At 38.4% G+C, this 576,716-nt stretch overlaps 32 protein-coding genes across 61 annotated transcripts in view; 11 read left to right on the top strand and 21 right to left on the bottom strand.

Annotated features, from left to right (window-relative positions):
- The window catches only part of oxr1a (oxidation resistance 1a), a 177,440-nt gene extending 56,155 nt beyond the window's left edge, over nucleotides 1–121,285 (top strand). Inside the window, exons 3-17 of one of the 5 annotated variants that reach the window (XM_026924547.3) lie at nucleotides 36,723–36,913; nucleotides 79,030–79,112; nucleotides 89,435–89,542; nucleotides 90,535–90,642; nucleotides 99,817–99,975; nucleotides 100,375–100,559; nucleotides 102,440–103,044; nucleotides 108,519–108,687; nucleotides 109,816–109,981; nucleotides 115,599–115,679; nucleotides 116,636–116,761; nucleotides 117,919–118,071; nucleotides 118,384–118,479; nucleotides 118,596–118,669; nucleotides 119,444–121,285. In XM_026924547.3, coding sequence (XP_026780348.3) covers nucleotides 36,723–36,913; nucleotides 79,030–79,112; nucleotides 89,435–89,542; nucleotides 90,535–90,642; nucleotides 99,817–99,975; nucleotides 100,375–100,559; nucleotides 102,440–103,044; nucleotides 108,519–108,687; nucleotides 109,816–109,981; nucleotides 115,599–115,679; nucleotides 116,636–116,761; nucleotides 117,919–118,071; nucleotides 118,384–118,479; nucleotides 118,596–118,669; nucleotides 119,444–119,579 — 2,440 coding nt within the window. In that variant the 3' untranslated portion in view covers nucleotides 119,580–121,285. The other 4 variants (XM_026924548.3, XM_026924549.3, XM_053228056.1 and 1 more) reach the window with 4 other exon arrangements.
- Nucleotides 121,286–121,971: 686 nt separating this feature from the next.
- Nucleotides 121,972–131,043, bottom strand: sqlea (squalene epoxidase a). Its single transcript, XM_026924676.3, has 11 exons — nucleotides 130,540–131,043; nucleotides 128,342–128,603; nucleotides 128,059–128,236; nucleotides 126,988–127,084; nucleotides 125,908–126,021; nucleotides 125,518–125,689; nucleotides 125,287–125,382; nucleotides 124,568–124,710; nucleotides 123,239–123,335; nucleotides 122,945–123,032; nucleotides 121,972–122,837 (listed from the first exon to the last, which is right to left on the bottom strand). Exons 1-11 carry the CDS (start codon nucleotides 130,780–130,782, stop codon nucleotides 122,645–122,647), a joined length of 1,683 nt encoding a protein of 560 aa, XP_026780477.3. The 5' UTR covers nucleotides 130,783–131,043; the 3' UTR covers nucleotides 121,972–122,644.
- Nucleotides 131,044–131,877: 834 nt separating this feature from the next.
- LOC113532582 (uncharacterized) lies at nucleotides 131,878–140,109 on the bottom strand. 3 transcript variants are annotated; one of them, XM_053228058.1, is made up of 15 exons: nucleotides 139,970–140,034; nucleotides 139,614–139,690; nucleotides 138,143–138,197; nucleotides 137,846–137,918; nucleotides 137,270–137,385; nucleotides 136,695–136,720; nucleotides 136,430–136,567; nucleotides 134,998–135,107; nucleotides 134,629–134,724; nucleotides 134,463–134,546; nucleotides 134,193–134,319; nucleotides 133,961–134,066; nucleotides 133,692–133,874; nucleotides 133,393–133,467; nucleotides 131,878–133,309 (listed from the first exon to the last, which is right to left on the bottom strand). In XM_053228058.1, the coding sequence occupies exons 2-15, from the start codon at nucleotides 139,670–139,672 to the stop codon at nucleotides 133,226–133,228; spliced, it is 1,332 nt and encodes a 443-aa protein (XP_053084033.1). In that variant the 5' UTR covers nucleotides 139,673–139,690; nucleotides 139,970–140,034; the 3' UTR covers nucleotides 131,878–133,225. The 3 variants fall into 3 exon arrangements, with proteins under 3 accessions (XP_053084033.1, XP_053084032.1, XP_026779804.2); XM_053228057.1 differs by lacking the exon at nucleotides 139,970–140,034 and adding an exon at nucleotides 139,100–139,243 and having other exon boundaries at nucleotides 139,614–139,687; XM_026924003.3 differs by lacking the exon at nucleotides 138,143–138,197 and having other exon boundaries at nucleotides 139,970–140,109.
- A 1,439-nt stretch (nucleotides 140,110–141,548) lies between these two features.
- On the bottom strand, nucleotides 141,549–158,995 carry rnf144b (ring finger protein 144B). Its single transcript, XM_026923902.3, has 8 exons — nucleotides 158,850–158,995; nucleotides 153,236–153,427; nucleotides 150,840–150,944; nucleotides 149,510–149,570; nucleotides 145,093–145,300; nucleotides 144,102–144,246; nucleotides 143,909–143,998; nucleotides 141,549–142,260 (listed from the first exon to the last, which is right to left on the bottom strand). The coding sequence occupies exons 2-8, from the start codon at nucleotides 153,362–153,364 to the stop codon at nucleotides 142,087–142,089; spliced, it is 912 nt and encodes a 303-aa protein (XP_026779703.1). The 5' UTR covers nucleotides 153,365–153,427; nucleotides 158,850–158,995; the 3' UTR covers nucleotides 141,549–142,086.
- Nucleotides 158,996–167,155: 8,160 nt separating this feature from the next.
- zmp:0000000930 (telethonin) lies at nucleotides 167,156–171,177 on the top strand. The gene is made up of 2 exons (XM_026924818.3): nucleotides 167,156–167,383; nucleotides 169,222–171,177. The coding sequence occupies exons 1-2, from the start codon at nucleotides 167,247–167,249 to the stop codon at nucleotides 169,604–169,606; spliced, it is 522 nt and encodes a 173-aa protein (XP_026780619.3). The 5' UTR covers nucleotides 167,156–167,246; the 3' UTR covers nucleotides 169,607–171,177.
- Nucleotides 171,178–171,320: 143 nt separating this feature from the next.
- ccdc127a (coiled-coil domain containing 127a) lies at nucleotides 171,321–174,419 on the bottom strand. Its single transcript, XM_026923952.3, has 3 exons — nucleotides 174,289–174,419; nucleotides 173,693–173,819; nucleotides 171,321–172,817 (listed from the first exon to the last, which is right to left on the bottom strand). Exons 2-3 carry the CDS (start codon nucleotides 173,808–173,810, stop codon nucleotides 172,132–172,134), a joined length of 804 nt encoding a protein of 267 aa, XP_026779753.1. The 5' UTR covers nucleotides 173,811–173,819; nucleotides 174,289–174,419; the 3' UTR covers nucleotides 171,321–172,131.
- A 2,268-nt stretch (nucleotides 174,420–176,687) lies between these two features.
- Nucleotides 176,688–177,970, bottom strand: mrpl32 (mitochondrial ribosomal protein L32). The gene is made up of 3 exons (XM_026924674.3): nucleotides 177,804–177,970; nucleotides 177,155–177,336; nucleotides 176,688–177,013 (listed from the first exon to the last, which is right to left on the bottom strand). Exons 1-3 carry the CDS (start codon nucleotides 177,895–177,897, stop codon nucleotides 176,762–176,764), a joined length of 528 nt encoding a protein of 175 aa, XP_026780475.2. The 5' UTR covers nucleotides 177,898–177,970; the 3' UTR covers nucleotides 176,688–176,761.
- A 213-nt stretch (nucleotides 177,971–178,183) lies between these two features.
- On the top strand, nucleotides 178,184–183,182 carry psma2a (proteasome 20S subunit alpha 2a). The gene is made up of 8 exons (XM_026924321.3): nucleotides 178,184–178,297; nucleotides 178,916–178,992; nucleotides 180,272–180,404; nucleotides 181,343–181,465; nucleotides 182,006–182,087; nucleotides 182,531–182,604; nucleotides 182,705–182,762; nucleotides 182,916–183,182. Exons 1-8 carry the CDS (start codon nucleotides 178,257–178,259, stop codon nucleotides 183,030–183,032), a joined length of 705 nt encoding a protein of 234 aa, XP_026780122.1. The 5' UTR covers nucleotides 178,184–178,256; the 3' UTR covers nucleotides 183,033–183,182.
- A 346-nt stretch (nucleotides 183,183–183,528) lies between these two features.
- Nucleotides 183,529–201,911, top strand: LOC113532747 (ATPase family AAA domain containing 2). Of its 2 annotated transcripts, XM_026924319.3 has the most exons (29): nucleotides 183,529–184,046; nucleotides 185,277–185,428; nucleotides 185,528–185,577; nucleotides 185,855–186,011; nucleotides 186,776–186,857; nucleotides 186,948–187,047; nucleotides 187,214–187,381; nucleotides 187,960–188,071; nucleotides 188,311–188,334; nucleotides 188,536–188,640; nucleotides 189,600–189,708; nucleotides 189,792–189,907; nucleotides 190,894–191,068; nucleotides 191,423–191,511; nucleotides 191,729–191,888; nucleotides 192,162–192,252; nucleotides 193,009–193,326; nucleotides 193,614–193,734; nucleotides 193,890–194,076; nucleotides 194,702–194,887; nucleotides 195,126–195,261; nucleotides 196,073–196,269; nucleotides 196,394–196,553; nucleotides 196,680–196,802; nucleotides 197,566–197,709; nucleotides 197,884–198,336; nucleotides 199,090–199,223; nucleotides 200,235–200,363; nucleotides 201,756–201,911. In XM_026924319.3, the coding sequence occupies exons 1-29, from the start codon at nucleotides 183,879–183,881 to the stop codon at nucleotides 201,786–201,788; spliced, it is 4,179 nt and encodes a 1,392-aa protein (XP_026780120.3). In that variant the 5' UTR covers nucleotides 183,529–183,878; the 3' UTR covers nucleotides 201,789–201,911. The 2 variants fall into 2 exon arrangements, with proteins under 2 accessions (XP_026780120.3, XP_026780121.3); XM_026924320.3 differs by lacking the exon at nucleotides 188,311–188,334 and having other exon boundaries at nucleotides 183,530–184,046.
- Nucleotides 201,912–202,108: 197 nt separating this feature from the next.
- On the top strand, nucleotides 202,109–209,881 carry LOC113532914 (zinc fingers and homeoboxes protein 1). 4 transcript variants are annotated; one of them, XM_026924632.3, is made up of 3 exons: nucleotides 202,109–202,286; nucleotides 204,333–204,594; nucleotides 205,168–209,881. In XM_026924632.3, exons 2-3 carry the CDS (start codon nucleotides 204,435–204,437, stop codon nucleotides 207,471–207,473), a joined length of 2,466 nt encoding a protein of 821 aa, XP_026780433.3. In that variant the 5' UTR covers nucleotides 202,109–202,286; nucleotides 204,333–204,434; the 3' UTR covers nucleotides 207,474–209,881. The 4 variants fall into 4 exon arrangements, with proteins under 4 accessions (XP_026780433.3, XP_026780436.3, XP_026780434.3 ...); XM_026924635.3 differs by having other exon boundaries at nucleotides 204,330–204,594; XM_026924633.3 differs by lacking the exon at nucleotides 202,109–202,286 and adding an exon at nucleotides 202,296–202,780.
- Nucleotides 209,882–212,129: 2,248 nt separating this feature from the next.
- On the top strand, nucleotides 212,130–230,603 carry washc5 (WASH complex subunit 5). The gene is made up of 29 exons (XM_034297800.2): nucleotides 212,130–212,226; nucleotides 213,153–213,403; nucleotides 213,526–213,671; nucleotides 213,957–214,041; nucleotides 214,179–214,279; nucleotides 214,546–214,738; nucleotides 215,280–215,432; nucleotides 216,859–216,972; nucleotides 217,939–218,110; nucleotides 218,607–218,734; nucleotides 218,974–219,103; nucleotides 220,234–220,346; nucleotides 220,720–220,886; nucleotides 221,530–221,605; nucleotides 221,701–221,811; nucleotides 222,065–222,205; nucleotides 222,438–222,518; nucleotides 222,606–222,707; nucleotides 223,226–223,405; nucleotides 224,291–224,415; nucleotides 224,501–224,663; nucleotides 224,933–225,035; nucleotides 226,077–226,156; nucleotides 227,385–227,488; nucleotides 227,618–227,747; nucleotides 228,302–228,398; nucleotides 228,502–228,655; nucleotides 229,306–229,393; nucleotides 230,328–230,603. The coding sequence occupies exons 2-29, from the start codon at nucleotides 213,221–213,223 to the stop codon at nucleotides 230,385–230,387; spliced, it is 3,480 nt and encodes a 1,159-aa protein (XP_034153691.1). The 5' UTR covers nucleotides 212,130–212,226; nucleotides 213,153–213,220; the 3' UTR covers nucleotides 230,388–230,603.
- A 489-nt stretch (nucleotides 230,604–231,092) lies between these two features.
- adam22 (ADAM metallopeptidase domain 22) lies at nucleotides 231,093–307,143 on the bottom strand. Of its 5 annotated transcripts, XM_026924170.3 has the most exons (32): nucleotides 306,651–307,143; nucleotides 306,144–306,301; nucleotides 299,374–299,450; nucleotides 280,285–280,351; nucleotides 274,932–275,014; nucleotides 271,213–271,276; nucleotides 260,195–260,264; nucleotides 259,832–259,905; nucleotides 259,356–259,430; nucleotides 258,872–258,943; nucleotides 256,766–256,932; nucleotides 256,523–256,607; nucleotides 256,307–256,397; nucleotides 255,393–255,444; nucleotides 249,626–249,725; nucleotides 247,945–248,016; nucleotides 247,237–247,329; nucleotides 247,076–247,156; nucleotides 246,161–246,211; nucleotides 246,005–246,068; nucleotides 245,783–245,888; nucleotides 245,561–245,680; nucleotides 244,962–245,130; nucleotides 244,050–244,161; nucleotides 241,739–241,829; nucleotides 241,141–241,194; nucleotides 240,793–240,978; nucleotides 239,205–239,305; nucleotides 238,364–238,430; nucleotides 236,895–236,981; nucleotides 235,058–235,181; nucleotides 231,093–233,892 (listed from the first exon to the last, which is right to left on the bottom strand). In XM_026924170.3, the coding sequence occupies exons 1-32, from the start codon at nucleotides 306,727–306,729 to the stop codon at nucleotides 233,872–233,874; spliced, it is 2,913 nt and encodes a 970-aa protein (XP_026779971.1). In that variant the 5' UTR covers nucleotides 306,730–307,143; the 3' UTR covers nucleotides 231,093–233,871. The 5 variants fall into 5 exon arrangements, with proteins under 5 accessions (XP_026779971.1, XP_026779968.1, XP_026779969.1 ...); XM_026924167.3 differs by lacking the exon at nucleotides 236,895–236,981 and having other exon boundaries at nucleotides 306,651–307,140; XM_026924168.3 differs by lacking the exon at nucleotides 236,895–236,981 and having other exon boundaries at nucleotides 240,871–240,978; nucleotides 306,651–307,138.
- Nucleotides 260,690–265,828, top strand: cldn12 (claudin 12). The gene is made up of 3 exons (XM_026924172.3): nucleotides 260,690–260,861; nucleotides 262,287–262,590; nucleotides 262,851–265,828. Exons 2-3 carry the CDS (start codon nucleotides 262,314–262,316, stop codon nucleotides 263,633–263,635), a joined length of 1,062 nt encoding a protein of 353 aa, XP_026779973.1. The 5' UTR covers nucleotides 260,690–260,861; nucleotides 262,287–262,313; the 3' UTR covers nucleotides 263,636–265,828.
- Nucleotides 307,144–311,862: 4,719 nt separating the features above from the next.
- Nucleotides 311,863–321,867, bottom strand: dbf4 (DBF4 zinc finger). Of its 3 annotated transcripts, none has more exons than XM_053228127.1 (13): nucleotides 321,383–321,867; nucleotides 321,206–321,303; nucleotides 319,593–319,762; nucleotides 317,972–318,160; nucleotides 316,906–316,956; nucleotides 316,652–316,721; nucleotides 316,415–316,491; nucleotides 315,997–316,042; nucleotides 315,637–315,682; nucleotides 315,374–315,496; nucleotides 314,530–314,650; nucleotides 314,298–314,413; nucleotides 311,863–312,965 (listed from the first exon to the last, which is right to left on the bottom strand). In XM_053228127.1, exons 2-13 carry the CDS (start codon nucleotides 321,249–321,251, stop codon nucleotides 312,119–312,121), a joined length of 1,902 nt encoding a protein of 633 aa, XP_053084102.1. In that variant the 5' UTR covers nucleotides 321,252–321,303; nucleotides 321,383–321,867; the 3' UTR covers nucleotides 311,863–312,118. The 3 variants fall into 3 exon arrangements, with proteins under 3 accessions (XP_053084102.1, XP_053084101.1, XP_053084100.1); XM_053228126.1 differs by having other exon boundaries at nucleotides 315,368–315,496; nucleotides 315,637–315,679; nucleotides 321,383–321,866; XM_053228125.1 differs by having other exon boundaries at nucleotides 315,368–315,496; nucleotides 321,383–321,864.
- Nucleotides 321,868–321,982: 115 nt separating this feature from the next.
- slc25a40 (solute carrier family 25 member 40) lies at nucleotides 321,983–331,563 on the top strand. Of its 4 annotated transcripts, none has more exons than XM_053228131.1 (11): nucleotides 321,983–322,119; nucleotides 322,217–322,358; nucleotides 322,520–322,626; nucleotides 323,581–323,882; nucleotides 323,981–324,048; nucleotides 324,326–324,450; nucleotides 327,153–327,326; nucleotides 328,479–328,588; nucleotides 329,375–329,456; nucleotides 329,626–329,706; nucleotides 330,838–331,563. In XM_053228131.1, the coding sequence occupies exons 3-11, from the start codon at nucleotides 322,530–322,532 to the stop codon at nucleotides 330,972–330,974; spliced, it is 1,176 nt and encodes a 391-aa protein (XP_053084106.1). In that variant the 5' UTR covers nucleotides 321,983–322,119; nucleotides 322,217–322,358; nucleotides 322,520–322,529; the 3' UTR covers nucleotides 330,975–331,563. The 4 variants fall into 4 exon arrangements, with proteins under 4 accessions (XP_053084106.1, XP_053084105.1, XP_026780572.2 ...); XM_026924771.3 differs by having other exon boundaries at nucleotides 321,997–322,358; nucleotides 323,581–323,640; nucleotides 323,776–323,882; XM_026924770.3 differs by having other exon boundaries at nucleotides 321,999–322,358; nucleotides 323,581–323,640; nucleotides 323,776–323,882; nucleotides 329,623–329,706.
- Nucleotides 331,380–366,806, bottom strand: rundc3b (RUN domain containing 3b). 5 transcript variants are annotated; one of them, XM_026923890.3, is made up of 12 exons: nucleotides 366,377–366,797; nucleotides 349,161–349,276; nucleotides 345,312–345,445; nucleotides 344,782–344,867; nucleotides 344,035–344,124; nucleotides 343,221–343,301; nucleotides 342,934–343,105; nucleotides 342,572–342,729; nucleotides 339,239–339,388; nucleotides 338,196–338,323; nucleotides 336,964–337,050; nucleotides 331,380–336,604 (listed from the first exon to the last, which is right to left on the bottom strand). In XM_026923890.3, exons 1-12 carry the CDS (start codon nucleotides 366,469–366,471, stop codon nucleotides 336,600–336,602), a joined length of 1,302 nt encoding a protein of 433 aa, XP_026779691.2. In that variant the 5' UTR covers nucleotides 366,472–366,797; the 3' UTR covers nucleotides 331,380–336,599. The 5 variants fall into 5 exon arrangements, with proteins under 5 accessions (XP_026779691.2, XP_026779690.2, XP_053084104.1 ...); XM_026923889.3 differs by having other exon boundaries at nucleotides 331,380–337,050; nucleotides 344,035–344,121; nucleotides 366,377–366,806; XM_053228129.1 differs by having other exon boundaries at nucleotides 331,380–337,050; nucleotides 339,239–339,385; nucleotides 344,035–344,121; nucleotides 366,377–366,801.
- Nucleotides 366,807–373,159: 6,353 nt separating this feature from the next.
- On the top strand, nucleotides 373,160–390,883 carry abcb4 (ATP-binding cassette, sub-family B (MDR/TAP), member 4). Its single transcript, XM_026924200.3, has 28 exons — nucleotides 373,160–373,239; nucleotides 373,406–373,542; nucleotides 375,154–375,220; nucleotides 375,581–375,746; nucleotides 375,947–375,995; nucleotides 376,607–376,798; nucleotides 377,069–377,240; nucleotides 377,474–377,598; nucleotides 378,604–378,775; nucleotides 379,074–379,187; nucleotides 380,155–380,265; nucleotides 380,377–380,502; nucleotides 380,597–380,800; nucleotides 380,958–381,128; nucleotides 381,748–381,909; nucleotides 382,049–382,216; nucleotides 382,423–382,569; nucleotides 382,656–382,760; nucleotides 383,243–383,320; nucleotides 383,426–383,509; nucleotides 384,239–384,442; nucleotides 384,663–384,763; nucleotides 384,866–385,006; nucleotides 385,954–386,110; nucleotides 386,495–386,692; nucleotides 387,967–388,173; nucleotides 388,579–388,725; nucleotides 389,961–390,883. The coding sequence occupies exons 2-28, from the start codon at nucleotides 373,481–373,483 to the stop codon at nucleotides 390,162–390,164; spliced, it is 3,834 nt and encodes a 1,277-aa protein (XP_026780001.2). The 5' UTR covers nucleotides 373,160–373,239; nucleotides 373,406–373,480; the 3' UTR covers nucleotides 390,165–390,883.
- A 973-nt stretch (nucleotides 390,884–391,856) lies between these two features.
- Nucleotides 391,857–406,174, bottom strand: crot (carnitine O-octanoyltransferase). Its single transcript, XM_034298071.2, has 17 exons — nucleotides 405,968–406,174; nucleotides 403,916–404,038; nucleotides 402,773–402,897; nucleotides 402,398–402,579; nucleotides 400,984–401,108; nucleotides 400,234–400,342; nucleotides 399,912–400,005; nucleotides 399,575–399,700; nucleotides 397,942–398,043; nucleotides 397,764–397,847; nucleotides 397,538–397,645; nucleotides 396,124–396,254; nucleotides 395,865–395,988; nucleotides 395,372–395,450; nucleotides 394,613–394,706; nucleotides 393,897–394,016; nucleotides 391,857–393,753 (listed from the first exon to the last, which is right to left on the bottom strand). Exons 2-17 carry the CDS (start codon nucleotides 404,028–404,030, stop codon nucleotides 393,633–393,635), a joined length of 1,839 nt encoding a protein of 612 aa, XP_034153962.1. The 5' UTR covers nucleotides 404,031–404,038; nucleotides 405,968–406,174; the 3' UTR covers nucleotides 391,857–393,632.
- A 2,589-nt stretch (nucleotides 406,175–408,763) lies between these two features.
- On the bottom strand, nucleotides 408,764–412,176 carry acbd7 (acyl-CoA binding domain containing 7). Its single transcript, XM_026924204.3, has 4 exons — nucleotides 412,035–412,176; nucleotides 409,464–409,581; nucleotides 409,315–409,377; nucleotides 408,764–409,052 (listed from the first exon to the last, which is right to left on the bottom strand). The coding sequence occupies exons 1-4, from the start codon at nucleotides 412,041–412,043 to the stop codon at nucleotides 408,979–408,981; spliced, it is 264 nt and encodes an 87-aa protein (XP_026780005.1). The 5' UTR covers nucleotides 412,044–412,176; the 3' UTR covers nucleotides 408,764–408,978.
- Nucleotides 412,177–414,202: 2,026 nt separating this feature from the next.
- On the top strand, nucleotides 414,203–415,898 carry rpp38 (ribonuclease P/MRP 38 subunit). The gene has a single exon (XM_026924203.3). The coding sequence runs from the start codon at nucleotides 414,423–414,425 to the stop codon at nucleotides 415,296–415,298; it is 876 nt and encodes a 291-aa protein (XP_026780004.3). The 5' UTR covers nucleotides 414,203–414,422; the 3' UTR covers nucleotides 415,299–415,898.
- Nucleotides 415,899–416,219: 321 nt separating this feature from the next.
- Nucleotides 416,220–425,088, bottom strand: nmt2 (N-myristoyltransferase 2). The gene is made up of 12 exons (XM_026924202.3): nucleotides 424,915–425,088; nucleotides 423,372–423,489; nucleotides 423,042–423,186; nucleotides 422,073–422,191; nucleotides 421,847–421,938; nucleotides 421,232–421,348; nucleotides 420,440–420,610; nucleotides 420,218–420,326; nucleotides 419,839–420,009; nucleotides 419,517–419,684; nucleotides 418,172–418,309; nucleotides 416,220–417,247 (listed from the first exon to the last, which is right to left on the bottom strand). The coding sequence occupies exons 1-12, from the start codon at nucleotides 425,022–425,024 to the stop codon at nucleotides 417,227–417,229; spliced, it is 1,479 nt and encodes a 492-aa protein (XP_026780003.1). The 5' UTR covers nucleotides 425,025–425,088; the 3' UTR covers nucleotides 416,220–417,226.
- Nucleotides 425,089–428,598: 3,510 nt separating this feature from the next.
- Nucleotides 428,599–462,864, bottom strand: fam171a1 (family with sequence similarity 171 member A1). The gene is made up of 8 exons (XM_026924452.3): nucleotides 462,514–462,864; nucleotides 445,527–445,754; nucleotides 444,831–444,923; nucleotides 442,613–442,771; nucleotides 440,804–440,980; nucleotides 432,406–432,525; nucleotides 431,967–432,081; nucleotides 428,599–431,550 (listed from the first exon to the last, which is right to left on the bottom strand). The coding sequence occupies exons 1-8, from the start codon at nucleotides 462,620–462,622 to the stop codon at nucleotides 429,948–429,950; spliced, it is 2,604 nt and encodes an 867-aa protein (XP_026780253.3). The 5' UTR covers nucleotides 462,623–462,864; the 3' UTR covers nucleotides 428,599–429,947.
- A 1,662-nt stretch (nucleotides 462,865–464,526) lies between these two features.
- On the bottom strand, nucleotides 464,527–468,553 carry LOC113532775 (E3 ubiquitin-protein ligase TRIM35-like). Of its 3 annotated transcripts, none has more exons than XM_053228025.1 (6): nucleotides 468,049–468,553; nucleotides 466,278–466,373; nucleotides 465,964–466,194; nucleotides 465,685–465,707; nucleotides 465,452–465,570; nucleotides 464,527–465,343 (listed from the first exon to the last, which is right to left on the bottom strand). In XM_053228025.1, the coding sequence occupies exons 1-6, from the start codon at nucleotides 468,451–468,453 to the stop codon at nucleotides 464,790–464,792; spliced, it is 1,428 nt and encodes a 475-aa protein (XP_053084000.1). In that variant the 5' UTR covers nucleotides 468,454–468,553; the 3' UTR covers nucleotides 464,527–464,789. The 3 variants fall into 3 exon arrangements, with proteins under 3 accessions (XP_053084000.1, XP_053083999.1, XP_026780194.3); XM_053228024.1 differs by having other exon boundaries at nucleotides 465,452–465,573; nucleotides 466,278–466,370; XM_026924393.3 differs by having other exon boundaries at nucleotides 464,528–465,343; nucleotides 465,452–465,573.
- A 133-nt stretch (nucleotides 468,554–468,686) lies between these two features.
- Nucleotides 468,687–474,309, bottom strand: LOC113532776 (zinc-binding protein A33). 3 transcript variants are annotated; one of them, XM_026924395.3, is made up of 6 exons: nucleotides 473,741–474,308; nucleotides 472,379–472,474; nucleotides 471,584–471,808; nucleotides 471,173–471,195; nucleotides 470,812–470,930; nucleotides 468,687–470,689 (listed from the first exon to the last, which is right to left on the bottom strand). In XM_026924395.3, the coding sequence occupies exons 1-6, from the start codon at nucleotides 474,125–474,127 to the stop codon at nucleotides 470,121–470,123; spliced, it is 1,419 nt and encodes a 472-aa protein (XP_026780196.2). In that variant the 5' UTR covers nucleotides 474,128–474,308; the 3' UTR covers nucleotides 468,687–470,120. The 3 variants fall into 3 exon arrangements, with proteins under 3 accessions (XP_026780196.2, XP_026780195.2, XP_034154141.1); XM_026924394.3 differs by having other exon boundaries at nucleotides 471,584–471,814; nucleotides 473,741–474,307; XM_034298250.2 differs by lacking the exon at nucleotides 472,379–472,474 and having other exon boundaries at nucleotides 471,584–471,814; nucleotides 473,741–474,309.
- A 740-nt stretch (nucleotides 474,310–475,049) lies between these two features.
- Nucleotides 475,050–482,096, bottom strand: LOC113532629 (zinc-binding protein A33-like). Its single transcript, XM_026924083.3, has 6 exons — nucleotides 481,703–482,096; nucleotides 480,254–480,349; nucleotides 479,641–479,871; nucleotides 479,461–479,483; nucleotides 478,824–478,942; nucleotides 475,050–477,248 (listed from the first exon to the last, which is right to left on the bottom strand). Exons 1-6 carry the CDS (start codon nucleotides 482,087–482,089, stop codon nucleotides 476,680–476,682), a joined length of 1,425 nt encoding a protein of 474 aa, XP_026779884.3. The 5' UTR covers nucleotides 482,090–482,096; the 3' UTR covers nucleotides 475,050–476,679.
- A 954-nt stretch (nucleotides 482,097–483,050) lies between these two features.
- LOC113532857 (zinc-binding protein A33-like) lies at nucleotides 483,051–487,019 on the bottom strand. Its single transcript, XM_034297950.2, has 6 exons — nucleotides 486,495–487,019; nucleotides 486,323–486,418; nucleotides 485,976–486,206; nucleotides 485,803–485,828; nucleotides 485,364–485,506; nucleotides 483,051–484,477 (listed from the first exon to the last, which is right to left on the bottom strand). The coding sequence occupies exons 1-6, from the start codon at nucleotides 486,879–486,881 to the stop codon at nucleotides 483,909–483,911; spliced, it is 1,452 nt and encodes a 483-aa protein (XP_034153841.2). The 5' UTR covers nucleotides 486,882–487,019; the 3' UTR covers nucleotides 483,051–483,908.
- A 2,153-nt stretch (nucleotides 487,020–489,172) lies between these two features.
- LOC113532508 (E3 ubiquitin-protein ligase TRIM35-like) lies at nucleotides 489,173–494,672 on the bottom strand. Its single transcript, XM_026923897.3, has 6 exons — nucleotides 494,200–494,672; nucleotides 494,007–494,102; nucleotides 492,235–492,465; nucleotides 491,558–491,580; nucleotides 490,466–490,584; nucleotides 489,173–490,180 (listed from the first exon to the last, which is right to left on the bottom strand). Exons 1-6 carry the CDS (start codon nucleotides 494,599–494,601, stop codon nucleotides 489,633–489,635), a joined length of 1,419 nt encoding a protein of 472 aa, XP_026779698.1. The 5' UTR covers nucleotides 494,602–494,672; the 3' UTR covers nucleotides 489,173–489,632.
- A 12,215-nt stretch (nucleotides 494,673–506,887) lies between these two features.
- On the top strand, nucleotides 506,888–517,659 carry si:dkey-65b12.6 (IgGFc-binding protein). 2 transcript variants are annotated; one of them, XM_026924952.3, is made up of 13 exons: nucleotides 506,888–507,042; nucleotides 507,995–509,170; nucleotides 509,272–509,612; nucleotides 509,706–510,279; nucleotides 510,436–511,034; nucleotides 511,418–511,988; nucleotides 512,178–512,773; nucleotides 514,080–514,635; nucleotides 515,129–515,325; nucleotides 515,418–515,553; nucleotides 515,636–515,964; nucleotides 516,551–517,109; nucleotides 517,361–517,659. In XM_026924952.3, exons 1-13 carry the CDS (start codon nucleotides 506,994–506,996, stop codon nucleotides 517,372–517,374), a joined length of 5,697 nt encoding a protein of 1,898 aa, XP_026780753.3. In that variant the 5' UTR covers nucleotides 506,888–506,993; the 3' UTR covers nucleotides 517,375–517,659. The 2 variants fall into 2 exon arrangements, with proteins under 2 accessions (XP_026780753.3, XP_053084148.1); XM_053228173.1 differs by having other exon boundaries at nucleotides 506,979–507,042; nucleotides 507,998–509,170.
- A 2,149-nt stretch (nucleotides 517,660–519,808) lies between these two features.
- Nucleotides 519,809–533,274, bottom strand: ncam3 (neural cell adhesion molecule 3). 2 transcript variants are annotated; one of them, XM_053228200.1, is made up of 16 exons: nucleotides 533,091–533,274; nucleotides 532,228–532,314; nucleotides 530,264–530,449; nucleotides 529,149–529,286; nucleotides 528,423–528,566; nucleotides 528,204–528,321; nucleotides 527,379–527,533; nucleotides 526,695–526,828; nucleotides 525,938–526,034; nucleotides 525,522–525,686; nucleotides 524,868–524,987; nucleotides 523,805–523,932; nucleotides 523,165–523,327; nucleotides 522,186–522,381; nucleotides 521,159–521,278; nucleotides 519,809–520,488 (listed from the first exon to the last, which is right to left on the bottom strand). In XM_053228200.1, the coding sequence occupies exons 1-16, from the start codon at nucleotides 533,152–533,154 to the stop codon at nucleotides 520,443–520,445; spliced, it is 2,061 nt and encodes a 686-aa protein (XP_053084175.1). In that variant the 5' UTR covers nucleotides 533,155–533,274; the 3' UTR covers nucleotides 519,809–520,442. The 2 variants fall into 2 exon arrangements, with proteins under 2 accessions (XP_053084175.1, XP_026780759.1); XM_026924958.3 differs by having other exon boundaries at nucleotides 523,165–523,330; nucleotides 533,091–533,265.
- A 12,501-nt stretch (nucleotides 533,275–545,775) lies between these two features.
- Nucleotides 545,776–552,531, bottom strand: LOC113532984 (sulfotransferase 2B1). The gene is made up of 6 exons (XM_026924742.3): nucleotides 551,547–552,531; nucleotides 550,902–551,110; nucleotides 549,290–549,416; nucleotides 549,116–549,210; nucleotides 548,832–549,012; nucleotides 545,776–548,715 (listed from the first exon to the last, which is right to left on the bottom strand). Exons 1-6 carry the CDS (start codon nucleotides 551,686–551,688, stop codon nucleotides 548,612–548,614), a joined length of 858 nt encoding a protein of 285 aa, XP_026780543.3. The 5' UTR covers nucleotides 551,689–552,531; the 3' UTR covers nucleotides 545,776–548,611.
- A 4,125-nt stretch (nucleotides 552,532–556,656) lies between these two features.
- On the bottom strand, nucleotides 556,657–562,178 carry LOC117595659 (sulfotransferase 2B1). Its single transcript, XM_034302396.2, has 6 exons — nucleotides 561,964–562,178; nucleotides 560,217–560,425; nucleotides 558,709–558,835; nucleotides 558,519–558,613; nucleotides 557,339–557,519; nucleotides 556,657–557,217 (listed from the first exon to the last, which is right to left on the bottom strand). Exons 1-6 carry the CDS (start codon nucleotides 562,100–562,102, stop codon nucleotides 557,096–557,098), a joined length of 873 nt encoding a protein of 290 aa, XP_034158287.1. The 5' UTR covers nucleotides 562,103–562,178; the 3' UTR covers nucleotides 556,657–557,095.
- A 6,346-nt stretch (nucleotides 562,179–568,524) lies between these two features.
- LOC117595773 (sulfotransferase 2B1-like) lies at nucleotides 568,525–574,669 on the bottom strand. Its single transcript, XM_053227993.1, has 6 exons — nucleotides 574,465–574,669; nucleotides 571,753–571,961; nucleotides 570,241–570,367; nucleotides 570,051–570,145; nucleotides 568,830–569,010; nucleotides 568,525–568,703 (listed from the first exon to the last, which is right to left on the bottom strand). Exons 1-6 carry the CDS (start codon nucleotides 574,601–574,603, stop codon nucleotides 568,582–568,584), a joined length of 873 nt encoding a protein of 290 aa, XP_053083968.1. The 5' UTR covers nucleotides 574,604–574,669; the 3' UTR covers nucleotides 568,525–568,581.
- Between the last annotated feature and the right edge of the window lie 2,047 nt (nucleotides 574,670–576,716).

Here is a 576,716-nt window from a genome sequence, read left to right as displayed (position 1 = left end):
AATGAAATGTGTAGCAATTAATCTTCAGGTTTAACTCTTAACACGAAGGAGTCATCTTTCTTTCTATCTCTTTCTCTCTTTCTTTTTTCTCTTTTTCTCTCTCTATGTCTCATTCAGTGCAAAGCAAAACATGCCAGCATTACTCCAGCTCAAACACAGATAGGTGAAAAATAAAAAGCCCTGATTTGTATTGAATGCTGTACCTCAGGAGAGACGCAGCACAAATACACATCAAAGTGGAGATGTAAATGGCACAGCATTGAGTTTGTTTATATACGCTCACTTTGAGTTACAAGCTGGAGCTGAAATCATGGCACATTTTGTCATCAGGGGCTACAATTTTCTCCCGAACCACCAAGAATTTACACAAGGCAAGAAAAGTTAATGTTAGAATTAGAGCTGGGGTTAAAGGTAGTTATGTTTGTATGTAATGACTATAACTGGTTCATATAAAATAAAAGGTTTTGCACATTTGATATGAACTTGAAACTGTAATGTGCAGATATACAAGGCTCGCCTTGCAAAATTCATCACCTCTTCTGAAATTTATGAGCAATTAAATATTAGCCTCAAGGATTTTAATCGATATAAGATTAAAAATTAGTTTATTTGCCTCTTTTTGCTCTGTTTGACCATTTGCCTGTTGAACTGCTCCAGTTTAGGTCGTGTATTGGTTCCTGTGCATTTCCGGTTCACTTCCTGGTCTAATGACCCTGCTTCTGGTTTTGTAAAATCTGTTTTTATAAACTCTCCAAGCTTGCATCCTCATACTGAGTGTCACATAAATGATACATAGTCCATCCTGAAAACTGCATGACTATAGTAGCGTAGAATCCACAGCGAAAGGAAATATGAAAAAATGATCAAAGCAGTTCTGCCTTCATGCATTGTTGACTTGGGCCTTGTTTGTGTGTGTGTGTGTGTGTGTGTGTGTGTGTGTGCGCGCGTGCGTTTTCGATGTGGGTCACAGTTGGCCGTGGGTGAGTGTGAGTCCATATGTGTGGAGCTTTGTGTTTTCTCTGTTAGTCATGGCTTGTGCTGGAGCGATAAGTGGTTGGTCTGTGTGTAAGTGTGTGACAAAGAGAAAGAGAGAGAGAGAGACAAGGACACAGTGTGCTTTTGAATAAAAGACATGGACTCACACATGTGAAAGGTAAGACAAATAAGACAGGAAAACGAGGCAGTGCTAAGATTCAGACAGAAAGGGGATAAAGTGATAAAGAAAGACAGATAGACAGACAGAAAGAGATCCAGATGGCCATGGGGCTACTACATCAGCTGAGATTCTCTACTGATTCTGGACGAAGCCCAAACTCACACACACACTACACAGTCCTGCACTCCTCCTGTTAAACACAGCCCCGGGGTTTTACTCACCTCTTCCATTCTGTGCATACACACACACACACACACACACACACACACACACACACACACACACAAACACACGCTCTCTCCAAATGCTCCCTGCTTCCTTACTAATTACTCGACTCCAATGTACTATTGCATAAAGTATAGGTTTTTTTACTTATTATACTCCTTTATTCCTCAGGATCAAGATGACTTGATCCTCCTCCAGCCATACAAGCAGATACACAAACATGGATCTGTCTGTCTGTCTGCCTGCCTCTCTGTCTGCCTGTCTGTCTGTCTGTCTGTCTGTCTATCTGTCTGTCTGTCTGCCTGCCTCTCTGCCTCTCTGTCTGCCTCTCTGTCTGTCTGTCTGTCTGCCTCTCTGTCTGTCTGTCTATCTGTCTGTCTGTCTGCCTGCCTCTCTGCCTCTCTGTCTGTCTGCCTCTCTGTCTGTCTGTCTGCCTGTCTGTCTGCCTCTCTGTCTGCCTCTCTGTCTGCCTGTCTGTCTGCCTCTCTGTCTGTCTGTCTGTCTGTCTGTCTGTCTGTGTGTCTGTCTGCCTCTCTGTCTGTCTGTCTGTCTGTCTGTCTGTCTCTCTGTCTGCCTGTCTGTCTGTGTGTCTGTCTGTCTGCCTCTCTGTTTGTCTGTCTGCCTCTCTGTCTGTCTGTCTGTGTGTCTGCCCCTGGTACCCCCGTTTCTTTCTGAATCTTAACAGTGCCACTTTCTCCGGCTTATTCGATCTTCCACATGTGATTTCATGTCTTTTCTTTAAAAGCACACTGTGTCCTTGTGTCTCTGTCTCTCTCTCTCTCTCTCTCACACACACACACACACACACACACACACACACCCTGCTTCCTCACATATTCCTCCCTCCTTTCCCACAAGTACAGTTATATAAAGTATAATGTTCTTGCTGTTAGTCTCAGTTGCTTTATCCTCGGCTTGGCCTCAGAGTACCGTACTAACCGGCTCAGAGCGGCTTGCGTGGCCCGATCGTCTCCCTGTTTCCTGCATCATCGCTCGCACACCCTCCTTAAGAGCAGTCAGATGACTGCGTTTCCTTTAGCTTGAGCAACGTGTCAGATCGACATCATTAACTGCCATAAACTCAATGGAGCCTGTACTGCAAAGACAGCCCAGGTACCTACACAACGTTCACCTCACTAAACTAAAGCACTCGACCATTTCTTCCAGACCTGTGTGCTGAATAAGGCTGTTTGCATATTAATTAGGAATTTTGCTGTCTTCCTGCAAAGAAGACTTGTGTTTTATTTGCACACTTCCTTACAGTCAGTAGCAGAAAATGATAAATGTACCATCAGAATTGAGATGATAGAGATTGAGCAGAGAGAGAGAGATTGTCAGCGCGTCTGTTCGAGGGAACGTAAGAGAAAACAGCGACGTTTTGAGTGACACGAGTGAGGATTTGGGCGTGTTGCTATAGAAAAGCATGGGGATGGTTTGTTTTGTATGATTCACTGAGCAGAATCCATACATTTGGGATTTATTTAAAAGATACAGAGACCACATTGAAAGTCTGGGATATTTAAATTTTATTTATTTAAAATTGGAAATCAACAGAAGGTTTTAGAATTTTGAAATACTTAAAACAAAGATAGTAAATGTTCAATATCATGAATAGTTGGTATTCAAGATTCTGCACTATTTCTAGGTCCTTATTTAAATGTAAGCAAAGGTGTGATATTGACCATGTTAACTGCTCTGTACAAAAGATCAGAATTTCCTCATATCTAATCTCTTCTATTGAAGCACATGCTCAGATGAAACTCTGATGGATTTGAAATGCATCTTAAGGTTTTGCACAAACTTGTGGAGTCCATGCCAGCTCGAGTGCACACTGTCATTAAAGCAAAAAGTGGACATACCAAATACTAAGAAACTCTGAAATTCATGTAAATATTTCAAAGATTCTATTTTTCACTCAAGTTGTTATCAATAATATTATTTGTAATGAAAATTGTTGTATTATTTTAGAAAATAATGCAAAATAGAAGCATTTTCACTACTGTTCTCAGACTTTTGGACCCTGCTGTATGTCAGTAGATATAGTAAAGGTAAAGTTTTCTGTACTCACAGTTGACTTACTGAGGGACAGGAACATGATTTTTTTTGTTGGTCTATTTTTTTTTCTGTCAATAATAGCACATCCTGAATTGTTTTATTCCTCTTTTATATGACAGCCCGGTTGAATCAGTTTTCAATTCATTTCGTTTGTAATTTTCTAGAACAGCAGCTCTGACAATAGTTGGAGCAGTAAATAGTGGTCTCATTTTTATCGTTTCTATAGTAACAGCTCATTCACAGGGATGTGCATGATGTATGCTGCACATAATCTAAGACTAATAATAAACAGATTTAAAATGTGTTGTTATTTAGCAACATATAATGATTGATATGGTGAAGTTTTCTGTAAGGAGTTTTGTTTACCATTTATGGAAGGAGTCTCCAGTGTCAGTGCTTTGTTACCGTCAATAAGTTTCCCACCACGGGAAAGTGTTTGTGTTTTCTGGTTTCTGTTTTTTTATCTCATTAACTTCATTAAAGAGTTAAAAAGAGAGACTTGTGAGGGAAATGTTTACAGTAGCTGTAATGATAAGAGGTACATATTTTTTTTTTTTTTTTTTTTTTTTTTTTTTGCGGACGTTCCATAATGTTAAATGTAACTACAAACTGAGGAAAGGTATGATATGTTCTTTAATTACTAAAAAAAAACTATAATCGTTGACAAATTGCTGTGGTATGTAAGGAATAACACACAGCGGTTCATGCTGTTATGGGAAAACAGTCAACTTCTGAGTGGGAACTGGAGCACACCACTGCATTGTGGGTTATCACATTCTGATCTGATAGTATTTTTCATAATCAGGCTGTGTAAACTGCATTGAGTTTGTATATGTCAATCATACAGAGGCTTCTGGAGTATTCTGTACAATAACATTCATAAAGTGAGTTTCTCTGACACTGAATATTGTCCTCTCATGCGTGAAGAACATATTTAATAGAGATGGCACTGAAGCTGTCACATGTGTCTCAGCAATGTGTTAAACGTGTGTGTGTGTGTGTGTGTGTGTGTGCTGAGCCCCAGTCCAACATGACCTGCTTACTGTGTATCAGGATCTGGAAAGAATCTTAGTTCTGAACTCAGCACTTCAGGACAGTGAGCTAATACTTTGAGGCTAATCCTGCTTCAGCAGAAAAAGTGGATTTGGCTCTTACAGAGTCAACATATTTAATCAGGCTGGCACACAGCAGAACCTCAGCGAGTTCATCCAACTGCGTATTTGTTCATCCGTCTGGCTGCCCTTTCCTTTTAAAGCTTATCTAAATCTTTTTGATTGAATAGCTTGTTTTGTTTGATATTAGATTGATATTTCAATTTGAAGTGTTACACATTTACAGGTAACAAGACCTTCATGACCCTAACATAACCCTACAGAAACGTGTATAAAGCTTTATTCTAACAGTCGTCATCTTGATATCTTTTTGAAGTTAAGTTAAATTAACACTTTACTCAAGTGATGTAGATTTTGGTAATGCTATTTCAACAGTACTAACATAGGACATTTGTAACATTCCTAACCATCTTCTGAGAGATTTGTGTCAAAAAGTGTAAGGAGACTTTTTACATGAATGAGAGAAATAAATAATGTTTTAATAATTCTTTGAGAAATACGTTGCTGCTTTTTAAAGTTTGTAAAAAATCATCCATTTGTCTGGATTAATTTGTTTTGAAATATTGCTTATCCCAATAAAGTCCCAGTTTATTATTGAGTTATTTATCTTAAACCTTTCTAGCAGTACACTGGCGTTCCATTCCGCAGACAGAACTTATCAGACAATCAGTAATTTATTGCTGCAAGTCTGTTATAAGATTAGTCAGCACACTGTTGGGTTTCTGTGTGTAGAGTATCATGACTCTGTGTTTAGCTGCTGGTGAGCAGGGTGATGGGAAAAGGGGAGGGGTGTGAGCCCCCTGTTGGGCAAACAATTCCCACCTCTCCACAATAACACTGGTACAGAGATAAAACAGACAGCACAACTAAAGCTTTTTTTGGTAGTAAAACACCGTATACAACTGCAACATTTTAACCTAGTAAACCTAGGTAAGAAATACTTAAGAAAAACTGCAAATTCTTAAATACTTTCATATGAGACATTATCCACTATTGTGGAGTGCAAATAAATTCAGTGCTGAACATGAGCATCTCCAAAACAGGCCGAAATTCCTTTTTTTTTTTTTTTTTTGGCTTCTAAAAAGTGTTATTACTCAGTAGCTGCTATGAATTATTCAGTCATTAAAGTGAAACTGACAGTACAGTTATGGAGGCAGGTCTTGGGATTTGAAGAAAAATGCTAACCTTCATTTTAAATGTCTGACACCTACACAGTAGGAGCGTAACCGAATATGAATACATTATTCAGATTGAACAGATAATGTGATCTAAAATGTGATTTACAAATACACTGTTTGTTTAGCTTGCCAGAAAGCTTCGCGGTGGGACTATGTGTGCATCTGAACTCGAATCCCATAGGACAAAACAAACAAACAAACAAACAAAAAAAGCAAGGTTTTTACTTTCAGTGGTTTGAAAGTAAACATGGTTGCCAGGTTTCAGCAAAAGTCCCAATCCCAACTGCACAAAAAGACTTGAAACCAGCCCCAAATTTTGGGCATAGGAAAAGGGAGACATTATTTCTTCTTTTTCTCAGTCTTTGTAAGGGGGGGAAGTTAACAGTGGTGCACACGCATTGCCGATGTATTCATAGAGCCGCCACTCCATATTCTATATGGCCAAAAGTTTGTGGACACCTGAACATCAAACCCATATGTTATACGCTTTGTATGCTGTAGCATTACAGTCTCACTTCACTGGAACGAAGAAAGAATAAAGAAATTGTGTAATTTTTCAATTGCATTATGTAAGAACAAAAACATATTCAAGAAAAGTTTTTTGGGGTTTTTTTGGCAATCTTGCAAATCTCTGCTGGGGTCTCCAAAAAATAATTATTCAATTAATTTTTAAAATATGAACTTGTGTTTTTGGAAAGTTGTCCATTGTTTTTAAAATACAATCTTCCTGGAAAATCATATGGACATTATAATGAAATGCCACTTAATGGACCCCATTTAAAATGACAGCAGCACTGTGTTCCAGCTTCATAATAGATTCTGGTAGTGTGTCCAGTGAGTTTTCTGAAATGTAACAAACCAGTAAACAAAACTCAATTTTGTTGTCAACCAAAAACAACAGTTCTCTGATTAGGGAAAGGCATCATTGTTTTGAAACGTAGTTAGCCACATTAGATAGATTTTTTTTTTACAGAAGAAGAACATTTTTATAGAGCTTTTGGTTCAGGAGTTGAATAAAATTATGTTCTGCAAACTGATATTTGTTATCATAATGCATGAATGAATAATGGCATTTCTGGTGTAAGACCACGCCCACTTCTGGTTTAAAACTGAATACGAACAGATAGGAATATTTGGAGTACTAAACCGATACAGATAGTGGCACTGCATTACGCCCCTCCTAAACATACAGTACATTTCTCCATTTAGTATTAGTTAGTAGTTATTTTAGGAGAAAAAGCTCTATGAGAGGAGGTCTGACCTCTTAGTGTACACCCTAAATGACATTACCTTTCTAATTTTGGAGATGTAAATATCCATTTTGCTAACAGAACCCTGAAGGATTCAGTCCCATTAAATCATTTCCCTTCACATCTTCTTCTTTTTCCACCTCTTTTAATTTTTTATACATTCTCTTTGATAGTGCCTCTAAAGACCATTTTGGTCTGAAGCAGTGTTTGGATTCAAATCACAGCTCTGAAACAAGCAGTTTGCAGGAATTAGCTTTTAAAGTGCCTCTAGCTCAGGCATCTCGACTGGATGCAGCGCCGGCGAGATGCACCGTAATTGATGGCACTCGTAATTGAAACTAAAAATAGCCAGCTAGAAACTAAAGCTTAAATTCAATTCTCTGCTGCTTCCCTGATGTGCACATCTGCTGCTTCATAGTAGTAGACTTGTATAATGCTTCAAATGAAGTATGCAGGTTAAATAATCAACTTTCTTTGACTTTAATGGTGCCTGATGGTATGAAACGCTGCTCCACTGGTGTTAAGTAAAGTAACATTTTAACGTCTGATCCCAAATTTAGTTGTCAGCAGTCAAGGATGTTTGTGAATCTGCATGTCCTGTAGAGCACAATTTATAGCTTCCAAAGTGAGATGCAAGGACTCTGTGTGTGTCTGTGTGTGTGTGTGTGTGTGTGTGTGTGTGTCTGTGTGAGTGAGTGAGTTCTGGGAAAATTTCTGTGATGAATGTGTGGTGTCAGAGTGCTGATGCAGAAATGTCTCACTCAGACAGACAATGTCAGGAAATCGTAAAAACATGAACACACAGCCAAGATAGCTCATAGCAAAATCACCTCAGACTTCAGGTTCAAGGGCTGCGTTCCCAAACAACTGTCAGAAAATGATAATAAAATCAAATAAACTTAAAGTACTGGATACAGTGTTCTATTCAGGAGCATCTCGTTCATAGAGGCATATATATCATCCAAATGTTAATCTTCTTTGTCATTATTCATATCTCCATTCATTTCAAATTCTGTTGACATACTAATTTCCTCTTTTGAGTGACCAACAGTGTTACAAAATGTCCCCGCTTGACAGATTCCATTGATTTGCTCACCTTTATAGATGTTGCACAGTCGTGGGGCAGTGTGCGCCCTGCCCCATTTAGAGTGATAGTTATTATTGCACCTAGTGCTCAGAAATGGGAACTGCAACATCTGGTCTGTATCAGACACTACAGGGGAAAGATAATAAATAATCAGTTTAATGGCCACAGTCTAGGCCTAGGCTTAATATGTCTCCAATAAAGTGGCTCCATAACATGAAACCAATCCATGAAGGAATGAAGCAGCAATAGCAGGGGCGAGTAATAACGCGGCAGTAGCTTCTAACACCAATCACTCTAATAGACTAAAGCTTTTAAAGCCTCAGTAAAATTCCCTCCACCCAACAGCAGATAAGCAGAGAAGAGACTCAGAGCTGCTGGTATAACCTTCTAAATGAAGATATCCATCAGACTGACGATTGTTACTATTAAACAATAAGATTAAGCCTGCTTACTGTTTCCTGATTAAACACTGAGGCCACTATTAAGAACTGTTGTTATTTTATTCGTAATCAACAGCTAGTAATTTTTTTTAATTGAAATTATATTTCTGAAAGAAGAATACACAATTTAAAAAAAGTGTTCTTATTGAGTAACACAGATCATAGACAACCTCACTGCTGAATAGTAGAGTCAACTTCAAGTGTTCGTCATTAAGAAATGGCAATAATTAACACTGTGTGTTAGCGTCCTACACTCTTAGGGAAAAAACGTGTTGTTTATTATGTTTACTTAACTATACAAGAATATAATAAGTACCTCTGCTGGTGTTCAACACAGAGCTGATGCATGCATAGTTTATATAATTTTACTGCAACTTTATAATGAACTTTGTTACAGCTAATAACGTTTATTTACAGTCCCGACTTCAGTTTTCCAGCATTCGTGACCATGTTAATAGTTAATCAAACAAAAATTGCAGCTACAGTCACCTCCTAACCAGCTTCCAGTGTTATTTTTTCCACAGTAATGACGTCACATGTACACGACACACACGTTACATGTGTCTGGCCACGCCCACTCCTTGCCACCCCCTCAAAGGCACAAGTGATACTTTTGGCAATCAGCGAAAGTTAGGGGACGCAATAGGATGATGGTACATTACACACGATCTCTCAAGCCTAGCACAAAGCGTTCTTCAGTTTGTCCCTCTGGGACTTCCGTTTCAGAAAGGATTCCAATTAAAACTTGTTTAGGAATCTAGAATGCTTTCTTATCTTTCCTTCTCAATGATGTGATACCACCAAGGGTGCACCTTTTTTCTTTTAAAAATAATGTAAGGTACATAATTGGACCTTAAATTCCACTTTACTCTAAAAGCTATTTAATGATACACCACATTCACCTTCCCAATACATTCATGCATACTAATTTACATATTCACACTACCATTCCAGCAACAATAAAAAGTACGGTTTAGTACTTTATTTCTGCCAGTGTGCCAAGAAAATGTTTCCTTTAGCATCCTAAAAATTGGTTCTTTGGTTTGTACTTCTAGGAAAAACTTTTGAAGGTTTTATGCAGAAGCCTAGAACAGAGGATTTTCCTGTTATAGAGGGTTTCATGTAAGGTAGCAGAGAACTCTTATCTATCCAAAAGAGCAAAATGACTCAGTGGTGGCTCAGTGATTAAAGTAATTGGTCTACTATCATGAGTCCTTGAGTGTGGTCCTTAACCTCATGTGTGTCTACACTGTAAAGTCCCTTGTGATATCAGCCAAATCAGTAAAATGTAAAGGTAAGTTTAAAAAAAAAAAAAAAAAAAAAACCTTTGAAGAACCCTTTCTTATAACAGTATAAAGGTACTAATGGCCACATTAATAGGAACACCTGTGCACATGCTCATTCATGAAATTATATAATCAGGTCAAGGGCTTTGTAAATCAATCATTAGAATGGGTTAAAAATGTCATCTCAGTGTCTTTGAGCATGGCATGGTTGTTGGTGCCAGACAGGTTGGTTTGAGTATTTCAGGAACTGTTGATCTGGGATTTTCACACACGACAGTCTCTCGAGTTTACACAGAATGGTGAGAAAAACAAAAAGTATCCATTCAGCGGGTCGAAACACCTTGGTGATGAGAGAGATCAGAGGAGAATGGCCAGAATGGTTTGACCTGACAGGAAGGTTACGCTAACTCAAATAAGCACTCTTTACAACCGTGGTGAGCAGAACAGCATCTCAAACACGCCAAACCTTGAGACGGATGGGCTACAAGAGCAAAAGACCTCATCAGGGTTCCACTCCTGCCATCCAAAAACAGTGAATGTATGTATGTTGGGTGAACAGGACATTCAGATACATTTCCAATTTCATATAAGAATTTCACAAGATTTCATGAAATAAACATCGTCCTTGGCAGTGAACCCAGACTTCTAAAGAAACACATAACAAATGCAGCTTTGACTCAGGCTGCCATATTTACAACCGTTGCTGTAATCTCTCAGTAACAACAGTCCAACAGACACTAAATCAACGCTAAGCCTGGAGATATTAACCAGTTTATAAAGACAATGGTGTAATCTCTGTGTATGTTAATCCAGGCAGTGGCCCAGGCATTGGGTCTCAGGGCAAGCACATACAAAAGTTATATAAATCTCTTACCCCTCCTCTGCTAGGTGGTCCATGTGACCCAGTGTTTACTGCAGAGTTAAGCTTCTTCTAGGGAAGCACAAGGTCAAAGCGTCCATCACATTTCTACAGTTTTCCTCTTTAGCAGTAGGTGTCCATTTATGGGTGCAATTAAGATAGGGAGCAAATGGAATAGGAACTAAACTGACCTTTTTGTACTTTTCCCAAAGACCATTTTCTAAAACAAATTCCACCTTCGTACTATGAGGTCAAATGTCTAGTAATAGTTATCTATGTAGTGCAAGTCATTTAGATTTTATTAATGTAGATTTTTTTTTTAATATTCATTAAAGTGAATCGGGCCAAGTACATTTCACTTTACATTGGAAAAATACATTTTTATTGGGGCCACTTAATCAGATTTCATCAGGCTCATTCGTCGCTCGCACACCTTCTGTGCCATTCCACAGGGAAATAATAGGGAAATCAAACTCATTTAAGAATAAGTCCATGTTTCTTTATAGATCATAATGCAATGGGAATTTATGTTTTATTCCAGAAGAGCAACTGTAATTAAATCCCAGGGAGTTCATTCTGTACTGGGAAAGTCAAATTGTTAATAAGAGTGATTTTCCTTCGTATCAGTCATTGGGCCCATGGTGGGATTTTTACCATGTTTCTATGCCAATTTTTTTTTTTTTTTTTTGCAAAATTGTATTTTTGTCAGCTTTATTTATGCCCAGAATAGGCTAGACCAAATGAAGTAGACAAAAGACCACAACACCAACCAACCAACAACCAGAGCACACCAACAACCATGACTAGAATGCTAGCTTTTTCACCGCACATAAGATCATGGTCTAACCAACTCTAGGAGGGTGGAGTGGATAAATTATTGCTATGGAAAATGTTCTCATTTATTGAAGAAGAGTCAGAATGCGGTCATGTAGGTTTTAGGTTTAAATAAGCATATTGTATGGCTGTAGATTCCATCATCTCTCTGCGTGAGCTGGGTGTTTGTGATTTAGTCAAGAAAGACAACTGTTGAGGGGGCTAAAGCAACTGCATTCTATGAGCCCTTAACTCGAGAGTTTGCTCAAGTTTGGCCAATTTGGACTCCGTTTCAACCAATACTTCTGAGAACTTGGTCTCTTGGTAATGACTTTATCGCCTTCCACTATCTGCTGCAGAAGACACTGTTGAGGACGAAGTGAAAGTTCTCTCACATTGAAAAGAGAGAAAAATGAACTAGGGAGAGAAACCGAGAAAGCTAGCGAGTTTCATTGTATGTTTTTGTTCTTGGTGGGGGGTTGACCAGTAATGATAGACTCTCAGTTGAATTAGAAAGCCATTGAGTCTCTGCAAGTGGTCCCACTTTCACCATTCAGAGCTCTGTTATTTCTGCTAATCTAAAGCCTCTAACCACGAGAGAGTTTTTCTACTGTTCGCTCCAGTTCACTGCTCCTTGATCCTGACTGCTTCAAAGGGCTTTTTGTTTTTTAATACAGAACACTCTTACAGCTTCACTGAAAGGAGAACGGTCCATCGCTGCCTTTAACTACTGTGTGTATTGGGTGCGTTGGGTTTGTGTACGGCCGCTACTACCGAGAATTGTTTCTGAGAACTGGAACATGTTCTCGGAAAAATGGAGTAACAAAAGAAACTGAATTTCTTTGAAATAAGATAATCTCTGAAAATGGCTATTGAACATGACCAACAATGGGAAAATGAGAAAACCACATGGGTTAAAGAATGTTGAGTCAGAACACTCCATCAATGAAAAGATACCAGTTCTGTACCAGTAGCCATGTTTTCATTGTACTGTAAACAATAAACAGTGTTTTGGGAGCAAGAAGTATTTGTTAGATCGTTTTTGATGGTTTCTCCACTAATTTCATTCAGAAATTTACAATGGCATGACAGCGTTTGGTTTTACAAATGCCCAAATGTATGACAGTGCCATGGGAATAGATGGATCAGCTGTAATGACAACACGTTTCAACAAAATGTCACATGAGACAGTGGGACAGTGAACAAACAACATATAGGTCTTTATTTTATTTCTTAAACTGCACTTAGTTTACTTAGTTCTGAAACTGCAGGCTGCCCAATCATGACATTGTTATATAGAAAGTTCACAGTGTATAGAAAGCATATAGAATGCGTTTCATTGGAGTTTCTGCATTATGTTTATAATATACAACTGCACATAAGGTCACATGGATGCCGCAGGTCACGTGGACTCACTCTGGGGTGCTTTGTAACATTTGTTAAAATTTGGCCTGTAGGCTTGCCTGACCTGAACAAATCATCAACTTTAGTTACATTTAGTTCATTCATATGAAAAGACATATTTACTGACAGCAAGAATAGTGACTCAATTATGCACAATTCTGCCCTTGAACCTTGCTTTTGATTTTTTTTCTTTTTGTATATTTGTATATTGTGTCTTGCGTTTACGTTACACTGTATTATACTTAACAGTGAAGAAAAAAACTTCTTCAGTCATCATTTTCTTCCTGAATTTGTTGCTGGCTCAAGTGCTTGCTTTTAACTGTGGCCGTCTAGACACGAATGAAAACCACGTATCGGACAGCTCTACTCAAGAAAATCTGCCATCATGACTGAATTTGGCATCAGAAAATCAACATAAGTACCTGCGTAACCTGAGTCTGAATACAAGAAACATTCCCGGCATAAATACTGAAATAAATTTTAAAATTAAGTAGCAGACTGAATACGGCCCTAACAACAAAAAGCAGTACATACTGGTATTTAGTAATAGCAGACCAGAACCAATGTGAGTCCTTTAAATATGGAACAAGTTTCTGCTTGCAGCTTCTCAAGGGACAATTTTTAAAAATTAAGCCGGCTGCATTTAGAAGTTTAGACATTTTCTTTTTATCCTAAATGACTTACAAGTGAGGTGGAATGCACTCTAAGCATATAGCAGAGTAGTTGAGTGTCTGGCTCAAAGATCCACCATTAGCTTTGTAACAGTGTTTGGATTTAATTCCCAGCCTCCTGAACAGAAACATAACCACTGAGCTACCACCACCTACCTAACCTCATCTGAACCCTGCTGATTCAAAATAATTCCAATATTCCTTCATAAGTAAAGTCTACTTCTAGTTCTTTATCTGTCGAATTCGTAGGAAGGACAAATAAATATCTTTGACAGGAATTGTGTATTCATTGTGGATCCAGGACCTGATAAAGAGTAGACTGTTACTCTTGCAGGATTTGCTTTTTGTATGCTTTAGAAAGTCTGACCTTTGGAACTGAATCTGAATAGACCTTCTCTCAAGAAGTGTGATGTTTTTCCTCTTCCTCAGCATCAAATCACTGGTTAAACTGTTCCAGTGGATTAGCCATCTTTGGTACTTGACTTTGGGTTTGAGTCTAAAGTGTGGATATAAAATAGGGCTCTATTTTCACATGGACTCAAACACAATGTCTTGGAATAACTATTATTTGGTTGGGTATACACCAGTGTTTTACTGTTTATCTCCCGCTGCTCAGAATTCAACTTGGCTGTGTTAACATTGGTGAAGCAGTACATCACTGCAGGTGACATTCAAAATCTGCTACAAGAGTGTTATTTTCCAACGATCCTCCCAGGACCTTCTCTTAGTGCAAATGCAAGGTCAAAACTCCTGAGTTCAGGCTAAGTCCCCTTCTAGTTCGGATCCAGTTTCGCTAATGTACAATATTTATTTCATCCTACTTAATATAAATAGTTTACTTCGCCCAACTACTAAATATAACTAAATGAATGAAAGTGACTGAACGATTTTAGCTAGATCGAATCAGAACAAACAAGTCAGTTATGTTGATCACCGTATAATTAACAGAATTAATTTAAAACTAATGTCAAGACTTGCCAGATTTCTTGCACTCACAGAGATAGCTCTAAGTTGTGTCAGCCAGCTGGGTGTTTCTATAACTAGAATATCAACGTGAAATCTTTTATATCATTATGAAAATGTCACTGCACGGCTCTCGGTTTTTAAATAGAATAAGAGGAGCTGATTTGATTGGTAACGCAAGAGCGTCGAACCACACAGCTTGATAACACAATACAGGATACTACTTTTTTGACAGGATACCACTTACACCGAAGATCACAAAATATGTTTGCGACTTCCACGTCAACCAACACGGTTATCTAACGCCTTATTTTCCCCACAAAAACAACCCTGAGCTCAAGTTACTGTCTGCATGGAGTTTAACATGTTCTCCCTGTGTCCTCTTGGGTTTCCTCAGGGTTCACTGGTTTCCTTCCACCTCCCAAAAACCTGCCAGTAGGCAAACTGACAACTCTAAATTGCTTCTAGGTATGAATGTGTGTATTATAACCTGAGATAGACTGGCGTTGCATCCAGGGAGTATTCCCGCCTCACGCCCAGTGTTCCCAGGATAGTCTTTGAATCTGTCGTGACCCTGACAAGGATAAAAGGGTTACTGAAGATGAATGATTGAATGAATGAAAAAAGTAGTGGTAGAACTGTTTATCTGCTCTCTCTCTCTCTCTCTCTCTCTCTCTCTCCTGCCCCAAGTGATACCATATGATAGAAATTGTCAATTCTTCAAATAAACATAAGGAGTGCATGAGTATATGATAATGAAAAGATTTTTATTTTGTTTTGGCAGAATACATTAGTGCAGATTTGCAACCGTTGCAGTTGCTCAGAATCTGAATCTAGAATCAAACATTTTATGTAGTATCTCACACACTTCCTCACTTTCACCCTCTCTTGCTCCATCTTTCTCTCTTTGTCTGTTAGCGCAGATTGTGCCGAGTCATGCCAACATGGTGCCCGCTGTTGCTGAGCGACAGCTGGTGAGATGTGAGAGAGACGCTTTTACGCCAGCATGCTGAGAGAGGGGAGAGTGACGTGTGCGTGTGTGTGCGTGCGTGTGAGAGTGTGCGTGTGTGGGGCAGTGTAGTGCTGGCCTAGAATGAGAGAACAACCAATATCAGTCCACAGAAAACTGCCTCAAGCCTTTAACACCATCTGAGCATGTGTACCTTAAAACCAGCATTAGTCATTATTCCAATGTTATTGGCCCACAATTCCCATAATAACCATCCTATTTTGCAATAATAACACAATAACGTCAGCTCAGATGTTTGATGCTGTCACAGTTAGCTCGCCCGTTTGGTTCATGAAGCAGAACTCATGTTTTGGTGCCAGGAAGCTGAACCAGCTGAACCGGCGCTCAGAGCCCACGACCAAGACCTGTCATTATTTCATCACTAATGAAAGGAAAATGAATCTGAAATATTATTCGGTTCATATGTATTCCTAAAATTATTAAAAGCTGAGCAGATTTTAAGACATTTAATAAAACTATATAACATGCTTTACTTATAGAGCACTTTTCATACATGGTAGCTCATAGAAAATAGTAGTATTATGGAAAGTAATGTAATAGAAGTGAAAATGTAACAAAAATAAGATTAAGGAGATAAACAGTACACAAATATAGACTATAGTTATGTATGTACTGTATATTTGAGAATTTGGGAAATCCTTTGTTAATATTTAATAGTTAAAAGCTCCTTTTACAAAATCAAATCCCAGGTAGCTTCATATTCACTGCATATGCTGTTTACATGTGGTATAATATAGCAACTATATTACTAATATTTGTGATTCAGCCACAAAAAATTTCAATCTTAGCAAGAAGAAAAGACCTACTGTATGTGTCAAAGTAAAAGGCTTTTATAAATGCAGTGGTGGCTCAGTGGTTAAGGCTCTGGGTTACTGATCAGAAGGTCGCGGATTCAAGCCCCAGCACTGCCAAGCTGCCACTGTTGGGCCCTTGTGCAAGGCCCTTAACTCTCTCTGCTCCAGGGGCGCTGTATCATGGCTGACCCTGCGCTCTAACCCCAGCTTCCTAACAAGCTGGGATATGCGAAGAAAAGAATTTCACTGTGCTGTAATGTATATGTGACAAATAAAGGCTGCTGCTTCTTTGCTTCTCTTTATGAATGACTATCCATAACAACACTCCTTTTGAACATACCATTTATTCAATAAAGCAGCTGGATGTAAAAAGAATTTCATCACGTAGATTGTGCAGCTCATTTTCCACTGCATGGATTCATATCACAGCTGAGAGTATAAAGTCAAGTGAATGCAAGGCTGCATCCCAAACTGTATAATGTGCATAAGGTAGCGTGCCTAAAGTTTTACATCTGTTGTGTACTGAAAACTACTGTATGTAGTACGGCATTATGGAGTTTTGGATGCAGCACGTATTAACAACTCTGAGGCTATAATAATGGCAATATGACTCATGGTTACTGAGTACCAGGTGAAAGAGCGTAACCTCTCCTTTGCTCCGCTGTATCTCATAGCACGCTGCTGTGTTGGCTTGTGTCTCACATCGCAATGCTGTGTAGGCACTTTCCCCGAGGTTCTGCACATCTCCAATCCTGATTAAGCCAGAGCTAAAATAAAGAGAATACAGAACAAAGCTATCACCTCTGGTCGCTTCCGATGTGTGTATTTTTATTACCCAATTAATGTCCTTTGTATATTGTTTCAAATGAATATTCATGAGCGCAGGATGTGACGTCACTGTTCCTAGGATATATCTGGTTGGAGGTAAACAGCATTGAAAACATTAGCCATAATTCACCATAATTAACCATTATTCATGCATGTGGTAGGTTGGTTAAAGGACAGGATGTTCTGCTGTCGGATATTCCTCAGGTCACTGATGAAGGAGGTATATATGCCTTTCCTTACATATTGTTCCACAGCCACAAGAATTCCAGCAGCATTACTACAAACCTAGCTTAATCTGATAATCACAGAACTGCATGTTCTATCCTAAACAGGTGAATACTGAACTGTGTAATGCATTCATTTGCCAAACAAGAAAGCTAACCAATTAGCTAGCTAACTCACCCAGCCATTACAGTGTCTGCCTGCAAGTTCTCCTTCCTGCTAGCAATAAACCGTGCTGAGTAGGTTTTAGACAGCATTTGACTTGCTCCAACTATACAATACACAATACAGATGCCATCTGCATTATAGAAGCAAATCTTTCACACCTTTCCTGAAAGAAATAATCACAAATGATTGTTTATTGTTAATTTCTGTATATATCTTGTTTGTTCGATTCTCAGGAGATTCATAAGTTACAAGCTAATCATTTTGCTTTGACGGCTTTGCATTTAAAAATGGCACAACACAGAAATCCCTTTAAGAAATGTTTTAGGAATGGACATGCGCGGTAACGTATTTATTGTTTTTCTCATTGAAACAGTCTATATTTAGTTGTTAAGCAAGCTAGCTCAGAGCAATAAATATGCACACTGAGATGAGATGATGACCCGGATGCCTCATTTACACTCAGTAGAACCCAGTTTGAAATGCAGAAACACTGAGGAACTCACAAACACTAGCTGGCGATCGTGAGCCACTTCACAACTGGGTAATGACGCAAATTCCACAATGAGGATAAATCAGCTGATAAATCTTTCACTAGCTTCCCACCAAATTAGAGAACAAATTAATGTTCAGCAAGAAAAACTTCACTGCTCCTGAATCAATTTTCATCTTATATTAGCATATTTTTCTTTTTTTTATTACACACTTGTGCTCTTTCTCTCCTAATTGGCTGCCTGTCACCATGCAGTTGGACTTCTTTCATGCTTAAAACTAGGGTTTTATGATGATATCTATATAATATCTATTATATCAAGGATTTTTTTCCCTTACTCAATAATTATGCATGTTTAAGTTTTAACAACACTGTACACTGTAGCTTTAATTAAATTCAGCACTTCAGTACTCACCCTTGACTTGAACAGGGCCACAGTGTAAAAAGTTATGCTTTAATGACTAACCCCTGATATTGACTAGCCACCATGCACTTTTTATTTATCACAGAACTAAATTCCAAGAAAAAACGATGGGGTCTTTTTAGAGAAAGATAATTTGACAGAATTATGAATTCTCTAAGGTTTGCAGTGGGAGCGAGCTGTACCCATCAGGGCTCATTAGAGTTAATCATTCCGAAGGTTACATGTTTGAGCAAATGAGTTTGAACTTTTCTAGCTTCGTCTTACAAGAACGGAACACGGAGATGCACAATCTCAATGTTAGATCTTACTTGAGATCAGTAAGATCAGATGTATATATTTGATTAGATTCCTATTATATTTTTTAAAATATGATTTCCTGAAATGATTTGAATCTGTATTTGAATATGGACACATGAAAATGGAAAGCATCCAGTTCACCTTGATCATACACATTAAAGGTATAATGCCACTATCAGTCTTTGTATTTGTTTAATGCTCAAAATACACGTAGCTGTATCCGGATTTAAACCAAAAGTGGGCGTGGCCTTTAAAAACTTCAATGAACCCTTTCTCTGTGTCTCCTGAAACACTGGAAAAAACCCAGAGGTAGAAATGCAAGCACTGTCAGTGTGTTCTGTGAATTCCGGCTCTGACAGTTCCTCAACCCCAGCTACATCAGTCAGGTTCATAACTGGTTTTAACTACAGATGTTTTTATGCACAATTATTACTTTTTTTTGTATGATATTTTCCAACATATGTTGTGTGATATTTTCCAACAAATTTAGTTTCCCGAATTATTAACAAACTTTTAGCTTAATTTAAACAGTGACCTTAGTGACCAGGCAGGTACTAAGGATGAATGAATGCTGTAAATGCACTGTGCAGCACCGTACACTCACATTCAAGTTAATGTTAATGAACATGGCCTTTGTTTTTCCTGCAAGGTTCATATTTGACTTTTTTTCTTGTGTCCCACAGGATCCCAGTCCCAATGCACACCTCTAGTCTAAACCAGATCTTAATACACATACAGTCCTGCCTGAAAGTATTACAACGGCAAGGCCTATTCTTCTTCTTTTTGCTATACACTGAAGACATTTGGGTTTGAGATCAAAAGATGAATATGACACAGTAGTTCAGAATTGCAGCTTTCATTTCCTGATATTTACATCTAGATGTGTTAAACAACTTAGAACATGGCACATTTTGTTTGAACCCACCATTTTTCAAGTAAAAAAAAGAAATGAAAGCTGAAATTCTGAGCTATTATGAGCTATTGTCTTATATTCATCTTTTGATCTCAAACCTAAATGTGTTTAGTGTTTAACAAAAACAAAAGCATTGGCCTTGCTATTCCAATACCTTCGGAGAGGACTGTATAAATAGGCTCAAAAAAGATCATAGCATTATCCTGGAGTCTGTTGGCGCAATAGTGCAATGATCTAAGTATCCGCTTGATCACTACGAGATTAGGAAGTTGAGCCATCCCTGGCTGGGAGTCCAAGAAAGCATAACTAGTCGTGCTTGGAGTATTGCAAGAGCTAGTTAATGGGTGAAAGTAAGCAATGGCTGAAATCAGGAGAAAAAGACGGTAAAAAATGGGTGGCCAATTGGGTGAAAATTTAACAGGACTGATGCATCACCTGGGCCAGTACTTTATTTCATTTTCCACATAGAAGAATTATGACCCCTGTGCAGCTTAAGCTCCTCTCTATACCACTTGGTTTCATTTCTCTCCCTTGCCTTTTTGTGCTGTTATTTATCTTTCTTATTGATCTGAAATCTCAGATGCCTTCCGCGCGTGGGTCGATTAAAGAGGAGATTCTTCATTTGATACTGGAATTGAAGGTCAGTACAGTAATGCAGATGGATTTGGGAGGATGATATGCTTTGGAGAATTGTTCTGTAGAGCAGCGTGTGACAGTTTTATATATATGTACGTACATATGTATGTGTGTGTTTGCTGCCCTCTCTTTCTCTGCAGCGACTCGGTCTCTTGTGCGCCTCAAGGTAAATTAATCAAAGCGCTCGTCCAATTGCATTTCCCCTCGACTCCCGCTCTCCACCAATGAGAGCGTAGGAGAGCGAGAGAGTGGCTAGCAACTGGAGAGCGCTGAGACACTGCAATTCTGCTGATGTGTGTGTGTGTGTGTGTGTGTGTGTGTGCGCAGAACCAACCAGATAGAAATGTGTCCCAGAGTCACATCCATAATAAAAGAGATTCTCAGAGGTCGACATGTCTCCTCATCTCTCGTCTCTTATCAGACTGAAAGACCCTGCTGCTGCTGCCATATTAATATGTTTGGGAAAATAAATAGCATCAGCAGTGAGTTTATTCTCCTCATTGCTGACGTATAGAGGGATTTCAGTAAAACAATAACATGCCCTGTTTGGCTTCCATGAAGTAACTGAGCAGCCACTGAATTGTTGAAGCTGGCCGCATGGCGTCCAATTTCCAATATGCCGGCGCATTTTATTGGAATGAAATAAAGAAATAATATGTCAGTACTGCTGTGACTGCTGCCCAATTCAGAACATGGAGGTTACTGAGTCAGCAGGATGAGACACATCATACACAACAGCAGGATCCAAGAAAGTCGAATTCCAAAGGAGTCACAGCATCAGAATGTGACAATGTGCAAGCCACTTTACCTAACACTTACGAGGCTGCTTTCACACTAGGTGTTTTCTTGTTTGTTTGTTTGTTTGTTTGTTTTCTCCCAATAGGGGAATTTTCCAAAAGCTGAAAAAAAATTCAGCGTTTCAAAAAAGCAAGTAGAAAATTCTTATTAGTGAGCGAATATAAGGAGATTTATATAACATATCTAGTCAGACATATTAGACAAAAAGTTCAGAAATAAGTGTAATCATTGTTGTTAATAAATCTAGATTTAGTCAATACTATCAAAAGGCTGAAGCAGGAACAGCTTGTTTATGATTACAGCACGTACTTCTCATGAGCATCTTTATATATAGATGTATTTATACCACAGTGTGGTTGAATTCTCGAATCTGATTGGTCAGAAGTGCATTGTTTTTGTATAACCGCATGGCTCTGGCTTTAACATGAATGACAGATTTATGTTAATGCACTTTTTCAAATACATTATCGTTTCTATAGTAACAGCTCATACACAGGGATTTGTATGGCAGACGCTTTACATATAAGACTATAAATAAACAGATTAAAAAAAAATTTGTTTAGCAAAGAAAACCTATAATTGTTGACGTGGTGAAGTTTTTTCTGTTCGGGGAAGTTTATTTAACATTTATGGAAGGAGTCTCGGATGTCAGCACTTTGTAACACTCACGGTGGTTTGCAAAGTTTCCCAGCACAGAAAAGTCTTCCGGAGAGAGCAGTTCACACTTTGAGGTTTCACGGTAAAGTGACAAGCTGTGTTTTTTGAGAGAGAGAGAGAGAGAGAGAGAAAGAGAGAGAGAGAAGGAGATGTGGGTGAAGGAATGAGTGTTGCTGTAACTTAAGTGAGAACAGGAACTAACTTGTCTCATAGGCTTTCCACAACATTGTGTAACATTAAAACCATTAAAATATACAGTGTGTCATTGGCAAATTATTATGGTATAAGCAGAATAACACACTCCATTCCGTGTTATTATATGAAAATAATCTGCACATCTGTCGTGTGTTATACCTTACACACATGCATATTAGCAGAAAAGGAGTTCCTCCCTCAACCTGAGTCCTGGGTTTGTTTAGGGCCTTATTGAATAAGCTCAATTTGAGATTCTGTACACTGTATTTGACAGTCATATTGTTTTGAAATCTTCTTTGTTGACTAGCAGTGGAATGTCTCAAAGTATTGAGTTCCTGGATTCTGAAAGTGTTTCCACAAAGCCCTTGATCTCAGCTGAAGTAAAATACATGCAGCGTAAGTCTATGAACAAAAAACTGCTAAAACAAGTGTATTGCTGGAATGACAGCTGTAGACAAAGCTCTGTCTAGAATGAAACATCTCAATAAAGCAGATTGAGAGGAGAACAATGGCTCACTGCTCACTGAAAAAAATCTGATTTTGATTCACTTCATGATATATTGTAGTTTTGATGTGAAGGCGGTTTGATTTGGCATAGTGGATTTGGATAACGGCATCTAGAATAACCAAAGCAGTGTCACTGATTGCTTTTATAGTTTTCATGTTCATGGTTTTGCATTAGGTTAGAAGTTAGAGGGGCTTTTAATATCAGCTTTTTCTGATAAATCAGTACACTTCTGGGTAGTCCTGGTCTGAAGTCAGACACAGCCGACATAACAGATGAGTGTCTTACCATTTACCACTCTGATGTGACCCACATATCCCTGTGAAATGAACTCATCGGAACTTGGCTACCAGAACATAACCTCATAGCCACATTGATGATATTGTAGGTGTGCTCCATTCTGAAGGTCTTACTACCTGATCCTTAAAGGTAGCTGTCTCACTGGGCAACTGTTACTGTTATACCACAACGCTGTTGAATTCTCAAATCTGAAGGTGTGAATTCGTTTTCTCTAACAATAGTTCTTACAGTCGTGGCATAAAGGATAGGTTTAAACTAATACTCTAATTCTAATACATTATTGTTTCTGTAGTAACAACTCATTCATAGAGACTTGAATGGCAGGTTTTGTATAACATTAATTTGAAATATTAACAGTTAAAACATGTGATGTGTCGTTCATCAATAAATAAAAAATTGTAATCATTGGCAAATTGTTTTTAAAGGAGTAAAATACTTCAAGATGTGCTGTTCTTGGAACATATTCCACATCGAGGTGGTATCAGACCAGCCTGGCACGGATTATTTTCCTATAACAGCACACCCCCGTTGTGTTTTATTCCTTCTTTACTTATAAGTGGAAAAATGCTAGCTGTCTTGGAAACGAGCAGTTATATTAGTAAATATACTCCAACGTCCGAGTGACACTTTGGTCGGCCATGTTTGATGAAAGTGTACAGAACTATGAACAGAACTTAAACCAAGAAAGATACATTTAATAACTTCAAATTTGTCTGAACTTGTGATCTGCGATTGAAACAGTTCCCGTCTCGGAAGCCTTACATCTGGAACACACCCTACAACCCTTGTGGCTGTTTACATTTAAGCCTATAAAACCTCTGCTAGGTTTTCAGTCATATCTGATTGTTGTGTCCCTTCCTGTAACCATATTTCTCCTGAATCGTCCACTAGCTAAAAGAAGTGTTTCAGAGGTGATGTAACTGTCCTCCAGTGTTAAGTGTGTGAGGCAAGGATTGTACAAACAAATGAAGAAAATATTTTTTTCTGTCCCCCTACATGAAGCCCAAGTCCTTTATTTGAGTTCCTTTCTGTCCTTTTCCTGTGCATGTATCTGTCATGTAAAGTGAAATGTCTTCCTTATATCAATAAGTCACTGTCCTCTTTAGCAAAGCCATTTAACTGTGGAATGACTAGCGTGGCATTTCGAGTGTGCAGCATTATCATTGATGGGCCACCATTTGTTCATCACCCACCCACATGTCGGTGGAATGGTCCATTAAGATGTGCTGGAAAGCTAATTTGCAGCCTTATACATTTCCAAAGGCTGCATCTTTGTCATGTCATCTTCATAGTGGTTTAGTGGCTTATGATCATGAACCGAGCTGAGCTTTACAATGTACTTTCAATGAGTTTCATTTATAGGGTCTGATTTTCCCATGTACGTCCGTATAACAAAAGGGGCCTTGCACAGCTATACAAAGCCGGAATTCCTGTGGCTTATTGTGTCATTGGTATTATTTTATCTCATTTCACCAATATTCCCAAAATGGCATATTATGATATGCTGGGGCTTGTGATTTTATTTACGGAAATGTAATTTTAATAGTGTAATCGATATTGCAGTGATCCTAGTTCTATGTCTCTCTATTTCCATTGTGTATTGATTTAAAGGAATACAATTTACACTGATAAAGAGCTCTCCAGCAGTCATCTAACTCCAATCATGAATACTTATCAGCCTATATTAGATTCCCGCTATCCCCTCACTCGATTAAGCCATCAGGAATTTTGAAGGTCTCTAAACCCCAATCTGACAAGCCTAACCTCCCATAATTCTCTCCTAAGAGCCTTGTCTTAAACTGCAAGGACACAGAGGAGATAAAAACATCCGCGATAAAATAGCAGGGCTTTTGTTGCCTCTCTGCTCGATGGGCTTGTCTTGCCTCTAGTCCTGGGAACGGTACTCGAGGGTTTCATTACTCTCCCACTTGCCATTGATGGAAGGCAGCGGTGCCATGGCACTGACGTCAAACCTAATCAGTTACATAACGGCTGAATGAATAAAGCTTTTATAAGCATTTTAAAAATCATTTTAAATATTAATACACATATTTTCTCTATGGTTTATCAATGAGGAGGCAGAAGTGGTGAACTGTAAAAGCAGTTTCTCTTATTTAAGATCTTTCGTCCATAGTCACAGCCAGGCAGATGACAAAACTAGAAAATAGAAGAACAATCAAATATTTTAGGGAAGTATAATTAGGACAAGAGAGTAGAAGACAAGGATAGTAGGTGAGAAGGGAACTGGAATACTGGGGAAGACAAAACACAGATGACTGGGTTAGCAAAAGAACAAACACAAACTAGAAAAGATGCAAACAATGCGCCTCACTTCTCAATCATTTAGTAAAGTGTGAAAAGTTTTTCAGGTACAAAATTTTGTGTAAATGGCAATCACTTGTAAATTAAGAAAGCATGTTCACAGCACAGCTTATGTAACTTATAGTGACACGTCCACAAAACTCCATAAAAGGCAAAGCTGAAAAGGACAAAATGCCAACAGTGAAAGTGCACCTCCTGAGTGCATCATGCTCTAAATATTCCAGTAATGCAGCTCAGCCACTGCAGCGTGTCAGCTGCTACAGACACACTAACTCTAACTCCTTTTATAGGGTGCTATTACTTTTGTTCAAGTCTTCTTTTTTTTTTTTTTTTTTTTTTTTTTTTGCAATGTATGGATTTGTATTGGATTGCTTTCAAGTCATTAATATGAAACAACTGACAATTTTTTGTACAATTTTTTTGAAATAATAATCTTGACAGCATAATCCGTATGTAAAATCGCCGTAACTTATTCCGAATTGTACAATTTGAACCCAATCTATCAAGGTTCAGATTAGTGAGTCTCCTTATACGTAAACTTAAACAATTTCAGGAGATCTAACGGGATACTAATGTTCTTCTCAACTACCTCAGTTTTCATTAATACAACTTTTCTTGTGTAAATGTGAACAATTTACGAACAATTTACGATTAACTTCATTCTTATCTAGTTTGATAAATGAGGCCCAGTGATCAGGGTGTGACCAAGGTAAAGCTGGAACAAGAGCTACGGAAGACGTAAGGCTTACAGAAAGTGTTGCCGATAATATAAATGATAGCTTGAATGATGAATAATGAGCCTCAGGACCTGCAAAGTGTTTTGGCTTTGGTCCTGGTTCCTTGTTGTTTAAGCTGCCATTGCCAAATCATGCACAGAACACAGGCTGTGTGACTAAGAGAGACTTTGCATGGCCTCACACGGGACAAGAGAACAACTTACTTCACTTTCCTCCTATACCTTTTCTTCCAGCTTCATTGACTGGACACTATGGGTGGGTGATATGACAGAATTATCATATAACAATTCTTGAAGACATCATGATATGATTTGACATGATGCATGATATTTATTAAGATAACCCAATATGAATGGAAACCCAGCAAAAGACTTTTTTGGGTGCACAGGAAGTACACATTGCAGAAGAAATTTGATTCTGGTAGCATTACGGTAATTTATTAACCATATCTATGCTCAATACACAAGAAGCAGAAAGATTTGCCAAAAGTTTAGTGCATTTTGCAGTGTCTATTCACATGCCATTCACCAATGAGGAAGCTGCGGTTTCTCCTCTGTCACTTTTCTCTCTACGCAGTGTTAGGATGAAAGACTAGCATGTGGCTGAAGTCCCTCTGGCTGTGAATGCTAGCTGAGAGAAAGTGAAAGTGAGAAAAAAATGGATATGAGCATCACAGACACTCAGGCCATCTGTCAGCTACTACCTCTGACCTCATACCCAAGCCATGACTTATTTCAATGTCACATCTTGACAAATTTGCTGACAGAATCTCACTAGCTCAATGTGCAAGGCATGTGAGGGCCATGCTGCTGTTTTCTCACTGATGTCGTCTTACTGGTAATTGTAGGGGAAATTCTGTTTGTGTAAGCACACAAGCAAGCTCTACACACACTCCCCCGTTCTGATGCGTCATGGGATGCACTCTTTTAATTAGAGCTCACACAGGGCGGGAGCTGTTGCGGGTGGTGTTATTGTTGTTTGGAGTGCAGCTGTTGCTTTTGTTTACTTCTATTGGTGCCGAGGCTGGAGATTAACCAGGCAATCTCTCCCTCTCTCTCTCTACTTTTTCTTCCTTCCTTTCTGAAAGTAGTGTAGTAGACGGGGCTGAGCGCTGATGATTGACGTCTCCTCGGCCCTGTTGCAGGAACGATTGGACGGAAGCTGGTTATTACATATTATAGAGAAAAAGCAAATTAGAGTAAACTCATAGCTGTTCATTTTGACATAATAACAGAACAGGCTTCTGAAAGAGGGAAAGAACATGTATATGGACACAGGTGCATCTGTTCCAGCGGCTTCGGCATCAACACAAACGGTTACTTCAATCCTATGGAAGTTGGCTTCCTGCTTGAATACTCCTTATTGACATTCAAAAACAAATTTTCACTTGCTATGTAGCTATGTTTAAACTGCATATGCTTTCCAGCGATGTGACGCACCTCGATGCTGTAACTATTCAGCATCCATGTGTGCACTTGTCTGAGATTTTTGTTCTCACATTATCTCAAGAATGAGTGGTTCAATGTTAAAAGGATTTATATTGAATTATTATTCAATTTAATACCAGCAGATGAACTGATTAGATTTTGGAATTGATCCAAACAGGGTCAAGGTCAGAAATACGTTTTCTTCCTTCCTGTTTGAAGTATATATTAAGGGTATTTCAGACATACAAATGAACAACAAGGACTAGACCAGTTGGCGATGGAGGTATCCATGTTGATGTCGTTGACAAGAAGTTCTAGTTGCTCTGCAGATGTTTTTATCCAAAGTAATATGTATTTAAAAGGGAGGACTCAACAGTTGTTCTCTGGTCATCCAGGGATTTAAACTCACAACCTTCTGATCACTAGCTGAGAGATTTAACCACTGAGCCTACTTCATACCTTTTTATATATTGGTTAGTTCATGAGCTTCCATTTTGCCATGTTTCTGGCTGGGTAGGATCTGCATTTCTTCTGCTAGATTTTCTGCATTGTGCCGTCTTTCTCACTAGGATTCTTTTCTCGTGCCTGGTGGGTGTCTTCCAGGTCACTGGACATAACACTGGTGGCGCAGAATAGATGTAGAGGGATGAACAGATTTAGAGAGGATGTGTTGGTGCACCTGAGCCCTCAGACTAACTCAAGCGAAAAAAAGATGTAGCTGACATTGCTTCTGGCTTCTCTCTGAACTGTTTATCCAGTTTGGTGAATGTTGTACTTGCAGGTTCTCTCACTTGATAGTGCCACATTCTTTTAACGTATGGTGAGGCATAAAATAGAGTCATCATTAAAAAATTCATTCTGTTTTGGAAAACTAAAGGTTATGAGTTGTCGGTTAGGAAGATGGAATATTTATTATTATACTGGCTGTATATTTGTTGCTGTGGTAATTTATTAGCTTGTCATTACAAAACACTACCCTCTGTATATATATATACTGTTGCTCAGGGAATGTCATAGTGCAGCTGAGCACAAGGAAAACATTAACTGCTATATTCTATATGCGTACACTAACAGGCACTGATTAATGGGGGAGAGAGGCAGGCCATCATTTCTAACCAGATAGCAGGGTCTGTTTTGTGCTATTAAACAGGGTTCGAACTCATCATCTTCTGATTTCTGAAATCATCTGCAAATATAATATAAATATGACATTTATGTAACCTCTTATCTCATTTAATGGCTATTGAGATTATGATCATGTCTGAAACACGTTGTATGTTATAAAAGTCATATACATGGATCATTACTTTGATTATAATGGTTGCTTTTTTTTTTCTTTTTTTTTTTTTAAAGCAGATATCACACTGGTTTTATTCACACAAACCAATCATGAGACAAGTATACAACTATCATAGTAAATACTAAAGCAAGCCCCCTGAGGTGAAACCAGGAAAAAATAATGCACTAATACATACTTGCAGAAAGCTCATATATCCACAAATAGCTCCCCGAGTTTGTGTGTTACATTTCATTAAGAGCTGGTTTAAGCATTTTTAACTTTGCTCTAATTGGAGGGACAAAGTTTTCATACACTTCACAAACTCTGCTGTTCTGCACTCATTTAAAGGTCACTAATTCCCCCTGCCTCATCTCTTACTCATCAGACTATTATTGTCGTGAGATTGGACCATGTATTATTTGTTTTGACAAGAGATCTATTTTAGTAGGTGTAATAGCACTTAAAATAGCACGTAAAATCTGGACACCATTAGCTGAGTCAGAATTAGGCATGCATGGACAACCAATAAACATAGGCTCAGAATTTCGATATTAAATAAAACAAGTAAAAATTCATTCACTCATAAAGACAAATTCAGGACGAAATGCAAAATGTAGTTGCTCTCAGACGATGGAGAAGGAAAAGTTCATTTGCTCATGTGTCTGTGTTGCAGTTATATATGATATGATATACAGTGATATGCAAAGATACAGTAAAGCACAGTATAGTAAAATACAGGTGATATAGTAATGCACAATAAAGTATGGTACAGTAAAGAAACATGATGTAGTAAAGCACAGTAACATATAGTAAAGTACAGTAAACATACATTATGTAGTAAAGCACAGTAACGTATAGTAAAGTACAATAAAGATACATGATGTAGTAAAGTATAGTCAAATACAATAAAGATAAATACCATTGTAAAGCATAGTAAAATAGAGTAAAGATGCAAAATACATTAAAGAACAATAAAATACAGTATATATCCATGATACAGTAAAGTATAGCAAAATATGGTAAAGATATCTGATACAAATACAGTCAAAGTGCTGAAAATATAGTAAAGTACAATAAAGAGGCATGCTATAGTAAAGTATAGTGAAAAATCATGATATAGTAAAGTACAGTAAAGTACAGTAAAGGTATATTATACAGTAAAGTATAGAAAAGAACAGTCAAGATAAATGAAGAGTATGGTGAAGTCCATACAGTAAAAGTCCATGATACAGTGACACAATGATACAAAGATACGTGATATAGTAAAACACAGCAAATTTTAGTAAAATACAGTAAAGATACATGATACAGTACCACACCGTGTCCTGTATCCTTGTAGTACGTTACTGTATCATCTGTCTTTACTGTAACTTCACTATAATTTAAAGTACTTTAGTGTGTCCTGTATCTTTACAGTATTTTACTTTATCATGCATCTTTACTATAACTTTAAAATAATTTACAGTACTTTAGTGTATCCTACATCTTTACTGTACTTGTTATATTTACTGTAATTTACAGTAAATGGCAGAGATACAGGACACAGTAAAGATACATGATATGGTAAGCCTTGTTCATTTTGCTTTAATGATCAATTATATGTACATGACTGCTAATAAATGCCTTGACTGATGATATGTTTTACAACCCTGAATTTAAAACACTGTTAAAATGTCTTACATCATCATTGTTATTATGACCATTATGCCCTGCTTGTGAGTTAGTACTGCAGCTCAGCTCCACTTTAGGAGCAGTTAACAATCAACAGTGCAGGGGAGCGCTGATCTCCTACGCTGGTCCTCAGATTACGGAATTTAATTCTCATCTCATTGCTTTACAAGGTAAAATGCTAAGTGGCGGTGATGAAAATGCTGAAACTTTATTACCACTTTTACTAATAAATGTGGATGTGGAAAACAGTTCACTCATTTTTGCAACCTCTGTGTACCGTGTAAATGATTTCATCACCGGCATCATTGCGTCTATTGCGTAACTGGTCCAAGTAACTTCTTCTTCCACATCAGAGCCAGTGACTGTAAATCGTGCAGTTGTCAGCTCTTTTTTGTTTTTGGCTGACACTGAGAAGGAGAGAATTGCCGGAAATATTGTTTCGCTCGTTCAGGCTTCTTTTTTTAGCCCTGAGTGAGCACTTGGGTAACAGCAGGAGAATCCAGTGCTTTAAGAGAAAGCAGGTGATTGAGGGTGATGAATGAGAGCGCGTTGGAGTCTTCAGTCCTTCAGGAACCTTTCTTTCAGCATGCAGTAGACATGCTTTATAAGTGGAAGAATACTGCACTCACTTTTCTTACAACTCCTTCAGTATTTCGTGCCATGCCTGTAATACCTCGCAGCCTCTTAATATTTTCTGTCACATCCATTTTTCTTCACACCTCAGGGAGAGACCTTATTTAAGGGTGCAATGGAAGAATGCAGTGGGAAGCCTGGGATATCGAAACCTGCAGGTTTCTCATATAAAAACATGAAGCGATTTGAACCTGCAACCTTTGGGGCACTGGCACAGAGTAAAGCCACTGAAGCAAACGTGGTTGGGTTTATTGTGTAATAAACATTAAATGTATTAATGTATTCACTGTGGAAGAAAGATTTAATTTGCTAGAGAGAATACACTCTATATGAGTTAAAAACTAATACCAGACTGCAATTGATCAAAGGCCAGAGACTGCAAACCCTCACCAATTGTGGGAAAATCTCCACTGTAGATAACCTCTGTTAAAATGAGAATATTAAATGTAGGGTTAAGGATAGGAATTTGAATTTTAACCTGATAAACATCCATAATATAAAATGTCTGTAATATATAAAACTTGATGTGGGCATTAACAGTAGCCTTTAGTAATCATTGAACTGCCTAACAACCCAGTGACCAAATGCATTACTTCAGCAAGGAATGGAAAGAGTTAACATTAACTGTTTATAATAGCAATGCTATAATAGCAAAAATAAAACGAGGAATAATGGTCCCATGAAGTAATGTTTAACTTATTAGCATAGAAACTGGTCATTGGTGCTTTGCGCATAAGTTGTTTCAGAAATAAAGCATCACAATTAATAATACCATAATGGTTTTAGGGTTGTTCCTTGCAATTCATGAACATCCCAATGACCAGTCCAGATCATACAGTACTTTTCCACCAAACATCAAGGCAAAGCTCAGTAACTAATCTTAACCTTGGTCTATCCAGTTTTCCATCATATTACACGCACGTGGAAGTACAAGGTACCCTTAAGGTTGTTTGATGGCGACTAGTCATAGGTAAGCAGTAAAATAACGCATCTAAATACAGCCAATAGGTGCCAATACTTTACTCTTAAGTCAAAAATACAGAGAATTAAATTTATATGCAATAACAGCACACTGCCACTTCAGCACCAGTTCTAGCCGCCTTGGACTTCATTTCCCATCAGCCCTCACAGACTACAAGAGATCACATGACCCTGTCACATGTCCTCTTGATCACTCAAACCAGTTTTCCCTTGATTAGTTGCTAAGGTTTTGTTATATGTAGCCTGTCGTTCATTTGTTAAACTAGCTCTTGTTTTGACTTTGTTCGTTTGTCTTTTAATAAAAAGCATGCGCTTGCGTCCTTCTCCACCACCACCACCTGACACACACACACATCATCTTAATGAAAATACAGAGGCTCCAATTTTAACTCTTGTACCTTAAATGTCCTTAGTACTTAATTTAGTAATTTAGTACTTTAAATTACTTTTAAGGGTATAAGCTAAAGGTATAATACTAAAAGTACAATAGATGTTCCCTTGATGGAACCACCCCAACAACAAGAAAAAGTACAGTTTGACACCTTTTATTTCTGAAAGTGCATGTTGAAAGCAAAAAAAAAAAAAAAAGTGAATAGGAGGCCATTTAGGATTTGCCCTGACTAGAAGATGGAACAAGAAATGTTAAATTAATCTAGACAGTGACAGGAACACATTACTGTGAGCAATGTGAGAACATTAAAACTGAATAATAAAACTGCGATGTTGCCTCATAAGTTCACCAGAAAATGGACATTTGAAATTAGAAAGAAACCTTGGCAGACAGTCAGTAGACATTCCACCCAGAGACATTATCAAGAAGATTGTACATTGATTGCATTTGACTAATCAACGGAATATCGTAGTATTTGTAATGTTTCTAATGTTTTCAGCTTCACCCATATGTACTAGCTTGGCTCTCCTGATACCTGGATGAGAAGGTTCAACACAGCTCTAGTTAAAGTCAGAGAATAACACAAGATTCGTAATACATAAATCAGGCTCTGTAATCATTTATTACAAGACACAACACTTAATGGATTCCAATTAGCGATGTGCCTTATGGATTTTCTTTCCAGACATGAACAGCATCGCTTATTAGACGGGTGTGCTGATTAAGTAGAAATCAGAGATGTTTTGTTGTGTACCCTGGATTCACTTACAGCTTATGTTCATGTTGGAAGGCTATGTAGCCTGAACATTTAACATTTCTCATTTGTAAGCACACATTTTTGTAAACAGCCAGTCTTTTCACACAAGTACAGTACAGTACAGTGTTTTTTTGCATATCCAGATTTGTTAGGAAGCTGGGGTCAGAGCACAAGGTCAGTCATGAGACTTCTGATCAGAAGCCTGGAAGTAAAGCAAAAGCAAAAAGAAAAAAACGAAATAAAAGCAATATTGAGCGAGAGGTGTGTAGGGCTGAATATGCATTGATTCGGTGGTCAGAAAAAGTGGAAAAAGGTGTATCTGCCAAGTGTGAGTAGAAATCACAAAAATCAGCCAAGCACAGAGAACATGTTTTATGTATTGCATCCATTTTTGTCCAAATATCCAGAATAAGTCACATTTTTGCAGCTGTTCTTTGGTTCACTTTGCACCACAAGGCTCATTTTAGCAGCTCACATCTACAGAAAAAAGCTGCAACACAAAATATACAGCATGTCTGGTTCGATTCAGAGTCTAAATGCATTATCACCACTGTCAAACTGCTCTAGAATTCAATCGAAGAGGACCGAGTCCATGTCGTTTAGATGCTCTCGGACTGGTTGTTTTGTGTGATCACTGCGTTCTCACTTGCCCAAACAACCTGAGGAAGGGCACATGGGCAATTGTTTCAAGTCTCTAATCTTGTGTCTGTTCTGAAAAAAACTGTGCTTGCCATTAGTCAGCTCTTTCATTCAGCACATGTTAGCCTTCACCTTGCCCGGTTGGTAGCTGTCGTATGATAGTGGAGAGCTGGCTGGTGGGTGGGAATTGGCGGGTGACCAAATTGGGGGGAATCATATTCATATCGTTCATATTCATCACACCCACTATCATTTGTCACATGCACCTTCTCTATCATTGCTGATGAATTGTTATGGATGTGTCAGCGATGTGGGCTTAATAAATTAGCCCCAGTGCACACAAAACCTAGGGGGAATTTCAGCAAAAGTGATCAATTGACATGACTGTCAGTGGTAGTCTGTGTGAATCTACAGTCTGGGCTAGAAAGAAATCAGTCCCAGCATTGCTTCTTCATACCATTCTGTGTATTTTTACTTACAACCCTTGGTGGTGCTGTTCACCTCGTTTCAGCAAAAGTTAAATAAATAATTCACTTTAAGACTTCTGCACTGAGGAAGAGAAAAAACTCACCAGGGGGTAGATTCAAATGAGCTAGAAGTCTTATTAAATCTTGGTGAATCACTTTTACTCATATGACTAAGAGTCGGACCAAAACTGCACCACTTTCAGAATTATTTTGAGAAACTTGATGAATACTGGTCCTGATCTGAATAATAATAAAGGAACAACAGATCAATTCATGCATAGAGTTAGGATTGTAGGCGTATCAATCTGACCGTTTTCTTTCAACAGCCTGGCTCCTGGTATGATTGCAAATTAATGAGCAGCTACTAATCCTCTACGGGAGTTTATGCTTTAGTGAGCTGAGTGATGAGTCTGGTGCTGTATGCATCCTGGTACCATGTATATAGCCTACCTGCATTGTAAGATTTAACCCAAGGCATGATAACATAAATTATTGCTTCCTGAAAACCTTTTAATATTGAAATTAATGGCTAATAATTCATCGTTATTTTACAATACAAATATAATCTAAGTATCCAAATAGCATTATGCTAATAGAGCTTAAACGTACAGACATCTTTTCAGGAATGTTAATACAAGTGATTAACAATCTATTTTGCATTTTCCAATATCATACAAAAAAATCAGAAATTGGATAATGAGTCATTTCTTGATTTCTTTTTTATAACAAAAAAAAAATCAGAAAGTTGTTTTCCATTTTCATGTTTTTGGAATGAAAATCAAATGATCAAAATGTACACATACTTTTTAAAATTTATTTGTTTGTTCATTTATTCAATCATTCATTCATTTTAATTTAATGATGCAATTTTGTATGAGCAATATATTATTTTACGAGTCTGTATTAGTTGTTTTATAACAGATGGAATAAGAGCAGTTCTTGGTGATAAACCCAGACTTTCGGACTGCACTCTATCTACATTTTGCTTTTATAGCAGGTAGATTTCCAATATTGACTTTTTGTGAATCAGACTGTTTAGTCAGATAAGCAGGACCGAGTTATACACATATTGGCCCATTTTATCTCTGCAGTTGTAATTGACGTCCTAAAAAGCTCACATGGCGCTGTAATAAACTTGATCTTTGTGTACCCTGCTCGCTTCCGCTATCTCTTCAGTTGCTAACGGTTTCCTTTTGCAAATGGTATGTATCTGATTCAGTGTCACTCAGTGCAGCTAGTGACCCGTTACGTGCCAACCTCGACAGTCTCCCCACTGCTCCAGCAAGGCTTGCGAATAGATGGATTGTAATGTTTGCATTAGGTGATATCTTTCAGAGCAAGCATACAACTGTCTCCATTCTCATAAACAATGATGAAACAGACTGTTCTCGTCCATGCAAATGATAGTGCTGTCTGGTTCAGAATGTCACCTTGCTTTGTGGCCGGATTTAACCAAGACTGTGATAAGCTTATTGATTGAATGTAAGAGAGTAGTGCAGCAGAATAAACACACTATAAAAGAAATAAATGAGTAACTCAGGAATAGTCAATCTTTGAGTTTAGAAGGCCTTACTTTTAAGCTTTGATGTTCTGTTTACTACTTAGCAACGGAAGTTACATGACCCAGGCCATCTATTTTGACTTTTCAAATCATACAATGGCAAAATGTCTTTTAAAAAATACCCAATACATTTTAGCTATGGCTCAGTAAGTAGCAATATAAACAGTATCAATGGATATCAGTATATACATGCACATAGTAATGATATAGCACACAATCATGCTAGCTTATCAGAATGACCAGTATTTTTTTTTTTTTACAGAAACAGTCCAAAAGTGCTGTAATCAGGTATATGGGCAATTGTTTCAAATCTCTAATCTTGCTGTGTCTGTTCTGAAAAAAAAAACTGTGCTTGCCATTAGTCAGCTCTCTCATTCCGCACGTTAGCCTTCACCTTGCCCGGTTGGTACCTGTCGTATGATAGTGGAGAGCTGGCTGGTGGGTGGGAATGGGCGGGTGACCAAATTGGGGAGAAAAATAGGGCAAAAAATCGTGATTGATAAAGTAATCCACCTCGTTCATATTCATCACACCCACTATCATTTGTCACACGCACCTTCTCAGTCATTGCTGATGAATTGTTATGGATGTGTCAGCGATGTGGGCTTAATAAATTAGCCCCAGTGCACACAAAACCTAGGGGGCATTTCAGCAAAAGTGATCACTCGACATGACTGTTAGTGGTAGTTTGTGTGAATCTACAGTCTGGGCTAGAAAGAAATCAGTCCCAGCCTTGCTTCTTCATACCATTCTGTGTATTTTTACTTACAACCCTTGGTGGTGCTGTTCAGCTCGTTTCAGCAAAAGTTAAATAAATAATCCACTTTAAGCCTTTCATTAACAGCAAGTACAATGTATGGCTAGATGTACTGTATGTATGACCATCACATGCATATGTGACTGGTGAACTTCTCATTCCAAAACAATGGCCATGACTATGGAGTTGATCCTCACTTTGCTGTTATAATAATCTCCACTCTTCAGGGAAGGCTTTCACCGTGACCTGAATACATCATACTTGTTAACCTGATCCTCAGCACTTTGGTGTTTTGTGGGCTTATAATTCTAAGCATCCGTGTCTCTGCTTTCTGTCTGAAACAGACTGAAGAAGAAGTCCCAGTCGGTGGACATCGCCTCTCAAGGCTTCTCCAGTTTCATCCCGAGTCTGTCCATAAACAGGTCCTCATCACCTGTTGCCAAAACGACCACAATCGAGGTGCAGGAAAACAACACGACCAATTCCCAGTGGCGCACTTCACGATGCAGCGAGCTGAAGAGAGGCTACACCATAGGTAAGCATGCACACACATCTTTCCATTGCGTGTACTGCATGTGTGTCACGAGGTCCCCTGAGGTGGTGTGTACGTGTGTGCGCACATGTGTGTGTGTGTGTGTGTGCGTGTTTGTCTATCCAGGTGACTGTTCGTGATGCTTGAATGATCTGAAATGAAGTGACTAATACATTTCCTCTCCTGCCTCCCTCTCTGCTTCAGTGCTTTGATACACATTCATTTTAGCACTTCATAAGCCTCCTTATAAGATGCAAAATATGCTCTTCAAGGGCCTCAAAAGTCAACAGTGAATGCAATCTAGTGCAACCATTTAGCATGTTCTCATTTATATGATGCTAAATTGTCCATCCAGCTTTATTAGTGGTGTCCACCATTAGCATTTCTGTAGACTGATAATGAAAGCTTTTGGGGATCAGTTAGTTTTAACAGCCTGTATCTGATTACATACTGAACTGATTAAGCTAATGTCTGTTTCACTACAGCATGTAGCTATCCAACAACTTAATCAAAGCGTAACATCCACTTAGCTAGCAAGCTGTTTAACATCTATAGGCAGACTGACTGGTTTTACCAGTGTGTATGATAAACTGGCTCCTTACACAACCTGTTCTTTGCAGGAAGGTATATGATATGGCCAAAAGTATGTGGACACCTGATTATTGAATATCCCATTCCAAAACCATGGCCATTAATATTGAATTGTTCCCCCTTTTCTGCTATAACAGCCTCCACTCTTCTGGGAAGGCTTTTCACTAGTTTTTGGAACGTGGCTGTGTGGATTTGTGCCAAGAGCACAAGAGATAGGGCACTGATGTTGGGTGAGAATGAGTTTATTGGGGTTGAGATCAGGGCTCTGTGCAGGCCTCTCGAGTTCTTCCACTCCAACCTTGGCAAACCATGTCATCATGCACCTCACTCTAGCTGGAGCATTGTCTAGCTGGAAAATGTTTTGGTTTATCCAGTGAAGGAAATCTTAATTCTACAGCATACAAAGACATTCAGTACAATTGGGTGCTTCTAACTTTGTGGCAACAGTTTGGGGAAGTCTTACACATGATTGTGATGGTCAGGTGCCCACATACTTTTGACCATATAGCATAATTAATGCAAGATTACAAAGTAAACGAAAATATTTCCACATCACGTTAGTGAAATAGTATATTAATGGCTTCTTAAAGATGATGTGACAAACCCTATTTTGGACAAAATCTGATTTTCCATCTTTTTGCTAGAATTGAGCCACAGAGAGTTCCATTGGGTTTTCCCACACTGTCACACACGTGTAGCAAAGAAAGCATTCAAATGTAAGTGCTTAGAATACAAAATGTTGAATTATTTCTGTATTTAATCAAGCAAGTTTGACTGAAAGGCTTTACTCAAAGACGTGATGTCTAAAACTACGCAACTGGGCCCACTCTGAGATTATGGTGATCCTAAAAAGGCCAAGTATTAAAAAAAAAACACCCTAAATAGCATGGATCACATTTAATAGATACTCAACCTCTCAAAGCAAGGCTATCGTACTCTTCCTCTCAGAAACAACCTACATAAAGGTTTGAGTCCACTATCATCTACTTGGACATTTCTAAATTGCTCTGAATATATACATCTGCCAAATGAATGAATGTAAGTTTTTTTCAGTTAATACAGGTTTCCAAAATAGGAAAAAGCATTCCTCATTTATATGAGTAAAGGAAATAGAGTAAAAGAAAGTTATAGCGACAATATTACAGGGTTTTGGATGCAAATGCAGGTTTCTTGGCAAAGTGGACAAACCCAAAGGCCAGAGACAAAGTCGAAGTCAAAAACATGCAGAAGTCCAGGCATTCAACAAAGCAAACTTGGCAAAGCAAACTTGATAACATAATCAAGGTCAAAAACAGAACAGAGTGCACACAAAGATAAAGGCTTGTTAATCCCACTAGTCATGCGCTACAAGCAATACTTCGCAGTGTGCAGAGGTTTTGACGTGTATATGTAGTGAACTGGTAATTTGAAACAAATGTGCATGTGATTAGAAGACTGTGGAGTGAGAACGAGGTAAGAAGTCATGTGATGGATCAAGTGATAAGTCGTGTCGCAGAGGATTCTGGGAAATAGAGGTTGTGTTGAAACGGCATTAAGAAACTAAAACGAACTCAAACAAACAGAAGTTAGCATTTGAATAAAGTAGTTTGTTAACTGGATATTCAGAACCCCAGATTTTATACAAGGATTTCTTACACAACTTTAAAAGGTTAAACATGTCTGTTTATTCCGTTTTAAATGATGGATAATTGAATAATTAATATTAACTAAGTTAAATTTTGCATTAGTGCTGAAACTTGGCCCTGAGTCATGTAGATTAGCAGAGTAATATCTCATTGATTCCGCTCACGTACGTTTGTAGACTTGTGTGTCTGGCCTGTCTCACCTTTCTGAGTCAGTCGCAGCCCCATGAGCTCGCTGCATGCAGGAGGAGGACTGCTGGGGATTCTTCCCTGATGTAGTACTGATGATTAGTGATTCATCATGCTTTGCCCTGTCACTGACAGGAGATTGGAGAATGACTAAAGAATGCACAAAAATCAAACTTAAAGGAATGAAATGTTCATGAAGAGTAGGTTGGATTGGAGATTGGAGCTAATTTGGGTTGGATAGTGTGGATTTTTTCAGGATTTTATCTTAGATAATAATAGAAATAATGCATCTCACATGGTTTAGTAGATGACCACTTACAGAGCCCATTACATAGTCATTGCCTATATCGCCTCATAGCTTAACTTTGTTGATAGTAATAAATATTATTTATAAATATTAATGTGTAAAAAATAGGCAAAAGTGATATGGTGGTGTAGTGGGCTTTGATCGATTTGGTCTTAAGTTTCATATGTTCTCTCTGTGTCCATCTATGTTTCATCCTTTACCTTGGTTTCATTATATTACATCATCTGTTACATACCGGTTAGGGTTAGGGTTAAGGTTAAAGTTTAGGGTTAAAAAGTTCCCACAATTTGTACTCTGCTTATGATTCCCTCATAAAACACATGCTGCGTTTACACACTTGCATCCAACCTCTTATACTTTACAAATCCCATTCTGTGTTTTTGTGTGTATTTACATTGCCCAAAAACATGAATTTTAAGGTGAACTTTTGTAGTTAGGACAAACTGTCAGACTTAATGAAGCTTAAAACACAGCACTTGATGCAGTTCCTTGTCTGAGTCATCCCATATTTTGAATAATGGATAATTGTGACTTAACTGTTGAGCAGCACTCAAGTATAAAGATAATTTTGAAACCTGAATACCAACTGCACATTTTCAGTAATACAGCCCATAGTGTGGGAGATTGGAAAGATATTTCAAGCAGGCTGAGCCGCTTATCTTCCACTTTTCAGCTTTTAATTCACAAGTTCATTGCCTACTGACCGTATGGGATGTGGCTGGACATCCAATCCCATCATAAATGATGTACGTGAGAGAAAGCTACCTGAGGAACGCAGTAACAGACGAAACATATGGTTGCAAATATTATTTGCATGGCTTCATTGCTCCCTCGTTAACAACACCCTTGTTCCAGTAACGTTTCGATACAATGGTGTTATATTAAGTGCCTAATCAAAAATAATGATGCACTCATGACTGGAAAATTTTTTTTTTTGGCATTTGTACTAAAATTCAATTCCAAGCAGTGCAGTGTGACTTTGTTGCTCACTTTCCAAGCCTCCTGTTTTTGAAAGATTGCATGCCAGCACTGCCAATCATGCCATGTTTTGGCCTGGTAGCTCTCTCGGTCTAATCAGAGGAGAGTGCTAATGCAGGCAGCAGCACGCTGTGCCCCCCTCCTGGATTTGTGACAGCGGCGCCATTAAAGCTGCATAACTGATCCATCAGCTGCATTTTAACAAGCGGTCCTGATGCGCACCGTCAAATTAGACCAGTACTTGCGCACTCTCGGAAAAGACGGTGCCAGCAGTTTTAATACAGTTGAATGAAAGGCTTCTATTTGTTTTTAATAAAGACAGTGTTAATGAATAAGTAAATGAGAGACAGTGATTGCTTTGTATAGGTAGATTAAGCCTGCGCTGTATAACACTGTTCTAGTGTTAAAACTTAACAGTTAAAAGGACCAATCTGTGTTAAATGGACGTCCTTAGTTATCCATGTCCCGTTCCTTCTATTGTATTCATAAACGATACAAAGCTACACATTTATCTTTAGTAAAATTGCATTAAAATCGTTTTTAAAATAAACAAAAAGATAAAGATGCTAAAAAAATGGTCAAAGAACTTGGTACAGTGAGCCACGGCATTCAGTATCCATTTTTCCACTTTCTTTTACAGACACATTCAGCAGGAGCTTATGTAACAATGCATCGTATATAAAGTGTGGCAGTGCAGTCACAGAGTGAAGGTGTGAAGGCGAGAAAAGCTCTAGGTGCTGTGTGATATCTGGAGAACACCAGCCTGCTGTACTTGGAAAAGCCCCTATTGTAAGTGTTTAAGGCTGACATGAAGACAGAAAGCATCCTGATCCATAGAAACAGAGAAAAAACAGTATTTATGAGACTATTTGATGAATGACAATAGCAGTTGTTGATATTATTAGATATGTTTCAGTCCATCATTGCATTAACTAAGGTCACAAATGCATACTCCACAGGAATACACACTCACTGTGTACTTTATTAGGAACATCTGTACACCTGCTCATTCATTTATTTATCTAATCAGCCAATCATGCGGCAGCAGTGCAATGCATAAAATTATGCAGATACAGGTCACGAGCTTCAGTTAATGTTTATATCAAACATCATAATGAGGGAAAAATGTGATCTCAATGACTTTGGACGTGGCATGATTGTTGGTGCCAGACGGGCTGGTTTGAGTATTTCAGAAACTGCTGATCTCCTGGGATTTTCACACACAACAGTCTCTAGGGTTTACACAGAATGGTAAAAAAAAAAAAAAAAAAAACAGAAAAAAATTCAGCATGTGGCAGTTCTGTGGGCGGAAACGCCTTGTTGATGAGCGATGTCAGAGGAGAATGGCCAGACTGGTTTGAGCTAACACGAATGTTACAGTAACTCAAATAACCACTCTTTACCACCATAATGAGCAGAAAAGCATCTCAGAATGCGCAACATATCGATTCGAGGCGGATATTCTGCAACAGAAGACCACATCGGGTTTTATTTCCTGTCAGCCAAGAACAGGAGGCTACAGCCGGCACAGGCCCTGGACAGTTGAAGATCGGAAATAGACCAGGTGATGTTTTTCCAATTGTTAGCCTCAGATTTCTGTTCTTGGGTCATAGGATTGAACGTGATGTGATCTTTTGTTATAGCGCATTCCACCTGCCATGTTGTGCTTTCTGAGATGCTTTTCTGCTCACCACTGTTGTGAAGAGTGGTTATTGTAGACTCCCTTTCAGCTCAACCCTGAGCTGTGAGGCACAAACTGAGCCAAAGGACAGAGCTGTAGAACTACAGAAATGTGTTCTGGATATTTGGACCACCATGAAAAAAGAGGAAATAAATGCTGCATATGATGCAGAAAATGTTTTAAAGTAGCTATTTATATAATTATGTAATCATATATTTTGTGCTGACTCTGTCCTCTCTGTGCTTTGGTGATTTTTGTGATTTCTATGTGCACTCTTTCCATGTCTGTTTCCATCTTTTCAGCCTTCATGCTGATCAGCCAAAGTCTTGATTTTGTTGTTGTTGTTGTTGGTTTTTTTTTTGGTTTCTTTAATTATGTGCAACATAAAACCAAACTGAAATAAAAAAAAAACAAATGAACCAAAAGTATTAATTTCACTCTGATTCAGATTTGGCAAAGGGACTAATAAGTGTGAAAGTGCCATAAGAATACCATTTAGGAATAAAGCCTAACCCAACCATCACAATGCATAGTGCTCTTTTATAGGCTGAAGAATCATAAAGTAGCACTAATGTTTGAGACAGATAGTCTAGCTGCTCAAAACAATTCCTCAGGCATTTTCTCTAGCACCACAGGGGACACTTATGGTTCAGGCTACTACACAGCATGCAGGCTGTAGTCCATCATTTCAAGGTTTCATAGAGATTCAAAGCCCATATTAATGTTATTGGTGTTATGGATCTGCTTACGGAAACCTGCAGTTGGTCTGTGGTGCTGCACGGCTGTCTCAGCTTAGAGTTCATCTTCAAACCTCTTGACTATTTTGGGATACAGATGATCTTTTTTAGCTCTTCTCATAACAACTTTGTCTCAGTGACATAGAGATGTTGGCAGTAACCATTGCAATAACCACCCACGAGTCGCACACAGAGACGAATCTTCGTGGGCGGTGCTAATGCAATGTGCAATTATTCATTAAGAAAATACACCCACAGACATATCACAAGGAGACAGCTTCTGAAAGGTGTTTGGCAAACCTGCTTGAGAATGATTTTAGTTTTTAATACTCTGTTCATACAGTAAGCTCGGCATTTCGATTGATTAGTGCTGAGTAGCATTCAGAAGAGCAAACATGTCATATGAACTAATGTCTATTTTACAGAAACCAAGCAAAAAACATGTTTTTTTTTTTCAGGCATGTATTCATGTATCCGTTGTCCTTTTCTCACTGTTTGCACAGATGTGCAAAACCTTTGCACATCTAATGAGAGGGGTGGGCTTGTGCATCTCACTGCAGCATATCAGTTTCAGAAGATGTAGTCAAAGATCAGGAGATGTAGTAATCAGTGCATTACCTCTGTACGATCACATCAAGTGGATTAAAGCAATGAGTATTTCATTTCTACACTCTGTGACAGAAATTTCATGAAGTTTGGATTTTAATCAACGTTAGAGCATGTGCTGCTGCAGTAGGTTACAGACTGAAATAGCACCCATGTGCTGTTTACTGTAGATTATGGATGTACACTGCAAAATACAGCATAAGTATTGCATTTTGTAGTGTTTCTAGCTAGAACACACAACCATACTGTGCACTTATTTTTATTTTAATAACTTCTCTGCCATGTCCAATCTAAAGACCACTGTGATTAACATGACAGTGTGTTGTGACATACTGCTGCAGAGGTCTGGTTTAAAATGGCCTTAAGGGGCACACCAAATTTAATAAAGGCAAAGAAATTTTAATAATAATAATGTGTCAGTGCTAGTTAATGGAATATTTTATAATATTTAAGTTTACATGCATAGAACTACATTATAAATAACGTTTAGGAAAAAGGTCCTGTGACCCTATATGCCTCTTAGGTGACCTCATGTGGGGTTGTGAACCCAAGACTGAGAGCCTATGAGTTAACACCTTCTTCCTACACTATCTCTAATGCTACTTTCAACTAAAACTTATAACTTGGACTAGGGAAAACCAAAGAAAACGCCCCTCAACTCGGAAGACCTACTGGGAAATTCAGGGAGTTCGGGTAGTTTCCTCAACCCTGAGTTCAGCAAGTGATGATAAATCAACATGGCTGCTCACACCATGAACAGTAAACAAAGTAACATTTCTTTAATTTTAAATTAGCTACTCTGTATATACAAGTATTTGCTTTAGATCAATCAAAATACAGCCATATTAGCTTGTTAAATCTATAACACTGACTATACAGTTCACTGTTTTGAAGAGTTAAATATACATCACTCGTTACAGTTAGCTTGCAAGATTTTTCCTAGTAAAAGATGAACGTGGAGACATCCATGTTTTTTTCCCCAATTTGTAGCTCGAACGCACAGAGGTCGAAAATGATGTAATTCTAAGTTCCAATTTCAGCATAATTAACCAGAGAACCAGCCATGTTGCACAGGATCTGCTTATAACCTTAATTGTCCCTGAACATCTGCCCTGTTGCTTCTTCTTGGCAACATCCCATTATGTGACCCAGGATTGAGTGGTCAGGTGTGCAGGTTCATGCCCCAGTTTGAAGTGATTGCCTGGTGGAGGAGATACTCTATAAGAGTGCAGCATTGAGTCATTCATAGAATTATTGCCAAAGGAGCGTGAAGTGGGATGGTGGTTCCTAAATATCACCCTGCTGGCAATTGCTTGAGATCAGACTGGAGGCTTAGCAGCGTTAGATTACAAGGAGACGCAGTGCCAGAGGGATGCATTCCTATTGTGCACATAAAGCCCTGAGCTGTAAATTGTGTAATTTGGTTTACACCCTCCAAGCAATATATATGAGAAGATCCATTTCAATATTGCCCTTGTCCTGAGTTCCCAACCTCCAGTTTCAAAGGGGCAGCAAAGTAATAAACAGTTTCATGGTGGGCATTTTTACAACGGTGGCCCACACAGCTCGACCCTGCAGTCTCATTCCCCCAGATATTGCTCCCGTGTTACTTATTCACAGGATTTGAGTGGAGTGGCAGTTACTGATGAGACAGGGAACTGTAAATACCATGGTGAAGCTGGTTAGGTGTGTGTGAAAGGATTTCTGTGGAGAGAGGGCAGACTGATTCACAGAGACAGCACTGCGCTCAGGTTGGCTACTTATTTTAAACCCAGGTGGCATCTCCTCTGGCAGTGCCATACAGACACAGAACTAAAGAAACACCAAGAAACTGTTGGAAAATGGGGAGTGCTGTGAACCTGATGGAGAACTAGTGGATAAACACTGTTGAGTGCTGTCAAATACTATGGCTGGATATTTTTGGATAGGATACTGGATAGGGTTACCAGAAATCTTTACAACTGCATCTATTAAATAATAAATTTGTAATGTTTGAGACATGACCCATTTAGAATCATAGTACTAAAGTAAAGATCCTAAGCTTTAGGTGCATTCTCACTTTAAAGTGCTGGAAAGAAATAGATTGAAATTACTCTGAGTAGCCCAAATTACACTATATGGCCAAAGGTATGAGGACACCTGACCATCACATCCAGATGTGCTTGCTGAACATCTCTTTCATCAGCATTAACATGGAGTTGGTCCCCCCTTTGGAGCTATAACAGTCTCAACTCTTCTGGGAAGTCTTTCCTTTGAATTTTGGAGTGTGGCTGTGGGGATTTGTGCTTATTGAGCCACAAGAGCAGTAGTGAGGTTGGGCACTGATGTTGGGCGAGAAGGCCTGGTATGCAGTTGGCATTCCAGTACATCTTAAAGGTGTTCAGTGGGGTTGAGGTCAGGTCTCTGTGCAGGCCACTTGAGTTCTTCCACATCAACATTGGTAAACCATGTCTTCATGGAGCTCGCTTTGTGCACAGAGGCATTGTCATGCTAGAACAGGATTGGGCCACTTAGTTCCAGGGAAGGGAAATCATAATGCCATAGCAAACAAAGATATTCTAGATAATTCTGTGCTTCCAACTTTGTGGCAACAGTTTGGGGAAGAACCGCATATAGGTGTGATGGCCATGTGTCCATATTGTGTAGTTGGAAATTTCGAATGCACACATCATACACTAACAGAGATCCAACATCATTATACCTGAAAGTAGTACAGCCAAAGACCCACTCCCAAACTTCTGATATGTCTTAACACAAAGCCACAAGCATTGTAACACAGAAGTCTTTCCCCTTCAACTGTCTTTGAGCCAGATAGCTCAAAGACACGCAGACAGCTTGTAAACTCACCCCGCAGATCTGAATGAGCAGCACACTCAAAAGGTTGTCCTCTTCAACAGTGCCTCGAGTTTTAGTGCTTGTGTTAGCCAGCTGGCTTGCTGCTGGTGAATATTTAATGCTAAAGTTCTGATCTTGGAGAACAAACACAGAGTAGGGGACTGAATGATTGGGTTGGTGATTCACAAATACAGCACTGTGGGATCCCAATAAAATACAAAACAAACAAGTGACTAGCATTAGTGCACTAGCTAAAAGACAAGCTCTTCTTATAGAAAAGGAGTCGATTTGCTCATTCATCTGGTACTCAGGAACTGAGACAGTCACACTAAAGGGTACAAAGCAGGACCTTGATAATGGCACATACTACTGTTGTTTGCCACTAAGTAGGACCTCAGTACACCAATGGTGTCTATACTATTTAGACATCCTGTTTATTGTGCAGAATGATTTACTACACAACCCTGAATTCTCATTGGAGTTGTATTAATTGATGTGAACTGCACATTTTAGTGTAACTGTGCCATGTCACAGTTCAAATGAAGAGAAACATCACCAGTTATAGAGAATAGCAGTGCGAGGTTTCCCTAGTGTGAGAATCGATATGCTGGCAGAAAGGCGCCACTGAAACTGTTTACTCTTACACTTAAGATCCCCCGCAATCAATCGCTGCCTCACACATGGTGTAGCCGAGAGGAGCACCGCTGGGATTACTGTGGCATTGGCATATATAATGGAACATATAGAGTAGATGAGGTGTGGCTGTTTACAGTCATGAAGTTTTTCCTCATTTAGGTACCCAACACACCAATATCTACGTAACCACCGGTATCCAGCAATATTAGGAAGTATCTGACAGGACTCAGTATTGATTATTCAGCAGAAAAGGTTTTTAAAAAATGACGTAATTCTGAGTTCAAACTTCCCACATCCAAGGTAAGTCATTGTAGCATTAGTCCTTTCACAAATCGCTGTGAAATATTTCCACACAGTTAATATTTTTCACTATTGATCTGCTGTGTGACTCTGTGCTGACTAGGGCAGGAGAGCAAACATCATATTCTAATGATCATCACCTTTAAAATTAGTATAGATTTGACAAATAGTTCAGTTAAAATATACAGTATTACCTTGGATGAATCAACAGGCTACTGTTGTCATAGCTAGCAGTAATGAGCTAGCAATTTTACTGTAAGAAATTAATTAGCATTAATTTCTTACAGTGTTTTGGGTCTGTGCCTGAGACTTCCTGATACATAAACCTTTTCACATAGTAAAGTGTGCTTTTTTTTTTTTTACATATCTGTTTTTAAAAAATCACAGGACCCCCTGGTGGCCCTAAGCAACCACTTATAACGCTTATAGCAAGAAATGGCCCTGGGTTTGTCTGATGTTAGCTAATGTACATTGCTTTGAGTTCATCGTGAAAACTGTCATTCTCTGTTTACATTGAGAGAAAGCCAGGGCTCTGCTTCAGAGCATCTTTCAAGCAGGAAAAACATGTTGAAATAAGAGGACCAGCCAAAACATTACTAATGCAGGATGAGGGCAAGGGGACAGGACTTCCGTGGGTGTCGGTTAATATCTGCGAGTTCAGAACACCTGTTATGAAGTAATAGGTGCATTTCATTGCCTCTGTACTCATACTTTGACAATGACAATAAAGTTGAACCTAACCTAACCTAAAAATTGAATACTAGCATACTGTGATGTTAAAATACAGAGCTGCTACGCAAAGCACTTGAAGGTTGCTAGTCTACAGCAGTTTTCCACCGGCTTTGCGACAGTCCACCAGGATACGCCTGTTTTCCAATCTATTCATTCTGTCCCTGCTTCTCCAGGTGCATGTCCTGCTCTGGGCCTGAGGAGATGCCACTAGGGGTTAAGCTAAGCAGGCAACCTGAGCACAATGCTGTCTCTGTGCATCAATCTGCCCTCTCTCCACAGAAAATCTTTCACACGCACCTGTCCAGCTTCGCCACTGTATTTACGGCTCCCTGTCTCATCGGTGAGACTCAGGCTAGAACAGCGGTGACACTGCGATCCATTCACACTCACGCGTACTGTACGTGCAGAGATAGACAAACACATGAACACAGAAATGTCATATAGGATAATGCTGTGTAAGAGGATAAACCATAAATTTGCTCTGTGGTTAGCCTGATGTGTGTGTGTGCATGGTATTTAAAATGTGGATTCTTTCATATGGTCTGATCCATTCATTTGAGTATATCCCCTCTGGGACTGTTTACCCCTATCTGTGCAAGCCATTGCAACATTTTGATGTTGCTGGTGATCAGGTTTCAACTCTATTTCAATTTCCGCATGCAGTTCATATAAATAGAACACATTAAATCAACAATGTAAGAAAGTGGTTCTGTATTTCTTTTTCACAAGGCGCTGAGAGAATCAACCAAGGACTATAGAGTTATTTTTCTGTCAGACGTAATCATAAGTAAATGAAACAGAGAGATCGCAAGTCCATTAATCCATAATTGTGTTTATAAATAGGCAACTGGGATTACAGTTGAAACTTTGCAAGTACAATCCTGGTGTTATGGTTAGAAATCTTTCTTGTTCATGTTGTGATCAGACTAAACCATCTTAGTGTTGTAGGGGTGGACAAATCAGTAGCCTGGGCATCCAGGACAAGCAGATTTCATGTACAAGCTATTCATTTGTTTCAATTCATATTTGTCTGACAAATAGTTTCAACAACCAGGAAGATTTTAAAAAAATACCTTGTTGGTTTTTGCAAAAAAAAAAAAAAAAGGGTTTCATATGGTATGTACTGTATACATAATGCACTTCACCATGGTGTGATGCACATGAAAGCTGTAACTATAGCATGCGCTATTCATTCTGAATCTCGCTGCCGGCTGCACTGTACGTGGCCATGGCACGAGTGTTTTTACTTGACACTTAATTAGCATGCACGGATGACACAGTCTTTTCAGAATCAGGAAAATGCAGGCATTTTGGGGGGAAAAAATCCAACACAAAGCTGTCATATTCAGTGGATATAAAAAGTATACACACCCCAGTTATAATTGCAGGTTTTTGTTATGTAAAAAATGAAACCAAGATAAATCCTATCAGACCTTATCCTGCCTTTAATGTGATACAGCAACCAACAAAATTCAAGTGAAGAACAAATAGAAACGTTTTAAGGAAGATAAAAAAGAAAAAACTTATAATAACCTCGCTACATAAGTAAGCACACCCTTTTATATTGGGGCATGTGACTGTGCTCAGAAGTAACCAATCACATTCAAACTCATGTTCAAAAGTAATTATCATAAACCTGTCATCATGGAACTGATCCCGATTAACTACAAATAAAGATCATCTGTTTCTGAAGGATTTTCTTGACATCTTTTTAGTTTCATCTGCCTGCTGAAGCCAAAGAGCTTACAAAGCATGTACAGGATCTCACTGTTGAAAGGTATCGATCAGGAGAGGGGTATAAAAAGAATTTCCTAAATGAAGATCTGACATGATTTATCTTGGTTTAATTTTTTACATCACAAAAACCTGCAATTTTAACAAGGGTGTGTAGACTTATTAAATCCACCACGGGTGTAACGATATATTCCTAAAATTTCGGTTGACAAAGTCTCTGACCTGGGGAAAATGATCGATTGAAACATAATGAGCTCTGCAGCAGCATCTGAGGCCTCAGTTTAACCGGAAATAGAGCTGCAAAGCCGGCTAAAATGCCCGACTTCCGTGTTTGACTTCCCAACTTCCATTGTACAGTGCAATTGTATTAGACACATAATTAATAGAATGCTGATTTTGATGATTCTCATGATGCATATCTTCACATTTTTGAGTCATGGTTACACCCCTAATATTCACTGTAAGTCTATAAGTAACAATCACAATTCAACATGTCAAGAGAAAATAAAGACGCTGGGCAGACTCAAATATATTTTGCATGTTATTCGAATACAGAGCACCACATATCCTAGCCAAAGATACTGACTGTCTTCAGTTGTCTTCAAAAATGTTTCTTAGCCTATGTAGTAGAATGGCAGACACCACAAATAGCCCTGCGTCAACTTGTCCTTCGTAACTTGGAGTGGCCATTTGGAGCACAAGCGGAGCAGGATGTAACTGGCTACCAAAGAAAAAAAAAGCATAACCAGTTAAATGTTTATTTGCTGAAGGGTAGTATCAAGGGCAGTTCGATAGGGTCATTGCTGCACCTTCAATCAGCATTTTAACACTTCCCTGTGCAGCAGAGATTCATGGTTTAGTCCATGGGGGAGAATGCAAACAGTTTACTTTCCTGACTGTGGCTCTGCATCCAAGCTTAGATTTACCGCCATCCCCTCACGTAGTACTGGATTTATCGTCCTGGATGTATAATTAACGCAGATGGTCTCTCTCTCACACACACACACACACAGTTTGGAGCCTCCTCCAATCTATACATTCTATAATAAATGCCAGTGCCACAGTAATCCTGGTGTTGCTCCTCTCAGCTGCACCACATGTGAGGCAGCAATTGATTGTGGGGATTTTAAGTGTAAGAGTAAGCAGTTTCAGAGGCGCCTTTCTGCCAACATATCGATTCATTCCCACACTGGGGAAACCTCGCACTGCTATTCTCTATAACTGGTGGTGTTTCTCTTCATTTGGACCGTGACATTATGGAAATAAAAGAGACTGCGCATGTACCAAGACTGAACAAAAAAAATTGTTCAGAACTGCCAGGGCTTCATTTTCTTTTGGCTTTTCATTTTCTTAAGAGCTGCTTTTCAAGACGTTCTGGCCATCCGTTCATGCATATTCACAGCGAATGGGATCGAGCCAGCACACATATTCACAGTGAAGTTTGTGTGAAATTATTATCACACATTGGGTGGACTAAACGAACTGTTCATTTAGTCTGGGTATTTTCATTAGTTAGATGGAACATTCAGGACAGAGAACCTTGGAGTCAAACAGAAACATCGAATAGATTTCAGTGAGTTTCCCTTACCAAAATATCTAAGCAATAAAACACGACATGGCTTGTTGTAACAGAAAAGTAAACAATGACATGGTGGTGTGATCCCGCCTGTCATGAAGCGGAGCTAATGTTACAGCCCCAAAGTTCATTGTTTTCCTATAAACAAGTTAGTGCAGTGATAAACCATTGTACCCTCAGTAGCTTTTCTTTTTCTCTCTTGAAGATAATAGGAAAAAACAAATGCATCTCTAATGTAGATGAGTTAGCTAGTGCAATCTACTTTGGTACCTTCCAAACATTTCCCTCTATTGTAAAAAAAAAATAGATATAAATATATATATATATTACATAATGTAACCAGCAGGTAGAGAAGTAAGCCTAACCATTCTACTTGAAACCCAATTGAATTTACATCTCAGAGATGTTCTTATGCACCTTGCATTTATGATCATTCTGATAGCACGTATCATAATAACATTCAGTTCAAATGAGACAAGTAGAACATAAAGGAGTAATTAAGGAAGTATAATGGACAGAATTGTATGGTATTAGCATGGCCTGTTTTTAAAAGATCTTTTCTTAGAACTGCCTGAATGATGTTGACGTCTTTGAAAATAGATTGGTCAGTCTGTATTATTCCTCTTCGTGGAACCATGTTGTTCATCACGTTTTCATGCACATGGTTACAGCAGCATAGGAGGTATAAGGAGATATCCTCAGGAGCTAAGATCATTAAGACACCTAGTAACATGGAAGCATCCCAATGAGGCATCATGAAGCTATCAAGAACTGGCGGGATGTTATAAACTGTATACCATCCAAGACTGGAGAAATGAGAATCAATGGACACTGCATCCATCAGCTTTGCCAAGCCATGTTCTCTCCTACACTGAGAGAGACCACCAATAAGACCTCCAGATACTACAAGCCAATCTTCCTGTAAAAAAAGCATATGATTTTCTTATTCTGGCCCTAACCCAGTGCTGGAGGAACTCCCTTCAGTCCCTAATTGTTCAGATCCATGAACAGTTATATTTCTCAGGCTTTTCACTCCAAACTCTGTGTGTCTCCTGATGGACAGTGGTGTAAGCAGAATGAAAAGTCGATGACAATAAAGGCAGAAGATCACTCCAGACTGCACCATGGATGGATCACATTTGCAGACAGAGGCAAATTATCATTGCATCAGGTCATTGCAGGTGCAGAGTTTCCCCAGTCAGACAATTCACCTTGTGTACCTATTTAGGCCTCTATTTCCTTATATTATTACACACTGACTTGCTGTTTATACTTTGATTTTACAAATTGAATTAGGCAAAATAACATATAGCTAGAAAGCATATGATACACTATATTACCAAAAGTATTCGGTCACCTGCCTTGACTCACAAATGAATTTAAGTGCCATCCCATTCCTAACCCATAGGGTTCAATATGATGTCGGTCCACCTTTTGCAGCTATTACAGCTTCAACTCTTCTGGGAAGGCTGTCCACAAGGTTGAGGAGTGTGTTTATAGGAATTTTTGACCATTCTTCCAAAAGCGCATTGGTGAGGTCACACACTGATGCTGGTCGAGAAGGCCTGGCTCTCAGTCTCCGCTCTAGTTCATCCCAAAGGTGTTCTATCGGGTTCAGGTCAGGACTCTGTGCAGGCCAGTCAAGTTCATCCACACCAGACTCTGTCATCCATGTCTTTATGGACCTTGCTTTGTGCACTGGTGCACAGTCATGTTGGAAGAGGAAGGGGCCCGCTCCAAACTGTTCCCACAAGGTTGGGAGCATGGAATTGTCCAAAATGTTTTGGTATCCTGAAGCATTCAAAGTTCCTTTCACTGGAACTAAGGGGCCAAGCCCAACTCCTGAAAAACAACCCCACACCATAATTCCTCCTCCACCAAATTTCACACTCGGCACAATGCAGTCCGAAATGTACCGTTCTCCTGGCAACCTCCAAACCCAGACTCGTCCATCAGATTGCCAGATGGAAAAGCGTGATTCATCACTCCAGAGAACGCATCTCCACTGCTCTAGAGTCCAGTGGCGGCGTGCTTTACACCACTGCATCCGACGCTTTGCATTGCACTTGGTGATGTGTGGCTTGGATGCAGCTGCTCGGCCATGGAAACCCATTCCATGAAGCTCTCTGCGTACTGTACTTGGGCTAATCTGAAGGTCACATGAAGTTTGGAGCTCTGTAGCAATTGACTGTGAAGAAAGTCGATGACCTCTTTGCACTATGCGCTTCAGCATCCGCTGACCCCTCTCCGTCAGTTTACGTGGCCTACCACTTCGTGGCTGAGTTGCTGTTGTTCCCAAACTCTTCCATTTTGTTATGATAAAGCTGACAGTTGACTGTGGAATATTTAGGAGCGAGGAAATTTCACGACTGGATTTGTTGCACAGGTGGCATCCTATGACAGTTCCACGCTGGAATTCACTGAGCTCCTGAGAGCGGCCCATTCTTTCACAAATGTTTGTAAAAACAGTCTGCATGCCTAAGTGCTTGATTTTATACACCTGTGGCCAGGCCAAGTGATTAGGACACCTGATTCTGATCATTTGGATGGGTGACCGAATACTTTTGGTAATATAGTGTATGTGTCCCTAAATCATGTGCCTTTGTGTATTTATTACAACTACATTTCATTGTGATCATTATTTTGTCCTGCAGCTGCTTAATATCTAAAGTCCACAAGTTATTTTCGACTGAGAAGCAGCATGCCAGAAGGAAGTACGCGCCTGACCTGAGTGAAACTGAATCCAGTTTTAGTCAACTGATTGTTTGCACTATAAATAGAAGACTTTTGAATAAATACAGCAGTGTGTCATCTGTAAATCTGTGTTTTTTTTAAACACTCTTGTGTTTGGTCTTGTGTCTGAACTCATTCAGCCAAACTGAGTTGAAGGTATGCGCTTTGCGTTACGCCCCAGCGGCGCTCTTAATCCAGCCCCCATTTTCTTGATTAAATGGTGGCAAATGTCACTCGCGCACCTCATCCACCTGCCGCCATGAATCCTGAAGCTGTTGTCAATTTTCCTTTATCTCAATCAGGAGCAGAATGAAAGGAGACAGCCGTTCAGCCATTAGGATTCACGCGCCGCAGCTTAACATAATGACCAAATGTATGACCGTGTCTGGCAGAAAAGAGAAAGCAATTAATCCTCGACACACACTTCGGGAGATGAAAGATGACAAAGCATGGGATGTTTTTATTTCTTCTATCACCTGTAAGCTCCTCCTCCTCCCACACCCGCCCTCTTTGAGTCCTTGTGCAAAGCCGAGGTGTTGCGTTCACATACTGTATTGCTAGCTCATTTGAAATGTCTAGTGGTAGTAAGTTAAGGGGACTGACCTTGATAAAAATCTCAAAGACGAGCAGATGCGGTTTTTATTCTACCTCTCCATCAGAAAGCACAGAAGTGGCCAGTGCGGTGATGGACTCACCGTCCTGTGCAGTATTTGGAGGTTAAGGTGGTCAATGCAGCCCCGCAGGCCACGGCAGACTGACAGCTCTAATGGCCTCTGAGTTGCACCGAGCCTGGAGCAGCCGTTACTGAATAGACAGCGATGAATGAAGCCGGCTGGGAGACGACCTCCCAGGAAGCAACGAGGCAGAGTTTCCTGTTTAAGAGGATCGGTGTCTGGTGAATTTTCTGCTGCTGGTGTCGATGAAGGAATTCAGAACGATGATATAGCACAGAATAGCACTGCTTATATTCTGTCCTGTTTTACATTATTACTTAAAGTAGAACAGCTTGCTTTTTTTTTTTTGATGTTTACACACTTGGCTCATTTTCTTTAATTCACAGATATAATTTAGAAATAATCATCGTGACCTGAGAGCAAATGAGTGTTAAGTAATGACTGACCTACAGTAATGTGAAACAAAGATGATTTGAGTCTGTCATATCATCTCTAATTTTAATTCATGCTTAATTCACATAAAGCAGACCCACAAAATTCATCAGTTTGCTAATAGCCTTCTCAGAAAGGTCAGAAACATTTTGCAGGGCAAAAGAAGAAGACGTCTTCTTTGAAGCGAGTCTTGTGTAACCTGATGGTGTTTCCGAACTTTGAAATCACAAGCTAAATAAGTTGCTTGCTAGGTTACCTTTATTTGCTTGTAATAATTTTAAGCATGCATTAGCGCTCATGCTAACTAGACATGTAGCTGGAGCTCTGTAACCTTGAGCAAACTTGTAGAATTTGGAAGGATATGATGCACAGAATGATCGGTCAGTTCTCAGCTCTAAACCCCAGTGTAGCAGCAGAGGCCAATCTCCCAGCATGTGCTCTGAAAGCAGGCATGGCTATGGCATAAACAAACCGAGCCCTGCAAAAAGAGAGATGGAAGAAGGGATTCTGATGCAGAATGCAATTTGGCATGACGAAGGGGGCTTATCTGCTAAAAATAGCTGTGTCTCTGACATGATTATCTTCCATTGTGCAGGGAAGATGCTTTCTCCCCCTGCTCTGTCTCTCTGTTCATCTATTCATTATAAACCTTTCTTTTTGTTTCTCTCTATCATTATCTGCATTTGTCAACCATCTGAATAGCCAGTGCATTGATGAAATCCTACATCCTGTCCAAACCATATGCTTTAGTTTGGATGATGATAAGGTGGATAAGATAAGAGGTTGTGTAGTGAAATGTGATAAGACTGATTTTACAGATAAAGGTAGAATTTTCAAACTGCTAAAGCTTCCATTCCTCCTACAACATAAATGATAGCTCATGCAGTCGACCATCCATGACGGCCCTTCCTCAACCTCATTCTAGCAGGGGGTTGTGGGTAATTGCAGCCCGTGATCTGCTAGATTAACATCCACCAGGGTCAGCTGGACAGAAAAAACAAATGGCATGTTGGTAAAAACACCTTTTTCCCTGTGGATGGAGAACTTGATGGAGACCTACCCTATACAGCAGGACTTTTCAACGAAAATTTGCAAAAGTATTTTTTTCAGTCAGCTGAAAAACCTTGTGTCCACCATTTTGTCCACCAAGTTTCCAAATAAGATGGCTTCCAACCTGTAAGGTATTTAATTAAAACAGCTCTGTCCATGTTGACTTGAACAAGACAAGTAAACATGTTATTTTGTGGTATATGCTTTCACACTCCTCATCCAGCGATCATTTCAGAAGCCTTCCTTGCTTTCTCTTCGTGAATATTCATGCATCACGATGGTGTTTTGGACAACATAATCACGCATTAGACGCCACTGTCAACACTCAGGGAGTGAAAGCGGTACTTTCCCAATGAGGCAGCCTGATCTGGGCTATTATATGACTGCTCAGATTACACCTGAAACACTGACAGCATGAGCACTCAGTAACACCGACACTGTTCCTTTTTTCATCCTAGTGCTTTCAGAAATCAGTAACTCTACTCTCAGTTACAGTTCCCTGACTGCTCGTATAGGGCTCTATTCAGATTTGGCGATTTAAGTCCAAATATTTACAAAGAGAAAGTTGCTCGTGTTCAGTCTCAGGTTACGCACATGCTTAAATAGATTTTTTGGGTGCGCCATTCAGGTTATGCAAATCATCTGCTTGTAGTTGACACCTCAGAGGTTGCCAGATTCTTCTTGAGTAGAAGTGTATGAGACGAGGTGTTTTGATAGTGTTTAGACCACCACCTTTAAGCACAAACATCTGGTTTTAAGCACAAAAAAAAATTAAAAAGAAAGAGAACATCTAATAGGAGTTTAGTATATTACCAATATATTGCTGCATAAATAGACCAGCTGTAATTATCACATTAATCACTGCAAGTATGGTTTCATTTAACAATTTGGCTTCAATCCTTGTAAAATAGCACTTGATCCAGCACACTGTTATTTTGCATTTTATTTTTTAGTACTGCGCACTGGCAGTTCTTCTCCCAGCTTAATCAAGGTCATGAAATGGTATTGTTTTTGCAGATATTCTATCACTCCTTTAATTCTCTAGTTTGTTTTGGTGAACTGAGATATGCCTCTGTTTTATTCAAAGTGTGCAACTCGGGTGCATAACTTTTCTGCGATTTCTGAGTAGTTCTTAAGCCCGAGGTCTGAAAAACATCCATCCATGGATTCAGGTGCTTCGTAAAAGCCCCTACTGTAAGATTTACAATATTCGTCACCTGAATAAATTACACAGCATTCCACTGCTGTAATTGAATAAAAAAATTGAATAAATAGACTTGGCTTTTTTTTCATTCCCTGGTGTTGCATTAGCCTTGAGCCCGATAAGCAGGCTGTGTGTGTGAATCCTCTTGTATTTAGTGCTTATTCATTAGAGCAGAAGTGCATGACTGCCTCTGCTATTAGTTGCATCTGCACAGGGCCAAGTGAGTTTTGGCCCCATTTCTGTCTGACTAATTGGCCCTGCAAACTGCAAAAAGCTCAGGCTGACATGCAGATGTTGGCTATTTGGGGTGTCTCGGCTTGTAACGGTGGTTGTATGGTGTTTATTGTGATGTTACTTGAAAGATGTGTATTTGTAATTTTGCAATAATCATTTCTGGTCAGAACATTTTCTGCTTGCATAAATGAGACTGGAAGCTTAACCTTAAGTCTTATCCAACAAAACTCGCATACCCTTTAGGGCATAGAATTCAATTACATTTCCATTTAAACCTTCCATTAAAGACATGGTAGCTCAGTAGTTGATGACTGTAGTTGATTGCTACCACTTTACTTAATGACAGTACTATACTGTATGTTCCAGTGATTAAATTCTTATGGCTGCATGGCAGGGCTGGAATTGCACTTTTAATCATAGTTCCATATCAAACCGCCTGTTTATACAATGCAATCTTCAATGCACTTGACTAGCTCTTACACAGCTCATATACAATAATTAATGCAACCATGATGACAATGTCCATCCATTTTACTCAGCAGAACTTCATTTCAAACTATTGCTATTATTCTCAAAAGCGAATGAGAGAAGAAGAACGGATTGATTTGATGTATTGGAGAAACCACTAAATGGTTGTCTGAGTAGGAGGAGAATCCCCTGCTTTAATCTCTCTGCTTAATAAGACTCATTTCATTTTGCGTCTGTGAAATGAGCAAAGAGGTTCTTTCACACGGCCGTTCAAATTAAACTCTGGCTTAATTACAGCCGGGTCTGCCGAGGCCCGCTAATCAGTGACTTTTTTAACGTGTGCCTATGTATCCTAGAGTCTGAGTGAGTGGGCTTAAGAAGGGGACGTTTGCCCTTCTCTGTTTTTACCTTTATTCATCCAAAAAAGAGAATCATTTCCTGAGTTCAGCTTGCTGTTATAGGAAATTAATCAGCAACGGTGTAAGGTGCAAAGCGGCCTGAAGTGTCCCTGTTCCGATTCCCACTACAAAGTTGATTAATTTTCTATAACAGCACAAGTGTTGCAATTTGCTGCTGATTGCAAATTTCCCCTTCATTTTATCATTAATTTGGTCTCGGCCAATTCCCACCCACCAGCCAACTCTCTCCTATCACACGACAGCTACCAGCCGGGGAGGGTGAAGGCTGACACATGCTTACTCCAAGACACGTGAATCCAACCAACGTCATCTTTTCAAACTGCTTCTCATGCTGGGTCACAGTGCAGTGCAACATGCATGAAGAAAAAAGTGCTATCCACCCTCTTCCGCATACATGAGTTCACAGATGCCTATGATTGGCTGGTGTCGCTGTGATTGGCAGGAGTGAATGTGACAGATGGCTGTGGCACCATCAGGATTTGAATTATTGTGCTAGCTGGGAGCCAACAATTAAATTTTTTTTATTTTTAAAAAATCACACACCATACTTTGTATCCACTTATAGTTACATATAACGTGGGATGCTCAAATTATACTCTGTCTTAATTACAGCCAGGGCCCCGCTAAGCAACAACTTTTTAATGCATGACTATGTATCTTTGAGTCTTTATAAGAGGTGAACATTTGCCCTTCTCTCTTTTTACCTTTTCTCTCTCTTCCATATAATACAATAGTTCCCTGAGCCCGGCGTGTAACATACGGCATGATGATTGCACTGGCAGCTTTTTTTTGTGCAGACATACAGTATGTTATAGCACAACAAGGCCTGTGCACAGCCTCTATGGCCTTTTAAAACCTATTTATTGCTCACAGCTTCTTCCCAGTAGGGCTGGTGTGTGCAAGACTGAATTGCAGGGTCACAATGAAGACAGATCCTAGAGAGCTTCTAAACGACCAGCGATGCTCTGCTTCCAAATCTCAGCTTTCTATTCTCCCTGTTGTCCCATCGTACACTTCTGTCGGTGTTTCCACAGTAATAACTGAGCTTTAGTTAAAGGTACTTGGCGTCACGTTTGCATTAAATTTACAGTCTGATGAGGTCTAGTTGTCTTGACCTACTTCTAGTACTAACAACTTTCATAGCCAGACCTGCACAATACTCTCTTTGCAGTGAATGAACCATAAGCAGATGCCAGCACCAGCTTTTGCATTTGCAGTGTTGCATTTGCAGAATATCTGATTTGTTCCTTTGCTTTTATTAGTTCCTAATACCCGATGGATTTGATCAAAATACTTATGGACTACAATGACTTGAATACACATGAAACCTGCATGAAGTGCATCAGTCTCAGAGATGGGATTTTAGGTCTGAGTTGAGGTGGTGATTGTGAAAGCAAGGCTTTTTTCTTTTTAAGTCTGCCAGCTACAAGTCTGTGCCTGCCTTGTGACCACACTTGGCATTTGGGACGTCTTCTGAGAGAGTGGATTAGTCGATGAGGTGTAGCTGTAATACTCGAATTCCCCAGCAGAGGGCTAGACGCCTGTGTCTTTGGATTACTGGACCTGTTTAAATTCAGCACAAGAAGCACTTCTAGCTGTTACCTATTGGGATGCAATTCTAATTTAATAAATACAGAAAAAAAAGTAATCAGCAATTGCTTACATATTAACAGATAAGAGGTATCAGTAGAGGGAATGGAATGGATGAGATTAAAAAGTCCCTAAGCTGTATGTGGGCTGAAATGTTATTGCACTCCTGAATAGTGTTGGCATGATTTTATACACTCCTCAGGGAGAGAGAGAGACTGTGGGTGTGTGTGTGTAAGTAGAATTGTTTTGTTTCTATATTTAGCAAGGAAGCAGTGACTGGATGTTGACACCAGAATGTAAATTTCTTACCTGGAGCCTTTTTTTTTCCTCCATTGACTTGTCATGGAAAACTTTTTTAAATCAGCAATTACAGATTTACAGAGCAAATGGAATTTCCCACCCTTATTAAGTTTTCCTGTCATAGACTAGACAGCACATGCCTCATTTGTGCCACAGTGAGAGCTGCACATTTCCACTGCACTGCCATGCCTGCTAATGGTGAAGCTCTTGTAGAGTGGAATAAAATGTGTTAAACAACGTGATGCTAAAGCCTTTCAGGATGGGAGCTACACTAGAGATTGTTACACAGCTTTTGCAGTAATGTTTATTACAGGATAATTACAGTTCGGTTTTTATTTATTGAATTATTCATGAAATCACGCTGTAGGCAGCCTAATTTTCTTGCCTCTTCTGCACAGACCTGCTTTCTAGCTTCTAGAATGCTGAGAATGGATTAGGCGTTCCCTCACCAGCCTTTATTTTTTATCTCACGTCAGGTTAACAAGACAAACACACCTTGTCATGTTACCGAGGAACTTGAAAGGGCAAAGTTCATTGTGCAGAAGTTGGACGGAAAACTTACTGCTCGTTACAAAGCGCTGACACTGGAGACTCCTTCCGTAAACTTCCAAACAACTTCACCATATCAACAGTTATGCAAGTTTCTTAGTTAAATAACGTATTTAATTCAGTCTTATATTATGTGAAGCATCCACCATACAAGTCCCTGTGGATGCCGTGTTACTATAGAAACATTATATAAGTGCCTTAATGTAAACCTGTGATATGCCTTGAGCTGCTTTAGAATTAATCAACACCTTCTCACCTATTAGATTCGAGAATTCAGCAGCTCTGTGGTGTCATTAATGTGTAATGTATATGTAAGTGTGGCTCCTTCTAATCATTCAATATGCCCACTTAAGCTATTGAATCCTAGCATATAGTTGACGCATGACTTAATGAGACTCTTGAAACCAAGTTTTTATATATATATATCAATAGCTTCATCAACTAACAAAACGGAAGTGAAACTTATGGTGCTTATTAAAGTATTACCCAATCAGAGGGGAACAACTGCTTAAGGCAATCAACCTATACATATAATGTTCTATGTGGGAAATGCATATATAACACAGCCAAAAATCACCAACACACAGCAACAACCAATATCAACAAAATACTTCTGTCTTCAACTGGAAGGGCTCTTACAGTATACATTACTACTGAGTTTATTAAGTAGACTAAATAAATAAATTTAAATACTCTTGGCATTAATATTTTCGTTTGTGCAACGAATAAAGCGAACAAGAAAAACAAGAACTGAAACTGATTGGTTTGCTCTACACATTTAGCAGGCATGCATTTGCACCATAGCAAACTGGCTGCATGCCAAATCATAGTATTGCACTAGAACTAGTAGCATAGTATGCTAATAATAGTCAATTATTATAATGTACTCTTTTGACAAACTGTTTAACCCTTCTGATCTGTTCAACCCATTTGAAGTCTTACTAAAAGTGATACTAAAAGAGTGATATTAGATGACTACATTTCAAAACTTGCCTTTATATGCTCCAAGGGATATTAGAGATTATGTTCAGCTTATTTTGCCCTGAGGGTAAGACAGTAATATAAAAGTGAAAATGAGTGAACGAATGACCAATCACTGATCACCATGGTTCCCAACAACCAATCACTGACCACCGTTGTGTCTAAAGACCAATCACTGATCGCTATGGTTCACAACAACTAATCACTAACCACCATTGTGTCTAAAGACCAATCACTGATCACCATGGTTCCCAACAACCAATCACTGACCACCATTGTGTCTAAAGACCAATCACTGATCACTATTGTTCACAACAACCAATCACTAACCACCATTGTTCCTAAAGACCAATCACTAACCACCATTGCTTGTCCCACCTACGCAAACCCTCTTTTGGCTATATATAAGTAATAGACGCGAGATATTCGTTCTAAAACTATTTCCTTCATGTCACAACTACTTGGTACCACTGATTCTTTTAGCCTGCACTCGTGATATTACAGACACACATTACGGACAATTTGGAAATGCCGATCAGCTTCCAGTGCATGTCTTTGGGCTGGGGGAGGAAACCCCAAAGCACAGGGAGAACATGGAACGCCACCATGGCTAACCACTAAGCCACCATGCCCCTCCCCCTCCCCCAGGATGATCCGGTGAATATGTAAATTAGTGCGTGACGTCACTGGGTGATCTATTTGAGCGTACAGTAGCTACTTTCCCCTGAAAAGACTGGCACCACTGCATGCGGTGGCTCGTTTGCATCAGTCTTGCGCATGTTGTGTTTAATCGTGATGTGCTAAAATGGCTCTTTTTAAATGAATTGCATGATATAGGACAACGATAAAGGAGGACCATTAATATGGTCAAATCTAGAACCATTATAGCTCTCTGGTTGTTAGAAGCCTTTTAAGAGGCTAGGAAAAGTTAGAGATAGAAATGCTGTGAGTGTAGTGAACAGAAAGTAGTGTTGAATACAGTAGTAGGATATTTCCAAACTGAAGCACGGCGCGCGCGCGGGTGGGGGGGGAAAGTTTCGCAGTTGTTAATGTCCGTTTCAGTTCCTGTTTCTGTGTACGCGTGTGTGTGTGTGTGTGTGTGTGTGTGTGTACGTGAGTGTGTGCTGGTATTTCTCTGCATTAATGCGTGCACGCGGCACGATTTCACCCGTTGTCACGCTCCATTAGCGTTCGTTGATGTGCGCGTGAACGGCGCGAGCATGGACTACATTCTCTCGTGGACGGGTTCGGGTGCGCGAGCTGTCAGAGACGCGATTTCTAACCGAATGTGGCCCGCCACAGTGCGGGAGGTTCACTTCACAGACTACTCCGAGCTCTCTCACATCGCCAACAGCGCCCAGACTCACAGCACAGGTCTGACAACGCTCCCAAAACGCACTTCTTTTTATTTAAAGTTTCTTTAAAAAAAAAAAAAAGTTGTGCTAAAATATTGTTTTGAACTGGAACAAGCGGGAAGTCGTTGGCTTGTTTTCAAACAGACTTAGCGAGTTAGCATTTCCCTTCACTCAGTGTGGGCTGTGTACTGACAAGCCAGCGTGGCCATGTTTTTTTTAAAATTTTACAGAGGTTTTTTTTTTAATTATGGCTAATATTTATATCTAAAAACGTGGACAGGGGTGTCATGAAGGATTGACATTGACAGGGGAAAACTTTTTGCTTTGACTTAAGCATTAAACGGTTCACATACACGTTCACTTCTCCTATAACTTCAAATGTGATGAAATGGAGTCTATTAAACAGCAGGTTTCCATAGAAAACACAATATAGTGGTGTTGTTATATTAGACATAACAATAATGTTCAAATGCAGATTCACTTAACACTACTCCTGTTGCACAAAGAATTTACAGAACTATATGTAGGTGTGTGTGTGTCTGTGTGTGTGTGCGTACACACTCCTGGACAAAAAAATTGGGCCAAGCCCAAAATGGCAAAATATTAAGCTTTTAATGGTCTTAACAACAAACCATTGGTCAGGAAATCAGCTAGATAAAGTAACTTGGGGGTAGAGTGGCTTAGTGGTTAGCACTGTTGCCTCGCACCTCCAGGGTTGGGGGTTTGATTGCCGTCTTCACCCTGTGTACGCGGAGATTGCATGTTCTCCCTGGGCTTTGGTGGTTTCCTCTGAGTACCCAGGGTTCCTCCCCCAGCCCAAAGACATGCGTTGTAGGCTGATTGGCATCTCTAAATTGTCCGTAGTGGGTGTGTGTGTGTCTGTGCGATTCTGCCCTGTTTGCACTATGATTTCCGGGCCTATTTTGCTATCACAGCCATCTTAAAGAGTTCTTCAGAGTTGAGATTGAGACTGTGACATGCTCACTCATGGGTGATTTTGCACCACTACAACGGAACAGAACAGTTCAGTTGTCCAGAGATTGTGACTTTGAATCCTGGCAATGCAGCAGCCATCTATTCCCCAAGAGAGCAAAATTGGCCATGCTCTCTGGGTGGGAGGGACTGCATTCTCTCTCTCTCTCTCTCTCCTGTCAATTACAACAGCACTAGCCAATCGTGGGGGTCTGTGAGCTCATGTATGTGGAAGAGGGCAGACAGCACTTTCCTCCAGGTGTGTAACACTGCCCTTGAGGAAGGATGCGGTTGGCTGGCTTCGTGTGTGTCTCGGAGCAAGCCTGTTAGCCCTGACTGGTAGCTCTCGTATAATGGGGAGACCTGGCTGGTGGATGAGAATTGGCCAAGAACACATTAGGGACAAAATGAGGGAAAAATAACAAAACTCAGATTGTGACTGCTACTATGATGCTCATCTAAAAGCAGGACGGCACAGGATGAAGTGAAACCCATGGGCAAGCAATCATTTAAAATACTTGACTTGCTTATGTTATATACACTAACATTACCAGCCTACATGCCTGGCTCATTGTCCTTGCATGCTAATGGGCAGAAAAAAAATTTTACTTATTACCTTAAGATCAGGGTACAGGGCGTTTCATGTTGTCCTCATTTGCCTGGCAACGAACGGCTCCAAACTCTTCCTTAATCTCTTTTAAAACATGTTTTCTAGTAATAACACTGCTATTATTAGGGCTTGTTTCCAGCCATCCTGGACAAAAAAATTCTGTAGAGGTGTTCCTCCTCTCCTGCCTGTCATTCGATAGCATGTGCTTTTAAAATGCCTACAGAGTTTCCATATTGATTGTTAATAGGCGTCATGCCAGTAGACTTCCCTCTCCAACAAGGCCTACATTTCGCAATCAATCATAGAGAGCTTCCTGGTATGCATAAGGATTTTGCTTCTGCTATTTTATTATTTTTTTTTAATCTACTTCCAAGGAGGTGGTTGTTTTATTGTAATCCCAGTTTGAAAGAAAGCTTAGTCACTGCTAGGGAAGTTAACAATTTAGGGCAGGGGTGTCATACTCAAGCGCAAAGATTTGAGCTTCATTTGTTTTCTAGCAACCCAAATTCAAACCCCTGAAGGTTTTGGTAAATAGCTGGTAAGTTGACTTGAGTTTAGGGCCTTCTCAAAGACCCTCTTGTAGCATTGCTGGGATTTGAGATCACAACCTTTTGGCCAGTAGCACACAAGCTTAACCTCTGAGCTAGTGTCTCTTGTTTACAGATCACTGGGTGTGTTGGAATAGGCAAATCAGTCATGTGACCATGTGTGAAGTCTGAATGGTTGGTGCATTGCGTAGCAATGGGTCGTAAAAGTGTTTTAGTGTTGCTCATGCACATTTGGTCATTTGGAGTACATATAAAAAAAATAGTACTCAGGATGTTATTTGTTTATATTTGCTTCACCCTAGTTTTGTACAGAAATTGTTCTACGGTCCTACTCAAAACCGTGATCTGATATCAACTTAACTCTAAAGCTATTCAAATTGTCACACTACTTCCTGTTTCAGAGCCACCTAATTTGCTATGCATATAACATCAAGTCACAGAATTTTGCATGTAGGCTAGCGGTGTGACGGCTCCCATTTTATCATCATTCTCTATCAGCAACATTGTAAAAGCCCATTTTAATAGGACTGGTGCAAGGTTACCTTCATGGTGGGATTGCTCACACTCAAAGCTTTGTACAAAATGCATGTCTAGTGACACCCTGCATGCCACATCAGGTGTTCCTGCAGGAAGACATGCCAGATATGTAATGTATATAATTGTACAGTTAAGCTACAATCTTTAATCAAAACAAAGGATCAAAATGAATCTGTATCACCAAACTAGTCCAGAATCGATCCTGGGTACAAATCTGATCATATGCCAAATGTGAAAACCCACCAAAGAACTAGTGCAGCAGAATTTCAACCTTCTTTGAAGAACAGCTAAGAAGGTGAAGTGGTGCTTTAAAAAAATAGATGCACCATTAGGTATTTAAGGCACGGCAGGTTCGGAGGCAGTTTAATTGCAGACTCTGTTTAGAGTAGAAATGAATGAAGTGCACTGCTTTTTCCCTTCGTGTAAAATGGCACAGAAAGACATTAGAGGTATTAGAGACAGTTACTCCCCATAAGCAGGAGTGCATTTTCATAAGAGACACATAACACAGCAATGACCAGCGAGCCAGACAGTCTTAGGTATTTTGTGCATGTTGGAGGAAATCATTACGGCAATGCTATGTATATTGAATATATAATCATGCTTTTGATTTCACCCATTAAAAGATTTATGACTTATGGCTCCACGTTCCAGTTTGTTAATGCATTCTCCCCATGACGCAACCATTCAGTAGCTGCAGACACGGCAAGCGCACATGTATCAAGTTCTTAGCAGTAGGAAATTGTGTGGTTAGTGTTGTGTAAAGCTGACGGCACTTTAGAATGTAACAACAGGAATCTAGGTTTCTGGACACTCAGAATTAAAGTTTCTCACGTATGATCTTTTGCAAGAGTTGCAAGCTTTGGGCAAACTGGGAAATTTCTTGCGCACGGAATTATACTGACTATACTGGAGTTTATTGATATCTTAAAAGCAAGTAAAACCCTGCCTTAGAAGCTGGTCTAACCTGATATCAGGATCTTAGCGCGGCAACCTGTTCAGTCACATTTATGTGGGAAAGTTTTATGTAGATAATAGGAATGTACCTGCATGCTCAGAGCATACTTTAATCGATTGATATCAGCTACCATTTGCACCCAATTTAATGTGGCCATTAAATAAAGGTCATGGAATCCTAATGTGTGTGCCAGTTGTAGGCCACATGGCCATGCTTTTAATTTGCTATTCTGATTTGTCAAATTAATAAACTGACCAGTCATCTGCTGTGATTACAGCTCACTTTAAGGAAGTGTAGCTCAAAATTCTATACATAGAAAATTCTGAAGATAAGCAATATCTTGAATTAGGATGTCTCCCCGGAAAAAATAATCACACATAACCGAGACACACCTCTGAATTGCGGACAAGTCTGTAGTTACGTCTGAGTACCGACGTGTACAATTTCAGTATTAATTCTGCAGTCGAAGTGGGGAGACATTTTTATAGCCAGTGTTTAACAAGCGAACATGTCCTTATGTTGATTGATCTAAAAGGAAGACTTGTATATACAGCGTAAATCATTTAAACCTAAGAAGCGCTACTTTGTTTACAGTTGATGGTGTGAGCAGCCATGTTGAATTGAGAGTCACTTGCTGAACTTGGGATTGAGGAGACTATCCCGAGTTCCTGAGTAGGAATTCTTAGTTGAGGGGCGATTTCTTTGGTTTTTTCGTAGTCAGAGGTAGGCGTTCTGACCTTCAGTCGAATGACCCTGACCAGGATAAAGTGCTTACCGAAGATGAATTCATTTTCTAATGTTAAAAGAGCAGTCTGTAAATTCACAGTGACAAGCCTTCACATGACCCTTTTTGTAGAGAGCTTTCTGAGTTTCTTTTATTAGGAAAGCCGTTAGAACTGAGCCGCTCTGTTCTGGCAAGTAGAAGAGCTACTGTCAGGGCCAGAAAACACTTTAAATGAAGACAAACACTTTAAATGAAGAAACAAGGAAAATTCAGTGCATGGTAATATTGTGAATGACTCTAAAATATGATTTTAAAGTACTTAATTGATTAATATAGGATTAGGAATGAACTTAAGTGTTACAAACTGCACCTTTAATTTACTTGAACTCTTCATTATGCATCTGTAATATCAACAAAAATCGACAAAAAAGATCTTAAATGATTAGATTCATTAAAAAAAGCCCGACTGAGACACCCCATGTTAGTGCTAATGTGCAAATGATAACTAGCCTCAACAGCTCCATTTTGTTATTAGCAACATTTAGTGAGTCATTAAGTATTATGTAAATGTTAACTGTGCCTGTTAGCTTTCATTCATTGTTATCCTCATTAGCCTGTAAAAGCCAGCTAGAGCAGCAGAAACAGAAGATCCAACTCACGTGGCTTGCCACCATGACCTCACCTCAGCCTGCCATTGATTACTGCAGGCTGTGGCTGGCACGCCGTTATTTGCTTCTCACTCATGCAGTCTAAATGCCAAACTGGCAGGGAGGGGCAGACACGCTGCACGTCAAATGCCTCCCCTTCCGTCTGATTGCTGGTGAGACTTTGACTTCAAGCCAAACTAAAAAAGTGTTTACCAAGTCTGTGCATGTAGCACCAAAGAGTGACGGCTGTTTTTTTTTTCTCCCTTGACCTGCTCTATTTCTCCGCCCCTGCCGGATTGAAGGGAGATATAGATTTTGTACTGAAGCTGTCAGCAGTATCCACATGGTGGGAGATGAATAATGTGCCGCGAGGTCAGTGCAGAGGAGGAAGGTTCACTGACTAGTCATGGCACGGCCTCATGTGCTTCTCAGTCACGCAGATAAATTTAAAGAGTCTGCTCTTTGCTGTTTTGCATCCAAATCACACTCCTGTTAGAAATCAGGCGAGGGGTATTTTTGTTCGTAGGCACCACACTGAGAAAGAGCTGGAGGGGAAGTATGAGTTCTCTACAAATCTAGGACAAGCTCGGCCTACCTGAATGCTTACTTTAAAGATGAAATGGAAATCATAACATAAAAATAATAAGTAATAGTAATATTATATGTTGCGCATATGCAGGGATGGACAAGTCATAAATTCATTAGCTGTAAACACTACAGTGTGCTGCCCAGTTTCATGTTTTGGTTGCCCTGAAACGTAATTGATAAGGCTGAAAAGTGGTAGCTAATGTATTTACAGTAGACTAGTTAGCTAGTTAAGTGCATTAATACAGCCTAAGAGAAATGAACAAGTTCATGATTATTCTCTACTAATAAAGTTTTCTAATGTAGTGCGTCATGTTTGTGTCCGCGATAAGTCATTGGGCAAAGTTTTGTCTATAAATGTGGTGTTCCGTCGTTGCATTTCAAATATTATTTAAGTCTGGTTAGCATCTTTATTTTCTCTCATTATGTTTAAACCTTTTCATGTATACATTATTTATACACATATCCAGATTCTTTTATATTTTCTTCTTTTTTAAAAGGTAAAATTGCGTGAGGTATGAATTATGATTCTGTCTAAATATTACTTATATTAAACAGTAAATGGATTGTCCATGAGTATTAAAAAAAAAAAGCCTGATTTTTTTTTTTTAATTGACTGTCCAATGTTCAAAACTTTTCAGGTTTAAAATTATGAAAAAATTTCAGAAAATATAATTTATGAACATACAAAATTTACACAGTTTTGAACTTTTGCATGTTGCAAGTAGCTAAAAAGAAACCTTCCCCAAAAATATCTTCCAAAAAAAAAACAATACACTAATTAAAAAAAATCTAAGGCAATCAGTGGAGTCTGATACAAAAAATGTTTACTTTTTTTTAAATGTAGAAAGTTAGTAAAGATTGAGAATGACAAGTAGTCTAGCCAGCTACAGAAGTTTATGTTAATTTACAGTAATGCTCTGAAGTAATTTGGAGGAGATTTACATTTTATATTTTTCCAAAACACAAAAAAGAGCCATAAATTGACTGTCCCTAAGTATGGACACGATGCATGAAAGAGTTAACTGTGAGCTGAGTGCATGTGGTGCTAGCAGGAGAGTTTTGCCAGTGGTTTTACATACCTACGTGTTCGTGATACAGAAACCGTCTGTCCTCTGTGCACGCTAAAAGTAAAACCATATCAGGAAGTCATTTCGTTTGGGTGGAATATCACAAAAACAAGTGTTTTGTTTTTTAGATTATTGTATGACCAGGGACATGAAGTATCTAACAAGGCACAAAAGGTCTGTTTTGATTTCAGCAGTTCATTCCTTTTAGCAATACGACAAAGTATAAAAAGCTGACTTCTAACCTGTTTAAAAAGGTCAAACTTTGTTAAGATACTCGAGTAGGCAGGGGATTTGAGGGCACTGTGGGACAGTACGATATTGTGTTTCAGTGTCCGTGCACTCTTAAGCTTATCTCAGCACTTTTTTCTCTTTGTATTGATTTGGGGGTGTAACTGGAGAGGTTGGTGTCACCACAAAAGCCACAGATCAACAGGTGATAGAGGTCATCACATGGACACGCACGGATGACGACCCAGCAGCCATAGGTTGGGACTTTGTTATGCAGTTTTGCATGACGTGTTGTTCAGGCCATGAAGTATACACTGTACACCTGCACATTCATCCAATTATCCAATCAGCAAATCATGTGACAGCAGAGCAATGCATAAAACCATGCATCTGCACATGAAGAGCATCAGTTAATGTTTACATCAAACAACAGAATGGGGGAAAACGTGATCTCAGTGAGTTTGATCATGGCATGATTGTTGGTGCCACACAGTCTGGATTGAGTATTTCAGAAACTGCTGATCTCCTGGGATTTTCACTCAAACCTAGGGCTGAAACGATTAGACGACATTATCGAGAATGTCGACAATAAAAGATTATTGACAAATATTTTTGTAGTCGAATAGTCATTTGATCTCATAGATCCTAATGTAAGGTCCGGCAATAACGTGGTTTGACCATTGGAGCGCTGTATCTAAAGACTAATGCAGCCTGCCCAGTTGCACTCCACTAGAAGCAGACACAGTGCTAAGAGAAAATGTCCAAACTGCGTCGATACAGCACAGTGTGCGAACGTTTTACGAAATTAAAAACAAAAAATACTGTCTGGTGTAACACTTGCAAGACGGAACTGCCATGCCATGGGTCAAAACATACATGTTGGAACATATGAAGAGGCACTGGAAGCAGCAAGTTAGCATGGCTAAACGCTTGACCTAGCTCTGGTCTAGTCTTGTGTTTATCGTAATGTTAAGGAATTCCAAGCGTGAAGCTTGTGAAAATTAATAAATAAATCATCGCTAAAGGTATAGTTTATCCAAAAATAAAAGCTCTGTTTTACATTAACAGAATCCTTTTTTCTTTTCAAATGAAAATGCTGCTGGCTTTTAGTTAAGATACATTTTTTATATTCAAACCTGTATGCTTTGTTTTTGTCTGTAATGCGGCTGAGATTTATTTATTTTTAATTTATTTTTATATTCTACTTAAAGATACAAAAAAGGTTAAAACAACAGTGAGAGTTTGCATTTGTGATTTTGAGTTGGACAAAATCGGTTGAATGAAAAACATGAACGAGGTCGGCCTATTCAGTTGGCATTAAGTTCATTAAAAGACATTTTCAAAAGATGAAGGGATTTCTTTGGTTTTGTTTATTAGTTAGAAGAAGCTTAACACAACCTTTTAACCCATTGCAGAAGTTGGATAACCGATTAAAACCTACTGTTTAATCATCGAATTAATCGCTGATTAGGCGAATAATCGTTCTAATAATCATTAGATTATCAAAATAATCGTTAGTTGCAGCCCTACTCAAAACAATCTCTAGTTTACACAGAATGGTGTGAAAAGAACAAAAAAAAAAACATCCAGTGAGTGGCAGTTCTGCTTGCAGAAACACCTTTTGATGAGAGAGGTCAGAGGAGAATGACCAGACTGTTTTGAGCTGACAGGAAGGTTACGGTGACTCAAAGAACCACTGTTTACAACCGTGGTGAGCAGAAAAGCATCTCAGGACTCGTCAAATCTTGAGGCAGATGCAGTACAAGAGCAGAAGACCACATCGGATTCCACTCCTGGCAGCCAGGAACAGGAATCTGAGGCTACAGTGGGCACAGAAACTGCACAGTTGGGGGTCACAGGGTCTCTTTCTAATCATTAACTGAAACTCTTAACAGTGCATCGTTTTATACATTATGCTACTGTGAAAACATAACAAGCAGAAAATTAACAGTGCTTTGCAGACTTGATGAAAACTATACCGTAGCCGTCGGTTGATTTGATTTGCAAACTAAATGCCACATTTGTGCACCAAATGGATGGAAGGAGCGTGGTGCAATTAGTCACTCCAGAGCGCGTGTTAACGAGAAGCTCTGGCACGAGGTGACACACCGAGCCACTGACATGATCAGGGTTTGATGAATTGAGCTTAAGCGGGTGTTAATGAGGGAGAGTAGTGAACACTCCCCAGCCCACACCCCTCCGATGCAGTGTCCAAACTGCTGTCCCAGCACAAACACACACACACACACACACGCACACACTAATAACTGCAGCTACCAGCTACTCTGTTTATGTCCTGCAGTGTCCTGAAGCCATGGCACCCAGTACAGGCATCTCTTCACACTAATTGCGCCACCTCTCTGAGCAGAAAATTAAATGAAGGTGAATGAATTAAGGCTGTGATTAAATGAGCGGCCAGGCCATGAGTGGGCGAGTGCACTGCTGTGCGAGGTGGACTTGCTGACCCTGAGCAAGAAGTTTTAGCTTCACTTGTCTCGCATGCTTCGCCAAACGTGGCCTAAAGCACTCATCAGGCTTCAACATATTAGGTAGTTAATCAAGAAAGTCTACCTCTGACCAGTGCTGACTGGAAGGATGCTGACTGGAAGTTGTGTGTGAAAATTACAAAGTTTGGTAATAGAATCAGGAAGCATGTGAACATGACCAACTTCTCCAATCACCCTTGCTAAAATTGTTGGTCTTTTTTTTTTTTTTTTTTTTTTTTTTTTAACTGAAAAAGTAGTTTTTATGGTCCTTTACTGTTGATAGAAAACAGCGTGACACACCAGTGTATTTACTTTCTGCATCTGAAAATCAAAAAAATTTTAAATCTATGTGTTAATCATGTGACAATCTTTTAATCCTCTGTAGAAAACTAGACTATAGGTCTGTTCATGTTAATATTTCCAAAATGGCAGCATGGTGGTGCAAGTCTTTGTGCCTCATACATAACTTCACAGTCTCTAGGTATTGTCTGTATGGATGTTCTCCTCAGAGTGCGATTTCTCTGTGGATTTTCTCCTTCATATTCCCACTAGTGTGAGTATGTGCATGTGTGTCTGATGTGTTAGCAGCTTTGCGATGCCCTGCACCCACCTCCTTCGGGATATTTGTGCAGACGGAGCAGTCAAGAAACACTTGTAGTCATGTGAGGAAACACAACTGCTTTTGTGCATGTTGTCAGTGTTGTGTAAAACCCACCCCCTTAGATACTGCAGGGTTAAAGGTCATGATCCCTATGATCCTTGATTTGTCTTAGCACAACATTAATCAAAGTTCTCGAAATAATCAGTGGATTCAAGATAACATAGAATGTAGTATAGATTTTCACTCAGTTTGTCTTTCTGGAACTCATACTACAGTATGCGTCCAAAATTTGCCTGTAAATGAAATTAGCATTAGACTTGATTAGAAGTCTTTTTGTGATGAAAGTAACATTGTTAACAGAACTTTAAATGAGCCACGTCCTATCATTACAGGAATAAGTAAAAAAAAGATGTAGTTCTTGTTTGGGATGAGTTTTGAACCATGATTCCCAAATTCTCAGATTCTCAGAAGCTTAATGACTAAAGGCCTTTTCAGCCAGGCTGCACAGTTTACAAACAAAAAATGTGTAAGATGAAAACTCTAAACAAACACAGTTGTCAGTTTAAATTTTTTGTACATTAAAAACCTGCTTACAAATACCTACTCTTAGACTTTTATCTATCTTCATAAATTCATAAAGGAAAATTATGACTGAAAAGACTCCTTTTTTATTTCTGCATCATGAACAATGTAAAACAGTGTGCATTTTGTCTGTATAAAACTAAATAAATAAAAAAATTGCCATAAACAGAGGATTAATTTTGTAAACAAAATATCTTAAAAATAAATAAATAAATTTATAATTTCTCCTAAAAATTTGATTGAATAAACAAAATCTCTGACCTTGGGGAAATGATCGATTGATACATATTGAGCTTCATAGCAGCACCCGAGGCATCATTTTAAATGGCGATAGAGTTCCAAAGTCGGCTAAAATGACCTCCACTACCTCTTTCTCAGGCACAGTAGATCACAGTGGCATGGGGCTGGCGTCATTTGAAAGCTAATGAAGAGCTCTTTTTAACTGTTACTATGTGGTCATAAACTGCATGATGTCTTGTGCATGTCTGTCATTTTGATCTGGCGCTATCTGCCCAGCGCACGCTCTATATATTTTAGTTACCAGTTATGGCTGCCACTGGTTCAAGGAGGTTTTAACTGTTCAGAATTCACTCCACGCATTACATCTCTAATGCATATGATTAATCTTCATATACATTCCAGTGAGCACTTTTGTGACTTGTGTGTAGGTGGAACACTCGAAAACATAAAGCAAACACATTACAGTGTGGGTCAGGGCTTTCCCTATTCCAGTCCAGGGAGATTTCTCAGCCTACCCTCTAAACCAGGTGATTATTGAATTGCGGAGCCCACATGTAGATGAACCTACTTTATACCACAACACTTTTGAATAATCAGTCAGTTCAGGCAAGTGATGTTGCAGGTGTGTAATGTGCAATGCATGGCACTGATCCAATAGAAAACTATCGGGTCTGATACAACATATAAAATATTGTGTTGCGACAGTTTGAAATAGATCATCTTCCTCTTTCTCTCTTGGTGTGTTCATGACCCACCTGCTTATTATGGTGCATCCATCACCATTCTCAGCTGCAAATAAGTGGGTGAACTAAAAATAACTTCAGCTGGGCAGTTTTGCAGCTGGCAGTGAACCAAGTTGCCAAAGTAAAATTGCCTGGTTGTCTTCTGTGTCAGAAAGGCGTTCGTCTCTTTTACACATTCACTGCATGCACTGCTACTTTCCCAAAACCATACACACACACACACACACACACACACACACAGTCAGGTCCAAAAATATTTGGACAATGACACAATTTTGTGTACACTACCACAATGGATTTGAAATGAAGCAATCAAGATGTAAGGAATTACGGCCGTTTTTTTTTTTTTTTTTTTGGGAGTCCCTCCATTTTCACAGGCTCAAAAGTAACTGGACAATGGACTGATAAGCAGTTTAATGGCCAGACGTGGCCTGTTTCCTCCTTATTTCCTTAAATGCAGTCTAAAGAGGTGTCAGTAGATCAATAGATAGATAGATAGACAGATAGATAGTGTGTTAGATGGCATAAAACACAGGAGACACTTCATTTCAAAAGATAATAAACATCACGATCATAAAAAGAGAATTTATTTTGAAAGATGAAGTATTTATTTTTTATAATTTTTTACGAAGTTTTAAGAAGAGATTTTTTGGAGAAAATGCATCTTTAAAGCGTCACATATAAAATATCAAGGTTATTGATTATGATAAGTGGAAAAATTATAAATGCATTATCCTGTGCTATGTTTGTCAATTGAATGTCATAGCAGAGTTGATGTAAGGAGTGCATATAGATCTATATCAGTGCGATTCGATGGATGCCAGTAGTGTTCACACTAAGACTAGGCAATGTGGCAATATAATATCAATATCATGACAACACAGTACACTTTTCTGAAATATTAATTTAAAAAACAGTTTTTTTTTAATGCAACACTGCTGCAGATGTGTATATTGCAGCAGGTAGTGGGATTCAAAGCTCGAGCTATAGCTTCAAAGTGCATCATACCACTTTACAGTGCATTTTGGTGAAATATTCATACCAAATAAAAAAAAAAATCTCAAAATGGTGGTTGAATGAGGGAAAAACACTGCTAGTCTACTGAGCCCGCTTGTTACTTGTTATTTGACTGGTGAGCTTTAGTCTTGACAATCTGTCTTGCCCTGACAGTGATTCTCTTAGCTAAAGGTGAAGCTCAGTCCTGATCCCTGGCCAGGAAGAATCTCTCCATGAGAGGCTACTTTGTGTGAGCAAACACAAGGCTTTCAGAAGTGGAGTCATGTGACTGGAGGGGCAGCTTTACACTGTGTTGCTACTGCTGGCTGCAATTACGTTCTTGCCTTTAAGGAAGTACTGATAGGTGAAAGACCTGTTGTGGATACTATGGAACAATATAACCTATCTGTGTTGGGAGTTAAAGTATTGTTTTCAGTGGTACAGCTGCTGAAAGGGAACCTACGCTGCCTCTGGGCTTGCTCTAGTCAAATTTTGTAGTAAAATTTCAGGCGTTATGCAAGACGCCTTACCTACTAAACACACAGAAACACATCCATGATTGCATTAGACAGAAGATCTATTACTATCTCCTACTAAAATATAAGATGAATGTTTAATTTCCAGTGCATTGTCTTGTTCCGTTCCTGAAGTATTGTGTGCTGGACAGGGTGTGAAATGAGTAGTAAATGAATGTCTTTTAAAAGTATGTCAGGATAGTGGAGCTGCTGAGATAGAACCAGCTGATGGAGGAATGTTCCAGAGCTGCGGAGTGACTGACTCACTCTCGAGGGATTTGATGGAGCTCGTGTCCCTGTGAGACACATATTAGATTCTTTGTTTTGCTTGTAAGGCCGCTGTGTGAAAAGGCCTATTTTATAGCACATAACACAAATATATGAATATTATAACACAGATATTTGAATACAGGTTTACATTTTTTTTATCAAACGTAAAGATGTTTCATTTGCTCCCTTTCTCTCTGTATAAATGTTTTGTTTTTTTTTTTTGCAAGGCATTAAGCTTAAAAAATACAAATAAGCTTCTACACTCACTGGACACTTGAATAGGAACAGCTCAGAACTGCTCATTCATGCAGTCCTGTCAGCCAATCACATGGCAGCAGTGCAGTGTATAAAATCATGCAGGTGCAGATCAAGAGCTTCAGTTAATGTTCAAATCAAACATCAGAATGGGGGGAAAAATGTGACTCTCTGTGACTTTGGCATGGTGGTTGGTGCAAGACTATTTTACAACCTTGTGATCTACTTGTGATTTTTATGCATGATAGTCTCAAGAGTTTATAAAGCATGGTGCAAAAAACAAAAAAAAACACCCAGTGAGCGGCACTACTGCTGGCTGCAATGCCTTGTTGATAAGAGAGGTCAGAGGAGAACAGCAAAACTGGGTCAACCTGACCAAGGAAAGGCTATGATAACCCACTTAACCAATCTTTACAACCATGGTGAGCAGAAAAGCATCACCAAATGCACAACATACCATTCAACACAACAGACCACATCACGATTCAAAAGTATATCATCTCTGGAATTTGCTCAGAAGGTGTATTGACTTGCGTTCGCAGTGGATAAATGTACAGAATAAGACTTGATAAGAAATGTTCTTCTACCTGTAGCATTTATCTATCAGAGAGGGCAGAATTACAAGAACATCAATAAACACAATGTGAGAAATCACTAGTCTGGATTTGTCACTAAAACAATGTGGAAAGACTTTTATTCACTGTTTAAATTAGCAATGCCCTGTGCTTGTACTCCGACCGGTAGCTTAGCTCTATTTAGCGGTCACTTGTAAAAACAGCCAACCTATCTAACAAGTATAATTATTGGTTGGCTAGTTAAGTAAAATTTCTTCTGGATTTGTTAGATATGCAGTTAGGATAATGATCATGACATTTATCAAAGTTAACTGTTATGTCACTCATCAGAACAGAGCAACATTCTTTTAGTAATTATTTAAACCACTAATTCATACATATTAACCCCAAAGCTTGTGTTTGTATATTGTATTATTTGGTGTGTGTTTTATTGATTGTTTTGCATTTCTGAGGTAAATCAGACTTCAGAATGGCATACCTTTGCTTGTGATTTAATACAAATTTGAGTTCACCTTTAGTTCTAAGAATTTCATAGACATAAATTGTCAAAATACCAGAGCTGTGAAAGTTTCTCTAGCCGTTAGCTTAGTTTTGAATCATTTTTTAAAAATATCTTTTCAGTTGCAGTCCTGCATATGCTACACAACGTTCTTTAAAATTTTACACCTTTTTTAAACCAGCGCTGCCACCTAAAAAACATAAAGCTGTATCCGCACATCTTTGCTCGCACATCAGTGATCAAAGCAGAGCAGACTCCCTGGTTTCGCTGTCTCCTCAATGCGCAGAACCCCAGAAATAGCAGGGCTGGTGTATGACTCATGGTGCCTCAGCTGAGCCTCTCTTTTGTCACACAAACTCAAGTGAGGAACCTGTTAGACTCAGACTGCTCATGCAGGGCTAACTGAACATCCCGGATACCTCTTATGAACCTACACACAAATCTTCCAGACACCGGGTCCTCAAAACACACACAGACCCACCTAGAACCGGCAGATAAGTCCCCAATTAGGAAGAAGATGCATACTTTGCAGCCGAATCACGTGCGCACACATATACACACACACACACACATACACACACATATATATAAATTCGTGGCCACCCTTACAAGAGGTCACTGAATGCATGAAACAGAAACAGCAGGAGGCAGAACAAGGTGAAGACGCCTTCTCTTGTTGTCATTTTGCCGTTCTGTGTGAGAGAGAGAGAGAGAGAGAGAGAGAAGGAGAGAGGGAGGGGGAGCAGGAGGGAGGGAAGTAGGGAGGAAGGGAGGGAGTAAGAGTGAGAGTGTAGAGAAAAAGCAGCGAGAGAGGATCGGCTCACAGCACTAGCTGGCTGGCAGGAACTGCTCGAACGCCACTGACGAATGAGCTGTCTAGCCACGAGGCTGGGAAAAGCGACAGCTTGTGACAAGCTGTGAGAGGAGAATGAACATAATGCGCACCTTGCCTCGCTTGCTTTCAGATACTGGCCAGAAGAAGACGCCTGACAAGAAGGATGGACGCCGTATGTCCTTCCAGCGACCCAAAGGGACCATCGAGTATTCCGTAAGTGAAAGCCTTATTCCTTTTTGCTGTGTTGTCTGTGTGTATGTGCATGTGTTTGTTTGGTTCAGTGTCCTGTCCTGATTTGTGCACTTTGCATCCTGATGTTCCTGTCGGCGTTTGTGTATACTTAATATAGCATGTTTACAGCAAAGTCATCGGCACGTGTGTGCATGCTGCATTTCTCTTCGGACGCATCCCGATCGGAAAGTCAGTAGCGTCAGATGTCCCACGTCGGTTCACTGTGTGCAGGAAGATGGAGCTGGATGTAAACAACATGGATAGGATATGGGAAGAGAAACAGCTGTGCGATCCTTCAAGTGTGTGTGTGTGTGTGTGTGTGTTTGAGATATATATTTTTATAGCTATTTGTAGTTTTTCTCTCTGTTTGGATTATTGTGAAAAAGCATTCGTTCCTGTCAGTCATTAACATGCATACCAGCAGTGTTGACAAATGACCTTCCATGCACATTAGCATTTTTTGTTGGTTTGGTGTCTGTGTGACGTGAGAGAGTGAAAGAGCATGAGACATATACACACAACAAGCGAGAGAGAGAGAGAGAGAGAGAGAGAGACAGAGAGGGAATGAAAGGGAGACAGGAAGGAGGGGTGACGAAGAGAAGGGGGGACAAATGAAGAGAAAAAAAGGAGAGGGACTGAGCCAGTGAGACAAGAAGCGAGAAGAGAGCAATGGTTCTGGCTTACTCTGCCTCACATGTTCTTGAAATGACCCTCAAATTTCCAGCTGCAGGCAGACTGCCTTCTTACCCAAGCCTTGCCTGGGTCATAGACAACCAGCCAGCGCTCCTGCCGCTGATGGCCAGTGCTGTCCACCGGTGTTGTAACCGAGCCCAGCGGATTGGCACCTGACCCTGTTGATAACTGGCACCAAGCAGAACCCGAGTCAGCCATCTGTGCCACGCTGTGGGGTGGTCATGGGTTATAACTGCAGCTTGCCATCCTGGTCCTCCAGAGCCTTTCCTGTGATGCCCAGCAGGCTTGGGCATCACTCCAGCCGTCACGCCCCTCCCTTCCCCCACCTTCTCTTTCGCCACATCCGTCTTTGTCGCCTAAGAATGAGTGACAGGGCCAATTGTTTTCCTCAGCAGAGCAAGGAAAGGGTGCAAGGGAGGGATTTGTCACAGGTTGAGGAGGAAAGGGGCAAGGAGGGACATAAACATGGGCTTCATCAGCCTCAACCTTTCATATACATTTCTGTTTACATGCATAGAACAGGGTATGTTTCTCGCTGTCTTCTGTCCCTAGCAGTTGCCCTCTACTTCAACTGCCACTCATTGGGAGTTGGATGGAGGAAATGGGGGTGGAAGGCGACAAGATATTCCGATGGCTCTATTCATGTCGATCTGCCCAGGGCCATTGCAGAGATTTTAAAGTGGCTTGAGCATTGACATTTACTAGTTCTCTGAATGTCTCCTGTGATTTGAGCAATTCTAGGCCAGGCCTTATCTCTTCATAACCACCATTGTTGATAAGTTTTAATCTCCGGTTGATGAAAAGAGAGGCATGCCTTGAGTCTTTATCAAGAAACAATGTTTGTCAAGAAGAAAATGGGGAAAGAAGGGGAGAAAACGTTGACCACTGCAATCCATCTGCTTAGCTACCAAGAAAGCAGCCAGTTCAGCAAGGTCCGTGTATTGGCTCAATCATTTAAAATGGTGTTTGGACTCTGGAAAAGATGGAGGAGGTGGAAGAAAAACACATTATACACAACAGACTTTTTTTCTATGTCTTGTTGATCTTTTGAAGTATGAGTTCACGATTAATGTAACCTTTTTGTATTATTTTAACCCTCGTAACTTAGACAACTCTGCTATATATTCAGCCATATTGGCCAGTTCTTTGCAGATTCTCCAGAGCACCACTGATTGGTCGCTGGCATGCTGGTGCTTCAGTAGGCGCTCGATGGCCACTGAAGCCGAATGTATTTCAGGAGAATATTCTCAGGTCTCAGCTGCCTTTTCAAGAGCCACTGAGCACTTCTTAGACTAACCATTAACACAGTCTGCCTTTTGCAATAATGATACTTAGAGTGGGCACCTTATACATTACGTTGCGGGACATTTTAGTGTGACCTTGGGGAGAATGTATCAAGCTGTCTTTCTTTTACCAATTTGCCAGTCAGAGTGCAAAAAAGTCATGGCTGCCCCTGGACTAACTCTGGAAGTGTTGTAGTGTGGTTACTGATTGAAAGCTGCTTGGTGGCTTGGTTGTCCATTAATTAATCCACCGTGCCAAGGTTAGTCATAAACAGCAGTAAAGAAAACAGCCATGAGATGAGATGACACACAGCTGTGTCTGTTCACGTGCTATTAGCTCTCGTGCCATTGAGTCTTTCCATTTTGGTCAGGAAAGTGTTGCCCACAAACTTTCCTCTTCTTCTGCAGTCTCAAAATACCCTAGACATTGTTCTCAGCGGAAAGCAGAGAAGCCCCGTCCCATGTCTTGCACAGGGTCACTTGTTTTTTTCTTTTTTTTTTTTTTTTTTGCTGTTGTATGCATGATGCCAGACAGGAGGCAGGAGAGAGTCATCCTATTCTCTTTTCCTTTTTCTCCCAGTGTTGTCTGAAGGACAGAATGTCACATCCCGACATGACCACAGAGCTAAAATTAGGCCTGTAAACGATCAGCGGCACAGTTAGGCAGCACATTCCACAAGGCTATAGTAATGACAGTGTCACTATGGCAACTGTCATGCTGAAACTGCGAGCTCAGGCCTGGAGATTGGGAGCCGTCTGAGCACTCCTTCTCTAATTTTACATTCTGCTTGATTACACCATCCACTGAAATATTATTTCCATTATGATGACACTCTTCGTCATGCTATGTGGTGATTAGGGATTGTCCTTTCACCTTTCTTTCCCTGTTGCCTTAATGAAAAGTTTTTAGTAGCACTCTGCAGGATTGGATTTGTCTGAGTGTACACATGCAAAGAGCTTGGTTTTCTGTTTTCATACCACTGTATATTTTGGAAACCACTGCTTGTGAACACAGTATTATAAGATTATATCTCTCATTTATTCTTTACCCAGGTCCAAACTTCACAAGCCTACTGTGCTTGATCACTTTGACAGGAGAGTGGCAGCTTTGTTTTGTTTATTTTCGTACATCCAGACATTTACCCCACCATGAAAACTTAAAAAAATTAATTTCTCATTACCAACACAAAAGATACAGATTATGGATGTGCATTTTCGTCAGCACACGCCAGCTCCAGTACTTGCTATCTGATTTTCTCCGCTGACTCAAATTGTATTTTAATTCCTGGGCACTATAACTATATACTTATATACACTTACATATACTTATATATATATAGGTATAACCCGATAACCTGTCATGGTCTTCTAGCATCACATGTATGTGTTACTGTAGTAAAGGATGCTGTTCGGGTCTGACTAGTCTTTATTTTCAGTTGTGTTTTAAATATGAAGTGTATACAGAACTAGTATTCGAGTTAGATGACAATTCTGCAATGCATACCTCACACGGATTCAGAATAAATTGTTTATATTTATCCTAACTGGACGCTCTGTAGACAATCTCAGTTTATACATATGTCAATATAAAATCTGGTGAAGATGCTGTTGTTTGTCATATATGCATCACAGTACAATTAAATTCTTTTTCTTTGCATATCCCAGCTTGTCAGGAAGTTGGGGTCAGAATGCAGGGTCAGTCATGATATGGCACCACTGGAACAGGTAGGTTTAAGTTCCATGCTCAAGGGCCAAACAGTGGACTTGGGGCTTGCCTTTCTGATCCATGTGCATGCGGGGAGGTCGTAACTCATATTTTCTGACCTCTGACTAGAAAAAAAAAGAAAACACCCTTCAACTCTGAATTCCTATTTAGGAATTTGTTTCCTCGACCTCGAGTTCAGCAAGTGACATCAAATCAACATGGCCGCTCGCAACAGTAAACAAAGTAGCACTACTTACCCTTAAATGTGTTATGCTGTATATACAAGTATTTCCTTTAGCTCAATCGACATACAGACATATTGCTTGTTTACTCTGTAACACTGACTATACATTTTGCTGTTTGAAGAGTTAAATATACATCACTCATCACAGTTAGCTGGTTAGATTATTGCTAAGATAAGACCAACTTGGAGGCGTCCATGTTTTTTCCCAGTTTGCACACCGAACGCACAGAGGTCCAAAACGCCGTAATTCTGCGTTTTGACTACACACTTCCAAGGTAAGTCGAATGCAGCATCAACAAAAAGCACATGAGTCCGGTCAGGTTTTTATATCACGCTACTTCCATCACAACAAAATATAATCCAATTCAAAGACGACTTTGTGAGCATAGTAAAGTTGCTCAGCATTTCGTATTTACATGACATTTTGGAGCAAGGATGCTCTGGTGGTTGAAAATAGCATAAAATGCACATGTTCTCTAGGGTGTAATGCGTTTACTCACCTTCTAGTGTTATCTAATGTTAAAAGCTACTGTCTAGAAATAACTGCGCAAAAACATAGATTTTTTTCTTTACCCCTTTTTAACATCTGACAAATTTCAAATGCTGAGCCAATTTATTGAGATTAGTTTTGCGACCTGCGTGTGCCTCAAGATGACTGTTATTCTTCCAAATAGCAGATTATTAAAAGGATTACCCACCGCTGTATGTAATTGTCACTAGTGTTACCACACACTACTGTGCTTTTGGAAGCTTTTCTGGACTAGAATATTGGGATCCTGTGCTTCATGCTATGAAATGAGCGTCATCTGTGTCGTCTCTGTACAATTTCCCACCCATAATGCCACTGCAGCCAATTGGATTAGTCTGTAACCAATCAGAATATTTTATATAAGTGTGACCCCTGCATTTGAGATCAATTTACATTTTGTTGGTGATTCTACCTTTAATAAATAAAGGAAAAATAAACATTCTTTTGCACAGTAATGTATTGATAGTTGCGGTCTCCTGCAAGTGCTCGAGTGTACTAACCCATTCCTGCAAAAGGCATGTAGTAGCATAGCATTCAGAATTACATCCTAATATGATTATTGAGCAAACTGAGTCAATAATCAGCAGCATCCCTTCTCTTCCAAAGCGGATATCAACCATGCTATCTATCACTTTTTTCCCTAAAGTAATACCAGCATTAAAAAAACATGAGCAATTTTCTTGTACATCAGTGAACTGCGAGTTGATCAGTGCTCCTGCTGCTGAGGTCAGTGATTTTATAATATCCTTTTTTTCTGCTCTACTGACGTATTTATTGTGAGCGCTAAGTGCTGAGTGTCTTCTCGACTATGGAATTATATATATTTCCACAACGAGCTACGCATTATTGGTTAATTTGGTACACAAACAGTCAATGAACCAAGGAGTTACAGCATGTGCTTACACCATCTTCACATTGCTTATTTCTGACATCACCAATGGTGTTCCCATTCCAGCAACTGCAATATCATAACTTCATTGTCTAACAAGAAAGAGACATTAGTGGCCGCTGGGGGAGTAGCGAGGTGGGTTTGGTATTTATTCGCACGGAAAGTGGCAAGAAGCTAAAAATACATAGGCCATGGTAGAGGCGCTTGCAAAAGGCACTCAGAGGGAATCAATGTTTGGTGCCAGGCTGAGAGGATGAAAGAAAGCCGCCAGTGCAGAGGCGTTAGGAATATCGACTACTATCTGGCGAGAGGTGCCAAATTATATTTTATTTTATTTATTTTATTTTTTTTCTCAGAAACTCTTGTTCAGTCATAAAGAGATGAAAAACAAAACACTCCATCAAACTGTTTGAAAGCTTAGATGAGGAAGGCAATGGAAATTTTTAACAGTAATGCTTAGAATCTGTGAGAGTCAATATAAGCAAAAACAGCCAAATTTAGCTAATTTCTCAACTAAGATTTCAACATTAATATTCCCTTTCAATGACAATAATAAATAAAATGGATGAAGAAAACCTTAATGGTTCAAACGTGGTTTCAAAAAATTTGAAGCCATTTTTTTCTTGAGAAGCAACATCAGAGCATCATGAGCTAAAAAAAAGAAAATTGAAGTGTGTTCCTGAAAATAAAAAATAAATACCAAAGTAATCAAAATGTAAATAAGCACTAAGTAACACATCAATCCTTTAATGAGGCAAATTAAAATTAATTCCTTCTTTTTTACTTGAAGAGCATTTTTAAGGACAGCTTAACAGCTAAATTAGTGCTAAGTGCTAAATTACATATTAAATTATACTTGACCTAATGGATGAACATGACTGGCTAGCATGTGAGTCTAGAAGGAAATGAGAGGAGAAGCAGGAATATCATGAGCCTCTGTGGTACTGAAAAGTAGCCCATATTCACAAATTTTACCCAAATTTCCTCCAGGTTTCACTTATTTAGCCATTGCATATCCTATAGCCACAGCAAATCTCTCAAGTCATGAGAGAAATCCCGTTGTCCAGTGCATGTCTGTAGTGCATTGCCTATTTTTTGTACATTAAGTTTGTCAGTAAATCTTCACAGCCCTGGTCTGAAGCGTCTTTGCTGTGTATCCATGTTAAGACATACATTAGAATGTGTTTTATACATGTCTAACCCTACAGTCACGCTAGCAAGAAAAACCTCACGTCACTTGCAGTTTGTCTCTTGAGGGTGTGTAGCGACTTGTACTGTTGCAATTATTGTGGTTGTGTATTGTTCACCTTTTTTTTTTTTTTTTTTTTTTGATACAATGTAGAAATAAAAATTTATAGCCTGCAGAACACTGTACGATTTATACACACCACTTTTGTTTAAATTGTAAAGCTTGATTTACATTTTACATGCTAGGCTTCGTAGTAGCTTTATTGGCAGATTAACAAAGCATGCTAAATGTGCTAGGTACATTCACTCACCGAAGGCACTAGCAGGCTCTGCTACTTCCTTCCAAGCATTATTTTTCTTCATAATGTCTCTACACATTTCATGAGAGTTTATAAGTGACAGGAACTAAAGGTAGGAGTTAAAGTTGTGAGTGGGGAACTGAAGAAACATCAGACCTCACGCTTCTCAGGATTGGTCCAAGGAATCACCCAAACCAGTTGTTGGATTTGTCATGCCGTGTCATACCTAATTTGCATGGGTATCCCAGGCACATGATGAGCACCATTGTTCTGTCTTCTCATTGCCTGTGTTCTCATATTGGTTTTTACAATGTTCACTTCATTTTACTTGGTTTATTTTGTAGTGGAAGCAGGTAATAGAGTTGTATCGTAATACCAGGTCGACATATGCTCAGAATGAACAGTCGCCTTTTATGTTAATGTTTTAGAATAACATGCAGCATTGTGTTTGTTGTCATTTCCCACAGCGGCATGATTTTAAAGGTCAAATCACCTCCGACTTTGCTATATTTAACAGAATGGATCGAATTGTCTTTCTTTTAAAAGCTTGGAGGTCCTACCCAAATAGGTTTCTGATTGGTTTCCTCTGAATGCCCTTCAGCAAGTCAGAGGTGATTGTGGTTTTGATGTCAGTGTATTGATGTCATCCAGGGGACTGGTAAAGATGCAATGCAGTACAGTAAACCGGGTCAATAAGCATGTCAGAGGCAAACAACAGTAGTAGAGTGACTGGTAGCGCTGCCAATATGACTGATGATAAATGGGCTGTGTTGGTTATTGATTAGCTCCGTTGGGAACACACAACACTCTTATCCTTAAAGGGGAATTCTATACTTTTATTTGTTCAACAGTGGTATGACAATATGACAAAAAAAATTTGTGTGTTACAACGATTTGTTTGTAGCCTAGACTTACAAGCTTTGTCTTAGCACTCGAGTCCCTATCTAGGATCCATTTTGGTTGTTATTTGATGGCATGATGGAAAACGGGTTTACTTGAAGAAATTTAAGGATCTTCATTTTCAGTGAGGCATTAATGTGCAACACCGGCTTTCCCTTCATTTCACCTAGCATGGTAAAAATAGTACATCATAAAAATGAATAAAAAAACAAAACAGGCACGTGTCTCTTAAGAAGCAGCTGAGCTGCACAGTAATGATATGAACATGTGCATGTACTGAAGAACAGATGGAGAATTGAAGTATATAAATGCTGCCTATTTCTGTTTCTTAGAAGAAAGCTGGCAATTCTCATAAACACTTTCTTGAGCCTTTCACAGAGATGTTCATAAGTCACTTTATGCAAGTTCATATCAAGTGTCTAATCTTTAGTTGTGAACTCTGGTTAACACTCAAACCTTTAGCTGTGCTTAAACTGCACTTTAATCCACTTCATGCTGAAAGTTTTGTAGCAGAAAGTTGCAGTGAAGGCTTATTTGAAGCATGAGCATTTCAGTGAAGTCAAAGATATAGTGACCAGTCTGTTTGAAACAGAAAGTGAATGGCATTAACCAACAGTTCAGTCATTGTGGTAATGTTAGCATCCTAATAATGCATTCGTCTTATCTATCATACACAGAATAAACAGAATCCTTGTCTGCATAGTCACGTTCTGGATATAGTTTCTAACAATTTGAGGAACACTTTGCTTCCGAAACAGATCTGTGCCTTTTTTTTTTAACCAGTGTGGTAACTTATTACCACCACAAGTAGCATGCAGTCAGTGTTACAGTAAGTTCTTGCAAACAGCAGTCATGAAAGTGACAGACAAAGCCCTACACATAAGGTTGTAAAAAGGTTTCATTTATTTGGCTGTACCAATTGGTTGGCTGTCGTAATTTATTCATTTATTCATTCATTCATTTAATCAGTCAGTGTGCAATTCAGATGCTACCTCTAACTCAAGTCCCTGTGTCTGTTCAGGCCACTTCCCTTTTCAAGGTTAACCACTACTAGTACTACAGATATTTGTTTTCTTGTTTGTGGCACCTGACAGTTCTGTATTTTTTTTTCTATGTTGTACAGCATAATACTTGCATATTCCCATATTTACTTGGATTGGTTTAGGGTCATTTTTTATGATTTAGGGTCTACTTGCTTGAAAGTATTTCAAATTGTAATTTTATCAAATCATGCTAATAGACTCAAATTCTATAAATTTATATATAAATGTATATAAAATGTATCAAGTTTTCTTTCCAAGAGGGAACCTGCAGTTCCCCATTCTCTCTTCATTTTCAACTGGAAGACGATGTTCATCCCATTTTAAGTGTAATCTGTTTGACTGGATGAAGTAGCCTATATATATATATATATATATATATATATATATATATATATATATATATATATATATATATATATATATATGTATGTGTGTGTCACTTTGTTGTGGATAATGATTATTCATTGCAGTCTGGGGTTGTCATGATACCCAAATGTTGGCTTCAGTACAAATAGAGGTGTAATAATGTGATTCTCCATACCAAAACAATACTTTTGTGCTGGGCAGTTGGGACTGGGGTGGTTCATGTTGCTGTTGTCTCAGCTTTAAAGTCACAAGTTCTCCCTTAAATCATGTGCAAAACAATTAGAGTGGTTATATTTATAGCGCAATACTCTACGACCTCAACCTGCACCGTTATCAAGCTAAACATAGTGCCATTAAGTAGTGAGTTGTCAAAATTGAGCTGCGTAAAAATCAAGAAATGATTGGCATAGCGAGCTTCATTAGTCACTACACAGGAAAAACTATTTAACACACGTCTGATTTAAGCTCTTCATAAAATTTTTAGCCACCTAACCTGCCGAGTCTGTGTGCTAGTCAGCGCTGCACTGTAACTTACTGTGCCCATTGTCTTGTTTTGGTAGTTTTGTACTGTCTTGTGCTGTCTGCACATGTTTGCACTGTGCACTTTATGTAAATGTGTGTAGTCTCCTGTAGTTCTGTGTTTGTTTTATGTAGCATCTTGGTCCTGGAGGAAGGTTGTTTCGTTTCACTGTGTACAAACTAGCTGTATATGGTTGAAATGACAATAAAACCACTTGACTAGAGTCAAGTCACAATGCTTGGTGGCTGTTTTGCAGTGAATTTCTAACATGTTTTCAAACTGTTTTTGTTGTGTCTGGTTGTTACCGGTGCAAAATCGCAGTCCTTTCCACAAGCTGAAGGGGTAAAACTTGTTTTCATTGTTTTCAAGCCACTGTGAGTGTCTCACCCATCCAAGATGAATGAACCGGTATGGAGTATTGAAAAGCTGTCAAACTTTCATGACTCATTGTTTTGAATCTTTGAATTGCGCTGGTATGTTGATAATGTTCATCTGAGGGAACATGAGCTGAATTCAACACTTGATGTTCCCTTTGTCTTTAGCCTTACCAAGACTCCCTCGCTTCATCTTTTTTCATTTGTTTGCTTTTGTTTGTTTGTTTATTCACGCTTGGCCTGTTTTTTGTTTGTGTTGTGTCTGGTCCAGGTGGAATCACGGGACACTCTGAACAGCATAGCGCTGAAGTTTGATACCACCCCCAACGAGCTGGTTCAGCTCAACAAGCTATTCTCCAGAGCCGTCGTCCCCGGACAGGTGTGCTCCTTTCCTTTCATCTCCGCCATCTACACCTCACCCTACAGCACTCTCTTTTCCTCTTCTTACACCTTCACTTTTATTCTTATCCTACTTTCCTACACTCAATATAACCACTTCTTCTCACTGAGATCTCTGACAAGTCGCAGCCTGTTTCTAGGCAATTGTATTGTCCACATTTCTCTATGTTTCAGCCATCTGCTTTTTACAGCAAGGCCATTACTCGTAGTCACTGAGTGCAAACAGAGAGGCTATGCAGAAATGCACGAATAAATATTATAAATATCATCTTATTTTTCTAAATATAACTTTTACGTCTTGCTGAGTTGCAAATTTTTATTGGATTGTGGAAACTACTGTGGACCACATTTGTTAGAAATCAGTAACATTTTCTCTCACTACATTTTCCCAGTGAAATTCTTGTAGATTTAGACATCTTTATGCTAAATTTACTTAGATTTGGTTATCATTAACAGCTCTTACACTTGCTCACTATCTAATCTTGTAATTATAATAAATTTACAGATCACACTTTGAGACACATAGATCAAGATATTGCTTTCATCATGCCCCTTTCTTATATTCCTTTTTTTTTTTTTTTTTTTAATTGATTGAGAATTATACCTCTGGTCTAGGGATGCATCGATACCATTTTCTCAGACTGAATACAAGTATGTTTTTTGGTTCTCTGTAGTGATACCAATACCGAAATGATTAACTGACTTTGAGACATCAAGGAACATTTTATTTACTGTTTACATAGTGGCCATGATGTTGGTATCAGAGAATTTTGTAAATGAGTACGGTATCTGACCAGTACTAGGATTTATATCGATGCATCCCTACTCTGGTCACATCAAAATGTGTACTTTAAGTATGTAACTGCTTGTATATGCATAATCAACAGTATGCTGATGTTGCCTCCCTGTTCACAAAACCTGTGGTGTGTGTAGTGTAAAGTTGTGTTGTGTTGGTGATGTGTTTTTGTGCAGGTTCTATATGTTCCTGATCCCGAGTATGTGTCAAGTGCGGGCAGCTCCCCATCCCTCAGCCCCATCAGCCCCCTGTCTCCCACTTCCTCCGAGGCTGAACTAGAAAAGGTGACGTACGTGATACTCCATCTTCTTCCAAAACAGTCTTCAGGGACCTATTATTCCAGCACTATTAAAGAGGAGATAAACACATTGTGTATCAATCACATGCACACAATCAAGCCCAAATACTCCCATGTAATGTAAGGCTTATTCATACATGCGATTTTGTTTCAGCTGTGCTTTTCCACTGAGGCGCCTTCGGATCTCCATTTTAGCCTCTCATTATTGTTTAATTCAATCGTGGTGAATATGCATGCCTCAGTCGAGGGAAACATGAGCAGACAATATGAAGCACTTGCATTCCCCGTCAATGCGGTGAGTTAGCATTGTGCTTTGTTTCCTCCCCAATGATTTAGAGCTGCAGAATGCCACGTGTGCAAAATAGCTTTCTCTTATGCTGCCAAGGTTACTAAGTGTGAACTATTCTTGGTTTGCAGATAACACATTGTGTGTCTAGCTCTTGGTTTGTTTTTCCCACAAAGCTACATACATTTCACCAGTCTATTTCCTGAGTTGGAAAAAGATACATTAGAGAGATACACTGATCACCCATAACATTAAAACCACCTGCAGGTGAAGTGAATAACAATGATTATCGCATTACAATGGCACCTGTCAAGGGGTGGGATATATTATGCAGCAAGTGAACAGTTAGTTCTCGAGTTGATGTGTTGGAAGCAGGAAAAATGGGCAAGCGTAAGGATCTGAGCGACTTTGGCAAGGGCCAAATTGTGATGGCTAGAATGGCAGGTCTTGTGGGGTGTTCCCAGTATTCAGTGGTTAGTACCTACCAAAAGTGGTCCAATGAAGGATAACCGGTGAACCAGCGACAGGGTCATGGGCGCCCAAGGCACGTTGATGCGCTTTCTCTTTCTACATTGACACAACATATTTTTAGGTTATTAGAGAACAGACTTGTTCTCAATGCCAGTAGCTGTGACTAAAGAACATTTATGTGTATTACTGCAGCTGATATGCATCTAATTTCCCCCCAGCCTTTAAAGATCTTTTAATTAAAAAAGGTATTATTGTCGACTTGCAGAGTCCAGACACTTATATAGTACTTGGGAGCGTTTATTATCAGTGTGCTTATATGTAATGAAACACTGCGGTGAATTGCTGCCACAAGGTTTAGTTTGTAAGAGTGGGGCCGTAATGCTCTGTCTGTTGTTAGCACTAAATTCAACCAGGAGATATGGCAATGAAATGGCAGAGGACAAGGAGCTGGGTTTAGTCGCTTTGCATGCGTTAGTCGCATGTTTGCATACTACAGTGTCCTTCTGACACATGTTGACAAAAGTGACGAAACATATTATCAGACTCCTGTTGAATTTATCAGTAACCTTACTCAGCACACGCTGACCTTGGACCATTTAAGGAGACTAGAATGGGACAGCAGCTCCGTTCTTTATTATATTAGGTTCTGGATACCGAATACAGATACATTATTCAGACTTAAGAGATCATGTATTCTAAACAGTAACAAATACAGATATGAATAGGAGACACACTATATTCTTGTTTTTCCTTGTTTTTTTGTTTTTAGAAAGTTTGCCTGAAAGTTCACAAGGCATCTGGTTGAGTCTAGAGGTGTACATCAGGACTGGGATTCTGTGAAACACACCAAAAAGTTGCGTGAGAGGGATGTTTTACTTGTGGGAGTGAGCAGTCAGATATGAAAGTTGCAGTGGTTTATAATTAGGCTACTGGTTTGTTTCTGTAAGATACAATCAAAAATAATAACTGCATTTGTGAAATTTAAAAAAATATCTAGTTGAGACCAATTATGAACTGGAGTGATGTAGCTAAGGAACTGTCAAATATGAATAAAATTCGTCCAGAAAAAAAGACAATTTACTGAAACGGAAAGGATGCGGGACCATGCGGCCTCTTTTGTCGGTAAAAAAAAAAAAGAAAAATGGAGGTGCTGCTTATTATTAAATAGTGGTCACACTGATATAGGCTTCAATTCTTGTGGTAGAATATACTTCTTAGCAATGTTGCCATCTTTTGTCTCCAAAATATATTATTTAATACAGAATAGATCTGTGGGACAACTGATCAAGTTTCAGATTCCGGAAGTTTGTGTTTGTGTTTCCACGGACATATAATCTAACAGCGCTGATGTAACTGACATAACTGCTCACGCTTTACATAATTCTCCTTCAGGAGCTTTTTTGTTTTTTTCCCTCTATGATCCGGTTAGCAAATCAAGCGCACCTCTTCCTGTGGCACAACCTCACACTTCCTGCCTTGTGCTAAATTTAGCCTGCCGGTGTGGAGAGATGTAGGGAGAGAGAGAAAGAAGACATGCATGACAGTATGAGAGAGAAAGAGGCAGGCAGGGAGAGGGGAAGGAGATGCGTGCATATGTGAGATAGGCATGCATGCATATGTGTGTGGCAGAGATAGCAAGCCAGAAGACGAGGCAACATTCGACACAAGACAGTGAAGCAAGGGTGAAGGTGAGAGAAGAGGAAGGTCAGTGTTAATTACCAGTGCGTGTCTGGTGTTGGCTAACACCCATTCGTTGTGTTGCAGCTTTGGCACGTGGCCTAGAGTCTTGTGCTTTCACTAGGTTAAACTCTCACTCAGTTATCAAGGGCGGTCAGAAGTCAAACACAGCACTGCATCGCAAAGCAGGACTAATCTGATATTTAACATTTTGTTTGACAGTTTACGGGGCGTACAGGACCCACCTGTGTCCACCAGGTGGAGCTCAAAGTTATACTCTTATATTATTAGCTCTACATTAATAGATTTATGAACACGAAAACTATTATCATAGGTTAGAAAACATGCTGTTGTTCAACGCGTTGAAAATCTCAGTTACATTTTATTTGCAGTCATGAATCATAGTCATGCTATAAAAACACACCCTGAAATAAAATATTGCCTTTCACGATCAAGGCAATTTTTATGCCTTTTTTTTTTTTTTTTTTTAAAGTCTCTAATCCACAGCAAAATCTCCATGTTCATGATTGATAAATATTATTTACCCGCCCCGTCCTACTAAGTGTACACATGCCTGCAACAATCAATGTGGATATCCAAGTAAATGCCAGTTATTCTAAATACAAAAATTAGATTTAATCACACATAATTTGCAAGGTGAAAAATGTTGGATTTGAGGAATAAATAAATGTCTGAACACAACCTTACTGACTTTTGTCATTAGATCACGAGGATAGGAATTTTTCAGATTATATTTGAATTTTTGAACAGCCACCCACATGCACTCAAAAGTTTTTTTTCTGCTGCAATGTGTGTGTATGTACAGTTTGCTAGGCGGTATAAGAACACACTGATGGCCATATGTACTAAGCTATTTGGTGCTGTTTTTAGGCATAATTAACTCACTTTCTGCATGAAAAACTTTGCATATTATGTACAAAACTGGTTTTGCACATACTGTCTGCACTGTACAAACAGGTGTCAGTTATAATCATGAGTGCTACTCAGAGCTTTCTAGTCAGGGTTGCCAGGTGTGTGGTTTTCCCACAGAATTTGCTTACTTGACAATACAATAATACACAGCTATTTTAGGACTTTGAAGAAAAAACCATTCAGGGAAACTATAACTTTTAATACTTTTGGGATTCTTTTGTCTTATAAGACTTTTATGACACTGGAAATTTTCTTAACCACAACTCAAACCTCAGTAGAAACTTAATATTGACAAATGCAATTTTGGCCTTATTTTCAGTTGCATAACTTATTCAGAGAGGAAACATGTATCAGAACTATGCTCAGAACATTGAGCTTTCCACTGGGAGAGTTAATGTTTTATAGTTACACAGGTCATGTACAATTGGCTTATTTTATACTTTTATTATTCTAAGAATCTAAAGTACAGCTCTTTTGGGCCTGTAATATATTTTCCCCCAGTTTTCTTCCTAATTTAGTCACCTGCCAATTTCCTGACATTCACCCCAGTCATACGACAGCAACCAGCCGGGGAGGGTGAAGGCTTACATGTGCCTCCTCCAAGACACGTGAAGGCAGCCAGCTACGTTCTTTCGAAACTGCTGCTCATGGTGTGTCACAGGACAGCGTAACACACTCGGAGAAAAGCGCTATCCACCAGCTTTTGCATTCATGAGCTCACAGACGTCCATATATGGCTAGTGTTGCTGTTGACAGGGGAGAGAGAGTTTTGCTTCCTTGGCTCTGAATTGAACTTGCAATTTCCTGACGATAGGGTTAATATTTTTCTGTTTTTGACAGCTTTGTACTGGTGACAAAATGTTGTTTGATGTTGTTTGGACTCCTGCTTCCACGGCAGTTTATCAGTTTACCTTTGGTGTATTGAACTGTCCATATGCATTAGGACATTTCATCCATCATTTTTTGTAATTTTCTTGCGTTGATTAGTGGAAAGCACTGCAGCCTGTCATGAGTAAATGTATGAGGGTTATTTTTAATGGTGTTAAAAGGTAAATGACATTACGGTAGCAGCAGTGATGTAATCTTTATTCCAGATGTCTGTAAGCTTCTTTGAGTTTACATGCAAATTTCAGTTCCTGCAAACTAAAGGAGCTTTTCATTATTCCACTTTTCCTTTGATGAGAATACTGGAAGTTACATTTATAGTTAATTACAGTACAAGTTAAAGTTTTGTTTGAAATGTTGTAGGATGTGTAATGTAACTGTGTGTAAATTAGCACTCCGCTTGCTTATAGTGTGAGCAGATAGCCATGTGACTTTTCAGTGGATCCACATAACGTAAGCAACTTAATTTTATTCAATTTCATTTGATTAAAATTTGTTTAAAGAAGTTCCTTTAGTGGTCACTGTCTGGATAAAGAGTTAAAGAATCATAGGATCATACAAGATCCCAAGCCTGGAACCGTCACACATACACATGCTGCAAATAAAGCACTGTTGCTCAACACAATGGCAGTGTTTTAGCAGAACTGACAGTTATTTTTAATATAATTGTTCTAGTTTGATCCACATGTAATTGGCTTTTAATGCATTTTCTTCTCACTCATGAATGGAGGTGAATATCTGTGTAGAGATACAAAGGGACAGCTCTTTAAACAGTAGGCTAGCATTAGATCTGTAAATACACCCAACTATTTCCAGCTCCTTCCGTAATGTGCTAGACTCACGCCCCCTTCCTGTGCTCAGCTCCCAGCACTAAAGAAGGGGGCGGAGGGTGTTGCACCGATTTGGGTCCCAGGAGGTAGTTGGTATGCAAAATTTTGTACTCGGAAGACATGTTTTGACTCTTCAGTTGCTTTTTTCAGGCTGTGGGGTGGTCTGGTCTGTCTTAGCGTGGCATGATGCAGAAGATTTGGGGTCAGAGGGAGGGGAGAATGTCCTCGTCTGTATTGGGAAAGCTTTTGGGGGGCTGATCAGTTCCTGCAGAAATGTGGAATTATGCTGTCCAGAATGGCTTAATAAAGGAGTATATTATGTTTTTTGTTCGTTTTTTTTTTAAGCCAATATGCAAATATTAAACTGAAATCTTAAGACATATCCACTATAATAGCATATATTAATGCCTCAGATACTGTTACAACCTACTATTGGCATTAATATATGATATTAGCACAACAACAGTTGTCTAAAATATGACATAAGTGTGTAGTGTGTGACATCAGGTGTCATCCGCTTGCCCTGTAAGTGAAAACTATATTTTTGAATAAATATGAATCACAAATTATTGTTCTTAACACTGTCACAGAAAATCTAAGAACTAAAAATAGGCTTAAACAAGTTTGTTTTTAATATGGATTAAAAAAACATATTATGCTGTAATGTTCTCTGGAACACTTTTTCAGAGTTCATGAGCGATCTGAGGAAAGTATCTTACACCAGCTGAACTGTGACTGATCCTCTATACTAACAGTAGGCCTGTCTCAGCTGAGTGAATTGCTCAAGATTGTCTGTGCTGCTTCAGGAGATCAGCAAGATAGACTTGTCTTAAACCATTCAGAGCTCTGCACGTTGTAAGCAGGACTTTTTATTAAAGAGGTGGTGAGACAGCCAGCCAGCAATATGTTGCAATACTCCAGTCTAGACAGTCTGTGTTATGTAGGCTTAGCATATTCCTTATTTTGGCTACATTTCTCAGATGATAGTTTTAGACATGTTATGTGTAGTACATGGTAATCAAATGATCATTTAGCTTTTAAGGTTATACCAAGGGTTTTAAATGTAGCTTTTGGTTTCACAGAATAGCTGTAAAGCTGTAGGGTGCAGTCAGTAAGGTACTAAGGGAGAATAATAGATGGCCTAAAACAGAACCTTGTGAGGCACCATATTATACTTTTTAAGGCTCTGGAGAATCAAAATTTATGGCCTGTCAAATAAGATCAGAATTAGAAAAAGTTCTGTTGACACTGATTTCAACCGTTTTCAAGCTTGTCCATGAGAATATGTTTCAGTATTGTCCAGTGCTGTATTCAAGTGCGACAGAACTGACGCAATCCAAGGAAAGCAGCAGGTCATTATACGCTTTAACCAGCGATGATTCTATACTGTGATTGAGAGATTAATGGCATCAAAATGTGGTTTCTACAGAAATGGCTGTCTTTAAAAACTTGAGGACATGCCCCAAATTGAGTGAGTAATTTATTTCATTTAGCAACATCTCCCTAATCACTAAGAATAATTCCTAAAAACAACACAGAGTACTGAGTCAAGGACACAGCTCAAGTCCTTGATTTACTAAGATCCCAAGCAAATTTGCTTGTGTAGGCTGATAAATTGGATGTGTACTTAGTGGACGTCCTGCGGGTGATTTACAGAAAATAGTTGCGTAAATGAGGTTTCTGCATGTGTGAACTGTTCTCTGTAGCCTTAAAGACACTCCCAGGAGAGAAAAAAGCAAAGTAAAAGAATGTAGGCATTTTTAAAATGTTATTGGCATTAGATGTGTGAACCTGTGGCCACTATCAGATATAGCAGCATTTAATTTAATTTAATTCATATAAGCATATTATTTTATTTACTGAAAGCTATAAAATGAAAGAAAGCAGACAAATGGCAAAGAAAGCGCGAATGCTGTATTGAATAAAATGTATGTTTTTACAAGAACGGTCAGATAAACAGAGAAAAAAGTAACTAGAACTACAACAAAATAGAGACTTCTTACAGTCAGGTTTTGTATGCAATCCAAGTAGTATAATATAGTGTAAGTTTAACTTTTATACTGACTGACATTTCAGTGGACTGAATTTCTTTTAATCCCATTTAAGATACACTCACTCTCCACTTTATTAGGAACACCTGTACACCTGATGCCTCTACTCATTCACTCAACATAATTATTCAGTTAGCCAATCATGTAGTGGCAGCGTAATGCCTAAAATCATGCAGAGACAAGTCAAGAGCTTCAGTTAATGTTCATGGCAAACATCAGAATGACTTTGAGCGTGTCATGGTTGTTGGTGCCAGATCTCCTGGAATAAACACTCTTGACAACCGTGGTGAGCAGGAAAGCATCTCAGAATAAACAACACATCAAACCTTGTGGCGCATGGGCTTAGCGGCATAATGCATTGCACTGCTGCCACATGATTGAAATTTTTTTTTGTTTTGTTTTGTTTTGTTTTTTTAGAAACAACCTGGTTTCCAGTATAAAGTCATGAAATTCATGTGACTTTTTTGTTTGTTTGTTTTTCCTGCTTTGTAAAGAGCAAGTCTGACTCTTAAAAGGATGTACCCAGAATAGCACAGTAAAATTATGAGTAACAGTACAGGGACAGCATCCTGTTTCATAGCCAATACCACCAACATGTGTGTGTTAGGTTTGATTTCTCCAAAAAGAATAGAAGCGTGTGTTTGTGTGTTTGGAGCTGTGGGAGTGTGTACCAGAGTGCAGCAGACAGCCGTGGGCCGGAGGTCTCCTTTGAAGCAGACCATGCTGCCCACTCTCTGGCCGTGGTGTCTGCATTGGGTGATCTCTGCTCCTCCAACGTGCAGACACACAGACGCTACACACTCACACACACAGCTCTCAGTCACTGAGCTTACAAGAGTTGAATAGCTAATCCATGTTTCAGAGGCTTGTTATAATTCTTTATCAGCATTCGCATGCATGTGCTCCCTGTGAAGCGAACTGTTCTGGGAACAGAGAAGGTTTCTTTTGTGGTGTCCTGGGAAGGTCCAAACAAGACAAGAGACGTGATCGTCATTTTCATTTCCAAAAACGAATAATGGCTCTGCAGATATTGAAGATATTGTTCTTAAAGAAAAAGTGTTCCTGTGTCTCCCTGCTGTTTGCTTGTTTTAGCAAAAACATATTTTCATGTGCAGTAGGATGATTCACCACATAGATTACTACTTACAGGCAAAACAGTGCAGATCCTGGTGTTTTTCTTTTTTTTATTCATGACCCTTGTTCTATTTCCTCGCCCCCTGGTTGCCTGTAAGAACAAAATGCAAAGTTCTTTTTTTTTCTCCCAAGGCAGGAAATATTGTTTCTGTTTCCTCCAACTTTTTCTTCCTCTAACTGTCACATTAACTTGATGTAAGAGAGTCTATAAAACTGTAAAGACTTAAGTTGCCTGCTCCTTACCTCTGTTTTCCAAAACTGTCATGTGGATTCACACGTTTGATCGTTCTTCGCACTAGGAAAACATGGGGATTTTATGTGCACTGTGGGAGCCCTTTGCTTGCAGTAGTCAGAAATTTGAGCTTGTTAGTTACTGATTACATCATTTGATTACTTGGGGACCAGTTTAGATGTTTTAATAGGTGTTAGTCATTCACATTCAGTACATATTCAGCAGCTAATCAACAACAAAGTATCTGTGTGGTTGTTTTGATTTCTCTGAATGAATCCAAGGCTTGTATAAGTATAATTATAAAGACAAGACTCGTGTTCATAAATAAAGTTTCAGTAGAATGACCCATACAGCACAATACAATAAGCACAGGGCATTATGGGTAACTGTACAGTACATATGACATAATAACAGGTGCAGATTTAGGATAAACTAGATGGCATTATATAAACTTGTAACATAATCCATAGAAAGGATTCTGTGTGGTAAGTGAGTACACTCCAGAAGATATTGTTGTACAGGGAGAGTAAAAGTAACTGACTAAGATACTCTGGTACGTTTTTCTGGGTTCCAGGGGACTAAGGCGTCTGTAAGAGGGGTGGAGGGGTCATCTTGTGTGAAGCAGAGACATTTCTGACTTTACTGTTCCATTATCTTTCAGGACTCTGATGGAGGTCCTCGCTCAGACACCCCAGCCTCGGCACCGCCAGCTTTCTCGGTCCTCCGCCACTCCCGCATCGTCTCCTCCACCTCGGAGGAAGAGGAGGCGCTCACTGAGAAGTTCCTCAAAATCAACTGCAAGTACATCACAGATGGCAAGGCAAGACAGCACTCTTGGTCTTCTCCAATTAGACACTCAGACATAATGCACACACTTGTAAAAAGCGTCTTGATGTTTGTTTGCCTTTAGTGGCTTGTGGAGAAATTCTGAACAAATAACTCTGGGAGAGCTTAGGATGCCAAATGGCAGCGCTTCCACTTTTTTTTTTTTTCTGGAAATGTACAAGTTCGGCAGCTGTTTCTAATACAGATACAGTTCCCTCAGGAAATTTTGTACTGTCTCGTCTGTGTAATATTGAACTGATTTATTCCCTTGGAATCCAAAGTGTTTGGCTCATATTCTCCAAGTGCTGCTTAGTGAAAATCTCTCTATCAAAATTTCATTGTTCTAACTGTTGCATTGTAGTGAACAACCCATGAAATCTCACTGTTTTTCCAGGGGGCTGTAAGTGGGGTGTTGCTGGTGACACCCAACAATATCATGTTTGACCCTCACCGGACAGACCCGCTGGTGCAGGAGCGCGGCTGTGAGGAGTACGGCATCATGTGCCCACTGGAGGAGGTGCAATCTGCAGCCGTGTATCGAGAGATCACAGACAGCAAGATCCGCGAATCCTTGCCAGCGTAAGACTTATGATGAATGAATTTGTTGATGAACAAATGTACACTGTAATAATACACCCATTTGTCCGTTGTTTCCGACCCAATATTATTGGTCAACAAAACAGTATAAAGAATCATACAATACGCTTAGCTACGTTTTTTTTTTTTTTTTTACGTCCAAGAACCAGATGAATCACATTGAAACCCACATCACTCATCAGATTCATCAGGCTGAAACACCAGTTGACATTTCAGATATGGGAAAAGAAAATGCATGACTGTAAAATTGCCTCAGATATCCATTGTTCAGCCTGATGATACAGGAAATGGATTTGTGCTCCAAGGTCAATGAAGCACACTTTCAGCCGCCTACGTTTTGATCACCCATTTTGTTTTGTAATAAGAAGTTAATGATTTTAGCAGCCTTTACGCCTGCCTGAATGTTTATATCCTCTTATCAATAATTTATGAGTGACTTTCTTCCCTTTTTTCCTGACGCTCTTTTTGCAGTTTTCATTAAGCTGAGGTATTACTTCCCATTTCCAAAGACTAAACTATTTACGTGATATTAAAAATATTAGCCAAGAAATATTTGTTTTCTCTGGAAGGGAGATCTTTTGGGAGACCTAAAATAATACACAAAGCAGCTTCCCAATGAAATTTAAAATAGATTACCAAAAAATTAATTAAAAACACAATAACATAACATAACATAAATAACCATATTAACATAAACATGAATGAGCAATGTGGCAAAATATCCCACACCCTACAACCTGGGCTAGTCTCTTATGTCTTGAACACATTAACACACATGCAATCTTTTTCCCTTTTCACTTTTGGCGGTTAGCAGACTTTACAATCCTAGAATTTTGGTTGAACTGGTTGAGATATGTGCAAAACCTGTAGTTTGAGCAAATGCAGCACTGGTATTAAGTTATGTGGTGGATCACTTGGCGATGGAAATAATGACAAAATGTAGGATAACAGATTTGTTACCATACTGTGTAGCACTTCAATGTCTGGTGGGTGTTGTTGATTTGTGAATTAAGATGAGCCTCAACCAGCGCCAGCACTGCTCTGTTATTGTTGTCACTTCCATCGTCCAAATGACTTACATACATACAGTATCTGAGCAATTAGTATTGAAATTAGAGGGAATGAGAGTGAAAAGGATTAGACTGGCCATACCCTTAACGCTGAGTTGTACTTGGCGTATGACTTTGTGTGCATAAAGCAGCAACATGAGTGGCATTGTTCACATACTTTCTTACATAGCTTATTTGGAAGATTATCTAAGTTGGAAGATTAAGCAACGTCCATCACTGTCCTTACATTTAAAAGTGTTTGCATTTATGTATCTAGAAAATCCAGAAGACTGGTGAAAAAAAGCAGAACTTTCAGCAGGTTTGAAGGCTACCTGAGGGTTTTTTAAAGTTAGTACACTAAGCATAATAGGAAAATTAGTACTCTTTACTGTATAGAAAAGTATATAAGTATACAGTTTGATACGCAACACTAGTTTAGTCAGTTGCAGACACGGTATCACTTGGTGCTACACTGCTTCCACTATTATTGTACCACGTGGACATGTAAGGACTTTCTGAGAATGTACAGAAGCAACGCTCCAAACAAGCGCATAATACACGTGGCAGCCCTCTTGCGTACACAGAGTTAAAAGCAAGTATATTTCATCCTTTAGACCATAAGAAAGACATCATGTGACATTTGCAAGTATGGAATATTATTCTGTACTCTATAGTTTCTCTTACTGAGCACTGCAGTCACTTATAATGTTACCCTAGCCATCATTATATACCTGAGCACTCATATCTTACATTTTGAAAATGTCAGTGTATGGAAATCAATATGGTAACCAAATGAAAATTTTGTGCTTGCAGGGACGTTGATGCATGGTTCTCAGGGCCTGCTCATCACCCAGAACTGCGTCTGAGAGAGGCATACGACAGTGGCAGCACAGCCCCACGCAGCACGGATGCCTCGCTCTCCGAGGATGTGTTCACCGAGCCTGAGCTCTCACCTATCCGAGAGGAGCAGCCATCCACCCAGCAGCCCCAGAGTGAGGATCAGTCGTCCTCTGAATCCGTACACACAGTCAGGCATGACCCAGAGGAAGAGGCAAAGCCAAAGGACAAGGAAGAAGAAAAGGGAGATGCAGGAGAAGAAACCGCCAGCGCTTCAGATGAGCCCAGAAGCAAGGAGCAGCGAAGTACCTCAACCAGCAGTGACCAAGAGCAGCACCAGACACAAGCCACACCCTCCCAGAGTTCCACTGCCACAGTGGTCACAGATCAGGAACGCGACTCAGACGAGGCTAAAACCACCAGAGACGGCAAGCGAGACTCGGAAACTGATGTGGAGGAGCTGAGAAAGATGTGGAAGAGTCACACTATGCAACAGGCCAAGGAGCAGCGAGATAATGCACAGCACACACAGAAAGAGACTGTGTCAGGCAAAGGCAGTCAGAGACAGGGCTCAGTAGAGGGTAAGAGTTAATGTATTTCTGTTATGTTATGTTATGTATTTCTGTTATGTAACTATTGTATCTGCCATAATGTGTGACATTTCCCATGCTCATGCTTTGATTATTTTAACCGGCTTTTGCGCTTCACATATAAAAAGATCTTTGATTTCAATGCTCTTCTGGGATTTACGGAGCAGAACCTTTGTTCCAAGAGATGTATATTAATTATAAAACCATTTAGTGCCTAGAAGCAGAGCTGAAGCCATTACAGCACTGTGCTCTGAAATCTCACCATCACAGCGAGCCTGTGCTGTTTGTCTGAGGTCTGAGGCTGCTGGGAGCTGCTGATAGCCGCTTTGAGCCACTTTGATCGCACTTGGCTAGCTTTAGACACATACTGACCTTCAGCACAATAAGTGAGAATTTATCAAACACAACAACAGCACACACAGGTGGCCACACACCAACAGCTCCTGAGAGCAAACAAAGTAGTTTAGACATATGTATACTAAGAGCTGTAGTGCCGCTTCTGTTTTTGGTTATATTTGTAATTCTGGTCTTGTTTGCACACACAAGACTGGCATAACCTGAAAATGTCAAAACCCTTAAGTTATGCCTTAATGAGGTTAATTATCCAGATGAATGTTAAATACCCGAATTAGGGTCTGAATGAATAAATATTCATGTGAATAAACATAAGAATTCAGAACTTTATATGTTCTTTATAGCAACTTTTTTTTAGCTCACCACTGATGAAGCTATTCATTGGGTTAGATGACGTTCATACACTGCCCGACCAAAAAAAAAAAAAAAGTCGCCGTTTAGATTTTAATAGGCAAATACATAAGAGTCTATGAATGGATCATTATTAGAGTGACTATAATGTTTCTAGCATGTTATATGTTTGGCAACAGTTCTTATAATCTTAAAAGATGAAGTGTGTAGCTTTTTAGTTCTTTAATAACCATGTAGAAAGACGTATCATGGCCATATTCCAGAATGACACTGCCAAGATTCATCAGGGTTAAAATTGTGAAAGAATGGTTCAGAGAGCATAAAGAATCATTTTCACACATGAATTGGCACCTCTGAGTCCTGACCTTAACTTCAGTGAAAGTCTTTGGGATGTGCTGGAAGAGACTTTACAGAGTGCTCACCTCTTTCATTGTCAGTACAAGATCTTGACCAAAAACTGATGCACCTCTTGATGGAAATAACATCACAACATTTATTACCATCAAGCGGTGCATCAGTTTTCTAAAACATTCAAGATTCTAAAAGTATAATAATTGAAACTTTATAACCACACCCTGGAGCTTTTGTATGATCCATTCAGCTGTGAAAAAGGGCTGGAAGCTACTTATTTGGCAGGAGTGTGGCTTGATTAAGTTAAAATTTTTATGACATCAAGGCTCTTGATTGGCACAACAGAAAAGCGTTTACCCTGTCGTGAGGAGACTCGAGTTCAAATCCCAACCATGCCGCAGGTCATCCATGACTGGCAAAAACTGGCCATGCTCTCTGGGTGGAAAGGATGACACACTGTCTCCCATGTCAGTCACAGTCACACTAGCCAATTGTGGGTATCTGTGTGCTCATGTATGTGGAAGAGGGCAGATAGCACTTACCTCCCTGTGATGCAACATGAGCATGAAAAGAAGTGTGATAGGAGAGAACTGGGGTGAAAATGGAGAAAAATCCCCCCAAAAATGATGATACTCATGTGATGTAATAGTATTTTATGACAAAGAGCCTACTTTGTTATGCAGTCTGTTGAATGTATTGTTCAGTACCCAGACATATTGAATCGAAAGCCTTGTATCGAACAATACACCCATACTGCAAAGTTTTGCATACTTTTGTATGAGCTTGGTTGGTCGTGTCCTGTTCTTCCTCATGATGGGTGGGCTTATTATTTTATTGACTTCATTCAGAACCTTGCAGCAAACATGATCCTGCATAGAACTTTAAGAACAAGTGGAATTACACACCTGATTAGTGCACTGTAAATGAATGGGCTCTGGCAGTGTAATGTTGTCTAAGTAGATTAAGGTTTCTTTGCCTGTGTGTGGTACGGCTCTGCTGGATGGCCAGTCATCTCCTGCAGAGTTGACCTTCTCATAAGCTATTTAGGAAATTTGCATGGAAATCTCTATTTTTTTATCCCTCTGATCACTGCAGACTTTAGCTCAGAAGCATCTTATTCTGCTTAATGACCTATGGGGGGTCTGTTGATCTAATTTGGGCTGTGTTTAAATTTGGTAGTGTACTCATAAATTTGGTAATGTACTCAGTAATAGGAAAAAAAAAATTTTTTTTCTTTTACAAGGTTTGCAAATTATTTTAGAGCAATTAAATTATGTGAAATATAAAATATATTAAATGTAACAAAATAATGAAAAAATAAAGCTGAACTTAAAAAAAGTTTTTAAAAAGTGCATCAGTAGCTTAGAGACAAAGAGAAGCCAGAGCTTGGAGCCGTATTAACTCGGTATTAGATTATCTGAGTGATGTACTTAGGAAATATCTACAATTACTTGATTAGTTAGAACAGTAAGGGGTCAATAAATACATTCAGGAACATTAAAACCAATTTAAAAAGAAAGTGGGAGTTAAAATTAATGAAATCGCATCCCCCCTATAGAATTAGCATCTTCTTTTTTAATTCCCTTTAGATTATTGTGGTTACTTATTAAAATCATTGAAGATGTCTGATAATGACACATGAATCTCTCTTATATGTAGTATTTAGTTAAGTGTTTAGTTAAGTATTTGGAAGGGATGGCATACTCTCTATCCCCTGTCAATCACAGTGACACTAGCCAATCATGGGCATCTATGAGCTCATGTATGCAGAAGAGGGTGGATTGTAGTTTGAAAAGCAGTAGTTCAAAAAGACGCTTTTGGCTGGCTTCACATGTCTTGAAGGAAGCACATGTCTCCAGTTGGTACTTGTCATATGACAGGAAGTGTCACTGATTATATTTTCATATAACAGCACGCTCGTCGTGTTTTGTTCCTTCCTTATTTGGCAGAATAACAAATTGCTCCAGAACATACTGAGCAAAATTACCCTGAGTGAGCTGGCACCAGTTTCTGAGCTCCGTATGTCTCAGACCTCTTAATTTGTGAAAAGTCCTCAGATGTTCACTCACATCCTCCCTGTCGTGCACCCCACTTCCTTTCTAGATATTTTGTTCTGCTGTTTTGTAGTAGTGCAATACGTTTAATCAAACATCAGACTTCAATGCCATCACTTCCATAAACTGTATCTAATCCTAGGTCTGTCTCCTACTGCATTAGATTGCATGAGCCTGGCCATGCAAGCACAAAATAATTGGCTTGCAGGAAAGATCGCTTCCTTGCCAAGAAGTTTCCTGATTGGCTAATACACCTGGTCTGTGTTAAAATATTTAGTTGCTAATTACAAAGCCCAGGACAGTCACAAAGACATTGTTTTTGTTGTTGTTTTGTTTTGGGTTTTTTTTTTGTTTGTTTGTTTTTTTTTATTATGTCAGCGCATTTTTTGTAGTGATAGTTATCAGGATGTACAGACAGTTCAGCTGAAAGAAAAAGAAATTCACATCATTCACTTTCAGATTATATGTTTTTGGAAAAGTAAAGCTGTTTTAGTAAGATTTTTCAAAAAATCGCATGTTGGGTAAATTGCATGTTATAGTGATGGACATTCTGAATTTTTAGTAGGTTAAAAAGTCAAGTAGGATGAAAAAGGTCAAGAGAGTATTTTGATAATACTTCAAAAGAAGGACTTTTTGTACCACTTCATGGCAGGAAAGTAACTGATCTATTGAGGTGAGCATTCACTATGTTTTTCTCTTGCGACAGCAATTGTATTACTTAATTCTGCAAATGCATTGTATTTCTCAGCCACCCTCTATAAGTATGCTTCTGTTCGTCTGTCTGAAGTAGAACATATCAGATTGTTAAAAATCTACCTAAGGCTTAAGCCGCTGCCGTGTGTGGATGTACAGTCTGCTTCTAGTATGTGGGAGAAAACACACAGAGTGGCACTTTACACTCACGGCAGTAGACTGCTCACTACCACTACAGTGTCTGTGTCAGGTTTATTCCAGCTCCTGACTGCTGAGGTGGCTATCGAGAAGTAGAGGCGAGTAACAGAAAAACAGAAGGATGTTTTTCTTGAATCTCACAACATGTTTAGCTAGCAAGTAATGTTCAGGGTGTGTAAACGTATTAGCATAGATCTTTCACTGATAGGCATGGAAGGAGTTATCACTTCCATTTCATAAGAGATATTTTATTTTATGTGAAACAAACAGGATTGTCAGAATCCAAACAGGAAATAAGAAATAAGGAATTATCCGCAGATCCGCTTTCATTTTATTAAGTAGATTTCAGTATAGATTTTTTTTTTTTTTTTGTAATTTTTTGGCTGAATGAAGTGCAGTCCTTAAGCTAGAGGGACTCCATGCCCTAAAAAGGCAGTTTAAACTCTAAATGGTGGGTGGTTGACAGATCATCATACTCATCATTGAGTATGCATTGCAAGGTATTTAGATGTAGAAAATTCCCTTGGAGTATAAAGTCCTTTGAAACAGACAAGCATCATCCATTTTGTTCTTAATCTTAAAACACAGTAAAGTCCATGATTTCAGTCAGCGATTGATTTCCAATGTGTCTCCGATGCTTGTTCCACTCCCCTGTTGCTGTCACTTTTGGTGATCCACAACCCTAACCCTAACCCTCTACTGGCGTCTCAGTGTCTGCCTGGGTGATAGTGATGGGTGGCCGCAGTCAAAACCAGCTCCTTATCTCACTCTCAATGACAATGACTCAAAGGAATTAATGGAAACTGGTGATCTCTTGGCAATGTGATGTTCTGAAAACAAGAGCAGGAGATTAAAAAGACAGCACACTAACATCATATCCCTTTAAACCTCAAGGAAATATTACAGTCATAAAATTTCCAAGAAAAGAATGTGTTCAGAGTAGGGGAATATAACAATCCTGTGAATATAATATAAAGGCTGTATTGTACTTTGAACATGATCTGCTTGGAAGGAAATGAGTATAATAATAGATTTTGCATCGGCTACATTGTTAGTTAACTATGTTGTATACATACCTAGAGAATTTCTTCAGACTGGTTCGAGCCAACAGGAAGGCTATGGTAACTCGAATACCCACTTTTTACAAGCAACACAATGACAACTAAAATGTACTTTATTTACAGATAAACAAAAGCCCACACTTTGTTTTATTTTTCAGGGAATTAATAGCCCTACAGTATGTTTATGTTCAATTCTTCTGGTGGTTAAGGTTTAGAAAGCATGTGAATGTGATAGATTTCATGATACAGCATGAAGCTCCCTTTCCAGAATGAATAATTTCTGAATGATTTTTTTGTGTAAAGAATTCTGTGTGTCATTTATCAGAATGAAATGTCAGACCCACTTGTTATCAGCTTATTATATTATTCAGTCATGACATCAATTCCCTCATCCGTGTCTCAGGTCTGGCTGTGTCCAGGGAGAGGCGGCTGTCCAGGTCTCATAAGTTTCTGTGCCTGCGCGTCGGCAAGGCCATGAAGAAGACGTTTGTGTCCAATGCCAGCGCCTCCATGCAGCAGTATGCCCAGCGTGATCGTAAACACGAGTACTGGTTCTCTGTGCCGCAGGAGAGGTGAGTTAGCACCAAACACAGCCCTCATTTATTCTTCCTCCACTTTCACTCGGGGATGAGGTTTTGTGTAGTTTGTTTTCCCAGAAAATTAATTTCTTTTCAACTTCAGTTGGGATTTGATTCATATGCTGGTAAACATTTGGATTTTTTATGGCCCAGAATTTAGACCCATAGAATAGATTGAACTCATAGCCACTGAGGTCTCATGTTCCTCTATTTACATAATTTGCTGCACTTTTCTGAAAACTTAAAACCATTAGATAAGTTTTTCCTAAATCTCAGCTTTTAACAACTTTTAATTCCCAATACAGAGCAGCTTCCGAGAACCCATTAAAAACCATAAACTGTGTGTTCCTAGCAAATTAAGCCAAAGAACTCAAACAACGTAATTCAATTTGAGCATGGTTCATTTCAAACCAGAAGTCATTTCCCAAATCCTTGCTGTCAGTTCTGCTTGTCTGTGCCATTACAACGCTGCCTTTGTCTCTTGTCATGCAAGGACACGCTGAGAATCGCTTCCTTTCATATAATACAAGTACCCAGTGTTCATCTGTCTGCGGCCTGGCCGCCATGCTTTGGCCTGGGACCTTGATTGAATGTGGATATGCTTGTGATTGTCTTGTATTAAATCTCTCTATAGAAAATAACTACTTTTAAGAAACATACTTGCAACTCTGTTGAGCAGAAAAACATCTAAGAACGCATAACACACTGATCCTTCAGGTACAACAGGAGAAGACCACATCAGGTTCTCACAGGCTCATCGAAACTGGGCAGTGGAAGTTTACAAAAATATTGCCTGGTCTTTATCCCATCTTCAACTATCCAGTTTGTGCATTTTGAGATGCTTTTCTGCTCACCATGTTTGTAAAGAGTGGTTTTGTTTTTCCCACCATTCTGTGTAAACTCTGGAGGCTGTTGTGTGTGAAAATCTCAGTAGGTTAGCAGTTTCTTATATACTCAAACCAGCACGTCTGGCACCAACATACATACCATGGTCATAGTCACATTTTTTACTGATGCTCTTCATTTGTATGCATGATGTTATGGTTCATCTTTGGGTGTGTTGATGAATTCTTTTCTGTGGCTCTCGTGTCCTCATGTGGCTTATATCCTCTGTCCATGTAGGTCAGACCACCTTTATTTGTTCTTCATCCAGTGGAGCCCGGAGACATTCGGCGATGGCATGGGAAGCGTCAGCCGTGAGCCTGGGTTCATGGTAGTTAAAAAAATCGACGAACCTGAACCCGACAATGAGCAGACAACGTCAGACTCCTCATCCAAGGAGTGGGAGGTAGCCTCTGTCCGTGAGCTCTGTTCTCCAGCCCTTTCTTTGAATTTGCTTTGTTCTTAAAGCTTTTGAATGATCTGATTTTGACTCAATTTTGTGCAGCGATGTTAACGCTTGTTTGTGTTTGTTAAACAGTATGTTTTGCTTGTGCATTGCCATGTGGAGATGATCTCAATTTGTTGCATATACGTATTACTGTGTGTTTTGCACTGTTTCTGTGTCTTTGTGTTTTGTCTATGTTTCTGTATTCCAGGTGCCTGGAACTTTAACATGTTCACCACACCTCCTCTCCCATTTGCCATCACACTGTGTTGTCATAGCTTTCGTTCACTTTATCTGTCTGAAATTAGTGTGTACACTTGGTCAGTAAATTCCCCCATGATTATTTTTACCGTGAGCTTGAAGCTGGTGTTTTGCATGATTGTGTTCTGTTTTCTTTTAACAAAGCAGCTCATGTATGCACTTGATGCATGAGCTCCTCTGTTGTACGTTGAGACCAAGGCATGGTTTAAAGACGGATGGTTTGGCATGTTAAACCATGCTGGTGTGACAATAACGTGACTGAAGTTCAGTGCAGAGACTGGTATAAATGTGTTAGCAGGGCTAAGCTCCCCTGTCTTTCAGAGATTAAAAAAATACATTAATGGGTTTCTGTCCACAGAATGGTATGAAGAAGTGAGGCTAGGGTTTAATTTCTTTCTAGCCCAGACTGTAGATTCATGCATCCTATCAGTGACAGTCATGTCAGGTGATTATACAGAGCGAAACGCCCCCTAGGTTTGAGCATGTGAATATAATATAAAGAATATAATCGAGGCCCGCTTCGCTGACACATCTTTAACACATCATCAGGCGCAGTTGCAGGTTGAAAATCTTGATTTGTCGTCACTGGTTCAGTAAATGGTTATGAATGTTGCCAAGGTATCATGGAGATCATTAAAACGAAGAGGATACTCCAGAAGAACTAAGATTATTACACAGAAATGTTTACAGTGAGTTCACGTCTTGTATGTCATTTTAAATCCACAATGAGGAGTTGATTATTTTCGAGCTGCTCTGTGATGAGCAGGAGGATGAAAAGATGTAGTCAGAAGCAGCTGGCGTATGTCTTCATGGAAATAGTAGTGTAGCAATCTGGTGTGAGCTATGCTGAAACCAATCCGCCCTATGAAGAAAGCGATACTGGAACTGAGGCAGCACTTTAAATTTTAATGTAAATCAATGATGTAGGAAACAAAGCAGATTGATTTGTCATTCCGTGACTTGTGCACTGGACAAAGCCTCGTAGTCTTGTGTTTAGCATAAGTAAAGTTTCCTTCCCTTGAGTGTAAATGTTGAACAAGATTGTTGAGATTGTGCAGGCTGTTATTGACATTTTACTTTATTTTACTTTGAATCTTGGGAATTTAGGTTTAGACCAGTCTTGTGATAATGTAGTCAGTTAGATATTAATTATGTATAAAATGGGTAAGTAATCTTTGCTTGTAACCTTAGGGTTGCAGACAGGGTACTGTGTGTGTGTGTGTGTGTGTGTGTGTGTGTGTGTGTGGCCCTAGTTTTGGTACTGATGAAGTATGAAAAGAAGCCAGGCTAATTAAGCTGCTAGTAGAATCTTCTAGTGCATTAGAGTCTTAGAGAACACGTTACTTCTCCTTGTGTGTGTGTCTGTGTGTGCGTGTGAGGACCAAATGTCCCCACAAGGATAGGAATAGCTGACTTTTTTTTTTTTTTTTTTTTTAAGAAACTATGTTATTTAAGAAAATAAAAGATGTTTCCTTTTGGTTACTGGGGTAAAGGTTTAGTTTTAGCGTTAGGCGTATCATTAATTTAATTTATGTCAAACGTGTGTGTGTGTGGTAGGTAAACACTACATTCTGGTTTCAGACACGGGGGAAAAAGGCGCGCTGTCTCTTTAAATGCGCGTGCTGTCAGCTGTGTGATAGGCGGGCGCAGTCTCTCTCGGAGCCAATCAGATAAGCCATTGTGCTCTATGTGGAATTTCATTGGTTATTGTAGTGTCGATCATATTCGGAGAAAAAGTCCCGTGTTGAGTCGGGGTGTTTCTTGTTGCTCCAGCGTCGGCGAAACTGAGGAATTGATTTGAAGCGGCTGGGATGTGAGTGCAGAAACGCGCCTCACTCTGAATAGACATGTTCTCCAGGAGGCTGAAACAAGCGGAGCCGTTCACTGCTAAGTATTCCTGTGTACGTGGCAGCGTGGTCTGTGCTGAAGCGAGCTCTTCTCGCTGTTTGGGGGGTTTGGCTGCACGCGGCTAGCTGAGTTAAACACAACAAACACACGCTCTTGTGGTGATCTCGGGACAGCTGCGATGTTTTTACGCTGGTTTAAAAATCCACACCACGTGCTGTTTGTTTATTATTCTTTCTAATATGCCGTAAGAAACTTAGACGCGTGTCCTTCAGGTTTGCAGGCGGGAGGCGGTGTCATAACTGCGGGTAGAAACTCTACTAGCTGGCGCGCTAGGACAATTAGCCAGCTACCAGACTGAGGACAGTCAAAGTTCACCAGGTAGATTAAGGGGTTTGTTTAATAGTTATTAAAGTGTCTTCCCCTAGGTGCTGAGTTCTAATTTTCTGTTTCCTGGTCCTGGGGAAACGCTCCAGTTTTAGTATTTAAGTCATCAGTTTCCCTCCGTGGTGCTGTAATACAACAAAAAATAAAGAGTACTCCAAGACCAGGATTAAGAAAGCAGTGTGTCTAGAAAAAATTTGTAGAGAGTCTCAGTTTAATTTGATAGTTCGTCAGCTTTCAAGAAAAAGATTCAGCTATTTTGTTGATTCATCCTGTATTAGTCTTGTGTTCGTCCAATTAAATCCTCTCTAGAGTGTATATGTCCCGCCCCCAGAGGCGTGTCCTGCTCCACAGTAGCAGCTTGTTACCGGCAAACATTTTGTTTGTTTGTATTTAAATTTATTGCCATACCAGCTTCAAAGGCCATTTCATGGCAAATACAGATATTAATCAAACATTCAATAAAATTCAGCTTAGAAAAATCAAACAAACGTTTCTGTGCAGCATGACAACTCTATAAATGATTCTTTAAATTTACTTGTGATAAAAATTGTAAAAGTTTTCCAGGGTCCATCTAACTAAACAAGTCTTTCAAAGTTTGTCCTGATAAAAGAGCAAACACAGTTCATCTGTGTATTTGTGGCTGGCTGTCTGCTATTCAGACACATCAGATAGCTCCCGGTGGTGACCCTGCGATGCTCCCTCACCATCGGTTCCACTGATGGTCAACCTCGGCTCCGACCTGTACAGTGCAACTCCTAAAATACACAGCATCTCGTCCTGTGGGATATCCTCGTTAAAGCTGACAGGTGTGGGTGAAAATGGCAGTGAGAAATCCTCCACAGTTGAAAAAAGGGCACAAGTGATGAACTCGGTATCCGATAAGAAAAACTTTTTTTTCCCCTCGTACTTGATATTCTTCATAGTTTCGCAGTTGATTGAGTGATTAATCTGCATAGGTCAATCATGTGCCTGTTTACTGTTTAAATCTGGTACATTTTCTAGAGCCTTCCCGTCTATAATTGTTAGTCAGCATACATGATTGTTAATTTATTTCTGCTTATGTGCCATAATATACTATTGCGTTTCTGATTAGCCTGATTACATTGCTCTGCAGCGTAATGACCTGCGCTGAGTGCAGGCATTATTATCTTCATTATCATCTACGTTGTACCTGTAAAACCTGAACATTGTACTCTTTTAGAGAGAAAAAGAGAGAGTAATTGAAGTGTGTGTCTGAAAATTGTTATATGCCTAGAGGTTTGGGCTTGCTCAGGTATGCACTGTCATTAAGGAAAGACGCTTTGAGGTTAACTACATCGTGCACAACAGCTAAACCTGCAGGTTTGAAAAAATGGACTGATTAAATGAAGTAGAACGAACACTGCTCAAAACTTTGGCGTCTGTGTCCAGCCCTACTTTGTGAATACAGCTGTCTGTGTACATATTGGGAGGGAAGAACAGCATGATCTCTGTCTGTCATATAATAAGAAGATCTACTAGCTAGTAATCCTGTAATCCATACGATTAGGATTTGTGAGAATATTTTAAATGTTTATTGATGGGGACTAAAATGTTGTAGTATTGTAAAGCATATTATTGTAATCTACTTTAACAAGCCATGGCATTGCCCTTTTTATGACAACCTAAAGACCCCTGGGATACAGTAGTAATCAGACATGTAACAGTAGTCCTTTAAATGTTAGTCAGTATTCAATATAATACCTTTAAACCCGTATCTCTTTAGAATAGTGTAATAAAAGATTTAGTGAGCCATTCAGAAAAAAGTGAAGCTTTCTCCATTATATTTCGTTGATATACAGTCTGATATTTGACATTTTGGTTAAAATGGTCTGCATGTATGTGTGCTCAGGTATGAATGCCCAGAATATCATGCACTGATTGTGAACTATAACAACAGATTTGAGTCTGTTTGCCCTCTGAAGCTTCAAGGAATCTTATTAGCCAGGCTGCTCTTTTGCAGCAAATGATCATTGACCACTAACTTGTTTAAACACACAAAAAAAAAAAATACTCATTTAGGAAATTGATGAAGAAGGCCTGGAAGACCAAATGTAATTTGAGGACTGAAGTCTGCTCTCTATAAGTGTTGACTGACCCTGTTAAAACCCTGCAACGAAAGATATACACTTAGCTGCGATGTGAAAAATGATGAATTCTGTAGCTTAGTTTTGATGGAATGATTTGTGGGATAGAGCTTCCAGAGCTGGATCGTCCAAGCGCGAGTTAGTGTTTGTGGTAAAAATGAGTCATTCTATTAGACTAAATCTCTATTGCTACAGGGAATTATTGACGAGTCAGAATTTACTGCCACTTTATGATGTTATGACTATTTGGCTCAAATTCAGCATGTCGCCACATTTCTTCTCCTGATATCTAGTATATGAATACCTGTTTAACCATCTGAGGCAGTGCCTTTGAGTGATTTATAGCTGTGCACTAGGTGGTGATGTGACATAATTACTGTGTTAGATTCTTTTTCTTAGTGACATGCTCAGCATTTTCTGCATGCATTTAAACCAGAACAGCGCTCCTTGCCACTAATGCATCTCGTTTTGCCAGTTTTGTAAAGCCGTGACATAGCAACAGTCCCTGTACAGTAAGCAAGGCTAATTTTAGCACTGATAACCATCCACCAGACCAAAGGTAGCCTGGCAACTAATGCAGCTAATAAAACAATTAAATTAAACAGAATACTGTTTTTTTTTTTTTTTTTTTAAAGATTTGTTTTTGTTTTTTTCCACAAAGGACCAGCTGTCTTTGCAAGATGGTGTACTGAGAAACAGCTCACACAGGCATGCAAAACACTTGGTTTAAACTTGCTTGCATTTTAGACACAACGCACAAAGTGAGACTTTAGTACTTCTCTTAAAGTCTAGGCATCCTTTTTTTTCTGTCAATAATAAGGATATTCATTTTGAATAATGATTCAACAGCATTGTGTCAGTTCTTCAGTGAAGGCTGCAGTGTCCACACCTTGCTTTCACACTCCATGCTCACTACTGTGCTCGCTCTCTCTCCATGCTCAGCTGTGGCTTCTTTCCCCCCCCTCCTATCTCTGTACCAGGTAGTGTCACTGAGCGAACACCACCGCCGGATCGATGCACTAAACACTGAAGATCTGCGTGCCCTGTGCAAACGGCTCCAGGTGCCTGGCCATAGATCCCCAAAGAAACCTAGAACTCTTCTTAGAGCCACTTAGTATTGATTAGCTTGAGTGTCCGTAGCTTTACTTTTGGGTTTCTTAGCCAACAGTGCAATATGGTTGTGCTGGACACAGCTGTATAGCGGCAAACATGGAAATGTTTGCGAGTGGGTTGAAAAACTTTGACGGTCTGGAAAAACACATCACATGTCACTGTGCTGCTAAACAGCCAAAAACAGAGACAAATTTCACCATGTGAAGGGTTTCCCCAGGCCACCACACAGTTTTTGAATAACAATCACTATTTTGAACTGAATTACCGTAGGCCGAGTAAACCAATAGACTCACCACATCCGACAGAACCCTTGCAAAAAACATTACGTAGATAGGTGGTGTTGTATATCGTCTGCATTGAAGGATGGTGGAGAGGGTGTAGGGTTGAAAAAGGATGGAAGTTAGGGCTCCATAGAGTGTTTGCCCAATTGTTTGCCATGGACAATGCAGGTAATTCAAGCAAGGGTTGTGTAACCCGAGTGTGTTCAGGCTGCAAGAGGCAAAGTGTCTCTGTCTTTGCCACTATTCTGTGAAACAGAGCAGTCCCAAGAGTCTTTTGCTTGCAAGCCAGGTTAGTCGGTTACTTGATATGTAGTTAGTATAATAGTCTAGATAGGTATAGAACATAACTAGGACAGGTATAGATGTATAGATAAAATATGTTGTTATGAAACAACTTTGAGTTTACATCCTTGGTTAATTTGCATTTTTTTTCCTTTGCATGCATGGTCATTTGAATAAACAAACTTCCTTGAGGATATTTATACCCTTTATGTTGGATTATAAACCAAACCAAAGAGATTTACGTTCAAACCTAGAAGCACGTGCCCTATATAAGCAAGATAGAAATGCAGGTTCTTGAATTAGCTGCTGCTCACTTTGCTTACATTGTTCTCTGCTTCTAGATCACCACAAAAGAGGAGGTGACCTCCAAACATGGCACATCTATCACAGCCAGCCTGGAGCCGGAGACCTTTAAACCCAACTTGAGTGAACCTAGCGACCTCCTGGAAGCCGAACAGATAGAGAAGGTGAGCCACATCTATCCTGTCTTTGCTGATATTGTTTCAAGTGCTAGTTTCACTCTACAGGAGGTAAGGAGCTCATCGATCCCTTTCCTCCTCCAATAAAGTGCCTTCTTAAGCATCCTCAAATTATTGATCAATTATAGATCGTCACACAACTGACAGAAAAGCCTGAGACTTTTTTCTCCTATCTTACACTCTAATAGGTATGCTTCGTGAACATGGTTCGAAATCCGTACTCTTATTCTGCGATGCTTTAAAAATAGGGCATTTTATTTATGCCTTCCCTAACTCAAAACAGTCAGTAGCTAAATGAAGCAGCAAGAAGTTTTGATATTAACATATTTTCCAGACTGTAAGTACATTGTGAGTGCTTACAGGGGTGGGAAAATCACTATATAATAATTGATGTAGCAGTTATTTTTGGTCTGTAACATCTTCTGTCAGCCTGGTAGATATCTGTGAGTAATTACAGCCTTATGAAGGATTCATTATATAGCAGTGCTGAATATGGCCGATCGGTATATTAAAAGAGCACTGTTGTAGGTTTAGTGTCTAAAATCATCCTGTACATTTTCTGATTTCTTCATTTGTCATTTAATGAATACTTGTCCAGAATGTTGTCGTCTCTGATGGTCTCGTTATTTTTACTCACTGTGACTGTAATCTGTGAGATCTGTTTGTTTTGAGTCTACACTCAATGATGCCCTGTGGGTACTGCCTTTCTAGTAGCATCAGCACTTCAAGAAAATAGATCAACTAAGGTGGCTTCTAATCCTGTGTTCTGTGTTTATGCACCCCAAAGGCCCATACTGATGGTAAATCAGTCAAAATATAATCCCTGGAGAAAGCCAAGACTAGCATACACAAGATTTATACCAAAGATATATAGCATTTACTAGGTCTGGTGTGTGCGTGTACGGGGCTGTATCGTGCTTGGTTAGGTTCTCTGCCTGCTGGTGTTAAAAGGTCATTGCTACTGTAATTGGGCACTGATGACTGTGGCATTCAATTTCATTCCCCTGATGTACCATTTCCCTCCGTTTCTTTTTCTGTGCTCTGAGAACGCTACCATGATTTTTCACTTTTCATGCCATTCATACATTTGCTGTATATATCTTTTTACACCTCTGCTAATGAGACAGCCTCTGTCTTATTCACAGCTGGCAAAGCATCTCCCACCCAGAACCATAGGCTATCCATGGACGCTGGCATTCAGCACGTCCAAGCACGGCATGAGTATTAAAACCCTGTACCGGATCATGCAGGGGCAGGACTCTCCCGTTGTCCTCATCATTAAAGACAGTGATGGGCAGGTAAGACTCTACCAAAGCTTGACTGAACTAAGGCTTTTTCTTTGTATATGTACTTGACGTGGATGGAAGCTTGGGGGACTGGTTAGCGTGAGCGTTAGTCTGCTAGACTAATGGCCCACTGTTGGCATTTTGACTGAAACCTTGATTCATTTTGCTCTTGTGTGCAACATTTTTCTGTTACGATGATATCAACCCATTGCCTTTGTGCATTTTACCAGTTCATTTAGTCAGAGAGAAATGCACTGGAGGAATTCAATAGCCCGTATAGGCTGTATGGTAGCCCATAATAACATTGATCTGTGTGATGTCTAGGTGTTTGGGGCATTAGCATCAGAGCCCTTTAAAGTCAGCGACGGATTTTACGGCACAGGAGAAACGTTTCTCTTCTCCTTCTATCCACAGTTTGAGGTGTGTTGTCTGTGTGGTTTATTTACAGATTATTTGACGCTCAGTGCATTTTTAAGTCAGTATGTCCACATGACCTCTTTGAAATGGATTGTTGCTTGAATTTTCTGTGCTTTCAGGTCTACAAATGGACAGGTGATAACATGTTCTTTATCAAAGGAGACATGGACTCCCTGGCATTTGGTGGAGGAAGGTAAGTCCTTTCTGAGTCTAATACACAAACTCTGCACGTAGCTTTTGAACTGGTGCACTTTGTAGTCTTTACAGCTGTATTCAGGTTAATGTATTGTAAGAGAAATCATTTGAATGCAGACAATGACTGGAAATGTATTTATTTGGCAGGATATAATAGCTCATTAACAGGTAGGGAAAAAAAATGAAAACACTATAACTCTAATACATAAAATATTTACATAAAATATTTAGCTGAAGGCAGCTCATTTGACCAGTAACTAGCTACAGGGCTAGAGACATTAGGTCAGAAAAGGAGTTTCCATAGACTGTCAAAGAATTTTCATTTTATTTACTTTCCCCATTCTGAATAGCAAACTGACAAAATTACTTTAAAAAAAAAAAAAGTCAACAACGAAAGCAGAACATTTAAAGACGCATGGACAAAGAAGTATGTGTTTATGCTCATGCATTAAATTAAAAATTTATGTCTCATCTGTTCAGAGTCCATGGCACTAGTCAAAAGTTGTAATGTAAACAACACTTCAAAACAAACCATAACCGCATCAAACTGTCTTCTTTATAGTCATCAACTAATCATTAAGGCTTAGGTATTAATCAGTTATGTTAGTTATTTATTCAGACCTTTGTAAGTAAGGAATTTTATTACCGTATACCGTTGTAGTTACTAGATCCTAACCTGCCATGTAGCATTGAAGCTTCCGCTGACTTTCGTCATAGCAGCAGGTAGAGAAAAGAGTTTCAATACATTTAAACCCATCTCCTTCACTTACAGTGGTGAATTTGGTTTGTGGCTGGACGGAGATCTCTACCATGGCAGGAGTCACTCATGCAAAACATTTGGGAACCCGATGCTCTCCGTGAAGGAGGACTTCTTCGTGCAGGACATTGAGATCTGGTCGTTCGAGTAGGCCACTCTCTCCATGAGAGAGAGAAAGAGAGAAAGATGGCTCCAGTCAGGGAAACAAAGCCAACCAGATGTCTCTGTGCTGGCCAGAAGTGTCCCAAACCTTAATGTGCATCACCTCGGCTCCCAGGAAGCCTGTTTTAAAGCAGCATAATCTCTTTATGCTTGCCGTATGTTACTAATGCATTTAACACAAATCTTTTTCCCCCACTCTCTCTTTCCTCGTGCTGTTACCATGTGTACTTTGTTCCAAGCTTCAGTGCAAGGTGTGTTTAGGTGAGCAGAAAGCTGAGACGCACCGTGACAATCATCAGTGAGCGTTCAAGTACTGATTACAGGGGACCACTGGAGCGCTTTGAACGTCAGATGGTGATGCTGGCATAGGTTTGGGACAAGATGGATCTGTTACAGATCGAGGCAGAAAGCTTCATTGGATGTTACTAATGCAATGGCCTCACAGGAGATGGACAAAAAAAGAAATGGAAGTAACTACAAACACATTCCTGTGCCCTTTGAGACTACAGAAATGTTTGACAGGTAACAGGATCGCCTGAGGGCAGCATCCATGCAGAGAGCAAAAAAAATGCGAGTGTACATCCTGAGTTTCTTCTGAAGCGAATTATACAAGTGTTGTGAATTCATAGTCTTTCTGTCGTTCACCATCATAGATCCACCGCAGTAAAGCACATAGCCCTTAATCTATGAAGAAAAACATTGTCGTACCGTTCTGTTAAGTGGGTTTATGTGTGAGTTCAGCTTCCTCCGTGTGTGGAGGGTCGTGTGTACTGTTCGTAGACAGTAATGTGTTGCAATAGATTTTGTGGAATATGCAAATTACTGTTCTTGTTAACCTCAATAATCCGGACGGGATCTTTTGTGTCCTTCCCGTCGCTCTTTCAAACTAACTTTTAAAAGCTTTTACGTCTGGACAGAAAATTGCTTTTCGGGGTATCATTTGAAAAGCTGGAGATGTTTTTTTTTTTTGTTTGTTTGTTTTTTTTTCATAAATATAATGACAATTATATATTTATGTATATAATTATATAACAAATTCTATATATATACATATATATATGTAATTATATATTGCTGTTACGTGTGACAGTGATCTTTTTTGTGCTGATATCTCAGCTGTTACCAATATAATGTACAGTATATTACCCTGTAAATTAATGTTAAAATAGTAGATTTGTTCCTATATATAAATATATAATTATTAGCAGACAAATATATAGAGTGTGGATTGGTGGGTTGCTTCTAGCACTTTAATCTAGTTTAAAGCCAGATGCTTTCGGCTTTCTTTGCAGTAGCTGTACAGTCTTTATTATATATATATTTTTTGTTCCTTTATTTGTGTGTTTAGAAATTAACAGATGTTAGCTGTTTATGAAGAGCTTTCTGCTACACTGTTGGGAAAATGTAGCTAAAGCCCTGAATCTAATGTCCGAGTCCAGTGGGGTTAGATTCTCTCCTCACATGTCTCGTCTCGATGCTGTGTCTTTGTTGGTGTGTAGATTCACTGTTCACAGGCTGAGGGAGGATGAGGAGGGTGAAGAAGAGCAGGTAATCATCAGACCCTCATCACTCTTCCCATACCAGCGAGTTCTGTCAATGTGGAGTCACAGACGAGGTCCAGTGTGAACAAAATGCTCCAGCCGATTCGCTGGAATACAATGTAATAGTGATGTAAAAAAAAAAAAAAAGAAAAAGTATATAAATAAAAATTATTAACCTGAGATGAACTGTATTTATTCCTTTTTTTTTTAGTTGTGTTACAAAGTCTACATGGTAAGGACATGGTTGAAACTTTTTGTGAACAAATAAATCAAAATGGACTTTTGAGTGCAGCAGTTTTACAGTGGGGCAGTTTATTAAAGGGAGCCATTAGGGAAGTGACGTCAAAGAAGTGCATGATATGTAACCATGACAACACGTTTCTGCATTCTTTTCGTTTAAAAAGCAGCAGTAGCCTTTTCAGGCTAAAGAAGGCTTGAAGTGTTTTTCAGTGTTTAAGTGTTACTGCTGCCCCCTTGTGGGTGCTTTGTGCAGTTACTTCTGGAGGTTCAGCAGATGAAGAGCTTGGGCTAAAGTCGAAAAGCCAGTCTGAGAGATGAAAACGTGTAGAAATAGAAGCTGCAGACTCTGCTCTCTGAAGACTAGCTCTGATGCTGTGGAGTAGCTGCTCTATAGAAATAATAGCTAAATTATAGCTATTTAATTTTATACATCCTTCTTTAGCAGTATTGATTTGGTTTGGACTCATTTATTAATCACTTATTAAATAAGAAAAAAAAAAATCAATCAACACCATCTGACCAATCAGATGGTTGGAGAAGTCAGAATTCGAGAATTCCACAACACTGGTTAAAAAAAAAGTATGTACACTGTTACAAAGATCATTGAAAATGTTCTATTTATTCAAAGGCAAATTTATTCTGGAGCACAAACAGGTGAAGTGCAGGTTGCTCGTATTTGACTCCAAAGGGAAAGGTACAAGTGATCCATTTTCCCAAGCGGACATGAGTGGAAATTCATTTTTGGTGCTTCAAATGTTGTATTCAAAATCTGTGTACACAAATATATAAAAATATCACAGCTTGTGCTAACATTTTCCCCTCACAGGGTTCATGACTACTGATTGGAGGGAAAAAAAAAAAAAGGCTAACGGCACAAGTAAAAACAGTGAATGCGTTATTCTAAATTTCAGTTTTGATACAAAATAGTTTGTCGTCGCCTCAACTACTTTCTTTAGATGAAGAATTCCACAGTTGTAGCAGGGCACTGGTTTCTTCCAATCTGCATCTGCTAAAGAACTAAACACATAAAGAACAGTGACAAATACACCCAAAATGCAACTCAATTCAAAGGCAATCATCCCATTGTCAGTGTATGATACAGCCTCTTTATACTGTAACATTATGAATAAACAGATTTGAGGTTTAGATATGTAGATATGCATGGTGGTGAAAGGCACAGCTGGTTCATTTCTTAGAGATCCTCATGCTATTAAGTGCTTTCCCATGTATCTGATTGCAGTCTTTAGGCTGGCCACATGACTGCCAGTGTGGCTCAGTACACCAGGTACTTCAGCTCTGAGTAGATGAGGGGGCACATAATGGTGCAGGCACGGTAAAGAATTGTTCCACTGTTCACCAAGGCTCTTGGTTTCATCAGCCACGACTCTGACTTGAAACTGAAGTAGGTGGCATACAAGGCCACAGCGAAAAAGTGTCCAATCAGAGTCATGGGCTTTGGCGTTAACCTAATAAGAGAACACAATCTTCTGTCAATGTTTCACACATCAAAACTATGTGTTAAGCATAAGGAACTATTTTATATATGTGGTTATATCATCAGTGTATTACTTACACAGACAGCAGACCTACTGGCCCATTGACACATTCTCCACCCCGTTCGAAGTAGTGGAAGCAGGCTCTTCTTAACTGGTGCAGAGAACCTGAAGATGGAAATCAAAACTTTCTTTTTCTCTTGAATAAATTACCTCCAAAATAGCAGCCACTGCACTAAGCAAGTTCAACTTATATATGATCTCAAACCAAGTGACTCCAGTTTGAGTTTACTGAGTAAATTGTGCATGCTAAAGTTGATCTCAATAGTGTAGGGAAACACTCAAAATAACAACAATTAATGACGTGGACGTACTGTCTGTTGCTGCAAATAGCTCGTAAAGAGCTTGAGCCAGCACATTCACGACAAACGAGTGTGATGACTTGCGCTTCCAGTAGAATTTCTTCTTTGCCTGTTGAATGGAACCACAAATTAGTCAAGTTTCTCTTAATTTCATGATTATGTGCACTCACAGGAAGTTTGCATTCCTCTTAAATGTAATAGGATAACTCTAATAAATAGTGTGCCCACCCTTTGATTTTATAACTGTCTCCAAACCTCCTTCATACTGTCTTGTAATGTTCTCTCCTCATTCTCCCTGATATGCCAGATTGTTGGTTAATATTTGCCTATACTATATGGCCATAAGTTTGTGTACACTTGACCGTCACACCCATACGTGGATCTTCACCAAACTGTTGCCACAAAGTTGGAGGCACACAACTGTATAGGGCATCTTTGTGTGCTGTAACATTACAATTTCCCTTCACTGGAACTAAGAGGCCCAAACCTGCTCCAGCCTGACAATGCCCCTATGTACAAAGCGAGCTCCATAAAGATGTGGTTTGCCAAAGTTGGTGTGGAAGAACCTGAGTGTCCTGCACAGAGCCCTGACCTCAACCCCACTGAACACCTTTGGGATGAACTGGAACACCGACTGCACCCCAGACCTCCTCACTTGACGTCAGTGCCTGAGCTCACTAATGCTCTTGTGACTGAATAAACACAAATCCCCACAGCCACGCTCTAAAATCTAGTGGAAAGCCTTCCCAGAAGAGTGGAGCTTATTATAACAGCTAAGGGGGGCTAAATCTAGAATGAGATGTTTAACAAGCACAGGCTTCCACAAACATTTGGCCATATCTGTTGTAGCCGTAGCTGTATCTGTTATAACTGCTGGATATTACATATTACTTTCTTCCCTCCACCTAGAAACCATAACAATTCTTGGTCAGGTAAAGAAGGTTTATTCAACCCAAGCACACAGATTTTGCCTCTGCCACCATTTTGCACTTTTTTAAAAGATCTTTTTGCCTGATAAATAAGCATCATTAACATGATGGTGTGTGCTGTTATAGGTAATAATAATAATCAACGACAGGGTGGATTGATGTAACCCTAAGTCAAGCGGAGTTACTGTTACCCCAAAATTTTATTATTTTCCAGTAACGTGCTGAAGTGTTTTATTCCTCTTATACCACAACACTCCTTAAGCTCTGGAACACGAAATGGAGATTATGTAGATAAAAGGCTAAACATGGTTCACTAAAACATGCTTGTGATTACTTTTTTTATTTACACAGAGTGTGTAAAAAAAAATGTTTAATGGCCATGGTAGGTCATTCAGTGAGAAACCCCTGTTACCTGAAGCATGGCATTGTCGTCATACAGATCTGGAAGGTTACTGAGCAGCTCTCTCCAGATGCGGACGTCATTGAGCACTACACTCATCCCCCCTCCAGTCAGAGGATGCCTCATGTTGTAGGCGTCTCCCAGAAGCAGGACTCCTGTAAGAGTGTGAGGCAAAGTTACTCCAAATTCATATATTTCTATAAAGATCTGCATCAGTTTTGTCTGTGATACAGTACTCCAGAAGTGCTTAGAAGCTGTCAGGTTAGGGACAGTATCATTCATTAATCATGTGCTCACAGTAAGACCCCATAAGTACGAATTTCAGTTTCCCACTGATAGGATGCTTATGGTTTGTCTTGTCATTGGCTGAATAATTTGATAATTTGAATTTAATCAGGAAAACAATAAAACATATAAATTAACCTGCATCATAGCTTTTAAATTGTCCCCCTTTATTATTATACTGTGCTTGCTTGAATGAGACTTCACATGATCTTAATTTAAAAGTCATAAACAACAGCTTTTGTTTAGGTAAGTCTAAAATACACTATAAAATTGAACACTTTATGTTGAAAAAAATAGAATGCACAGAGTTCTTGAACTGTAAAGCAGTAATAAGCAGTAATAATAAATAGGCTAAACCACTACAAATGGATTCTACATGTCCATGTATTTCAAACAATATTTCTCAATTAAACTTAATAATCTCTTAATCAGTCTTCCAGGTTTACCTGGTTTGTTGACTGGTGAAGGTGGCAGGAAGCTTGCAGGCATCGTCCTCAGACGGTCATTCTGCAGAGCGAGCATGAAGGGCTCCTGTAAATGCCCTACAGGCAGAAAACAAGATACCATTACTGATGCTGAAAAGAAAAGGAAAGTGATGTGAGTGCATTTAGATTACTGAAATTCTACTACAATCTGTAGTACAGTAGATAATGTATTTAGATAAAAGCCTATCTTACTTGGTAGCTGAGGATAAATCTTCTCCACCATGTACTCGGACAGGTCTCGGGGCATCTCTCCCCTGATGTCCACCAAAATTCTGGTCTCGTTGGAGGAGATCTGGTAGATCAGGATTGGGCTAGGGTTTGCCAGCACCAGCTCGGCGTGATTGGACTTAAACTGAGGACAATCCTGAGAGAGCAGACAGGATCACACACACTACATCACGAGAACATACGCACAGAATCAGGTGCATATTAAATACATAATTCAATAGGTGCATTTAACTAGGGATTTATAATTGAAGACCTAATTTTTTATACTAAATTGAACTATTCATGTACCCTGACAGTCTTGTCACAAACAATTGCTACTTTTAACCTATATTTATGTCAGACACTTCATCTTACCTTCATTAAGCAGCCAACAAAATGTGAGGAGACCTTGACTTTTCCAGACATGAGGCTCTTACGGAACTTGGAGAAACAGCCATCAGCGACTACCGTCAGAGGAGCATGGATCTCCTGAGGAGAAACACCGTGTAGGATATTATTAGTGCCAGTAGGTGAATGTTTTTAAGAAAGCCCTGGTTCCTTACTCAGACTTGTATCCTCAGTCCTATGGAGTTTCACATGTTCTCACCATATCTGTGTCAGTTTCCTCACTTTCTCTCCTACAAGCATGTTGTTAGATGGCTATGGTGTGCTAAATTGCCCCTAGGTGTGAATGAGTGTGTGATTGTGTGGGTGGCCTGCAATGGACTGGCATCCCATCCACTGGGTGTTTGGCTCACACTTAGTGTTCCCGGGATACACTCTGGATCCACCACAACCCTGACCAGGATACAGTCCTTGCTGAAGATGAATGAATAAAATACATCCTGTTGTCCTTGTGAAATTATGTACTTAAGTAATCTTAGTGTTGACTGATTTTTTTTGGCTTGTTATATCTTGCCTCAACATGACTCGAATTTACCAGTATGTGTCTTTTATAAAAGGCTCTGTTTACTTTCTGGGACAAAAAAAAATAATGTCTCTTTTCCTCCATGTTAATCTTTTCCTAAATTAATTTGTCATGTATAAAGTATAAATTATTATTATTATATTATATGTTTTTTTTAAGTACAAATGTTTAAAATTAGTTAGGATTCTGAATACGGTTATAACCTGCAGCACTTAATGAAGTGCCTGTGCTCTCTAAAATCAAAAGCTGCTGTAGTTGTGCTATAGTGTATATGTTTTCAAGAAGTAAACACTAGGATGGTACTTTTGTACCTTAGTGAGAAGAAAAAGATAATAAAGTATAGCTTTAAACCCCACATAAGGTATATAATTGGACCTTGAGGACCACAGATATATCTTCGAAGGTACATTTATTGTGTTTTAAACTGGGAAGCAAACAATGTAGCTAAGCAGTAACTTTTTTTCTGGCTGTGTGTGTGTGTGTGTGTGTGTGTGTGTGTGTGTGTGTGTGTGTGTGTGTGTGTGTACCTTGAGTTTCCCAGTGTCCTTCTCACGATACTGAACTCCCGTCACACAGTCATCCTCCTCCAGCAGACTGGTTACTGTGCCCTCCACAAACGTTACACTGTACAAATGAAATAGCTGTCAGATTCACTGCTTTACAGACAACACGCAAAGACAGAGGAAACAGCTCCAGGGGTGTCTGGTGTAAACGTACTAGCAGGGCTAAGCCCTTTGTCTTTCAATGATAAAAAGTCATCAATGTAAGGTTTATTTTTGGCATCCACATCAGATTATATGCTGTTAACAAATGTCTTAAAGTGGATTTTTTGGGACTTTTGTGGAAGTGAATGCAACAGCACTACCACTGGTTGTAAGAAAAAATCAGATAATTGTATTAAGAAGTGAGGCTTGGCTGATTTCTTTCTAGCCCAGACTGTAGATTCATGCAGCCTGTAATTGCAAGTTGTGTCAGGTGATTACACAGAGTGAAACGCTAGACTTGATGTCCATTTGGGCTAATATTTTCAGCCCACTTCTCTGACACATGCCGAACATGATCAAGATTACAGTCTTGGGTGTAATGAATGTGAATGAGGTTATTTATTCTATGTAAGTTTAGTTTACAAAAGATATCAGACACTCTATATCCCTTGGACAAGGTGTCTGAGACTGAGACCAATCCTAACTTTACATTTTTAACATTAAATAAATACACATTAGTCTATAGCAACATGATGTGTTAGTCTTAAATATGGATGAAATTAAGATTCTAACACTGCAAGATAACTGCATCCCCTCAAATTACACCTAAACCTACCTTACAGATGCTGCTAAAGTTACACCGTATAAATAAATAATGTATTAGGTTAAATCCCCAGGACCAGGTTTGTCAGTGCCAAAGTACAGCATATGTTTTTATTTCCTTTCCTCATGAGTCATGGCTCTTATTCAGCTCAGGAAGAGCTTCATGGTCATCTTACAGGCCGAATCAGGTGTCTTAGAATAAATGAAAACAAAACTAAAGCAGAGCAAGTTCTCCTAAGGTCTGGGATTGAAGTCTTTTTTTTTTTTACACTGTGTTAATCAGAAGCTTACTTTGGTTCATTGAGAGCAGCACGTCGCAGGCCCATAATAAAACGACCGTGGTGGAAGGCTCGGCCGCACTGAACGCCACACTCGTCTTGTGGGTAAGGGATCTCCACCTCTGAGAGACTCTCTATGTCGTGGATTACATACCCACTGACCTCATGAGCATCCAGGCCCTCTACTGCACCTACAGAAAGTTGTGTAAATGTGTGAGTAATGAATTAATGTGTGAATCCATTTAGCATCTCATGCCTAAATCATCTTTTCCCATGAGTCATCCGTTATAGCTTACCCTCCAGCCCCAGCTCTCTGAGTGCCCGATAGCCACCTGGCTGCAAAAGTTCTCCCACGATTCTGTCCGGCTCATGCAGATCTCTCTCCACCACTGTAACCTTTCGGCCATCTCGTGCCAACACGGCCGCCATGGCAGAACCCAGCACACCAGCACCCACGATGATGACGTCTGGCTCCAGATCACCGGAGGATGCACACTCTGAGGTACTTTCTGTGTTCAGTGCTTCTTTGGTTCTTACTCGCTTCCTCCTGGAAACTCCCTAATCATGAGTCATGAGTGGAGAGATAAGAGGAGAACAAATGTACCATAAAGATCAATACTTTTACCAAGAAACCAGGAAGCTTCAAAGATTTCATCCTTGGCTCCACAGCAGCCTAATATGGGTTCAATATTTGTGAACATTTCCATAAATGACGAGTTCAGACTTTCATCATAAAATATAAAAACTGTTTTTGACTTGAAGCAAACTTTAGAAAAAGCATGAGCTAAAAACTTAAATGTGTCCACAGATGTGTAGCATGTTTTAATTAACGTTTAATTATCTCTTCATACTATGTCAAATATAATTCACTGCCTGCAGGGAATGGCCATAATCATGTAGAGTCTAAAGACAACTGTAGTGTGAGGGGGCAGAAACGAAAAATCACCCATTACTGTAACAAAAATAATTATAGCATCAATAATAAATGAATCATTTAAGACTTCCAAGCACATATATTTGTCAGTTACAGCTAGAGGTGATAGTAAGAGTACTTACTCATCTAAATAAATTTTCTTGCAAAAGTTTAAAAGTTAAAAGTAAAAGTTTAATGCTGCTACAAATGTAGTATAAACTCTTAAACTTACTTAAAATATGAAATTTAAAGAACAGGAAAGCTTCACAAAGCAAAGGCATCAGTTACTGATGGTAAAAAAAAAAAAAAAAAAGTGGGAAAATATGACCTAAGTCTAACTAACAACAGCTTTATTCCAAATCACTCAGGATGTTAGCTAGCATGATAACAACTGACAACACAGACTAGCTGAATGCTAATAGCTAGCTGTCACAAAACAAACTACCTCGATAAATACAAAGTGTACGTATAACAGCAGATAAATTAACTTTTAATATCTTTTAATAACTTTTATTTACTTTAAAAAATCTGTTAAAGTTTAGATTTGTAAGGAATTTAGATTCAACTAGAAGCTGTCTGATACTTAAAAAATTAGCACAAATATATAATAGAGAATAATAAAGTGTAATGATGTGTTTGAAAAAGTAGTGTGTATAAAGTAGAGATTTTTAGATTTTTAGATTTTTTTTTTAGATTGTTGGAAAGAAACTCAGGGAAAGTACAGATGCTTACAAAAAGAGAGATTTTAGTGCAATAACAAAGTAAATGAGATATCCCATGAGCTAAATGTGAAGGGAGTGACTCTAAAGCAAGCTAAGCTGAACAGGAGTGGTGCAATTTAACCTCAAAAATATTTCATTAAATATTCATTTATGAGTTTTAATTTAAATGTGGTGTAAATATGATGTAAATGTGTAAACATGGGGTAAACATGGTTTAAACGTGTAAATATGGTGTAAACATGGTTTAAATATGGTGTAAACATGGTTTAAATATGGTGTAAACATGGTTTAAACGTGTAAATATGGTGTAAACATGGTTTAAATGTGTAAACATGGTTTAAATATGGTGTAAACATGGTTTAAATGTGTAAACAATGTTTAAATATGGTGTAAACATGGGATAAACATGGTTTAAACGTGTAAATATGGTGTAAACATGGTTTAAATGTGTAAACATGGTTTAAATATGGTGTAAACATGGTTTAAATGTGTAAACATGGTTTAAATATGGTGTAAACATGGGATAAACATGGTTTAAAAGTGTAAACATGGTTTAAATATGGTGTAAACATGGTTTAAATGTGTAAACATGGGATAAACATGGTTTAAATGTGTAAACATGGTTTAAATATGGTGTAAACATGGTTTAAATGTGTAAGCATGGTGTATATGTGGTGTAAATATGGTTTAAATGTGTAAACATGGTGTAAACATGGTTTAAATGTGTAAACATGGTTTAAAAGTGTAAACATGGTTTAAATATGGTGTAAACATGGTGTATATGTGGTGTAAACATGGTGTAAACATGGTGTATGTGTAAAGCTAACCTAAACAGATCATAAACAGCACAGTAAGTTACCTTTTTGTTGTCCCCTGCCGCGGTGTGGCTTTGACAGATGTCTGCCTTGTGGATGAGTGCGCTAGTGAAAGGCAGAAGCGATAAGACTTCCAGCGGTAAGTGGAGTATCTGAGGAGTTTTTAGCCCCCGGTACCTGTGGAAGGTGAGTACTGCTCCCACTGCGAGAAAAAGAGCCAGAACCACAAACACGTCGCACTTTTTATACACATATGTGAAGCTCGCTACACCCAAAAAAGTCCACATGATCCCAAAAGTTTAAACAAAAATAAGAATTAAAGAGGAGAATAATAGCTTCACGTGCAAAAGTTGCAAGAAAAATAGTTCGAGCAATTCCTTCAGTTATAGCCACTTCCAAAAATAAGTCTAAAAATATTCAATTTGTAAATATTAGCTCATTTTTATACAGCTAAAAAAACTGAACATGGTAAAGAGCCATTCAGAGTTTTCAAACTGCTCTATAATGTTAAGTCCAGGTGCAGTCTGCTGAACAGAGGATGCTGAATAATTTATGCTAATGAAGGAGCGCATCGTCTCCTGGTTTGCAGACGCTCGAGTCCCGCCTCCTACATTCGTGTTCAGCCAATCAGAAGCGAGGAAGGGGTGAGCAGAGCTCACGCTATTCTCCCATTGGTTATTCAGACAGGACGGACGGTAGGATGATGTGACGTCACGGCTGTTCAGGTGCTCTGTACAGAGACGCGCTGAAGTTCCACTGGTGTATAAAATCACACCGAGACATGAAACAAATAAAAGTCCATCATAGGCGTGTTTTTGCTTTACTTCCGGATCTATTTCTCAACAGTAACATATGATAATGTTTGGGCTGTTCTTGTCTAAGCTTCCTCATTCATGAATAAAACAAAATACTCCAAAAGATGATGGTTCTGAAATCCTCACAAGGTGCTGACTATCTACATGTTAAAAATAATAATAATAATAATAATAATAATAATAATAATAATAATTTGTTTATATTCAGGGGTTCTCAAACTTTTTGTAAACAGGGACCCTTTTAATTGTAACATAGATTCACAGCCCCCCTCAGTAGAGATTTATTTTATTAACATAATCATTTTATGAACTATTCATATTCAGCTTATTATTTAAATGTGTAAAATAATATTCTGGTTATTTATTAGAGCCATAGGGCTTTTTATTCCTGAATTTTCCACATACAGAAAACAGTAGGTCCAAGTGGATATTGTTTATAAGACTACTTGTTTTTGAGTTATTGCAGTTTGGATTAAACTCATACAATAAAAAATTAAATAACTCTGATAATGGTGGGTTGTTATTTACACCACTCTAACAATATAAAGAAATTACAGACCACCTGACTATGCTTTATGGACCCCACTGGTTTATTAGATTAGATTCAACTTTACTGTCATTGTGCAGAGTACGAGTACAGAGCCAACAAAACAGTTTTTCACATATCCCAGCTTGCTAGTAAGCTGAGGTCAGAGCACAGGGTCAGCCATGATGCAGCACGCCTGGAGCAGATGTGGTTAAGGGCCTCGCTCAAGTGCCCAAGAGCAGCAGCTTGACAGTGCTGGGGCTTGAACCCCCAACCTTCTGATCAGTAACCCAGAGCCTTAACCGTTCAGTGTCATATTCCAAAAAAAGCACAGCTTACCCTTTTGTCAAAACTAACCAAAAACCATGACATGTTTGGGAATCTGGGACACATACTGTTATTGGTTTAAGGCCTTTTGTTTCATCCCCAATGACACACTTTTAATGTTACTTGTAGCATACCTATTCATGGCATAAGTAAATCAAATTTCAATAACAAGACTTCAAATCTTCTTCAAATTCATCAGTATATTCTAATATTATAAGGACACACTAGGCATAGTACAAATTACTACATATTAATATGTTGCACTAAATAATATTCTAATTCATTTCTTACAGCAATAACAGACTTTAGAAAATCTTCAATATTTGCCAAATTCATAACACAGGATTTTTTTTTTTATTATTATATGAACACATTACACCAAGTAAACATCTCTGCATACTAAGTAGTAGGTCTAAGTAACAGTCTATATTTCCCAGTCTATAATAATCTGTAAGATATTTCATAAAAACACCATTTATTGCACAAAAAATTGCTGTCTCCTGTATTGTGTTGTCTATAGGCTGGTCTATAGGTAGTTGTTTTAGTGAAATCATTAGTGATAACATGATTATTATCACACTATACTGGCATCTATTTAAGAAAATATTTAAAAGTGATATTAATAACATTATTCAATAAATCATTATTGGATTTCAAGAAATCTGTTTATGACAAGAATGAAGGACAGCGTTCTGGACATTGTGAATGTGTGAATTACAGTATATCATGTATTCCGAATGAACAGTGTTTACTGATTGAGTCGTGTAAACCCATAGTTTTCCTATTTTCAGATTACTTAACTACAGTAACTAAAGAGATACATTTTATATCTGGATTTCTGTAAAGCTGCTTTATGACAATGTCCACTGTTAAAAGCTCTACGCAAATAAATTTGAATTGAATTGAATTAACTGCATGTAAACATATTGACGGATTTATTTATTTATTTTTTGCCATTAACATATTAGCTTGTACAAGTAAATATACTCGTTAAGGTTTTTCTGTATTCCTAGACCAAATTTATTAATTCATTACTTCATCTCACTGAAAATTACTGCATTCTCACAAGTAATGATTAAAGACCGCTTCATATTGTTCCTGTTTCCCTGATGTCACTTTATGCTCTCCGTTTTGCTTGATGAACTCCTGTGAATAAACATATACATTAATACAAGAACTTATGATATCTGATAGGACACACAGGTTACTTGGATGAAAAAGTGAAAAACCTCGAGGTCCTCCAGTGAGCAACTGCACTCTTCCACCTTCTGTCCAATTCCAAGGCTGAAGCTCATGTAGCGTTCCTACATGGCACAAATCACACATAGGATATAGGTCCTACATTCTCACGAGAATTCCGATTGCTGATCTAGGATCAGTTTTTGGCTTTTATCTTACAATAAATAAGGATACTCTTACTCAAAGAAACTTCATAACCATAAAACCAGGTTCTAGGACGGTTGATATTCAGTCTCAAATGCCTAATAGTAATAAAATAAACACCATTTATAGCAGTGACTATGATTACCCGCAGCATATTTTGCAGGACTCCTTCCTCAATCATCTTGGCTGCGTTTCTGAGGCCTCGAGCGAAAGCATCCATGGCACCAATGTGAGCGATGAACAAATCCTCCAAATCAGTCGACTCCCTCCGGACCTTGGCATCGAAATTTAAACCTCCAGGCTGCAGGCCGTCCTGCTCAATAACAGCCTGAGGAATTAAATGGTGCATAAATATGAGCTCACAGTTTTGAAAATGAAAATCTATTCATATTTTAAACAGACGTGTTAAGTCACCTTCATCACCAAGGTCGTATTTTTGATGTCCATGGGGAACTGATCCGTGTCCCAGCCCAAGTCAGGAGAGCCTGTGTTGGCGTCCACAGACCCCAGCATGCCAAACCTACAGCCCCCAACCACACACACACACACACACACCCACAGACACACACACAGACAGAGTGGTGTAAACCAGCATGCTGCACCAAAACCTTTAACAAATGGCACTGAATAATCAAGAGCACCATACACGGAGGCCATGATGATGTCATGTTCATAAGAATGTCCAGCCAGGGTCGTGTGATTGGGCTCGATATTCAGTTTAAAGTCTTTGTCCAGTCCAAAGTGCTTAAGAAACCCAATAACACTCATTGCATCTGTCAAAATAGCAAAAAGAATCAGTACATGCTGCTGGAAGCTGGTCACATGACAAAAGCATGTAATATTCACAAACAGTATTTTATTAATATATTTAATTAGCTTTAATGTTAAAGTCTACTTACTACTCTAAAATGCTTACCATAGTCATACTGGTGCTTGCATGGTTCCTTCGGCTTGGGCTCAATGAGAAATTGGCATTTTAAGCCGATCTTCTCTTTATAGGCTACAATTAAAACTGACGTTAGTTATTCTTTGGTGACAAAACAAGCAACAGCAATTCAAAGGAATCTGATGCTACTTCATACCCACGGCCATTTTGAAAAAGGTGGCCATGTGCTTGAGTTCAGCCGCCACGTCTGTGTTGAGTGAGGAGAGGAAGCCTTCACGACCTCCCCAAAACACTGCGGAGAGAAGAGGAGACAAGAAGTCATGGTTAACACAGATATCTACAATCACAACGAATCACAGGATTGCTACACGATGAGTGTCTATAACATTCAAGCACTAAGTCGCCCCAGCATATTATTCGGTGATTTGTCCTAAAGCATATTATGCTGTAACTACACTGAAACTAATTGAAAAGTATGTAGTTACGAGATTGAGGAATAACTCTGGAGCCTCTGATGGGTCCTGGGATTTTACAGGGTTGTATGTAGTATGAGAGTTGGTCTCACCAAAGTTCTCAGCCTGCAGTTTCTTGGCGATCTCTAGACCTTTCTTCACCTGAGCTCCAGCAAAGGCAAACACATGGCAGTCTGGGTTACTTGCAGCTCCGTTCATATATCTACATGTGTACAAGGCGTATGTTTCAATCATGTTTCTCTAAAACTGAGTAAGCACCACAAAACACTCTAGTGTTGCATGGCTGTTTATTTGGCCTTGAAGTTCTCTTCAAAGAGACATTTATTTAGCATTTTTGGAAGGAGTCTCCAGTGTCAGCGCTTTGCAGTCAGTGGTAAAGCTTTAAGATTAAGTTTTCTGCTATGGGAAAGTCCACAGGATGGAGGATGTTTCTCAGCAACAGGACATGCTGCATTGTTTTATATTGTTAACTTCAAGAGAATGCAAGGGAACAAAGAAGAAGAAGAAGAAGAAGAAGAAGAAGTGATAACAGGAACTAGCTTGATGTGTGAACCTTCCATAACATTAAACATAAATAATCAAAAACTATGCAATGTTATTCATTATTAAATTTACAAAAATGGTCACTCCACTTTACGCTAGCTATCACTCCACCTGGTCGTTGATTATTTTCCTATAACAGCACACCCCCAAGTCTTTTATTCCCGCAGAATTTTTAGGTATTGCAGATATTTACAATACACCTCCCTTCTGGTCCATCCCTACAGATTTTTGACCAACATCTGTAACAAAAAAAAAACCGTGCCAAGGATATCCAAGACTTCTAAGTCCAGGGACATACTGTACAAAGGTTGATGACGTATAGCCAGGAGTCCAAGTTCATTTCTTAATCTAAATTTCCAATATATAGACTTATTATCCACATGTGTATTGTGTTATTTTATTCATTTATTTTTAATTTTTCCTAATTTTCTTCCTAATTTAGCCATGGCCATTTCCTACCCATCAGGCAGCTCTCCCCTATCACATCACAGCTACCAACCAGGGAGGGTAAAGGCTATCACGTGCTGCCTTCCATCTTTTCAAACTGCTGCTCTTGCAACGTCAGGGGGCAGCGTAACACACGGAGGAAAGCGCTATCCACCCACTTCCACATTCATGAGATCACAGATGGCCATGATTGGCTAATGTCGCTGTGATATAAGGGAGAGAGATCCACGGATGGCTCTGACATCATCGGGATTTAATGATAAGGCAAACGCTTTTCTGTTGCACCACTCAGGAGCCCCACATGTTTTGTTGACCATGAACAATCACCTAGCGCTTACTGTATTTGACACTTATTAGTCACAGGTTTTAATCTAAAGCATCTTACAATTGAGATACATATAGCAGTTGAGGTTTCAGGGCCCAACAGTGAGATTAGAAATCACGACCTATCAAAACACTGCTGAGTCACTGCCCCATTTAGAGGTAGATTTTTAATATGAGGTTCCTAATTGCTTTGCTGTTAGTGTGACTGACCTGGGATGAGCAAACAGGTTGCAGGTGATCCACAGCACTTTCACTCCAGTCTGCTTCTGCAGCTCCAGTGCCAGGTCTGTTATCTCATCCAGGTTCCTATTGGACTCCTCCAGAGTGCGCCCCTCAGGGGCCATGTCCCTGACACAACCCGATTATGATAATAACTCAATAAATATTCCTTAATAACATTTAATAACCTTAATAATTCCTTATTAACCTTAATAACAGTCTTTATACACCTGTATGGTGCAAATCCAATACATACCTGTCATGAAACGTGTAGTACTTCACCTACGAAGAAAACAGTGAGCTTTTTAAACACAGGAATTCAGCTGATTGTATTGTATATTGTTCAGCGTATGATATATTAATATGTTCTATATGGGAGGTAAGGTGGTTGCTGCCTCACAGCTCCAGGGTCTCCGGTTCGATCCCAATCTCTGGCTATGTTCTCCCCGTGTCAGTGTGGGTTTCCTCCAGGTTCTGTGGTTTCCTCCCATGTCCCAAAAAACATGTTGGTAGGTGGATTGGCAACTATAAATTAACCCAAGACGTGAATGAGTGTGTGAATCCAATCCACCTGCAGGTATGTTTTTGGGAGGTGGGAGGAAACCAGAGAACCCAGAGGAAACCACCATGAACATGGGGAGAACATGAAACTCTGCACAGACAGTAACCCAAACACAGGATCAAATCAAGGACCCTAGAGCTGTAAGTCTATGTAAGGCACCAAGTCTTGGTGATGGACAGACTTTTGGACCTTGCTGTATTCTGGAGTGTAATATAAAGGACAGACTGAACATGCTTTTGAGAAAAAGAGAAACTTGATTATTTCTGTACACCAAGTTTGGTGAAGAACTCAAATGCAGCACTCAGTCTTTTCTTCGCTATCTCCATGTCGTTGTCTCCTTCATTCCAAGGCCTGCGCAGGGTTGGAGATCCAAATGGGTCAGCACCTAACAGAGACGTGAGAAATTTGTCTGAGCAGTTGTGGTTTGGAATTTGATGAGCTTTCTGAAAGCGGGTTTCAGGGCTGGGGGCTTTGGGCACATGTGTGTATGTGACTATACAACTCTTCTGCTCAGCTTAACATTCTTTTTCTTGTTCAGTGTTTCTGACTGGAAATGCATTTCATAGATTTATCATAGATCTACCAGTGCCTGCTTCAAAACAGTAATCTTTAGGAAAGGTCAGAAAGGTCCAAAACAGATCCGGCTCTAGCCCCCGCCTGATTAGTGGCATGTCTGTGAAGCCGGGCAGCTGTGTTATGCATCTTGAGAGTGTTAATGGAGCTTGATGCTTGCTTATTAAAAACGCTTTGGCCTCTTAACTGCTGAGCGTCTATTGAAGGAGATGCAGGCTATAATAATCCCAGCACGCTGAAAGGCTCTGTGTGTGCCAATGTGGCTGTCTCACCAGTTCCACAGAACGAGTGCCAGTAACACACAGAGAATCGAAGCCAATCCTCCATCGTCCTGCCCAGCAAAATCTGCAAATAAAAAAGGTTTTAAATATAATTTGAGTTGGAGAAAAGCAGATCTGTCAGTGGCCTGCTGCTTAGTTCCCTCTGCATCACACCACCCTGCTACTGATTATTTTCCTACATCAGCATAATCAGTGTTTTATTCCTCTTATACCACAGCAATTTACCAATGATAACAATTTTTGATTTATTAATGAAGAACATATACTTTTTTATATGTTTATAGTTACATTTAATGTTGTGAAACACCCAAGAGACATCCTCAGCTTCTCTTTTTGTATCTCGCTTGATGTGAATAAGAAAAAAAACACAGCTTGTCATGTCATCAAGAAACCAGAAAGCACAAAGTCCTCTGTCCAGGAAAACTTACTCACTGTTTTCACAAAGCACTGACACTGGAGTCTCCTTCCATAAATGTTAAATAAGCATCTGCTTACAGAAAACTTCACCCTATCAACTATTATACATTGTTAAATAAAAGCATGTCTTTAATATTAGCCTTTAATGCATTTAATATTAGCCTGGAGAATCGGACATACATATTCATGTGAAAGAGTTGTCACTATAGAAACGATAACATATTACAACAAGCAGATTAGAATAAACCTGTGATTTGAATTACAGCCAAACTATGTCAGATCTGCTGTAGTAAAGCAGCTTATAGAAGATTAATCAACATCTTGTGACTAATGAGATTATCAAAAAATAATTACAGAAGCTCTCCATATGGCAGCCAGTCATATGCAATGCTTGTGTAGCTTTTAGATTTTGGGCCTAATGTAAGTTTTTGTCCATACTATATCTGAGATATGTTCTCATCAAGATGGCTGAGTTCACTGTTGTCATTACACAGTGATACACAGACTTGGTGGGGGCATGGTAGCTTAATGATTAGCCGCGCACCTCTGATGTTGGGGGTTCGATTTCCGCCTCCGCCCTGTGTGCACAGAGTTTACATTTTCCCCCCCTGCTTCGGGGGTTTCCTCTGGTAAACTGTTATTATTTTGTTTAAAGAACTTATTTTTTTAAAATTTAGTACTGCCCTTCAGAAGCTACATAAGATATTTACATGTTTCCCAGAAGAGTAAATAATAACAATTTACACCAGTCATCCTGTTCAAAAGTTTACATCCTTCTGGCTTTTAATGCATCGTGTTGCCTTCTTGAGCATCAGTGAATGTTTGCACCTTTTGTAATAGTTGTGTACGAGTCCCTCAGTTGTCCTCAGTGTGAAAAGATGGATCTCAACATCATATAGCTGTGCTGGAAAGGGGTCAAATATGCAGAAGGTGCTGGAAAAGCAAAGAATGTGCAGGACCTGGAGGATTTTTCTGAAGAACAGCGGGCAGTTTAACCGCTCAGGGACTCACAAAACATAAAAACAGTCGTTGATCATCCAGGTAACAACACGCAGTATTAAGAATCAAGCGTGTGTAAACTTTTGAACTGGTTCATTTGTGTAACTTCAGTTATTATTGCGTGTTGTGGACTATATGTAAACATGTGTTATGTGAAATAACTTATTCAGGGCAGCACTAAATAAAAAACAAAATGCAATTTTTTTATGATCCCTTTTATTTTTCTTTTAATTATTAACATTTTGCAAGGGTGTATGTAAACCTTATGACCCCCACTGTATCTACAGTCTATACACACTGTGTTATTTAATATCTAGATTTTGTTGAAGCTCAGTTCACTCACCTCTGATGCATTATAATGTTTGAAACACAGCACATCTCTTGCACCGGCATCAGGAACATAAGAAATCTTGGAAATGCCTTTTAAAATGGAAAATAATCGATGTTAGGAACACGACTGAGCAGATTATGCATTTGATTAGGTTATAATCAGTTATTTGAGCCACTAGAGAGTTACAGAGTCTGAAAAACACGTGATCTCCTGATTCAGGTCCACTGAGTACAGGCCCACAGCTGAGCAGTTCTTCACCACTTCACTCGGATTTCATGCACTTTTATCCTTATATCGATAGTTTTTTCCAGCGTGAATTATGACTAGTGTAGTTAAGCACTGTAAACGTTAGACTGAATTATATTTACCTGGGAAAAATTCAGAGTTTGTCGACATGACAAGTTTCAAAAGTTGCGTCGTGTCCCTTCTGTTTCTGAGTGGCAAAAAAACGCCCCCTGCAATCTCAGCAGTGGCCACCAGGCGTCGCTGATGACACGCGGATCAGACAAAGCCTTCAGTCATCACTGATCACTAATGCAGTCTCTCAAACGCGTCATTTCCAGCCTTAAGGTTTCCACAGTCTCAGGGTTTAAAGGATTTGCCTCTTAGAACAAACGTTTTGTACCCAGGGACTCCTTAACTGGAAAATAACTTTAACACTCCCTCCATAGAGACATGCACTCACCGTCCACTTTATTAGGAACACCTGTACACCTGCTCATTTATGCATTTATCCAGTCAGCCAATGATGTGGCAGCAGGGCAGTGCATAAAATCATGCAGGTACAGGTCAAAGCTTCAGTTAATGATCTCTGTGACTTTAACCGTGGCTCACCCAAACCTGGTCTTTTTCCAGTCTTCACCTCTCTAGTTTTGGTGTGTTTGTGCCCATGATAGCCTCAGATTCTTGTTCTTGGCTGACAGGAGTGGAGCCCATTGTGGTCTTCTGCTATTGTAGCCCATCCACCACAAGGTTCGAAGTTTTTGTGCATGCTGAGATGCTTTTCTGCTCACCACAGTTGTAATGAGTGATTATTGTATTTGAGTTACTATATCCGTCCTGGCAGCTCGAAACAATCTGCCCATTTTTCTCTGACCTCTCTTAGCAGCAAGGCGTTTCCACCCACAGAGCTGTCACTCACTCAATGTTTTTTGTTTTTTGCACCATTCTGTGTAAACTCTAGAGTGTGTGAAAATCCCAGGAGATCAGCAGTTTCTGAAATACTCAAACCAGCTCATCTGGCAGCAACAACCATGCCACAGTTAAAGTCACAGAGATCACCATTTTCCCCATTCTGATGTCTGATGTGAACATTAACTGAAGCATTGTATCTGCGTGATTTTATGCATTGTGCTGCTTGCCATATGTTTTTTAGGATCACTGTGGAGTCTGAGCCTATCCCATTAACACTGGGCATGAGGCAGCAAAAAAACCCAGGATGGTATGCCAGTCCATCACAGGGCCCCATGCACACACATTCACTCATTCTTAGGGGCAATTTAGAATAGCCAATCCACCTACTGTCATATTTTTTTCAGGTAGGAGGAAACCAGAGAAACCAGAGGAAACCCATGCAGTAACCTGAGCTCATTATCTAGCAATTAGCTACCAAGTGGTAGTCGTAGCCAAGAAGACACTGGCCTTCTGATCGGAAGGTTGAGAGTTCAAATCCCAGCACCACCAAGTTGCCACCGCTGGGCCCTTGAGCAAGGCCCTTAATCCTCAGTTGCTCAGTTGTCTAAATGAGATAAGTCTTGCTCAAGGGCCCAGCGGTGGCAGCGGTGCTGGGATGTAAGTCGCTCTGGATAAGGGCATCTGCCAAATGCCATAAATGTAAATGCAATTAGTAAAAATAACATTAAAAAATACAGACTATTAATGATAAAATTCAGCAGCTTTGCATCAGAAAACTGTACATCAGCAATCAGTGTTCAAATACAACTGAAGTACCTCATATTAATTTTATTGTTATGGTGTAATACAAAATATCCGATGCCAAAAAGTTAACAGAAAATGTAAAAACACAAGACAGCATCCACATTCATACACACATTATATACACACATTACAGTAGGTGAAACAGACACCCATCAGAACCTGTTGTCTGGAACCCAAAGGGAAATCAATCAAATCTATAGAACTAACTTTATGTAGCATATATATACTGGTTACAGTTAAAGCCCTGTCATCATTTTCCTTAAACACAATATAAAACACAACTTCCATGGCAAGACATTAACATATATTTTGCATGGATTGAAAACAGGCCATGGATGTGTGTTCCTTTCTTGATGTTGAATATTTTTGCATAATACAATGGAAGGCGAAAGAAAGACCACCAAACACCAGGCACTGGAGAAATGAGGCACTTTAGCGCCTGGCTGAACAACACAGGTTTTTGGCATGTGAGAGCGCTACAGTACTGCAGATGGAGGACTGCAGGAAATACAGTACTGTATACAAGAGCGGTGGTTTAGAGAAGACATTACACTGCCAAATCTGTTGCCTTTGTCTCTTTTGTTGGCTTTTTCTTCTTTTTCTTCTCGTTCCTCCTGTGCCAGGGCTTGCACACGCAGCACAGGATGCACGGAGAGGCTAAGAGCAGCAGAGGAGATGTCACCACCACGATGATGCTCACGCCCACCAGGATGCCTGCCACCTACAAACACCAAAATTTAGATCCATTCACGAGCTAAGCTTTAAATACAACCCAAATTTAGTTCATTTGAAAGGTGCAGTTTGCACCTGCAATACATTTTATTTAAAAATGTTTCTAGAACTGTAATAATCCTAACATTATTTAAATACGTAGTGAAAAACTGATTCTATATATTGACATATTTATTGTTAATTTATTTTCTTTACACTTTTCCAGCCCAGAAATTATCTCTGTCTTAGCTCTGCTCCATTTCTTTGTCAATTTATTAAATCAGCTTCAGCCAATCTAACGAAATGGATGTGTTTAAAAATAGTAGATGTTATAAAATGATTTTTTTATGAGCCAAGGAAGCAAAATTGGCCATGCTCTCTGGGTGGGACAGATGCCATATTCTTTCCCCCATCAATCACAGTGACACTAGCCAATCGTGGGCGTCTATGAGCTCATGTATGTGGAAGAGGGCAGATAGTGTTTTCCTCCAAGTTTGTTCCATTGCTCTGGGATGCAGCATGAACAGCTGTTTGAAAAGATTTGGCTGGCTTCACATGTCTTGGAGGAAGCACACATTAGCCTGTCGTATGTTAGGGGAGAACTGGCCTAATGGGTTGAGTCTAAACCTGTTCCATCATGACCTCATGGAGGTCTATGAAGACATAAAAACATGTCTTCATGGACCTCCATGAGGTTGTGCTGGAACAGGTTTAGACTCAACCCATTAGGTTCCACAAGGTTCATGTGGAAGAAGAGTGGCCTGCATAGAGCATTGACCTCAACCCCACTGCACACCTTTGGGATGCACTGGATCGCCGACAGCACACCCAGGCCTCCTCTTACTTAACATCACTTACTTATACCTAAGTAAATGTTTTCCACCTTTTAAGCCTTTGTTGCTTATGGTTATGTGTATTACTTTCCACTCCAATGCAATACTGTTTCACTGTTAGCTCGACTAATTGTGTATCACTCCTGAGTACCAGCACTTACTCCAGCCCTCATGTTTACTTGTGGAAGTCTCAGTTCTTCCTAATGTCTCACTCTTGTTTATAGTCAGTGGGTAGAAACTTTTATCACTGTCACCTCTAGGAATGTCCTAATCCCACTTTTTCAAAAATACAAATATCTGCGCTCTCAGTATCAGCTAATACTTAATACAGATTAGATACTGACACACCTGTCACAGTCTTACAGGGCCAGACACGATCTCTAACGAGAATACACATCTTTCAGAAACCCAGTAGTGAATTGAGGGGAGAACAAGCATAGACGTTGCTATGTCCATAGGATTTCTCTCTAAAGCCTGGCCTGTGGTACTTGATGCTTGTTGTAGGTTGGAGTTTGGAGCTTGTTTGGAGTTTATTCTCCACTACACTTCCACCAAGCCTTAAGTCAAACTTTCTTAGTTTCATTACTCTCATTTTTTGATTTATTAATGAATGACATGATATGCTTTCAACTTTTTATACAAATAATTATACAATACAATTCACGTTATGGAACCCTAGATCTCTAATCTGTTCCTTTAACAGCTCAATGCCTGGCTTGTTGCTACCAAAAACATGTACTGTAAATGTAAATAGAACTGGTGAAGCTCACCAACAGACCACTATGTGTAGTTATTCATTTGTAGAAAGAGAAATTTCCGACGTACCTGTGTCCTGTTCCACATGACAGAAGCTCTGGAATGTCCTAACTTATTACGGCAGGGACCTTTATCATAGTGTCTCAGGAAAATGTCCCCCTGCAAAACACAAGCAGGTTCATGATGTTGCTGCATGATGTTGCTGCTGCAGGTTTTTTTTTACATTAAAAACTCCTGGGTCAAACAGAAGAGGAGTGCTTACATCTAGATTCTGCAAGCAGTACCAGCAGAAAGTGTGTTTGCAGCTCTTGCACAACATTTGAGCACAGCCCTGGTTGCGCTCGATGTAGACTCCGCACTTGGGACACTGTTTGATGACTGGGTCTGGGTCCGCACTGGCCTGAGCACTGTACAGAGCAGACACACACCTTTATCCACATGCTGACTAAAACGTACATCAAGTATGATGAGAAGTTTGTCTATTTGGGGCTTAAGAACTGGAATAAAATGAGTAAGTGGAATAAAATGGATAATAAGAATTATTTAATATTATCAAATGAAGTAATTATCATACATAAATAAAGACATTTAAAGGAGCAGTTTGTAGCTTACAGCGCTCTGTTCTGTATGCAAGGTGAACTGCAGTTGAAACAAAAAGACTGACCGACCCAACCTGATCTGTTGAAACTACATGGCTAGTGTGCTGCCTTTAAAGGAAAAGAGGCAGAGCTGAGCAGCACAGTTCTGGCTGTGGGTGGAGCTAATTTCAGGGCCAGAAAAATGTAAAGAGAACCTTGAAAATGAAGAAACTAGCCAGATTCACTTCATATCAATGTTACAAACTGCAGTGTTTCTAAGGTATCTTTAAAATCATATAACTATAATAGGTCTAGAATCCCTTTTAACCATTACAAACCGCACCTTTAATTGGAAGGATATACATGATAAGTAAGTAAATATACAGTATATACAATTAAAGTAATATTAAAAGAAATTATAGAATATGATCATAAAAACATAGTTGAACTTAACCTTGCAGAGAAAATATTTTCTGCAAGTTCTAAAAAATAAGACAATATTTATGATGTGATGCTTTTGGAAAACTGGGCATCCATTAGTTAATTATAATGCACAGAATTCCACTATCTTCTGTAGAGTAATCCAAATACAGAGTCAGCGAAGAGCCAAATGACAAGATGCATTTGAATTAAAAGGCTATTCATTCTTTAATAAAGCACACTGGCAGCACTAACCTGTCATTGGCAGGCAGCACCACTAGAGGCTGGTGCTGTTGGCAGCTGTGTCCATCCTCCCATAATTCTTTGCAGGCGTAGCAAAAGACACCGTGGCATGTTGGGCAGGGAACGGGCACCGGTTTACCCTCAGTACCAGGGTTCACACTGCAAACGGCCTGACATTCCAGCACCGGGCACCAGGCCTTACATGGGTCCAACTGAACACCTGAGCGAGAGAGACAGAAAGCATCTGTAAAACATTTAAACATGAAACTATGTCTCTGTTCAGTACACTTGTGCGCTGAGAGCTCCTTGGTAGGAATGTATGAAAATATGAATAAATTATTCAGATTGAACAGATACCGTGTTCTAAACAAATATAAATACAGATATGAATAGTATGTGCAGTATTCATTTATACACATACATCTATCTATACCAGAATTATATATATTTAAATATTAATATATATATTTATTTATACCAGAAAGGTTCACAGGGCATCTGGCTGAGACTAAAGATGTGCACTGGGACAGGAATTCCAAAGAACACAAGAAAAATGTCACAGAAATGGGATATTTTTACTTTCAGACACTTATATATTCATACACATGCGAGTATGAATATTGGCTGTATATGTGTATATGTATATGGCTGCATATCTCTTCTGGGGTCTCCAGAAAATAATCATTTGACAAGACATTCATTTGAAAGATATTAACTTGTATGTTCATTGTGCATGTTTTTCATTTTTAAACAACATTCTCTATCACATTTTGACTCGCAGCAGCACTGCATGCTATCTTTGTAGTACATTCTGATAGTGTCATTTTAAATTTCTGTTCTGTATTGAGTATTAAGCTGTCATAGTCTATTAAGAATTAAATATTTAAAACAATGTTGCATTGTGGGATACAGTACACTTCACTAAGACAACATGCACAGACATCATGTTTGAAAATCCAGCCCATCTAGTACATCATAGAGATATCTCATGTTGTTCACATGCTGCTTATTGCATATGTATGTGTATAATATGTCATTATGAATGCAGCTTATGTTCAAATGTCGCAGAGCTAAGCATATTTGTGAGAGGAGCTCATTTCAAGGCCAGAAAATAGAAAACAGAATCCTGAAATGGAAAAAATAGCAATATCAATTGTATAGGGTGAAGTCTAGCATGTTAGAGTCAATGTATATTTTATACTTTTACAAACCATGATGTATCTGAGCCAGATGGAATGAATCCAAATAATTCTACTCATAGGAATTTGTGTATTAAGAAAAAGCTCAACATATTGAGCTTCTGAAGTTCTGTAAATAAAAGCTTGTGTTTTGCCATTTTTATTTTTCTCATGATACTGGACTATAGGGGACACCCTAGAGCAGCATTATGAATCATTTTTTATTTTTATTATTATCTGATCATCTTTTTAATGTTTATAATACTTTTAAACATCACAAACTGCAGCTTTTAAGGAAAAGCCCTACCAAAAACGTACACTAAGCTAAAAGCAAGCAAAATACATCAAATAATTTCCAAACACTAACTGACGATGCTATCTTTAATTCAGTTTGTCACTTCAGCATGGTTGAAGCTACACCTCTCCTGTGTTTGTGTCAGACACTTTCTGGATGTCCCAGCACTGGATGTAATAAGCATTAGCTGTCCTTTCCAGGCTTTGCGGCTGAATCGAGTCTGCTTTCTGTCTCAACAAAGATCCAGCATGTTTACAGAACCAGCGGTTCAGGGAAATACTTCAGCTTTGCCACTGCAAATAAGCTCATTGTCCTGTGCTCTCTGTGGTATTTTGCTAATTACATAATGCTCAGTATGACGTGTTGAGCTGGCATACAAACTGCGACCACAGACACAGTCCACCCAAATGGCTTCCCTTGTACAGAGAAGCTTGGTGTGTAGGATAGTCACTGGCGTGGTAATGTTTTTAGAAAGAGAACTGTTTAAACATGTCAGTGCTAAAAGATTCCATACAGAGAACATTACAATGTTGTGTACTTAATTTGTCCTGTTTATTTACCTACACTGTCTGCATATGTCATTCTACTGAAACAGTGGATATTACATTGTGATCCGGAACAAACTGTACAATATTTTGTCCAACAGAGATGGTAAATAAACAGGGATTTTTATTTTAATGAATAATAATTTGCTTCTTCCTTTAATTCATTCATTCATTCATTTTCACATGAATCTGGCACTTATCCCGGGAACACTGGGCATGAAAACACCCTGGATGTCTACAAAGGAATGACTACAGACCTGTAGAACTGACAGCACATCTGATAAAGACCCTGAAAAGGCTAGTCCTTGATCATCACATCTTTAGCTGATGAATGAGCTGATGGTGGACTGACCTGACCATACAGGGTGAGTATACCTGGTTATCTTGCACATATATCTATAGTTTTAATACATATACATACATATATGCACCAATCAGCCATAACATTAAAACCACCTGCCTAATGTTGTGTAGGTCCTCCTTGTGCCACCAAAACAGTTCTGACCCATTGAGACATGGACTCCACAAGACCTCTGAAGGTGTGCTGTGGTATCTGGCACCAAGACATTAGCAGCAGATCCTTTAAGTCCTGTAAGCTGCAAGGTGAGGTCTCCATGAATCAGACTTGTTTGGCCAGCACATCTCACAGATGCTTAATTAGATTGAGCTCTGGGGAATTTGGAGGCCAAGTCAACATCTTGAACTCTGTCATGTTCTTTTGTCAGCATGGGCACTCTGACCGGCCTGTGGCTGTACAGCCTCATACACAGCAAGCGGCGATGCACTGTGTGTTCTGGCACCTCTCTATCATAGATAGCATTAACTTTTTCAGCAATTTGTGCTACAGTAGCTCTTCTATGGGATCGGACCAGATAGGCTAGCCTTCGCTCTCCAACCACATCAACGAGCCTTGGGCACCCATGACCCTGTTGCCGGATCACCGACTGTCCTTCCTTGGACCACTTTTAGTAGGTACTAACCATTGCATACCAGGAACACCCCACAAGACCTGCCGTTCTGGAGATGCTCTGACCCAGTCATCTAGCCATCACAATTTGGCCCTTGTCAAAGTTGCTTAGTTCCTTATGCTTGCCCATTTTTCCTGCTTCCTGCTGCATAACATATCCCACCCATTGACAGGTGCCATTGTAACAAGATAATCAACGTTATTCACTTCACCTGTCAGTGATTTTAACGTTACGGCTGATCGGTGTATATCTTTACAGTTTTTCTACATTTTAATACATTTGTTTAGATGTTTACTATTTAATTTATGTTTTAACTCCCTTCTGCAGCTGTACTGTCTTTTGTCTCGTCCTGTTTCGTCTATTCTCTCCTGTCTGCTGCTTTAACATTGGAATTTCCCACCTGGGATTAATAAAGTGTTATCTTATCTAATGTAGCGCACTATGCAACACACTCATTCACACCCAAGGGCAATTTTAGCTTAACCAATCTGCCTACTGGCTTGTTTTTGGGAGGTGACTAAAAACACGCCAGTAGGTGAACTGGCTACTCTAAATTGCTTGTAGGCGTGAATGTGTGTGCATTGTGCCCCGTGATGTCCCATCCTGTGTGAATTCTCACACCCAGTGTTCCCGGGATAGGCTCTGGATCCACTTGGACCCTGACCAGGAACAAGCAGTTACTGAAGATGAACAAATGAACAATTAACTTGACTCCTAACAGACTCCATTACTTCATGCATTGCTCTGCTGCCACATGATTGACTGATTGGATAGCTGCATGAATGATCAGGTCTAGAGGTGTTCCTAATAAAGTGGCCAGTGAGTGTAAGTAAATATAAAATTTCTACAATTCTACAATTAGACTTAAAATATTAGTGAATATCTTTACATATTGTGAGCATTTTCAATAGGGTTTTTACTCCATTTTACTTTTCCTTTTAAAGAGATTTTTAGCAAAAGTATAATTTTATTTAAATTTGCATGCAATTTGAAAGGAACAAAACCATTTAAAAATCTTGAAGTTTTATAACTTTAGGATATAATTGCATGAAAGTATAAAGGTTGATAATGACATGATATCTTGTTATAGTCCAAATGGAGCACCAGCTGGCTAAGTGTGGAAAGTCTGTAGCCTTGTGGGATTTCCTTATGTAAGATACAACAGGTGGATGGATTCAAGGGCTCTGTTACATTAGCCTACTTATCATGTGCCTGGTGGCTTGTTGGCTTGATCCCTTTTCCTCCTCCCTGTAAAACACACACTCAGCCACTGCCAAGTAGAACTGAGCAGGAAGGAGAAACCGAAAGAAGACTTTTGCCCTTGACTACAGCACAATTTTTGTAAGTACCGCAGGCTATGTGCAGATTCTGTGACCTGCTGTGTAATAAACAAGACCCAGTACATCCACACATGCACACACACACCCACACACACATACATACCTCTTTCAAATTTGAGCCGCTGGTAGAACTTGACTTGTTCACCAGAGGCAAAAGCGGCAATCTGTGTGCACAAGGAAATTAAGAAGATAACTAAATGGTAACTATAGCAGCATAATTCTGCGGCTGAAAAACAAACTCGTAAGCCGCAAAGCTTAACAAAAGAGAACACAACGTTCTGAGGTGTGTGTCACTGTGTAGCTTTGATTATTGCAAAAGAATAACATATGACAGGACAAAAACAGGATGAGATACCTAAAGCACACACCAAGTGTCATAAATGATTAAATGTAAATAAATTAAACAGGTACAAAAAGTTTGTTTTGAATGCAGCTTAAAATATCTAAGCGTCCCAATTTAGCTAAATATAGTCATAGTTAATTGTTCAACACCTGACTGAATCATGATAATTATAATAATAACAATAAGCCACCTATGAGGTTTCAGGCAAACAGAGCTGTTTTTTTTTTTCAGAGCTGAGCAATTATGAGATACATAAATGGTCTTTGTGCATATACAGTAGGCCTCATGTTACAAAACTCTTAGGCACATGCAAAGTAATGCTGTAGAGCAAAGATGCCTTCAAAAATAAAGAAATTAAATGCTTCTACGTTAAAAAAAAATACTATAAAGAGCAGTAAACAGTAATAAATGAAACAAAGTCAATATTTGGTGTGACGACCCTTTGCTTTAAAAAAGAAATAGTAGTCTCAGGTACAGTTTGTGCAGTTTTATAACGAAGTTAACTGGTAAGTTTTATTGAGCATCTTGCAGAAGCAGCTACAGTTCTTCTGGAGACTGTGACTGTCACACCCAGCAGCCTTCATTATGTCTCTTATGTAATATGCTGCTTTCTTTACTGACATACAAACATTTTTAATGTAACATTTAAATTGTTGGAAAACTAATGTTTGGAAATCTAAAATGTTTTTGTATTGACTCGATAATGTAGAAGTCATAAAATAAAAATCTGTAACAAAGTTTGTACTTAAAGAAAATAGCGTGTCTAAGACTTTTACACAGTACTGTATGTGTGTGGGCATGTTTTTATATCTTGATGGGGAGCAGATTTCCTCATGAGTACATGAATATCTGACCTTGTGGGGACATTTGACTAGTTACTATGAGGAAAACTGCCTTTTTTTCATTACAAAATCTACGGCATTTATTTAAAACAAAAAGGGCCTAAAGGTTTCCTTTTGGTTACTGAGGTTGCGGTTAGGGTTATATTTGGGTGTAGCATATAATTAATTAGCTGCATATTTCAATGGAAGGTCCTCATAAGGTTAATAAGACAAGCATGTGTGTGTGTATGATCGTGTGTGTGTGATACCTCAGAATCCAGCAGAGCTCCAGGGTGCTTGCAGGCCACGTCAGGGCAGGTGATGGGGGTGCCAGCCCCGTCCCTTATGGCCAACTGCACATACTGACGTAAGCACTGTTAATCAGAACACAAAACACACGGCTCACACTGCTGTTTCTCAGAGGACAACGTTCTCATCTAATTTTGATTGAGGTGATAACGACTAGCAATGAATAAACCCAGCCTGGCTGCTCAGAACCAGTTTTTATCACATTATCCTAACAAAGCATCCTAGCGAGTTGACGCCTTGCAGTGAAAACGTACAGCATAACCGGTTTGGATTGTTGGAACATCAGGTTGCAGTTTAGCAGGGTGTGTGTGAGTACAGAGTGAGAGGAACGTGCATTGTGTTCCTCTTAGCCTTGGAGCACTCCAAGAATGAATCGTCTTCATGCTCACAACAAAGCACAGTTGTTGCATGTGGCTGGTTGCTTCATTTTGGGAACAATAGATAAAGTATATAAAAAATTTCAGAAAATATTTCTAGAGAATATGAAGATGAGCCTGTAAATAATATTTTAGTGAATTTGGACAGCTTTGTTATTGGAACAATAATAAGGACCATTAGATTTAAGGTTTTACCCTCAGACACAAATCATAAATGGCTAATACAGGGGTCAGCTACCCCATTATGAATTTTCTGTGACTCCAAGCCTATGCGTTTTGGTTTCTCCTCATTATTTCCCATCATGCTTGTAAATCCATATTCAGTAAACTTTTCTGCCATATTTTCATCTTCATTTATTTCACTTCTGTGAGTCACTCAGTGTTGTTGAGGAACTAGCAGAGGTAGATGGAACGAGAAATTTGTCCATTTTATTAGCTGAAGTGCGGTGTGTCACACTAGCATGTACACACTTCACTGAAATGTGCCTTGTTTGAATGCAACTCGCAGTAACATCTCAAAATATTGGCAAACAAAACCTGGCTTCATAGTTAGAGTGACATTCGTAATATGAAGTTGTAAAATAAATGAATAAAATAACATAGGAAATAATGAGTTTGACCCTATTTGTAATTCAAGTGACTCCACATGGGGTCATGACCCACAGTTCGGGAACCCCTGGTCTAATGAGATTCCACTTAGATTAGAAGATGAGATGAGATGCTTTTACTTTCTCCTACTAGACAGTGGAAATGACCTGAGTCAGGGCTGCAGGAGTAATCATATTTTAATTTAGATCACAATTATTGGATTCCATTATGATAATTAAATATAATGGACTGTAATACTGATGAACTGAGCTGACTGTCTGTTCACTGTGACTCTGGTGCATTAACTCATGAGGTCCCTGTTTATATATTTTAGCTAACTGACTGTCTATATTTAGCACCTACACTGATAGAATATATGCTTATACTGTACAATGTGAAAGAAAAGCGTGTCTTTATGACTGTATTAGATAAAGAATAAAATTGTTGGGGCATGCTGTTATAGGAAAATAATCAGTATGCCCCAAAGTGCTTGTACCACAGCAATTTGCCAAAACGAACAATTTTTTATTTATTAAAGAAAGACACGTCATACTTGTCATACTTTTTATCCACTTACAGTCACATTTACTGTTGTGGAGCATTCATAATATTACTTACATTATAACAAATATAAACAGTCAGTCCCTCACCAGCCTCTGTTCTAATAAGACAAAAAAATGCAGTTTTTCATGCTACTAAGAAACCGTAAAACACAAAACCCTCCATCCTGAAGACTTCCTTGTGTTGGAATATTTAAAAAAAAACAGCTTTATCTCTGTCTCTTACAAAGTGCTAACACTGAAGACTCCGTCCATAAATGCTAAATACACATCTCCTTCAATTAACGATTGCACGTTTGTAACTCTGTTTACACAAGTCCCTGTGTGAGTTCTTACTACAGAAACAATAACATTACAATGAGCGTATGTATATACAGCTATGATCTGTCTAGCAGCTGGACCTATTTTCAGAGCTACTGATTCATCAACACCTTCTGACCAAATAAATTGAGAATTTAAACCTGGTTGTTTAAGTCAGGAGCTCCATGTTTACATGTTTTAAGTGACAGGTTGCCTGTGGTGGTGAATTTTTTTATTTAGCATCTAAAACAAAGGAATATAGGCTTATGTACAAACACAGGTTAAGACTTTAATTGCATGGTGTCTATGAAAGATTTCAGCCACCCTGGACATTTTTAATGTCTACTAGTAGTGAGTAATTTTGTGTTATTTGTATAACCTTGGTATAACCTTGCTCGCATGTCCAGGTGCTTTGTGTCACAAGTTCTCTACTGTGCATATGCCAGTAAAGGACTTGCTCACATTAGCATTCAGTCCAAACAGTCTTTCCCATGGCCAAATCTGAGGACGTCGAAGACGTCGTGTACTCACCTGGGTACAGAACACGCAGTCACAGGAGCGCAACGTGCTCGTCTCTGGTGCAGGACAGTCAGTCAAACACAGTTTGCAATAAACCATGGCCTCTGCTGTCTGGATGGAGGAGTCTGAGGCATCGGCCATGCTGCTGCTGCTGTTGTTCAGTCCCTCAGGTTGAGAAATAATGGAGTGATGTCCTCCATTTTCCTGAAGGACACAGGACGAGAGAAAGGAATGAATGAGGACTGAACAACAGTCATAGTAGCAGTCATAGACAAATAGCAGTTGTGTGTATGTATATGTGTAGATGCTGCTTTAATATGAGGAAAACATGCATCCTCTTAATTGTGATTGTGAAATAAGCAAAAAAAAGATGCAGTTACTATCAGTGCGCCATGGCATTTGAGCCATTTAATTTAATTTAACAGATTTGTACCTTGTAGAAAATATGTAATTTAAAGGAAAAATCCACCCTAAACAACTTGCATATTAATCTTTATAATTAACACGTGATCATCCCTGGCATCCAAGATTTATTTTGTAATGAAATTCTGAGTTGACATTTTTGGTTTCTTTCAATTGATTTTCACTTTGGTTAATGTTTCCCCACAATGCCATTTGACTACCTGCTGATAGTGGTGCCAGTGTGATTAAGCCCTCACTTCATCTCTAATTAAACAGAGTGATGCAGCAGCTCTTTAGTCCTTTAGTCTATCCAGCCCTCTCACCTCCTCATCTGTACACTCTGCTCAAACATAGACGTTTCCAAACCACCATCAATGCAGTCAAGCTCATCATCACGTAGATCACTAACTAGCCCAGCAGACTCTCGGCCAGAACTCAGCATATCTGCGTATCTGTGCTAGGAGTCGAACATTTATGAGTGAGAAAAGAAGCTCTTGCTCTTTTGTTTTGTTCAGAGCTTACAGTGAAGTCTGATCGTTATCCCTTATGTTTGAGATCATTAAAATATTTTATCCTATTAAACACCATAGTAATTGCACTAGATATGGAAAAGTACATAAGATATTTTGCTTGGATGCAATATTGCCATGAAACCAATATTGGCCAAACTGCTGAATCGGTATATCATATTTCATGCAGTGAAAATGCGTGTTGTTGACATTAAACAGATCTGGTACATGATGCTAGAACACAATTTGCCCAAAGCATTTTGTAATCATTCCTGTGGCTTTTTGCAGGTCAGATCAGGATGTCAGTATCAGATCTGTATCATCTATCAGTCAGTAGTTAGAGCTCTGAGATCGGTATTGTGCTGAAAATGATAAAATGAGATCAGTAAGTCACTAAATTTCACCGACAATGACACAGACATTGTAACAGGAAAGACTTAAGAAGATAAGGATAGTAAAGTGATAGATACATAAATTGTGCAAACATTAGAGCTTTTTTTGCAGAAATAGAGAATGTACAGATTGAGCAATAGAGTAAGTATACTATGTATATAGTCTTAAAAATTGTATATTCTTTTATTTGACCTAATAAAATTGTTAGCATTAATCCCTTATAGACTCAGTTTGTTATTCATATGTATTATCTATATTAAAGCGTATTATTCAGTAACTAGATTGAAATTAACAGGTAACATGTTTACTAGAGTGAGCAATGTAAGCCCAGACCCGTGCACTTCTGGGATTTTAAGGGGCTTAAACAGGGATTTAATGATGTCATTAAACACTTCAGCTTCTTCGCTCCATTTGGCCACAGCGCCAGATTTCCTCCTTATCAAGCGAGCTGAATGCTGAAATCAGGTGGTGTTGTTGCAGAAACAAATATCTGTGGCCCATACACTAAGCAGGCCAGACTTCCCTCATGACCATCATATGGCTGTTTTGCCACCTTTCCTAAAAAACATGGGTTGTTTCTAAGAAAGAAAGTGAGCACCAAAAAATGCCGTTTGCACAATGATGATCAGAACAGAAAGGACACTAGGCAAACATATAAGGAACAAAAACTTGTACTTCTGCTAAAAATGAGGAACAGACAAAACTTCACCTCATACAGAGACGGTGAAATTTACCAAAGGAAGGAAGTTAAACAGCTAATATTTAAGATGTGCAAAAATGTAGAACTGGGAGTCACACAATGCAAGTCACTCTCAAAGTCATGTAAGATATAGAAAACTCCACCCTGAAACATAAAATATGTTTATATCATAATATTTGTGATGTGCTAAGCGATTCCAGTGCTAATTTGTTGGTAGGTGCTGGATTATTGTTATGTGAGAAGTTAGCAGTTAGGTGTAAACATGCTCAAACATAAAGGATTTTGTTATTAGCTCCTAAAACCAAAGAAAATGAGATTCTGTTCTCATTTATTTTCCAGCAACATTCAACGTCATATTAACGAGAAATCCATCTTAGAAATAGTGGAGACAGCAAACGTTGGACTCAGAGTTCCAGAATGCAACGCAGCTATACAACACAGCTGCGGCAGAGTGTACAGATGAGGAGGGGAGAGAGATGGACAGACTAAAGGACTAAAGCGCTGCTGCATCACTCATAACGTTTAGTTAGAGATGAAGAAAGAAAGAGCTAAATCCTACTGGTACCACCGTCAGCAAGTATAGTGGGTTAGTTATAAACTATTAATTAATGTAAAAATAGACCATCATATCAATGAAAGAAGTTTAAACTAAAAAAGATAATTCCCTCGGGAGATCAAATGGTTCAGAGATGAGAAAGACATTATGTTCGAGTGTTGACTGTATCTAAGTAAATACTGTGTAATCTAGGACAGGTTTATCCAGAGGAACAGTACAGAAGGTGGTGTTTGGAGCTGAGCCTTGTCTCCCTGTTCACCGTCTGCAAGCCATGCCATCTAAAAAAGGTAGCAGTGATAATAACATAATGCCATAATATAGAATATATCTGGGTTATATAAGGACTTGGTGACGGTGAAAAAAGGGAAGAAAAATATTAAGAGAAAAAGCTGCTTATAATATCGTTCTTAGCTTATACACAGCTAATAACACACATGACAGCTGAAAATGTACAGTATATTGACACAAATGATAATTTACACTAATCAGCTAAACTGTTAAAACCACCTGCCTAACATTGCATAGGTTCCCCTTGTGCCATCAAAACCCAAGGTTTCCCAGCAAAACATTGGCCAGAGCATCACACTGCCTCCGCCGGCTTGCCTACTTCCCATAGTGCATCTGGGTGCCATCTCTTCCCCAGGTAAGCGACGCACATACACCCGGCCATCCTTCTTCCATTGCTCCATGGTGCAGTTCTGATGCTCACGTGCCCACTGAAGGCACTTTGGGTGATGGACAGATGTCTGCATGGGCACTCTGACCACTCTGCGGCTCTGTGTGTTCTGACACCTTTCTATCATAGACAGCATTAACTTTCTCAGCAATTTGTGCTACACTAGCTCTTCTGTGTGATAGGACCAGACGGGCTAGCCTTCACTCCCCACATGCACATCAGTGAGCCTTGGGTGCCCATGATTCTGTCATCGGTACACCGGTTGTCCTTCCTTGCACAATTTGGCCCTTGGCAAAGTTTCTCTGATCCTTACGCTTGCCCATTTTTCCGCTTCCAACACATCAACTTCAAGAACCGACTGTTCACTTACTGCCTAATATATCCCACTTCTTTACAGGTGCCATTGTAACGAGACAATCAATGTTATTCACGTCACCTCGCAGTGGTTTTAATGTTATGGCTGATCAATGTATATATTCTATATTAAAATATAAAAAGTGTTACTCATAATGTGTGGAATAGAAGCACAATACAGATTTATACACAGACATGATTACAGTCAATGTGACCAACATTAATGCCCTACATTTACAGCGTCTCTGCAAGAAGCACTAATTATTGGACAGAAATTCCAGCGAGCAATTACAAGCGAATGGGTTGTTTGTTTTTATTTTTACAACATTTACAACATTTTTGGGCAGTGAACTTGGCATTAAAACACAATGATATCTCTGGTTTTGCCACCCAATGTAGTAATAAAACAATAAAATGCCACTGGGTTACAACAGTATTAGAAAAGTTACCATTAGTGTTTCCATGTAAACACTTTGGCCCACACAAATGTTTGCTAACATGACACTGATGCCTTTGGGTCTGTTTATTGAAGATGTGGTAAGAGTGTAGTATTTAAGTGCGTGACACGGGCCGTAAACATTTAAGGTAATTGCGATACGCAGAGACTTTAAGGGTTCAGTTAAGGACACACCTAAGAAGTCTTAAGGGTTGTAGATTTGACCTTTGTTTATGAGTGAGTACCTTTGCCAGAAAAGAATAACAGGACATTTTATCATTTTGAGGACAAAACTGACAAAGAATAAGAAAAACATTAAGGTTTGGTTACCAAACTGTAGTTAAATTAAGCCCGTAGGACAGAAAGAGACATATAAACAACTTGATTACTAGTATTAATCACATTTTGATTATATCAATTTCGTGAACTGCATGCAATAACACAAATGGAATGATATGCTCTCAGAAAAGGATATTAAACTGAACCTTTCCTTGTCACTAGGGTGGTACCCTCAAGGGTACATGTTTTGTACCTCGAATACACCCGGTAATTTTTTCCAAGAAAGGTGCATGTAGTGTACCTTTAAAAGCTATACTCTAAAAACTATTTATAGTCCAATTTTGTACCTTTTTAAAGGTACAGCACATTCACGTTTCTAGATGAAAGATACATATTAAAGGTACAGTACATGTAGCCTTGAAGGCACCACCCTAGCAACAAGGAAAGATACTGTTTAGTACTTTTTTTTTTCTAAGAGTGCAGAAAGGGCTCCTCCACTATCTACATCCCATTTAACTCATGCACATGCAAAACTAAAACCAGTGACTATTTCTTGTATAAATAGATTCTTGAATATTTTCTTTAGGGTTTTCCTTGACAAAGAGACTTAATCATAGATTATTTTCATCCTCATCTAGACCCTAATCTACACTCTAAGATAAAATAGTGTTTAACTGTACTTTCCTTGTCACTAGTGTGGTACCATCAAGTGCATCTTTTATTAATACAGTGTACCTTTAAGAAAACTGGACCATCATTTGTTTTTAGAATAAAGCTTAAATACACCTTTCTAGGTAAAAGACACATACTAATGATATACAAGATGAGGGTACTATTGAGGGTACCACCCCAGCAACACAGAAAAGTACAGTTTAGTACCATTGTTGTCTGAGAGTGCAGCTGTCTGTTAAAATCCTAATGTCATTACAGTTCAGGTGTATAATAAACAATGGCACTCTGTGCATTTAATGGGAAAAATAAAGGATTAATACGACTAATACAGCTCATAATGCATAATGGCAGTGCATGAGAACATTCATTGTAGGCTACATGAATCAGCCAGTGGAGCGCGCGCATGTCGGTACACACGCACGCAGTCTCGCGCGTGAAACGCTGTCACCGGATTATTACATAAGATACCGCAGTCCGAGCATGACGAGCCGAAATAGCCTTAATGATGATGATAACCATGAAGACCATGAAGGTGGAGAAACGACACGCGGCGCTTCTGCATGCAGAAGACACCTCTAAACCGCCGCAGTGATTTCCCGTACAGCACACACACACACACACACACACAAGGTGACATGTCGCTACTCACTTCAGTTTGGAGCACGTCCAGTCTGTCCTGTCCTTTCCTCCTGGTCCTGTGAGTGACTCTTCTCTGCTCCGATGCCGAAAGGTGCGCTGCGTCTTCACGGATCTGCTCGCGCACCACTTCCGGCTTCTCCTCCTCCTCCTCCTCCTCCTTCGAGCAGATTAAACAGCTTGAGGATTATTCATCTCGCTCAGCAGCCTACTGAGGGTTGGCCGATATGACCTCAGATAAAAATATATACTTTTTCTGAGGTTAATGTGCTCCAATAGGTTAGTGAAATAGTAATAATAATAATAATAATAATAATAATAATAATATTATTATTATTATTACACTATATGGACAAAAGTATGTGGATTCCTAACCATCACACCCATATGTGTTTTTTCTTCAAACCTTAGCCACAAAGTTTGAAAACATTGCAGAGCTACCAGATTTACTTAAAAATGTATTTAATCAGACATATTAGTTGGTGTGAATGTGCACTATATGGTTAAATGTTTGTGGACACCTGACCATCACACCCATACGTGGACCATCCGCAAGCTGTTGCCACATTGGGAGCGCACAATTGTATAAAATATCTTTCTATGCTGTAGCATTACAATTTCCCTTCACTGGAACTACGATTCCCAAACCTGTTCCAGCATGACAATGCCCCTGTGCACAAAGCGAGCTCCATGAAGACATGGTTTGAGAAGGTTGGAGTGGAAGAACTCGAGTGTCCTGCACAGAGCCCTGACCTCAACCCCAGTGAACACCTTTGGGATGAACTGGAACACTAACTGCACCCCAGACCTCCTCATGCAATATCAGGACCTGACCTCACTAATGCTCTTGTGGCTGAATGATCACAAATCCCTACAGCCACGCTCCAAAATCTAGTGGAAAGCCTTCCCGGAATAGTGAAGGTTATTATAGCAGCAAAGGGGGAATAAATCTGGAATGGGATGTTGGAAAAAGCACATATGGGTGTGATGGTCAGGTGTCCACAAACTTTTGTCCATATAGTGTATTTTATTAGTAGTAGCAGTAGTATTGTTAATATTAATAATATTATTGTTGTTGTTATTAGTATTAATAATAACAATAATAATCACAACAACAACAACAACAACAACTTTCATCATCATCATCATCATCATCATCACAACAACTGTAATAACAATCATAATAGTCCCATCCAGGGTGTATTCTCAGGATAGGCTCTAGATCCACCGCAACCCTGAACAGAATGAAGCAGTTACTGAAAATGAATGAATGAATACTACTACTACTACTACTGGTACTGCTATTACTACTACTACTACAACTACACGCAGTGGTCACTTTATCAGGTCACTGATGAAGGTGTACAAGTCCTACACCTCTTGCCTGTGTGTTGCTATTTGCCAGCCTCCTCTACTCCATCCATGAATGGAACTGGGCCACTATATCACAGACAGATGTTACGGAAACCAACCTCACAGTAGTGACATTAACATGGTAGTGGTACTAGTTTTTGGGTTAGGTATGAGTGTATCAGGCGTAGCAGCATTACAGTGGAAATGCTGGGTTGAGAAATCAAATCTGGTGGTCTTTTTCTGTAGATGAGGTAGAGGGGACCTGACAAAACTCAGCAGCAGCCAGGCTACAGTCAGTAACTGTACAACACCAGAGTGATGCTATATGCTGGGGTTTACCTAATAAACGGGTAGCTGAATGTATACCAACAACCAGCATCCTAATGACATGATCATGTGAGCAGCAGATGGCAGTATTAATCAGGACCTCAACTGCAAGCTGTAAGATGACCAAAAAAAAGAAGAAGAAAAACACACCAAAAAGTAGGTATAACACATTTTAATTATTTTACAAGTCCTGCTGGACTTGTGTAGCTGAAGGAGTTCATTGAAAACTGTAGAATTTTATTTAGCACAACTGTTGGTGCAAATCCATCATTATAGCTATTTAAATTAAACCCTGGAGTTTTTCTATGCATTGAGCAATCAGATTTGTTCCAGATATACCAGGATGCTGAACTTGGACAAATTAACTTCCTGCTTCTTGAGAAACACTACACTTCAAAATGTCTCTGCACAACTGATAAGGGATGTGCACTAAAACCATTCTGTTTCTCAATTAACCTTGCTTTCTACACCATCATTTATCTCAAACCCGTTCAGACTCTTATCCACTGTATTCAAATAGAAACTTACAAAGCATTTTTTTCTCCTCTTTATTGCATAGAAAATGATCTAGGTCATTACCTTTGTTTGATATGCATGGTAGCGCGGCGAGTATTATTCTCAGAAGTGAGAAGGCCGATTTAGTATGGCTCATTTGTTGCTTTTATTATTGTTATTGAGAAATTGTTTACATCATGGCATCCCATTTCAGGAAATCCAGGTCCTCCTCTGCTGTCTCTGTTTTGCCATACATTGCAGTGAAAAACTATGATTAAGTGGAAAAAGAAGTAGAGCAGAGAGACAAAAGCAATAGATTGTTTGTGTCTCTGTGTGTGTGTCTGTGTGTGTGTGTGGAGAGAGAGAGAGAGAGAGAGAAAGAAAGAGAGAGAGAAAGACAGACAGAGAGCCCCTGAGGGCCTAACTGACCTTGAAGGATTACAGTTGATATCCGTTTTGCTGCTCAGATATTAGGTCGGGTGTCAGGCTGCAGACATTTCATTCTGGAAAGCTATTTATAACATTATCAGAGGAAAAGTAAATTAGAAATGTTCTCTACAGCTTTCAGAGCGTCGTTTAGGGATTTTGAAACTGTCATGCTTTTTCAGGCCCAGTATAATACTCGGCTTAACGCCTAGACTGGTTATATTAATCTGTGGCAACAGTTTCACTGTTTAGATACAGTAAGTTGTATAGATTCAACAGGATTTGCACTAAAAGCTTTCCTAAAAGCATCTCAGCACAAAGATACATTTTTAAAGCAAGCTTCACATTGACAGCTCCTGCTAAGATTATTCAGCTTGTGGGGAACTATAAGACCCGTACTGTTAACTCTGTGCAGGATTTGAACAGGATTTCTGTGCAAAGACGTAACATTCACTCCATAATACAGTGGATATAAAAAGTCTACACACCCCTGTTAAAATGGCAGGTTTTTGTGATGTAAAAAAAATGAAACCAAGATAAATCACGTGAATCACATGAATCACTTTTTCCACCCTCAGTGTGAAATTACAGCATATACAAATTAAGTGAAAAACAATAAGAAACATTTTAGGGAAAATAGGAAAAATAAAAAAATTTGAAAAAGTTCTGACATGATTTATCTTGTCATTAAACTTTGACTTATCTCAATAAACCTGTGAAACAAAAGCATATTTTCATGTGGTTAACATATGAAGGAAAGATATAATTGGATATTCACTGATTAATTCACTCATTCATCCATCTTCAGCTTGTGAGATCTGGAGCATATTCTGGGAAAACTGTGCATGAAGTGGGAATACACCTACTGGCATGTTTTTAGGAGGTGGGAGGAAATGACACTTAAAATGTGTGATACTGCCCACAGACATTTACCTGAGCTCAGGCCTTATAGCTGTTTTCCATACCACTTATCCTATACAGGGTCACAGGGGAGCCTGGAGTCTATCCCAGGGAACTCGGGGCACAAGGCGGGGGACACCCTAGACAGTGTGCCAACCCATCACAGGGCATAATCACACACACGGACAATTTGGAAATGCCAGTCAGCCTACAATGCATGGCATTGGACTGGGGAGGAAACCAGAGTACCTGGAGGAAACCCCAGAAGCACGGGGAGAACATGCAAACTCCACGAACACTGGGGGGGAGGCAGGATTCAAACCCCCCAGAGGTACGAGATGAACATACTAACCACCAAGCCACAGTGCCCCTATATAGAGATAGTTAAATGTATTTTAGACAATATTAAGTCACTGCACATGTTGATTTGTAAAGACTCCGTGGGAGAAAAGATCATATTTAGTGCCCTGAAATTAGAAATTTGTAACTATTTAAAAATATATATATATTATTATTATTACAAAATGTTGCCCAGCTTGAGAGAAGTGGAGGAGCAGGACATTTCAGGGTTTTTCTGACGTAAATGAAACTGTAGCAGTGCTGCAACTTGAATTCCAAATATTCTTGCCATGTCCAACCTCATATGTAATTGGATGACAGTATCGTATTGATGTCATACTCCGATGAAACTGTTCAGCAGAACGGATGGAGTTACAGTGTCACTGCATGCTTGCTGATCACATGAGGTGATGTCAGAATTCATTTCCATTACACTGGCTCAAGAGAGGCTTCAAGAGCATCACAGATTTAGGCAAATGGGGAAAAAAAGAGTAAACTGAAATTCCAAGAGATGTGTCATATGTGTAATAAAATCTTTATAAGACTGTTGTGTCTTAATGTGTATAATGTGTGTTTTAAACCCATCAGTGTTGTAAGACGGCACCCCCCTGCTGGAGATGATGCATTAAATCTCCGCCCTCTCAGCTTGTTTTGAAATTCAAATAAATAGTCACTACCTTTAGTGTAGAGCTGTGTATCGGGTCTGGGATCCCACAGGGCCGAACAAAAAGCTGGTTTTGGTACATGAAGCTCATCCTCAGCCATGTTTATTCATCATCAGTAACTGCTCTATCCTGGTCAAGGTCATTCTGGTTTAAAATGACTATTTTAATTATATTTTTGACAAACAGAACAAGCTAAATGATTGTTCAAGCTAAAGTTAACTGTAAATAACTGCAGAAGAGGACAGGATAGGCCAGAATTACTTCAGCAGCAGGTGGGAATGGGATTCAAAATACAATCACACGCATGCCTCAACTTCAGTATTTTGAAGCCATGACCCCCCACAAAGCATGCATGCTGCATAGACTAGAGTGCCAGAATACTAGTTCAAATAGGAAAGCCTTTTAAACTGACTGGCAAGTAGACATGCCTCCCTGTCCTGATTAGATTTTGGTTGTCCAGCTCATTTGGGTTATTTTCAGGTTTACAGAGACCTTACGTTTGCTTCTTTTATTGTAAAACTACAGCTTTAGTCATGACTGCATAACTTATTGTCCAACTCCAAAGCTGAGCGAGAACATAATCTTGTAAGTAGAGCCTTCTCTGGATTGTTCTACACTCCCCATGAATCATTATGGAAAGTTGAGGTGTGGCCGTATACTGGCATGACAGTAAATGGTGATGAGGAAATCTGGAAAAGTTTTACTAATGTTGTGATATTGTGATCCGAAAAGCAGTATTTCCATAATAAAGTATGGTACATTCCTTGAAATATGCTACCACATTCTTGTAAAGAGCAAACACTCCAAGGAAAAAAATATGGTATTGATGAATTGTATTAAAAAACATTCTAGTAGTTCAGTATTAAAGTACAGCTATGTAAATACTTTTATTAATGAATTAATAATTACTTGCATTACTGATGTCATCATCTTTGAAATCCTAATTATGCAATAATTGAAAAAAAATGCGATATTGGGTTGTGCAGTAATCATACCATAAATTTGTCATCTTGTTCCTTATAAGAATTTATGCACCTAGCTGATTAAATATACCTCAGAGATTTCTTAAGCATGCCTTAAAAATTTAGCAAATTTTGTTCTCCCACTCCAAGACCAACAGAGCATAACCTATTAAGCAGACTCTCTCTGCACTCCTCCATCCATCATTTCATGAAGATACTGCGTATTGCACTTGTCATCTGCTGTAGACCAAAGCTCCAGTTACAGCTCAAGTGTTTGGCAAGAGAACAGACTCATGCAGCTGATAGGGCTGTGATGTTTCTGCTTGCACCCGGGCGCCCGTAATTCGACACAACACCTCCGTAGCAGGAATTTCCCAACTAACCAGTGCTTTACTCTTAAAAGGCCACTGATGTCATCACAAACTGTTCAACCTTGATGATGGTGAGAGCTTGCCAAGTACACAATTTATCATTATAGACTTTTTAAACACATGTTTGACTTGGCAAGTTTTAGACCATTTCATGACATATTTGGGATACACTATGGTCGGTTTTAGCATCTTATCTGGAATTTCTCATGGATGCCACACGCGTTATATAACTTCTTATTTATTTTATCAATGTTTTTTTCAAAAGTAGTATTTGTGATATGTGTAATATGCACATCTTATGGAAGCAAGCTCCGCCTCCTCACAATACTAAATACATGTGCCGATGTTTTTGTTTGGTCAGTTAACCACACCCTTCTTTATATTCACTGCCTTATTTCACGTGTCTCGTTAGCACATCATTTACATTGTGTATGAATGCCTGCCTTAAATTCTTAAATTCTCATTTGTGTTGACTGTTGTTATGTTATATTTGTTGTCTGCAGCTGTGTGGGAAATCAGGGACTGGAGACATGGGTGTTCAGCTTCTGCAGCTGTGCAATAAATCAGCTGAAAGATTTGAGCTTTGCTTTGGTACTTCAGCAGTAAGTAGTGGTTAGAATGAGTCTGTCTTAATTACCAGTTATTGCTGGGGTTTGCTGGAGGATCTTTGCACTGAGCAAGTCTGTCACAATGACTCACTGTCTTTAACTTGTTCTTCACCAATCAGGGCATTATGCACATTTGGTGATGCCCTATGGCCTCACCAATGCATTATATGTCTCATTTGTCAATATGTTTAGTGTGACTTGTTGTTGATATCTTTGTTCTGTATCTCTGGAGGAACACATTGGTCATGTGAGGTCAGCATAGATGGCTGTCCTGATCTGTTTGCCAAACTCACTATTTTTCCATTATTTGTAAATACGTTATTTAGACTCCTCCAACAAAGGCAAGGTCTTTAGGGTCTCTCCCCTCACCTGAAGGGAGCACCCCACTCTTTTCTGAGAGAAAACCATGGCCTCGGATAACCCAGCCACTTCACATTCTGCAGCAAAGTGTTCAAGGGCATGTCAGAGGTTCACTTTAGATGGTGCCAAGAGAATAAAATCATCTGCAAATAACAGGGAAGTTACCTCTAACCCCACTTTAATCAACCACTAGCTCTTTTCTAGGGTAGGTCTTGGATCCAAAGATTAAGGTTCAGATAGTTCTAGACGGACAGACATCCAAACCAAGCCCCATAGAGAGCTCCAAAGATGTTTGGGATGCTAGAATTTTTACTGTTGTCCCACAGGGGCCATCATGTCTAACACCATCCTGGTTGCTGCCATCCACTGGGACCCTCACCAAAAGTTCAGAGATGCTGTTGCTGGTCACGTTGGACCATGAGATATAGCTGGACTATCTGAGATATAATGAGATATAACTGGACCATGAGATATAACTGGACTACTATAACTATCTACAAATGGACTAATTCTAGCTCTTTAGACTTTGTAGCGTGACTGCAAGACAAATGTATATCCAAGAAAGTAAAGGAAATCACATATGGCTAAAAAGTATTTATTCTTCTTCAAATAATAATTTTCTTAGTAGAAACATTAAAATAACAAACTGTCTATTCTGAAGGCACATGTGACAACAGCTATTTGGCACTGTGGTATACACACTCACATCTATAAACAGTCCTGTATTGTATCAACACCACTAGACAAGGGTTATGTATTCCTTCACAGGTGCCTGTGTGTGTGTCCTTGCATTATGAAAGTGAGTGACATTAGTGATGCAGAAAATGTCCTAACAGCACCTCCACATCACCAAAGGGTATGTGCCATGCAAGGAAATGCTGACAACTCTGACAGAGAATGGTGACTCCACTACATCGGTTGTGTCAGAGAAATGTGTGTCTTGTGCTATTTATAGCCGGGCCTGCTCAGAAACAGGAGACGCTCAGGTCTTTTATATCAAGGTCATTTGCATATTCAGCATTAAAATCATTTGTGAGGTTTTTTTAAGTAAATATTATTTACTAAAAAAAAAGAACCTCAATGAAATGCATGACCTTCAAGTATAAAAATATAAAAACATACCTTTGAGGGAAACTTGACTTCTTATATTATCTTATATTACTACTTATATTATGAGTTTTTAATCATTTTTCTAATCATGTGTTCAAATACACATACTGCTAATAATGAGTAATATACTGTTCAGGTATCTTTCTAATGTTTTCAGTGGCATTGTGATATCAATGAATGTAACCATTTAAGATTACATCACAGCATATTGCTTCACTTCACCATCAGCAATAATCCTAAAGTCATAATGAGCTGAAGCTGAGAAAACTGAGATGTACCACATGGCCGTGTTGATGGAGCTGCCCTCTACATGTAAGTAAAAAGGACTAGTCTTTCTGCCCATAGGGTAAACCAATCAGTACACACTTATCATGATGTCCAAGTACAAAAATAGCAGCACCAGGTTATTTAAGGACCACAAGGCAGTGAAGTTACCATCGATTGCTAGTTATCAGTCACAATCATTGCTGTTATCTGATGTAGTTCAGGACGAGATGCACTGCCTGAGCCGAACCCCCAGGTCTTACCTGGTCAACTCTTACAGCGATGTGAAAGAAGCTGACGAGAGCAAAAGGGAATCATATGAAGCCACCTGGTTAGACCTGGTGATGGAGACAAGACCAGAGTACAAGTATGTTTCTCTATTTTATGTAGAGTGTAAACTTAATTCACTTAAATAAAATGTTCAGAACAGAAGGAAGGATTTTGGTCATGCAGTAATACAATGTAATCCAAAATGATTGGATTTAATCTTGTAGAGATTTTCCACCAGTGTTGTCACTAATCTGAGGGCATTCATCAATGACAGTATACAGTATACAGTATAATTAAATCTTATAGCCTATAACTTGTTCTCAAACACTTTATATTAAGTCCAGTCCCTTCCAATAAGTTGCAAAATGTCAATATTATACCAGTCATGCTGAGACCTAGACCTTAAAATACATAATGCATTATGTAAGCATATATTTTGCACTTTATCTGTTACAAAGCCAATATTTTTGCTCTATTGCTATTGTATAATATTATTACTGCATATTGAATTTATAGTTATAGCCACTGTAACATCACAAAGCATACATTATTTTCAAGATAATATTTCTATACCATGATTTTTTTGTTGTTGTCAAAAATCATGGAAATTCCTTTTAGTGATCATTCTCACACATCAGAACATCAGAACCTAGTCAAATACCTTAAAATAATGTTAGACTAGGGATATGTTGTGAATATCTAAGCAGTGATATTACAGTATGAGGTTACAGTATGTATATGTGAGCAAAGAATTGGACTTTTCAGCATATTATCTGAATAAACTGTGCTTTTGGGATTATGTTATATAAATAAATGTAAAGGAATTTGATATTGTTCTGTACATAAGCACAAGAATTTGAGCTTATTACAGTGGTGTGAAATGATAAGGAATATTATGTCTTTGTATAATATGAAATTTGAGATTATTACCTGTATATGAATAGGAATTTGGCAATAAATGTGAATTACTATAAGTGAGAGGTATGCTATTATATATATGTGTGTATGTATGTATGTATGTAAGTACATTCAGGCAGTAATTGACTGCAAAGGATTTGCATCCAAGTATTAAAAATAATCCTTATATTTATAATTATATTAGTTTGTCCAACTTTTGAGCCTGTGAAAATGGAGGGACTCTATAAAAAATGGCTGTAATTCCTAAACAGTTAATGCAACATTTTTGTTAAACCCCTTGAATTAAAGCTGAAAGTCTACACTTCCATCACATCTTGATTGGAAAATTCATTGTAGTGGTGTACATAGGCAGAGTCACTGTCCAAATATTTATGAACCCAACTGTATGTATGTATGTATGTATACATATATGTATGTATATATATATGTGCATGTATCATGTGCATTCTGAGCTCACTACTTTTGTAAAGAGAGGTTATTTGAGTTACCGTAGCCTAACCGTCAGCTTGAAACAGTCTGGCCATTCTCCTCTGACCTCATCAACAAGGCAGTTAGTTCTGCCCACAGAACTGTTGCTCAGTTGATGTTTTTTTTTTTTTTTTTTGCACCATTCTGTGACAACGCTAGACTGTTGTGCTTGAAAATTCCAGGAGATTTTTCTGAAATACTCAGACCAGCCCATCTGGCACAAACAGCCAAACCACAAATGTTCTCCCCTTTCTGATGTTTGATGTAAACAATATCTGAAGCTTGTGTCCTGTATCCACATGATTTTATGCATTGTGCTGCTGCCACATGACTGGCTGATTCAATAATTTCATTAATAGGCAGGTGTACAAGTGTTCCTATTAAATTGGCTGGTAAATGTTTATTAGGGATGTAACTGAATACAAATACATTATTATGAACAGATACATATAGGTGCAGAGATCTGGGATTTTTTGGGATTATTATATGATGATGGTTATTATTATACGGACATCTAATTTCTAATATATCCATTATCCTTTCCCACAGAGATACACTCATTGAGAGAGACTCAGCACGAAAGGAGTCTTACGAACGAAAGCGTGTGCGTCATTTCGTAGTACGTCGGTTCCTCAATCAGACCTTTTGCACTGGTGAAGATGGAACAAAGCTGCGTGAGTATCAGCTACCGTATAAATCCGTGCTTCCACTGCAGATGTTCGTGCCCAGGAAACTCAGCACTCCACCAGAGACACACAGAGAGCCGTCGCCTTCCTGTTTGCGCTCAGATAGAGACTCTGAGAAGAGCTGGAGTCGGAAGAGAGTGCTGTGGTCTGGTGTGGAAGATGTGATAGAGCCGGAGAGCACAGAGTTCAGAGTGCGCACACTCGTGTCGCCGGCCAGGGACTTGGCGCGTGACTTCCAGCGGACATGAAGAACAACATGCAATAACAGCTCCCTATAGTGCACTACACTTATTATGCTACAGCACAGTTGAATTCTCAAATCTGATTAATCTTCTATAACAGCAGCTCTGACAGTAGTTCCGGCTAAAAGACACATCACAGGGATATATTAATGCGCTCGCTCTAATACATTATCATTTCTATAGTAACAGCTTATACAGGTACTTGGTTGGCGGATGCTCCATAATAATCAAAGTCTAATACACCGAAAATTTAAAAAGGTGCTGTTATTTAACAAAGAAGGACATATAATCATTGATATAGTGAAGTTTTCTGTAAGGAGAAAAAAAAAGGAAGGAGTCTCTAGTGTCAGGGCTTTCTAACAGTCAGTAAGTTTTCCGAAAGAACAGAGGATTTTGAGAGAGAGAAAAAAGAGAGGCTGGTGAGGGAATAACGGTTTATAGCTGCTATAACGTAAGTGAACAGGAACTTGCTTTAAGGGCGTTCGATAACTTTAACTATAAACATTGTATAAATACGAGGTGCCGTTCATTAATCAATTTAAAACTGTCATCTTTCGCAAATCGCTGTGGTACAAGCAGAATAGAACACTTCATGATGAGCTGTTATATTGCATCGATTCACGTAACAGCAACTCCCAACCCCCAAGGTTCTTTTATTCCTTACATAACCATCTTATAAATTTTGCATTAATCTGGTGTTTCAGATATTGTGGGAAGGTTTTATAAGGGACCTCATTACAGTTATATAAATAATACATAAACTAATTATACAAAATTGTACAAACATTTACTTAAGATAATAATTTATCAACCCTTTAAATTGTTTGACCAAATGAAATGACATCAGTTCTTTTAGCTTTTATCTTATATCAAAAAAACTGCTGTTGTAATGTGTTTGGTTTTATTATCTATGTATATAGATACATTATAATGCAGTAAATTGTAGTTTCTTTGTGTTGGGATTGGTTTGCTTTCTACAAGACTAGACACAAAGAACATCATTCTGCAAGTCTGCATAGAAATGGTGGATATGAGGACAGGTTCGGGTGCCAGGAATAATGTTCCACTGATTTAGGGTTTTCTAGAACGAATATATGAATGTCCTAGTTTACCAGATACAGGATGGTCATGACTCCTGTGAGTGTAACATCTGGAATTTTCTTTCTGATATAGTTGTGGATTTCAGAAAGCCATAATGTTGGCAGGATGAAAGAACAGGGTTCACCCTAACCCCTGACCAAACATTTCAGCCCCAAATATTCCCAAACATACATTCTTCTTTGGGGTCATTTCATTCTGAACCACTGCTGTACAGCACTTTTTTTTATTTTTACAGTTGGGATTCAGGTTTGGAAATCATTCACTGCCATCTAGAGGAAAGGACTTGCAGTTACTGTACATTGTAGCATTGTTCCTATAAATACTGTTATAAATCCTAGTATTATTTTTTTAGCTAATAAAATATTTTAAGGCTTCTCTTAATCCAAAAGGCTTTTTGTGTCATTTATGATTTATGTTTGTGATATTACACTTTAGTATATATTTTTATAGCATACAATAAGGTTTAACTGCAATAATAGGGTAATTACATACACCCATAAATATAACGTCCATATAATGCTGAAATATGAAGGGTGTCATGTGTTTGAGAAAGGGAGAGAGTGTATAAACTTGTAAAACCAAATTAAAAAAAAAAGTTACACAAAAAAAGACAGTACACTTTTACCTGGAACAGAACATTTTAATTTTTTAACTTTATTTTATCATTACAGGGATGCTTTATATCTGTAGGAATAAAAAAGTCCAGGTGAAACAGCTATAATTTCATGCTGAATAACAGAAAAGATGTTATACACTCACAGAAGCAGCATTATTTTCAAATGATTGTCAGTAGGTTTAGTAGTCTCATCCCAAAAAAATGTCATAAATGTGCTTGACTAGACAAAGTTAAGGAAACATACAGACGGATGACAAATTAAAGAAGAGTGTCTTAGTAAGGTGTTGGGTCATGATGAGCCACCAGAACACCTTCAGTGCACCACGTCATAGATTCTCCAAGTCTCTGGAAATGTACCAGAGTGATGAAGACTGTTCTTCCTAAAGGTTTTCCCTCAGGTGGTGTGTTTTTATGATGGTGGTGGTGTAGGAGAGCGCAGTGCAAGGGAGGTGTGTGTCACTCCAAAATCTCCCATAGGTGTTCAAGTAGCTTGAGATGTATTGACTGAGAAGGCCAGAGCATATGATTTATATCATTTTGCTTTTCATCAACCATTTACTTGTACTGTGTGGATAGAGACGGGTTCATCGTGGATAAAGGTGAAGCATCTATTCAGATCAAAACTGTGTATTGATTTAAATAGATGCTTCACTCTAAGGGGACAAGTGGACACCAGAAACATGGTGCCACCATTGTTTTCCTTTAATTTGCTAATCTGTATATACATATGCATTGGTGCAAACCATGAGTATTGCCACACACTATTGACGTATCACGGGGTTAAAAGCAACTACTATATTTTTCTAAATTTCCTTCACTTGACATCAGGCAGCGATCCTTTCAACCTGTCCTCTGCTCTCTTGTGTTTCTGCAGTGTAACCTGCAGCCTCCAGTATTTAAGATACAGCCACATCAGCTTCCCATTTTTCCTCCTGTCCATATTCATCATGTCTGCGCAGTGCCTATCATTTTTAAAAATGTCCCTGATGTCATCCTCCAGCCCCAGTTCCGCCCCCACCGGGTTCTTGACTACCCTGAGCAGCAGATCTTTCTCCATCTCCATCCTGTGTTTCCTAGGCAGCAGGAGGCTGCAGAAGGCGTTCTGCCTCTCCACCAGCTGGTGCTCCAGGTCCTGTAGCAAAACCTGGGCTCTCTGCTGCCAGTCCTCCTCCTGTTGCAGAGCCGCATCAAGCGCCAGTCCAGCTGCTCCAGTCTGCAGAGCACGCTTCTTCTCCTCCTCTAGCTCCTCACGTTCCTTATGCAGCTGCTTGCGCTCCTCCAGGAGATGCTGGCTCTGAGAGGCCAGGGCCTTCTTGTAGCCCTCCACCCGCTGACGCGCTTTCTCTAGCTCCAGCTCCAGGAGGGCGGTCGTGCGCCGGTTCTCCGTCAGCGTATCTTTATACTTGAGCTCCAGGTCTTTGGCAACGGCAGCCACGTCCCCCTCGAACTGGCTTTTTGCTTCTTGGATCTGCCTCTGCGACTCACGTGTCCAGATCCAACCTGACAGGATGCAGAAGTGAATATATGCAGGATTAGGAGGTTTATACTAAAAGACTATATGACAAGCGCAAAGAGAAATAACTACATAAACTATATTTAAACCAGCGGATTTCTTCTTTTGCTTCACAAACTGTGTGTATGTTCTTCTCCATCAAAAAATATTGAATTAAAAATGCAATAGTTTGCTTTAATTTTAAAATGAATGTCTTATTTATCCAGTTTTAGAGATATAACGATGTAAGGCCCTTCTCGCCTTCCTTGATTACAAACGTCATCGACTACAGCGTATGGCTGTGATTGGACAATGGTTACATTTCAGTGTGACACTACTGCAACACAGTGATGAAAATGAATTGAATGCTGACTGTGTATCACAAGTGAATGTTACATTTTAATAATGTAATAAAGTCAGTATTTAATTCTTAAAAGAGCAAAAATTCCCTGTTGATTGTTTTTCACTGAAGACAAAAAGTGATGTAAAAGCAATACAAGAAAGGTTTTGCTTTTCAGTGTGGCAAGTCGTCCTCATGTCACAAATGAAAAACAATACCGTCTGTGTATTGTACTTCACTTTTTTTTTTCTATCTGGCATGGAATCCTCTCCATATGACGGCTGACTCACGTGTGTCATGAAAAGGTGTGGTTTGGGACATACCCTGAAAAGGCATTTCCAGTTTGGCTGGAAAAGAAGTCGTAAAATGGCACTACCTATTCAAGTACAAGAGCATATCTAATGATGATACTAACTTTTTTTTTTAGTCTTAAATGTCTTACGTAGACTTTACAAGCGTGACCCATGTGCAAGGCCGAGTCTCACCTGGCCAGTGATAGACTTTCACATGATCACAGAATGATGCCTTTGCTTAGATACTCACGAAAGGCCGCAAGGCCAAGCATCGGCACTAACAGAGCGTAGTTCCATTTTCCCCCATCAGGACCCTCATGTGGCACTGGCCTTATATTCCATCCAGGAGGATCATTCAGGTTGTTCATGGAGATAGTCTGCAATTGAAAGTCAAGATGTGGCACTGCCACTCTGAGGTGTCTTTATACAAAAATAAAAATGCACTTCAGTCATAAACTCTGCAGATCATGCAGACAGTTTGCTCACTTGGGCCTATCAGGTTTCATGATCTTTCACTTTGATTCATTGATTTATAGGAGATTATGTACTGATGCACAACACTGTGCTTCCCAAATGATATGCAGACTTATTTTCTGGGTGCATTTTTGCTCAAAACAGACTACACACAGTGTTACTTATAAACGTACAGTGAATACAGGCTTTACTCATACAAAGCAAAAACATAACAAGTCTAGACTCTAGGTTACGCCTAGTCCTTCCTATACAATGCTAAGCTAAAGCTAACTTGCGCTTCAGGTCACTAGTAGCTGCCTGCACATTTGAATTCAATACAAAACAGCGGTACTTGGTAATAAATTAAGCTTTTATAAACCAACACCTGCTTACCTTGAGAAATAGCACTAAACACTCACGTACTGTTTCTTCTTCAAGGTGCGCTCAGCTCCGCGCAGTGTTACGCTCTGAACGTTATTTACGCAACCAACGCAAAACAGACTTCTTTATCTTGACGTGGGGGGAAGGGGGGGTTATTATATTTCAAATTTTGTATTTTTAACTGAAACAACTTCAACAATATTTAAATGAATATTCTACATTTGTAGTAATATTTATTTAACTATATTATTCGTTTAAATGTGCTCAAATTAATTTCTATTGATAATGCAGTGTTATTACTTGGTCCTTGGATTCCCCCCATGTTACGGAGCGCATTGGTATTACCCGATGGTGGGACTCGGTGGTTTATAAATAAGTATAGAAGTTCACCTACTGTGGCATAACAGCATATCAGAGATGTCAGGTTTGAATGTAATCACTACAGTTTGTCTTTCATTTAAGCAAGAACATGAAACTATTATTATTATTATTATTTAATATACAGCAATAAAAGTGTTGAAATAGCTTTAGTAGGTCCTACTGCTTCCATTTACATCCATCTATCTCTTCCATTTATTTTCTTCTACTGTATTTATGTGAGAATGGCTCACACTATTCATTATATTTATATATAAACAAAATATTTTCTTAACAAATATTATTTTATTAACAAATTTACTCCATCAGTAAATGTATTTTTTGATTTACTCTTCCATGGGCACAGGCTCAACGAAACTAGACAGTTGAAGAATGGAAAAAGACCATGTGATTTTTTTTCTTCTTCTAATCTTCAGCTGTCCAGTTTGGGCGAGGCTGTGACCAGGATAGCTTCAGATTCTTGCTCTTGGCTGACAGGAGTAGAACCTGATGTGGTCTTCAGCCGTTGTAGCTCATTCACCTCAAGGTTTGATGTGTTGTGCATTCTGAGATGCAGTCTGGTCATTCTCCTCTGATCTCTGTCATAAACAAGGTGTTTCAGCCTGCAGACCTTCTGCGCACAGGATGTTTTTTTCTTTTTTTCTTCGCACCATTCAGTGTGAGAGTGTTGTGTATGAAATTCCCAGGAGATCAGCAGTTTCTGAAATTCTCAAACCAGCCCATCCGGCAACAATAAACATGCCACGGTTGAAGTCACAGAGATCACACTTTTTTCTGCATTCTGATGTTTGATGTGAACATTAACTGAATCTCTTGTCCTGTATCTGCATGATTTTATGCATTGTGCTGCTTCCACCTGATTGAATGATTGGATAACTGCATAAATGAGCATGTGAACAGGTGTTCCTATTAAAGTAGACGGTGAGTGTACCTAATATACCCCGAGTTGACAGTTTATTAGGTACAGTGTACACCTTCACACAACCTGTACATTACAACAAGTTATATATCAGTTAACTGCAATGGTTAGCTTACATCAATGTTTCTAGTCTTAGTCTTAGTCTTAGTTTCTAGCCTTGGTCATTTGGGTATTGGAGTGGCAATAAGTAACCTTACTGGCACAAATGCTGTTTTTTTCTGAGCTACAATTCCCTGCTTTATTACTATTTTATCTTAATGACTTATTTATTTGATTGTTACATTATTATTATTTTGAAGAATTAGTTTTTTCTTCATAATGTGCTGTGAGCTGTATTTCTGTATTCTGTATTTCTGTATTCCCATCGCAGGGCACAATCACACACACTCACACACCCATTCACACACTATGTACAATTTAGAGATGCCAATCAGCCTGCAATGCAGACAGAAGTCACCAAATAGTAACATGAATAAGACATAATATAGCCTTTGTAACTGTATATTGTAATTAGTGTGTTTAGCTCTCTCTGCACAGGTGAAACAGGCAAATTACATGGTAAGAGATGATAAAGTGAGGACTCTAGTTTGATCTCATCTGGAACAGCTGCCTTATTGCTCCTGCTTTAGTGAAATTTTCACTTTCATTCCTAGTGCCAAAAGCCAATGGGTATCATGATGCCAGGTCCAATAGGACCCAAAGGGCACAAAGGAACAAAAATAAGATGCAGTGAACAACATTTCTATTTTATGTATATTATTTAAAAATACATCAGAAACTGTTTTAGTAACCATCTTTAAGTTTCACAGGGTACCATAAGAGAGCCTGGACAACCAGGACCTCCAGTAAGACCTTGAACTAAATCATTAAATAAGCCTAACTGAACAGAATGGAACAGTATGGAAATGGGCCTTTAGACACTTTTTAAAATTGCAGTTTGCCCGTATCCACAAAGAATCTACGCTAACGTTACAGAAATCGCACAGTGGGAAAGTGGCTACAATGTGCTCTTAACCTCTCCTTTTCCACCCAATGTTTAAAAACCTTGAACTGATATCTGTTCAATACTGACAGTTGGTCTGCTAGCAGCAAAAGAAAGACTTTGAAACATTAAGGCAGTCCAACAGATTCAATACTTTATTATTGAAGATATTATACAAAAAAAACAAAAACAAAACTTAGGAGAAGTTACAGGCTAAACCAGGAGGGGCGTTTTCTGCTTCGCTCCACTATTCTCTTCTCCTTGTCTACATCACGAGGAGCTTCATTGTCATACAGAACCACAGTGTCCACAGTGGGTGCGTTGTGAGGACGGCCTTCCATGATTTCAATCTGCTTCCGAATCCTGGATGTCTCCTTTTGGACCTTCTCATAGCAGAACCCACAGAGAACATGCTTCTGTTTTAGGTTCCCACACTCTGGACATGGCTCAATGTTCGTCTAGAGGAAATAAATCAGTTTATATTAGAGTTTATATTTAAGGACGGTGATGATCTGATTTTTTTCTTCAGGAGCCAGTGATGTGCCTGGTCATTTACTCAAGGCCACACTTCATTATTATTTTAAACATCTCAGACTTGCCTTGACTTTAATGAGTTTATTTGGGTTCCGTCTTCTGCAGCGATTCACCTCGATGGTGCGTCTCTTTTTGGGTGCTGCCATCCAGAAAATGCTGTCCAGGAAACTGGGCTCAGAGCTGTCATCATCTCTAATGTGCTGAGGTTGAGGAAGAAGGCTGGGTCCATGCACTGCTAGAGCTGGACCTAGGCAGAAAAATGATAGAGGAACATTAGTTTTCAGGGCATAAGATAAAGTGTTATCTTATATTACCTCTGGTACACACATATAGACACACATTTAGAGCTCGCAGATTAATAACTGACATTACCAACAACACTCTGGACGACATTTTGGACAAGTTTGACTTCTGCCAGTGTCGTTGTTAGACACGCAGGGTTGCCAGATTGGACAGGATATTTCTAATCCAATCACGGTTTACAATCTTACTAATTGACTAGAGATCATGGTGCTTCTGAATTTAATCTAAACTAAAGTATGGTTTCTGTTGTGTCTAATAGAACAGAACAAATATACATAATGATAATATATAATAAGCACAAATAAAATACAATGTTTTATTAAGTCACAATCTGGCAACCCTGCTGCCACAGCATGCTGCCCTTCCTTGTTGACTTATTCAATATTTCTTAATATTACGCTCTTTATTTACCTAAATTCCTGTCAAACCCTGCAGTCTGTATTAAACTGGACTCCAATTGTTGCAAAGAATGTCTTAGAAATCGTAAAAATCCTGTCAGCGACATAATGTCTCCTCAGCCCGCGTACACACTACAACATTCTCACGGTCACTTGGCTAAGAAGAGCAACTGCGCATGCGCACATTGTCGTAATAGTGCATTTTGGAGGTTGTAGTTCTAAAAACGTAAGTTGTACTTCTTGAATGGCTAATACTTGCTATTTACGACAAATCTAAACTCTAAACAAAATGTATTCATTTATAAGTTTAATATAAAAATATAAGCGTCAAAAAAATTTGAGTATGCCATTAAAAGGTCGCGAGTTTTACCAGTTTGACTACATCACCCATAACGCTTTGTGTAACATAGCAGACCAACCATTTCTATTAAACATATGGCGTCACTTCCTGGACCGTGAAACAGCAATGGCAGAAAGGGGATACAGTTTCTCTCTAACTACATTCAGGTAAATAAATTAGCTATCCCTCTTTTTTGTTCTTGTGTCTTTATGGACCTTCAGTGTGTCTCAGATGTTAATAAAAGACGTAGGATTTCTTAAATACTGTGAAGTAAAAAAAAACAAAAAAAAAAACACGGACAATAGTGAAATAGAAAGTGATGCAGAGTCACTGTTAATTAGCTGCGGCTGAATCCCGAACGCATTGGTCCTCTGTATAAGAGCGCACTACAGGGCATATAAAACACGCCGTGATGAGTGCACTCGGAGTTCAATAAGGATACATTTGGGATAAAGCCCACTGCGTAGCCGTGTAGAGCAGCGCTATTACTCTAGTTAAGAAGCTAGTTTGCGTGTTAACACAGAGCCTGAATGTAATAAATAGATAGTTGTTGATAGCTTACTTGACTAGTCTTAATGCTTTAAAGCATAATGTTGTGAAATGAGAAAAGAAATGATAGATTAATAATGTCAATTCTGTAATTAAAGGCTTTTTGCTTTGAGTCGGTTAAACTGCTTTCAGTTTCGTTTTAGCATCACAGATGTACAAATAACACAGATTACCTATGGCTTTTGGGTATCTGTGTATACTGTAATAGTAGATAATAGCCTGTTTTCTGTTTTCAGCCCTTCAGGGAAGCTGGTTCAGATTGAATATGCACTGGCAGCTGTTGCAGCAGGAGCTCCATCAGTTGGAATTAAAGGTATGATCATCTCATTATTTACTTTCATTTAATATCCCTCTTCAGTGTATATTGCTATTTTTGCTGGTATTACTATTACTGAGTTTAACTAGGCATGCATTTCCTGAAGGAAAAAACTTGCAAGGAGCTGGGAGAAGGAAGGAAAGAAAGAAGGAAGACAAAATAGGATCAAGAAGGAAGGAAGGAAGGAAGGAAGAATGAATGAAAAAGAGATAGAAAAGAACAGAAAAGTGAAAAGGAACATAAAGAAAGAGAGAGAGCGAATGAGGGGTAAGAAGAAGAGAAAGAGTGAGGAAAAAAGAAAGAGAAATGACACTAAGAAAAAAACAGAAAGTGGGAAACAAACAAAAGAATTGAAGAAACACTAAGAGAAAAGAGAAAAAATAGAAATGAGTGAGAGAAAGAAAGGCAATGAGGGGAAAAACAGAATGAAAATGAAAATGTGTGGGGAAAAAGCAGAAAGAAAGAATAAAATAGGAAGGAAGGAAGAAGAGACTAACGGCAAAAATGAAGGAAGAGTTTGCAAAAAGAGCTAGATAGAAAGGAAGAAGAAAGAGAGGTGAGAAGGAAAGAGAAAAGAAGAAAAAAATGAAGTAAGAAAAAAAAACAGAAGAAAAGACTGAGAGAGAAATTAAGATTGAAAGAATTAGAGAATGAAGAGACTAAAAGAAGCTATGAACAAGGAAAAGCATGTCAGAAGAGATGTAGAGCAAGAAAGGAATAAGAAAAGGGATAAGACAAAGAAAGAGGGGGAAGAAAAGAGAAAAAAAAAGTAGCAATAAAAAAAAAAATAAAATGAGAAGAAGAAAAAGAGTGAGTGGAAGAAAAGACCAAAAGAAAGACAAGATGTAGGAAAAGCAGGAAGAAAGAATGAATTAAGTAAGAAAGAAGAGACTTAAAAATTTGAAAAATGAAGAGAGTGCAAAAAAGAGAATGGAAGGAAGAAGCAAAAGGGGAGAGGAAGTGTGAGAAAGAATAGAGAAAAAAGAAGAACAATAGAAAAAGACAGAAGGAACAAAAAAACAGAAAAGAAAAGACCAAAAGAATGAGATGCAAGGACACAATTATTAAGGAAGAGTGAAGGAATGAAGAAAAAACAACTGTGAAGACTAAAGAAGAGTGACAGATTGCTGGAAAAGGAGTGAGAAAGGAAAAAATAATGACTAAGAAACTGGAAAAGAAGAAAAAGAAAGAGGGAGGATGTGTGAGAGAGAGAGAGTGCATGATGTGCATAGGGATGCATATTAATGCACGGTTATTAATCCACCTTCATCCGCAGCTGCAAACGGTGTAGTGTTGGCGACAGAGAAGAAGCAGAAGTCGATACTGTACGATGAGCAGAGCGTCCACAAAGTAGAGCCCATAACCAAACACATTGGCATGGTGTACAGTGGGATGGGCCCAGACTACAGGTACGAACTCCACTTCACACAGTAACAGCCTGTCTTCATTACTTCACTGTCTCTGTTATCACGGGCAAAATTCGAGAGTTGATGTCATATAATTTTATTTTAATTTTATTTCCATATGCAATATTTTGTATTGGTTTATACCAAAGCAATGTTGAATTCTCAATCCTGTTTGGTCAGAAGGTGTTCAGTTTCTATAACAGCAGCTCTGACTGGAGTTACAGCTGTAATTCAAAACACAGATTTATATTAATACTGAAAGTTTAAAAATTGCCATCAATGATGTGGTGCTTTTGTGTAAGGGGACGGTTATTTAGCATTTTGTAACAGCCACTAAGTTGTCGGACACAGGAAAAGTTCCTCAGAATCATAGCAAGCTGCAATCTTTGTCTTATTTACTTACAGAGAAAAGGAGAGAGGCTGATGAGGGAGTGATGAGGGACTTTTTTTTTTTAATAGCTGTTTGGTCATCTGCCAATTCCAGCTAACTTCATAGTTCTTAACAGAGGAAAGCACTATCCGCCCTCTTCTGCATACATGAGCTCATAGACACCCTCGATTGGCTAGTGTCGCTGTGATTGACAGGCGAGAGAGAGTATGCTATCCCTCTCACTCAGAGAGCACAGCCAGTTTTGCTCCCTTGACTCCCAGGCACAGATATCTGTGGTATCATCAGGATTCGACCTCGCAGTCTCCAGACGATAGGGTCGATGCTTTCCTGTTGTGCCACTCGGGAGCCAATTATCAGTTATTTTGGAATAAGTGAGCTGTGTGTTCTTTTCTTAGTATAGGGAACAGAGTTGAAGTTGTTATTCATTGTTTTCAGACATACTCTACAGATGCAGTAGATTGAGATCAGTATTGCTGGAGTATTCCTTTAAGCTGAAGTGTCAGGTGAAACAATTTTAAATTTAAAAAAAAAAAAATCTTTTACTTTGCAGGGTTTTGGTGAGGAGAGCACGAAAGCTTGCTCAGCAGTACTTCCTGGTCTACCAAGAGCCGATTCCCACAGGCCAGCTTGTTCAGAGGGTTGCTTCGGTCATGCAAGAGTACACACAATCAGGGTGGGTTTGATTCCTCCGTCTTAATATTACACACTGGTTTTTGAAGTGGAGTGGGTCAGTGACATATACAGTGCCTTCAAGAATTATTGGGATCCTTAATGAGTGTACAGAAAATGAATTTATAAAAAGAATAACACATGGAATGAATGATGTAAGTGTTTTTAATTACAGAATTAGACATAATTAAATTTCCAGGGAATTGAGAGCAAAAGAAAAAAAAATTCCAAGAATAACAATTTGTTTGAATTTAAAATATTCATTAATAGTGTCATTTTGGCACATATTTTTGAGGGAAACTTTTCTGAGAGAAGCAATATGAGAAAATTATTTCTCATATTGTTTGAGTGGGAAATTTGAATTATTGTGTATAATGATTATTTTATAAAATTATTTTTGCTCATATTTATAAAGGGTGCAAATAATTCTGGAGAACTCTGTACAAACATTAAACCTAAAGTGTTCAGTGGAGAGTCAGGGCTTGTGTTAATATGTTTTGCAGAATTGTGTTAAGATGAATATTTTTATGTATTTGCTCCGTAGTGGTGTTCGTCCTTTTGGTGTATCTCTCCTGATTGCTGGCTGGGATGAAGATCGTCCGTACCTCTTTCAGTCTGATCCCTCGGTATGTAAGAATTTGCAGCATTTCTAGATGGTTGTACTCTGTGGCTCGTTGAAATACGTGCAATAGTCTGAACTCTGCACTCAATATGTACATGTGAAATTTTGCAAAAACATTGATGGGCTCTTTTTAGAGTTTTATATTATGGCACTCCTGCAGAGCATTTGGGAAGTTTCTGGGTTCAAGTCTGAGTTTTTATTTATTTATTTATTTATTTTTATTATTATTATTATTATTATTATTATAAATGTATCCATTTATACAGTATAACGTATATGCTTTTACATATTACATCACCTGAATATTAAAGGAAAATCCATTCTGAAACACATTAAATATGTTTATACTGAAATATTTGTAATGTGCTTAGCAAATATGTCATGTTGCAAACAGTGTGTGTAAAAAGTATCTTTTTATTAAAATATGAATATGTTTATGGTTTAAAGGGTGCATACTTTGCATGGAAAGCCACAGCCATGGGAAAGAACTACGTGAATGGAAAAACCTTCCTTGAAAAAAGGTATTAAATACTTTACAGCGCATCTGCTATTAAACCTTTTGCAAAGCTAACTTTTCTAAACATACTATTGTTCCACCACCTCTGTGTTGTGTCATTTTAGATACAATGAGGATCTGGAACTGGAAGATGCCATTCACACAGCTATTTTGACCCTCAAGGTAAGATTGCACTTCTTCTGATCCTCTTGCTGATTAGATGGACAAAAGATGAGCATGGAAAAGCATTAACAGATGTTTATGATTTGCCTCAAAACATAAAGGTAAAGATGCAGTCAGCGTTCATGTTGGTTGCATGATGTAAATGTGTTACAGGAAAGCTTTGAAGGCCAGATGACGGAGGACAACATTGAGGTGGGAATCTGCAACGAGAGCGGCTTCAGGCGACTGACTCCTGCAGAAGTGAAAGACTACCTAGCAGCTATTGCGTAAATTCAACCAGAAACACTGATTCATTTTGAGTTCATTTCTTCAGAAAAGATTAAAATGTTTGAGAAGTGCAGTGGATTTAAATGGTAGTTTTATTATTTGTATTTTTTTTTCTACTTGATGAAGAAAATAAACTACCATAATACATGCAAACCGGTGTGATGTCCATGATTTCTTTCAAAGAACTACAGGACCTGAATGAAACTTAAAGATGCCTTTAGAGAGAATTTATTGAACGTTAGAACATGTTTTAATTGTAATACGAGATATTACTTATTCCTTTCATCTTTTTATTCTGTGAAATGGACATGTAGTTTCCTGTCCCTGTCTGGTTTGTTTTGTAGTCAGTGTCTGTCAGTGGGCGTGGCCTGCTTTAGCCAATCAGAACACAGAGCGCGGCTGAACGTGTGGCGCGCCAAAAACACAACCGGCTCTACTTTTGAAATAAGATCCCTACGCAAGCTTCCCAAAACCGATTAGTGCGGCATAACATGTTTAAAAAGCAGAGTAAACAAACCTTCACGTTTACTCTACGCTACTATTACTCAATTTTTACGACTTAACTTTGGGAATATATGATAATAAGGTGTATGAGGAGTTCGCGGTGGGTTATTGGTCGGATCTACTTTTCGTCTCGAGAGCACATTCCGCGTTCAGGTCGTCATCAGGCTCTCGGTGACGTTTATGGCGCCAGAAATCAAGAGGAAAACGGGTGTTATTTTATAGACCTATTTTCAGACATAGACGTAGTCTCAGTCACCGATTCGGTTGGGTTCAGTGATATGGTTCTAGCTACCGAATAAGGTCGGTTTGTCAGTAAATGAGCTGGTTTAGACTGTGAGGGATAAGATGGTGATGCTACGCAGCAGCAGTTCAGGCGCCGAGCCGCCGAAGCGGGACTCTGACATGGACACGAGCACCGAGTTTCTGTCGCTGCGGCGCGCGCAGAAAAAGTCCGCGCGCCTGCAGAAGGGCCTGGATGACAGCTACAGCAGCGCCGAGAACAGCCCCACTAATGTGAGTTTCTCACTCAGCCCTGGGAGAGGGTCTGGGCTTTTCTCAAACTTTACGCTTTTATTTATCGACGTCCTGACAAATTTAATCAGCAGCTAGCTAACTTAGCCGGCTAGTAAGGCGCTAGCGGCTAATGAATTAGCCAATGTGCAAATGTGTTCATTTGTCAACTTCCCTTGCTAGCTGCCTCAGTGCTGGTTTACCTGATTACAGCAAATCTGTCTCGGTGTTTATCAGTTTGTAGTGTCTTTTTGGCAATATATCAGTTGATTTTATCATTTGAATGTCTTTAAGTTGACAGAAAACATCACGTTGTGGGAGAAAAGGCGTCTTCCTGACTGAAATGTAATCAGTAATGTGGTTAGAGTTTGAAATGTAAACAGACGGCTGTGGGCTCTGAAGCGCTGCTGCTGCTGTACAGGGCTGAGGGTGGCGCGATACCAGAAAGGTGGACTTCGATACCAATACCAGCTGTCGCGGTTCTCGATACCAAAACGAAATAATTCAATAAAACCAAAGTGAGAGGGGAAAAACAAACACACGAAGTCTGAACTTCTTGAACACCAAAAATTCAAATTAGTGCTAAATTACATCTTTTAAAATTTTATAAATACAAAGCTCATTCATAAGTAAAATAACACAAATAAGTAACTAAATAATTCAAACTGAAAGTGACACTCCATGCTGTTGTCTAAAAACTATTTTTTCACAAGTTCTCCCCAAAAACAAGCAGAAATAAGTTTATAATACAAATTAAATATATAATTATACCACAAACTTTATTAAGTTAAAAAAATGTTGCACCAATTAAGTGATGAGTAGGGATGTTATGGTTTAAAATATTTATTATGAAATAATCCAAGAGTCTCTTTGCACATCCCTGTGTGTGTGTATGTATGTATTATATATAGTGTGTGTCTCATTATAAGCTGAAAGTGGCTGCGAAGAATGGTGGCTCATCGAGCCAAAAAAAATAAATAAAAAGAAGAAGAATTATTTTGCGAGACATTTCAGCAGCAGTGGGCATCGCACTAATGACACCTCTGTTAGCATGGCTAGTTGTTGCTTTGGCAGAAATAAAGTGAGGAGATAGAACTAGTGTACATTCTCTCAACATGCAGTCAATATGTTATTCACTAATGCAGCTACAGACACTGAAGAAACTCTGACGTAGAAGAAGAACTAAAATTCACGCTATGTTTATATAACGCACTGATGAATGTTCGTTCTTAGGGTTATTTGTCTGCTAAAGAAAAAAACAGCATGGAGAGAGGCGGCATGAAGACCAGAGCCAAATCAGACAAACATGCTGTTTCTTTCGCCGATGTGAGTAACAAACCGAACAGCTCTCCTCAGAAGGATGAGAAAAGCATGAAGCATTTAAGGTATTGTTTCTCTCCAAATCTGAGAATGTAATTTCTTATCGAATTACATAGTGCATGTTATTGAAATGGTACATTTATATGTTTATGTATTTTTAATAGGAAATCTCCAAGATTGCAAAAAGATGAGAAGTCCGGTGACGAGATTCACGGTGGGCGTCAGACTAGATTTTTATTTTTATTTATTTATTTTTTTACAATTTCATGCATATGGAAGATAGATTATATTTCTTCACATAAATACTAGGTATTTTGCAATGTTTTGTGCTAATTAATGAGTAATTGTGGTAGGGCTCAGAACTAATGATACGGTTATTTTAAACAATGTACAAGTCAAGTACAGTGTCTGAAAATAACATGCTTAATGTTATGTTAAAACATGCACTTTCTCAAAGTGTCTTTTTTTTTTTTTTTTTTTTCCCCTCACAGTTGAAGATGAGATTGATGGGGCAGCAGCCTCAAAAAATCTTCGTGCGCGATTACGAGAGAGAAAGGTGGACTGCAACGTGAGACGCAGCTCCAGAATCACAAGATACAAGTTTGACGCCAGGGATCAATCTGTCCTCTATGACCGGCTCATCACTAAGTATGTTGTTATTTACAAATAAATAAGAAATAATGCAAAGTTCTCTATGACATAGCTTATATTAAAAGTTTTATACCACAGTGCTGTTGAATTCTCTGATCTGATTGGTCAGAAGGTGTTGATTAATTTTCTATAACAGAAGCACTGTAGTGCCGACTGCAAGGCAAAATCCAGGTTTAAATTAATGCGCTTGTTCTAAAACAGTATCCTTTCTATAGTAACAACTGACACAGGGACTTTTGTTTGTTTGTTTGTTTTTGTTTTGTTTTTGGAAGAGTTTTCAGGATTGGAGTTTGCACGTTGCGGTTTCTCGTTAACGTGAAGAACTGCGTCTGTTTTTTTTTTTTGTTTTTTTTTTTTTTTTGTCTGCTTAACTTCAAGAAAGAGAATAAAAAAAGAGACTAGTGAGGGAACGACTGTTTATAGCTAGACTGTTTATACAGTAAGTGATAATAGGAACTAACTATGTACCTATAAATGGATAAAAAGTGTGATGTGCCATTCTTTAGTACATAAAAATTGCTGTGCTATAAAAGGAATAATACACTTTAGGTTATATGAAAATTATCAACTTAAGGTGGTAACAGAAATTCTGCTTCATGTCAGGTCACCTGTCGTTGATTATTTTCCTATAACAGCATGTTGCCAAGTGTTTCATTCCTTACATAGTGCACTGAGTTGATCTGAGCAAAAAAGTGCATTTTGGATTGCAGATGCATTATGGGTAGCTGAGTGTTTGTTCTTAAAGATGTTTTTCCCTCCAGCACTGCAGAAGCTGTTCTTCAGAAAATGGACGACATGCAGAAAATGCGCCGAAGACTGGGAAGCAGAGACTCTAAAAAGGAGGTGAGCTCCTTTTTGGCAGTACTGCGATAAGTACAGAATACATACACACACACAGCTCCTGACCGCATTTTTATTTTCCCTAACATGTAGGATCTTAGAATGTACTCTGGATCCAAGAGAAAGAGAACCACAAGGTCCTCTGAGAGAACAGACGAGGAGAGTGCTGATGAGCAAGAGAACGGCCATGATGGTAATAATTCATTAAAGATGAAGATGTTGGTGATTGATAGAGACATATTGTGCCAGGAAATGTTCATTTCAGTTTCACTTTTAAACCAAACTTATACTGAAAATCCTCTTGTAGTAATGTTTTCCAAAAGTTACACAAATTAACCATAAATTACAAACATTTCTAGAATACACTGATCAAGAGGATGAAAATGAAGATGGAGAAGGCACTGGAGAAGAAGAGGAGGACAATGACGAAGGTGACGATGATGACGACGAAGAGGAAGAAGATAATCAGAAACGCTACGAATTCAGACAGAGAAAAGCTGTTGTACGCTACCAAGCTCCTCTCGAGGGTCAGTATTAAGATACACTCTCAGAACAGCCTCAGGTCTTCATGCTCTGGATTCCACAAGGGATTGGAAACATTCCTCTGAGATTCTGGTCCATGTTGACATGATGATGCAGATTTGTCAGCTGCACACTCACATTCAAGTACCACATCCCAAAGGTGCTCTTTTGGATTTAGATGTGGTTACTGGGGAGGCCACTGTATAAATCATGTTCCTGGAACCAGTTTGAGATGCCTTACAGCATTGTCATCTAAAAGAAGCCATTATAAGATGTGTAAATTGTGGCAGTAAAGAGATGCACATAGTCAGTAACAATACTCTTAGCTTGTGGCATTCAAAAGATTGGTAATAAAGGGCCCAATATATATGCCAGGAAAACATTCCCCACACCATTACAACACCACCACCAGCCTGAACTGTTTCAAGAAAAAGATTTTTAAAAAGTTTGGAAGATACATTATTGAAGAAAACACTGCAATTTTTTTCATTCCACTGCTTGAAATACTTGGAAGCCATTTGGTCTTACCGGTTTATGCTGTCTTGTTTGTTTGTTCATTTATTTATTTATTTTCAATCTACAGAGCCGAGGAAGCAGAGTATATTTTTCCGCCGGCACTCAACCCCAACCAGGCGGAGGTATTCGTTCAGCTCCACAGCGCCATGCAGTCCATACAGCAGACGCAGAAGTAGCAGGTCACCATTGCTTTTTTTTCCTTTCTTTCTTTTTCTTTCTACATTCATGTTTTCTAGCTTAGGGATGATCTAACGATTGTATGACTCAGTGAAAAATTCTAATTGTAAATGCTAAGATTGGAATCTTAATCCTCTGGGCTACAGGTGAGGAGTGGCCACACCGGATCATGAACCTTAGTTTAATATTTAGTTCCACTTTTTCTTCCTTAGTCTGTTTTTGTCTGCTTCTTTGACTGCAGTTTTGGGAGAATTGAACCTGATGGGTAAGATTAAGTTTAATAAGGCACAGCAGCCAGTTCTTTGCAAGCACTTTGGTCTAAGAGACGGATTAAGCAGATTTGGGTGTGTTTTATTTATGCGTCACGTTTGGTGTTGGGTCATATTTGGTCATGGAAATTCATATATCACTGATCACTTTAGTATCTGTTTTGTTACATGTTTTTTGAATGTTCTTCCTCCTTCAGACGAAGACATGCCATCCACAGTAGCGACTCAACCTCCTCGTCTTCATCAGATGATGAGAAATTTGAGAGGCGGAGGAGTAAGAGTCGGAACAGGTCAACAAACAGGTAAAAGTCTCTCACTAATGAAATCCCTGTGTAGGCTGTTGTTTAGTGAAAGACAGCATGGACTGGTTTTCTGAGAACTTAACAAATCATCCTGACAGAAACTTTGCCCCAAATTTAAAAATAATATAACATGCACTTTCACTTTAACATGCATATAACATGACTTGGCATGCTGTTATAGGTAAAGAATCAACAAGGTGGTGGTATGATTCAGTCTGATGCAAAGCAGAGATAATAAGTGTTACAAACCTGAAGTTGATTATTTTCCCATAACAGCATGTTCCATTGTGTTTTATTCCTCTTATCCCACAAGTCCACAACCTTTTATCTGTTTATAGTTACATTTAACATTGTCATGTCCACTGAACAATTTATAACAGCTATGATTAAGTAAATGTGATGGTACATGGTTGTGATAGTAGATGTAACATAAATGATAGAACTAGTGTGTTAATATAAATCTAATACGTTATTCTATGTATAGTAACATCTCGTACATGGGATATGTATGGTGGACACTTCACATTAATCTAAGGCTAGTAATAAATGGTTATTTTTCAGATATTTTTGTATTACATCATGATCCTTTGTGTGTGATTCCTTACATAAAATTCTGTTTTTGGGTAGTCACAATACCAGAATTCTGATACCAGTACCAAAACCAAAACGATACTTTGGCCACAACAAATAAATCCCCACAAGCACTCACTTATCATTAGTAACATTTTCTCTAATGTATGAATCAACTAATTGAGGAAAATCCTCAATATTCATTTATAATTTCAGAACTTTAAAACTTTGTAGAATAAAAGTTGAGCTTTGTTTCCCATCAGGTGAAGAACAAAATGTTTTGGTTCTTTGGAAACTTTTGTACTGTGCTGGAGTGTTTACTACAACTATATATTTACATACAGTTCAGCTTTAGGTAAAGTGTTTAAAGGTTTAGATTTGTCCTGTAGATGTCTGCCAATGAACTTCCGGAAAGAGGATCTTTTGGGAATCCACAAGGACCGAATTAAGATCGGAGCAAGTCTTGCAGATGTTGATCCAATGCAGATTGACCAGACGGTTTGTGTATTTTTGTCTTTTTTGCATATTGTTTGAAAGAAACCAGATCTCTTTAGCTAATTGTTGATTTTACCTGGGTCTAGGTGCGCTTTGACAGTATTGGTGGTTTGAATAGACACATCTCTGCTCTAAAGGAGATGGTGGTCTTTCCTTTGCTCTACCCTGAGGTCTTTGAGAGGTTTAAGATTCAGCCTCCAAGGTAATGCACTTTACATTACAGAAATAAATGTGTGTTATTCTATTATGGCAAGATGCCTCCCCAGACACTCTCTCAGGGGCACTGAGTTTAATGAATTTAGATATTTATAAGCGGGGGTATAAGTGTCATTATTCTGACTATTAGAGCAAATGGAGCTTGCGTATAGCTGGAATTAAAGTCTGTGGGATGGTACCTTTGCTAAAGAATTTAAGTTGGGGGGAAAAAAGAATAGCTATTTTCTAAAACTTTCATGTATTTTAAGCACATTATTGTCCGACTAGTAAACATGGCATGACATGGTCCATTCCATACCTCACATCTCACCCAAAAAAAAAAAGCACAAAACTATCTCTAGGTTGAAAATTAACAATAGATTACTGCAATCCTGCAAAAGGGGTCCTCTGAATGGATTGCAGCCAATAAATAAAAACTGGTACAATATAAAGAATTTAAGAACAAAGGATGTTATTAGGGAAATGGTGAGCTTTACAGATGTATTTTGGCATTTATGAAGTACTTAAGTGATATTTATATAGTTGTTTGGTTGAGTCAAATGGGTTTGCAATGCATTATATCTTTTCCTGAACGGGTGATCTCCAGATAGAGTTCCTGACCATTCTCTTGACAGTTTGCACGACAGACGAACACAAATGGCCTGCACCTGAAAGTGCATAAAACTGTTCTAAATATACTATAGGGTTAGTAGTGCATTATCTGGTAAAGTAGCCATGAAGGGACTGGAACAAACATTTCTTTACTCTTTCACATGTTCTCTTTATTTGTATGCCAACTTCTCTATCTCAGCCACATACCAAACCTTTAAGCAGTGCCTAGCTGTTTTTATCTCCAGGTTTTCTGGTATGCAAATTGAATAGTTGCCTGAAACAGTGGAAGGATAAACCATGTGTCTTATTACCAAATGGTTAGCTTGATAGGTGTTATTTATAGACACTTTTCTCACGTTATTTTATATAATGCACTTGCAGAGGCTGCCTGTTCTATGGTCCTCCGGGCACTGGGAAGACTCTGGTGGCACGAGCGCTGGCCAACGAGTGCAGTCAGGGGGAGAAAAAGGTGGCCTTCTTTATGAGGAAGGGAGCTGACTGCCTCAGCAAATGGGTGGGAGAATCGGAAAGACAGCTCCGACTCCTCTTCGACCAGGTACATACTTTTTAATTTGTTTGCATGATACATGATTAGTTAATAGTTATCACTATATTGACCATACTGGGTTTGGTTCCAGATTTTTCTTTGGGTGTTGATCAGCAGTATTATGAATATTGGTCAATTTTTATGTTTAAAGAAGCATCATGTGTTTAGGTTATTTTTAATATTCTGCAAAGCATAAAATAATTGCAGTATATTATTTCTGTCCATATTGTGAGCTCTGCTGCTTTTTTGTCCTTTGTGATTTTACTACAGTGCAAAGTTGTTTTTTTTTTTTTTTTGTAAATAGATTTTTCAGCTACTAGTTTAATCTACTGTAACACGAGTTTTTCTGTCTTGGATTTGAAGGCATATCAGATGCGTCCATCTATTATATTCTTTGATGAAATTGATGGGATTGCACCTGTTCGTTCTAGTAGGCAAGATCAGATCCACAGGTATGTTTCACTTTTCATTTTATTTATTCAACATTTCAACACTTCTACATTTCTATTTATTTGTTTATTTATATATTTGAATTAAACTGACATAAAGTGAATTAATTGATGTTCGATTGTCTCACTGTATAAATTTTCTCCATCTGATTTTCAAGCACTCCAGGGTATGTATATGTTTATTATGTATACGTTCATTATTGTGACCCTTTGGCAACAGCTCCATCGTGTCCACTCTGCTGGCTTTAATGGACGGACTGGACAGTCGTGGTGAGGTGGTCGTGATTGGAGCCACTAACCGGCTGGACTCCATAGATCCTGCGCTCAGACGGCCCGGACGCTTCGACAGGGAGTTTCTGTTCAGCCTTCCAGACAGAGAGGTGTGTCAGAAAGCGGAAACTTTGTAATGATGTTGTCAGGGCATCAGAAACTTTGTAATGATGTTGTCAATTTTAATACTTTCTTTGGCATGAAAGAAACACATCTAACACTGTATAATTTTACACCGTGTTTTAATTGTTAAAATACTTTGATAAAGAGTTGATGCTATTTTAATAGTTTAAGTAATTTGGACACTATGACCTTTAGTAGCTACAGTATCATTAGTTATCTGCTGATAGAAAGTCTAAAACTAAAGTATAATTTTTTTTAAGGCTCGTAAAGACATTTTAAAGATTCACACACGACAGTGGGATCCGCAGCCATCAGATGCATTCCTTGAGGAACTAGCTGACAAGTGTGTTGGTAAGTCTTCTACAGCCTCTCCTTACATTACAAGGCATCTGTCCAACATGTCTCAAATACCAAATGTCACGTGTGCTGCTTTCCAAAACAAACCACTGGGTCTTTGAAAACCCTTTTTATTCTGATACTAGTGTTTCGCAAGCAATCAAATGGCAGTTAAGTTAGGAATAAAACACTTGCGTGCTGATAGAGGAAAATAATCTACGGTGTGATGCGGCTTCACATGAAGCCTGACTGTTACCAGCCCAAAGTTGATTATTTTTCGGTATCTGCACATACCTGATTGATTCATCTTATACCACTGCAATTTGGCAATGACTACAATTTATTTCTTAAAGACTGACAAGTCATATTTTTATCCATTTGTTGTTACATTTAATGTTGTGAAACATACATTCACAACATTTAATGTTGTGAAACATTAAATGTAACAACAAAAGTTTTTTAAAAGTTAATAAAATTAAAAAAATACACCTCTCACTGTTAAAGTGCTGACACTCCAGACTCCTTCCATAAATGTTACACAATTGTCTCCTTAGAGTACACTTCACCATATGTACAATTTTACTTTTTTCCTTCCGAGCCCATTTTTAGTCTGTTTTGTATAGTAAACATTGTCAGAGCTGCTGCTTTATAGAACAATAATCAACACCTGCTGCCCAATCAGAATCAAGAATTCAACAGAACTATAAACATATTCAAATAATTAGTAGATGATTATCATAGAAAATCATCTCCAATTTGTGCCTCTCACAGGTTACTGCGGCGCAGACATTAAAGCAGTGTGTGCGGAAGCAGCCCTCTGTGCCCTGCGCCGCCGCTACCCCCAGATCTATAGCTCCTCGCAGAAGCTCCTTTTGGATGTCGCATCTATCAGCGTGCAAGGTCGTGACTTCCTGTCTGCCATGAGGAAGATTGTGCCTGCATCCCAGCGGGCTGTGGCGTCCCCGGCCAAAGCCCTGACACCTGTCATTCAGCCCCTGCTGGCTAACACACTCAGTGATGCCATGAAGGCCCTGCAGAAGGTTTTCCCTCATGTGGAACAGGGCGTCAAGAAGAAGAAGGACAACAACAGTATGTTAAATAATTGATGATTGTCACCTATGCTCTCCTGAATGGACCTTGGGTTTATTTATATGGACATTTTACATGGCCTTTCATTAAGGAATACTCAACATATATGATAAATTAATTATCTAATCTATAGTCCTATATAGTCCTATAACAGTACATGCCTAAGTGTTTTATTTCTTACTTATTGGGCACTTAAAAATAAATGGTTATCCATATTTTGTTTTAATTTTGTGGTATAATGCTCAGACAAAGATTGTCAGTAATTGCTTGTCTATTTTTTGCTGTAGATTGTGCGGGTGGCGTTTTAGACGAATTGCTGCACAGTGATGATGATGCCTCTGCTATGTGCACTAGTAATCCTGCCCAGACTAATACGGGCCCAACTGGCTCCTTTCTCCATTTAACCAAGTCAGTGTTCAACAACAGTTTAATATAACTTAAGAGATACTTTCTAATGAACAGAAATTAGAAAGTATCTATTAAGTTATCTGTTAAGTATCTCTTAAGTGTTGTTAGACTAGTCAGTAGAGTTCATGCTTTTTGATTGTGTTTGTATGATGCAGGAGTGCTATCCAGGAGCCAACCACGTTTAGGCCCCGGCTGCTGCTCTGTGGGAATTTGGGCTCAGGGCAGAGCACACACCTGGCCCCTGCAATGCTGCATACCCTGGAGAAGTTTACTGTCTACACACTGGACATGGCGGTGCTTTTCGGGGTCAGCACTACCAGCCCAGAGGAGGCGTGTGCACAGGTACATCATATACACACTCCACTGTCCAATAATGCTATCCTTCTGACCAATCAAACTGTGCCTGTCCCTTTAATAATCTGATATATTGCAGTAGATTACATACAGCTTCGGCTGCTTGGGTAGGTGTATTTGTCTAACTGTCTGTCTGTATGTCTATTTATCTATCTGTTTGTCTATTTATTTGCATGGTTAAGTTTATCTATTATCAGTTTTATGTTGGACAAATTAAAACTGGTACCTGATACAGACATGTAGCTTTAGTAGCATGCTTTGACATTTATTTTATCAGTGCTTCATTTTACCTCTTGCTATGTGTTATATAGTTTATATTTGTAAATATTAAATAGAAACAAGTTTTGTTAAATGCAGCACTACTGTTTTGCTGGCATTTGTGATGCATGTCATGTAGGAAATATTCTGATGCTATTTTTGCCATATGATCAAGTGTTGGACATCGTGATTAACGTCTGCTCTTGTCCAAGTTTCCCAAAAGCACCATGGTGCCAAACAGATGTTGCTATCAGTAAACGTGTCCAGAATGACTCAACGTACCATGCTGATTATTATGAGAAATGTAGCTCAGTGGTTTCTGATTGTATCATTTATGTGTTTTATCCTCATCCAGCTGTTCTGCGAGGCTAAGAGAACAGCTCCAAGCATTCTGTACATACCACACATGCAGCGCTGGTGGGACACGGTGAGCTCTGCACTCAGGGCCACCTTCCTCAGCCTCCTGCAGGACATCCCATCCTTCTCGCCCATTCTCCTCCTCGCCACGTGCAGCCTGCCGTATCACAGCCTCTACACAGAGGTACGTATGACCTTCTACCAGAGCTCACACCACTGCAGCTGCCTCACCCACCAATTGCTAGGATTTTTTTGTGTTAAAATGCCTGCGAGGATTTTCTAGTTGGCAACACTGGCACCTCTGGATTGACTGGTAAATGTAGATAATACATTTCTAAAGAAGAATATTATTGTAGGATGTTGGACCTGGAAATTTCTTACCACTGTATTTGCTTTTTTGTTTGTTTGTTGCATTACTGTAGGTGCAGGATCTGTTTCGTATTGAGTACGGAGAGGTGTTCAATGTCCCGCTTCCCACTAAAGAGGAGAGGCACAAATTCTTTGAGGATCTCATTCTGAACCAAGCTGCCAAAGCTCCACTATCTAAAAGAGAAGCAGGTATGTGTTATCAAGTTAGTCAATCAAAACAATGTTTATACAGTTAAAAGGTTCATTAAATAAATTAAAGTAGTTCAAATAATTTTTTTCTCACTGATTAATGGCTCATGCCTAATCTGGAACTGTTCCATGCTTTGCCTGTAAAAAAAAGAGCTGTCTGGGAATATATCTTTATGTATAACTACATACATGCCAGCTTAGTAAGGTGCAGGACCACCACAAGTCGCCAGAACAGCATCAGCACTCCTTGACAGAGATTCTACAAGTGTCTGGACCCATACTGGAGGGATGAACACGCTCACATTCTTACAAAAGATATTCACTCAACTAGTGTTTTGATGATGATAATGGAGTGTGCTGTCTAACATGTCACTCCGAAGTCTCCAATTGGGGTTCAGTTGGGTTGAGATCTGGTGACTGTAAACATTTACATCATGATGATTTACATCATTTTCATCCTTATCAAATCGTTCAGTGAGCCCTCGTGCCCTGTGACTACGTGGACCCTAACTATGGCAAAAAATACATCTCACAATAAAACTGATCTTTTTTTTTCCCCCCCCCTTTAATTTGTCACCCAAATTTGAATTTATATAGTAAAAGATCTCAGTGAGAGGTAAATCTTTCTCAGCCATGCACTGGTGTTGATTACTTAACTACTCTGTGTATTAGGAACATTCAACATCTGATTTACATAATGCAGGACCTTGTCAGTGGAAAGGAGTAATAGAGGTCATATGAATTCAGTTTGCATGAGATAAAAGCATTTTTAACGAGTTCCAGATTAATTGTAAATGTATGTTCTCCTCAGTTCTCCAGGCTCTGGAAGTTCTCCCAGTGGCCCCTCCACCTGCTCCTCGCCAGCTGTCTGAGCAAGAGCAGCAGAAATTAGAGGAACAGGAAGAGGACACACTCAGGGAACTCCGCCTCTTCCTGCGTGATGTCACTAACAGACTCGCTCAGGACAAGCGCTTCAAGGCCTTCACAAAGCCAGTGGACACTGAGGAGGTCAGTGTTCACATTAATAAAACGTGTGTTTTATTACTGTCACTGTGTTTTAGTTAGAGTATTTTAGCTAGATGATAATATTCAAGTCCACAAATCTTGTCCTTTTGCTCCTTGGAATCTCCAGGTTCCCGATTACACTACAGTCATTAAGCAGCCCATGGACCTGTCCACAGTCCTCAGCAAAATCGACCTACACAAATATGTCACTGTGAAAGACTACCTTTACGATGTGGACCTGATCTGGAAGAATGCTTTGGAGTATAATCCAGACACCGATCCCTCAGGTGAAGTAGAAATGAAAGAAAGAACGCCAGTGAATAAAGCTTAGTTGCAAAGACCTACAGTTTCACAAAAAATATATTGTTCAGTGTTACAAAGATTTGGTTTGTTTTTTGGTTTGTTTGTTTCAGATCGCCTGATCAGACATCGTGCCTGCACACTCAAGGACACTGTTCATGCCATCATCAAAGATGAACTGGACGAAAACTTTGAAAAGATTTGTGTTGAGATCAAGGAGTCCCGCCTGAAACGAGGTTCTGATTTATTTATTACAGTCACAGATCATTTCTTTGTCTTTGTTGTCTTGCACTAAATAGAATGCCTAAATAATAAAGACACTAAAGCTGTACTGGCATACTACTTAGTAGAGCAGTATGTGGTTTGGGATACACTCCTAAATGTAATATATAATCATATCTTGTGTTTGTTTGTGAATCACAGACTCAGTCGTTCAGTTTAGAAGCCTAACTGGGTTTGCTGTCCGAGATCAGAACACAGCAGCAAAAGCAAAGAGTAGCAAGCCAGCTGTTATGATCTGTCGGTGTGCTGCTCGTGGTCTGTGCAGTGAGCTTACAGGTTGTCCGTGAGGCTCTATGCGGCTTTGAGTCTGGTTATCATGAGCTATCTGGCTCAAAGACAGTTGACTTGGAAGGGCTTCACTTTTAGGGTGCGTGCGGTTCCCTGTCAAGTCGCATCAGACATTTGCGGAAATTCGGTATTCTGATGATGTAGGATGTATCTGAGCTGGCATTATGGCATTCAATTCAAATCCAACCGCTCTGAATTACTGTGTACTTATCATCCTTACTGTGAATTACTGAGAATTAATATTACAGGATTCGTCAGGGTGACTCACAGCAGCTCATCATGTGCATCAGGTTTTAGAGGATGTTTTCTCCCCTCGTGCAACTTTATTTTTTATTTTATTTATTTTTTTGTAGACTAATTTTAAATGTAGCTTTAAAATTGAATGTTGTCTTGGATGGACTCTGGGATTAACCTAATGTTCATTTTCAGGCTGTACATCATCCAGGTTTACGCCTTCGTATTACCATGTTCTGCCAAAAGTTCCGGCATCATCGGAGCCAAAGACTAGTGAGAGTGGCCCTTCCAAAGATGTGGCCCCTGTTACAACAACAGTGACTACACCAAAACAACCAGGTAATGGGCTCTCAGCATGTTATATCAGTTGGCAGCTCCTGCATTTTTATCACTTCCTGAATGTGGCTTAAGTGTTGAATCTCATGTTCACTATTATCCATTCTTCATTTCTGTAATAGTATTTCAGAATTTTGTTATACATGCTGAAGAAGAAATATTTTTGCTTCTTTATAGCTGTACAGAAGAAAAGGAGGCGCAGGAGGCTCTGGAGCAATGGGCTTATGCGCCGTAAGAAGTCCACACAGTCACACACGAAAGACTCAAATGGAGCCGAGTCAGATGAAGGTGAAGACGATGACGAGGATGAAGATGAGGGAAAAACAGCAGAGAGGGTAGAAGCAGAGCAAGATGTAAATGAGTCTGAACAGATGGATGTGGACAACAAGGAGAATGGTCCTACTTCGACAGAGGACAGGAGCGAAAACCTGGAAGCTGTGCACAGCCACAACGGACACATCAGCAGTGCGGAAGGAGATTGCACCGATTCCTCTGTGGATGGGATGCAGAATGGAAAATCTTCTCCTGGAATTCTGGATGGAGAGAGTGGAAACAATGGTGAGGTCCAACCAATGGAACACACAAGTGATAAGAGGGTGGAGCCTAGTGCAGAGGAAGATGCAGGGATAGGTGAGTCATATCGTATCTTGGGGGCGTGCTGTTATAGGAAATAATGGTGTGATGAAGTAGAGTTACGGTTACCGCCTTGTGTTATTTTCCAATAACACAAGGTCCTGAAGTGTTTTATTCCTCTTATACCACAGCCATTTTTATCAGTTTATTTAATGTTGTGGAACATCCTCAAGACAAGTTAGCTCCTGTTATCAATTGCATTGCTTTTTTTTATAGCAGCTATAAACAGTCCTGTAATTAACTTCTCTCTTGATGTTAATAAAACAAAAATGCAGCTTGTCATGGCACTGAGAAACCAGAAAGCGCAAACTACTTCTTGAAGACTGAAATCAAAGCACTGACACTGGAGACTCCTACACAAACGGCCAAATAAACATCTCATGCAAAATTTATTAACAGTTACACACTTTTTTTTTTTTGTTTGTTTTTTTTAAATCAGTTTATATGGCACATGCGCACAATACAAGTCCCTTTGTCAGTTATTATAGAAATGATAATGTATTAGAACAAGTGCTTTTATATAAACCAGAGATTTATGTGACTTTGCAGTCAGAGCTGCTGTTATAGAAAATTAAGACCTTCTGACCAATCAGGCAACAATTTGACAGCGCTGTGATGTAATTATTATTCATTCACATAATAGGGGAGAATGTACACTTTTAGCAAGGCACGTTATTTTGTACTATTTACTAAACAAGTACAATCACATGAATGATTGTGTTGATGCTGGTGTATATATTTATTTTTTAGAGAAAGGGATGAGACGTATGACCAGAGGCTTAAAGTTGCAGGCTCAGCAGCAGAAGCTGCTCAGTGTGAACACTGCCATGAAGATCCTGGAGCAGACGAGCCAGCCACTCATTGTGGATCACAACAAGCTAAAGGTGAACCCTTAATAAGGAGCCCTTATTAGAGGGCCAGATATAAGTGTTGCAGGGCTTAGATTCCAACAATTTCCACCATTAAGAGTGAGATAGTTGTAGGAAGAACAGACCTAAGAATACTGCCTTAGGGCCATTCCACACTGGCTGCGTAATCAATAATTTGTACAAACATTCAGAACAAAATACATGTTTGTTTAGTGGACACACTGAGTACAGAAAATGATGTTCTGTGACAGCGTTTGCATTTTTCAGATGTGTTTAAAACTGACTGTAAAAAAAACAGGACAAGATCACATTCAGATTGTTGTAGTTTCCTAACTTGGTCCAGTAACATTTTATCATCCTCATCCACTTTTTTCCCCTTTTTGCAAACTTGTTTTTGGAAGTACCGCTTGCTATTTTCAGTTATCTGATTGACGTTATGATTCCTGTACTTTTGCTGGACTAGAAAGCGATGAGTGAAACAAGTGCTCCTAAATAAAGGTCTCTTGGGTCTTCTGATCAGCTGCTCTTAACTGTTGCCAGGTCCAGATTTAAGCATAGGGGTGACCGTGCCTTTAGGAAGCTGGCCCTAAGCTTTTGAACAGTTTACCTCTGCATGTCAGAGCAGCTTCAACTTTATCTGTTTTTAAAACTCAGTTAAAAACACATTTCTTATCTCTGGCTTTTAATTATATGTAAATTGGTCGCTGAGGCATGTTGGATATTTCAACTTCATGTTTGTTATATATATTTATCTTTGTACAGCAAATTGGTCAACTGTTGTCTTTGTGATTTATAAATAATGTAAATCAAAAACCAGTAAGTCAAAACCAGGAATTTGAAAAATGCATGATTCTCATTTATTCCAACTAATTAACCAGAAATATTTTAATGCAAGATATTCCTATATATAGAGCACAGGGAGTGTTCTAGTAAAATGGTAATAATCAGGAGCAGTATTTGATCTCTTGTGTCTCCAGCATTTCGTTAGTGAACTGTTGAAAGTAACACATTGTATTTTGTTCTCAGGATCTTTTGCAGAAAGTGGTTGTCAAGACTGAGGGTTACGAGGTTGACCGTCTAGAGAAGCTTTACGCTCGTTTGTGCCAGAGCATCTACAGACACAGGAAAAACCACGACAAGACTGCACTTGTACAGGTATGGCGTGTGATTTTAAAAACTGATCGAGTCTGCCTTTTTCTTTTCTTGTATAGAAGATTTTTTACATATGCCATGACACAGTTCACATAGGAGCTCTGCATTTTAACATGGGAAAACTATAGGATACATAAATACATCAAAGAAGCAGTCTTCTTCACCAACCAAAAAAAAAAAAAAAAAGATTTATGTAGATGTTTTTAATCTCATATTACCCGACACCCCTGAAAGTCCTGTCCCTTTCCCTCCATCTCACACTGGTCATTTGGCTGGTAATCTCCTCTCGAATTTCATTTGAAGGACGTGTTGATTGAGAATGGTTTGAGTTCATTCATGTGAAATAAAATCTATGAATGTATGTTCAACTTATATAAATCTTATAAATATAGATAAGCTTTTACAGATGCACCAAAATTTCAGCTAATGTAAATGTTTGCTCAAACTTTTTTGCATAAAAAAATATTGACAGGAAAAAAAAAAGGATTAAATAGGCCTACAATAAAGTTTCTCAAACATTTCACAAGCAGTGGTAATGATAATTAGAAAGTGAACAAAAAAATGCTGTTTGGTTTCTAAACACAGAATCATTCAAACATTTTAAGATGCAAGTCAACAGTGAAAAAGTTCAGCTGTGTGGAACCATGTCTCAGTTTCTCAGAAGGACATTAAACAGGAGATTTCTATAATGGACTATATTGAAAATGTACTTTTTTAAACTCCTGCTCCAACTTCACCCCTTTTCATGAGACTACACATTATTCCTTATTCTTGGCAAGTCTGCATGTTTTAAATGCAAAGAATTGCACAGACATGTATACACTAGTGTTTATTTTATTGAAATGTGTTAAATGCTGTTTATACGAGTTAGTTCTGATCCATTAATTTGATTGGACAAGTGGCGTTCCAAAAGTGCTGATATTTAGTATAACAGTGGTATAGCACTTCACTGTGTGTCACTCCACTTGTCTGTGTTCGCAGCATAACATTCCGATTTTAGCAATAGTTCGTTACACAGATACTGTTACTACACTTACTACGGGCTGTCAGTCAGTCTGCGCGTTGGCGTCGCAACATGCAATACTATCCGGCTGTGGCTTCTTTGGAAATGAGTTCTTTTGATGGAGCAAAAATAAACAAAATATTTGGCCATATTGTGTCTGAAATGTCAGTTACTCAATATTAATTTGGTGAACTGTTATATGAAAGCAGTATTACACTCGCACTCGTGCTGTTGTACTGAATATCAGTATGCATGTGATTACCTACGGTACGAGGCCATACGGCCGAATCACAGCTGAGCCGATTTTCATTAAACAAACAGCACTCTTGCTCATGCGATATTTCATAACTGTAAAACTGAACTAATTATCATCCTGTTTTATTTCTTTACAGGAGATGGCAAAGGAAGTGGAGGAGTTTTCATAGTTTACTTAAACAGTGCAACTAATATTCCTGCATAGTTCTAAATTATATTTTACTACAGTGATTAAAAACCTGAGTGATGTATATTTCTTATATATTCCTGTTATATTAAAATTTTTGTCAGCATTTTTCTGTCTTGTGGTTTTCTTCAACATATCCATATGCATGCAATTATTGTACCCTTTCACACTGTGGGAGTGTGTGTGTGTGTGTGTGTGTGTGTCTGGTCTGCACTTGGTAATAATTGAGTCGTTTTACTGATGCTGTTTGAAAACTTTCTCTGTGGGTGATTTATCTCTAAGCGTATCATGGATCATAAAAATGAAAGACAAAGCGGGTGTTTGCTGTGATGGGGAAATTCCGTGTGCTGGTTTCCAGACGCAGCGAGTCACGTGACCGCTGTGGGTCTCATTGGTCGGTTACGTGGGTAAACCTCGGAAGTTTTCAGCAGCCGATTGACTCCGTCTGGACGCGGTGCTGTGCATGACCGGACCCCAGCAGGTTACTTAACGTGTTTTTTCCTTCTGTTTGCATGTTGATTTGCAAAAAACTTTGAACGTTTTATGACCTTTTTTGAAGTCGCGGCGGGGAGTCGCCTGGCGATGACGTAAACACGTAACACTGACAGCGGAGACGCCTGATTATTAAAAAAAACTGGCATTAAAATGAGGCTCAAATTATCGCCGCGTTTGATTATCAAATGGTGTGCTTTTGTTAGGGTTTGTACACTCGGTTGCAGATGAACAGACATCAAGGCGTGCTACGGAATTGTATTTCGTGTCGCCCTGCATCTATCGCATAGCTAACATCCAGCGTTTTAGACTGCGACCGTAGAAAAGCGCTGACCCCGCCGCCGAGGAGCAGCTAGTTAGCTTAGCTTAAGCTTAGTTAGCTTCATTACTGCAGTCTGAACCAGTGAAGCGAAGCGGGCTAGCTTTTAGCATTCTCAAAAAAAAACCCCTTGGGCTTGTGCTGAACAGCGAGAGGTCTCCCCGGTGAGTTTACAGCAGCTTAGCATCCTCGTGTTCAGTCCTGAATGACAGCCAGAGGCTAACTGTCTCAAAACACAATATCTAAATCCAAGTTTTAGCCACTTACCTGCAAGCGTTATACATCACTTATAACGGCTAATAACGCACTGCTGTGTGAACGAGTGGAAGAAGTAACGACCTGTAATATTTCCATAACATACAGGCTGGTTTTTCAGGTTCATTTTGGCTCTGGTTTCCCGCACTTTCTTTTCTTTTCTTTCTTTCTTTAAAAAAAAAAAAAACTCTATACTATTACATTTCTTCTATATAACCTAAATAAATTCAGGTTCATTTAAATAGATATGATGTGAAAGACAAGTAGTTGCTTACCTGTTTATAACACAGTTTAAGGACAACTCCACCCTGAAACACATTAATTATATTTATATTATTTGTGATGTTGTTAGTAATTCTAGTGATAATTTGTTCTCCTTGTTTTATCTTTGTTTATTCCTGTGGGAAGTGGGGTTGTGTCCCGTGCTGATGTCACAGGGAGACATTGCTACCAGGTTATAATGTGCATGATGGGCAGATTTTGCTGCTCCTAAAAACGAACAAGCAAGAGCTTCTTTTCTCGATCACAATTTGTGATCAGCATCATAGTACAGAGAAGTCCAGCACAGAAGTAGTGACTTAAAGGTCCAGAATGCAATGCAACTATACGACATAGTTACGCTGATGCTGCCTTCAAGTCCTCCTCTGGAGTTCTTGCGTAAGAGGTCAGAGGTGGTGATTATGACATGGTTTGCGATCGGGTGGTTTTGGTTGTGAGGAAACAGCTTCTGTTTTTATTTATGTATTTATTTTTGTTTTTAATTTTCCTTACTGAAAGAAAATAAAGAGCTGAACAGTTAACATGCAAAGTTACCAGGTAAATCTTGCCATCTGCTTCAGGTGCCACATTCATATTGGGGGCCATCATGACTTTTTTTGTTATTGACACGCCCCTAATCCGGAAAGGTGGGGTTCATAGAAAAATACAAGTTCCTGAGTTGTATGTATGACATTGAGGAGACGTTCATGTGCATTCACCTGGTGTTTACGATATTTCTGGCAGGACTTGAAGGCAAGTTATGACAGAGCCTTGGACCTGGCTAGTTAGCGATCTGCGAGATGACGAGCTCAGTGGTGTTGCGGGGTTTAGCATAAAAGTTGAAGCTTTGGAAGCTGACTTGTTTGAGCAGAGTGTACAGATGACGAGGAGGTGAGAGAGCTGGACAGACTAAAGGGCTAAAGTGCTGCTGCATCGCTCTCTTTAGGTAGAGATGAAGTGAGTGCTAAATCCAACTGGCGCCACTATCAAACGGCTTTGTGGGTAATGTAGAAAACCATAGACCATGTCAAAGAAAGAAGTTTAAACTAAAAAGTCAATACTACACAGTAAATCTTAGACATGATTGAAGAAAACATGTTAATTATAAAGATTAATATGCTAATTGTTCATGATGGATTTAGCTTACTAACTAAAATTTAAGTATTTCAAATGTGATGTTTATCTGATTTTTTTCTTCAGCAGATGTCATATTGGAGTGGGCCAAACTTTTAGCATGTGAATACAGTTTCTTGCCGCTTCAGAGAGTCTTTGCCATCTCAAAGCCTATCTGGTGCTACAGACACAATGTCGAGCCGAAGGAAGTCCACCACCCCCTGCATGGTGCTTCCATCAGATGTAGTGGAGCAGGATCTGGATATGGAGACCCTTGCAGGGGAAGAAGGAGTCGAAAACACTGCTGAAGGCCCTACAGAAGGCATAGTGGTTCCTTTGGACAGTGAAGGAGGTGAGAGTTGGTATCCTGGAGTCAAGAACCTGGGAACCAGTTTCAAAAGTATGCACTCATAATTTTTACCAGGTACATCTATCATATGGGTGCACTTTGTAGACAAACAACTACTGAATAGCCTATCTATGGAAAGGAACCACCATAGTCACCGCTGACCAGATATTATTTGGGTGATGGCCCATTCTAAGAAAAGCTCATTTTCATAATGGTTAATTTTGTCCTTGAACAGTGTGTATTGGTCATCCTCTACCAGCATGCTGTTGGCTGGAGTCTTTTGGTTGGCAGACTGTTCTTCTGGCAATGCCAGGCATCAGGAGAACTGCTGTGGAAATGGTTCACCACCAAAATAACACCTAGTCAGGTCTCTGTTTATTGATTGATTGGCTGGAATGTGCTTTGCAGCATGAAGGCTGCCACAATTAATATCACAAAAATGCGCTTCTATAGTAGATGTACCTGAATAAATGGCAGGTGAATTTAGCTACAGCATACATTTACTTAATAATACTGCCACAGAGTTTATTCTGTAGTTGTCATGCAAAGACTGAAAATGTTGTTTCCTATTCTCAGAGCATGAAGACAGTTTAAGCCATGCTGCAGGAAAACGCCCAAGTCAAACTGCTGTAGAGCAGTCAGTCACAGATCTGACTGCTGAAGGAAATGTTCAGGCTGAGACAGAGGACAGCGAAGACCCTTCCGTCACTGGGATTTCTCTCAGCAAAACTCCTATCATGAAAAAGAAGCCTGAACCCAAAAGAATAGCCGTGTCTCTCAAAGGGGCAGAAGAGGGCGATTCATTAATTGAAAGCGAAGGGGATCCAGAGTCAATGGAAGCATCCTCCATTACAGCAGACATGACAAACCCAATTCTTGGTGATTCCACGAAACCTGGCATGTTTGTTGGCATTCCCAATCCATCTCCTGCAGAGCAAAAGAAGCCAGTTGTGAACCCTGCTACAGTCCTTCCTGCTGGCCTTGCCCAGGTCCTGTCAGCCTTGCAGGCCCAGCAGAGTGCTCAGGCTCAGCTCCTGATTCCAGTGAGCAGCATTCCGACCTACAATGCGGCCATGGACACGAATGCACTGCTGGTGAACACGTACAAGAAGTTCCCTTACCCATCTGTGTCTGAGATTATGGGCCTGGCAACCCAGACCAAGTTCTCAGAGGAGCAAATAAAGATCTGGTTCTCTGCTCAGCGTTTGAAGCACGGTGTGAGCTGGACGCCAGAGGAAGTTGAAGAGGCTCGAAGGAAACAATTTAATGGCACGGTCCACACGGTGCCCCAGACCATTACAGTCATTCCAGCTCACCATCTCTCTGCCACTAATGGTCTCCAGTCGATCCTTCAGACTTGCCAAATCGTGGGCCAGCCAGGCCTGGTTCTGACGCAGGTTGGCACTGCAAACAGCTTGCCAGGCACCACCCCTATCACACTGACTGTTGCAGGAATGCCAAGTCAGAGCCAGGCATCTAAGATCACGACTAGTCAGACCACCTCTGCCGTTAGTGAAACAAAAAGAGCCACAACGGTCCAGCCACCATCGCTGACTCCTCAGGAGAGCTCTGCCCTCAACGCTGATCACTTTGGCCTGCGCCCAAAGAAGTCAAAGGAGCAGCTGGCTGAGCTGAAAGCCAGCTACATGAAAAACCACTTTGCCAGTGATGCCGAAATCGCCAGGCTGATGAAGCTGACCAACCTCACCAAAGGCGAGATCAAGAAGTGGTTCAGCGATACCCGCTATAATCAACGCAATTCCAAAAACAACCACTTCAGCGTACCCCATGACAGCTCCAGGGCCAACAACAGTAGTGCCACCATTGTTATTGACTCTAGTGATGAGACCCCTCAATCCCCTACACCATCACCTGTCAAAGAGAAGGAGACCCGCAAGACCTGGAACCCATTTCCAGACTTCACTCTGCAGAAGTTTAAGGAGAAGACTCCAGAGCAGTTGGTGATTCTAGAGGAGAGCTATCAAAAATGTGACACCCCCACGGATGAAGAACTGAGTCGCCTGAGGGCCGAAACAAAGCTCACCAGGCGGGAGATTGATGCTTGGTTCACAGAGAAGAGGAAAACTCCTGTCACCGAGTCATCTGAACAAAAGACAGATGAGATGGATGGTAAGCCCTCTCAGAGTAAAGGTAACCAGAGTCCACCTGGAGGAAAAAAGTTGCCCAAGGAAAAGATCACGAAGAAAACTCCGGAACAGCTTCATGTCCTCAAGAGTGCCTTTGTACGCACTCAGTGGCCATCTGCCGAAGAATATGACCAGCTAGCCGAGGAAAGTGGGCTTCCCCGGTCTTACATTGTCAACTGGTTTGGGGATACCAGATATGCCTGGAAGAACGGCAATCTTAAGTGGTACTTCTATTATCAGAGTGGCAACTTAGAGGGTCTGAATGGCAACAAGGGCAGGAAAAGGAGGATTCGAAACCGTGGCTGGGGGAGGTCCCGCAGCAGGAGAGCCAGAAAATCAACAGGTTCAGAGAAGTCCCCACCAATGAAGTTCAAGACAGGGAAAGAGTTTCTTAAGGAATACTACTTGAAGCACAAGTTTTTGAACGAGCAAGATCTGGACGAGCTGGTAGCGAAGTCGAACATGAGTTACGAGCAGGTCAGGGAGTGGTTTGCGGAGGTTGGCAGGAAGGTGGATATGGGCGCAGATCCTTTTGAAGATAACACGGGTAATGAGCAAGAAGAGGAGGAGTCAGAGGGGGAGAACGAGATGACGGTTGAAGAGCAAGGGCCCTCAGCCGCTGGTGATGATGATTGCGATGATGATGACGAGGATGATGAGGATACTGATGATAGTGATTCCTGGGAGCCCCCACAAAGCGTTAGAAAAACCTTGTCAGGGTCTGAGGAACACTGATTCATCAGCTCATTTGCCTTCGGAAATAATCAAGGTTTGTGAAAAAGAGAGTGACTGTGAGGATCCAGTTACAACTTATTGACTAATCCTGCTTGCGCCGCTTTTACGTTTCTCACTTTCTTATTCAAGCTTACTGTTAGTGTTTGTTTAATGAAATTTGCAGACACGAATTGAAAAGCCTGGTTCTGTCGAATTTAAGATCTCTTTCACAAACTCAAGTTATCTCTCAGCTCTGTTCATCTATGAACAGTATTGCACACAAAATGAAGAATCCTGGCCCAGCTAGTCTGTACCTTCAAATGTGCAATTTGACTATAATTAAAAAAAAAAAAAAAGGAAGAAGACCTTTTATTTCAGGATATGGGCAGAATCTTTTTTTTTTTAAGGAAAAAAAACAATCCTCCCTTTGCCACAAGGAGGATCCATGGTGCCAAAGTTACTTTTTCTGAATGTTACGGTTCCCGGTTTTGTGAAAGAAAATAGCTAATCAAGAAAGTATGTGTGTATGTATCTAGAGAGAGAGAGAGAGAGAGAGAGAGAGAGACATGCACAAAAATTTGGGCACTTTTTGTTGGTGTTTAAAAAACCCTGCCTCTTAAGCCATCTAATGGCATCAAGTATGAAAATATGTCTTGTATGAAATCTGTTGGAATTTATTCTACAATAGCAGTAGGCAAAACATATTCAACTTCACTTATTGATCTACTGAGTGTTATATGAAAACGAATACAGCACAACCAGTGAAGATCTGTAGCTCTGATTACCAGGAGGTGCTCTGGTGTCATGTTGGTCGACTTTCGTAGGATTTCGAGTTTCTCCTTGGGAGTCTGAGATGATGGAGAACGGCTGCAGAAGACTGTTAGCGGACTGTTATCAGTGCCTGTACAAAGGAGTGGGACTGTGTTTTTTCCTCATGCACCGTTTAAACCGGACTCTTTTAAAGCCCTTTTTTTTATTTGTGGTTTGCCAATTCTTAACAAATGGTCGTTTGTATTTCTCATGTGTACCTGAAGCTTAACCCTTATGTTCTGTTTGACCTATTTAAAATTTCTAAGTTGAAAGTTGAACTGATCTCCTTCTTGCCTCAGTTTCTCTAATGAACAGCCTTTTTTAAAGAAATATTTATATTACATAGATTCTATTCAGGTCTATTTAGCCTGGGAAAAACCAGCTGGCGTTAAAGTGTTAAATGTAATATTTTTATAAATATCAAAAATCAAATGTGATTTTAGTTAGTTATGGTTCCTTCATCTCTTACCTGGATGCTTTTAGGGGTTTTAAGTGTCCATGTGCATAAATTTTGAGTATATTTCTAATAATATATATTTAATATGATGCATCCCTTTGCAAAAATGGATTGTTTTGCTATATAAAATCAAAATTCCTTGTTACACTGAACAGAACATGAGGGTTAATGGGGAAAGGGGGCTTTGCTTCACATTTGAAACCCTAAGGCATCTGTTATATAGATAAGGGCCCCACTTTTTAATAATAACTAATATTTTTTGGTCAGTTTGATTTTCTGGGAAAAAGACATTAATGATTTCTGTACCCTGGATTTTTTTTTTTTTTTTTTTTTTTGAAAAACTGTCCCCTCTTATAATATTGCATGCTGCAGCTGTTGAGAGGATGAGGAAAAAAGATTGCTCATTTTGTACATACGTTTTATGGTTGCATTTTATAAGTCGTTTTAAGCAATTTTATAAGTTTGTATTTATGATGATGATGATGATGATGACAAATCCCTCCTTGGCCTAAGTGGAGTGCTCATATGGTGACCCTTTTGTGTGCTCTGAATTGTTAGTGTGATTTTTAGAAGAGTTTTGCCTAAAACTCCATGTGAATTGTTCTCTTGTTGGTGAACATTATTGCCTGGTGTCCTCCATGTGATTCTGCACTTGTAGTGTATTGTAGACAAGAGATACACGATTATAAGTATTGTCTGAAAAAAGTCACACACCTTTCTGCAACCTATCCATAAAAACAAAACAAAACAAAACAAAAAAAATTTAAGCAAAATCTTTCATCTAGATTTTAAAATGATGCATATGCTTTTTTTCTTTCCTGAATGTGTTCTGTGAAGTGCAGCAGTATGTCTGTTGCCTCCTTACATCTGTCACTAGTCATGTTAACAGCAGTACATTTACACATGATCAACTAGAATCACTGTAAGGCTCAGTAAAGCTCATTTAGATCCACAAATATGATCGGGCACCATCATGGAGGTAACTTGTGAAATCATACCGAGCCTTAAAATTGAATCGGTGGCAGAAGCTTTATTTTCCAGAGCCATACGCCTTGTGCAATGCTTTTAATTTAAAACTGTTTTAATAGGCTGTGGCTTGATTTAGACAGAAGATATATTTTCTACTTGTTTGAGGATGACAATAAATTTAGATGAAAACCCGTGTGTGTGTCATTTTCCTAGTAGAAACTGTAATTATATTTCAGGGCTCTTGCGCAGATCTGTAAAAGTTTGGACGTAAAAGTACTCATTTCTGCTCCCAAGTGGTGAAACAGAAAAGCATTCACCCAAGCACTGGGAGATGGCAAGTTCAAATTGTGTTAATGCCACAGACATTCGTGGCTGGAAGCCAAGGGTCAAAATGGCAGTGCTTTCTGGGTTTATGAGCTCATGTATGTGGAAGAGGGTGGATAGTGCGTTCCTCTGAGTGTGTTACACTTCCCTGTGATGCAGCATGAGCAGCAGAAAAGACGCGGCTGGCTGGCTTCGTGTGTCTCAGAGGAAGGCCTTCACCCTTCATCCTCCCTGGCTGGTAACGGTCGTATGATAGGGGAGAGCAGGGTGGTGGGTGGGAATTCGTTGGTTGACCAAATTGGGGAGAAAATGGGGCGTAAAAAGTACTAATTTCCAGACCTGGGGGGGGGAGAAGGTTGTGTGAAAGATGTGATTTTTTTTTTTTTTTTTTTTTTTTTAATGTGAAAGTAAATTATATGGTACTGGACCTTATGTTATTCTTTGCACTAAAATCTCTTATGCAAGTCATATTTCATGTTTTCCTTTCCATGACACTCTTAACCTGTAAAACCTTAAAATTATTCAGAAAATGGAACAGGGAAAGTTTAAAGTTTTTTTTTTTCTTGTGTGGAAAGGGATAAGTACAACATTTGTGCGCAATAATATTGATATTCTTACATCATGATTATTAATGCCCATATGTAAAGTATAATGCACAATATTTAATGTTTTTATATCTGGGCTGTGTTCCAATAATGTATTCAGTACACCCTCGTCAACTTGTCATGTCCTCAGTTTATCATAGGAGATGTCCCTTAGAAGCTGAACAAGGCTATAAAAGGCTACCCAAAAGGCATTGCAAGCAGATGTCATTTTCTTTTCAAAACCTTGAATATTTTGATTTTTAAAAAAATCAAAGCAAATGCCATGAGAATATCCATCCATCCTCTGTTCTACTTTTCCTACACTGGGTTGGGGGGAGCCTGGGGTCTGTCCCAGGGGACTCTGGGCACAAGGTGGGGGACCCTGGAAAGGGTGCCAACCCATTGCAGGGCACAATCACACAGACACACCATTCACTCACTATGGACAATTTAGAGATGCCAGTCAGCCTACAATGCATGTTTTTGGACTGGGGGAGGAAACTGGAGTACCTGGAGGAAACCCCAAAGCACAGGGAGAGCATGCAAACTCGTGTACACAGGGTGGAGGCAGGAACTGAGCCCCCCCACCCTGAAGGTGCGAGGCAAACATGCTAACCACTAAGCCACCATACAAAGTACAATTATCAAACTGTTATAAGATTTGCAACCAAGTTTGTTTGCTAGCCAGCATGACTGGCAGAGGTACAATTACTTCGTTCCTGCACTGTCTTTTTTTTTTTTTTTTTTTTTTTGTGGCAGCTAGTTTTTAGCATTCAGCTAGTTCGTATCATGAGTTATTATCATGCTAGCTAACATTTGAGAGATTAGGGGAAAAAACTCTTGTTAGTTAGCCTTAGCTAATATTTTTCTCAAGTTCCTTGAAAATGGTGCTAATTTATTAACCTCATTAACCAAAATGACGAATAAAGTTGTTGCTAGTTAGCAATAGCTAATGTTTTAACACATTCCTTGGTGAAGTGGCCCTGATTTATTATCAGTAACTAAAATGAGTGTCATTTGAGGCAGATATTTTTTTTAATCTTTTGTGAATGTTTCTTCTATTTTTTTACTTTCATACTGTAAGCCTGTACACTTTTCTACTTTAACTTGAGGAAAGATTTGAACTTCAGCTTTAACCAGTGTTTACTTGAGTAAAGTATTTGGGTACTTTGGCCACCTTTCATAACTGGATATATCTGTAGTTTAAAGGAAATTGACTGTACACATGGCTAAACAAATCTTTTTGACTGAATTGTGCTTGTTGATAAGAAAAGCTGACAAGCAGAAGGATTCTCCCATTGCATATATCCATTAAGTTACCAGACTCCATCCTCACCAAATCTTTACAGGCTTCAATTTCTGTTATCTTGTAATTTCTGTCTTTCCAAAACCCCCCTTTAACATATCATGAGTATGTCGTTCAAGCATGGAACATTTGTTTTGTACACAATGTCTACTCTCACCAGGCCAAAATCATGAAACAATGAACCTATTGTAATTAAAAAAAAAAAAAAAACCCCTAAAGACTTTTATTGTGTTGAGCGGTTTTAATGTCGTCGACCGTTTAGCATTAGCGGAAGCGTTGTCATATGACAGTCACGTGACTGGGAAGCGGAAAACAGATGAGAGGGTGAGTAGTGCAGCTGCATAGCTGACACATTTAAACTGTATTATTAAAACATAATAAAACACAAAGTGCAGATTAAACACCGCAGATGTCGCTACAGTTAGTCTTTTATTTACATCTGCGTTTGCTGTTTGACAGTGAATCAGAATCATTCTGGTTATTTTTATAGTTAGTTATTTTAGCCTGCTTTTCCAGCCCGAGCTGATTATTTACACATAATAATAATAATAATAATAATAATAATAATAATAATAGTTAGATCAAAAATGGATCAGTGTTGCCATTTCGCGTAATTCGTCTTTTTCCTTCTCCATCTCTTCTTCTTCTTCTTCTTCTTCTTCTTCTACTACTAAAACTACTTTTTCTTCATCTCCTGCTTCTCCTTCTTTTTTCATCATTGCCTTTTTCTTCTCTTCCTAACTTAGTTCTTGTTCTTGTTCCTCTTCTCTTCTTTCTCCTTCTCCTCCTCCTTTTCTTCTTCTTTATCTAGTTTTCACATTGATTTTCTCTTTCTCCTCCTCCTCCTCCTCCTTCTTCTTCTTTATCTATTTTTTGCCTTGATCTCCTCTTTTTCCTCATCCTTCTTCTCTTTCTTCTTTTACTTTGACCTTTCTTTGACCTTCTTTTCTTTATTCTTATCTCCTTCTCTTCTTACTTTTTCTTCTTTATCATCTAACCTTAGTCTTCTCTTCATCTTCCTCCTCCTCCTTCTTCTTCATTTTCTTTTTCATCAGCATCATTCTTTTCTTCATCATCACTTCTTTCTTCTCTTCCTATGTCTCTTCCTCCTCCTTTTGTTCTTCTTCTTCTTCTTCTTGTTCTTCTTCTTGTTCTTAGTAGTAGTATTAGTAGTAGAATTGATGAAAACAGTAGTAGCTCTAGTATCACCTAAACGAAGCTCATGGCTGATAATCGCCTGTTCTTTGCAGTGCTTTGGCAGTTTATCAGCTCCAGTATCGTACTGTTGGATGCTTTCCCGGAGTCTGTTGCTGCCACGATGGACTTCCTTGCCGAGAATAACCTGTGCGGCCAGGCCATCCTGAGGATCGTGTCCCGGGGAAACGCCATCATCGCTGAGCTGCTGCGCCTCTCCGACTTCATCCCCACTGTGTTCAGGCTCCGAGACAAGAGCGACCAGCAGAAATATGGAGACATCATCTGCGACTTCAGCTACTTCAAGGTAGCCTCCTGTTAAGCAATCTTTCACAGTTGTACACTCAAAATATAGTCAGACACATAAAGAAGGGCAAAAACTTCTATTTTGGCCCTGATGTGTTTCAATGCTTGTGTGTGAAACGTCAGGGTCAAGAGTACTACGAGAGCAAGCTTGAGGCCAAGCCAGAACTTCAGGACCTGGACGAGGAGTTCCGGGAAAACAACATTGAAATATTGTCTCGCTTTTATCTGGCCTTCGAAAGTGTCCATAAATACATTGTGGACTTAATAAGGTGAGCAAACTGTAAATGTAGTGAGCTGATAAATGCTAGACATGCTGCACCAATTTATCAGGAACATATATATGAATATATTTCTATATGTTTATTGAATCTACCATTGGTTAATGCCTACTTAATGATAGATCTTTACAAAAGATCACAAAGTTTTTTAACATTAGAATCACTAGGTGTTTTCCTGTGTGTTAATAATTTAGTAATGGCGTTAGATGGGTCATTAATTAGACCATATTAACGTGACTGTATTGAGATAATAATAATTTCATGATGGCTTTTAAGGTACCTGGATGACCTTAATGAAGGTGTCTACATTCAGCAGACTCTGGAAACAGTCCTGCTCAACGAAGATGGAAAACAGCTTTTGGTAACAAAAAAATTGATTAAAATGAAGTAGATGTATATAAGATGTATATAAGATGTATATAAAATGACTAATTAAAATGAAGTATATGTATTAAAATGAAGAAATCTGTCATCTTCTTGTTGTTTCCTCTTGTTCAGTGTGAAGCTCTGTATCTGTACGGCGTCATGCTGTTGGTTATAGATCAGAAAATAGAAGGAGAAGTCAGAGAGAGGATGCTGGTGTCTTATTACAGATACAGGTAAAGATGTACATGGCCATTCAGTTGTCTTCAGTTTACAATGATTAGACATGATTAGATATTAAATAATTAGATTATCATTGGTCAGTCTGAATAATACTAGAACTGTCTATCTGAATAATACTAATACTATCATCTCTTCGCCACTCTTTCTCCTTTTTTAACCCAAACCTGACGCATTATCTCTGTACTGAAACTTGATTCCTAGGCATTGATGACATGAAATCTGAGACATTAAACACGGTGTCTGTTTTTTCCCCACACAGTGCTGCTCGATCCTCAGCAGACTCAAATCTGGATGATATCTGTAAACTCTTAAGAAGCACCGGTTACTCCAGTAACCCCGGGGCTAAACGGCCCAATAACTACCCCGAAAGCTACTTCCAGAGAGTCCCCATCAGCTCCACCTTCATCAGCATGGTCATAGGCCGCCTGCGCTCCGACGACATCTACAACCAGGCACGACACACTTTCACGTTGCATATCATTGAAAAAACATTTTTAAAAAATGATAATACGATTTTCAAAAAGACATAAATTGTTTCTGCATACTTAATTTGTTTATATATATATATATGTTTTGGGGTTGTCCTTGCATCCATCCGAGATTTTCGTCTCAAGAATGAGTAGTTGAATGTTTTCAGTTTTTGGTTTTGTATTTTAGAGGAAGCTTTTTTGGTTTCGTATTTTTTCTTGTTTCTGTTTTGAGAGGGTTTGTGGGGTTGGTGGGGTTTTTTTTAGATTGGGTTTTGTTTTTTTAAATGTCTTTTTTTTAATAGTTTTTTTTTTTCTCTAGAGGTTTTTTTTTCTTTTTTAGAGTGGGTTTGTAAATTTTGTATTTTTTTTTTTTTTTTAACAATTAAAGAGGTCCCTATCTGTAAAATTTCTACATTATCCCTGTGCTCTCTACATTTCTACATTATCCCTGTGCTCTCTACATTTCTACATTATCCCTGTGCTTTCTACATTTCTACATTATCCCTGTGCTGATTGTTTTCAGGTTTCTGCTTATCCACTGCCGGAGCACCGGAGCACTGCACTGGCCACTCAAGCGGCCATGCTGTATGTCTGCCTGTACTTCTGTCCCTCCATCTTACACACACAGCAGGCCAAGATGAGGGAGATTGTGGACAAGTACTTCCCTGATAACTGGGTAAGCAGTGTTAGAGTAGAGCACTATACTGACACCGTGTTGATTTCTGCACGTGCTTCCGCTGTAGGAGTTTGACCATTCAATACTATCACACATGCAAGAGTGCTGGTATACTGAATATTCACTACAACAGTCATATTGTTCATAATGTCATACTGTTTTTATACAACACTTCTATAAACAAGTATATAATATCGAGTAACTGACTTTTCACACAAAATATGGCCAAATATTTTATTTATTTTTGCTCTGACAATGAAAATAGTTCCCAAAGAAGCCATAGCTGGATAGAGCGATGTGTGTTGCCATGCCAACGTACAGACTGACTGACAGCCCATAGTAAGTGTAGTAACAGCATCAGTATAATGAACTATTGCTAGAATTTGAATTTTATGTAGCGAACACATACAGTGCTGTTATACCACATATATCAGCGCTCTTGGAACGGCACTCGTCTGATCAAAATAGTGGACTGAATTAGTGGACTATATTATATTCTTTATATATATTTTCTAATAGAGCTGTCATTTAAAATATGCTGCAATTTTTTTTGAAAACACAGTAGCCTGCTTTTTAAGGAGACCCAAATCAGACAACAGGTTTTTTTTCTACATTTAAAAAACTATATAAACATTTTTCTAATTATTTAATAATTAGAAAACTGTTAAGTGTTTCATGCTGTTCAGTGTCAACCACCAAAATGTAAAATTCAAACAAACAAACAATATTTTTAGCACATATTTCATGGATGTAAGAGAAAGAGCATAACTTAAGGTTGTCAAAATACAATAGTAGGATATAATAACATATAATAAAAATGAAATAAATAGTGAGAGAAAGAAGAAATTAACAACAATATATACTATAAAAATAAAAAAGAAATTGTGTAAAAATAAAATTAATAAAAGAATAAAAGTAACTAAAATTTATTTATAGAAGTGACTATTTTATTTATAAAAGTGACTTTCAAGTAAAATAATAAGGCAAATAATAAAAGCTAGATAAATACTAAACATATATATGTTTTTGTTTTTATATGGAGCTCGATAAATGTTTAATGGTGAATGTGTTCCAGATCTCTGAATAAAAATAAAAGTCTGCTCTCAGGCTGGCACTATATTACTGTAATATGTGATTTGGAACGTAGTTTATCAGGCAGTCAGTGATGTACGAAGGTGCTGTACCTTTACAAGATATAAAAACTATCTAAAGAGAGACAAATCAGACAATTGGGTGTTTCTACGTTTTAAAAAATATTCAAACATTTTCCCAATAATTTAATGCTTTAATGCACACCTGTTTCATGTTTTATAGAGTTTCATGCCCTTTCAAGTCAACCACCAAAATGTGATGTTACAGGCAGACATCACACTGTACAGTTATCATATTGTGAATGATATGCTTGTGTGTTCTCTTGTTAAATCAGGTCATCAGTATATACATGGGCATCACTGTGAACTTAGTGGAGGCATGGGAGCCTTATAAAGCAGCCAAGACTGCACTGAACTACACCCTGGATGCAGCAAACATCAGAGAGCAGGTGTGTGTACACACAAGAGCAGCTACACACTCCAGTTACACACACACACACACACACACACACACACACACACAGAGTCACACCATCATAATACGGGAGTAAACTGTTATTAGAGATAGTCCTAGGATGCAAATCAGTAGTTCCTCATACGTCAGAACGCCTTGCTCTACACTTCTTGTCAGGAATCGGGGATGGAGTGGGATTCTGTCACTTAACATTGATCACAAAGTCTTTCATTTTATGAAGGTTTTACTTTCCATCAGAAGTAATGCCACATATGCTCTGTTTATTTTCCCCACTATAATTATTACGTTTCACACCATGTGCATTAAAAAAAAAAAAAAAAACACTATAATAAGACAGCAATTGTCTTTATGTTCCTTTGTTTTAATTTTAGTTTTTACTAAAAGTGGAGAATAATTTTTTTTCTAATCTAAAACTTTGTGCTCTAATAAAGTTTCTCTAATAAACATTTTTAAAATGATATTTTATTTAATTCTTTTTATATTGTTATATGAATATAAATTCTAGTTATATTTGTGTTAATATTTTATTTAATTCTGTTTATATTAATATATAATTATACCTTTTATTTGTATTTATAAATATAATATTATGAATTAGATTTTATATAATTCATAATATTATACATATATATTTATATTATATATTTATATTAAGATGATTCATAAGTTTAAGAGATTCATAAGGTTAAATACAATAACTGGTATTCGCTGAGGATAAAGTATGTTTAGTATGTTAAATTAATTTAATAATTGTATTGCTGTGAGTCAAATGAAAGATTAATTTGATTACATTCTAATTTATGTTGCACTTTTAAGGTTTGTATTTGACTCACCCTCGTATAAAGCAAAGGTAGATGCTGCTGGATGAATAATAAGCAGTGAACAGAACAGTGAAGTTCAGGTTCATCAGTTCAACGTGTGTGTGTATGTGCATGTGCAGGCTTCTCGCTACGCCTCCAGCGTGGAGACCCTCCGGCCGCAGGTGCAGCAGCTGCTGAAGGAGGGCTTCCTGAGGGAGGAGATCGTCCTGGACAACATCCCCAAACTGCTGAACTGCCTGCGGGACTGCAACGTCGCCATCCGCTGGCTGATGCTGCACACTGCAGAGTCAGGTCTGAGCCATGAAGCTTTTGAATAAAGGAGTGATTCATATGAATTATTGAAAATTAAAGAAAGAATTAAAGAAATTATAAAGAAATTCATTGCATTAAAATTGTTTTGTCACAATCATTTGATAAAAATATATATGTGGGATTCAAAGTAGTGAACATCTGAGAAATCCTTGATGGCCTTGTAGTTGTTTCAAGTCACTTTATTTGAGTCATTTGGAAAAATTGATGAAGAATCAGAGTGTTTGACTTGAATGTTTTTTAAATCTTTCTCCTTCTTATTTTTTCTCTATTTTTACTCCTCCTTTCACTTATTCTCACTTGTTTTTCTGTCCATCTTTACCTCTTTCTGCCTCTGTCCACCAGATTTTATTCTATGTACTATTATTATTCTACCTTCCCCTTGTTTCCTCTAACAGAATTGAAGAACAGAATAGTTTGTTTGTTCACACTATGTAATAATTTGTATAGAATGTAATCTTCATCGTATGTCTTCCAGTGTATGATCCGAACAACAAGAGACTGCGTCAGATCAAAGATCAAGCGATCAGTGACTCCAAATACAGCCCCAAGATCTTGTTTCAGCTGCTCCTGGACACGGCTCAGTTTGAGTTCATACTCAAAGAAGTGCGTTTCCTAAGGGTTTTTTTTTCTGCACTTCATCTTCATCTCACACTTTCCCACCATCACTGTTTATTAATTTTTTAATTAAATAAGGTCATGAAGTCACTCATCATGATTTATGCTTCAAAATAATACCCCAAATTACCAGGAATAAATGTATTAATGTTTAATATTTAAATTTGAAAAGCTGTAGTTGAGCATGGCAACATCTGTATCATCATGCTTTTTTTTGTATCATCCAGATGTTCAAGCAGATGTTGGCTGAAAAACAGCTGAAATGGGAGAGCTATAAGAAAGAGGGATCGGAGAGGATGACTGAACTGGCTGAGGTGTTTTCTGGGGTCAAGCCTCTCACCAGGGTGGAGAAAAATGGTTCGATTCACTTCCTTTAAACCAGAGCACACAATCAGTTTGACTTCTAAAGATGTCGGCTTTTGTCGTTTTAAAAAAAATTTTGACTGATGGTTTTGAAAAATGATGACTAATGAACTAAAAGCCACTGAATGGTGCTGGTGAATGTGAGTATGGAATCAGTATACATATATACTTATGGGATATGAAAATGATGTATACCAACAATGGTGTCTTTACAGTCTAACAATTAACCATCAACTTAGCCTTGAGCAAGCTTTTTATTTAGGCATGACATGATTTTTTTCTACAGAAACTCTTCTTTTAGTAACATAATATAATCAAAGTCAACATCACTGAATGAAATAGAACATCACTAATAAAAAATAGATTGAGGTGTGCTGTTGTAGGAAAATAATCAACGACAGCGTGGCATGATGAAGTGCTTCATGAAACACAGAGCAGAGTTGATTTATTTTCCCATAAAAGCATGCCAAAAAGTTTTTTATTCCTCTTATACTGCAGCAAATTGCCAAAGATTACGATGTTTAATTTGCTAATGAATCATATCCATTTTATCCATTTATAGTTACATTTATTGGTTTGGAAAGTCCACAAAACAGGTTAGTTCCAGTTGTCACTTATAGCAGCGTTATAGCAGCTATAAACAGTCTTACCAGCCTCTCTGTTTTCTCTCTCTTGAAGTTAAAAAGCCAAAAAAGCACAGCTTATCATGTTACCAATAAAGTCCTGAAGATTTTCCAGGAAAACAGTTACAAAGCACTAACACTGGAGACTCCTTCCATAAATGTTTCCTTGCAGAAAGCTTCACCATATCAAAAATTACAAATACTAATTTTACAAGAAATTACTAATACTACAATTATTTAATGTTTATTGTAATATTTATATTAGATGGAGCACAGTCCATGTGAATTAGCTGTTACTATAGAAACGATAACTTTTAAAAGGAGCGTATTAATATAAACCTGTGATTTGTTATGCCGCCGGAACTACTTTCAGAGCTGCTGTTATAGAAAATGAATCAACACCTTCTGATCAATCAGATTCGAGAATTCAACAGTGCTGTGGTAGAAAAATTTATACTGCATAAGTTCAGTCCTCTTTACATCCTGCTGTTGTCTCCACAGAAAACCTGCAGGCGTGGTTCAGAGAGATCGCTAAACAGATCGAGTCTCTGAACTATGAAGACTCCACAGCAGCAGGGAGGAAGACGGTGCAGCTCATTCAGGCTCTAGTAGAAGTGAGCGCTGATTTCTTATTCATTCAGTTATACACGTATACTGAACTGGATATGTTACTGAAAGAATAAAGCAATATAGGACACGCGGTTGTGTAAGGAATGTGCCATTGTCCATTGTCCATTTCATCTGTTCCTAGTTACAATTAATGTTGATTATTAAACTTAAATACTTACGTGGGATTTCTATTACTATAGAAACTGTAATTTAAAACTCTACTGATCATTCTTAGTACAACAATAGTCTCTGTGCACAGTTCATTATTTGGTGGCTGATTTTTGATCAATATCTTGCAAAATAAATGGGAAATGATTGAATCTGTGACCAGATGCTGATGTTTTCCGGTAAGCGCTTCTTCTGTTGTCTTGTGTTCAGGTGCAGGAGTTCCACCAGCTGGAGTCGAACCTGCAGGTGTGTCAGTTCCTGGCTGACACACGCAAGTTCCTGCACCAGATGATTCGCACAATCAACATTAAAGAGGAGGTGCTGATCACCATGCAGATTGTGGGGGATTTGTCGTACGCTTGGCAACTTATAGATAGGTAATGTCTGCTCTCTCATGTCTGGCTATATTTACATGCACGTCAAATTCTGTTTAAGCTCTATATTCGGGTTGCAGCCATATTCCAAATACGATGTTTATACGCGTACAGGCATAGGAGTATTCCTGTATACATGGTTGTTATAATCATGCCCGAGTTGCCATTCCTAAATACCTAGCCTACAGCTAAGAATCTGTTAGCACCCACAATTCCTTGCGGGCTGAACTTGTGCATATATCCCCTTTCACTGGATTTTCTGAATAAGGTGTTTACATGCAACATGCAGTTAAAGTTAATTTATCGACATATTCCTCATTCGCATTGTTATCCTTGGGAAATTGTCATGGTATCGGAGGAATAAAACACATTGGGAAAATAAACAACTCTGCGTTGGGCTGCATCACACCACCCCGTCGTTAATTATTTTTCTAACAGCACACCTCTTCATGTTTTTGTTCCTTGCTTATCATCTGTGACTCAGGCATGGTTGGAGTAGAGTCTGAGTTATTGCACTTACGCAAGACACAAACAGTACTCGGTTAAAATGGCTGCTCAGTTCTTATTTAAAGGTGCAATGGGGCTCAAACATGAATGTGTGGTTGGATAATCTTCACTCTTCACTTTTTTATCTTGCGTTTTTCAGTTTCACATCCATCATGCAGGAGAGTATCCGAGCCAACCCGTCCATGGTCACCAAACTCCGAGCAACGTTTCTGAAGGTATGGCTTCCGAGTATGTTGAAAGTTAGTGAAGAATGCTTGAAGTTACAAAAGTAGACATTTTAACTGAACTTTACAAAATCTGCTTTAAACAGTTGGCCTCAGCTCTGGATCTTCCCCTCATGCGCATCAATCAGGCCAACAGCCCTGATCTGCTCAGCGTGTCGCAGTTCTACTCCGGAGAGCTGGTGGCCTACGTCAGAAAGGTACTGCCAGTCGTTAAAGTTTTTTGGACGGAGTTTGGCTGTAGGAATAATTTAATTTCTAGCCTTGCTAATGATAGATTTAATTGAGAGATCCACTACTTATTTAATGGTAATTGCCAGGTTTTATTTATTGCTAGTAGTCTTAGCATGTTTGGGCAAACTATTTGGTATAATCTTCAGAATATTGTTATATAGTAAATGTAGTTAATGGAAACGTATCTGTCACTGAGCATGAAATTTGTCCTACCTTCAGGTTCTGCAGATCATTCCAGAAAGCATGTTCACCTCGCTGGCTAAAATCATCAAGCTGCAGATCCATGACATCATGGAGGTTCCTACACGGCTGGACAAGGACAAGCTGAAGGACTACGCCCAGCTCGGGGCGCGCTATGAGGTGAGCGTGCTAGCATTGTGGCGTGTATGTTTATCGTTTTAATTTTACTGAAATGTGTGACTTAGTAATTCTCCCCTATCCCTGACCCTTATTTATATTTATGGCATTTGGCAGACACCCTTATCCAGAGCCACTTACATTTATCTCATTTATACAACTAAGCAGCTGAGGGTTAAGGGCCTAGCTCAAGTTCCCAGCAGTGTCAGCTTCACAGTTTGTCCTTTTTTGTCAGGTTGCCAAACTCACCCACGCCATTTCCATCTTCACTGAGGGAATTCTGATGATGAAAACAACACTTGTCGGAATCATTAAGGTTTGTAAAACTTTATGAAGTTGTATACTTGTATTCCATGATGTTGTTACTAGCAAAATGATGTATTATATGCTGGTGTGTCTTTAGGTGGATCCCAAGCAGCTGCTGGAGGATGGAATAAGGAAGGAGCTTGTTAAACGAGTTGCTTTTTCTCTACACAAAGGCCTCATCTTTAACCCTAAAGCTAAAGTAAGAGCATGATTCAAGCTTGTGCTTTCGTTTGTTCTTTTTTTTGGTGGTCTTTCATCTTTTGTGGAATAATCACCAGTCTAAGCATAATTTAAGTTTGTATTCAGAATGTAAATATGGATGATTTTATGCAGCTTGATGTACATCAAATTTTGATTTCTTACGTGATAAATCGTCCACCTCGTAACTTTTAAAGAAATGTTTAAAACTTTGATACAATTTTTCAATAAAAAAAATGCAGAAGCCTTTGTTATAGTAACGCGTTATGTTAATCATCACATCACACATTAATAACACATAATGTTAATTAATATCTATTAATACACAACACACTAGACTTACTTTCTTTTCTTTATATATTATTTGAGTATCAGTTAGAATATAGATAGAGTGAACTTACTTTATCTCAAAGGAGGATCATTGGTTGTCTGGCTCCCTGACTATCATTGACATAAAAACATAAAATAAGCATTAAATCCTTACAGCATCAAATAATGTAATGGATTCTTTTGTTCCAGCCCAGCGAGCTGATGCCCAAGCTGAAGGAAATGGCCGCCACCATGGACGGCTTCTATCGCTCCTTCGAGTACATCCAGGACTACGTCAGCATCTACGGCCTGAAGATCTGGCAGGAAGAGGTTTCCCGCATCATCAACTACAACGTGGAGCAGGAGTGCAACAGCTTCCTCAGGACCAAGGTTTCGCCACCACTCTATCTGTATTCCATTGCTTTTACATCTGTTTTAGCATCTACAATTTAATACACATTGTCAGGGCTGTTCTTGCTGTGAGAAGTACTTGTCACTTGGGTTGCGAAAAGTCAACAAAAAGCCTCACGTTATTGTTGTTTAATCTTTCCTTTCTGTTTTTGGGAGTGCATTGTTCTGGAAGGTTATGCAGTCCAAATGAAAGGGTATAGATTATTAGCTACTCTCTTTAGCTGAAGGAAAAAGTAAGTTCCTAATTAGCAAAACTTTAGAATAAGCGGTGTTACTTTTTTCTTTAAACAACAGCTAAGTTCCTAACTTGCTAGTCTATAGAGTAAGATATGTTAGCTTTAGTTGGAAGAAAAAGTGTGTTTTTAACTAGCTAGACTCTAGAATAAGACATGTTAGCTTTACTTGAAAGAAATTAAAGAAATTCATAAACGGCTGTGTACGTTCCTGTTTCTTAGTGCCTTTTTTTGTTTGTTTTTAAATTCTGCATTACAATAGCCTCATTTTAAGGCTTATGGAAATTTGGAGCTGGTCATATTGTGTTTGCTTCTCTTCTCTTTTTTTCAAAAAAGAAAAAGAGAGCTCTCTGCACATCTTAAATGTGACCAGTATGCGAGAAATTTACATTTCGACCCAAATTTGTTATGACATTTTAATACCAAGAGCTAAAATTGATGTTTATTAATGGAGGATCATAACTGAAAGAACATTTTCTGGTGAATAAACATTCACATTCCAAAGTGCCGGCTCTTCTTGTTCTGATTAGTCTTTTAAGATTTCCATCTGTATTAAATTAGCCAGACTTCTATTTTCAGCACCGAATTTGGAATAGTGTTCATATGTCACCATATTTGTTTCGTTCTTCAGATCCAAGACTGGCAGAGCATCTACCAATCGACACACATTCCCATTCCCAAATACCCGCCAGTGGACGAGTCGGCCACTTTCATTGGCCGTCTCTGCAGGGAGATCTTGAGGATCACTGATCCGAAGTAAGTTCAAATAAATAAGTTTGACCTGTTTACCGTGACTATATTCATACAGTAGCTATTTTCATCATTCGTCCTCTTTCTTTAGAGCAACGTGTTATATAGATCAGATGAACACCTGGTATGACATGAAGACGCACCAGGAAGTGACCAATAACAGGCTGTTCTCAGAGATCCAGGACACTCTGGGCACATTCGGCCTGAACGGACTCGACCGTCTCCTGTGCTTTATGATCGTCAAGGAGCTACAGGTGCGTGTTTATTGAAGTTATAAATGTTTAACAGCAACTTTTTAACATTTGAAACAAGCTGTAAGAGGTTAGAATAATTAATAATAATTCGCCCTGTTCCTCTACCCTCACTTTTCTAAAAAAATAAATAAATACTATGAAAATTAGCAAAAGTAAAAGAGAGAATGTCTGTAAACTTTCTGCTTCTTAAATGATAACAAGTCATCTTGGATGCACATTTAATTAAATTCTTAAATTAAATTAAGTCATGCTTGGACTTTTACCTCCAGACTTTCCTGAATGTACTTCAGAAGATCATCCTCAAGGACAAAGCCGTGGTTGACATCTTTAAAGCTCTGCTGAATGCTGTGAACCCGGTGAAAGGCATTGTGGGTAGGTCAACACTGCATTTTAACTATTCAGTAAGATTCAGCTGTAAGAGCCAGTTCTTACAAAAAAGGACACTACGTAATAGAGTTACAAAGAGGATTTTCCATGAAATAAAAATATGTATTACATTATTAACTTGCAAGTTAAAAACTCATCGAATGTTCATTACAAACGAATGTTGATTAGAAAGAATGAGAATGAAAGGAAGCAACACTGACAGTGAATTCATTAACAGATAGTAGTTTAATAGTTTTTTAAATCTGTTCAGCACAGAACATTCTCAACAGCGTACATGAATAACTTTAAAAATGAATGAATGTGTGAATCATGCTATGAACTTTTTATAAAAATATTTCTCAAATATTCTTCAATAATAAGTAATAATAATGAAACTCATGGTGTATTAGATCTAAAAAAAAGGTAAATGCAATTGATTTGATTCTGTAATCAGATGTTTAGAGCTGTGTGTTACACTATAGAGTTTACACTATAGCCTTGGCTCATAGTAAAACGATTTATGGCTTGTTTGGTGTCCTGCCCGCTGATCATTCCCTACCCCGCTATTTCGTTGACTTTATTGCGTTTCACACATTGCTGGCCAGTGACAAATCTTACTTAACTGGAAAAAATCCTCACCCACCATCACATTCTCGTTGGATAAAAGACATCATGTATTTCATTAGACTCGAGAAAATTAGATATTCCAAATCTGGAAGCCCTTTCTAGCATACGTACACACTCTGCAACTCGATTTAGCTGACTAACCCTTTCCATCCCAGACACAGAATATTTTTACCTCGACATCAGCATCTGGACAATATGTTGTGTAGAATTTAGTTTGTACTTAGTGCACTTACTATTTTGTTTAGCTATGCTTGTACATTTTAGTGCTTTACCTTCATATATTAACTGAGTATTCATATTTATATTTTCTATTCTTCATCATTACCTCCCTTTTGTCTGTATGTTTTTCTCCACCCTGTATGTGTCATAAAAATGATAAATAAATCATAAAAAACTTTATTTGTCTGCTTTACCATGTAGCCACAGCAAGCAAAGTGTACACTAACGCTGTAGCCAAAACCCAGAAGATCTGGCCAGCATATCTGGAGTCCATTATGAAGGTACTGTGTTTTTTTTTTTTTTTTTTTCCCTACTTTTCATTTCACCTCTGCATTTTCGCCCAGTACAGTAAAGAATATTCTCAGAGTACATATTTCTACTTATACTAAATGGACTGACCATCACTCCTCTATGTGGTTCTTCCTCAAACTGATGCCTCAAAGTTTAAAGCACACAACTGTATAGGATGTTTTTTATGCTGTAGCTGAATATGGCTGAAAGAGCAATTCCCCACAGCTACACTCCAAAATCTAGTGGGAAGCCTTCCCAGAAGAGTGGAGCTTATTATAACAGCAAAAAGAAACTAAATCTATAATGGGATCTTCAACAAGCATGACACATATGGGTGTGATGGTCAGCTGTCTACATCCTTTTGGCCATATAGTGTAGTAATTTAAAATCTTTGTCAGTTTACTAAATCTGTTTGAGCCACATCTAAAAAAAGTGGTATGTGTATAAAATGGTAGATGCTATTAAGCGTTTTTAAAATTAAATATGTGCCAATCAATCACAATTCACAGCCACGCCCACCTTAACAAGCTGTAATATGATCACAGCAGCGCCATGTCTCTTGTACACATGAAGGCTATGGAGAAAGCTAGCAAAATAGTTAGTCGTTACCAAAAAAGTTTTTGGTAAAACATGGTCCTAGTCCATCAAGTTAAAATAATGACAAAGGAGAGCCTAGTACAAAAAAATCCAGAATCTGACACTTATTGTATGCCTACTATCCAAAATTTGAGAACCACTTCACCAACCAACCAACCAACCTAAAAAAATATAGCCATCATAGTAGTATTAATCTCTCCTCAATGCCTCAGATATATTCATAATTTCCACATTTTTTATTGTAGTTTGCATGGTTCTTTTTTTAAGCATTATTTTGGACTATTAAAGCCATTCCTAAGAGTGGTAGAGAGATGAAAAAAGAAGGGGAAAAAAGGAAAAGAAATTTTTAAATTAAGAAAAAGGAGAGAAAAAGCACTTTTTTGTTGCTATGTGAGAGCCATTTTTGTGCTTTTTTTAGTCTTTGGTTTAAAGTGTTACTGTTTTTGTAGATTAAATGTGTAAAAAATTAGGTAAACCCTATAATAATAGAAATTGATATAGTAGCTACATGACTTGGCTGATTTCAACGTTGTTTTCATCTTTGCACTTAGCGGAGCTGATAGAAACCTGAGACTTCCAGTACGAGCCTGAGTGGTCTGATTAGTTGTGTTTATGTTACAGGTTGGTCAGATGCAGATCCTGAGGCTACAGATAGCAAATGAGTTGAACTACTCCTGCAAGTTTGACTCCAAACATCTCGCAGCAGCTCTGGAGAATCTGAACAAGTGAGTTAGCAGCCACTCTGTCAATCATTATTCATTATTTTGCCGCAGGGTGAGTTCTTGTTATAAAGTGCTTGTTTACGTTTTTCTACAGAAGTGCCTCCTTTTCTCACTGTTTTGTCTTTTTTGCAGATCTCTGCTCGCTGATATTGAAGCTCACTACCAGGACCCGAGCCTGCCGTACCCTAAAGAGGACAACACCCTGCTCTACGAGTTCACTGCCTATCTGGAAGCAGCTGGAATACACAACCCACTGAACAAAGTCAGTAGCTGAAAACCTGATCACTTGGATCATGATTTGACAAATGTAAAAAGTGGAACTTGACCAGGCATTCACTTTTTGGAAAAAAAAAAACAGCTTTGAAACACTTCTGAATGCTTTTTTAAGATTTTGTCAAAAAAGCTGTAATGGAAATGATATTAAAGGAAAATACCAGAAAGGTGCTCATATATTTTTGCCCTAGCTGAAGCAAATATCAGCAACAATTTGTTTGATATTTCCTTATCAAGGAAAGGATTATCTTCTTTTTGTCCACTCTGTCTCTCCTGGCAGTGACAGTGGGTATACGGACATGTCACCCAATCAGACTCGCTTAAAAAGAGCTTATAGAAACACATTTTCACATTCCATATTCGAATAGGAATTTGCTCTTATAACTGTTCTGATTAAGATCTTTGAAAGATCATTAGAAATATGAAGATATGAAAATCATTAAAAATAAATGTATTAATAAGGCTAGTGGACATGTAGCACTTTTGAGTCAGATCTGTTCTGTGATTATTTGACTATTTATTAAATCAAAGCTTTTTTTGCAGATCTACATCACCACCAAGCGCCTGCCGTACTTCCCTACTGTCAACTTCCTCTTCCTCATCGCCCAGCTGCCCAAACTCCAGTACACTAAAAACCAAGGTTCCACATTTACAGAGCCTCTGATTATATTACCCTGCAGATAAAATGAGGTAAAACAGGTCAAACCTTGAGCCTGACTGATCTATGACGCCTGTCTGTGCAGGAATGACCTGCCGGAGAGCAGCTGATCCGGTGGACTGGGTTCCTCTCGTCCTGGGTTTACTGACGCTGCTCAAACAGTTTCACTCCAGATACACCGAGCAGTTCCTGGCTCTCATTGGCCAGTTCATCCGCTCCATTATGGAGCAGTGCACCAGGTATCGGGCTCCAATCCCATTTCTGAAATGGTTCTTCAGGAAAGAAAATAATATGAACATACTTCTTTATACTTGGATGTGAATATATACATATTAGAGCTTTCAGAATGAATTCTGCTGTTTAGACACTATATGAATTTTCATAATATTTACGTAGACAAAGGAAAAAAATTCATATCTGAATATGTGTGTGTGTGTGTGTGTGGAAAAAAAAACATAAAAAACAAGCACATCATGTCCTAAAAATTGTTCTATTTACATGTAAGATCACTTTTTTAGGATGTGCTTATTTTTTTTTGTTTATCTTTTTTTTTTTTTTTTTTTTTTTTTTTAAGAAAACGCACACACACGCACACATATATATATACTGGGTTCCTATATATATACATATAGGAACCCAGTGTGTATATACACATATATAGTACATATAAAGCTGTTTGGGATTTAGCCAAACTGCATTAAGGGAGGCTTACGTTAAAAAAAACAAAAAAACAAAAAAAAAACAAAAAAAAAAAAGTTCAAGATTGATTTCATGTGATGCATAAAGCCTGTTCAGTGCAGCTCTAGCTAGAAAAGTTAAATATTTAATAATAAAATATATTTTTTGTTAAAAATAAACTGATTAATAGTGCTTGTTACTTGCCACACAGTCAAAAGATCCCCGACATGCCAGCTGATGTGGTAGGAGCGTTGATGTTTTTGGAAGACTATGTGCGCTATACAAAGCTATCCAGAAAGGTAAGTTATTAACACAAAAAAAAACAAAAAACAGAGTCAATTAATTAAACAATTAATTCTTAGCAATTCTTAGCAGTGGGGCAAAGATACTAAAACTGATCCGATATCTAAAATGGTGCAAATACGACATAATCATCATAATCATCAATTGTCAGTAATCATCTCTTCAGGTAAGGAATAAAACATTGGGAGTGTGCTGTTATAGGAAAATAATCAGTGATGCAGTGGTGTGGTGTGGCCTGATATGAAGCGGATTTACTGTTAGCACACACCCTGGAGTTGATTATTTTCCTTTAATAGCACCTTCAAAAGTGTTTTATACTTCTTATATCACAGCAGTTTGACAAAGATTATGAAGCATCATACTTTTTATCCATTTACATACATTTAATGTTATGGAACATCTATGAAACAAGGTAGTTTTAACAGCTATAAATTTTTGTTCTCTCACTTTCTCTTGAAGTTAATAAGACAAAAAAAATGTAAAAATGCTTGTTACAGAGAAATTGTGAAGTGCAATGTCTTCCATCTCAAAGACTTTCCTGTGGTGGAAAACTTACCAGTGACACTGGAGACTCCTTCCATAAATATTAAATACAAGTCTCCCCACAGAAAACTTCACTATATTAAAAAGATATATTTTTCTTTGTTAAATAACACCATTTTTTAAAAATCTGTTTATTACGGCGCATCTGCCATACAAGTTCCTGTCATGCCACTACAGACATGATAATGTTTTAGCATTTAAAATATAAACCTGTATTTAAAATAAATATAAACCTGAATCAGCGCCGTAATTATATGCAAAATGATCATGGACACTGCAAAATTTTGCCAGTAGTTAGAGAAGTGATGCTGTTTGATTATACAAATTATATAATATCATAAAACTATTGAATAATTGTAACAACTAGATTCATTCTGTTCTTTGCAGGTGGTGGAAGCTCACATCCCAAGTTTCATTTTTGATGAATTTAGAACCGTGTTGCAATGATTTCTTTTGTCCACATTAACACATTTAGCCAAATAACCATTTGCGTTACCATTTTGCCTTTTTTCCTACACGACTAACAATTAGTTAGTTATTAAAAGTGTAATTACTGTAACATTTTCATCTGTAGTGTTTCTTAATTTTCTGTTCCAATGCAGCTATACTGAATGTAGAGATATTTGTAATAAGATGTTGTAAATAAATGTTTCACTGAAGACATTTTGCTTGTGCACATATATAAAATGTACATAATAGTCTAGAGCAGGGGTTCTAACACTTTTTGCAGCCAGAGATCCCTTTGAATCCAACTATTCAAATATTAGGCTCATTGTTTAATTGTTTACAATAATATTCTGGTTATTTATTAGACCCATAGACATTAGCTATAGGCTTTAAACTCATTAAAACAGGCTAGTTACTATAAGAACACTACTAAATATAACTTTTATAACAGTGCTATGATTTCCACCACTGTAACAAAATAAAAAAAAGACAGACGTGAACATGATGGAGGAAGAAAGCCAAAAATAAAAAAGTAAAGAAAAGCATTTCCACATCACTTTGATGGAATATACGTAAGGTTTCTTAAAGTGTTATTAAACCCAAATCCGATGGGTTTTCCTAGACCATCACACATTTGCGAATCACACACCCCTGCTACAGTACAATCTAAATCACAACACATTCAGTCACTTGATCACACACATATACCATGTCAATGAAAGGTTTATTTTGTATTAAATATATTACAATACTGAATGATAACTGTAAGAAAAAATATGGGTGCTGATTGTTTGTATTAAGTTTACATACAGCATACTATGAAAGAAAAACAGCCTCGTAGAGAACTAGCATCCGAAAAAAAAGAAAGTTCATGAAACAGACAAACATAAGGCATTTATGACGTCTCCTGAAGCAGGTGCAGATCTCCCACTAATGTGTTTTTTTTTTTTTTTTCATTCCCCAAAGAAAACAACCCTGAAACATGGCCGATTCCGCGCCTCACTGTGACATGGTGTATATAAAGTTAGTGGACCTACATGGTCACTGGAGGGTGACGTGTCATTGACGGCAGTTGTGCTGTAATCATCGGCTTAAATTACATTCAAGAGTGTGTTTGCTCTGAGAATCCTTTCAGTACGTATACATTATCTGTGGATGACATGGTGCTAATCAGTCATGGCAGCTGTGTTAAACGAGGACAGTGAGGTGCTGAAAGTATTGCTTGAGATGTTTTTTTTTTCAGGCGCCTTTAGATTCAGCCTTCATCAACACCACATTCAGCCATGCACTTTTATTTTAATGCTGAGAAAAACAGAGGTGTGTGTGTGTGTGTATAAGAGAGAGAAAAACACTGCAGAACTTGAGCGCATCGTCATGACGTAAAAAGGCATGGTCACAAAATAAAGAGTTAAATCTGTGCTAATCTGTATCATTTTACACAAAGACCTACTGTAATAGTAATGATTGTAATGCACTTAATTGCTGTCTGGATTAAATGTTTACATACGAGGATACGGGGGGGAAAAAGAAAGGGTTAGACACGTGGTTGTGAGTGGATACTGTGTGAGTCAGTGCTCAGGGTACACGGGGGGGACTGAATGTCCTGTGAATACAGACAGCAGGATTTAATGAACATGAAGGTTATGTACAGATGAGGTGTGTAAGAGTTTGATATATGATACTATGAGGACAATACTGAGCACACTGACTGAGTCTTCTTCCTTAGGAAGCCTTAAGGCCTCCGCGTGCTTAATGTGGAAATGACTTCTGTTAGGGTTGCGCAAAGACAGAACCATCTCCACAAGCTGCTTCTTGATTTCTTATTGGTTGTCGCATACGAGTGCTCTAGTACTGCAGGTGGCGCTATTAAAATGACAACGACGATTTCCATGACTATAGGTAGATGATTGGCGCTTCTCAGAGTCATCCATCTTTAAACGAATCAGCTTGGGCATGCCTCGTTTGCGCTGCCAGATGCCATGCGAAGCCACCGCATGACGTCCATTTGCTCCGCATTTATGTCATATTGTTCGTGGAATCCAGCTGAACATCATTTCCGCATAAATTATGCTGAAGCCATAGTTACAGATCTGCTTTCATGGTCACAGGTGACTTTTTACTCATGGAAACTAATAGAAATAAAATTGCATGGGCTTGCCTAAACATCCCAAAATGATCAGTAAGACTAAGATTATATGCGATTTATTCTACAAGGAGGTGGAAGATGATCTGTAATAATTGTTCCAAATATTTCTAAAGGATTTAAAAAGGACAAAAAACAGCTAATGGGTTTGACTGTTAGTGTCACATCCCTTGACACTTCACTCAACACTGACTTCAACAGCTTATGAAATGACGGAAATGATCATGACTGTACTTCAGACAAAGGCCGATTGTAACATCATTCTGTATCGTCGGAAAAGAAATGAACAAATATACAGCTATTTCCATCAGCAAGAATTTAGCATCCAAGGTCAGTGGTAACCTCTCCAGCATTAAGAGCCTTCCTTATTCTTACAGACAGCATCAGATATGTTTCAAAGCAAATGAATAAAGAAGCTCATTCAAGGATTCAGGAAATACACAGATGAATCAAAACCATGAACAACAAGAAAGGCTGATATACAGACAATTCAAAGTGAACGTTCAAACAAGAAGTGGCGAATGTTTCCTCTAAATCCTACCAAGTGACCAAAAAAAAGGCAATAATAAAAAGCAAAGCATAAAAAAAACAATCACACATTTCATCGTCGAGCTATACATATTTACACACGTGAGGAAATAAGAGAGCGTGTATGGCAAGGCTGGATGTGTTCGCTAGCGTTAGCGCTGATACACTGTGTGAATAAAGAAGCCTAAAAAATGAAATCTTACCAGCCTACAGAAATGCCCTCTGATACATGCTGTCCCCTAGCCTGCTTGTTAAAATATTAGCTTTCGTCGTCGTCGTTAGCACTACAAGGAGTTGATAAACATGTATTCTCATGCATACAGTGGAAAGTTTCTACGTGCTTTCGAAAAAACATGTTAACATCCAGCAGGTTTTGGATGACCTTCTCTCAACATGGCAACAAGGACACCAATCACAAGACATTATTGGTGCTGGATGAGGGGGGGGGGGGAGGGAGGGAGAGAGGGACAGGCCATTGCTTGGCCCAAAAAAGGGAGGCAGGGCAGGATAAAGGGGGCGGGATTAGCAGTCTCATATCCCCTGCCTCGTTCAGATGGGTAACTGACTGCAGCAGTGCCTGGCTTTGACCTTTGACCCAAGCCAGTCCCTCTGTTTCATTATGGTCGACTGCAATGATGAGAGGATGACGGCCGTGCTCTTCGTCCCAGCGCACTCCGGTGGACCCGCTAATCCTGGAGGACTTCAATTCTTCTGTTTGAATTCATTAGTTTCATTTTTTTTTCTCATTTGTATAAAAGCGGAGGAATGTGTAGTCCTTACGGAGATTTTGCAGAGTGATCGCAAGGAGCCTCTTTATATTGATGTCTCCCACAGCTGAAAGACAGAAATGACAAAGAGATAAAGTTAGATTTTAGATGTATTTATTTTATTCGCACACACAGATTTACTGAAAAATTTTGTGAAACTCAGTCATTTCACATTAATGGAAGCAAAACAGATCCAAAACAGCTCCATAAATTAAGACAAATAAGACTAGCTATATTCATTTAGGACAAACGAAATAAAAGAAGTATAAAAGAGTCCTATAAAAGGAGGAAGAGTTAGTGTGTGTCTGTGGTAGCTTAGCTACACTGGCTGAGCTGCATTATTGGAATATTTAGTGAACGCCCTTAGAGGGCGCTCTTTCAGCATTTAGTCGTTTTCAGCTCTGTTATGGAGGTATGTGAGCGTCAGCTGTGCCGTGAACGTGCTTGGTCATTTAAGAGTGAATTATCATGACATGAATATGAAGAAAATAAGCTTTACAGGAAAAAAACTTTTGTAAATCTGTCTGGAATTTTTGGTCAGTTTGACCTATGAAAACATTTCCACACAACTTTACTATAAGATTAATAAATGAGGCTCACTGCTGGCTTTCACTTCTATGCTGATGATACACAGTTATACTCATCAGTTTGGCCAGATTTATCAGGACTATGCAAAATGAGAGACTGTATAATACACAGAAAACATGGATGAAAGAAAATTTCTTTCTCCTATGTTTAGACCCATGTTTGCCCTTGACAAGGTTGCTGATTTGACCTTAAACACATAGATAGCTATTCTGTGAAATCAGAAGCTACAGTTATGGACCTTGGGACATTTTGCGTGGTTCTCATTTCTAAAATGACACTATTATTTGAGAAACAAAACCAAAATAGGACAACCCTATATGGTGTATCTTTATGGATTTATCTTATGATAACGCTGTTCAAATGCAAAAACATTGTATAATACTGTAAGCTGTTTTAATAATATCCAAGAGAAAAAGACCCTGTTAGAAAAACTATAGACTTTCAAGTATCTATATTTCAAAAAAGCACTTGTATTTTACCAATTGAATGTTGAAAAATCTCTCTTCCTACCATATTTAAAAAAAAAAAAAAAAAAAAAACACACCAGCGATGCCCTGCTATTAGTATATAGCGCCATCTACTGGTCAAAAGCTCAGTCCTAAAAACTCAGACACATCTTGTTTCTAGCAAGTTCTGAGTCTCACCCTGGCGCTCTGTCTGTTGGCCTTCCTCTCCTCGTCTGGTAGCGGTGGCATCGGGTACGGGTACCTTCGGCTCGAGGCGATTGAGCCCGTAGACGAGGTTGGGGACTTGGCAGGAGACAGCGTCCTGTATCGAGACGCAGCGTTAGAATTATATTTGTTGTCTTATTTTCATCATGTCTCAGTCTAGGTCAGACGTGGTCACTTTTGAACCGTGGGAGAGGTCAGAGGTCAATGCAAGTTGATAAAATTCATTAATATAAATAATCCATTACATTATATTAAGGAATATTATATTAAGACCAGGAGTACTCGTTATTACTATAAATATATAGCATCTGAGGATGCTTCAGAGCCCAGTGCATAAAGTGAAGCAACACGGATTACACAGAATAGGGGTGATGCTCAACAATAATGTCACAGACAAGGACAAGGACAAGCACAAAGACACGACACAAGACAAGCACACAGAACAGTAAGCATGCAGGAGAGCCGAAGAGTATTTTGTGTGTTAAAGAGAATAAAGTCAGTAATGAAAAAATGGAGAAATCTGAAAATACAAGGCTTTAGCACAGTCTAACGCTGTGTAACTTGGCCATTAAGTCTAGCTTGGCTCGTCTCACCTTCTAGGAGAAATCTAAACAGCACAATCCACAGTAAAATGGAAAAATGTCTTGCTGTTGCATACACATTAAACAAAACAAGTCCTTCAAATGGACTGCAAACACATTTTCTGCTTTCATCTTCGTTTCCAATTCCTATTCACTTTAGACAAAACCCAACGGACATTTCTCTGCATCTGGAACAATGAGGATCAAATCATTAGCTAATGATTTGAATTTTCGTTTTGAGAGCACAATGTACTGTTTCACTAAACCTGTAATGCACAGTAATGAAATATCTATTTCGTATTATTTTTTTTTAGACTGGGGCTGTGTTCCAATAAACGTCTTTGCTGACTTGCCCTCAACATATAACGTTGGGGACATCCTCATACCACCTTAAGGGCTGGTTCAATACTTTATTAGCAAAGTTGGTAATATGACATAATAGATCTGTGAAGGAATATTAATTACTATATTTTTACTTTATTTTTGTAATCTTAATGCAAGGACAAATTCAGTCAGTTCTGTGAAGGGAATCTATAGAAAAAGGAGTGTATTGGTATTGAAGTGGGTAACAATAACCAGCAAACAACCACAAAATCACAAAAATGGGGTAAGACACTAAGGCGTTTAAGGCTGTTAACGTGGCGTGTGAGGAAGAACACCAGTGTGCCAGTGGATTTCAAATATCAAACATTAGTGTAATAATGTTCATTTCTGGACACAAATATTTAAAAAAAAATAGCTTACCAACAATCCAACAAAACTAGTAACACAGCAGGAGTATTAATTCAAAAAAATTAAAAGAAAAAAAAAATTGATCTGCTCTGTTTGCTCCTTCTGTTAGTGCAAGTGGCCACTCATGGGACGTGAACTGTGAAGGGAAGTCTATATTGAAAAACAATACTGAAACACAGCTTCCCCTTGAGTAAGCATTTATCTGATAAAGAACCACATTCAGTATCTGCTATTTCAAACAGTCAGACAGTTATCTGGAGTCAGAACAGGTTTGTTGAATGCGTACGTACTCTCATGATGTTTACTTCTTTGAGTTTCATAAGGTCAGCCTCTGAGCTAATAGGATTCATTCCATAATATTGAGCTTTGTTTTTAATCAAGGGAATAATCAGAGGGATGCCCTTAAAGGAAACCCTATGTATAGCTTTAAAACTAAAAAATATCCGGTGTACATAAAAAAGCAAAATGAATAAATACGAAGCAGTCTGAGGTAATACCTAATATAGGGTCCCTCAGTGTTTTTATTCACATCTTCCACCCATTCAGTTACATAATAGTCTGTTTTGGAGCAAGGGGTTAAATACCTGCAGGAGGAGGTGGGGGAAGGAGCGATGATGAACACAGAAAGAGTGAGAGGAAGTGAGAAAGAGTGGAGGAGAAAGACAGGTGAGAGGAAAGAGAAGGAAGAAGGAGTTGGTAAACGACAGTAGAGCACAGCACTGACATTGTCTATGGCCCACCAAGATGCGAGTGAGAGAACCACAGAATGAGGGAAGAGTGAAAACTTTTGGCCAAAGAGACCAACTAGAGAAGATGCAATTCATAAAGTATAGACAGTGCTAGAAATTATACTGACAAAAATAACTATCTATTAAATATAAATAACTATCTGTTATATATAATAACTATTCCAGTTAAGCCCTATTGTCAAATTCATATATTATAAGATCAAGGTGCTATTACAATCCTGGGGTGATGAATTCTGCGTGTGTGTCAATTTCAGCGTGCTTCCGTTCCAAATTCAGTCAAATGAAAAATAGAAATAATAATAAAAAATGCATGTGGCAATCATATTTAAATTAAGCCTGAATGCATTTCAATTAAAAAAATTTAATTAATTAAATATGACTTCAAACTAACAGACAATATAACTTACTGCATCATTAGGATTTAAAGTCCATAATTTCCTTCTATACTTTATAATGAATTCATCAAAGTGACCTTGGGTTTGAGAACTGTGCTATACCTGTGCTATTATTATTATTATTATTATTATTATTATTATTATTATTATTATTATTATTATTATTGTTAGGCTCGAATACTGATGATGCCACAGCATTCCTTGGCTGGGGCCCAAGAGAGCAAAACTGGTCTCTGGATGAGAGGGATGGCCTACTGTCTCTCTCCTGTCAATCACAGCGATTCTAGCCAATCGTGAGCATCTGTGAGCTCATGTATGCGGAAGAGGGTAGATAGCGCTTTCCTCTGAGTACTCTATTCTGCCCTGTGACACAGCATGATGAGCACTTGAAAAGATGTGGTTGGTTATAGTTGGCACGTGTCTCAGAGGAAGCACATATTCGTCTTTACTGTCCCCGGTTGGTAGCTGTCGTGTGACGGGGAGAGGTGACTTGTGGGTAGAAAATGGCAGGTGACCACATATCACAGGTATCACAGCAAGTTTCTTTTAATTAAAGCTAATATTGTGCAAACAGGACATTCAGATATATTTTAAATTCTAAAAGGATTTCTTCAATAGATAATTTGTGTAAGACCGATTTGTCTCATTTTCCTTCATAGATACATACTATATCAGCTGAGTAAAATGCTGTATTCGTTTTTTGATGTCTGATGTAAAATAAGACTGTTTTGTAGCAGACTCTGACTTTTAGATTCTACTGGACTACTGGTGGCTTATAACTTCTCCTGACAGTCTCAGGAACCGCAGTAACTCATGACTTACTCTGTGGAGTTGGAACGAGGACGGAACTTCTTTCCTTTCAGCTTCTTCCTGTTGCCGCTAATATTCCCTGCAAACAACGGAAAAAACAACAACAACACTGTGCATTAGACATGAAAGCACTAGTGAGAATATTGTACAGCCCTCCTGAGTAATAGTGTGTGGTCCATGTTTGCCTTGTGTTTAGTTGTAGCTCTCATTGCACTCATTTCTAGTCAGGTGATGGAAACATGCTGCATTTCTATTGGCTCCTTTAACAGCCTCACTTTTTAGTCATTTCAAATATGTTTAAAGACTCTGTCCTGATTTTTTTTTTGCTTTTAATGAATTTGTCAGATGGAGAGGAAGCAAATTTAAATAAAAGTTTCTTCATTTACTAATCTACAGAGTGTCCCATAAGTCTCCATACATGGGGGACATTAACACTTTTTAGCAAAATGTCTTCCAAAATTTTTCATACTTAGTGTGTATTATATATACACACACACACACATATATATATATATATATATATATATATATATATATATATATATATATATATATATATATATATATATATATATATATTCTCATGGCTGGATCAGGAACCTTGCGATGGACTTTAACAGGAAACATGGCAAGCACATCACACACGACACTGTTGCCAAAATTATTAACAAATTCAAAAAGACTGGAAGTGTTTTTTCCTTTGGGACACCCTGTAGGTTAATCATGATAGCTCCTGTCATGGACATATATTAGTGCTTGAAGTAGAAGTCTGTTTTCTGAGACTGTATAAATGTAAAAAAAAAAAAAAAAAAAAAAAAAAAAAAAAAGTGTGTTTTGCATATTTGTTTGCTACCTTGCCACGAGTTGCTCCTGGGCCGACCATTTTCACAGATATCAGAAATGTGCTTGGCGTCTGGGATTCTCTCACTCCAGGAATGGGACAAGCCATTGGACCTTCAGAGCAAAGCAGCAGACCCACACACACAAATACAATGAATACAAGTCCTAGACTAGACTTCATCTGGCAAACGCATGAGAGCTTTACACCTTACATCACTGACATGATCCGAGTCCCCACAAGACAGACAAACACATCGGAACGGGAGTGACATGACATGACTAGGGATCAATGATATAATGAATGGAGCGGATGGTAGGAACATGTGAATGACGGACGTCACATCACTCTGAAAAGCAGGATGAAAGAGAAGCTAGACGAAGAGACGACCACGAACCCAGTGAACAGCATGATTAAAAAACACCGGCCAAGTTGAAAGATGATCACTTACTTACTGTCGCCACACTGTTATTCAGGTGATACAACAACCTGCTGTATTACACTTACAGTGACACAGAGAGAGGACAGAGTCATTGCAGTTTCAAGAGAAAACAGAAACCAGACCCAGTATGAGCAGCACAGATACCTTCACTTTATACAGCTTTTAAAAGATATGTATTAAACATTTATCAGGCAGTTTGTACGGTGCCATGGTGCTGAACTCAAACAACTCAATTTAGATGTTACTCAATTATGTCTTCAAACCACAGTGTGTACTTTAGTATCCAAAACTGAATGTTAGTGTCCATAGACCTAAGAATATTTTTTATTTAAGAATAAATCCTTGAGATAAATCTATTTTTAACTGTTTTAAATCTTTCTTTGGATCTGGAATTTCTATTCACACAATATTTGCTTATTTTCAATATAGTTACACCATATTTATATTTAATTTGAATAGTAGAACATGTATTCCCCTAACACTCAACCTTAATTACTGCCGTCTATTAACAACTACCTAATCTGATATCAATGCACTTAGTAAAGTCCTGTATATATTTTCTTCTTGCCCATATGGGAAATAAAAACACAATTTTTAGAAGTTATTTAAATGCCAAATAACGATAAATGATCAATTATATATTATAAAGTTGTATCAGTTTGTCATTATTGTGGGTGGCTCAATATAATGGCTTAAAATCATACCGTTGTTAGATAAAACCTCATAATTCTAAGATCTCAAAATTTGCCAAAAAAAGTTTTGTAGTGGACCCAGACTTTTGGATCCTGTCTGTCTTCTGTCCTATTGCATAACAGGGACATCATGTTCTACTTATGGGCGGTTTTACATCCTCTAACACCTGATAAAAGATTAAAACTGATTTGTTTGCACTACGTATGGCTACACTGTACAAACACTTAATACTAAGGATCGTCATAAGTTCAAACATGTTCTATAAATTTGTGTTTCCTAAAATGGCTTATGTTCTAATAAGAGCACTAAACAGCCTGTGACTTCTAATATTTAGGACTGAGCCATGCGCAATCAAAAACTTTTTGAAGTTTGAAAGTAAACTACACTACACAGAAAACGTTTGTGTGCTGCTCGGGACTGAGGCTGAGGATGAGGATGGTAAGGATGAAAATGGGCACAGGCGCACACCTGAAGCCGAACAGTGAGATGTTTTGGCTGATGGAGGGGATGGAGGTGTAGATCTGCAGGTGAGACAGGTAAGCAGACCTCTTCTTGGAGCTGCTGCCTGAGTTGGAGCTCACGCCCTGCGGCACGTCGCTGTAGAACGAGTCGGCGTCGCCCGGCTTCTTCACGTAATCACCCGGTGGCATTTGTCTGAAGAATACGAGCATGACCTGAATTAATACTGTTACAATTTACACAAAAATATATATACAGTGTATATATTGTCACCGCAATATAAAAAAATACACTGGATATTTACACATACAGTATTTCAATGAGATTTCTCAAATATAACAAAAGTGTTGAACGAACCGACAGAATCTTCGATGCACTTCAGATTCTGCAAATTGCCGCTGTCTATAGTTCCTGCATGAGACAAAAAAATACAATTAACACCAAGCATTCATGAATTTGTGTTACCTTATAATTAAGTCATGAATAAAGACACAATATAATATTAAACTATTATATTATAATATTATTTTTATAATATTTATAAGTATATAGCCACTAATGTCTGATAGTACTAGCAATGCTAATGCAGTAAGGCTCAGAGTAAGGTGCCTGAGGTAATTATCTTTATTTGTTTGTCTATAAATTAAATAAGAAAGGGTCTTTACATGGAGTTTGGGTGATAGACATGACTGTGTATCGCTTAACAATCATGTATTAATGTATTTTGTTCAAAGTAATTTGAATTAGCATGTTAGCTTGTTAGGAGCTAAGAGAAGTGAATGCTATGACTCTGTAGTGCAGTGTTAGTGATTAGGGACATCTCATGGAGAGATTTACATGAAAGATTAATAAAAAAAGAGTGTTTAGGAAAAGAAGCAAATAGAGAGAGAGTTTTAGAATAAGAAGAAGAGTCAGAAAGTGTATATGATTAGCATAATCTTCAGCATTTACTTACTTGTAGCCCCAGGCAGATATGGCTAGTATAAGAGCCAGAACGAGAATGGATCCTGCAATGGCACCGATGATGATGTTAGTACTGATGATGCCTGTGAGGAAAAAAGACAAGCCATGTTTACTGCAGCAATGAACACACATACACACATACACACATATACACACACTCGTCTGGACAAAAGAGACGTAACACAGATACAGCAGAACTGTTTGGTGATTCGTAGGTTGTTAAACAGGACTTTACCAAACAGAACAATATCTGAAACACACTGAGAAAGTTTTGAGTTTTCCAAGTAGCAAAGAACTAAAGTGAATTCATTCCCACAAGCAAAACATAGTAAAAGAACACATACCAAGGAGACTTTATGGCTTTAAAGAACTTTCAGTATGTTTTTGTGGTGATCCACTTACGTTGTAGTGACAGGGGATATATAAATGCAGTTTACTCTAATTTAAATAATACTGCTAATAAAATATGCCAGGAAGACTTTAATATTGTGCTAATAATCGCATGCTAGCTAATTTGCACTAGCTAGGCAAATCGCCTTAAAGTTTCGAGTGTTAGAAATAAGAGCAACAAGACTGGTTTTTTTTTTGTTGCCCTAGACACTGATAGTTGCTAAACCTGATTACAGTTTAAAAGTCAATGACAAAACTTATGTAATCAATAAAATAAATGAATAAAAAACAATAACTGGGAAAGACCACACTGCAGAACACACACACATACACACACAGAGAGAGACAGCAAGAGAGAGAGAGAGAGAGTGTGAGAGTGTGAGAGAGAGAGAGAGAGAGTGTGTGAGAGAGAAAGAGAGAGAGAGAGAGAGAGAGAGAGAGAGAATGTCACCCCAATCAAATCATCAAACAAGGTTTAAATGGAGAAAAATGGACAGCAATGGACAAAAAGCAACAGGGCGAAAGAGGGGGGTGAATAAAGCAGAAAATGGGGAAAGAACGACAACACAGAACGAAGAACAACCTCAAATCTGACCTCACTGAAACTCCAGCAAAAGACATGAGCCTGGTGACAAAGAATGAGTGCGTGAAAATGAAAGCTACAAAACAGAAACAAAGAAAAAGGAAAAACATTTTGTCTGTGACTGGTGAATGCCACTGGCTGACCATGAATATGAAAACAGAAATCAATCCAAAAAAACAGGCAGATAAAATAATGCACAAAATACACACATTGAAGCACAAATAGTTAGATTTTTTATTCTTTGTATTGTAGTGGTGCACTGATAAAGGTGCAGACGTTCTGTTATTGCTGCCCCTCACATTAAATACATGTATTTGCATTATATATGTATGTGTATATATTATATATGTATTTGCACCACAACGCTGTTGAACGCTTGATTCTGATTGGTCAGAATCAGAACGGTGTTGATTAATTATCTATAACAGCAGCTCTCACTGTAGTTCCGACAGCGAAGTTTATATTATTGTGCTCCTTCTAATAAGTTGTTGTTACTATAGTAACAACTTACAGAGGAATGCTCCATATAAACAAATTATAAAAGCGAGTAAAATCCTGGATATTGAGAAGTTTACAGTGTGGAGAATTTATTTAGCTTTTTTGGAATGAGTTTCCAGTGTCAGTGGTTTGTAACAGTCAGAGATTTCTCTGCAACATAACAAGCTACAGTTTTTGTCTAAACAACCTCAAGCGAGAGGGAAAAAAAGACGCTGGTGAGGGAACAACTGCGTATAGCTGCTATAACGTAAGTGAAAACAAGAATTAACGTGCTTCATGGATGTTCCACAACATCAAATGTAATTATAAATGGATAAAAAGTCATCAATAAGTCAAAACTTATTAGTGCTGTACTATAAGTATATAAAACTCTTATAAAACACTTCAGGACATGCTGTTATTGGAAAGAATTGACTTTGAAGTGATAACAGTAATTCTGCAGTGTGGTGGGCCGCATCACACAACATGTTATTGATTATTTTTCTTATAACAACATGCCATTAAGTGTTTTATTTCCTTACTTAAAGAACAAGAAAGATCTTTTTGAGGTACATTTTAAAAATCAGATTTATATCATGTTTTTGAAGTCCTATTCAAGTTTTTGGGCCTGAGATTAGCACAGAAATAAAATTGATACAAAATGACTCATCTTCCATTAAAAAAAATATTCTGATAGCAAGAGGATTTCCTAGTATGTCGAAAAATTTTGTCTTTGTATTTAAATATTGTTCTCACTGCTAATAAGTGAGATAAGTACATTGTGCAGTGGCTCAATGGGACAGTTATTTGCGTCGTAGTGAACTGAAATGATATCGGCGATGAGATAGTTTACCTGATGATGTAGCTGTAGGTCCCACCACCAGGTAGCTGAGTGGTGATGAGGAGTTACAGTCTTCACCTGCCCAGCCCAGGTGACACACACACTTCAGTTCATTGCTGCACACCTGCAAAGTGCGACACACATCCTGGATCATTATAAAGTCTCAGTACAAAGTCTCAGAAAGTCTAAAATACAAAAATACAGATGAGCTCAGATTTCATTCGGACATTCTCGACACTGTCAGGACCAGCCCTTATTCAAAGTGAAGCCTGATTCAATCTGGTTTTCTTTTAGCAGGCAGATTTCACATACAACTCGACTTTGAAACAAAATTCTCAGCTTTGTTGAAAATAAAATGCACATATAATTAGTTGTTGTTTTTTTTCAAATAAATAGCACATGGCAAGCCACTCATTAGACAGAGGAACTTAGATTTTCAGTATAAATCCCAGCTCAGCTCTTTTGCTACATATTTGCCAGAAGGTGTTGATTAATTTTCTATAACAGCAGCTCTGAGAATAGTTCCGGCTTTAAGGCAAATCATGGGTTTATATTAAAACTTACATTAAACATGCTTTTAGTTAACAAATGAAAATGTATAATCATTGATATGGTGAAGTTTTCTGTTAGGAGACATTTATGTATGTTTATGGAAGGAGTCTCCAGTGTCAAGCTTTGTAACGGTAAGTTTTCCACCATGGGAAAGTCTTCAGGACAGAGGAAGTTACGTTTTCTGGTTTCTTGGTAACATGACAAGCTGTATTTTTGTCTTAATAACTTCAAAAGAGAGGCTGGTGAAGGAACGATTGTTTATAGTTGCTACAACATAAGTAATATCTGGACCTTGATTCGCAGATGTTCCACAACAGATAATGTAACTATAAATGGATAGAAAGTATGAGGTGTTGTTCGTTACACACATACCCCGTGTCCGGAGCAGATGACCTTGTCGGTGGTCCCGGGGCAGGTGCTGAAGTTGAAATCCTGAACCGGAAGGCATTTGTGGTTGAAGCAGATACGGTCAGTGCCACACGCTGTGCCATCCTCCACGTACCCCAGATCAGTGTCTCCATCAATCATCACATGTCCTCCACTGGGACACACACACACACAAGTACAGTGTGACTCATTAGTACAGTGTTCAGCTCAGCTTTTATCAGTTCTCACACTAATCTCACGCTTATAGTCATACACTAAGCTGGATGAGGTGTTTCTGAGCTGGATGAGGTGTGTGTGTGTGCGTGTGTGTGTTTTCTGTATGTGTGTATATCTGCAGACTATGGGTATGTGTGTGGATACATGTGTGTGCGTGCAGTCCATGTGTGTGTTCATGTTTCTCTGTCGACATTGTGTGTATGTGTGACATTTCTGTGTGTAGTCCATGGGCATGTGTGTGCATGGGTCTATGTGCGTGCACACAGTATGTGTGTTTGCAAGCATATCTGCAGTGTTTGTGCGTGTATACATTCCTGTATGCATGCATATACAGTATATACCATATGTGTGTGTGGGTTTGTGTTTACCTGCAGTCTAGTGAAGCACTATGTTGGGCCACAGAAAATGAGGTCAGGCCTCCCTGCAGCTCTCCCAGTCTGGGTGCAGGTGAGATGTTTGAGCACAGCAGGTATCCACACTGCACATCCCTAAAAAACACACACACACGTAAACACAATCATCATCACATCTGTATCACAATGACACATGCAATCATACCATACCACATTTCATTACACATTCACACTTACTGCTTTTTACACTGGACCCAGGTGTCCTTGTCCCTCCCACAGTTCCCTTTCTCAGTTCCCTCGATGTTTAGCTTCTCGTAACAGAACTTATCTGCAGATGTTGCCTCTGTAAGGACATTATACTATAATTACAATTAACACTGACACAAAGGATCCTTTCCGAAACGTGAACCACGGAAATAACGGAAGTTGATATTAGTAATTGATCATTTTAGCACTTACTCTCTCCCCAGATGTACTTGCACTGCCTGTCTTTAGTTTTGCATCGTCCATTAAAGCACCGTCCCTGAGACAAGAGCAACACAGAAAACACAGCAGGGTTAATTACATTCTCATTGATTTAGCACCGGCATTAATAAAAACCCCTAATATGATCACCTGATCTTTCTCACAAGTATAGCCGTCCATTTTGTGTACATTTGAAGGACACTGCAAAAAAAAAAGTAATGGTTAGGACTTGAAAATGTGGAAATGAAATATTATAATTTATACCACAGTGCTGTTGAATTCTCGATTCTGATTGATCAAAAGGTGTTGATAAATTTTTGTAATATTTATAACAGCAGCTCTGACAGTAGTTCCAGCTTTACAGGTGTATACTAATGCACTTGTAATATGTTACTGTTTCTATAGTAACAGCTAATTCACAGAAACTTGTATAGTGGAGGCTACATGTAATCTAAACCCAGGGTAATCTAAATACTCCGTGCATCTCATTGTTTATACCGAAAAGGAACCCATTAGGGCACTTTATCATGTTTCCTCATACGTAGAGGAACTCTATAGGGCACTGCACTGCATATTTTACACTGGAAGGGCAACTTAGAGGGCACTTCATCATGTTTCCTTGCATGTATGGGAACCCTATATGGCACTGCGTCACATATTTTCCACTGGAATGGCACCCTAGAGGGCACTTCATCATGTTTTCTTGCAATTAGAGGCACCCTAGAGGATACTTTTAATATTTTATCTTCAATAGGAGCAGCCTAGGGGCAATTTCACAGTGTTTTTTTTTTTTTTTTTTAAATCTGAGGAAAATCTGAGGTATAAGAGGAATTAATCACATTGGTATGTGCTCTTATAGAAAAATAATCATCTTTGGGGTGATAACAGCACTCCCTGTAGTATTTTACATATTATTACATAATGTCTACATTGATGCTATAAAATAAGAAGGCAGCATCAGGAAAAAATATCACAAATATGACACTTTAGTATAAGTCACACCTGCATTTAAAGAAAATGATACATATTCCAGAAAATATTGTGAAGCTGTAAGAGCGCCCTCACCTGGCTGGAGTTCCCAGTGCAGTTTTCTGGTATATCACAGTCATTGACAGCCTCTCTGCAGATCACACCCATAAACTCCATCTACAGATACGACACAAACATCATCAACAGGCGAGTCCCTTTCCAACATACTGCTGTTCAAGGCTACACAAGGTTCATACCTGACAGTTATTGCAACAGAGCCCATTACTGCATTTAGAGCCCTGAGTCAGAGTGCACTTCTTACAGCAGTTCTCTCCTTCTCTAGCACACTCCTACAGAGAGAGAGAGAGAGAGAGAGAGAGAGAGAGAGGAGATATAAATAAGTTCTTCTTTAATTGTTTTGGAAAGGTCTGAAGAGACATTGGGCATCATTTATCAATCTTTTTATAAGGTCGTGTGTAAGCCAAACTGAACTAAAAATTTTTGATGGATTTACAAAAGTTTCAGAAACACTGACTTTGTTCGTACTTGCGTGCAGATATTTAAATAATGCCACACTGCAGCTTGAGACATACCAGATCGGTCACTTATCACTTAGTGCTGGCTCTAATAAAGTGTTGCACAGCATTAAAAGAAGATGCCGTGGAAAACAGAATGACTTATATACCGTCTGAGCCAATCCTCATTTTATACTGCTGCATTCTTAATTGAATGAGTGCACTAACTCATTGCAATATTTGTCATTCGAAGCCAATCAGTCGAGGTTTACATTAGTCTTCTTATGAGTAAATACACACACTCAGGACCACGAATACGTGATACAGATGTATTTTCATGAATACCAAATCCCTTCTGTAAATGCCCGTATACCCGTATTTACGAAATCCTTTCACATCCAGATTGATAAATGAGGTCCAATGTCCTTGAATGCCTGAAAAACACCTCACCGCTGGAGTTCCACAGTCACACTCCTCTCCCGGCTCCACAAAACCGTTCCCACACTCTGGAGGGTCCAAAAGCTATAAAGACACACGAGGGGATGTTAGGATGCTTTCGCACAACCTAGCTGGAGACAAAAAGCTAACTGGAGTGGCTTTTCTACTGATATGAAAAGAAGATCATGCAGACTCACACTGTACTAACTATGCTCTTACCAGTCCTAGCTAGTATTGGCTAAATAACTAACCTGGCTTACTATCTATTGTATATACCGAGGAGGTTATTTGTCTTCGCTGTTGCTTTGGAGGCAGAAAATCAAGACAAGAAGAGCTGCTTGTGCGACTTGACTGTATACAGCCACAGACATCACATCATGTACCAGAGAACATCCCAGAAATAGCCAAATGTTTTAGATACATTGCAGCATTGGAATATTGGCAATGTTGTCAGCATGTTGTAAATCTCCTTATATTCGCTCACTAGTTTCTTCTCTGCCTTTGTCCTCCATATGTTTGTTTTTCTTGTTGCCCCCTAACTTGTGACCTGATTGATCAGAAGCTATGAAGCAAGCTGTATTCAAGTGTTAGTAAGCAAAATTAAAATCTGAGGAATTTCTATACTCTCATTACTACACATTTCCTCCCCTAAATATAGTTAATCCATAAAGACATGGTTGCTTCTTTAGTTTAATACGAGAGCTAAAAGTCTATTGGAGCTAACAGTTGAGTGAAGCTAATAGTTAGCAAATTAGCATGTCTAAATCATCCCACACTTTTGAAATAAGTTTGAATTATTTGTGTTTGTTTGAGCATGCATGGTGAAGCTAAAATGTTATCATTTTATAGTAACAACTAACACAGGAACTTGTATGGGGAATTGTAACTGATTTTAAAAAATATATAATTGTTGATATGGTGATTTTCTACAAGGAGATGTTAATTTAGCATTTTTGGAAGGAGTCTCCAGTATTAGCGCTTTGTGAGATAAAGCTATTCCGTTAAGATTCAGGACAGGCTGCATTTTTAATCTTATTCATTTCAAGGAAGTAAAAAAAGAGACTAGTATTGTTATAATATAAGGGTAACAACTATATTGTTGTTTAGGAACGAACTTGCTTTGCAGATGGTTCACATTAAATGCAACTATAAACAGATAAAAAAGAAAGTACCATGTGTTGCTTTTTAATAAATAATAAATTGTAAACCTTGGCAAATTTCTGTACCATAAAAGGAATAAGACACTTTGGGATGTGCTGGAAAATAACCAACTTCGGTGTGGTGACTTGGGCTGCATCAGACCACTGATATAACGGCACGCTCCCAATAGTTTTATCCCTTACTTACTGTTATCACCATTATTATCACCTTGTTATGTTTTACATTTCAATATTACAGCATTGCAGTTCAGTGTGATGTGACAACTATGTAGAACAGCCTGCATTTTTCTGGTCAAAAAGCTACAGAACCCTTATCAGTATCAGTTCAGCTTAGTCAGGATGCCCACTGCATAAAAAAAAAAAAAACACAAAAAAAAACGCTGTGATTTGTTACAGTGATCATTTGCATACTGCTGCCTTGCGCATCATCAATATTGCAAAAGCCATTATTGCGGTAATGATCTACAAAATGATATATTGCCGAGCCTTATGTTTGAACACAGGAGGGTAATAAGGCAGGGGAAAAGGCTCACCTTGGAGGGTTTGTTAAAGAGACACGATCCACCCCCGCTGTACAGGAAGTTGTGGTACTCCTCTATGTTACAGTCGGAGAATCTCTTGGGCAGATAAAAGCTAAAAAAAAAACAGGCAAAAAGCCACAGAGAGATCTTATGATTGGATGATTGGACAAAGTAAATAATGATAATAATCTCTGCACCTGCTTTAAATTGTCTTGAATGCCTGTTTCCACATGCAGCTATAATGTAACTGCATGGATGTGTGTAATGTTACAGTAGTACATCATATGTAAATACAGGAGTGTTAACTCAGCAGCTGTAACAAGACTTTTTAAAGTGTAACTCTACTATAATTCCTGTACAATATTTATGTTGTACCATGCAAAGCAAAAAAAAAAAAAAAAAAATCAGAGCAATGAAAATCAATGTCATTTTTACTAACTCAGTGACAGTGTATGTATCTGTATCTGTTTAGTGAGTGGGTGTGGCCTAAACCTGGTTTTTATTTTGGTTATTAAATAAGAATCCTACCACTATGCCAAGAAACACTAGAAAGCACTGGAAAAAAAGCCTAGAGGTAGAAATGCTGCTTCTCTTATATGCATAAGAAAAAAAAAATCAGTAGTGAGTACTTGTAATGTGCAATAAACAGAGAGTTATAAGTGTGATGAGGATACTTGTACAAAAAATTCATTCAAATAAAGAGAAACCCCTTTTTTGCAACATTTTGCAACATTTCAGATCTGAAACATGTAAATATTACTCATGTAAATATTACTATAATCATTATACTGTAATGTTTAGGTTCAAATTTATGAGCAGGTGAAATACACACAATCACTAACACATAATAAAGCCTGAAAACTAACCATAGCTACAAATACTAAGCAAAGTCACACTGATTAAATAAGAGTAATATCTGAAGTGTAGAAATGTTGGTGGTTGCTGTGTGTCTTCAGCTCCAGGAACCAGACAACAGGATGCACTCGTAATGCATCACCCTTTACGCGTCTGCAGTGTGGTTAGCATTAGGCTAGGGCTGTCAATCTCAATCTCATTATAGACTACTCGGCCTGTCGTGTCATGATCGCTAGCTGTGAGTCAGAAAGCCTTCTCCACAAATACAGAGTGTTCGCCAGGACTATAATGCACAGCACTCTGAACAATCCTCTGAACTCTCGCCAAATCTGAACGCTCCGTCTCCCTCTTTCTCTTCTCCTCACACTCATCTTCAACAACAGTACCGCTTTCTCAGTTCACTGTCACTCGCTGTCTCAGGCTTTGCTGGATGTTTCTGGCATCAATTTAAAACTGCAAATTCTAAATCACCACATGTCCAGTGTTTCTGTGTCCTCAAAGCCATACAGCATAACTGACATCTGTTTGTGTGTCTGTTCTGCCTCTCCTGTCTATTCTATCCTGTCTGTCTGTCTGTATATTCTGTCTGTCTCTCCTGTTCACTTTATCTGTCTCTCTGTTCTGTTTGTTTGTCTGTCTATCCTATCTGTTTCTCTTGTCCTGTCTGTCTTATCTATCCTGTTTGTCCTGTTTAGTTCTACTTTTCTGTCTGCCTGTTCTGTCTGTTCTCTCTGTCCTGTATACCTATCTGTTTCTTCTGTCCTGTCTGTATGTCCTGTCCGCTCTGTCAGCCTGTCTGTCTCTTTGTCCTATCTGTTCGCTCCAACCTGTCTGCCTGTCCCTCCTGCCTGTCCCATCTGTCTCTCATATCTGTCTGTCTGCCCTACCTATCTGTCTTGTCCATCTGTCCTGTCCTGTCTGTCCAGCCTGTCCTGCTCTGTCCTGTCTATTCTGCCATTCCAGTCTGTTTGACTTTTCTGCCTGTCCTGCCTGTCTGTTCTGTGTGTGTGTGTCTGTCTGTCCTGCCTGTCTGTTCTGTGTGTGTGTGTGTGTGTGTGTGTCTGTCCGGCCTGTCTGTCTAGCCTGTTTGTCCTGTGCTGCCTCGTAAGGAATAAAGCATTACAGGGCATTCTGTTATATGTTTACTGTTACCACCCTGAAGCTGATTATTGTATAATAACAGCACATTAAATGTGTAGGATAATGGTTCAAAAAATTAAAATCAGTAAATTATTAAGTGAAACAGGCTAATAACTATAAAAAATTTAACAATAATAAATATAATAATAAGTATAATAACTTGGAATGTTGGACTGTGATTTCCACCACTTTAACATAATCCTAAATGCATCCATCCTTTGAGAAACAAAAGTAGGCGGGGCTTTACTGGCTGCTTGATTCCTTATTGGGAGAAAGCAACAAACCCCGCCCACTGCATTTATAAGGACTATAGGACTTTTCATAATACTTTAGTTTAAGGATCCAACACAAGTGACAAATAATACACATAAGTCTGCCAATTACAGTATACTTATAATATTATAATATTATTTAAACTAATATTATTAACAGATTTTTTTACTGAAGTTCGATTGAGCCACTTGGGTAGAACCCCTGAGCAGAAGTATTGCTTGAGAAGCTAAAAGCACACTGTGAAGAACAGAAACTACTGACATATTTTAATACTTTTCAGCCAACGTGCTCAGCCCACAGTCATGATTCAAGCTGTCACGAGTTCAGTGATGATGTCTGGATCCAGCACAGATTGCTCTGTGGCATCTAGTTGAGTGAATCTACGTGTGAATTCCATATACATATACACTCACTGGCCACTTTATTAGGAATACCTGTGCACCTGCACCTTCATGCAATGGGCACCTCACCAAAATTGGACAGGTCAATATTGGAAAAATGTCACCTGTTTTTTTTTTTTTGTTTGTTTTTTTATTCAACTCCATTAATTTCAGGTTAATGTTCTTGGCTCACAGGAGTGGAACCCAATGTGGTCTTCTGCTGTTGTAGCCCATCCACCTTAAGTTTTGACATGCGCATTCTGAGATGCTTTTCTGCTCACCATGGTTGTAAAGAGTGGTTATTTGAGTTACTGAAGCCTTCCTGTCACCTCAAACCAGTTATTCTCCTTTAACCTCTCTCATCAGCAAGTTGTTTCAGCCTGCAGGAGTGCTGCTCACTGTATGTTTTAATTTTTGTTTGTTTTTTGCACCTGTTTTGCATAGAAATCCCAGGAGATCAGCAGTTTCTGACTCCAACAACCATGCCACAGTCAAAGTCACTGAGATCACATTTTTACCCATTCTGATGTTTGATGTGAACAATAACTGAAGCTCTTGATCTGCATCTGCATGATTTTATGCATTGCGCTGCTGCCACATGATTGGCGGATTGGATAATTGCATGAACGTGCAGGTATAAAAAAGTGGACTTTAAGGCACTAAATGGAATTTTGACAGCTTGATTGTTTCCTTGAATGGGAATGAAATCACACGAATGATTTTTAAGCTTCGATCAGGGATCCTTTTCAAAATCCCAATTAACCAACATTCCATCAAACGACGAGCTGCTGGCAAAAAATAAAAATAAAAATAAACAAGAAATAGTTATGAACTAAAACGAAAAAGACTGTGGAGAAAAAATACAGAGGGCTCTGAAGCGCACTGTATCTTTGCCCATTTCTGTGGTTCGATTTATTAAGGTGGAGCATTGAGGCTCAGCCAAAATGCTATTGGATGGAATGAGGAGGACGTAGATGATTGACAGCCCTCCCTCGAGCAGCTGATTGGTTGAGCGAGTAGCATGTCACGGCCAAGCTTCTGCTCACCTGCTGTTCCCATTCGGGATTGAGGGGAGATGAGAAAGGTGTTAAAAGAGACGAGTGAACATATACACACACAGACAAATACACACACAGACACACTGACAATGTCAAAAGCATGTCCAAACTGCAGCGTTACAGAGACCACTGGAGACATCATACTGTCCATACAACCATCAAAACACAAAGTGGTTTATGGCTAATCAAAAATGATAATTATAAGGTATATAAATACAATACAGAATGCACAAATTTTAACTATATGTATGTTAAACTGATATTTCAGATCTGCTATATATTTAGAATTTGTAGTATTGTGTATTTTTATCTGCTTATATCATTGGTATTTATATTTATGCCTGCACCAAGATAGCCTCCTCAAAAAAAGTAACTTCAAAATTATTGGCACCCTTTATAAAAATGAAAAAAAAAAAAAAGATAAACTACATACAAAATGAATGATACATGCAATGAGAGATATTTTGAGATTTTTATTTTTTTCAGTAATTCAAACAAATTCAACAAAGCCTCTCCTGGAATTTTGCCAAATGTTTGGGAAAGATAAGTAAGTTCTCCTATTGTCTGAATGGAAAATGAAAATAATTGTGAATTGTGTTTATTGCATATTTTACATTCATCTATAACTCTCTTCAAGGGTGCCAACAATTCTGGAGATGATGATATTTCTTAACAATAAATAACACTATATATATATATATATATATATATATATATATATATATATATATATATATATATATATATATATAGTAAATGTATGGATAAAATCTAAATGAGACTCCATGGTGGCCTCTGAGGGACAAGACACACACAGAATATAAAATAACACTTTGTCATGAAAACTAGCTCAGCAAAAGTAACAGAAGACTCAAAGTCTTCCTTCTAGAAGTTTCTGTGATATTCTGAAACTCAGATTTTTTTTTTTTTAATAAAATAGCGTAATGACCCGCAGGAAAACTGTTGTAAATACATTCTGTACTCATACACCCAAAACAATACATTGCAGTCATGCCACCTAGTGATCATGTCTGAAAAATAAGTGTCATATCTCACATTAAGATACAGAGCCAGTGAGGTGACATGTTATTAAGCATGGAAATGATTAATATTACATTTCAATCTTGAAATGATGCACGAGACATATTGGTGTCACTGGCGATGCGACGCAGATATCATTAGAGTTGTGAAATGTGCCATTAGACGTCATGTGAAAACTACGATGAATTTTCATGGTTATACAATTGCACTTTTTGACTGTATAGCATACATTTATAGAAGAGAAATGATTTATAATTGCACTATTTGGTGTCACCCAGATCAGAATGGGATCCTTTTTTGAGTCTGGTTCCTCTCAATGTTTTCTTCCTCATGTCGTCTCAGGGAGTTTTTCCTTGCCACCGTCGCCTCTGGCTTGCTCATTAGGGATCAATTCATAAATTCAAAATTTATATCCTGAATTTATATATTCCTGTAAAGCTGCTTTGTGACAATGTCCATTGTTAAAAGCGCAATACAAATAAAATTGAATTGAATTGAATTGAATTGAATTAGCCTGCGTCACCTTAACCGAATTTTCAAAGCAATTTTTTTTTCTTCTTGCCAAATGATTAACTGGAGGCCACCTATTAAGTAAGACATTTCCACAACATTTTAAGTCATAGCTTCAAGTTACTCTCAAGTTTGTGGCCTTGATATATTGATTCATGGCCACGCCTTATTAAAAAAAATCACCATGTCACCTCAGAGGTTCAGAATGACCAAGTCTCTCAAGATTTTAGTTATTTCTACTTTACAGTGAGATCTGTATAACAGAGAAAGTGTCACAGATTGGGATAAAACCACTACACTGGTATACACACACACACAAACACACACACACAAAAAGCACAGAGTAACTAAATAACACCGTGACATCGTGACCTGAATCAGAATGAATGCTTGTGAAACAAGAGGGTGCACATATATTTGCATTTGTGCACCATGTTTCGAATGTTTCTGCACCACATGTGTTTGTGTACGTACGTGTGTTCGTGTGTGCTCTTGGGAAAATGTGCTTGATTAGTAACTTACCCGACATCATCCATTATACAGCCGGACCATTTATCATCGCACTTGCATTCCCCTGTGAAAAAAAAACAGATGTTGTTAAAGAGATGTGTGCAAGTCTGTATGAACAACTGTCCTGTTCAGTAATGTCAAATTTAGTAAAGTACTCCTGCACGTTAACTTTCCAGTTAACACATCATGCTCTAATAATTTGCATATGAGGCTGGTGCTCTGTTCAAATGGTTCAAATGAAAAGATGAAAACGCCAAACACTTGCCATTCAGGTGATTAAACTAATGAGAATACTGTTGCTAGGAAACTGAGAAATATGGACGCAGAGTATAAACTAGCTAAACTGATTCTAACAATTCAGCTCACTAGCACATAGCTGTTAGGACCTTTATACAAACAACATAATGGCACCAAACTATTAGGAATATTAGCATTTTTCACAGATGTGCTGGAAAAATACCAAGGAAAGACTTTGTACATCTAAAATGACACTTAGCATTGACCACTAACTGAACTTTAATGGGCCATACTGAGAAACCTCAATACTACATCACAACTTGAGAACTTGAAGCTAACCTAAAAATGGTAAATGTTAAAATGTTTATCGAAATGTTCTCATTAACGTGGTAATTTTCTCATAAACATGGTAAACATGAACCCATGTGAGAGATTCAATGCCATTTCAGAGAATCAAAAATTAAACTCATATATGACATTCCCTGAATCAAGTTTTTTCATACCAAAGTCCTGAGAAATTCTGATGTAGAACAATGTAAATTTATATTTTTTAACGAACCAAATACCAATGTGCATAATCAAAACCAGCATCCAAGAGGAGTTAATCATTTAAAATGACATTTTTGAGTGCGTGGCTACTTTAAAATGAGCCAAATGCTAAACTTCTCATAGTTATAGTCTTATCATACCATTTAGTATTCTCTTCTTGTCAGAGAAAATGCCAATGTTCTGTCCCAGAGACTGTGCCAGCGTGATGGCCATTTCCTCTGTTTTTCCATACTGAGAAAAAAAAAAGATGGAGGTTTAGACCTTAAATTGCACAAAGCTATAGTTCTATACAGGGCAATTGTCATTTAGAGAACATTACTGAAATACAGTCATTTGTTACACTCTTAAACAGTTACCTCATTAACTCCTCCCCCTTTAGTCAGTGAACACACCCCTCCCATATAGGAGGCTCCACCCCAGCTGCTATGGAAACGGTTGCCCCTAGAGACACAAACAGAATTTATTAGTTGCAGCCTTTTACTTAATCACAAAACAAATGGCTGGCATTAGTTGTGCACTGTGTGATACAAGACAACTGTGTGTGCGTGTGTGTGTGTGTGAGTGTATGTGTGTGTGTGTGTGTGCGTGCAAAAACCTACGAGAACAGATGGACAGAGTCGCTCTTCTCCTTAATGAAGTCACGTCTGTACTTCATGAACTCCCGCAGTGTGATCATCGGGTCATCATTTATGTTGAACCTGTTGTCCGCTGCCCAGGTTTCCATGGCAACCAGAACAATCCGGGTGTTCAGTTGCTCCTTGAAAATCTAAAGATATAAGTAACAAAAAAAAATTAATAAACACGTAAGATTTGGAAATATTTTTCATGGTGCTGGAGGTTACTTTTAAGGAATACTCGGTGGAAGTAATTTTTAAAACTCAAAATAGAAAACAATCAGCTCTTCAGTGGCCACGTGCCGCTGAGGCTAAAAGTGGTAGAGGGACGTTTTCAAAATTGAAAAGCAACATCACTTGTCCTGATTGGCTGGATGTTGGTGGTTCACATTTCCACATTTGGTGTAACCCAACACTGCTCATCACCCTGCATTGAAGCATGTTGGTGGTAGCATCATTTAAAGAATTACCCTTTACCTCTTGGTTGCTTGTCTGAAAAGTTTAAGGGGATGAATACTTACGCAAACCACCATATAGGAAGCCACACAGAGTGGCGCTTTTCTTCTGAGCAGATATTTAATATACTATTATTTTTCTGAGCCATTTCTGAGTCATATATTCACATATAAATAAATATAAAAGAGTAAAAGCCTACACTAGACTAAAATCCTTATTAAAAATAAAAATTCTCCATGGACTGTAGGGTACTGTTGGAAATAATATTCCATGTATGTTGGAATATTCCAAAAAATGTGCCTGTATGACAGATTAATCTGTTAATGTAGTAACATGCTTGAGTAAAAATTGAGATATCATTTAAATCACTTAATTTAACATCAGAATATTAAACTGATGATGATATTTTATGAGAATTTGTGCTGGAGTGATGGAATTGTAACGGAATGACCCATTAAAGTTGGTCATGAAATACTGCCCTGAGTCTATGAAGTGCTGTGGAAGAAGACGTATTTAAAGGAAATGTCTCATGTCCATTTATCTGGCAGAAAAGACAGAAATGCTACTGACTAAATCTAAGCCACAAAACCAAATCCGTTCACTTGGGTTTGCTTTCTGTTTGCAGTCCAATCCGCCATTTTGGTGCTGGTGTTGACATACTGTGAAAATACCACCTGTCTCTCACCAGGGATGAGTGTGTGTGTGTGTGTGGGGGTGTGTGTGCATGTGTGTGCATGTGTGCGAAAGAAAGAGATCGAGATCTTCATATGAAGTCTAGCTGTAATTCTCAAGGGTAAACACTCAGGCAGATCGAGTTGCCCATGAGGCCTGTTCCTATTTCAGCTGCATGAAAATATGAGCTGATGAAGACTGTGTGAATAAAGATTGATATTTTTTTCAACTTGGGTGAAGGTTACAGAAGATGTGTATACGTAGTAAAAACAGCCAACCATCTGAGAATTATATAGTCATGTTACGATAAACAGCATCAATAAGTCATGGTATATACATACAGCTTCACAGTTTCAAAGACTTGCAAATATTTGTTCAAATGGTTATTTTTAATTTCCTGTTTTTAAAATGTTACACTACAGTACTGCTAAATTCTCAAATCTGATTCAATAACATTATAATACGTTATCGTTTCTGTAGTAACAAATTCTTGCAAATGGATTTAAAAAAAAACATGTAAATGTTGATATGTTGTTTCTCTGATGAGACATTTATTTTTGGAAGGAGTCTCCAGTGTTAGTGCTTTGAAACAGTCAGACGAAAAGCTGTAAATGTAGGGCTTTGCAATTTTTCAGTAAAATGATGCTACAGTTTTTGCTTTATTTACTGGGGAGTGGATGAATCTTTGATGAATACTTGCTATATGTGATAACAATAATGAAAAATTATGATGTGTCATTCTTTGATTTAAAAATGTTTTGTTGTTGGTTGTGTTATAAGAGGAATAAAACATTTCAGTACATGCTGTTATTGAAAAATAATCTTCAGGGTGGTAAGAGTAACGCCGCTTCACATCGGGCAGCATCACACCACCCTGTCGTTGATTATTTTCCTATAACAGCACACTCCAAAACTCCAAAATTTTATTCCTTACATAATATAGCAGCATAACTTCATACTTACAAAATCTGCCATGTTCACTACAGACTTGGCGTAGTTGTTCGTCTGGCCAACTGAAAGCCGATGCTTCTTGTACTACAACAAATGAACAACAGAAGGTTAATTCACTACAGAGGTTCCTCAGGGGTTAATTTTTGTGCACTTGTGTTTTTCTCTATATATTAAATCACTAGACACTGTGATCAGATCACATGACTCTTCCTACTACTGCTACAGTGATAACACTCATCTTTATTTTTTTTCTTTCTCCATCCACCTCCCAACTCTTAGAAAAGACTACATATCAGACTTCATTTCTGACACATTAGCTTTCGAAATCTTTTTGTTATAGACTCAGACACTTGTACAACGCAGCATTAGTCTCTAGTCTTAAAAGGTTTCCTAGTGCTTTGTATCTCTTTGCCTTCAGCCGCTTGCGTGTTTTGTAAGCTGCTCAGGATAAGAACATCTGCTAAATGACGAATGTGAATGTAATCTGATATCTTACCATCAGGTGGTCATTGATAACCATCAGCTCGATATATTTAGTCTCATCCTCAACACTGTGGGAACTTTGCAACACCTGAAGACACAATGGTGATAAAAGACAATCAGTGAAGACAATCAGCTGATGAACTGTGACAATCAGCTGACCAAAATGTCTTGTGGTCTATTGTTCTGTCTTCTTTCATACATACATACATATATATATATATGTGTGTGTGTGTGTGTGTGTGTGCGTGTGTGTACTTGTTACTTAAGGTACCATTTATCCCTCTGCTTTCATTGCCTTTTATAATGCAATCAATCTATCTATCTATCTATCTATCTATCTATCCATATTTATCTATTTATTTCTTTTTTTTTTACTATCAATCAATCCATCCATCCATCCATCCATCCATCTATCTGTCTCTCTTATGCACAGACATTGACACAGACACAGACAAAGATAGTGTCATATTTTACACAAAGAAAGTTTACTTGTCTCTTTTTTCTCCTGTGCGCTGCTCCAGTGAAGAGTGGAGGGCTCTGGAACGGCGACTCTGCAAGTTCAACTTATAAAAACCAGCAAGACAGTTAGAGGAAAAATGAATTCACCATTCATAATGGAAAAAAAAAACAAAAAAAACTTCAGAACAGACTTCATAACTCAAACACAACAATATTATTCAAATGCCAGTGGAGCTCATTTTAATTTAGCAAATTAATGTTGATTGCAAGCTGATCAAATGATATTACTTACTGTGATTTATTAGTATTAACAATATCATTTATAATGTGAAAGATGGAGTATTCTGCTCTTTACTTAATTTGATTGCTATGAGAAACGGGACGTGGACTTACGGGGTCGGATGTAATCCCAAGGAGGCTGGAAGCCTGGAGATTTATAGATCATGTGCACTTGGACGTGTTCCTGCAGAGAGAAATTGTGGGAGATGGAAGAGTTACAGATGTGCCCAAGTATTCATAATGAGACTCATACATGTACAAGGTGCAGAGATAGATAGATAGATAGATAGATAGATAGATAGATAGATAAACAGGCAGACATATAGACAGACAGACAGACAGAAGATAGATAGATAGATAGATAGATAGATAGATAGATAGATAGATAGATAGAGGTCAGAATAGGTAGAAGTCATTATTAATTTTTTTTAATAAATTCTTTTGACTGAACTCTGACACCAACAACTTTCCATTTTACACATAAAATAAATCATCTATCTAAAAAAACCTAAATAAATATAAAACACACTGACAACATAAATGAAAAAGAAACACACACACAGCTTTAAAAAATGAAAGATATATTACAGCACAGAGGTTCACTGCTTCACGTGCACGTGTTTGAAAGCGTGAACGCGCACGTGACGTCACACGAAGCTGCGTGTGCACGCGCCTCAGGAAGTCTTTCCTGGAGGAAACTCAGTTGTGCGAAGCGTTAACGACAAAAACGCCGAAAAATGAGGAATATTTCACTGAAATAGCCACGTTCGCGAGTCCACGGGTAGGATATCGTTTACTTTTTCACTGTTAGTTCACATACACGACACTGAGCAGACTTAAAAAGAACCGAAGAGCAACAGGTTGATACGCTAGTTATGCTAGCTGTTTAGCTTACAGTGTTGTTAGCAACCAACCAGCTGGTTAGTGTTTACCAAGAAGTTTGGCTTTATATACGGCGAATACAGGACTAAAAACAGCTTTTACAGGTTCCTAATGGAAGTATTTTATCTTTTCACACGAAAAGAGTTAATATTAGATTACTATTGGAGATATAAAATAAAAATAAAGTCAAGCCAAAACCCCGGTTTAGCTTAACTAGCTCGAGTTAACGGTTCTAGCTAACTAGTAACAAATTAGCTTTAAACTCAGAGAAAAGTGGTCATTATTGTACATATTTACTACTAAATATCTAGAAATACCTAGAAAATATATATGTAATGTACAGTGATAACTATGAATGATAATGTTGTGCTAATTATATATTTTTATTGCTATTATATACATAAAAGAAAGAAAATTAGTTACAATAAGGGATATCCACATTAAAGACAATTAGGAACATAAATGAACATAAATGCTAAGATGACAAATATTGTGTGTGTGTGTGTGTGTGTGTATATATATATATATATATATATATATATATATATATATATATATATATTCTTTGAAATTTGAATGTTGAAATTCACACAAATTTGACTTTTTTTTTTGACATTGGCTTTATGGAAGTGGTATGCTATTATTTCCCAGGATGGTTTATTACATTTAAAATAAAATTCATGGTGTTGATATTACAATCGATACAAATGATGATATCTCTGAGATTAATATCAACTTTGTGCCTGGTTTTAGTTGAAGAATAAACTCAATTCTTTCCAAAGGTTTTTAGGGTAATTGCACTGAAAGAAATTCTGTCTTAAAGTGAAATTAAAAAAAAAAAATTTAAGATTATAATTACAGGGATAAATATGCAATATTTTTAGATTCTTGAATTTTATTACAGATGAAGAAAGCATGCCTTGTTCCATGGACTTGAGCATAAAATAAGAGTTCTCTCGGACTGTTCGGACGGAGTCACTAATGACGTCATGTAAAGTGTGTTGTTTCTGGCAGACACTGATAACACAGCCCCTGAGAGATGTGTATTGTTTGGGGTTGTTGTCTGGATTTAGTCACTCTGATACACATGCATTAGCCTTAAGTGGAGGTTGAACAGAAGAGCGAACGATGATTCCTATGAGTACTGTTGGTAATGTATAGAGAGGTCATTTTTATGCAGTAGTAGTTATGACTAGTCATTAGGGATATGGTCATTAGTCATTAAAGTTATAGTCAGAATACTGTTGTCTTTAGCCAAAATGTCTCAGAAGCCTGATTTTCACTTCTTAAATATTTTCAATTCTGCCCACCTCCCTTCTCTCAGGTTTAGTGTTGGAACTGTTTCCCCACCATGTCTTGCCGTGACATCCACGCCACGAACGCGTTTGCCTTCATCATCGCCCTGCTCTCGGTGGGTGGATTAGCCGTCGCTACAGTCATCCCTCAGTGGAGGACAACACGTCTGCTCACCTTTAACCTCAACGCCAAGAATGTTACAGTGTACGATGGACTGTGGACCAAATGTGTCCGGCGAGACGGCTCCAGCGGGTGTTACTACTTTGACGCAGACTGGTACTCCAAAGTAGATCAGCTGGATCTCAGGCTTCTGCAGTTCTGTTTACCAGCAGGTTGGTGTTTATTGCTACAAATGCAACATGTTTTTCACACTCCCTGAATTAGTTACTTTTAAACTTTTTAAAATTGTATCAGGACCTGTAATAAGGGAAAGACAAAAGCTTGTCAATGTTTTCAGTGAAACTGCAGCAGAGGCTTTAAAATGACAAACTGCACCTGTAAAAGTTGCTTTAAATTAAGTTACTGCTTTAAAACAGGATCCTGCACAGTTTAGAGTTTTCTATAGTGAAGTGTGGACTCTTCATTTCTACAGGTCTGTTCTTCTCTGGCTTGGCTCTGCTGATCAGTCTCACAGGTATGTGTAAGACGGCATGCTGCTCCAAATCCCCAGACGACATAAAGTCCAGTCGCTGCATTGTGAACAGCTCAGGCTGCCACCTGGTGGCCGGGATGTTCTTCCTGCTAGGAGGTGCCATCGCTATGCCGCCATCCGTCTGGTTCCTATTCCACACACGTCAGTTGAACTCACGCTACGCTGACATTTTCTCCACAGAGTTTGCAGCGTATGTGGCCATTGGCAGTGCTGGCGGCCTGGAGTTTGCCGCCCTGCTGATGTTCATGTGGTACTGCATGTGCAAAACGCTGCCCTCGCCCTTCTGGCTGCCCCTGCCTGAGCCGCCCGTCATGAGCAGCAGCATTTCTGCTCAGCCACTAATGGCCAACGGCCTGCCACCGCCTGTTACCTACGCTCCTCAGAGCTTCCCCCCTGCCGTTCTAGATGCTCCAGCTTTCGTGCAAGCCCCGGGGTACCCACAGCCCATGCCTGGCCCGCTTGTACCGCCTCAGGTATACATGCCCCAGATGTCTGTGCCTGATGGATACGGGTCCGAAGCAGGAGCCTCACAGGCTTACGGTTACGCCCCCTCACAGAGCTATGCCCCTTCACAAAGTTACGCCCCATCACAGAGTTACGCCCCCTCTCAAAGCTATGCTCCCTCTGTAAGCATTGCCCCTTCTCAGAGATATGCTGGACATCGCTACTCCACACGATCACGCCATTCAGGAATTGAGATCGACATCCCCCTCCTGACAGAGTGACACCGATAGAAATCCACTGTGTCCTCCAGTGTATGGCTAAAGATCACCAAGCAACAATGGATGTCCCACTGACCCAGGCCATGCAACTCTAAACATACAAAATTTCTTATTTTAATCCCACTTATCATTAGAACAAGCAAGAATGAAAATAGATGCATAATAGAAAATACACTGAAAGTAATCTCTGTGAGATAAATTAGGAAGAATTTGTCACCAATGTCACCTTTAAGACGAAAGAAAATCCGATAATAGATAATAATGAGCAAAATAATATACACAGGGGTGGACAAATCATAAATTCATTAACTAACCCTCTGGACAAATAAAATCTCCAATGTGTTGCCCAGTCCCATGTTTTAGTTGCCTGGAAACCTAATTGGCACATTAATACAGACTAAGGAAAATGAATGAGTTTTTATAAGAGTGTTTTTTTCCCCTTTCTTTCTTTTCTGGTTGTTGAACCTACTTATCCACCAGTCAACTACAAATAAAAAAAACAAATAGCCTGGACATGAAATCTGTTTGTCCCAGAAACCTTGGGTATTAATTTGTCCACCCCTGAAACATATAAGTAACGACAAAAATATATTTTACAGGTCTTTGTTGATAAGATTGTCAATTTCTCAAGTTCACAAACAGTACAAAACAGTAATAATTCAATAATTCAGATTGAAGTAGTAATCTATTGTGGTCTAATAACAAATTCACTTAGTTTATCAGTCAGCACTACATTAGATATGATGGTTTCATTTTTTTTAAATCCACCTTTCTGGAATTGAGCCAAGAACAAGTTTTATGTTGAAAAATTAAACTATTTTTTTTCTTTTTTCTACTTTTAGTAGACATTTGAAATGAACATTTTCATTTGAACATAAGGGTTAATGTGAGAGTGTCGGCTACAATTTTGCCTGTGACCCAGATGAGGTGGACGCTGTCACTGTGGTCAGCTGTGAGACGACGCTTCCCGCATCTTTGGATAAGACTTTATCCCCCTCATGGTTTACAAAAAAAAAAAAAACTGTCTCACTGTATGAGCAGTGTAAATGCTCAAAGGCACTAAACAAAATGCTGACACTGTAGCTGAAACAAAACTATCAGCTCCGTCACTACACTGTATTTTGAACTTAATTCACACTCACACTTAAACTTTAAACTAACACTAATATTAACGCACTGTTTTATACACCCTACAGACACTACTCATGCTACTGATATGCCTTTGTTAAATGGCAATGCCAGTATATCAGGGTTCTTCAGGACATCTCAAGCCTTTTTACTTATTTTATAGGGAACTGAACTAAAAACTGATAAAGGGCAGCTGTTTTATTTTTCTGCAACTCTGTTACACTGTGTTGTGCAGTGAGGATGAGAGGATCATTTTCCCTGGTTTTACTAAGCTGAATGAAGCATTACTTATTAATTTCTTAATATTTTACACAAATACTGAAGGGTTAAAAAGTTATTTAGATATGAAGTGCTCTGTTTAACTCTGCCAACTTTTTATAAATTTGTGATTTTTATTGTTTTTCTTTCATTTTTTTTTTGTACAACAACTATTGGTTGTTATTTGCTCATGCTTAACGAACTTCTTATTTGTTTGTATTTTTACATTTTGCCCATAAAGAATAGCCAGGGCTGAGGAATCAGCTTAGCGAATGCTATGTTAAAGATGTTACACTCATCATTCCATGTCAAGGTGCATTCTGATGATGTTTTGAAAAATGTAGGGAAATTTTAATGTTTTATCACTAATCCTTTTTATAAAACGACTACGTCTCAAAGCATAAATTACTAATGTCTAAAATATGTACTTAATAATAAAAAAAAAAACACTGTTTAAAAGAATCAACATACGGAACTTTTTGAAACTTGCAACAAAGGTATTAGGATAGACCTTATTCAAATTTGCAAAGGAAAAAAAGAGAATATGGCTGAAAGGAATATTCAGCCTCATGGGGTATAAACCATGGTGAATGTTTATGGATATAATTCACCTGTTGGACCGATTAACCTAAACCAACAAACGTGTATGAATGCACTGACAGCACAAATTTAGTGTTTATTTCCTCTTTCAGAGTACAGCCTGTTAAATTTGTTTTTGGTACACAGGACCACACAAATGTACAAAAGTAGCCTACATGGGTAAAAATGTAAAAAAAAAATAAATAAAAATACAAGAAAGGTGCACAATATGGAGCGTTTACCTGCTCTTAAATATCATTCTAAATGTATTACATTTAGATTTAATTTTTTAGTTATTCCTTATGAAGTGATACAGAATAATACAAGCCACTGATGGTGTACTGAGTCCTGACAATAAAGTGGCCCATAACAATAGCACCTCACTGTGATCTCTTACAGGAGAACAAAACCTGTTTATGTCGCTTGTGTGCTATGAATTAAAAATATGACGCACAAAAGATGGCAGCTTCAATATTACATAATTCCCTAAAGATCTTTTCATGTTCATAATGTGTATTTGCGCAGGTCACTAAGGCTAATAGCGTACAGCTCAGAGTGTCACCCTCTCATACACTCGATAAAGACTCGTCCCATGATAACAGCCTGGAGAAGCTACACCTCATGGAAAACCAGAAACTGTAACAGATATTCCGGTTTTAATGTGTGTTTTCATGTCAACACAGCTGAGACCATTAGAGTAAATGTGTTATGGATATGTGAGACTGTTTTAAAAGTGTAAAATGCCTCTTAGCCAATGACTCATTTGTTTGTTTCACCATTTTGACTCATCTTTGACACAAAGCCATGGAAGCTAACATTTACTCACTGCTAAGTAAAAGTCACAACAGATGTCTGTTCAGTTTGCCTCACTTAGGTGAAATACTGATGTTTGAAAACTACACAATGTGGAACAGAGAACATAATTCCTCCCTCGTTCAGTGGCATCATGCTGGGTTTCCACCCCTTCCCCCTCTATCACGCACTCACACAAGAGGGGGGAATTCTGTAAAGGATTAGGGGTCTAAAGGCAGATGGTCTCTCAGATGGTTTGGTATAGAAATGAGATGGGGTGTGTACATGTATGAAGACAAAGAAGGGGCAGGGGTATGAGGGCATGAGTGAGTGTGTGTGATGAGGGGGTAGGGTATGAGGGATAAGGGTGAATGGATGTGTATGTGTGAAGAGGGGGTAGTGTGTGATTGAGAGTGTGTATCGTAGCTTGTTCTCTCTAGGGGACCAGGTCATGAATAAGAAGCAGGTTGGGGAATGGCACGTGCTTCCCATAATCCCCCAGGCACCGACCGATGACACTATGTGAGATAGCAGGATAGGCATAACAAGGGAAAAAGACAGATTGAAGAAAAGGGTGTAGAAAAAGGAACAAGTAAACAAAAGAAAAGATAGAGGGAAATGGAAGAGACCATATTGTAAATGTGCCTATGCCAAGCATAAAACCTCATACACACATTCAGATACACTCATTAAAGAAATATATTCACACACTCACACAGTCTGTGCTTCAGATGTGTGGGGCTGAAGAGACAAAGACAAATGAGTATGTGTTTCCTGATTGGTTAGTGTTTGTATGAATGATACAGGGAAGTGTGAGAGAGAGAGAGAGAGAGAGTGTGTGTGTGTGTGTGTGTGTGAGTGAAAGTAAGCAAGTATGGCTAGTCGTGCATGTTCTACCTGGCTCACTCTAGAGGCAATGCTGTAACAGGGACATTCTGTTTTGCACAGAAAGCAACAGTGGCATCATATCTGTCAAACCTCGGACATAAAAAAAGCAGCCCAAATGCAATACCTAAAAAAAGCCTCCAGTGCAAAACACAGGCCAGAATATAAACCTTACTATTCTAAACAGACAACTAGTCACATATTATAAGGCACATATCATAAACAGACAAGTCCAAACTAGTCAAAACGCCACATAATATAAACAGATGAGTCCAAACTAGTCAAAACACATAATATAAACGGATGAGTCGAAACTAGTCAAAATGCCACATAATATAAACAGATGAGTCCAAACACCACATAATATAAATAGACAAGTATAAACTATTCAAAACACCACATAATATAAACAGACGAGTCCAAACGAGTCAGAACACCACATATTAATAAGAAGAAAAGTATAAACTAGTCAGAATACCACATATAAACAGACGAGTGCAAACTAGTAAATAGAAGACTTTTTGTGTCTGATTTTATGGTGGCTGCACATTAAGCACAGGTACAAGAGGCTTTTGGCTTCAGGCGTTCTCCACAGCGTCCCACACTGAGACACAGTATGGTGGCCAGAGAGGGACACATTTCTGCTGCAGCACTGCGGATGACAGATGTATGAGCCATATGGCCAACTGGGTTGCATTCGTCTCTATGGATTATTCTCATGTCTGAACTCATCACATCAGAGCATCACCTAGTCATGAGGTGATGCATGAGGTGACGGGGTCAGGGCTAACGGTCAACAAAACCACACAGGAAATGGCTAAAAGAAGCTGGGTTATCTTTAGGGTTAGTAAGATGATGGGGAACTGGTGTGTGTCAGTGATGTCACCACATGACTGCTTATATTACTGACCTTTATGGTGATAAGACAGAAGTGTAGTTCTTAAGAAAAGAATGGTGGATAAAGTTCTGACTTTATCCACCAAGAAGTCAGAAGTTCTTCCATACTCATGCCTAAATGAGAGCTAGCATAATGTACTGTGATTCTTCAAGTTTGTCTGTAACAGCATTCTTATTTTAGTCTCTAAATAGCAAAAGAAGGAAGGTTACCATAAACATCATTACATCCTTCTGAGTGAGTGCTGGGCTTGAACTAGCACGCCTTATCTAAATGTTTTGATGGTTTTAAGTCATAGACAATGTGAGTTACAGAGGGAAACCTTCTAGAGCCTTGAGAAAATGAGAAGAGGAGTTCTGGGAACTGCAATTTCTACATCAGTAATTTTTAGTTTATCTCAACCTGCATGTTGTATGTCATCTCTGAAGTACTGTAGTAATAGATTCCTTTCATTGTTAACTTTGACTGGCGTCCAAGTGTTAAAATCTTACATGGAAAATGATCAAATCAGGATTTTCTTCACTGTGTAATCGGTTAGGTCTTTAGGAGCTGGACAGAATGACATAGGCATCCAATTATCCACCAAAATAATTACAAATTGTTGGCACAGTGGCACAGCAGTTACAGCTACTGGCTCACAGCTCCAGGGTCCCTGGAACCGAGCTCAAGTGACTTTCTGTGTAGAGTTTCACATTTTCTCTGTGTGGGTTTCCTCCAGTTTCTCTGGTTTCCTCCCACCTCCCAAAAACATGCCAGTAGGTGGATTGGCTACTCTAGATTGGCCCCTGGATTGGTGTGAATATTTATTTGCATGGTGCCCTGTAAAAGACCGGCATTCCATTCAGGATGCATTGCCACCTATTATCGCGCCCACTGTTCCCGGGATAGGCTTCGGACTCATCATCACTCTGACCAGGGTAAAGCGCTTACTGAATGATTTGATGAATGATTAAAGAAATTGAAGATGAAATCAACAAATCAGCAGCCAAAACACAACTCTCATGGAGAGACTAGATCTCAATTATTAGAAAAATGTTTCCATCATGTAATCAGCCATGTAATATTTTATCCTTTTTATCAGAATTTCCAAATTCTCTATATAATCCAAGTATATTTCATAGGCGCTAATTCAAATTTTGTATAAAAAGATGTTTGAAACTCCCATTATACACTCTTCCACTGATGTCATGAAAGCAAAGGCCACGCCAACCTGGCCAACGTGTGTTTGAAAACGCCAAGGTGACCCACATCAAGGGAATACAGAACTAACAGCTAATTTTCTAATCCAAAAAAGCTGTTTTTATACTGATAAAGCTGGTACAGAAATCCTTTACAAAGAAGGAACTGTACCTGAAGCGTTAATAATCACTCATACTCAAAATTGCTCATCTTCCTAGTGTAAAGTACGAACCTGGAGAGGCTTCTGTTTTCATCTTCATCATCCTTCTCTCTCTCTCTACTCTGTTTCTCCATCATCAGTATTTTTCTTGCACAAGATGAATAATGCATGGCTGTTAGATCCTGTAGCATTGCAACTCCAAGAGCTGCCTTCTACTTATCCATTAACGTCTTTTTTTTCCTAAAAATGGAGCAGCGTCTCTTGTTTCCTATGTCAAATGTTTAATATCTCTAATAAACCTGGAAAATCATTTCTATGTTACAAATTATATTTCCGCTACATGACATTATATTATTATATTACATTAAAACGCCTTCTCTTATTCACATCCACACTTGTAAGCATACTCCTCATAAATAAGATATATTGGGTGTTTTTAGATAGATTTTAAAATGGTTTGACTATAAAATAAAAAGAGATGGCTGGGTCAATGGGTCACTGCTATGTAGTAGAAATGAACATAAACTTTAAAGTAATTCTTACTTCTTGAAAAAACAGTTTTGTTTCTAAAATTGGTTTGGCCGAGCCACATTTGGCACTGTTCTGAACTTCACGTCGTGCCTAAGAACACCCTTTACACATGATAAAATCAATCTAATGCACACTTTCATAGCTTATTGCTTTATTCGAAATCTCTTCCACAGCGGAAATAAAGAACTTTGCTAGATAATAATAATGACTGGTTTAACTAAATAACAAGTTATATGATTTCAAACTTTAGCAACACCACCATGTCATTAACGGAAGATATAGTCTTTTAAAGAAGGTTTGAGACTAAATATCAAGATGGAGTTGATATTGCTAAATGGCATGAAGTTTATATGAAAACTTTTAATATTACAAGCTTTACATGTTTATCACATTTGTGAGAATTTTGTGTACACTTTTCACAGTGTCAACTATTTGTGCTACAACAGGACACTAAAACTAGCTTTATGCTAATCATCTATGTTTTTCTGACTCTTCTTCCTCTATGCCTCTCTCTATTTCCTTCTTTTCCTAAACACTTTTCCTATTAATCTTTCATTTAAATGTCTACAAGATGCTCATAATCACAACGCTGCACTACAAAGTCATTGAATTCACTTCTCATAGCTGCCATTATAATTATACAACAGGCTAACATGCTAATTCAAATTACTCCTGTCTGTCTTTACATGAATTACATTAATTCATGATTGTCAAGTGATGGAAAACCATGTCTATCACTCAAACTCCATTTACAGCCAAAAAAATAACAATAATTACGTCAGGCTCCTTACTCTGAGCCTTATTGCATTAGCATTGTTAGCACTGTCAGATATTAGTGGCTAATAGTACTAGCTCTCCTGACATGGAACAAAAGGCTCACATATCGTTATTGATTAGGACTAAGATATAACATGCTGGGCCAGGAATAACCCTGTTAAAGAGCTCATTACTTCACTCAGATGTTTCCCTGTGAGGTAAATCTAGAATAAAAATTGTTTATTTATAAATATATGTATAATAAATTGCAATAGCAATAGGCTGACATTTCAGCTAGTGGCTCAAGTCACACAAGTCAACTAAAGGCAATCAGAGAATCAATGCATGTGTGTGTGTGTGTGTGTGTGTGTGTGTGTGTGTTTGTGTGCCTGTGAGAGAAAGTGGACTTTTACTTACATTCTCCTTGCCCTCTTCATCCGGTTCTATCAGGTACGTGTGATTTCCATCGAAAAACATCCCGCTAGATAACGAAACAGAAAAAGAGTGAGATCATTAAGCCTCAGACATACAGAGAAGTAAAAAGGTCATACAAGTGTAGATATTTTTAATGCCTTTCATACACACACATTCAAACTGTCACTTCAGCACAATTGTAAAGGTCAGAAATGTGTGGGCTTTTTATCAATGCAAAATTTCTAAGAGTGCATAGCTGAACACTTAAGCTCAAACTACACCCTTCTACATGTACCTGTGAAATAATGTGTAACTATTACATAAGTAATACTAAAATAACATACAGTATAATACTATTTTGTGTATAATAATTCAGTATAGGAATGATTCACTGCTTTTTCATTACACATTCTAATAAGCGTGTATCATGTGTATAGTATACATTTTTTATTTATAGGTTTTTTTATATATAAAAATCCCAGTTTACTTCAATTATAGGTTGCATCATTACAATACTGGATAGTTTCAAGGGGTGAATACTTATGCAATATGCTTGTCCAGATATCGGACTGCTCCAGACGTAAACACACACAGACAATGTCATTATGTCCCGGAGTCTGGACTCAATCAGCTGAATCATTATTGAACTCCTCTCTACAGATTTAGCAGCAGACACAGCAAGGTGAACTCGTCCTGTATATAATGTCACGTACAAGCACTATATCATATACACACACAAACACACACTCTTGTGACATTCTCTCCTTCACATCTGAAGGGACAATCTTTCAAAAGTTTATAAATAAAATTAATTACCAGCGAGAATGGAAATCTTTTGATAATCATGCTCACACACACACACATACACACACACACACCCTGCTCTCTGGCTCCAGCCTCTAATTGGTTGACCTCAATGTGGACAATGGGTATGTGCATGTATGTTTGTGTGCGTGTGTGTGTGCATGTGTGTGAGACAGAAACAGAGCCAGAAAGCTAAGAGAAGATAGAAAGAAAAAAAAAATATATATATATATATATATATATATATATATATATATATATATATATATATATAAACAATATTTCATAAAGCAAACGCAGTCAGCATAGCTACTGTCTCAACACACTCCATCTAGCACATCAGTGTCATGTAGTCCGTTTACTGGGCTCACATGTGAACATACTGTAGATATATTTTTCAGATAAGTTATATTTAGAATATGGACAGAAGCCAAATATTTATTTATTTTTGGCTTTATTATTGGTTGGCTGGCTTAATGTTTCTGGCTTAAGGAAAAACGGTTTAGCCTTCACCTGGGAATTGGCAGGTGACCAAATTGGGGAGAAAAATGAGAAAAAATATATAGGCAGGCAAAGTTAATAAATGGTAATCCATAATCAATGTCCAAACACAGAGATATTGAAAACCAGAACAAATGGGAAAACTGGAAAACAAGGCTCAGAAATACTAGGTACAAAATTCACAGTAAGACTTTGCGACCAACAATAGCATGCAGAGGATATAAAAAGGCAAATTAATCAAGAACTAAACACAGGACAGGTGAACACAATAGGGAAACAAACCTATGATGGGATAGGAGTGGAGACAGGACTAGAACAGAAACAAAAACAAACAGGAGCACATGGCGTTCTTTAAAGGGACAAAATGCAACAGGGCCTTTTAGTTCATGCAGTTTCCATCCACCAAATGTAAACAGTCAGTCAGTGTGCTTTACTAACTTTCCGTTGTATTATTATTATTATTATTATTATTGTTGTTGTTGTTGTTGCTGTTATTATTATTATTATTATTATTATTATTATTATTGTTATAATAATAATAATTATTATTATTATAGATTTGTAAGTAGTCTGAATACATGCCTTTGCAATAATTGTTCTGGAGAGAAAAGTTGTGTGTGTGTGTGTGTGTGTGTGTAAGCAGTGCACTGCTCTAATTTAATGCTTTATGTAGCAAAAGAGAGAGAGATTTGACCTGACTCCTTCTTACACTAAAAATACTGACAAAAGGAACTGAGCTATCCCGGAGGAGCACACATCAGCAAGGCTGTGTGTGTGTGTGTGTGTGTGTGTGTGTGTGTGTGTGTGTGTGTGTGTGTGTGTGTGTGTGTGGGAGAGAGAGAGAGAGGAAAAGCCCTAGTTCTTTATAGAAATCTTTTCAGGCACCTTGGGAATATGACCAAGATTGGGACAGCACACAAGGAGCTAAATAGTGAGCCATTGTGACTGTGTGTGTGTGTGTGTGTGTGTGTGTGACAATTGAAACATTTGGGAAAAAAATGCATTTAAATTAATTTAAATTTCAGTTACTCGTTACTGTACATTCACTGGCCATTTTAATAGGAACACCTTTACACCTATTTCAGAAACTGCTGCTCTCCTGAGATTTTCACACAAAACAGTCTCTAGAGTTTATACAGAATGGCACAAAACACAAACAACATCCAGTGAGTAGCAGTTCTGTGAGCAGAAGCGTCTTGTTAATCAGAGGTCCAAGGAAAATGGCAGAGGAGACTGGTTCCAGCTGACAGTAAGGCTACGGTAACTCAAACAACCACTCTTTACATCTGTAGTGAGCAGAAAAGCATTTCAAACCTTGAGGTGGATGGTCTACAATAGCAGGTTTCACTCCTGCCAGCCAGAAACAGGAATTTGAGGCTACAGTGTGCACAGGCTCACCAAAACTGAATAGCTGGAGATTGGAAAAGGACCATGTGATGTTCCTATTAAGTGCTCAGTGAGTGAAAGTAATAATGGAGTCAGTGTTCTGAAAGTTTTGCATGTAGCGATGATACCTGCAATTTCTCCAAACCATGATTCATTATTCACTTTCTACTTTATCTGCACTAAACTTAAACAGAACACACACAACACCACACACCCTTGAGATCTCACTCATATTCGGTTGGTATAAAGAAGGTACAGGTGGCCGTGCTCATTAACCTGGGAGCGTATTGAGATCTCACACATTATTATGTAACATATTTACTGCTTTCATTCATTCATCTGCAGTAAATACTTTATTCTGGTCAGGGTCAGAGTGGTTTAAATTACTAATTTAATTACTAAAATACCAACCAAACCTCTAACATAAACACTCATACACTCAGACATGAATGCAGACACTTGAGCTATGTGTGTGTGAGATACAATAATAAAAGCATTTGATAATTATGCAGCTCTAATTGCTGAATGAGATAATTACTGCTTTGGTCTGTCACCGCTGTATACAAGAATGTGTTTATGTATTAATGTGTGTGTGTGTGTGAGAGCGAGAGAGATTTGGTATGATAATGACAAAGAGGATGTGATATAATGGCTATTTCACTGCTGACATACTATGCAAATCTGTATAATATTTACATATTCTGTAAATATTCTGGCAAAAAAGTTCGAAGTTCTACTTTTAGTCAGGTAAGGGTGGACACACACTGTGCGATATTAATGTAAATGTAAAACAGAAATGTAAAACTGAGTTAAATATCAGCAACAAAGAAAATTCTCTGGATAAATGTATGGATTTATATCTTGGTGAGAATCGAATGTCACTACACGGATAGGAGTACACCTTGTGAGGACCTTGTGAGGACATTTGGCTGGTCTTCACTAGGAAAACTGTTTTTTTTATTTAAAAAACTAAAAGGTATGTGTGTGTGTGTGTGTGTGGGTCGGTGGGTTTAAGTAGAAAAAAAACTTACTGCATTCCATGGCAAGTGGACAGCGCCACAAAGGACTCGGGAATATCTCGTACCGTTCCATGGTAGTAACAGTGCTCCCCACCCTGAGAGAAAACACACACACACACACATGGTAACTCACATGTGCTTTTAATACATGTCATTTATAACCAGTACTTACAAACATGTCCTGTAATTTGTGTTAAAACTATTTAATTAAACATTCTGCATTATTCCAGATAACTATTTTAATACTGAAGTGTAATTAATGTAAATTTCCGAAAGGACACAGAAAATCATGTGGATGATAACAACATTCATACCGCAGTCCTAATACGGTAACATTTTGCTAATGGAAACATTTGTGTCACTGATGAGGTCTCTATTAGAGATGTGCGAAGCCACTTAGCCTTGTAGTATAATTATGCGAACACGCACATACAAACACAAACAACCTGGCCATGTTGCTAAGAAACTGAATGGCAGGCAATTCATCAGCGTGCACACACACACACACACACACTAGTTCCCTCGCTGGCATTACGAGTGTGTCTCTGCATACTAATGACCAGCACAGACTCCATCCACATACCAATAGATGCCAATAGCCTTCTGTGAACATTTTATAGAAAAATAAGAACAAAACTAAATAACCTTGTTAGATTATTTTATACCACATTTTAAAGAACAAGTCTACAATATGTGTCCACTAGTTTAGGTGGTAACGTAAATCATGTACATGATTTAGACTACTGCCTGATAAAATATCGATGTCTAATAGTTAGAAACCTGTTCTGTAATTTGTGTCAAAACTATGTGGGATGGACAAGCAATGTCAGTCTCGTGATAAGTGGTTAATATACAGATACAAGTCAATTAAAGCATCAGTTAATATTCACATGAAGCATCAGAATAGGGAAAAATGTGACCTCAGTGACCCTGGCATGGTTGTTGGTGTCTGGTTCGAGTATTTCAGAAAATCTCCTGAGATTTTCATACACAAAAATCTCGAGTTTTAATCTAGAGTTTAATCTAGAATCTCGAGTTAAAATCTTCCAGGGAGCAGCAATTCTGTGGGTGGAAACACCATGTTGATGAGAGAGTTTAGAAGAGAATGGCCAGATTATAATAAGGTCAATATATGGAGCTCAAGGTCAATTGGAGCTCAGAGGAACACTATGTTGCTTAAATAACCACTCTTTACAAGCATGGTGAGCAGAAAAGCATCTCAGAACACATAACACAACAAAACTTGAGGTGGATGTGTTACAACAGCAGAAGACCACATTGGGTTCAGGAATCAGAAAGCTACAGTAGGGACAGATTAACTGAAACTGGACAGTGGGACAGTGGAAGATTGGAAAAACATCACCTGTTTTGAAACAAACTGTCCAGTTTAGGTGAGCCTGTGTACACTGTAGCCTCAGATTCCTACTCTTTGCTGAGTACTGACTGTTACAAAGTGCTGACACTGTAGACTCCTTCCATACATGTTAATTCAACCTGACCTAAAGCTTCAAAATATCAATAAACGCATGTTCTTGTGAATGCGTTGTTACGATAGAAACATATTAGAAGAGCGCAGTAATATATGTGATTTGAATTACAGCTGGGACTTCTGTCAGAACTACTCATAAAAAAATAATCAACACCTCCCGACCAATCAGATTTGAGAATTGAAGAACACTGTGGTAGAAATAATATTACTATATAATAAAGTGAAGCATTAAGTCTTCTTGAGTGTGTCTCTGTAGACTGCTGAGGCAGTTTCTTATTTTAGTGGACACTGTTGACAATACAATACATATAGTCAATATGCTGATGGCACACACCTTAATATAAGTGTGAGTTATAGTGTGTGTGTGTGTGTGTGTGTATGTATGATTTACAGAAATGCTTCTCAGCATAAGTGCTTGGCTGCCATTAGGACTGAGGGGTCTCTCTCCTTCCTCCCTGTGGACCTCCTACAGCACAGATCTGCAGCATTTTCCTGGCAGATCGATTTAACACACATGCCCTTTCTGTCTCTCTGTCCATTAATGCATGTCTATATTGACCTTATACTACATATTTGCATCGTCCTTTAACATTTTTTTTTATTCCTCAAGCTTTTCTGTCTGTTTTTCCCCAAATGACATGCAGGAAAATCCTCAATAGTCCTTACTGGTTGAAGTGCTGAAAGCAGACTCTCTCATACTGTCTCTATCACACACACACACACACACACACACACAAACACATCGTCTTCTCTCAGTCTCATTCTTCCCCTCTTTCATTCCTGAAGGGTGAGGACTTGGCTTTGAGCCAGGCTTCCAGACTAATGACCCAGCATGCATCAGTGCTTTGCTCGGAAGCACCGAGATTTAGGGAGACCATTACAGATCTTACACACACTCACATGTGCACACACACCAAACACACACACACACACACACACACACACACATGTGCACACACACACATGTGCACACACACACACACACAAATACCAAGCAACTATCTATTAAGAGAAACAGATTCTGCATATTAGCCTACATAAAAAAGCAGGAAGTGAAAATCTTGGATTGCATGTAAACAGGAAATGAGAAAGAGAGATGGAGAGAGAGGAGGAAGGAGGAAGGAGGGATGGAGGACAGCTAAATATAACTACATTTCTGCTCTAGAATTCAGTTACTTCTTTTCGCTCAGAGCTCGTCTTTCCCAAACTTCTGAGCCCCTGACTTCAGTTCTCTCTCCACATACTCTCACTCTATGTCGATGTCTCGCGCTCTTCCATTTCTTTTCACAGTCTGGCTGATCAATCTGTTTGTGCATGTTATTGATTATAGCACCAAAATGATGCTCCATGTACAGTAATAGTGCATTAATAATCAGGAAATGTAGCACCTTTTCCTCAATTCTTTCTGGCTTACACCTTACACAGCTAGAGAAAGTGTGTGAGAACAAGTCTCCAGATGGATATTCCGGCTTGTCATACTATAATTAATCAGAGACGATCACACACATACACACTCAGGAGAGAATGAGGGTGTCAGTCCCAGAATGCATAAGTAGGACAGTGTGAGCCTGTCTCCAGTGTGTGTTATATGTGTATCTGTGTGGGTGGGGACTGGAAATGTACCTGCTCGGGGATGTATGCATCTTCTCTGTCTGAGAACAAATTCAGACTCCTTTTGGTTTGCATACACATTCAGGCCATGATTTACAAAACGAAACTTGATGACACCGGCAAAAATGTGTAATCTGATTTAATAACAGCGTCTACTGAGAATCGTATCAGCAAATTGGCACTTCCTGTTCTTGTGTTTGCCTTAATTAGTACACAGTTGGGGGCGTTTCCACAAAAAACATAAAATATGTCACATGGTTTGTAAACAAATAAATTACTTATACCACAGTGCTGTTTTTGAGTTCTGTTGAGTTCTCGATTCTGATTGGTCAGAAAGTGTTGCTGTAATTCCAATCACAGGTTTATATTAAAGCAATCCTTCTAATATGTTATTGCTTCTATAGTAACAGCGAATTCACTCTTACTTGCATGATGGACGTTCAACATAATCTGAGACTAATAATAAACAGTTAAAAAATTGTCGGTATTTAACAAAGAAAAATGTATAATCTTTGTAAGAAGATGTTTATTTAACATTTAAGGAAGGAGTCTCCTATGTCAGCACTTTGTAACAGTTTTCCACCACAGGAAAGTCCTGCTGTTATTTGAAAATAATCAACTTCAGGGTGGTATCAGTAACGCCAACTGCGTCAGGTCACGTCATTCCATTGCATTGTTGATTATTTCCCTATAACACCCTCACGTTTTTATTCCTTACATAGCAATCACAGTATAATTTACTAAAAGTCACTATGCAATCTTACTAACGGTTAAAGAGCCCACAAATTCAAACATTTCATTTCAAACAAAAACAACTTAGGATCAATAATAGAGTTTAATATATTTTGAAATGCCCAAGGAACTACTGAAAATGCCTAAGAACATCTTCAATACCTTTACTATGATTAAAAATCTGCACAATATGTAATTTAGACAGGCCCCTACATCCTCCTTCTCTTCCACATCTAACCCCTTCCCCCTGGTTGTGCTATACTATTACATATGGGGTATAGCATTTTAACAACAAGGGCACACCTAGAAAATCCAACCCTTTATATCTGAACAACTCTGACTCAGAGTCAGAATAGACGTCTGTCCACTAAAAAAGAGACGCTGATGAGGGAGCGACTGTTTATAGCTGCTATAACGTAAGTGATAACTTGCTTCACAGACAAACATAACTATAACTGGCTAAAAAGCACGTTATTTAATAAATTAAAAATCTAATCATTGGAAAATTGGTGTGTATAAGACAAATAAAGCACTTCATGATGTGCTTATAAGGTAAATAATCTACTCCAAGGTAGCGATAGTAACTCTGTTTCATCATACTACCCTGTCAGTGATTATTTTCCTATGTCAGCACATCCCATCATGTTTTATTCCTTACTTAATGACAGCCACAACATATCTATAATATATTGTCCATAATCAGTGCTTTACTGTTAATTTATTAATCATTATTTTATTATTAAATCTCTGTCACTTCTGATGTCTCTTTTCCTCATTTTGGTAAAGGTGAACAAATATCAAGAAATATAGAAATCAAGAGATTATTCACCCACTTGTTCTTGTTGCCACATCCATTAGAGTTTAGGAGTGTAAGCAGTACGGCACTTAACAGCTTGAAGCTGAGAAGAAATATCAGTGACTTCCATATGGCTTCCAAAAGCAGGTAGATTATAGAGTGATCAATCTGTTTGAAATGTAGTGAGTTGTACAAAGAAAAAGCTTTAACTGAAGTAAAAATCCAGAACCTCCCCCTCCCCTCGTTATTATTATTATTATTATTATTATTATTATTATTATTATTATTATTATTCAGTTATTTGTCTTAAGACATGTCTTGAATTGTATGCAATTATGTGTGTGAGTAATATAAGTCTGATCTTTTTTCCAATTTTCAACTGTCCAGTTCATGTATTGTGCATTCTGAGATGCTTTTCTGCTCACCATGGTTGTAAAGAGTGGTTATTTGAGTCCCAGTAGCTATCCTGTCAGCTATCCTGTTGGCTCTCCTCTGACCTCTCTCATTTTTTCCCCATTCTGACGTTTGATGTGAAGATTAACTGAAGCTCTTGATGTGTATGATTGGCTGACTGGATAATTGCATGAATGAGCAGTTTTACAGGTTACTATTAAAGGGTATGTATGAGGATCTTTAAAACTGTCCCATATTTTTCTGCAAACAATACTCTGTTTGACACATTGCTTAGTTCATAGTTATTGACAAGTATGAGACAGCATTCCTGCATAGAAACTTACTTTGGTGATGAATGGTTTCCCGTCCTCTGATATATGCCTCTCCACATACTTTGATGACAGCAGGTCACTGGGGAGAAAAGCAGAAAAAAAAAAACAGAATTAACCAAAAGGCTGCTATTCAAATCTCCCTTTCTGCCTTTCCAACAACAGGACATCGCAGCCAATGGAGTCACTTTATTAAATTATTTTACTTGATCAGCTCTCTCCCTTTCTCCTCTCTTTTTCTTTTTCATCAGCTGCTTTTTTGAGCTTCCTGAATATAAACTCAGCCAATTACAGGCTAAGAAAAGCTCTGGCCGGAACTTGAAACAAGATTTCAGACGTACAGATTCAGTAACTTTTATTGAGCGGAAGGTATTGAGTGGAAGAGCAGAAGCAGGCTGCGGTGAAGGACGCGCTAGTTTGTGTGCTTAATAAGCAAGAGCTCCATAAGGAGTTCACTCAGATACAAATCTGGGACGGGCCATAATGTACCATAATGTACACACACACACACACACTCACCCACCTACACACACACACACGCACACACACAGGATTGCATATAACTGCATGTTCACATACCCTCACTCACACAGAGGCACCAAGATGTGAAAACCCCTGCACGAATGCATACATGAGCACGCGCACACACACACACACAAACACACACACACAGGATTGCATATAACTGCATGTTCACATACCCTCACTCACACAGAGGCACCAAGATGTGAAAACCCCTGCATGAATGCATACATGAGCATACACACACACACACACACACACACACCAGCTCTAAATCTAGGGCAGGTGTTCCACACTAAAAGTAAAAGCCCATCACACTCAGAGATCTCCATGTACACTCTGTTCTCATTCATACTTTAGAGAATGAGCACTGAAGCTGTTTGTGTGTGTGTGTGTGTGTGTGTGTGTGTGTGTGTGTGTGTGTGTGTGTGTGTGTGTGTGAGCTGTCCATGGTGCTGAACTCACTCCCTCATTCTGTCATGAGTGGAGGAGATCTCACACCTGGACCCTGTTCCTTATACATGGTTTTCTTTAGTTAGCTGGATTGAGTTGGCAGTGTGACATGATTCTGTTCTCCAAAGATGTCACTGAACTTCATAAGCTGAAACATGTTCATAAGCAGTCTGAATCAAAAAAGGCTAGATCATTAATGGGGCAGTGAAAAAATACCATGTGATGTATTTCCAGTGTTTATTTGGGTGTGCAGTTTGGGTGAGCCTGTGCCCACTGTAGCCTCAGATTCCTGCTCACAGGAGTGGATTCTGTTGTGTCAATGTGGCCTGCTGTTGAAGCTCATCTGTGTTGTGCGTTTGAGATGCTTTTCTGCTCACCACGGTTGTAAAGAGTGCTTATTTGAGTTACCATAGCCTTCTAGTCAGCTCGAACCAGTCTGGCCATTCCCTTCTGACAAACTCAATAAAAGTAAATGGAAATATTCATTATTGCATGTACTTTCTGAAAAGATGGAGTGTTGGATATATGTATACAATATATAGCTGTTATATTGTATATGTGTCAATATACTGGGATTATCCATAAATGAAATGTGAACTACACATTGTCACAGGTCGAAGCCAAAGTTCCATTAATTTGTTGTACAGAAAATAAAAATGTAGCACCACTTCTAGTGCACAGGCTCAATTACATTAACAGAACTCTACTCACATTATTCAGTGCATACATAACAATAGTGTAAGTGTGCGTGAGAGGAAGGGGATAGTCAGGCATTAGGAAGAGATTAGGATGTTAGATCCTGGTCTGGGTAGGTCCTGACCCACTACTTACGCTCTCAGTGATCGATGAGGGAGTTAGAGAGAGCTTAATGCTCAGGGCAGGATCATAGCCAGCCACCAAAGTGCACATTAACTAGCCTTAATGACTTCGCACAACATAGACGGCCACCACTGGCTAATGCCGCTCTTATACAGTACACACACCCACACACACACATATACAAGGCTATGTATAACTTGCATAATTTCTTCAACTACGTCCAGAATTAATTTAATTGCCTGAATCATATACAGTACACCATATACATCACTGACAATGAAATACAGTACACAAACACACCGCATCGCTGACCTCATCTAAAATCCGTCACTGAGTCACTTCCACACAATAACAACTGCAACTCATTTTATTGGTTATGAGGACCATCAATCTTTCCTCTCAGCTATCCTGTCATAATTACTGCGTGTGAGTGTGTGTGTGTGTGTGTGTGTGTGTGTGTAGGGTGTCGTAGTGACTCAGAACAAACCTCTTTATAAGAATTCACTAAATCACATTTTTTGGTAATGCAGAGCTATCTTTACTCAGCTGTTTCTTTTACTGTCTCAGGTTGCAAAACTGATGACGAATAGGTCCTATTTTCCCATCGTTTGTGGAAATGCTGGGCAGAGTTTAGATTTGTACGTCTCTGATAAGTCTGTGTGGTGTTGTTTGGACGTTTTCACACTTGAGTCCGCACCCAGGACTGATTCTGGGCTTGTTTGACCGGAGAGGCTCATAATCACAGGTTTGCTTTCACATAGTATTCCTTCCAAACCAAGAATCGATTGCGCGATTCTATACGTCATTTTTGTGTCCACAGTTTGGCAAAATGGTAGGCACTAGAGTCATCTATATATTGTTTTTTTTCCCTTTGGAACACTCAAATGGTGAAGAATACACTTTTTTGGATTAAGAATATCTGCGAACAACCAGGCATTCTCCTATAAGATTATCAGCCATGCAAGCTAAAAAAGAAAGACGTGCTAACATTTTTCGCTATGCTCTCAGTGCATTCACACCACAAAGGTGAGCTCGTTACAGCGCTCCAATCTGGTTTTGTTTTGTCTGGTTTTAAATATCAATAAGGAGTTCGGTCTCCTCAGCTGGCCATGACAACCATTCCCCCGCTATCATAAAACTCGAAACAGGAAGTAACGTGACAAGTTAAACCATGCGCATTAATCAGCGAGCAGTGGTGAGAGTGGATAGCTTCTACTCTCGCTGTACACAACACCAGGTTTTGGTGGAAGCCAGCCCACACCACCATTTTCAAGAGAACCAGGGCTCAAATATAACTTTCACACTCCACCAAACATACTGAAAAGAAGAAAATGAAAATGACCTAAGGTCTTCAACATTTCAATAAAAGAAGAAGAATCCCTGTCTAGATGGTCAAAAAATTGAATAGGGAGGTCATAATAATTTGATAATAAGTCAAATATATAAAACTATTAATAAAAAATAAACCGAAGTTCCTGAAAAATACAACACTGCAAATATTTCTACTATAAAATATTGTACTCAATCCTGGCATTTTTTTAAAAAAAAAAGGCAAGTATGAATTTGCATTAGCATTATGTATTTATGTAACAATGAATTTAATCATCTTTACATAAACATAAGTGTCAGCATTGCAGGGAATTATTACACATGGAACTGTGAAATGTCTGATAGTCACATATTATAATATAAACGCTATTCCATCTTACATGAGCTATCACATGACCATGATAGCCATGAATCAACATGGCTGAGGCATAATCGTGCGAAATAAAGCACTAGCAATACTTTGGTCACACATATACACACATGAGGGCTGACATTAGAGACAGAAAAGACATTAGCTGGATGGTTGACAAACAAATGACTTCTACCAATTTAAATCACTACTGAATTGACTATAAATCTGTGATTAGTACAATGAATCATGAAAAGCATATTTAACAAAATAGCAGATATTTAGCATTTCTGATTGAGCTAGCATTTCTAAGGTTCCCCAGAAACTTATTCTAGAGTTTAGCAGCAATGAGCAGCTGAGCTGTGAGTGACCCACGGGATTAACAGTAAACCTGCGTCAGCTATCTGAAGTGTTCAGTATAGTCTATACTGCTCCAGGAGATCAAGATAGAGCTTTAAACTCATAAACTGGACATTATCTTCAATGCAGAACTTAACATGCAGCCAAAGTAGCTTGAATAAAGTTGATGTAATGTGCTCTGACTTCCTTTTAAATTATGTTTGTGAATTACATACAAGGAATGGGATATAAAGAGAGAATAATAGGGGGCCTAAAACAGAACCTTGTGGGACACCATGATACATTTTTTATGCTCTGAAGAATGTCCATTTACACTAACAAACTGGTAACGATCTAATGTCCTGTCTGAACTGGTAACCAAACTGCTAGCAAAACAGCATAGTTTGATTTAAACAAAAAAAAAAAAAAAAAAAAAAAAAGAAAAACAAAGAAATTATTAAGCTGGAAATGAAGGAAAAATACAAGATTCTGTATAAAATTTTAACATTCTACAATTTTAAACATTCATTACAAAATCAGAGTTAAATGTATTTAAAATGTTTCAAAAATACCTACAATATCTCATTAAAGTGTATTATGACATAATTTATCACACTATCAATATTATATTGTCATATTTCCCAGCCCGCGTCAACAGTGTTAAATCCATCCATCCATTCTATGTACCGCTTATCCTACAAAGGGCTGTGGGGGAGCCTGGAGCCTATCCCAGGGGACTCGGGGCACAAGGCGGGGGACACCCTGGACGGGGTGCCAACCCATCACAGGGCACAATCACACACACACACACACACACACAATAGTGTTAAATGCTTTACTCCATCCACAATCTGAAATGGAAGAAATCCATGAAGCAGCGGATGTGACAGGTGATGAGGGCAGTAGAAAACAGTTAAAGAGCAAAGAGAGAGTGAAAGGACAGAGATGGTGATACATTGAGGGTGGAGAGAGAAAGAGTGTGGGCAAAAGTGGAAAACATTAGAGCACGAGACAGAGAGAGAGAGAGAGAGAGAGAGAGAGAGAGAGAGAGCGCAAGCGAGAGCTACACCTTCCTCACACACTATAAAAGCAAACGGTCATCTAGGGCCTCCCATAAAATACAACACACACACACACCTCCCTTGCCCAGCCCTTCCCTGACAATTCACTGGCTATTGTTCTTCCAAATCATCTTTCCTATCCATCTTTCCCCAGTCTTAAGTTGATCCAAAGGTTAGGGTGATTCCAAAGACCCTAAAGAGAGAGGGGCCCACAAAGATTGTACCACTGATATGATTTTTAGTCTTTCTGAAAGATTCTTAATTGAAATGCTTCATTCATTAAATAATAATTAAATATTAGTTTTATATATAGTGGCCCTTTGGAAAGGGGGGGCAGTCCATCCTGCTTTCTATCACCCTTCCAGCTGACCCCTACAATGTAAACGATCATTGGTTTAGCCCGCTCACAGTCTGTGAGAAGAACTGTTATGCTTTAAGAATTTTATTTGTCATTCTAGGAGTGTAAGGAAAACACGTATATATTATCATATATATCTGATCATATATTCTCGTTATTCAGAGAGGCTCAAATGATTCAGATAAATTTATTAGGCAGAGTGTGATATCCAGGCCATTTGTGTGTGTGTGTGTGTGTGTGTGTGTAGAGGTTTGGTGGAAAACTGATTTTGGTTTTATAATTGCTTTGGGATTCACGATGTTCTAATTTGGTAGCCTCTTGCTCAAAAAGACCTAGTGCTGTATTACACGTAAGTAGTAGTTAAGAGGTGTGTATACTTATGCAACCAAGTTATCGTAAATTTTCTGATAATTCATTCTGTTTCTGTCCGTAGAGCTTCTCTCCTGTAAAGCTGCACAGAGAAAGAGCTGACGTTTACTCCATGTTCCAATAAAAAACTGAAAGCAAGAAGAAGAGCCTAGACAAAAGAAGTCGAGACGCTGGGATTGATTTACACTCATAGCCATCTGCTATTTCACCCTCTGACCGGAAAAGAAATAATATTCTGTCCAGGTGATTGACAGCATCACGATGATCAGAACCAACCACTTAGTTTTTATGATTAAAACTTTGTTTTAATTAACTTTATTCTGCTAAATGCTCCAGTACATAGACAATTCAAATCAATGACATGTATTATGCATAAAAATATGCATTTTTTTAATTGGACAGTGTTTTGAGGATAGCCTATAATGTACAGTAGAAATATAATTTCTTTGATTTCTACTTTAAAAAATAATTGAAAAAGCACTTTCTCTTTTTACAAATTATTTGTTCTTCTAGATATATTCAGTCAAGTCACACACTGCATTTATAAAAAAAAAAACACGCTCTGATAAAGCGTTATAAATTATCAAGGAATTATAATTTAATTTAGATAAATTATAAAATGTATGGCTCCACTCGTTCCTTTAGAGTGAAGCGTCACTGCATATCAATTCAATGAATTTCTGATCTAATTAGCGCCCACATGACACGTGCTCACCCACAAACACGCGCGTCACAGCTTTTCCAAGATCATGACACGTTCCATGGCCTTACAAATGAGGGCGTATTAGAGAAGCACTGAGTCAGAATACACCTGCTCATCTTTATTACTCGCTGCCACGTGCATGTGTGTTTTTTCCGACTGTTTTCTTTCCAGTCTTTGGACTGAAATAGAAATGTTTCCAGATTGCTCATAATTCAGGTCTTTAGCTATGTGCTGTTTGTGTCAGTTGATGAATAAATTGAAAATCCAGGCAGCGGATTCTTTGTCCGTGCACATACATGCAAGCTGTTCAGCTCTGTACTTGACCCCTCATCTTACAGGAAGGGTGCTCGGATTTTGGTGTCAGCTCCGAACTGAAAAACTGGTGGTGATGGTGTACACGACACAGCATGGCAGCGTAGCATGGAGTTGAGTGTTCTCACTGCTTTAACACACCAAAGCATCATCAGCTAATGATCAGGTGCTTCAGGAGTTGATTAGCGGGCGTCAGGCTGTGGGGAAAAACACTCAGCTGAAGTGTTATGGCCTCTTAGGACTAGCCTGATAATACTGTTACATAAGTGTGCTCAACAACCCATGCATCTAAAGCTTAGCCTTTTCCTATCCATAGAGATTCGTTATAGACACAATTGTTTTCAAATATAATGTTAAAATAAATGAAACAAATTTAAAACTGTTATCATAGATGTTACCATTAGCACAGACTTTAACATAAATGTTTTAAAAAGTGTTTGTGATGGACGACATTCCTGGACATCTAAAATCCTGGTAAAGACTTTTCTGCACACAGAAATAAAGGAGGTGTGGCCTGTGTGCCTGTCAGTCTCAGTGATGGAGGTGTGGCCTCTGTGCCTGTCAGTCTCCATGAAGGAGGTGTGGCCTCTGTGCCTGTCAGTCTCCATGAAGGAGGTGTGGCCTCTGTGCCTGTCAGTCTCCATGAAGGAGGTGTGGCCTCTGTGCCTGTCAGTTTCCATGAAGGAAGTGTGGCATCTGTGCCTGTCAGTCTTTATGAAAAAGGTGTGGCCTCTGTGATTGTCAGCCTCCATGAAGGAGGTGTGACCTCTGTGCCTGTCAGCCTCCATGAAGGAGGTGTGGCTTCTGTGCCTGTCAGTCTTTATGAAAAAGGTGTGGCCTCTGTGATTGTTAGCCTCCATGAAGGAGGTGTGGCTTCTGTGCCTGTCAGTCTAAGGAGACGTGAACTCTTTGCCTTTCAGTCTCCATGAAGGAGGTGTGGCTTCTGTGCCTGTCAGTCCCAGTGAAAGGAGCGAGTCTTCTGACTCTTAAAAGCTAACACTTGTTTTTCAATTTAAAAAAAACTATGCAAACTAAATATCAAATATTCCATCATATCATATATCATATTTTCCATATTCAAATATTCCATCAAAACAACTAATTGGAACATACTGAATTGATGGCTGCTCTTACTATATCTTTCATTCATCAGATCATTGTTTCAGACATCCCTATAAGATAAACAACAACAAACTCAGAGCAAAGTCGTTCTCGCCCCGCAGGCTCAGACAGAGTAGCACGGGTGTGAATAATGAGTTAGAATAGCGGCATGGAGTATAATTCATTTCAAGGCCAGAAGGATGTAAACCAAAGTGAAATTAATATACTAGCCAGAACTATTTCATTGTAATATTGAAAAATTGTAGTTTTTCTCAAGATATCTTTAAAATGAGATGAGGATTTCTGGTCCGTGTGTCATGTACTGTAGACATAAAGTCATTTTAAACTCGGCTTTCTGTTTTCCACAGTACACTAATGAAAGTATGCTAAAATGCAGAGAAAAAGAGAGAATTGCAGTGGCTTTTAGTGGAAAACTGCTCTACATTCACGTCACAGAGCTGCAACAAATACACTGCAACAACTACACAATGATATAATACATATTAAAGTAGTGAGTCTAATTAGCAATCTGTATTACAGTGTACAGTGTATCTCAAGTAAAGTAGCCAATATACATTGTCCTACAAAGGTTAAATTAAACAGAGACAACACATCCTGTATGGTACGTGCATTTGCATGTGTGTATGTGTGCACATGTGTGAGTGTATATGGCATAGTGATGTGTGTGATGAACAGTTCAGCTCTTTGTGATTTTGCTGTACAGCTTTAAAAGCCTGCGGCACTTTACAGTATCATCCGGCCTCCAGAGAGCAAACTGCAGCCTCAGCAAGCCAAAGATCTGGCTGTACCTTTATCTGAACCTCACACACACACACACAGTAAATACAATATGACATATACATTCAACATACTTACTATACAGGATTATATATATATATATATACACAGAATGATACAGATACTGAAAGCAGTCTCTGATCTGTACTGTGAGTATCAAGCAGATACAAGATGCATAAATATACACACCTAATTTATCACTGTCACATAACCTGCACACACAGTATGCAAGCTCATACGCAGATCTGTATCATGTCCCAATTATCATTCATCTGTTCTTAGGAAAAAAAAAAGTGCAGGGTGTATATTTTCTCTTATGTGCAATGAGATACATGAGGAATAAAACACAACAGGGCATGCTGTTATAGGAAAATAATCATCGACGGGGTGGTGCAATGAGTGTGAAGGCTGTTTCCACCCTGAAGTTTATTGTTTTTTCCAATAGCAATATATCCTGAAGTATTTTATTGCTCTTATTAAACAGCAATTTTCCAACAATTTGACATTTAAAGAACAAAACACCTTCTTGCTGCATTTTATGTTGTGGAACTGCTTACTGCTACATTTAATGTTGTGGAACATCGATGATACAAGTTAGGTCCTGTTATCACTTACATTCTAGTGGCTATAAACAGTTGTTCCCTCATTATCCTCTCTTCTTTCTCTTGTTTGAAGTTAATAAGACCAAAAAAATCCACATCATGTTACAGAGAAACCACATAGTGCCTTATGGCCAGCACCACTCTCAGAGCTGCTGTTATAGAAAATGAATCAACACCTTATAATCAATTTGAATCTGGAATTTAACAGCGCTGTTGTATATAAGAGATATAAGAATGTGTGTAATAGTGGCATCTCTGCCTTGATCACTGAGAAAGGGGGAATTGAGGCTCAAGAGGGGTGCAAAGGGGTGCTCCTCCATCTGCCAGCCTTCCTTTGCTCTAGACAGGATCAGGCTGTCAATTAGCACACAAACACACACACACAAGATAACAGCCAAGACTTTTGTTCCAGCTGACAAAGAAACATAATTACTTTAAACCACCATCTTCCATGTTGCCACACTGTTATTGGACAAAAAGGGGACATTTGCACAAATACTAACAGGATCATTATCATCACTCAGAAAGAAGATTGAACAATCTTCCTGTGATTTGACCTGTCCTCGATTGTGCCTGTCAATCCGCCATAAAATGAGGCTAAACTGAACAGACTAAAAAGATGGAAAAGACCTCAAAATATTATGGCAGAAGAAAATGGAAGAATTGGTGTTTTTGCAGCTTTCTCTATAATATACAAAGACTGTTCGATGTCATTTATGAACTGGACCAGACAAAATGAGTTAAGCAGTGTTTAGCTGCTCCGGGAATGCATTCTGTACAGTATATAATTCATTATAAATCGATTTCTATTGAAAAAGGACAGACAAAAATAATTCATATTTTTAAACTGATGTGTAAACTATTTAAGGCTAGCAAAGTGATTTGGCTTTAACGATGACACTTGTAAAATATTCCTTCTCTATGTCATCATCATTCAATTAACAGTAGGCCTACCGCAGATTCTTAAAAAAAAAATCACATATCAATCAGAGGCCACTAAATCAAATCATTAATGATTCAGTGGTATCATCAAAATATCAAATTGTTGCCTTAAGAATTGAAATCATATCATATCATGTGGAAGCCTGAGGTTTACACCCCTATTAGCTAGCTATAGATAATCATTACTGTATACAGTTGTATAACTAGACACCTATGATGAACTGAACAGTGACCGAACAGCGGGTCTGGCACATAAAATCAGCATCATCATTTAGGGAGAAAACATTAGCATGAATTTTTATTGTCAATATGTAAATATATGAGAACTGCCCTATAATGTAAATATCTAATTTCATATCATATCATATAAATTTATATAATGCAATAGAAAAAAAGGGTTGAATGTACACACATCCTCGGCAGGACAGATGTAGTCATTTACATTCACATTTACATTTATGGCATTTGGCAGACGCCCTTATCCAGAGCGACTTACAATAGTGCTTTGAAGTCTATCAAAAATACATTCTGATATTGGCTCGGTAGGTCACAAACTAGGAATACCAGTCAGCGCAACGTATTGGTTATAACAAAAGGTAGCTCGCCTAACAATGAAATGCCCTAATTAATGCAAAAGTGAAGTGTGTAATTACAGCATTTTTTGTTAAAAATGAAAAAAAAAAAACATTTTTGAGTCAGGGAAGAAAAAAATTCTCTGAGCTGCTGTGAGTGGTGTGGGGTCGGTAGAATTTAAATGATTTTCTTGGTATTAAAAAAAAGGTATGTCATTTATTCGTTCTCTAAATTGAAACTATTAAATAATAGTCATTTCATTTATTCTCCTCGTTGGAATTTGTATCTTTAACCAGGTTAAATCTGGACTTTTGTACATGTGGGTAAGAATGACTGATTTTGAATGCTCACACTCTTTTATCATGCTAACACTATATGGCTAGTGCCTGACGTTTTTGATAGGCTGGAGAACAAAATACACAGATTACATAATAAAGTACACAGAGAACACAGACCTGGTAAAAAAAAAAAAATACACACATCAAAAGCGTACAGAAGAGAATGAATAAGCGAGCTCTACTGGCTTTGAAGGTACGTGGAGCCATCAGCGATGTAGATATTCTAAACCTTCACAGCAGCGTAATGTGGCATAACAGCAGTTCAACTGATAGGCTTTACTCTTTCATCTGGTACTCAGTAACTTTTTCAGTCACACTGCTGTACACAATAACGCTTTTATTCTCGTAATGCTTCTGTAATACTGAGGAAACAACAGCAGATAATATCTACGCAGAGTTGCAAATACCTGGGCCGTGCACTAGACCACATCCTACCATACTAAATAACATGTCAGTAGATTTTCGGTGTCAGGGAGTAGTGGTGGTTCAGTGGTTTGGGCTACTGATTGGAAAGTCGTGAGAGTTTTTTTTATTCAGTTTGGAATGCAGTCTTGAATTTACTTTGAATGTGTATCGACTTTTGGGAGATTAATTTGCACAGTGAGAAAGGACAGCGCACAACTCACACTCCAAAAGACTATGGAATACAATTTTTCTACCAGAGAGCAAAATTACTGAATCTTATATGCAGCACATTTCACTGGATAATTGTTAATGTTGACGGTCATACCTGATTTTTTTCCTTTTTAAAGAAAGTCCACAGATCTTTTGCAGAACTTACTTTATAATTCATAATATATTAACTTAATTAGTTTGACAAGAATAAAATCCTGATTCATCCATGTGAATACAAAGGGATGGAAAATGAGGGTGGCGGTTTGCACAGGGATAGGAGGAGGGGTTGCATCCCCTCACCACCCCCTCAAATCAAGCCCTGTTGTTAACATACTATGAATTTTTCATATTATTTTGCCCCAATTATATCAGCTCCTTTCACATTCTGCTATCTCATTGTTATTTATTTTGCTATATTTCTGAATTGAGCTCTACAACAGAGTACTGTAAAGTGCAATACTGTCATACCAATAAAGCAAAACACTCTGAATTGAATTGAACAGGGGAGGAGTACTGGAAAAAAACAAGGAGCGACATGGAAAGCAAAATGAGACCCAAAGAGAGTGTAACATTTGGTGAGGATCAGGATTCTGCTGATTTGGGATGCGCCACTGGCTCAAACCAATGATCATTGCCATTGGGAAACTGGTGCTAACTGCGAAAACCTAGCGTAGACTAGCCTTAGGCAATGTTGGCATTAACAGAAGAATGAACGTGTGGTAAATATCATTGGAGTGGAAAGAGAAGCGTTATAGTATATCAGCCTTTCTCATTTTTTGTCTTTCTTACACAAAAAACATATTGTTTTTCAGATCTCTCCTCTTATGCTTGATCATATCTGGAGGCGTGCACTGCTCCTCCACCTCCACAGCACAGACCTAAGAGTGCATGAAGGACGACCAGAGGTTCTGTCTTTCTCCTTTCATCCTTCTGCTTTACTATTGCTCCATCTATGCAGCACGGCTTTCTCTTTCTTATCTTTTTTTTTATCTGTTTTCGTTAAATTCATTGTATATCTCCTCTGTACTTCGTAATATCCCAAACAGAGGAAGACACCACAGTATTAAAGATGTGTACAAGACAGTAGCCAAACGTTAGACATAGAGGATGGGTGCATTTGGTGTATGTGCATAGCATTAAGAGAACAGATGCATTAATGGGATATATAAAAAGTGGTAAAAAGGAAGTACAATTCTCCAAATTAGATTTGACAGTCAGTTGTTCAGGATCATGTGTTTTAGCTCCTATGTGACTTTAAGCATTATGAAATAAAGAGAGGAGATATATAAGGTATACAGGGGTTAATAAGCATGGCCGGGTTAAAAATTGTAGCCAGAAGGCAGAAAGAAATTGGGACGAGTATTGAGTCTTCCATAGCTGTCATATATTCCTGACACACCTGAGCCCTGTGGTGTTCCTTTTGTTGTTTAGCCTTTTCATTCTCAGACCTGGGCTTTTTCACTGCCTGCTCTTTAGTTTCCTGAAATACACACTTAAGTCTGAAACACATAGTAAACTCATACAGCATCTATCTGTCCTCTATACGGTTTAGAACTAAAACTCTGATCTGTCTATTTTTATATTAAGCATCATACTTCCTTTTGCTTCACAGACAAAAGCCGTAACCACTTGACTAAAGCTAAGCAGACAATAAAATCCTGACTTGTTTTCACAACACACGGACATACTGCATGGCATGCATGGTTGGCATGGGGCATGCCTTTAGGTCTGGATCGCCGTGTCACTGCTCCAGGGTCCCTGGTTCAAACCTGAGTTCGGGTTATTGTCTGTGTGGGGTTTCTGTGCATGTTCTTCCTGCATTGTATGTAACCTTTATTTAACCAATAAGCTAAAAACTCATTGAGACCTGGCCAAGAAGACAGGAAAACACAACAACAATTAAAGATACAACAACAAAGACGTAACACGTTACGAATAACCTAATTTAAATTGCCCCTCTGTGTGAATGAGTGTGTGCATGCCAACGAGAGATGAATTCTCCACCCACATTCCGGATCCACTGAGGACCTGACCAGGATAAAGCAATGACTGAATATGAGTGAATGAATGGTCATTTTTGCTAAAAAAAAAAAAAAAAAAAAAGGCTATCTATCTATGTGTGTTATTATTCTGTCTTGTCTTTGTGTCTTGTCTTTGATTATGATCATTGGATGTCTCCTAACAAAGAAAAGCTGAGGATACGCACTTGTGTCCTGCCTCTAACCTTACATTACAGGGAACTCCAAAAATGAGCCTCTGTCCCTTGAAATTCCACTTTGTAGGCGTTTTCTCTAGAGCGATGCCAAGTGTGCCATTTTTAAGGCATATTAAATGGTGGCTTTTGATGAAAGTCTATTTGATGAAAGGGTTGGGTGTTTTTTTTCTCTCTTTTCTGTACTCTTAAACCAATATCACACAGAATTCAGCTTTTCTGACCACCACATGCCACAGTTAACTATTCATAACTTTTATAATTTGAGCAATCTGTATTCATCAGATCATATTTGTAGTCTGCTGATTTATTCTTTAGTAGGTAAAGTGCTGAGCAGCACTAAAATCACAGATATGAAGGATTTCTGTGTGCTGCAGTCCAACTTTACGCCGAGGTCGGTACATTTTTCCACAGACGTCATCCATATTCAAAAGAGCCAATGGAAACAAAGCAAGAACAACAAAACAAAATCCCAAGTGAATACAAATCGGCTAACTCGCCAGTCCTGAGCTACATCCACCGACACACACACACACACACACACACACACACACACTGACTGCAGTGGAATCAATTCTGATCTACAAATGCAATATTTCTGACCATTTACATACCACAATCAGGAATAACACACTTTGCAGCTGTGTGTGTATTTTTCAGAACATTTTTTTTACCAACCCACGCAAAATGAGAATTAAAAACATTTTGTATAAACATTCAAGATCGCAGTCTGAAAGCACAAGTTTACACAGAACCAGAACCACCCACATAACACCGCATGACTCAAAAAAAAAGAGAAAGAAATCACAAATCTCACAGAGAAATCAGAATCATGCATGAAGTCCAACATAACAGCATCATTTCTCTCTGTAGTAAGCCAATATTTCAAAAAATATATAACAAAATATTTTCCAAAAGAACTATTTTTCATTTAAATTATAATCAGTAATAGCTGTTGGGAAATATCTTTTTATAAATTTAATCATGACTGTAGTTGTGTAAGTATTTTATTTAATATTTAATGTTTTTTTTTTGTCTCTGTCTTTGGTTCCGGTGTCATTTATTTCAAGTTTTTTTTGTAAATCTGCCCTATTGCCTAAATAAATAAATAAATAAATAAACACATTAAATGAAATGATTGTGTGTTTGTTCCATTTACGACTATAGCTTCCTTTCAGCGTCGACCTGCTGTGTTTCTTTTTGGCGGTATGGTCCGTCGTCATGGCGACATGGGATGATTGAAAAGGAGAACCCCCCCATTTTTTGTTGACTCCCCTCTAATGTAGCGCTTGGCTTCATTAGTCACAATGTGCACAGGCTGGGGTGTGTGTGTGTGTGTGTGTGTGTGTGTGTGTGTAAGACAGGGTAGAGAGGGGGGTGTTCTCTCTCTGGGATATACAGATAAGACCAGTCGCATTCAAACTAGAATATGTTTTTTGTATTTTTTGGGATCAGCTGCCTTTGAATAAAATACGATCTAAGAAGCTGATGTACACTTTTCTCAAAAAAAAAACAAAACAGCTATGATTAAAAATATTGTAAATAATTGACGATATTCATATGACCTTAGTCCCCCTCCTCCACTTCAGTCATCAAGCATTTTAAAGGAGTGAAGGTCATTGATCATTCAGAGCAAACATGGCCTCTTGGAGGGGGGTAAAGAAGAGGCCAACACTGTACACATACACACACACACACACACACACACAGTTATACATGGGCAACAATGGCTGAAACAAGACAAAGAAAGGGACTGGATTTTGACTGAGCGGAATTGAAATGGAGCGATTAATTAGTAGCACTGTTAGATCAGACAAGATTATCGAGCTCATAAACAAAAGACTAAAACATCACAATCATACTGATACTGACAGCATACACACACTAACATACAGTAACAACCCACAGAGAGAGAGAGAGAGAGAGAGAGAGAGCAGGAGAATCCCAAATGATCAGCTAGTAACGAACAAAGCCCATTAGCTCCAAGTCATTCCACCAAACCCATACACACAAACACGTGAAAAGAGAGAATCATACAAACACAAACCCTACACTTTATAACAATATATATATATATATATATTCATAGTTTCCATTCAATTTGATATCACTCAAATATTAAAAAAAATTCAATTTCATTTTACTATTATCTTCACTTAACGTGAAGGAATTAAAGACAAAACTGATTAACAGAACTACACAACTGCTGAAAATGAACACATCATAGATTTTACTCTATCAGGATATCTAAGGTTCGGTTTATATTATCATATTTTGCTTACTTAAATCCTCATGAAATGGCTTCTTAGCTCTAATATGATTCCATATGTTGACTTGTTTCTTTCTGAAACAGGAAATCAGAGTGACGCTGTGTTGAAGTGCTTGATGAATTACACAGCCAATAGATTTTCAAGATACACAACACACATACACACACACACACCGAATCTAACCAAACCTGACAGTAGCTTAGCGAGCTAGGCTAAATATGGAGGATGCTGACTGCAGGGTGAACAAAGGGGCTTTCCTTGAAGCTATGTACATATCCAAGGCTAGTGGGAATTAGCTACCAGCTAGCTATACCTAGGTAGGTAAGATACAGTGCAGATGACAAAACTATCACCTCTGTTCATAAAAAGGCACAAAAAATACACCAAAACACAGCAAAAACAATTAGTTATCCACTCACTAGCGCTAACTGTTTAGCTAAAACAACCTCTCAACTAGCTAATAATATAAACTTAAAAAAAAACTCAGCTGACTGTCATTCGCTAACTTCTGACCAAATTAAACACCTGTTTAGCATTTCGTTGTTGTTTTTAATCATTATTAAACAAACTAGTTCTTTTTTTATTTCACATCAGGCCAGAAAAAATGACAGTAATTAGCATATTTTGAGTAGTGTTTTATTAATTGGTTAGATAGCATTGAATAAGTTGATTAGTTGATTACCCACATCCTTCTCTCTGTAATAACACTGGAAAATCTGCTCCAACAGACTTGAACAGAGATATTTGTCTAAATCAGAACAAAATCTGCGAATCCCTAGCAACATCTAAAATAAGTAACGTTATATCTATGCTGAGAGAGAAAGTCTGAATTCATTAATGAGTCGAGGAATCACGTTATTCCATGATAGCGATCCATACACAATATTCTGCACTGTATTACACACACTCACATGTCCTCAGCCACATTTTCTGCACCAGTACTTCAGCACGCTTATTTAAGATACCGAGAGAGGATCATTATCGTCATTAAATTCCCACTGGAACAATTATATGATGTTTCAGATGTAGACATATAGCTTATGTTTGTATATTTCTAACTGATTTTTTTTAGTGTGTGATTTGATGTCACTAGTCCTGTAATGGTATTAGTATTATAGCAGCACATTTCAGATGTGATGGTTTTTCCATTACCATTAAATTACCGTGAATGGTAGAACAATTACTGAGCTCCTTACGACACACACTCACACACAGCTCACAAAGAGCCTCACAAAGACTAAAAAGAGACTCATATATTAAAAGCTGAATGTTCTTCATGGTTGTTATTGAAGGGTCTTCTGAAATATTCACGATGGTGCATTATTACAATTGGCCCACATTTGCTGACCTTTCCGTTGCCTGTGTTACAGACGGCAATATCACTGCAGGTTAGACGCAGTCGCAAAAGTTCACAACGGTTCATCTAATTGAGCTCTTAGTGTGTGTACAGTAAGGCACAAACATTTATAAATAACTAATAACTTTGGACTAATTCCATTTCTCAAATGTTTGTCATTATTTTTCACTAATAGACATTCAAAAGTTACGACAACCATATGTTACATATATATGGGCAGAAAATAGCAAGAACAGGAAGGAAGTAAGGAAGGAAGGAAAGAAAGGAAGGTGGGAAGGGGGAAGAAATGAAGGAGGGAAGGGAAGATGGAAGGAAGGAAGTAAGGAAGGAGGGTAGGAACAAGGACAGAAGGAAGGAAGGAAGGAAGGATGGAAGGAGAGATGAATGGAAGGAAGGAAAGAGGGAAGGAAGGAGAAAAGGAAGGAAGGAAGGAGGGAAGGAGGGAAGGAGGGAGAACAGAAAGTGATATAAATGTTAAATGTTAGTAAATCAAACATTCTTGCTGAAAAGAAGAAGATAAGAAAGAAGTATGAGGCCTTGCAAGCACTGTAATTAACACTTTGTTTTAGGAACAAGTGTTGCAAATAACATATTCTTTCATTATGGGCCGGTTTCCCAGACAGGGATTAAGCCTAGTCATAAAATAAAATAGCCTTTTAAACTGGATTAATGCTAAATCACTTTCTAAGGTTCAGCTTAATCTAGATTTACATGATCTGACTTTATTCCAGGAGTGAATTGGGGTTTAAATGAAACCTCAGAGGAGGGAGTTTAATGCCGTCAAATGAGAGACATGGATTATTTGTACCATGTCAATAAAGCCCCATAGACATCACCAGCCAGACCAAATGACATTTCTAAGAATATGGACACTTTCCAGGGATGTTTTGCAATCACACTCTTATTTCCAGTCACAGAGCTGAAAGCGTAGCCTATTAATAAGAAATATGCCAGAAAGCAAACAGCGCACAGAAAGTGATTAGTATGTAATGAATACACAAGAAAGACAAATTTAGGATTGCAGCCAGCAGTCGTTACAAAACAGCGGATATCCAGTTTTTCTGTCATTACCAACATGGTCTCATGATTGCAAACTGTAAGCAATTGCGCGAGCCAACTTGTGTGAAAAGATACAAATGGTTAAGGTTAAGGGTGAGGGGCGAATAGAAGCCTACTCTCTCTCACAGCAAAAAAAAAAAAAAACAGATAAGTCTGTTGCTATCTGTGCAACAGAAGGAGGCCTGGCACTGGGGTCACTGTTCCCATGTTCATTCCTTCATAAATATGCAGATGCTTACAGTCTTACAGTCTGCAGACTGGCTGTCGGCAAAGAGAGAAAGAGAGAACGAGAGATGGTTTCCCATCAGCCGGATGCAGTGATCGATAGGACTCTAGGCAAGGATCCTCTCCTGAGGCTTCAGCATAAATCTCCAGCCATTATGATCCAGCAGTCCATCAGCAGCTCTAAAACGCTCGGCGAAGGCGTCTGCTCTTTCCATCGCTCAAAAACTTTCTGCCTGCTTATTCATATCATCTGGTGCATTTTACCTGACCTCTTAATCATTACAGCAAGCACACTGACGTTATAACGATGTCATAACAGCGTTTTAAGCTTGTCATAGCACACATATTGAGCAATTACATTTCTAACAGCGGAGAAAAGATGTACCAGAGGTACTCACTGATTTAGTTCCACGTCTAGGATGAAAGTCTGGTCGAAGGCTTTCACCTGGAAACTTGCTTGGGCCAAATGATTCTTCTGTAAAGGACAGAGCAGAAGTAAAGGTTAGGGTTAAGTTAATTTGACTAAACCATTCTCTCAAATACATATATATATATATATATATATATATATATATATATAAATGAAACTGATAAAGCATATCACATAAAAGGTCATACTCACTGAACAAATATAATACTACTACTACTACTACTACTAATAATAATAATAATAATAATAATAATAATAAATAGCACCTTTCTAACTCTCAAGTATATTTACTAGTATGTTCATTTCAATATTAATCAAATCAGAAGATGTTCAGAAGTTGTTCCAGCTGTAACATACTTGAGTATATATTTACTCATTAATTCAATAATCCATTATTGTTTCTATAGTAACAGTTTAACACACAGACTTGTACGGCAGACGCTCCACATAATCTAATAAAAAACAGATTTGAAAAAAGGTGTTGTTATTTAACAAAGAAAAATGTGAAATCATTCATATGGTGAAGGTTTCTGTTAGGAAATATTTATGTAACATTTATGGAAGGAGTCTCCAGTGTTAGTGCTTTGTAGCTGCAGTAAGAATTTTTATGGCACAGGACAGAGGTGTTTACACTTTGTGGTTTCTCAGTAGCATGACAAGCTGTCTTATTAACTTCAAGAAAAAGAAAAAAAGAGAAGCTGATGAGAGAATGAACTTGTTTTGCGGATGTTCCATAACATTAATGTTCTTCACGGTTGTTATTGAAGGGCCTTCTGAAATATTCACGATGGTGCATTATTACAATTGGCCCACATTTGCTGACCTTTCCGTTGCCTGTGTTACAGACGGCAATATCACTGCAGGTTAGAAGCAGTTGCAAAAGTTCACAAAGGTTCATCTAATTGAGCTCTTAGTGTGTGTACAGTAAGGTGCAAACATTTATAAATAACTAATAACTTTGGACTAATTCCATTTCTCAAAAGTTTCTCATTATTTTTCAGTAATAGACATTCAAAAGTTACGACAATCATATGTTACTTATATATGGGCAGAAAATAGCAAGAACAGGAAGGAAGGAAGGAAAGAAAGCAAGGAGGGAAGGGGGAAGAAAGGAAGGAAAGAAGGAAGGAAAGATGGAACGAACAAAGACAGAAGGAGGGAAGGAAGGAGGGAAGGATGGAAAAAGAGAAGCTGATGAGAGAACAATTGTTTATAGCGATATCAGGAACTAACTTGTTTTGTGGACGCTCCATTACATTAAATGTAATGTTGGATTATTTTGCTATAACAGCATGCCACCTTCTGTGTTATTCCTTCCAAAAAAATTTAATAACCTACGAAAAAGCAGTTCTTTCAGTTCAATTTTAGCTGACTTGGGTAAAATAACTCTTCTGTAAAGGAGAGACTGGTATGGATTCAGTTCTGCTAAGTAGAAAAGAAAAAATTGCAGAACCTTTTTTTTTTCTTTATTTCTGACAACAACTGACTTATCACCTCAAACCTTTGGCTCATTTGATTTTAACTTGAGTAAATAAGCCAACTTTTGAGATCATAAAATTAAAATTTTGAAGTACTGCTGCCACCAAACATAAACTAAAATGTATGCAATTTTTCTTTTCTACCTGGCAGAAATGGGCTTCCATGGGACTAGAAACAAAATGTTCCAATTTTTTACATAGCAAACAGAGAGATGTGTCTGAGTTCAGTGCTTTGGGGGGGTCTTGTGGTCTAATTGGTTTTAATTCATGGCAGCTCTGCTGTGAACACAGGGGCTGGTGGCATTGTGATTGTGCCGCTGGTTAATTCAGCGCCTGCGTGGCCCCATATGGCTGAGGCTTTATAACAGCCCCCTTAGGGAAACAGAGAAAGCATTTGGCTCACAGCACATTGTTCTTATGGCATTCAGTCTGTGTGTGTGTGTGTGTAAGGAGGGAGCAATCGAAGTGTGTGCAAAGATTGGAGTCCCAACCCTAATCTAACATTTCCCAAAGGAGCCACCATGGCTGGAGGTAAAAGGGGAAAGGGGGATCCTCAACACTTCACCCATGAACGACCCGTGAATGAATACCCATCCCCCCAAACACACTTCTGCCCACGTGCCTAGAAGACACGCCCCAAATCCGTCTATTGTCTCCGAGATGAGCGAAGTGCTGCCTCCACACAAATATCACCCCACCTGCATCAGACTGCATTATCTTACACACTTCAATCTCATTAAAGAGGTCCAAAGTGTTTAGAGAAGGGAGGAACTGTGTAAGAGGAGACCAGAGTTTCCAGTACAGGTTCTCCGTACATTCCCCTTTTTTCCATCGACTGCAATTGCGCAGCTTCGCCTCAGTCGTCTCTCCAAATGTGTTCTATCCTCACTAAATTCACTCCAGTCCACTTTTGTTGATCTCCCAATTAAAGAAATGCTAAATATAGAAAGCTAGCAGACCCCGATTTCACATCGATCAAACTCTATAAATAAAACGCCTCATTTGCTTTTGAGACAGATCTGCTTCGAGCTGCACGCCAGGCTAAAAACAGACCTGGCTGCACGATAGCAGGAGAGATTTAAGGACATTCTGAGATGTTTAGAAGCATTTATAATGCCTTAGTGCATACTCCTCATGCAGAAGGCTCTAACTGCTGATTCACTGAGCCATCACACTCCACTGTGCTTTTCTAAAACACTGATATGGACTGTTTTCACAGTACGGCTGATTTACATTTAGTGACGCCCACAGAACTTCATAAAAGGCAAATCTCACAGAGCTTAGTTATCTCAAAGACGATAACTAAACAGAGAATGAGCACCTCATAAGCATGTCATGCGCTAAATCTTCCAGTAATGCAGCTCAGCCACTGCAGCGTTTCCATAGTCACACACAGACTTTTCATTGTTTTATAGGGTGCCTTTACTTTTGCCCCAGTGTTAATAGCTAGTCTTATTTGTCTTATTTTGGAGTGTTTTCTGTCATGTCATTAATATGAAACAACCTGAGTTTCACAAAATGTTTGTGAAGTTGAAAAAAACCAAGCTATTTAAACTCAACAGTGTAATCCGCAACTCATCACCAATTAAACATATATAATTCGATATATAATTCGATCTGTCAAGGTTCTCATTAGTGAGTCTCCTTATACGAAATTTACAAAAACCCAGGAGCTCTTGTAGGACAGTGAAAAAAAAAATGAACTAACTGGATGTTTACGAATTCCAAATTTCTTGTGTAAATGCTCCTACACATAATTTACGAATAAATTAGTTCGTATACAGTTTAATAAATGAGGCCTGTTGCACTGTGAAAGACACTTTGTATTTCGTTATTTGGCAGGCATTGTTATCCACAGTGACTTACGAATAAGGTAATATCTGATCCAAGCTTTTAACTACATGTATGCATATTCAAAATGGCTGCCTCAGGTATTGTATTCGTTTGATGTATTGGTTGTGTGGCTACTCAGAAATTAAAGCTACGTATCCATTGCTGCAACATGAATGTAAACAGTAGAGGCAGTACTTACGTGCATGACTATAACTCTTGAGTATACTTTTTACATCATATGCGGTTTTTTTATGTAATTTTCCTACAAAATGGTTAGCGTTTGATTTCTCACGTACGAGTCCACCTACGAATATGTTTTGCATACTAATCTTCTGTATCTTCTAAACTACTACGTAGTAATTACTTAGCATAAGGTTAGTTTTGAGTCACTGCTCACGACAATAATCGCAAAGATGGAGGAAAGGTTTATAGAGAAGCTTAACCTAGGCATGCTAACCGAGAACTGTCCCTGAATAGTTGTGAAATCGCTAATATTTAACTAATAATTAGCTAATAAGTTGTTGTCTGGGCTCTGTCCTGCCCTTTAATGGTTTCTTTTAATCCTCCAGATATGTGAAAAAGTGCACAGGAGACTATGTATGAAGTGCTGCTCACATGGCATGAACATATATGCTCTCTAGCAGTCCTGGGATTTGAACTCGCAACCTTTCGTTCACCAGCAGAGTCTAAACCACTAAACTACAACATGACAGAACATTCTTTTTGAATAAGGAAGTCATATATTTGAAATTGAGAGGTTTTTATCCTCAGCTCTAAGCTAAGTATAAGGACTAATACCAATACTATACCAAAGTGCTGTAAAGACTGTCTGTGTCTGTCATTGATTCATATTTACTCAATCACTGGATAAACAGCTGAAGTGTAGAGCTGGAAAAATAACCAGCACAATTTGGTTAGCCCCCATCAGAAACCACATCGTAACTGATACAGCGCATTAGCAGGATGAATCAGCTCTAAAGCCGAGCCAACCCCATCCTGACATTAGAGCATGCACACGCAAATGAAAGCTTATAAATAAATAAATCAGAGAGGAAAATATGGCCCTGGGCTCAGAATTGCAGCGACACAGACGCCCCAACTACGCTGCTAGTGAAAGGGGACGCAAGGATTAAAACCATCATAATCCACTTATCTCACTGTTTTTGGTATCAGTTCATCCACACACTAATGATATGTTCAGTAATCTTCAGACATCAGAAATCACCATTTTCAAGCAATCCCAATACAAGCAATGTGCACAAAGGCTCTGCTCATACATATTAACAATTTATTAATACCTGCCTGATATTAGGTGTTTTTTTTTTTTGAAAGCAAGACACTATATGTAGAAATGATGATCTACATCATTTTTCCGATTTTTGGATAAATCTATAACATCTGATCTTACATATCTTACAGTAAATAGATTTATTTCACTATATGTTGTCCACTTGTGAACACTGCATTATCTGCAACTTAGCAACGTCGCAGGTTTTAAGCTCCACCCACTTTTCATAATCCCACAATGTCATATATCCCTGAAAAGCTTGTTTCCTGATATGTGCCATTGTATAAGCCATTATGACACCAAGTTCCCTCACAAATCACATGATATTTCAATCATTTTTTCCCTCAAAATCAGTTTTCTATATTCAGAACTGAAAATCTACATGACCTACATTCATGAAATGTTCATTCCCGTCACTGTTCAGAAGGAAATTCCAGAGGAAGTTTTCAAAATGGTGATAATTGTTGGATTTATGTTCGATTGTATACTGAAAAATAACAAAATATATATATATATATATATATATATATATATATATATATATATATATGTATATATAAAGGTATATATAATATATATAGTGTATTGCATTATTTGTATCAAAAACTAATATGTTAAATAACGATACGTAACTTTAGTTGGCACTCAAATGCTTTTCTTGTCAGTCACACAGGATACAAACACAGGGTTTTCAGGGTTTTACTATGTAGCATGCTGACTCATACAATCAGAGTAAAGTGTTTTTCCTCTATTTATTGAAGCCTCATTAGAGGGCTAGATTAGTGCAGAAGGTAATGTTAATGCTTTGTGTGACAGTGTTACATTAGCAAGACAAAAGGTTAATGAGTGCAACAATATGGAGGATGTTTCTATAAGTTAAGCATCCTTTAATGACGAATTAACATTTTTAAAACGATTGCGAAGCTAAAACGGACACCTTCGGCAAAAGAATGAATCACACATCCAAGTGTTTTTCATCGACTCTCTGCTTATGTCATAATCAGCCTACAAATGCTGTAAAGCTTATAACAACTTTACCTGACCAAGTGAGCACGAAACTACTCTTATGCATGAGAATTAAAGCCTAGAGAGGTTTCTAGGCCACTCTGAACAGGTTCTTGGGCACTGAAAAATGTAACAATGTTTTATTCTACTTTATACCAGAGTGTTGCTGAATTCTCAAATCTGATTGGTCAGAAGGTGGTGATTGGTTTATTTTTCTGTAGTACCAGCTGTAACTCAAATGATAGGTTTCTATAGTAACAGGGACGTGAATGGCGAACACTCCACCTAACCTAAAGCTAACAAAAAAAAACAGATTTAAAAAAAGTGTTGATATTTAACAAAGAAAAATGTATACTGATCAATATGGTGAAGCTTTGTGTAAGGACACGTTTATCTAACATTCATGGAAGGAGTCTCCAGTGTCAGTGCTTTGTAATGGCTACGTTTTCCATCACATCACTGAGCACCGTCCGGTTTCTCGTTAACATTGCTGTATTTTTTCCCTTTTTGACTTCAAGAGAGAGAAAAAGAGAGGATGATGACGGAACGACTGTTTATACCTGTTATTACAGATACTTATTCCTCTCCTGGATGCTCCACGACATTAAACGTATCTATAAACGGTTAAAAAGTACATGTTGTTCGTTAATGAATTAAGAAATGTAATAGTTGAGAAAGCTCTATGGTATAAGAGGAATAAAACAGTTTAGAATGTGCTGTTATAGAAAAATAACCCACTTCAGGGTGGTAACCACAACTCCGCTCCACCACACACAGAGTTGTTGATTATTTTCCTATAACAGCATGTTCCTTAATTATTTTAATGGTTTACTCAGAAGTGATTTAACACTCTAGCCATGGATACATCACTATGTTTTTACTGTGACAGAAACATGTGCATTGTCTATTGCATTCTGGAAGGGCGCATGCGCATGCGCATCCTTTTGTTTGCCAGAGACGCGCGCGCGTTGGACCTTGGGGTCTCAGGTGCGCGAGAAACACCTTCTCAGTAAACAGAAATGCAGTCCATATCAAGCAAGTAGCCTGACTAACGCGTAAACTCGCAGTCTGATTGAGAGAAACAGCGAAATCATGAACAATACCTGAGAATGAAGTCTAGTGATGAAAGCTCACCTGGTCGGCGCCGGGGCTCGCGCGCACCCGTGTGCTCAGGACGTCATGCGCGGTCTGTCCGTGATCCGTGCGATAAACCAGCCGGACCGGGACCGTGCTCTCTCTCCCGAGGAACCTGCTCTCATCACGCAAGGCCCTCGTCTTCCCCAAGACGCCTCCTGGAATAAGCGGATAAAAAAATGACGCCCGAAAAAAACCGATCTGTGCATATACACATGTGCATATCTGATTATTACAAAATATTACAAAAATCAGGTCCTAACTGCAGGTTATTAAAGGTTACAGGATGGATATTCATTCTGTCTGCCATGACTGTTTACATCCGTACAGACCCTGCTGATGATACCAGCAAAATGCAAAAAAAAAAAAAAAAAAAAAAAAAGATGACTGAGCTTCAAAATTAAAATACAGTGCCATTCAAGAATTACAGCCAGATTGAATAAACAATCTGAGCCCAGAAAGAAAGAAAGAAAGAAGGAAGGAAGGAAAGAAGGAAAATCGCGTTACCATTGGTGGAATGTCGCGCGCTAATACCCAGCGCTCCGCACACACACACGAGCCAAAGCCCCAGTGTGGAAGCCATCATCACCAAATCCTCCCGAGCAGACAACCGCACGCGACCGACACCGAACCCTGCGCGCTGCTTTTCTTTGTTGCTGTTTTTTTTTTCTGGTTTGTTTATTTTAAGCGTGTCCTCTTCAATGGCGGCTCACACGCGTCCCCCCCGCGCGCTCCGTTCGTCTGGCCGACGCGCTCTCTCGCGCTGGTTGCCATTAGCGACGCTGGCGCAGCCTCCGCATCGCGCGCTCTAGCGGGACGGCGACGAGTCGAGGCCAGTTTCAGCTTCCTTCACCGGAACCACCTCCTCCTGAGAGACGTCAGTAGGCTGTTACCGAGCCGCCTCACTGCAGAAATGCCGTATGAATATACATGAGGGGAATATACGGAGCGGCGCGGCTGCGGCGCGCGGGATGACGGGTAGTGTAGTGCAGTGCACTGTAGTGTAGTGTGAGTGGGAGCGCGAGCGGCTCGCTGCCTTGTGGCCCACCTGCCGCTACCGTGTGCGCAGAGCAGACCACGTGACCGCCCGGGACGCCACCGACACCAGCATTACGCAACTGTGGCTTGTGGAAATAAGCTTTTGCACCAAGCTGTGACCCCAACTGTTTACTGATTCATCCAGATCTCATCAGAGCTGCAATAAAGCCGTTCATTCTGCATCAGTAAACAAATATATTAGGCAGATATTCTGTAAATATACAAACTAATTGTCATCTATATAATTAGAAGGAGTCCTCCACCATTTTGCCACCTCATGCTTAAATAATCTGGACATGCCTTTAGCACTTGGGCGCGTCCTAAATCATACACAGCTAAAACTGTTACAATATTCTGGATATCATCCATGTCAATGCTGTTTCTTTTTACTATTAATGTACATAATATTTATAGTAATAGTATACAGTATAAAATACTACTACTAATACTAATAATCCAGCCAATTTCCATATTGCTTATCCTATACAGGGTCGCAGGGAACTCGGGGGACACCCTGGACGGGGTACCAACCCATCACAGGGCACCATCACATGCACATTCACACACTGCGGACAATTTGGAAATGCCAGTCAGTTTACAGCGCATGTCTTTGGACTGGCGAGGAAACCGGAGTACCTGGAGGAAACCCCTGAAGCAGGGGGAGAAAATGCAAACTCTGCAGACACAGGGCAGGAGTGGGATTCATACTCCCAACCCCGGAGCTGCGAGGCAAACGTGCTGCCCACTAAGCCATAATAATAATAATAATAATAATAATAATAATAATGTCACCTGATATGAATAATAGCTCACGTCACCTGATCTATTTCCAATCTTCAGCTATTCGTTTCGGTGAGCCTGTGCCCATTGTAGCCTCAGATTCCTGTTTTTGGATGACAGGAGTGGAACCCGATCTGGTCTTCTGGCTGTTGTAGGCCATCAGCCTCAAGGTTTGATGTGTTGTGCTTTCTGGGATGCTTTTCTGCTCACCACAGTTGTAAAGAGTGCTTATTTGAGTTACCGTAACCTTCCTGTCTGGTCAAACCAACCTGACTATTCTCCTCTTACCTCTCTGAACACATTTCTGCCTGCATGCTCACTGAATGCTTTTTTTTTTTTTCTGTGAAAACTCTAGAGACTGTTGAGTGTGTGAAAATCCCAGGAGATCAGCAGTTTCTGAAATACTCAAATCAGCCATCTGGCACCTGCATGGGTTCCCTCCCACTACCTAAAAACATGCCAGTAGGTGGATTGGTTGGTGGATCCTTTCTTGCTCCTAGGTATACGTGAATATTTGTGTGTGTGTATAAAGCCCTGCAATGGACTGCTCCCAGGATCGGCTCCGGATCCACTGTGACCCTGACCAGGATAAAGCGCTTGCTGAGTAACTCACTCATTAACTTCTAGTTAAACAGAATAATTGATACCTTCAAATCATTCTTTAAATGAATAGTTAAATAACTAATCTAATATATTGCATTTAAACAGAATTACTTTGCAGGGATTTAAAAAAAAAAAAAAAGCAAACAAAGTCATATCACAGATCTATTCTAATGACAAAATTTAGTGACAGCCATAAAAATGGTTCTTGTGGTTTTCTTTAAAAATGTAACCTATTTAATGGGATTTATAACACAGAAGATCAAGGACAAAAAACAAGATTAAGGTCAAGCCAATGAAATATTATACAAACCCGATTCAGGTCTGATGTTATAAATAGAGGAGTTTGATAGGGAGTTATTTTGTGTGCTCATTCATTTACATCTAAATTTCTTATTAACATTCAAGGCTTGCCCTACTCAACTTTAAACCCTTTTATAACAACAAATCACCTTCTATTAAACACTGAACAGAGTAGAAAGTGATTCAGCAAGTCGATATAAATATTGACAGGGAAAACAGAAGATCTGAAAGAGGTTAAAATCCACTAAATGACTTCAGCTTCTCTGACAGGAGGATGTGTGTATGGGCAATTCTCCATCGTCTTGTCAATCCCTTCATACTTTTATTCACCCACTATTACAGCCTCGGCCAAGTGTTAAAGGTGCAGTTTGCAATGTTTAAAAGTGATTCAAATACCTGTAATAATCATAGTATTATATTCGCAATAATTCCTTTAAGTGGATTCGGCTCGTTTCATCATTTCAGGCAGACGTTAAACACGAACTCTGAGTTGAGTGAACTCCACACACTATATCCCGAGTTCTCACCAGAATTTCTGGAATGAAGCTTAACCCACTCCATGTACACTGCCCCTAACCTGAGTGTGTTCATGGTGGAAGTCATTAATGGAGCTAAAGTGGGTTTATGAAAGATATTGGCTGATTTTCTAAACAGCAACACTGACAGTAGTTCTGCTTGTAATTCAAATCACAGGTTTAGATTAATGTACTGTTAATAGCTGATTGTAGAAAATTAATCAACACCTTCTGGCCAAAGCGATAGTTTTATCAGACAAGGGAAGAGATAAAGCTTGTCATTGTTTACACTGCAATTGCAATTTCCCTTACAGACAGCAGAGGGATCTGCTACTCCTTTAATCAAAATGCTCCATTGCAAGTCGTTGGATTTATTTCGACTTTAAAGTCTATAACGACTTCACAGGATACCTGAATCACTCTAATACCTGAAGCATGGGAATGACAATGTGACCTGACTATGTTTTCCCCTAGGGTGACTATGATCCTCTGTATAAATGATTGTGTAAAATGCAAAATTGATGAAAACAGATGAAATGGGCATTTGTTATATGGATGGCACAAGCGACCTTTCAACTTCATGTGTACAGTTTCACAGCACAACAGAATTCATGACAGCTGGATTGACTGTGGCCAGGAAGCTATCCAGAAGCCTAAACTGCACTTTTTTGAGTAGTAAGCTGACGGAGTTAGCCGAGTCAGCCCCTTGTGAGCTGAATCAGGTGTGACAGAAAAGGAAATGCAGTGAAGTACAGTGGGCCTGCACAACTCGGGTTAGGAGACACTGATTTAGAACAATGTCTGTGGGGGAAAAAAAAATATCATCATGAAGCTGATCCTAGATCTGGACAAAACAGTGTGAATGATTTCAACCAGGATCTGACTTAGGATGAATAGTTCTTCACACACACAATTCCTCCCCCCTCAAACCTCATTTACAGTGTATATGCAATTACCATAACAATAACAGACACATATTCCTGTACTGAGAAAAAGAGCGAAAAAACATTTATCTCCAAACTCACTTGGAATGGAAGTCTAGTCACTTGCTGAAAATACGCAAATATTTAACGCAAATTCTTTCCTTTGGCAAAATGGTACATATCCCAAAGAAAACATTATACAGACTTAGACCTTAATTTACAAACAGGAATGAAAGCATTCTACAATCTAAGGAATGAAACACTTGGGGCATGCTATTACAGAAAAACAATCAATGACAGAGTAATGTAATGCCACCTGATACAAAGCAGAGTTACTGTTACCACTCTGACATTGAACATTTCCCAATAACAGCATGTCCCAAAGTGTTTTCCTCTCTTACCACAGCAATTTGTACCAAGAAGCAAGCTAAATCCTATTATCATTTATGTCATAACAGCTACCAGTGGTTCCCTCACCAGTCTCTCTCTGTTTTCTTCCGTGTAACGTTAATATGACCAAGTATAATAAGCATAATTTTAAAAATGCAGCTTTTCATGTTGCTGAGAAAATGGAAAGCATAAACCTGTCCATTCTGAAGACTCCGCTACGACACTGGAGACTCCTTCCATACACTTTAAAGAAACATCTCCTTACAGAAAGCATCACCATATGAAAAATTACGTCTTTGTTTTTTTTTTTTTTTTTTTTTTATCAATTCTGTTTATTATTAGGCTTAGATTATGTGGAGCGTCTGCCATAGAAGTCCCTGTGAATGAGCTGTTACTATAGAAACAAAAACGTTATAGAAAGAGCGCATTAATATAAACTTGTGATTGAAATTACCGAGCTGCCGTTATAGAAAATTAGTTAACACTTTCCGAACAGAGAACTCAACAGCAGTGTGGTGTAAAAATGTTTATCAACAGGATTCAACAACTGTCCTTAGATTTCCATTGTAAGAGAGTTTGAGTCATTTGGTTTTTTTTCCCCCAATTCTCAGTACAAGAAAAAATGAAATGATTTAAATGATTTAAATGATTGTACATGATTACACCAATATGAGTATAGTGAAACACTGGAGTACTCCTGAACACACAGCTATTGCAATACTGTTTCCTGGCCTAAATCTCCCTATTATATTGCATTTCTTTACAACTGAATCCCAACAGAATTAGCAATTACTCCTACAAATGTGCAAAAAGCATTCAGTTTCTACATGTGGAGACGGAAATTTTAATAGCGAAACTTGTAAAATCAACTAGTTAAGCTAATTTGTAAGGCAAGTTCCATATTGCTTATTCTAAATACATTTTATGTTTACTGTGCAGAGTTTTCACACTGAAAGCGCCAAAAATTTTATACACACACAATATATATATAATTTACGTATGTATGTATTATGTAATTTTTTTAAAGAAAGGTTTGTGTTTTGTGGGTTTATATAAGATTTAACTTTTTTTTAATAGTAATAATAATAATAATATTTAATATCTCTGTCCCACTTCTCGACAACTCATTCATTTAGGAACTGGACTATCTCTCAGAGATATGCAGAAAATATTTGATCATTTGGTACGTACACACAAACACACACACACACAAACACACACACACACAAACACACACACACACAAACACACACACACACAAACACACACACACACACACACAAACACACAAACACACAAACACACACACAAACACACACACAAACACACACACAAACACACACACAAACACACACACAAACACACACACAAACACACACACAAACACAAGCTTTGCCAATGCTCATTTCATATTCAATATCCTTTTCTACAAATTGTAGAAACCCTTAAAATCCTCCTCCATGTCACCGCTGGACTGGAAGAGCTGCCATAAGTCCAGGGCAGATGCTGAGCGTCCCCGAGACTCAGAAACTTTTCCGAGACACTGAAGGGTCTGGGATTCTACAGGTTTACCAGAAAGGCCACACAGGGGCTCGGATGGTGCGGTTCGTCTCCGCCTCCATGTCCGCACTTTTCTTTGCAAGGCTCCAGATAGAATGTCCGTGTTGGAAGAAGACATTTCCTCTGTGATGGGTCCATGATGTGTAACGTCAGGTGCTTTGCCTGTATTACAGAAAGGTCTCTCGGTTGTACATTCTGTAACATCTGAAACTAACTTTGGTGCAGTCTGAAAGTCTGACATTACAGACGGCTCTGACACCACGCGAGAGGTCCCTGCGCCCAATGAACTGCAAGTCGTACCGAACGCCGCAGGATCTGAAAGTCTAACATGCTGTGTGCTTTGTGAAGTCCTTTGTTCTAAACGAGTGTGTAATGAGGTCCTGGTCCTCTCCAGACACTCAGAAAGACAGTCTTGTCTGGTGTTACACACTGATGTACCCAAAGCCTTCTGTAAAGCAGCATTAGAACTGGATTCCCATTCAAATGAACCACGCTTGGACTGGGATTTCTGAAAAGTGTCCAATTGTCCTGCTGAGTCTCCTTTAGGACTTTGGGAGAGTTCTCTGGAGCGCTTGCGGACCGATCGCTCCGTGTTGTGAGAGCCCCAGAGCGGGGTTTCGTCAGTCACATCCTCCTCTTCAACCTCCATTTCTCCGTCCTTCCTTACAGCTGGTCCAGGAACGATGAGCGGGGAGGTAACACTGCACTTCACCCTGCAGCAGAGACATTGGAGTTCGATTAAGTACATTACAGTTCAAGTCATATTTACTGTCTTCACATCCATATACACATACTGTATAAAGTGGGAGGTAACATTATTCCTCCTGAAATCACAAAATTGCAAAGTAGCGAAGCGTAACACATAAGGGATAATCCATGGCTAGGTGTGCATTACACAATTTTAATGCACAATGTGGAGGCATAGAACCACTGACACAAAGCGGAGGATTGTTGCCTCCACAGAGTGCGTTAAAATCACGTAATGCACACCTAGCCATGGATTATCCTGCTTATACCATGGTCACTTGCCAGCATTGACAAGTTAAATCTATCACTGATATTTGCAATGCAACATTTGACTGAACGGATAAAAAGAACGGTGAATTATATATGGGTCATTAGATCTAGAATTCTGCCTGCTCTAAATCACACACAGAGACAAAACAGTGCGATAAGATTAGATTTATTTGAATGAATTATAATAAATTGTTATTAGAGAGAGAGATTGTGTGTTTGTGTGTGTGAATTACCTGCATCTGTGCAACATCTCTATAATGAAGCTGTGAGTTTAACTACTGCATGCAGCTGTAACTATGTTACAACTGTTTATAGGCAGCGCATTCATTGAGAACGGTGATTAAACTGACGGGAACTACATGTGCATTCAGCGCACACCTTCCAGCCAATCAGAATCGAGTATACGGACAGACCATGGTACAAGATGTATTATGACACATAACAGCAGGTAGCAAGGTTTTTAGCAGCATTCACTGGAAATACGTTTATTTGAAATATAGCACTGTAACATTTACTATTTTAAGTTTATTTAATTAAAAAAATATATCTTTATTTTCAACATCACATTTATAGCTGAGTCTTTACACAGTTTGAGTATGATTATTGCCTATATTAAGTAAAGTGCTTCAATTACAAATCACTAATTTTTAAAACTCAGTAGGAAAAATTGGTATCGCTTTAAAGTCATGCTTTCAGTATTGGCCCTTAAAAGCTAACAGCTTGGTTACAAGACTTGGACACAAGCTTTACAGATAAACCTCCACTAAACATAAATTAAACAAATACCCAAAGAATGTGTCACAGAGATGTTTGTTACTGCACATGTCTATTTCTTAAGCTAAAATTGTAAACAAAGAACTCATAAGAAATAATACTGTGCTACTACGGTAACACTAATAGGACAAAAATGTAACTAAACTACAATAACAGGCGTCGTTGAAGTACCGGTGAAGTCAGAACTGATGTTGTGATACTGTTTGCTTTTCTTGTTATTGTCTGGAAAACATGGTGGCCGTGAGTGGAAGTACCGTTTTATTTGGGGGCTGATGTGTACAAAATCACAGGTGAGTCCTGAGATAACTCTGTCCACCACCAGGTACTCCTCACTTCTAGAGAAAGCCTGATGCTGCTCACTCTGCAGGTGCTGTAGATCAGGGCATAGATCAGGGATGAGAAAGTTATCTGCTTATAGTTAAAATGTAAAGATATTTTAGACAATAAATTGTTGCAAATTTGCACTGGTACTTGTTTGGTACTCACAGCTTTCAGGTTGTCGTATTTGACAATGCAGCATTCGCAGTAGCCCCCTTTCCTTCGTCCCTTTCCCTCACGGCCTCGGTGCCTGTCTTTCCTGCTCTTCTCCCGTCGATCTCCTCCAGACCTGAAGCAAATCACCCCAAATCACGTCACATCATGTCATATATATGTGAAAAGCTTGCATACTGATGGGTCGCTTTATGTGTCATTGTCAAATGTGACATACAATTTCCTTTATAAGCCCCATTAAAACAGAAACACATTAAACCACACTGTATATTTAAACCTTTTTTCCCCAAAAATTATCTATACTCAGTACAAAAAATATCAGTTTCTAGATGTTCATTCCTATTCCAAATTAGAAAGATATTAAAGAGGAATTTCCCAAAATGAAACTGTTGAATTTAAGAAAAATATTTTTAAACAACAACAAATATTTTTAAACAATGCATGGTATTGTTGTGACTAAACATTTTTTCCCTGTAAAAGTCTTTCTCTTGAGAGCATCTTTACAGTGAAATAAATATTAAATCTAACATATGAAGACTAGAGTTTTGGTTTTATTTAGTATGCAAATGTATGCATATTTAATTAGACAGCCTAATCTGCCTAAACATGCACAATTTTGTAAAGTTACACATTGGCAAATATTGATTGTGATACTGTATCTATTGTTTTAAAAATACTAGTCTATTCACTTGTAGTGTCTTGCCTTAACAACAATTTTAACAATAGGTGGTTCTGAAAATAAATTTGATCCGTGATGACATACAGTCATACTGTCAAATGTTTATTTTATTTGGGAAATGCAGACGCTCAGACTCCGCATGCTAGAACATACCCGCACCCTTTTGTCTTTTTCCCAGGGTCGTCTTTATCGTTTTCTTCCAAGAAGGGACTACAGGGGGCAGCAGATCGGAGGTTACACACAGGCATGTTGGCCATGGGGAGATAGAGGGGACGGTAGTGTCTATAAAAAAAATAAATAAATAAAAATAATAATAAAAGAAATTAGAGGGGGGTGGGTACAGGAAATTCTAGACACCTCACCTATAAAATATTTCTTTTACTTGTTAAACAGAAATTGAATAATAAAAAAAAGATTAGTACCTGCTAGAGTCCTCCACTTTAACAAAGGGGCGACTGATTCGTCCTGCTATTTATAAAAAAAAATAATAATAATAAAAAAAAAAATTTCTCATGGCTTTTACAGCAGTATAGAATGAGCTGAATCACCTCAAAATGAATTCAGGAAGTAAACTGAATTAGAAGTTTTAGGAGAATTACTGAGACTTATTCATTATTGAAATGGCGTACTCATGATGTACTCATTATTTGAAATTGAAACCAATCAAATGAAATGGAACAGACCAAAACTATGGTCCTTAAAACTGTATAAGACGTTGGATCAACATATGCAAGTGTTTTTTTGCACATGTACTGACAGAGTGTGTATCGTACTCTACTCACGTTTGCTTTTCTGAGAAGCAGTCCCATCTGTGGGCTCAGGTTTGGCCTGAAACACAAGTAAAAATTACTGACCTACAGTACAATGTATAACACGAAAGAGTGACTTTCAAAGTTTTAAAAAAATATTGTACAAATAAATCAACTGGAGAACAGCTAACGCAACACAATTTTTAAAAAAAAATCTAGTCAAACCAAATTATTTTTCCAAAATATTTCATTAGTTTGCAGCCAGGTACTTTAACATACAAGAGAAAAATCTTGCTAAAATCTTGCACTTGCTAATGAAAATCTTTATTATTCACAAACTCCTAATTTATCATCAGAGTACAAATATGGTAAGAAAATTTTCAATGCAAAATTCATTCCTATTAAATCTTTCGAAGAGTTTATTGTGTTAGAATGAACAACACACACTTACAGCTTTCTTCACTGAGTGAGTCGCTGCTCTGACTTTAGCAATTGTGCTCTTTTTCTTGTCAATATAAGAAATTACATCTGTTATAAAAGATAAAGGTTATAAAAGGTAATCAGTTACAATGAACAGTAATAAAAACATTAAATAACCTTGAAACTGAAAAGGGCAAAGAGTCAAAACAATGTTTACTTCAATCAACTTTTACTATCTAGTTCAAAATGAGAGTCATAAAATGAGTACCATCAATGTAGAGGATTTTTACACCCCATTCAAGTGCATTGGCCAGGATTCTGTTCATCTGAATACGCTCCTAAGAAATTGGGGGATGGATGGAGAAAGAGAGAGGGGGGAAAAAAAAGAAAAGAAAAGGAGACTCAATACAAATCAGTAAACTGATTAATACTTCCAAACAGTAGGTGAGAATCTACAAAGATAATCCACAAGATCTGCAATCGGCTTTGGCTAGAACCGTCAGAGTAAACAAAAGCACTCACTTGTTCCTTAACGACTTTCTCCACTAAGGATTTCCCTCGGCTTACAACCACCTGTGAAATACCGACCAGAGACGGTGAAATCACTGCAGGTTTCTTCAAAAAGTCACAAACATTAAAGAAGAATGCAGTTGATTAAAGGCTAAATAATAGTTTCTGCAGATAAACTATAAGAAGTACTGTGGCTGCTTTCTGTCTTTCCCCCAACCTCTGTTCATCAGACACCCTGCGTTAGTTAGCAAGCATACAATGCAAAAATGTCCTTTTTTAAAAAAATTTTTTTAACTGGACTTCAGATTTGTTTGATCAAAACTTATATTACATTTACAATATAATATTACTATTTTAAATCAACGAGGTTTAATTTTTTTTTTCCCCTGACAGAACTGATTCTTATGGCTTCAGTTTAGAAAAACAGCATGGCGATGAAACCTTCAGCGCGTTCTCTGATGCTGCTTATATCCATAGTAGAATTCATTTAGAAATGCTAGTTCTTGTAATATTTCATTGTGCACATTTACCATCAGTGCAGTCATGTTAAAGCATTACACTATACATACATACACATACACAGGCCAAAAGTATGTGGACACCTGACCCTTATTCTCATATGTGCTTGTTGAACATCCCATTGCAGAATTAATCCCTGTTTGCCGTTATTATGACTTCCACTCTTCTGGGAAGGCTTTCCTCTAGATTTTGGACTGTGGCTGTGTTCTATTTGTGTTCATTCAGCCACAAGAGCATTAGTGAGCTCCGCCAGTGATGTCGGGCGAGGAGGCCTGGAATACACTAGTTGTTCCAGTTCATCCCAGTGGTGTTCAGTGGGGTCAGAGCTCTGTGCGGAACGAGTTCTTCAGGGAGTTGTTTCGCTCTAACCTTAGCAAACCATGGTTTGGGCGCCTTCGCTGCAGTGAAGTGATATTATATTGCTACAACATACAAAGATATCCTGTACAATTTGGGGAAGACCCACATATGGATGTGATGGGCAGGTGTTCACAAACCTTTGGCCATATAGTGTATGTAAGTTTGGAGCTGAGATATAGATTTAGATAAAGCTCCTCACGGTGTCAGCAGGTCCCTGTGAGCTGCCTCGGTGGCCGTGACTGTCCCTCCTGCTGCCAGGATGGGGGGAGCTGAGGCCCGAGTCTGGACTCGGCACCGGGGAGTCCTGAACGAGCCGCTGCACATGCCGAGCTTCAGGTTTACTGGACACCAAGTATCGAATCTCTTTACTGAAGAACTTTTCCACTGTCTGAAAGAACAAGAACACATTGAATACCATTAACAGAAACATTAAGTAAACAATAAACACGTACAACAATGTACATGATGTTAATTTTAAGCGTTTGCTTTTATTCATTGTTCCGTTTGGTTGCTACTTTAGTATGCACTACTTGAAAAAGTGAAGTAAAGTAGTTAAGAAAATGAGGATGTATCCATCCATTAACTTTCCCAATCAAAGCTGCTCTACAATTTTACTAAAGAAAAAAAGAGATGTGAAATCTGCTCAGAGGACAAAAGGAAGCAAAGACATGTACTGCTGTTTGAATGAGACTGCTATTAACTTGCAAAGAGGCCTGTCATTGCCCCGTTCTCAACAATCACAGAGCTTTAAAAGGACCGTTTCCGCTCATACATAACGTGTGTGCGCATAAAGTATTATTCAATCACTTTTATCAGCAAGAAAGGCCAATCAATCAGGTGTAAATGTACTACAGAGAGTGCAGAGAGGCACTCATTAAAAGAAAAAAGAAATCCACCCTGAATGACTTGCATAGAAGATCTTCAGTTGTGCAAGAGATTAATTTTATAATGAAATTCTGAGTTGAAACTTTTGTCTTTAACGTCTTTCACCGACAAGTCGGTCTACATTCACTTTCCTTAATAGTTTCCAATGTTACCCAGAATGCTGTTCAACTACCTGCTCATAGTGGTGCCAGTGGGATTTAGCACTCACTTCATCTCTACCTAAAGAGAGCGATGCAGCAGAGCTTTAGTCCTTTAGTCTGTCCCGCTCTCTCACCTCCTCATCTGTACACTCTACTCAACCGGATCAAAGCCTCAACTTTCATACTAATACTGCTCATAGTCATGGCTCGCTAACAAACCGAGCAAATGTGTTTCAGTGTGGACTTTCCTTTTAATCATGAAGGGAGGGGAAAAAAAAAAAACCACTCCAGCATCCCTCAAGTTCAAAAATCCTTATATGGTTTTAAATTTGGCGTCATAAAGATCATAAAGCTGAACGTGTAACAAAAATGACTGATCACATCATGTTTAACCGCACGTAAAGAAAAGACAGATGTAGAGAAGCATATGGACATACAGAAAATTTCCCCATCGCAGCTCTCTGCATAAACACACAGCAGTTAGTATACACACGAATGCAAAAAACATGGACACTAGTCATTTGTATCACTCCACAACTCTCAGTACATATTCATTAAAAAAAAAAAAAAAAAAAAAAAAAATCACCACAAAACTGAATCAGTAACCAAAATGACTCAGATCGCGACTCTTTGGAAAACTACTCACATGTTGCTTGCAAGTAGAGCATCTTGCGTAATCTTTGGTTACATTGAGAACAAAACAAATAAATAAATAAGTCACACATTACTTGCATGACTTAAAAACAAAACAAAACAAAAAAAAAAAGGAAACTAAATGATTTAAATTGCACTCACTCCTCCAAGGCTCTTGATATCAGTTTCTAAAGCCTGGCTGCGTTTGTTACACGGTAGATCCAAATAAAAGATTCGCCCAGCCAAGGGCTTCTTCTGAACTGGCTCACACGCTGGATGATGTTTCCTGATAGATGCAGCTTTTCGGTGTTCATCGTCGTCCAGTTTTGGGTCTGTGGATTTAAAAAAAATAAATAAATAAAAATAAATAATAAATAAATAAAAAAGGATTCATTCAACATTAAATGAGCACAAGGCTAATGGAAAACCGTATCAACACACAGTGAGTGCATTTAATCATATGCTTAACTAAAGAACAAAAGTCTTTGTCCACAAAAAGAGAGTGCTCCTGAATGAAAGGTTGATTCTTTCTCTGTAAAACTCTCTACATTTTAATACGATCTGTTAATTCTGAGAAAAATTGATGAGACTGGAGTAATGGAGTACTATGAACATTAAGGATGTGACAGCATGTTATTACACCTCGCTTAACATAGATTAATAGAAGACTGTCTCTTGACTGATAAAAGTTCTGTTAAATCAGACAGGAAATCACTCAGATAGATGTAACACAATATCAGAAACAAATTGTGAGAAAATTTACTCTATTCTGACTCTCTAAACATGGCAGGTGAGAAGAGTAAACAATCCTTCTGCTTATTTTTTATAGGACTATCTCTTGAGTAGGGCTGCACAATATATCGAAATTATCAAAATATCGCAAATGTAAATATCGCAATATGCATATCACAAGGGCTCGCGATAACTGAACTATTAATACTTTGAAAAGTTACAAAGTCTAAGTTTTGGGGCAACACAGATAGCAGAGAATGCTTTCTTCTCCTCAAAAGAACACGTAAGTTGGTTATGTCATTTTCAGTTTTTAAATATATTAATATATGTATATAAATATAATTAAAATTGATTTTACACACACATATAGCATTATTGTACCATATATCACATTATTTAACAAGTTATCCCATTTTTCTTCAATATCATGCAGCCCTACTCTTGAGTACTAAAGAGTCTGTTAAATCCCACAAGAAATTAATAAGTATAACATGATCTCAGAAACATGAATTATAAGAAATATTACAGAAGCATTTTGTTATTCTGACTTTCTAAACATGGCATATGAGAAGACTCAACATGATCTTATTGCTCTTTCTGCTTATTCTATATAGGGCTCTCTCTTCAGTACTAAAGGGTCTGTTAGATCTGAGAATTATTTATTAAAACAGATATAACACAGCATCAAAAATGATAAATTATGAGAAATATTACAGAAGCATTTTGTTATTCTGACTCTTTAAAACATGGCATATGGGAACACTGAACTCTGCTTATTTTATATAGGACTATCTCTTGATTGTTAAAGAATATGTTAGATCTAAGAATAAATGATTAAAATAGATATCACACAGAATGAGAAAGAGTAATTATGAGAAATATTACAGAAGCATTTTGTTATTCTGACTCTTTAAACATGGCATATGGGAACACTGAACAAGAACTGAGGCTTATTTCATATCTTTCATATCTGTCTCTTGATTGTGGTCTATGAGGGAAGAATAAAAACACAAAGGTGGGGGAAAAAAAAAAGGAAGACTTACCTTGAAATTGTGGTTTGGTAGATCTGGGAAAGCTCTGGTGTTTCATTACAGTGTAGGAGTTGCTAAGAGTTCCTTAGCTACCGTTACCATGCAGGAGCCTTAAAAAAAAAAAAAAAAGGATTTCTTTATAGAGAAAAGAAATACACAACTATCTAACAATGAAGCCATTTCACTTACTTTACTTTCTCTACGTTGAGCTCTGTTACAGCTGCCAGATTCAGTGATGAGGAGCTCTGGTGTCAGTTTGGATTTGCATCTGCAGGCCGAGTTGTTTAAATGTGCCCCGTTTTTTAAACTGGACAAACGTTACACCGGAAGTTCAAACCCGGATGAAGCTAACAGCTAGCTAACAAATTACCCAAGCAAGTCTACGTGAATATTCATGAACTTCCTGGACTCGAGTTGTCCTCGAGTTGATATTTATTTACATTTATTCATTTATTTGCAAAATATAACACTGAAGTGCTCCACTATGTTTGTTTTGTTATTCTCTAAACCACAAACGCCAAACAAAACAATTCCATTTTCCCGCTCAGAAAATCCACTTCCTCCTGCGAAGAACAGATACATCACAAGAATTTCACAAACACACTTTTCGGCCTTGATACGTAATACCAATTTACAAGAACATGCAGAACTTACACACTTAATAAAAACGAATAACATGAAATAATTAACAGATAAATTCCACACTGCCAAATCTCATTTTAGAGTAGCACTACCTGTTTTATGGGCACATTACTGAATTTAAATGCCCACTATGACGAATGTGCGGCGGTGAAAATGAAGATAACTACAACATGCCCACTGTCATGTGCAGGTTAAAGAAAACGTGAACTTCCAGTCGGCTACATGCCACAGTTAGAGGGTTTGCAGGGCTGTTGCAGGTTTTTTTTGTCCGATTTAGACTACCTGTACGTTGCTCTAATGCTGTCATCGTGGAGATATATTTAAATCTGAGTGAACATTATAAGAATTGCATGATTAGTGTAAGTTTCTATTTATCTCTAGCTAGAGAAACAGCTCCAGGACACAGTAAATGATATGAAAGGGTTGTTGAGGATCACTGGACTGGATTTCGGTGAGGAGTTCACTACAAGGGAACAGAAAAGTTCTCGGATTGATTACAAACCTCAAGAAAGACTAAACCAAGGTGAGAGACTTGAATTGAACTGAGTAGACTTGGATAGATTGCAGTAAGTGTTTGTTCTAGGCACTGACTTCTCTCCTGCCTTGCTCTGTGTTACTGTAATGTTTAATTACAACATCATGGAATAATCATCACATCTCTCTTCATGTCTTTCTTTAAACCAGGCTGGTTGAGATGACTTCTCAGACTTTTCAGGCCAACATGGACAGTATAACACCAGTTCAGCAGATGGTGGCTTCTTGTTCTGGGGCTTTGCTCACATCATTGTTTGGTAAGTTCATCTACACACACACACACACACACACACAAAATTTGTTTGCAAATAAAAACTAAAGTACTTCTTTCCTGCTTACTCAGCCTGTTCTGATGCCCCAGTGCCAGCAAAACTTCATTTAATAAATATAGTAATAATAATAATAATAATAATAATAATTTATATTATAATGATTTATATAGTGCCTTTCTAACATACAAGGTCACTTTACACCCACATACACACAAAAAGTTTTAATTTTTGAGTTTTGATTTAGATTTAAAGGTGCAATTTTTAGTCATTTTTTTTATTTCTTACTTGTTAGCTTCATTCTCTTGATACACTGCATTGCCAAAAGTTTGTGGACACCTGATCATAACATTCATCCCAGATTTAGTCCCCCTTTTGCTGTTATAATAAGCTCCACACTTCTGGGAAGGCTTTCCACTAGATTTTGGAGCGTGGCTGTAGGGATTTGTGATCATTCAGCCACAAGAGCATTAGTGAGCTCAGGCACTGATGTTGCATGAGGAGGTCTGGGGTGCAGTCGGTGTTCCAGTTCATCCCAAAGGTGTTCAGTGGGGTTGAGGTCAGGGTTCTGTGCAGGACACTCGAGTTCTTCCACTCCAACCTTGGAACACATATATAGGTGCAATGGTCAGGTGTCCACATACTTTTGGTCATAGAGTGTATGTTTAACCTGTAGTTAAGCTATAGCTATAGTTACAGCACTGAGGTACGTTACACCACCATAAATAAGTACACAAATAAATAATAAATACAAAAAAAAATTAACAAGGCCACTGTTTAGTCAAATTTGAAATCCCTACTGTTCAACTAAAAGGAATATAATAATAATAATAATAATAATAATAATAAAGTTTATTATTATTATTATTTTATGTAGCGCCTTAAAAAGGTCTCTCAAGACGCTTTACAAATTATGACACATCTTTTTCTTCTGTTTTACAGTAACTCCATTGGATGTCATAAAGATCAGACTCCAGGCACAGAGAAGTCCTTTATATAAAGGTGGTTTAAAAAAAAAAAGACATGACTCTGATTGTTATACCTTGTATTTTGTGCTGAAATGTATTTTTTTTTCCTTCAGAAATCTTCTAAGCTCCATTGATTCATGTATACTCAAATTTCCCTTCTGTCCAACAGGTAAATGTTTTGTGTATTGCAATGGCCTGATGGATCATATATGCGTGTGTGAAAACGGGAATGTAAAAGCGTGGTACAAACCTCAGGGTCATTTCAACGGCACACTGGTGAGACTCTAAGACAAATCCAGCTGTTACGCCGTTACTGGAATTTTTGAGATAGCTGTTGTGTGGAAACTGTGGTCATATAATGTTTTGCGATACAGGATGCCTTCATCAAGATTGTACGCATGGAAGGGATCAAGTCGCTGTGGAGTGGCCTTCCTCCAACACTGTAAGTGTATGTTTGGTTGTTTTTTTGTTTTTTTTTTTAACGTTTATATATAACGTGGGTAGCGGTGTGTTTGGCTGCTAGCCAGAGCTATCTTTCCATTTTTAGCCACACTATTCCTGTTCCACACCGTTGACACCATTCTCACACCATTCCTACGTTAATGATGTTTTACGTACAGAGAAAATAGACGTTTCGACAGAATAGACAGATCCAGATCTTTACTTAGGAGACTGTTCTTGGGATGAGAATGTTCTTACGCAGTGTTTTCTCTCGACAGAGTTATGGCAGTTCCAGCTACAGTGATATACTTCACCTCTTATGACCAGCTCTGTGCTGCTCTCAGGCACCGGATGGGGGAAAGATCAGACCTGGCACCGCTATTAGCTGGAGCAATAGCTAGAGGTAACCTTTGACCCCATGTGTTAGCGTTAGAATGAGTCAAACTGAATCTACTGTCAGAAATGTCTGCTCTGGAGTGGGTTAGGATATATGATATTTTCACTTTAGGAACCCAACATAGGCAGGACCGACTTTCCTTTTTTTCAGGATCCAACTGAAAAACCTTTTATTTCTATAGTTCAGTGCAAAAGTTTGTGTACCCTTACTCCAAAATAATGGCACTAACAAAACATTTAAAGTGAGGATTCACATATGTTCTGCTCTCTTATAGATAAAAGAAAAAATAAATTACTATTATTAGGTGCAGCAAGATGATAAGATCTTCATTAAGTACTGTGAAGTGCAAAAGTTTGTGCACCCTCACTTCATAATGATGACACTAACAGAATTTAATGCAAGGTTTCAGAAATGTTTATCCATTAGAAATAATGAAGGAACATTACTGGATTAAGTATTAATTATTAAAAATATGTATAGTTATTATTTGATTAAGAATTTAGAGTGTCATATTTGTTAACTTACAGTTAAGTGCAAAAGTACACACCCTTATGTCAGAATGGTGACACCAACAAATCATTTGTTTTTTTTGAGTCCTGTTTTACAAATGTTCCATTATAAATAAAGAAAACTAATTATTATTAGCTGTGCAATTACTTTAGCAAAAGTTTGCACACCATAACTTCAAAATCATGACACCAACATCATAATCATACTGGTATATGTGATATAAATATAGACTTTGTCCCACTTGTCTTTAAGGACTTTTTCAGATCTCCTGGTATTTGTTTAGAATTTTTGTAATCTGTGTTTGTGGATTTTTTTCCAGTAATTTTTCTTCCATTTTTGGTAGCGAACAGTGTTTCTGTTTCTTCCCCCTCTGAATAATCATTTTTCCGGTTAGTATTTGTATCCTTAAACACCTTGTTGTCTTTTTATACCCCTTTGCAGCTTGTGAAAGGTTAATATTTTCTCTTTTCGGTCCTCATGATTGTCTTTTTCCGATTTTGACTCTAAACTGCTTACATAAAATGGTTTGATAATTAACAGTTTTAAATTATTAAACACCTTAAAAAGCTCATTCAAAGAAATGAACTAGAGCACGGCAATGCTGATGCAAACTTTTGAGCTTGCTAACAGACAACTCAACTGCTACAACCTTTAGGCTCTAACAAGTATTTAATAGGAAAACACCATTAAATGAACATGGAATCCTGTTTTACAAGAGAAAATGTAAAATAGGTGCAAGGGGGGTGTAAACTTTTGCACTCAACTGTAACCTTTGCTAAACATGTATTAATAGAATGGGTAAATATTGAATCTGTTTTGTGTACACAAACTGTACCTTTTATGGTCACTGCCAGATTGTTAGTGTGACGTAACCACTTTGAGATATTACCACACACACTAAGATGTGTGTTCTAATGATGAGGTTTTTTCCAGCTTTATGAAAAGTTTCTCTTTTCCTGTTCTTATAAAGCTTCTTTAAAACTTCTTAAAGGAAAATGAATGACATCCTGAATGACTTTCATATCAATATTTATAATTACGTGACCTTCAGTGGTGTCCAAGATTTAATTTATAATGAAATTCTAAATTGACTTCTTTTTTTTTTTTTTTAGTTAAAATGTCTTTCATTGATATATTCTATTTTCATTTTTGGTTAATAGTTACCTACGTTACCCACAATTCCGTATGACTACCTGCTGGTAGTGACACTAGTGGGAATTCCTCTCTACCTAAACAGAGTGATGCAGCAGCGCTTTAGTCCTTTAGTCTGTCCAGCTCCCTTACCTCATCATCTGTACACTCTGCTCAATCAGATCAGCTGCCAAAGCTCCTACTTTCATTCTAATACTGCCGTCAACTCGTAGATCGCTAACTGGCTGAGCTGAGTCTCTGCTGTAACTCGGCGCAACTGAATTGTATAAATGCATTGCATTCTGGGACTTTGAATTCAGCATTTGCTCTAAGGTGTCTGCTCTGCTACACTGGATTTCCCATTAATATGATTAATTGAACCTCACTGAAAAATGAGGAATGAGGAAAAAGAACAACAAAACCTGTCCATGATCACATATGTTTTCTCCTATTAAACACCACTGTAACTGTGCTAGCATTGTCCTCTTGTGACGTAAACACGACAGACAGCTTCTAACTTCTCACCAGAATGCCTAAAGACATCACAAGTATTTCAATATAAACATAATTAATGTCTTTCAGGGGGGTGTTTTCCTTTAAATATGATTTTTAGACCTGAGCGAATTACAAAGGTTGCAAATAACAAGTGACGAAATCAGTTGTCAAGTGACGAAATCCAAAAGGTTTCCAACACAAAGTATGTTGTTAAATGGTAGAGTGAGCATCAGATTCAACTCTCTCTCTCTCTCTCTCTCTCTCTATTGATCTTCTACTGAAGGTGATTAGACTTTGCCCTTAAGTAAACAATCAGGAAAAATAATTAGTAACAATAGTAATAGATAGAAACACTGGTTACAAAAGGGGAAGAGGATGTGATATATTAGTTAGACATGAGTCATGAAATCCTGAGTTTTTTTTTTTAAATCAAATACAAGCCAAAGTAGAATTTTTGTTATTTTGTGTTTTTCAGACTGCAGAAAATCTTTCCTTCCAAATACTTCGATTTGAGCTGCTTGAGCTGCCTGAATATAACCCTTGAGTCATGTGTGTGAATGTGTGTATTGCAGTGGGCTCCGCTACTCTGATCAGTCCGCTAGAGCTGATCCGCACTAAGCTGCAGTCAGAGAGACAGTCATACAGAGAGCTGAGCGCCGTGATCCGCTCGGCCGTACACACTGAAGGCTGGCTCGCTCTCTGGAGGGGTCTCGGGCCCACGCTGCTCAGGGATGTACCATTTTCAGGTAAAAAAAAAAAAAAAGTGTTGTCTTGCTTGGTGACTGTGTTTCAAACAGCCTTTGGGTGGCTCACAGAGCAAACACAAGCAGCAGGACTAGAGATCTCCACAGTCAGGGTCCGTGCATGCAGTGTTCTTTTCAGGGGAAAGTAGCTAATGCATGCTTAGCATGGCACTAGAAGTCACCAGATGATGTCATGATGATAGTTTGCTTGTTCAGTGAATCAACATGATCATTTGCATATCAAAACATGTAACATGAAGAAGGAGGATTTTTAGAAAATAGTCCAAAATGGTCAAAATAAGTCAATTTTAGTTGTATAACGCAACAACTTTTAACAATGGACATTGTCCCAAGGCAGCTTTACAGAAATCCGGATATAAAAATTAAAATTATATCTGTCCCTTTACTTTAAGTTTTAAGTAAAGACTTTACATTTTAGACTGAAAGGAAAAAAAAGCTGAAATTTTGATGGAAAAAAAAAAGATTAAAAAAAAAAACAGATTAAATAGGAAGTTCTCAAAAAACTTATAAGTGAGTCTCATGAGGGAAAAAATTTTATATGTCCTCTGTAGCACATTATTCATTTCATTTGACCTACAGCGAAAAATGTTATCTTTAAAAGTGTTGTATCATTTCAGGCATTTGGAATTAAAGAATGAGAATTATGCTACAATAGGCAAAAATACTCAAATGAAATGCAAAATTCAGTAACAAACAGGCTATACCTTACCTCACTGGTCTGGTTTCTCAAGCTATAGATATGAGAAATTTGATAGATAGTGTGTTTAACAGATAGGTTTAATAGTGTGTGTGTGTGTGTGTGTGTGTGTGTGTGTGTGTGTTCCTTGCAATGATCAGTAGCATACTGCTACTAAAAAGAAATAAATACATATTAAAAAAAACCCTTTAAACTGGTGGAATAAGTTATTTTTAAAGCATATTCATACAAAATGACCTTTTACTATGCTTCCAAGTCCTTAAGTCCCACTGCACTGTCTATTTTAGTATAATCCCTATCCTAACACGGTCTTTTGATTTATCAGTGCTGTGTATAATTTAGGTATTCTTTCTTCACAGAGTTATTTGTTCACATTATGCTTTCCCTGTTATGTTGTAGCATGCTAATCTTGCACCATGTGCCTCCTCTCTTTTCAGCCATGTACTGGTACAACTATGAGAAAGGTAAAGCCTGGCTGTGTCGCTACAACAAGACGACTGAGCCGACCTTCAGCATCGCCTTCATCTCAGGAGCAGTGTCCGGCTCTGTGAGTCTGCGCTCTTTATTACACGATAAGTAGCTTAGGAGTATAAAACACAAATCCTTAAATAGGGTTGTACGATTAATCATGTGGCAGCAGAGCAATGCATAAAAACATGCACATACATGTCAAGGGCTTCAGTTAATGTTTACATCAAACATCAGGAAACGTGTGATGGTGGTTCCAGATGGGCTGGTTTGAGTATTTGAGAAACTGATAATCTCCTGGGATTTTCACACAAAATACTGTCTAGCGTTTACACAGAATGGTGCAAAAAACAAAAAATATCCAGTATTCTACAGGCAGAAATGCCTTGTTGATGGAAGAGGAGAATGGCTAGACTGGTTCGAGCAGACAGGAAGGCTAGTGTAACTCAAATCACCACTCTTTACAACCGTGGTGAGGAGAAAAGCATCTCAGAATGCACAACATGTCAAACATTGAGGTGGAATGGGCTGTAACAGAAGAAGACCACATCGGATTCCACTCCTGTCAGCCAAGAATGGGAATCTGAGGGGCTTTACCAAGCCCGAAGCGTGTGAAGTTTAAACATACAGACCAAATTGAAACTTTTTTGGGAAAAGGAAATAAAAAGTAGAGTTCGTTCTTTGTATTTCTGGTTGTTGGACCTATATCTCTGCTGGGTAACTATGAATAAAAAAAAAAAATAGTAGCCCTGATACAAAATCTTCTTGTTTGTCCACCCCTGAACAGACAAACTATACACAGCACAGACACAAACTTGTCTTCTGTTGAGCATCCTATTTATCCTTTGTTCCTCCTCCTCCTCAGATTGCGTCAATTGTAACGCTGCCGTTTGATGTGGTGAAGACCAGGAGGCAGGTGGAACTGGGTGAACTGCAGGCTAGGAAATGTAAGTTTTCCAAACCTCCTGTTCTAAAATAAAACCCTTCCCCTGGGGGAAAAAAAAAACACAGATAAGATGTTGGACAACTAACTGCCTGATAACAGTTAATGATTAATGAGCCATATTTGTTAGACGCTCAAATGAATAAGGTTTGCTTGTGTGCTTGCTTCAGTAGTGTCATCTCAAGCCTCGTGTTCAACCTATACAGTGATGAAAAGAATCGTGGCAGAGAGCGGCATCCAAGGACTGTTTGCGGGTAAGAGTTCTCACTAAATAGATTATTACACATAACTAAAGGAAATCAGTTTATGTTAAACAGTGAATTTACCCACTTGTAATCATTTTATAAATATACGAGCCCTTTCCTTAAGGAGGTGAATTGGGCAAGATTTGTCCAAATTTGTCAGGATTTGTCTCTGATGGTTAAATAGGTAGAGCTGAATAAGATTTGAATGAATATTTTTTTTTTTTTACTTTGAACCAGCCCCAATCCCAACCCCAATTTCCGCCCATGTACACAAAGCTCCGCCCCCAGAATTTACAGTGGTTCAGCTAGTGTTAGCATTATCAGGGACTCTCATGACATTACTTTCAAGTGCAATTGGCAATTCAGCTGCTTGAAAGGCAAGTTATAACACTATACCCATGCTAATTTTTCTCCTACTGATCATTTCCTACTGATTTACGAGAATGGTCAAGAGTGCCTTCGCTTTCTTGTTTTTGTTTGTAATAAGGGCTTATGAGCTTTATGTTAGGTTATGTTAGATTCAACTTTACTTTTCAACTTTAGACAACGAAATACAGTTGAGCTCTGGTAGTAGTATTCGTAGCTAAACGAAAGGCTATTCAGATGCTTGAAAGCCAAGAGATCTGGCTTGTGCTGATTTATGAAAATGGTCAAGTTTGCCTTGACGGTCCTGTTTTTCATTGTAATGGAATAAAAAAAAACGTATCTACTTGATTTATGTAAAGCAGGCCAATGAAACAATTCAAAGCTTTATACAGATTTCATTTACATCGCTAAACATTGCTAATTCTGTTTCACGAAAGTGCTGTCTTTCGATTAAGTTTTTTTTCCAAACACAGCACAGTCTTTTGCTCATAGGAGAAATATCTGCCAGTGCTGGGCGCTTGCTGATTTCAGCCATTTTTAGGACATGGATTAAACAATTATTTTTTCACATTCAACATGTTTTCCAGGTTATTTGTACAAGTAAGAAATAAAGAAGCACCACCAGTGTTAAGTCATTAAATGTAATCCTATTTGAAGATACAGGAAAAGTTATGATCACATGCTGATGTTGTGGATAATCATATCAGGTTTCATACTGTACATTTTTATACTGCTTCATAGTTGAATTTTTTTCTCTCTCTTTCTGTGTGTTAGGTTTCATGCCTCGGCTGATAAAAGTGGCTCCAGCCTGTGCTATAATGATAAGCACTTATGAGTTTGGCAAGGCCTTCTTTCGCAAACAGAACCAGAAGGACAGACCAGTTCTCACACTGCATACCACCAACACCTAATCACTCCATCTGTCATACACTCTTTATAACTTTAAACACACACACACACACGCACACGATTGCTTCAGCTAGGATCTGAAACCATCCTGCAAACACTCATCTAGTTATAATGAATCATGAGCAAGCTGAATAACGTTGGCCTTTTGGTACGGATTCGGACGGGAACAGCAGTACATAAATTCCATGTGTGAAGAAATTTTGGCACCCTAAATACCCTCAAGTTAAGCTTTATGCATAAAAAAAATCACCCAACTCTGATAAACCTGCATGATGTGTGTTTGAGAATTACACAACAATAGAAACACACACTGAATAATCCCAAATATCCTGTATCTGAATGTTAGTATTTTATTGTCCAATTATATTGTATTAGCTGTATTGCTAATCCCTCCACTCTAGAAACGCTTTTATAATATTCTTGTTGCATAAATAGTGTTTTTTTTTATTAAGTCTATTTCTAGCTGTTCAAATGAGATATACACTATCTCGGAAATTTGTTTTCGTGTGATGATGAGGATGATGATGATGATGATTATGATGTGAATGCATTTTATTTGATCAATTAAATGATTAAATGGTTTGAATGATATTAGACTGACTCGTCTTCAGTGTTTTTACCGTAATGTCCTGTTTTCTTCTAGATTCAGTTTACATATTTGTGGTTTAGCCTGGAATGTAATAAAATAATTAATGTGAGGAAAAAAGCTTAATGTGGCTTAATTTTACAACAAAACCAGACCAAGCCATGCCAAATCTCTCAAACCCTCACTTTGTCATAACCATATTGCTCAAAGAACATTTTTTATTACTCTTTTCAAAAACCCATTCTAAAGAGCTTAACACGACTTAATGTGTTACAGCAATGACATAGAAATACCAAATTCCTCCTATAGTTTATTAATCGGAACTACTGTCTACTACAAAATATGACTCTAATGTTAATAAAGCTTAATGTAAAACTATTTACATTAATTTTCTGGAGTCATTTTATGCTAGTAGACAGGAGCTACTATGAATAACCTGTAATACCGTAATACATCTACGTAAACATTTTGTAGACGCACGGTCTACAGATACAATCACGATAAAAGTAATTTAGATGGGTTTTCTAGTTAAAATATCATCCTAGCTACTAGTCGATGTTATATATCTCGCAAAGCTACTGTTACCTAGCTTTACCTCCACTAACCCGTTTCAGGAAAATAATTTTTTAAATCAAACTTACTATGAAATATAATGGAAGAAATGAAAACTGGAAAAATGTAGCCAGATGAGGTTTTCACATAAATGTTTCTGACACTGAGTTTTACAGTATTGTTAATAATACTGTAGGTTTTATGATTATTATTATAATATAGTCACAGCAGTGTTACTGTAGCCATACAGTAAGATCCTTTGATGATTATGATAGAATCTGCCAGTGGTGAAAATATTTTCCCAGTATACCAAGTGTGTTACAGTATCAAAGTGTAAAATAGATAAAATATTATACTCGTTTGAACATGTTAGGCTACAACTATGTGTAGCCTAACTGTGATGCGTCTTCCTTTCTGAAAATCGACAACAACCTAAGAAACCAAGAAACATTATGGGTTTGGAAGAAATAACATTTATTGGTTCTATTTTGGAATGTAATCAAGTGTACAGTATCAAAAATGCACAAACATCATTTGCAAGCAATTTCGTTTATTTAAGAAACAATGACTAATGGATGTACAGAAATAAAGTGCAAAAATATTGTCTCATTGCCCGCAGCCTGACACCTCGCTAGGGCTTAAGAGAATAACGGTGAACTGTAATGAAGCAACTTTTTCACTCTTGGTCTCGCTCATCACTTTACATTCATTGTGTTTGTTGGCTTGAGAAATAAAATCACCTTACATAAAGAGATTCAGCAAATAAAATTACATTCAAAGTTTAAAAAAAATCCTCAAAAACACTTGCTGTACATTTTAATAATCTAGAATTTGCTTTGATTTATTGCCATTTTAGATGATTTTTTAATAATCAGTGGTCTTGTTTCTGTACATTTTCTGATCGAGAATGTGCTATTTTTATAATCCTTGATCTACAGTATGTTCAGTGAAAGCCAGTGGGATGTAATTAGTGTTTCATCTTACTTCATAAGCCCATATTTCATTAAACAATCCACTAATACACTGTCAAAGAAAATGAAAATGATGTGGATTTGAGAAAAAAAAAACATTTTGGAGTTAGAGTAATTTGACAGGAAAAGAAAATTCAAAACATTTTTCATGAAAAAGTCATTAAAAGTCAATATTGGATCATTTTTCAACCTAATCTCTATCCAATGCATCTGTACTCTGGGTTCTTTCACAGGTTCTTTGTATAGTTAATGGTTCTTAACTATAACTTTTCCTAAAAGGTGTTCTAATGGAAACCCCTTTTGATAGAGAAACACTGCTGAGTTCTACTTTTCAGGGTTCCCTCACAAGGGCAACCGTAAAACCCAAAAAAGGTTCTAGATTTCACATTTTTTGTATTTTAATTACTGCAAATGAGAATTCAGACATATTTTCTTTCACCGAGGAAAAAAAAAAACAAAAACACAGAACATTGTGATATACCAACTTATAGTAAACAGGTTTCTTGCTCCTGCTATACACCATAAATACAGGTAAAAATGAAGAAAAAAATAATAAAAAACAATATTGCTCTGATTCCTGCTAGAAGTCCTGTTACAGTAATTCACAATGCTGTTGATTATCACGTGACAAGAGTTTTTAGACAGACAGGTCACAAGCCATCACATTCCATCAGGCTACACTGAACTGATGGTGGCAAACTAGCTGCTTAAGGTATAACACATGCAGGAGGACACAAAACGATCAAATAACTGGAATATACAAAGAATCCAAATAAGCGAATAAAAACACACACACCAAAAGCGACCAGGTGGGAGATTTGTGGTCTTCACATTCTCTTTTAGCTAGTCCTTCACATTCTGTTTTAGCTAGTTAGCTCAAGTTAATCGGCTAGCTACCACTGGCTCAACCCATGTTACTAAATATCCTTTCAGCCCTATAGCGCTACACTTTCTGAGTGGTAGCGCTTCAGTGCTAGTTGCCAGAAGGTTGTGATTTCAAACCCCAGGAATGCCCGAGAGTCACTAAGCTTCACCCAATCAGCTGTATGCCTGTTATATCCTGTTGGATAACAGCAGGTACCAAATGAATAAGAAATGTGATGCTTATTTCCTGGATTTAAAATGAAACAGCTAATAATTAGCTGTGTAAGTAAGTATACTAAGTATTTAGATGGACAAATGAAAACAAGGCAGTAACTGCTTGCTTATCTGGGCAAAAGTACAATACTAGAGTGTAAGGAGGTTTAATGCCTTTAAAGCCTCTCCCAAGCACATATTCACAGGAAGATCATGTGCAGTATAAAATTTTTGTCTTTTTTTTTTTTAACTCACCTGACTGTGAGTGTATGTTAATCCACAGAAATTCAGAACTTTTAAACATGATACATTTGACCAACTTCAAATAACTAAATCAATAAATAGACACAATACACCAAAACTAACACTGAGTTTTGGTGAATAGGAATGTGCATTTCAGCAAACAGCAAATAAACCTAATTTTATCCGACATGTACAAACTGACCACGATAAAACAGAAGCTCTGGATTACATCCGACATCTTAATCCACTCTATATCTTTTCTAAATTAAAGAATTCATTAATAGACAATACAGAGAGGCAGTTTTGGCAATTGTCTTGAATGTAAACATACTGCACATAATTTTTTTTCGAATAGGTTTTTGCTAACCATGACCTTTAAAGCCACAATCTGAGATTTAGGAATACCAAAATGGCTTTAGGCAAGGTTTTAAGAAAGCTGATAGAAGGGACTCAAGCTTTTAATGCATGAATGAACCTGTTAAAAGACCTGGATTCTGACCAACTCTGAAAACAGGATGAATTTCCTGATTTTGGCTTGTAACCATTGTAAGGCCTGCTTAAATCCATTTTTTTTTTAAATTCATAAAGCATAAAAACTATTTTAACACTGCAAAAAATGAAAATATCTTCAACACAATTGAATTTATCAAACACTTCTCATTATGAGCTTACAATAAAATACATATTGGAATATTATTAAGTATATTTATAGACATTGCATCTTGTTCTACTCAGAATTTTTTAAAGATTTATTTATTATTTGAGTTATTTAAATGATTTGAAAAACAAAAACGGTACTTAATCCATAAAACTACCTTTTACTCATTGTACCTTTCACCCATGTTAGCGTTGTCTGATTTCCTTTAACTTGTGTCCAGACTTGCCAAATGTGTCCATCAAACGCTTCCCTGACACGTTAAAAATTCTCTAGTGTTCATCAATCACTGTCTAGTAATAAGGCAAAGCAAACAAGCACAATTAGCCTACTACTTTTTTTTGTTGTTGTTAAATGTGATATGCAAATCAACTTATGAATATGTAAGAGCAGGGCACTTCAGTCTGACTTTAAGGATGTAAATTGAGGCAACAAGGGGATTTCTGTCATGCGCAAATTAGGCTCCGGAAAGACACGAGGAATTCAGGCAAACATGTTAAAGTAATTATGACTAGTTCACCCATCATAACTAATAAGGAAAAAGAATCTGAGGAGGCAAAAAAAACAGCTTTGTGGACAAATTAGCATGAAATAAGTAGAAGGACTTATAATATATAAAATATAAACACAAATTACATCCAAGTCCCAAACTGAAAATAGGTCCTGAGCTTAAACCGAATATTTTAAACACAGCTGCAGATTATTCAGTGAATGTGACTAAGAAATAGATACAGTCAGGACCATAAGTATTTGGACAGTGACACAATTTAGTCATATCCATGGGTTCCAGATTTCAGCCAGTCATTGACTGCAAAGGATTTGCATCCAAGTATTAAAAATAATCCTAATAGTTATGATTGTTATTTGGTCCAAGTACTTTTGAGCCTGTGAAAATGGAGGAACTCCAAAAATGGCTGCAATTCCTAAACAATTAATGCAGTATTTTTGTTAAACACCTTGAATTAAAGCTTAATGTCTACACTTCCATCACATCTTGATTGCTTCATTTCAGATCCATTGTGGTGGTGTATTGTGTCACTGTCCAAATACTTATGGAGTTGCCTGTATTAAACAGAGGTGGACAAATCACCAGCATGTGCTCCTGGTACAAGCGGATTATGTGCATGGGATATTCGTTTTTTATTCATAGTTATCTCACTCACAACTTTAGTTCCTACCTGCAACTGATGCACAAAAATTGAGTAAAAACTTATCAAGGTTTCGTCTTTTCCCGACACATATGACCTCTCGTTAAATGTACATAAAGGCATTATGAAGAAAAATACACCTTTTAGGGAAGCAGCAGAGAGAATAGTTGACTCTGGTGTGTGCACATACCGCAGTTAGTGCAGTTAGCTTGCTTTGCTAATCTGCTAATTAAGCAAGTACAAAGCCTAGCATGCAACATGTAACTCAAACAACCGATTTTGCCCCTGTAAACGTAGGGTTAGTGCAAATAATGCAAATAAACATGGAACTGGGCAGCACACTGGAGCTTTTTACTTGATTTTACTTGATTTGTCCACCCCTGTAGCATAGTGTTTTAAGCTGGAAAATAAGAAATGTGAAAATAAGAAATTAAGAATTGCACATTAAAAGACACAAGAGTAATACTGATGTCAAGCTTTTAGGTAGTTTTCCATGATTTAGCTTTGATCATTTGATCATGTGATTTAGCACAGTGCAGTCAGATCTGGTCCAGTAACAGAGTCTGATTCTCAGACTCTAAAAATGTTTAATACTATGCTTTCAGTTTATGGTTAAATAACTTTAATACATGTATATGTACAAAATGTGTGTGTGTGTATGTGTGTGTGTGTGTGTGTGTGTGTGTGTGTGTGTGCGCGTTTAGGACGGAGTGAGCCCTGGGCTGGTCATATCCGTAGTGGGACTCGCCAGATACTCACTGGACTTCAGGCTGGCCAGAGATTTATAGCTGGCCACTGAAGTCAGAGACCCACACAGACCTCTGAGAGACGGCGTGTCCTCTTTACCTACAACACACACACCCACACACACACACACACAGATTAACATCTCACACAGCTCCAAATAAATTTGGTTACCCAGATACTATTTTGGGCTGTAATTTGTAATAAGCAACAGGGCCAGCAGCACAGCGATGAGATCTCTTCAGATAAAGGATGTAATAAAGAGTGTGATATTAATGCAGAGAACCCGTCTACACACCGAGACAGATAACCGGGACGGGGAAAACAATATGAAGGATGACAAAAATCTTATTACTCCAATGCTAATGCTGATGATGTGTAGGCTTCGACACTATTATAAAATACTTTGAAAATATTTAAAAATAAAATATACATAATAATGCAGTTTATTAGTAACTACACCAGGATATCTAATAGACTGTAATCTCAGCGTATACTGAGATTCATTGGCCACTTTATTGGCCACTCAATCCCACTGTAGCCTCAGATTCCTGTTCTTGGTTGAAAGGAGTGGACCCCGATGTGGTCTTCTGCTGTTGTAGCCTACCAACCTCACGGTTCAAAGTGTCGCACATTCTGAGATGCTTTTGTGTGCACCACTGAGCTGTTATTTGTGTTAATGTAGCCCTCCTGCCAGCTCAATCCAGCCTGGCCTTTCTCCTCTAACCTCTCTCAAACAAGGCATTTCTATTCAAAGAACTGAATTGTTTTTTCACACCATTCTGTGTAAACTTTAGAGACTGGTGTGTGTGAAAATCCCCGGAGATCAGCGGTTTCTGAAATACTCAAACCAGCCTTGTCTGGCACCAACAACCATGCCACGGTCAAAGTCACTGAGATCATATTTTCCCCATTCTGATGTTTGATGTGAACATTAACTGAAGCTCTCAACCTGTATCTTCATGATTTTATGTATTGCACTGCTGTCAGTTAATTGGCTGATTAGACACCCGCATGAATGTGCAGGTATAAAGTGGCGAGTGTGTCTCTCTCTCACAATAGAAGCACAAGGACAAAGCACACTAAAACAAGCTTTTATTTCCCTGTCTGATCCAAATAACATACAATCATTAAGCTTGTGTTTCCACATAACAGTGCTATAACAGTCCTCTCTAACACATATCGATTTCCTTTGTGAAGATTGATCCCAAAATAACTGACACACAGACACACACACAGCGCTGTACCTTCTCTGTGCCAGGGGGCGAGTCCGGTCTTGCCATCCAGACTGTGCGTGTGTGTGTGTCCCGGCTCCAGGGACATCTGAGACAGGCTCATATCGGCGGACAGCTGGTCCAGACTCGGAAAGCTCTTCCTGTGAATACACACAAACACGCTTCCAGAAACGATGCTGTTGTTCCTCTTATAGGGAATGCTCATACACACATTCCTACTCAAATACATTTTAGAAATATGGGGCAATTTCGAGTCCTTGATTATTCTACTAAATTTTGCAGCTGCACGTCTTTAATGGATTTCTGCTTCACCTGCTGAGCAAAAAGCTCACCTAGAGTCCAATACAGACTATCCAAAATCCCAAATCTGTTTCCCATAATCCACTCTGTCTAAGGAACAGGGAGTGGCATTTGACTGTTTAAGAGCCCATGTACTACCACTACATTTAGTCACTTTCTAAATGTATTTCCTAAACTATTTGGCTAAATGATCCTTATGTATCAATCTTTTAAAATAAAAATCAAACAATGGAAGATTCATAAAAATTATTTTATATGCAAGTACTTCATTTCTGACGCTCCTTTTCAGTGGCTGAATCTCAAACAGCATCTACTGGATATATAATATACTGTATAAGTTGTAAAAGTATCATATATTATATACACCCCATATAGTGAGCATCTGTAGTGAATATGGTATTATTTGTTGGAGGAACTTTAGGTAAAAAAAAAAAATAATAATAATAATTTAAAAAAAAATATAAATAAATAAAAATAATAATAATAAAAGCATGAAGACGATCTGATGATGCTTACATGGATTTCAGATCACCTATGAAATGTAAAATTGAGCTTAATATCAGTGGATAAATATAAATGAATGTGAAACTTTCTGATAAATGATGATATTGAATGGATTGTGCAATATGAACACAGTGTAGAGCTACTACTTAATGTCTACTGTATGTGGCAGTGTAGCATTACATTAACCATAATAAAGAGATAAGTATGTCCAGTCTCATGAGTTAAAATAAACACAATAAGCAGATTCATACTCTTCCCAGCGTCCTGTGCGCTTCTGGTAGAGGAGGGTGTCCAGAGCGACGGCGGTGCCGTCCATGGCACCGGGCGAGGGCCACTGATTGGTCAGGTGAGAGGTGAGCTCCTGTCTGGATCGCAGGTCATGGTTCTTCAGTACAGTTCTGCTGGCGTTTGGAACACACCCATCCACCCAAGACAGAGTATTTGGTCATAATCACATGCTTTATTGATGTATAGTGAAACTGGGAAACAGCATTGCAGTAAGTTGTAGCTAAGAGCTGTGCATTCGCTTTCTACGCAGAACAAATCCATCATAAAAGAGGAACTGGATGTTCTAGAGACAATGCAACTCCTAATTATGAAATACCCACATACTGTAATTTCACTTCGTCAAGAGAGAAGCACTTAGTGCTCTACTTTGCAGGACATTTTTTGACCTTTTTAAAAACAGAGTGGCTGCTTGCAGAGAGAAGAGAGGAAATTGCCTCAGCAACTGTATGCAAATTGGCCGAAAGTGACCTCGAAACCACGGCACTATAAATTAGTAGCAAAATGCTGGCATCTGCAAGCTTTATTAATAATCCAGGACGCCTCTGCAGCTGTAAAGTGCAAGGTTTCCACTGTGCTGGCACATTTGGTGATGCTGACCAGGAGTTGAAGCACATCATCATCATAATTCGAATGATACTTTTGCAGTATGAATAATCAACCAAGAACCATATGTTCTGTACAGCTATTGAATAGACTACGTGACCTGATTCAGTTCTTGACACATACTGGAGAAAATGCACACTTATGTGACTATATGGCTATTTTTTTTTTAAAGCTGTAATTGTAGAGTGTTCATTTCATGTCAAACTGAATATAAATTTGCATTTATATTTTCTAAAGTCTTTATAACTTCTTACAGTACATTTCTGCCCATGCTAATTCACATCACATCGAAATACTAATTTCCCAGTCTGAGGAAGTGAACAGCTTCAAGCAAAATCTCCAATCGGTCATCCTGTTATCATCATAACTCACACATGACATGAGTACATTAGATTAACAGAAGTGTCCGTGTATATTAGGGGAATACTAATACATTAATCAGAATGAATAGATAATATGTTCTAAATTGATACAAATACAAATAGGAGGTGTACTCCTTTTTTTTTTTCTTTTTTTTTCTTTTTTTTTTTTTTTGAGTGAGCGGTCAGATATGAAGCTGAAACAAAGATGACGTTCATTAACATGATATTTACAGCATCTCTAGTAACTACCTGGTCAGGTTAACGTTGGTTTCAATTACACCACTAATTCGTTTATATTTTGAGAAATAGATCTAAATTTGTTATAATATATTGCAAGCATGTGCAAAAATAACAAAAATAATAACTCTGCGAGCAGGATTTAAAAAAAAAACAAAAAAAAAAACAAAACAAAGGTATGAACTCAAGTGATGTAGCTGAGGTTGAGGAACTGTCAGAGGCAGCATTAACAGAATAACTCTCATATTCTACATTACATTCCTCTAAAGGCTGCCAAACCTTCTTTATCATATAGTCTACTAGATTTTATTATATTCTGTTTTGATTATGTATATGTATATGTATATCTTGTTCATTGTTGTTCTGTTCATTGTTGCATTGTGGGACGAGGCACTAAGGGAAAACATTTCACTACATTACATTACACATATGTAATATATACTTCACAAAGAGCCTTGAACCTCGAACCCTGAGGATGTTGACAGTGCTAGCATTTCTACATCTGATTTTTGGTTCAGTGTTTCCCAACATTTCTAAAGAGTGGTAGAAACACTATGTTTGAAACGAACTTCAGGTTTAAATCTAAATTTGGATACAGATAGGAATATTTAGAGCATTAAACAGAAACAGATAGTGGCATAGCGGTATACTCCGCTACTGGACATACTAAAGAAAAAGCAGATCTTAAGAGTTTTAATAACACAGCACACTCTTACTCATTACACCTCCTGCCATCAAATATCTCTTTCTCTCTCTCTCTCTCTCTCTCTCTCTCTCCCTCTCAACTCTACCATTTTTATCCCTCCCCTCCTCTCCTCTCCTCTCCTCTCCTCTCCTCCTCATCCATCAATCCGTTGCTCTGTCCTCCCCTCTGCAATGCCCTCGCAGAGCCAACACACTGATGAATGTTTGATTACTCAGCACTTTCATCGTAATGAGCTGAAAGCAGTATGCCTCTCCTCGCTGTGCGCTGGCTGTGAAACATTCCCGATGCAGTAAACATGTGAAGAACAGAAAAATGTGCTGAACTAATGTGATCAGAACAGCCTAATACACATGCTGAATATTCTTGCCATCTAAAAAATTTAAAAGCAGACACCCTGCACTTAAAATTGTATTAATCTACCAAATGGAACATTATAATGAAGTGCTGTGCCAGCTATTCTGGGAAGAAGCAGAGAGAAAAAGATTACTCAGACTCAAAAGGTCTTCTTCTGGGTCACCAACACACATAAAATAAAATCGGAATTGCTTTAAATAACCAATTTTGAGTACTTCAGTAAACGCCAGGTAAGTTTCATCAGTACTGTAATCTGAATTGTATCCTGACACGATTTCAATCACATTGTAGTTCAATGCTTTAGTGTTGATTAATTTTCTATATAAGAAGCGCTGGTAATAGTTCCAGCCGAAAGACAAATCACCGCTCATTTATATTAATCGTTAATCGTTAATAAATCATTTAAACTGATTTAACCCTTTGTTAAGCCTACTTCACTGGGACAAAAACACAGAGGCCACGCCTCCTTCACTGAGACTGACAAGCACATAGGTCACACCTCTTTCATTTAAACTTATTTAAACCATTGTGTGTACTGACAGGAAGCAAAAATGCTACGCCTCATTCGCTGGGACAACAAGTACAGAGGCCACGCCTCCTTCACTGAGACTGTCAGGCACATAGGCCACGCCTCTTTCATTTAAACTGATTTAACCCATCGTGTGTACTGACAGGAAGCACAGAGGTCACGCCTCCTTCACTGGGACAACAGGCACAGAGGCAACGCCTCCTTCGCTGGGACAACAAGCACAGATGCCACGCCTCCATCACTTGGACAACAGGCAGAGGCCACGCCTCCTCCGATGGGACAACAAGCACAGAGGCCATGCCTCCTTCGCTGGGACAAAAAACACAGGCCACGCCTCCTTCATTTAAACTGATTTAACCCTTTGTGTGTACTGACAAGAAGCACAGAGGCCACACCTCATTCACTGGGACAACAAGCATGGAGGTAATGCATACTTCACTGAGACTGACAGGCACACAGGCCACGCCTCCTTTATTTAAACTGTTTTAAACCTGTGTGTACTCACAGCTGGTCCTGGAGCTCCAAGATGATGAACTCCAGCTGTTCTTTCTCCAGTTTATGGTTGATGCCGGCTTCTGCAAAACGCTGCAGTAAAGCTTTATTTTGGGAGACGGACTCTGAAAGCTGAGCCTCTCTCAGACGAACCAGCTCCTCTAGATAACCCTAAGCGTGCACACACACACACACACACACACACACACACACACACACACACACACACACAGTAAATATGGTTGCACTGCCTGTTTTGTTCATTCCTTTGCAAAAAGTCTAGGTTTAAATCCATAGATGATATAAAACACAAACACCAATGCATCATATAAAGTTGATAGACTGTTTCGATCTCTGCTACATGCACACACTTGCCTTTTGTTCCAGCACCACTCTGTATTTCTGCTCCACTCTTTTACACTTGCTGTACCAGCTGCTCAGGTCCGTGCTCAAGCAGGCGGCCATGTTGGTCTCCGGAGTGCTGGCCTCGCTGCCACTGCTACCCAGAGTCCTCATCTCCTCCTCGTCACTGCTGATGCTGTCCGAGCTGAGAACCACACACACACACACACACACAATGGTTTTAATCATTTCCAACATGGTATGTTGGAGTTTTTACAATGTGTTAAGGTTTACGTGTGTATCAGAATGTTCAGCCTTACGTTTGCGTGAACTTGAGGTAAGGTGTGTAGTCAATCACAGCAGGACAGCTTCCATCCAAACTCTCACCCTTCAGACAAAAACTGTCAAAGAACAGCGATTTATCTTGAATTACAAGAATCACACTCTTTTCAGAAGACATTTTCATGACTTAGCATACAAGATAGCTATATTTCATAGACAGGCATCTTAAAATAACATCTGCTGACATCATTAATGTTAAATTATAAATTAAGAATATAACCCATAACAATCTCTTACTAACTGATCAGAGAAATATTAGATTGCAATTCAATTTTACTGAAATAAAACCGTGAGATGTACTCAATGTTCTAGTAGCTGATTAAGTTTAAAAAGATGATTATGTCAGTTAAACTAGTTAAAATCCCCTCACACACCAAAGAATACACAAATACCAGGCAGAAAACAAAAACTCAATGATTATATGATACTAATATTAGAACAATTTCCCACTTTAGCCCATAAAATCTCTCTATATTAGCCTTTTAAGCCAGGCTCTACTTAGCCAAAAATTATTTTAATAAGATTTCACTGGTAGAATAAATACAAACAAATAAAGGAAATATATTGTGTGATAGGATCTTAATATAGTGATAGGATCTTTTCACACCTATGGATTGATTTGGAGAACAGGATTAGTGTGTGTGTGTGTGTGTGTGTGTGTGTGTGTGTGTGTGTGTGTGTGTGTGTGTGTGTGTGACTCTACAGTAAGTGGAATCATTAACATCCTTTCCGACTGATATATGGCTGAATGTCAATAGCACCCCACAGAGAGAGGGAGAGAGAGATGTCTACCTGAAATCAATAGCGTTTAGTCCAATGAGAGTATCTGCCAGCACACCAGCTTCCTCTCCCAGCACTATCGCACCATCCTCATAAAACCTTCTGGTAAACATCAGCGCATGCACAAACACAAACAACTCATTACCATCATCATCTACACACAGTTTGTTACTGTATAGTAATGTCTAATATGGAACAGGCATTATGGTACATGAACTCAAAGACATTCCCTTTAAATGTCCAAAACCAAAAAGTAGATTCCTGATTGCATTGGGGCTTGAGGACATTTTTTTTTTTTTTTTTTGTAAGTGGCCCACATACTGCTGAACCATCATCAACACTTATGCATACAGGAGCAAGTACTGTCATTTAATAAAGAACAGAATAAGCACTGAAAAGTTCCTCACATTGCAGTAAATGTTTTAGCTAGTTACAGCCAAACTTATAACCTTGTAAATATGGACCGTGTATCAAAGAACAGAATCAGAAATTTTCTTTTTGGGTTGTCTTTATTTCAAAACTTTGAATTGTAGCACATTTTATATAATGGACTGAATTCATGCCCATATATGGATGTAACGACTCACCTACATTTTGATAAACTGACTTAATGACACACCCACATTTCATATAAAGACTTAACAACATGCATTCTGTAGACAGACCTTTTTTTTTTTTTTTTTAAGCAATAAATATTGGCAGACGTACACATTGTTTGCAAAGTGTGTGTGAGTGTGTGTGTGTGTGTGTCTGTAAAACCTTGTGGTTTTGAAGTCTCTCAAGGCAGCAGATATATATTCAGAGAGCCGTTTCTCCATCAAGGCAACTCGGATCCATGCGCGACCCTGAGACAGAAATGGATATATGGATGGACGGATGGATGATGGACAGACAGACAGAGAGAGAGAGAGAGAGAGAGAGAGAGATGGAGAAATAGAAAGAGACAGCGAGAAATTGCAAGAGATGGAAAAATTGAGAGAGATAGAAAAATGGGGGAGAGATAGAGAGAGAAAAATGGAGAAAGATAGATGCAGAAATGGAGAGAGATAGAGATGCAAAAATTTATAGAGACAGATAGAGAGAAAGACAGATTATATATATGCAGAAATAGAGAGAGAGAGAGAGAGAGAGAGAGAGAGAATACTATTCTTTCAATTTGAAAAGTCTCTAGCATTTTATAAAAAATTTTTTTGTGTAAGACAGACCTGCACATTATTCCAATCCAGTTGTGATACAATATTGTGTGTGTGTGTGTATACGTGTGTGTGTATACATGTGTGTGTCCATACCTTGGCTCTGGAACTGCGTACATTCTCCATGCTCTCAATGCTTGGGATGCAGCTGTGAGGGACTTTGCTACAGGCCACACGCACATAATCCCAGAAACTACGTGGACTCTCGTAGCCAAACCAAGTGATCTGACCTGCTCATAATAATACGAAGAGAGGAAAAGAGAGCGGGAGTGAGAGAGAATTAAAGAGATAAAGGAGAGACTAGATAAGACGCATAAGACAAACCCAAAACTCTCATCCTGGAGCTTCAGATTATTTTTTTTCCATTTTTGGGGAGAATGAGTTTTTGATAAATGGGACTGCAAACAGAGATAAAGAAAGTAAAAAGAGAGAAGGTGTGTAAGAGAGTGAAAGAGCTAAGATCAAGCTAAAAAAACCTCAAGCTAAAGTGTAGGCTAAATTTTCAGCTCACCACTGATGTAAAGAGTGGTTATTTACATGACAATAGCCTTCCTGTCAGCTCAATCCAGCCTGGCTACTCTCTCTCAACAACAAAACATTTTTTTCCTCCTGTAGTATTGATGCTCAATGGACGTTTTTTGTTTTTCGCACCATTTTGTGTAAACTTTAGAGACTGTTGTATGTAAAAATCCCAGAAAATATCTGAAATACTAAAGCCAGTCTATCTGACACCAATAACCATGCCATAGTCAAAGTCACTGAGATGACATTCTTCCCCATTCTGATGTTTGATGTGAACATTAACTGAAGCTCTTGATCTGGATCTGCATGACGTTATGCATTGCACTGCTGCCACCTGATTGGCTGATTGGATAATTGCGTGAACATGCAGGTGTAGAGCTGTTCCTAATAATGTTCAGTCAGTATACGTTGAAGATCTAAACATCCCACATTAAAATCAGAAAGGACAGAAGTACTGCATGGCACAATTCTATAGACAAAAATCCTATAGGAAACAAAACACAACTTCAATAAAACTACACTATAACCTGTGCGTGTATGCTGATTTTCTTTCTGTATTTCTGCAAGTCACTGTATGCTGTGTGCTGCCTGCTACTAGAAAATGAAACAGAGGAAAATGAAACCATGTGCCTGCTTCCACACGCATAATGCCAGCAGAAAGCTAATGGATTTTACTGACAGCTGTATCTCAGGTGTCTAATGACATATAATGGAAACTTAATTTTGTTTACACTGTATGTGCAGAAACAAAACAATTTCCACCGTGAGCGTCCAATCACTTAACATCCTATTTGTCTCTGACAAACAGCATATACTAAGTGAGTACAGGCTTGGAAAGAAACATTAACATCACTTAAAATAGTTTCCTGCAGAATTATATATAACGCTTCGCCTGCACTGTTTTACATTGTAGAATAATGTGCATGTGAATAATGTGGTTCTGTACAAAACAACACAACAGTGGATGCACAATAGTCCGTTAGATCGGACACTGACCTTCGATGGCAGCGTACATCACCATGTTGCCAGGTTACTGACGTATGCTAACAGTCACTAACTAAAGTCTATTAGATGAGATGGGAATAAAGTGTCGTTGGGAAAAATAGTGAATATTCTGTGGCTACACACTGCCATTTCTCAAAATAGTTACAAATACAGAGGGGAAATAAGCATTCAGACACACACACACACACACTGCCTGGCCAAAAAAAGTCGCACACTCTAATATTTCATTGCACCGCCTTTAGCTTTGATTTGATTACAGTGCACATTCCTCATGGCATTGTTTCGACAATCTTATGCAACATCACAACATTTCTTTCCATCTACAATTGCATTTTGGCCAAGATCCTTAAAGTCTTCTCCAGCACATCCCAAAGACTTTCAATGGGGTTAGGGTCAGGACTCTGTGGTGGCCAATTCATGTGTGAAAATGATTCCTCATGCTCCCTGATCCACTCTTTCACAATTTGAGATTGACATTTGAGATGAATCTTGGCATTGTGAATGCATTATATTCATACATTTACTCAGCTGACTTCATTTTATTGCTGCACAATGTTGCTGAGCCTAGACCTGACCAACTGAAGCGACCCTAAATCATAACACTGCCTCCCGAGTCTTGTACAGTAGGCACTATGCATGACGGGTGCATCGCTTCATGCGCTTCCCTTCTTACCCTGACACGCCCATCGCTTTGGAATAGGGTAATTCTGGACTCATCAGACTACATTATCTTTTTCCATTGCTCCACAGTCCAATCTTTACACTCCCTAGCAAATTGAAGGCATTTTTTCCTCCCAATTAGCCTCACTAACAAGTGCCTTTCTTGTGGCCACACAGCTGTTTATTCCCAATTCTGTAAGTTCTTGTCATATTGTGCATGTGGAAATGCTCTTACTTGCACTATTAAACATGACCATGAGTTCTACTGTCATTTTTTTAACAATGCGACTTCACCAAGCATTTTAAGGATCTCTGATCACGACCATTCAAGATTTTTTTTCCGACAACATTTCTTCAAGTTGACAGTTCACCACTATCCTTCCAGATTTTACTCCCTATCTGAGTTGATGATACCTATTTCCACTAGATGGCGCTTGTGTACTTAAGCACTCACTCATTTCACTAACTTTTGATTAGTTTAATTTGTATAATTTTATATTTTGCTTATTTTATAATGTAACTCATTGTGTGACTGATGTTAGTTATATTTGTCCTGTTTATTTAGTTCTATGGTGTTGGTGTCGGTGTTAGCGTCTATGTCTATGTCTATGTCGATGGGTGCATTAAACATCTGTGAACGGAACCTCAGCCTTCGCGTTGTGACTAAGGGCGGCATAGGATGTATCTTCCATCATAGTTGTTTAAGAAATGAGAAGCTACACACTGAATCAGTTCAACTGAAACATATCAATCACTGCAATAACATTTCATAATCGTAGGTTCTTAAGTATTTGCTTATATAAATCCAAACAGCAACTTTTTTTTTGGCCAGCCAGTGTACTTCGGTGCAAATATACACTTCCAATACGAATGCAATGTATTCTGACTTTGTACTTTTAAATATGACCAAAATGTATGTATTCATAAGCAGGCAAAAGTATATTTTTTTTAAAAATAAACTGTGGTGTAGTCTACTGCTTATTGTTCTCTATGTCACTGTTGTTCCCACTGCTTTCAGGTCATCCTGCAACTCTCTTCAGTTGACTTCACTCTTAGCTTCCTTATTATTACTCTGAGAGTGCATTGTGAAATCTTGACGATTGGTTGTGGTTCCATAAATTTTCCACTAGCATATCATCGAATCAGTTGTACTGACAGGGATGTTTAAGGTCTAGGAAGCTCAGTCTTCACTATGAGTGCTACTTGTTGAAATTTTCCCAACCAATGGCAACGTCTTTTATAATGACACCAAGTGCAATTTGAACAACATTTTTTGAAGCATTTGTATCTAGAACTTGATTTATTTTTATGCAACCTTTACATATATATCTTTTTATTTTAAATACAGTGTCAAATGCTTTTTGTGCCTATGAATTTTGTTCTTTAAACATATATTTTCATGCTTATAAATACATGCACTGTATGTTAAATAACAAAAATACTGTAACTTATGTGCCCACAAACTGCTACATTTTTACAAATTGCCTGCTGATGCACAGGATTATGGAATATGTAGGACAGTGGATGATAAAATACTGATGTATGATGCCTTCAGAAATGATAAAGGCACCTCAGAAGGCAGTGTTCTGTTCAAACCTTCAATTTAGGACTTGATGCCTCCAAATACAGCCTTATTAGGCACCATTTTTATGTTTCAGACATACCCACTGTGTGTTAATCATGATGTCTGTATGGGGCTGCCTTTGGCATTATAATGCTCAGTATGCGTAAAGTCTGAATGTAGTCTCTCAGTCCTACCTTTGAGCCGATGGCTGAGGATATGTTCCAGAATGGAGACAAAATTGATGAACTCTGGCGATGTGTCATCTATAGTTTCATAACAAGACCGGTCAATCAGCGTTTTCACCGAGAACCTGCAGAGACATGTTGAGAATTGAATTCTATTTCAAATAAGGTTGAATGCTGTATACAACAGGTGATGCTGACACCCTGTGAGGGGGGTTTGCCTCGTACAGCCGGGGTTGGGGGTTCGAATGCCACCTCCGCCCTGTATGCGGAGTCTGCATGTTCTCCCCATGCTTCGGGGGGTTCCCCCGGGTACTCTGGTTTCCTCCCCCAGTCCAAAGACATGCATTGTAGGCTGACTGGCATTTCCAAATTGTCCGTAGTGTGTGAATGTGTGTGCGATTGTGCCCTGTGATGGGTTGGCACCCCGTCCAGTGTGTCCACTTGTGCCCTGAGTCCCCTGGGATAGCCTCCAGGTTACCCCATGACCCTGTCTAGGGTAAGCGGTACAGAGAATGGATGGATGGATGGATGGACACCCTGTGAATGTGAAATATGTTCCCGAATCTTAACATTAACCATATTAAAAGGGGACAAAACAGTAGCCCAGGTGCCAGGGGCAAGCAGACTGCATGCCTAGGTTTTTCATTTTCTATTTGTAGTTGGCAGAATCAACAACCAGAAAATGAAAAACAAACCTACTTTTTCTCAAAAGTTTTCATTTAGTATGTAGCTATATTAAAATATAGTGCGATGCACCTCAATGCTGTAATTATAGCACATGCTATTCGTTCTAAACATCACCGCCTGCTGCACTGCACACATCAACCGAGGAATGATCTGACTAACGGTAGAACGTTTTTTTTTACTAGATGGATAAATTAACGTACACAGATGACAGATGATCGATTCCGCACTGTCATGTGGAAATACTGGAAACCAAGCAAAATAAAGCTGTCATATAACTCTTCTGATAGTATAAATAACAATCACCTAATGGTGAAAATAAAGATGCTAGGGAGACTTAGAAACTTTGTAATGATCATAAATGCATTAGTTTCTCTTAGTCTGTATTAACGCACTAGTTAACTAGTTCATCCTAAGGTATTTCATTATGTTAGTTGCCACTTTTTCACCACTTCAAATAGATTTTCAGGCAATCAGAACACGAGACTAGGCAGCTCACTGATGCTCTTACTTGCTCAGTGGGTTAGCCAAAAAATGTATAATTTGTCCACCCCTGCATATGAACATTACATGGTAATATTGTGACACTATATTGCATTTATTGATGCAACTGATTGACAAAGACATGATGAGACAAACCTCAACAAAAAGTTCCTATCTGAACTTCCTGTTTAAACCTGGGCAAAGTAAACACCACCTGAAACCAGGCAAAACTTAAAAATAGATCAGGAACAACAAGCTTCGTCACATTCCCTTTCGACCGAGCAGCTGGAGCTCATGAACCAGTGTCCGAACAAGTCTGCTGAGCCTTGTTAACCTTTACAAGAAAAGGAACATGAGCCAGATGTCTGTTTACACACTAAACAAGTGATTTTTTTTTTACCACTTCAGCAAACAATCATGCACCAAATGGCATGTCTAACAATGTTCTGTTATAAACTGTGTCAGATAGAGGAAATTAATCATCACCCACTGTTGAGCTTGGAGACACTGTTTAAAGATGCCCATGAAGGCAGAGCAAATAGGTTTCTTTTCATAGCTATGACTTTGAAGCTGAAAGGAAAGAGGAATCAGTAATATAATCCAGGGACTCGGATGTACTTTTTGTAGTTGCAGGTAATTCAACAGAAAAACGAAGGAGCCAAATACGAAAATATAACAGCGAAATCAGGAATAAAAAACAATTAAACCAGAGAGATATAAACAGGAACAGAGCACGACTCAGAAATGTGAATACGGATACAGCAGGTCTGGGTTTGTTTTTGAAGTATAACTTCCCCCCTACTACATACTGTAGGATAAACATATTGTACAATACAATATACTATATCCAATAGGAATTCATTTAAGACTGAGACATAGGTATGTGTTTAAGGCAGTGGTTTTCAAAGTGGGATCTCTGAAGAACAACCAGGGGTCTGTGATTTTTAAAAAAATTAGTTACAGTACTGGAATCCACCATTATAAAAAATATTTATTATATTTAATATTGAGTTCTTATTGTTATTGGCCTGTCTGACTTGTCACTTAATGGAATGGGTTTAATCCGTACCTCAATATCTCAAAAAGTCAGCCTATAAAATAATGTCAACTTGGACCTGATGTGTTTGGTCGGTGAACAGTTCAGGAATAGAAAACAATATGGCTCTAATTAATAGGTAAAATATTATTGCACACATTTTAAACAATGTCCATGAAATAAATTTGCACTAACAGGGTCAAATGTATTTTACAGTCAAAGGAGTCTACAAAATGTTTGAAAACTCCTGGTTTAAGCTGATGGTAGGAAGATTCATGTCGTGACAGAACACCATATATATGTCAGACGTATATATATATATATATATATATATATATATATATATATATATATATATATATATATATACACACACATACACACACACATATACACACGTACATACATACACATATATACACATCTGTTGTATGAAGAATCTGAAGAAGAATCCAGGATGTAACTGCAGTGTACTTCAGTAATAATTGTGGATAATAATGGTAGTAATTTTCCAGAGAAGCAGAACTCTTCATACAAAAGTCCAATGAAATATGAGCAAGAAAAGCGCAGCCTTCAAATGTCATTCATAATACTGAAATTCGACTTCTTATCAAGCTCTGCAGGAGTGCTTCTGAAGACTACATCAGAAGGAGGAGTTTTATTTACAGCGAGCAGAGCACTTGAGATCAGAGGCTTTCTGTTTGTTAGTCAATCTCTCTCACTTATTCTCTTCCATACACACACACACACACACACACACACACACACACATTTGACCACTGGCCATTGAGACATCCAGCGTTATCAAGGCTGACTAACAGACAGGCTAAAGGCTTTTTCCATGACGTCTAACTTGCATCATCAGATGAGAATACAGCCCCAGTCAACATCCCTATGTTGGATAACAAAGTTTCAGATTGTGTGTGTGTGTGTGTGTGTGTGTCTCTTATTGCAAGTTGCAGAGAGAGAGAGGGAGAGCTCTGTAATGCATATTCAGCTAGGAAGAGCTTAATGAAGCAGAAATGATGACACACAGCATGTGGGGTTTTATAAGAGGAATGCAGCAATCTATCTGGAGTTTGAGAATGGTTATAGCGCCTTAGAGCACAGTGCTGTTAAATTCTCAAATCTGATTGGTCAGATGGTGTTGATTAATCTTCTATTACAGCAGCTCTAACAGTATTGCTGGTTGCAAAGCAAATCACAGGTTTTTGTCAAAGCCCTCCTTCTAATACGTTCTTGTTTCTATAGTAAAAGCTATCGTTTCTATGGTAACAGCTACAGTAATAGGAACATTATTATTTCTACAGCAACAGCTCTCATTATCGTCTGTATAGTAACAGCTCATTCACTGGTGGATGCTCAATGTACTCTCTAATAAAGACAGAGGGCTACAATGAGAGCTGCAATTCTCAGGGCCATATGTCTGATACAGAGATGCCTGCTGTGACTCGGTGAGGATCATACATTTCTTTTTTAAACAAAAAACTGATACGTCATTATGTGACAGAGGAGATTCTTACTAGTCTTGCTTTAAATCCAATTGATAGAAATTTTGGGAATGGCTTTCTATAGCTCCTATAATGTAAGTCTTAATAGAAAATAACTTGTTTTGCCTTCCTGACGCAACCCTCCCCAATTTTATCCGGGCTTGGGACCGGCACTGGGAGTGCACTGTCGTGTGGTTCCCTGGCCAGGAATCGAACTCGTGCCACAGTGGTGAGAGCGCCGGGGCCTAACCACTAGTCCTCCAGGGACCCCTCAAGTAAAATATCATGTATATAAACAATGTTTACCATTTGCCAAAATTTTACCTGCTGCTTAGCTGATTATGTTAGCTACTAGAATCGATGATAGTATAACCTGGCATTAACCTAGAAAACAGGCTAACCAGTCAGTTAACACTAGCAAATTAGCAAAACTGACCTCAACATGCCTTTTCAAATTACATGGAGTTCATGCCTTCTAGGGAGGCAAACGAGACGCCTCATTTTACATGAGTCTTTGTTTACGCCATCATGTTACCAAGGTAGGGCCAGGCTTATCCATATTCAGACACACACAGACAGCTATAGCGATAACTTCATTGTGTAGCATGAGAGGGTCACAGACGATGATGAATCGGCACAATTCTTGATATTTTTTCTACATGAAATGAACCTGATTAGATGCTAAACTGAAATATAAATGAATTATACAGGAGCATATTCTATTGATATATAGCTTACAGTCATTGTCTGAACGAGAGAAGAAGATTTGTAACAAGCATTTTGAACACACACAGACACACACATGTACAATGCTTTTTTTTTTTCTTGGAAATGTAAGTAATAATACAGTTATTCAATTTCAGTAACACTCAAAGAAAATACCCCGAAATAACACTTAAGAATAATAACGAAGTACAATTACTCAAGTATTTTCAACATGACATGATAATCTGACAAAGCAGATTCTTATGTAACCTTCCCCAAATCATTTTATACAGTAGTACTCAGAAAGCCTCTGGTTTAAGTGTAAAACATATGACAAATTTGACCAAACCACCATAATCAGAATCAGCCATGTAAAAGGAGTTGAGGAGTTTTAAAAATCATGGTAAACATATTTAATATGCATAGACATATTAACATTTACCGAATTCAGTACTTCAGTTCCTTCACGCACTCAGCACACTGATTGTATTTTCCTGAGAGGAAATTAATAGGGAAATCATTTTAGACCTTTTGTACCACCTGTCTTTATTAAATTTAATTACTGTGAAATGACGTTCTTAACGCTTCTTGCGCATTGCTTTCCAAAGACTTTTGAACACAGCAGCTGGGTTCTGCAGCTGGGAGGTAAAATGACATTTCAGTGCTAATTTCTCATGTGACATTTCCCCTCTCTGAACCAACAAAACATCCAGATCAATTAATATAAATGGCAGAAAACAGGCCAGACTCTTTAAGTGTGCAGAAAAAAAGGGTGTACATTTGTGTGTGTGTGTGTGTGTGTGTGTGTGTGTGTGTGTGTGTGTGTGTGTGTGAGTGAGACAGAGAGAGAGAGAGAGAGAGAGAGAGAGAGAGAGAGAGAGAGATCGACAGCTGCAATAATAGACTCTGAGCTGCTATTCTCAGGGCCGTATGTGTGACACAGTGATGGATGCTGCGACTCTGTGGTGATCACACTTCTATCCTTGAAAACCGCTGATACGTCGTCTTGTGACAGCCAGGGTTTCATATTAGTCTTGCTTTCAGTTCAAATGGTATTAAGTGGCTGAACAGAGACACGATAAATCAGCATGGCTTTGCCAAAAAGATTGCAAAATGTATCAACAGGACGAAGCACAGGTTTGGCATTAGGGCTGCACTATATGTGCAAAAACCCTTCACATGGTCAATTTTTGTCATTTTCTACAATATATACAGTAGTTCTGAAAAACTTTTTCCTGAACTGTACTGTTTCTCTTTTGCACATATTTCAGCTAGAATTAAATTTCTAGTATTCTCACTGGGAATACAGAGAAAATCCAATTAAAAAAGATTCAATTCCCTTTCCACTGCAATACGCCTCTCCTACCTCTACATTATTTACCTAATCTACTTTGCAACATTACTGTTAAAGAATTATAAGCTCACAATGGGAAACGAGTTCTCACTTTGATTATTAGCATCATCCACATCAGTCTCGGTCCCATCTTCTGAGGATAAAAGTCACTTTGACTAACTGGATCCTTTGCATTTATTCACTCAACTCTTCTCATGCTAATGTTGGTGGGGGAATAATCACTGATTCATTCAGACAGTCCTATCGACTAAATCTCTTGTTATTAATGTCTTTTTATTAGGGAATTTAAATGATGATGATGGACCATCATGGGCATTTTGAAAGCTGGTGTCTGTTACAGTGTGTAGCTATTCAAAAACTTCAAATTGTGCAAAAAATCACATGTAGGTTTTAGTCACCTTTAGGCAGAATGTATTAAATAAAAACATTTCCACACTGTTTTGGTAAAATATACTTAGGTTTTCTTAAAGTAGAAATGTTAATGTACGTATGATGTTGGGAGAAAAACTCAATTTTGGTCCAAACCTGATTTTCTTTCTCTTTTTTTTTTTTGTCTGTTTTCCAGAATTCAGCTCCAACGACTTACAATGGCTTTTTCCAGACTGTACTGTTTGTTAGCCATTATTGCAATATTATCTTCAGGTTTTCTAGCTAGCTCTAGCTACCATGTATATTTCTTCTGGGAAGGTGAAACTTTTTGGTGTAACTTTAATTTAGTTAGCTAGATAAACAAGAGCTAATGTTATTTAAAAATCTTAGCCATATTCTAAGCGCAAATGAGAAGCTAAATGATTTGTGAGTAAATGACTGATAAAGTCTCAGTTATGGTTTATAATGACTTTAAGGGGAGTCCTGAATCTAATACCTGATAAGATTCCTGTCAGACTAAATGTCTTTTGCTATTGATAATATTGTAATATCCCTGAAAGCATGTGGCATGTTTATTTGTTTATCCTCATATTCCTTCGTTCTGTTTCACCACAGAGGAAAGAAGATTGCTAATGTGTTAACTAGTGGCCTACACAACGAGGTGCTCCTGCTGAGTCTCCCGGTGGTGTCTGACATTAGCGGGCATTTCAGCTGGCACCATGCGACGATGGCTTATCCTACTTCAAAGACACTGCACGAGGCACCACTTGACACAACTCAGCCACTAAATATATACACATGAATTACTCCAAATCACACCATTTAGACTGATAAAGACATTAGTTTTGATCAGAGGTATTAAACTACAATTTGTTACATGACTGAATGGTGACAATATAGTTGTAGTACTATAAATAAGACGAAGTGGTGATGTTTTGTTTCATAGTGGTGCTTTATGTTACCACTTTTGACTATAGCCATGGACTCTGTTTTGAATGTGACTTGGAATAATATTCGTAAACTTCACTGTCCCATTGCCTTTAAACACTCTGCTCGTGTTGTCATTTTGTTGTTTTTACATAAATGCATGTGATTGGCCACAATACAGGATCTGCTAGAGAATCTACAAGGCTTCTTGTTTAAAAAACTGGAATCTCTGAACTAAGGCCAGTTTTTCATACACTGATCATTTCTACAGGATTTATTGAGCACTTGGTTCAGTCCATAAGGAAGTAGAAGAGAAGATTATAAATAATTGATGTTTTTTTAAATGCTGTATTCATTGATTGATGCTTCTGTAATCCTTTTGACTTATAATATACTATAATCATTTCATAATTCTATACTACAATGCTTTGAAAAACTAAAAGTTCCGACAGCAGTAAACCATGTGTCAGGATGCAGAATGACATCTGCTGCAGTTTCTCGTGACATTTCCCTTCTCTGAGCCAACAAAAAAATCCAGATCAAGAAAACAGAAAACGTGCCATACACTCTTTCTGTGCCTCTAGAAAAATTATTGAGCAGGTTCACAAAAAAGACAGAATGAATATTACACAGCACAGCTTAATAACTCTCCACTGTACTGATCAAAATTAAAATCTCTGCTTTGTTCACTTTGTTCTACGTGGCAGTAACAAAATGTCGGAGTCCTTTTTTCAGGTATCTTTTGAAGCGTAGCGTACATACCATATGCATGTCTGTATTTAAATGAGCAGTGACATTTATGCACACAGACCCTACAAACAATTGGTATTTATTATGTTTCATTGTGTACAGTGTTTATGATGTGTGCACACATTTGATGAATCCCAATTTTATTGTGCATACAAAACTACATCTTTTTTATGTATAAGGAGCAATTTAGAAACTTTTCTACTATTCCCTGGGAATCCTGCAAAACCATAACCTATAATGTTGAATTTGAATTTTTAAATGCAGGTCTTTCCCATAGCACGTTCAAAACAAAGAAAAACATTGGCAAAAAGTACATTTATTAAAACAACAGAAAAAAAGAGCACAAAAAAAGAAAGTGACATCCATATAATTGAAATATCCTCTCTCACTTCTCTCTCATACACCGATATAACATTAAAACCACTGAGAGGTGAAGTGAATAACACTTGATTATCTCGTTACAATGGCTCCTGTCAAGGGGTGGGATATATTATGCAGCAAGTGAACAGTCAGTTCTCGAAGTTGATGTGTTGGAAGCAGGAAAAATGGGCAAGCATAAGGATCCAACGACTTTGACAAGGGCCAAATTGTGATGGCTAGACAACTGGGTCAGAGCATCTCCAAAATGGCCAGTCTTGTGGGCTGTTCCTGGTATACAGTGGTTAATAGCTACCAAAAGTTGTCCAAGGGAAGAAGGCAAGCTGATAGAGGCAGTGTGATGCTCTAGGCATTGTTCTGCAGGAAAACCTTGGGTCCTGGAATTCATGTGGAAGTTATTTTGACACATACCACTTTCCTAAACATTGTTGTAGACCAAGTACACTCCTTCATGGCAATGGTATTCCCTAATGGCAGTGGTCTCTTTCAGCAGGATAATGTGCCCTGCCACACTGCAAAAATTGTTCAGGAATGGTTTGAGGAACATGACAAAGAGTTGGCCTCCAAATTCCCCAGATCTCAGTCCGATTGAGCATCTGTGGGATGTGCTGGACAAACAAATCTGATCGATGGAGGCCCCACCTCCTTACAGGACAACTTACAGGACTTATAGGATCTGCTGCTAACGTCTTGGTGCCAGATGCCACAGCATACCTTCAGAGGTCTTGTGGAGTCCGTGCCTCGACGGGTCAGAGCTGTTTTGCGGCACAAGGAGGACCTACACAATATTAGGCAGCTGGTTTTAATGTTATGGCTGATTGCACACTGCATTCTCTGATGTTTCGCACATCTTGGCAACAGAAGTTCGCAGGAACTGGATTGTTATCAGGAAATATGCCAAACTCTAACATCAGCATTGTTTCAAAAATGTAAAAAGTGTGACCCTTACATCCCTAATGAATACTCTGCCGCTCTCCTTGATGAGAAACTAGAATTTGGAGACAGAACCGAAACAACAATTGAAAAAAAGGCAAAGTAAATAATTTCACGCAATAATTCTCCATACATCTATCCCTTCTACTCTCAGCTCTTTTACAAACAGCATTAGTGAATTCTCCTTTTACTGGTTTCAGTGAACCTCAATAAAATTTTTTTAAAAAAATCAGTCCCTGAGCATGATATTCCCTGTGGCCAAATTCATAGGACTTATTAGTCATCAGTATCATGTCCTTCATCCAGCCTCTGAACTGTGTTGTGCTGAGGAGCACGACTGTCAAGATGAGAGCCATCGGGCTGATTAACCCTCTGCGGTTGACGGGGGCGCCGGCGCCACCACTTGCAGTTTTTAATGATAACAGCGAAAAGAACGTCCCTAGGTTACGTCTGTAACCATGGTTCCCCGAGGGAATGAGACGCTGCGTCAAACAATGCTTTGGGAACACCTCTGCGTGACCACGCTCTGAATCACATGTGTAATCGATCCAACGGAATCGCATGACGTCAAGGAAGTAAAGGAAGCGCTTGCAGGGATGCAGGAAGTATGGTACCGAGACGCAGCGTCTCGTTCCCTCGGGGAACCATGGTTACAGATGTAACCTAGGGACGTTCCCCTTCGGGAACTCGAGCTGCGTCAAACAACGCTTTGGGAACGAGTATCTAACACCACCAGACTGACAAATCCCTGTCTAGTGTGGAAGGGCACAACTAGGTCGAGAGAACTGAGGAGCCAGGAGCGGCATCAAGGTCAAGGCTATAAAACCTGACAAAAGTCAGAGGGGTAGACCATCCCGCAGCATTGCAAATATCCTGGAGAGAAACACCAGAGGAGAAGGCCTTGGAGGCCGCCATACTTAGGGTAGAATGAGCCTTGACCCCCAACGGAGAGAGGAGATCAGAGGACTCGTAAGAAGTAGTAATAGCATCCACTATCCACCTGCTGAGGGTCTGCTTGTTTGCAGGAAGACCCTTCTTATAAGGACCGTATCAGACAAACAGCTGGTCCGACATCCTCCACAGGGCAGCTCTGTGGACGTATGTATATATGACACACACAATTAAGCCTTTTCTGGTCCTGGTCCTGAAAGGGAGGTGGACAGAATGCCTGAAGCACGACTGGCCGTGGAACCACAGAGGGCACCTTAGGAACATACCCCGGTCTGGGGTAAAAAAAAGGCTCTGGTCATACCAGGGGCAAACTCTAGAAAAGAGGGGGCCACAGAAAGAGCCTGAAGGTCGCCGACTCTCTTCAGGGAAGAGATGGCTAATAGAAATACAGTCTTGACTGTAAGAAATCTCAAAGACACCTCCTCCAAAGGTTCAAAGGGAGGTTTAGAAAGGGCCTCTAAAACCACGGCCAAATCCCAAGAAGGCACTCTAGGTCGTACCGGGGGCCTCAGTCTCCTGGTACCACGGAGCAAACGCGTCACTAATAGGTTTCTCCCCAGAGATTGCCCACCCAGCGGAGCATGATATGCAGCAATAGCAGCCACATGAACTTGTAAAGTGGATGGGGATAACACTGTGGCAAACCGCTCTTGCAGAAATTCCAGCACTGAACCAACCGGGCAGTTAACTGGTTCTAACTGACGGTTTTTACACCATGACGTGAACAGATGCCACTTAGCGGCGTACGATTTCCTCATGGAGGGAGCTCTGGATTGGAGTATGGTCTCTACAACCTCGGTTGAGAGACCCGAGGCTACGAGCTGTGCCCCCTCAGGGGCCACAGCCTCCATAGCTCCGGACGAGGGTGAAATAGGGTGCCCCCCGCCTGAGAGAGGAGATCCCGCCTGACAGGAATCTCCCAAGGAGAGTCTTCGAGAAGGGATACCAGGTTCTGGGAGAAAATGTCTGACTGCTCGAAACACGGCCAGCATCTCCAAGCAGTTTATGTGCCACCTGAGATGGGGCCCCTCCCACAGACCCTGGGCAGAGCGGCCACTCATGACCGCCCCCCAGCCCGTGAGGGAGGCATCCGTCGTTAGCATTACAGGACAACAAGGAGCCCCCAACACGGCTCCTTGTAACAGGAACCATGGTTTCTTCCATATGTCCAAGGCCCGTAAGCCTCTCCGTGTGACCTTGATCATGCGAAATGGGTTGCCCCTCGGGGAAAACCCTTTGGTCCTGAGCCAACACTGCAAGGGTCTCATGTACAGCAGGCCAAGAGGTATCACGTTGGACGCAGCCGCCAACAGTCTCTGAAACTGTATAGCAGTGAGTGACTGGCCTTCTCTCACTCTCTTGACTGCCGCGAGGATTGACTTGATCCAAGCAGGAGACAGACGTGCCTGCATCGTGGTCGAATCCCACACTACGCCTAGATAAGTGGTCCTCTGCACTGGAGAAAGCACACTTTTCTTTGCGTTCAGTCTCAACCCCAATTCTCTCATATGGGCAAGAATGACATCGCGACGTCGAACCGCCATCTGCTCCGATTGAAATAAAATCAACCAATCGTCAATGTAATTGAGTATGCGGATGCCCTGGAGTCGCAGTGGAGCCAGAGCAGCATCTACACACTTGGTGAAGGTGTGGGGTGAGAGTGCAAGACCGAAGGGAAGAACCCGATATTGGTAAGCTCTGCCCCCAAAAGCAAACCTCAGATACCTCCTGTGCTGAGGAAGAATGGAAATATGGAAGTCAAGTCAAGTCAAGTCAAGTGGAGTTTATTGTCATTTCAGCCATATACAAGTACACAGTGAAACGAAACAACGTTTCTCCAGGACCAAGGTGCCACATAAGACAACACAGAACAACACAGAACTACGGGGACTACATAAATTAAACGTAAAGTGCACAAGTGCAAATATGTGCAGACAGCACAAGACAGAACAGACAGTACATAACTATGACGCCGACCAGTACACAGTCCTGTTGAAAGTGATAAAGTGACAGTAGTGCAAATATTACAGCTGAGGTAGTGTAAACACTGTTTACGCGTCTTTCAGATCTATCTTGACAAACCAGTCCTCGGACCTGATTTGAGACACAACCTGTTTGAGCGTGAGCATGAGTCTCATAACTGAGCGGTTCAGCAGACGCAGATCTAAAATAGGACGCAACCCTCCATCTTTTTTCGGTACAATGAAGTACCGGCTGTAGAACCCGGACTCTCTGTCGAGAGGAGGGACCACCTCGATGGCCTCCTTCCTCAAGAGAGTATGTACTTCTTGATCCATGACCAGAGCCTGCTCGGGGGCCACCAGAGTGGGAAAAACCCCATTGAATAAAGGAGGATGAGACCCGAACTGGATCTTGTAGCCTTTTTCTACAGTACGCAGGACCCATTGAGACATTTGGCAGAAGCTTCCACACTGCCAGAAAGTCTACCAAGGGAATCAGTCTCTCGAGACTGACCTCTGGCGTATTTAGAGTGGCTAGATCGGTGCCCTGAAGCGGACGACCAGCAGGGAATAGCCGATTTAGCTGTTCTAGAGACCTCGTTGGAGGTAGCGAGCCCCCCAGAACCGCTACGTTTCCGGGCGGGAACTGGGAGAAGCGCTCGCTGGAGACCGCTGTGCCCTGAAGCACTGGGGGTGGCAGGGTTGACAAAACGATCTCCCGAGGGCACTGAGGAGAGACAGGCACCGTACGCCCTCCTCAAAGAGCGCCCTCCGGACAACAGCGAAAGCCGAACACAATGTGGGCAATCAGCTCCCTCAAGAGCTGAACGACTGTACTCCACTCCCAAACAAGCCACACACAGACTGTGAGTATCCCCACCCGTAATGAAACGCACAGTCTAAAAGACTGCTTGTCAAGGCTTCTTTTCGCCATATTATATATATATATAAAGACAGACAACAATAAATCAGACAAACACACATAGAGCGCTTACTGAACAACAGAAGCTAGCGCCGGCTCCACCGCATGCGTTTTTATACTTCCGGGTCTCTACGTCATCCCTCCGGTGACGTCACGCAATTCCGTTGGACGGATTACACATGTGATTCAGAGCGTGGCAACGCAGAGGCGTTCCCAAAGCGTTGTTAAAATGCTCCATCTTTTTTGATCGTACACATAAGAGTAATACCTCGTTTGAATCTGTAAAGGTTCTATTTTTATTTGTGTACACTCACAATATCAACAAATCATTGTGCTTTTGTAAAATAAAGAAAATATACAGGGTGTGCTTTCAGCCGTCTCAGTCTCCGCGCATATCCGTTTAAAACGCGTCACTAAAATGAACCGAATCGTCAAGTTTATGTAATCCATATGAAAAAGAGGTACAGTCTTTCCGTCTCACTTCATTATCTAATAATGACCTGAGGCGGGATACAACCACCCGCTATTCACAGGGAAAATAGTTCAGTGATTGACGTACAAGGCACACGCCCCCCGCGGACAATGCCATAAAAATATCAAGTTTCCACATAGTTTATTTCTTTGACTTTCCTACGCGTTTGGAAGATGGCACGCTATTCAGGCGAGGAAGCTTTTCAGATGATTTTGGACAGTGAGGAAGAATGTACCTTTTCCTCAGAAAAAGATTGTGACTCCGACGACGAACGGTTGCATTTTGAAGAGCGAATTGATCCATCTGAGGATTTTCCTGCAAGTTGTTATGATGAGTAAGTCCTATATAATTCCTATTCTGATAATATAAAAGAGGACCGAAGACATGGTGCTATATTTTATAGTATATTTTATTATTAATTTATTAATTAATTTTATTTTTACTTTTTACCATCCCACAAAAATGTTTTACTACTGTAACAGATCCATGAAGGTTTGTCTTTGTAACTTTTTGTTTAGTTGTAGATCTTTATTCTCGGATTGATATCAAATTATAAAGAAGCAGATTGTCAGACAGTGTCTCAGTATTTGATTTGTATTTGCTCCATTTTACTGAATAAACCATTTTAGTGAATAAACCTATATGAAGTTGGTGCTGTTAAAACAATATGAAAAAGACATTTAAAATTCACTCACAAAATTAACTTTTTATTGATGTATGACATACAAATGAACCACTTCACAAGATTTCTTTGGTTGTAAAGCTGTTTCTTTACTCTTTGGCTAACCAAAACCCACCCAGGTTTGCAGCAGACTATTTTCTTTTTCTGGTGGACCAAACTCCAGCCAAGACTCAGCCAAAAAAGCCATTTCAGCCTAATGCTGTTTCACACAAGACTGTGAAAAAAAACTGCGCCAGAATTAAACCAGAAGGGCCTAAAGTAAGCCAGACCTCACCCAGATTTTGTTGCTATCTGGGATAGTTTTGGCTAGCTTTTGGCATTTCACATACCTGACTGAAAGGCTCATGATGCAGCTCATTAGGCGGGTCTTTGTCTTCTCAGGTGTGAACCACAGCATTATGCATGATCATTCACGCCTCCTCGCATATGGACTTTCTATACTATTCTATAATTAATATATTGTTTTCTCTGAATGAGTGACCAGGATGATTTTCACATCATTTTGAAGCAAAAACTCTAGGCTACAAGATCCAGTTCTCAAACGTCTTGGGGACAAATGTTTTGAATGAGTTTTATGGCCTTATTTCAGTAACTTTTTTTTGTTGTTTTTTCAATAACCACACATAACTGTTATTTTCTCCAAAATACAAACTTGTACATATATGCTGCACACATATTATTGTAGCCCAGTTTGTGCTGATTACAGTGTAATCAGACTTTAGACATTTATATTTTTATAAGCAAATGAAAAATGCACAAATATCACGGCGCGTCAAAACTTCTCCAGGGCCCCGAAACACCCTCAGACCCCAGAGATCATTCTGGCACGCGCACACACACACACACACGGACACACACGGACACACACGGACACACACGGACACACACACTTAAAGTGCCACTACTACATTCATATATAGATATACACATGCAGGTTTTTCGGTTTATATGCACTATATTTAATTTAATTTCTTCTTCCAATATACACTACAAATGTAACCAAATACAAATAAATTATTCGGAATGAACAGATAATGTGCTCTAAACGAATACCAGTACGAATACGAATAGAGGGCACACTATTCCTTTTTTTGTTTTGTTTGTTTTAAGAAAGCTAGCCAGAAAGGTTCATTAGGCATCTGGCTGAAACTAAAGGTGTGCAACAACACAACAGGAAAAACAGCATGGGTGTGAGTGAGCTGTCAGATATTAAGACCACGGGAAAAGGAAAGACTACATTCATTACGTAAATGTGAACAATGCATTTACAAGGTTCATTCATTCATCCTTAGTAACTGCCTGGTCAGGGTCACTGTGGTTAAACTGTGGTCTCTTGAATTGGGCTACAAGTTTGTCAAAGGAGCATGTCCAGACCGGTTCGAGCTGCTAGGAAGGTAAACTAATGCAACATAACTCTTTCCAGCCGTGGTGAGCAGAAAAGCATCTCAGCACTTTCAACACGTTGAACCTTGCAGAAGACCACATTAGTTTCTACTCCTGTCAGCAAAGCACAGAATCTGAGGCAAGAGTGGGCACAGGTTCACCAAAACCATCAACCAAAAGACAGCTGGCTCACCAACCAAAATCAGGTGAGGACTGGAAAAAAGACCAGGCAACATTTGTCCAGTTTCAGTGAACCTGTGCCCACTGTAGCTTCAGATTCCTGTTCTTGGATGGTGGGTGTATATGACAGCACATCCATTTAATACCACAACAATTTGCCAATGATAACATCACATCATCTTCATTTTTTGGAAAGTAAAACAAAACATTGTGGGAAAAGAAAACAATCTCAACATTTCTAGTTAAGACCAATTATGAACTTTCCAGTGTTTACAAAGGGCACAGTGGGAGGGGTCACATTTAATTTCAGGAAGAAAAAAAGAAAAAAACAAAAACAGCTCCCGGTTTAGGCTTCACCAACTTTGGGTTTAAATCCAAATACAGATACAAATATCGGGACCTCTAAATAAATACAAATAAAAATAGTGTCACTGCAGGACATTCCTACTCTTAATGTGTTTTGTGTTGTTGCTGTAATGATAGGGTCAGTTTCATTGGCTTTTCCACAGTCTCATTAATTGCCCCTTGGGAATAAATACCACTCTCACCACTTAATTTAATTCTAATTATACACCTGCTACACACATAATAGGTCTATTTGCTGGTGCAAATTTAACAAATAAGTAAATAAATAGATAAATGGGTAAATAAATAAATGACTGAATCGTCTATAATTATACTCTTCAATGATTTGGTGTTTAAAAAAAATAACAAAAATATAGATATAATCCTAAGCAGCATGAAATACAGAAATCAGCTTCTGTCACCAGGCTAATTTGCATAAAAATGACGTGATGCGAGTGTACCGCCATGGTTGCCAGATTGATCCTTACTCCACCTTATTGAACTGCATTTGTTTGGAAAGTGAGGGAGGAAAATGTGCTCGATTATTATTATTTTTTTAATCCTATAATTATTACGGATTAACTAATACAAATATAGTCAATTTTCATAAATTGCACCGCTTAATTATGTAACTACTTCCCTTCACTGAAGCATTCATCAAATATGTCAAGTCTTATTCAGTTATGTTTATAGGAATGCAAATATTGCCTTTTTTATTAAAAGCTTGAGCATGAAATGAAGATTTTTTAAATGGCATATAGGACTGCACACATTGCCACTCCTGATATAACAGCCTGGCTCGGATGGATTTTTACGGCAGAGTGAAAACACTCAATCTGGCAACTTGATCTGACTGTTTCTGCGTGCAGCACGCGTTTTACACACTTCCACTGATCTTGCCTTTACAAAGCAAAATGCTGATTCAGTGGCTGGGGTTTATATCACAAAAAAGCGTAGAAGGGGGAAAAAACAGTCACAACTAAATGCAAAGATATTAAAATAAACAGTTGCATTAATCCAGGCTGCTGCAGAGTAAAAGAAGTTTAATGTAGAGAGATGAAGTAAGAATTTCCGGGTGAAAGAATTTAATAGTAAGCAGTTTAAATCAGGTGCAACCAGTTTGAACAATGGAAAGATATGCATTGTGCAGTTTCTGGTGTAAAGCCGCATAATGATGATTAATCTCCGGTGTAATGAAAGCGCACGCGCTCATCTCGTACCTGCACACGGTGATTAAATTCCTCCTCTCCACGACTCCGTTCCTCGCGGCGGCTTTCTTCCGAGCCCCGTTAAACCCCAGGCTCGGGGATGCCATGCCCGCTTCCTGTGCAGTCCTGAGATCTGTGTGTCTATCTGTCTGTCTGTCTGTCTGTCCCACCTTTGCTTTTATGCCCTGTCCTCCTCACGAGGCCCCGCGGTTCGATCACGGAGGCGTGCTGCAGAAGCAGAAGGGAAGGATTTACCTCGGCTGCGTCCCAATCTCACATCACTGTAGCCTACTAAGCAGCGCGTGCAAATACTACGCTACATATGGTAACTATGGTAACCTGTATTTGACGTATTATTTGGACGTACTATGCGTTAGGGTAGTGCGCGCGCAGATTGGGACGCAGCCCTCGCCTTCACCAGTCACGTGCGCACCGTTACTACAGTGGACATGAAGGAAGGGAGTTCCCATTCACTGAAGATCTGTCTTTCTTTCTCTCCAATAATGATGCCTTTTCAATTCTGATTAAAAAACACATTAAAATTTGCTTTACATTCGTATGGGCTCTTTATCTTTTGTCGTTTTAAGATTCCCTTTTTTACTTTCTAATTAGCAAGGTTCTCTCCCATTAACCCAAGACAACACAATTTAACCTTTTTTTTTTTTAATATAAAAAAAAAATCTTAACTTCATTTCACCTGCATCCATCCATCCATCCATTCCCTGTACCGCTTATCCTACACAGCCTGGAGCGTATCCCTGGGGACTCAAGGCACAAGGCTGGGGACACCCTGGAGAGGGTGCCAACCCATCGCAGGGCACAATCACACACACACACACATACTCATTCACACACTATGGACAATTTGGAAACGCCAATCAGCCTACAGTGCATGTCCTTGGACTGGGGGAGGAAACCGGAGTACCCGGAGGAAAACCCTGAAGGGCGGGAGAGCATGCAAGCTCTGCGCATACAGGGCGGGGGAGAGATCACCTCTATAAGTAATACAGGATTACAGGAAATTACAGGAAAATATTACAGGAAAAATGCATAGTGTGATACATTACCACTTTATTTGCCTATACACTCATTTATTTGCCTATACACTCACCGTCCACTTCATTAGGAGTGGCAGTTCTGTGGGCGGAAATGCCCGAATGAGAGAAGTCAAAGGAGCATGTCCAGACCGGTTCGAGCTGCTAGGAAGGTAAACTAACGCAACATAACTCTTTCCAGCCATGGTGAGCAGAAAAGCATCTCGGCACTTTCAACACGTTGAACCTTGCAGAAGACCACATTAGTTTCTACTCCTGTCAGCAAAGCACAGAATCTGAGGCAAGAGTGGGCACAGGTTCACCAAAACCATCAACCAAAAGACAGCTGGCTCACCAACCAAAATCAGGTGAGGACTGGAAAAAAGACCAGGCAACATTTGTCCAGTTTCAGTGAACCTGTGCCCACTGTAGCTTCAGATTCTTGTTCTTGGATGGTGGGTGTATATGACAGCACATCCATTTAATACCACAACAATTTGCCAATGATAACATCACATCATCTTCAGTAACTGCTTTATCCTGATCAGAGTCCCAAGCGTCCATCACTGGGCGTGAGCCGGGAATACACCTCATTTTTATTTTTTGAAGAATAATATCTGTTTATTGTTACATTTATTGTTGTGGAATGTCCGGGAAACAAGTTAGTTCCTGTTATATTTTTATACATTGTATTCAGAAGGTAAGACTTGGTTATTCGACAGGAAAAGAAGCTTCCTGTTTGATAACAACTAGAGCACAGTTTTGGAGTCTTGGAGCACAGTTTGCCAGTTTTCCTACTCAAACACACTGGAGTACTGGATTGATTTGTCGGATTTGTTGAACTCATTTGAATCAGGCATGTTTGAGCAGGAAAATGACTAAAGATAAAAAATGATCTTGCCCAAAGAACTGGAGTTCTTCACCGCTGAACCACACAGAGGAGTAACTACTTACATTTCACTCTTCATTTACATTTCACCAAACCACCACAGTGGCTCAATCACATAATTTTGGCCTGCGGAGGTCACAAGCACTGAGAATAGCTACTTCAGACAAAGAGAGTTGTTATGTATGGATTATTTACAAATCTGCAAACACTAGTGATGATGTGATATTCTGAGTTTAAAACTTGAGGACATTATTTAGTTACTATTTTTATTTAGTTTTGTTTTTTAACAGAATTTTTAAAAAAACACCCACCCACACACCCACACACTCACACACACACACACACACACACACACATATATATATATATATATATAGTATATATACTGCAATTTATTCTGCACAACACTGGTATCAAAATGATTGACAATTAATATTTAGTGAAGCCTCCCCTGGAGAAAATAACAGCACTGAGCGTCTTCCTGTAATGTCTAAAGGTTAAAAAAAAAAACTTTGTTTATATATATATATATATATATATATATATATATATATATATATATATATATATATATATATATATATATACATATATATGTTAACATTTATTCTTTTGGGTGCCAATAATTTCACCAAATGTGTTTTTAAGAGAAATATGACATTGATTTTGGTTGGTTTAAAAAAAAAAACCTAGTTTCTCCAATTTTCTGAGTGAAAGTATGAGGGAAAATTTGAATTTATCCTGCACAACACTCAAAATTATTCAAAATTATTTACATCCCTACAATTAATATTTAGTGAAGCCTCCCCCAGAGAGAATAACAGCACTGAGCCTCTTCCTGTAATGTCTAAAGGTTAAAAAAAGAAAAAAGAAGCAAAAAACTTTGTTAAAATTCTATACATGTATATATATATATATATATATATATATATATATATATATATATATATATATATATATATATATATATATATATAAGAAGATACTTTGCTTACATTTATTCTTTTGGGTGCTAATAATTTCACCAAATTATTTGTTTTTAGGAGAAATATGACATTGATTTCAGTTAGTGAGAAAAAAAAGATAAGTAGTTTCTCCAATTATCTGTGTGAAAATATGAGTGAAAATTTGAATGGTGGTGTAAATGGTTTAGTATATGCAACTAAATCATTCTCCTGAAGGGTGTCATTAATTCTGTTGTAATAATTCTTGACTGTATAACACTTTAAAGATGTTGTTTATGTTCATGTTCATCATTATTTCATCAACTGGTCAAGACTACATTTAGAAGGAAAAAATATTTTCTGCACATGGCTTTATATGTATTTATAAAATTGTGCCTTTCATCTATTTGACTATTTTTCAAAAGAAAATGGAGTCTGCACTAACTAAACCAGCAAACCTGCACGGAGGTTTACTTGCCTGATGATCTACTTGACTTCTGCTGCTTAGAGAATAAATAAAGAAGTGGTAGCTCAGTGGTTAGGGCTTTGGGCTACTGGAGGTTTGAGCTCAAATCCCAGCATTGCCAAGGTACCACAGCTGCGTCCTTGAGCAAGACCCTTAATCATCAACTGCTCAGTGTATCCTGTCTAAACTATAAGTTGCTTTTGGACAAATGTGTCAGCAAAATGTGAAGAACAAATGTAAATGATGGTCTTGGCAATGTTTTGCCCTCTTAGACAGAGCACTGGATGTGTGGACAAAAGCTCTTACTCATGCTCTTACTCATGCTTTTTAACAATGCCTGCGAAGAGATTGTTTATATCATCATCTTTCTTGTAGTGGCCCCTGGTGGCTGTCAGAAGTAAGACTTTCCAAAAGGAAAAAAAATAAAATAATAAAAAAATTTACATGAACAGCATGTAAAACTAATTGACCTAACTTTCAAACTAACTAACTAACTAACTAACTAACTTACATTTAGCACAATAGAGATCTCAATTAAAGAAAACTATACACAGTGAAATAGCCTTGGTCTGTGTGTATCATTGCACTGAACTAGGTATGCTGTGAAACAATTCAGTTCACTTCAATTTGTGTAGCACTTTTAACAATGTCACAAAAAGATCCCTGATGAGCAAGTCAGAGGTGAGGGTGGCAAGGAAAAGCTCCCTGAGACAACATGAGTAGGAAACCTTGAGGAGACTCAGAGGGGAGCTCATCCTCTTCTGGGGGAAACCGGATAGTGGAATTATAAATAGTTTCATTATAGAAGAGTAGAAGAGGCAAAGGCGAACAGTACAGTGTGTTGAAAAGATGTTCAGTATCTTTCATGGGATGAGATGAGCAAAGGACAGTCTTAGGTACAAACCTACAGTTTCCAGGTGCGATTATCCACTGAAAAAAGGATGAGACTTGTGGAGAACTTGTGGAGATCTTTAGGGTATCTATGTGGGACCATCCGCAGCAGCAGAAAATCGCTATAGTGATGTTGTGTGCCTTTGCTTATTACAAAAAAAATTATGGAGGAGTGATAGATAATATAATAGATAGGTGCAGAACATGATTTGTCACATCTCTGTGTTTATTGATTTGGGTTTGAAATCTGATGCTGGGTATGAGTGCTGAGACAGATACTGACCTGAAAGCCCTGAAAGTGGTATCAGATATTTTCTGATTCAATCTCTTGGTGAATCCTATTCTGTGAAGATGTGTGTGATATAGGTAGACACGACACAACATGTATCCTGTGACATAAACGAAGGACACAGGTTGACTTAAAGCACATCACCATCATGACTAATATTTTACATATTTGATCACTTTTGGTTATTAAGAGGAAGTCTTAAACATCGGATGTCTGTGCCTTCTTTTTGAACTGAAGCCAAATCAGAGTGTGTATGTTTGTGTGTGTACTTTTATATGTGCTGGTTTACAGTAAAAGAAAAGAAAAATGTAAAATGTGGTTATAATTCCTGAAATTTACTCCAAGCTGCTAAATAGATATCAGAGTATCTGTTAGAACAAATACATCAGCTCTGTATAATCACTTTATCTAAACAGTTATATAATGACATCATAAAGTGACATCATATCCTGGTTTGGATGTGAAACCTGCACCATAATCACATTTGTGCTGACTCATTCACTGTATGACAGTGAAATGATAACCCAAGATGTTAAGATGTTAGGATCTGATACAACCGAAAAGAGAGGGCAATAAAGAGGGAAAGCAATAGACAGAGATCCTTTATGGTGCGGAACATATCAGTTAGATAGTTAGATATACTAAACAGATTCTGTAATTGATTAACTATTATACTGTATGCCCCACTGTACTACTTTATTTTATATATTTGTTTGTACTACTTTATTTTATATATTTGTTTGTACTACTTTATTTTATATATTTGTTTTAAAAAATGACAACGAATTGAATATAGATACAGTCTAGTCATATTAATAATTAACAACTTTATATGGAGGCTCACCTTTGCCAGAAATTTGGCTTTATTATGATTTCAGTACAATTACACCTCAGTATAACAAGTATAACAAGTAAGTTTTATTATGTTTATATAACAAGCAATAGAATGACCTTGGTGCTCCCTCCATAGCAGGACCTATACATGTACAAAAAAACAATGACCATGTTGCAAAGCACATATTATTCATATCATTCATTATATTATACACTTTATATATAAATTCTGATTTTTTTAGTGTGAAATACAAAATAGTTTGACACATAACTCAACCATATTTATTATTTTACATGATTTATAGCTATAATATTTTATATTTACTGTTTTCAGAAGTAAATCTCTCTGTATTTTCTGTTCATATATGACAACAGGGAAGATTCCACACACAAACACAAACATCATCATCATCATCACATTGTCACCACAATATGAAGGACACTTGCTGTTTTTTCATATGAAAAGCACTTTGCTTGCTTAAGTAACTTTTGTAGTACGATACGGCCTATTTCTATAGAAATGCTGTGTACTTCACTTAACTTTTACTCCATCTACAGCAGTTGCTTAAATGCTTAAATACAGTTCAGTGTGTGTGTATGGGATATACTGTATGTTTGAATAGGAACACCTGTACCTCTACACATCCATGCAATTATACAAGCAGCCACTCATGAGGCAGCAGCACAGTGGATAAAATCATACATATACAGGTCAAGAGCATCAGTTAATGTTCACATGAAACATCAGAATGGGGAAAAATGTGATATCAGTGACTTTGACAGTGGTGTGGTTGTTGGTGCCAGATGGGCTGCTTTGAGTATTTCAGAAACTGCTGATCAAGTGAGATTCTCACACATAACGGTCTCTAAAGTTTACACAGAATGGTGCGAAAAACAAAAAAACATCCAGTGAGCGGCAGTTCTTGTTGATGAGAGAGGTCAGAAGAGAATGGCCAGACTGGTTTGAGCTGACAGGAAGGCTAGAGTAACTCGATTAACCACTCTTTGCAACCGTGGTGTGCAGAAAAGCATCTCAGAAAGCACAACACGTCAAACCACGAGGCACATAGGCCACAACAGCAGAGGAGCACATCAGGTACCACTCCTGTCAGCCAAGAACAGGAATCTGAGGCTACAGTGGGCACCGAAACGGGACAGTTTTTTTTTTATTCTTGTTTTTTCTTTGTTCTTTTTCTGAAGAATGTAATTCATTTCATATTTGCTCAGATATACAGTATTATACGTATTTACATCTTTTATAAGACACCAGCATATGCAACATTTTTTATTCAGTGCCACAAGAAAACAAAAGAGACTGAACACTATTCACATTATTCACAACATTAATGCTGCCTGACAAAATGTCTAACACCAAATTCAACCAGCATATGCAACATATATCAACAGCCTCGTGCTTCCTGCTGTAAATGACGTCACTGCAGGTACAATAAAAGCTCTCGCACGCACTGACCGCGCGCTACCTCTCCAAGCTCGTCGACCTGAAAAACGCGCGCGAGCTCTCCGTAAGGTAAGGGCTGTGTGTAAACAAGCTAAACTCTACATTTGTAATTTATCGTCGCTTGTACTTCTCGGACTGTTTTATGTCGTTTTGCTCATGTTGTGTAGACCTTCTCCGTACTGGGGATGACACAGTGAAGTTCTTATTATAAAAAAAAATTATTAATTTGCCTCAGGAAGCCGCAGAGCTCAAGTTAACATCATTCCTGAACAACAAGCGGCTTCAGAGAAACAAGACAAAAACAGACACCATGGGTAAAAAGTACGACTTAAAGAAGGAGGAAAGACAAGGCAGTCCAAATGGAGACATAAGGTACGTTGTCTTATAAAAACATACTATATTTTAATGATACATTACTTTTTAAAGTGTAATGTAACTGTTTACGAACAGTTGAGTGCAAAAGTTTGCACCCCCTCTACAAAAAAGACTTCCATCCAGTCTAAACACATAGCAAATGAGTCAGCAGTTATTTTTATTATTTAAATTAACTTATTAAGACATCTAATGGTTTACTAGAATCAAGACATGTTCACTTTTTAAAGATTTAAAATGTTAAATGTTCAAGGAATTAAAGATTCAGTCAACCTCAAGCGCTCAGCTTTCCTGTGGGCATCCAAGTTCAGAGTCAATAGGATCAAGAAAACAACAATCAAAGCAATGTAAAACCTTTTTCAGGTTAATGGAAAGGGTATAGTAAAATAAAAATGTTCATGGATCCTGGGTCTATAGAGTAGACACAAAGACATGCTCAAAAAAGTGGAATGTACCTTATAAAAACTTGCCAGTGATTTGCAGAAAACAAAATAGCAGGAGACCGGAAAAAGTCCTTAGAGCCGATTGAATTAAAAGTTCACATTAATATATCATTTGGAAATATCATTTTCATTGTTTTGCTGTTAACATGCTGACTTTTGGACCATTTTGTTATCTTGTGATAATGATTAACCACAAACATTTGCACATAACTGTATATTATTGAAGGTATACTTAAATAAGAACATGTGTAGTTTTGTACTAACTTGGGACAAAAACTAAAGTATCCCAGATGCTGTATGCCTATTAATAACTATACAGTAGTTGAGAAGAAAACTAAATATTGACTTGAAAGTATACTTTAAGCACGTCCTATGAAGGAACATTATGGAGTGTCTGTGAGACAAGTTAGTTCCTGATATCAGTTACATTATAACAGCTGTATAAACAGTTGTTTCTTCACCAGCATCTCTTTTTTTCTCTTTCCTGAAGATAGTAAGATAGTGGCGGAAAGCTGTTACAAAGCCCTGACACTGGAGACTCCTTCCATAAATGTTAAATAAACCTCACCCTACAGAAAGCTGGAGCATATCAATGATTATACTTGTTTATGTTAAATATATAGGTTTATTATTAGGCTGAAATTATGTGGAGCATTCACTATACGAGTTCCTGTGTAAGTTCATACTATAAGAAAGATAAGGTAATAGAACGAGTGCGTTAATATAAACCTGTGATTTGCCTTGCAGACAGAACTACTGTCAGTTATAGAAAATTAATCAACACTTTCTGACCAATCAGAATTGAAGATTCAATAGAATTGTGGTATAAGTGAAAATGTCACAATACTTTAAGACATTTCTATGATACATGATGTGCATTGTGATATGTAAGTTTGCTAACAGTGTATCAGATACACAGCAGTGTTGCATTTAGAAACAAATGTGAAAAGGTTTAATGATATTTTAATGTCTACAAATATAAAATGGAAAAAGAGGAAAAAATCTGTGAAAATGTTAACATTTTATGAATTAAAAAATGTAAACAGTACAAATATCTCAGAAAAGTGTATTGACATAATTTATCACAATATTGGTGTCATATTGTCATATTTCCCGGGACTAATGGGATTGTTGGAGTATTTGAGTGTGATATACATTTGTCTTACAGTGGGGAAAAAAAGGGAAAGAAAGAAAAGAAAGCTGCCCCAGAGCCAATGGTGGGACTGCTGGAAATTGTGAGTGGAAGTCCAAATCTTATAATCTCATTTTAATCCTACAATATCATGATCATGGTATTTAATTTACAGACGAGAGACGTGGTAAATTTGTTACTGTTTTTTGTATATTTGCTGAGTGAACTGAATTTTGAATATTTATTATAAATTCATCAAAACATAGTCTAGAATGGTTTTTAATCACAGACTGCCTCATAATAACGGGAGCCAAGATTCAATACAAAGACTTGTCAGTCAAACTGTGAATGATGCAGTCGAAGAAGGACAGGACTATAAATATTTTAAATTGATTACAAATTTGCTTATGTAGGTTTTTTATTTGACCAAATATGTTGTGTGTCTCTTTTCACTGTCTATCAGTTTCGCTTTGCTGATAGTCTGGACATTTTCCTGATGTTGGTTGGAGCCATTATGGCCATGGCCAATGGAGCAGTGCTTCCTGCAATGGTGATTGTATTTGGAGAAATGACTAACAGCTTTGTGGACAACAGTATTTTAGAGAGCCTGTCTCCAAACATGACTGAGAGTGAGTCAAAAAACAATTTCTATATGAGCATTTACTTTGACATATAATTACCTTATCTAGTGTTGTCATCTGAGATTAAATTTAGACACGTGAGAGTTTGAGACAAAAAAGATGCACAACTTAAGACCATATTTTTAACAAATTTATTGATCTACAAGGAATTAACTCCTAAACACACATATCTCAATTTCTGATCCTAGACATGACCTGGCCATTTTCCAATCAAACACTTGGAGAACAGATGACAAGGTAACAGGTTCCTCTTTGTGCATCATTACATAAGCTGTGTCTGAATTAAAAGTTTATGCAACGTTCATAGTCAACTACTGGCTGTGTTTCTGTAATTTACTACTGATCTTAACACAGTTATATCTATATCACCTCTTCTCAATCATGTAGTCAAACATTAAGAGCAAAGTGAGACTTTTAAACTTTCAACTTTTTTCAACCCCCTGGAACTAACATGTAACTTTGTCATAGAGAGACTATACAAAAAGGACTTGATTTAGCCTTCATAGCTTGAAAGCAAACATAGGCCTCAACTTGGTTAATAAAAATCCAGACATATTTTTAACTGGGTCACTGTATCCTTTGCTGAGCTAATTAATGCTAATGTCATTCCCTGAGTTCACTAGACTATAAGAAATGTATATCTACAGACATATGAATAGCCAGTCAGATTGCAATTTTCGAGATCCTGAAGCTTTTGGCCAGGTAAGTGTACAGTAGGTATCACACTCTGTGGGGTATGGAAGTAATATTAAAAAATAACCCATAGATTGTTTAATGTCTAGAGGGTTTACTGACTGTGGTCTTTTATAAACTCATACTTACACCCTTATCTGTGTGCCCCTGCTCAGGCATGCCATTTACTACAGCATCATGGGAGGCATAGTCCTTTTTGCAGCCTATATGCAGGTGGCCTTCTGGACCCTGGCTGCAGGGCGACAAGTGAAGAGGCTCAGAAAGATGTTCTTTCACTCCATCCTCAAACAGGACATTGGTTGGTTTGATGTCAATGAGACAGGACAGCTCAACACACGGCTCACAGAGTAAGAGACGGGGTTGAGTACCAGTAGAATTATGAAGTTTTAGATAATAATAAGAACAATTTATTTCAAATACACTGTATTTAAGTAGGAGTGAAAAATGGGCTCTTATATGTAACTCAGTTCTCTCTTTAAACAATTGTGAATCAATGCACAGATATCTGTAAGATTTTTTTAAAAGGATTAAAACTTCCACATAGTTAGTAAAAGGCAATTTTCATCAAAGAAGATTTGTTTTACAAATATCTGTATTACACTCTGTTCTCTCTTCAGTGACATCTTTAAGATAAATGAAGGCATTGGAGACAAGCTGGGCACATTAATTCAGTCCATCAGCACCTTTTTAACAGGCTTCATCATTGGCTTTATCAAAGGCTGGAAGCTCACCCTTGTCATCATCTCCATAAGCCCCCTGCTAGGCATCTCAGGTGCTGTCATTACCAAGGTAAGAGAATGTAACCAGACACAAGAACAGAGACGAGAAGAGCATGATTCACTGGTGCATTTCAGTGCGTGTATGGGGAGGTGGAGGGCAGGGAGAACACTTGAAATGTAAGCTATAGTGAGGATTTTCATACATTTTTTTTAACCACCAAAACATTTCCCATTCAGTTAAGAGCAGCATTTGATTATAAACATGGAAAAAGAAGTGTTGACATTTGCCTGCTTCCTGTTTAGGTGATGACCTCATTCACGTCGAGGGAGCAGACAGCATATGCGAAAGCTGGAGCTGTAGCTGAAGAGGTGCTGTCTGCCATCAGAACTGTCTTTGCCTTTGGAGGACAGAAGAAGGAACTAAAGAGGTGTGTTTGTGTAAAGCCAATATCTGGGGAACGTTAAGACCACTATAATTGTGTCTAAGCAAAGATATGATATATATGTAGATATAACTGTATGTACACGGCACAACTAGTATTTAAAATCGTAGATCAGAAGTGTCTACACACAGTCAGTAAATTGTATTTGAACAGCAGACAAATGAACTTAACGGTTATGTGGTAAAGTTATTATCTCATGTAGTTGCACATTATCTGTGCTTTGTTAGATGGTGAACTTTTGATATTTTCTACTGTATGTATAGTTCTGAAAACCAAACGCTTTCCTGAAATGAAATATGTTTCTCTTTTGCATGTACTTCAACCACAAGTAAAATTTTAGCATGTTTAAATCTGATTAGCACCAAAAGTGAAAAAGGAGTGATTTACATTTAATGATCCATTTTGACTGTGGTGCAGGAGCATCATGGATATTGTGACACCTGGTATTTGATTACAAACTGGTTTTTGCAATTGATTAGGCTGTTCATTTCACTATGGCAAATAGCTATTCAACAACTTTATCAAAGCATGACATTCACTGTGCGAGATGTCTAAAATCTTGCTAGTTTTTAAGACATCTTTAAGCAGACATACTATTTTACCCCCATGTTTATTAAACTGGCTCCTTACACAGCATGGTCTTGGTTTGACAATATGCAGGTAAAACAAAACTATTTCCAAAGTGATTTAGTTTCCTAAAATTCCTAAAGTTGAGGTGTCAAAGTGTATTACTGACAAAAAACTTGAATTCAGGCATAGTGACATTTTTGCACACTGCCACGCATTTGTGTCCCTTGTGCAAATATTAGATATAAAAACAACAAATATAACATTTTCCTTTTTAAATACAATGTTACATGTTGCACAATTTAATAGGTAAGTGGTAAAGATACATGGAAACTATTATAGGTTGCTTGGTGCAACCATTCAAATGTTATTAGAGGCTCTTTAATCATCTTTGTGTTACCAGTTTCTCTTACTTCTTGAAAGGTATCAGAAAAACCTGGAAGAAGCCAAGAACGTTGGTATAAAGAAAGCCATTACAGTAAACATTGCTGTGGGTTTCACATACTTCATGATCTACATCTCCTACGCTCTGTCCTTCTGGTATGGCAGCACACTGATTTTCGCTGGAGAGTATGACATCGGAACACTCCTGACAGTGAGTATAAGGTTTAATCTATTCAGTCACTTGACTGTTAAATCTATGAATCAAAAAGGATAGTCAGTCACTGTTGGCTATTGTCACAAGATCATATATTTTTTTATATCAAAATTAATAGCCCAGTTAAACTGAGCTTTCACTTAAAATTGTGTACAGTACAAATCGCATAGCATGACAAAGATACAAATGCAACATTTTCCAAAAAGAAATATCACTGTCCAATCTACTAAATTGTTAACTTAGTCATAACCACATACAGAAGCAGAAAAAGCCACATTTTCTGTTCCCCATTTAGGTTTTTTTCGCTGTTGTGATTGGAGCATTCGGCCTTGGCCAGACCTCTCCTAACATTCAAGCGTTTTCTAGCGCACGAGGGGCTGCTCACAAGGTTTTTAACATCATCGATCATGTGAGTAACACCTCCTACTGACCTTGTGCTTTCTCTCAAAGATATTACATAACAAAACCACAGACCCTGAGCTAACTCTGAAGTAACTCTTACTCTTAGATATTCTTCACACTGATGAGCTAGCTGTAGGCAATGTTGATCTATCATTTTCCACCAGTGAGAAGGTCATCTCAGGGTTATGCACACCTTTGGGATATTTTATTTATAGTTTTATAGTTTTATTTTATTTATAATTGTCTTCTTGGATTCAGGTTTTAATTTCAGCCCTAAAGAATTAGTAATCACAAATCCTTCACATCTAGTGAATTAAAATTTTTAAAGTTAAACAAAAGGAAAATCCCTACTGCATTTTTAATATTAGTCCTTAGTTATAATGCTGGATGTCAAAGATTATACCAAATGTAAATCTACAGTAGGACTAAAGTACAGAGACTGGAAGTTAATTACTTTCCCAGCAGTTACAAGGGAAGTTGTCTTAATAAAATAATAATAAAATATTCTAGCATATTGAACTGGAGGACATCTTGCCCGGGACTTCTCACTTCCTGCCTCTTGCTTCTTCCCAGTACGGAAAGAAGAGGTCAGGGTGTGGGATTAGTGTACACTCAAACATGCACACAGATATACACACACTCTATTTCATGGCCAATTTTTCAGTTATAATAAACATTCAGGGCGCAAACAGGGGCTTTGAGGAACAAAGAAAAATTCAGAAATGCATCTGAGCCTATCCAAATAAATTAAAACATGGCGTTAGAGCTTCCTGCCATTGTTTCAGTGTTGTTCAGAACTCAGACCAGAGCTAGTCTCCTACTGAGTTCTGAACAACACTCAGTCCAAACAAGCTTCCATTAGATGTGCTTTTGGTCAGGAGCTAAAAACATGAAATATTTTATTAATTATTTGTTTTGGAGTTTGTTTTTGTTTTCGTATGGGGAAGTCAAGCACTCCTTTATTTTGTCCACAGAAATCCAGCATCAACAGTTTCTCAGATGAAGGCCACAAACCCGACATGGTCAAAGGAAATATTGAGTTCAAAGACGTTCACTTTAGCTACCCTTCGCGGCAGGATGTGAAAGTACATTCAAGCTTCTACTTATCCAAATGTTAACTGTCAATCTTACTGGTCTTAAAGGAAAATGTCAAAGGAAAAAATGTTCAGAGCACCCATTTCTTGTTGTGTTTGTAGGTCCTAAATGGCGTGAATCTTAAGATCAGCAGTGGACAGACTATTGCTCTTGTAGGGAGCAGCGGTTGTGGTAAAAGTACAACAGTCCAACTGATTCAGCGCTTCTACGACCCCCAAGAAGGAGCAGTAAGTGTGGGCAGAGAAAAAGAGACAGTGGTCAAAATAAAAGGAGACACACTTTCTCAACCCTTTCTCATCTCAACCCACTTTCTTTCTCTAGGTGAGTATAGATGGCCATGACATTCGCACTCTGAACGTGCGTTGTCTGAGGGAGATGATCGGCGTTGTGAGTCAGGAGCCCGTTCTTTTTGCCACCACAATTGCCGAGAACATTCGATATGGCCGTGAGGATGTGACGCAGGAGGAGATAGAGCAGGCCACGCGTGAAGCCAATGCTTATGATTTCATCATGAAACTTCCTGATGTAAGACCACCTAAGAATAAGCAAAAAAAGGAGGAGAACATCATAAGAAAGGAGCCTGTTATTCAAAGGACTAAATAGGAAAAAAAAACTAAGTGTCTGGCAATAAAAATAAAAGCTCTGTTAGGCTCCATTCATTTATTATGTGTGCAATTTTCAGAAATTTGAGACTCTGGTGGGAGACAGAGGCACACAGATGAGTGGAGGACAGAAACAGCGAATTGCCATCGCCCGAGCTCTTGTGCGCAATCCCAAGATCCTCCTGTTGGATGAGGCAACATCAGCTTTGGACACAGAAAGTGAGGCGATTGTACAAGCAGCCCTGGATAAGGTAACCACATCAAACAAGACCACTTTATTACACCTTTGGAGGCATAGCAGGCTGGTTAATGGCAGTATTTTATCCAGAGCTGCTTGTAAGTGAGGTGTAACCCAATCCGATAGTCATTGTGTCATACAAAATGTTTATCTATCTTATCATCAAACATGGAGACTGGTTGACCATTTATGATGCTCCAACTTCTTGTGCAGTCTACAGCGGTTGATCAAAGAGCAATTGGGTTGCCAAGGCAAATCAGCCATCACCATGGCATTACTTGGAGAATCTGCTCAGACAGACAGACAGACAGGCAGGCAGGCAGTCATTCAGAAAACATGTAGGATATTTTAGTTTTAATTTCCTTTTATTCCTTATGAGTTTGCTGACAAGAATGAGCCACGAGATAATCTTTCAAGTTAGACACATTTGACGTAGCCTCTGTTTCTGATCTGCATTACCGTCCTATCGGGAGTTATAGTTTATCTCAGTAACGTTTACAGCATAGCTAACATGATGGACAACCTAGTGGGCAGGAATTGGACAAAAAAAAAAAAAAAAAAAGCATAAAGTTCACTTGTAGTCAAAGAAAGTATATTTGGTATGATAAGCTTTATACATGGATTTGGTGTAGGTGAGACTTGGCAGGACGACCATCATAGTGGCCCACCGTTTGTCCACTATCCGCAATGCTGACGTCATCGCTGGATTCCAGAACGGGAACATTGTAGAGCTCGGCACACACGATGAACTGATGGAGAGAAAGGGAGTCTACCACTCACTGGTCACTATGCAGGTGAGCTGATCTCTCACAGTTTAAGAGAGAATGATTATAAGAGTGACTCAGTTCATACATATTTATCTGTAATGTATATATTGTATATACATTAATGTGTCCAAACATTATGGAAATAAAAACCAGTTTGACTCTTCAGACGTTTAAGAGCACAGAAGCCACAGAATTAAAAGCAGAGGAGGCAGGGCTGGATGAGAAGAGCCCCTCTACCACGTCTGTGACAGAACACACACTCTACAGACAGAAATCCAAGAGTTTCATTGGCTCAGAGAAAGGCCAGGAGGATGAACTCAAAGATTCAGCACAGGTAAAACACCCAGCAATGCACATTTCACAACATACATTTATTCTTATTTTCATTCAGATGTTGAAAATGTGACCTAAAACAAAGGAAAAACATAGCTTGTATAGGAAGAGAAAATATAGCATTATCATCTGTCCATTTTTGATTAGATGTTGAAGATGATACTGATATTGTAAAAGTATTTCACTGTATTTCGTCTCTCTCTGTAGGAGGAAAAGGTCCCAGAAGTGTCATTCTTCAGAGTACTGAGTCTGAATAAGGCAGAATGGCCCTACATGGTGGTGGGCATCTTCTGTGCGATCATCAATGGGGGCCTGCAGCCTGCTTTTGCTGTTATCTTCTCCAAAATCACTGCTGTAGGATACACACAAAGGCAGTTATTAATACCAAAGATATTTTTAAAAAATCAGAGTGATGATGGATTCCCACTTTTTTCTCTCAGGTGTTTGCTGAGGTAAACGAGGACATTAAAAGGGAAAAGGCGAATCTCTTCTCACTGCTGTTTGCTATCATTGGGGTGGTTTCCTTCATCGCTCTTTTCTTACAGGTGCGGTAGTATAAGCCTTAAAAACATACTGTATCATTGTTCATGTTAAAAAGTTTATTGACTTCCATTTTACTACTTGATTTCATTCAATAAAGTTTCAATAACAGGTCATTCATTTACAGACATAGTTGTGTGAGTAAGTCAAGAGAGCATTGATGGGTTATTGATTAACCCAGTGTATCTGCCATGACATTTAGCACAGGTGTCAACAGTGGCAATTATAAAATATTACAGTTATTACTGGGTAAAGTAAAAGTCCTGGGTTTAGTATATTTTATGTAGTAATATACGAATTTCTAAGTAAGGCTAACCTCTGCACTGTTGGGCCAAGAACCAGAAGTGGCCTTCACCACAGATCATTTTAACAGTTAAAACAACACAAAAGATCTGTAGGACCTGATATGCATTTGATATTGTTACTGTAGACTATAGTTTTTTGCAATTTACTTGTAAATAAAATATATTTGAATTATTTCTCTCAGGGTTTCTGTTTTGGGAAAGCTGGTGAGATTCTGACCATGAGACTGAGGTACAGAGCCTTTAAATCCATGATGAGACAGGTCAGAGTCAAAACAATAATGCTTCCAGTATATCACCTAAACCATGGTCATGTACAGAGTAGGTGGGAGGACTGAGCTCATTTTATGTGTGCGTGTGTGTTTTAGGACCTAGGTTGGTATGATGACCCTAAGAATAGTGTGGGAGCGCTGACGACCAGACTGGCCACAGACACTGCTCAAGTGCAGGGTGTGAGTTTTTATCCCTTCTCTTTAATCTATATTCAGTCTCTAGCTTCTTGAAGCTACAAGGCTAGATTTAAGTACTGATGTAGTTTGTATGAGTGATTAAAATCTGGCATTCTGTAACTTCTCTACAAGTTAACCATGCATAAACTGTTGTATCCAAATCTGACAGTTCAAGAGTCCAGAGGAAAGTTGAGGAGTACCACTAACTGTATCTATATTTGTTTAGTTCTCCAAATATCCATATCTGTATCTGTATTCGTATTTAAACCCGAAGTTTTTTTCTTTCTGGCAAACTTTCAAATAAATAAATAAATAAAGTGAATAGTATGCCTCCTGTTTGTGTCGGCTTTTGTGTCTGTGTAGCATACATTAGCTGTTCATTCAGAGTAATGCATTCGTATTTGGTTACATCCCTACACTGAAGATATCTGGATGCTTACATATCAGCTAATCCTTCCTTGTCATGCATAAATGAATTAATGTATTAGCATGTAAGTGCACCCCTTATTAATTAAAAAGAGATGTACTTATATGGGGAGAAAAACATAATATCACAACTCCTAATACTCACGTACTAGCACCTTTTCTGCAGGTTTATTAACCTGTTGCAGTAAAACATGAGCTATCCAACATTAATACAGTTAGAACTTTTTCTATCTCCTCCTCTTTGCTTTAAAGGAAAAGGGGAAACACTAAAAGTAGTATTAATATATTGTGAATGTTCTTTGGCAGGCAACGGGGTTGAGACTGGCCACATTGGCTCAGAATGTGGCCAACCTTGGCACTGCAATCATCATCTCGTTTGTGTACGGCTGGCAGCTCACCCTCCTCATCCTCTCCATTGTGCCAGTTATGGCTGTAGCAGGAGCTATTCAAATGAAGTTGTTAGGAGGCCATGCTGCAAAGGACAAGAAGGAGTTAGAGCAAGCTGGAAAGGTGCTGCATTGTTCATAGTAAACTAAGCAAATAAAAGACATGATTCATGTCCTTGCTGTTGAAGGAATCCCAACTTTAGTCAGTCTGAAGTTTTGATATGGCTTTCCACAGTATATTTAGCAATTTGATGTTTTGTGTTAATTAGAATGAAACCAGTGCAAAATTGTTTTGCAACTTTTTTTTTTTACCAAGACATGTCATTGTTTTCTCTTTTTCTCAGATTGCTACTGAAGCCATAGAAAATATCCGCACAGTCGTATCATTGACCAGAGAGAGGAAGTTTGAGAGTCTTTACCAGCAGAACCTAATTGTTCCATACAAGTCAGTTCATCTGTCTATGCTTGATCAAAAAGTCTTATAGCTAACTACATAAAGGAGTAACAAAGTGATTTTGGTGGTTGTATGTTTTTTTTTTTTTTCCAGGAATGCTCAGAAGAAGGCACATATCTTTGGCTTTACTTTCTCTTTTTCCCAAGCCATGATCTACTTTGCCTATGCAGGCTGCTTCAAGTTTGGTGCATGGCTCATTGAGCAGAAAATGATGACGTTTGAGGGTGTTTTTCTGTAAGTGATTAAAATGAACCTTCTACATAAAGTAGTGATTGCAGTATTTAAGTATTCCCCCTGTTGTTGAACAACTAGTTACTATCAGAAGTCTTATACACAATACTGCCAGACGTATGGACTTCTGATCATCACACCCATATGTGCTGGTTGTTCATGAACATAAATGTGGAGTTGCCCCCCGTCCCATGGCTTCTATAACAGCCTTGAATCTTCTGGGAAGGATTTCCACTAGATTTTGAAACCCATGAGGCTAGGTTCTAACACTATAAAATGTGAAAAAAATTCAAGGTGAGTACAAGACAATGTATAAAGTATGTTAACCAATAGCTTACTAGTGTCTTCATGAGTCAGTGCATGCAAAAAATTAATCAGTACTACACTAACAGGCACTCACACACACACAAACACATATACAGATAAACACACGAGGAATTAGAGTGACTTGGACATGGACAGTAGTAGACAGAACAGATCACGGGATACAAAGGTTGCTGGTTCCCATGGTATAAGTTAATCATTTAAAAAAGTGAGAAGCATGTCTACTTAGGCAAAGGGCACTATCTGCCATTTTTTTTTATTTACTGGATTTTTTGCTTTCTGAATTGAAAAACAAAGTTCTATCAAAATATTTGCTTCTTGTTTGTCCAGACATCAAGTATACGCAACAATATTACTTTGTATTACTTTGCACCAGATTTCCATTTAGTGCATTTTAATCTCAGAGTTTATGTACAGACTATGCTGTTCCTGACTATCCTGTTCCCTGATCATATAACACTAAAGGAGTGGCAGTGGGGGAAAAGCAAATCATATTCTGACATATATTATCTGTCAAGACAAAGACTTGTCTGTCCTTCCACTTATTTCACTGGAAACTTTTAAAGTTGTTTTAATATTCTTTTTAATTAACTATTCTTATATAATGTATATTGATTATTTTTCAGTGTAATCTCAGCTGTAATATATGGAGCCATGGCAATGGGAGAAGCCAACTCCTTTACTCCAAACTACGCCAAGGCTAAGATGTCGGCCTCCCATATCCTAATGCTCATCAATCGAGTGCCAGATATCGACAATGACTCAGAGAAGGGAGAAAAGCCGGTACAGTGCTCTTTCCCTTTGTTTCTCTCATTTCTCTTTCTCTAAATAAAAAAGAAATACTCTTGATAGAATTCTCCTGTGCTATTAATTTTTATTTCATTTATTTCATTTAATTCATTTTAAACACTCAGAATGAATATTAGGCTGAGACTTCTGTATTTGCCATTGTAAATTAATGATTGTCTTATGGCTTTGTGAACTTCAACCAAAAGGAAGCAAACTGTGGCCCTTTCAGATGCATTTTTATGTGGTTTTTTCAGCATAAAATGTAACATTAACACTGAGAAATTTGTTTATGTTGTGTTAGTGTTAAGTGTTAATGTGTAGTACATTTCAGTTCATGCATGTACACACCTCTGGAGTAACTCTGTCTTATGTTTGCAGGATCACTTCGAAGGGAATGTGCGCTTTCAGGATGTGAAATTTAGATATCCGTCACGGCCAGATGTGCCTGTACTGCAGGGCCTGCGGCTCAGAGTGAAGAAGGGTCAGACCCTTGCTCTGGTGGGCAGCAGCGGCTGTGGCAAGAGTACCACCATACAGCTGCTGGAGAGATTTTACGATCCCCTAGAAGGCACAGTGGTGAGACACACACACACACACACACACACACACACACACATACACAATATCAGTTTTTTACTGTGCATTTAACTTATCCACTATATATAAACACATTGGGCATTTATTCAGGTAAAAAGCATGAAGGGACACTTTGCAGTTGTACAATTACTGACTGTACCCTGTATATTGCTATGCACAAACCCCTTTACCCCATCTGTTATTGGAAAGTGACTACCATAGGATTACCACTTTAATAGGTATACTTTAAGTGGACTAGTTTCTGCACAGTGTGGCAAGTGTGTATGATGCTGGTACAGCAGTGTAGCTGGGGTTTTTAAACACCTCACTGTCACAAAAATCCCCAAAAAATCCAACCAACAGTGCTGCTGTTGTAAGAAACTAACACTAACGAAAAGCAAGAGGATGATTAAAGGCAGATTTACACTGTAAAATTTTCGACTCAAAAAAATCACACATTGTAAAAGAACTATTTAGTCATGATTTGAGATTGGTGGTTTTAGAAAACATAAAAACATGAGCTTGACCAAAGACAGCTGACAACAAAGTTCTGGCAGTGTATATAAATAAAAGTTTACATAAAAACTCTGTGTGATTGTTGTTACAACACTTATCAAAAAGCCACCAATAGGAAGATGGCACAGGATTAGCAAAACTCACAGGACAGCTACAAATACAACAGTGGCACTGGTGAAACAAATGCGAAATGTGCTAATGACCAGAAAAATATTCCTCATTACCTCAAGCTCAAGAATGTTTCTGTTTAAGCGATACCATTTTCCAGGATTGCATTGATTGTTGATGGAAGCACATTCTAGTAGTTTTCTTTAATCACAGGTCTATCATTAGAGGATCTTCATTGTATAATCTGACATGGAGAAAATGTTATCACAGTCTGCTGTAGAATTTGACCTAGGTTTTACTGGAACCACCACTTACAGTGTGACAAGTAATAATCTTAAATGAAGTAATATACCTGTCAATGAGTCTAACTGCATGGATTGCTGGCTTATACTTCCTGATAGCCAAAAGGAACTGTACTCTTTAGCTCATAAAATACCATTCAGTGTCCTCTGTTGTTTATTTAGACAAATTGCACAATAAACCTATATCCAGAAAGTGAGATTGCTCTCATGCTCTCATACACTGCCTTCTCTAAATTCCTCACTAAAACATGACAGAACCTATCTGAGTCATTATACTATTTTTCATCTGTGCTGTTTCTAATGTTTTAGTAATGTAGATGATAACATTATCTGTGTTTTGATTGGCAGATGCTAGATGATAACAACGTCAAACAGCTAAACATCCACTGGCTGCGCTCTCAGATTGGTATTGTATCCCAAGAGCCTGTGCTATTTGACTGCAGCCTGGCCGAGAACATCGCATACGGAGATAATAGCAGGCAGGTCGCTCAGGAGGAGATCGAACAAGCTGCCAAGGCTGCCAATATACACTCTTTCGTAGAGGGGCTTCCACAGGTATACATGATTACATGATGAACATCATTTTGTTTCAGTCCTAATATTATTAAAACCAGCATTAATTATTTCAGAGTCCCATTCTCAGGTTGCTAATAGAACATCCATCCCATCAGACAACATAAAACTCAAGTATTTTATATACACTAAAAACATTTTAGCTCCATTAGATGCAATATTAAATCATAAGTGCATATTTTCTTTAGTGTAAATTAGAATAAATATCTATCTGCATAATCGTCAAATTAAGAAACTGTTACTGACATTTTGATTTAGCATGTTTACAAATATACAACATGGAAATGATATGTGATGTACAAGCATGTGTAAGCATGATGAGTGAACATCCTCTAACTGGTTTGGTGTGTGTGTGTTTGTGTGCGTCTGATGTATTCTGTCTTTCAGCAATATCAGACTCAGGCAGGTGATAAAGGCACTCAGCTGTCAGGCGGACAGAAGCAGCGCATCGCTATTGCTAGAGCCATCCTGCGCAACCCCAAACTGCTGCTACTGGACGAGGCCACATCGGCTCTTGACACAGAAAGTGAAAAGGTACTGAGCCATAATGTGATTTTAGATCTAGGCTTATGGATCTAGAAATTTAAATTTAATTTAACATATTAGAAAGAATTATAAAAATATTAGGGAAAAAAACAGACTTTAAAGTTGATATATTAAATTCAATTTTATTTGTAAAGTGCTCTTAACAATAGATATTGTCGCAAAGCAGCTTTACAGAAATCCGGATGTAGATTTAGATCCGTATTGAACAAGCTAGATATAACATTGGTAAGGAAAACTCTCTGAGATGACATGAGGAAGAAACCATAAGAGGAACCAGACTCAAAAGGGACCCCTCTGGGTGACATGGGGATAGTGACATTATAAATCAAAACCGTATACAAGATATAGAAGAGTAAATACAAGTAGTACTAAGTATGTAGAAAGGATGTTCAGTATGAGGATGCTGTGAATAAGAGTTCAGTGATGAACATCGGAGTGCAAGTGTGTATATGTACTATAAGAAAAGCAATGTAAAAGCCCCCACAAGTGAAGTGTAGCCAAGTATGGTGACCCATACTCGGAATTTGTGCTCTGCATTTAACCCATCCAGGTGCACACACACAGTAGTGAACACACACACACCGTGAACACCCCCAGAGCAGTGGGCAGCCTTTTTTTTTTTTGCTGCGGCGCCCGGGGAGCAGTTGGGGGTTCAGTATTGTTGCTAGACAAGAAGAGAGGTATTCCAAAAGGTAATATATACAATGGTTAGTGCAAAATATTGTAGTGTACACTGGCGCAAATTAAACAAGAACAACAGTGCAGAATACAGTATACATAACGTTGTTGTATACTCTATGAATGTATATCAGGATATATGAATAATAAACATAAGTGTAACAGTATAAGATTTGTGTAAACATATGAGAGGTGTTCACAGATTAGTGCAAATATGCAGTGTGGTGTGTGCGTTTGTATTATTGCACTTGTAGACCTGAGACATTGGTTTATTGTTCGATAATGCTTGGGAGCAGAAGGAGGGAAGGAGGAGGATTTATGCATTTGACTACCTGTGGAACATGCTTGTGTTCCACCATCTAAGGGCTTGTGTCTGCATTGTCTAGGGATATAAATTAAGCCCAATGTTTGGATATTGCTTTAATATAAACAGCATGGTGCTTGAGGGTTGAAAGAGTGAAAACTCAAACTCATAGCAGCAGTAACCCAGTGCCTATGCAGATATTCAACAGCATGAGAATGACTGATTTTCTCTGTTGGTGCAGATCGTGCAAGAAGCCTTGGATAAGGCTCGTGAGGGTCGTACCTGCATCATAGTGGCTCACCGGCTGTCCACCATCAAGAATGCTGATGTTATTGCTGTGTTTCAGAATGGTGTGGTGGTGGAGCAGGGCACACACAAACAGCTCCTCAGCCAGCAGGGGGTTTACTACACCCTCGTCAATTCCCAAATGGGTTACAGCAAATAGGCAACTACTTGAGAAGAATGACAGGGAATCAGGATGTTTTATGCAGTATGGAAATTTAACTTTACTGCAAAGAGGAATGGGGTTGATCATAACATTTGAGATGATCTGTTATGTAAGACAGGATTTAGATGAGGTCGTAAGATTTAATATTTAAAAGCTGTAATAGATGTGGTAGAGGAAAAACCATGGTCACAGTAAGAAAAGTGACATGGACAGAAGACTACTGAAGATGTTAGTACTTTTAAAATAACCTCTGTCTGCTGGACATGTACTCACTTCTAATCTGTAAGTTTATTTAACTATTTCACTCACTCAGTTCAGCTTCATAATCAGTTACAATCCATAATACAACTAAACGCATTTATTAAAATAACAATTTAGCCACACACTTCCAATCATAATGACAGGGAGAGATATGGAGTCTGATTTACAGCGAGCCAAAATGTGCCACAGAAGTAATAAGAATCATTGGCTACTTTGTGTTCGGCAAGTTTGAATGTATGTAATTATGACTAATACATATTTATTTAAATTAAGGAAGGTTTATAAAGAAAACAGGTTTTCAAAAATAAAAATTGGTTCTGAATTATTATTAATTCTTATAATTATTATTAAAGTTCTGTGATGGCACTGTATTGTGTTCTAATAGGGCACAAATGTTTTTATACTGGCTAGCTACTTTTTTTTGGAATAAAGTTTCACTTATTTACATTTGCTAACTTGTTGTTTTGTTTTGTTTTTTGTTATAAATGTGATGTTAGACTGTAACAGCCCAGCAACCCACACATACCCACATATATATAATTCAGTTACAGTTTTATTTTCAGTCTTTTATGTCTACAGTCAGTAAATTCATACAGGATGCATTAATGCTTTACAAAGTCCTAAAAATTCCTGTCTGGCACAGTATTATAATTACATAACTCAAAATTTTTAAAGATACACATTATTAAATGGAAATTGTCAGTGAATTATTGCAGTGCATACAATCAGCATAGTGCTATGGAATGACTACATTTGGGGAAAAAAATTTGCTCTGAAAATATATTAGTATCCATAGCATGTGGTTAGTCGTCTAATTTTCTCCCCAGTTTTGGTCACCTGCCAATTCTCACCCACCAGCCAGCTCTTCCCTATCATATGACAGTTACCATGCGAGGAGGGTGAAGGGTAACACGTTTCCTCCGTGACACGTGAAGCCAGCCGCCGTATCTTTTCAAACTACTGCTCTGACACGCTGCACTGTGATGCAGCATGAATACCAGTTCGAAAACAGAAAGCGCTATCCTCCCTCTTCCTCATACGTGAGCTAACAGATGCCCAGGATTAGCTAGTCGCTGTGATTGACAGGGAAGAGACAGCATGCCCCCCGCCCCCCACCCCCCACCCCACCCACCCAGAGAACAGCCAATTAGCTCCCTTAGCTCCCAGCCACAGATAGCCGTGGCATCGTGATCTCCCGACGATGGGGCGAAAATTTTTCTGTTACACCACTCCATAGTTCCATCTTCTTTAGCTTAAACATGTAGTACTTGCTGATGCCACTACTTTCATGCAAATGTGCTTTCTAGTCAGTTAAGACTTGACACAAACATGCTTATTAAAACAAAAATTGAGTTAAATACAGATCAATTCCAGGATTCACATTAGCTTGGAGAGGGGGAAAAGTAGTTAATAACTGTAATACAGTAATAACAAAATATAAAGAATTTACTCTTGATTGATACTCAAAATACAGTGATATAGCACAGAAGAAAGAAGAACATTTCACTTGAGATTAAAATTAAAATGAGCAAAACAGTATATAACAGAAAACTAATTACAGAAATGAAATGAAGTAAGAATGGTTGCATTGTTTCTGTTCACTTGCATTGATCTTTGCAGGGGGGTTTATCATGTTTTCTATACATTCAATATATATCAATGTTGTGTTGCATTTTCTGTGTAATCCTCATCACTTTCTCTAAAGCAGCTTTGGATAAAGTTTAAATCCATAAGGTAATACCAGGTAATGAACTGAACCATCTGGTTCTTTGCGCATTTCACATACACAGAGAGAGACAGCACTGTTTACATGAACACATTAGATAATTAACCACCAAATCCAGACAGGGCAATATTTACACTTTAACCGAAGCAGTTCTGATTTTTTCACTAAAGGGGAAAAGATACAGGACGTGAAACAGGCGTGTGCTCATGGTAGCAGTTAATTTCATTTTGTGCTGAATTTATTGCTGTGAAATCAAGAGCTTCAGTAGTGTGAGCCAACAGAAACCAAATGGGAGGGACTGTGGGCTCTGTGGTCTATAGAATAAAGGGGATTATTAAGTAGTGTTCACATTGGACTTTTGCCTCCCTATTTTCTTATTGTCTAAAAAAAATTTAGCTGTCTCGTCCATCTTCTGGTTTTTTTTTTTTTTTTCTTTTTTTTTCAAGTTGGAAAACTTGTATAGCCCTAATTAAGGTCGAAGACCGATCAACTACATTTATGTTGTAAATCCTAACAACGGTAAGTGACGTTGCCATCAACTGAATTTACAGTGATTCAGAATTCATTTCAACGCAGAACTAATTGCTTTTACTCAATACAGCTTTTTATTTAAGCAATTCCACTGATGTACTAAATCCTCTCTACATTACTCTCTCATTTATGTTGGTAAACTACAGTAAGAGCACTTAAACTGTTCCATTTAAAGCTCTACATATTACATCTTCTTGACCTGTAACATATGCAGAGATTTATTAAAGAGTACCAACGCAATGCTAAACAAAAATTCCTAATTTAAAAGATAGAATTTTTTAATGAAAGACTAAACAAAATCTGAATAATACCTTAGTTTATGAGACTTGCACATAGTGCTCATCGCAGTTTTTTCTTCAACAGCAAGCGGTGAGGTGTAAAACACCTAAAGGCAACAATATGAAAGATTATTACAAGTGCCTTTGGTCAAACAAAACCTGTCACGAATATTCTGTTAATTTTTTTTTTATTCTTCGTTGATTACTAGGGGTGAAACTATCTGATGTTTTGGATTGATGCGTTGAATTAAAAAGCAATGATCGAAATTAATTGATACAACAATCACAATCGATTATTATTGAAGGACAAACAACTGCTGTGTAAAAATAATTCATATTTTTAAACTGATGCGTAAACAATTTAATTGTCTATCTAGATGACTTTCCCATAACCACGATACTTTCAAAATAGTCCTATTTTATGTAATTATCATTCACGAATTAACAGTAGGCCTACAACAGATTCTGAACAAAGTTTGATCAAAGGCTGCTAAATTGAATCATATCATATGGTAGCAGATTCAGATATCGTCTCATTTACTCTAAATCGTATTGTATTGCGTGAAAGCCTGAGGTTTAATACAATTAAAGGCACTTTGATCACTGCTAGCTTGTCTACATGAAGTTGAAACCGTACTAAAAGGACTCCATTTCCCAGACAGCTTTACTCTACAGGTGAGACAGGGTCGTGACCCGCATGATATCATGGAAGGAGGTGCACAAGTTCTGAAAGAACGTCTCAGCGTCTGTCTCCGGGCAGGATTTCCAGGCTGTACAGGAAGCAACAATCCTAAAATTGGAAGCAAAATAAGTAGAGTAAATAACACTCTATTAATAATATCCAAACTTGTTTAACTACTGGAACAGTTTTACTGCTGCAACCTAACAATTCTGCCTAACAAAAAAGACGTGCGTATATATTTCTGAGCTCACCTATCGTCACGGATGCGGTAGAAAAAGCCATAGCCGTGGTGCACCATGGGAGAGACGGCCCCCAGAACAGTCGTGTAGCCAACAAGGCTGGAGGAAAGGATGAAATTCCCTCCTCCGCCGCTGCTCAGAGAAACACAGAGAAAACTTTCTTTGTCATTCTGTCTATATTCATTACTGACCCTTTGCATATTTCCTCTTTAATCTTTTTTTTTTTTTTTTTTTTTTAAATCTCCGTATTGCTCTTTTTTTTGCATTTATGTGGATTTTGGACTGTTCACATTCAGAATAAAAGCACACATTGACATGCTCTGCTTTTGTGACACTACCACTAAAATATAGTGCCAAAATACTCTAAGTGTTATCAGCCAGCTAGTTATTTCTACCACTAAACAGATATAAAATCTGTATGTAAAATCTATTCATATGTCATTATGAAAACGTCATGAATGGCACACATTACTACTTGCGCCAATGGTCATGACACCAAAAATACACAATGTGCCAGTTTTGTTCTTGTTCTTGCACCATAATCACAAAAATAGAGCCTCTGATATTTTCAAAAAGCTCAGTCCTGGTCTAAAATCCCCCAAAAAAATCATAATTACAGTATAAACTATTATAAACTTACTGTATAATAACATGTTACTTCAGTACAAATCTCCTGCAGCAGCATGTTTAGCTTTTCTACACCAATAAGATTAAGAAATAAGACAAACCTCTTAGAGTAGAGAGGGTCTGAGTAAAGCTCAGGAACTGGAAGTCCCTCCTCCTTGGCGATCAGGTACAGGCCCAAAAGATGCCGGTCAAAGCCTGAGTAATTAAAAAAATTAAAAAAAAACAAATTCTGTGATTATTATGCTACATACATAAAGACTGGAACTAATGTGGTAATGTGGATAAAACTCCAAAATGCAGGTTAATTCTATGCGCAATACTGGGTTTCATGTGATGAGAGCTCCATGTGATGGTGTTTCACGTGTTAGTGTTTCACGTCATGAGAGTTTCATGTGATGGTGTTTCATGTTATGGTGTTTCACGTGATGAGCGTTTCACGTTATGCTGTTTCATGTGATGCTGTTTCACGTTAAGTTGTTTCACGTGATGAGAGTTTCACGTGATGAGAGTTTCACGTTATGCTGTTTAATGTGATGGTGTTTCATGTGATGGTGTTTCACGTGAGGGTGTTTCACGTTACGGTGGAACACATATTGGTGTGTCAACATGACACTATTTCATGTGATGTACTTTCACGTGACAAAGTTTTGTGCGACAGAGTTTCACGTGACAGTGTTTCATGTGATAGGTTTCACATGATTGCGTTTCACATGATGGCATTTCACGTCAAAATTTGTTTCAAAATTTTGTTGTTTTTTCTTTTTGAGGATGAATAAGTGAGTATTTTTGGGGCTAAAACTTACTCCCATGTTCCTAGATAAAAGTTGAACTTAAAGAAAACCACTTGACATGTTTCATACCTTTTCCTTTCTGAGCCTCATCCATCAGTTTGTTGTGTTTGTTGAAAGCACGAAGCAGCGCTTGTCTTTTCTCTTCAGTCTGTGAAGGAATACTAATTAAAAAAAATATTCAACTAAATTGGCCACTTTAAAGATTAAAACTGCAGTCTGCAATGTTAGTGTTTCAAAACTCTATTAATACCACATACCTTCATACCATACCATTATAATATATGGTACAATAATACCATTAAAAATGTTATTAGCAATATTGCTATCTAATGGATATCACTAGATTTCTCATTCCCAGCCCTGAACTTAGCTCCGCCCCTCCCTCCTACTTAGCTCTGCCTGTTTTTCCTTAAAAGGCAACTCACAAGACATATGCAGGTTCAACATATTGTAATTCGCCATACAGGCAGCATAGGCCTCTAAAAAATGACAAACTGCTCCTTTAATCTCTACAAGTTCAGATGTAGGTGCACACGTGATGGTGTTGTTACAGGCTGCTTACAGTTGCCGAGGGATTCAGCATGACTTTGCACCAGTGTAGGGCTTCGACTGTGCACGGCCTCATAGTCTCTGTGCGGCCATGATAGAAACGGCGTGTGGTGGCGGTCTCATAACAACTCCCAGGTCTGACAGATGGATAACGAATGAAAGAAAGAAAGAATATCACTTGGCATACCACCATTACTGCATCATGTGATGTATGAGAAATCCTCACACTGAGAAACCTAGAGCAGGATAGCGTCGCAGTATCAGATGCTTACTTTCCATGTTGCCTGTAGTACGCTAACTGCATGGCCAGCTGAACGAATGTGTCCGGGTGAAGATTCTTCTTCTTGATCGCTGCTTTCCCAAAAGAGGTGAAGGCATAGCAGATGACCTGCAGATCCTGAGTCTGGAAATGAAACCATCTATTGAAGTCATGAAAGTCAGGAAAACATCACGTAGTAATGTCTCAAATCAAACTCTTTTTCTGCACTAAATGGAAATGAAAAATTACCATCAGCTTGCACTAAAAAAAACCTCCAGAGACATTTAAAATCTAAACCTTTTTAGCTTTTACTTGGCATCTACCATCTAGTCACTTGTTGCAAAAAAAACTTTCAGCAGAATTTGAACCACAGCATCACGTGGTGGCTTCGTCCAGGGTTCCACACTTTATCCAATATTCTCTACAGGTGAACACACTCCTCGCATGCAAAGTGAGCCAGCTCTAGAATATCGCTGATGTCTTGATATAGTCAGACTAATTACACTGCTTCGTTTCCACATCATCACGCAAGCTCTTTATGGTCATGCATTACTAATTTGGGTGGTGTACCTTTACGTGGGTGGTGTACCTTACATGTACATGATCTCACACCCTGTAATATATTCTCTAGTTTCAGCAATGGCTGGTTACGATATTGAATGGGAAGAAAAATCTATTACGTATCATTTACTCAGTTATCAGTTTATCAACTATTATGAAACCATCATAGGCATAAAATTTACGGTTCTATCTTTTGACCCTTAGTGTAATTTCTATTTTGATTGGACAATGTTTGCTTAGTCTATATACTTCTCGTTTCTCCTCCAATGGTATTCTGAAAAATCGGTGATAAAGAAAGTAATCTACCTTGTTCATGTTTTATACCCATGACTGTATTTCACATGCACCATCTCCATCACTGCTGATGATGTGTTATGGATGTGTCAGTGAAGCATGGCAGGCTTGAATAAATTAGCCACAATGCACATGAAATCTAAGGAGGCATTTCACTTGACATGAATTTCAGAGATTGTTTGTGTGAATCTACAGTCTGGGCTAGAAAGAAATCAGCCCCAGCCCCTTCTTCATGCCATTCTGTGTATTTTTAATATGACTGTTTGTTGTGGTGGTGGTGTTGTTCTTGGTTCTGAAAAAATTAAAAAATAGTGTCCTTTACAGCAAATAAGACAATGTGCATGGCAAAAATGAGCATTATTTTTATGTTTCTTCCTTGCAAGAGAGCGAGTGATTAGCCCTGCTAGTCAGTTTATACCAGCCGGCCCTGCCTGCTTTGTAATATTGCGTAAATTTAAAACGCTGGGCAGAAATGGAAGCACAGAGATCCTATACTGTGCTTGCCCTTCAGCGATTGTCATACATGCTAATGTTAGGGGCAGTGTGTGTGTGTGTGTGTGTGTGTGACTCACACTTTTGCTGTACTGCTCTTTTGCCAGTGTAATGTCTCTCCTGACTTTTTCATCTACAGTGAACACAAGCTCTTCTGGATCAGGAAGGTCTCGTACCACTTCTGTACCCTGCACACAACACAGTGATGTTAACACACACCCACACACCCACACACACACCCACACACACACACACACACACACACACACACACACACACACACACACACACTCTACATCTCCTTACCTTCCATTTTCCACTGACGGCCTTCACTTTTTGGTCCATGTAGTAACACATTGACACCAAGACCATGGCATCATAGGGTGCGTGCTATAATAAAAAACATGAACAATAATCAAATATATGTAAGGACTTAGATGGATGATTGCGATAATGAGAATGAGGATGATGAGGCTGTATTTACATCACAGTTTGAGGCGAAGGTGCCGTCGGCAAAGCTGATGAAGTTGTAGGATTTATCACCCCAGCGGACAGTGGGGTCTCCTGTCAGAGCCAACAGGGTCATCTATATTAAAAAAAAAAAAAACAGAGAGATTTCAGATTACATCTTTAAAAAAAAAAAAAAACTGGAATAAAACCTGAATCCTCTGGCTGTTACAAAGTGCTGACACTGGGACTCCTTTCAAAATGCTAAATAAACATCTCTGCACAGAGATCACACTTCACCATATCAACAATTACACACATTTTACCATGTTTATGTGGAGCATCTGCCATACTGCTGAATGAGCTGTTACTATAGAAACGATAACATATTACAATGAGTGCATTAACATAAACCTGGGATTTGCATTATCCAGTGATTTGGTGTCCACTATGTGACACATGTTTCTTATACAGTTGAAGTCAAAAGTTTACATACCCCTTTCAGAATCTGCAAAATTTTTATTATTTTACCAAAATAAGAGGGATCATACAAAATGCATGTTACTGTTTATTTAGTGCTGACCTGAATAAGATATTTCACATAAAAGATGTTTACATATAGTCCATAAGAGAAAATAATAGCTGAATTTATAAAAATGACCCCGTTCAAAAGTTTACATCCCCTTGATTCTTAATACTGTGTTGTTACCTGAATGATCCACAGCTGTGTTTTTTTGTTCACTGATAGTTGTTCATGAGTCCCTTGTTTGTCCTGAAGAGTTAAACTGCCTGCTGTTCTTCAGAAAAATCCTTCACGTCTCACAAATTCTTTGATTTTCCAGCATTTTTTGTGTATTTGAACCCTTTCCAACAATGACTGTATGATTTTGAGATCCATCTTTTCACACTGAGGACAACTGAGGGACTCATATGCAACTATTAAAGGTTCAAACGCTCACTGATGCTCCAGAAGGAAAAACCATGCATTAAGAGCCGGGGGGTGAAAACTTTTGAACAGAATGGAGATGTGTACATTTTTCTTATTTTGCCTAAATATCGTATTTTTTCATTTAGTACTGCCCTTCAGAGGCTACAGAAGATAGTTACATGTTTCCCAGAAGACAAAAGAAGTTAAATTTACCCTGATCTTCAAATTCAAAAAGTTTTCACCTTAAAAAATGCTGGAAAACCAAAGAATTTGTGGGACCTGAAGGATTTTTCTGAAGAACAGCAGGCAGTTTAACTCTTCAGGACAAACAAGGGACTCATGAACAACTATCAGTGAACAAAAAAACACAGCTGTGGATCATTCAGGTAACAACACAGTATTAAGAATCAAGGGGATGTAAACTTTTGAACGGGGTCATTTTTATAAATTCAGCTATTATTTTCTCTTGTGGACTATATGTAAACATCTTTTATGTGAAATATCTTATTCAGGTCAGCACTAAATAAACAATAACATGCATTTTGTATGATCCCTCTTATTTTGGTAAAATAATACACATTTTGCACATTCTGAAAGGGGGATGTAAACTTTTGACCTCAACTGTATATTCTAATAACTGTGGCATCACAGTCAACTGTGTACAGTCACAGTCAAAGGAGCTACAGAGTTACGCTCAACAAAGTTGGTCAACGTGCATGATGCGTGTGTGTGTGTGCGTTACCGAGGTGTAATTCTCCGGGGTGGAATATGGCTTTGCATCGTCCAGTGTGAGAACAAACAACGAGCTTTGGATGGTCTCCAGTATGTTCTTATTGACAGGATCGATTGAGATCAGATGCTCCCGTGCCTGGAGAACATCACAAAGCGAGGAATTGCAGTGTGTTTGAGGCGACAGTAAGATTCTCAGATTCTTCAATGTTGACTCAGTGAGTCAGCTCTGGTTGTTTCAGTAAACACTATGTTGCATATATACTTTATGTTGTGTGCTCTATGATAAGACTGTTATATTATACTGTAAGTTGATTGTTTTAGAGATTTAGAGCGATCTCGGTTCTGACCTTAGCCCATTTCGTCCTCTCTTCACTGGTCAAAGCGGCCACTCCATCACCCCAGACCTCTCCATCACAGCTCTGTTTAATGTAGGTCAGCTGCCTAAAACGTCACACACACCACTCATAACACAACTGTAATTATTCCTTATTCCTAACACACTACACGCTCCATCCAAGAATGCCAAGCTGGTCATCTCTTAACGAAAGCAATCTGAAATATGTATATATCTGGAAATATCTCACTTACATAATGGCAACTGAGCAGTTTGGAGGTCTGGTCTGAATAAAATGACGTCATAACAAGGCGAAATGAAAGAGAAAAACACACCTCAGTAATTCAGGAGGAGTGAGGATGCGTCCATCACAGAGAGCATCGAAAGTGAAGATTCTGCCACGACACATCACTATGAGGTGAGAAGGACACGGGCCTTCGCTTTCTACAACACAGAGACCACACTTCAAATCTTTTACTTTCTACCAAACACACATTCAGATTCAGAGTTGGCGAAATCTGATTAGGTCCCAAAGTTATGTCAATATATAAGCAGGTTAATTTGCACATATTTTTTCTTGAGTACAAACAAATAAGTTCGCTATTTAGAGATGGACTCATCTGCTCCATTTATAACTCATGCTAATTTAACTCAGTTTTTTCAATTTTATCAGTTCATAACTTCAGTCCTCGAGATAAGAAGTGTCTCAGATTAAGATGCTTCTCCTCCAATCTCCACTGTGGAGAAAAAAAGAGAAAAAAAAAACCTTTTCCTGGACTTTAAACAGATGATATTAATAAGTAATTAACAGAATCATATTTATGTAGTTAATACTGACCTCCAGTGGCATTTCATCCCAAAACACAAATGACAAACAGCAGCACTGGACTTATTACTGCTCAACACTGGAGCCGATATTGTGCAAGAAAACTGTGATTAAGTTCAAGGACAGGATCACACATAACTGAGACACGCCTCTGTTGTACTCAAATTCAAGCCCGTATGCACAATCTCTGAACAGCAACACACACAGACACACACAGACACACACACACACACACACACACACACACACACACACACACCTGTCTTGAAGTAGTTGACAATGCTGTCCTTGTTAATTCCAGGTACTTTGCAGGTACAGAAGAGCATGCGGAACTGATCCATGTCAAAGGCCATGTTTCCTGCTTTATGGACGGCCAACTTCTCCCTGAACAGGAACACACACCATAATAAACACTCAGTAAATACATAATTCAGAACAAACGTATCTACATGATAACATATTAGATTATTCTAGATTGTTCATAATATAACATTGCATCTCTGTTGCATCAGCTTTCCATCATATACACTGAATGGACTGATGCACTGAAATGATGATTCATGGCAGAAATTGAAGCCTAATTTCTGGAAACTCTGAGCAGAATAGTGAACACCACATCCCAAATTCCAGGCTCTAGAGTAGGATATTTATTTATTGGCCTATAGTTTTTAATAATTGCATTGCATTAATAATATCTAAGCAATGTGGTTTTGATTTTTCATATTTTTTAAATTAAACCAGTTTACTTATAGTAAATATTTATAGTAAATAGATTAATTAAACTATTTACAATCTACAACATAATGAAAATTAAAAAAACCTAAACATATAAACCAGGGCTCTTTCCTTCAAAAAGAAATCAGACATATTCAAGACTTTCTCCAGATTCATTTTTAAACTTTATAGACTTCCTATTCTCACTTTCTTGCTAATTATTAACTGTATCATGAAAAGAAATTGACGTGAATTAGAGAGAATGTAAAAAAATCAAAAGTCATATTTTCATATTTCTGCAAGTGCCTCTGAATGCTTTCACACCTATTACTCCAAAAATGACCAACAAAAACTTGAAATTGATTTATTTTTTTTTTTAAATTTGGTTTGGTTTCATATTGTATATAGTTAAATAATCCAAAAATCACAAGTTTATTAGAAAATATTGTGGTACACCTAAAAATAATAATAATAATGGTGGGAATCAAAATTTCTTCAGGAGTGGACGGATTGGTCAAGCGTGTTTGTGGTGAATGTGTTGTGCCAGTGATGGTTGATCAGTTGTACTTTGTATATCATGTTTAATTCAGCTGTTTTGCTCTCACATACCAGAGAATATGATGAAAATATTTGGCATCATTGCTCATTTGACAGCAGGCTAAATTTAGTCAACTGTTCCCTGTCCAAATGGTTTGAAAGTATCAAAGATAACACTTCCTTTAACAGAAAAAAAACACATATAAAAGTCTGAAGCCTACTATATTACATCTTAATGAAAGATATATACTGAGGTTTCTTTTTTTATATAGTATTATACTATTATACTATATTACATTATGTCGTAATGAAAGTGAACATTTAAGCAGACAAATACATGTAACTTTTGCAACCCATTTGGTTTTTTCTGCATTTCCTGACTGTCTTATTTGCATTAAATGTGAGTAGTAAGTGATGCTCACGTGCGGATGAGGTCCCAGTACTGAAGCGTGAGCCACGTCGCCAGACTGGTCCTCTCCAACTGCGTCCCCTCACACGCCGGCCAGCAGTGCTCCAGGTACGGCCCTGGTCCTCCGAAGTTCACATAGAGCTGAGACGGGATTCGAACTTCCAAATACGCCGTGTCCAACCACCATTCTTCCAGCTAAACAAAAAGCAGGAAGGTTTTCAGTCATTCAGGTCCCTGGAAATGTCTCATACAAATTCACAACTGGATTTAATTTAATATAATTGTGCAGACATATCAGATTAACATCAGAGTGTCGGGTCAGGGCTAAGTCATTCAACGGAACAAGAGAGGCAATAATTAAATGTAAATTCTGTTAGCTCAGTGTTACCCAGTTGCGCCTGCTCTTGGCTCGCTGTAGGAGTCGTTGGTGAAGATGCTGCCCGATTCCCTCAGCAAAGCGCTTCACGATGGCTGCTGTGTTGCGAAACTCATGCTCAGAGGCAAATGGCTTCACTGGAAAAAATAAAATAATACACAGTGGAAAAAAATTATGATTTGCGCATTTTATTTTTGCCTAACAGCCTTGCAAACATGCCCCATGGACTTCACATGCAGCCGTAATGTTCCTCCAATGTTAGTGTTTTTTATGAAAATGAAGCAACTGTGATTTTTTGTGTTTTATTTTGATATTTTAAGATATACAATTTCAAAATACAGCAAAATCATAATTACAAAATTCTAATACGAATCCTAGCGACACAAACGTCATCCCATACAGCACAAATACAGAAAGCTTAACATGACTAAATTTTACACGCTCAAGAAAACATATACGTCTGGTGGTCTGGGAAATCTCTTCACACTGTAACATTTTCCACGATACTATATACAGTGGCTTGCAGGTATTCAGCCTGCCTGGAATTTATCAGATTTGTTTGAACAACAATGAAAAATAAACATATTCTTCCTGTCAGTATTTTTATTGCAGGGACTGGTGAGGCTCTGTTGTTATCGAGTTACCGTATTAGGGCAAGTTTCAAAGCACTGTGGTGCAAAAGCATCTGTGGTGCAAACTACATTTAAATTTGCATGTAATTTAACGTAAAAAATAAAATAATAAATATGACCATGAGAACTATTTTTAATACTCACCTTTATTCATAGCCTACAGCTATTTTACAGCTGCTTCTTTTAAAATGGCTCCTTATCTACCTATCTATTAATTAAAAAATAAAATAATAAAAACATTTTGGAATCATTTTGGTGAAATATTTTCTTAAAATAGACATAACAATGTATGTTATAGAAAGAATATCAGTTTTGGTCAAACCAAGTTTTTTCATCATTTTTGGGGTTTTCTAAAATTCACCTGCAACAACACTAGATGGGTTTTCCCAGACCGCCACAAAGAACTACCAGACAAATGACACAAGTCCACACAAGGACACAAAACTTTAAACGCTACAATGGAAAAAACAACTTCAAAACTGTGCTTTCAACACACAGAACAGCTCCACTGAGCTCATCCTACCTGCGTCCAGGTATTTGTGGAGACTTTCCTCCAGGGACGGCACGGGCAGCGGTGGCAGCGTGGACTGATACTGGAAAGTTCGCTCGGCCACAGATTCAAATGCCTGATTATCCATTATTATACCTATAGTCCATAAAACAGCAGTTCATATCAGTGAGTTCACTTTCAAATATAGTAAGTTTCAGAAAATATACTTAAATTGAGCTGTCAAACTTCATGTGAACAAGCCAAGAGCCTACACTAAAGATTAAAGAAACAATTCAGCAAAAAAAAAAAATTAAACACATAATTTTCCCCTTAGCTCAAATGATCAACCAAGGCATAATGATGCTAGCAAAGATAATTTATACAAATTTTGCACAATGCTTAAACAGGAGTTGATAAACTCTTCTTAACCAACACCTTCTGACCAATCAGAATCAAGAATTCAACCACGCTGTGCTATAGCACAATGTAACTGATTTTGGAACAGAAATAGCATTAAAAAGAATAAAAACATATTAGGAACAATTGGAACAATAATGAAAAAAAATTATACATATTTGCATATTTGATATTAAGGTTATATAAAGTTACAGTTTCTGTTGTCATAAAGGGATCTGTTGTTTTTTTTAAACAAAAACTCCTTTTTAGGTAACCATCTATCCATTCTCTGTACCGCTTATCCTACACAGGGTCACGGGGTAACCTGGAGCCTCTCCCAGGGGACTTGGGGGAACAAGGTGGGGGACACCCTGGACGGGGTGCCAACCCACTGCAGGGCACAATGACACACACGCACACACACATATGCACTCACACACCCAGTCACATACTACGGACAATTTGGAAATGCCAGTCAGTCTACAACGCTTGTCTTTGGACTGGTGGAGGAAACCGGAGTACCCGGAAGAAACCCCCAGAGCACAGGGAGAACATGCAAACTCCACGCACAGAGGGCAGAGGTGGGATTCAAACCCCCAACCCTGGAGGTGCGAGCTACTAAGCCACCATGCCCCCTTTTTTAGATATAACATGTAATAAATAATTTACACATGCACTGCATACTAACTTGTCAAAGTGTTTGTGGACAATAATGGACAACTAGACAACTGGAAGTTTGCTGAAATCCAAAGGACTTTGCACAAATATAATGCACTATATAGTATTATATTAAGTATTACATATAGAGAGTACATAGAAAACCATTTAACGTTGAACCAGGCTTAATCCTCAATGGCTTTGCACAAATATAGTGCACTACATAAAGTGAACATAGTCCACTACATAAAGTGAACATAGTCCACTACATAGGGTGTATATAGTCCACTACATAGGGTGTATATAGTCTACTACATAAAGTGAATATAGTCCACTACATAGGGTTTATATAGTCTACCACATAAAGTGAATATAGTCCACTACATAGGGTGTATATAGTCCACTACATAAAGTGAATATAGTCCACTACATAGGGTGTATATAGTCCACTACATAAAGTGAATATAGTCCACTACATAGGGTTTATATAGTCTACCACATAAAGTGAATATAGTCCACTACATAGGGTGTATATAGTCCACTACATAAAGTGAATATAGTCCACTACATAGGGTGTATATAGTCTACTACATAAAGTGAATATAGTCCACTACATAGGGTGTATATAGTCCACTACATAAAGTGAATATAATCCACTACATAGGGTGTATATAGTCCACTACATAAAGTGAATATAGTCCACTACATAGGGTTTATATAGTCTACCACATAAAGTGAATATAGTCCACTACATAGGGTGTATATAGTCTACTACATAAAGTGAATATAGTCCACTACATAGGGTGTATATAGTCTACTACATAAAGTGAATATAGTCCACTACATAGGGTGAATATGCAACAGTTTTAAATAGAAAGTATAAAGTCAGTGAAGATTTAGTTTATAGAGAGCTATGCTATTGTGCTGTCCAATGAAATGTCCAATCCAAATCCAATGCCCAGTCCAGTGTCCTTTCTAAAATTACACTACTACTTTAACACACTAGTTGAGTGTAAATAAACACTGCCTCACCTCAAAGTAAGATGTAACGATCTGCAAGGAGAAAAGACACCATATAATCAAGAAGCAAGAAGCAAACAGCTGGTGATGAAGTCCAGATGTTAGTGTTGTTATTACAGGATAGACGCAGTGCAGTGTTACTGCATCTTTATGTGATCTGACTCCGAACCGGGTTCTGATCCCGCGACCTTTCACCCAGTAGCCTGTAAACAGCACAGGGAAGGTAATGAGGCAAAATGGCGGCCTGTGCAATGCGATTTCAAAATACAAGTACCAAAGCTACATCAGAAGTAAAGTGTTTCTCGCTCCTAAATCATGTTTTCTTTTTTATTTCATTGATTTTACCAACATAATCCAGCTATTCAAATATCAGAGACATTATTTAAATAATATCTGAGGCATCAGAGAGGCTTTTTTTTTTTTTTTTTACATCTGAACTTTCCATACATATAACGCATTTTTATGTTTTTAATAAAACTGTCATTAGATTCCATTTGACATTATTTATTATTTAAACTTGATCAAGGTGGATTGTGATTTCCACTACTGTAACAAAATGTTAGAAAAAAATAATATCACAAACTCCCTGATTATGCTTACTTTCAGAACCCTGGATACCGAGAACCACTGCGGTTGGGGTAAACATGAGTTTACGTACATCTTGCAGAAGCTGCAAAATGTACTTTTTTTTTTTCCCACACTGAGCACAACTGAGGGACTCGCACACAACTATTACAAAAGGTGCAAACATTCACTGACACTCAAGAAGGCAACACGATACATTAAGAGCTGGGGGGGGGGGGGGGGGGGGGGGGGGGTGGTAAACTTCTGAACAGGATGATTGGTGTAAATTGCTATTATTTTGTTTAAATATCTTGTTTTTCTCATTTAGTACTGCCCTTCGCGAGCTGCATAAGATATTTACATGTTTCCCAGAAGACAAAATAACAATTTACACCGTTAAAAGATGGATCTCAACATCATATAGCTGCTGTTGGAAAGAGGTCAAATATGCAGAAGATGCTGGAAAAGGAAATAATGTGCAGGACCTGGAGGATTTTTCTGAAGAACAGCGGGCAGTTTAACCGCTCAGGGACTCACAAAACATAAAAACAGTTGTTGATCCAGGTAACAACACGCAATATTAAGAATCAAGTGTGTGTAATCTTTTGAACTGGTTCATTTGTATAACTTCAGTTATTATTGTGTCTTGTTGACTATATGTAAACATGTGTTATGTGAAATAGCTTATTAATGGCAGCACTAAATAAAAAACAAAATGCAATTTTTATGATCCCTCTCATTTTTCTTTTAATTATTAACATTTTGCAGGTTCTGCAAGGGGTATGTAAACTTTATGACCCCAACTGTATCTTCACATGGTTTCTCCTACTATAGTCATGGTGATGACACCAAACACACATTTGTCTTTCCACTATCAGATCCTAGCATCTCATTGTAGATAAGCTCATCCCCCAGCAGGACTGAGATACAGTATATTCCTGAAAATGCATCAGCATGGCTGTCTCGTTGAGAACTCGTTGATCAATCCCTGTCCGATCTCAGTATATTCTTTGAAAGATCAGCTGTTCTCGGCACATGTTACAAACTGACCATACAGATATAATATCAAGATGATTTAACTATTTCTCATTGTGCTTGTTCAGTCTGTTATCATCCTGTGAGTAAATAAAAAAAATAGTAACTTGCGATGAAGCCCATATTCATAAAATACTGTGCTTACAGTTCTTTGTAAGTTGGTAAATATTCCTTGTATGCATTTTTTTTATAAACTCTAATAATGGCTCATAACCCAGGTGGCAAACTGACATTGGTTCAACATCAATTTTGGGTGGTTATCTTGGCCCTCCCTATACAGCGTTGGCCCAACATGGGCAAAGGAGCACTTTCAATAACATCCATGCCAAAGTTGGCACAACACTGGTCCAACATTGGCAAAAGGAGCACTTTTCATAACAACCCTGCCAATGGTGGGCCAAAATGGGCTTAAAAGTCGCTGAAATCTGTTGGCCCAATGGACAAAATGACGTTGTCCCAATCTTCGCAGTCAACCTTGACCCAACCGAATGGCTAACAGCCCAACGTCAGTTTGCATAATCATTACTAATTATAGAGCAACTGAAATATTTATTAACATAAAAAAACATTATAAGTGTCATCATTGGATGCCTCAGCTAAAGTCAATAGTATACTAAATTATAACACAGTAGATGATGTCTCTAATTGAGCAAATTAATGCAAAATGCTGGAGACTTCCTTTTAATATCTGGCAAGCTCTAAGCTATTAAGAGAGCTACTGGAGAATTAAAACTCCAGCTAAATGTACCGATCAATATCCTGACTCTGCACTCTGGACAAAGTATAGGCTAAGATAATATATATTAGTCTACAAGAGCACAAGAAACCTCAGGGTGATGTATTTTTATTCCACATTTACTCTTTCCATCAGACTGTAAGTGACGAATAAATAACAAATTTACTATTCTGAATGCGTTCACTTGTGAGGACTTGGCTCAGCTCTTACTGTGATGAACAAAGTGCTCCTTGTTTTGTAGGCAGTGTGCACATTGAGCACTGATGCTGCTCTTCAGACTGGAATACTGATTAAGTGCTTTCCAGGATAAAATACTATTTCTGAAGGATAGTGCTGAACTCCTATGCAGAGGTGTTAACATTGCTAAGAAGAAAATCCAGAGAGAAATTTTATCACAAAACAAGGTGTCAAAACTGGTAAATGCTGTAGATGTTGGGGCTGCCCATGTAAAAAAAAAAAAAAATGAGAAGAAATAACACAAATCACAACAATGTTTTTAATGTTTTCAACCTGTTGCAAAAATAATAGCATTATCCTTAGCCCTTACAGTAACTATTACACTGTTAAAATTCAGAACCACAACAGATAATTAGTGTAACATTAACAATAACTGTTTAATCTATCTGAGCAATATCATATCCACTATTTTTGGGCTCACATGTAAATCTAATCCAGTGATAAAAATTCATCACATTCCATATTTATTGATGACTTCCTTGGCCAGGGTGATGTAGGCAGTCATGGCATCTTCTGTGGACATGCCTGTTAAATAAAAGGTAAAGGATTTAACATTTCAGAGCAAATTTTCCAAAGCAGTCATGTAGTAGGCTAAGCGTTTACCCGATACTTATTCAGCTGCCACGCAAAAAAAAAAAAAAAGCAAACAATTATCTTTTCAGAAGCTACAAACCAAGGGTCAAATTCCATTGTCAGAATATTTTGACAGAATTGCAGCCAAATGATTAATAAGAAGCAAAATGAATGTGTTATGAACTGTACAGAGTGCATTGCAATAGTTCAGTACCTTTCCTGGAATTCCAAGCATCCCATTTTGCTTTTGCTTTCATATCCAACATTCCAGGTGCATCTGCATTAAAGATATAAGGCATTAAAGATATAAGGCTGGTATATAATGGATCAGGATTAAGGTATTTGATGCTTAAGTGTCATTACCGATGTTAATGTCCCCAGCAATAGCCTGCTTGTAGAGACCATACAGATCCAGTAGCTCCTGATCAGATGGCCTAGTCTTCACCTGTTTTACATCCGCTGCAATCTTCTCAAACTCTGCCTGAAAAAAAAAAAAAGTATTCTAACAACTACCCCCGGCTGCATTATGCTTTCTGAAGGTAAAGCATGTGATTTGTACATATAAATACATAAAAAATATATATAAAAAAAAGCATGTTAATGCATGTCATTACATTGTTTCGTTAGTTAAAGCTGTTAGGTAAAATGCACACTGGGTGAAATAATCCAGCCCGGGAATATTTGACCTATTTTCTCCATGAATTTGATCCCACTAAGCCTGCTATTTTCACTACACTGTATTCCTCTACTGCAGGCAGCCTATTGTTCAGCTAATAACCAACAAATGAATGTGCGTGCCAATCGAAAGTCCCCTTGTAACCAAACAATCATGCAGTGAATTACAAAGAAGCACAAACCCACTGACTTCCAAGTCCAACTTAAAGGGAAAGAAGAAACTGGGCTGCATCTCACAGGTTCAGTTCTGGGAACTCATCACCGTACACTTCAAGCTGTCCCCATGTCATGCTAGGTGTTCACGACTATTCACTTTTACTTTAAAAATTTAAATAAAAAAAAGTAGTTGATTAGTCATCTTTTCCATAGATAAAGCAAAAACTGATTCATTATATTTCTGTCTATTGGCTAATGGCTAGTAGGTTATTTTATTAGTGCAGTTAAATGCAAAGAACAAACCACACATATATTAACATCAATACACGTTACATTTAGGCTACAAATTACATTTCCAGCTTCAATACTTTCTAAGACAATGCTGTTAATGATCAAAATAAATAAATCTTTGTGATAAATTGGCAAAATAATAAATCTGTGTATCATATTACACTATTTAAGGATTTCTAAAAATGTACTCATGTGCGCAGCATGGAAGCTCATGTCCATCAACAGAGTCTTCCTTATAGCTCAAAGGCCACCCTTCCTTATACAGAAGAGCGTCTTGAAGGTTCTTACAGCCTGAAAATGACTCGGGAGTTGAAACACCATGTTCAACTCCAGCCTTTGTGAGTGGGTGGGAGTGTGATAAAAAAAAATCAGCCCCACGTTCACCTCTACCAAGTGATAGTGTTCCATTAAATCAAAAGAAAATAAAGACTTTTCCTAGTGGAGGCCTTCACAATGTGCGGTTGACTACACTGAAATATTTTCAGACTAACAAAGTACATTTAGCTTGCTTTTTTTTTTCTCATTGTTTTTTCCACCGTTCTGACTAGGTGACCTTCCCACCGCGGCAACTAGTGAATGTATTAGTTGGCTAGTCTATGCAACTCCTACTTCATACACAACCGTTCCAGCTTCTCAGAATCTCTTTTCATGCAGTTTGGACATCCAGCCTTTTCTGTACAGAGGCCACTCAGATGCTTGTTCAGCTCTCTGTCATCTTGAGATTGGATGACTATAACTCACTCCTGGCAGATCTGCCCTGCGCACCATCCGATCCTTGAAACTCATCCAGAATGCAGCTGCACGAATTGTTTTCAACCATGCCAAGTTCTCCCACACCACCCCATCGCTGCGTTCCCTCCACTGCCTTCCTGTAGAAATCCGTGTCAGATTTAAACACTTTGCTTGCCCACAAAGCCAAAAGGGAACCAGTGCCCACCTGCCTTAAGCACTTAATCACACCCCGCTCCCTTCGAGCCTCTAGCACCGCTTGATTGGATCCATCATCCCTCAAGATACACAGAAGACACTCATCAAGACTGGCCTCTGTCCTGGCACTCTGCTGATGGAATGAACCATCCCTGGCTGTCCTGAGCCAGTGTCTGTCTTCATACGAAGATTAAAGACCCCTAAAGATCTACTTCTTCACCAAGTACTTGAATTAACACTTCTACACTTCACTTCTAACCTCCTCTCATAGGGTTTTAGCTTGATGGCACTCTTAGTCCCTGACCTAGTGAACGAGTATGCGGATATATTTTTGGCAGTGTTTTGAAGTTGCTCTGCATCCTTGTCCCCCATGTGTCATCGCAATCTTCCTCTTTTACATCATTTGCATTTTCATTTACATTTATGGAATTTGGCAGGAGCTCTTATCCAGAGTGACAGAGCGATGCCCAGGACTGGACTCGAGAACTTTCTTCACTAAAGGGCCTCACATGCCATTGCTTATTTATTAATTTATTTATTTATAATGGGGCAAAAAAGATGTTAAATGCAGAATGACGTCAGAGTGGATGATTGCTGATGACAGAAGAAAAATCTGACTTGTTCAGATTTGCAAAATTTGCAAATTTGGTGAAATAACATAAACAAGTCTTGTGATCTCTGAACACCTCATACAGCATCCAGCTTCTTGCAATGTCCTGATCCTGTTATTTTATAAGGCTTATTAAACATTCCTGCAATAAATAACCGCAGAACTGCATCTACAACAGAATAGCATTATAGAAAATAAATTCTATGCGAATGTTTATGCTATTATAGAGCGATAACAACACATTCTGCATGATATTGTAAAGGATGAGAGCTCACCTGCAGCATTTTCTCAGTCAGCGGTTTGTTTATCGCTCTGTGCGCGCGCAGATCTGCTCACGAATTACAGTGCGCTCGAGCCGAGCTGTCGCGAGCTAGAGTGTGAGCGAGCGCGCGAGCGCTGATTGGCTGAGAGAAAAAGCGCAGTGCGTTCAATGGCGCAGTGAGACAGCGTTTCAAAATAAAGGTGTGATTGCGCTAAGATGTACAAATATATTTGGGTGTGTGTGGGTGTGTGTGTGTTGGAAATAATACGATCAACGCATTATCATTTAAATAATCGGATAAAAGGAAAGCTACTGGTCTACATAGACCAGTCAATAATCATAAAATAAATGATTAAAATGAATAAATGAATGATTTCTTTTAGTATTGTTGCTGCTAATAGCTAAGCTATTCATTGAAATATAAATATATAAATTACAATTGTAATCCTCAGCCAATTGCTGTGATATATGAGGAATAAAACACTTCAGCAAGTTATTGTAAAATAATCAGCAAAGGCGAACCGAATTGCTGTTCCCACAGCAAAGTGAATTATTTTCCTACAACAGCACATCTCAAAGTGTTTTATTCCTTTTATACCACAGCAACTTGACAACAACTGCAATTTTTTACTTAAACAACATGTCATGCCATTATCCATGTATAGTTATGTTTAATGTTGTGGAATGTCCATGAAACAAGTTAGTTCCTGATTCACTTACATTAGAGCAGCTATAAACAGTCATTCCCTCACCAACCTCTGTTTTTTTTTTCTCTCAGAGTTAATAAAACAAAATGCAGCTTGTCACTTTACATAGGAACTGGAAGCACAAACTCTTGTCCTGAAGACTCTCCTATAGCAGAAAACTTACTGACTGTTAGAAAGCACCGACACTTTGTACAGAAAGTTTCACCAAATCAGTGCTTGACAGTCTTTGTTAAATAACACATTTTTTTATATTCAGTTTCTTATTCTTTTAAGATTATCTGGACTGTCTGCCATAAAAGTCCCTATGAATGAGTTGTTACTGTAGAAATGATAATATATTAGCTGATTATATTAGCTGAGCTTGTGTTACTGTCTGTGTGGAGCATCACATGTTCTCCCTGTGTCTGTGTGGATTTTCTCCTATATCATTTACACTGATAGTGCTTCTTTTGTTGGTTTGGAGATATGAGAGCTAAATCAAATTTCCTTGTCCAGTTCCACGTACAGAAAGCATTCCCTGCACTCTCTACATCAAGATCCAGGCTGAGACCCACTCTGATCCTGGAACCACATCCTCCATTACCAGGTCTGGGTTTCTACACCACTGAAGGAGAAATCAATACATCAATAAATCCATCAGTAAGTGCAGTCACCCAGCGATACACCGAACTCAAAATAAACCCAAATTACATCTTGAAACTTCTGACATCCTGCATTAATGGGCTGTAAAATATAATGACTTGATGTAGAAGCATGTGGTAGCTGTGCCGTGCAGCACAGCTGCCAAAAAGATACCACAATAAATCATAAATAAATCTAAGTTTTTTGGTGTTAGATGTCCTATTCATCAGCTACCTGGTGTGTGAATGTGTGTAAAACCTTTTCTAGGTGACACAGGTAACCCTTTAACCTCAGTACAGATGTATGAACATAATCCAACAACTTGAACTTTCCACCAACAGAACACATTAGGTCCAGGTTCACAGTAATTATAGGATTCTTTTTTATTGAGTTATTGAGGTTTGGAATAAAATCCTTTAACTCAAGGCACCAGTCAAATGAGTTAATAACTGTAAGGACTCAATAATGATTTGTGATAAAAAAAATGAAATAATCAGGGAATAATCAGGCTATGCTTTACAGACCTCATGCTGAGAACTGCTAGTGTAAATGATAAAGAAGTGGATTTTAGGGTAATACAATGAAAAAGGTTTTTTTTTTTTTTTGAATATTGCATATAAGTGGTTATATTTGTGTAGCATTCATTCATTAGATCATCAAAATGTATTATATCTCAAATTTCCTTTATGTTAGACTGATTTGATAGCAGAAAAAGAAGCTAGACTAACATGGGTTAAAAAATGGGTTAATTAAAAAAAAAAAAAAAAAAAACACACCACTACCCCAGTTCACCTGATTTCACGCTATTAAATAGACTGCGTTATTCCACCTGAACAGCAGGCGGCGCTAAGACTTTTAATCCAAAAAGTTTACAACTCAATGTTAATGCGACGAAGAAGAGCACAAAAACAAATATGGCCGCCTCCACAGACACCTCACACGCTGCAGCTTTAGAGCTCTGTGCTATATTTCGCGGTAGGACAGAAGAGTAAAGATCTCACAGCTACAGTGTTTTTGAAACTGTATTAAAGCGACCGTGTTCAGCGTGGCTGGGTTTAGCTCATGAGAGCAGGATGGCCACACCGGGGAAAGCCACGAAGAAGGAGAAAAAGAAACCGGTCCCGGTGAAAACGTCCCTCAACAACCCGTACGACTTAAAGTGGAAACCGTTAGAAAAGGGGCACGCGCGATTCATCCTGAAAACGGTGACGGAGAAATTCGACTCGCTCGAACTCCGGAAACGACACGTGAAAGTGTTTCGCAAGTGGCGAAGCAAAAGAAAGGCTAAGAAAGGAAACTCGGATTCAGTGAACACCAATGAACCGACTCCGGAATCGCGGGACTCCGCTGAACCGACTCCGGAATCGCGGGACTCCGCTGAACCGACTCCGGAATCAAGGGAGCGAGGCTGGACCGATAATCATCTGAGGCACGAGCTCGCCATCGGCATCAACGAGGTGACTAAAGGCCTGGAGAAGAACGAGCTCGCGCTGGTGCTGGTGTGTGACTCGGTGAGACCCGCCCACATGACCAGCCATCTCATCTCTCTGAGCCAAACCCGCTCGGTCCCCGCGTGCCAGGTCCCGGGACTGAGCGCGAGTCTCGCGAGATCGCTTGGTCTCACCAGCGTGCTCGCGCTCGGGTTCAAACGCCAAAGCGGCGCGTTCGCGGATACGATCGCGGCCCTCGCGCCCAAAGTGCCGCCGCTGGGCGTGGCTTGGGTGCCTACAGGGACAGGGGAGTGTGAACCGGAAGTGGTTCAGGTGTCAGGAGAAACCGAGCAGCAGCTTGAAGAGGAGGAACCGGGGAGAGGGAGAAAAAGAAAACTGGAGGAGTCCCCTGAAGTTAAGAAGGACCCGGTCCCTTTACTGCAACCTCTTAAAGTAAAGAAAATCATCCCAAATCCTTCAAAAATCCGGAAACTAAAGATAAAGAAAGCAAAGAAGTGACCATTAGTTCAGGGAGTTTTTGAGGTCAACTAACCTGAACATTTTTCAACTCCTGGACAGTTTTTGGCCTCTTGGGGCCCTTGGAATAATGCCATCTTGTTCCTCTTACACATTTTCATCATGCATGATGTCACAATATTTAATTTTGCTTACAACATGGCAATGAAATAGCAAAGCTATCTTATGAGAAATTTGATTTTGAGAACAGTGACAATGTTAACAGAAATGTGTGTACAAAAATCCAATTTAACATCTAACGAAGTTAAGAAAAGAGGACATAAGCACTGACACCTGCACAATCCACAATCCTCAACAGTGCATCATGCATATCATTATCATTTACTGAATGTATTAAAACACTGAAGAACACGGTTAAAGAAATTATACAGCTTCTTCTGAGACTGAGTGAACGAGAGTTGATACAGGTTCAGATGACTTTATTTTATTCAAATGTCCATGCTGGTATTCATTGATATATCTTTAACAATCAGATATTTGGGTGGCCACCGTGTTTGACATGGTGCTGGTACAATTTATCTTTTAAGTTCATTTGAAGTTCACACAACCTGCAATGGAGTTTAATAAAAATCTTCAGAGAAAGCTGAGCGTCATTTCAAAACTACATCAGGTATTTTAAAAAAAGACCTCGTAAATAAGGCAAGTACTTTGGGTGACTTTCATGAGGGGGAAAAAAAACTCATGCTTGGTTCATACAGCAAGCTTCAGGACTGCACACACACACACACACACACACACACATTCTCGCAAAAAGCAACCTGGATTTGAGAATAAGCATCAGACTTAAAATATGAGATTATTGTCTAGTTCTTTAAGATTGTAATTTAGATGTGCTTTAAAGTGTAGACACTGATACATTTGTCAATTATAAGAGAAGCAGGAACACAAAGGCATTTTCTACTGTATAAAAAAAGCTTTTTTTTTTTTTCTTTTTTTTTTGAAAGTCCCATGTAACAGCGATTAAATCAAGTAATGAGCAAGTTTTCAGCTGCATATAACCAGAAGCACAGGGAAAGCGGAGCTAGAAAGACTGCGCAATCATCAAAGTGACGATGCGCACGTGATTGTTCGTCTCGTCTGCTTCTTTTGTGCTTGTGTGTGAAAATTCCCAGCACATGCCGGCAAATGTATCACTGAACGTTTGTCCTTACGATTGACGAATGATACATATATATAACTTAAATACAATTCTAAATATCAGAATTGTTTGAAATAACAGACTAAACACTGCGGAGTGAACAAAATTTAAAACGAGGCTTCACATTCTTCTAGGTTTGCACACACTCATGACCTAAACACTAAACACAAAACACAAAGGATAAATCATCTTCAACATGCACTAGAGCATCCAAGCTCTATTAAGAGCATGTTGTGCTTCGGGGGAAAAAAAAAAAAAAGTGATACATTCTTTACATGTATGCAGCAAAACCCAGCAGAGAGCCAGAACTACTCAGAGTTCCACGGTAAAGACTTTGGATGTGACCCTGCCCTCTTTCTCAGCCCCTTTGTAAACCACAACACGTAATAAATATCGCATATTAACTATACAGGTTCTAGTTCTTTCACACTGATTCGGAACAAAATAAAGGAAAAGGGCTTGAGGGAGTTAACCGATCATCTGAAAGACGTGCGCTTGTCTATCTTGTATGTGCATTTTTAAAAAAAAAAAAAACAATAGTTGATGCATGTCTTAAGAAAAGAATTGTGTATACAGTATGAAGAAGACAGTCTGAAGCTGATGCTTTTCACATTCTGCCGATATTTAGAGAGGAAAAATTAACGAGAGAATCTCTCATAACAAAAATGAGACCTAAGAGAGCTGCACGATGGAACTCATTCACTGAATGGATTTTCTTCATGTTTTGTTTTAACTACCGCCCGTGTCCCGTGGACCTGAATGTAGCAGCTGGTTACTGTAGCACGAGGCCAACCTGAAAGAAAGGCGAGAGACGTTAGTGACTGACACACCTCCTTGATAAACAAGTAAGGTTCACTGAAATCTTCAGAATGTCTATTCAGAAAAAAAAAAAAACCCAAAAACATTCAATAACAAATCAGTGTTATTAAAAACTGCCAAATGTCTTCAGGTGCTTTCACATATGCAGCGTTTAGTTCATTTCAACGGAACCCTGGTGTGTTTTTTCTCCTCAGTGAAGTTCTTTACGCAGGTGAGAACGCAGAAATCACACTGGTACGGACCAAAACAACTGGTCCGAGAGTGTCTGAGCGAGGTGGTTTTAGTCTGTTTCTAACTAATACGATTCATTTGAAGTAAGGAAGTGATTCAACACTGAATTGACTCAAATGCAAAAAAGTGAACAAAACATGCTGTTTTGTAAGGAAGGTAAGGAAATCCTTACTCACGTTAAGACTAATATAGTTTTGGAAAACATTATGCTGTACTCGATGCCACAGTGTGCTAGTGTACAAATTTATATATATATATATATATATATATATATATATATATATATATATATATATATATATTATGGGGGGTTATGAAGATATCTAAAACCATACTGCAATATTTAGACATTTTCATGATACATATTTATCACAGTATTCTGTTTTGTGGAGTCATGCTATGAAAAACTAGAAGCTCAGATTTTGGAACACTCTCAATGATGTAAGTATCTAACATGGAAAAGGAAAGAAGACTATTTGTACAAAAACATATTTAAAACTAGGTTGTTGCTACAGATTAATGATACGAGTTATAAAAAGACACCTGATGAGACTCAGATTCTGAAAGAAGTGCATCATTATGTTATTATACTGCTGTATCTATATCGCATTGTCATATCACCCAGACTCATATGGATATTTCTGTAAGTTCACTGCTTTTTGCTTACCTTCTCAGGCTCCATACCGGGACATTTCCAGTTATAAAGGTAATACTGAAGGTTCCCATCTCCAATTCCAAACTTGAGCTTTTCCAGGAAAGTCTTATTCTCCATTAAATCCAGAGCATTAAAAACATCAAAGCCTTTCTGTAATAGAAAGGAAATCAGAATCAGTCAGCTGATTTGTTACACAGCTGAAAAAAAGTGTAACTGACAAAACAGTATTAACGGTACACACTGCTCCTTCTTTTTCCATTGACAGAGCTCCTGATGCTCTATATATGAACAAATCATTTGGGTGAGAAAAAGGAAACAGAAAGTACACCCCGAAGAGAAGCCTTGATTGTGGTTGGGGGGAAGAAGTAAAAATACACTCAAAAGAGCCAGAAACTCTTTTTGCATACTTGAGCTTTTGCATGTATCCTGTCACACAGTTCTGTATAATCATACATCTACACCAAGGGTTCCTCCAACTAGGGACTGCAACCCCATATGGGGTCACTTGATTTCCAAATGGGGTTACGAGAGAATCTCCTATATTGTTTCATTCAATTAATTCTCAAATTTTATTTTATTTCAGTCTTTTTCAATATCCTGACATGCCGTACTAATGTATTTCAGCAAAAGAAATTCCACAACCATCTAATTCAGCTAAACAAATTAGTGTTGTGTCTCAAATCGCACACTTATGTACTATTCTAGATCATTATTCAGTAATAACTAACCGGTTTTCCTATTTCAGTTAGCGTTTGAATTTTAAAACCTACTCACGTCGCTGTCAACCTACTGATAGGTCTGTTTTGCCAGCCTTTACCAGCCTTCTCGATTTTCTAGATCAGTAAATACTTCTGAATGTAAGGTCAGAGTTTTCGATTTGAGAGGCAGGCCATGACAATACTCATGATGACAGTCTTGAGAGTGTGCTCGTCAGTGTGCGTAAAAATTGCTAAACATTTTACAATTCAACTTGGAAACCTGACATACTGGGATATTTTGGCTCTGCCAGGCAACCTAGTGGATGTTGCTTTAAAATCTTCTGGATGTACACAAGATACGCAGCACGTTTTTGAGTAATAATGCGTGGGATACCGCTCCTTCTGCATTCGCACGCAAAATTTGCTTTGTGTCAGGCTGTAACACACCACCCTGGTGTGGATTTTCCTACAACCTGATATAAATTCCTATATATTACAAAATGTTTAATTAAAAGGTACCACAGCAATCCTAAAGGTACCTAATCCTGTATTAATCCCTATCACACTATTTTTGATAATGGTGTCTGAATTAATTTTATAGTTGTGTTTTTCAGTCCCTGTGTTAAATCTGGACCGTGGCATGGAAATCACAGACGTACCAGTTTTGCAAGGATGAGCGCATCGTTCATCAGATCTATCAGCGGTGTCTCCGTGTGCACGTTGTAGAAAGAGTAAGCTGCCTTTAGGCTTTTGTGCAGCGGGTGGTGCATCACTGTGGACGGCAGCGTGTAGAAACTGATGAAGTCAGTCAATGTGCCACCAGAACCCTGAACACAAGACAACGAAAGGAGATTTAAATACAAAATTCAGTAAAAGTAAAGTATGACACAGAGAAAGCTTAAATAAGTAAAGTCTAATATTAAAGGCTAAACTAAACAGAAAGGTAGCTGAGGTTTGTGGAAGCATATTAACACAGTGTACCTCCACCACGTATGTGTCGATGATGTTCTCCTGCGGGAGGAACCAGTGCTGCACCTCCTCCTCCCCCATGACGGGCTGCAGGTGGAACTGGCTCAGGTATTTCTGCAGCAGCGCCGTCACCTGCTGCACATCACCAGCCGCCATCGGCCTCAACCCAGGAGTGCGCGTACTCTGTGGTGCAATACACGGAGGGCAAGAAGGCTTCAGAAACATGCATTTCTTCTGCTAAAAGAAACTTTCAATAACATTTTCCAGCACCATAATTACACCAACTATTCTCTTTTTTAAAATGTTTAAAAGGGAAGGCGTATTGATACGTACTAAATTATGCCAAAAGAATATGTGTATATTTCCGAAACATAAGTCAGAAAAGACTTACATCAGGTAACCTGTAGAGCTTCATGGTTCTTTGTAGTGTCATGTTTCTGCTAAGGTGGGAAAATTTCACCTCTACAAGCTTCCTTGGGTTGAGAGAGCGATGCCAGTACCTACAAAAACAATACAAAGTTTCAGTACAAAGGAAAAATAATGTTAAAGCATTAGATTAGCATTTAGACATTAATGATTCATTGTTGTGTATAATGTGTGTGTGTTTTGAGACCTGCATGTGGAGACAGGTTTGGGCAGTACCACCCCAGCGGTGTAGACCGCCTGGAAAATGCCCTCTAGGTTGACCCGGCGCGTGATCTCTCGGATCAGAACCGGAGCTACACGCTTGGAGCGAAGCTTTTTATGCACACACAGGAAGTTGATCTCTACCATCTTCTTTAACCTGAACAAGAATTAAAAAAGAAAAGAGAAAGAAGGACAGCTTCATTGGTTTAGAAAAAGTTATTGTTATCACACTGAAGTTGATTATTTTCCCATAACACTGTTTTGTTCCTCTTATGAGGATTAATCTTATTGATTAATAATTACAATTTTTAAAAATTTATTAATGAATTACACATCATGCTTTTTATCCATTTTATAGTTACATTTAAAAGTTAGTACACATCACCACTTACATTATAGCAGCTACACAGGTGCTTCCGCAACAGCCTCTCGTTTTATCTCTCAAAGTAAGTAAGTAAATAAATAAATAAATAAATAAATTGCGTCTTCTTGTGTTACAGAGAAACATTACTGTCTGTTACAAAGTGCTGACACTGGAGACTCCTTCCATAAATGTTAAACATCTCCTTACAGAACACTTCACCATATGAGGAATTAGATATTTTTGTTGTTGTATTGTAAGAGCTGCTGAATGCAGTTCAGAAGAAAGTCTTTAAAGAAAGTGTTTAATTAGCCTGCGATCAGATGTTACAAAAGCACGAGAAACCTTATAACCTAAAATATTATCTGTATCTTTTAATTTTCAAACTGCACTTATAAGTCTCGGGCCCACACTCACGTGTCGTAGATGTGGATGTCAGCAGGAATGGCACTGATGAAGCCCACCAGCTTCTTGTTGGATGAGACTCTCACGCCACAGTGCCAATGAGGCAGCCAGCCAGGCGGGCGCAGTGCCCTAAAGGACCCGGACGAGGAGAAATAACAGGGACAAACGTGAGTCTAGTCACATTAGTTATTTTAATAAATAAGCAAATACAGCATCACTTAGAACCAAGGTGGCATCCTAAGACCACTTGGCTATGTGATATTTTTAAACCCGATACAGATGGGAACAATAAGATATCTACTGTGCTGAATTGTACATGACAAGCAGCTGAAAAGAAGCCATAGTAAAAATTTAAGGAAATCAAAAAGACTTGCAAAGAGTTGAGATAAATATTTATTTGTTTAAGCCAAGCACCATACCATTTAGTGATGTACATTTACTTTTGCATTATAAAATGGACATTAAATGCAAATTGCACATCAATTTACAAAAAGGAACATCAATTTTTTTCCTAATTCCAAACGGAAGCTGAACAAAAGCTTAGATATTATAAGATATTTATATGCTATATAGCAACGCTTTGTACGATGCAGCTAATAAATAAATAATAAACCATTTTTATCTTACCATTTGAGAAAGTTAGGAGAATAGTCAAATCTGAACATATTGTCATCATCCTCAACGTAATTCTCATTCAGCAGCGTGTACAGCTCCTTCAGCTATAAGAGAAGGAAGAAGAGAAGGCACATCACTAAAAATGGGAGGAATTTGAATAAATATGTAGACAGATCATGACCAAACACTAATCTATAAGCAGAAAAAGGACATACGAGTTGGTCTTACACACACTCACCACTTCAGCATTGCTGAGATCCAGTGTGTCCCACATAAAACCTTGCGGGAGGGAATATGGCTCCTGTCGGACATTTTCCTTATCCGGCTCAATCGGCCCGTGGGTGGTCACCACCTCGTCTGTGATCAAACAAAAGAAATTTCACACTGATATAGGAAACCTGTATCCAGCCATCTTTAGGAAGAACATCTGCTAAATGTAATTTGATAAATACTTCTAACATTAAAATCAAACGCTTGCAAAATTTCCATGTTAATTTAGGAAAAGATGACAATTATAGATATTATTAACATTCTATAAAAATACAGCCTGATGAACAGGGCTGCTGTAAAAATCACTTGAACACAGTAATTTTTTTTTTTTGACATCAATCAAATATACCCATACACCCTACATGCTCCTGCAGTTAATTTACTTTGTACACAATATTTTCTAATAAACTCAGTTTGTCATGTTCCTCCAAATATAGACAAACTTAATAGAAACACTGTTGCAAGGTTTTTTTTTCTCTTTAACAAACACAGGATACAGATGAGTAGAGTTGAATAATACAGGCTACTCATTTGGAATATAAAAAGCCAGAGGTTTTCAGACTGAACATGAATAAATTACTTCACTGGACTGTAAAAAAGGAATGTGGTTTTGTTAGTGGATAACATCATGGCTGAGATTATCTAACCTTCCCGTTTGTGGTCCCAGGAAGCGTGAACAAAAAAAAGAAGAAAAGTGAACCAAGAAAAAGCCCGTGGTCACTTTAGAAACACTAAATTGGAGGAACTGGTAATTATTAGGAAGCGATTGCACTGGCTGTGCTGTGTGCTCCTTCACAGTGCTCCTCTACTGAGAAGAATTCAACTGAGGGTTTAAGATAAAGTAAGCAGGATTTCTGAGTTCATATGAAAGCTCTAAGACTGATGAACCTGACTGTATCGATCCAGTTCTTCAGCTCTGACAGGAAGAGGAACTTACTGAGCTTAGGGACAGGCTGAGTGTCCCAGAACTGGTACTTGTGCTTAGTGGCCTCGTCTATGTTCTTGGCAGGTCCTTGACACGTAGACAGCAGCTCCATCGCCCTCTGAATGTCCTGCAGCTTCTGCATGGGAATGGCTGGATTCTGACAGAGAAGAGAGACGAGTCAGTGGATGTGTGAAGTAATCTAATGAGGACTGCATTTAAACTACTTCAAAAGCAAACTGAATGTAAGAAATTACCAACATACTAGCATGTCATGCTCTGAGTAATCATGTCTCTGAACAGGAAATAACAGCTAACAACAGGTATAAGTGCAGTGTTCGAAACCTTTATCTCCTGAGAATCAGAGGCAGAATCAGACTTGGTTCCTCCTGAGCTAGGTTTTTCTTTCTTCCTCTTCTGTTTCTTCTTTTTCTTCTTCGCACCAAGGTCTCCACCAGGACTCCTGCACAAAAGCAGATCATCTTTAGATCATGGATGGAAGTTTTACCCTTAATGCTGGACTCTAGTTTAACACTGCATAAGTAACAATCATCTTTAACCACCATGTTTAAGCTGAAGAGCAGTATAGAGACAGCAGGTTCATGTGCTGAGATGATGTGTTGGTAACAGACAGCTGAAAGATGATGGTACTGTGGAAATCATTACTTAGCATATTTTTCAGTTAAGCTAAATGAGGCTTGTTAGTCTGCCGAGCAACAGCGAGCACATTTTTACATCTTGGATGCCTTTTCTGTTAACAGTTTTCTTTGTCAAATTAAAGGGACAAAAATGAAACACACGCTACACACTACACACTTCTGTAAATGTTAAAAAAAAAAAAAAAGAAAAGAAAAATAATCAATGATAGGGGTGGTGTGACAGTGTGGTGTGACCACCACACAGTTGATTATTTTCCAATAACAGCATACCCTGAAGTATTTTATTCCTTTTATCCCAGAGCATTCTGCCAACGTTAACAATTTTTCATTTATTAAAGAAAGACATTTCATCCATTTATAGTTTAATGTTGTGGAGCGGCCATGACACAAGTTAGTTCCACTTATCACTTGAGTGTCCTCTGTCCTGAAGACTTTCCTGTGGTGGAAAATGTAAAGTTACATGTTTACCTCCGACGATTTAAAAAGCGATACCACTGGAAAATTAGCCTATAAACGTTAAATAAACGTCTCCTGACAGAAAACTTCACCATATTAACAGTAACACACTACTTTACTCCGCCATGTCCACCAAGTCCCTGTGGAGGAGCTGTTACTATAGAAACGAGCGCATTAATCTAAACCTTGCAGCCGGAACTACTTTGAAAATTACTCAACACCTTCTGACCAATCAGAACCGAGAATTTAACAGCGCTGTGGTTTCTCGTCTAATTGAAGCGAGTGTGTTAAGCGGCTCGCACAATGCTAAACTCCTTCATAAACAAAAAGAGATTAAATCTAGCTAGCATGTTAATGAGATTATTGACGTTAGCTAGCTACCTGACACCGCGGCTAGTCATGTTATCTACATGGAGCTAAGCTACTAAACACAGCGCGAGCTTTTCATTCAAACGTGGCCCGTTACTGTGGCTACCAAAAGCTGTTAGCTAAAATGACAAGCAGTAAATAAACACAGCCACAAATTAAACCAAATGTAAAGCACATATAAGTGTTAACCAGCTGCACAGTTTGCACTTATGATGGCTGACAGCTGTGCTTTGGTTTTGTTTGCGGTTATTATTACCTTCTTTTACTAGCCTCTTTGATGAACATGAATGCTAAAGCTGAGCTACTGTTAGCCTCTAACCACGACCATTAATAACCCTTTCAGATAAAACTCACGACAGTCGCTTCAGGAACATTTCAGAAAAACAAACAATTAAAAAGCTTACCCTTGTGTGTGTTCATTTTCCTCTTCGTTGTCTCCGTCGATGCCGCAGGTGTCCTGGTCGTCCAGCTCCAGGCTCTGCTGGCTGGCCGCAGACTCGCTGTCCTCCGCCATCACGGATGGAGAGAAAGGCTCTAACGGGCGAGTGAAGCTTACTGTAGTAACAGCGCCGCCTGCTGGACAGTGTCCATTCACCACTCTTCATAATAAGAGTCTATTGCCTGCGTGTACATTATCGCAGGCTGAATGGTTTATACCACAAGGCTGAATTCTTGAAGCTGACTGGCCAGGAAGTGTTGATTAAGTAAAGAATGTTGTGTCGTTCATTAATAAATTTAACACTGTAACTGCTGTCAGGTTGCTGTTGTATAAGCAGAATAACACACTCCAGAGTGTGTGGTTAAGCATTCACTGTCATGTTATTCCTCTTATACCACAGCACAATTACCACAACAGTTACACTGTTTAACTTATTAATGAACGACACCACATTGTTTACTTAATTATGTTGGTTTGACCAAGCCAACATTCTGTTCTGCTGTTTAAGCTTATTATTATTATTATTATTATTATTATTATTATGAGACCCATAATTTCTAAAAATTACTCCTTCTAGAGATTTCAAGAGACCTTCAGTCTGTTCGTACTGTTCTGACTTAGTGTGCTATGACTTTTCTAACTGATAGGAATTTCGGTTTTCCCGTTACGGAAGCTCAAAGTGGACAAAATTCCCATTGACTTCCATTGAAAATTTTGGACTGTTATAACTCCTAAACCCTTCAAGCTACTTCCACCAAACTCAGCACAGCCCCTCAGGCTGTTCTGACTGTTCTTACTGTTCAAACTTCGTGTGCTATGACTTTTCTAACTGATCGGAATTATGGTTTTCCCATTACGGAAGCTCAAAGTGGCCAAAATTCCCATTGACTTCCACTGAAAATTTTGGACTGTTATAACTCCTAAACCTTTCAAGCCCTTCAGGCTGCTCTGAGTTAGTGTGCTATGACATTTCTAGCTGATCAGAATTACAGTTTTCCCGTTACGGAAGCTCAAAGTGGCCAAATTTCCCATTGACCTCCATTGAACATTTTGGACTATTATAACTCCTAAACCTTTCAAGCTACATTCACTGAACTCGGCACAGCCCTTCAGGCTGTTCTCACTTATGAAGCTCTATTTGAACTGATCGGACTTACGGTTTTCCTGTAGCAGGTGATCAAAAATCCCAAAAACTCCCATAGACTTGCACTGACGTAATGTTCACAGCCTGGCTTGGTATGTTCAAGATTTCAAACTCCAACTGTTTAAACTGTCAAAAGCCTCTCTTCTCTCCCTCTCCCTCTGTCAATGTACCTGTAACTGAGACTCTCACTTCATCTACCTCTGTCAATGCCACTTCTTTCTTTCTTTCTTTCTTTCAACTTCAAACTATCTTCAGCTTATGAAACAGTTTCTAACTTTCAGACCGGCTTTGTCAAGCCAACATCAAAGTTAGTCGTGATGAACTTCACTTGTCTAGTTCATTACTACATATGATGGCTGGGGTGGTGTGATGTGTACAACCAGTATATCATTTTGGACAAAATTCATACTTTGAGGAAAAAAAAATATAACCTGTATACAACCCAGGACTATTTCCAAGTCCAATTTATTCATTCATTCAGTCATCTTCAGTAAGTGCTTTATTCTGGTCAGGGTCACAGTGGATCCAGAACCCACTATATTCTCCAATCCACTTAGCATCATGTATTTGGGAGGTGGGAGGAAACCGGAGAACCTGGGGGAATGTGGACACAGCGAGAACATGAGAAACTCTGCAGAGGCAGTATCCTGTGCTCAGAATTGAACCTGATCCTGGAGCTGTGAAGGAGCCACGCTACGCGCCGTACTCGTGCTATTCTTCAGTCTTCCACTACACTTTTGTTATGATAAAAATCAATACATGAAGAGATGTCTAATTTTGTCAGAAGCAAACATTTTTGAACCTTCGGCCCAAGAGACTGATGTATATTCCTCAAGTTTAGTGTTTTTTTCTTCTACTTCTTCCTTTGGATAGTTAATGTTGAACCACAAGTTTACATTTATTTATTTAGTTGATGCTTTTATCTCAACCACTCGTCCAGTTGAGGAGTTGAGGGTTAAAAAATCTAGCCAACGATTTTGCTGGATGTTATGTAAAGCTTTGCGGTTTTGAACTTCAAACAAATAAAATCCTTCCTTTCAGTGCACTCGCCAAAGCCACACTCTAAAACACCTGCAACATGTTTCCTGACTGGCTGGATGTTGCTGGTCTACATTGTTTTTTATCCCGTTTACAGAGCCTTGGAGTTTCTCCTCTGAGCAGATCATTTACAGCTTACAGATTGTTAAATATTACAAAAGTTTACTCACACACAAATCACAGCATGGCAAAATAGCAGAAGTCTTTGGAGTTAAACTCATAACCTTTCGATCTTTAGCACGTGTTCATAAGCACTGAGCTCAAATTGAAAAATTTTAAAGTTTGAAATTTTCTGGCTTTGGAAAAATAAGTATTACATAATGCTCTTGTACTTTTCATCATTTCACATTCATTTGGAGGCTAAAATTAATGACAAAACAACCTGAATATCATGACTCAGCAAGAACTGGGTAGATAAAAGATCATCCATTAGTGCCTGATGTGCTGCAAATATGGATCATTACATGGCTTTTAAAAATAGCAACAGGGTGATGGTGATGGAGGAGGACACAGCGGCTGAAAAAATCACCAGGATGTTCCAGGTGCTGCAGTTTAAGAATATTTTAATCCTATTTTTTTTATTGTATCTTTTATGAAAACAGAAGAAGGTTCCAGATCACAACATAACCAGAGAAGAGCCAGTAGAATAGCATACTTGGACTTCCAGGTCAACTGAAATGTACTGCAGTGGGCATTTTCTATTTTTTTTATATTAAGATTCATGAATATTTTATATCTAGTATGGTGACATAAGCATAAATGATTACAAACTAGTCAATATCTTATAATGAAAAAATGAAGAGCAAGAATCTGAAGCTACATTGGTCACAGCCTCACCCAAACTGGATAGTTAAAGACTGGAAAAAGACCAGGCCACGATTTTATAATCTTTAACTGTCCAGTTTGGGTGAACCCCTGCCCACTGTAGCTTCAGATTCCTGCTCGTAGCTGATGGGAGTAAAACCTGATTTGATCTTCTGCTCTTGTAGCTCACCCTCCTCAAGGTTCAACGTGTTGTGTGCTCTGAGATGCTTTTCTGCTCACCACAGTTGTAAAAAGTGGTTATTTGAGTTACTGTAACCCTCCTGGCAGCTTGATCAAGTCTCCTCTGACCTATCCATCAACAAGGTGTTTACAGCAACAGAAGCAATGCTCGCTGGATGATTTTTGTTTTTTGCACCATTCTGTGTAAACTCTAGAGACTGTTGTGTGTGAAAATTCTGAAATACTCAAACCAGCCCATCCTTCATCAACAACCATGCCACGGTTAAAGTCACTGAGATCACTTGTTTTTTTGGCCATTTGATGTAAACTTTAACTGAAGGCCTGTATCTGCATCATTTTATGTATTGCATACTGCCACGTGATTGGTTGATTGGATGATTGCATGCAGTATGATTAAATCTATTAAAGCAATGATGAATGGAGAAATATTCCAGTGCAATTCCGTGACATGAACACAGTGGATTAAGCATTTGCAATAGGTGTTTAATACTAGCACTGATTCTCAAAATCATAAGTAGCTTTAATTAAAATTGGATTTTTAAAATTGTGGATAGTTGGACTCATTTATATCATAAGCAACCAGTCCAGACATTCAAAAGGAGATTGTTGGGGAGTGATTGCAAAGTGGTTATGTCACAGTTATAAAGGGCATCACAGCCAGCTTTCATATTCATACAATGATACACACACAAACACACACACTGCATTTGGCCTAGGAGCGACAACCGCAAACAAGTGTAGCATATTGATTTATACACAAACTCCCAAGCACGCAAAAACACTCTGAAATATGCACTCGGTCTCTACAGGTGGAGAAATTCACAGGAGAGACACATCATTCATACACTGTACACGTACAAACACACACAAGGTTTATGCACTACATTTCCAAAAATACAAAAAAAAAAAAAAAAAATACAAAGCAGATATGTGATAGGATCTAATCTGCAAGGAGGCTTGAGGATTGTAACGCATCTGCTACATAGGCACTTCAGACAGACAGAGCATTTTGTGTGTATGACAAGCAAAAGGAAAAATAACTACTTTTGCTGAAAAAAAATGTTCACTTACATTGTGTTTAACATCAAAAACAGTGAATACAATAATGAAAACACATAATACACTTTCAAATAATAATAATGAAAATTTTTTTAACCAGAATTAAAGCAATGCATAGCTGTGTGTCTCAAATATCAAGTGTGAAGCACAACAGGAAGTTCACAGATGCTACAGTGGATACACTGACTGGATTATCGTACTAAGGAGGAAATACTGCATTCGATTGATGCCAAAGATTCAAAACTCGCCTCTGATGCATAAAAAAAAGCAAACACTCGCTGGAGAGACTGAAACCACAGGACACAACATCTTTACAGACTCGACATTCAGTCACAGATTAATTTAAGGAAGACTTTGCTAATCTATGACTGAGTGATTTTGTTCAGCTAAGTGCTGGGACACAGTGGACGAACATGTGATTAAACATTTACTGTGGACAAGACGCAACGCTCAGTGCTGTATGCTGCCAGTTGAAGATCCTATTGCTTACCTGAACACCAGCAGCAGTTCATAAAGCTAAACATCTCACCTTCATACAATGGCTTTCGTTTGCAGTTTGTTTAAAAAGGCATAGCTGTTGTGCATAAATGTGTTTAGCAGAATGCTTTTTGTTCATACACAAGCAAGTTCCAGGAAGCGATTATCGATTTCAGTTGCTTCAGCTTTTCACTTTTACAAGTAATGTAAAAGTCAGACCCAAAATCCTTCAGCCAAAAGGCAATTCCACAGGTAAAAAGGCCAAAAGTCAGGGGTCATTTGAGGTTAAAGGCAAGCAGTGGCCTTTCCTCGCGCTTCTGCCACGGACTCTTCTTGTTCTCATCGCTGTCCTCGGGAGCAGCCAAACCATCTGGGGCGCTGTTGCTTGAGGGAAGCTTAAGGTGCGTTTGGGCACGCTCAGTCCTCACTATCTGTTCTTTTTCTCCTCTTGACTCGTCTTCCTCCTCCACGGTGGGATCTGGGAGCGGAGGAGGGGACGGGAGTGGAGGAGTTGGTAGCAATGGAGGTGAAGAAGGCATTATAGTCTCTTCCTCGATCTCAGCTTTGGGCAACAAGGGCCTGAGCGAGTTTTCTTCCGGACTGCAGGCGGGAGTTTGGCTCTCACTCTCATTGGGTTCTGAATGAGCATTAGCATTAGCATTACCATTAGCCTTAGTACCCTCCACAAATATCAGTGATGTGCATGCCACAGTGGGTGACATAACCTGGGCCTTTTCCTGACCTTTGGCCCTGCGGCCTGGTGTGATATCACTCACGTCTACGCCCGAGTCCAGACTGGCATCGTTGCTGCCAACAGAGCCGGCGCCATGTGCTGCCCTCTGCAGATCGATGTAGGAATGGCGGATGTGTGCATTCGAGCGGCCATCCAGTGACACAAACCAGGCTCGTGGGTGTGGGAGGGGCTTCCCACCTCTCAGCTCCATTAACGTCTTCTCAGCCAGTAGCTGATCTTCTCCATTCATCTGCACCACCCCAAGCGTTGCCTCACTTAGCGAGTTGGGGATAGACAAGGCTTCAGGTAGTGCTGCCGGCCACTCATCCACTGTACCTCCACCTGCCTCCCTCGATCCTACTTTGCCCTCCTCCACCCCTTCGCCCACGTGGTCCACTTGCCCCACTTCAGCTTGGGGCTGATGGGATGCATTAAGCTCTGCACGGATGCTCTCGAGCTCGCTCCGCTCATCTGACTGGAGCAGAAGCGCTTGTCCTGAGAGAGGGTGTGTCCCAGGTAGCCGCATATAGTGGGCAGGGATTAGCAAAGTGGGCCGGCCTTTCTGATATCCGGCTCCGCCCTGGCTTACCTGGAGCTCAGACGTGCAGCAGAGCAGTGCTCCTGGGCGGGGCAGAAGGCCTGGAGGGCGTTCTAGTTGATCCACTGAGCGTGAGAGCAGGAAGTCAGATGGACGATGCTCCACCCCCAGATCCCTCTCTGGTGAAGCTGTGGGTGAAGTCGTGGATGGAGAAAGGCGGAGCTCGTGTGGACTGGCCTTGCTCTCCGAGGACAGGCGGCCTGCTGAGGCAGCGTGGTGCAGCGGATACGGGGATGAAGATGAAGCAGATACTTGCAGAGGATGGACGGTTGACGAGACGATGGAGGTGTAGCTGCGGCGATATTCTCGCTGGGAGCGACTCCCAAGCTCGTTCCGAGATGACACCAGCTCATTGGTGGAGGAGTCATGAGCGATGACTTTCAGCATAGGTGTGTGCAGGTCTGGTTCCACCCCCACATGGTCCAGTTGGGTCTCGTTGATGAGGTTGAGGTGGGACATGGACGTGGCTTGGTCTCTTTTGGAGCTCTCCAGCGACGAGGTGAGAGTGTACTTCTGGTGAGCTCGTCTCGAGCGTGAGCACTTTCTCCTGGTAGCACAGACATAGAAAATATAAGAGGACATGTAAGATAACATATCTGATGTCTACAAATACACCAACCATTCCTTAACCACTCAGCAGCTAATAATGAATATTCTTAATAAGGTCCTAATACCAAATACAACAGCAGATACTAAAGTCTACTCAATAAAGAAGTGCTAACAAGCTCCTAGTACCAAATAGTATTAATTACAAATGCAAATATGCTGATAATACAAAATACTACACAATGAATAAAGCTAATAAGCTGCCAAAATACCTTTTAATGTCAATTTTTAATGGGCTACTAAAACTAAATAATACTCAACTGCTTACTTTGTGTTTGATACACACACAACAGTGAATATAAAGATCCAAATGAAGGATGAGATCAGTAAAGAAAACACACACAGAAAATCACACACCTGCAGTAACAGAGCAGAAGACAGAGGAGGAAGAGCAGGATGAGGGCCATGCCTCCCAGTATGGCCAAAAGGAACACAGTGTGGTATGTGCTGATGTCCTTTGCAACTACAGGACCTGTAACACACACACGTAATATTAGAGAATGAGCATTTTGAGCCACGATTTGAGCAACAGCACACCAACAGTCGCTACACGTGGCTATATGCTTGCTAGTGTGAACGTTAGGGTAAAGCTACAGTATGCTCGTTGGCGTTAGCAATAAAGAAAAGTACAGACCTATGAAAGGAAGCAACATGGCCAGCTAGTTAAGTTTGTAAACAAATAAACACTGCTAGCAAATATTCAACAACAAGGGTAAATTAGCTGGTAAATTTTGGTAGCTAGAGACAGAGACAGAGACAGAGAGATTGAGAGATCCAGAGAAAAAGTGTGCATTACCTGTGTTTATAGGAGACATGGCTGCTACCCAGTAACCAAGCTGAGGGGCGATATAGGTAAGGATGAGCTCACCTCCTCCTTCTCTCTGCACGTAGCCCAAACTGCTCTTCAACCAGGCTCCTACACACACACACACACACACACACACACACACACACACACACACACACACACACTTCATATGAACAACTTTTATCTACATCATTTGGTGACCTTCTTCTTCTTCTTCTTCTTCTTCTTTCGGCTTTTCCCTTCAGGGGTCGCCACAGTGAATCATCACTCTCCACCTATCCCTATCTTCTGCACTTCAACACTTGCACCCACTAGCTTCATATCCTCATTTATTACCTCCATATACCTCCTCTTTGGCCTTCCTCTTTGCCTCCTGCCTGGCAGCTCCATGTCCAACATTCTCCTACCAATATACTCACTCTCCCTCCACTGAACATGTCCAAACCATCTTAATCTGGCCTCCCTAACTTTGTCCCCCAAACGTCCAACATGAGCTGTCCCTCTGATGTACTCGTTCCTAATCCTGTCCAACCTTGTCACTCCCAAAGAGAACCTCAACATCTTCAGCTCTGCTACCTCTAGCTCTGACTCCTGTCTCTTCCTCAGTGACACTGTCTCTAAACCATACAGCATAGCCGGTCTCACCACTGTCTTGTACACCTTCCCCTTGATTCTCGCTGATATTTTTCTATCACACAGAACTTCCGACACCTTTCTCCACCCATTCCAACCTGCCTGCACTTGCTTCTTTACCTCTTTCCCACACTCTCCATTACTCTGGACTGTTGACCCCAAGTACTTAAACTCCTGTACCTTCTTCACCTCTTCACCCTGTAATCTTAAACATCATTTGGTGACCTTAAGAAGCTACTTTGGTAGAGTAGTTTATTGAGGCCTCAAACTACAGGGTGTCCCAAAGGTCTCCATAGGGGATATTAAGATGTATATATTATATGTACATACATTTTCAGTCTTTAAAAATGCCTTTGACAAAAGACGTATTGAAATCACTCTCATGGCTGGATCGGGAAGGTTGCGATGGACTTTAACAGGAAACATGGCAAGCACATCACTGCCATCACATACTGCCAACCTTATTAACAAATTCAAAAAGACTAGAAGTGCTGCGGACCAACTGAGAAGAAGACGTCCACGAACATCCAGTGACAAAGGCACAACCGAAGTAGTGCTGGCATACATAGTCCCCTATATATGGACACTTTTGGGACACCCTGTATTACAAGAAGAATTGCATACAAAACATTAACACAGTGTTCCCCAGTGTTAAAATGACACTGAGGAAACAGTGTTGGGACATGCAGGCTGGAGGGGTAAAACAACTCCATACCGATTGAAATACTGCAAATGTATTTACAGCTACAAATATAATCACATTTCAACTTGAATGCAAAAGGAAGGAGTGTTGTGTGTTGTGTTGCATTGCGTGCCACCAAGATCTTTTCAAATCATTTCTTCTAAGAAGAAAGTAATCCAGTTATTCATTATTGACAAACTCAAATCAATAGACCTTTTGTCGTGAAAATCAACTATTGATTTATCTTACAGGCTCAGTCCTTGCTTTAATCATTACACTCACCAAATTACATACACTGACATTTGGTTTGACATGTTGTACTTTTTATCCAATACTAGTTACATTTAATGTTGTGAGATAAGTTAGTTCTTGTGAGATAAGTTAGTTCTTGTTATTTATTTAATAGTAGCTATAAATAGTTGTTCCTACATCAGTCTCACTGTTTTATTTCTCTTGAAGTTAATAAGACAAAAAAAAAAGCAGTTTTTCATGTTACCGAGAAGCCACAAAGCACAAAGTCGTGTGGCGGAAAACTTAAGGTTCAACTTTACTTCTGACTGTTACAAAGTGCTGACACTGGAGACTCCTTCTGTAAATGTTAAATAAATGTCCATACAGTACAATTCACCATATCAGTGTTTAGTAATCTCAGATTAAACGGATCATCTGCCTCTGTGAATTAGCTGTTGCTATAAAAATGGCATCATCTTAAAACGAGTCAGAACTACCATCAGAGCTGCTGTTATAGAAAATGAATCAACACCTTCTGACCAATCAGAGTCAAGAATTCAAGCACACATTAAACACTAAATATGCTCTGGTGGTGGTAAAGAGTTTGCAACAGTTCACATGGTAAATGTTTGTGGTTGAATCTTTTTAAAGGTATTTTCACCTATAAATAATGGAACCCTGGGCCAGGACTGAAGGGATACTATTATATTATAGTATTATAGAATTATAGTATAAGTAAATACCGAATTTAGCATGCTATTAAATCAACAAGAATTTGCTGATGATTGTACTAGTCTTATAGTAATTCACTAGGAATACCACTATGTGGCAGCAGAAGCACTGAACTATAATTACATTAAACGGCACTTTCTTGACTGATTTAATTATAATCTCAAAGATGACGAAAAGAATTAAACAAGAGCTACAAAGCTGATGAAGCTAGTTTATGTTTGGTGGAGACCAAGAGCGGAAAAAGTACTAAGAAATTATACTTAAGTGAAAGCATAGCTAATGTGTTACAATCATACCTATCCTGCCAAAAAAGGTACTCAAGTAAAAAGAAATTGCTACTTTTATATAATAGTTTATAATAGTATTGAGTATTAAAAAGGAAAAGGTAAATGTTTTCAACTGAAGAGATTTAAATTAATGTCATGTTTTCATGTAAAAACTAACTTTAATTACTTTTCTAAAAAGGTTCAATCTCTACGTTTGCTGATCATATCTATGACTAGAATTAGAAGTAAAATATCATGTACAATATTTACCACTAGCTAGAATGTGATTTGCCTCAACATGCTTTTTCACATTAGATCGAGGTCATGCCTTCTAGAGAGGCAAAAGAGACGCCTCATTTTATACGAGTCTTTGCTTAGTCCAGCATATTGAAACGTTTTACCGAGGTAGGGTCAGGGGGCTCAACCTCATGTTTCACACTTATCCACATTTTCTACATTAATGAACCTGACTGGATGCTGACCTGAGCCCATTTGAATGATATATAGCACAAATCATTGGCTGAATGAGAGAAAAAAAACAACCTTTTTTTTTTTTTAGATTTGTTGATTTGTTTGATTTTAGATTTTTCTTTCTTGGAAATGCAATTGACTAAGACGACAAGTATACAATTTATACCAAATGCTTACTAAGTATAGTATAGTAACAAAGTACAATTATGAAGTAAAATTACAGACTGAACACACACAGTCAGTTTAACTGGGTACAAAGAGTCACTGGGATACAATGAAAGAGCAAGAGGTTTAGTGATGCAGCATATTTTCCGTGGTTTTCTACCACAGCCAGCGTTTCTATCGATTGCCATTTGACCTGCATCGACTCAGCAACCCCTCAATACACACACACGCGCACGCACTCGCACACACACACAATGACACTGCAATACACAATCCAGCAGAAAACACCACGCAAGCATTTGCAATATCTAGTTTTGCTGACAGAAATGGAAGAGAGGACTAAAGAAAGGGCAAACACAATTTACATTAACTTTGGCTCTTTCTGTTATTATAACTATTTAAACATTAACTAATCATGGCCTGTCTGCTGCATTCAGCCTGCTGTTGAACTGTATTTAGAAGCCATTTTCCCACATTCACACAATGATGTCACATCATCCATTACAGTCAAAACAGTACTTACCGACTTGTTAGCTGTTACAGCTCTGAACTGATGCAGTGTGCCGCTTTTAATGAGCTAGAATTTTCCATTGCATAATGGTTACTTTAGTGAAGAAATCACTAAGATATGACAAGTATTTATTTAGAGATTCTATAGCACATTGCTTAACCCACCTAAGCAGGGAACCCCAACACACAGGTTTATAATGTGAATTTAGAGTTTGCCAGTTAGCATCGTTTCATGTTCATCCAAAAAGCCGATTCAAACCGTAGCAACAATGTGACTGAGCAAAAACGTGGTTCAATTAAAACAATTTTAGTAAACCAAACATTAATATACACCTGTCTTAACGAGTCATTATTGTCAACAACGCATGTGTGTACATGATCAGGGCGAGCTTATTATTTATTAATTTTCTACAATCTGGAGATTATATCCAGCCCAATCATCTGTATACTTACAGTATTTTATCTTAGTGCTGTGTGTATCATAAATGCTGTAAAATAATGTCTAGATGTGTATCCATCATAGCTCGGAAAAATATCACAGAAATGCTGACATGTCTTATTCACACGTTCCAATCTGTATAACAGCCTGCAGTATTTTATATTTCTATTTTATATTTATTACATTTAAAGGTAAAATTTGTAACTTCTAGACGTGTATTACGCACATAAATATTAAAAAGATACCTTAGGAAAATTTCAATTCTAATATTCCCATGGCTAGTTTCTTCGTTTCAGGCTTGTTTACATTTTTCTGGCCCTGAAATTAGCTCTGCCCCAATTCAAATACAGAGCTGCTCTTTTCTTTAAAAGGTAACTCAAGGTATGCGTAGCCTCTGCAAAGAGACTGGGGGCAGTTGGAGGGAAGGATAAGTGTTTTCAGCGCACCTAAAAATTACAGATCGCTCCTTTAATGCTACTCATCTTAAATTCTGAGGTAATTGTTTATAATAATTATGAACGACAATGAAACACTTCAGAGCGGCAATTAAACTGTGTCTATAATCATATCAAGCACAGGCCTTCGTAAAAGCACACTCAACCCCATATGGAAATTTGGCTTCAGGGTTCAGTGTGAGTAAGACCACAAAGCAACGCCCAGCTGGACAAAAGGCCTAATGTCACGCAAACTGACACATTAATCACATACAATTGTGTTACATTCACATGCTCCAACAGTGAGCTTAACCATGTTTGCCTACATCATCAGCACGTCAGTGTCTGGATCAAAAGGCTGTAATCAGATACTCGTGGCATTTCTTTCCTGTGAAAACGCTTGGGCAAGAGCTTAAAACTGAAACACTGACTAAGAAAGCTGAAATTGAGTTAGTGTCGGGTCTGTTGTTTTCCACCCCCTCCTCTGTCTCTCCCTCTGTTTATTCCTGGCTGCTAAGAGACAGTCTAACAAACGACCCAAACTACAGAAGAACCCCGTTGTCCACTCTGTCTGTCCACACTCCCCCTCCTTTCATCCTTCCTCATCTATCTGCAACTAATTTAACACTGTTTCTCCATATTACTTTCAGCAAACATTCACAGACAGGAGGTACAAGGGTGTGTCTTATTGTTTGGAGTGACATTTTGTAAAATACAGTGGTATATACCGGATCAAATTTTATAGCCAGACTGCATTAGAGATAGTGAGAGAGTGCAGCAGTGTTCCAGTTCATAATGCCAGCTGAAACACGTTTTAATCAATAAACAACGACTATTCAATCAGGTCCCTTCCTGCTCCTAAATTCTGTAATCGGAGAAAATGTCTACTTTTAGTTATTATGATTCATAGAAACCAAATGCAGGTATAAACTACAAGACGTGAGAGTAGACTGGGTTTATTAGACATGTGCCTTATCAAGAATTTATTGCATCCATTTATTTGATATACTGATATAAATAAATGGCAAGCTGAAAGTTGTATACTGCTATAGGAAATGACTGGATCACTGCTGCCTGATCATTTAAATGTAGTTTAATGTGTGTGAAAGTCTGAGAAAACTGTAAACCTTAGGCTGAGAAAAATTTACAAATTAATTTCACTGCAAAAACTGACATCTTACCGAGACATTTATCTAGTATTTCCTTACTATCAAAAGATTAGAATACAATAAACCAAATATAAGATTATTAAACCTATTTCAAGACATTTTTACTCATTTCAAGCATTGCATTTTCTTATTCTATTGGCAGATCATTTTGCTTCTTACTAGAAATAAATGCTTAAAATGAGCAAAATGATTTGCCAATAGGACAAGACTATTTCAAGCTTGAAATTAGTATAAAAAAAAAGGTTTAATAAACTTATATTTGGTTTATGGTAATCTTATAATAGGAAATTCTAAATTTGACTATATGCAAGATATTTTCCCTTGCTAAGATGTCATTTTTCGCAGTGTTGGACTGTGGTGAAGGAGCAGCTGGTATCTGATTACAAATGAATCGGGTGAAAAGGCAGCAGGGAAAACACCAAAGATTGAGAAACACTGCATGAACATAGACTGTGAAAATGCTATATTCAGTGTAGATACTTAGGAGAGAACGTAATTTATGCACACACTTACACACATCTCCTTCATTAATTTGACTATGCAAAATTATTCTAATTTCAATGGCATGGTTTAACGTCTATTTTTGAATTTTCGTTACAATCACACGTAGCCTGCCTAAACTATAAGAGCTAGGTTTGCATATGAAACCAGAAACAATCCAAATTTTAACTGCTTTACATAGAAGTTTAGTAAAGGGCACTTATGTCACAATGAGACATTGCAATTAAGCTTTTCCTGGCCAAGCATCCATCACTTTTATACAACTGCAAAAGTTGTGCAAGAGATTTTCAGCAGAGTTGATGTCTTTGTGTGTCTTTGGCATTGTGTGAGTTATTATTTAAAGAATTTCTCAGTCACTGGTAAACCGACCAAATATAACAATGTCCAGTATACTATATTCTATTTACGTTATAGTAAATATCTTAATATATCGTAAACATTTATATATAGATATATAGGTTTCTCTTGATTTGATATCAACAAACACTCATGTTGCTGATCTTTTCCCCAAGTTTCACATCTCTTGCTTACAGTATGTTAAAGTTTTTGACATACACTGAGCATGGGAGCACTTCAGCCTGTATGCATTTTTGCAAAAAAAAAGCCATATCTTTGCAACAAACACAGTTAAGATAACTCTTCATTTTCTTTTGCTACCAGAGCATGACATAACCAAACAAAGATAATGATCAGAAACTCTACAGCTGAATGATTCCCTGTCCAATTTCCTTATCAGTGAGCTTGAATTTCCCTAAAGAGAGGACACTGGATATGTAACAGGCCTCTTACCTTCATGACTAGGTGAAGCAAAAGAAAATGAATGCCTTAAACAATGTGACTATTTTGTGGTTTCCATGACAGAGGAATTAAGGCGAGAGGGAAAGGAAAACACCAAAAACAAACAAGACCAGGCGATGTTTATCACATCTTCAACTGTTCAGTTTCGGTGCCCACTGTAGCCTCAGATTGCTGCTTTTGGCTGACAGAAGTAGAACCTGATGTGGTCTTCAGCTGCTGTAGCCCAGAGAAGCCCTTCCTCCTGCAGAACTGACAGTCACTGGATGCTTTTTGTTTTTTGCACCATTCTGTGTAAACTCTGTTAGGCTGTTTATGTGAATCCCAGTTGATCAGCAGTTTCAGAAATATGCAGACCAGCCTGTCTGGCACCAAAAACCATGCCAAAGTCAAAGTCACTGAAATCATAATTTTCCGTATGCAAACATTAACAGAAGACCTGTATCTGTACAATTTTGGCTGACTGGATAGCTGCATGAATGCTCAGGTGTGCAGGTCTTCCTAATAAAGTGGCTGGAGAGTGTATATTAGAAATACAGCTCAAATTATAAACAACAACCAGTTCTGCATTTTTTGTATCAGGTTACTTTGACCAGATTTGACCGATTTTGCGCTGGATTAAAAATGAAAAACTCTTGTGACTCGGATATGATTAGTTCCAGTGTTATTTTGTACCATTTGATTATTGAGTATTATGTGCGTATTAACAAGTTTTTTCTTTTGAACAAAGGTGCCTACTCAAACCTACAGAAGGTTTCAGTGTTCTGGGAACAAGTTAAAAACTACAATAACAACTAAAAAATAATACTTACAACAAGAGAGAGAGAGAGAGAGAGAGACTAAATCCAGAATTTCAGCACATGTTCATTACTAGTGTAACTGTTTATAGTATAGAGTGATGAATAGGGTGCTTCAGCTTGCAAAGATACTACACACCCATTCTGAGTGTGTGTGGTGTGTGTGTGTGTGTGAGAGAGAGAGTATGAGCGTGCAAAGGAGGAGTTGCACAAGCGCCAAAGCACCATTCAAACGATGTTTATAACACTTCCTAGTGACCTGGCTGACCTTCTTGTTCCACAGTCAGAACATCCATAATCACCTTTCTAATCAACAAAAACATTCCTATCCTGCTCCTAGCCCTAAAACCTTTTACACAACTTATCCTGCTGATTAGCAGATGAAGGGAACAGGAAATCTGGTAACTGAAGTTCTCCGTCTTTCCTCTATTCACATACACAGACTGGCACAAACAAGGCATGGTAACCTGGTAGCTCAACATAATGTTCTGTAGAACACTCACTCTGTGTGTGTGTGCGTGTGTGTGTGTGTGTGTGTGTGTGTGTGTGTGTTAAACTCACCGAGTTTGGGATCGAACCTCCAGGCAGGAATGTGGTCATTCTCCTTCAAGCCGCTATTCACAGGGAGAGGAACACTCACACTGATTGGCTCGCTGACATGAAGCTCCGCCCCATCGCTGCCCAAAAGGTGAACGCTGATGGCAGCTACAGGGGTCAGCTCAAACCTGCGGTCGCTGCCTACCAGAGAGAGAAAGACAGGGGGTGAATAAGACGAGGGACAAATGGGTGAAACAAAAGGAGGGTGGAGAGAAAGGAAAACCATAAAGATAAAGAACAAGACAATATAGTTATACCTTTCAGCTATTGAGATAATGGTACATCCTAAAACGATAAATATAAATGGCAAATTAAATCCCTCGAGACCAATACAGAAGATCAAATGGATCAAATATGGCAGTGGAGCCACATATGATAGCATTTAAAAATGCATGACTTACTGTTACCCTTTTTACATCTACACTAGACAACAAGGAGCCTCCTATTATTATTATTACTATCTTTATTATTTATAAAAGCCACAGATCTAAATAACCTTCGCTGAAAATTATGTTCTGGTGAAATATAAACAGCTGATCTGCAATCAATATGACTCCAAGCCATCAGGATTCTCTCTATATTACATTCCAACTAGAGTTGGAATTAGAGTGCTAATGTAAAATGTACAGGCCTCAAACCATCCCACAGCGCCATTGAATTCTTAATTCTGATTGGTCAGAAGGTGATTAATTTTCTATAACTGCAGCTCTGACAGTAGTTCCCGTCTGCAAGGTTTGTATTAATGTGCTTGCTCTAATGTGTTATTGTTTCTACACTGACAACTAACACGGAGACTTGCATGATGGATGCTCCACATAAACTGATTTAAAACACGTGTGTAATTGTTGACATGATGAATTTTTACCCCATTTTCTCTCATTTTGCTCATTTGCCAATTCCTACCGACTAGCTTGCTCTTCCCTATCATGCAACAGTTACTAAACAGGGAGGGTGAAGGCTAACACATGCTTCATCCGAGACACGTGAAGCCAGCTACAGCTTCTTTTTAAACCGCTGCTCATGCTGCATCACATGGCACCTAAAACACACTCTGAAGAAAGTGTAATCTGCCCCCTTCCGCATACATGAGCTCATAGAAGCCCACGATTGGCTAGTACCACTATGATTGACAGGGGTTACAACTGACCCTGGAGTCCAAGCGCACCATTCTTAAGAAAACAGTTTGGTTTCTATAGACTATAATCATTTGGTTAAATCCGTTTCAGTGCCCTAAATGCATGCCTGCTGTTCATCTGAGCACAGTATGTATTATGTAAATTATGTAAATAAACATAAATGAGGTGAACAGACTTCTGCACGATACAAAATTCCTTCCTAATGGCAGCCTAGTAAAAGACGCCAATTATAGTACGAATAGACAACAGACAGATGATGAATAAAGCTGCCTAAGTAAGCGAGATTTACAGTTGTATGTGTATCTACTGAGCCACTTTTTGTTAGCTATTTTTGTTTTGTTGGCCTGGTTAGGAGCCACAAGACATGGAAAAAGGGAACTGTAGCTGTTCTCACGAGGCCACATCTCAGCATGACGTCCCCATGGTAACCTAGAGACGATAAGAGGCTATACTCTTCCACTTACTCCTTCCCAGTGGGATCGTCTTTATCTCATGTGTGTGTAAACACTGTGTACTTAAGCAGTTGCCTCAGGAAAGGAATATAGAAGTAGTCATGGGATTTTGACATATTGTTAATAAAATGAGCGTGCTTGTTGAGTTTTACAGTGTACTGAGATGTGTGTGTGAGCAGTGTTACCTGTGCTGTTAGAACCGAGGCCCTGCAGGTACGGGAAGTGCTGTGTGTTCTGCCCCGAGTGAGTCACAGTGAGGAAGGCGGTCAGGTTGGTGTAGGTGGCGTTAGGAGGAAGACTCAGAGCTCGCCTCTGGAACTGAACCCACGGCTGAAGCCTCGATCCTGGACACAAAACACACACAATACATTTCCATTCATTCTATGTTTCAAACAACTTCTCTTTACACTGTGGGCGTTGATGCACATTTCGGATATTTTGAGACAGATATCATATCACGATTCTCACAGGCATTTCTATGATACACAATATGTATCATGGTTTATGCTCACTAACAGCCAGTAAGTAGTTTTAGTAGTTTTGCATTTAAAAAACTATTTATTAATCTATTTCATGTCAGGGGGCATGGTGGCTTAGTGGCTAGCACGTTTGCCTCACACCTAACACAAGCATGTGTTAGTCTTCACTCTTAATGGGTGGTAGCTGTTGTGTGATAGGGGAGAGCTGGCTGGTGGGTGGGAAATGGCAGGTGACCAAATTGGGGAGAAAAAAAAGGGGATTTTTCTAAATAGAAGACAAATGGTCAAGCTCAGCTTCTCTCTCTCTATGTCTTTATCTCTTCCTCTCTAAATCGAGTAGGTCAGTAAATCATGAAGCCGTGGCCCTCCCGTACAGTTCTGGAGAGTGATGATGTCATTGAGTTTCCACTGCAGGGAGTCTGCATTCCACAGACATGACAGCGAGTTGTAGCCACCCCACAGCACACTTCTACACTGCAGCACAACACAACCAGGTGCTCTTACACACTCACACTCCATTTCGCTCTTTCCATCATCACATGCCTTGGAGCCAATCCAAAGTACTCTGATGAACAGATTAGAGATCCTTAAAGCGCCTTAAACGCCGGTGCAGTATCCACACACCACAGTCACGCAAACACACACACACACACCATCTGCCATTAAAGTCGTGCCATATCCAGCTCCTCATATATCTGTCTGTCAGAGAGATCCCCAAGGAGCACTTCCTTCATTTCTCCCCTCCCTCTTTTAGTGTTTATTTCCCCCTCTTCCTTTCCTTCACTATTTCCCTGGGATGCTCTCAGCATCACTCACACACACACACACACACACACACACACACACACACACACACACACAACACACAGCTTTGTCAGCAGTGTAACAAGATTCTGTATTGGAGAAAAATATGCTGGCAGGCAGGTGTGTGAATACAAGTGAGTGTGTGTGTGTGTGTGTGTGTGTGTGTGTATAACGAGTGTGTGTGTGTGTGTGTGTGTGTGTATATATAACAAGAGGGGAGGTGCCTCTTGCTGTGCCAGAATACTGCAGCAGATGGGGTGAAGTCTCTCATAGTTTTGTGTGTGTGTGTGTGTGTGTGTGTGTGTGTATTTGTACGATTATTGTTCCCTTATGTAAGGTTATAACTACGAGGCTACAGTTCCACCCTGTGAAGTGTGTGTGTGTGTGTGTGTGTGTGTGTGTGTGTGTGCTTTGAGGGAAAGGGGTTAGGTGAAGCTGAGTGAATAAAAACAGAACTCTACGGCTCCCTAAGGCACATCAATCTCTTTACACAGACACACACACACACACACACACACACAAAAAAGCTTCTAATTAGCATGAAAACACGAGAGCCATGTAGACCCATAAACAATTTTTAGAGCTAGATGAGCATTTTAAATAGGGACATCACTTATCACTCTCTCTCATACACACACACATACACACACCTGTGCTTTTAAGAGGACACATGATTTGTCCTACCCAAATGGCCTGCTACTGTATGGCCACAGTCCAATCTCTTCTCTGTCAGTGTCAGCTCATTAAGACACTCCTGTTCCCTTGAGAAGCATATTTGTGTGTGTGTGTGTGTTTGTGTGTGTGTTTAATTGAGCCTGTGCCCACTGTAGCCTCAGAGTCCTGTTCTTGGCTAAGTGGAGTGGAACCTGATGCGGTCTTCTGTTGTTGTAGCCCACTGATATGCTGTGTATTCTGAGATGCTTTTCTGCTCGCCATGGTTGTTAAGAGTGGTGAGAGTGAGTTCTGATGATAGATAGAATCACATTCGATTTTCCTCTGAATACAAGAAGGTATTCTCTTGTTTGAGAATCGAAAATGAAAAGAAGTGGATTTGATTAGATAGAGTCTCTTTCTCTCTCTCATACACACAGACACACACAGACACACATTGTTTTCTTACCTTGGTATCCAGAGACGATTTGAACCTCGTCATCATACACTATTAAAGTAGCAGCTCTCTCAGGAAGCAGATCCAGGCTCAGCGATGAGAAAACTATAGTGTTCCCACACACACACACACACACACACACACACACACACACACACACACACACACACACACGGTCATGTTTGTCATTACATGTTCAATCCCATGTGTTCATATTTGCCCCCAACAATATTCACAAAGAAGATCTAGAAAAAACCCACAATGGGGGCATGCTGTTACAGGAAAATAATCAGCGACAGGGTGGTGTGATGCAGTCCAACACAAAGCAGAGTTACTGTTAACACCCTGAAGTTTGTATTATAAATATATATAACTGCATGTCCCGAAGCGTTATGTTCCACTTATACCACAGTGATTTGCCAACACCAACAATTTTTTATTTACTAAATAACATCATACTTTTTATCCATTTATAGTTATGTTTAACAAGTATTGAAGTTAATAAGACAAATCCTTTTAGCCATGCCCCATCATCTCCTCCCTTCCTTTATTCCCCTTCCTGATTCTCTCCAGGGAGTCGACGCAGGTGGTCCATTAGCCTTCACGTTTATCACTGCAAAGACTCTGAACAGCTAATCTCACTAACGGGATCTGAGCGAAACAAGGAACAAGAAGGCAAACATTCAATCCAAGCAAATTAGATCATACCAGGCAGCCTGGCTGGTCTCCATGGGGTGGAGTTAGGGACATAGCCGCGCTTGGTAGCTGTGATGACAAGCAGGTCACCGAGGCGATACGGGAACCTGATGAAGATGTTGCCGTCGCTGCCGGAGGTCTCCCTAGCGACAGGGGTGTGATTGGCGAAGACCTCCACGGTGGCATCGGAGAGAGGTTGGTGAGTGTTGGCGTCACTCAGGTGGACCTTCAGAGCCACTTCTGCACAAGAACACAGAAATGTTGTTACAGTCCAACTCAAACAATCACAATGGGTCATGTGACAACATGATACAGTAAGATCATGACACTTTTTTGAGTTTCGTTCTAGCTTTTGCTAGAGAGTCTGGTATTTTTCCGTCACTATAAATAAAATGCAGCCAAGAACCAGCCACATTTAGAAAGAGAGACCACCATGTTTACTCACCACTGTTTCAAAAAAACCTCTGATAACTTTCAAAAACATGATTCTCACAATGATTGTGTCATTGTGTCAGAATGTTTAAAAGAAAAGAAAAGCCTTTTCACCTCCTGACCAATCAGGTTGCAAGTTTGGGCGGAAATGAGAAAAACAAACGAATACGAATGTAATACGAAATGCAGGTGAAAAATGTCTATAAATGTTATATTTGCCCACTAATAAGACTAGTTTATGACACATTGAATCAAAATATTTCATTGACAATATTCCAATATTCCAAGTAATAAGTAATAACATGGCTATTTTTGGGAAAACGTGTGAAAAAGTGTGAAAGTGCCCTATATATTTTTTAACATTTGTTGGAGCTTTGTTAACAAAATCTATAAATCAAGGTACAAATTGTGTATACTATGCATACAATGTCAATATATACTGCAATATAATATTTGTCATATCAACTTCCCCAACATAGCCTGTAATTTCAACCAAAAATCAAACTATTGAAATTCCAGCTTGTAAGAAATTCCAGCTTAGCCCAAATTACTTTCTTCTGCATCAAAACTCCTTTATCAGCAAAATGGCAACACCAACCTGCACTTATCAAGTCTTATCAAGTATCTAGCTCCTTTTTCTGTCATCACTAGAGATTATTCTTGACATGCCTTCAAGAAGCTAAGTGTTAAAAACGCTCCATCTCCAGGGAATGTACTCGACTCCAAAATGTTCGCATGAAAATACAGTAACGTTAAAGACCCGATTAGGCAGCTTTTAGTTTCTTACAATCATAATGAAGATCCATTTCATACGAGACAAAATAAATCTTCCTCTTCCAGTATTTCCATCCATTAAAAACTTGAAAAAAATGACTAATTACAAATAAAGTGCTTCTCTCTTCAGGCTTCTGGGAAACAAAAACAAAACAATCCACCGGCTTCTTCACATTTTCTTCATTTCTCGAGAGGCCACTGATGGAAAAGCACCAATGGCCACAGAGATAACCCCAACCATTTCCTGTTTATTAGCCAATAGCAACATTCAGTGAGAACAATGGGCCGCTTTTCCTTTCTCTAGGAAACCCCAGGTTTGTTTTGGAAGCAATGGTGAAAGAACACTTCCTGTGAATGCCTGAGTTTCTCGTAAAGTTGGACTGGTTCCTAAAAGCTTTTAGATAAGCCACAGATCTGCACAAAAATTGTGCTGGTTAAACAGTCAGGTCAGTGTTGTCCACAAGTTACCGGCCAAACGCAAACAACAATGCTAACACGCTTTCCTGTTGTACATACTCAACGTGCCTTCTTACGTTACTGTGCCGGTTATAAAGTACTCGAGAGGGTGATAGAGTGTCTTTAACTATAAACAACAACAATAAACATGGTGAAAGGAGTGAAAGGAGTGTGTGCAGCTAGACTTGTTGCATACGCAAAAAAGAAACGACTACACAGTAGGTGGAGTGTGAGGCTGCTGAATCTCTGTCAGAGGAAAAACTGTCGTAGTATGTATGCGTTAGCTTAGACGGTCTGCCATGACAGTTGCTGCATTGCTCAGAATTCAGCTTATGCTTATGTCAGAAATTTTACAATGACATTTATAAATGAAAATGACACATGGAATCTATTTTGCTTAGTTCAAAGCATACACATTCGTAAAAATATGTAAGGTATGTTTCAAGTCGAAGTTTAAAATTGTTTCCTAGCTACCTAGTAGGGATGATAACCTAGCCGAAATATATCAGTATCATGATACCACGGTATTAATAAACCATTTTATGACACACAAGCTGATGGAGAAAAATAATAATAAAAAAAAATTATGATGAAATCTTTATATAAAAGTCTCTTTGCACATCCTTGTATACATAACAAAAATCTCAAATCTCCAAACTGTTCTTTCTTAGGAAAGGTATTTTTGAAAATGGGTTTTCTATAAAATCTTGTAAAGTGTCAGTATTTATCATGCTGTCGTTATATGCTGAAAGAGAGACGGGAAGAGTGACTTGTAGAGTGAAAAAAAAATGAAGTAGTGCAGCACTATGCAGCACTATGCAGCACTGCTTAGCCAAAAGTAGACAGTTGTCTGGTTTAGTTGTAGTCATCAATGCCATGTTCTTCTGAGTTTGAAAGCCATTGTGTATAATAAATTTAGGAACATGCTAGGAATGGCAGCAGAGGTAGCAATGTAACGTATTTACATCAGTAGCAGATTACACAGCCAAAGGGTTGTCAGTGCAGTCCAAATCCCCTATACAGAGAAACGGAGGTTGGTGTAGTATGCTTTAGGATGAGGCAAGTCCAGAGGGAGGGGATGGTGCAAATTTTAGGGAATCACAGCTGGACACAAAAGAACCACCGGAGTAAGGAATAATTTAACTGAGTAAAAAAAAAAAAAAAAAAAATGAAAGGGCAGATGGTAATAGACGGAAACATGTTTTAATTTGTATTTGGAAAAAGTCAACATTGAGCTAACTGTCCAATCATGTACTGTCACTAACTGTTAAACTGTCACACTGTAACAGCCCTACTGCTTAGAAACAGGCATGTTATTTTATATTCTAATGCAGTTCAGACACTATTTGTTTTTAAATCACCAAAAGCACAGTTTGAGAAATCTTCTGCCATGACTTTTTTTTTTTTTTTTTTACATGCACACTTGAGCAGAAGTAGAAAAACCATGGACCTGGCAACAAGGCACTGCAGTATCACTAGTCAGATATCCCCAGTGGCCTGCTGTTGGGACAATAAGAGTCAGCGTTTACCCAATACATTCAAGTGTAAGTGTGTGTGTGTGTGTGTGGTTTATACACTAATGCTCAGGTTTATACTAATGCTTATACTAATGCTCTCGTTCTAATACGTAATATACTGTATACTGTATTTATAGTAACAACTCATTCACAAGGATGCTTTACATAATTTTAACCTAATAATAAAAAACATATTTTAAAAACACAAATTAAAACAAAGAATTATTCATATGGTGATGTATCCCGTAAGTTTATTTAACATGTATGGAAGGAGTCTCCAGTGTCAGAACTTTGTAACAGTCAGGAACTTTTCCTGCCATGGGAGAGTCTTCGGAACAGATGACTTTGCACTTTCCAGTTTCTCAGTAACATGACAAGCTGCAGTTTTGTCTTATTAACTTCAAGAAAGAGTTTAAAAAAAAAAGAGGTCATTGAGGAAATGACTGCTTAAAGCTTCTATAAATGAAAGTTTTATAGACAGACATTCCATACCATTAAATATAACTATAAATGGATAAAAAGTATGACTTGCTGTTCTTTCATAAACAAAAAAGTTTAACTGTTGGCAAATTGCTGGAATAAAACACTGTGATATGCAAAAACTTTCCTCTAACAGCACACCATGACGTGATTTATTCCTTACATAACATTTTTGTTGATGTCTTCCTCTAACACTTCCAGTTTTAATACATGCACCATTATAAAGTGGGACATGAAGGTACTAATATATATATATATATATATATATATATATATATATATATATATATATATATATATATATATATATATATATATACATATATATATATATATATATATATATATATATATATATATATATACATATATACACACACACACACACACACACATACAAGATATGCAATATATTATAAACAAGCCTACTACAGACTACTGGAACTGTCTATTAAACCCACATTTGTTTATATATAAACTGATATCACTTTACTACTCTGAACAACCAGTTGGGCAACACACACATGACTAGACATGCACCTGTGTTCTTTTGCTAGCACAGGTGCAGGACAGGTGGAGTATTGTTTCTGCTGTGTTTACTTAACAACGAGTGCTTTTCTCAGAAGAACACCACACGCTCGAAGTCTGCCCTGCACAAAAATAGCCCAGTAATGCCGACGCAGACACTGTTTTTCGATGCGTCAGGGCCGAATGCTGATCTGCAAACAGACACTAAAGTTGCCAGACACCATCGATCATCTCTGGCTCTGGCTCTCTGTCTCTCTTTTAGGACCTCTATCTTTAATTCAGAGTGTAGCTCCTCATCTGTTCATCCAGAGTCAAGATCCGAGCAGCGATGACTCGTCTGTCTCATCAAGATCAGTGACAGTAAAGATGATTTAAAGAGAATATTCATAATCTGAGCATTTTGTTATGAACAGGGACACAGTTACACAATGTGAAGTAGAGACTCGGACCAAATTAGCAAACCTTCCACCAAGCGCCTATAACAAATATTAAATCAATTGCATTCAGTTTTATACAAATGATAAAACTGGATGGATGGATGGATGGATGGATAATAAAAAAGGATGGACAGATGGATGGACAGATGGATTGATGAATGACAAAACTGGATGGATGGATAGATGTTAAAAAAGGATGGACAGATGGATGGACAGATGGATTGATGAATGACAAAACGGGATGGATGGATAGATGGATGGATAAATGATAAAAGTGTATGGATGGATGGATGTATAAATAAATTACAAAACTAGATAGATGGATGGATGAGTGTATAAATGAATAAACTGGGTGGATAGATAAATGGATGCACAGATGGATACATGTTCTGATTTTTAAAAAAAAACTATTCTCTGTAACCACTGTCATACGTGCATTGCAGCTGTAGGCATATTTAGAGTAGCCCACAGATAACATGACCCACAAAAAAACATTTCGGTTAACCCTTTCTGTACTCTAGAGTCAGACTTGGTAAACAGTAAACATGTTTTTTGTGTATCCTGCCCTGGTCAAGGATACCAGGACTGATCCCTGGAGCCAGGACTGGGGTTAGTGTCCACCGGCAAGCACCTGGTGACCAGACCACCTAAATTATTAAGTTGGGCTCAACCCACAATAGGGATATGGAGCCTTGTTCTGGGCTCAACATCTGCAAGATAAAGGGTGGGGGTCAGGTGCAATGCTAGTTAGGCGGCAGGCGTGGACCATCTTAGAAGGACTAGACCTTTGAAATGGAAATGTGAGTTAGGGAACATGGAATTTTGCTGGCAGGGAAAGCATGAATGTGTGAGATGGAAAGGACACGACATAGTTGGCTTTACATCCATGCACAGTACAGGCTCTGATACCAAACCTCTTGAACTTTATCCTATTCTGGAGTTCCCACAGGAGATATGCCACAGGAGGGTGTGGGAATACTCACCACTCCCAGGCTGAGGACCTCGCAGTTGGAGTTTTTCCCAGTGGACAACAGGGTTGCCTCGATGAGGTTTCATGTCTCAGGGAGGAACACAGAGTGCTATTTGTGCGTATGCACCAAATAGCATTTCAGGGTATTCAGCCTTCTTGGAGAAAGTGGTGTTCAGGTTATCCAGATCACTGATTTCAGTGTTCATACTCAACAGATGAGCAAGGTAAGCAAGCGAGTGAATAAAATTTTTGTTGTGCAACAGGCACAACAAAAATAATGATAAGTGGTCATGAGTGCAATTTATAACACATACAACATAAAAATTACAATAAGTAGTAAATATCTCCAACTTCAAATCCCAAAATTGTCATGGAAAGCAATTGTCCTTAACCATCTCATTAACAAGATCCCACCCTTTTTGTTATGACAAGTTGTAAGCGAACAAGTAATACCATGACAGGAAAGAAAGTGTAATACCAATAACCTCTATCAAACAGTTCCTGTAGCTTGCACAGCATTGAGGAGAAATTTTAGATCATTCCTCCTTACAAAACTTCAGTTCATCAAGACTTCTGGGATTTCTTACATCTCAGTTGAGTTAAAGTCTGGATTCTGACTTGGCCATATGAAAACACCAATTTTGTACTTTGTAAATGTTTCTATTGTTGATTTACTTAGTTTTTCGCTCCTCTACATTCCAGGTTATGCATTGTTACCCTGATTTTCTCCTGTAAAAAGAAGCCTCAAACCATGGTGCTCCCTCCACCATGCTTCACAGCTGCAACTAAGTTTTGGTGTTAGTGCTGTGCCATCTTTCCTCCGAACCTGGCACTGTGCATTTCTACATTTCTACATTCTCGGGTTCACCTGTGGTGTTCTACCATTACCAAGACCAAAACCTCAGCAACCAACAGGCAGGAAAAAATAAACTGGCTACTAATAACTAACAACATTAACAGATCAAGGGTTACTGGAAGCAATAATTAAAAAAATGACTCTTAAAAAAAATCAGGACATAAAATTAAACCAACGTTCAGACTCATAAACAGACCTCAGCCTCTTTCAGCACAGCATGGCATGTCTGGCAAGCAAACATTCCCAATAAAATGCAACCACTTAATGTGGAAAATACTAAGAGATGCAGGTGGGAGAGATCATATTAATGTGACCAGTCTGCAGACGCAATTCAATCCTAGATGGAAATTATTTCTGCTGACTTGCAGAGATTTATTGACAGATTCATGCAACGATACAAAAGAATGGCCTGCCTGTTCTGTTTAATTAGTGCTCTCCAATAAATAATAAAACATAGTGATGGAGACACATTTAAATATTTACTAAGAGTATCATTTCTCTAATCAATATGAATAACATTTTTTAAAAATAACTATGTTCCAGAGACTAGCTTAAACAAAAGCATTCAAATTGACTGTTTATATATATATAAAACAAGGATGTGATTTGAGTTTTTGCTCTATGACCTATGAACACACACCTACCATCAGGAGGATGTGACGGGATTTTGCGTGTCTAATTACTGTGTATAAAACTGACACGAAGTCTCAAATATTATGCATTTCGTGTACTTTTAGTATGAAAGTGTTTTCAAACAGAGAAATTCAGTGCTATATATTGTATTATAAATACATTACAACAGTTGAAAAATTAAGTGTGGAATGTTGGATACTTTTTGACCTTTTGAACTCGGAGGTCACAGTCTGCTAGTCGTAAAAGTAGTAGCAAAAGGGGTGGAGCTATTAAGAGTGCTGAGGTTTAAATTTTCCAAAAAAAAAAACAAAAAAAAACAGCTCAGTGACAGACAATTGTGCTTAATCATAGATGTAACTGAAAAACAAAAGGTTTAAACTTTTAAAACTGGGTTTAAAAGCAGTGGTTGTTCCTGAGGAGGTTGTTTTGGTGGAGTTTGAGGACAGACAACTATTTGTCATTTCTGTTTACAAAATGTTAGTGTTTGATTTCAGATATTACTACTCTACAAAACATTAGGTAATATGTACTCAAGGACACAATCTACAGTATATAGTGCATAGTATGCAATTTGAGGCACAGATTATATTTCAGAAAAACAAACTTTTCCATGAAGGGAAAGTCTGTCTTTTATATCCTGCGTCCTTTCCCCTTCAGTGAACTGGCTTTTCCACTGGGTGAATTTTATTCTCCTTTGGCCTGTCTGTTAGTTTATCTGAAAACGCATACAAGTGTAGTTTTCGGGTGTCAGCCATTTGTGGAGATTCAAAAATCATAAATGCTACACCTAAACCATAGTTGTTGTAACTTGAGTCTCTACTGAGACTTTTCTAGACTTGAATCTCTTAAGAAGTGCAGGTTCATCATCTAATCCTTCTAGTATAATTTTTTTTTCCTTTTATGTAACATCCAGGTTTTGTGGCAATGAGAAGAATTGTATTGCCATGCACACTTTCCTTTCAAACACCTCGAGTGCTGCTGCAAACCAGCTTGACACATCTATTGTTTTTGCCTCAGCAGGAGAGCATTAAATCCCTGCACACAATGTCACCGTGCAGCTCTTTCCTGTGAGCCTCCATTCTCTAGTTTCCTGCAGAAATATCTTCACTCATGACTGTGTCCTTGCTTTTTTACCTCACCTTGGAAATCCCCTTTACTTTCCTCCTTATAGCTCTCCTCCAGACTTCTCCTAACTACTATGCAACTTCCTGAGACCACTCTAAATGTTTATAACAGTTATAAGGGGATGGCACAGAAAGGCAAAAAACAAGCAGGGTTTTTTGGTTGCCAGGTAGTAAGTGACAATGCAATATGTAAATAATAAAATGCTTGGGGTGTGCTGTTATTGGAAAATTTTATATACATACACACATATATATATATATATATATATATATATATATATATATATATATATATATATATATATATTTATATATATATATATATAAAAATGTATGTATACATCTACATATATACACACACACAAAGACACTGGAGACTCCTTCCTAACAATTCAGCGAGTATTCGGCAAGTGATACACTGATCTAAATTGTGAACTACTGTAAGTTTGCTGGCCACACCAGATAGACACCCAACAAGGTAACCTACAGATGTTTTTCAAGCCGCCAAACAATAGTTTCTGGACATAAACTATCACAGATAAGACACAACATAATCTGTAATCATTTTGCAAAACATGCCATTTCTCTAGCTTTGTTCCGCCCAAAATCAATTATTGTCTTTGTTCCGCTAAAAATCAATTAACCAATCAGATTGCACAATGAACATACGATATCCAGGCATTACTGAACTCAAGACGATCAGGCTAAAATGTTAGAACAACACGACAATGTAACATAACATGTAGTAACACAACAATGTTACTACATGTTGAAACAACAGCGGTGTGTCCCAAGATGACTGTGATGGCAAATTGTGTACTTTTTTATGTGAAAATTAAGGTACTGTCTCCTACCTCATCTCAAGGAGACACAGATTCCAATTCAGCTCTTGACTAATGCCACTGTCCCCTCAGGCAAAGCATTTAACACCACCATGCTCCAAATGCGCCGTCCCTGTTTAAGAATGGCTCTGGGCAAAACCTTCAGTTAAATGCAAACCAAGATGCAATTAACTTCTACAGACGCAAACACAAAGGACTACACTGTACAGCCGCCAGGGTAACATGAGTCACCTGATAATCCACTCTCTTCACACAGAAGTAGGAACAATGGCTCATCTTATACAAGGCTGAACAGATTTGGATCAAAAGTCACAATTTAACCAGTTTTATGTCCCACAAAACCAGAGCCACAGTATTTTTAAGAGAAGTCAGGGCTTAATGGTTAAGGCATTGTGCTAGTGATTGAAAGGTCGTGAGTTTAAATCCCAGCATTGCCAAGCTTCCACTGTTTGACCCTTGAGCAAGACTTTTAACCTCAACTGCTCTTATAACCAATAATTTCATGTCATGTTTCACCTCCCCCTCCTGCACTCCCAGCTATCAGAGAGTAAAAACCATCGAGTTAAAAGATAGAGTAATTGCACTAGTCACATGATTGCGTTCTTTCATGGAAAGCCTGCGCCATTACCAAAACGAGGCTCATCTGCATTTGTGAAGTGCTCGACAGTGCACCGGATCACAACGACAGACACGTGCCACACTATAAACATAAAAAAGCAATCTTCATTAACTTTCAAACGAGATCAGCCCCATGCTTCTGTGATCTATGCTGCCCGAGAAAGAGGCTGCGGAATTTGGGCATTTTAGCCGACTTTGGAGCTTTATTACCAGTTAAAAATGACTGAGGTGCTAAAAATGAGGTGCTGCCATGGAGCTCATTGTTTTAATCAATCATTTATTCAATTGACCTTGCTGCACTCCTCATGGAGCAATACTCAGCAGTAGCTACCACTACTAGTGCTACTTTGAAATCTTTTAAAATGTATATATAGTCAAACAGAACAAAAAATATACATATACAGTTTTTACGTGGTGTGTACACTGCTAGCTACTCATTGTTTCCCGTTTTAGAATCCGTATTGGTAACTCCATGATGGAACAAACATGTTAAACAGACAACTGTGAAAGCCCACTCACTCACTCACTCACTCTCTAACTCTATAGTGAAAACACCTTCAATAATGAGCGAGCCAGGAAATAGGGCAGCACGACTGACTGCAGGCTAGAGCCTTAATCCAGTGATTGAGGCTTTGTATCTTGTGTGTCAGTTGCCTATAGACTACATCACCACAGAACCAACCAGACTTATGTTTTACTGTCAGTCATAAAAACACGTCACGGTTTTCCGGACTACCAGATCCCTGCGCTTTTCACGCTATGAAATCAGACTCGCTGACTGGCTGTAGTGTGATCTTTATTCTTTACATCACTACCTAATACGGCAGACAGAAACTGATCTAAATACCAAACAGCAGAAAGCCATCAGGCAACTGGACAGTACACCGTTTTATTATTTAAATTTGCATGGCAGTTTTGCTAACGGTCCACGCTGACAAAATGACATTTGCTCATTAGCCTGATGTCTGTAATTTCACATGAAAAATATGCCCTGTACCTCAAAGAACAGAAAAATCTATATACACTTCAGATGATCTCATTCTTCCAGCAGAATCATTCAGATCTATGTCTGACTTTTGGACCACCCACTTTTTACAAATCAATTAAATCACCACCTGCCCAAATATGCAGTTTCACCAGGAAATACATCACATCACATTTTAATTTTCCTTTCACGTTGTCTTTAAAACCTGGCCAGTTTAAGGTAAAGCTTTCACGGTCAAGATTAGCATAGCTATGGTGTTTCATTACAACAGTTAAACACCTCTGTGTACTTGCAGCTAAAGTTTGTAAGAAGCTGAAATCCCCATTGCAAGCTTGCATTCTCTCTGAAATTTTAGTTTATCTGTCAAATATGAATGCTCCAATCACAGGCGTTGTTGCTTAGCATGTTTGTCTGGGGAGTTCGCCAAGCTGCCATGTATGCAACACCTCCACATGACATCTGGGGTTGTTAGATTTCTCTGCAATTATGTCAGATTGTTTGCCAAATACCACAAAAATATTGTCTCCCATGAAATATGCTTAAGCCTTAATAAAATACTTATACTTATGCTATTACTTCAACCAGTGCAATTTAACCTACAAAATCTACAAAGGCAATTATTATTTAATGCAAAAATAAATAAATAATACAATAAAATGCTTGTCGCAGGTAGTTAATTAAAAAAAACACTCTTTTCGTCCGTGTTGTGCTGATTTCGAGATTTTATATCCAGGAACGCAAGAGTACTGACAATATTGTGTGCGTGTGTGTGTCTGTGTGTGTGTGTGTGTTAAAAAGCACTAAACATAGCAGATTATCGACATGCCTATTACATGCTCTCATGTTTTGTGGTCATCCTCCTGACGAGCATTACTCAGTCCAATCTACGGCTCGTCAGACTTCTTGAGACAAACCCCCAAACCACGGCTGGACATGGATCCATTTACTCACTCTGTGTGTGTGTGTGTGTGTGAATCATATTTCTAGTGAACTAAACCCACCCTGAGGACATATCAGGGACCTGGTTGCAGTTCTGGGTTGCAAATATAGATCAGTGTTTTCACACAGCCATAGTCTAGGTATGAAACATGGCAGTGAAAGAAGAAGGAAAAAAAAAAAGTAATAAGTGTTGTCAAGCATGTCAAAGTAAGTGTTTAAATGAACACAGATCAACTACAATCTATTTTTCCTTATAAATTGTGACTTTTATATACACTGTGACTTTGTGGGTTTTTTTGCTCGTTTTTTTTGCTAAGGATGCAATAAATTCTATCCTGAATGTTATTTGTAATGCGTTTTGTAGGGAATGGCTGAATGCACGGAGAAACCTGTAAAGCACTGCAATGCAGTGGACAGACCTGGAGTGAGAGAGAGGAGCGAAAAAAAAAGAGAGATAGGATGAAACTAGATCATGAAACTGTGCTACAACAAGCTGCTGTAGTGTTCGACATGCCGATTTTTAACTGATGTTGCCTGTTGGAAGTCCACTGTGAAGATGAATTAGATATAGTAGTCATTTATACAGTTTATATTTTATGTTTATATGATTGTAGTTCACCAAATACTCAAAAGTGACAGCTAACCGTAAACAGTGATTTGTTACAGCTCTGCAGGATAATACAGAACACAAGCAACCCTGTAAATATATAAAGAATAAAACACAATGGGGAGTGCAGCTACAGGAAAATGATCAACGACTGGCTGGTGTGATGAGGCCTGACATCAAGTGCAATTATTGTTAACACCCCAAAGCTGATTATGTTCCAACAACAGCATCTCTCGTACTGTTATATTCCACTTACACCACAGCAATTTGTCAATTTTTTAATGAATTAAATAATGACGTGTTTATCCATACTTTTTCTCCATTTATAGTTACATTTTCCATTTGTTATCGAACATCAGTGAAACATATTCCTGTTAATACTTATGTTACAGTAGTTAAAACTCTCCTGAAGTTAATAAGACAAAAAAAAAACGCAGCTTATATTGGCACTGAGAAACCTCAAAGCGTCCTGAAGACTTTCCCATGGCGGAAAATGTCACAGTTACAGCTTCAGACTGCTACAAAGCACTGACACTGGAGACTCCTTCCAAAAAATGCTAAATAAACATCTCCTCAAGGGAAACTTTACCAAGTCCCTGTGTAAACTGTTACCACTTAAAATATAATGTACAAGAAGGAGTGAATAAATATAAACCTTGCAACTGGAATTACTTTAATCAACACCTTCTTTCCGATCAGATTCGAACATTCAGCAGAGCTGTGGTATAAACTGAAACACTGCATTTAATGTCAGGCTGACTGACAAATTCGCTCAAAAACTTAAACCAGAGCAACTATTTATTCTGAGTCTGTGCATCATTAACCCTGAGAACATGATCCTGTACCCAATACTGACATAAAAGATCAGTCACTGCACTGGAGGCATGCAGGCCCCATTTTGAGGCATTAAATGTCTCAAAAACCCAGCTGTATTGATCAGCTTCAACACCCAGTACAGATAGTCAAGGTTGCACAAGGTTAAAGTGTGTGTGTGTGTGTGTGTGAGAGTGCGTGTGTGACTTACAGGACAAATTCAGGACTGGTTAATAACCAACTCTTCTCTTTTAAAGGTTCATAGTTTAATCCTTTGTACTTAATGAACACTGTGTCTTGATGTTTTGATGTTGAGCCATTTCCCAAAAGCACCAAAGCAGGAAAAAAAAAAACCTTGTTAAATGGCAAAGCGAGTATCATACTCATCAACACTCACTCTACCAGCGAAGATGATCTTAATTATAGGATGCTTATAATGACTGAGGACTTTGCCTCTTCCAGTTTCTCAGTAACACGACTGCATATTGTTTGATGAGATGAGATGACTTTATACCTGCTATAACATACAGTAAGTGATAATAGTAACTAACGTAAGGACAGTACATAAGTAACTATAACTGGATTAAAAAGTATGACTTGTCATTCTTAAATTGATTTTAAAAAATGTAATCGATGACCAATTGCTTTGGTGTATGATGTTTTTGGAATTTAATATACTTGATGATTTTTTTTATAACAACGTGCCCCCAAATGTTTTATTTCTTGCATATCGTAAACTTCTAACTTTACTTCTGTTTGGTAGCAGCCCAAAAGCCTTCCTTCTTCCTAAAGCTGCCATGAGCCAAAGCCATGCGAATCTGAAACAAGAACATGTATATTAGATTAAAGGTCGCTTGTAACCCAGTGACATCACAGTTCAAACTTTTCTGCTTGAAGCAGTAGGGAAAAGGTGATTTCGCTCAATCCCTGGTTAATAACCCTAACACATCTGTAAACAAATACAAATCTACGATCCATTGCCGCAAACTTCATGCTCATGCATTTATACTGTGCAACATTAAAACTACCATCAGACTCAGCCATGATTTGTAGACACACATACATCTAACCTAAAGACCAATGTCTGGATTGTTTAACACGCTTGAACAGAGAGAAATGCTGCCAAATCCTGATACACATTTATACGCTAATAAATGAAGTAATAATAGTATGCAAGAAATACATGAGTCATACAGCACTAATGCAGAGCCATGTGAAAATGTGCACCACACTTTGAGGTTGTATCTCACGTGTTGGTCTGTACCACATAAAACAAGCAAGCCTACATGTCTGCCTTTCCTTTTCACGCAAAAAAACGACTTCTCCAGATGTGAGGCAGGCAGCCGACTCGCTCCTCCACCCTATAAAAAGAGAGTCCTGAGAGTGTGTAACTGTGGATGACGGAAAGCTACTCAGGAAGGACTGGATGACAAGAGCGCAGTCTTTTATTCACTGCTGTGGCTGTTTAATTTGCTGTAAAGAGATAATAAGGTTTCCTCCATTAAAAGCCTGGTTTGGTCTAACTTTACTCGTCTTACAGTGCAGAAAAGTCAAACGAAAACCGCCGGATCTTTTAAAAGTAGTCACCGATTTCCAACACACATTGCTTGAGAAACACATTATAGCTCATTATAAAAGGAAAGCAGGGTTTCCAGACTCCATTAAACATCCTTATCTGACACTGCATTTGTTTAATAAGAAAGAAGAAGAAGAAGAAGAAGAAAAAAAAAAGAAAACTTACAGCATTGCCAGGAAGAGATTCTAAAATTACAAACACACACAAATTTAGCTCCCATTCAGATGACTTGCTAATCTTAATGGCAATATTAACTGTTGTTGTAATATTATAAATATTGGAATTTTTCCAAACTTGAAGCATATACGTTGATATCAAGAATGAGCAAGCAAGCACAAGAATAACAAAGGAAGCACACTAATTCCACAATATAACACAAGAAGGGTCAAGGATTAAATAAATAAGGAATAACACATGACGGGCTGTTCGGCGATAGTAAAAATAATCCACCCTGAGTGGATTATTTTTACTATAACAGCATGCTCTAAAGTGTTCCTCTCATACCACAGCTATTTGCCAATGATTAATTTTCAGTTAGTTTATAGTTACATTAGTTTTGTTATCCCTTTAATTGTGCTATCCCTTTTGTTATAGCACCTATAAAGCGTCGTTCTCTCTGCAGCCTCTCTTTCATTCGTTCTTGAAGTTAATAATACAAAAAAAAGCATCTTGTCATGTTACCAAGAAACCAAAAAGCATGAAATCCTATCCTGAAGACTTTAACATGGTGGAAAACTAACAGCAAGCGTTGTAACAGTTAATATTAATATTAAATAAATAATTTATATTGCAGCCAGAACCACTGTCAGAGGCGTGCAGTTATAGAAAATTAATCCACGCCTTCTTATTCAAGAATAGAAATGGCATACGAAATTAAATAAATACACTATTCAAATATTAAAACTGTATTCCTCTGACTTTCTGTGTGTCTGTATGAAAATCAAACATGTTGCTGCTGTCGTCAGGGGGCGTGGCATTAAGCGCAGTCGTTGCCAGGAGGCGTGGCCACGTCTGGGCGATTCTATTAACGGCGATTCATATGAATCAAATCGTGCCAGGGTTGCCAGATTGTTCCAGTATTGTATTTATATAATATGCATCAACATTACACTCACACATTAAATGATAGGCTTTTTTAACTACACAGTATATAGTTGTTTGTAACTGCTGTGGTTCTAGTATCAAGCAGAATTTAGACTGCTTTTATATCGTATATTTTAGCTCTGAAGGATCGTTTGAAGAGAAATAATGAAAGTCGTGCAATCTGGCAACCCAGAACAGAGCGCCAATCTGGAGTGACTTTGGGTTTGATCGTAAAGCGATTTTATCCTCATTGATTAGGTGACTGGTTTCATGCAGGAGACTGGGGTAACTAGATTGGGGTGGGAAAGATCTCCAAAATGGTCCAAAGTGAGAGAATTTGGGGAAAACTGGACAGAACCGGTGGGTTGTGGACAGTGTGTGCCTGGGAATAAGCGGGGGAGGGGAACATTCATACATTCAAATCAGAGTCAGTCATGGAAGAAACACTGATTTCCCACAAAAATGTACATTTTAAACCTTTAAAATAAGCGATTTCTAATTTCTAACATGACCTTTTAACTCCACATTTACACTCCTGCATCTGTGTAGATAGCTTTACATGAAGCTAAGCATCTTTGCACTATTCAATTTAAACTCCTCTCACACACCATGTGAGAAATCCTTTTTAACAAGATGATCTGTACTACCTGCTGTTTTACACATTTGGTGTCTATACGCATCTTTCATCTTTTAATTTCTGACCTAAAACGACACGAATTATAATATTCACAGCAAAATATATATCCACATATTCCACTACATGAATGCAAAAAAAAGAAAAACAAAGGATTATAACCAAACATAAAGCTGTGACAGACTCACTGCAAACGTTCAACTGTTTATTAGGTTACACAACTTATTAGCCTACATATTTAGCCACAATATTACACAATAATATAAAAATATTTCCTATACTAACATATTTAGTATGCGTTTCGATATTGTTAGCTAACAAGCTAGCGAAACATTACATTATTGGATGCTACGGCGATGACAGATAAGCAGAATCATAAAACAGCTTTTAACTAACTTATTAAAATATAAACAAAAGGGAAAAAACAAAATATATGCTATTAAAAAAAGAAAAAAATGAAAATTTGTACATTTAGGGAAATAAGTTGCTTAATAACTCGGTTATTTTGTTTGGTGGTGGTTTTAAAGAGTAGCTGACAGCAGGTTAGCAAACCTAGCTAGCTTTGTTGTTGGGATTAGCCCACGCGCAGGGGGAATCCTCTCTCCACACTAACGCAGCTCACTTACTGCCATTACTGACATGCAGCTAACTTTTTTCTGGAAAACAAACAAACAAACAACTGTGATTGCACTCACCTTTGGCGTCGCTATCCTCTCGCAGAGCTTCCGTTACTGCTTTCCAGATATTGCATCCTAAAAGACAGAGCACAATCACGGCGGATCTGCCGAGATCCAAACACCGCATTATTAAAACTTGCAGAAAAGAGAAATCTTCCTAAAAAAAGATGTCAGTTTCTATTGCAGTAAACATCCGTTCAGGCTGCTGCTCTCTTCCATAATTTAGGATGTTTTGATCCCTGGGTCAGACGTTGCAGATCATCCTGAAAAATCACCCAACATCCTCTGTTGATGCCGCCCGAGAACTCCTGGTTAAAAAAAAATAGATTCAAGGGAGTGTAAGAGCGCCACCAGTTTAACCCTTTCTTTCCTCTGTCTTTCCCTGCCTGTAGTCCTCTTTCAGGAAGGATAGCAGGCACTCTCCTTGGTCGTAAGGTTTACATATGCCTTGCAGAATCTGCAAAATGTTAATTTTTTTTTTTCTCCAAAAAATAAGAGGGATCATAAAAATTGCATTTTGTTTTTTATTTAGTGCTGCCCTGAATAAGCTATTTCACATAAAACATGTTTACATATAGTCCACAACACAATAATAATAACTGATTTGACACAAATGAACCAGTTCAAAAGTTTCCACACGCTTGATTCTTAATACTGTGTGTTACCTGGATGATCACCGACTGTTATGTTTTGTGAGTCCCTGAGCGGTTAAACTGACCACTGTCCTTCAGAAAAATCCTCCAGGTCCTGCACGTTCTTTGCTTTTCCAGCATCTTCTGCATCTTTGACCTCTTTCCAACACGGCTATATGATGTTGAGATCCATCTTTTCACACTGAGGACAACTGAGGGACTCGCACACAACTATTACAAAAGGTGCAAACATGAAGGCAGCACGATACATTAAGAGCCAGGGGGGTGTAAACTTTTGAACAGGATGATGGGTGTAAATTGTTATTATTTTGTTTAAAGATCTTTTTTTATTATTATTTAGTACTGCCCTTCAGAAGCTACATAAGATATTTACATGTTTCCCAGAAGACAAAATAATAACAATTTACACCGATCAAAAGTTTACACCCCCCGGCTCTTAATGTAGTGTGATGCCTTCTTGAGCATCCGTTATTCCTGCCCTTCACCAGTAATGCATATCTCTTCACATACTGGAAAAACGTTGCCAGTGTTTATTCTAGTTTTACTAGTTTAGTCTGTTTAGTCTGTGTATTTTTGTTCACAGTAAAAGTATCTGGCTGCACTGGGCGCTTACTGAATTCCACCATGTTTTTTCTTTTCTAACAGACTCAAAGGAGTTAAGCAGCATTGGGTGTGTCTCTAAAAAGAATGAAAAGAGGCATGTGGAAACACAGACAAGCAGTCTGGCCCACACTGCAGTTTTCCAAACAGGTTTTCTCAGCCACATAATACACTTGTGCTGATGAAAATGCTTAAATAATTATTGTTTAGCATGGTTTACAGTTTTTCAGGTTATCTGTACTGGTAAGCAATTAAAAGAAAAACAACTAATACACCTTTAAACTTAAAACTGTATTTATAAGTTGTATATATATTAGCAGCCTATCATTTTGCTTTTTACCTAGAAATAGAAAGTACAAGGCTGCCACCTTGTGTCCATGATTGAGCAAAAAACATTTTCTTTTTTTATTTGCCAAATGATTCTGTCTTCAGTATCTGATATTAAAGAAACATAGTTATAACACAAATGTGTATTTATTTCTATCTATTTCTATTCTATTTCTATCTTTCTATCCCAGTTTCTGGGTGACATTTTGCTCTGGTAGATCATTTTGTCAAGCATCAATCATTTCACATATCAACTGGTTTCACCTACAACATCAGAAGCACTTTATTTGCACACATAATAAGGACTTTTGTCCAAAAAGTTCTGTTTCTCTGTAAACTTTGTGTAATATGCTGAATTATACTACATATATATGTATATATATATATATATATATATATATATATATATATATATATATATATATATATATACACTACATATAATTATATTATACAACAGCACATGACCTGCCACCTAGATGAATAGTCTATTTTTATTTTTATATTTTAATATTTTTTATATATATATATATGGTATATGGTATGTGCATTGGTATTTATTTATTTATTTATTTATTTATTTATTTATTTATTTATTGTCTGCTGCTGTGACAAAATTTATCCCGTGGGGTTAATAAAGTGATATTCTAATCTATCATTTTTTTCTGAAGTACACTGCAGTTACTCCATGGATTAATGCATTAGCTACTTGCCTCACTCCAAACCCTGTTCTGTATTCACCGTAAAATCTATGCATAATGGTAGTATCCTCAGAAATGAATGTTTGCAGGGAGTAATGAAGAAAGGAAAGACTCCCTCAGTAAAAGAATGGCTGAAAGTAAACAGATATGTGTCAGTAACAGGATTGGAGAATTCCACCTCTCCTCTTTCCCAGTCCAGCCGAACCCTGATCCTCCGTAGACTCTCTTTAAGATGGAGCTTAAAGGTTGCTGCTGTTGAAAACCGTGCCAGATATTCACCATGAGAAGCCTTGACACTCCAGGTTTCAATATCCAAGTCAGTTTTTCCGGTCCTTGGGATAAATGCAGTTGTCACACCGACTTCCCAATCAGGCACGTCTGTGACCTCAATGTCCCAGCCATGGATGCCTGAGGTAAATGCTTCAGAGCCTACGACGCAGTAAAACTGATCGAATCTTTCTGGATTATTAGGGAGGTGTTGTGTTCCATGACTGCGCTGGACACTGGTCAGGTCATCTGAAAGGCTGAGTTCAGGGTGGGCTGTGTTTGGGTCCAAAATCACAGAGGCTGCAGAGAGAAAAGAGACAGAACGAAGCTCCAAGAACACCTGCAAAATACTTTTTTAGGTAGCTATTTTTAGAAAAATAATTCTCTAATTTCGTGTTAGAAACTCACTGTACTGAACAATCTCCTGCATCTTCTCCCATACTCTGAACCTCAGGTTCCCCAGGTGCTTTGCTTCATCAATCAGCACTCCTGAAAACATCTGTGGCTCCTGCAAGGAGCACTGAGCTCTGCTATAAGTAGCAAAGCATTCAGGAGTCAGTGGGGTTATGGGTTCTTCAAAGGATGATTTCACAACTTGGAAATTCAATTCATAGGAAAGAAACTAAAGAAAGATGACTTACCCTTTTGCTACTGCTCTTAAGGTCTATGAAATAATCCAGACATACCAGTCAAAAAAATTTGGACAAAGAAGCAGTTTCTTCATTGTTACTATTATCATGAATACATTATAATGAATTATAGTATTAAGGATTATAATGAATACATTAAAACCATGAAATAAGGCATTTGAAATTATGCGAGTAAAGACGTTTTAAACAAACATATGAAGATTTGAGATTCTGGTTTCTGATTTGTCTCACATGTTTAGTTTTAGGTGCATAAGTGCATCCATTTCCTACCTGCATAAATGAGATATTCTCACATCCCATTTCCTCTTTCACCATATTGAGAATATAGGAAAAATATGCTATCAATATGTTTATCTCTTCAATCTTCTGTTTACTCATCAGACTCTTCTGCTCCTCTTCCTGTCTCAGAGCAGCTAATCTGGATGCTTCTTCATCTTGAAGAAACTGGTGAAGCTTCTCAAACTCCTTCTTTATCTGCTGCTCTGTTTTCTTGGTCTGATACTAAAATGAACAGAACTTACATTAAGTACTATACATTACTTTTAAAGAACATTACATGGGTCTTGAGAAAGGCTTCCTCTCACCTTAATATATTTTGCAGTTTGATCATAATTTGATTTGACCTTCTTAAGGACCTGACACTTGTCCTGTAAGTGTCTGAGTGCAGTTTTAAGATCCTTCTGGAATAAATAAACATTGTAAACGTTTTACAATGAAAAGTTTTTACAATTCATTTATCTCAGTTTCATGAAAATGTACATTTTCTTTTTTACTTTTGGCAATTGTTCTAATCTAATCACAAATTAGTCAACAAATGTCAACAACCAACAAATTAAGGTACAGAAATTGCATTACATAAAGCTTATATATGGCTGAATTCATAATTGGATAAGTTTGAAAGTTGAAAGTTTGAAAGTTGCATCAATATATTTATGTAGGGAAAGTTATGTGTATTCAGAATCGCCTTATGCACATCCTGAAATTATACTGTGTGGCACGTAAGTTATTTTATTGCACTTTTAATTCGCTTTGTTTGAGTTGGCAAATTAATAAAATAATGGAAATGTTTTTGTTAATTGCTCTATTATGAAGTCATCAGTACTATTACTACTGGTTGCCAGTCAGTGGGTGGTGCAACTAGCATTCCACTTTTGACAATAAATCAGTTTTCTTGGTCCTAAAATTAAACATTCTGTAGGGAGAGCATCTATATATAAAATTCACCAGTGTTTATATGCATTATATCATATGAGATGAAAGAGAAGCAGTGTGTTCTTTGCCATCGTGGCCATCTATCTGAGGTGAAAGCGCAAGCACCGGACTGTCTGGGGCCACGAAACAATTCGGACTTGCAGGCAGCATGGAACATGTGTAATCTACTGTTGTCACTGCCACTGGTAGTCGCTGCACCAAGTCGCTCCAAATTTGCATAAAGTTAAACATTTCTCAAATTTGTCGCATCACTGGTCATGCTCACATCTAGTCACCAGTGGCTGCTGTCGCTCATGTCGCTGGAAGTCGCCAGCTCTCACTGAAAATGAATGGTCTCCGGTCGCTTTGTTGCTGTGAGTCACTGCATGTGTGAATGTAGCTTTATAGTTATTGACCTATTTGATGTCAAATAGTGGTGGAGACAGATTTAATTTCATAAGAGGCAAACAAAACAAACAAAGTCAAAACAAGATTAATAAAATGAGCAAAACAAGAACTAGAAGAACACGGCATGAAACGCCCAACAGGTTTCATACAACAGAAGCTTAGCAACTAAACACAGAAAACTGAACTTAAATAGGGACGCTAATCAATGGGAAAGCACAAAACAGGTGAGAGTGATCAAGAAGGTATGTGACAGAACCATGTGATTTGCTGTAGTCTGGGAAGGCTGATGGGAAAATTGAATGGGTTAAATCCAAACTATTAAAAATTAAAAAACAAGAAGCCTATAAACAATGTCAACATAATATGTTCTGTACAAAAAAAAAAAAGTTTTTATGGAATTGAAAGGAATGATACTATCATTGTTTACAGGGTTGCTGGAGGACTAGTAGTTAGGCCACAGCGTTCTCACCAAAAAAACAAACAAACAAGAAAGATTTCATCACAACATATTGTTGTTACTACTGCTCCTCGCTCAAGCCAATATTGTGCAAGAAAACTGGACTTAAGTCCAAGGTCAGAATTGCCTGGAACTGACCCATGTGCGTAACTCCAGCACAACTCTCTTGAGCATGTAGTTACACTTGAGGCCTGAATATCGATTTCGGTAATAAATCACTACGTGAATACATCCATTACAGACCATTTAGATCTTAGTAATATAAATGACATTTTTGTAATCGCTTTCATTTGTCTCACCTTATGGTCATGTGCCGCAATATCTATAGTGCAACATTTATGATTTTCATGTGTTTCTGATGTGCGACATGCCGCACACAGCAGCTGTTCATCTTCTAGGCAGAAGAGGTTGAATTTTTCATCGTGTAGACCGCAGAGTGATGTAGAACATGCTGAAACTTTCTCATTCCTCCTTCGCTGTAGCACAACCTCACACAAATCTCTCGATACATAATCACATGGAGAAGCCACATCGGTTTGCTCTCTGCAAACAGGACATTCCAGAGACCCCATACACTTCCAGTACTGATCGAAACAGACTTTGCAGATACTGTGACTACATGACAGGAGAACTGGATCCTTGAAGACGTTGTGGCACATGGGACAGGATAATTCCTCAGCAGAGAAAGGAAGCTGAGAATCCATTTGCGTATTTGTTGCGTATTGCGTATTTGTTCTTATTATATGCTAGTCTGGAAATCAAGGCTATGCTGGGTGCCCCTTGGACAGCTGACTTGTTTCGGTCGTTAAAGTGAGCAGCCCATCTGCTAATGTGATCCTTCAAATGTTCAGAGTTTATTTTCAGGTCAGTGAGGGCGTGTCAGTCTGAATGTATCATTTGCAAAACATCACGTAGCACACAGTGGCTCCACATGAAGTAAAGTAAAGCATGTTTAATGTAAATCAGATGACAATTTACATTCTTGATGCAGTTGATTTTATACGTTTATAATCCTTCGCTCTCATGTGCCGTACACAGACTCCTAACTGCACCCTAAAGTTTTGAATTTAGTGGTTCTGTCTAAAGCCAGATCGCTAACCGAGCTAGATTGCCAGAATGTACCATGAGCTTTTAAATAAGGCTTTATATATGCCACTAAGAATAATGTCACAGTAATTGCACTATATTATTAACAAAATAATTTTGCAAAAGTTAAAACAATTTTGAATGCATGTCACTGAACTGATGCTGCAGATTCACCTGCACAGTTCACTGGTTGTGGTGGATTAAAAGTCTTCCCCTTGAAACCACTGAGGGCAAACATAGTTACTAAATGAGACATCCTTGCTCACTGAAGCATCAATTTAAAGCAAATTTAAAGGGAAACTGATCTGCTTGTACAGAACAGTACTTAGGCCCTCAATGTTTACCCATCGTTTATTTATTCGAGATTTATATCTGTTCATTTATATCTGTGGTTCTTGTTATTGTTTGAGAACTGTTATGTCCTAAAAGATGGTGGTCTTCCAATGATTTTTGGGTCATGGGTCTTGAAGGATGTAGGACTGAGGAATCAAGAGATCACATTGGTTAAATCCATCTCGAGTCATCAAAAATGTTAAATTTACATTTGAATCTATTCATCAGTTACTAAATTTGAACAACATCCTGAAAGTCTAATTCGAAAATCAAAGCAAGGTGTGTTGATTTGATTTGTTGAAATGCACTGCCCAAGTATAACGTACGTGTGGGAAATACTGCATTGTACTGGTCCATACAAAACTACTAGAGAGCCAAGAGCTGCCTCTAGTGGAAAATTTTCAACAAGCTAAATGTGAGTCACTGAGTAAGTACGTGAGTGAGTTACAAGCCGGTTCACTGAGGTGCTTTGCATTTGAAAAAAGCCAGTATTTGAGACAGCATTTAGTGTTATTAATATCTGCTACTGAAAAGTGGGAAAATGCAGAAGACCTCTTTCCAACTGTGTGTTCACCTGTTACACTTAATGGAAATATCATTTGAAAACTTCCAAGTATGAAGTAATCAACTAGGGGAAAACCAGGGTGAAAACCGAAAGAAAACATCCCCTGAGCTATGTAATGAGTAAGCACACAGTTTGAGTATAACTAATGGCAAAGCTAAAGATATAGAAGATATACAGAACTTGTAAAAGTATTAAAGTGCATTTCCGAATAAAACGTCATGTATTATGTCCCGGATTTAATGATGTCATACTCCATTGCGTTCCCCCTTATCTGTGGAAGATACAGAAAGCAAAACAAAACTGTATCATCATGTGTATTTCCATTGTCCATAATGTCCACAGCAGCATGAGTCATTGCTAGTACAACCTGCAGAAACATTAAGAGCATTAAGGGAGCTTTCTCAGCACCACAAAAGGCTGGAGAGGCATAATCTTCAGAGGAGACAGACTGCACATGCTGTGGAAGAATGGAAAGACCTTCTCAGTGAAATGGTGAGAGAACATGTGGATAACGGCATCACTGGCAGGATCTAAGAACCACACCTCCCCTAAATCCATGTCCAGACGAATTCTGACCACCTGGGGTTTGGCAGCCAAAGTGAGAGGAGTATATGTTTCTGAAGGAGACCTAGCACACAGCTTTTGGTCATCATACCCAATACCCCAAGCACCGCTGGGAAAAACATTGGGTTCTTTTCTCTGAACCGACTCCGTGGTCACACCGAGCATCCAGAAGGTGCTGTTTCCCACCTCAACATCCCAACAGTGCAGCCCTGAAGAGAAGCCCTCTGAGCCCAGGACACACAAACTCCTAAACCGCTCAGGAGTGTCCAAAACTGGAGGTCTCAGCACGTCATTCTGGTCTTCATGGTCATCATCACTGTCTCTTACGCTGGTCAGATCCGGGGACAGGATGAGCTGCGAGTGAGCTGTGTTCGGATCCAAGATAACAGGAGCTGAGAAGACATATCAAAATTAGTGTATCTTACTGAGACCTAAAAGCTGATACAAGAGCCAATCTATCAAAATCATTCTAGATGCTGAAAGTGCTCTTATAAAATTTATGAAAAAAACTCACTGTATTTGATGAAACTCTGCATTTTGTTCCAGACTTGGAACTGCAGATTGCCCAGGTACTTTGCAACACTGATCACTTCTCCTGAAGTAATATTTAGATCTGAATCTTTGTACTGGACTCTAAAAAACACAAAAAGGAGTCAGGGCTGCAGTAATCCTGATACCAGATTTATGTCTTACTTTTAAATGTGTGTTTAAATAAAATATAAAAACAACAACTAAAATATATACAATTGTATTTTAATTAAATATAGTGGCATTAAAATATTCCTTAATAGTGTTACAAAAGTTGAAGGTTTCCATGTGCTGGGACAGAAGCATGAAAAGTAAATAAAATGGGAAGGAATAGATATACAACTTACTTTGCCATATTTGTCTCAAAGTTCTGGAAAAAAAAATAGATTAGAGGTGTGCACAAGACTTTTTTTTAATCCCACTCCCACCAACTCTCAAGGTATTTTTTTAATCCCACACCCACCAACTCTCAAGGTATTCTGGCTAATCCTGCACAGTCCTGCAAAACATTTTTGTCCAATTCCATACATTCCAGCATAAGGTTTGACCAATCCCACCCGCTCCTGCAAAACATTTGAGCAATCTCACCTGCTCCTGCAAAAAGTCCTTCCCAATCTCACAAACCACAGTTACTATTATTTTTTTGTACCTGCCTGATCCCATGACTTTTGTGGGAAAACAAAGAGAGGGATGGTGCGAAAAAGACAGTAGAGAGAGTGAGAAAGAAAGAAAGAAAGAAAGAAAGATTGTACCCTGACCTTCAGGAATTTGATGTCTTCAGATTGCAATTCCACTTTTATGTCTCCAATAGTGTTTGTGAGAGCCAGAATCTCTTGTTTAGTTTTTTCTATTTTGTTTTCCAGACTCTCTGTTTTCTGATGCACTTCCACCTCCAGTTTAGTCATCATGGCTGCATTTTCATCTTGCAGAAACTGCTGAAGTTTCCGAAACTCCTCATTAATCTGCTTCTTCATGTACTTGGCCTGTTGCTGACATGATTAACACAAGTACCAGTCAGTCAGACATGCACACATTATATGGTTAAAAAAAGGGCCCGACCAATATTAAAATTTGTTGCCTATAGGCCTAATAATACTAAAAAATGGACTAAAAAAAATTTTTAGCCATGGCTGATATAATTTTATATGGTCAAAAAAATTACACAGCCATCAATAGTTGTGGTTAAGTTGAAATGGCCTTTCCTTATATCCTTATATTTTTGTCAATTTCTCAAGTACAGCCATCCAGAGCCCCAAGTGTCTGTGCGACATCCATACTTAGGACTCACTTAGGGACTTGGGGCCTTGTCTCGTAGCTCTCCCCCAGATTTATGACATTGTTCCTGCTATATCAAATTTTTTAAAATTATTACTGGTTATTACTCATTATTAGCAGGATTTCCACCAGTGCTGTGAAAGCTTAATACTGTCTGATTTGATCAGTTAACTAATATTGGACAGGTCCTAGTATACAACAAAGGATGTAGTAACTCAATTTCTTTATCATATACTAATATACCATATTTCAGCTTTAGGTAGGCTAGCTATTCTCACCTTTATGTGATATACATTTCGATGAAAATTAACCTGGGCATCGTGAAGGCTCTTAATTTTCATTTTCATTGTATTCACTGCATTCTTAAGAACATCCTGCAATCAAAAATGCACAAATTAATCCCACTGTGAGTGAATTAATTTTAGTGATGCATCAGATTGAAACTTCTTTTCTGAAATCAAAAAAAGGCAAATCAAATCTTATTACTATTACCATTATTACAAATAAATAAGACAAAATTATATAAATTATAAAACTTTCTAAGCCCCATTTTCATACTATATGTGACAACTGATTGGTCAAAACTTTTGGTCAAATTTTCTGCATTTCACCCCTTGGTCCAAAAACACTAAAGGTGTATTTATTTCATAATAATGCATCTTCAAGCATTAATTTTTGATCGAGAAATGAGATCATTACTACATGGAAATGAGATCATTAAGGGTGGGAACAAGATAATTAAGGCACAGGAATAAGATCATTTTTGGCATAGGAATAAGAACCTTAAGGCATTGTGATGTGCGTTGAGAGGCAAGACACAAGTGCATATACTCAGAGGCTGTTTTACTGAGGGTACTCCAGTAACCATAGCAGTGGTCAAGTCAGGAAAAATGAGCATGTTAAGTTGTGGGAACAAGAAAATTAATGTGTAGGAACAAGATCCTTAACGAGGGCAATGAGATCATTAAGGTATGGAAACAAGATAATTAAGGTGTGGTAATGAGATCATTATGGTGTGGTACTGAGATCATTAAGGAGTGAGAATGAGATAATTAAAGAGTGCAAATGAGATCATTAAGGAGTGAGAAAGACATGTTTAAGGAGTGAGAATGAGATTATTAAGGAGTGAGCAAGAGATAATTAAGGAGTGAGCAAGAGCTCATTAAGGAGTGAAAATGAGATCATTAAGGAGTGAGAATGAGATAATTAAAGAGTGCAAATGAGATCATTAAGGAATGAGAATGAGATCTTTAAGGAGTGAGCAAGAGTTCATTAAAGTGTGAAAATGAGATAATTAAGGAGTGAGAATGAGATCATTAGGGAGTGAGAAAGAAATCATTAAGGAGTGAGAATGAGATCATTAAGAAGTGAAAATGAGATAATTAAGGAGTGAGAATGAGATCATTAAGGTGTGAGAGTGAGATCATTAGGGAGTGAAAATGAGATAATTAAGGAGTGAGAACGAGATAATTAAGGAGTGAGCAAGAGATCATTAAGGAGAGAGAATTAGATCATTAAGCTGTGAAAATGAGATAATTAGGGTGTGAAAATGAGATCATTAAGTCATGGCCACGACTTGGTATCTCGAGGGAACTAATTCTTTTTAAAGAATGAATGTCGCGCCAAAATATTAATTTTACCTTTTGTTCAGCAGCTGCTTCGTCGACAGGGATGAAGCGGTGCTGTAGGTGTTTGCTGGAATCTCTGCACACCAAGCACGCGGCCTGTCCGTCATTCACACAGAAGAGTTTCAGCTTCTCTCCATGGATGTCACAGAGTGTCTCGGGATCACCTCGGACCTCCAGGAAGGTCTGACACAGGTTTTTCAGAGCCAGGTTGATCGTAGGGTTTATCGCGGATCGTTTCCTGCAAAGTGGACATTCTCGGCAGCGTTTGATGTCCCAGTACCGGTGAACGCAGCTGCTGCACGCGCTGTGACCGCACGACAGGAGCACGGGCTCCTTAAACACATCACAACACACAGGGCACGTGAAGTCCTCTTCAGAGAAGGAACGTTTAGACGCCATAGCCAGAGCCTTCAGAATACCTCAACAACTTCTCGGTCATACACTTTCTAAATACCAGCCTATTCTATTTACTCTGGAAATAACCTACAGTACCTTATCTGTTTTTACTTTCAGTTTGAGTCAGGGTTGCCAGGTATTCATGACAAACCCAGCCCAATGAGTCCTTTTTCCACTTCCGGGTTTTTATAATTATACTTCCGCTACTACAACAACAATGGCAGAGTCGAGTACTGTTTATGAGAAGCGAGATGCAGTGGATTCAAAGAAACAAGTTGAAATATCAGTACAAGATAATAAACAAACAAACAAACAAATAAATAAACTGCAACCTCAGTGAATAGAAATGGTTCGCTGTGTGAACAAAGCTAATCCGACAGCCTCACAGTAGAGTTTAACCTGAAATTTGTTTGGCTCTTCGTTCCTCCTTGTCGTTCATCGTTCATGGCATCTAGCCCTGAATCCCACATTGCTGTTGACTACACTTCACAATGAACAAGCAAAACCAGTTAGCATTCTCATAAGCGTTAGCTCTTAATTAACTAGAAATACAGCTAGTTAACATTAGCATAAGTATGCTATCAGTGATAAAACTCTTTCACCTATCCACAACTGAATCATTTTGTATAGTGATTAATGGAAATGAACTGAAATGTAGCATATATGAAATAACACGTCCACAGTATCAGTTAACTACATATCTAGTTACTCATCATCAATGCCCCTCAGTTAACGTTACCTTACACTGTGAATGAATTGTTCTACAAAGTATTTCCATCCTCTATTCAACTTCATCACCCTAACCCTAACCCTAGCCCTATCACATATTGTGATAAAGTACAGGTATATGAATTATCAGACTAATTAATTGATGCTTAATACATTGAGCTAATCCATATGAGAGGAGACCACCTTGTATGTCTGTATGTTTTAATAGAAAAATTAGCTACATAATAATAAAAAACAAAAAATACATGCACCAACTACACACAGCAGGATTTTGGACCATACCTCAGAATGTTTAAAGCACCTTTATATTCTTTGGTTTTGTATTCTCAGGTTTTGATTAATTTCCAAATTGGCTGGTGTGAGCACCTCCAGGAGACTTTTACAGTGACATAACATAATAATAGTTATAATAATAATAATAATAATAATAATAATAATAATAATAATAATAATAAGCACGTTTTCTTTACATATTATGAATAATATTTAAAAGGATGACATAAAAAAATCAAGAGGAAATCCACTTTCACAGTGCTAACAAGGTGTGCCTTCATATTTTAAATATCCCATGTGCATCTCTTAAACAAGGCTTCTACTACTAAACTAGGCTGTACAAGTTCCTACACAAGTTCACAGTGTTTTGCAGGAAGAAATAATGAGAAACATGAATAAAATAACACAACATGGCTTACAGTATATGGAAAGTAAAGGTTTAAAAGAATATAGCAAATACACATTAAAAGTAACAAAATAACAAAATCAAACTAAACTGAATTAGATGCTAGAATGAATAAGTGCATAAGTGCAGTCCTCAAACAGACAGTCCAGATGTAAACATCATAGCCAAGATGTATATGTACAGGTTATGCTACATTTTAGCAGTATACTAATTTTAGATCTCTTTAGTAATCACTAAGATTACAGGTAAAACGAATCCAGTTCAAACAAGGCTTTATACTCCAGAGCGATTTTCCAGAAATTATGGCTAAAAAAAAAAGACAGAAAAAGAAACTTAAGTTCAGAATAGAATCCCTATCAATACCAATTTCCATCAATAAAACTTATCTAGGCTTTTATTTAGGAGGTGGATTAGTGCATTACCCATTGTGTTATTTATGTTTCAACAAAGCTTCACTGTATTCACCTGTGTTTGGTCTCTAATACTGTGTGTCCTTGAACCCATGTTTCGATAACGGTCATGGCCATCACAACAAATCAGTCATGCCTTATAAGCTTGTCATTAGAAAGTCTCCCACACTATGATTTGCCAGAAAGTGCTAAGAGGTTTTAACACTTCATTTAATGTCCCTTCTCCCATCAGATGGAAGAAGAATTTGGAATCAGAATTTGGCATAATATTTTACGTATGACACTAAGAAAAATGACAAATGACTAGGGGAAAACCAGGGTGAAAACCGAAAGATGTCACATGAGCTAGGTTCTGACTAATAACACAAACTGTGTGGAACTATTAGAGCACAAGATGTAGAAGATAAACATTTTAAAGTGTAACAGCCTTATGTCTAAGTGTGAACAAACACTTGACACATTATATTCTGTTATATAGTTCCATCTTTTTCACCTTTAGCCATGAAAGGTACAGAAAGCAAAACAAAACTGTACTGACATGTTCTCCACATAATCTACATCACCATACGTCTTTCTTTAGCATCAAACAAGTTGTCAGACTGTACCCTGATCTAGTTTACTTGTTCTTCAAGTTGCTACAACAGAATAAATACATTACAACTTTAAAAATGGACTACAGTCAGTAATGTGAACCACCGCCACTTATCACTGCCACTTATCACTTAGAAACAAGAGCATTAAGGGATGTCTTCCAGCATCACAAAAGGCTGGAGAGGCATAATCTTCAGAGGAGATAGACTGCACATGCTGTGGAAGAAGGGAAAGACCTTCCCAGTGAACTGGTGTGAGAACATGTGGATAATGTCATTGCTGGCAAGATCTAAGAACCACACCTCCCCTAAATCCATGTCCAGACGAATTCTGACCATCTGGGGTTTGGCAGCCAAAGTGAGAGGAGTATACACTTCCAAAGGGGATCGAGCACACAGCTTTTCACCATCATACCCAATACCCCAAGCTCCTCTGGGAAAAACATTGGATTCTTTTCTCTGAACAGTCTCAGTGGTCACACCGAGCATCCAGAAGGTGCTGTTTCCCACCTCAACATCCCAACAGTGCAGCCCCGAAGAGAAGCCCTCAGACCCCAGGACACACAAACTCCTAAACCGCTCAGGAGTGTCCAAAACTGGTAGTCTGGGCTTGTCAGCCTTGTCCTCAACGTCATCATCACTGTCTCTTACGCTGGTCAGATCCGAAGACAGAATGAGCTGCGAGTGAGCTGTGTTTGGGTCCAAGATAACAGGAGCTGAGAAGACAAATCACAATTAGTGTATCTTACTGAGACCTAAAACAGGTATAGAAGGTTCTTCATTGTCCTCAGAGAAGAATTTTTTTTCACAGACTGAACAAATAAACTATCCACACATTCATATATGTAAACATACAAACAGAATACAGACATTAAGTACAGATATTAGCCAAATATCATTTATCAATGATGTAGAAACCTGTGTGTCACTCTAAGAATTAATTCTAAAACACTGAATTACCAATGACAGTAATGTTAAATACACAACAAGCTCAAATCCCAAAGAACGCTAACAGAGCATGGCCATGGTCTGCAGAGAGCTTACAAAGCATCTAAAGGATCTCACTGTCAAAAGGTATCAATTAGGAGAGGGGTATAAAAGAATTTCCTAAACATTAGGTGTACCATGGAACACTGTAAAAGCAATCATCATCAAAGTGTAAAAACATGGGGCACCACAGTGACATTACCAAGAACAGGACATCCTTCCAAAATCAATGAAAAGACAAGAAGAAATCTTATCAGGGAAACTGCCAGGAGACCTACAGCAACATTAAAGGAGCTGCAGGAATATTTGAAAAGTACTGGTCACTCCCTGTGACATGCAACAACAATCTATTGTATTCTATACATCTGACCTATGGTGCAGGGTGGTTCGACAAAAACTCTTTCTCATGAAAAAAAAAAAATCTAAGCCCGCCTAAATTTTGCCAAAACCTGGCAAAATGTGTTATGGACTGATAAAACCAAGGTAGAATCTTAGGGGCAAAATTCTAAAAGAAAGGTTGGCACAAAAACAAGACAGCTTATCACCTAAAGAACACCATACCCATGGTGGTGGCAGCATCATGCTATGGGGCTACATCTCTTCAGCTGGGACATGGGCTCTAGTCAAGACAGAAGGAATCATGGATAGCTCCAAATACCAATCTATTTGGCACAAAACCAGCAGGCCTCTGTTGGACAGCTTAAGTTGAAGAAAAATATCACCTTCACCTGGCTAGATAACGACCCAAAGAACAAATCCAAGTTAACAAAGGAATGGCTTCAGAAGAAGAAGATGGAATGGCCCAATCAGAGCCCAATTAAATCAAATCAATTAAATCAAATCACATTAAATCAATTAAAGGCTGTGTACAGGAGACCCCGCTGTTATACTGGTAATTTTGTATACAGGGTGTTGGTGATGAAGGTCAAAGATTTCATCATTCTAAGTCTTACAACCTATGGCCTGTTGTGTATCCTGTAAATGATTAGTGGAGAGATGTTGAGATGGTGGAGTTTCTTGATCATTTAGTTTAGCCAAATAGTATTGAAGGCAAAACTGTAGTCAGTGAAGAGGATTCCGCCAAAGTGACCTAGGTGTTGTAGTAGGGCATGGAGGAAAAATGCCACACTTACATTCACTTGAAGGTAAACTGGTGAGGTCCAGTCTATTAAATCATTCTAGCTGCTTCTACACCAGGAACATGACTGTTCTCAAATAATCAATTTATAAAGTTGGCACAAAAAAGTGTGTTCACTTATAAAATGGCTTTAATAAAAAAAAAAAAATAAAAAAAAAAGACTCACTGTATTTAATGATGCTCTGCATTTTGTTCCAGAGTCTGAACTGCAGGTTTCCCACGTACATTGCCACATCAATAACTTCGCCTGAAGCCACATTTGGATGAGAATCTTTGTACTCGGATCTAAGATGAAAAAATGAAGTCAGGCCTGCAGTAATCTTGATACCAAATTCCAGAATTGGAGTTCCCCAATAATATCTAGTTACAGAAATCTTTAGGTTTAAAAAGTATAGAATTAAATGTAGTTGCATCTTATTAGATTAGATTCAACTTTATTGTCATTGTGCAGAGTATGAGTAGAGAGCCAACAAAACACAGTTTGTTGCATATCCCAGCTTGCTAGGAAGTTAAGGTCAGAGCACAGGGTCAGCCATGATGCAGCACCCCTGGAGCAGATGTGGTTAAGGGCCTTGCTCAAGTGCCCAACAGTAGCAGCTTGACAGTGCTTGGGCTTGAGCCCCCAACCTTCCAAACAGTAACCCAGAGCCTTAACCATTCAGCCACCACTGCCCACATTACCAGCTATAACCAACTATCTGAGTGTTTAATAGCCATAACAAAGATAGCTGTTTTAAATTCTGATGTCCCTCAAGTCTAAAGGAAACAGAAACAAAATGAGAAGCAAGTCAAATCCAACTCACTTTGCCAAAGTCCTCTCAAAGTTCTGTAAAAAAAAAAAACAGAAAAAAAAATTAGGATTAATAAACAAATTATGACCAACTATGCAATGCAAGAGGTACAAGATAACAGGATTGAACATTAGGATTGATGGATGGATGGCCTGATGGATGGGAGACAGGGAGGAAAGAAGGAAGCCTAACCTTCAGGAATTTGACGTCTTCAGATTCAAATTCCTTTCTTAGGTCTTTAATAGTGTCTGAGAGTGACTGTATCTCTTGATTCATTTGTTCTATTTTGCTTTCCAGACTCTTTGTTTTCTCCTGCTCCTCCTTCTTCAGCTGCTTCATCATGGCTCTATTCTCCTTTTGCAGAAACTGCCGAAGTTTCTTAAATTCCTCCTTTATCTGATTCTTTACGTACTCTGCCTGTTGCTGACATGATTAACACAAGTGCCAGTCAGACACACACACACATTATATGTCTAATATTTGTCACTGATACTAAAACATTAAGATAGCCCCACTTGATATAGTTCTATAAGATCCCAACATAAACAGACACCAATAGTTTTGGTTAAACAGTGCCTTCCACAAAAATAAACCACATATAGATTTAATACAAGCCACTTATAAGAACTTATCATCTGAAACAAGTTAATAGCTGTCATTATCGGATGTTTTTTTATTGGCAGGATTTCTACCAGTGCAAACTATTTTGGTCGGGAAAGATGCCCTTCACTTTCGTGCACAATTATATATTTTATCAGATCATATCATAGCCTATTAAAGTTTTAGGTATGCTAGCCATTCTCACCTTTATGTGATCTATATTTTGATGACAATGAAAGTGGGCATCTTGGAGGCTCTTCATTTTCATTTTCAAGGTATTCAGTGCACTCATAAGAACACCCTATAATCAAGAATGCAAAATTTATTCTGATTGTGATTTATTTAATTTTAGTGAAGCACCAAAATTAAACTTAAAACTGAAATTAAATTTAGAAAAAAAATTAAGAGCTGGATTTTATTATTATTGCAGTTATGTTGTAATAAGGTTGACCATTAGCAGCACTGATGGTGATGCAGAGCCGCAGGGTCATCACCGGGAGGTGTTTGACGTGTCTGGTTTATAATTAAATTTGAATAATATTATGCTACTCAATAAAAAAATGATATTAATTAATCTTACTGATGCAGAATCATGTTCTCGATCAGTCTGATGGAGTGATATTCTGGCATTGAAAGCTCCAAATTGGTAAAACACAAATCTGAACTGAACAAAGTCCACCCTTGACTAATAAACTAAAAAAAAAAAAAAGTATAAACTCCAACCATTTCTTCTCTTGCAAAGGATGGTTGCAAAAAGGAGGTGTGTGGGAATATACAGACAAAAATAAATAAATAAATAAAAAATGCAGTGATGAAAAATTCCTGCTGAATACAGTCCCTTCTGAAAGTATTGGAAAGGCAAGGCCAATTCTATTGTTTTTGCTATACACTGAAGACATTTGGATTTGAGATCGAAAGATGAATATGAGAGGATAGATCAGGATTTCAGCTTTCATTTCCTAGTATTTACATCTAGATGTGTTAAACAGCGTAGAACATGGCACCCTTTGGTTGAACTCACCCATTTGTTCAAGTGATCAAAAATATTGGAACATGTGACTGACAGGTGTTTCTTGTTGCCCAGGTTGACTTGGTAGATTGATTGGTTACACAATGAATAGCTCTGAATGTAGCTCAGTTCGCGAACCCAACAGCAAAAAAAAAAAAAAAAAAATTGGCCTTGCTGTTCCAATACTTTCAGAGGGGACTGTAGCTGCTACTATAAAACAAGCCCCACACTGGGGGTGGGACAGATACCTTTTAGAGAGCATTTAATTGGATGATTACAGTAACTAGTACAAGTATGAGTCATCAGAAATGTTTAATTGTCATGAATTACAAAATTAAAACAAAAATATATCCAAAATATTTTTTTTCAAGGTGTACACTAAGATTCCACTAAGGAACAAGTATAAGAAGCTCTGAAACACCTACTTGGTGGTCAGCTTCAGGGTCACTTTAACATAAACTATGAAAAAGTTAGTGTGAGAAAAAACTCTGTGAGACTTTTTAATACTCATTTTTATACTATGTGACAACTGTATAAGTAGGCTAAAGAAATCCAGACTATTATTTTCGAATGTTTGGCAAAAAAACAAAGGTGTCATTTGGTGAATTTCTACTTTAGTTTTACTTTAGTCTGTGTAAATTTTACCTTTAGTTCAGAAGCTGCTTCGTCGACAGGAATGAATTGGTGCTGTAGGTGTTTGCTAGAATCTCGACAGAGTAAGCACGCGACCTCTCCGTCATTCACACAGAAGAGTTTCAGCTTCTCTCTATGGATGTCACAGAGTGTCTCGGGATCACCTCGGACCTCCAGGAAGGTCTGACACAGGTTTTTCAGAGCCAGGTTGATCGTAGGGTTTATCGCGGATCGTTTCCTGCAAAGTGGACATTCTCGGCAGCGTTTGACGTCCCAGTACCGGTGAACGCAGGTGCTGCACGCGCTGTGACCGCACGACAGGAGCACGGGCTCCTTAAACACATCACAACACACAGGGCACGTGAAGTCCTCTTCAGAGAAGGAACGTTTAGACGCCATAGCTAGAGCCTCATCAGCTACACACTTACTAATGAGTTTATGTGGCTGTTGCACTCATTCATGTCAAGTTTTTTATTTCAGTTTCTCTTTCAGTCACCTGTTTAAACACCAGCCTATTCTGAGAACTGAGTAGTCTACGTATATTGGGAAATAACCCAAAACACCTCACATTTTACTTTCAGTTCAGGGTTACCATGGTGTCCAGCTCTTTTGGACAAACAAAATCATCCCTGTGGTCAGTAAAACCAGCTCCAAAGCCAGTTCAACATCAAAGCTGTATCTATTCCCATTCAAACCTTATGTTTTTAATGAAGCAGTGCTAAAAACAAGTTTCACAAGCCCACGGTGTGTCAGTCCATCCATCCATCCATTTTCCATACCACTTATCCTATACAGGGTTATGGGGCGCCTGGAGCCTATCCCAGGGAACTCGTGGCACAAGGCAGGGAACACTCTGGACAGGCTGCCAACCCATCACAGGCCAAAATGACACACTATGGACAATTTGGAAATGCAAATCAGCCTACAAAGCATGTCTTTGGACTGGAGGAGGAAACCCATGAAGCACAGGGATAATAGGCAAACTAGGCAAATGTGCTAATCACTAAGTCACCATGCCGGTCCACTATAGCTAAATTACACATTCTCTTGAAATATAATCACTAAAAAAAATCCCAAAATTATAATTATGCAAAACAATTTGATATCTTCTCCATGAGTAACATCCTTTAACTGTCAGTACACAAGACTACATAAAGTGCAAATACACAACAGTGCGAGACAATAAGTGTTTCTATTAATGAAACACCATAAAACTGTCTTTATTCAGCTGTAAGGTTTAGAGGAAATTATTGTAATAGTTTTTCAAAGTTATTATTTAGGAAGTGGTAAAAAGTTTATAATTATTTAAGTGCATTATCATTCATGTTAAAGCTTTACTGTCCTTAAATCCCTGCTTGGTTAAAAGTCATGCCCTACCCCACAAAAGAGTCATTATATAGCCAATATAAGAGTTTTATAATAGCTATTATAAAGTCTCATTTACAGACTGTTGCCTGCCTCCTGCATTGTGATTTGCCAGAAGGTGACATGAGGTTTTAAAGAATGGCATTCAATATCACTTCTCCCATTAGAATGGAAACACTTTGGGATAATATTTAATATATGACACAAAGAAGAATGACACAGTAATTGCAGGAAACATAACTATTTTTTGGGCTATTTTAGGAAACAAATAACCTTGGAAAGGTTACAACCATTTTTGAATCCAAGTTTGCTTTGCAACAACTGGTATTTGAGATAGCATTTAGTGTTATTCATGTTTGTTTCTGGAAATCTGTGCCATTTCAGAGTGGGAAAATACCGCCAAAATAAAACAGACAAAAAAGAAAAGAAAAAAAAAAACACTTCCACCCAGGTAAACTAGGGGAGAACCAGGGTGAGAATGGAACAATATCACCTGAGCTAAGTTATGACTAATAACTCACACAGTTTAAATTGAAATATTAGAATATAGTAAAGCACAAGATATAGAAGACAAGTTTTAAAGTGCAACAGCATTATGTCTAAATGTGAACAAACACTTGATGCAATATATCCTGTCATACAGCTCCATCTTTTTCTCCTTTAGCCATGAAAGGTACAGAAAACAAAACGAACTGTATTGACATGTACAGTTGAATAATACTTCACATTCTCCATATCGCCACATCTACAACAGATCTGTTGCTACAACAGAATAAAAACATTACAGCTTTAAATATGGACTATAGTTGAGAATGTGAGCCACTGCCACTTATCACTTGTAGAAACATGAGCATTAAGGGATGTCTCTCAGCACCACAAAATGCTTGAGAGGCATAATCTTCAGAGGAGATAGACTGCACATGCTGTGGAAGAAGGGAAAGACCTTCCCAGTGAACTGGTGTGAGAACATGTGGATAATGTCATTACTGGCAGGATCTAAGAACCACACCTCCCCTAAATCCATGTCCAGACGAATTCTGACCATCTGGGGTTTGGCAGCCAAAGTGAGAGGAGTATACACTTCCAAAGGGGATCGAGCACACAGCTTTTCACCATCATACCCAATACCCCAAGCTCCTCTGGGAAAAACATTGGGTTCTTTTCTCTGAACAGTCTCAGTGGTCACTCCAAGCATCCAGAAGGTGCTGTTTCCCACCTCAACATCCCAACAGTGCAGCCCCGAAGAGAAGCCCTCAGACCCCAGGACACACAAACTCCTAAACCGCTCAGGAGTGTCCAAAACTGGAGGTCTCGGCTTGTCAGCCTGGTCTTCGTGGTCATCATCACTGTCTCTCACGCTGGTCAGATCCGGGGACAGGATGAGCTGCGAGTGAGCTGTGTTTGGATCCAAAACAACAGGAGCTGAGGAGACAAATCACAATTAGTGTACCTTACAGAGCCAATCTTTACAAGAGCCAATCTTTTTACCCAGAGCACCATCATAATTTCAGAAAAATAAAAACCTGTATTTAGACCAATTTGAACATATATGTTGAAAATACTGAGGTTACTGTCTGTGTGGAGTTTCACATGTTCTCTCCATATCTGTTCCTCTTATCTCCCAAAAGCAAGGTATGCTAACCTGTCCCTTGGTGTGAATGAGTGTGTGAATGTGTGTGTCCTTGGTGCCCTGTAATGGACTGGTATACCAAGTAGAGTGTATTCCTGCCCAGCGTACCACTATAACAAAATGTAAAAAAAAAAAAAATCATGGACCCAAATGTATGTGGACACCCGACCATAACACCCATATGTGCTTTTTAAACATCAGATTCCAGAGTTGGACAACCCCATCCCCCTTTGCTTCTATAACAGTCTCCCCACTTCTGGGAAGGCTTTCCACTGGATGTTGGAGAGTGGCTGTAGGGATTCAGCTACAAGAGCATTAGTGAGTTTGGACACTGATGTCAGGTGAGAAGGCCTGGTGCGCAGTCCACATACCAGTTCCTGCCAGAGGTGTTCAGTGGGGTTGAGTTCAGAGCTCTGTGCAGGCAACTTGAGTTCTTCCACTCCAATCTTGGAAACCCAGGCTTTCAATGGAGTGCTCTTTGTGCACAGGGGCATTGTCATGCTGTAAAATGTTTGGGGCCCTTTAGTTCCAGTAAAATGAAATCTTAATGCTACAGCATACAAAGACAATTGTGTACTTCCAACTTTGTGCCAGCACTTACGGGTGTGCTCAGGTGTCCACTTACTTTTGGTGTAAAGTGTTAACAAATAATGTGGCTTTGATAAACAGATGACTCACTGTATTTAATAGCGGTCTGCATTTTGTTCCAGACTCTGAACTGTAGATTACCCAGGTACTTTGCAACATCAATCACTTCTTTTGAAACCAATTTTGAATCAAGGTTCTTCTTCACAATGGAATTTGAATCTCTGCCCTGAGTCCTGAAAAAAAAAAAAAATCAAGGGTCAGAGCTGCAGTAATCCTGGAACCCCATTCCTTGAATCCCCGAAGAATGTCTGGTTACAAGAAAGCTACTTTTGAAACCATACACAGTGTTAATTTTATGGCATCAATTTGGTTATCTGTCAGCAGAAAGTTCTGCCTTTCCTTATTCCAGGTAGTCCCTCATCCCATGTCCCCCAACAGTGAGGGAAGGTAGAGACGATAGTGGCTCTGTTTGGACTCAGAAGCGTTAATAAAGATAAATAAAATAAGAAGCAAAAGAAATTGAACTTACTTTGTCAGATACTTCTTAAGGTCATGCTAAAACATGAAAAAGTAGGAGAATTAAAGAAGGAACTATGTGTTGTAAGATCACGTTATTAGTTCTAATGTGTAGTAAACAGGAATGGGACAGGTAAAGAAAGAAACAGGAAGAGGACAAGAAAGAAAGAAAGAAAGAATACCGACCTTCAGGAATTTGATGTCTTCAGATTGTAAATCATTTTTTATGACTCCAATGGTGCGTGAGATAGACTGTTTTTTTTGTCTGATATTTTTTATTTTGTTTTCCACCGACTGCAATTTCTCCTGCACCTCCTCCTCCAGTTTGCTCACCATGGCTACATTTTCCGCCATAAGAAACTGCACAAGTTCCTGAATCTCGACATTCATCTGATTCTTTATGTACTCGGCCTGTTGCTGACATAATTACCACAAGCACCAGTAAGTCGAGCAGACACGTGTTGTACATATCGAAGATCACTTTACTATCATATCACATATTAAATCCTTAAGCAGGGTTACGCAAATCTCACCTTTATGTGATCTACATTTTGATGGCAATGAAACTGGAGATCTTCAAGGCTCTTCATTTTTAATTTCAATTTATTCAGTCCAGTTGTAAGAAAATGCTACAGTCAGAAATACATAATGTAAACTGTTTTCATGGATATTGCTAGTTTAAACTAGAAGGCTATCAATGCCTACCTTTTGTTCAGCAGCTGCTTCGTCGACAGGAATGAATTGGTGCTGTAGGTGTTTGCTGGAATCTCTGCACACCAAGCACGCGGCCTGTCCGTCATTCACACAGAAAAGTTTCAGCTTTTCTCCATGGATGTCACAGAGTGTCTCGGGATCACCTCGGACCTCCAGGAAGGTCTGACACAGGTTTTTCAGAGCCAGGTTGATAGTAGGGTTTCTAGCAGATCGTTTCCTGCAAAGTGGACATTCTCGGCAGCCTTTGACATCCCAGTACCGGTGAACGCAGGTGCTGCACGCGCTGTGACCGCACGACAGGAGCACGGGCTCCTTAAACACATCACAACACACAGGGCACGTGAAGTCCTCTTCAGAGAAGGAACGTTTAGACGCCATAGCTAGAGCCTCATCAGCTACACACTTACTAACGAGTTTATGTGGCTTCTGTTTCACTTCTTCAGACGAAAAAACCTCAACGAAATTGTTCTTATTTCAGCTTCTTGTTCATACACGATCTATGCTCTTAAACAACCTATTTTGAGAATAACTTGGAAAACCACGCGTTTTACTTTCAGTTCCAGTTACCAGGGTTGCCAGGTTTTCATGACTTACGCATCTGGTTAGTAAAATCAGAACTAATTTGGAAGCACACAATTGTATAGAATGTCTTTGTATGCTGTAGCATCACAGATTCCCTTCACTGGAACTAAGAGGCTCAAACCTGTTCCAGCATGACAATGCCCCTGTAGACCAAGCAAGCTCCATGAAGACATGGTTTGCTAAGGTTGGAGTGGAAGAACTTGAGTGGCTTGCACAGGGCCCTTACCCCATCGCCAATTATCACCTTTGAGATGAACTGGAACGTCAGTATTGGACCTCACTAGCGCTCTTGTGGCTGAATGATCAAAAATCCCCATAGCCACACTCCAAAATCCAGTGGAAAACCTTCCCAGAAGAGTGGAGGTTATTATAACGGCAAAGTGGGGACTAAATGTATATTGTCATAAATAAAGAACTGCTTTGAGAATTATTGTACCATTTCATTTATACACAACTTCATAGAGCAATTTGGGAATCAATTCAAGAGGTGTGTGTGAGAAAGAGTGAGAGAGAGAGAGAAATGAGATGAGACCTTACAAGGCTGCTAGTGCATGTTGTAATATATAGTTCATTCATTCATTCATTTATCTTCACTTACTTCTTTATCCTGATCAGGGTCGCAGTGGATCCAGAGCCTGTCCCAGCAACGCTGGGCACAAGGTGGGAGAATTCACCCCAGATCAGATACCAGTCCATCACAGGGAACCATGCACACACATTCACACACTCATTCACACCTAGGGACAATTTAGCATAGCCAATCCACCGACCCGCATGCTTTTGGACATTTTGGAGGAATCTGGAAAAGCTGGAGAACCCCATCTCAGGATCAAACCACAAACTTTGGAGCTGAATGCCATAAATGTAATGTAAATGTATTAGATTACATTTACAGCATTTGGCAGACACCCTTATCCAGAGCGACTTACATTTCTCTCATTTATACAACAGAGCAGTTGAGGGTTAAGGGCCTTGCTCAAGGGCCCAGCAGTGGCAGCTGAACACATGACCTTCCGATCAGTAGGCCAACGTCTTAACCACTGAGCTACCACTGCCCACTGCCACTAAGCACCAAAGCACATAACAGTGCACCAAAGCACTAACAATCAACCCACACCAGCTATTTACAGACAGTTCAATTACATAGGAAAAAGTGCAGACCTGCTCACACGCCACTTTCTGTCATGGCATCCATGTATTGGGTTTTGGTCTCTTAAAACATCGCTCTGGTTGATTCTAAAGAAGACTTCATTGTCACATTGTCCTGAAACAGAGGGTTAAGAGTCAAGGGCCCAACAGTGTTAGCTTGGTAATGAGCTCACAACCTTCTGATCAGGAGATCATGACCTTCATATTCTGTTTCTATCTGAGTTAATATCTGAGTACAAGTTAATTGTCAGTTGTTGCCTTTTGTGCTTCCTGTCCAAGCACAACCCAACACAACACTCCCACTGTACAACTGTAGGGTGCATAGGGCCAAATTTGTGTCAATTATTTGACAAGAATGATTATTGGTGGAATTTTTATTGACTAAATCACCCCAACAACAAGATCAATTCATTATTACATCAGTTTTTTTTGTGTTAAATATAAATTTTTATGTACTACAAAGGCAAATGCCTCAACGCAGTGTTCATCACTTGACTGCAAATGTGAGATATAGATAGGAGATATATGGAAGGAAGACTATACACACTAGTCACAAATCAGTCAGTAAAAGTTAAAGAAGATCTGAATAAAATTCACAGATTTTGTGTCGTACATAGTGCAACACTACTACATTTACAAAATGTTTCAAAAGTGAAACGTAGCACACAAAGTAGGCAATTTATTAGCCAAACCTGCCATTTTATCAGGCAAAACAGCAGCCATTTTATCAGGTAAACTATATAGAGTCACTTTGTAAATTATTATTGACTGTAGCCCATTTGTTGCTCTGTACAATTTGTCAACAATCTCTATCCATTCAAGGGCATTCATGTGTGTATTTCTGTGTTAAAAAAATGTGTTTTTCCTGTGCATACTGCCCAAAACTAGCAAAATAAGAACAATTAAAATTAGGCACACAAGATTTTAGTTATCTCGCAATGAAAATTCAATTTATTGTTTACACAATTTCATCCTCATCACATTTTTTATTGTACAATCATAATTTTGAAGCTGTATTGAATTATTGAAAAATTGTCTTTGAAAGACAATAAGGACCTTGTTAGAAATATATAAAGTTACTGTTTTTGAACCATTAAAGCCATTCCTAAAACAGGGAGAGAAAAAAGGCATGAGAAAAAAAAAGCATGAGAAATCTTTTATTACAAAAAGAAGAAAAAGGAGAGAGAAGATAAGACATATGCACATGTGCTGCTTTTAATGTAATCAAAATTCTGTGGTTTAATTCTCCTGTATAAAATACTAAAGCACCAAAAATCATTAGCAGTCGCTCTTGTGTTCTCATGTTTATCAGTGTATGCAGACATGTTTCTCTACAAATCTGTCTTTCTTCATTAGCTAAACAGATGATTAAGGGCCTTCAGTCAGACCCTACATTACTCATTCATTTTCAAGAATGGTCATGGGTAAAATGGTCATGGGTAAAATCTTAACAGGAGAACTCTTCCTGTGACTCCAGAAAAATGGATAGACTTTCTCAGTAAATGTGTGATTGAATATTTTGATATCAGTGTCATTGACAGGGTCAGAGAAGGAGACTTGGCCTTTGTCCCAGTCCAGCTGTATTCTGATTCTCTGGAGTCCTCCCTCAGCAGAGAAGGGAGACTTTGGCCGAGCAGGAGAGCGAGTGTAAAACCCGCAATTATTCTCCACACTCCACACACCACTATAAAACACCCCTCCATTTTTCAGATTAGACTCTGGGGTTATTCCCACCTCCCACAAACTCCTATCCCCAACCTCAACGTCCCAGCAGTGGCTCCCTGAGTCAAATCCCTCAGAACCGAGGACACACACGCTTGTTTCGAACCTTTCTGGATTATCAGGAAGGTGCGTCATGTCTTGGGTTTCATCAAATGTCACGCTGGTCAGGTCATCAGACAGTGTAAGGGATGTGTGTGCGGTGTTGGGATCCAGAATGATAGGACCTAATGACACAGTTCATAGATGGAAAAGATAGATGAGATGCAGTGCATATATGATTATAAATGTCCATATATTCTGCATTCAGGATGCTTAATCCATTCAAAAATGGGAGTGCCAATCAGGAATTTAACAAGCCGTTTTCCTTACAATGGTGTGTCCAAGATATTGGTTCATGAATATTATTTAGATAATACATTCATTTTGCAGTGTCACTGAAAACATGCCTTCCATTTCCTTTTGTTTTTTAGCTTCCTGATGCCTTAAACATAAGTAAACATTAAACTCACTGTACTGCACAATGTCCTTCATTTTCGCCCACATTCTGAATGCCAGGTTGCCCAAGTACTTCGCTTCATCAATCAGTGCTCCTGAAACCATCTGTGGATCCTGCAAGGAGCACTGAGCTCTAGAACAACATCCAGGAGTCAGTGCGGTGCAGAGTTTCCAAACTAACCTCATGCAAATTTCAACATATCAAGTAGATTTTATTGGAATTCATAAGAATGAAGAAGAAACACTACAGCCAATAATCGCAAACTACAAACACTTAATACAAACAACCTATTAGTTTTAGTGTAGTTCCTAAATAATTCACAGCATGAGTTTAAATCTGGATGAATTTGGACAAAATTGACCAGAAAGAGCACCGGAATTTTCCCTATCAAATTCCATACCACAGTACTGTTGAATTCTCAAACTGGATTGGTCAGATGGTGTTGATTAATTTTCAAACACTTGGATGGTAGGCGCTCAACATAAGCAGGTTAAAAAGCTGTTGATTAAAAGAACTGTTAATTTAAAAAACTGTTGTTATGGTGAAGTCTTCTGTGAGGAGAGGTTTATTTAACATTTATGGAAGGAGTCTCAGGTGTCAGCACTTTGTAACAGTTGGAGGAAAACTGTAAGTTTAAGTTTTACTGCAAGTCTTCAGAACAAAAGATTTTTTTTTGTCTTATTAACTTATTAAAGAGAGAGAGAAAAAAAGAGAGGCTGGCGAGGAAACAGAAAATAACTTGTTACGAACATTAAATGCAACTATAAATGGATAAAAACGTAATAATGTGTATTGGCAAATTGCTGTGCTATAAGAGGACTATGTTTATAGCACGTTTCAGGATGTGCTGTTATTGGTAAATAATAAGCTTCAGGGTGATAACTTTTCATTGGGCCTCATCACACCACCCAGTCACTGATTATTTTCCTATAAGAAGATACCCCTAAAGGTTTCATTCCTTACATTACTAACTGAAACATAAGCTGTGAATTTATCGTTTGGTAGCTTTTCATATAAATTGGCTCACGTCATTTCTAACTCATTTGCTATCTTGAAACCATGAGCCACAGAACCACACAGAAGACAGAAGCAGGAAATGACTCACCTTGTCATTGAGGACTCAAAGTTCTGAGAATAAAAAAAAATGAATATGCAGGGTTTCGTTTAATTAGGTCAGCCAGTTAATAATAGCCAATTACATTCAATGCCTGAACTCAACACATCTCTTTTCTCATCGTGTTGTTCAACTAATAAGAAAAGCAGTGGAATATACACTGCAGTATCCTACTACACAACAAACAGGAAGGATTCATTTCAGTATTCAGTTCTTATTATTTTACATACCAACCAACGAAAAGTCCAGAGATGTGTGGCAAACCACAATGAGCTTCCTCCTACTGGTGTCTATGACCGTACACATTATCAAATAATTACAGGCCTTAGTAGCATTGGAAATGGAAAAAAAGAATAAATTGCAAGGATCTTGTATTTTAAAGTGATCTACTCAGATTAGTCAATCACGAAAACTTCGTTACTCTATGTCATAAAACACAAAATAGTGTGTGGGGTTAAAAGAGAAAAAAAAGACTACTGGCTTTGTGTTAGATTTATGTTAGCTTTGTTCACTGAATGAACCAAGCTGTTCCAGTACTGACAACTATTTCTTGATTCGCTGTTAGTTTGAAATGTTTCATGGAGTCCTACAACAGACAAGACATTTTTAAACGTGTAGCATTCTGGCTAGAAATGTATAAACTTGGGAGCACACTAGGGAGAATTTACCTGTACGAATAAGAGATCTTCAGTCCATATATCCTCTTCTATGGCTCTGATCATTTTCGAAAGAGATGATATCTCATTGTTTATCTCTTCAATTTTCTCCTCTATCATCTGAATCTTCTGCTCCTCTTCTTGTCGCAGTGCAAGTAATCTGTCCATCTCTTCAACTCGTAGAAACTGGTACAGCTTCTTAAACTCGTTCCTTATCTGCTGCTCTGTTTTCTGGGCCTGCCTCTGGATGAAGAAGTTAATTGCAGTTGGTGAAAGGAATTTTCTCATGGCTACAACATATTTAGAATATACAATTATTCCAAAAAAAAAAAAAGAAAAAAAAAAAGAAAAAGAACATATTGTGTATGGCATTAACATTTGCAGGACCTGCTACAGTGGACAATACCACACACATTAAACCAAGAAATACAGGTTAAATAAGTACTGTGTATGTAACAGTGTAGTACTGATAATAATGATGCATAATTGACAACATACTTTAAAGCCTTTTTTTAATATCAAGGAATGAAGCTTTTTTTTTCTTTCAGTATTTTAGACAACATTTGAATTTGAGACACTGCCACAGAGACTCTAATATCACGCAATGACATGTGGTCCGCATTTTTTCATGGTTTATCTGGCAACACAAAATAGGTGAGTAAACCACTGTTGACCTATTTTAATGGTGGTTTGTTACCAGCTAAATATAGACAGGTCTTTATTTGAGATTTTGTCTGGTTTCAGAGCATCTGTGAGCTTTCATTTCATTCTTTTCTGTTGAATGCCTTCATAACACAATTTCCTAAAAGTGGGCTCTTTCAAAATCATGGTTTTTACCAAAACAACTCTCTCACAAATGACTCTTGGTTCAGGAGCATTGCCAGTTTTTTCTCTTTTTTTCAAGTTCACCACATTGTTACAATTAATACCAGGACTGCCTATGGATTTTATTTTATCCACCATCTGACTTATTTATCCACCACTAGCATCTGCCTTTAGAGCGTTTAGAGTCTCATTAGGATGTGAGAGCAAAGTTCTTAGTTACACAAAGATTTAGCTTTCCTTGTATAATTGCTATGCTGTATCATTTTTGCTTGATCTGTGGCAACAATAGTGATTGAACTGTAATAAACACAAAACTCTGGATTATGTATATGCATTGTGTATTGATTATGTGCATTGTGTTGGTCATAAATGCTACAAGAATAAATGTAAAAACAGCAAGATGCTACCCAAGTGCATTCAAAAGTACAGTAAAACCCTCCTGTACTTTGTATCTGCACCTAATTTTATCAAATAAGAATCTGAAAAGATTCCATTCTGCACGCTTTGACCCGACAGCCTATTTTCTCAATCATTTATTACCCATTCAACTTCCCTCAATTCACTATTCAATGTAGATCAGGATCGTCAACTAGTGGACCAGTTCATTGGATCGGAGACTAGATAAGGAGTGTTTTCACGGATTTTTAACTTTCCGTCTAAACCAGTCGGTCTAATGATGACTGAACAGAGAAAAATGCATTTATTCTCCTTGTGGCAAATTCAAAACAGATGTGTACCCATTTGTTCAGAGTTTCACTAGTCCAAAGTGGTAACATGATGCACAACCAAGAAAAAAAAACATAACCACGAAATAATTGTCTTTTTTATATCCATGAATACTCTTTAAGAATTTAAAGATAACTGTTGTCACCATTCAGTCACGTTAGTTGTTAGTAGTTAATTTTAATTTAATACCCATTTACGTAGATACGCTAATAGTACATATCGCTAATTCTCACCTTAATGTGTGTTGTGGTTTTGTGGTAAGACTGTTTCACTTGACTGAAGCGGTCCAGCTTTTCTTGTAATGGCTTCAGTGCAGTTTTGAGCACCTTCTGGTGAAAATATACATATGCACAAATACATCGGATGAATATATAAGGTAGATATGGTATTGACTTTTTATGTAATATGCACACTGAATCAGCTTACCCTAAAGTGATCTGCAGCTTCACCCATGGGATAGAATTCGTGGTCTTTGTGTTGTTGAGACGTTTGGCAAGTCAGACATACAGGCTGTTTGTCTTCCAGACAGAAGAGGTAAAGTTGCTCACCATGTATGCTGCAGTGCTGTTCAGAGAGTGCTGAATATCTCTGACTGTATTCCTCCAAGTGAGCCTCACACAGACTCTTCAATGCGAAGTTACAAACAGGATCGTGTAGATTCGGCTGTTTGCACACTGGACACACATGACATTCATTTCTTCTCCAGAATAATTCCAGACACTCTTTACAGATGCTGTGGGCACATGACAAGACAACAGGATCACTGAAGATGTCATAACACACTGGACAAGAGAGATCCTCTTCCGAGTATATCTCTTCAGCTGCCATTTTATCTTTTTGTTCAAGTCACCAACTTGGTAAGAAAAAGATTTAGCCACTGATATTTTGACGAGTTATATGGTCTCCACTTCCTCTTTCAACCCCAAAACCAGAAAAGGGTGGAGGGAATCGAGTCAGAAGACCTGAAGAGAGTTTAACAGAATGAGAAGAACATGCCAAAAATAAGAGGTATTATTATTATTATTATTATTATTATTATTATTATTATTATTATTAGCAAGGTGTTCAAAAAGTAGACTTTATATCATGTGAATTGTGACCCAATTTAGACTTAATTAACTGTATATGTATATTATGATTCATTTTTAGTTTTAAATTCAGCATATAAATGAGTATGCATAATACTGCTAATGAAGTACAATGGTCAAAATTCTCAAGTGAATCTGGGCAATGGGTGTTACAATATAACAGAGACTTTACCCTCTTTTTCTTAGTTAAACTGAAATAATATGCTCCATTTAGAGGTGGATTAACCTAATCAAGGGTCTGAAGTGTTTACTTGAAATCCATAAAATCAGTAAAGGCATAAAAGGCAAAAGTTCCTTCTCAGAAATTACAAGCTATAGCCTATGGACTGATACTTTTACAATAGATAGCATAAAGCTAATTTAGATGTTCCAACAGAAATCTGGCCTAGAAAGTCTTTAATAATGTTCTTAAAATCAAAATTACCTTTTGTTACTCGCAATCTGCATCAAAGTTATGTTGCTCACACTTTCTTAGCGTAACACACTGTAGCTCATTTTTCTTGCAGTTGAGTTAGCGAAACACTGCATTCTGCTAGCACGATGTCAGCATTAGCGAAAATTTGCATTACACGTTTGAGGGTTTTAGTTGCAGAACTGTTTACTATGCTAACTTTACCTCCTGGCAAAAAAGAACTAGCAGATTTTATGCTACAAACTTTTAACTTAGCTAAATTTAACTCCATAATTCTAACATTTTGATTAGCTAGCTCTAACTTCCAAGTCAAATTCACCAATTCACATAGCTACCAAATCACCATGAAACCAGAACTATTAAAAAAAAATCAGCTGTGGCTAATCAACAGTCATGGTTTGAATAGGAATGTAAAAGAGACACAACAGTAAGGTGTGTTTGCACATGGGTTAAAGGTAAAATTGGAAGAATAAAAAAAGAAAGTCTACTTCTTGATGATTTGTGAAGCCAAGGTAGGCCCTTGTGTTAAATTGGCAGTGGCTCCAACTTACAGGAGGTAGCTGGTTCCTGGGAATTACTCAATACTCAGTTCCCTTATTCTGAGGCCATAAGAGGAACTAATAAGTCTATTCATGTTACATTGATATCTATAGCTTAAGGACAATGAAGCTTTCAGTCACTAAGCCAAAGTTCAGATGTTCTTTTTTTTTTTTTGCCATGGATGATATGAAAACTTAATGTCCTTTGGTAATTTGACTTGAACTTGGCCTTCATATTTAGTCTTCTTCACTTTCTCTATTCTCTTTATCACACAGCAGCCATGTCCAGTGAAAGAACCCATTGCAGGGCATGAGTGAGTGAAAAGAAGTACGAAATGCATGACACTGCTGCACTTGAGATTTTTATAGAGTTTCTATTGTATTATCATCCAGTCATTCTGGATGTACTGCTCTGACCCGGTTTCCTAACAAGCTAGGATATACAAAGAAAAGAATTTCACTGTGCTGTAATGTATATGTGACAAATAAAGGCTTCTTCTTCTTCTTTTATTTTGTTTTATGTTCTATGTCTGAACTCATAACACATAACACATAACTGGTCTCATTGTCTCCTCTCAGTGGTTGGAAAAGAAACTGCAGTTGCCATTGCAGGAGAGGAACATCCCAGAATCATTCACCTCTGTTCACTAAGATAACATTATTATGTACCTTGAGAGCAACAAGTTTGCTCATATGTGACACTGTTTATTATATGTGTATATGATGGCAGTTAAATTGACCTTAATTACCTTAATACCTTAATCCCTGCTTGGGCTGTTGTAATATGTAAAGAATAAAACAAAAACTTCACAATGCATTGTTACAGGAAAATAATCAATGACGGGATGGTGCAATGCAACTGATGCACAATGGAGTTGCTGTCACCACCACAGTGTTGATTTTTTTCTGAATAACAAACTGAAGTGCCTCTTAAAACCACAGCCTTGTGGCAAAACTGTGGCACTGTTGTTGGTACCAGGACAGGCTGGTTTGAGCCTGTCTGGCACCTATAGATGACATACCTACAGATAACTGCCCAGACACTACAACTGCACACAGCTTCTCTTTATTTTACTTCCTTTTTCACTCTTGTTCCCATACATATTCCAGTGTTTACAGTTAGGATCTGCACTTTACCTACTTACTAACTAAGCATACATACCAGTTCCCTAATATATTCTGTATATTTTGTATAGATATTCACCGTCCACTTTAATAGGAACTCTTGCACACCTACTCATTTATGCAGTTATCCAATCAGCCAATCGTGTGGCAGCAGCACAATGCATAAAATCATGCAGATGCAGATCAAGAGCTTCAGTTAATGTTCACATCAAACATCAGAAAAATTGTGAAACTATCTTGAGTCTGCATAGTCAGATGCATATTTTTGATTTGTATCAGTTTATTTCCACAATAAACAATTTAATTTCACCAAGAAGCTGCTAACAAGTGGGAACTCCATCAACGCCATCTAGCGCGGAACTCATTGCTTACTTACGCAAGTTCAGGTTAGACAAGTTAGATATTTTAAACAGGGAAGGTGAGGATGTTGATGAAGGGAACAACATTTGTTCTTTTTTATTTCATTGTGATTCACCTTGCAAGCAACAGCGGACTCAAAATCACAAACTGTTTGCAATCCTTGTTTATAAATTACATTTGTAAAAATATCGAACTGTAAATAAAAATGCTTTGAAAGTACTTTATAAAATAATGTTCAACTGACTATGAATGTAAGACAGTGCATTTAATCATGTTATACCCTGAATTCGAATAAATATGATTTAATTCGAATATCATGTGAATAAATCACATCTGAAAAATAAAACAAAATGCCACGCATGTGAAAATAAACAGATTGCGTGAGAAATCACATGTGAAAAATATAACCACATGCCATGTGCAAAGTTCATTTCATAACAAATTATTCATCTGTGAAATCACACGTGAAAAATGTGAAAATAAACAGATCATGTTAGAAATCAAATGTGAATGCACTACATGTGAAAAATGTGTGAAACTTTTCTGTAGAGGAAAACCCCTGGACCATATTACTTCCAAGGTCATTCCAAGGTCAAGATATGTTTCTTCATTTTCTAATAATTCTGTATCACCTTATTTATTAAAACACGGGATGCCCTGCACAAAAGCTCTTAGAAACATTTGATCACCTTGCTGTGCAGGGCATTTTTAAACATTCCCACAGGTACAGGTAAATATATTCATTTCCAATAAAATAATCAACTATCATTTCCATGGATGACAACCGGTATTCAGTGTGTACTAATGGTTCAATGCCTTTTAAGTTCACTAAGTTCAATTCCAAATTACACAAATAATGTTATCAAATTCGAGTATTCCTCACCAGTTATGTAACATTACACACCTAATCACTGACAAAATAGTAAGTGCTAAATGAACAATAAATGCCAAGCATTCAAGTAAAAATACATAAGTCTACATCTACCAAAGACTGTTTCAACACTACTACTGCTTCAACTACAACAACGACCGCCATTTCAAATGGTCTATATGTAGCACATTGTATGCCACAGAGGCAGCCATCATAGAAAAATAATACACCCTCTGTATGGTTAAGTGATTTACACTACATACATAAACTGAACATTAAATACACATTTGACATTCACATAAACTCATTTTGCTTACAAAAACACATCAGTTGTACTTTCATCAGTTGTTACTGGAGTAACTTAGACACTAGTATCTTTTTTCCACAAGTTAGCTTCATCTAGTTTTACAGATTCATTAGCAACATCGGCAAACCAGCTTCACGAAAACAACCAAAAATAATGATTTTATCAAACATAATACTTCCCTAGACCAGTCGCTTCATATTCCTTAAAGTATTAAGAGTTACCCAAGATATATTTTGTTTTATATTTCATGAGATTTTAACAGTATTACCCACCTGACAGAGTGATAGAAAACCCGGACAAAGATTAGTGTGTGAAATGTTCTGGCATTTTCTTGAATTGCTTTGCCTTTTGACCCTTGCCCAGAACCTATAATAAGCTTGAATCTCTTTGAGATGGATATTACCTCTGTTTTAGAGGCTGTTTGATATATGCAATTATTAGAAAATAAAACTAAAAATAGAGGGGTGTCTGTTTTTATTCGTCATAAGCTGTTACTGTTTTTAACTCCAATTAATTTCCAGTCCACTGAACTCAGTCACAATTTTATCTGCTTGCTGCTCTCACATCCGCTTCTTGACCCTTGTCTTGGTCAAATGACTGATGAGTATAATACATAAAGGCATGTGGTCTGTTTAACTAAGGTTGCAGAACCAACAGTAATAAAGACATAACTGGCTGTTTTTGCAGTTTATCACACCATTACCAAATGATTTTACTGTTACTATTGACTGTTTATTAATCCTAAACTCACATTACCTTTCCCTCGCTAAGGGCAATTATTTGAGTATCATAGTCAGCTGACACCCAAAACTGTTTAACATGGCCTAAGTCAATAGGCAAATAAGATTTAAATAAGATAACTGGAAATATCTTATACATCTTAAAATAACCCTGAATAAATCATCAGAACATGGTCAAACAAAAGTATCATGCAACCAAACAGTACAACATGTTTGGGGAAAAAAAAAAGATAAAAAGAAGGGCATATTTGACATCCCGCAGGACCTGTCATGGTCCTGTCACATTAACACCTGTTGACATAAGAAGACGTGTCAGCATCTTTGCCACCTTAGATGTTTAAAGGACCTTAAACTGCCCTCTAAGGAGCTAAGGAGATTTTACACCTGCACCATTGAGAGCATCCTGACAGGAAGCATCACAGCCTGGTTTGGGAACAGCACCAAGCAGGATAGGCGGAATCTCCAGAGGGTAGTGCGATAAGCAGAGCGCACCATCTGCACGGAGCTTCCTGACCTGCAGTCTATCTACAGCAAGCGGTGCTGGACCAAGGCCAGGAAGATAGTGAAAGACCTCAGCCATCCGAACAATGGACTAGAGCTTGGATTAAACTCTGTATTTATAAATATTTATTATATATGTTGGCAATTTCACTACAACTGCTTCAGTCTGATGTTGCACAACATTATACTGCACAAACAGCTGCACAGATCTGCACTTTATTCAAAGTATAGTCAATACTGTTGCTGCCACCTTTTATATGCCATCTTTTATATCCCTTATATTGTATTTTTCAATTTTTCCTTTTCTACCTCTGGTTTATGTATATTCTGTTTTATGTCACGGACAGTCACAAATAGAATTTCACTGCATGATGTACTGTGTATGGTTTTGTGTGTGTGACCAGTAAAATTTTAATTTGAATTTCATTTTAATTTTTTAATTTTTGGTCCATATAGTTAAAAATAATCGATTAATAAATCATTAGCCCACTAGTCTTGCTATACAATTGGTCATCACTCGCCTCATCTCCATCAGCTTTCTGCAAGCAATGCGTTTGGTGTTTAGACAGTATCAATAATAGAGAGCGCAAGGCCAACCATGTGGGACTAGCTCCAAATGGGCTAGCATGTGATAGAACGTCTCGGTGGTATATGATTCTATGTGCTACCTTCCCTAACTCTAACCCAACCCAAGCCCATTTGGAACTGGCATCATGCTGCAGAGATACAGTCAGGTCCATAAAAATTTGGACATACACTATATGACCAAAAGTATGCGGACACCTGATCATCACATACATATGTGGTTCTTCCAGAAGAGTGGAGGTTTATTATAACAGCAAAAGGGGGACTAAATCTGCAACGGGATGTTCAAAAAGCATATATGGATATGATGCTCAGGTCTCCACAAACATTTGGCCATATAGTGTACTTGGACAAGTTATTGTTATTTCCATTTGTCTACCACAGTATACTGCCCTGCATGTGAATATAAGCATACTGTGTTATAAATCAGATTTGAAAAATATAACCAAATGCCTTACATGTGCAAAGTCAACATTTCTTCACAAATTAATCATCTGTGAAATCACATGTGAGAAATAAAAACTAAGTACTATAAATGTGAAAAATGAATGAGAAAACAAACAAATCGAGTGGAAAAATCACGTGAAATATAAAACATGCACTTCATGTGAAAAAAATTGTGAGAAATCATATATGAAAAATAAAACTGAATGCTTTATGTGTGAAATATTAACATGTGAAAATAAACAGTTTCTCTTAGAATGAAAATGTGAATAAGAAAAGCACATGCAGTAGTGTCAACTGAACTCAAGGTGTAAAGGTCATGTGGTCTATTTAACTAAGGTTGCTAATACAAAAATAACTGACAGTTCTTTTAGTTTGTCACACCATTACAAATGATTTAACTGTTACTATGACTAATCTTAAACTCACATTGCCTTTCCCTTGCTAAAGACAATTATTTGAATATTGTAGTCAGCTGACAGCCATAGCTGTTTAACATGGCCTAAGTCAACAGGCAAAATGGTTTAAATAAGATTTAAATAAGGAAACTAGAAATATCTTTGTGTATCTTAAAACATATTTGAATGAATCATCAGAACATGGTCAAACAAACATATCATGCATCCAAGCAGTCAAACATGTTTGAAAAGAAAATAAATCAATAAAATAAAAGGAAGGGTATATTTGACTTTAATTTGCCTTTTACTTCAAACCACTTACACTTTCTATGTTCGGGAAACAAACTTTCTTTGTTTGACAAACTTGAATTCTTGGCCACAAGCGGGCATAAACTCGCCCTTGGGAGATTCAGGAGAAATCCTGGAGGCCTAGCCTCCCTTGTGACTGACAGCCTGCTTGCTTTTTTCACTGCCTGCGATGATGCTAAGTGGCCGGCAAATTCTGAGGTTCTGAGAAACTTTGGTCAATATAGTTAAATTTAATTGGTTAATAAATCATGAACTTGCTAGTCTTGCAACACCATTGGTCATCGCCTCATCTCCATAGGGCTTCTGTAAGTAACGTGTATGGTTTTTAAACAGTATCAATAATAGAGAGTGCAAGGGCCGCTGACCTAAGCATGCGGAATAGTATAAGACAGTATCTCTGAAGCCTGGAACCAGGTGGTACAGTTACAAATGTGTGGCACAGATCCAAAAATGTAGGCTAGCATGTTAACGTGGAGTGGAACAAGGTTAACAAGATTGGGGTGGAAGAAAAATCAAGTGGCCTGCACAGAGCCCTGGCCTCAACCCCACTGAACACCCTTGGGATGAATTGGAAAGCCAACTATGCCGCAGGAGTCCTCGCCCAACATCAGGGCCTGACCTCTCTATTAAATCTGGAGTGGGATATTTAAAAAGCACATACGGCTGTGATGGTCAGGTGTCCACTTGGTTGCAAATCCTTGGCAGTCAATGATTACCTAAAGTCTGGAACCCATAGACATCACCAGATGATGCTCTTCTAGGGCTTTACTACAGTTGTCTTCAGTTCCTGCATGTTCTTGGGGTGTTTTGCCTTCAGCAAGTGAAATGCATGCTCAAATGGATTACAGTTGTACAGTGGGATTGTCGTGTTGGGTTGTGCTTGGACAGGAAGCACAAAAGGCAACAATTGACAATTAACTTGTACTTGGACAAGCATTTTTTGTGTCTGGGGAGCTTATTATAAGGTTTGATCTGCTGTTAGAAACAGAATATGAAGGTCATGATTTCCTGATCAGAAGGTTGTGAGCTCATTACCAAGCTGCCACTGTTGGGCCCTTGACTCTTAACCCTCTGTTTCAGGACAATGTGACAATGAAGTCTTCTTTAGAATCAACCAGAGTGATGTTTTAAGAGACCAAAACCCAATACATGGATGCCAAGACAGAAAGTGGCGTGTGAGCAGGTCTGCACTTTTTGCTATGTAATTGAACTGTCTGTAAATAGCTGGTGTGGGTTGATTGTTAGTGCTTTGGTGCACTGGTATGTGCTTTGGTGCTTAGTGGCAGTGGGCAGTGGTAGCTCAGTGGTTAAGACGTTGGCCTACTGATCGGAAGGTCATGTGTTCAGCTGCCACTGCTGGGCCCTTGAGCAAGGCCCTTAACCCTCAACTGCTCTGTTGTATAAATGAGAGAAATGTAAGTCGCTCTGGATAAGGGTGTCTGCCAAATGCTGTAAATGTAATTTAATACATTTACATTACATTTATGGCATTCAGCTCCAAAGTTTGTGGTTTGATCCTGAGATGGGGTTCTCCAGCTTTTCCAGTTTCCTCCAAAATGTCCAAAAGCATGCGGGTCAGTGGATTGGCTATGCTAAATTGTCCCTAGGTGTGAATGTGTGTGCATGGTTCCCTGTGATGGACTGGTATCTGATCTGGGGTGAATTCTCCCACCTTGTGCCCAGCGTTGCTGGGACAGGCTCTGGATCCACTGCGACCCTGATCAGGATAAAGAAGTAAGTGAAGATAAATGAATGAATGAATGAACTATATATTACAACATGCACTAGCAGCCTTGTGAGGTCTCATCTCATTTCTCTCTCTCTCTCTCTCTCTCTCTCTCACTCTTTCTCACACACACCTCTTGAATTGATTCCCAAATTGCTCTATGAAGTTGTGTATAAATGAAATGGTACAATAATTCTCAAAGCAGTTCTTTATTTATGACAATATACATTTAGTCCCCACTTTGCCGTTATAATAACCTCCACTCTTCTGGGAAGGTTTTCCACTGGATTTTGGAGTGTGGCTATGGGGATTTTTGATCATTCATCCACAAGAGCGCTTGTGAGGTCCGGCACTGACGTTCCAGTTCATCTCAAAGGTGATAACTGGGGATGAGGTAAGGGCCCTGTGCAGGCCACTCAAGTTCTTCCACTCCAAACTTGGCAAACCATGTCTTCATGGAGCTCGCTTGGTCTACAGGGGCATTGTCATGCTGGAACAGGTTTGAGCCTCTTAGTTACAGTGAAGGGAATCTGTGATGCTACAGCATACAAAGACATTCTATACAATTGTGCGCTTCCAACTTGTGTGGCAACAGTGTGGAGAAGGCTGGGTGTGGTGGTCAGATGTCCTCAAACTTTTGGCCATATAGTGTATCTCTTTTTTCTTTTTTTTTTTGCAGTGTAAGATCTTGGCTACCTCTGACAAGCATCTAAAGTTGCATTCCTAATAGTTCATAAGTAGAAAAGGTATAACCACTGTGACCCTGACCAGGCAGTTACTAAGGAAACAAAAATAAGAAATAAATTTAAAGCCAAAAACAAAAATAAAACAAGAATAATTCCATTTGTATTCAGTTTGATAATGAGGCCCATTGTTTTCATATGTTTTTATGTGCTACTTGATATCACAGATAACGCTGTTTTTTTAAATATATATATGTAAATTCTCAACTCCATATATATGCAACACATTGCTAATTTATGCAAGTCATACTGTTCAAGTTAGACAATCGTTTTTTGTTTTTTTTTTAACAGGGAATGTGATGTTGCTGACACTTTTGTTTTTGGTATTTAATATACTTAATATACTCACACATAATGTCTTTTGAGTTGCAATTATGAAATAATTGAATAATGAATAAAAAACATGCATTCATAAGCATAAAAAAGATATGTTTAAAAAACAAAGTTGATAGGGAAAGAAGTATTCAGACACCACTAATGGCTAACATTAAAAATTTGTGATATTGCATTTCATCATGTTATGCTCTGAATTCAGGTAAATACGTGATCACAGGTGGAAAAGAATTATTCATGTAAGACAATCACATGTGAAATAAAACCACATTCCCTGCATGTGATAAATTTCCATGTGAAAATAAATTAATTGTGCGGCAAAATCACATGTGAGAATAAAACCACCTACCACCTGTGATAAATTCCATACATCCATCCATTTTCTGTACCGCTTATCCGACACAGGGTCACAGAGTCATAGGGGAGCCTATCCCAGGGAACTCAGGGCACAAAACGGGGGACATCCTGGACAGGGTGCCAACCCATTGCAGGGCACAATCGCACACACATTCACACCCTGTGGACAGTTTGGAAATGCCAGTCAACCTACAACATATGTCTTTGGACTAGAAACTGGAGTACCCGGAGGAAAGCTCTGAATCATAGGGAGAACTCGCACACTGCACACACGGGGCGGAGGCAGGATTCAAACCCCCAACCCCGGAGGTGTGAGACAAACATGCTAACCACCTCATAGTAATTTGATTCTGAAAAATATAAACTTGCCTATATTTGAGATATCACTTAAGATATACTAAATATGATAAATCATTTGAGAAATCATTACTAAATTATCTTATTTTGTTGCCATATAATTTATCCAATGATTACATGTTACATATTTACATGATTACATATTAATTCAATTCAATTCAATTTTATTTGTATAGCGCTTTTAACAATGGACATTGTCACAAAGCAGCTTTACAGAAATAAATGGATTCACAAAAATATATTGTAAATATTTGAATTTATCACTGTGAATTTATCCCTAATGAGCAAGTCGGTGGCGACGGTGGCAAGGAAAAACTCCCCGAAATGATAAGAGGAAGAAACCTTGAGAGGAACCAGGCTCAAAAGGGAACCCATCCTCATCTGGGTGCAACGGATAGTGCGATTATAAATTTCTATATTCAATATTCAATATTCTATTATTGTGTACTATGAAGACAAATAGTGCAATTGTGCAACCAATAAATTCATCACAGTTTTCGCAAGAAAATATTACATATTTATCATATAATAATCACATAATAAGAAATGTTAGATGCCTACATTTAAAATATCCTCATTTTTGCAGTGTATACTAACCAAGTTACACAAGAGAAAGGTGCGTGACAGGCCCAGAAATACAAATACCCTGCTCACATAAAAGTTATGCTCCAGTAAAGTTTCAGATATGAAACTGACAACTCTGGCAGTCATCCTAAATTCATAGAAACTTTAGTTATATTTGCAACCAAGATGTTCCAGAACAGGTGCAGTGTACCTTGGCAGAGAATACAGTTCTCTGGAACTGTACTGGAGAAAGGAAAACGATTCTTCCAAATGATATTGATGATGAAGATACTGATGATGATGGAGAGTGCTGTCTAACACATCACACCAACATCGTCCGCAGGGTTGAGATCTGGTGACTATCAAGGCCACAGCATATGATTTATATCATTTTCATTCTCATCAAATCATTCAGCGAACCCTCGCGCCATCATACGGAGGTGGGAATCAGAAAAGTGGCCCAGCTCTCACACTTTTGTTTCAGCCGTTCTCACTTCTCAATTAAATAAATGAATCGAGTCATTAAGCACAAGCTACTGGTTGGGGATTATTATCAGGGTTAATGGTAATTATTGTTTATTTATAATTGTGTGTGCTATTTAACACCTGTCAAAAAAAGGTCTTATTTTCAGCACAGACACGGCGACATTATTTAATACTCAGAGGAGACATGGTCACTTTTGCGAAGTTCAGTTCAATTAAATTTTATTTGTTTAGTGTTTTTAACAAAGTGTTAATGATTATAGCAGCAGTTGTACAAGTGGAAGTTCTGAACCATGTAGAGTTCTCAAATGACCAGGGTGTGCTTAATGAAAAGTTAGTTTATTTACTGAGATTAGTATTGGAAACTTAATGAAGGCAGTAAACTGAACATAAATACTATGAGAGATCTTTTATGTTTTTAATAAACCTTTCTTGATTATTTAAAAAAAATTATTTCAAATTAAATTTCTTTCAAATATCATACAGCTCAACAGACATAGAGGCATGGACTGTCTAAGAAAAAAGGTCAATATTTGTGCATCAACTTCATTTCGGTACCTAGCCCAACAAACCCAATCCTTTCCAAATCTAGTGTATTTGCTCTTTTGGGATGAACCCAAAGCTAAGTTTGAGCAGAGTGTGTTTGTTTTATTGGTGATATTGCCGATGTGTTATCAGATCAGCAGCTACATACACAAGCAGGATTGTAGATTTATGCAAAGGGATATGAAAAACATTAGATCCTGTTTCTGACAAACTCTTATGTAAATATTTGATAATGCTCTCATCTGCAAAGCTATTTAAACCTCCTGTTATAGGTGTCACTTATTCTAGGCTGCAGGTGTGTACTTCTTTACTTATGTATTAGTCTCATCCTGTTCATCCTAATTCATCCTGTGAATATATCATTATAGATCTGAATGAATTATGGATTAATATTTGAAAATGATATGATTTAATATATTTTTTTTTCCAGACATGGGGATTAAATTTTTCCTACTCTGCGTTGCCATTCTAAATGCAACTGGTAAGCTAAAAATTCAGTATATTCATCAGTATGTACATGGTTTCTGTGTAAAAAAAATAAGTTTTGGGCTAATTTGGGATGGTATATGAGAACATTATGTAAACTCATGTTCTATTAGAGGGAAGATTATTAAATATAAATATTATTTTTACTGCTAATAACTGAGCTAAATATGTCATATGCTCTTTATTTTAATATAAACTTTACTTTATTGTTATAAAATCAAAGAGATATGGCTAAATAACTCCTTAAATCATATTAGAGTTTTAGTTACTGACTTCCCATCCAGGATTTGTTTCCACCTCATGTTTTCCCAGGATAGGCTACGGATCCTCCTCGACACTGAGCAGGATAAAGCAGTTACTGAAATGAATGAATGATTTTTTTTTCACAGTGACTTTTTAATAATTCATTTGCACCATTGCATGATTTGAAATATTTAAATTTTCATATCAGGTATGATTTGTATCCTGTGGTCCAACCAGAGATGCATTTTTGCTTCAATGCTGTATAATTCTCTCATCTACAATGCTATTTAAGCCTCTCATTCTTTAGATTGTTCATTATTCAGCCTTCTCCTTATTCACCTATTACAGGTTGCAGGTATATATGCTTACCTCTCAGTCTGACTGTAAAATTCAGCCTGTGAAGATACTGTATCACTATAGATCTGAATGAATTATGGATTATATGCACTTAAAAATTATATTATTTAATATACATTTTCCAACATGGGGATTCAATTTTTCCTACTCTCTGTTGGCATTCTGACTCAGAAATTATGCTTCAATGCTATAGGCAGTAAAATATGGTTACTGATAACGATGCTGTGTTTTTCTTTGGTAGGAACAAAATCTTGGCTTCAGACTCACCCTTTGTGTATAATCACAATTGAACTATTATATGCAGATAACAGTATAAAGTAGCTAACAGTGCTGTTTTTTCTCTCCAGCAGTCAGTGGTTGCCCAATAGGCCAGGAGTTCATCACTGCCGTCATGCCTAATTATGTGGGTAATGATGGTGTCGCCAAACTTTCTATCACAGCCCAGACGTCCTTAGCTACTGTTACAGTCGAAATCAAGGGGCTCCAATATAAACAATCACTAAATATAGAGAAGGGCTCTACCACATACGTCACCCTCCCAAACAAGGCTGAGGTTTCTGAAAATGGAGTCTCAGACAAAACAGTGCTGATTACCTCTAATACAGATATCTCAGTGGTGTCCTCTCACATCAAACCATTTAGTGGAGACAGCAGTGTGATCTTCCCCAGTCATCAACTTGGCAGGAGACATGTAGTCTACACTCCAGAAGGAGGTCCCCTTAATAAGGTTGTGGCTATCGTCAATGGCAAGGGAGACAACACAATTACTCTTCTACCATATGCAGACCTCCAGCTTAAAAACAACATACACTTGCAGCGAGGAGTAAAGATGTCTATTAGATTAGCTCCTTATCAGGTTTATCTGCTCCGGAGTGAGAAGACCTTAACAGGAACTATGATTGAGTCTCAGCTCCCTGTAGCCGTCCTGGCAGGACATGAGTGCCTCAGCATCGTCTATACCTGTGAACATGTCTATGAACAGCTGGTGCCAGTAGAGTTGCTCTCTGATGAGTACCTAGTCCCTGCCATGCACCCCTTGCTTATTAACCAGGACACAGCCCATGTTATTGCAAGTGAGGATAATACTGATGTGACGGTTTTTCATGGTCCAATCCCCCAGCACAAATCACTTCGTTCTGGAGAGCTTCTGAATGTTTTTATTAATTTGCCAACAGTCATCCGAAGCAATAAAAAGATCATGGTTATGTATTCCAGTTCCAACCTTCCCTTTGATGAGTTCTTGACTAACATAATTCCTGTATCACGGATGTCCAACTCATGGACTGTTTATGCACAAGATAGTTACCTCAATTTTGCTGTTGTTGTATCAGAAATGCAGCCAAGTATTTCTCTTTTGAATCTCTTAGTACCTGTTTTTGCTGCAAACAGGAAGTATACATGGTCTATTAGAGCACTTGGTAGCCAGAAAGGCCCTATAACCATATCCAATAAACTACCACAGGCTGTCTATGTTTTTGGTGGGAAAGAAAGACATGGCTATGCCACAACAGGAGTGTGCAGTGGTAGGTCATAATCTGTATAAGGACAATTTAAATTCAAATAAATTAAATTACCATTGTAAATGTAAAGATAAAACACTTAAATTCTAAGCTTTGTCTTTCAGCTCCTTCTCCACCACTACCTCCGGTAGATCCCTGCGCATCTGTTAAATGTCGTTGGAGAGAGGAGTGCAAGAAGGGTGTCTGTGTCCGTGTTGACACAGCAACATGTTGGGCTCTCGGGGATCCCCACTACAAAACATTCGATGGGAACGCATATGATTTCCAGGGCACCTGCACCTACACCATGACCACTACTGTAAAAACTGAGAAAGGCCTTGTCCCCTTCACAATTTTGGCAAAGAATAATAATAGAGGGAGTAATGTGGTGGCCTATGTGAGGACAGTATCACTCAGTGTGTACAATCATACAATAGTTGCCAGCAAGCAAACAGGTGTAGTTGAGGTAAGTTGAGGAAATACACAAATGTACAGGCTGTTCACTTTTTTTTTTTTTTTTTTTAAGAAAACATTAAGTTTGCTTCTGAATGCTTTTCAGGTGAATGGTGAAATCACTTACTTGCCTGTACGTTTAGCTGGAGGAAAGATAGAAGTGGTGCGAAGTGGTTGGAATGCACTCATAACAACAGACTTTGGCTTAGAGGTGAAATATGATTGGAACATGATGCTATACATAACAGTGCCCAGCACCTACTTTGGGTCACTTGGTGGACTTTGTGGAAACTACAATGGAGACAGGACAGATGAGCTGTCAGACCCCAAGGGAGTGAAACTCTCCACTGTCCTGGAGTTTGCCAAGAGCTGGAAAGTTTCAGACAATGACTTTTTCTGCCATGATGACTGTGCGGGCAAGTGTCTCCTCTGCCCGTCTGATCTTAAAGTAAAATATAGTGAAAACAATTACTGTGGTCTTATGGCAAAAACAGATGGGCCATTTGCCCAATGCCACAAGATTGTCGACCCACGTATATACATAGACAATTGTGTGTATGATGTGTGCATCTATAGAGGCATTAGAAGTTTCCTCTGTGATAACATGCGGACCTATGCTGAGGCTTGCATGGCAGCTGAAGTGAAGATTGATCCCAACTGGAGGACGCTGTCAGAGTGCCGTAAGTGAAGACAGTTCAATTAAGAAATTGTGATATTCTATATCTTTAACATCTTTGGAGATGAATTAAATCTCCAAGTCTAAATATGGCACATAGTGTTTAATGTCTCTTAAAAGAAGTTAATCATGTAAATGTTTCTTCTTGATATATTAACAGCATTGCCATGCCCAGTAAACAGTCACTACGAGGCTTGTGGAACCGCATGTGCTGCCTCCTGCGTGGATCGTGATGCACCAAGCAAATGTGAAATGCCTTGTGTGGAGGGCTGCCAGTGCAATAACGGTTTTGTCCTCAGTGGAGACAAATGTGTGCCACTGGCGCAATGCGGCTGTTCCTATGAGAATCGTTATTACCCTCCTGCTGAGGTATTCTGGGGTGACCAGACGTGCACTAAGAAATGCTCCTGCAATTCTGGACAGGTCAAATGTACACCCACAAAGTGCAAGACATCCGAAGTGTGTAAAATCCAGAATGGTGTGAGAGATTGCTACCCACTATCCTACGGGCATTGCGCGGGCAGTGGAGATCCCCACTATTTAACCTTTGATGGGAGGCGCTTTGATTTCCAGGGCACTTGCACATATTACCTTTCTAAACTGGTCAGCACATCTGACCCTTCACTGGTGCCCTTCGAAGTTCTTGTCAAGAATGAAAACAGAGGAATGAATAAGGTTGTTTCCTTCACCAAGACTGTGGAGATCAACATTTTTGACTACACCATTATCATGAGTAAAGACAGTTATGGTAAAGTGATGGTAGGTTACGTTTCTTACTAATAGTCAAATCAATATGAAATCACCTTCACAGATCATGTGATTTTTGGGCTTGTGACTAAGTACTATTTTGAGAATCTATGTCCTTCTTGGAAAGGTGCTTCACTGCTAAGTTGAACATATTTTTGCCATTCTTAGGTTGAAGGATATTCTATGTGCTATACACAATATATTAGAAGGAAAAATTCTGCCTTAGAGCTTAGACCCTTTTCACATATACAGTACATGAGTTTTATGGCTAGTTATGTAGCAGGTATTTGACAAAGATCAGTGATGACAGTTAAAGTATATTGTTGTAGCACTACTTTAACTGACAAATAGTGTATAATGGACAAAAAATAATAATCTTTGCATTTTTTTCTTAGGTCAACAACCTGTTTGTAAATTTGCCATTTGAGAAAGGGGGTGGTCAGCTATCCATATTCCGCAGTGGTTACTTTGGAGTGGTTAAAACAGACTTTGGAATGAATGTGAGATTTAACTGGGATAGCTATGTTGAAATCACTCTCCCCAGCACATACAATAGCCTAGTAGGAGGTCTCTGTGGTAACTGGAATGGGAACTTAAATGACGACCTGGCGTTCCCAAACAAAAGCATTACAACAAACGCTAATGCATTTGGAAACAGCTGGAAAGCCAGAAATGACCCTGATTGCTCAGCAGACTGCAAAGGCCAGAAGTGTCCCAAATGTGATGCTGTTGACAGGAATAAGGATGTTTTCACAAAACCTTGCAGCCTGATTACAGATGCAAATGGCCCATTTAAAGCATGTCATAGCCAAATCAGTCCCACCAAGTTCTATGAAGACTGTGTGTATGATATGTGTATGTATGGTGGTCATTCTACAGCCCTCTGCAGTGCTCTTACAGCCTACACAGCTGCATGCCAGACAGCACACCGCATTGTGGAGAAATGGAGAACAAATAATTTCTGTCGTAAGTGCTTATGTAGTATGAGAACATTTTGCCCTAATTATGTATTCTAGTTCCCAGCCCTATCCCTTCTTATTTAAATATGACATTGATTTCATTTCTTCTTTATTAACAAGTTACTCTTGATGATCCATTCCACTTTCAGGTGCCCATGTGTATGTGATTAACTGATTTCTGATACTCTCTTCACAGCTGCATCCTGCAAACCTAACAGCCACTATGATGTGTGTGCTGCTGGATGTCCCCAGACCTGCAACGGCTTGACTGAGCCCGCAGCTTGCCAGCGTGCACCCTGCATCGAAGGCTGTGTTTGTGATGTCGGATTTGTCCTGAGCAACGGCGAATGTGTGCCAATGGAGCGATGCGGATGTGCATATGAAGGCCAGTACTATAAGCTGGGCCAAGTCTTTTACCCCAAAGGCAAGTGCAGCCAGAGGTGTGTCTGTGAGGAGCAAGGAAAAGTCACATGCAAAGACAATTTCTCCTGCGGTCCTAATGAGCAGTGTGTAATCCGTGATGGGGTTCAAGCCTGCCATCCTAGTGGCAAAGGATCTTGCTCAGTCTCTGGTTCAGGCAACTACCACTCATATGATGGAAACCATATCAGAGTGCCAGGGAACTGTGTGTACAAACTGGTAGAAACAGTCCAGACTGCAATTCAGACGAAGATGCCTTTCAGTGTGACAGTGCAGCAAGTATCTTCTGCCATAGTAATCACAAGAAGAATCAACATAGTTATAGCCCAGTATAAGATTGCCCTGATTCCTGGACTTCTGTGGGAAATAAGGGTAATTTGTTTAATTGCAATTTTATTCATTATGTGACATTATGAAGATGTCCAGATGCCAGCTACGGAGACAATATTGCTTGAGAAACTTTGAAATGTTATACTCAGACCTGCCAATCCTGAAGAATGATGTGTAGTCGTGTAAAAGCACAGTACATTTTCGACAATTCACTTATTTAAGGTAGAAACTGGGGTGGGTGTATGTACAGGGTTTTACAGGAACCAACAGGCACTTGGGGGGAAAAAATCTGCTGTTTGCTTGATTTAGTTAAGTTGGTTAACTAGTTTTAGTTAAGTTAGTTAACCAGAAAAGTTTACATGGACTTATTCTTTGTTCCTATTCTAAGAAAAAGAAGGTTATGTACACCAGTTAAAATGAAAGTGTGTATTTAAACTTTTCTAGTGTCTACATCCTAACTAAAACAGAAGAGTGGCAGCTTTTTTCCCCAAGCATCTGGTATTTACCATAAAAACCTGTATATACACGCACTCCACTGCACTGTTTGTTTGCTTCTGCTCTGACTGACACAGAAGAGCAAACAGTGCTGCAGGTTTTGACCATTTTCAGCTGAAAATGTTTAGTGGCATCCCTAATAAATATAGTTATCTAATCTTAACTATATGCTTGTCTAATGTTAGCTAGTTTGTAGATTTTTGATGAAGTCAACCCATTCTCCATTAACCCTGACACAGAGCAAGGGCACTGCATCTTTCGAGCGGGGGAAATTGAGTTGATATTGGCTGGGCTTCCAGGTGGTGTCAGTTAATATCAGAGAATTCAAAACACCAACCCAACTGTCAAATATTTCAGATTCACCCTGCAAAAAATAACATGTTAGCAAGTAGAAATATCTTGAATATAGTCAAATCTACATGTCTAGTATGTCCTTTTATAAGATTACAGTAAACAAAATTTAAGATTATTAATCCTATTTTTAGACATTTTTTTTACTAAGTTTGAGCTTCACATTTTCTTTTTCTATTGGCAGATTGTTTTTGCTTCTTCCTAGGAATAACTGCTTAAAATTAGCAAAATTATCTGCCAATAGAACAAGACTATTTCAAGCTTTTGGTGCATTTTTGAATTATAAAAAATAATAGCAGTGTACTTCAATGTTAAAATGCAGAGCTTGGCAGATCTGTATACTGATAGTAAGAGGCTTTTAGCTGGGATTGAAAGTATAACATCTTCATAGCCAGAATCTCTGCTTGATAGGGCACTGCCCCCTGAACGTATCTGTCTTTTTACCTGGTAAGAATGGTAAGAATCACCCTTGGAAATTTACATGTATTCTTTTTATTGGCAGGTGGATGAATTTAAAGCTATTCTCCCAGTAACACTTGAAAGAGGACTGGTGAAGGTCTATCAGAGTGGTGCCTTCATTATCTTGGAAACCTCTTTTGGACTAAAGGTGACCTATGACACTGTGTCAGTGGCCACAGTTGAAATCCCTTCCACTTACAAAAATGCTGTCCGAGGTCTGTGTGGCAATTATAATGATAACAAGGCAGATGATTTACTAATGCCAAATGGTAATCTGACTTCCTCCGCTGAGAAATTTGTGGAAGCTTGGCGGGTGATTCAGGAAGGAGTGAACTGTCACACAGGGTGTCGACCAGGCCCCACATGCCCAGGGCCTGGACCAGAAGACAATGACTGCAGGATCCTAACTTTGGTGAAAGGCCCACTCTCTAATTGTCATTCCAAGGTTCCACCTTTACCATTCTACAATGCATGTGTAAAGGATGTCGCATCATACCCAGAAGATAAGACACTTGTTTGCCGCTATGTTCAAAACTATGTGGCTCGTTGTCAGCAAGCTGGTATCTCCATCAGCAGCTGGAGGAATGCAACCTTCTGTCGTAAGTAGCTGTATGATACAGAATAAGATCTGTTATTTGTTTCATTTTAATAGCTGCATCACTGGGAGTTTGCCTCTAGTTTACTGGGGTTTAGATAGTAATAGTAATAGTTAAGTTTTGTTAATGGAGGCATGGTGACACAACGGGTAGCACTGCTGCTATAGCTCCATTGTCCCCTTTTTGACCCTGAGTTTAGGTGCTCTCCTCATGTCCATTTGGGTTTCCTCCTAAACATGCTGACAGGTGGACTAGTGACACTAAATTGCCCCTAGGTGTGAATGAGTGTGTAAATGTGTGTGCATGGTGCCCTGCAATGGACTGGTGTCCCAGCTAGGGTGTATTCCTGCTTCATGCCCAGTGTTCCTGAGAGAGGCTCCAGATCCACAGTGACCATGACCAGTTTAAATCACTTACTGAAGATGAATAAATGAACAAGTATTGCTAAAATTTATTTATTACATTTATTACATTTTTCCTTTTCTTCTTTTTCAAGCAATGACTTGTCCTGTAAAAAGTCACTATGAGCTATGTGCAGACACCTGCTCGTCAACTTGTGCCAGCCTTACCGAGTCATCTAGTTGTTCAGAGTGTCTTGAAGGCTGCCAGTGTGATGAAGGCTTTGTCTCTGATGGAGGCACCTGTAAGCTTGTAGATGATTGTGGTTGTTTAGTGGAGGGAAGGTATTACAAGGTGAATTGCTTTTCAGTTTCTAATCAATCTGTTGGCTGACCTGGCTTCTTGCAAATGAAACAGTCAAATATTTTAAATATTTGTTTCTGCAGTCTGGGGAATCAGTAGTCAGAGGAGACTGTATAGAGACATGCACCTGTAAGGCTGGACAGTTCTCATGTCAGTCCATGAAATGTAAGGAAGAAGAGGTCTGTCGCAAAAAGGACGGCGTTCCAACATGCATGCGTGGTAAGTAAGTGTAATCTCATTTGTATGCAGCTACAGTATAACAAGACATGATTTAAAATAACATTGCCTTACTTTATTCCAGATCCCTGCAGCATAACGAAATGTCGTGAGAAAGAGCGATGTGTGGAGAGGAACAGTGTAGCAGTGTGTGTGGCCAGCTCTAAGGCCTCATGCCGAGTTGTTGGAGATCCTAACTATGAAACTTTCGATGGAAGCAGGTTTTCTTTTCAGGGCACCTGCTCTTATGTTATGGTTAAGACGTCGGGTGCAGACAAAAGCCTCACAGAGTTCACTATCATTAACAAGAACGAACTCGCCCATAGCACACGTGGCTCTTTCATAAAGACAGTCACCATAAAGTTCCCAGGCCACGAAATTATCATTAATCAACGTGCCCACGGCAAAGTGAAAGTGAGTAAAACCCATCATCAACATAATAATTTTTATGTATATAGAACCTTTCACACCCTTAAAATGCAGATAGAAGTACTGTACTTTACAGTGTAAAGTCAAAACAAAAATATAACAGTAAAACGCAAAATAATAGTAATGCTGTAAATAATAGCAGTGACAGGAAGAAGAAAAAAAATAGCAATATAAAACTATAATACAAGTGCATAAAATAGAATATAGAAGAAATGTAAAATTAATGTAAATGTAATATAAAACTAAGGCGTTGCTGCCAAAGCTCTTAATAAAAGGTAGTTAAGAGCTAAAGTGAAAAAAAAATGTTCTTAGCTTTTCAAAACAAAGGCTGATTCACCTCTTTTTAAGTTTCATACACTGAAGGCTAGTACCAGATGATGTTAAAAAACTATTTGGAACATTTAATCAGGCATTCAGAGACTTACTGTATGGATGAAAGTGCTGTGGCATTAAGAAATTTAATAACTAAAGCCTAAAAGTTCTAAAGCCCAGTATACCATATCCAAAAATGCACCAATCATTAATGAAAGATGACTATATGCTGATATGTTCCCTCTTCTGTGCTGCCTAGATTGATGGTAAAGAATCTCTCCTGCCTGTGAGTCTGGACTCTGACCGTACCAGGATAACTCAATCAGGAATAAGGGGAATCCTGGAGACAGACTTTGGTTTGGAGGTCACTTTTGACTGGGGCGAGTTCTTCAAGGTGACAGTGTCCAGTAGCTACTATAAAAACCTAGTGGGCATGTGCGGAACCTATAATGACAACCCCAATGATGACTTTGTAACACCGTCAGGCGTTCCTGTCAAAAACAATACAGAGTTGGGGCAGTCATGGAGTGTTTCCAGCAGTGACCCCAAATGCTGGCACTTCCCCCCATGCTCTGAAGAGGAGAAGCGCCAGTATAGTGGCCCAAAGTTCTGTGGCTTGCTAGAAGACGAAGCTGGGCCATTCGCTAGCTGCAACAATACAATTAAATTGGAGCATTTTACATACAGCTGTCTCTTTTATACATGTCTCACTCACGGAAACCGTGACAACTTCTGCAACATCATGACCACTTTTTCAAACACCTGCAAGTGGTCAAACACTGAAGTGCCACAGTGGTGGAGGCAGATTACTAACTGCAGTAAGTAATTACTGATGCATGCTATGAAACATGTATTTAAGATTCATACAAGTTTACTTGGCAAAAAAAATCATCATTCATCTGAACTTTTTTAATAAGCTTTTGATTGCATACTCTGCTTTGCCTTCTAATCCTAACAGCTTAATCCACCATTCACTGTAGTGTTCCTGTATGTCAAATGGTATGAGTAACAATAAACATTTAGAACATGATAGCTCATGAATATTCCTGATGTGATTACTGTGTTACAGAGCTGGACAAATAATCAAGAGGAGGGAGTCAGGGACTTATGATGTCCAACCGTGATTACAAAAAAGGAATCAAGTTATTTTTCTTCTATTTTTAATCAATGTCATACAGATATATCTGCTGGGCAACTGTTTTGGGTAATGTGATTAAATAATTAATCACTTTTTCTAATTAATCAAAAACAAAAAATTGATCAAAATTTCAAAAATTTTAATAGAATCATACTTTTGCTTGTTCTCTTTTCCTGTTACCGAATGCTTGCAAGATTTCAATAAATAAAGATTATTGTATCACTATACAATGGTGTGACTGTATATTTCAGTAGCAAAATCTAACAATGAATCAAATATAAAAAAACCTTAATATCTTAAATATCTGCACAGTGCATGGTGTTGCAGCCTCACAGCTCCAGGGTTTGATCGTCTGTCCAAGTTACTGTCTGTTTTTAGTTTCACATGTGTCCACATAAGTTTCCTTCAGGGTTCGCCATTTTCTTCCACAAAATACACGGACAGATGGATTGGCTACGCTAAATTGCTCCTAGGTGTGAATGAGTCTGTGAATGTGTGTGCATGGTGGCCTGTGATGGACAGAAGTCCCATCCAGGGTGTATTCCTGCATTACTCCCAGTGTTCCAGCTCCACTTTTTCTTTGACCAGCAGTTAATGAAGATGAAAATGTCAGTTAAACTCCTGCAACTATAACACAATCCTGAAATTTTCAAACTGACACCATAATTAGTATTTTTTTCTGAATGACACAACATCTTTCCATCTTTGACAAACCCCCAGTGACACTGTTTGTATACATAAGTGTGTAAGTGCCATCATATTGCATTTCCCTGCATAGGAGATCAATGGAGACATCCTTCCTGAAATATGAAATTGTTAGTTAAACGCATACAGTATGTCTTTTTCATTTATGAATGTTGATGTAATTCACCACATTCTACATTTTAATTTGTTTGACCCTCTGTAGCAATTGATGAATATATTCAAGAAGAGTGTTTAGAGGTTTATGTACAATCTAACATTTCTAAAGGAGACATAAAATGAACACTGTGTCATAACATTTATTATAATAACTAATAATTGATTTTTTTTTTTGTGAGAAATCCCCAATCACTAGGCTAGGCTTAATTTTATTTATCTTATTCCATGACACTTAATATTGTGAATAGCTATAACTATATACAGTATAATTAACATGATGTCATTTCAGATGTCATAGATTATTTCAGATGTCATAGCCTGGAGTGAATGGAAAGAAAAAAAAGAAAAAGAAGTATAAATACCAGGCTGGTTACAGAATTAAAAACTGTTGTTATTCAAAGTAGAACCCAAAAAAAAAGCAGGAATGGATAGTCTGGAGATATATTAGGCAGAAAGAAGAAGTGAGTTTGCAGATCAAGAAAAGGATTGCTCGATATTTCTGAGACTGACTATGAAACAGGACAGGCAGAAAAGGAACATGCTTGAGTTTATCAGGTAAACATGGCACGCCTTGTTACATAAATTTGTGTGCTCTATAAACAAAATTGAAATGCCACATCGTAAATGAAGCTTAAATATGCATGAAGTGAAAACACCTTCAAATAATTCAAAACCAGTTTTAACCCTTAAAGCTACAGTGTGAGATTTTCTTTTGTTAAAAATCATGTAGCTTTGTATGAGTCAAAGATTAACACTGTAAACGTTAATGCTCCTAAGCTGCCATGAATCGACCCGAAAAGCCTGTAATAGTCATTCAAAGTCATTCGTATTCAGAGCTGGCAGGTCAGATTTTGAAGAAATTTTTGTACACATACAGTATGTCATGTGCTAGGACAGATACTAGATCAGCATGAAAGAAGTCTGACTACACAGTGACAGGCAAGAGCCAGCAGCCAATCAGAGAAGAGAGAATGAGAGACTCCAGGGTAGTATAGTAAAACAAATGGGGTAGTGAGAGAGAAACTCTCTTGAGCCCAAAAAACATATAGCTGAATAAGATACACAGATGAGAATTGTATTGATTGTTATGACAAATTTTTTTAATATTTTCAGAAACAGAAATCAGTTTTCCAGCTCCTCATTGTGCTTGTTCACTCAGTGAATTATTGTCAGCATTCTGTTTTTGCAACAAAGGAATCACCGTAACTGCAGAGGGACTTCTGTAAAAATTCTTTTTTTAGCTATCTAGCTAGCAAACTTACTATGAAAAAAGCAAAGCTCTGTATCTACCTAGCTTTTCCTTTACAGTAATTCTCTTGTCAACAATAATATGCAACAAATGTGGACAACAAACTTAAATAAAGTGTGTATCTGGAATATACAACTAATTGCACTTGGCAAATTTGTTTATGTGTTGCACGTGTCCGTCAGCATCTCTGTGTCTACATCTGATGTAGTATATGACGTGCCTCTTTATGGATTATTTAAATTGTATAATAAATAAACCACACAGAGTGCAATTTTTTAAGACATATATTACAGTCAATAGTAAAATAACAAAAACGTATTTACAAAAATATACAGCACTTCCTACAACCTATATCATACAAATTTGCTTATACACATGTACTGTAAGTTAATTTTTTGGTAGAGTTTCACTACATAGGCAATATAATCCATGCATAAAAGAACAAATGATTATCATAACAATAATAAAACATTAATTTTTGCTATTAATGTCATCAAAATATATTAAATAAATTAGTGATAATAATGCATTGTCTGTTCATTAATGTGAAATAATATCCTCCCATAATGATTGCTTTAGACATTCCAGCATGCTGAAAGTATAATCCTAATGGTACAGATTATCACAGAAAATCTGTTTAATGTTTGGCCTGTACACAGTTAGCTGCTCTTATCTACAAAATTATCATATTTGTCAAAAGCTAAATTTCCAATCTCATACTCTACCATCACTTAATACTTCATGCAACAAAGTATTTACCTTAACTTGCAATTCGAAATAAAAAATATAATACACTTTTGTACAGTTTTGGGGTTTTTTTGTGCTGCATTATAGCATCAAAAAAAGCCAGAAAGCTACATTCCTGAAGTCATTCTTTCTTTTTGTTTTGGTGTCAAAAACATTTTACAATCGTGCTTCGTTGACTGGGTCAGCCTTGGCTAGTGCTTTCCTAAAGGGAGAGAATACATTATGTTTATTCACACTGAAATCCAATTCTTATACACTGTATTTTATTTCTACCATATTAAATTTATGACAATTATAGTTCATTCTAAATCTCCATGAATAATAATATACAAACAAACATAATAAAAAAAAACATTACTTATCCATAAATATACAGTACATGAATATACCATTCGGAAATAGCCTCATGTGCTCCTGCCATCCCTATCCCTATGCCCTATAATATCACTAATATTAACCAATTTATCTGTCACAGGCTGGCACAAGTTCATTATGGGTGTTGTTTTATATTGTTATAATCTCAGTAATTTATTTAGTAGACAGTGCTGCCAAACTATCAAAATCATATTTTGTTAATCACTAACATTAGCTAAATTTAGCTAGCAGGTTCAGCAGCTAATACGTCATCATCTTCTATGTCTTGAATGAGATCATTCATTATTCTACATATCTCAGATTTCAATGGCAAAAAAATAATTATTCTGATATACTTGAAGGAAAGTGTCCAAAAGAGCAAAGGAATTCCTGCTTCTCATAGGCCCTAACATCCTGACAGGCCCTACGACCCTGAAATCCTGAGTAACTGTATGCAATTTATGTGAACTGTTATATCAATATATACATATATATGTATATTTGAAATGGTCACCTACTCAAATTTTGTGAGAGGAGCTTTGTCACACGTGACTTCGGACTGCACTCCATTTCCTGTCTTGTTTAGTGACTGTAGTTTTGGGATGCTACCCCTCGGTTTCTCAAGCCCATTCATGGTTCTGGATAAAAGAACAAAAACACACACAAACCCAGGAACTTAGTGATGGCAGGACCATTCACAGCAATCCCTCATGAACACTGATGGAATGTGAATAAGAAAGAGAGTAGCATAGGCTGCTTTATCCAAACCGCATGTAATGTCAAATTAATAGATATTGTAACACACTGGGATTCATTTATCAAACTTTTAGTAAAGTTGTCTGTAAATGTTTTCGTAAGCCACACCGAACTAAAAATTCCAGCCAGATTTTCAGTAGCGCTGGTTTTCTTTGTACTCTTGTGCATATGTTGATAAATGCCAAACAGCCATAAATTACCAAGCATGTTCACAGCACATTTGCATTTAGTGACACCCACAAAACTCTATAAATGGCTGGGGGCTCGCGGAGCTGAAAATGACAGAATGACAGCTAAATGGTGAAAGAACGCCTCCTAAATTATCCAGTAATGCAGTTGAGCCATTGCAGCGCTTGCCTACCATAGACACACGCTAACTCTTCCTCCATTACTTTTGCTCTTATTCAACAGCTAGTCTTATTTGGCTTAATTTATGGAGTTGTTTTGGATTGCATTATTATTAATTAAGTATGACACAACCGATCTTGAGAATTTCCATTAAACTTTTGTGTGTAACTGAAATAAAAAAGCTAAAACACTAAACTTAACAAAATAATTTGTATATAAAAGTGCAGTACCACAACACTAATTATATGATTTGAAGCTGATCAGCTGAGGTTTTCATGAATAGCACATTTCTTCTGTAAATGTTCCTGTGAATGATTTACAAAGAAATGAATTTGTGTCCAGCTTGATAAATGAGGTCCCTAATCCATGATAAGACATATAGTGTATCCTTGCTGAATTCAAAGAGAAAAAAAAGAAAAAGAAAAGAAAATGGTCACTTACACAGCAACATTGTTAAACACACCCTCCTCCAGACTTTTAGCTTCAGTCACATTGGGGCCAAACAGTTTTCTGGCCAAGAAGTTGAGTATGCCACAGTGATTTGTATAGCAACACAAAGCATCAACCCCCACCAACAGCATCAGGAAGATGACCAACACTATGGCCACTACACCACCTTTACCCAGGCTGTGCTGAGCTGCAAGCAAGTTAATAAAAACACAGGAGTATGACTATATAGGCATCATCATCTAATGAATAAAAAAAATGTAAAGTATTCAAAGGGCATAAACCCTGCATTCACACCAGCAGTCACATGACAAGACGATTTTTATAGAGAAGTGACGTTTTCCAGCAGCAGCTGTCGACATGAAGTGGACAGGGAAAAAGTTTAATTTTATGAAGATGAGAAGGGAAGTGATGGGGATTGGTGGTACTTTCTTTTTTCCCCCACTGTGAAACATCATTTTTGTTTAGTGGTTGCAAAAATTCATTCTTATACACAGCTCCTGAACCAACCAGCAGTACTCACAGTGCTAGAAGAATGTTTAACCCACTAAGGTCTATGTCTATTATTGCCTATGACTATTTTTATTTTGTGATTTTTGCCTTGATTTCGATGAGATATGCCATCTTTTATATCCTTTTCTTCAGCACAGATGAATGATGGATGGTAGCTAATGTACACAAACTGGTTGCTGAATGATTGGGGTAGAGAAAGAATAACAAAACGGATAGTATGATGAGTTAAAAGGTTTAACTTGTTTGAAATTTGAGTGAAATTTGTTTAAAGTACAACTAATTTCTGACTTGAAAATCGAACAGCGAATTTAAAAAAATGGTTTTTAATATATTATATATAATATATAATATGGTTCATAATCTGAACAAAACACAGAAATGCTACAGGTGTGAACACAGGGTAAGATTCAGTAACTTATCAGTGAAGAGTAGTTCAGGACTGTACTGTGAAGAACCTTACCTTGTGGGATGGAGAAATAGATTTTAGCTGGTTTGGAGAAGCCATTAATGTTAACAGTAGTGATTTCAGCCTGATAGTCAGAGCCATACTCCAGGTTCTGGAGGTGAATGCTACTGGAGTTTGCGTCTATTATCTTTTCTCTCCAGGGCTCACCTTCTTTGTTCTGCTGAAATAAGATACAGATGTTCATTACATGTAGTCTAACTAAGGAATAACACCTGACAAGGACTGCTGTTATAGGAAAATAATCAACAACGTGGTTGATTAGTTTTCTTTATATTTTCTTATATCAGCACAATCAGAATATTTTCCTATATCAGAACAAAGGGTTGTATTCCCCTTATACTTCATCGATTTGACAAGTTTTTATTATATATATATATATATATATATATATATATATATATATATATATATATATATATATATATATGTATGCAGCTATGAAAGGTCATTTCTCTTGAAGTTAAGACAAAAACAAGAAACTGTGAAACACAAAATGAAATAAAAAATAATAAAATTACAACTTTATCTTTGACTGTTACAAAGCTCTGGCACTGTAATGACAATCCTTCCAAAAATGCTAATTAAACCTCTAAACTACTGATTAATGGTTTGCATCATTTAGTTTCATACTAACCATTTGGTAGCGCACTACATAGTGCTGAATGGGAGAGGCTCCATCACTGAGCTGCTTTATTGGAATTGAATAGGAGTTTCTCTCTATCTTGCCCTCGTCTGCAGACAGTCCAGGCATGTCTGGCTCCCCTACACAGAGAAACAAAAGTAGAAAGTCAGTGGTGTCTGAACACTTGGATGAATACTTGTGGACCCATGTACATTCATGACTAACAGTAACATCATTTACTTTTTCAATAACACTAGCTTTTTAACTAAAGTTTTGCTGACCATTATAGACAAAAAAATACTAGCCTCACTGTTATGTATGACTCCACTGATACCAAAATATTACACACTTCTGTCTATCCAATTTGTGAAAATACAGTATATATAGACTGTACATAACTATTAAATACACAGTGTCTGATAAGTCTATTTTATTTTACTACTGACTCACCCTCTATAGTAATGGCAGTAAAGCAATGATGATGACATCATCAGACACAGGTCACAATGGCAGGGTGAAAGATAATCAGATGGAGAGTGATATCAAGCAGGAGTCAGGTCAGAGATGAGTTAGAGGAAGGAACACAAGAATGTACAATGAGAAATGGGTTTTATGAAATTAATATAAGACATGACATGACTTTTTTAAAATTCAAAATCAAAAGTATGAACATGAGAGGAAAGGGATAAAATGGCAAAATAAAATGGAAATTGTTTCACAGGATTTTAAAGTTACAGAAGTTAAGTTACTCTGTATTAAAAAAAAAAAAAAAAAAAAAAAACTAAGGAATGGCTTCATATTACTACCCTCTTAGAAAAAAAGTCTGATATAGAACCCCTAAGAGTTCCTTGGTTGTTCTTCCGGGAGGAATCTTAAATGTTCTGTGTACAACGTGCAATAGAGTGTTTCCGTTTTCTGAACTAGAACCCTTAACTATACAAAGAACCCCTTGAACATATATTCTAATGTACATGAGTACACTGGCAATCCATTTTCTGCAAAGGTCAAGTGTTGGCAGGTGAGCTAGAATGAGAAGAGAGAGTTTAGGGAGTGGTGTTGTGTTGTTAGTGCTCACGTGTGGCCAGGGTGCGAATCTTCTCTTCAGCAGAAAAGTCTCCACGAAAATGCTTGTTTTTAGCAGCAAAGCGGACAGAGTATTCAGTGTATGGAGCCAGAGATGTGACCTCCAGTCGACCTAGGGATTTAAAAAGAAATCATCAAAAAGTGTCTTTTTTCATACCTCAGATGCACAATTAAATGTCAGAGCATGATATAATAAAAATAATGCCAAATTGTAAAATTAAATCAAAATTGATTAATGTGATAATTGCAATTAGGACTATTCCTGCAGCAGGATGTTTGCGATACACTACATGCTTGAAATCTTCTCATTCATATATCTTTTTAATTTTTTTCATTTGTAAATTGTCTCCTGCTTTTATGTTACATATTACAACTGACAACATTCAGGTATGGCAAGTGCTTGTGTATAAAGGTGAACGTTACTGAAAAACCTGTCTCAGGTCCTTCTAGTCATGTAGTATCTGGAAGCCTCCGAGGCATGAACAATACGTAGGTAATTTGCATAGTCATATAGGCATTGCATAAATCATTTCTGAAAGCACTTTCACTGTGTAAATATGGTGTAACTTTTGCCTCTGAATATAGTCCATAATAATTCAGGTGTTATATACCGAAGATACTATGAGGTCAAGATTAAGAAAATTACCAGAAAAAGGGATCACAGTCTCATTCCAGTCATCCTTTGATTCTTTTCTCCACTGGATGATGTATTGAGTAATAGGAGAACCCCCATTCACTACAGATTGCAGGTTGATGTGGAATGCTGCGGATCCAGGTTTTATAGTAAATGAGGTTGGTACTCCTGGAGAGGCTGAAGGTAAGGACAGAGGAGAGACACAGAAATTACTAATGTCATGAATGAGGAAAAAAATTATGAAATTTGTGTGTATGTGGGAACAAAAAAATTAAAAGATACAAACTTAAAGAAAGATACAAACATATCTTATGCCATATCTTATATCTTATACCATACCTACTTAACACAGTTCAGTGGCCAACATTTAAGCGAAACGGTAATTCTTTGCAGATATGAAAAGTCAAAATTATTTTGCTTGCTCTTACTCATTAGAGTGAAGGTCTTTGTGTTGCTGCCTGCCTCGTTGGTGGCTTTGCAGGAATACACACCACCATCAGAAGGCACCACATTCTTGATCTGAAGCTGTGATGTAAGAATAAACAAGAAATACACTGTGCTTAACAAAAAAGCATAGACAGTGACTCGATTAAAGCATGTTGCTAAAAAGAGCCCAATTCCAATGACCAACGCCTCAAGAAAGTAGCTTTAAGAGGCATGAAAACTGGTAATCATGTGACATGACGGTCACTGATAAGCTACTTAGAATCTACAGTCTGGGCTAGAAAGAATTCAGCCCCAGCCTCACTTCTTCATACCATTCTGTATACAGTGTTTTTCTTATGGCTATTGGGGGTGCTGTTGCATTAGGTTCCACAAAAATCCAAAACAATCTGCCTTACACCATTTGTGAATGGCAAATAGTCTGGTGTGGATCTCAAAAACGAAAGCTTATACTGATTTAATTTTGAAAGGAGGGGACAGCCCTTTTATACCAGCCATATCTGCAGTAAAATAATTCCTCTTCTAAAATTATAGCAAAATACTATGACAGAATATCTGAAACAGGCTAATTCTAATATCAGACACTTTAACTTTTAATTTTAATTGGAAATTTTACACTCTTTGCATTAATTAGTGAGATACCATCTGGGTAAAGTAAAATACTGATTTCCAGTCAAAATGTTACACATTTTCAAAAACATCCCACTCCAGTATATGAGCTAATGATCTAATGCCTATTACCATGCCACCATTCTTGCTGCTGTTCAGCCACTGTATGGTGGGTGTAGGATGTCCGGTGGCATTGCAGAAGACAGATACTGAATCCCCGAGATTCAGGACCACCTCGCTCTGGCTCAGGCTCACCAGCGGAAGTTCTAAAGACAGCAACCACCAAATCATAGTTAACATACTGTATAAAACACACCATACTTGCTTAAATTCAGGTGGTACAACAATGCAATGTGATCATTCTAGAATTGATGGTGAAGAGGTTTAGATAACCTTGGGAAATGATTCTTGGAGAACGTGTTTGACTAAAATATTTTTGTAAAATGAACACAATTCAAGCTCATTACTCATTACATATGTTTCACAGTACATTGGGGCAATGCCATGCTGGAACAGGTTTGGGACTCTTAGTTCCAGTGAAGGGAAACTGTAATGCTACAGCATACAAAGACATTCTATACAATTGTGTGCTTCCAACTTTGTGGCAACAGTTTCAGGAAGAACCACTTATGTGTGTGATGGTCAGGTGTCCACATACTTTTGGCCATGTAGTGTATCTGTTTACTGTTGCATTAAACATTAGTCAGAAGTGCCCTCTCCTATTACAGAAAATTTGACATTTTTGTTAAAAAAAAAGAAAAAATTTATACAAAGCAAAGTATCAGCCAGTGATATCTCCATGTAGTATCTTCTCACCTGAGACATCCAGTGTGAATGTTGCGCTGTCTTCTCCAATTTTATTGACAGCGCTACAAACGTATCTTCCAAAGTCACTTCTGGCCACACCTGGAATAGTGAGCTTACTCTTGTCTGAGTTGTACAAGTAGCGAGAGGAATCTGATGTCTCAGGCCTGAGAGGGGGACGAGAGGAAAAAAAATAATAATAATAATATAATAACACTGCTACATTTTAGCATTTTTCAATGAAGCATATCGTTATTTGACAGACTGATAAAAGAAAAATCCAAAAGTACTCATGACAGCACATCATGTCATGGATGGATATAGGAAATATCTAAAAATAATATTTATATTAAATTAAAATATAAACTTTAATTGTCTTTGTTCACAGTATTTTGTGTTTACATTATGGCTAACCAACAATTTCTACAAAAAATGACAGCACCTCTGGTATTATTATTTGATGGAAATGCCAATCAGAGCATGACATAATGGTAATAATTATAATAAATTAAGCTTTTAACACATAATTAAATTTCAGTGACATTAATGTTAAGGATTTAATATAATCACATGCAAATTGTTGGCATTTATGAATGAAAGAACCGTTTGTTACTCTATTATACCACATTGTTGTTAAATTCTTAATTCTGATTGGTCAGAAATTTTGAGTGATTTTCTCTGAGAATAATTCAGGCTGCAAGGCAATAAAGAAAATAATCAACTTTGGCATAATAAAAGTAACACTGCTTCACATCAAGCTGCATCACACCACCTTGCTGTTGATTATTTTTCTATGACTGCCCCCACTGTATTGTACTCATTACTTAATGTACTTACGTTTCCCAGGTAATACTTGGTTGGGGTGCTCCTGTAACCAAGCAGGTTAAAGTGACATTTCTGTCTGGTCCAGCCAAAACCTTTGTCCTCTCACCGTGAAATAAGACAGTTGGTGGAACTAGAGGAACCAAGAAGGGTCATCCTATATTAACAATCTTTAAATCTTCTAGTTTAACCCATCATTTAACTCACTGAATTCTCAACTTCTTCATGCCCTACCATTTACAACAACAGAGATGTTCAGAGTCCTCGATATGGGCCGTCCTTTGATTTTTCCCTCGCAGCCATAGGTTCCGTGATTTTCCCTCTGAATGTTTGTAATCTTCAGCGACCCGTCTGGTAGCACATTGAGATTACTTGTGTCTGTGGAAAAGAGAACAAGGAGAAATGAACACTATTCTGTTTCTTATTATAGCACTATAGCATTATAACATCAGCATTTCTTGAAATAGGGAATTAGGAGTTTGTTTGGAGGAGTCAGCTATCCCTTTATCTCACAGAAACAAACTTGGTCAAATTAGCAGGGTAGCAGTGTACATGTCATGGGTTTTACCATATAAATAAATAAAAACATTACAAATCTGTGTTGTGATGTATTAAATTCAGCTCAGAAATTTCAACAGTTCAGTTCTGCTCTGGTGAAAAGTACCCAAATTATTATTCATTTTCCTTAAAGTGAACTCATGCAAAAAGTTATTTTTAAGACGGTAAACTTTTTCTTATATATAATTATTTCTGAGCATATGCCTAGGTAAATTTAATGTGAGGCCAAAAAGGCTAAAAAATGACTATTGTTTATATTACTAGTAACTGAGATGGGGATTAACTTTACAATACATTAATAAACCATGATCACTCAAATTGATGAGAAACTGATTATCCCCCACCCACAATTGTTTACACACAATGCAACAACACACCAAAAGCCTGTACTGAGGGTCCTACCATTACGTGACACTTGGACATCATTCCAATACCAGTTGGTCTCCACTTCAGGCTTCCCGGTGACCAGACATGGAATGTGCACTGTCTGGTTCACCAAAAACTCATGGAAAGTCTTAGTTGTACCAAAGTTTGGTGTCTCTAACAAGAAGAGATAATGAAAAAGCAAATATTAGGTAACGTGTTATTTGAAGAGTAGCTACACAGGGCCTTGTTAGAGAATATGTCAAGATTTGTGAGGTGACATTAGAAGTTCAACATGACTTTGTCTTTATATGAACGAGTGAAGAGAGAATAATTCTGAGTTTGAATTAACTCGGAAGTGGGAAGTCAGAACTTGGAAAAGAATTCCCATTTGTCACGTTCAAGCTACAAAGTGGGAAAAAACATGGACGCCTCCAAGTTCAACTTTCATTAGCAACAAACCAGCCAGCTAAGTGTGATGAGTGATGTAGTTTTACCTCCTCAATACAGCGAACTGTACTGTCAGTGTTATGGATTTAACAAGCTAATATGTCTGTATGTGGAATGATCTAAAGCAAATACTAGTATATACAGTGCAGTGTAACTCATTGAAAAGTAAAGAATTCTTGGATAACTGCTGATGCTGGGTTGCAGCCATGTTGCTGAACTTGTGATTGAGGAATTTAAATCCTTATCTTAGAGGTTATTAGTTTATTTATGCTAAAAACAAGTTATAGAAGTTTACATAAAGCTGCACACATAGAGCATCATGAATGCAAATTTGATTACCACTTTATTCTGAAATCATAGAAATCTTTTATTTGACTGGAATATGGGCTTCGTAAATAAGTAAAGTTGTATAAATTGGTGCTTCATCATAATTTTGAATGCAAAAGGACCACCAATATACCAATACAAGTGAACGCATTCAATTACAATTCTTATTTTAAAAAAGTAGATACTGTAAATACACTTCTCAAAAGGTAAGATGAAAGTTGTAGATTTCTCATAAATGCGTGTTAATAAAGACAAAACTTCTGAGATAAGTTAAAATAAATTACAGATTTCTACCTTTCATATAAATACAAAGCAAATGTATTGTATACATGTACTGTATATCAATTTTAGGATTATAAAATTATAAGATGTTTTACCATAGACATATAGGTTGACGGAATCCTCGTATTCTTCACCATCGAAATCGCAAATGCACTTGTAAATTCCACTGTCTGTCATCTTGACATTCTTCAAGGTCAGCCTACTATTTTCTTCATCACTGTCTATAAGCTCATCAATCTCTTCTTCATCCTTCTCCCATCTGAATGTCGTTGCTTTATTAGCTGCAGATATGAAGAAAATACCATATTCAAAACACAATTGATTAATCCTTCATCCATCCCATAATCCTACTGATATGGATGTGAACTTGTTATAACATGATGTTACATGTAAGGCCAGAAACTCGTATGACACAAACTCAAAGAAACTGGGTTAAAAATACAAGATAAAAAAATGACCCTAACTATTAAGTTCCAAGCTGATCCTCTATGACGTTTTTAGATTCTGACCATCACATCCATTGCTGAAGATATTTTCTTTCTTATATCACGATTTCTCCTTGGAGTTTGGTTCATTATTCGTTCTTTACTGATGAGCCAACCATGAGGTTCTGATAGGTGCTAGAGAGGAAGTTTCATATCGTTGCCACATGACAGTTTTATGATACATTCCATTTAGTTGAATAATCTAGTATGTAAGGAATAAAACACTTCAGGATGTGCTGTCATAGAAAAATGGTCCACTTCGGATTAGCCCACATCACACCACCTCATTGTTGATTATTTTCCTATAATACTATGCCTCTCTATTAGCCTTATACCGTATCAGTTGAATACCGTATCAATGAATACAATTTTTCTTTATTAAAGATTGGCACATCATCCTTTTACCTATTTATATTTTCATTTAATATTGTGTGCTACATCCATGAAGTAAGTTAATTCTTATTATCTCTTACATTATAGCAGCTATAAACAGGCATTCCTTCACTAGTCTCTCTTTTTTTTGTCATGTTCCTGAGAAACGAAGAAAATTCTCATGTTGGAAAACTGAAAGTCACAGCTTTAACTCTGACTGCTACAATGCACTGACACTGGAGACTCCTTCCATAAACATTACATGTTTTAATTTGTTAAACATAAAGTTTATTCATTTGTTTATTAGTCTTAGACAATTGTCTAGTGTTTGCCATACAAGTTGCTGTGAATTAGCATCATTATTGTATAACGTTTTAGTATGAGCACAATATAATAATATAAATATAAAACCTATTAATATTAATATAAAACCTGTGATTTGAATCCCAGTCAGAACTACAGTCAGAGCTGTTGTTATAGAAAATTAATCAACCTTCTGCCCAATCAGAATTAAGAATACAACAGTGCTGTGGAATACTTGTCTGTTTAGATAAATCAGTGAGATTCAACATATATACAGCAGACCTTGACACAATATAACTGATTGTGTGACCTTGTTCCTTTTTTTGATCATTTAACAGATTTAGAAATGTTCTTGATGTATTTCTTTCCCAGAAGGTTTTATTTTTTCACAATAAATATTTGATGACACTTTTTTTCAGCAGACATTCAACAAAGCATCTAAAGTCTGTAAAGAACCAGCCTGTGAACTATTAAACAACAGATCAACAGTTTATGGTTGTTAGAGTTCTACAATATATATTCTAGATTACTTTAGTATAGACTATAAACGTGTTCCTTTATTTCTTTCATCTTTAACTTTGATGGTCCAGTTTATGGCTGGTGATATTTAGCACATCACCAACAGACTATTAACTTTTTCCTATTGAGGCCACTTTTTTGGATGGTCCAGTTTACAGTTTTGATGTTTAGCAGATGATCTAAAGACTATGAATTTGTCCCTAGTTCATGTAGACTCAATTTGCTAAAAGACAAGCATGATTTGACATGTTGATGATTGAGATGCTGGTTCATGTCAGCTTGTGGAGCATCCGAATTAGTCTATCCAAACAAAAGGTTCCTCAGTAGTTTATCTTAACATGTGGTTGCTAACGGAAAACAGAATGCAAATACACACTAACCTCTGCATAACAACAACTCCGTGCTTCCCAGCGGAATATCTTTTCTCGCGACGATGAGTTCCACTTTGGGCATTTCTGTTACAGCATCTGTTAAAATAAACATTTATTAGTAACCACTCAGGAGATCATGATATGGTCTGATTAAGGCTTACAGTAGAAGTGAAAAAAAAAAAAAACAGGCTGCATGGAAAGAAAGAAAGTGCAAATGAAATATAATATAGTAAGACTAAAATTAGCTCTAAGATATTATAACAGGTGACTTGGAAAGAAGTCAATGGCTATTTGTAGTCAAGGATTTCCCTTCCAGTGGCTATTTGTAGTAAAGGACTTCCTTCCTGGTCACAATTTCTTCCTGTACAGTGAAACCCATAAGTCCAGAATGTTAATTCTTTCAGTGTATGTCTACGTATGGAAATGTTTTGTTTTGAATAGTCTATTTTTTTAGTTGGAATAATACTACATTATGATTATTAGTTATGATTGGCCAGACTATATTTTCTTGTACTATTATTATTATTAGTAGTAGTAGTAGTAGTAGTAGTAATAATAATAATAAAAATAATAATAATAATAATGTATCCTTGATAGTGTTTGCAATTTTTTAGAAAAATCTGGAGATCATACATGACATGTTTTACATGAAATTCATGGTTTTATGTAAATTCTAATATATATATATATATATATATATATATATATATATATATATATATATATATATATATTTTTTTTTTTTTTTTTTTTAATTTTTTTTTTTTTTTTTTTTACTGAGGGGAAAAAATAAGACCCACGTGGCATTTCAGTTATAAGCTGCTTAACTATATTTAAAAAATACATTAACTGAAACATGTAAAAATTGTTACCTGTCCATGTCGCAAACATGCAGAAGAAGCCGAAGAGTGTGACTGTGACCGCGGACGTGGCCATGGCTCTGTACAGCTGGTGAAGCTGCTGCGTAAAAGGCGCTCCAAAACCCACAAACCTCCTCCATGTCCAACTCTTTTTATACTCTGCGACGAGGCTCAAGACGGAGACACACCGGAAGATCGCTATCTCTGAAATCTTCGCCGACCTTTCCACGTCCTGATGCTCTAGTGCCCTACCCCACCAGGCGCCGGAGCTGCTGCGCCTCTCCTCTCGCGTGCGCCGGATGGCACGAGGACAGCACTCTCCTGAGACCTCATGAACGAATGTACTGCATTTTATTCTATATACATCTTATTAAGGAGAGACGAGAACGCACACCATTAAACACTGCAAAAAAAAAAAAAACATCTTAGCAATCATTATGAGCAAATGGGTTTAATATTTTCCTATTATGAGATTATCATCAATCAAATCTAAGATCATTGAGCCTGTTTTAGATGCTTTTACTCATTTTCACCTTGTTCTTATTCTACTGGCAGATAATTTTACTTCTTTCTAGAAATTCAAATGTGAAAAATTATCTGCCAATAGAACAGGACTATTTCAAGCTTGGAATTAGTAAAATATCTAGATTTAATAATCATATATTTGGTTTACTGTAATCCTAAAATAGGAAATATATAAATCTAATTATATTCAAGACATTTTCACCTTCTGACTTTTTTTATTTTATTTTATTTTATTTATTTATTTATTTATTTTTTGCAGTGCAGATGGCTATACTATATGGCCAAAAGTCTGTGGACACCTGATGGTCATATGTGGATCTTCTCCAAACTGTTGCCACACAGTTGGAAGCACACAATTGTATAGAATGTCTTTGTGTCCCGCAGCATTACAGTTTCCCTTCACTGGAACTAAGAGGCACAAACCTGTTCCAGCATGACAATGCCTTGTCGACAAAGTAATCTCCATGAAGACATGGTGTGTGAAGGTTGGACTGGAAAACCTCGAGTGACCTGCACAGAGCCCTGACCTCAACCCCACTGAACACCTTTGGGATGAACTGGAACACCGACTGCACCCCAGACCTCCCCATGCAGCATCAGTGCCTGACCTCACTAATGCTCGTGGCTGAATGATCACAAATCCCCACAGCCGCACTCCAAAATCTAGTGGAAAGCCTTCCCAGAAGAGTGGAGCTTATTATAACGGCAAAAAGGCGACTAAATCTGGGATGTTCAGAATGGTCAGGTGTCCACATACTTTTGACCATATTGTGTATTTTCCTTCCAATTTGTATGTGTTCCACCAAAAAATTGCATACTGTATTGTTTTCTTTATAATTGGCAGCAGCAATGTGTCAAAATTTTGACTTACAATTTTAAAATTTGGACTTATCTTAAATGGTTTATTTATTATCTAATAATTTTGACTTATCTCAAAATTCTGAGTCAGCAAACATCAGATAAGTTTTGAGATAACAACTTTTAAAAAACTGACATACTGCTGCTGTCAAAAAGAAAGAAAAAATGTTCTGCATTTTTTTTCTTTTCTACTTTCTTTTCTAAATGGGCTTCCATACCTGTGAGTCTCATAAGTAAATCAGTAATAGATCATCTGAAAACCAAATACTGGGAAATGTACAAAAGTTTTCTATTAACATTAACATTAATTAATCTTCACTAACCACTTAATCCAGGTCAAATCCAGAGGAACACTGGGTGGGAGGTGGGAATACACCCTGGATGGGATGCTGGTCCATCGCAGGGCATTGTGTACACACATCTATACACTAACTCAGAGATTTAGTGTAACCAATCCATCTACTGGCATGTTTTTGGGAGGTGGGAGGAAACCAGAGAACCTGGAGGTAACCCACATGGTTTATTAACATATTACAATGACGTGATACATGATTTTTTTTTTTTTTTTTTGGTCCAACATGAATAGCTGATAGCTCTTCAGAATGGCATATTTGTTTACTACCCAAACCTTAAAATGGGCAGACCACAGCTCCAGGGTTCACAGTTCGATCCTGAACTCAGGTTACAGTCTGGACTGAGGTTCGCATGTTTTCCCTGTGTTCGCATGGGTTTCCTCCAAGTTCTCTCGGTTTCCTCTCACCTCCCAAAATCATCCTGGTAGGTAGCCTAGTATATAGTGTGGGCATATTTCTAGAAGGCCTATTTTATAGACTGTAAGCTCAATTAGAGCTATTTGAGATTACAATGCAAAGTAGTCATTTCCCATATTTCATTTTCACAAAATAATTCACAAATAATAATAACAGTGGTCAGACAGCCAAAGCAACAGAAACAGCAGGAGCCCCTTGACAGGACAAAATTAAAATTTTAAATGGCTAACCATGATTCCAGTTACATAGAATGGTGTTTGAGTTAAAACAGTGCAACATTACTCATTTAAAACGGACTTCTGTATAAAACTGATTCAAGTGTTACGTAAGAGCTAATGGTTTGATCCTGCCCTCGGGTTACTGTCTGTGTGGAGTCTTGCACGTTCTCCTCATGTCTGCGTGGGCTTCCTCTGGGTTCTCTGATTTCCTCTCACCTCCCAAAAAAGCATGCTAGTAGGTGGACTGGCTATGCTAAACTGCCCCTAGGTGGGGGCATGGTGCATTGCGATAGACTGGTGTCCCATTAAAGAAGAACGAATGAATGAACTCAGCATGAAACTGACTCTCATGAAAAAGAAAGCAGGATACTGTGTGATCTAGCAGGGAAGGAAGCGCTAGATGCCAAGGACCTGCCAAATTTGATCATTTTAATGGTTCTTCATCCCTTCTAGTATTTTTTTTGTTTGTATTGTTATGTAATAGGATGTGTATAAAAGGATTTGTCTCCACTAATGTTGTCACGATATTGTGTGTACTAGCCTACTGTATAAATGAATATTCTCCTGTGTACATGTGCACATGCATATGTAGTCACGTACTGTAGTAAATGGCAGGATAGGATTTTAGTAAACAGCCCATGGGTTATTTTTATGATTTCCAATTGTTCCACTTACTGTCTCTTGCTGAGAACAATAACCGATGAGTTGCGTGTAAAACACAATGTGTTATTGTGCTGTGCGCATCCTCATGGGAGCCAAGTAAGCATTTGTGTACAGAACTGGAACACTTTCATAAAGTACAGCATTTCAATGGATTCTAAAATGCTAAATTTAGTTTTTAAATTGTAATTTGGAGTTTATATACTTTTTCTCTCATGGTAACACTCAGTTTTTAGTCCATATTCAATAAATTTACTAGAACTACATATTCTTACTGTAGTGGTTTATTATACTAGACTGTATTTAGCAGTCTTAAGAAAATGCTTAGAACTTCTAAAATAGACTTAAAGGTTTTAAACCATAAGAATAATCTACACTGGTTATAAAAACTCTACACACCCTTTTTAAAATGGTGGGTTTTTGTGATATAAAAAATTAATTAACAAAACCTAGATCAATCAGGTGAGATCTTCAGCGTGACATAGCAACCAACAAAAATAAAGTGAAAAACAAATAGAAACATTTTACGGGAAAAAAATGAAAAAGAAAAAAAAATAACCTGTTTGCACAAGTGTACACACCCCTTAAATGATACTTTGTTAAAGTACTTTTTGCTTTTAATACAAGACTCAGTCTTTTTGGGTAAGAGTCTTCCAACTTACCACATCTTGATTTGTTTATTTTACTCTACTCATCCTTTCCAAAATGCTACAGATCTGTATAGGGATCTCCTATGCACAGCACTCTTCAAGTTTCACAGATTTTCAATAGGATTTAGATCTGCGCTCTGACTGGGCCATTCCAAAACACTGATCTTATTCTTCTGAAGCCACTCCTTTGTTGACTTGGATTTGTGCTTTGGGTCATTATCGTACTAGAAGGTGCAATTTTTCTTCATCTTTTCTTCATCTGCAATCTTTCTTCATCTTTTCTTCATTTTGGTTTTGTGCCAAAATAGATTTTTTGGAGCACTGGAGCATTTGGAGCTATCCATGATTCCCTTTATCAGGACTAGAGCTCCAGTCCCAGCTGGAAAAAATATAACATGATGCTGCCACCACCATGCTTCAGTGTAGTGTTCTTTGGGCAATAAGCTGTCTTGTTTTTGTGGCAAACATATCTTTTAGAATTACCCCAAAAGGTTCTACCTTGGTCTCAGCAGACCATAACACATTTCACCACATTTTCTGGAGTGATTTACCAGGCTTGAAATTTTTTTTTTTTTTTTTTTTTTTTTTTTTTTTGTGAGAAAGGGCTTCCGTCTAGCTACTTCCCCTATAGCCCAGACACGTCAAGAATATGAGAGATTGTTGTTACATGCAGGGAGTGACCAGTATTGGCCAGATATTCCTGCAGCACCTTTAATGTTGAAGTAGGTCTATTGGCAGCCTCTCTGAGAAGTTTTCTTCATGTCCTTTCATCAATTGTGGAGGAACATCCTGTTCTTGGTAATGTCTATGTTGTGACCCTTTTACTTTTCTTTTTCACTTGTTGATAATGGCCTTCACAGTGTTTCATGGTGCATCTACTTTTTTGGAAATTCTTTTGTAGCCCTCTCCTGACTGATACTTTTCAACAGTGAGATCCTGTACATGCTTTGTAAGCTCTTTGGCCTCAGCAGTCAGAAGAAACCAACATGTCATGAAAATCATACTGTACAGCTTGTCTTTATTTGGGGATAATCAGAATCACTTCATTGATGGCAGGTACAGTATATGATCATTACATTTGAACATGAATTTGAATGTGATTGTTTAATTCGGAGCACCGTCACATGCCCCATTATAAAAGGTTGTGCACAGCTGTGGAACCAGGTTATTGTAAGTTTTTTCTTTTTTTCCCTAAACCATTTCTATTTGTATTTCACTTGAATTTTGTTGGGTGCTATATCAGATTAAAGGTGGAAAAATCTCTGACATGATTTATCTTGGTTTCATTCATCACAAAAACCTGAAATTTTAACAAGGATGTGTATACTTTTTATATCCACTGTATGCTGAATAATAAATAAAAGCATCATCAGACACTTTAATAGGAACACCTGGACACATGCACATTCATGCAATTATTTAATCAGTCAATCATGTGGCAGCAGTGCAATGCATAAAATCACACAGACAGAGGTCTTCAGTTAATGTTCACATTAAACATAATAATGAAGAATAAATGTAATCTCAGTGGTTTTGACAAAATGTGAATTCCGTTAGACGTGCAGTCTGAGATGCTTTTCTGTGCACCAAATAAATATTTAAATGGAAACTGCCCCCAAGACTTCCGCCATCCCAATCCCACCCATTCCTGCCACTACACTGGTTACACAATTCTGTTATATTACAGTATTACAAAATGTCATGAGGCAACAATGGATAAATACATCCTTATAGCTGGAGTTGACAGAGTAGGCATTGGTTCACTAAATGCTGATGTACTGATGTTTTGCAATGGTCAGTTTAGACTAGTGTTTATTATCATTCCTCCTTGCCTCTATGCAACTATACACAGCTACAAAGAATACAAAGTTACCTAGGTACTTTAGCCACATTGCATAGATAAGGCTTCCAATTTACCAGTTCCAGTTATTTCTACCACTATTAAAAAACAAAACAAAACAAAAAAAACTGCATTAATAATTTAGAATAGTTAGTACAGGTACTTCCATTAGTGGGTCAGTATTTTATTTGTATAGCTCTTTGAACAGTAGACATTGTCACAAAGCAGCTTTACAGAAATCTGGATTTAGATTTAGATGCATAATGAGCAAGACAGAGGTGACAATGGAAAGCAAAACCATCCTGAGATGACATGAGAAAAAAACATTGAAAGGAACCTTGAAGTGAATCCATCCTCTTTTGGGTGACTCCAGATAAATCATTACTCTTCTACAAAACAAGGTACAAAACAATACAAGCAACTCATAATGATTTATAATACAGAATGTAATGTTCTGTCAGTGGACAAGTCAATTCTTGCACAATACACTTTGCCAAGAGCAATTTGTTGTAGTGGATTCTGAGAGCTCAGATTGTTGCAATTCTGAATAATGCCTGACAGTGTGGTAAAAACAACACTGGCAGGCCTGCCACATTAACTAAATCACTCTGTTCACTTCCTGTGGACCACACTGATGGAAATTTGTTATAATATAATACAGGTCCATTTAGGCAGAATGACAAGTGCCATATCAGAGCACATCCGCAAAAGTCTTTTTACTGTAGTGGTAAGGCAAAGCACTATAAATTTGAGACAATCATTTGAGTTCAATTTAAGTAGTTCGAAATTCCAGTAAACATATCATTTGTGCAGTCGGACGTGTCTTCTTCAAAAGCTCAATTTAAGCAAATCGCTACCTAATTTTGCCTAAATTACGTCTACATTGCACACTGTACATTCCCCAGGAGAAAGACTTTTTATTTTAATCCATCCTATTTGTAGTACTATCTACTAACACCACTGGGAATTCATCTGTCCAATCATTTTTTAATTTCCCAACTCTAGACCAGGATTAGTCAGAGGAACTCAAACAGTGCTGGACTTTAAATAAGCAGCATCACATTTGTGATGTGTTAAACCTTTTTTGCTTTTTGTATACACACACTGGTAGTATTTCTTGCTTGCTGGAGGTTAGGTGAAAAAAATTCCTTGTACAATGTCTCTCTAGAAGTCATTTAAAATTTGCAATGCTACTTTTTTTTTAACTCCATCAAAAGCCAATTTTGCTTTGAAAACAACAGCAAGCAAGCTTTCACTGCAGCTTATCTGTTTCCGTTGCAACACAATCTCATCTTGAGACAAGCTCTTCTCACTTTCCTGGCAGCACATTAGTCCTTTAATCAGACCTGCCACCCAGTTGGAGCCATGTGTAAATCTGGCCTTGTCCAAAGTGCCGCCACACCACTGGCCTTTCCCAACACTTCCATCCCGAAAGCATATCAATCGCAGAGGCCCTAGTGGTCTGCCTGCTCACTAGGGATGCAGTCCACCCATTGAGGACTTGGTATCACAGTGCTTATCAGTTCACTCATTTTCTCTCATTATGGGGAGCGTGCACTTTCAAAGCATGGCAATGGGAGAAACCTCCACAGGGTCTTTGATTTTATTTTTGTTTTGTTCCTCTACCAGTCCATCACAGGATCTACTGTATATTTGTAATAGGGATGTAATTGAATGTGAATACATTATTTGGAATAAACATATGATGTGTTCTAAACAGTTACAAGGACATACAAATAGGAGGAGCACTATTCAGTTTGTTCTTTTGCTTGTTTGTTTTTTTATTTTGTCTATTTCATCCATTTCGTTTTCTAGTTTTAAATTTTCATTGTTATGTCACTAATTGTGCTTGATGGTGTTTTCACTTGTATATATTCTGTAGGGGTGATAATCACTTTGCCACATATGTTTTAACAGGAAAACACTTTTTTTTTTTTAGAGGAAATTAGTTCCTCCAGTCATGTGAGTGGAATATTTGAATCATTGTGTGTATGATGTTTATTTCATACAAAAATTTGCCCTCACTCTTCAAGGGTGCCAAAATTTCTGAAGTTGATTGTATTAACTTGTTGAGAAACACTATTATTTTCCCCCTTTTCTTATATGTGAATTCTAGCTTTTTACAAAGATCTTTCTTTCTTTCTTTCTCACACACAATATATATTGTAATTGTAGCTGCCTTGAACACTCTATAACTTTTAAAAAGACACACTGATGCACTGGTTTAGTACTTTTAATTTAAGTCTCATTTTGACTCTTCATGTCCACACCCTTTATCTTTCAGGATGCCATTTGACGCCAGCTCCCTAAAAGTATTGTCCAGCAGCGGTTCCCGGTTTTGTCTTATTTCTATTTCAGTAAACAAACAAGAGTCCCTCAGACAATAGAGTAAAGATTTGGAGCCTGGAATGTAGTCGTTGTTTCTAATGAATACACTGATAAACAGACAACACATGCTCTTAGATGCACTCCACAGTGCTTGACACAGACACTCCAGGAAGAGGAGACAGGCAGATAAGCACCAAAAGACATAAATTATCCCTGATTGTCACATGTGCTGTGTGTGTGTCACGTACAGCAGTAAATTGACCCACCACTTAAACCCACTACAAACTGCCGTTACTCTACTACTGTTCTCCTTTATAAATTCTGCTTTATATAATTATTATGACATTGGAACCTTTAACATGTTGTTTGTAACTTGTTTGTTTGTTTTTATTACTAATTTTTGGGGGAAATTCTTTTATGATTTTGTGGTATTTGATGAGCAGGTTTATTTAATGAGAGAAAGCAATGATATTTGCATTTGCACTCTCAGAAAACCGTTTGTACTTTTATATGTATTTTTCGTCTATAAATGTTGATATAGTGTATTTTTAAATTGATTCAAAGTATAAAAATTGCCTGTAATTAGTTTTTAGGGTAAAGCTTGAAAGGTACAATAAAGGTACACTACTTTTCAAGGTAAAAGATACACACAAGCTACAAATGATATACCCTTGAAAGTACCACCACAGTGACAAGGAAATGTCCTGTTTAGGCGAAGAGGGTAGCATTGCTGCCTCACATCTCCAGGGTTTTGGGTTCGATCATCAGCTCGGGTTACTTTCTGTGTGGTGGTTCTATGCATGTTTTCCCCATGTTCTCCGGTTTCCTCCCACTATCCAAAAACATGCAGGTAGGTGGATTGGCTATGCTAAATTACCCTAGGTGCAAGTATGTGTGTGTGTGTGTGTGTGTGTGTGTGTGTGTGTGTGTGCGAGTGGTGCCCTGAAAGGTTCTCCTGCCTTGCACCCGGTACTGCAGGGGTGGGTGGGTTCTGGGTCCACCATGACCCTTATCAAGATGAAGATCATTGGCTCCTGAAATGATCACTATATCTTCTCATAATGCAAACACAACAAAAAATGTATTCATATTCAGTACACTCCTATATAAAAGGGTTCTTCAAGGGTTCTCTGTACAGTAAAGGTTTGTAGTTTCCTAAAAGGCTTCTACTTAGATCACATTCTGATAGGATGCTATGAAATGCAGGGTTTCTCAGGCCATATTTATTTGGATTCATAAAGTCTGTTAAAGCCATGAAGACTAGTTTGACATATAAGTCTTTAGTTACTCCCTGGTATATGTATTTAAGTGTTCATGAACTAGTTATTGGAAACCTAATCCATTTACACATATGCAACATCTTACCAGTCAGAGAAAGCAAGAAAGTTTTACTGTTTAAATGTTTATAACATTCATAACAACTTTTCCAATAACTTTTTTAAAAAATGACCTTTTTTAAAGGACATTGTAGGGTATCCACCTGGTTCCCAAGCTAAATGCACACAAGCCACACAAAGCCATTCAGCCAGCTTTGTGTTTTTATTTTAGCATCAGTGAGTAGACTAAACAAAGAAGGGACAGTTGGGGTTAAGTATGAAGTGGAATATCTGATCACCAAGGTGAAGAAAAGACACGACACAATTGAAGGAAGAGCATTAACATTTACATTGACTGGTTTTAATATAGATAATTAATACATTTATGGCTTCTAGCCATAACACTGTCTCTGGGTGAGCAAGGACAATTACCAAAGTAGTAAACTACTTTGATAGAAAATTGAAATTGTGTTGTTTTGCTTAACCCAATATCCAGTACCTACACTAAGACACCAAAGATTGCCATTGTCAAATCATGCAAAAAAAAAAAAATCCACTAAGGTGCCCCAGAGATCACCAGACTGTATGTAGAGTTTATGATTATGTTACTGAATCAGTTTAAGAAAGACCCCAAAAAACTAAAATGTGTGAGCTTAGGTAATGTGTTTCATTTTTGGTGTGGATTTAAATTTAAACTGTAATGGAAATGTATCTGGTTCATGAGATGCTTTTTGGTGAATTGGCCTTGAGGCACACTGAGGTTATGGCACTGTTACAATGGGAAGCAAGACGCAAAAGACAGGGTGAGTTTTTTCTTATTTGTTATGGCTAAAAGCTTTTTTGTATTATAATGTGATGTATTCATATTTGGTGCATTAAAATGTGGTGCAATAATTACCTTACACTCACTGGCTCTTTTAATAGAAACACCTGGACACCTGGACATTCATGCAATTTTCCAGTCAGGCAATCATGTGGCTGCAATGCAATACAAAAATTAATGCAGACACAGGTCCAGAACTTCAGTTAATGTTCACATCAAACATCAGAATTGGTTGTTGGTGCCTGACTGGCAGATTTGAGTTTCCTGGGATTTTCACACACAAGAGTCTCAGTCTCAAACAGAATGGTGCAGAGTGGCAGTTCTGCTGCTGAAAACTTCTTGTTGATGAGAGAGGTCAGAAGAGAATGGCCAGACTGGTTTGAGTTGACAGAAAGGCTATATTGTAACTCTATACTATAACCACTTTTTACAACCGTGGTTAGCAAAAAAGCATCTCAGAACATCAAACCTTGTGGCAGATGGGCATCAGAAAACCAAATCTACTGCCACTCCGGTCAGCCAAGAACAGGAATCCAAGGATACAGTGGGCACAGGTTCACTGAAACTAGACAGTTGAAGATTGGAAAAAGACCATACAGTGTTTGTTACATCCTTCAGCTGTCCACTTTCTGTGAACCTCTGCTTGATTTTATGCATTGCACTGCTGCCACATGAATGGCTGGCTGGATAACAGCATGAAAGAGGAGGTGTCCAGGTGTTCCTATTAAAGTGATATTTATATTATATTATATTATATTATATTATATTATATTATATTATATTATATTATATTATATTATATTATATTATATTATATTATATCAGTGCTGTTGAATTCTTGACTTTGATTGGTCAGAAGGTGCAGCTCTGATAGTAGCTCCAGCTTTAAGGCAAATCAAAGGTTTATATTAATAGGCTCATTCTAATATGTTATCATTTAATGTAAATAATCATAATATTAATATTATCTAATATTATCTAAACCTAATAATAAATGGATTTAAAAAAAATTTGTTATTTATATACCTCTTTGTAACAGTCAGAGATAAAGGCTGTGTCCCTTCAGCCATTTCAACTCAGGCAATGAATATAGCAGCTAAGGAAAATGGGCTGGTGTCATACCAGGATATTTGCACAGATACCAGAATAGAGCCTGATGTGTTATATTTTGAAGCTGTAATTGCTGTATTTACTTTGTAGATGATTTGAGTCATCCACAGAATTGTTTATAAAATGAAATATTTTAAGTCATAAAATCAGTGTAGGAAAAAAATGCTACATTTTCAATTAGCAGTTTTATTATTATTGCATTAAATATGGCCTTGCTTTATAAGATAATCTGATAAACACTTGACTGAACATTAACGGGTCCCACCCAGATGGTTACTAAATGGACATAGAGAAATACTAGAGAACATCATGTAACTGCATGTTTGCCTTTTCTCTCAGTCTCCCACCATTAAACTCAGCCATTTAAAAGCTGACCCTTGACCCAGTGGGAGTGCAGGGAGAGATTCACAGAGATCCACACCCATGAACACACACAGAGGCATCCCACTGGGACAGGCTCTATGTCTTCCTCAGTGCTGGAGACACTTTGATTTGCTGCCTAGATGTGTACTGCGATGTGAAAGGTTATCATGTCCCCGCCATCCACTGGCATGTGAGCAGAGAATATTGAGACGATGTTCATCCTTTCCTAGCCAATGTAGACTCCCTGAATTGAGCCCATTTGCACTGACAACAAGAGTGCATGTGGGGGCTATAAAAAACAGAATGTCATAACAAGTCTCTGTGGTACATTTGGGCCAGCTCTTGCTGTTGACTCCTCCCTACTCGACAAGACCTAATGCTGCCATTCTTGTTTCAATCAAAGGCAGGAGCAGACCTTGCAGCTACCCACTACAGACATCCACGCTTTCTTACACCCCCACACACGTGCCGCACCCTAAGAGTCTTGCTCTGGTTCGTGGGCAATTAGAAGTAATCGCGGGAAGTTCATTAGTGTTATCAGTGGACAAAGGAGGCTACAGCTGGTGGAGCTGAACTCCACTACAGTCACGTAGGGCTGAGGCCCTCGGGTAAAATGTCCTCTAAGGAAAATACATACGCTTTACCAGCCTTTCATACACCGGCAGGCACGTACACATTCATTTTCTCACAATGACCCAAAGATATTTATCAGCCTTCTTGGACTGAGTGCTCATCTAAGATCAGTTTTGTTTCTGACAATCTAATAAACGGATTAATGAGTGACAGACTCTTTAAACACTACTTTTCCACATTGAGCCCTATGAGGATAACTTGTGTAGATCAGTAGTTTCACATACTATACACAATATAGTCAGTTTTTGCAAGTTAAAAAAATGAACCTGTTTTTTGAATCTTTAAACAACTCAATGGTAAAAATGCTGACTGTCAAAAATTCTAACACTTATGTCAATAACTCATATAGGAAAGGAGCTTTGCCTACATCAGGGAGCAAGCTGCACGGCTACTTCCTGGGTATGTAGATTCAGCAATTAAATATTAGACAACAGGATACTTGTGCAACTTCCTGGCCTACCAGTCGTATCAGCAGCAACACGTGCCCAAACATATACATTTTTATTCTATAAAAGCGGGTAGGAAGAAAAGGTAGTAGTGATAATATTTGTGTCATTATATGACACATTAATTATCACATTAAACACTGCAAACTTGCCTTAATTTAACAAAATGGCTTCCATTTTCTTTATTAGGCAGCTTATAAAATAGCACTTGATCCAGCACATCATATTTTTTGCACTAAATACAGCAGCTGAAAACATGAAGTGTGAATTAGGAGTGAAAATCGTTATTCCTGCTGTTGAATGTGCACACAAGATAGTAAATCAAAGCCATAAAATGTAATGCATATGCACAATGTAGGCTAGGCTACTTTTATAGTGCTTTTAATTAACATTTTTTTATAAGTTTGTTAAGTCGATGCACACTCCTCCTACTCATGGCTCACTTTAAGTAAGCGTAGTTCATCATTTTATCCATATAAAGTTCACTCCCCAGGATAAGTAATGTCTCCGATTAAGATGCTGTCTCCTCCAAAGTCCTACATGCAAAAAAATATCCTTTCGAGGTACTTTATAGGGATGAATATAATTAAATTACTAATAGAGTCATATTAATCTTGTCACGTTTATGCATTTAACATTGCCCTCAGGTAGCATTCCATAATGTCATGAGTGAATATACATTCCAAAAAATGTATTTCAGAGGGACAAAGCTTTAAAAACAACAACAACCACTAGCTAAATGTACCTTAATAATGTTCATCTACAGTTGTGATCTTCTAAGTAAATATACAATGGACAAACCCTTAGCTTACCACCCCAGTGACACATGCTTGATTAGTTCCTTTTTCCTGAGAGTGTACCATTAATGAGTCTCTGCATTTACCAGATTACTCCTACTCCTATGTCATTTGATGTTTTCCATCTAGTTTGTAATGCAAAATGTGTTATAATTATACTAGATCTTCTCAAAGAGTCTATTAAAAATTGTATCTAGCTCAAAAACTAATAAATATTACCCTGGACAGGGTCCACAGATTTCACACCCTTCTGCAAATTCCATCTCTATTCCATCCCCTCAAGACCTCGTCGAACTATGAGCCCTGGCAAGACAATTACATTTTTCTCTCTACAGTAAGGCCCTTGATTCTGAATGTAGATTTTATACTAACAACATTCACAATGCATTATAGGACTTTTTAGAATCAAATAATCTGTTCATCATTCTGGACACATCAAGAAAGTCATCTTACACTTTTTTTCAAACAATGTGGAAAGGATTCATAAGAGCAATTCAGGAAAATAAAAGCACTAACACAAATTTAACAGCCAAAACATGTTGGTTACAACAATTCCAAAGATTTCTGCATGCATGCTGTTTTAAAGTTTATTGATCATCATAAGCTTAAAAGAAAATGGAAGAAAATTTCTTGGCTTATTGGTCATCTTTGTGTCGGAGTCCAGACTACTTCATGGCCTACAAACATGGCTGCCTCAAAATGCAGTGTACACACTCATTGTCACATATATATATATATATATATATATACTCAGACACAATGAATAAGGCTTGGTATGCCAGGTGATAAACGACACTGATACTTCAAGTCTGTGTTGTGTGTATATATATATATATATATATATATATGTACACACACACACACACACACACAGTGTCGTTTATCACCTGGCATGCCCAGCTTTATTCAATGTGTCTGAATACCTGGTTCTCGATCTTGTTTTTGCATTCTGGTTTTTGATTCTTGTATCTTGTCTAGTATTTTCTGTTTTCTGGTCAACTGACCCATTGCCTTTTTTTTTTACTTCGACTTTGTCTCGTTTGGATTTGTCTGCCAATTTTGAAATCAAGCGTATTACCTGTAGCTGCAGCCATCTCTGCCGCCTGACACTTTGAAAAAACATTTGTGTAATTTTTTTTTTTACTTAACTTCTTTAAAACTGTAAGTGCTACAAATCTTCTTGGGGACCATCCATCTATTAATGTGTAAGATATACAGTATAAACTAAGTTATTAATTCTGAATTGAAATTCTTGAAATACAATGCACTCATATCATATCATGTCATATCCAGTCTAGGTATTCGTTAATTTACTGCTGATAACACCTTACTGTTAGTTGCGATAAAACCTGGACAGACACACACACACACACACACACACACACTCCTTCTTATTCATTCTTGCTACAAATTTAGAGCAGCCACACCATCTACAGGCATGATTTTGAAAGGCTGGAGGAAACCAGTGTAACCCACACAGGCACAGGAAGCAGGGCATGTTTTACCTGTTGAATGGTACGCTCTGAGACCTCCTGTGCCACCATTTGCTGCAGTGAACTGTTTGGGGAAAAGCTAGAAACAGGGAAATTTACTTATACAGTCTTCTTGAATGCAAAGGTAAAATCATGATAATGATTAAAATGTTTGATGTATATTTCAAACTAACACATGTCTGGGTGTACAAAATTTTCAAAAAATATCTTCTGGGATGTTTTTTTTTTCTTAAAAGATTAGTCATTATTTGGTTATCTGCCTCACCTGATGCAGCCCATCAAGGGCCACAAGGCTTAAACATTTCGAGAAATCAAAGGTAAAAGCTAAGTTCCTTTATTTGTTTAATTCTTGCTAATTTCCTGACCAATGACTTCTTGTTAAGACCATTAAAAGCTTAATAATTTGCAATTTTGGGCTTGACCCAGTTTTTTTTTGCCCAGGAGTGTACAGTGGCCTTTTTTATGGAAGACACAGATCTTTATGGCTTCACTAAGCTAAACTTCTGTAATGTGAAAAGCCAAATTAAGATTTGAAAAGGGGAGAGACAGAAAATTTCTTCCATCACTATGATATAGCACTAAAACTGGAAAGGAACCAGAAATACTTATACTATGACTATAAAGATTTTCAGATTTATAAAGATTTATAGATTTATTTTAATTCTTCTGTGTAATAAGTTGGATTTCATTTCTGTTCCTCATCTCAGGGAAATGTCACGTCAGTTCCCTTCAGTTCTTCACAAATGACTGCATTGAATTTGGCCTCAAGCTCAGGGCTGAAGTGGTTCTTCCAATCACCAGCAATTCCTTAAAAAGAGCATTAAAAAAATGAGACCCTTCCAAAACATCTAGAATTTCTCATTTTGCTAGTCAGATCAAAATCACAAAGAAAAACTGTAACAGAAATGTCTTTGCCTGCCTACCTTTTCTAAGGAAAGGTGACTTGCTGTTGTCCATTAGTTTCGGTGACGCCAGCGAGTAATTGGACATTTTGTTTTGCTTCATAGTTTTGAACTGACACTGTTCAGTCACGCGATTCAGAGCATCTTCACTCAGCTGCCGATTAAGAAAACATAAAACGCGTTCCATGACGCCACGAAGATCCTGCAAGATAATATTTAACTATTATCACATGAAGAGCTAGCAAATTGTTCGTGTGGACTGACACTTAACAGGCATACAAAGTACTGTGATGGAAATGCGTTACCTGAATCATCTCCTCATATGTGATGTAGAGAATTCTGTCTCCTAAATCTGGGTTTCTCCAGCTCTTCACATGATCAGTCCACTTTCCAAACATCACTAAGCAAACAAGATCACATCATGTCTGTACTTTGATTACTTATGCCACGTTTGCTAAAAGCACATCTAAATCTCTCACCATTCCCTGCAAGGAAGCTGTCAGTAAATTCTTCAAACGTTCCTGGATCGTGCAGAAAACTGGCCATTTGGTGGAAATAAAAATAGGAAACCACAACATCCTTTGGGTTTCTAATAATATAGATGACCTAAGGATAACAGACAACAATGCAAGATGTACACTGTATAAACATTACAAATATACAATTGTAAAGCTGAAATATATTTGAATTTAGTGTTATCTAATTATGTTTTGCTTTGACTCAGCCAAGGAAATAAGTGAAAAAGGCAAAGCATTAAAGTGTTCCTTATGATGTAGAATACACAAATTAGGTAGAAAAGTAAGACACTCTACAAGTATCTACACTCCTGGGCAAAAAAAAATGGTCCAAGCCCAAAAGGGCAAAATATTAAGCTTTTAATGGTCTTAACAACAAATCACTGGTGAGGAAATTAGCAAGTATTAAACAAATAGATAAAGGAACTTAGTATGGACTTAGCATTCCCTCTGATTTCTTTAAATGTTTAAGCCTAGTGGGTTGCATCAGGTGTGGCAGATAACCAAATAATGACTAATCTTTTAAGAAAAAAAAACATCCCACTATATATTTTTGGAAAATTTTGTACACCCAGACATGTATTAGTTTGAATTTTACATCAAACATTTTAATGATTATCATGATTTTACCTTTGCATACAAGAAGACTGTATAAGTGAATTTCCATTTCCCAAATCTAGTTAATTGTGTGCTTCCAACTTTATGGCAAAAGTTTGGGGAAGGCCTACACGATGGGTGTGATGTTGAGATGTCCACATACTTTTGGTCACATAGTGTATCGAAAAATGTATGAGAAGAATCTGAAACTCTTTCTAGTTAATCCAGATAACTAAGATATTTATGTGGTGGTCTGCATAAACTGAGTTGAGTTTATCTGTCAAATATATACTTAGACATATCTACTTCCAAAGAACATGAATATATTTTACCAAGATGACAGAGACAGGTTTTTTATTTAACCTTTTTTATTTAACCTTGTCTTTGATGCCTGCCTGTAAAAATCATGCTGGTACGGAGCCAGTTTAACAAATGCAATGGTAAAAGTAGTCAGTCTGCAGACCAACATAAGCCTAATCAATTCAATTTGAAATGTCTGTGATTATTTCAGCACCAACAATACTGTGAACAGAGATCAATCAAGTTAAGAGACAATGCTAAGGCTTGTGGTTAAACAAGTGACGATTACCACAGGTGATGAGACAGAGACTAATGTGGATGAGGATGAATCAAGTGATAATACATTTTACATTCTAAACATAAATTTGTACAATTGGGCAGTAATGTTTTCAACAAGTAGTTTAGGCTATATATGTAGAGATATGAAATCTTTACCTTTCTCCATTTTGACCATAATTTAAAATATTAGAACTTTTTTTGGGGTTAATAAATATAAAAGGCAATAAATAAAAAAGAGAAACATACTTCGGGTCAGGAAAGTGTGTAGTTTTCAGAACATATATGTATGATAGAAATGAGGAAAATGTCACCATGTGAAGGGTTTTCCCGCATTGCTACACATTTTCATGCAAACTCTAAGATAAACGCGTACTCAGGTTTTTTTTTGTTGTTTATTTACCTTAGCCTTAGAACGGAAGAAGGTGAAAGGCATCAGGTGATAAGGCATATGAGAGATGAAGGCCCGTGGAGCACTCAGCTTGGCTACAACTTGAGCAGCACGTACGTCCTCAAGCCACGGAGCTCTCTCATAGCCTTGAAGGGTGAGCACAGGAGTAAGATCTCCTCCATTCAGTAGCAGAGGAAGTATTTCCTGCATCCATGTTGTACCTGAAAATGAAAAGTTACGGTTACTGTATTATACATTTATTTCTAATAAAAGAAAGAAAACTGAACTACTTGTTGTCATTGCAAAATGTGTCATATGATCTAGTCGCAGATTCAATCATTTGCATTTTTGGATTAGAGCATCCTCTCTACCAATGCGTGTATGCATGGGAAACACAGCACAGACAGTAAAAGGTAATAAAACAACATTTAAATATTAATATTAATATATCCACTATATATAATCATATATAATTCATCATTCTAGACATCCATTTCATGAAACCTATAAAGTTGCAGATGTTATGCACATTGAAATTTTTTGTTTTGTCATTGTTTTGTAACAAGATTTGCTTTATTGTAAGTATATTACTAAATACTAAAATAATTATTTTACAAACTTATTTATACGTTATAGTTGAAGTTATAGTGTACTCACCAGATTTGGGATATGTAATTACAAAAATATCGTCATCCTGAACCTGGAACGACTCAAAATAGTTCAGACTTTCCACAGTGTAAGCGAGTTTTGGAAGACAAAATCCATGATAAACCATGTACAGGTCGCTTTGAGCCATCATGATACTCAAGTTTTGTTCAAAGTGTTGACTTTCCCACTGGCTTTGACTATGGTTATAGTTTAAACAAAATAACTGAGCCCCACCTTTGCCTGTGGCATTCTTATCACATTAAATAAAATTACACTTGCATTGTTCAGCGATCTGCCCACATGAACATGGGGAGAACACTGGAAGCTCCACACAGACAGTAACCCAAACACAGGTTCAAACCCCGGACCTTGGAGTTTTGAGGTGGCAATGCTACCCTCTGCACCCTGTGCTGCCCCAATCAGTAACATTCTGACAAACATTTACAGATAGGTAACATATTTCCTAGTAAAAAAAAAAATCATAGTCAAGTTGAAATACTTTCAAGGTTAGTCACAAATTAGTTCAAAAAACTTCACTATTATTGCAATTAATATATGTTAATTGTATGTTATATAATTTTAAAATGCTGATTAGGTTTGCAGCTGCTTTATTATCTTTCTTTTGTTATGGTATCTTACTAACATGCCATTGTAAAAGCAAAGCATGAAGTACAAAGATAAGATGGATCATTTGAGTCACCACTTTTTTGTCACTATAACACTATAAATAGCTCAAGAGATGTCCCGATTGTTAAAATTCCTGCATTTCACAATGTACCTTCATAGTTCTCTGGCTGATGGAGGAAGAAAATACCTCCACTGCTCCACTGCTTTTCCATAAACTACTATGAACACCTATCATATCTGAACAGCTAAGGAAAGCTAGGGTATTTGTTTTCAAAATACAAACTTTATTTATATAAAGCAAATTTCATACAGTTCAAATAATAGTGTGAAGTAAAAACAGATATGAAGTAGCAAAAGGCAAAAAAAGTAGTAAAATAGGTAAATAATAATAACGACTTAAATAATAGCAATGTCAGAAAGAAGAAAATCAATAATATAAAATCAACAGTATAAAATATAAAAACATACTGTATAATTTGGGTGTAACAATAGAATAGCACACTTTTAAACTATTTAAAATGAGAAATCATACATTTATAATAAAAAAGCAACCTTTAAAAAGTTCACTCTTATTGGCACTGGTGTTACATAAATGTTTTCATAAGGTATGAGTTTCTGATGTGTTCCTGCACATTGTGATATAGCAATAAACAGACACTGGGTATGTTCAGCTACTTTTTGTAAATTTTTATACTATCTAAAATGAGAAATCATACATTTATAATAAAAAAGCAACCTTTAAAAAGTTCACTTGTATTAAATTAATTTTACTTTACTTGACACTGGGTATGTTCAACTACTTTTTGCACATTTTTTAACCATTTAAAATTAGAAATCATACATTTATAATAAAAAAAAGCAACCTTTAAAAAGTTCACTCTTAAAGACCTTTAAAGGGGAACAGTATATTACATATACTATGGTATAATACAATTAAAAAGACAAATTTTATTTTACATTTATCATCATTTTAAGAAGTGGGATTTCATTTGTATTCCTCATCCCAGGGGAACATGAGGTCAGTTCCCTTTAGTTCTTCATAAATGGTCGCACTGAATTTTGACTCCAACTCTGGGCTGAAATAATTCTTCCAATCTCCAGCAATTCCTTAGAAACAGCAGAAATCAAGAAATAGACATTCCAGTATGTATAAACTACTTCAGAAGTCCCCTTTTGGGATGTGAATAAAACATTACTCCATGCAGATCCTGCCAGTTACGGTCAAAGAGTAACAGAGTCAAAGATTAACAGATTTCCAGCTGTACCATATTTGTACATAAGTAATAAAATACACTGTTATAGGATAATAACAATGAAGTGGTGACATGATACACCCCAGAGTGAAGCTGATTATTTTCCTAAAACAGTTTTCTATTCTTCTTACAATATGATTATAGTTATTATAGATTATATACATGGATTAATATAGTTACACATAATGGTGTGTAATGTCTATGAAACAAGTTATTTCCTGTTATTATTTACATTATAGCAGCTATAAACCGTCATTCGCTCGCATTTTCTTGAAAGTAATAAAACAAAAAATGCAGCTTGTTACCAAGAAACTGTTAGAGCAAAACAACACCCTCTGTCCTCTGACATTCCAGTGGTGGGAAGAACTTAAAGGAATAGTTTTACCTCTGACTCTTACAAAGCTCTGACCCTGGAACCTATTTCCATCTCCTTAAAGAAAGTTTCATTATATCAAAAATTCTTAAAGATTTATTTGTTAAATAACTACACTTTTCCCCCATTACCTCCAAAAACCTGCCAAAAGACTATCATGAGTGCATGTTTCACCTCCATAGATTCCATAGATGTCACTTCAGAATAGTCCATTGTTTTGTTCTTAGCCATTCTTGAATGCTTTTGCTGTTGGTTTTGGGTCTTTATCCTGTTGGAGAACCCATGACCTGCGACTGAGACAAAGCTTGCTGACATTGGGCAGTATGTTTCACTCCAGAATGCCTTGATAGTCTTGAGATCTCATTGTGTCCTGCACAGATTCAAGGCACCTCGTGCCAGACACAGCAAAGTAGACGCAAAACATAACATATCCTCCTCCATGTTTCATAGTAGGTATGGTGTTCTCTTCTTTGAAAGCTTCATTTTTCATCTATGAAAATAGAGCGGATTTGACTTGCCATAAAGCTCTAGTTTTGTCTCATCTGTCCAAAGGACATTCTCCCAGAAGCATTGTAGCTTGTCAAAATAAAATCCCAGTCTGGCATTTTTATGTTTTTCTGTCAACAGTAGAGTCCTCCTGGGTCTTCTTCCATTGAGCCCATTGTCACTCAAAAATTTGTTAATTTTACCTACCAACCAAAGTGAATTTTTTTATACAAAATTTAAAGCAATAGTTTTTTAAAAAATTATAATAATTGTGAAAAAAAAGTTCCCAATATTATCAGTATGCATAGTTAATATTCCAAACATAAGCCTGCAAGCTTAGGTATTCCATACAGTGGATTTCTTTATGCAACCGGATGGAGATATTGCAAAATGACGTTAATATTTAGTTGATATTTATTAGAGTAATACTCTGCTGAGTTCTCTCTGTTTTATATATTTCCTAATATTTGATGGTGTGGTGTTATAGGAATATTACCAACGTCTGGGTGGTGTGATACTGTTACCACCCTGAAGTGGATTTTTTTTCCCTATAACAGCACATCCTGAAGGAGTCCCTAGACTACTTCCATTAATGTTAAATAAATGTATCCTTACAGAAAGCTTCAACAAATATCAACAAATTTACATTTTTGGTTACTTATCAACACAGTTTTTATCAGTTTACTATTAGGTTTGGATTATGCGGAGAGTCCACCATTCAAGTCCCTGGGAATAAGTTGTTTCTACAGAAATGATAATATATTAGAATGAGCGCATTAATATAAACCCATCATTTGAAATACAGCCAGCATTATTGTCACTATTGAACACACTGTTTGACCAATCAGATTTGAAAATCGCTCTGGTGTAACAGAGATTTAATGAATGAATTCTTAGTACTTCTTTGTTGACTTCACCCAACCCTAGGGCCGTGAATGGGGCAGTGTTTAACTGCATTTTGGCACAAACTAAGCAGTCATAAACTTTATATCACTATTCATACATATCATTTAAAAATATTTTATTTTAATTGCTATTCACCTGAAATATTCCAAAATTATATTTAAATACTATAGAAATACTCAGTGACTATTTACAGATTTTCACTTGTATTAAATTAATTTTACTTTACTTGACACTGGGTATGTTCAGATACTTTTTGCACATTTTTTAACCATTTAAAATGAGAAATCGTACATTTATAATAAAAAAAGCAACCTTTAAAAAGTTCACTCTTGAAGACCTTTAAAGGAGAACAGTATATTACATATACTATGGTATAATACAATTAAAAAGACAAATTTTATTTTACATTTATCCTCATTTTGAGAAGTGGGATTTCATTTGTGTTCCTCATCCCAGGGGAACATGATTTTGAGTCACCACTTTTTTGTTACTCTAACTAGCTCAAGAGACAAACCTAGCTTGAGTAAATGTTACACTGCATAAACGTTCAAGTAAACGCTACACTGAGAAAGACAGACGCACGTTCGACTGGTGCAGTTAGCTGCAAGGGTTGATTTCAACTGCAAATATGAAAAGCATCCTTAAAGCCCAGCCTGGTGTCCTGTATAATTCAATTCTAGTGTCTGCAGCTCCAGACCACCATTCTGTTCATAAGTACTGTTTCTCCGGTCCCAGAGATCCTAGCACTGCCAGGAGCAGGAGGGCGTCGAACAAGGATTAATACACTGCAGAGCATGTGAAGACAAAAGCAAGCATTTACACAGTAGAGTCTGCACAACTAGTGAGGGACAGTGTATGAATGGAGAGTTTGCTCGGGGCACAAGAAGAAGAATATATACAACTGCAGTGATGAAAAGTTCCTCTGAGATGTCCCCATTGTTAAAATTCCTGCATTTTGCAATGTAAATTAATTTCCATGTAGTTCTCCAGATGAAGGATGAAGATAAATACCTCCACTGTTATGAGGGTGATCTCTTAGATTAAATCTTCATTAATGCAGGGTCGAGTTACCAGACACAGAACAGAATGTATTCTCCAGCCAAGAATGTGGTTTTGTTTTACATATTTTCAATTCAAAACAACTTAGGTCTATTTTTTGCTGCATAAAACTTGAGCTTTGCAAAAGGTAAAAATAAAGTAGAAAAATAGGTCAATAATAATAACAAAATAAATGATAGTAATGTCAGAAAGGAGGAAATCAATAATATAAAATCAACAGTATAAAATATAAAAACATACCGTATGATTAGTGTGTAACAATAGAATAGTACGGTAGAGTACAGTACTAAAGTAAAGTACAGTAATTAAAATAATACAAAAGTTATGTAAATGTAGTAGTTATGTAAAAGGTGTACTAAAGATAAGGCAAATAATAAAAACTAAAAATTTAAAAGCAAAAAACTGAGAAAAAATGTTCTCCTTAGCTATTTATTTAATATTTAATGCTAATGTATTTCAGATGTTTGATACATAAAAAGAAAAGGCTTCTTTATCCCTTTTTAAGTTTTATACATGGAATATAGAAAAGTCTAACACTAAATAATCTTTGGAATGTAGTTTACGAAGCATTGGTGTTACATAAATGTTTTCATAAGGTATGAGTTTCTGATGTGTTCCTGCACATTGTGATATAGCAATAAACTGACACTGGGAATGTTCAGCTACTTTTTGTAAATTTTTATACTATCTAAAATGAGAAATCATACATTTATAATTAAAAAAAAAAGCAACCTTTAAAAAGTTCACTCTTAAAGACCTTTAAAGGGGAATAGTATATTATATATACTATGGTATAATACAATTAAAAAGACAAATTTAATTTTACATTTATCCTCATTTTAAGAAGTGGGATTTCATTTGTGTTCCTCATCCCAGGGGAACATGATGTCAGTTCCATTTAGTTCTTCATAAATGGTCGCATTGAATTTTGACTCCAACTCTGGGCTGAAATAATTCTTCCAATCTCCAGCAATTCCTACAGCAGAAATCAAGAATTAGACATTCCAGTATCTATAAACTACTTCAGAAGTCCCCTTTTGGGATGCAAATAAAGCATTAACAAGAAAATAAAGTGGCAGTAAAATGTTTATCTCTACCTTTTCTGAGAAAAGGAGACTTCTTGCTGTCCATTACTGTCTGTGGCACCAGCGAGTAGTTGGACATTTTGTTTTGCTTCATGGTTTTGAACTCACAGTGTTCACTCACGCGTTTCAGAGCCACTTTGCTCATTTGCTTGCCAAGAAAAAATAAAATGCGTTCAAGAACTCCATGCAGATCCTGCCAGTTACGGTCAAAGAGTAACAGAGTCAAAGATTAACAGATTTCCAGCTGTACCATATTTGTACATAAGTAATAAAGTACACTGTTATAGGATAATAACAATGAAGTGGTGAGTTTTCTATTCTTCTTACAATATGATTATAGTTATTATAGATTATATACATGGATTAATATAGTTACACATAATGGTGTGTAATGTCTATGAAACAAGTTATTTCCTGTTATTATTTACATTATAGCAGCTATAAACCGTCATTTGCTCGCATTTTCTTGAAAGTAATAAAGCAAAAACAAAAAAAAATGCAGCTTGTTACCAAGAAACTGTTAGAGCAAAACAACACCCTCTGTCCTCTGACATTCCAGTGGTGGGAAGAACTTAAAGGAATAGTTTTACCTCTGACTCTTACAAAGCTCTGACCCTGGAACCTATTTCCATCTCCTTAAAGAAAGTTTTGATATATCAAAAATTCTTAAAGATTTATTTGTTAAATAACTACACTTTTCCCCCATTACCTCCCTAATTTGGTCTTAGCCAATGCCCACCCACAAGTCAGCTCTCGTCTATCATATGACAGTTATGAACTGGGAGGGGGAAGACTTTCAGCTCCACCTAACTGTTGGCTGGCTACACATCTGAGCTTGTAGTATACAACCCTTCTTTCCAGCACAGCATATAAATGCACCAGACTGGGTAATGGTACAGATTTAGTGACATTTGACCTTCTCAAATAACTGTGCCAACATATAGACAGAATGTATAACTGCAGGTTAAGAACTCTAGGGATCAGGTGTTTCTAGTTATGCCTCACAGATCAAGGTGTGAAGAGCTTACACCTGTAATTCCAGTGATAGTTTTATAAGATACATATATTAATAAGCTGCAATATCAAAACTAGTCCTCTCTTCACTCCAGTCAGATTGATCACACTGATCGAGCATGTAAAATCAGTTAACTTCTTCTAATTCCATAAGATCAGCTGGATGGAAACGCATTACCTGAACCATCTCCTCATATGTGATGTAGAGAATTCTGTCTCCTAAATCGGTGTTTCTCCAGCTCTTCATGTGATCGGTCCACTTTCCAAACATCACTGAGCAAACAATATCACATCATACCAGTGTTCTACAGATAAGATCGGCACCATGAAAATGTCCTGTTCAGTATATATCAGTTTGTTTCTCTCACCGTTCCCTGCTAGGAATTCGTCTGCAAATTCTTCCAAGGTTCCTGGGTCATGCAGAAAACTGGCCATTTGGTGAAAGTGAAAAGAGGAAACCACAATATCTTTTGGGTTTCTAGAAACATAAATGACCTAGCGGTGAAAGAAAAGACAGTAGAGATGTAGGAATATACAGTCTAAACACCCCTGTAAAAATCATAGGTTTTTGTGATGTAAAAAATTAAAAACCAAGATAAATCATGTCAAAGCTTTTCCCACCTTTAATGTAACATAACAACCAACAAAATTTAAGTAAAACACAGAAATGTTTTAGAGTAAAAAAGGAAAGACTTACGATAACCTGGTTGCACAAGTGTGACTGTGCTCAGAATTAACCAATCACATTCAAATTCATGTTTAAAAATAATGATCATACACCTGCCATTAATGAAGTGATGCTGATTAACACCAAATAAAGACCAGCTGTTTCTGTATGATTTCCCTGACATCTTCTTGGCTCCATCTGACTGCTGAAGCCAAAGAGGTTACAAAGCATGTACAGGATCTCATTTTTGAAAGGTATCGATCAAGAGAGGGCTACAAAAGAATTTCCAAAACATTACATGCATCACAGAACACTGTGAAGGCCATCACAGTGACAAGTTAATAAGAACGGGACGTCTCTTCAAAACAGATGAAAGGATAAGAAGAAAACATATGAGGGAGGCTGCCAAGAGACCTACGGCATATCTGGCAAGTTCTGGTCACTCCCTGCATGTGACAACAATCTCTGATATTCTTCATGTCTGGGCTACAGGGTAGAGTGGCTAGACACAAATCATTTCTCATGGAAAAAACATCCAAACCCATCTACATCACCTCAAACCATGTGGCAAAATGTGTAATGGTCTGATGATGCGAAGGTAGAACCTTTTGAGTGTAATTCTAAAAGGTATGTTTGGTGCAGAAACAAGACAGTTTATCACCCAAAGAACACCATGCCCATGGTGAAGCATGGTGGTGGCAGCATCATGCTATAGGACTGGGACTGGGGCTCTAGTCAAGATAGAGGGAATCATGGATAGCTCCAAATACCAATCTATATTGCTACAAAATCTAAAGGCCTCTGTTAAACAGCTGAAGATGAAGAAAAACCCTTCCATCATGATAAAGACCCAAAGCACAAATCCAAGTCAACAAAAGAATGGCTTCAACAATGGCTATCAGTGTTTCGGAATGGCCCAGTCAGAGCCCTGCTCTAAATCCTATTGAAAACCTGTGGAATGAGTTGAAGTGGGCTGTGCACAGGAGAGACACTCACAATTAGATAAAGCTGGAGCACTTTTTCAAGAAAAAGTGGAATAAAATCACCAAATCAAGATGTGCTAAGTTGATGATGAAGAATGTTTACTATGTGACATCCTAAATAGATACTGAAAACCACGAATTAAAAAAAATTTGGATATTTTTCTTGATAATCCAGATTATATTAAAATCCAGCTATGCCCGAGCATTCACTCACTCACTTTTTTACCTTAGCCTTAGAAGAGAAGAATGAGGGAGGCATCAGGTGATAATGCATATGGGAAACAAAGGCCCGTGGAGCACTCAGCTTGTCCATGACGCCAGCAGCACGTGACTCCTCAAGCCACGGCACTCTGTCCCAGTTTGGGATGGTCAGTGCTGGAGTAAGATCCCCTCCATTCAGGAGCAGGGGAAGAATTTCTTGCATCCATGTTGTACCTGAAAAAGATTGCTCACCTTAAGTACTGATCAAGCATATTTGAGTTGCAAATAGTTTGGAAATGAGGGAAAATAAATCTGCAGATAAGATAGGCAAAAACAGGTAAAAGGTAAAAATCTAATTTCTTATCAAAAACACATTTGTATGACACATTTGTGTTTTTTACCATTCACCTGGCATAATGCTAATTGCTTATCACCCTTTCCCAGGTGGGTATGACCCAAATGGTAATGTAGTAAAGGGGGAATTTCATAAATATCATAAAACTAATTGTGTAACTGTCGTGTGCACTGCATTAATCAATATACATTCATATAATTGTGCATTGTGTAACTTTTTTATTTTTGTGGGTAAACTGACTTCTAAATATCTATATTGTATGATGTGAATGTTAAAAGTGAAAAAGACTGTTTCTTTGCTTAAGCATGTTCATGCAATAAGTGTGTGTATGCCATTAATGTGCGTTGTAGTTATGAAATCTCCCTCAAGTTGTTTAACCTTGGTGTGGTAGTTCATAGCGAATTTGTAATGTAAACCTCACCAGATGGATCAGTGTAGCAGTGAAGCTATAGCATAGTGCTGTCTTTTTAATTAAACTATTACATTATTGGTGCAAATGTTCAGGGCATAACATGGCTATCAAGGAAAGTTCCACTTTAATCAGTGTTAGGCGACACTGAGGGAAACCTATTTCAATAATAAATGACACAATGCAGTGGGTCTTACTACAAAATGCACAATTATTATTATTATTATTATTATTATTATTATTATTATATACAAATGAATAACAATAAAAAGAAGTTATTAAATTATGAATAATGTACTGTAATTGTGTAATTGGTCATTTGAAAGTATCTGTCTTGCAGTTTGAGGATGGCTTTAGGAGTAGGACATAAATAATAAATAATAAATATATTATTTAGTAAATAATAACAAATAAAAAATAAATAATGCTGTTGTTCCTCTTTCGGCTGTTCCTATTAGGGTTGCCACAGCGGATCATTGGTCCGCGTATTTGATTTGGCACAGTTTTTATGCCAGTTGCCCTTCCTGACGCAACCCTCCCCAGTTTTATCTGGACTTGGGATCAGCACTGAGAGCGCACTGTTGCACGCAACCTCAGTGGCTGGGGTTGGTTCCCTGACCAGGAATCAAACCCAGGCCACAGTGGTGAGAGCACTGTGGCCTAACCACTAGTCCTCCAGGGAACCTACATAAATAATGAATAATAAATAAGAAATATATTATTTAGTAAATAAAAACAAATAAAAAAACTAATTTTTGTCTACTTGTAGTGGATTTCTGCAGAAATAGCTTTTCAGATATGAAGTATAGTAGCAATCAATATTTATCAAATCAAATGTTTATCAACCTCTTCATTATTTTATTATTTTAATTTGAATTTAATTTTTGCAGTATATTGGAATGTGAATTTGCATAGAATCATGTATCTGCAATCATGTTTTATTTATGTATTTTTATTTATTTGTTTATAAGTGTTTTTTTTTTAGGCTGAAGAAGTTAAGTCACCTACCAGATTTGGGATATGTAACTGCAAACACGTCATCGTCCTGCACGTGAAACGACTCAAAATATTTCAGACTGTCCTCGGTGTGCGCGATCTTTGGGAGAAGAAGTCCTTTATAAAGCATATACAGGTCGTTGTTGGCCATTCTGATTGGGAGAATTAGTCAAATATGCGTGGGGATTAGTGACTGGCGTTACTTATAGCTCTTCTGCAGCCCAGCCTTCCACTTTCGAAGTCACGTGGGTGGATCACTGCATTAGAAACCTGAGATTTCAGTCCTGCTATTCGGATAGGAGATGAGATTTCTGCACACGTTTATTAAGTAATGTTGCCGGAGGACACGTGTAGAAATGATCTTGGATTAGAGGGTGTCTCTATGAAATGTCTGCACGGTGCATGCTTGTCGTAACCTTGTTATAACCGCTTGTTTTAAGCGTTTTAACATTAGGTCACATGACCATATGTCACTTTACCCGTGCTAGGAAGCTAAATAAATCCCTAAAAGTTTTAAAAGTCGATTATATTTTATTGTTCTGCTTTTTAAAAGTGATCTATGCTTGAACAGCACTTTGTGTCTTTATCTTGAACACACACGCACGTCTGCACGCACACACGCACGCACGCACACACACACACACACACACATACAAAACCTCTTTTCCTCCAGGGTATAATGGAATTTTTACCCTGGACAGCTGAGAGGTGAGGTACATGCATGTGTTACTGGTAATATAATATCTGTGGGAGAGCAAACCAAACAATAGCGAAGCTGTTTTATCCATTTAGCTTGCTACCTACCTGTATTTTATACACTTACTACTTACAATGGTCAATTAACTACTCTACTGAAATGCCATTACACAGTACAAAATTGTAATAAGTGTTATGGCAGTTTTATACAATGTCAGTTCGACTTTACAGCATGCAATGTAGCAATTTTTCAGCGTTTGTTCCCTTTTACAGAAATACCCAGCAGTGGAACGAGTACAACTGACATATTTAACAGTAAGAGCAAAGAAGTTGCTTCACAAATTTTTTTTTAGCCTACAAGAGGCATTTTCACTCACTGACTGACTGAGTGCCCTTGTTGAAACATGCATGCACAAGGACTCTATAGCCAAATTTTAATCTAGCTACTCTTAGCTAATAAGCAGTGAGCAATACCAGGGACATCATGTGATATGCATCTGCTGCATTTCCTCGCAAACTAGCTCATCTCCACTTCAAGGAACGTTAACACATACAGCGATTGACAGCGACAAAGTGACTAGAGACCATTCATTTTCAGCGAGAGCTGGTGACTTCCAGCGACATGAGCAAGAGTGACCACTGGTGACTAGATGTGAGTGTGTCCAGTGATGCGACAAATTTGAGAAAAGTTTAACTTTATGCAAATTTGGGGCGACTTGGTGCAGCAACTACCAGTGGCAGTGACGACAGTAGACAGTAGAGCCACGCCGGCTGCAAGCCCAAATTGTTTCGTGGCCCCAGACAGTCCACCGCTTGTGCTTTCGCCGCAGACAGATGGCCGCAATGGCAAAGAGCACACTGCTTCTCCCTCATCTCATATGATATGATGCATATAAACACTGGTGAATTTTATATACAAACCCTCTCCCTCCAGAATGTTTAATTTTAGCAGCAAGACAACTGATTTGTTAAATGTGGAATGCTAGTTGTGCCACCCACTGAATATGGCAACCAGTAGTAGTACTGGGACTTCACTGTACATCAACTGTGAATGTACAGTAGCTTCACTGTGGGATAGTTGCAGGGAGAAGGGAGAACTTCAAAATAAAAATAATGACGGCTGCCATGGGTGTCCCAGACACAGCTGAACTGGCTATGTCAAGGTACAACACCCACACACAGCAAAGTCCACATCAGTACTACAATACAAAAATATACAAGTATGCTACCACACAAAATACATTCTTTATAAAAGTAAACGAAATCACACATTTAACACGCCACTGGTAAAATTTAAACTACAGATTCCAATTCTTTACTTAAGTGCTTACTCAAGTTGGTTACTTGAGTGCTTAACTCGAGTTCTTTATTCAAGTGCAAAACTTTAAACTGTGTTTAAAATAAGAAACGAAAATCCCAAGAGTAACAAATGCAAAAGATACCAGATCACACACTGATTTTCATTACTGATGTTACAGCTTTGCAAGAGACCTAAGGAATGTGGGCAGACAAGTAAAGCTAGCTCACAAAAACTGTACACCTAACTTTAGAAATGTTAGCTAGCATTTTCTTTTGAAATCTAGTGAGTAAAAATTAAAAGTCTTAAGAGAAAGAAAAAAAATTAAGTAAAGATGTTTGAGTATATGTTTGAGTAGTTTATTACTTTCCACCCCTGGAAATACCTGATGGCTGTAATGATTGTTTGGGCTATGTTAATTTTACCTACCAACCAAAGTGAATATTTATTAACAAAATTTGAACCAATAGTTTTTTTTTTTATTATAATAATTAATAATAAAAAAGTTCGGAATCTCATCAGTATGCATAGTTAATATTCCAAACCTGCAAGCCTGCAAGCTTCATTATTCTATACAGTGGTTTTTTTTTTTTTGTGCAACTGGATAGAGATATGACGAAATGACATGTCAATATTTAGTTGGTATTTAATAGAGTAATACTCTGCTGAGTTCTCTTTGTTTAATACATTTCCTAATATTTGAAAGAAGTGAATGATTAAATAGTTAAGGCAAAAGGTTTTCACCACCCCATGGCATTTGCATATCAGAGGGTGTGTCACTATGCATTTTAATGTAAATCACAGCATTTTGATGGAAAAAGGAATAAATAACAATAACACAGATTTACGTTTAATACATAACCAGCATGTGAAATTTATTAGTGGAAAAAGGTCGAGTGAATGGAAACCTGAAGTGTACAGAACACTGCGCTCTTATATTACAGATTGTTTAAAAAATTATAGTAAACTAAAAAGTACAGATGAATGTAAGCATGAAAGGCAGACAACTTATAATACAAGTAAGGAACAAAACACTTGGAGGGGTGGTGTTATAGGAATATAACCAACGTCTGGGTGGTGTGATACTGTTACCACCCTGAAGTGGATTTTTTTTCCCCTATAACAGCACATCCTGAAGGAGTCCCTAGACTACTTCCATTAATGTTAAATAAATGTATCCTTACAGAAAGCTTCACCATATCAACAAATTTACATTTTTGGTTACTTATCAACACAGTTTTTATCAGTTTACTATTAGGTTTGGATTATACGGAGAGTCCACCATTCAAGTCCCTGGGAATAAGTTGTTTCTACAGAAATGATAATATATTAGAATGAGCGCATTAATATAAACCCATCATTTGAAATACAGCCAGCATTATTGTCACTATTGAAAACACTGTTTGACCAATCAGATTTGAAAATCGCTCTGGTGTAACAGAGATTTAGTGAATTAATTCTTAGTACTTCTTTGTTGACTTCACCCAACCCTAGGGCTTGTTCCTCATTTATACTTTTGCATTAAACAGAGATGGGGCAGTGTTTAACTGCATTTTGGCACAAACTAAGCAGTCATAAACTTTATATCACTATTCACGCATATTTTTAAAAAAAACCTATTTTATTTAAATATTTTATTTTTAACTGCTATTGACCTGAAATATTCCAAAATAATTTTTTTAAAAATGTTAAACTTTAGAAACGTTCACTCTTTAAGACTGGAGAGAAACAAGAAATACTCGGTGACTTTGTACTGTCACAGAAACACCAGGCTCTGTCACCAATGGTCAGCGCCCTCTCTGTGTTCCAGGGCTTCATAAATGAGGTATTCCGGGAGTACATCAACCGCTTTGTCCTGGTTTATATCGACAACATCCTTGTCTACTCCCGGGATATGGCCAAACATCACCAGCACGTGTCAAAGGTCCTCCAGAAACTCCGTGACCATCATCTGTACCTTAAGACAGAAAAGTGCACGCTCCACCAGTCCACAACTCCCTTCCTTGGTTATCAGATTAGTGCCAGAGGCATCCAGATGGACGAGGGGAAGGTCCAAGCCGTCAAGACCTGGCCAATACCCACAACTGTTAAAGAGCTTCAGAGGTTCTTGGGCTTCTCTAATTTCTACCATCGGTTTATCAGAAATTACAGTTCTATCACCTCCCCACTTAACTCCCTCCTCAAGCAAAAGCCCAAATCCCTGTCCTGGACCCAGGAAGCCACTAAGGCCTTTGAAGCCCTGAAAGTGGCTTTCACGACAGCATCCCTCCTGTGCCACCCAGACCCCAGTAAGCCCTTCGTGGTAGAGGTTGATACCTTGACCTCAGGAGTGGGTGCCGTATTGTCTCAGCAGCAGGGGAATCCCTCACATCTCCACCCATGGGCCTATTTTTCCAAAAAACTCACCCTGGCAGAGAAGAACTACGACAGCGGGAACCGTGAATTACTGGCCGTCAAGTTGGCATTGGAAGAGTGAAGGCACTGGTTGGAGGGGGCTCAGCATCCCTTCCTTGTCCTCACTGACCACCAAAACCTTGAGTATCTGCGTGAGGCAAGAGGCTGAATCCTAGACAAGCCAGGTGGGCCCTCTTCTTTACCCCATTTAACTTTGCTATTTCTTATCGTCCAGGGACCAAGAACGTGAAAGCAGATGCCCTCTCTTGTGTTCATGCCCCAGAGGAACCTTCCCGTGAACCAGAACCCATCTTGCCTCCAGAGGTAATAGTGAGTCCCATACACTAGTCCCTGGACGAGGAAATAGCAGAGGCAACAGCCACGGAACCAGCTCCACCAGGGTGTCCCAAAAACCGCAGGCATGTCCCCAGTTCCTTACAAAATAAACTAATCAGATCTGTGCACGACTCCCTAGGCACTGGCCACCCTGGGACCGAGATGACCCTCTAACTGCTCCAAGATCAATTCTGGTGGCCCAGGATGGCACAGGACGTCAAGCAGTTCGTCCAGGGATGCCAGGAATGTGCTATGTCCAAGACCCCACGACATCTGCCGTCAGGTAAACTCCTTCCCCTTTCGGTTCCGCATTGTCCATGGTCACACTTAGGAGTAGACTTTATAACTGACTTACCTCCTTCCAATGGTTATACCTGTATCCTGGTTGTTGTTGACTGATTCTCCAAAGCCTGTCGACTTCTTCCCTTAAAAGGCCTCCCTTCCGCCTTGGAGATGGCGGAGCTCTTGTTTAACTATGTTTTCAGGAACTTCGTCCTCCCTGAAGATATTGTTTCTGACCGAGGTCCCTGGTTTATCTCTAGGGTGTGGAGGGCCTTTTTCAATCTCTTAGGTGTGACCATGAGCCTGTCTTCTGGCTACCATCCCCAGTGCAACGGCCAAACCGAGAGAAAGATCCAAGAAATCAGCCGCTTCCTGCGAACCTCCTCTTTTCCCATGGACTGGGAAACCATGAGAGGTACCAGCGGTCGACCATCGGTTCCAGGAGAGCAAGAGGGTCTGGAAAGCAGCTCATCACCACCTGCAACAGGCAGTGCACCGTCAGAAGGTCCACGCCGATGCTCGGAGGGGGTGAAACGCCCAACTTCCAACCCGGGCAGAAGGTGTAGCTCTCCACGAGGGACATCCGACTGTGCCTGCCCTGCAAAAAGCTAAGTCCCAGATTCATTGGTCCCTTCCCCATAGTGCAACAGATTAACCCTGTCACATATCAGTTATGACTTCCCCCTCAATACAAGATTCATCCTGCTTTCCATGTCTCTCTTCTCAAACCATATCACCCTCCTGTATCTGATTCCTCCACAGAGCCTGATACTGTGAACGATCCTCCTCTCCCGATGATCCTGGACGACCAGCCAGTATATGCCATCAGAGAAATACTGAGCTCCAGATGCCGCAGAGGTCGCCTCGAATACCTCATAGACTGGGAAGGTTATGGGCCCGAAGAACAATCTTGGGTATCCAGGGAGGATATCCTAGACCTGGCCGTTATCCGGGGGATAATGTCACAGGAACACCGGGCTCTGTCACCAGCAGTCAGCACCCTCTCTCCCCAGAGTTCTAATCAGCACCACCTGTCTCCAATCACCACACTCATTAGGACTCCATATAAGCACACACCTCACATGCACTCTTTGTCTGGCCTCAACAAGGAATAGACCTCTTCTCTGTGAGTACCTGCATACATTTGAAGCTCCCTACGTCTCCCTACATTTTCTCCAGTGGTTCTCTTCCAAGACACATGAGGCGTGTACTCCTTTCCCTCAGTCATTTACCTAGTGTCTCTATCTGTGTTACCCACCAGCTTGCAGTACTTATCTTGGTGTATACCCTGTCTTTGCATACCCATTGTTTTGGCAAATCCTCTAATAAATTTTGTTGGGTTCTGACCTTTGTCTCTGAGTCTGGTATATCCTGACATTTACAGATTTTCACTTGTATTAAATTAATTTTACTTTACTTGACACTGGGTATGTTCAACTACTTTTTGCATATTTTTTAACCATTTAAAATTAGAAATCATACATTTATAATAAAAAAAGCAACCTTTAAAAAGTTCACTCTTAAAGACCTTTAAAGGGGAATAGTATATTATATATACTATGGTATAATCCAATTAAAAAGACAAATTTTATTTTACATTTATCCTCATTTTAAGAAGTGGGATTTCATTTGTGTTCCTCATCCCAGGGGAACATGATGTCAGTTCCCTTTAGTTCTTCATAAATGGTCGCATTGAATTTTGACTCCAACTCTGGGCTGAAATAATTCTTCCAATCTCCAGCAATTCCTTAGAAACAGCAGAAATCAAGAATTAGACATTCCAGTATCTATAAACTACTTCAGAAGTCCCCTTTTGGGATGCAAATAAAGCATTAACAAGAAAATAAAGTGGCAGTAAAATGTTTATCTCTACCTTTTCTGAGAAAAGAAGACTTCTTGCTGTCCATTACTGTCTGTGGCACCAGCGAGTAGTTGGACATTTTGTTTTGCTTCATGGTTTTGAACTCACAGTGTTCACTCACGCGTTTCAGAGCCACTTTGCTCATTTGCTTGCCAAGAAAAAATAAAATGCGTTCAAGAACTCCATGCAGATCCTGCCAGTTACGGTCAAAGAGTAACAGAGTCAAAGATTAACAGATTTCCAGCTGTACCATATTTGTACATAAGTAATAAAATACACTGTTATAGGATAATAACAATGAAGTGGTGACGTGATACACCCCAAAGTGAAGCTGATTATTTTCCTAAAACAGTTTTCTATTCTTCTTACAATATGATTATAGTTATTATAGATTCTATACATGGATTAATATAGTTACACATAATGGTGTGTAATGTCTATGAAACAAGTTATTTCCTGTTATTATTTACATTATAGCAGCTATAAACCGTCATTTGCTCGCATTTTCTTGAAAGTAATAAAACAAAAACAAAAAAAATGCAGCTTGTTACCAAGAAACTGTTAGAGCAAAACAACACCCTCTGTCCTCTGACATTCCAGTGGTGGGAAGAACTTAAAGGAATAGTTTTACCTCTGACTCTTACAAAGCTCTGACCCTGGAACCTATTTCCATTTCCTTAATGAAAGTTTTGATATATCAAAAATTCTTAAAGATTTATTTGTTAAATAACTACACTTTTCCCCCATTACCTCCCTAATTTGGTCTTAGCCAATGCCCACCCACAAGTCAGCTCTCGTCTATCATATGACAGTTATGAACTGGGAGGGGGAAGACTTTCACCTCCACCTAACTGTTGGCTGGCTACACATCTGAGCTTGTAGTATACAACCCTTCTTTCCAGCACAGCACATAAATGCACCAGACTGGGTAATGGTACAGATTTAGTGACATTTGACCTTCTCAAATATCTGTGCCAACATATAGACAGAATGTATAACTGTAGGTTAAGGACTCTAGGGATCAGGTGTTTCTAGTTATGCCTCACAGATCAATGTGTGAAGAGCTTACACCTGTAATTCCAGTGATAGTTTTATAAGATACATATATTAATAAGCTGCAATATCAAAACTAGTCCTCTCTTCACTCCAGTCAGATTGATCACACTGATCGAGCATGTAAAATCAGTTAACTTCTTCTAATTCCATAAGATCAGCTGGATGGAAACGCATTACCTGAACCATCTCCTCATATGTGATGTAGAGAATTCTGTCTCCTAAATCGGTGTTTCTCCAGCTCTTCATGTGATCGGTCCACTTTCCAAACATCACTGAGCAAACAATATCACATCATACCAGTGTTCTACAGATAAGATCGGCACCATGAAAATGTCCTGTTCAGTATATATCAGTTTGTTTCTCTCACCGTTCCCTGCTAGGAATTCGTCTGCAAATTCTTCCAAGGTTCCTGGGTCATGCAGAAAACTGGCCATTTGGTGAAAGTGAAAAGAGGAAACCACAATATCTTTTGGGTTTCTAGAAACATAAATGACCTAGCAGTGAAAGAAAAGACAGTAGAGATGTAGGAATATACATAAACACCCCTGTAAAAATCATAGGTTTTTGTGATGTAAAAAATTAAAAACCAAGATAAATCATGTCAAAGCTTTTCTGTAACATAACAACCAACAAAATTTAAGTAAAATACAGAAATGTTTTAGAGTAAAAAAGGAAAGACTTACAATAACCTGGTTGCACAAGTGTGACTGTGCTCAGAATTAACCAATCACATTCAAATTCATGTTTAAAAATAATGATCATACACCTGCCATTAATGAAGTGATGCTGATTAACACCAAATAAAGACCAGCTGTTTCTGTATGATTTCCCTGACATCTTCTTGGCTCCATCTGACTGCTGAAGCCAAAGAGGTTACAAAGCATGCACACGATCTCATTTTTGAAAGGTATCAATCAAGAGAGGGCTACAAAAGAATTTCCAAAACATTACATGCACCACAGAACACTGTGAAGGCCATCATCAACAAGTGGAGAAAATGAGACACCACAGTGACAAGTTAATAAGAACAGGACGTCTCTTCAAAACAGATGAAAGGATAAGAAGAAAACATATGAGGGAGGCTGCCAAGAGACCTACGGCATATCTGGCAAGTTCTGGTCACTCCCTGCATGTGACAACAATCTCTGATATTCTTCATGTCTGGGCTACAGGGTAGAGTGGCTAGACACAAATCATTTCTCATGGAAAAAACATCCAAACCCATCTACATCACCTCAAACCATGTGGCAAAATGTGTAATGGTCTGATGATGCGAAGGTAGAACCTTTTGAGTGTAATTCTAAAAGGTATGTTTGGTGCAGAAACAAGACAGTTTATCACCCAAAGAACACCATGCCCATGGTGAAGCATGGTGGTGGCAGCATCATGCTATAGGCTGCTTCTCTTCAGCTGGGACTGGGGCTCTAGTCAAGATAGAGGGAATCATGGATAGCTCCAAATACCAATCTATATTGCTACAAAATCTAAAGGCCTCTGTTAAACAGCTGAAGATGAAGAAAAACCCTTCCATCATGATAAAGACCCAAAGCACAAATCCAAGTCAACAAAAGAATGGCTTCAAAAGAAGAATATCAGTGTTTTGGAATGGCCCAGTCAGAGCCCTGCTCTAAATCCTATTGAAAACCTGTGGAATGAGTTGAAGTGGGCTGTGCACAGGAGAGACACTCACAATTAGATAAAGTGGAATAAAATCACCAAATCAAGATGTACTAAGTTGATGATGAAGAATGTTTACTATGTGACATCCTAAATAGATACTGAGAACCACGAATTGAAAAAAATTTGGATATTTTTCTTGATAATCCAGATTATATTAAAATCCAGCTATGCCCGAGCATTCACTCACTCACTTTTTTACCTTAGCCTTAGAAGAGAAGAATGAGGGAGGCATCAGGTGATAATGCATATGGGAAACAAAGGCCCGTGGAGCACTCAGCTTGTCCATGACGCCAGCAGCATGTGACTCCTCAAGCCATGGCACTCTGTCCCAGTTTGGGATGGTCAGTGCTGGAGTAAGATCCCCTCCATTCAGGAGCAGGGGAAGAATTTCTTGCATCCATGTTGTACCTGAAAAAGATTGCTCACCTTAAGTACTGATCAAGCATATTTGAGTTGCAAATAGTTTGGATAGGAGGGAAAACAAATCTGCAGATAAGATAGGCAAAAACAGGTAAAAGGTAAAAATCTAATTTCTTATCAAAAACACATTTGTATGACACATTTGTGTTTTTTACCATTCACTTGGCATAATGCTAATTGCTTATCACCCTTTCCCAGGTGGGTATGACCCAAATGGTAATGTAGTAAAGGGGGAATTTCATAAATATCATAAAACTAATTGTGTAACTGTCGTGTGCACTGCATTAATCAATATACATTCATATAATTGTGCATGTGTAACTTTTTTATTTTTGTGGGTAAACTGACTTCTAAATATCTATATTGTATGATGTGAATGTTAAAAGTGAAAAAGACTGTTTCTTTGCTTAAGCATGCTCATGCAACAAGTGTGTGTATGCCATTAATGTGCGTTGTAGTTATGAAATCTCCCTCAAGTTGTTTAACTTTGGTGTGGTAGTTCATAGCGAATTTGTAATGTAAACCTCACCAGATGGATCAGTGTAGCAGTGAAGCTATAGCATAGTGCTGTCTTTTTAATTAAACTATTACATTATTGGTGCAAATGTTCAGGGCATAACTGTCAGAGTTTTGGTTCTTTTTTTTGTGTGTTTTTTTGTTGTGTTACGTTTTCCCCACTAGATGTCGCTCAGCCTTAGTTCTTTGTTGTAATTGGATTCATTGCTTTCGCCTGTGTCTTGTTCCCGTTTGGTGTATTTAAACCGTCCCTTTTGCCTTTGTTCCTGTGGCTCAACGGTAGAACGTCCGTTTCTCACTCCGGAGAAAGGTCCACTTTAATCAGTAGCTACGTTTACATGGACACTAATAATCCGATCGTAATTGGACTAGAAGCACAATCAGATCTAAAAAGTCACATGTAAACACGTCAATCGGAATGAATTGGCCAAAACCGATTAAAATTTCATTCGGATCGTAAGGGGTGGTTTAAACCTTTTCTAATCCGATGGAGAGGACATATAAACACTTCATCGGGTTGAAAATGAAACCAGATAGTTCTGCGCATGTGCAATGACGTACAAATCACGTAATGACGTATGACGCACGGCTGTCAGCGGTATTGGGGCTCTGACCGTAGCCTCACCAGGTGCCATGTTCCCCTCCACCATGGAGCATAGTGTCATAAATGACTGTCGTGTCATCCTAAAATTCTCCTTCCACTCCTCGTCTGTGAAGTGGTGCAAGACGACGTTGTCCCACCGGTCCTTGCTTCGGACCCTCATCCACAGACGCCTTGCTCTGGGCTCAGGAAGGGGCGTTTTAATTGCTTGATAAATACACGCAGTACCGCACAAAACATCACGCGCTCGTCGTCTTCTAATTAGCAGCTGAAATAGGCAAATGTTAAGTCTGCTTTTTAAAACGAAAAAAAGAAGCAATGGCAAGAGAGCGGCTGCTAGTATCTGCGTGTTGGAACGGCTGGAAACGTGTATTCGTGCACTGTGCGCATGTCAGAAGATTCTGTCATGTAAACGCGCATATCAACCCGATTACTTTATTCAGCGTTCTTGTAAACACTGCGATCGGATTAATCAATCTGATTGATTTCATTCCGATTGAAACAAAAAGTGTCCATGTAAACGTAGCTAGTGTTAGGCGACACTGGGGCAAACCTAGTTCAATAATAAATGACACAATGCAGTGGGTCTTACTACAAAATGCACAATTATTATTATTATATACAAATGAATAACTTATTTTTAATAAGTTATTAAATTATGAATAATGTACTGTAATGGTGTAATCGGTGATTTGAAAGTATCTGCCTTGCAGTTTGAGGATGGCTTTAGGAGTAGGACATAAATAATAAATAATAAATATATTATTTAGTAAATAATAACAAATAATAATGTTGTTGTTCCTCTTTCGGCTGTTCCTATTAGGGTCGCCACAGCGGATCATTGGTCCGCGTATTTGATTTGGCACAGTTTTTATGCCAGTTGCCCTTCCTGACGCAACCCTCCCCAGTTTTATCTGGACTTGGGATCAGCACTGAGAGCGCACTGTTGCACGCAACCTCAGTGGCTGGGGTTGGTTCCCTGACCAGGAATCAAACCCAGGCCACAGTGGTGAGAGCACTGTGGCATAACCACTAGTCCTCCAGGGAACCTACATAAATAATGAATAATAAATAAGAAATATATTATTTAGTAAATAAAAACAAATAAAAAAACTAATTTTTGTCTACTTGTAGTGGATTTCTGCAGAAATAGCTTTTCAGATATGAAGTATAGTAGCAATCAATATTTATCAAATCAAATGTTTATCAACCTCTTCATTATTTTATTATTTTAATTTGAATTTAATTTTTGCAGTATATTGGAATGTGAATTTGCATAGAATCATGTATCTGCAATCATGTTTTATTTATGTATTTTTATTTATTTGTTTATAAGTGTTTTTTTTTTTAGGCTGAAGAAGTTAAGTCACCTACCAGATTTGGGATATGTAACTGCAAACACGTCATCGTCCTGCACGTGAAACGACTCAAAATATTTCAGACTGTCCTCGGTGTGCGCGATCTTTGGGAGAAGAAGTCCTTTATAAAGCATATACAGGTCGTTGTTGGCCATTCTGATTGGGAGAATTAGTCAAATATGCGTGGGGATTAGTGACTGGCGTTACTTATAGCTCTTCTGCAGCCCAGCCTTCCACTTTCGAAGTCACGTGGGTGGATCACTGCATTAGAAACCTGATATTTCAGTCCTGCTATTCGGATAGGAGATGAGATTTCTGCACACGTTTATTAAGTAATGTTGCCGGAGGACACGTGTAGAAATGATCATGGATTAGAGGGTGTCTCTATGAAATGTCTGCACGGTGCATGCTTGTCATAACCTTGTTATAACCGCTTGTTTTAAGCGTTTTAACATTAGGTCACATGACCATATGTAACTTTACCCGTGCTAGGAAGCTAAATAAATCCCTAAAAGTTTTAAAAGTCGATTATATTTTATTGTTCTGCTTTTTAAAAGTGATCTATGCTTGAACAGCACTTTGTGTCTTTATCTTGAACACACACGCACGTCTGCACGCACACACGCACGCACGCACACACACACACACACACACACATACAAAACCTCTTTTCCTCCAGGGTATAATGGAATTTTTACCCTGGACAGCTGAGAGGTGAGGTACATGCATGTGTTACTGGTAATATAATATCTGTGGGAGAGCAAACCAAACAATAGCGAAGCTGTTTTATCCATTTAGCTTGCTACCTACCTGTATTTTATACACTTACTACTTACAATGGTCAATTAACTACTCTACTGAAATGCCATTACACAGTACAAAATTGTAATAAGTGTTATGGCAGTTTTATACAATGTCAGTTCGACTTTACAGCATGCAATGTAGCAATTTTTCAGCGTTTGTTCCCTTTTACAGAAATACCCAGCAGTGGAACGAGTACAACTGACATATTTAACAGTAAGAGCAAAGAAGTTGCTTCACAAATTTTTTTTTAGCCTACAAGAGGCATTTTCACTCACTGACTGACTGAGTGCCCTTGTTGAAACATGCATGCACAAGGACTCTATAGCCAAATTTTAATCTAGCTACTCTTAGCTAATAAGCAGTGAGCAATACCAGGGACATCATGTGATATGCATCTGCTGCATTTCCTCGCAACCTAGCTCATCTCCACTTCAAGGAACGTTAACACATACAGCGATTGACAGCGACAAAGTGACTAGAGACCATTCATTTTCAGCGAGAGCTGGTGACTTCCAGCGACATGAGCAAGAGTGACCACTGGTGACTAGATGTGAGTGTGTCCAGTGATGCGACAAATTTGAGAAAAGTTTAACTTTATGCAAATTTGGGGCGACTTGGTGCAGCAACTACCAGTGGCAGTGACGACAGTAGACAGTAGAGCCACGCCGGCTGCAAGTCCAAATTGTTTCGTGGCCCCAGACAGTCCACCGCTTGTGCTTTCGCCGCAGACAGATGGCCGCAATGGCAAAGAGCACACTGCTTCTCCCTCATCTCATATGATATGATGCATATAAACACTGGTGAATTTTATATACAAACCCTCTCCCTCCAGAATGTTTAATTTTAGCAGCAAGACAACTGATTTGTTAAATGTGGAATGCTAGTTGTGCCACCCACTGAATATGGCAACCAGTAGTAGTACTGGGACTTCACTGTACATCAACTGTGAATGTACAGTAGCTTCACTGTGGGATAGTTGCAGGGAGAAGGGAGAACTTCAAAATAAAAATAATGATGGCTGCCATGGGTGTCCCAGACACAGCTGAACTGGCTATGTCAAGGTACAACACCCACACACAGCAAAGTCCACATCAGTACTACAATACAAAAATATACAAGTATGGTAGACAAAATACATTCTTTATAAAAGTAAACGAAATCACACATTTAACACGCCACTGGTAAAATTTAAACTACAGATTCCAATTCTTTACTTAAGTGCTTACTCAAGTTGGTTACTTGAGTGCTTAACTCGAGTTCTTTATTCAAGTGCAAAACTTTAAACTGTGTTTAAAATAAGAAACGAAAATCCCAAGAGTAACAAATGCAAAAGATACCAGATCACACACTGATTTTCATTACTGATGTTACAGCTTTGCAAGAGACCTAAGGAATGTGGGCAGACAAGTAAAGCTAGCTCACAAAAACTGTACACCTAACTTTAGAAATGTTAGCTAGCATTTT

The sequence above is a fragment of the Pangasianodon hypophthalmus genome, chromosome 22 (genome assembly GCF_027358585.1).
Source record: "Pangasianodon hypophthalmus isolate fPanHyp1 chromosome 22, fPanHyp1.pri, whole genome shotgun sequence".
Classification (NCBI taxonomy): domain Eukaryota; kingdom Metazoa; phylum Chordata; class Actinopteri; order Siluriformes; family Pangasiidae; genus Pangasianodon; species Pangasianodon hypophthalmus.
Note: the sequence above shows the minus strand (reverse complement) of the source record. Positions and strands in the feature narration are given on the sequence as shown.

Bases quoted from the DNA above. Each gene is read 5' to 3' on its own strand.
- zmp:0000000930 (XM_026924818.3), top strand. From the start codon at position 167,247: ATGCACTGCCTGAGCCGAACCCCCAGGTCTTACCTGGTCAACTCTTAC. The intron at 167,384-169,221 runs GTATGTTTCTCT...CCTTTCCCACAG, and splicing joins GAGACAAGACCAGAGTACAA to AGATACACTCATTGAGAGAG.
- nmt2 (XM_026924202.3), bottom strand. From the start codon at position 425,024: ATGGCGGAGGACAGCGAGTCTGCGGCCAGCCAGCAGAGCCTGGAGCTG. The intron at 423,490-424,914 runs GTAAGCTTTTTA...GCTTTTGTGCAG, and splicing joins GAAAATGAACACACACAAGG to GAGTCCTGGTGGAGACCTTG. The intron at 420,611-421,231 runs GTGAGTGTGGGC...ATTCTTGTTCAG, and splicing joins GACATCCACATCTACGACAC to GTTAAAGAAGATGGTAGAGA.
- si:dkey-65b12.6 (XM_026924952.3), top strand. From the start codon at position 506,994: ATGGGGATTAAATTTTTCCTACTCTGCGTTGCCATTCTAAATGCAACT. The intron at 511,035-511,417 runs GTAGGTTACGTT...TTTTTTTCTTAG, and splicing joins ACAGTTATGGTAAAGTGATG to GTCAACAACCTGTTTGTAAA. The intron at 515,965-516,550 runs GTGAGTAAAACC...TGTGCTGCCTAG, and splicing joins GTGCCCACGGCAAAGTGAAA to ATTGATGGTAAAGAATCTCT.
- mrpl32 (XM_026924674.3), bottom strand. From the start codon at position 177,897: ATGTCGCTGACAGGATTTTTACGATTTCTAAGACATTCTTTGCAACAA. The intron at 177,337-177,803 runs GTAAATAAAGAG...TTTTCTGCCTAG, and splicing joins AGGGTTTGACAGGAATTTAG to GTCCAGCTCTAGCAGTGCAT. The intron at 177,014-177,154 runs GCAAGTCTGAGA...TATTTCCTCTAG, and splicing joins ATAAACTCATTAAAGTCAAG to ACGAACATTGAGCCATGTCC.
- LOC113532747 (XM_026924319.3), top strand. From the start codon at position 183,879: ATGGTGATGCTACGCAGCAGCAGTTCAGGCGCCGAGCCGCCGAAGCGG. The intron at 186,858-186,947 runs GTGAGCTCCTTT...CCTAACATGTAG, and splicing joins GCAGAGACTCTAAAAAGGAG to GATCTTAGAATGTACTCTGG. The intron at 193,327-193,613 runs GTATGTTAAATA...TTTTTGCTGTAG, and splicing joins GAAGAAGAAGGACAACAACA to ATTGTGCGGGTGGCGTTTTA.
- LOC113532914 (XM_026924632.3), top strand. From the start codon at position 204,435: ATGTCGAGCCGAAGGAAGTCCACCACCCCCTGCATGGTGCTTCCATCA. The intron at 204,595-205,167 runs GTGAGAGTTGGT...TCCTATTCTCAG, and splicing joins TCCTTTGGACAGTGAAGGAG to AGCATGAAGACAGTTTAAGC.
- rundc3b (XM_026923887.3), bottom strand. From the start codon at position 366,471: ATGGCATCCCCGAGCCTGGGGTTTAACGGGGCTCGGAAGAAAGCCGCC. The intron at 345,446-349,160 runs GTAGGACTGAGA...TATTATGAGCAG, and splicing joins CCTCAGCCATCGGCTCAAAG to GTCAGATCACTTGGTTTGGC. The intron at 339,389-342,571 runs GTGAGTACACAC...TCCAAACGCCAG, and splicing joins TTGGAGCTCCAGGACCAGCT to CAGAACTGTACTGAAGAACC.
- fam171a1 (XM_026924452.3), bottom strand. From the start codon at position 462,622: ATGCGGTGTTTGGATCTCGGCAGATCCGCCGTGATTGTGCTCTGTCTT. The intron at 432,082-432,405 runs GTAATGCACACT...TGTGTGTTACAG, and splicing joins CATGTCTCCTATAAACACAG to GTCCTGTAGTTGCAAAGGAC. The intron at 431,551-431,966 runs GTGTGTGATTTT...CTGTGCTACCAG, and splicing joins CTTCTGCTCTGTTACTGCAG to GAGAAAGTGCTCACGCTCGA.
- rnf144b (XM_026923902.3), bottom strand. From the start codon at position 153,364: ATGGCCGATGCCTCAGACTCCTCCATCCAGACAGCAGAGGCCATGGTT. The intron at 150,945-153,235 runs GTGAGTACACGA...TCTGATTAACAG, and splicing joins ACTGCGTGTTCTGTACCCAG to TGCTTACGTCAGTATGTGCA. The intron at 142,261-143,908 runs GTACGTCGGAAA...TGGTGTTTGTAG, and splicing joins TCATGTGGAACAGGACACAG to GTGGCAGGCATCCTGGTGGG.
- LOC113532984 (XM_026924742.3), bottom strand. From the start codon at position 551,688: ATGATGGCTCAAAGCGACCTGTACATGGTTTATCATGGATTTTGTCTT. The intron at 549,417-550,901 runs GTAAATAAACAA...TGTTATCCTTAG, and splicing joins TCTTCCGTTCTAAGGCTAAG to GTCATCTATATTATTAGAAA. The intron at 549,211-549,289 runs GTGAGAGATTTA...TTGTTTGCTTAG, and splicing joins CAGCTTCCTTGCAGGGAATG to TGATGTTTGGAAAGTGGACT.
- LOC113532508 (XM_026923897.3), bottom strand. From the start codon at position 494,601: ATGGCAGCTGAAGAGATATACTCGGAAGAGGATCTCTCTTGTCCAGTG. The intron at 492,466-494,006 runs GTGAGAATTAGC...TTCTTCATCCAG, and splicing joins AAACCACAACACACATTAAG to AGGCAGGCCCAGAAAACAGA. The intron at 490,585-491,557 runs GTGAGTCATTTC...ATGTTGTTCTAG, and splicing joins TTTGAGTCCTCAATGACAAG to AGCTCAGTGCTCCTTGCAGG.
- acbd7 (XM_026924204.3), bottom strand. The intron at 409,378-409,463 runs GTAATGACACTT...TCTTTAATGCAG, and splicing joins TGCTGGGGACATTAACATCG to ATGCACCTGGAATGTTGGAT. The intron at 409,053-409,314 runs GTACTGAACTAT...TTTATTTAACAG, and splicing joins TGCTTGGAATTCCAGGAAAG to GCATGTCCACAGAAGATGCC.
- slc25a40 (XM_053228131.1), top strand. From the start codon at position 322,530: ATGACTTCTCAGACTTTTCAGGCCAACATGGACAGTATAACACCAGTT. The intron at 324,049-324,325 runs GTAAGTGTATGT...TTCTCTCGACAG, and splicing joins AGTGGCCTTCCTCCAACACT to AGTTATGGCAGTTCCAGCTA. The intron at 324,451-327,152 runs GTAACCTTTGAC...TGTGTATTGCAG, and splicing joins AGCTGGAGCAATAGCTAGAG to TGGGCTCCGCTACTCTGATC.
- psma2a (XM_026924321.3), top strand. From the start codon at position 178,257: ATGGCAGAAAGGGGATACAGTTTCTCTCTAACTACATTCAG. The intron at 178,298-178,915 runs GTAAATAAATTA...TTCTGTTTTCAG, and splicing joins TTCTCTCTAACTACATTCAG to CCCTTCAGGGAAGCTGGTTC. The intron at 182,763-182,915 runs GTAAGATTGCAC...AATGTGTTACAG, and splicing joins CAGCTATTTTGACCCTCAAG to GAAAGCTTTGAAGGCCAGAT.
- rpp38 (XM_026924203.3), top strand. From the start codon at position 414,423: ATGGCCACACCGGGGAAAGCCACGAAGAAGGAGAAAAAGAAACCGGTC.
- adam22 (XM_026924170.3), bottom strand. From the start codon at position 306,729: ATGATGGCTTCCACACTGGGGCTTTGGCTCGTGTGTGTGTGCGGAGCG. The intron at 246,212-247,075 runs GTGAGGGCGCTC...TTTTTTTTGCAG, and splicing joins GCACTGGGAACTCCAGCCAG to TGTCCTTCAAATGTACACAA. The intron at 245,681-245,782 runs GTAAGTGTGAAT...TGTGTTTTTTAG, and splicing joins TGGGTCCAGTGTAAAAAGCA to GGATGTGCAGTGTGGATACC.
- dbf4 (XM_053228125.1), bottom strand. From the start codon at position 321,251: ATGAAACACCAGAGCTTTCCCAGATCTACCAAACCACAATTTCAAG. The intron at 316,722-316,905 runs GTGAGTGCTTTT...CCAATTTCTTAG, and splicing joins AGAAAGTCGTTAAGGAACAA to GAGCGTATTCAGATGAACAG. The intron at 314,414-314,529 runs GTGAGTACCAAA...CCTGATCTACAG, and splicing joins AATACGACAACCTGAAAGCT to CACCTGCAGAGTGAGCAGCA.
- LOC113532776 (XM_026924394.3), bottom strand. From the start codon at position 474,127: ATGGCGTCTAAACGTTCCTTCTCTGAAGAGGACTTCACGTGCCCTGTG. The intron at 471,196-471,583 runs GTCAGGGTACAA...TTTTTTTTCCAG, and splicing joins AAGACATCAAATTCCTGAAG to AACTTTGAGACAAATATGGC. The intron at 470,690-470,811 runs GTGAGTTTTTTT...ATGTCTTCTCAG, and splicing joins GCAGAGTTTCATCAAATACA to CTCCTGTTATCTTGGATCCG.
- cldn12 (XM_026924172.3), top strand. From the start codon at position 262,314: ATGTCTTGCCGTGACATCCACGCCACGAACGCGTTTGCCTTCATCATC. The intron at 262,591-262,850 runs GTTGGTGTTTAT...TCATTTCTACAG, and splicing joins GCAGTTCTGTTTACCAGCAG to GTCTGTTCTTCTCTGGCTTG.
- LOC117595773 (XM_053227993.1), bottom strand. From the start codon at position 574,603: ATGGCCAACAACGACCTGTATATGCTTTATAAAGGACTTCTTCTCCCA. The intron at 571,962-574,464 runs GTAGGTGACTTA...AATCTTTTTCAG, and splicing joins AGTTACATATCCCAAATCTG to GTACAACATGGATGCAAGAA. The intron at 568,704-568,829 runs GTAGAGATAAAC...GCTGTTTCTAAG, and splicing joins GTCTTCTTTTCTCAGAAAAG to GAATTGCTGGAGATTGGAAG.
- LOC117595659 (XM_034302396.2), bottom strand. From the start codon at position 562,102: ATGGCCAACAACGACCTGTATATGCTTTATAAAGGACTTCTTCTCCCA. The intron at 560,426-561,963 runs GTAGGTGACTTA...AATCTTTTTCAG, and splicing joins AGTTACATATCCCAAATCTG to GTACAACATGGATGCAAGAA. The intron at 558,836-560,216 runs GTAAAAAAGTGA...TTTCACCGCTAG, and splicing joins TCTTCTCTTCTAAGGCTAAG to GTCATTTATGTTTCTAGAAA.
- ncam3 (XM_026924958.3), bottom strand. From the start codon at position 533,154: ATGGCCACGTCCGCGGTCACAGTCACACTCTTCGGCTTCTTCTGCATG. The intron at 521,279-522,185 runs GTAAGTGACCAT...TCTTTTATCCAG, and splicing joins GTGTTTAACAATGTTGCTGT to AACCATGAATGGGCTTGAGA. The intron at 520,489-521,158 runs GTAGGTGACCAT...CTCTCCCTTTAG, and splicing joins GCTCCTCTCACAAAATTTGA to GAAAGCACTAGCCAAGGCTG.
- LOC113532582 (XM_053228057.1), bottom strand. From the start codon at position 139,672: ATGTTCCTGATGCCGGTGCAAGAGATGTGCTGTGTTTCAAACATTATA. The intron at 138,198-139,099 runs GTGCAAACATTC...ATTCACATCAAG, and splicing joins GTACACAACTATTACAAAAG to CGAGATACAAAAAGAGAAGC. The intron at 137,386-137,845 runs GTGAGACAGCCA...CGTCTCTGTTAG, and splicing joins GCACTCGTTCTGTGGAACTG to GTGCTGACCCATTTGGATCT.
- LOC113532775 (XM_026924393.3), bottom strand. From the start codon at position 468,453: ATGGATTCTCAGCTTCCTTTCTCTGCTGAGGAATTATCCTGTCCCATG. The intron at 466,374-468,048 runs GTGAGACAAATG...TATTTATTCCAG, and splicing joins TTGCGGCACATGACCATAAG to AAGGATCTTAAAACTGCACT. The intron at 465,574-465,684 runs GTAAGTCATCTT...TGCTACTTATAG, and splicing joins TTAAGAGCAGTAGCAAAAGG to CAGAGCTCAGTGCTCCTTGC.
- sqlea (XM_026924676.3), bottom strand. From the start codon at position 130,782: ATGTGGACTTTTTTGGGTGTAGCGAGCTTCACATATGTGTATAAAAAG. The intron at 128,604-130,539 runs GTAACTTACTGT...ACTCATGATTAG, and splicing joins CGGCAGGGGACAACAAAAAG to GGAGTTTCCAGGAGGAAGCG. The intron at 122,838-122,944 runs GTAAGTAATACA...TTCTCTTATTAG, and splicing joins CCAGTAGGTCTGCTGTCTGT to GTTAACGCCAAAGCCCATGA.
- crot (XM_034298071.2), bottom strand. From the start codon at position 404,030: ATGGATAATCAGGCATTTGAATCTGTGGCCGAGCGAACTTTCCAGTAT. The intron at 397,646-397,763 runs GTAAGGAGATGT...TGTTGTGTGCAG, and splicing joins CCGTCAGTGGAAAATGGAAG to GGTACAGAAGTGGTACGAGA. The intron at 396,255-397,537 runs GTGAGTCACACA...TTTCATTTCCAG, and splicing joins AAGAGCAGTACAGCAAAAGT to ACTCAGGATCTGCAGGTCAT.
- LOC113532857 (XM_034297950.2), bottom strand. From the start codon at position 486,881: ATGGCGTCTAAACGTTCCTTCTCTGAAGAGGACTTCACGTGCCCTGTG. The intron at 486,207-486,322 runs GTGAGATTTGCG...TAATTATGTCAG, and splicing joins AAAATGTAGATCACATAAAG to CAACAGGCCGAGTACATAAA. The intron at 485,829-485,975 runs GTCGGTATTCTT...TTCATGTTTTAG, and splicing joins AAGACATCAAATTCCTGAAG to CATGACCTTAAGAAGTATCT.
- ccdc127a (XM_026923952.3), bottom strand. From the start codon at position 173,810: ATGAACAACCTGAATGATCCTCCTGGATGGAATATAAGGCCAGTGCCA. The intron at 172,818-173,692 runs GTGAGTATCTAA...GCATCCTGTCAG, and splicing joins GCTTGGCCTTGCGGCCTTTC to GTTGGATCTGGACACGTGAG.
- washc5 (XM_034297800.2), top strand. From the start codon at position 213,221: ATGGACTTCCTTGCCGAGAATAACCTGTGCGGCCAGGCCATCCTGAGG. The intron at 219,104-220,233 runs GTTCGATTCACT...TTGTCTCCACAG, and splicing joins CACCAGGGTGGAGAAAAATG to AAAACCTGCAGGCGTGGTTC. The intron at 227,489-227,617 runs GTGAGTTAGCAG...TCTTTTTTGCAG, and splicing joins GCTCTGGAGAATCTGAACAA to ATCTCTGCTCGCTGATATTG.
- LOC113532629 (XM_026924083.3), bottom strand. From the start codon at position 482,089: ATGGCGTCTAAACGTTCCTTCTCTGAAGAGGACTTCACGTGCCCTGTG. The intron at 479,872-480,253 runs GTGAGAATGGCT...TAATCATGTCAG, and splicing joins AAAATATAGATCACATAAAG to CAACAGGCAGAGTACGTAAA. The intron at 478,943-479,460 runs GTGAGTTGGATT...TTTTCATCTTAG, and splicing joins TTTGAGAGGACTTTGGCAAA to ATCCGAGTACAAAGATTCTC.
- abcb4 (XM_026924200.3), top strand. From the start codon at position 373,481: ATGGGTAAAAAGTACGACTTAAAGAAGGAGGAAAGACAAGGCAGTCCA. The intron at 382,570-382,655 runs GTAGGATACACA...TTTTTCTCTCAG, and splicing joins TCTTCTCCAAAATCACTGCT to GTGTTTGCTGAGGTAAACGA. The intron at 385,007-385,953 runs GTAAGTGATTAA...ATTATTTTTCAG, and splicing joins ACGTTTGAGGGTGTTTTTCT to TGTAATCTCAGCTGTAATAT.